Below are 487,587 nucleotides of genomic sequence, written 5' to 3'. Positions count from 1 at the left end.
ACGTAGTAACGAAACCTGTTTGTTGCACAACTAGGTAAACCCAGTTGATGGTGATAAATGATGGGGAAAGTTTCTAGTTAGTTATGCATCAAGAAGCAAATTTCCTTGGGAGAAGTGGAACGATCTGCGGTTTCTGTACTTTCACTAGTAAGTCCATTCCGTTTTTAACAGTGTATCGTAGTCACAGTTACAGGAAACAAAAAGAAAACACTTGTGCAATGATTTTGTTGTTTTAATTGATATGTGCATCATGTAAGAACTAAATCTTTACTGAAGCAAGATTGTGGTAGAATTTCTATAGAAATGTTTTTATAAGAATCTTTTGCATAAAAAGTTAAACACCTAAAAAATATTTCATGTGTTTTAAGAAACGAAGATACGTTACTTCCGGTTACTTGTTTGTTGTGGTTACTATGGTAACAGCGATATGTACCTGGACCACCGTTCACTTCATACATTCAAAAGGAAAGTTCCATGATAGATGTGGTCGAAAATCTTGTAGACCTCCAATTGTGTCCAGGCACTGGCTTTATCCTAATGACAGGTTGATCGACCTAGAAGACTTTAAGTATCTCATCAATAACCCTGTGTGTGGAAAAAGTGATATATTTCTAGTCATCCTCATTCATTCTGCTCCCCTTCATTTCCACAATCGGGATGTTATAAGGAAGACATGGGGGAGAGTCGAAGTGAATGGAGAGTTAATCAGGACGGTATTTTTGCTAGCCAAGGTTGCAGATCATCGTTTACAGAACGCGATTAACATAGAGAGCGAAGCAAACAGGGATATAGTGCAAGGTAACTTCATAGATGCTTATAGAAACCTTACATACAAGCATGTAATGGGGCTCAAATGGATTTCCACGTATTGTAAACAAGCCCAGTTTGTTCTAAAGATGGACGACGATATATTTGTTGATATTTTCCAGTTAGTGACTCTTCTTCACAACAGATATCCCAATGAGAGTAAATCAAGATTAGATAAAGATTTCGCTTGCTACATACAGAACAACATGCCTGTTGTCCGAGATCCAACAAGTAAGTGGTATGTGTCCAAAAAGGAATATTTTCAAGAAATATTTGAAAAGTACTGTTCTGGATGGGCATATGTGATGACTCCCAAAGCAGCTGACAAACTCGCTAAAGTTTCTAATCATTTCCCGTACTTCTGGGTGGATGATGTACACGTAACTGGAACATTGGCCAAAGCAGTAGGAGTTACTCATAAACGTTTGAATGAGTGGTTTACTATAGAGACTGAACAAATAGTGGAATGGGCACGTAGTACTAATAATCTTTTGTTGAAATATGTGTTTGGTCCTACGTGGGGTGACATGGAGCTTATGGCCTGGGCGCATAAGAAAGCGGCATGGTGTAACGAGAAGAAATGTAAATGCTGTTTTAAATCTCAACTGAATATCAAGACAAAAGTAACAGATTCTCCTGCGTCTAGGATGGGAATGGCCAAGTTAATTCCTCTTGCAATTGGATAAACAGAATATCTGGGAATAAAGTCAGTGAATTAACACATTTTCCTTACAGTGTAATAACTTCTTGAAATAAAGAGAGAAGAATAAGCCTTAATGGAGTACTACGATGTTACTCGAAAAAGGTGAAGTTCGAACTTTTAAACTGTTATTGCTACAAAGTTTTTTTTTTTTTTTGCCTCAAGAAAATTGCATCATTAATCGGGTTTTGTAAAGCATTAGAAGCTAATCATACAGTTAACTAAAGTTATTTTCATTATTAGAAATGGTTCCTAATTAATACTATAGTTAATTTCAATATAAAATATACTATTTTATGTGCCAAGAGTGGTTTTAGTAGAGCATTATAAAAGAATTAAAAAAAAAAAAAAAATTGCTAAAACAGTTATTTTTCTTAAAAGTTAACAGAACCGTTATTACTGCAATACTAACTATGTTTAGAATACAGTACTTAAATACTGGTCCAAAAATCTCATAATAAATAGGATTAACGTTTCCATATTGTAGAGTTCAATATTCCTGCTTGCATAAGTTTAACTCAAGTAGTAGGATTTTTTCGTTAGCATCAGCGACTAGGGCCATATTACTCCATGTCTATAAATTGCGTGTGTTCTGAGGGCTGTTTTCTTTTTGATGGACGAAAAACCCGCGTTTCCGGGAGGAAAAACCATGCTACCCTCGCATGAGACCGACTAACTCAGCCACGTTGTGACAAAGGCCCATAAATATTCTTCCCATCATCGACGTAACTCGAACGCAGGTCTTTTCCACCCGGTGTGGGGAGATGGCGATCATTCCAACAGTGCTACCCACAAGGGTTTCAAGAAACTATCAACAATGCTAATGTAACTAGAGTAAATCTTGAGATTATATTGGTTATTAAATTGAAAGTAGACTTTCAGTAACCCCAGGGACTCATATCTGGTGAGTATGGGCTTGGCACATCCAGGATCCTGAGCCGGATATCATCATCACTCTTGGTGATTCTCTTCTACTTCTCTCTCTCTCTCAGAGTAACTCAATTTTTTTTTTTGGTTGGTGCAGCATAAGCCTCTGGCTTCCTTGCACCATATGGCTAATAATAAATAATAATAAATATTCCACAATTCATAACCATACTACGCCAAAAATGAAATTCGATATATCAAATTTAAGTTTCATAACAAATTGTTTACTAAATTTTTTTACTTCTAAACCCTCCAGTTCACTTCTATCCAGTGGCGAAACTATAAATCCTGCCCAATCGTAATCTTTAGCAACCGTTCTAAATCAGCCGTTGGCAGAGGCGGATTTAACGGCGGGCATACCGGGCGCGCGCTCTGGGCCCTGACTTCTGAAGGGCCCACGCAAAACCCCAACAAATTAGTTGAAAATATTAGTTCAAACTTTGTGTTATTATTATGCTATTATTAATTATATTATACATATATTATATTCAAATTTTATTGGAAATAAAACATTAATAGTACATAATATTTTTTATTTATTTAAAAAAAATGGTTAACATGTATTTTTATTTTCCCTGTCTCTCTTTTTTTTAAGGGGCCCAATATTTTCTTCTGTGCCCGGGGCCTCAACCGACCTTAATCCGCTCCTGGCCGTCGGCCTCCTCCTCCCGAGGTAGCGAACATGGCAATATGATAGTTTCGCCACTGCTCCTACTCTTTATAATTAGAGTTCACATAATGCAGCGGTTCTCAAACTTTAGTGACTTTTAAGGTTCCTTTTTAGCTTGAAAATGTTTTTGCGGATCCCCACGTTTAACAATATTCTTTCCATGCTCCAATTCTTTTTTCGTTTCTGAATATCAATAACAAATTTCAAACGTTATTCGTGGACTCCCTGAAGCATCTCCACCGATTACAGTTTGAGAAACCCTGAACTAATATATTCTAACTATTATAATATCATTGCTTATTTTCTTTTATTGAATCAAAATTGACACAAATCCCTTTGCTGAGCTTTTACAATCCGAAATGTAATGTATATGTTACTCGCCGATTGTGCAATTGACCTGTTCATGAAATAGGAAAATTTTTGTCCAATCTGTGAATTGGTCTCTCCTCTTACCCATTTCATGAACTGGGAAAAAAAAAAAAAACTCACCCAGTTCACAAAGTGGCCAGTTCTGTCCAATTCATGAACTGGCACGTTGCTGAAAGACTTTCCTAGATTTTTTCTTATAGAGCAGTGTTTCCCAAACTGGGTTCAGCAAAACGTTCAGAAGGGGTATCAAGCAATATGTGTAGGGATCCACAGATCTCAGTAGTTTGGAAGCCCTGTTATAGAGGACTGGTTTTAATAGTAACGGTATGTATTTGTGAATACGGTATACTGTTACATCATTGAGACAAGTTGTGACAAGAACAGTGATTTGCAAGCACTGCTCTTCCTACCGTCAATATTTTTTTATTGGCTGCGTTTATTCCCTTTTTCCATAGATAAACCTGGAAGTCTATACAGTGTGTTTGAATGTGTTTGCTAGACTACTAATTGATAAAAGTCTAAAAAGAAAAAGGTTAGGTTGGTTATACGACTATTCAGAAGCGATTCAAGCGGAAAAAAAAACCAAAAAAAAAAAAAAAAAAACACCACACCATTAACGTGTGTGTTTTTCCACTTGAATTCCTCCCGAATAGTAGTCCTACAGGCCGACCAAACTTTTTTTTTTGTTTTTGTTTGAATCCCTCCCGAATAGCCGTAAATATAACTTTTTATTTTATTTAATATTTTATAACTAAACACCTTTTGTGGTGGTTCAGGCAATAAACAGTTTGTATACTCTAAGGCATGTTTATCCATGTTATTCATCATCATCATCATCAGCCATTTTAATTTCTACTGCAGGATGAAGGTCTCTCCAGAAACTTTCCAGTTCCTTCTGTTTTGTGTAATGGCCATCCATTTATTACCCATGAACTCGTGAATTTCATCTGACCATCTCTGTTGTTGTCTTCCATGTTTTCTTCTAGCTCCTCCTGGGTACTATTCTGTTATTTTCTTAGTCCATCTGTCATCATATCTTCGAGCTTTTTTGTAAAATCAAAATCAAAATCAAAGACTTTATAATATATGAAAATTAGTAACCATGTAAATCGCTAAAAGTTTACTGCATAATACGTTTCTCTTCTTATCTAACAGCCTGATTCCTAATATTATTCGTTCCATTATTCGCTGTGTAGTTCTCAGCTTCTCTTCTATTCTTTTGGTGAGTGCCCAAGTTTCACTTCCATGCAGGAGCAGGCCTGAGGGTGTACTGCACCTGGATGTCAACGTTAAAGGGACATCTGAAACTTACATACACATATGAAGAAAATTTTAAAGGGGGATGCCAGATTTCAATTGGCACCTGGGTGCTACATACCCTCGGAACGCCCCCTGCTTCCAGGTCATGGTGGGGAGTATACACTGGTTCATTATTATACATTTCAGACAAATTGGTATATTGCTTCTCAGTATGTGACTATATTTCCTGAATGCTATCCATCCAAAATCTATTCTTCTCTTGACTTTCAGCCATTTATCATTATTACAGCTAATGACTTGTTCCAGATAAGTATATGAATCAACCTTTTCAATTACTGCTCCTTCAATGATTATATCCCTTTCTGTGGCATACTTGTTCATCATTACTTTTGTTTTACCTATATTCATCTTTAGTCCAAAATCCTTACTAACTCTGCATAACTGATTAAGATTGTCCTCTAATTCTGTGGGATCATGGCTTATGATCACAATGTCATCTGCAAATCGTAAATGGTTTAGGTACTCTCCGTTCACATTGACTCCCTTCTGCGACCAGTCTAATCTTCTGAAAGCTTCCTCAAGGACAGCAGTAATAAACAGTTTTGGAGATATTGTGTCTCCTTGTCGAACTCCTTTCTAAATTTTAAATTTGCTACTGTCTTTGTATAGTCTAATAAAGAGGTAGCATTCTCATATATTTTCTTCAAATTATTATCCATATTATTATTTGATATTAAACAGACAGTTCACAAAATGGGCAAGGTGCAATCAAAATTTTGCCCAGTTCATGAAAATGGATAGGAGGAGAGACCAATTCATGGATTGGACAAAAATATCCCCATTTCGTGAACTGGTCATTTTCACAATCCAGGCATAATATATACCAGTTTGGTAAGGGGAGGGGGGTACATTTCAGATATGAATATGCTTTCAAAATCAAAGACTTTATAATATATGAAAATTAGTAACCATGTAAATCGCTAAAGGAGAACATTTATCTGCATTCGCAAATGTATAGTGTCTGCTAGCCTCAGTAAATTCATTCATGTGACAACTTGGAACCTAAAAACAGTGATAGTTAACAGAAATCCAATAATTTTTATTTTAATACACATCTCGGTTATATTCAAAGGGCTTATATTCAATTTCATGGTGTATCTATTCATAATTCTATATAAAGCTAAATATAATTACAGAGATATAATAATTATTCATTCATTTAAGAAACAATAATTTGAACTTGCCTGAACTATACTGCAATATTTACACTACCTAATTCATTCTTTTTGTTCTAGGTAACACGAAACTCCCCCAGCTGTCAAAATAATCACTATAGGGTTGTGCAAAAGGGGCACTAGATGTAACGTGCCCTGGCTCTGACACAGAAGGGCTCAAAACGTTCCTTAAATAATTATAATACATCGATAACAAAAGAAAGGGAACTTAAGTTTCTGAATGTCACTGATATTGTAATAAAATTATTTGGTGAGTTACTGTTATTATATTAAGGACCAAATAATCTCCAATTTAGACCTCTTGAATGCTTCAGGGAGGGTTAAAAGTCACAAAGCTGTTTTAAAAATTTGTAACTTTTTCCAATAATAGATTTAAAATTTTTTTTGTAGCAGATAAAAAAAGTCCTTGGAATTTACTAATGGAGACTTACATGGTTGAGCAATGTACCAAGATCGCCAAATTTTATTCTGCAAACCAATGCTCTATTATTAAAATGAATGCAGTATATAAAGTTAGATCACCAACAGAAACCATGATTCGTTCTCATTGCATGATTCCACAAACAGGGGTCTGTAGCTGATTTGCTACGAAGGAGCTGTACTGAAGACAATATGCAAATATCCACTACAAAATGAACATGTCAATTGGGATTACTGAGGCACATTTTGAGAAACTGCTTACACCTATTCTGATACAAGCTCCAATTTGTGCATGAATTGAAGCCAATAGATTGGGTTTGTAGCTTACAATATGCAGAATTGGCTAGAGAAAACAAATTCATTCACAAACATGAGCGACAAGGATCATTTTCACTTAAATGGTTTCATCAATAAGCAATACTGCAGATTCTTAGGTATCAGTAATCCAAAAATAGTTCACCAGCACCAAAACATACCCATTTTGCTGTATAGTTTGGTGTAGTGTTAGGTCCAAAAGGATCATTGGTCTGTACCTCTTTGAAGATGGTGCTGCTGTCAACATAAATGCCGACTGATACTGGGGCCATGGTTAGAAATCATGTCCAGAGCTTGTAGGCAATCCAACAACATGGCGCAACAACACACACTGCTCAAGAGACTATGGACCTTTTAAAGATCAATTTTTGGCCAACTCATAATCTCAAAAAATTTTGCATTTAATTCGCCTCTACATTTGCCTGATTTATGAGCCCCAGATTTCTTCCTTTGGCGCTGTCTCAAGGAACATGTTTATGTGAACAAAAACCAGCAACTGTAGAGGCATTAAAGAACATACGAGATGAAATTGATGGTTTAGAACCTGTTTTAAGAAATGTGATGTTAAATGCACTCAAAAGCGCATGTTTTGGTGAAGCTAAAAATGGTCACTTAAGTGATATAATTTTTCATAATTAGTTTTAATAATTATTCCATTAAATAAATTCACATTTATTTTATTTCTTGTTTTTACTCAATTTTGAAAAACTTATATGCATTACAACCCCTTTGCGACTTTTGGCTCACGCTATATAAACAGCTACTGTAGACAAGCTTAGCTCATGGAAAATGTTCTTATAAAAAAAAAATAACTTTTCAGTTTATACTCTGGGACAGCCACACAGGATAAAAGGTGATGTTCTTGTATTTCTCTATCTTTACAAGACAGAAATACAAAAACAGCACCATATCTAGCACTCACATGGGATATAGCCATGGTCAACTCAAACACATGAATTACTGCACCTTCTAGTTTGGCCACTCAAATTTCTCACTAAGCTCTAATACAACCAAAACATGTTGTTTTGCCTGTATTGGTGGTGGTGTGCAAATTAGAGGGTTGAATGAGCTAAATGTATGCTGTGAGTGAAGTCGGAAGTAGTTTCAATTAATGTTTAAAGTAATTATTAATGGGTATATCTAGAAACAATGTTTTTAATAAACATGTTGTTTGTTTGGTAAATACATGCCATTTCTATACAATGACTGTGTATTGCATTCTTAATTAGGGATTTTATAATTTTCCTTGCCACAGAGGTTAAAAAATATAGGCCTGTAAATATTGTAAACTTTTAAATCTGGTACCCTTGGGACTGAGAGGTGATGGATTTTAGAGAGGAGTAGTTGGACAGTTTTTGAGAAGCACATTTCAATGAATATTAAGTTAGCAATTAAACTTATTTACATCTGTAAACATTTACGACTAAAAGATAAAACGATTAACTATTCTTCTTAAGTAAGAATTATAATAAGGTAAGTGCAGTCTATCAATTTACATGACATTTTGATTTTAATAATGTAATATGGAGAAATTCAATCAGTTTTCAGCACAAAAACAAAGCACACCAAGTTTCATTTTTGCTGTCATAACTTATTCCACAACTGACGGTCGTGTGGAATTAAATAATAATTGTTTGCAAATGTTAGTAAGTTATTGTTTATGGAAGGGAATAATCACAGATTTATTTAATCGTACATTTTTTCAGCTGTACTCTCACTGGGCATTTTCTCTCTTTGCTCTCAGCTGTTCTAAAGTGATGTCATACTGGTCATCTGCTCATGCAAGCACAACCAGCCATATAGCTAAAATTTGCAAGAGCATTAAAAGATGTCATCCTTGTTTGCATAAATTCTTAAAGACAAATATAATTGCCGATACAAGTGCCAAATTGCTTTCTTAATTATTTTTGAATTGCAAAATGCCAGTTTTCTGTATTTTTTCACTCTTGGAATTAACCAGGAGTGAAATTAGTACAGAAAACTGGCATTTGTATGCCAAAAAGACATTTGCACACATAATTGGATAAGAGGTTTCGTACGTCCTGCTGCTTTCTTTTTTATCACGGGTTAAGTCACAAGAGCCTCTCATGCTTTTACATGCCATATGATAATTTCTCTATGAATCCACTTTTGGTGATTACCAGTTGCCTAGTTCCCAATAATTATTAGGTAGGTCAGTAGTACTATCAAATTTAAAAGAATATGCTTACATAAACATTGTTGCAAAAAATTTATTTAGCTAATCACTTATCACTTATCTATTTAGGTAATCAATGTTACCAAGTTCCTATAGTGACCCAATTTTGGATCCTCATAGTAAAAAATGTCAGCAATCTAGTTTTGGGATCATACATGTAAATCCACATTTCGGCTCTAGTTATACATTTAAAAAATATCTTGCTAATCTCATATTCAAACAAATCAGAAGCAACTTGATGGTGTGTTCACATTGTTCAGCACAGACTTTATACACATCGTATGCTCAAAGTTTTAAAATGGAATGATGTGATCTGATGGAGATGCACATTTCTTCAGCAATTTCATGAACAGTTAATCTGGTTATTTCTTACAAAGTCTGCATTTGAGACACAACTTCATCATTTGTTAAAGTTGAGGGTTGTCTAGCTCGCAGATCACTTCCAATAAACTACCCTCTTTTAAATGACAGTGCTTGTCAAAAAGTTGTGGATGACCCATTGTGGAGAACCCATATGCTGTTTTAAGATCAGATGTTTCATTTTCAGTTTTTCTGATTTTAAAGCAAACATGTCTTCATTATTGGCTGAAAATAACTGCCTGAAGTGAGTGAACTGTTTAATACATTGAGGTAAGGATGAGATGTGCGTGTCTAAATATGTCATGCTTTTTCACAATACACCTTGTTTTCTCAACTGTGAATAATCCAGAAACTCCTGTGTTCATCATACATGGCTTCATATAACCTTTTTCTCCCCTAGATTGCAAAAAACTCTGAAATGATGCAGATTTGATGATGCACAAAGAATAGAGTAATACAATGGTTTGGCATTCCAGGAAGTGCTTTTAAAAGTGGGCATGTCTAATGTGTTATGGAAAAAAAGGTGGCACACCTTTTTTTCATAATAGATTGGACATTCCCCCACTTTTTCAAAGGGGATTAAGTCACCTACCTCCACATGTTTATTTTTTGCTATACCATAGCAGTCCAAATACTTTTTGACCCGATCTCCTATTTTGGTTCTACTCTACCAAAAACAGAACCAGATCTGGGTCAGCTGATCTTTTCTGTGATTATTTGTAAAATAATAAGAGAAGTTAACATCAATATAGTACGTAGAACACTTCCGTATGATACTCTCCAGAAATTAAAACAAAATACTTACATTAGAGTAACAAATAGTTTAAAAAATAATTAAAAATCAATTTAACGCAATTAAAAATAAGAAAATTAATTAAAAGAATTTAACGAAAAAATTGCAAAACGAATTGTGTTAAATTGATTTTTAATTATTTTTTAAACTATTTGTTACTCTAATGTAAGTTTTTCGATTTTTTCGTTTTAATTTCTGGAGAGTGTCATACGGGAAGTGTTCTACGTACTATATTGCGGTTAACTTCTCTTATTATTTTACAAATATTGATATCAACGTAGAATGTATTGGGCACCACAGCTCTGGTTCATACTTTCTGTGATTATATAGGTATGCAAATCATGGATATTTTTGTAAAATTCTGTTGTGACAAAGAACTTCTAAACTTTTCATCCAACGTTTTTGTTGTTGGTGTCTATTTTATTTCAAATTTTACGTTTTTTTTTATCATAAGTCTCAGCAGTTTCACTTCTGACATGGGAACAAGTTAAGTAGCCTTTTTGTTAATGGTGGGTCATTCAATCACAAACTTTTAAGGACTCACCATTAACAAAAAGGCTACTTAACTTGTTCCCATATCAGAAGTGAAACTGCTGAGTGATTATAAGAAATGAAACTACTGCAGGTAGCACAGTTGACTGCTGTCCTTCCATTTCACACCAGTTATTGTTATTACAAACATTCATATGTGATATCCGAGAGAATGGTCTAAGCAGTCAAACTCCATTACCCTCAAAACATGCTGTTATCAAATAATCTATTGTTTTGAGGAGACAAAGTGTTTCTAATTTCCTAGAGGCAGAAGACCAGGTTCAGCCTGAACAGATGACAATGCTACATGTGTTAGGCAAGCTCTGGATCAAACTCCCCAAAATCCAAAAGAAGACTTTCAAATGAGTTAAAAATACCCACAAAACAAACACCTCAGCAAGAATTTTAAATGGTTTAGAATTGGTATATCAGCTAGGACAGTTGAATTTGCTGAAGTTTCTCCATATATGCAAAAATAATGAAAATTTTATGAACGAAAACTTGGGTAAATTTTGGTCTGATGAAGCAATTTTCAAGATTGGCAGTGTTAACTGACACAATTGTGTTTATTGGGTCATTGAGAACTCTAACATCCAAAGTTATTTGAGTTAGAATTTGCTGTGAGGTGATCCCTCACCCCAAAGAAATGTTATTTGAGACAGCTACTTATCAATGTTGTTAGATTTAGCTTTTCCTAAAATTGAAGAGAAAGACCTCTTTTTCATAATAGATGATGCTCATGCACATTCCTAAATTAGGAAATTCCTATATGAAAAATTACCAAACAAGTGGATCAGGTGTTATGGTCCTATAGCAGCTGTCCAGGTCATCAGATTTAATTAAATTATTTTTTTTTTTTGGGAATTATTTAAAGCACCTGTTTCCAGAAAACCTCATGCTATAGAGAACTTAAAAACAGTGATAACCTAAAGAAGTTGCAAAAACTGAGCAAAAGTTTTAAAATTCGATGTACCAAAAACGTTGCTTTTGTGCACCGAAGCTAAAGAACCATTTTGAAGTTTAAAATACCTTTCTGTAAGGCCACGAATTTTTTTTTTTATTGCCATATAGAAAAGTATGTTTAGTTTATATTATGTTTCGATACAGTTTTCCAAAGAACTTAAAAAAATAATAAAAGTGTATCCTGCCTTACACTGTATATTACACAATTGGCAACATTATAAACATTAAAAAAGTACAGAAGGTACAGTGAACTAAAACTCTGATAGAAAATCCTGTATTTCTACTCTATTTTTGGGAATTATTTAAAGCACCTGTTTCCAGAAAACCTCATGCTATAGAGAACTTAAAAACAGTGATAACCTAAAGAAGTTGCAAAAACTGAGCAAAAGTTTTAAAATTCGATGTACCAAAAACGTTGCTTTTGTGCACCGAAGCTAAAGAACCATTTTGAAGTTTAAAATACCTTTCTGTAAGGCCACGAATTTTTTTTTTATTGCCATATAGAAAAGTATGTTTAGTTTATATTATGTTTCGATACAGTTTTCCAAAGAACTTAAAAAAATAATAAAAGTGTATCCTGCCTTACACTGTATATTACACAATTGGCAACATTATAAACATTAAAAAAGTACAGAAGGTACAGTGAACTAAAACTCTGATAGAAAATCCTGTATTTCTACTCTATCCAAGTTTTAGGTGGTTAAAAATTCTGAGCTAGTGTGAAAAAAAAAATAAAATAAAATAAATAAAAAATAAAACCACTCTTTCACAAAATTGGCCCTACAAGATTCCATTTATTCAGCTGCACATACGCAAAAGCATATGAAATTTTTTTTGTTGTTTTCAGAAATAAAAACAAAAACAATTCACCTTTGGTGACAACTATAAGTAATTTTAATGAACTTCATGTATTTATGATTATTTTAAATTTTGGAAAGTATTTCAGATGAAATATTTTAAAAATTTCTTATTAGTTTTTTAAAACTGAACAATTCATTTTTGATGAACTGATGATTTACAGTTAGTTATCATTTACACAGGCTGTCTTTTGTCTACTTAAAAAATTTTTACCTTCATTTCACTTAAAAAAACTATTAAGTATGCATCAGCACTGTTGCATGGTTTAAATGCAACCTTTGTTTCAGTAGTGATCAGAATAGCATTTAATAACAACCAGTAATAATTTTTTCATGATGTGCAGTGTGACAATTTTATATACTGCAAGTTTAAATCAAGCCTTTATTGCAAGGTAAAACAATACATGATTGAGTTATACGACACCAATACAGTAAGTCCTCGACACATGCAAACTCAATTATATGCAATTTCATATAGAGGGGTAGGGAACAGCTGGTAGAACAATTTATATCTGCATATGTAACAGCTGTTCTGCAGTGCACAATACTCTTAAAGATACTAAGTAACTTTGTTTTTAAGTGCTGAAGAAAATTGTCTCCTAAGCAGGTATCCACAAATACTGACTTCCTCTCCCTTTTTGACAAAGCTAAGGAAACTAGCATAGAATGACCCCAACATAAAGCACATGAAATGACTGGAAAACTTTACTCACTGATACAAGGAAGCTATGAAGCTAAAAGAAAACCTAGATGCATAAGTTATACATTGTGTCCTTTCTGTGCACTGTAACTATATTTTTATTCCCAAAAAATCACAAATCCCCCCACCATATTAAGACTACGAAAAAACAGAATCTCAGTTACATAATTTCAATATAACGATGGTTTTCAGAATCATATCATGTAAATCGAGGACAGCCTGCAAGGTAATTCAGTATCTTCTAAATGTAATAAGTATAAAATATACATAAAAAAAAGCAATCATAATTATATACACATATATACAACACTATATTTTGGGTACAATTTTATGCTCTTTGAAGCTGCCTTGAGCAATTTATGCAAGGATTTTTTGGATGGGCATTTCGAATGGCACTCGGTTTACTGCTATTTCATATTATGATCTTTTAATCTCTGATCCGGTGCTTGTACAAGTTGATTTTCTTGACAAAGTTCCAAGTTCCTATGGAAATTTATTGTTTTGGATCAAGTTTAAGTGTCTATCCATATCCACAGTTATAAAATTGTAATATTTTGATATCTTGATGGCTATTGGTGGCTGTTATCTTTTGGAATGCTGGATTATTAATGTTCTACCTACATAAATTTTTCAGAGCATGATATTTCTGGATATAAGTCCTAAAGGTTTTGTTCCCACATTGTTTTCTCAAAAGATATGATTACAGTTTCAAGAACAATAATGTTCTGAGACTTAACTTAATAATAACAAAAAAAAAAAAAAAAAAAAAATACATATATATATAATTTTAAGTGCACATTATTCATATTTAACAAATTCTTAATATCTTACAAAATTTTTCAACAACTATACTTGTACAACTGTCAGAGCTGCTTATTTTTTAAAATTATTGTATTGATTAATTGTATAAAAAAAGGATATGCACATCTTAATTTAAAATTAATCCACTTTTGTATATGTATCACAATTATTTTCATTTAAACTTGCATTCACAGTCACAAATCAGTATGTGAACTTTCATTTGATTTAAAAAGAGTACATAATCCTAGTTCTTCATCTTCTAACATTCCTATCTTTAGTTTTGGTAAACGGAACAATGGTGGGAGATCTTTTATATTAACTTCTCTCCTAAAATGCTGTCCTATGTTTTGCTGAAAAAAAAAAAAATATAAATAAATAAAATAAAATGAATTTTGCATATAATATATTACATCTAGATCTGTTGTTTAATTCAATAATGTATAAATTGTCTTGGAATTTTCCAGTATGTGCTACCATCTTTTATCTATGTTTTAAAAGATGAGCAGCAATGTATATTTGTGTAAAACATGTATGTAAATAAAGTGTACATATACTGGTATTAATTCATGTTATTCTAATCCTAAGCAAACACTTTAATTAAAGTTTAGGATTTTAAACAGAGTATACTGTAGGGGGGACCATAATTTTAGTTCTTCAAAGGGCAACTTTATATGGCACTATTATAAAGGTGGAGGAAGTGTATAATAAACAAAGTTAAGAATATATTATAGATAGAAACTGTCTTTATCTTATAAACACTTGTGGTTATAAATACTGCAGTTTCTATCTATAATATATTCTTAACTTTGTTTATTATACACTTCCTCCACCTTTATAATAGTGCCATATAAAGTTGACCTGGGGGTAATTGTGAATTCAGATATGAAGTTTTCTGAGCAGTGCAGACAGTCTGCAAGAGTAGTTCATGTTGTTGTGTCAATGATATACAGGAAGAAGGTGATTATCCCCTTGTATAAGGCAATGGTCAGGCCACACCTTGAGTACCATATACAGGTCTGGAGGCCTCATTTTAGGAAGTATGTCGAGCTGATGGAATGAGTACAGAGAGGGGAAACAAGATTAGTGAACGGAACAAAGGGTTGCTCTTACGAAGAAAGGCTTAAGTTCTGCAAATTACGGTGTCTGGAGACTAGGCATCTGTGAGGTGATCTGATTGAGGTGTATAAGGCCTTGAATGGTTTGAGCAATCTCAATGCTGATGGGATTCTTCCTCTTGCCCAGACTAATCGCCTGAGGGGATATAAATTCAAACTGAGGAAAGACAGTTGTAGAATAGATGTGCAGAAATTTGCCTTTAGCCAGTGGGTGGTTGATTGCTGGAACAAACTTCCATGTGTCATTGTAGAAGTTGACAGCTTAAATAAATTCAAGCCAGAACTAGACAAACACTTGGAGCAAATGGATGGGTGAAATGGGAAGTTTTTTTTGGCTGATGCTGTATAAGCTTGCTTTCTTGCATTATATGCCTCTACTAATGCTAATTCAGCAGAATTAACATTTGCGTGGTGCTCTAGCAAATTTATCTTGTTTATCACCATTACACGTAAGCAATATCACTATCATGGCTGAGTGGTAAGTTAGCTCGAAATACAGTTATGTTGAACTGATATTATACCCAAAATATGTTAAATTCTAGGAAAATCTCAAGTCAATATCTCAAGTTATAAAAACCACTGACCCTAAATGGGTGTACTGAAGTATAAACAGAACTAGAGCAAATTCAAATGTGTAATTGTACACTTCTGTAGTTGTACACTGACCATTGTGACTACTGTGTTAAGAAATCAATGGTACACTGCAATTTGTTTTTTACTGCTGTACATTTTTTTAATGAAATCTGATTCAGTCTATTTTCTAGGAATTGCAGTCTTCATATGTTAATATTAAATGCTTGACATGTTTTGATGGTTCTTTCCCTTCCCTCATTCCTCCAGCTTTACCTTCTTTTTACTGTCCTCTGTCTGCACTGGATGTATTAAGAATGTGATATGACCTAACACGTGAACATCCTTACTATTTTTAAGTTACTGTATTTACTCCGAAAGTTCCTATTATTTTAGCATTTTTATTTACTTTTCAGTTTTATTCAGTTTTTATCCCCCTTCCTTCGTGTACTCTATTTGTATTTATTTATCCGTTTTATTCATCTACTATAGTCAGTTGTCTCAAAAAATTTATGATGTATAGTCTTTTTTAAAATCGTTGACAAACTGCTTTTTAGAATACTAAATTCTGCAAAGATATCTCAAACCTTTTTATGTGCAACTTTTTAATTTGTCATTATCAGAGAAAGCATTTCCTTTTGAAATGTCAATATCTCACCAATCCTGATCAAATATGGGCTTGATTTCCAGGTTTCATTAACACATGAGCCTTAACAAATCTTGGAGAGCATTTCCAAGCAGCTTAGTCAATCAAACCATGCTATGTTAATTTTAATGTGTGGCAAACTTCAAGTGGGAATGTTTTCTCTGCTAATGTTAGCTGTTATGTCAGTGATAGAACACAGTCACTGACAACCTGATTCTCAATCAGTAAGTTTAGGGGTGCCACTACGTTATGTTTTTAAATTATGATTAAGTTCAAGATTCTCTGAGTATCACTTGAAACACTGCTGTAATAAACAGAAAACATTAAACAAGGCTACAGCCAAAAATTTTGTTATAAAGAGGTATCACTTTATTATGTACAGGTAAAATAGCAAGTGAATTTCACTTATAGAGCGGAAAACTATCTGGGGGGCTTCACACAACACCACCCACAGTGAGTTTCCCTCCCATTTGCTTGCCCATTCCATTTATATATAGAGGCTCTTATCATAATGTTCACAATCTTCTGGTATAGAGGTTACTCCCATTCTCATTATACTTTTGTTTCCAACTTACACCACATACTGTATACTAGTATGCATAATTTCTGAATTCTGGGAAAGCTTTTGCTGCACTTGAGCTGCTTTTGATAAGAAACATGACCCCACCATCACCACTTCTATCTTTCCTTTTCTTCCTAAATACATTGTACACACCAGTGGTCCCTAACCTATGACCCACAAGAACATTTTATTAACCTATTTGAGAAATTACGGTTTCTTTCTAAAAATCAAATTATGTAACGTTACACTGTTATAATATTTTTCAAATTGGTATGCATTACATGAGAAAAATGTTTATTATAAACTAAACTCAAGACATTTAACTTGAAAAATCTATGAAAAATTAAATCTTTATGAACCAGAAAAAAGATAGGTCTGACCAATTTAGCTGAAAACTCAGGATCAATTTGACAAAGTGACCCACCACAAAAAAACATTGATGACCACTAGTAACATACCATGTTGAAAATCACCATCCCTGATTTCCAGGTTGCACCATGTTTCCATTAGTCCTATTATGTCAGCTTTAGTTGTGCTAACTGTGAGTTTCAATTTGCTTATTTTATTGATGACTTTACTGTACACATAGTTAATAGTATGTGTTTTTATATAGTTTACTATCTTGACATACCCCTTGAAGTTATTTAAGCTCGTTTCCCTAGCATTAGCCTATTGCTTGTTTAAAGCATTTCTACCCTCGGAACACCTTGTCAATGTTGGCTTTTGCAGCAACAAACAAGAGCTCTTGAGGTATATGCAAGCATTACTTTGACTCATATCAGATAAATGTGTACCAATATTATCCATTTTCTCTAACAGTTCCTCTGAATGTTAAGATATCCCCGATGAAACTGGCAAAATCTCATGAACCACCTTTTTCAAATGTATCCCATCTCTACAAAATGGATTCCTTCTACTTACATTAGTCACCACAAGAATAACAGTGCTCTCTTAACACTCCTTCAAATCTGATAATCTGTTGGAATAATGGATTAATTTTATAATAGTAAGACAGTATTATAAAATGAATTGCCAGAATGCCACATCTGTGTAAGGCAGTGATAAAATCTCATAGAGAATATTCTGATGAAAAATCAGTATAATTGTAATAATCATTACAATATTTTTTTCTGTAAATTTTTCAATGCTTAATAAAGTCTTAAAATATTTTGCAGTGTGTTGCTTTTTATATTAAACCTTACAATGCATAGCTAATTAAAAAAAAAATAAAATAATGAAACCTATTGTCATACACTGTGATTCCAAACTTTTACGCCGGAGTGTATGCATGTGCCATATATTTTTTAAATATGGTCTAATGAATTTATTGATAAGGGCTTCAAAAGCTGCCATTAAGTGGCTTTGCTTATGTTTATTGTAGAGCAAACTGTATATGTGCAGAAAGCATGCAAAACTATCACTATGTGGCTACAGCTTTCTTTTAGTATCAAAGAGTAATGGTGTCTCCATATTTACTGTGATTTCTATAAATTCATATACCTGTCCAGTTTTTCTAAAATGTTTTAGCTTACTTCTCCTAATTATTTGCTCTTGAAAAAGATATTGGATATATGTAGCTTACCTGAGGATTGATTTATTTTCTGAGTTCTGTTTTCTCTGTATGTATTGAACATCACAGATAAAACATAATTAAATCTTTAATGAACTCTTCCATTTCATGTATAGAGAAGTTCATAAGGATGATATTTCTGTCATTACCCCAATAACAGATATTGCAACAGAGTAAATAGAAATGCAAGTATATTATAAAAAAGAACTACTTAGCTGTAGAATATTCTGGTATAGCAATTACAACCTATAATGTTACTTATTTCCCTATATCATGCAAATGTACTTACTCCTATAACTTCGGAGACAATCTTTTTAAACATATCTTTCTTTCTTTTTTCTGATATCATCTTTCCTGGAATATTCTGCAATATCTTTTCATCTAAATTCTGTATACAAGAAAAACCTGCATTTAATTTTTTTCTATATGCATACAAAAACAACAACAAAAAGCCTACATAAAGGGATCAATGAAAATTGCATGTTAAATTGTTATTCGTTATAATTACTATAGCACTTCTTTAAACTGTCTGTTACAAAAATTCACAGCAATCTGCTGCAACAAAATGTTTCCCCAAAGTCAATCAAACCGATGGGATTGGATGGTCTTTTTGTAACCAAACTCAAATCATATATGTTTCTCATTAATTGTTCCTAATCATGACTGAACAGTTACTGTTATTCAAACTGCATGTAACAAAATTTTCCAGTAATCACTTCAGCAACTTTATTGTGCATGCATTTCTAAATTGTTTCCAAATTTTGACCCAATGATCCACAACATACCCTGAATATAGAATAAATAAATAAATAAAAAAAATAATAAAAATAAAATACAATAAAATAATAATTTAAAGTTTTTAATTTGTTCTTAAATGTGGGATAGCACTTTGGTTTAGTCATGCTAGTGGCTAGCGAGTAGATAACAGAAAAGATATCTGCTCACGAATAACTGAACCCACTGGAAATCTGAACCTGCACAGCAAGTTTGGTTTCCCAGTAATAATAATAAAACTATCTGTTTCACCAACACATAACTTGTGAATAAATTTGGCAAACTTCTTTGTTCTACACTAAAAATGACAAAACAGATATCTGGACAGATTCAGAAGATACAAATGAAGTGAAATTAATGTTTCACCAATGAATAAAATATATTCAAACATTATGCTGGTTTTCCATCTCATGCTTTGCATAAACTAAACATATTAGATAGGAATTATCTAATCTGTGGCTAAATTTCCACACTAACTCTCCATGCTAAAGTGTGACAATAGGAGGTACAGGGATTTTATATAATTAGCAAGATAATGATGGTTATTATTAAGAACTGAAATTCTTATTCCAGATGAGGCACTTTTTAATCTTCAAGTTAGATTTTATTTGGCATGCCCTTTCATAATCAAACAAAGGATTGAAAGTAGCTAATTGAGTGTCTTTTTTTACCAACTTGACTTTCTCAGATCATGACAGCAAATAAAAATACTGATAAAGAAAACTGAATTCTACATCACTGTAGCAATCTGGAATCTGGCTGAAGCCCAGCATAACAGAAAACCTGTTTAGTGACAGTGGCCACAAGTACCTGAGATACTAGGATTTTACTGATCATTATCATACAAATAACTAAAGTCATTTCATTTTTATTTGCTGTTTGTATAATGTTCACAATTACAGCACACTTAAGGGGATATAGACTTAAACTGTAAAAGGATGGTTGAAGAACAGATGTACAACAGCCAGAGAGTAACTGTTGGAACAGACTTCCCAATCTGGTGTTGTGGAAGTGGTTAGTTCGAACAAATTTAAGGCAGGATTACACAAATTGTTTGTATATATGAGGTAGGTAGGGTTTCATATAGTTATACATTTCCAACAATTTATTTTTCCTTCCACATAATGGATGGTATAAGGATTACAGTGCACAATTTTCAATTTCTTTCTTAAACATTACTTGATGAATTTATCAGAGTCACAAAACCACAAATAGGTCTCCCACATGAACCCATCAATCTTGTTTACAACAGTCTAGTTTTATGGTTTCTTTCAAGCAATGGAGGGAAATTACATTCTGCTATCAGCTGTACTATTCTTTTTCTACAATTAAGGTATATACTAATTGAAATAACAACTGTAATTGATCTTGACCATTCCTTTTATATGTGTGACAAAAGTAAGACACGGCATTAAAATGTTAATCTGTCTAATTTTATCTACTAGAAATTTAATACTCACTAATTATTCTCACACACTTTATTGATGTTGTAGACAAATGTTAATCTGTCTGTATGTTTCATCAAAACTAAACTGATGTGTACGAGTTAAAAATGAATTTTGGATTATTCATTTTTTTGACCATCAGTGCTTCCTTTCCCTACTACTAGTTGTGATAACTGGAAGCTTAGTGTGGTCTCCTTTTTTACATTATATGCAAATCCTGATGTCTCTTCCATGCCCAAAACATAGCCAAAAATGAATTTATGGAAGTTATTTTGGCTTTTGAATTGTTCCGGTACCTTGCCGATCTTTTTCATCATCAAAGAAACTGTCCAATGCAGTTGTAATAATGACAGTTACTCTGCATTAAAAGTCCGTTTAATTTTAAATAAACTTTCAAAAATTAATAATAACAATACTAAAAGGCATCTTATATTTCAGTACATTTCTTTTAAATTTAATTTTATATCCCAGAAAACATGGAGAGATATGTTGAAACATTCCTTTTAACATTATTATTAATTCATTGTAAAGTTTAGTTCAGCATGATCTTTCAAAAACTACACAGTAGATGTCCATTACAAATTTGTTCCCTCTATAATGAATGGTTAATAAGCATTTTATTTTTAAGTTCTGGAATATTTATGGCAGTGGATTGTTCTAAGAAATACCGAATCTTGATGATCTTGCTATCTGAGCAGGATCATCAACAGTCGAACCATCGATGTCAAGTGGACCAATCAGATTCATCCCCTTCCTTTTAGAGTTTATATAAGTAAAGAAATCCTTGCTGTTTTTCTTAGCATCTTTTGCCAAGGATTTCTCGTAATCTGCCTTCGCCTGCCGAACCTCCTTTGTGACCTGATTACAGATTAACTTATATCTGCCATAGGCTTCTGAGTCGCTTGATAATTTATATGCATCCCATGCATTTTTCTTCTCTGTTACGAGTCTCATTAGTTCATTTGACAACCATTTAGGCCTAAACCTTGAACAATATTTCTTAATAGGTATTATTAAGGTTTGAAAATGGCAGAAGGTTATCAAATTGTAGCAGGATACTTAATGATTTTGTAATAACTGAGAGCAAAGTGGAAGAGAAATTGTTGAAGTTAAACGTAAGAAAAGCACCTGGGGTGGATGGGATCTATCCAGTTATATTAAAGGAGGTGGCAAAGCAACTAAGCAAACCCTTAGCCATAATTATGAGAGCATCCTTGGACTCAGGGGAGGTTCCCACGGACTGGAGATGTGCAAATGTATCCCCAATTCACAAAGGGGGATCGAAGGGTGACACGAGTAATTACAGACCAGTTAGTTTAACTTCTGTTCCGGGTAAAATAATGGAGTCGCTGGTTAAAGATGCATTGCAGGATCATCTAGACAAGACTGCAGCAATAATTCAGACACAGCATGGGTTTGTTAAGGGAAAGTCTTGTCTGACAAATTTGATAGGATATTATGATGTGGTTACAAAGGAACTGGATGCGAAAAATAATTTTGATATCATATATTTGGATTTCAGGAAAGCTTTTGACACTGTTGCGCATGGAAGACTATTGTACAAATTGGAGCAGATGGTATTAAGGGTAAGTTGCTACAATGGATAAAAGGATGGTTAAGTGCTAGAAGACAGAGGGTGGTAATCAATGGGTGCTGCTCTTCTTGGACTAATGTTATTAGTGGAGTCCCACAGGGTTCGGTGTTAGGTCCACTGTTGTTTTGTATATTTATCAATGATATTGATGAAGGTATATCAGGCTTAATGTCGAAGTTTGCAGATGATACAAAGGTTGGCAGGGTTGTTAATGACAGTAATGGCAGTGTGCTACTGCAACAGGATCTAGATAATTTGGGCATATGGGCTAAGAAGTGGCAACTGAAGTTTAACCTTGACAAATGCAAAGTACTACATATGGGTAGAAGTAACCCCAGAGAAACGTACCAACTGTGTGGTACTACACTTAAGGTGGTAGAAAATGAAAAATACCTGAGAGTAATTGTGCAGGCAGATATGAAGTTTTCTGAGCAATGCAGACAGGCTGCCAGGGCAGGTCATGGAGTTTTGTCAATGATATATAGGAATTTTGCTAGCAGGGAAAAGGAGGTGATTATTCCTCTGTATAAGGCAATGGTCAGGCCACGCCTTGAGTACTGCATACAGGTCTGGAGGCCTCATTTTAGGAAGGATGTAGATTTACTTGAGCGTGTACAGAGAAGGGCAACAAGATTGGTGAGGGGAATGAAGGGATCCTCTTACCAAGAGAGGCTTAAGTTCTGCAAATTGCAGTGGCTGGAGACTAGGCACCTGCGCGGTGATCTGATTGAGGTATATAAGGCCTTGAATGGGTTGAGCACGCTGAATTCTGATGGGATCCTTCCACTTGTTCAGATTACGAACCTAAGGGGGCATAAATTCAAATTAAGAAAAGACAGATGTAGAATAGATGTGCGGAAATTTGCCTTTAGCCAGCGGGTGGTTAATTGCTGGAACAAACTTCCATCTGACGTTGTGGAAGTTGATAGGTTGAATAAATTTAAGGAGGAACTGGACAGGCATTTGGAGGGAATGGTGTGATTTTTTTTTTTTTTTTGGCTGATGCTGCATAAGCTCATACATTTGCTTTCTTGCATCACATGCCACTACTACTACTAATACTACATAGCTCTTTCGTTAAAAAAAAAAAAAAAAAAAACACCATGCATTATAACTCACCTAAGCTTTCCACATGCAACCTTCTTCATATTTCCAAAACTTAAAAACTCCTTGAAGGACCATTAGTTTTCATCTTTGGAAATGTCCAACTACTACCCCACAGCACACCAAAAGGATCTCAAATTAAATCATTAAATCTACTGAAGAGAACCAGAGTGATCCAACAGCATTATTCCATTTATTCTCTACATATCCAAGGCAGAAGAGTTTAAAAATTCATTGTGACTGTATACCTATTGAATTACTAAGGAGGAGACAGTTGGGTTTTCAGTGCAAAATTTCACAATGGGTTGTGTTTTTTGTTTTTTTTTTTGTGGCAGTGTAAAACTCCAACCTACAACCTCCTTATTTGCAGCTCTATATGTTTATCATTGGACTATGGCCAAAAAACTTCTATATAATGATTTAATGATTTCCAGCAATGTTTCTAGACATGTCAGAGACACTGGGATGAGTTTATAGAGTAAGGAGAATACTTTGAAAGTAACCATATCCACTAAATATTAGTGATAATTTCATTTTTATTTTTAAAGAATGGCAAAATAAAAATCTTCAAATTGTCAAATGTGTCCCTTAAAATTAAAATTTTAACAGACAATCTGACTCACCTTAACATCATTTTCCTTGCATCCAGGTATCTTTAAAAGAACTGATGAAGTTTCAGGAAATAGTGGCCTCAGCATTTCATATATTTGTAATCCTAAACCAATAAGAAGGGCTTGGTTAGCTTCATGTTCTCCCAGTTCCTGCAGCCCCATCACAACACTGTTCAACAAATAATCTGCTTCATTGTGATTTTGGATTAAATTCTCTGCCACAAGCTATAAAAATGTAGTGTGTTATATTGTTCTGTACTACTGCATTAGAATATTTTATATTTAAAATCTAATAAAAATATACCCATGTATAGAAATCGTTATTATAAATTAATTATAGCATATATAAAATTTATATACAATGTGCTATAAAAAGCTGGGTAACATTTTTTTCGTGTAACAAGAATACACAATCAATGTTAACATCAGTATTAAAACAGTTAAATGATGCAAGGAAGCAAACTTCATCAGTACAGACCAGAAAAAATAAAACAATAATAGAAAATCCCTGATCACATATATTATTCACTGACAAGACAGAGATTTTCGTAATATTCATTGCCAAAAATCTCTGTCTTGGCCAACTTGGAAGGTAATTTATTTCAGTTATCTACAACAACATGCTATCTGGAGGTAAATTTCATTAGTTCCAGTCTTTCTGTTCTGAATATTTTATATTTGTGTCCCCTTGTCCTTGTTTCTCTTACCAGTGAAAATGCAGTATGGCTCATATGGTCAGTTTACCAAAAATTAATTTGCAATTTAAAACTCAACATCACCTCATTCGCGTATTATTTTTCTAATATTATATTTATGCAATGTTATTTATGATAGTTAAATGAATTACTCAAACTACTTTTCGAAATTTACTCTTCTCGGTAACTGATACATGGTACACCCTTTATATCCCCACATTTGTTTTATTGAAGGGCTTTATAAACCTTAATCCATGTATGGCCGTGTTTATATGCAATTTTTAAAAAACACTCACTCACTCACTCACTCACTCACTCAGTGGCACTGTGCACATTAACTGTGTCAAAAAAGCTAAAGGTTACATCATCCAGTAGCATGGTGATGGCAACTTTTTTCTGAGAGAAAAAAAGAGTTATGTCCAGTTGGACACAACTTTATATACCACTTTGACCACACAAGTCCAAGATGTTTTGCTGCTCCATGACAAAGCTTAGCTTTAGACCAGTCTATCAACCATTGAAATGTGAACTGTGTTGACCCATCTGTCATACAGTCCTGATTTACTGGACAACCATCTCATCTGTATGAATAAGGATCACATTCATGGCACAAGATTTTCAGACAATGATGCCCTTGTGAAGACTTTGAAACAGTGATTGAAGGACAGCACAACAATTTTATTACCAAGGTATAAACACTCTTGTTCTGAGAACAGTAAAAGGCAGTTGAGTGTGACAATGATTACAGAGAAACACTGAATACGTTCCTATATAATATACTTTTACAGTATACAAGTAATAATGCTCTTGAATAAGCATAACTTTGTAAAATACAAACTGGATATTACCTTTGGAGTTATTCTGGTAGCTTTTACAGAAACTTTGTTTTTATAGAAGTAAAAAAAAAGAAAAAAAAAAAAAAAAAAAGGGAATTCTCAAATTCTTTCATTACACAATTGTATGGGTGATGAGAGAGGGATCTCTAATTCTGGATATGCCACTTTCATTTAATCCATGATAGTTCTGTTTGTTTTAAGTGAGGAATGCATCCAGAAAATTAAAAAAAAAAAAAAAAAAAAAATCAACCTTCAAGATAATCAGAATTTCAGTGTATAAAATATTTTTTTCATGTGTTATAACAGAGAGTAATTCTGAGAGTCAATCCACAACATTCTAGAGAATGTAAGATTAAATTCCCTCCTTCTATTTCTATTTTAAAAACTTGGGACACTAATAATCACAAAACTGAAACTGTAATTTTTGTGAAGACCCTTTAGAATCCTTTAATAAACGAAGTTTTCTTTTCAGAATTCAGTGATTGACACACACACACACACACACACACACACACACACGCACACACACAGGTAACCCTCGTATAACACGGTAGTTTGGTTCATACAAAATCTTGTGTAATGCGAAACCATGTTATATGAGACTAAGAACTAGTACAAAAAGGGGGGGGGGGTTACATTCCAAAAGCTTAAAAAATATGCCCTTTTTTATAAGTATCGGAAACTTAATTTTTACAGTACGTAATAACTTAATATTTTAATTTTATTTTTATAATAGTAGTAACTTAAATAGTAATAACTGAACAAACATCTTACCTTACAAATTGTGATACTTATATGTGAGATAATGTACGTTCATTTAATTTTCTTCCTCTTCGTCGCTGCTAAACACAATCTCTTCTGCAGCATCCAGATTTCGTGTACCTTCTGCTTTCTTTAAAAGTCACGAACTGCACTCTTCGAAATCACAATTATTTTTTATGGTCTCAAACAAGCATAAGTTCAATAGCACAGAACCTAACCCAGGGATCTCCCAACAAAATACAGTGAAACCCAGCTTTAAATGATACGTGAAAATCGGAAGAATATTTTCCAGTTAGCAAAATAAAAATAAATTTACGCTTACATACATAGCTTAATTAATACATACTGTAATATGTACATACTAATTGATATTTCTGTTCACTGACTTTTTTTTTTTTTTGCAGCTATCAGTACTATAGCAAATGCAAGAGGATCGAGTTTACTACCCGTTTATAATTGATTACACTAACAGAAAAGACCAATAAACCGGAAACTGCAAATCGTTTTTATTGTTTTATGGTAGTGACTTCCAGAAATGTGCTTTAGAAAAATATCACAAATGCGATAACAACTAGCGAGTCAACAGCAGGGATTCACAAAAAGGAATGGAAAAGTTGAAAATACATCTAACATAATAGCAAGGTTTTCACAGCACAAAAGTTCAAAAATACTGTGTTATGCAAGATTTCCAGCAAATTAGCATTACTAGAGGCATATGATGCAAGAAAGTAAGCTGATGAAGCATCAGCCAAAAAAAAAAAAAAAAACCACTTCCATTTCACCCCTCCTCCGTTCGTTTGAAATACCTGTCCAGCTGAGCCTTAAATTTATTTAGGCTATCAACTTCCACAACAAGGGATGGAAGTCTGTTCCACCAACCAACTACCTGCTGGCTAAAGGCAAATTTCCGCACATCTATCCTACATCTGTCTTTCCTCAATCTGAATTTATGCCCTATCAGGTGGTTATTCTGAGCAAGAGGAAGAATCCCATCGGCATTGAGCATGCTCAAACCATTCAAGGCTTTATACACCTCTATCAGATCACCTCGCCGGTGCCTAGTCTCCAGACACTGTAATTTGCAAAACTTAAGCCTTTCTTCGTAAGAGCAACCCTTTGTTCCAATCACTAATCTTGTTGTCCTTCTCTGTACTCGTTCCAGCAGCTCTACATCCTTCTTGAAATGAGGCCTCCAGACCTGTATACAGTACTCAAGGTGTGGCCCGACCATTGCCTTATATAAGGGAATAATCACCTCCTTTATCCCTGCTAGAAAAATTCCTGTATATCACTGACAAGACACCATGAGCTATTCTTGCAGCCCGTCTGCACTGCTCAGAGAACTTCATATCTGCCTGCACAATTACCCCCGGGTCCTTTTCATTCTCTGCCACTGTCAGTGTAGTACCACAGAGTTGATATGTTGCTCTGGGGTTGCTGTTTCCCATATGTAGTAACATTTGTCAATGTTAAAACTTCATTTGCCACCTCTCAGCCCATCTGCTCAACCTTTCCAGATCCTGTTGCAGCAGCATAGCATCAGTAGTGTCCCTAACAACCCTGCCAACCTTTGTATCGTCTGTAAATCTCAAACTGTGTTAGAGTAAAACCATGTTATACGGGGGTTGCCTGTACATATAAATAAAAAAAAAAAAAAAAAAAAATCACAGCCTATTATAGACTAGTCTTAAAATTACAAGATCTGAAATCTGCTATTTGGAAGTTTATCTTAGATGAAAAGGGTACTGAAATTCATGCAGTACTCATAATTACAGCCACTCCATGACTTACGTAAGGTCTGCATTCTGCAGAACTCTACATAAGTTGGAATTTTTCTAAATGCTTATGCAGCACTCGCAAATTTGATTGTAGCAAAAAAGAAATGTTCGAAAAATACGTAAATAGAATTATTTATTCAATTTTTTTTATCTCATGTGCAGGAAAAATTACAAAAATTTCAAAATTATAAAATTACAAAAAGAGAGGAGACAGCCATAACGTCAGCAAGATTTACCTTTCGAGCATCATTGCCAGAATTAACTCTCCAGCCGATAAGCATGCCACTGTGGAAGTTGAGGGCTGTGGAGATTTAGAAGGGTTTTTTTCCAACACATCACAAAATTTCTCTGCAGCTGCAGAATTGGCACTGGCAACTTCACTGCATACTTTAATGTTTTGGTAACCAGCACGATGCTTGAACCTATTAAACCACTCATTGCTTGCCATGAACTTGGCTTGGGGTTCACTGTACTTATCCTTAATATCTTCATAAATATTTCTTGCTTTTGCTTGAATGGCCATTGGATTCAGGGGAACCTTCTGAATCCGATTTTCTATCCATCTTCAATATAGCACCTGAACGCTGTTTTGTGATCACTGTTGATCTTAAATGCATTGATCCTTTAACATGTTCTTTTATACGTGCACTGTCCTTTAAAATAAATATATAAATTTTTTGTTTATACTCTGGGACGACCAAACGGTCAGAGGAGTTCACAAGATAGACAGAATACAAGAAACAGTACCGTATTCGGCAGTCATGGGCTTGAACCCCAGTCACACTCAAGGCACGTGTACTTATGCACCCTCGTGCCTGACCACTAGGCTACGGCAGTCTTCTGTTTAACTATTTGGGTACACAGCAAATACATAGACAGTGCGATTATACACAGCTAATATTGCATTAAATAGATTTTATAGTTATTATAATATATTATACAGAGCTTATATTGCATTATAAACCTTGCTATCTATGACTGAGACTGACTAACTCAGCCACAGAGTGGAAAAATGCCCATAAAAGTTCCTTGAGTCAACCACAGGATTTGAACCTAGGCCTTTCCACGTGGTGTGGGGAGGACGATGATGATACCACTGTGCTACCCACGCTGTTGAGCAGTGAGACCAAATTCTGTGCAATAGATGACAAACTTTGTCCTGCTTCGTAATTCATAATTAATCATCCATTTCTAAATCAATTTTGTTTTGTTTCCTAGCACTGCCAGCACTTGCACTTTCCGCTGGTCCCTTTCCTTTCACCATTGTAATAAGTAAATAGGAATGAAGAGAAGATTCTGAAAATTTATTTATGTTTTTTATGATTGAAGATTTCAGTGAAGGGGAACTCATTTCACCATAATACCGTAATGTAAAACTCACAGAATTCCAGTTATCGGTATTATCGCAAATGCAATAAGATCGAATTTACTACCCATTTAAAATAGATTGCACTAACAGAAAAGCCCAATAATCTGGAAAGTGCAAATTGTTTTTATTGTAGTGACCTCCAGAAATGTGTTTTAGAAAAAAAAATTATCACAAAGTCGTTCAAAATTCATTCTTAAAATGCAACATATGATAACGATGAAAGTGTAGTGCAATTTCCATTATAAAAATGACCTTTTAGAGAGATAAACAGCTTAGTTATATAGCGAAAATTTCAACTTCCGAGGTCTTGGAATGAATTATCAAAAAAAAAAAAAAAAAAAACACCCCACCCAATGCGTTATTAGGTTCACATTACGATATTTTCGCGATACCTCCATTCCTACGGGATGCAAAGTACATTTCCATGATTTTTTAAAGTTTGCACTGGCTGACAAAAACATACATAAAGTCGAATTTCCATAAGTTGAGTATTACGTAAGCCGGGGGCGCCTCCGTAGCCAGGTGGGAAGGAGCAGCAGTGCGTAGCACACGCTTCTTGATTAGACCGGAGTTCGAGCCCATCACCACCAAATATGGAGGATGCGGAAAGGTCAGGGAATGACCACCGCATATCCCAGAGCAATATGGCCTTAGAATATTGCAAGAATAATTAAAACATGCTGTGAAATAGCTATTTTAATGGTTACTCACCTGTTTCAAAACTGGCCAACACAAATGAATGCTTTTCAGACAAGCTGTGGTATCCAACCAGTGTATAGCACTGAATAGTGTCATTACAATATACGAATATAGACTCTAGAAATAAATGAAACAAGAAATATCACTAATCACTAGTGGTAAACAATATAAATTCTAACTTTAATCCCATAACTAATAATGCATATTGAATCTTACACTGAAACATGATGAATTCTTTAATCCAAAAGGGGAGAAAAAACAAACAAACAAACAAACAAACAAACCAAGCCCATACCATTGCTGATCATAATACAGCTGGCATTGTTTGATGATGAGAATTAGTCACATAGCTGTACCATTCTTATAAAGATGTTATCCCTTTCATCTATGGGTTAACCAATCAGTTATTTTTTGCATAATTCATCCCTGCTATTTCACATTTGTTTTCAGTATTCTTTTCCAAGGTATGTGATGAGATTTAACAAGAGTAATATACGACAGTATCAAGTTATATATTGAGTAGCCATAGTGGCGCTGCGTGTAGTGGCTGTGTTAAATGTGCTTGCAGTTATATTAAAATTTGGTGGTTTAAGCATAAAAAACTGAAAACACATCTTACCATACAGAAGAAGAGGTACAGAGGATTCATTAGACACATTTTATATCTGCATGGTAAATATTTATGCTCTAAGATTAAAATAACAGTTTAACGGTTAGCATGTTCGAAGAATACAGAAGATTATGCAGCAGTTAATGCTACATGAAAGGAGTGCAAATTTGAAATACAGGAATGAATATTTTTAAATGTAAGATATGTATTAATTGGGGGTTAAGACTGTGCGAATCAGCATGAAAATATGTTTATGGTAAGGAAACGTTGCATGCTTTATGGTTTGGGAGAAAATTATTTTAAAATATATTCAACATAATCAATTGGAAATATTGGACATTAATTAGACATCGAAGAAGGAAGAAGAGGGATAATAGCATTACCTTATGAATAAATTCATTGAATGAAGATATAATAACTACTTGTGCGAATCTAATGAATAATATATATCTGTTTACATACATAGGCAACCTCTGGAAACCAAACGAAAACCAGTTGTAATCAGCCTTCTGCACTAAGTGGGGTTCTGCTGTAGTCACCATTCCTCTTCAAAAGCATCTCGTGGGATTCATGATGACTCTTCCTATGATTAAAGCGGGCCCCTTTCAAAAGAGAGACCATAACAAAACCAACTCCAAAAACTGCTGTTAAAGGAAGACCTGCAACTAGGTGGAAGGATGGGATCAGTGAACTTTTGGGCATGACATTTTGCGATGCCGCTCATACAGCACATGATCAATGCAGTTGGAGAATTTTTTTTGGTGGCCACAACAGCTCCTCAGGGAACTATGTGACTGGAAGAAGAAGAATCAAGTTATAGTCTTTGAATGTTGTCGCTAATAGGATTGGAATTCTGACTTTTCCAGACAAGTTACGTGAAGCATTTTATGCATATACAGTTATTTTTTTGGTAGTTGTTGGCACATCAGCTTCTGTGGCCATAATGCACCTCCCAAGTTTTTTTTGCAGTACTTTGATCCAAGCCTGAGGTGGGATTTGAACTCGCGACCTTTGGGTTGCCAGGCAGGCACTTTACCCACCCGGCTAGCCTGGTCGGCGCATATACAGTTGAACTTTAACAAAATATAATGGAAACTGATAAGTGTTAGTTATAAATTAGATAAAGTTAAAATGAATGGCATTACCTGAAATACATATAGCTGCCACCTCTTAGTTTAAGCATGCCATGTTTGAGTTTCCAGGCTTTGGTGCAATCTCTCCAGGTTGTAATATGGTAGGGTAATTTCTATCCCATTTAATGTAAACATGATATTACTGAATGTTATTATATGCTTGTATTTATAATGTATAACTTACAAAGCTATTTAATACTTGTATCATGTACTGCAATGCTTCAAATCAGGGGCCACTAAACTTTTTCATTATATGAGCTAAGTTAATAAAAAAAACATGGCCATTATATAAATCTATCACAATTTTTACTAGTGTACTATTTTAAATAAAATATACTAGTCGTAAAATTATTATAATTTTTGTTATTAAAACACTAAGTGCATAAAAATATTTGGATTAAATTTAAAAGCTAAATTAGGCAAGTCATTAAAGATATTTCTGGCAGTGGATTTTCTCCACAAATTTTTGTTTCTATGTATTGTGACCATCCATTTGTCAACCAGTTTTACAATATGGCATTGATAAGGTCATAAACTGTATATTATGAATGCTATATAAGCAAATCGCTATCACAAAAGGCCTTGTAATTTTTTTTTTAATAAATAACATTTAACAAATTAATCTTAAAAATGTGTTTTTTTTTTGTCTTTCCATGTTTTTACATGAAAAATTTTCAGGATTGCTTTCATTACACCACTCCTCAAGTCACCTAGGTCAGAAGATTTTGAAAAGGTGGGAACTTTACAAACACATAAAACATCTATCACAGAAAATATAAAGTTTAAAGTAATTTGTAATTAAAATTTGATTGAGGTGTACAAGGCTCTGAGAGGTGAAATGAACAAGGGTGAACTTTTCACTGTTATAAATGATTCCAGAACTAGGGGCTGTAAATTCAAATTATGAGGGAAGAGGTTTAGATGGGATTGAAGGAAGTTAAGTTTTCTTTTAGCTGGAAATTTAATTACCGGAATAAGTTGCCTCTATGGGTGGTTGAGACTGACAGTTTGGGGAAATTTAAAGCTCAGCTGAATAGATACCCATGTAAAGAAAGAGTTAAATAGATAGTTTATTAATTTTTTTTTTGGCTAGTGCAGCTAAAGCCCAGGGCTCTTTTGCACCATATTGCTAATACTAATAATTTCAGCTTCATTATATTTTCTAATTTTTTCATTTTATGTACCAATCTAATATCATGGCATGATATTAGATTGTATCATGCCATTTGCTGATCAAATTAATGTCAAAGATGTTATTCTTTTCATTTATTCTTTCATTTCATTCATTTATGGGTTAACCCAATGGTTATTTGTTGCATAATACATCCCTGCTATTAAGCATTTTATATAGAAGCATGGTTTATTTAAAATTTTCTTGTAGCTACTATACTTTCTGGAGAGGGAAAAACAACTGAAATAAACAAATCAAGAAAACATTTTGCAAACAGCTTCTATGTGAAAATTTTAGTGTAATAGAATTACTCTAGAACTAAGAAAGAATATCATATGAAAATCAGTCATCATATTAGCAACACACCTTAAAAACTTGCAAAATAATGTGGAGAATAAACCAATTTGTTGTCAATTATTATATGACAGATTGTGATGTTATATTTATGTGAGAGAGAGAGCGCACAACTATAACTGCTTTGCAGATTGTCTTATGTTCCATAAGTTTGGCTTAGATGGTACCATCTTATTCTACATCACTTCTTACAGTTCTAGTAACAAAATGGTACATGGAATAGTTGTTATAGTATGGTACACCATATAACAGTTTGGAAAAAAAAAAAAGTGCTCCACATTATGTTTTTTTTTTTTTTTTTTTTTTTTTGTCTTTACCAGCTGGGGACACTTTTGCCTCTCCAGTGATGATGCAGTTTGGACTTACACTTTAGAAATGATTACATTTATTCATGAGTTTATCCAAAGTTACTAATATTATTTTTCATCAAATAACATTGCCACAAAGGTGGTATTATTCAATAAAAGTACTCTGCTTCTTTAGTGAAATGGTTACTAAACTGTAGGATAGTAATAGATAGACAGAGAGAAAAAGTGAATAACATCCATCAAATCTGGACGTTTGGCAAGGCAAAACAATGCTCATAAGACACATGTATGCCACGCAGGAAAGGATGGGTGGGGTGAAAAAGGAGGCAAGGATAAATTATATTTGATCAGTGAAATGATATAGTTACCAGAACCATAATTAAAAAATAATTCAGACAGTCACATCTACAGGTAAAAACGAATTCAAATCTATCCATGTCTGCTGATAGCTAACAAAGAATTTCTGAAGCAAAATTAGAATTCAGACATCTATAATTCACACAAAATACACATGCATAGTAAATCAAAAAAGTATTCCCTAAATACTTTCTAATTTACTATACAGACCCATATAAAAAAAAATCCTCCTTTGTGTAGCTGCCATTATTTTATTTATTTATTTATTATTTATTTTTTTAAGTGAGAGAAATGGCCAAATATTCAGTTTGTGGTCTGTAATAATCCATTTATTTACTGTCAACATTGATCAGAAAGTTGGCAACTATTGAGTAGTACCTATTAAAAGACCCTTTCCCCCCAGTATTCCAGTGAAGTTGAATAGTAGTCACTCTTATAATGTATCCATTTGCTGAAATACATAGGGGCACACTTGTCACCAGCAATGTTAACAGCTCTGTACCATATCCATCAATAAATTAATTACACACAAATTAGTTTTATAAATTACAGGTTAGTTGAATACTTGATACTTTTGAAGAAGATAGCACTAACGTTTAGAATTCAAACTGTTGAAGGTACAGAACAATACATACATTTGAGAGTGTATTACACATAATATACAAAGCTATTATTATGTAAATAAATTCACTTAAAAAAAATATTTTATAATGAATGGGATTTTTTTCCCTTACTTCTGTTTTAAGAACTCTAATCCCCAGTTCAGTTAAACATTCAGATTGGGATGTTGGATAATGATCAACTTCTTCCTCCATAGCATCAGGACTCTGTTCTGATCTTCTGTTATGCAGAATTACACCTACAATATATATATATATATATACACACACACTTGTTTATTCAGCAATAATTGCAATAATAATGCAAAAAAAGTGATAATAGCTAACAAAAAAGCAATAAAAGCTATATAATTTAAACTTTACATTATTAGCATATTACATTAAATATTGCAGAATATTAGTTTTTCATGCACTACAAATGTTTTCTCAAGAATTCACAAGGCATTCTAATAAATCAGTGGAATTTAAATGAAGTCACAGACAATGACAATTTATCTGTTTTATTTATTTTTTAAAAATCTATTAAATTTAAATGTTCACACTAAGGTCAGACTTACTCTGCAATTAAAAACTCTGAATTAACTAGCTTCATGTTCAAGAACTAACAAAATTAAAGTGACTGCTTTAGAAATTGTGGTATGTTTTAAATTTTACCATTTTATATAATGACTACTCAGAAAATTTGTTATTTTATTATTATTTTTTTCCTGAAGCAGACTTAATTTAAAATGTAATATTTTCTCCCAAGGAATTAATATTTTCTTTTGATTTTTCTTCCTCCTTTTCTCTTCTTGTGCTGGAAACTGTGCAATAAGTTCAGAGGTCTTTTGACCTTAAAGGAAATAAAAGCTCTCTGAACATGCAGTTATTTTACACTAAAACAGTCTATCTATGATCACAAATATGATTGTAAGAAATAACCTCTGAAATATGTCGCAATAAGTTAACAACCAAAATATATTTCTTACCCAGTAAATCAATATACTCTCTAGTTAACTGTCGATTTAGTTGATCTTCTAATACTTCTTGAGTTTCTGTTTCATCCTCACACATTATGGCACTGTAAGAAGAATTTTCTGTTCTGATAAAATTTTTTTTTTGTCAGAATTTTTGAGTTAAGAAATTTCAGGATAAAACAGCATGTATATAGTATTTTGTTGTAATGGTCTGTTCAAAAATTCACTGCCATTTGCACTTTGTAAAGGAAAAACTGAAACAAAACAAAAAATTATCCTTCGCAATAATAATGCAAAAAAATTATGATTTCAGTGAAACGTTTAATGCAAGTGGTGCATGTGGAGGAATTTTCTCATCCGAAAAAGGATTTTCTTCTAGCAAGAATTACTGCATTATCATGTAGAAAATTATATACATGTGACACTGATTTTAAATAAAAACAGGAAGAGTAGTTTATATGTCTTACTATATTAATATTTTTTGAACTTATTAAAATAGTTTTTATTACCTTCATTTTTACAAGACAAATTTTAACATGGCAGAACCTCCAATTAATACATCAGTTAGAATGTTATGTTAGGACCTAAAAGAGTTCCTCACCTGGAATACGTATCTTCAGTCAGTGGGATTTAGAGGTTTGTTACAACGGGATTTAAAAAGTGTGTGATCTGAGTATGAAAGGGTAATGGTACAGTGTTAAAAATTTCTGTACTTAACATATTACACTTCAAATAATAACTCAAAAAGTTCATGCAGTTTAATGATGTTGTTTTTTTAATTACAGATCCTAAGTTAACTAAGATGTGCGAATGAGGAAAGGCAGACAAAATCAGTCACTATACAATTATCCAATATTCAAGAAAAGGGACTAATGCCAAAGGCAATTCATGAGGATATGGTTACAACATTGGGGGAGAATGTGCCTTCCTATTCCATGGTTAAGAGGTGGGCAAAAGAATTTCAACAAGGGAAGGGGAGCCTGGAAGAATGCCCTCACAGTGGAAGAACTGCAACATCCATCATTTCAAAATTTGTTGACAGTCTGCATAATCTGGTGATGAGTTATTGAAAAGTGACAGTTTGGTACATTGCCAGCATCTTGGGTATCTCATCTGAACGTGTGTGTGTGTGTCACATAATAACAAAAATTCTCACCATGAAAAGGTGTCAGCACGATGGGTCCCAAAGTTGTTGACAGCAGATCAAAAATGCACAAGAATTGTCAAGTGAACATTTGCATCATTTTCAAGCAGATAAAGCAAATTTCCTCGCAAGGTTTGTGACCACAGATGAGATGTGAGTCCATCACTTTCAGCCAGAGACAAAGGAGCAGTCCAAATAGTGGAAATGCAGTTCTCCTTCAAAGAAAACCAAGTTGATGGGTTCTGTTTTTTGGAAAGTTGATGGAGTGCTGCCAGTTACCCCCAGAAAGGCCAGACAGTAACAGGGGCATATTATACAAAAACTGTGAAGCTTTTATACAGAAATTGCGAAGCACTCCGATTTCTAGGTAAAATGATATATCTCTTTTGGGGATTACCCTGACTTCTAATCTCTCTTGGTACAAGCACAGTACAAATATTGCTTCCTCCGCATTCTCTTTTGCTCTCGGCATTAGTTTTCTTCCAAACAGCTGTTCAACTCTGTACAAATCGCAAATCTGCCCTACCATGGAATATTGTTCCCATAACTGGGGTGGTGCCCCCAAAACCCCTCTCAGGCTTGGGCACTGTTCTTCTGAATTGGCTTCTATAATTCCCTCTCTCTCTCTCTCTCTCTCTCTCTCTCTCTCTTTCAAAACAGTCCAAACACCTGCCACCCCCAGCCAACATCCATTTACTGTCCAACTACAAACCACAGAACCAACTTTTCATCTTCCTCATTTATTCATTCAACTGCCATTTTTTGTAACAACCCTTCCTTCATACATATTTCCTGAAAATTTAAGTCTACAGAAGTTCAAATCTAATGTCAACAAATATCTTCTTTCGTCTTCTCAACCTCCAACCCAAGCATGGTATTGAGTACTATTGGTTCTAATACCTCTCATGTTTGGGGCTTTCATTAAAAAAAAAAAAAAAAAACTTTCAGTCACAAGAAAGACATTAGGACAAATTGGAAGAAAAAATAAATAAATAAAAAAAAATAATAAAAAATGATCATAATAATTTGGGCAAGCAGAACAGTGTACTGTTTGCTTGTTTGAATGCTGATATTCATCATAATCACAAGGATACACGTGATGGTGTGTTGGAGCAACATAATGCTTTACAGCATTGCAACAGCTCTGATGGGAACATCAATTGAAAATATCAAAGTCTGGATGTAATAATCAAATGATATATGTTCAAAGAAATGGTATTAATGTTAATTTCACTACTAATCAATGCCTTCCTGTTTCAATAAATCACAACACTTACTTTGAATCGCGACGCTCCTTAAAATGTTCCCATTTTGCTGATAACTTCTAAAAATGATAAAGAAAATTAATAACTACAGATGCATTAAGACTTGAAAAAATTTAAATGATTATGCAATAGTATTAGTAAGTAATTGTTGAAACAATATTAAAGATATAATTAATTTGATAATAGCATTAGGAATATATTTTGAAAATTTACATATCAGGAAATGTAAATTTTCTGATATGTAAAAAGTTGGAGAAGTTTGACTTCTGGGAGGGCCTACTGGTGGAACATTGTTGAGAAGGCTAAGACCATTCTGGGTTACAACACCAGAAGAAGAAGAAGACATATCAGAAAATATGGGGTGTTCATGAGATCTGAATGATTTCATTGCATCTCAACTTGCTGAAACATGTATGGTGGATATGGTGCAACAACTGCAAAAAGTGTTCTAGTGGATTAACTTGGTTTTTATCTTGCATTACAGATAGCACCACAATAATGTAAAGTGAAAATGGTGGAAAAGCAGAAAAAAAAAACCAAAAAAAAAAACAAGTGCAATGAATGGCTTAGTGAAATAAATCAGTCACGCACGCACACACACAAAGTAATAAACGATAAACGAATACTCCTGCCCAGTAATAAATTAATTCACAAAGGTGAAAGTGTTGGGTTTCTGTTATCCAAATTTTCAAATGTCCAAAGCAGTCTCAGTTCCAGTGCCTGAAATATCTGAGGTTCAGATGTACATAAAAATTAAATTCCGTAACTCCATCAATTAAAAAATACCCAGGGTAGAGAAAAAAATATGAAAACCACTGAATAATAGAATGGACCAACTATGCTGACAATATGTTACCTTTAGATTATATAACACCAATTTCTGAGATTATCTCATTAGCAACACCCATAATGGTAACTGCAAAAGCATGAAACAATAGGTATTTTCAGTGCTAAACTGAAGATGCCTTTTGGTTTTCTAGCTAATAAAATAATTAAAATTTTTTTTTTTTTTAGTTTCAATGAAATGCATATTTGCCAGACTATGCAGATAGAACTAAAATTAAAATGAATTATATTAAATATTACATATATGAATCAAGTTTAATTTCAAAAATAAAAACAAAAACATACCTGATACATGAAAGGACACAGGGTTTCTAAAATGGTGATAACAGATGAGTGATATTCAGGTGGACAGTGCTGGGCAAAAGGTTTAATAAAGACACGTGATTGAAGTTAAAGCAAATACAGTACTTTTTTTATTTTTAGCATAAAAATATATGTACTTGAAGTAATAAGAAAAAATAACACAAAAAAAAAAATAAATAAACATAATAGAAAGAGAATAAATAATGACAGCAATGATTGAAATATGGTTGGAAAAGAATATTTAGTTGATTGGAAAGGAAAGCAGATGCTAATAGATCAAAGAAACTTTAGGGATATAAATAAATGTATAAAATTTTATGTTTATGCACTGGGATGGCCATGTAAGGTCAGAGGAATATACAAGGACAATACTGTATTTAGCAGTCACATGAGTTAGAACCATGGTCAGCTGAAACCTCCATACTATTGTATCCCTGGGCTTGACCACTCAGAACAGTAAGAAAGGTTGAAATGAATGAATGTTGATTTACTAATGGTAAATAAATCAGTGGCACCAAACTACCCCATCAGTATTAAAGTTAACATCATAGGTACTTCATCAAAAAAGCCCTCAGGGTGTGCAGGGGTCCTGAACTTCTCTTTCAGTCTTCCTCATCTCTTCTACCTTCATCGTGTTAAAAACACTAGTGATAATTTAGTGAAAACTGTACCATTGCTTTGAGAAACATTTATGAGACTTAAAATGTCAATTTTAGATTGATTTCACAAATTTTTTTCTACAGATAACTAAGTATCAAAAGTATATGGGATTTTAGAGTACTTTACTAGACCACTTTCCAAAAATAACAAACTTCAATCAGGGTGTTCTGGCCCCCAGGAGACTACTGGAATATAACAAGATTTTTTTAAAACAAACAACTGTTCTATTTTAAGACTCTAGGTAAAAGTGCCAGTTTTGTCTCCATTTGGACCTACTTTTTTCTTCTCTGAACTTCATTACTTTGTCCCACAAAACCCATTGGTGAACAATGCTAGTATTAAAAAATTTTATCCTTATACATGACAGATAATGGTCAAAAAATTTCAACAGATCTAACATTTTCAGAACACAAAGGTATAGAAATGAATGGTGTTAACTGCATTTTTGAAGGTGCTTCCACTTAAAACAGTATAACTTGTAAATGAACAACCACAACCAGAAAATGCTACTGCACATATACCTAGTAGGAATTTGTGCCACCTAATGCTGAACTATAAGGCAGCATTACTTTTAGCCATCCTCATATTAGAGTCCTGTGCAGGTCCATTGTGTTAGGCCTGCATCAATACTTTAGGTTTCTTTTTATTTAATCTGCATTTATAACTGGAACCACACCTGAACACAACCTGAGCCACAAAAAAAAAAAAAAAAAAAAGACATTAAGAAAATTGATTTTCTTATTGTATATAATACCCAAAAACTTAAACAAATAAAAAAACTTACTGAAATTACTGATAAATTACTATCATTCAAAAACTGAAACCACAACCCAACCTGCAAAATTACCTGAGACCTGACACACTTGCAGGACTCTACCTCATATAATATTCTCAAATTTGCAATACATAAAAAATCATTAGAACATAAAAACAATACTAAGAAACATTAAAAAGTAAAATAAAGATAAAATTTCAAAAACAAAAAAGGATATGTATCACAGGCCGTAATCTGTAGTCTGGCATATGCTTTAGGTCTTTGAACACTGAAGATAGTACTGACTGTGCTAAATTAGGAATGGCATAGAATTCCAAACCTAAACTAGCAGCAGCATTTCCTAGAATGTGATAGCTTTAACAAAAAATTAAATCTCTCAGTATACTTTTATATCAGATTTGCATAGATACAAATATAATTAGCATAAACACTTTAAATCTGCTTTAGAGACAGGCGGATTCCAAACAATTTTTTTTCGTTAACACTGTATACATTATATAAAAAAAGTAGCAAATATCGATTGGTCTACAAATTTAATGAAAGCATAACATTAAGTTAAGGCAGTGGTTTTCGACCGTTTTTTTAATAACAGCGCCCTTAAGTAAATTTTATTTTGTGGCACCCCCACTCAATTTTCTGCTTGTTTAGATCCAATTCTATGTGTGTGTGTGTGTGTGTGCACGTGCGTGCGTGCGTATATATATAAAATATTAAAAATATATGTTATATGATAGTTATTACAATAATATAGCTATAAACAAAATTACAATTAATAACAGAAATTATATACAGGCAACCCCCCATATAACACAGTTTCATTCTAACACGATTGATAAATTGCAACAATCCTTGCAAAACATGGTACTCATATAACACGGTTAGAGAATTTCGGCAAACCTCACATAACAGGGTAGTATTTTTGAGCTTTTGTGCAGGGGAAACTCATCCATATCTAATCTCCGATTCGTGGTCTTTTATGTGTATGCACGAAGACAAATAATTGCAGTCTTTTATGTGCATGGGTGAAGACAAATAATTCTCTATTTAAGATTCCGGCTCACACATACTCCATAATTTCCATTCCTGTGATCAAGACATATGGACAAAAAGCCCTGTCAGCTTCAGGAAGGAAAGTCTTTTTTCAAAATTTGCATTAAACTGTTTTTTAAATTAATTTTATTACTGTAATCATTTTGCGTTCATTTTATATTTGTTTATTTTCTAGAGAGTTTCATTAGGAAGTATTCTACGTATCAAATTGAGGTAAATTTCTCTTATTCTTTTACAAATATTAGCATTAGCATTGCTAGAGGCATATGATGCAAGAAAGAAAGATAAAATACAACACAGAACATATTGAGCACAGTAGCTCTGTTTTATACTAATCACTAATCATTAATCATCAGTGTGAGATTAGTGGCTATTCCTCTCTTTACCTTCTTAATCACATACACTGTCTAACTTCAGTATTTTTTGAAGTTACAATTTATTGTTTATACACAGTAATTATGCAAAGAGATGGGAGAGCTACCACTTGTTTTATTAGTTTTTGTATTCTGCTTTGTGTAAACAATTGCTGTTCTCATTGGGGAGGGATGATGCCTTGCTAAAGTATACACTTTTGTGACAGTAAGTTAGACAGTGTTCATGTCATTTTTGAATTGTTATATAAAAAGATTTGTATCTATTATTGCTATTTATGTATTCATCTGACAAAGCATAATATTAATACATGTACATATGTAATTTGAATTTTCATGCAGATGATGGTTTTATAAACTTTAAAATGGAACAGTGTCATTTATATTTTATTATAATGTTTTTTTTTAATATTCAGCAGAATTAATAAAAGTTTTGTTTTTTTGGAAATAACATGTATAAAAAATAACATTTTTAAACTTTTCATTAAAAATTTAATAAGCATTGCAATTATGTAGTGTATATATTACATATTAAGCAGAATTGGAGGATTAACCCCCCCCCCCCCAATCCAATCCTTTTAGGAGTTTGTCAGAGAGTGCAACATCATGTTTGTTGCAAGTGCAGTGCATCTCTAATGGGTAAGAGGTAGAATTCTTAATAATTCTTTTTCACTAATTCATGTCATCAAAAACTACATTACAAATGTAAAAATGAAAGGCATAAATTATATCTTCTAACTCTCATTAAGCTGCAGAGAAATACAAAGACAGCATTATGAGCTTGTTTCAGTTGCTCAATCAAATCAAATTTCATTACTTCTCAGCAGAACATGTAACCATTCTTTCAGTCACTATACTTCCAAGCATAGTGACTAAAAGAATTAAACAAAGAATCATACTTTTTTGAGGATTACTCTGGTTGATATTTTTCTGTTCTAAAAATGACATTACTATCATTGATTTAATTACAGGTTTTAGCAGATGTACAAAAGAAGCCTTTTGTACATTTATCAAAATGTACACAAACCATGTAGATCCAGTGATTTATCAACTCACTGGATCTACATGGCAGAAGGTCAGCTGGCATCCTCTAAGAATTATATGGCAGAAGCCCCCATTAATTCCTATCTAAAAGAAACTTCCCACTAGACAGATTCTCTCATATTAACCTGAGACTGATCCAACAACTTAATACTGATATTTTGTTATTTTCTGAAGACTAACAATACTGTGAAGGAACTATTAAAGTAATTTCATCTGTAAATCTGTAAAAATATTAACAAGTCTTTTATTGGTAGCCCTTTGATTCTCTCCTGTAACTGTATTCATTTATCAGTGCTGTAATGTTAATAATACTGCATTTTCAATATTTTCTTATAATTTTAGCTATTACCACCTAACATAAACACACTTAATTTTTGTATTTTTCAATGTATAAACCTTCTGGAATTAGCTGTATAGGGTAAGTTGGCATTGGTTAACTGTAAAGTTTTGGGAACAAATAAAGTGACATTTATTTATATAAAAAAAAAAACATAGCATTAGCATAAGTAGAGGCATATGATGCAAGAAAGCAAGCTTATTCAGCATCAGCCAAAAAAAAAAAAAAAAAACACACCACTCCCATTTCACCCCTCCATTCGTTCGAAATACCTGTCCAGTTGAGCCTTAAATTTGTTTAGGCTATCAACTTCAACAACAAGTGAAGGAAGTCGGTTCCACCAACCAACCACCCGCTGGCCAAAGGCAAATTTCCGCACATCTATCCGACATCCGTCCTTCCTCAATTTGAATTTATGCCCTCTGAGGTGATTATTCTGAGCAAGATGAAGAATCCCATTGGCATTGAGCATGCTCAAACCATTCAAAGCCTTATACACCTCTATCAGATCACCTCGCCGGTGCCTAGTCTCCAGACTCTGTAATTTGCAAAACTTAAGCCTTTCTTCGTAAGAGCAACCCTTTGTTCCATTCACTAATCTTGTTGCCCTTCTCTGTACCCGTTCCAGCAGCTCTACATCCTTCTTGAAATGAGGCCTCCAGACCTGTATACAGTACTCAAGATGTGGCCTAACCATTGCCTTATACAAGGGAATAATCACCTCCTTATCCCTGCTAGAAAAATTCCTGTATATCATTGACAAGACACCATGAGCTACTCTTGCAGCTCGTCTGCACTGCTCAGAGAACTTCATATCTGCCTGCACAATTACCCCCAGGTCCTTTTCATTCTCCACCACTGTCAGTGTAGTACCGCAGAGTTGATACGTTGCTCTGGGGTTACTGTTTCCCATATGTAGTACTTTACATTTGTCAATGTTAAACTTCATTTGCCACCTCTCAGCCCATCTGTTCAACCTTTCCAGATCCTGTTGCAGCAGCATAGCGTCAGTAGTGTCCTTAACAACCCTGCCAACCTTTGTATCATCTGCAAACTTGGACATTAAACTTGATATACCATCATCAATATCATTCATAAAAACCGAAAACAACAACGGACCCAACACTGAACCCTGAGGAACTCCACTAATAACATTAGTCCAAGTTGAGCAGTGTCCATTGATTACCACTCTCTGTCTTCTGCCACTCAACCATCCCCTTATCCATAGCAGCAATTTGCCTCCAATGCCACACTGCTCCAATTCGTGCAGCAGTCTTCCATGTGCAACAGTATCAAAAGCCTTTCTAAGATCCAAATATATAATATCAAAGTTATTCCCTGCATCCAGTTCTTTTGTGACTACATCATAGTATCCAATCAAATTGGTCAGGCAAGACCTGCCCTTAACAAAACCATGCTGCGTCTGAGCTATAACTGAATTCTTGTCTAGATGATCCTGCAGTGCTTCTTTAACCAGTGCCTCCATTAATTTACCTGGAACAGATTTGTTATTTTGGTTTTTAGGAGCATTAGCAACTAAGGCCATATTGCTCCGGGAAATGCGGTGGTCATTCTCTGACCTTTCCACATCCTCCATATTTGGTGGTGACGGGCTCGAACCCCGGTCTAATCAAGAAACGTGTGCTACGCACTGCTGCTCCTTCCCACCTGGCTACAGAGGCGCCTACCTGGAACAGAAGTTAAACTAACAGGTCTATAATTACTTGTGTCAGCCTTTGATCCTCCTTTGTGAATTGGGGTTACATTTGCACATCTCCAGTCTATGGGTACCTCCCCTGAGTCCAAAGAAGCTCTCATAATTATGGCTAGGGGTTTGCTTACTTCCTTTGCTGCCTCCTTTAATATAATTGGATAGATCCCATCCACCCCAGGTGCCTTTTTTATGTTTATCCTCAACAATCTCTCCTCCACTTTCCTCTCAGTTATTACAAAATCATCTAGCTCACTGCCAATGTTTACTTTACCTACGTCATTCTCCTTCCTGAATAACTCCTCATGCGTGAATGTAGATGCAAAATACTCATTTAGATTGTTAGCCATCTGAGCAGGATCCTCAACCGTTGAACCATCAATATCCAGTGGACCAATCTGATTCATCCCTTTCCTTCTTGAGTTTAAATAGGTAAAGAACTCTTTTCTGTTTTTCTTTGCATCCTTTGCCAAGGATTTTTCGTAGTCTGCCTTTGCCTGCCTAATCTCCTTTGTGACTTGGTTACAGACCAACTTATATCTATCATAGGCTTCCAAGTCACCCATTAATTTGTATGTATCCCATGCATTTTTCTTCTCTGCCACATGTCTCATTAGTTCATCTGACAACCATTTAGGTCTAAACCTTGAACAATATTTCTTAGTTGGTATGTAAAGCCTGGTAGCTTCCAAGATTAGTTCCTTGAATGCTTCCCATTTTGAGTTTGCTGTTGGTAACATCATCAGTTGGTCCCACTGTATAGAATTTAAATACTGTCTCAGACCATCATAGTCGCCTTTACGAAAACAAAAACCCTTCCCTTTACCTCTGATGGTAGTTACCTCCTTGAGTAAATCCCACTTCAACACACTGTGATCACTGCCACCTAGTGGTTCATTTATCTGCAGATTCTTAATGCATGAAGAATCACTACTGATAATCAGATCAAGAGTATTGCTCCCTCTTGTTGCCTCACGAACATGCTGATGTAGAAAACAATCATCCAATAAATCCACAAAAGCCTTGCTAGTGTGTGAGTGACCAACCCACAAATTCCAGTCAATATCTGGGAAATTAAAATCCCCCATTATAAGACTCTCTGATTTACTGGCCCACTCTATTTCCCTGTACAATATCTTATTATACTCATCAGAGTCATTAGGCCTATAGCACACTCCTACTCTCAATTTTGATCTCCCAATGCTTATGTCACACCAAACTGACTCGACACTGCACTGTCCAGCGATGTCGACTGGCTTCACATCCTTGGATTTTATGTGTTTCTTAACTAATAGCATAACCCCTCCTCCCTTCCTATCCTGTCTATCCTTTCTGTAGACATTGTATTCCCCAAATTCCAGTTCCGCATTCCTTATACCTGTGTGACACCACGTCTCTGATATCCCAACAATATCTGCCTTTGATGTTTTGAGTAATACCTCAAATTCATCAAATTTATTTACCAAACTCCTAGCATTGGTGTACACGCAGGTATACATGCACCTGTTTCTATTCTTAGCTACCCTAACACAACCCATGTGTTTACTTGTCAATGACTCCCAGCAGTCTCTGAAATATCCTGCATCTTGTTTTTCAGGGTTCTGCTCATTTCAATAGAAGCAGTGCAAGAATCACTTCCACCTCTGCCAGTGGCTACTGTTAATCTATTAGTCCTTGTATCCCCCCCCAACTAGCAGTTTTCCGACCCACCTAACACTGCCTCGACAGCATCAGCAAAAATTCTTGCACCCTTTCTATTTAAGTGTATCCCATCCCTGTAGAAGCAATCTCTCCTGTTAACAAGTACAGTTCAGGCTGAAAAAAATTCTACCCCTTGAGCCTTGCACAATCCCTCCAGGGCCGAATTGATCGACAAGGCTCTCATCATATACTCCCTCCTATCGTGTCTGGGCAGAATTGCAGACACTTTCAAATTCAACCCTAATTCACGGCTTTTTTTCAACAGTGACCTGTACTTGCTAAGTAATTCCGCTGGTCTCCTACTCTTAATATCATTAGTGCCAACGTGTACAACTATATCACCTTTTGTGCCCTTAAAAGATGATATCCGCTCTACAATGTCATCAACCTTTGCCCCTGGCAGACAAACCCTGGTCCTATTCCACCTACATAGAAGGTGCAAGGCAACAAAGTTCAAGATATATAAGGGAGATTGATAAGTGATGAGTTGGAGGGGTTCTACTGTGTGTGTGTGCATGCATGCAAGCATAGGTGTCCCATAAAAAAAATGTCGCTTACCAAATGTCAAGATTCTGATATTTGGTATCACCCTTTTATTTGGGGTGGGGGGATTATGAGCAGCAAACTGACAAGCTTGTTTTATCTGGGCTAATGATATGGCATACAAAGAACAGCATGATCTTTCTAATATCTTTAGAGTTTTGGGAATTTTTTCCAGGTTTCTCTCTGGTTCATTATACCTGCCCTGTCTCATCAACAATTACAATGTTCAAGCCTGATTTTCATTCAGTCTTGTAATGTGCTGTAGACTCAGGCCCATTCAGAGGAGATGTTTCTAGTCATTCTCAAGACATTTGCCCCCCCCTCACCCAACTCAGAAACCTGATTCAGCTATAGTCATCTTGTTCTGTTAACTATTTTCAATCAAATAGTAACATCAAAAGGTTATGTCATTTGTGTAAAATGACAAGACAATGCTATTAGGGTCATTAACAAGTTTAAATCCCAATACAGAAGCAGTTAATGGGCAACAATAAAAATGTTATTTCTTACAATAATCCCTAAAAGTTCATCGCACTTTTCCCCATCAGTACTGCAGCATTTTTATCCCAAAAATTTCATTTACAATTTGCATCACACTGCTCTAATACCGACATTTTTGTCCATGCAAATGATCCTTTAATCAAAGAAACAAAGTCACTGGGACAGATCTGGTCTTGTGAATATGGTAGATAGTCAATGATCACAAATTTAACCTCATGAGTAGCAGCCACTGTAGCATTTGTCAACTAGTGCCCTGTCCTGAAGAAACTGTTCATTGTGATGCCACTTTCTCCTTTTATCTTTAATTTCCAAATTGTTGTTTGTTGTTTGTTATTTCGCTTTTAGGAGCATTAGCAACTAAGGCCATATTGACCTTTAATAAGACCTTTCCGCATCCTCTGTATTTGGTGGTCACGGGCGCCAATTTCCAAATGCATTTTCTGGAGGTCTAAACTTGCATAATAACTGCCTGATATTGTCAACCAACAAAATTCCCTCAGCATCTCAAAATACAGAGGCCATGATCTATTGTTAGTTTCTGATTAGACTACATTTGTGGAAACCACCCTGCTGATGACTCTTTCATGCCAATTGTTCTTGTAATTTCACAAATTTTTTTGGATAGTTATCTGTCAATATCCACCACTGTATTGTGGATCTGATCAGTTCCTCAGTTGTGCTGTTTCTGGAATGCCACTGTGATGTGCATCTTCACAAGATTGCCCATTTAAAACGCTTTTGTGTCCATTTCTTAGCTTGTCTGTCTCCATTTTTATATATATATATATATATATATATATATATATATATATATATATATATATATATAAATAATCAGTGCACTTCACACTTATAAGGACCTATATGAAAAAAAAAAAAAAAAAAAAAAAAAAGCAGTTTGGTCAAAACTAAGAGAAATATTTTTTATATGTCAGTTGTAACAACCATAATATTTTGCACATTAGGTTTTGGGCTTTTTTTTTTTTTTTTTTTATCAGTCCCTTTTTATAAGTTAGCTATAAAACTATATTTTCCATATTAAGATTAGGACTTTTTGCTCCCCCCTGCACATGATAGCCAATTTCAAGATGTGTTAGCCCCTCATCAGATAGCAGGTTGTCTTTAGCATAAATTCTTAGACAAAACTGAAAAAGAAAGTGTGTGTGTGTGTGTGTGTGTGTGTGTTTAGTGGTGTATAAACTGTGGAAGCTATAATATGCCTATTTGTGGGAATTAATTAGAAAATAATCAAGTGTAACCACTTCATTTTCATCAATGAATGAAGTTATTTTATGTGATTGGCCATTTAGTATACGAAGGGAGATAAGGTACTTTCTGGAGATACGATACTTTCTTATGCAGTTTAAGCTCTTCAGGAAAAGAAAAACCATAGGACAAGATATGTATATTCCCAATTAACCAGAGTGGTTGGGAAATAAATTTTCCCAGATAACCTACAAAATGAAAGCAAACATAAATGTAACAAAAATGTAAATTTAATAAATTTATTTATACATGTGCTGTATTCATAAAAGTACTAGAATATAAGACCTGATATGTAATTTAATACAGATAATTTTTTTAAAAAGAAAAGAATGAAATTTGCTTTTTCCCTTCGTTTGCCTTCATTTTGCTCAACAAAAAGAACAATCCTTTTCTGCTTTAACATATGGATGCACATGGATTCAAATTAAAAAACATAATTAAAAAATTAAATTAAAAAAAAAAATTGGAGGAGAATGTTAAAATTTGGAATAAAGCAGTAAAACTGAAGGATTACTGAAATATAACTACAGTGACTAGTAGGCAGAAAGCAATGGTTTTATGATATGATTTCTGAAATATTCAAGGGTCTTATCTACAGGAACATTGCAAAATGTAAATAAACACCTGTAATGAATTTTACACAATTCTTTTTTGTTATTTGACTTACGATAACAAAAATCCCCTGGTAATTCCACCCCCCCCCACACCACCACAGATAAATAAAGGTCTATAGTAGTATTTTGCTTTTTTTCTTTTACAAATTCCAACTAGGTTGAAAATTTGTAAATTGACTTCACTTCTGAAATAGTTTAATACAAAATTTATAATTACAAGAGGTAACTGATAAGTTTGCTACCAAGTGTGAATACAAATTATCACATAATTATTAAATATTATATTTTATAAAAGTGTTTGTAAAATTTTAAAAGACAACAATGACTATCAGTTTTTTATTGAGACTTTATAAACTGTTGCCCCCCCCCCTTTATTCTTTAGATTTAGCACCCTGGGATTAAACCTGAAGAGCTGTTTGAATTAATGAAAATTACCTAAAAGAATAAAATTTTAAAGTGATAATGATATCATTAGTAGTAATTAAACTGACTGGAAACGCAAGATGCAGTTTTCTACAAACAAGGGATAACAATGCTGAAAGATTATCATAAAAAAAAATATTAACATTAGAGAGATTATGTGGGAAAAATAAATATTAATTTTTGTTATTGAAACCTTTTTTCTTGGTTATGGCATAAAACTTACATTCATCCATCATGTTTATCATAAAATAGTATGAACAGTTAAACAAATTTTAACAATTTCACACAAGTAAAAACAAAAATTTTAAATTGTAGGATGTTAGCATTGAAGTTATGTCCATAAATAAACTCACCAAATATCATGGAGTGAAGCAAGGAAATTTTTCATCCTTTCTAATGGCTGCTTTAGGGTAGGCGAATCCATCAGGTCTAGTGATGGAGGATTTAATCCTTAATACAAAAGCCAATAAATGAAAGAAGATCAAGATTCAGTTGCCAAATCATGAATATTTCTAACTTAAATATTTATTAAACACAGTAATAATTGATTATGCAAAAATAATAGTTAAAATTTCAAACAAGAATGTTTGAGCACTTAGAAGCGTCTGAGTATTTTAAACTTATAAATAATATAAAGAATATAACAAAAATTAAATTAAGAATAAATAAAAATGAGAATTAGATCACAATGTGCACCCCACAATGATGAAACTAGGCTCATGCTTAAACATATACAGATGTGAATTATCCTGCCAAATATAAGGTTGGTCAAGTCATTAAGGATGCTGTGGTGGGCAGTTTTTTTAAACATATGGTTCTACAAAAATGTGCGATTCTAAAAACATATGTACAATCCCAAATGTTCTTATTTAAGTAGAGTATAGCTTGTGCAGTTCTAAAAATTCTTAAAAAACAAGAATAAAATCTTTCAGTCTAAGGAGAGTTAGAATTATTTTCATTTGTACATTTCTAAATCTGAATAAAAATTAGAAATTTTGCTTTCTGTAACATTCTCAAGGCTACGCATTATATTTCTTACTTGCAGTACTCTCATCAGAAGATTAGAATCTATGGGACTCTAATATTGTGAATGGATTGAAAAGACAGAAGATACTTGTTGACATGGAACTTGAAATTCTGTAGATTGCAATTCTGAGGAAATAAATAAGGAGGGTTGTTCTGAAGAAAAGTGTAAAGGGGATAAATGAAGAAAAGCTAGTTTAGCATGAGTTTGTGGTGAGCAATGAATCGATGTTGATTAGCAGATACAAGTTTGGAAGAAAGAAGTGAAATTACAGATGCTAATTCAGAAATTTAAATGAATTGCAAGCCAATTAACTTAATTAATAGAATGAAGTTTAAAACAGAATAAAAGCAAAAATGTGACATGAGTGATTCAAATGAAAAAGAGAAAAAGTTAAATAAACAATTCTTTATTCCCAACTTTGGGCCACTGAAGGAGTAACTGGGGAAAGGGATCTTCCACTATAATGATGAGGTCCAAAAAAACAGTATTTGAGTAGTTTGACATGCAACTGAAAAATTTGTCCTTGACAGTATATAGGTATTAGTTCTTCCATGGAAAACATGAATTGCAAGAGGAAACTAAAACTAAGGTTCCTTACTAAAAGTTCAAATAAAGAATTGTTTAACTTATGCTATTTTTATTTGAGCCAATCTTATAAAATGTTTAATCAAAAAGTTCAGTGAATGACCTTATAACACTTGAACACACAGCAGTAGCTTGTTTGTTTGTTATTTGGTTTTTAGGAGCATTAAAAAAGCAACTAAAAAAGCAATTTCAGTTGATTCTTGAAATCTAATCAAACATGATGGATGCCTAAAAGCTTTCAAAAAAGATTTCTAAAAATATTTTAAACAGTGGCAGGCTCAATGGAACAAGTCCATGGTTGCAGGAGAATATATTGAAGAACATTAATTTTTTGCAACATTTGTCCTTATATGAATGGTTGATAGAATTTAAAAAGATCTCTGACCTGTAAGAAGAATATAAACAATTAGCTCAGATAATAATATTTACAGTCCCTTCCTGATACAGTACAGTTTACTCAGTGCTTGTTTGCTTTAGTGCTCTATGTATTTTAACAACGTTTATTAGCATTAGCAAGGGCACATATGATGCAAGAAAGCAAGCTTATATAGCAAAAAAAAAAAAAAAAAAAAAAAAAAACATACACACACCCTCTTCTCATTTCACTCATCCACCTGCCCCAAATGTTTGTCTAGTTCTGTCTTGAATCTGTTTAAGCTATCAACTTCTATGACAGATGGAAGTTTGTTCCAGCAATCAACCACCCGCTGGCTAAAGGCAAACTTCCACACATCTATCCTACAAATGTCTTTCCTCAATTTGAATTTATGCCCTCTCAGGCGGTTATTCTGAGTAAGAGGAAGAATCCCATCAGCATTGAGCATGCTCAAACCATTCAAGGCTTTATACACCTCAATCAGATCAGATCACCTCGCAGGTGCCTAGTCTCCAGACACTGTAATTTGCAAAACTTAAGCCTTTCTTCGTAAAAGCAACCCTTTGTTCCATTCACTAATCTTGTTGCCCTTCTCTGTACTCGTTCCAATAGCTCTACATCCTTCTTAAAATGAGGCCTCCAGACCTGTATACAGTACTCAAGGTGTTGCCTGACCATTGCCTTATACAATTTTGATACCCTCTTTCAGAGTTAGTCTGTTCCCTTGGAATAGCAGTATTCACTCAATTACCTTGGGAGGTGTTTATCAGCAATGCCTGAAAGGCCTTGTTGAAAGAAAAATTAACGTTCTTCAATTTGATTTTCCAATCATCTGCAATTCACAGTGCTTGCTTTCAAAGGTGTCTTTTTTGATTTAAATAGACTTTTAAGTCATACTGTAATTAATAAGAATACAGCCAAATTTCCAGCCAAAAGAAATGCTGCAAAGCTTTCCAATTTATGACAAGGAGAAATTTTGAAAGTGTCTGTTTATTGTCCTAAAGTTTTTCCACTATGAGTAATTTACACCTGCGTTAATTTTCTGTAGCTGTGTGTAACTGGCTAGTAACACAAGCTGTAAAAACACTACAGTCACATGTGCTACTTCTTATATATGACAAAAATATACACTATACATTCTCCCACTTGGCAGTTTCATGGGAAAAGGAGTATCCACTCTGGTTTTAATTAACTGAAGTTCTCTTTATAAAAGTTTTTTTTCTTTAAGAACTGTTGTATGCCTGATCTTTCTTTTATCTGCAGGTCACGAAGTTGCACTGCTCTGCAATGGCATTTTCAGTTTAGTTTTAGTTTCCATTTCCAGTTATTTCTGGTTTATGTGCGTTCTGGCACAGCTGTAAAAACACTAGTCGCATGCACCACTTTTTTTATATTACAAAAAATATACGCTACACATTCTCCCACCCAGTGGTTCTAATTAACTGAAGTTTTCTTTATAAAACTTTTTTCTTTTAAGAACTGTTGTATGCCCAACGGGTTTTATCTGCAGGTCATAAAGTTGCACTGCTCTACGATGTCATTTTCAGTTTAGTTTTAGTTTCCAGTTATTTCTGGTTTATGTGTGTTCATGCCCATGTGACTGATTTTAGTTTACTGCATAGGTAGTCTCAACCTCTCTTTTTTTCTTTAAAAAGAGAGGTTGACAGCTAGTGCTAATAATGCAAAGAAGGTGAAATGCTATTAGAAAAACTTGTTATTGGAAACTGAATTGGACATTATAAAGAAACTGGATTCAGGGAGTGCTATTTTCGTATTACATTCAGTAGTTTTGAATGATCTGAAAATTAATAGAATCACAAGATTTTATTGTAAATAATGTAAATATAGTACACATATAAGGTTCCATAATATTTAGATAAGTTTTCTTGCATAATTTATGTATTTAAAGCTTATGTTTGAAGGTTTCTGTTACATTTAATATCATTATACAGAGAAATGGTGCCTCAAAATCAGCTAGAAACTGGTACACCAATCAGTTAAAATTATTTACATTATTTCACAGGATAAATCCCCCTACTTAACATGGATGCATGTAGATACAATTTAAAAAACCTGTGAAATGTAGCATTATTTTTAATGTGATGAGATAATGCAATTTTTAAACTTACCTAGAATGTTGTTCCTGTCAGCATCTGAGATATCAAGCACTGAAGTAAAATAGGGATGAATTCTGGCTCTTACAGATGGCACCCAAATTTCATTTACTACCCTAAAAAGTTGCAATTACATTACTTCTGGAAATCATGGTTATAAATTAATCTAAATAAGAGTTTAACAGTGAAGAAGGTTTGTGCTTCATCTTTCTGAAAAAGTGTCTCCTTCCTTAAAAATATTATTACTTGGATCAACTAAGTATGAAAACAAGTTTGAACAGTTCAAATATTAGATGATTAAGAGAAGAGTCAGTTTTATTTATTTATTTATATATATATATATATATATATATATATATATATTTAAATAATGGCTTAAAGTTTAACATAAAATAAAATAAATAAATATTAAGCTATCATTAGAGGCAGCAAAATGCACATCCTCCACATGAAGCCCAGATATATCCGATAATTCAAAATAAAACAATACAAAAAACATAAGCCAGTAGTATGGAAAAATGTAGAGCGAAAAATTAACATAAAAATAATAACGTAAAATAAAATAAACCAAACAGGAAAGGGAAAGTGAGGTAATAAGACATAAACCGTAGCCGATTGTCCCCTATATAATTTAGCACTTTAAATCCAATTAATAAAACCGTTGTCAAATTTAAAATAATGCCAATTATAATATAATTTAGCGGTACCCCCCTCGAAGGTACCTGTTCCGAAAAACGTGAAATATCACCAAAAAGGGGTTAAAAGAACTACTAAAAGCAAAACAAAATATCAAAATAATAGACTGACCATCATGCCCCATATCGACAGAGGACCACGAGGCCAATACACGAGGACCACCACCATGCAAATCCTCTGCATTGGTGGATTGATCGGAGGAGGAATGGGTGGTTGGATTCTTCGATCTTTTCGCCTTTGCGACGATTTGTATGGCGATTGAAATGCAGCGATTCCATGACCATTATTGGCCTCGTGGTCCTCTGTCGATATGGGGCATGATGGTCAGTCTATTATTTTGATATTTTGTTTTGCTTTTAGTAGTTCTTTTAACCCCTTTTTGGTGATATTTCACGTTTTTCGGAACAGGTACCTTCGAGGGGGGTACCGCTAAATTATATTATAATTGCCATTATTTTAAATTTGACAACGGTTTTATTAATTGGATTTAAAGTGCTAAATTATATAGGGGACAATTGGCTACGGTTTATGTCTTATTACCTCACTTTCCCTTTCCTGTTTGGTTTATTTTATTTTACGTTATTATTTTTATGTTAATTTTTCGCTCTACATTTTGCCATACTACTGGCTTATGTTTTTTGTATTGTTTTATTTTGAATTATCGGATATATATATATATATATATCCAATATTTCAATTTAAATAAAATAAAATTTTGCTGCATAAGGACCACCGCCGTGCAAATCCTCTGCACTGGTGGATCGATCGGAGGAGGGAGGGTGAATTGGTACTTCGATCTTTTCACCATGGCGACGATTTGTATAGCGATTCCATGACCATTATTGGCCTAGTGGTCCTCTGTCGATATGGGGCATAATGGTCAGTCTATATTTTATTATAATTTATTTTGATTTTGTTATCGTTTGGTAGTTCTTTTAATCCTCTTTTGGTGATATTTCACGTCTTTCGGAACTGGTACCTCTCTGGGGGGTACCGCTAAATTATTATATAATTGGCACTATCCTAAAATTTGTATAGCTTTTATTAATCGGATTTAAAACTCGAAATTATACAAGGGTTATCGGGCTACTATTATGTCTATCCTTTTTTTGTTCGTTTGATTATTTGGGTTATTTTTATGTTAATTTTTGCTCTACAGTTTTTGCCATACTACTGGCTTATGTTTTATTTTATTTTATTTTATTTTATTTAAATTGAAATATTGGATGTATTTCAGCTTCATATGGAGGAATTGCATGTCGCTGCCTCTAATGAACGCCTAATTATTTATTTATTCATTTTATTATAATTTAATTTATGTTAATATTTAATATAATTCAATGATAGTATATATATATATATATATACACACACATGATTTCCAATGCAATTATCTTCTTCAGAATGATTACTTTGGTCTCTTTACTCACTAAGTTTCTACTGTTAAGTTTTCACTTTTCTCATTTATCCATTGGATTAGTTTTAATAATCATTCATGAAATAACTTAATTCCCTACCCATGTTTAGTCTTTGTTGACGTCTACTAATTTGTTTTAAGGTTGGGTTTATGTTATAATATGTAGAATTTGCATAATTCCTTTGGAACTTGGATTTTTCAAACACGGGTTAACATATTATATCTTTGAAAATCCATCTCTGAATTTTCTACTAAAATTGTATCTTTGGTCTTTACCACTAATCTTTGTATAAATCACTTTAAACAATCTCCTAACAACACCACTATTAGGTATAGAGACATCCAATTATTTGATTCCTTGGAATTACTCCACGCTCTTCCATCTTAAGATTGAACTGTTTCACGTCCACTGGATATTGATGGTTCAACTGTTGATGATCCTGCTGAGGTGGCTAACAAACTAAATGAGTATTTTGCATCTACATTCACACATGAGGAGTTATTCAGGAAGGGAAATGCCAGAGGTGAAGTAAACTCCGGCAGTGAGCTAGATGATTTTGTAATAACTGAGAGGAAAGTGGAGGAGAAATCGTTGAGGATAAACATAAAAAAGGCACCCAGGGTGGATGGGATCTATCCAGTTATATTAAAGGAGGCAGCAAAGGAAGTAAGCAAGCCCTTAGCCATAATTATGAGATTCTTTGGACTCAGGGGAGGTACTCATAGATGGAGATGTGCAAATGTGACCCCAATTCACAAAGGAGGATCAAAGGCTGACACAAGTAATTATAGACCTGTGAGTTTAACTTCTGTTCCAGGAAAATTAACGGAGGCACTGGTTAAAGAAGAACCGCAGGATCATCTAGACAAGACTTCAGTTATAGCTCGGACACAGCATGGTTTTGTTAAAGGAAAGTCTTGCCTGACCAATTTGATTGGATACTATGATGCAGTCCCAAAAGAACTGGATGCAGGGAATAACTTTGATATTATATATTTGGATCTTAGAAAGGCTTTTGATACTGTTGCACATGGAAGACTGCTGCACAAATTGGAGCAGTGTGGCATTGGAGGCAAATTGCTGCTATGGATAAAGGGATGGTTGAGGGGGAGAAGACAGAGAGTGGTAATCAATGGACACTGCTCATCGTGGACTAATGTTATTAGTGGAGTTCCTCATGGTTCAGTGCTGGGTCCATTGTTGTTTTCTGTATTTTTAAATGATATTGATGATGGTATATCAAGCTTAATGTCCAAGTTTACAGACGATACAAAGGTTGGAAGGGTCATTAAGGACAACCCTGCCAACTGACAGTATGCTGCTGCAACAGGATCTGGAAAGGTTGAGCAGATGGGCTGAGAGGTGGCAAATGAAGTTTAACATTGACAAATGTAAAGTAATACATATGGGAAACAGTAACCCCAGAGTAACGTATCAACCCTGTGGTACTACACTGACAGTGGTAGAGAATGAAAAGGACCTGGGGGTAACTGTGCAGGCAGATATGAAGTTTTCTGAGCGGTGCAGACGGGCTGCAAGAGTAGCTCATGGTGTCTTGTCAATGATATACAGGAATTTTTCTAGCAGGGATAAGGAGGTGATTATTCCCTTGTATAAGGAAATGGTCAGGCCACACCTTGAGTACTGTATACAGGTCTGGAGGCCTCATTTCAAGAAGGATGTAGAGCTGCTGGAACGAGTACAGAGAAGGGCAACAAGATTAGTGAATGGAACAAAGGGTTGCTCTTGCGAAGAAAGGCTTAAGTTTTGCAAATTACAGCATCTGGAGACTAGGCACTGGTGAGGTGATCTGATAGAGATGTATAAAGCCTTGAATGGTTTGAGCATGCTCAATGCTGATGATTTTAAGGAAAGACAGATGTAGGATAGATGTGAGGAAATTTGCCTTTAGCCAGCGGGTAGTTGGTTGGTGGAACAGACTATCAACTTGTTGTTTATTTAGGCTATCAACTTGTTGTGGAAGTTGATAGCCTAAATAAATTTAAGGCTCAGCTGGACAGGTGTTTCGAACGAACGGAGGGGTGAAATGGAAGTGGTTTTTTTTTTTTTTTTTTTTTTTGGCTGATGCTGCATAAGCTTGCTTTCTTGCATCATATGCCTCTACTAATGCTAATGTCCATAGACTTGTTTCTTGTTCTTTCATAATTGGATTCTTAACTGCACCATTCGATATAAAGTCAACTAGTTCATTATACTTGAATTTATTTACTATTTTTTCAACAGTGAATTCACACCTGATACCCGTGGATTCAACTAGTTTCCATTTAGACATGAAAATATTTCCTATTCTTTCATACTATACCTTTGAAAATCCACCTCTGAAATTTCTACTAAAATTGTATAGCTACTTTTAGATTTTAGTGACTTGATTTTTACCACTAAATTTTTATTAAAAAATTACTTTCTACAGTCTCCTAACTACACCACTATTAAGTCTATAGACATCAATTTTTTTGTTTCCTTGGAATTATTTCATATACATGGACTTATTTCCTGTTCTTTTATATTTGGATTCTTAACTACACCACCATTGGATCTAAAGTCATCATGTTACTTATATCCATGGAATTATATCACATCCTTTCATCTATGGATTTAAATTAGTTCTTTATCCTTGGATGTATTTTCTTGCTAAATTAGATTCTTTTAAAATTGGATTCTTACAATACCTTTTTGGACTACAGATTATAATTATTAATCTTTCTCTATCTCAAAACTTTTGGCGATTCTTGCTTTCTACACTTTGATACACTTACAATCGTTCCCATATATAAGACTATTTAGTTTAGTACAACGTAGCCTCATCATTTGGTCTACTTGTATATAAATTTGATCATCATTCTTTTTGCCACCACCTTGTTCAACACTTTTCATTTATCTACCAAGGGTAGTGTGTTTATTTTTGTAATTTTGTATGACTTTATCATGATTATAAAGTCCTACTATTCCAACCGCATTTCTTTTTCCAATACTAATTTTAAATTATCTCCATACACTTGTATTCTAAATACGACAATAGAGGTCACTATTTCCCCACTGTTTTGCATTTCTTCGCAGCTTACTATTAAATCTGTTATGCTTCTATAAATTGCTTCATTATGTAGATATATTGCTAATGTGGTTGAAGTTTGCATGCGATCCGCTACTCTACTGAATTTGTGTGCATCATCTCCCCACCTTTTGCTTCTACTATGTATATTTTCCCCACCAGCTTATTTCTGCTACGCATTTCTAGAAAACTCCAGGTATTGTTCACTTCTTATACTTTCGGTTTTGTTTATCGGCATGTTTCGACCTATTGGAAGGAAAAAATTTCCTTACAATACAAGCATTTGGTATTAGCTCCCTTTTTATACTAACACTTACATAAGCCAGAGCCCTTACTATAAGATTGGGCTTCACAACCCCAGCAAGAGCAGTGTTATTTAATAACTTTTTCTTTGCTTTTTATCTTTCTGCTGTCTATTCCTACCGTTCTTCCCATTCGTAAAACTATTAGTGTATACAAGGGTGATACGAACGTTCCTACTATTTTTAGTACTATTTTTATTGCTATTTTTCCACTTTATTTATCTAAAATACTCCTTTTTCCCTTCCCCATCCTCAATTTAATATCTCACCCTATACCATGTGCTTGTTCCAAATTTATTTATTGAATTATTGGATTCCAATCTACACAAAATTACTTCCTTTAAATCCTACACTAAATTCTACATATTTACATTAACCATATTTATTCTAACTTGATCCTTATTTTTTACTTTAATAAATTACGCTGCGTTGGGAGTACCTTGTCTATACAGTATTAGAAAATGCTAATTTAATTTTCGTTGCTTTTTGGCAATTCACTTTTCTTCTACTACTATGGACAAGTATAGAAATGCAGTTCCTGATACATGGTCAGGTGTAGTCTCCTGATGAAATACCTGATCATGTATCAATATTTGTTGCAGCTGACATCAGATCAGGCACTTTTGTCTTACCTATATTCGACCATTACCTAAATATGTTCCCCCCATATCTGATGACAGCTGTACCACTTTCTATTTTTATTTTATTGGTATTTTGCTGTACTAATTTTTCTTTACAGTTTTCCAACCTTCTATTGGCTTAGTAATTTAGCCCATAATTTTCTTAATTCATCATAACTTTTAGGATATTAACATTTTTTCACCTTTCACATATCTACTACACTTCATTTTCAACTATCCTCACCCTTCTAGTTACTGGCACATTGTGAAACTTTCACATCCATTTATGCACACTTTATTCAATATATTAATACAGACTAATATATACTCTTGCATCCATTAATGCTGTTTTGCACTTTTAGGTGAATCTGTCATACCTGACTCATTAATCTTTCATTTAACATCACCTTTACGGGGTTACATATAATATTCATTTATATATATTACAATTCATTTTACAACTGTTAGTGACCTGTAAAGCTTCAAGAAAGAGATGTTTAAATAAAAAATTCTATACAGTGGGACCAACTTATGATGTTACCAACAGTAAATTCTAAATGGGAATTAATCTTGGAAGCTACTAGGCTTTTCATGCCAAATAGGAAACACTGTCCTAGGTTTAGGCCCAAATGGATGCCAGATGAACTACTGAGACTCAAGGCAGAGAAAAAAAATGCATGGGATGCATATATATTATCAAGTGACACAGAAGCCTATGGTAGATATAAGCTAGTCTGTAATCAAGTCATAAAGGAGGTTAGGCATATTATGAGAAATCTTTGGCAAAGGATGCAAAGAAAAACAGCAAAGACTTCTTTACTTATATAAACTCCAAAAGGGAGAGGATGAATCAGATTGGTCTACTCGATAATCGATGGTTTGACTGTAGATGACCCTGTTCATATAACTGCCAAACTGAATGAGTATCTTGCATCTACATTCACACACAAGGAGTTATTCAGGGTGGGAAAGGACACAAGTTTATAAAAATTCTAACAGGGAGTTAAATGATTTTGTAATAACTGAGAGCAAAGTGGAAGAGAAATTGCTGAAGTTAAACATAACAAGGGCACCTGGGATGGATAGGATCTATCCAGTTTTATTAAAGGAGGTGACAAAGGAAGTAAGTAAACCCTTATCCATAATTATGAGAGCATAATTGGACTCAGGTGAGGTCCACATGGACTGGAGATGTGCAAATGCACCTCCAATTCACAAAGAGGGAGATGGCGCCTCCGTAGCCAGGTGGGCAGGAGCAGCAGTGCGTAGCACACACTTCTTGATTAGACCGGGGTTCGAGCCCACGACCACCAAATACGGAGGATGCGGAAAGGTCAGGGAAAGACCACCGCATATTCCCGGAGCAATATGGCCTTAGTTGCTAATGCTCCTAAAAACCAAATAGCAACAACAACAACAAAGAGGGATCAAAGGGTGACACGATTAATTACAGACCTGTTAGTTTAACTTCTGTTCTGGGGAAAAATAATGGAGTCACTGGTTAAAGAAGCATTGAAGGATCATCTAGACAAGACTACAGTAAAAATTCAGACACAGCATGGGTTTGTTAAGTGGAAGTCTTGTACGACCAATTTGATTGGATACTATGGCATGGCCACAAAGGAACTGGATACAAAAAATAATTTTGATAACATATACTTGGATTTCAGGAAAGCTTTTGGATCAGTGTTGTAACTAGGGATGTTACAACACTGATATTACACCAGGTGACAACTCAGCGTTGTTATGGGCCTATATGAGAGTTTGAAGGACCGGGTGGATGCCCCCAAAAGATCTAAATTGAGGGGCCCATCAGGCTCTCAGCTGCCCACATCAACGCCAGAGCTTGCACTTGGTCATTACGCAACACAGCGGCAACCCCCAAGGCAGGATGCGCTGGTCCCACAGGAACTAGTAGTTGTTGGTGACTCTATTGTCAGGGAAATATGCTTTGTAAAAAGGATAGGTGGAACAGAACCAGGGTATGTCTGCCAGGGGCAAAGGTTGATGACGTTGTAGAGCGGATATCATCTTTTAAGAGCACAAAAGGTGATATAGTTGAACATGTTGGCACTAATGATATTAAGAGTAGGAGACCGGCAGAATTACTTAACAAGTACAGGTCACTGTTGAACAAAAGCCGAGAATTAGGGTTGAATTTGAAAGTGTCTGCAATTCTGCCCAGACACAATAGAAGGGAATATATGATGAGATGTTTATTGTTTATTTAGCTAGCTAACAATAAACATGCTTCGTGTGAACAAAAAAAAAAAAAAAAATTGTTCATAGACATAGTAAATTTTATCGTAAACAACTGAAAAACTCTAATTTTTACTGAAATTTTTTCCGTTTCGGGCAATGGGCCCCCTTTTGATCGTGAGCTCCAATGCACCGCATTGGCAGTCACACCACTGCTTTTGATACTGTTGCACACGGAAGGCTACTGTACAAATTGGAGCAGTATGGCATTAAGGTCAAGTTGCTACAATGTATAAAAGGACGGTTGAGTGGGAGAAGACAGAGAGTGGTAATCAATGGACGCTGCCCTTCATGGACTAATGTTATTAGTGGTGTTCCCCAGGGTTCTGTGTTGGACCCATTGTTGTTTTGCATATTTATCAATGATATTGATGAAGGTATATCAAGCTTAATGTCGAAGTTTGCAGATGATACAAAGGTTGGCAGGGTTGTTAATGACAATAATGACATCACGTTACTGCAACAGGATCTAGAAAAGTTGGGCAGATGGGCTGAGAAGTGGCAACTGAAGTTTAACATTGACAAATGCAAAGTACTGAATATGGGTAGCAGTAACCCCAGCGAAATGTACCAACTGTGTGGTGTTACACTCAGGGAAGTGGAGAATGAAAGAGACCTGGGGCAATTGTGCAGTCAGATATGAAGTTTTCTGAGCAGTGCAAACAGGCTGCCAGAGCAGGTCATGGGGTCTTGTGTGAAACTGTTTGTTGGAATTCATACAGTATGCTATCTCACTCACAGAAATAGGAAGGAGGGAGAAGGAATAATCTGAGCTTCTCTATTTCAAAGTAATAATCAATCACCCTTTCAAGTGATGCTTCATTCAGTAGTATATGGGAATGAAGAATCACATGAAAGGACATTGGTTGGGAATGAATGCAATAAGTCAAAGGAGATAATCATGAAAACTTCAAGAAAGAGACATTTAAATAAAAAAAATTCTAGTTGCATTTATAATAATAATAAAATTGGCGTGTAGTTTCATCCTGTACATTGTCAGGTCTGTTTATGTGAAAGTTAAATAAACAACTTAGAACATACCTGATTACAGAAAGCATCCTTTCCAAAAGAGGAGTAATATGAGGAGTTGCAGGATTTCTGGAATATACAGACTGTTGGTCACCATTTGCTGAATATATAAAACCTCCCTTCTTTACTAGCTAGTAAGGGAAGCAAGATGAAAAATTATTTATCCATCAGTTATTAAGGGAGATAATATTAAGGATATTATTTTTTTGGTATTTCAGATGTATTTCATTTTAGCAAAATTCTTTTTCAGAATCAAAAAATTCAATATCTAACAAATAAACTTCAGATGTTTTAGTCTTAACTCTATAAACATCCAAATAAGATTAACTGCAAATGACCCTAACATTAGGCATAAAATGTTTATCCAGAATAAGATTTCCATAGCTTTATTAATGTACTGAATAAGAAAATTTTGGAAAATAAGATATTTTTCATCCTTTTAGTGTCGTAACAAACCTTCACTCTCCTACAAATCACTCTCATTAAATTTCATCTGTTAATTTCCTCAAAGGTCAATCAAGTTCATCTCCTATTCTTTCTTCATAGGGTACACTCAATAATTCTTATATAAAATTCGTATTCAATAATTCTCCAATAATCCTAATTATTGTTTTTAGTAATTCACTGCAAGTTTTTCATGTGATTAAGTAAACGTAGCACTAATTTCCTAATAAGCATCACCATAACAGTAACACTTTCGCTGCTGGCTTTCCCGGTGACATTTTTGACCTGGGATTGAGTCAAAAATACTTGGTTTTTCTTCCATCACAGCAGAAAAAAAAAAAAAGTTCTAAAATCAGCTGGTTTCCATTCCAAGTGAAATAAAAACCCACATTATACACAAGTGTGTCATGACAATTAATGTTTTAAACAGGAGTTATAATAAACATGAAAAAAAAATTTTTTGCTGGCTCTTTAAGCATCAGCCTTAAATGGTGCAAAGAGGAAATGATTTGTGAATAAAAAAAGAATAGATCAAAATTGAGCACTGTTTAATTGGTGATCTTGGAACATACGATGCTGGCAACCTGCTTTACTATACAAGTCTGCAGAGACATTGTGAATGTTGGTTCACAAACCTTGGGTGGGTGGCCTCATCTCTTTTCCTTTACTTATGTTAATCATTGCAGAGGCGAAGGCATTTAATAAATGCTTTGACATATTTCTCCTCTCTTCCAATTATTTTCAGATGTAAGGATCTGTACGTTCTTAAAGATAAAAAGAGTAAAATCATGGAACACAGCATCACAGAAAGTCACCAACCTTCAAGGTTTGAAAAAGCTTTTAGAGGCTAGGTGAAATATTCGTAACCTTATTTTTTAGAATGGCATTTCTCAATCTATTTTTATAACAAACTTATAAAAAATGTCTGTGATCCATCACTTTGGCTTCTCTCAATTTTCTTATATCCAAAGTATAAGCATAATTAACAAAAAAAAAAAATAAATATTTATTAATACACATATTTTATTTGATTTCTCAATTTTCTCATATCTAAATTTCAGTTGAATCTCATTAACACAAAGTCCAAGGGATTTAATTTTCAAGTTGTGTAATAACAGGTTCTGTCAAAAATGTCAAAATGCGACCATTTCCTTTTGTATATTCATCTTAACTCCAACTTAAGCTTCGTTTAACAATAACAAGAATAATATTTTGTTTAGATTTTCTTTTACTTATGAGAGAAACCATGAGAATAACATCATAAATGAAATGAAAACATCAAACAACATAGTAAAAGCAGAATCAGACTACTATATTAATATTAAAGCAAACAAGAAACCAATCAACTCTTTAATAAATTAATCTAATTAAAAGAAAGATTCTGATTTCATTTGCACTGTCTTTACACACATTGTAAACTACAGCAAGGACATTATCAAATGCAAAAGAAAATACAGCCGGACCTCTTTTTAACGAACTTCCATATAGCGAAATTTTCTATGTAGCGAACTTTTTTGATTTCCCCTTGGTCATTACATTGAAAATAGTTTCCATATAAAGAACTGATTTCGAGATACCTGGGTATGGTGTTTGCACCTCTGGCCTTTAGGCAATAAAGCTGATGCTGTAGAAAGCATGAATCAAGAGCTAAAAGGATTAAGCATTAATCCTGTAGCTTTTAATAGCCAAAGGCATTAATTCCATGAATTAAGAGCTAAAACATTTTACAATTTAATGGTGCCTGTAAAACCCTGCAGGAGAAAACTGGCCAACCACTGTGCGGGACAGAAAAAGATGGAAGTTTGGGAGAGACCTTTGCCCAGTAGGGGACCAGCAATGGCTAAAAAGTAAAACCTATACAACTTGTACACTACTATATCAAGAAGTCCTGCTGGTCAGCTGTCCACAGCCATTGGAAAAGATTAAGGCATATTCCTGATGCAGGAATCCTATTAGAGAATTAGGTAAGAAATGAGTAAGTATCCTATTAGAGAATTAGGCGAGAGTGATTTTCCTTTATCTCGGAAATTCATGTTGTTTCGAAGAAATGAATCATCCACACTTTCACTAAATTTCACCTGCCTCTGTTTACATGGTAGCCACAAGTGGTCCCTAATTTCAACTTTGTTTTAACTGCTGTGCAAGTAACCTTACAGTGTCTAAGAGGAAATCCTTGAGTGTAGTGTGAAAATGTGAAAGTGCTTAATAGTGTAGATTGGAGCATTAAAAAAAGAAAAAGAAATTGCTTTAAAATTTGGTATTCCTGCCAGTAGTGTGTTAAACATTCTGAAAAACTGTTTCACTTTTCAAACTGTTTGAGGAAACGAGACCCAGTCTCGGAAGCGTGCAAAATTATGCCTTTGGGAAGATATAGATGAAACAGTTTTTAAGTGGATGAAGTTGATTAGAGACCAAAACATGCCAATATCAGGGCTATTAATAAAAGAAAAGGCTATGGAATACGCATCTTTTCTGGGGCATAAAACATCCCAAGCCAGTTCTGGTTGGCTGGACAAATTTAAAGAGTGTCATGGCTTACTCGAAAAAGTTATTTCTGATGAAAGTGGAGTTGCAATTGAAGAAGACTATACCCATTGGAAAGAAACAGTTTTTAAAAAAATTATAGGGGGACTATGAGTCCAAAGGCATATTCCACGTTGATGAAACAGGTCTATTTTTTAAATGCTTGTCAAACAAGACACTGACTTTTAAAAATGATAAATGTGTAGGTGTTAAAAATAGTAAGGAGAGAATTACACTCTTGGTTGCAAATATGGCTGGTAATGAAAAACTGAAGCTTTTGGTAATAGGTAAAAGTAAACAACCCTGATGTTTCAAAGGAGTAAAGTCATTAGAGTTGGACTACAATGACAACAAAAAATCTTGAATGACAAGTGAAATTTTTGTGCAGTGGATTTTAAATTTTGATAGAAAGATGATGAAAAAAAAACAGAAAAATTGCATTGATTGTCGACAACTGCCCTGCCCACCTTCACTCGGTAATTTTGAAATCTACAAGTGTGAAGCTTGTTTTCTTCCTTCTGAATAATTCGTCTTAACTGCAGCCAGTGCCAGATTTACATATAAACTAAATAAGTTACAGCTTAGGGCCTCATGTTCCAAGGAGTCTTGCTCCATCTTAAAAAATCCTTTTTTAATATTGTCACAGGTGAACAGTAAGGGAGAAGGGCCCCACACATGTTATATCTTGGAGCACAACAAGTTTAAATCCGGCCATGACTGCAGCAAATGGACTAAGGCATTATCAAGAATTTTAAAATGCACTACCAAAGGTACATACTGGAAAAAAAAAGAAAAAAGAAACCATTCAACCAACCAACCAACCTATAGATTCTGTCAAAGATTTGTGGATGTGCATATCAGAGTTGGCGAAAGTGAGTCAAGATGTCATGGAAACAACGATTAAGAATTGTTTTGCAAAAGCAGGTTTTACTAAAATGCTACTTAACAGAGATGAGAGGGATGAACTATTAGAAGGCACTGAGTAATCTTGGGAAGAGTTTCAAGTGAGGTTTGATCAGTGGAAAAATTGTTCTTGGCGAATTTTTAGGAATTAATAATGATGTCATAGTAGCTGAATATCCGAGTGACTCCAACATTTTAGAGCGTATTTAAAGAACTAGTGACAATATTGACAATGAGCTGGATGAAAATATTAAACCTTCCAAGCAAACAGTGGCAGCATTTGAAACTTTGCATTGAGGCCTTCAGTGGGAATAAAATGTAACAGAAAATATATCTGAGTGATTAAAAGTTTAAACAAATTCGAACATTTTTATGAATGGTGCACAGTAGAATCCAATGTACAACAAAAAATAGCCAAATATTTTAAGACATAATTTTTAAAAGTGTACTAATATATTTTGCACATCACGGAAGTAGTCATTTCTTAATATGTATGTATTAATAAATTGTTTTAAAATGTCAGAAAATTTATTCATTCCCACTTATTTCTGATTTATTTCCCATATTTTACTATATTTCTGTATTTACAGTATTTTTCATTATTGAAAAGGTCAGTTTTTTATAAAAAAATTTCTGTATAACAAATTTTTTTAAGAGAACGATCGATTTCATTATATAGAGGTCCGACTGCATATCAATGTGTTAGTGAAAATCGTTCATGTTCTCTCTAATATGTTAAATACATTTTGGGGATCATTTTTTGGGCAAGAAACTTCTTAATCTTGTTTGGTGGCCAGCATCTCTTCTGCTGTTGGTGTTGCTATGGTAGTAACATCATCATTCACTAAGATCTAGATATTGCTTATAAATAAATTATAATTACTTAAAAGATAGAAAATAAAGACAATCATGTTAACTACTTACAATATAATCTCAGCAATTCATCACTGGTGGAGTGCATGATGACCATAACAAATTAACTAATATGATGAATAAAAGGAGTAGACAATTTTTTAATTATACTGCATAAACCAACGGATGAGTGGTCAGAACTTGGGGAAAGCAGTCTGACAAGTGGGTGATGAATTACTGAAATTATACTGTAATTTAATGTAAGAAACAAAAAACCACATACCTCTGTATCATCAGGACACTTGCTTCTTTTTATAACTCCCAGTATTAAGTTAATACAATGAACGATCTGAAAAGCAAATTATCAACCACAGTGTCTATTATTTATTTTCTTTTCCTAATGATTAACAAAAATCAATGACTACCTTTTTCAGTTTAAAAAATTTTCACTGCAAGTTCAAATATAGGTCATTGAATAAAGTACAATAATGTGCACATATATGAATTTTGTCAACTCTCTCTTAAAAAAAACAATGCTTTGACAGTAAAGACTGTCTAAGGTGAAATAAATTAAAATTGCATTCAGTAACACCTTAATATATGAAGCAGATGCATACCTGAAGTTTCAATTCATATGGAGAGTAACTTATAACATTAGTACTATGCACTATAAATTTTAATAGTGCACTATTCTGTGCACTATTAAAATTTAAAAATGAACATAACAGAAAGAGTGTATTGTAAAGCTTATTCACACTAATCGGTATGGGCTTCCAGTGGTATCAGCTGTTTAAGGAAAGGAGAAGCAACTTAAAGAACAAAGAGTAGCCTGGCTTCCTACAAACATCAAACATTGCTGTTAGCGTTGTTGAAGTTACATGTATCACCAAAGATGAATTGTCATGTACTATAAAAGACACTAGCCAAATGTCTGACATTCTTATTCTTGATATGTTTCTAATAGATTTCAGCTTGGGATATCATCCATCAGGAATTGAATTTCCATTAAGTGTCAAACAAGTCGGTTAGAATAGACTGAATGGAACACTTTATATCATTCCTTTTCCCATAGTTCTCTGATTTGGCACCTTCAGATTTTAACTTGCCTTTTCACCTTAAGTGATATCTTTCCTGAAAAGATTTTAGAAGAGATAATATAACAGCCTAATATACTGGAAGCTACTTTGCTTCCTTTTTTTTTTTTTGGAGAAAGAATTAGCCTTATGTTAGGTTATCCTGTAATATCTTTTCCAAATTCAATAAATTTCTGTACATCACAATACAGTGGTGTCTAATTAAGGAAAAGTGGAAAGAGATTCCAGTATATTATGACCATTAATGATCATAATACTATATGTAAACACTGAAATATAGCAATTCAAACAGATATTACACTGGAAAAAATTTATGCCCATCATCTTATTAGATAATGCCCCTCCCAAATTTTTTTGGCAATGATGATAGCACGCATTTTTTGGAACACTTGCAAGTCACATCCAGTATGTCTTCACAGAAATTGCTTACCATTTTTCTTTCTAAGCAACACTGGCTCAAGAATGCTTTATGAATACTGGTCAAGCTTGACAACTGAAAGCATCATAGTGTCTTGATATATTTCTAATAGATTTCAGCTGAGACTGAAACTTTAGACCAGTCATTGAAGCAGTGGAACATCATTTTCGATAAACTCTTCTTTTAACAATGCTCAAAAGAGATAACTGGTTGATTCTGTATAACCTGTTGTGATTTGAAGTTGTTGTAATGTCTAAATATGCTAAGATATTGAGTGGAATTAACTGTACACTTGAGAAGAATGAGCAGATCTTATTGTCTGTGACAGTGGAAACAATAACACCATAACAGACCTAATGTCCGCCCCTTAATTATTGATGTAACACACCCAGGATGATAGCAACTGCATAGGTGAATGTAATTTTACAAGCGTCCATCTGACTGAAAGTGTGGTGAGATTTTTTAGTTCATATTATAGCTTTCCATATGGCTTATATTCATGCCAAATGTTCTTTGCACTGAACTGGCTATTGCATTCAGATACATAATGTAATTTTTTTGCCTGGTAACAACCAATGACCTGTCATTTTTCTCAACTATTATCAAGTTTGCTATTTCTTAACAACACAACTTATTTGTATGTCATTTTATGCCACATAACATATGAGGTTATATATACATATAGATGATTAGTATTGGTAGGTGTAAATTTTTGGCAATGTTGCTTTTAAGTTGCATTTCTCTAATATCATGTAAACACCTGGAAGATTTACTTATCATACCTGTGATCTATTTATACCTTCTGTATCTTCACTGCTTGGTTCTACCGGAGGCCTATCCAATCCAACATGTGCCATAAAAGAATCAACTGTTGATAAAGATCTGAAAATTAAAAATTAAATTTATAAATAATTGTAAAAAAAGAAGAAAAAAATTCACCTGAAGCATATTATGAAAAATAAAATCAACCATAGAAGCACAGCCAAAAACTATCATCTCAAATAAAATGCATTTTTATAGGACAAAATCAGAATAACAGTGCCTTTTCTCTATCCAATAAACAGAAAAGATAGAGGGAAAATGATAGATTCTATGTTGTAACATAAAGGAGTAGGATACCACTCTTTACTGTGTAAAGAAGAAAATGTTTGCCTACCTATGACAAATATCACTGGTTAAGGTTCACTAAATTTAATTTAAAGAAACATTTATTCTGTTCTTTTTTATTTATTTTATTTTTTATATTTATTTTCTCCATGGTAAAAGTGTATTTATATTCAATATTTAATTATATATTTATTATAATTTATTTATTTTCTTCATATGACAATAGTGATAGTTAGCAAGCCAAAAACACAATGGACTAATTTTTGGTTAATTATACCATGTAGGTTCCTTTTTTATTTTATTTTAACTTTCCTAATTTGATGTTACTTTTGTGTTGTGTTTATTGCACCATATAAACCAATGGTCAATGAAAATGGTAAGGATGGCAAAAACAATCATCAATACTGATACAATAAATGTTAGAAGCTTAAACGGCAAAGAAGTGGAATTAATAGAACTAGGTAAATATGCCATTAGAACAGCAGGTATCACAAAAACCAAGAAGGCTCAAAAAAGATGAACTACGAGTTCTTTAATATCCTATTAAGAGCAGTAGAAACACTGATTGGAAATTTAAATAGTAGAGTAGGACATAACAATTACATTAAGCAGGTATTTAGCTCAAGCCATATATTCTTAATTAAAAACAGTAGTTCAACATAAAGATAAGAGTACAATAAAAACAAGAAAAGTAAAATTGACTTTATCATTATAGAAAAGGATCTTAAACAATTAGTTTAAAATACAAGGGTATATAAAGGATCTGAGATCAGGATGGCCATCACTTTCTATTGAGCAAATTAAAAATGATTAATAAGTGTCAAAAATTAAGCTGTATAAAAAAATGATTAAAATTGGAAAAAATCAAACTCAGAGTTGCAAACAACCACTGAACACAGAAACCTTATTGAAAGGCCAAATAGCATTCCTGAGGAGGTTTCTAAAGACAGGAAATCGAAAACACCAAAGTAGATCCAAGAACCTAAAACTGAAATATTTTATTATCATACCTGTGATCTATTTATACCTTGTGTCTTCACTGATTGGTAAGCTGGTCACTGTGGCAAGTCTTGTGAGACTAGCCACATAAAATGATACTGAAATAGGAGGATCACCTACCTGTCATTGAGTTGGGACTTGCAGAACAACTTGCATATGTTGCAGCAAGGAAGCTGCAAGGTGATTAAACACATCTGGGAATATGGATTACTATACTGTCTATAAGGTGTTCCATACTGTCTTACATTGGTTGCAGATTTACATGTCTGACAGTCCATTCAACTGTGATCTGCAGATATTTGATGGGATTTAAGTCAGGGGAACTGGAAGGGCTGCTGGAGGAGGGTGAAGCCTTCAGTGTTCAGTAAACCATTCCTGCATATGTCTGACTTGGTAGCATAGTGCATTATTCTAATAACCATTATGGTAATGGTATCTTCCAGAAGGATAATGCATCATGGATAATAATTTGCCAAGGCAAAGTGTTTAAGACAAATAGATAAACAGCTTTATATTAGCAAATGTAGATCCTTGCAATCACAAGTGACTTACTAATACAAGATTAGCTATGTCCCATTGACTTTGATTATAACGTCTCTGGCTGTTTTTTTTGGGAAGTTAAGTATAGATTACTGGACTATTTTGTTCCTCCAGCAATTCTTATTTTTCTGGCTGCAATGGAGGACTGCAACAGGCAGTCGAGGCAACTACTTTTATTGAGTGAGTTACAAGCTTCCTACAATGACCCTGCTGTTGAATAGCTTCAGAAAAGACTTGAAATTAAAACTCCATTCATATTACTTGTTACTTTGCTGATAGGAATTAATTTCCTATTTCAAAATGATTAATATTTTAAAAATGATTAATAAGTGTCAAAAATTAAGCTGTATAAAAAAAATTGGAAAAAATCAAACTCAGAGTTGCAAACAACCTGTATGCAGAGACTGTATCATACAACCAAATCACAATTTGTCCAGTGATTCTTCATCCACAAAGCAGACTAGATGAAGAGGTAATATCCACCATTGTTTAAATTTTAACTCACATTATATCATGCTCTGATATTGCTCTCTTCAGTTTCTTCCTTTGTCACAGCCACAATTTTTTACTCAAAATGGCAAACATGTAATGCATTGTCTCAACCCTACATTCTTAAAAGTTTTCATTCCAGGTAGTGTCACACCTTTTGGTACTGCCATTTCTGGTCCCATTTTGAATATTTTAAAATTTTTAAATGCCTGCATTTTTTAAATAATTGTCATACAGTAATTAATTCTTCTTCATCCACTCAGCAGATCGAATGAAGAGAGAATATTAATCACTGTTTCAAAATTAACTCACAATAAAAGGCAACCTACTATTGCTTTGTTAGTTTCATAATTACAACCAGTTTATTTCAACTAAGAACGAACGGGTTCAAATATGTATAAGCATGTTGGATTTGTCTAACAGGAGGGTGATGGGTCATTTCCAATGCTTATTATGGTATTTTTTTTTTCATTTGCAGACAGGAAGTAATTATAATTGCTTATAAATAGTAAAGTAAATATAGAGCTGCACAACTTCTGAAAGAACCTGTATCATAAATGGATACAATCATTTTTTTGAAAGTTCAGTAATGTGAGTATACCAATCTATCTCTATTGTCCCTTACACCTGCAAAATAGTGATTTTCATTATTTTCTTCATTACAAAAAGAGAATATGAACAAATTTAAAAGAATAGTATCAATTGAATAATACAGTTTAATGCTTTTTCACATTAATAAAACTAAAAATAATTCCAGAAACTACATGCTGTGTATACTTACTCATGCAGTTGAGGACTCAGCCAAAGAGACGAAATAGGTATCAAAATTTCCTGAATGAATAACTGCTGTCGATTGTAATCATGGAATTCATTACTAGAAAAAAAAAAATTTTTTTTAATATCAGAATCAAAAATAAATAATTTATGTCTTTGGAGATGAAGAAGATTATTACATCAATTCACCAATAAATGTGTTTGCCAATTTTTACAATAAAACTAGTTCAGCTACAAAAAACTAAAGAAATACACCCAATTTTGGATAATTTATTAAGAATACCACCCTATTGTTTACTAGGGGTTCCATACACCTATAAAACAGCAAAGCCCTGTTCTGGAATGGACAACACATGACAATAATGCTCCTCTGGTGTAAAATCTGCAATGTTCCTTCCATCCCCAACACACAGATAACACACTTTTATTGTGCTGAGATCATTCACTAACCTTTATTTTCAATTCCAATCATGATATTTGTAAAAATTAAGTTTTTATGATAATATCATTCATTAACCCTTTGCAGTTCAATGCTGCAGATGTAACAACATTCAGTGTTGACTAAGATTTGTTCTTAGCTATGCTAGCATTCTGATCACAGCACCATCTCTTAATAATTTATGAAAGCCATCTTAAACTGGTGGGCCAGTAAATCAAAATGTCTTATAATGGGGGATTTTAACTTTCCAGGTATTGACTGGAACTTGTAGGTTGGTCACTTGCACACTAGCAAGATTTGTTTAGATTTATTGGATGACTGTTTTCTACAGCAGCATGTAAGAGAGGCAACCAGAGGGAATAATACCCTTGATCTGATTATCAACAGTGACTATTCATGCATTAAGAATTTGCAGATAAAGGAACCACTGGGTGACAGCAATCGCAATGTACTGATATGGAAATTACTTAAAAGATGTAACTACCATCAAGGCTAAAGAGAAGGTCTTTTGCTTTCGTAAAGGTGACTACAGGGGTCTCAGGCAGTTTTTAAATTCTATACAGTGGGATAAACTGATAATGTTACCAACAATGAATTCTAAATGGGAAGCCTTCAGGTAATTAATCTTGGAGGCTACTAGGCTTTTCATTCCAACTAAGAAATACTGTTCAAGGTTCAGGCCTAAATGATTGTCAGGTGAATTAATAAGGCTCGTGGCAGAGAAGAAAAATGTATGGGATGTGTATAAATTATCAGGTGACACAGAAGCCTATGACAGATATAAACTTGTCTGTAATAAAGTAAAAAAGCAGGTAGTAGTAGTAGTAGTAGTAGTAGTAGTAGTAGTAGTGGCACTTGATGCAAGAAAGCAAGTGTAGGAGCTTATGCAGCATCAGCCAAAAAAAAAAAAAAAAAGAAATCACACCATACCCTCCAAATGCCTGTCCAGTTCCTCCTTAAATTTATTTAACCTATCAACTTCCACAACGACAGATGGAAGTTTGTTCCAGCAATTAACCACCCGCTGGCTAAAGGCAAATTTCCGCACATCTATTCTACATCTGTCCTTTCTTAATTTGAACTTATGTCCCCGTAGGTTCGTATTCTGAACAAGTGGGAGGATCCCATCAGAATTCAGCGTGCTCAACCCATTCAAGGCCTTATAGACCTCAATCAGATCACCGCGCAGGTGCCTAGTCTCCAGCCACTGCAATTTGCAGAACTTAAGCCTCTCTTGGTAAGAGGATCCCTTCATTCCCCTCACCAATCGTGTTGCTCTTCTCTGTACACGCTCAAGCAAATCTACATCCTTCCTAAAATGAGGCCTCCAGACCTGTACGCAGTACTCAAGGCGTGGCCTGACCATTGCCTTATACAGAGGGACAATCACCTCCTTTTCCCTGCTAGCAAAATTCCTATATATCATTGACAAAACCCCATGACCTGCCCTAGCAGCCTGTCTACATTGCTCAGAAAACTTCATATCTGACTGCACAATTACTCCCAGGTCTTTTTCACTTTCTACCACCTTAAGTGTAGTACCACACAGTTGGTACGTTTCTCTCGGGTTACTTCTACCCATATGCAGTACTTTGCATTTGTCAAGGTTAAACTTCAGTTGCCACTTCTTAGCCCATCTGCCCAAATTATCTAGATCCTGTTGCAGTAGCACACTGCCATTACTGTCATTAACAACCCTGCCAACCTTCGTGTCATCTGCAAACTTCGACATTAAGCCTGATATACCTTCATCAATATCATTGATAAATATACAAAACAACAGTGGACCCAACACCGAACCCTGTGGGACTCCACTAATAACATTAGTCCAAGAAGAGCAGCACCCATTGATTACCACCCTCTGTCTTCTCCCACTTAACCATCCTTTTATCCATTGTAGCAACTTACCCTTAATACCATTCTGCTTCAATTTGTACAGTAGTCTTCCATGCGCAACAGTGTCAAAAGCTTTCCTGAAATCCAAGTATATGATATCAAAATTATTTTTTGCATCCAGTTCCTTTGTGACCACATCATAATAACCAATCAAATTTGTCAGACAAGACTTTCCCTTAACAAACCCATGCTGTGTCTGAATTATTGCTGCAGTCTTGTCTAGATGATCCTGCAATGCATCTTTAACCAGTGACTCCATTATTTTACCCGGAACAGAAGTTAAACTAACTGGTCTGTAATTACTGGTGTCACCCTTCGAACCTCCTTTGTGAATTGGGGATACATTTGCACATCTCCAGTCGGTGGGAACCTCCCCTGAATCCAAGGATGCTCTCATAATTATGGCTAAGGGTTTGCTTAGTTGCTTTGCCGCCTCCTTTAATATAACTGGATAGATCCCATCCACCCCAGGTGCCTTTCTTATGTTTAACTTCAACAATTTCTCCTCCACTTTGCTCTCAGTTATTACAAAATCATTAAGCACCCTGCTACAATTTGATAACCTTCTTCCATTTTCAAACTGTAATAATTCCTCACGTGTGAATGTAGATGCAAAATACTCATTCAGTTTGTTTGCTATCTGAGCAGGATCATCAACAGTCGAACCATCGATGTCAAGTGGACCAATCATATTCATCCCCTTCCTTTTAGAGTTTATATAAGTAAAGAAATCCTTGCTGTTTTTCTTAGCATCTTTTGCCAAAGATTTCTCGTAATCCGCCTTTGCCTGCCGAACCTCCTTTGTGACCTGATTACAGACTAGCTTATATCTGCTACAGGCTTCTGCGTCGCCTGATAATTTATATGCATCCCATGCATTTTTCTTCTCTGTCACGAGTCTCATTAGTTCATTTGATAACCATTTAGGCCTAAACCTTGAACAATATTTCTTCATCGGTATGAAAAGTCTAGTAGCTTCCACGATTAATTCCTTGAATGCTTCCCACTTAGAATTTACTGTTTGTAACATCGTCAGTTGATCCCACTGTACAGAATTTAAAAACTGTCTGAGACCACTGTACTCCCCTTTACGGAAGCAAAAACCCTTTCCTTTACCCCTGACGGTAGTTACCTCTTTGAGTAAATCCCACTTCAGCACACTGTGATCACTGCCACCTAGTGGTTCCTTTATCTGCAAATTCGTAATACACGAATGATCACTGCTGATAACCAGATCAAGAGTATTACTTTCTCTGGTTGCCTCTCGAACATGCTGCTGCAGAAAACAATCATCCAATAAATCCACAAAAGTCTGACTAGTGTGTGATTGACCAACCCACAAGTTCCAGTCAATATCTGGGAAGTTAAAATCCCCCATTATAAGACATTTCGATTTACTGGCCCACTCTATTTCTCTGTACAATTGTTCATTGTACTCATTCGAGTCATTAGGCCTATAACACACTCCTACTCTTATTTTAGCTTTCGCAGTGCTTATGTCACACCAAACTGACTCAACAGTGCACTGTCCATCTATATCAACTGGATGCACTTCTTTTGATTTTATGTTTTTCTTAATTAACAGCATAACACCTCCTCCCTTTCTGTCCTGTCTATCCTTTCTGTACACATTGTACTCCCCAAATTCCAGTTCTGCATTCCTTATATCTTTGTGACACCACGTCTCTGCTATCCCAACAATATCCGCCTTTGATGTCTTGACCAACACTTCAAATTCATCAAATTTATTTACTATACTTCTAGCATTGGTATACATGCAAGCATACATGCTCCTATGCCTATTCCTTGTTACCCTAACACATCCCATATACCCAACTATTCCAGGATGACTGCCATCCGTCCCTGAAACCCCCAACACCTCTCGCTCCAGGTCGCTTCTTATTCTAATAGAAGTTGTGCAAGAATCACCTTCACCTCTGCCTGCGGTTACTGTTAAACTATTAGTCTTTGTATCCCCCCAAGCTAGCAGTTTTCCGACCCACCTAACACTGCCTCGATAGCATCAGCAAATATTCTTGCACCCTTTCTATTTAAGTGTATCCCATCCCTGTAGAAGCAATCTCTCCTGTTAACAAGTACAGTCCAGGCTGAAAAAAATTCTACCCCTTGAGCCTTGCACAATCTTTCCAGGGCCGAATTGATCGACAAGGCTCTCATCATATACTCCCTCCTATCGTGTCTGGGCAGAATTGCAGACACTTTCAAATTCAACCCTAATTCTCGGCTTTTTTTCAACAGTGACCTGTACTTGTTGAGTAATTCTGCCGGTCTCCTACTCTTAATATCATTAGTGCCAACGTGTACAACTATATCACCTTTTGTGCCCTTGAAAGATGATATCCGCTCTACAACGTCATCAACCTTTGCCCCTGGCAGACATACCCTGGTCCTGTTCCACCTATCCTTTTTACATAGCATGTTCCCCGTTTCCCTGACAATAGAGTCACCAACAACTAATAGTTCCTGTGGGACCAGCGCATTCTGCCTTGGGGTTTGCCGCTGTGTTGCGCGATGACCAAGTGCAAGCTCTGGCGTTGATGTGGGCAGCTGAGAGCTTGATGGGCCCCTCAATTTATTTCCTTCGAGGGCATCCACCCTGTCCTTCAAACTCTCATATAGGCCCATAACAACGCTGAGTTGTCGCCTAATTTCCTTACACTCCTTACATCGCGCACACACAAAGACATCCCCCATGGCAATATCATGTTCCGTTCCAGAGAGTTCGGCAAACATTTCACAAGTTGCACATTTTTTTAGGCTGTGACGCGTTGGAGAATCGCCCCCCTCAGTTCTCCCCCGAGTCACAACACTCCTGCCACTTTGTGCCCGTTGCTTTGCTGCTCTAGTTCGGGGCATGGTAGTTTAAATTAATAAAATCAATAAATTAAATGTCAGTAGTATTTGAATAGAAACTATGAAATAGAAACAGTGAAGCGTATTACTATATAATTATGCGTTAGAGCTACCTAGCTACCTCAATTAAAAAATTTGAATTCCCTATATACAAAAACAATGGCTACAAAAATCGAACACAAAAATAACGGTTTTACCTATCGTAAGTAAAATCCACAAAAACTCTTTATCTAAATTAAAATAAAAAATAACCAGCGTAACTATAACTATATGACTACGTATTAAGTACAATATAAAACAACAATCATGTAAATAAAAGGCAAACACTTATCGTTTTTGCGGAGCTTGTAACTGACAGCTGTAACTTTTAAATAGAGTCAGCGCCCTCTCAAGGTTAGGCAGGCGAAGGCAGATTACAAGAAATTCTTGGCAAAGGATGCAAAGAAAAACAGCAAAGAGTTCTTACTTATGTACACTCTAGAAGGAAAGGGATGAATCAGATTGGACCATTTAACATAGATGGGTTGACTATTGATATCATGCTCAGGTAGCTGATAAACTGAATGAGTATTTTGCATCTATATTCACACACGAGGAGTTATTCAATGAGGGGAATGCCAGAAGTTTATCAAACTCTAACAGAGGAGCTAAGTGATTTTGTAATAACTGAGAGCAAAGTGGAGGAGAAATTGTTGAAGTTAAACATAAAAAAGGCACCTGGGGTGGACGGGATCTATCGAGTTATATTAAAGGAGGCAGCAAAGGAAGTAAGCAAACCCTTAGCCATAATTATGAGAGCTTCCTTGGACTCAGGGGAGGTCCCCATGGATTGGAGGTGTGCAAATGTATCACCAGTTCACAAAGGGGATTCCAAAAGGTGACACAAGTAACTATAGACCTGTAAGTTTAATTTGTGTTTCAGGGAAAATAATGGAGTCACTGGTTAAAGAAGCATTGCAGGATCATCTAGACAAGACTGCAGTAATAGTTAAAACACAGCATGGGTTTGTTAAAGGGAGGTCTTGCCTGACCAATTTGATTGGATACTATGATGTGGTCACAAAGGAACTGAATGCCAAATGTAATTTTGATATCATATACTTGGATTTCAGGAAAGCTTTTGATACTGTTGCACATGGAAGACTGCTGTACAAATTGGAGAGGTATGGCATTAAGTGTAAGTTGCTACAATGGATAAAGGGATGGTTGAGTGGAAGACGACAGAGAGTGGTAATCAATGGACACTGCTCTTCGTGGACAAATGTTATTAGTGGAGTTCCCCAGGGTCCGATGCTGGGTCCATTGTTGTTTAATGTATTCATTAATGATATCGATGAAGGTATATCAGAATTAATGTACAAGTTTGCAGATGATACAAAGGTTGGCAGGTTTCTTAACGACAGTATGCTACTCCAACTCGATCTAGATAAGTTGGGCAAATGGGCTGAGAAGTGGCAACTGAAGTTTAAAAAAATGACAAATGCAAAGTACTGCATGTGGGTAGCAATAACCCAAGAGAAACGTACCAACCGTGTGGTACTATACTTAGGGAAGTGGAAAGTGAAAAAGACCTGGGGGTAATTGTGCAGTCAAATATGAAGTTCGCTGAGCAGTGCAGGTCATGGAGTCTTGTCAATGATATATAGGAATTTTGATAGCAGGAACAGGGAGGTGATTATCCCGTTATACAAGGCAATGGTCAGGCTACACCTAGAGTACTGTGTACAGGTCTGCAGGCCTCATTTTAGGAAGGATGTAGAGTTGCTAGAACAAGTACAAAGAAGGGCAACAAGATTAGTGAGGCGAACGAAAGGGTGCTCTTACCAAGAAAGGCTTAAGTTCTGCAAATTGCAGTGCCCTGGAGAGTAGGCACCTGCGAGGTGATCCGATTGAGGATAAGGCCTTGAATGGGTTGAGCAAGCTGAATGCTGATGGGATTCTTCCTCTTGCTCAGATTAAGAACTTGAGGGGGGATAGATTCAAACTGAGGAAAGACAGTTGTAGAATAGATGTGCGTAAATTTGCCTTTAGCCAGCAGATGGTTGATTGGTGGAACAGACTTCCATCTTTTGTTGTGGAAGGTGATAGCCTAAATAAATTTAAGGCTGAGCTGGACAGGCATTTGGAATGAATGGAGGGGGCGAAATGGGAGGATTTTTTTTTTTTTTTTAATAGCTGATGCTGCATAAGCATGCTTTCTTGCATTGTATGCCTCTACTAATGCTAAACTAATGCTCCACTAATGCTAGACAACATGTGGATGTTCATTGGCAGTTAAATTGAATTGACAACACCAGATGGCATCTGTTCAGCTTCAATTAAGAAGAAAAGCAGCTAGACATTGTGCCAAATTCTCATAAAGACCTTTCCGATGAAGAAATTCTGAAATTTTTCAAAACAGAATGATTCTGAATTACTTTTGTTAGATAATAACGATGATGTTTTCTATTCAAGTGATGTTTGTGGTAGCAGTGAAAACAGAAATCACTAATGACAACCTATTACTATTTCATATATGCAGGTATTTATCAAAAAATTTATGAAATGGTGTTTTTCTGATTTTAAGATATTTTACAATGTAGCTTTATATATATTAACTTACAATGAACCCAAAAATAAATAATTTGTAAACAGATTTTGAGTGGCTTTCTTTTTTCTTAAGACTGAACTGCAATGGGAAAGATTAATTCTAATTTAATGCAGGACTGCAAATAGTTAAATGTGTCATATTTTGTTGTACTAATGTTAAAAGTATATTAGGCCAGGAAACATAGGAAAACTATTACATTTATTTAAAAATACTCTAAAGACATTACCACTTTTATCCTATTCTATGACCAGCTTGTTTACAATGTGTCCAGAGAAAGAGTTTGGTAGCAAAGTAGTGTTTCTGTATACACACGTGATCCCAATCATCCAAACTAAACTCATGGCCCACCAGTTTTTTTTTTTTTTTAATTTCTTGAAATATTCTGAATCAAAGTGGTAATAGACCTGAACTGTATGATGGACTGATGGAGTAAGACTGTCCAGCTAAATTTGTTCAGTTTCAGTTGTCATTAATGTTTTATGGAGTTTTGCCTTTAAGTGAAGATGAATGATTCCATCAGTCAAGGAAGTTTGATGTTTTATTATGGCCTTTCACAAATGGGTCAGCATGTGACAGTAACAATGGGCACTGACTAAAAAAAAAGATATCAATGTTTTAAACCTCTTATGTTACAGTTTCTGATCTTTGGACAGAAGCTCTGGAGCCCTCTAGGCACAAGAAATTGATACTGTAAATTTCTGTGAAGAATACGGACCAATGGCAACTATTCAAAGTAATGTCAAAATATCAATGGACATGTGTAACTGTTCTTCCTCAAACCATCCACTTCAAAAACTGTCTAAGGTGTAATGATTTGCTGCAGCCTAGCTACTTTTTATCTTTTGCAGTTTGTTTGCGCCATTGTTTTACTACCAGAGACAAAACTATTTACAACAACACATGAGGTGTGGCAATAAAGTTTCCCGGACTGGTGAAATAAAAAGAATACAAAGTGAAGGAGCTCAAAAATGGTTTTATTTTTTATTCAAAGTAATCACCATCCAATTGAAAGCACTTATTACACCATTCTGAAAGTTTCTGAAAAGAATCAGTGACAGAATTCAAAGAGATGATATTCAGTTTGGCAGTTACGCTTTTATTTGTCCTCAACATCCCAAAACCTCTTTCCTTTGAGGGCAGTTTTCACCTTGGGGAAAGAGGAAGAAGTTCGCTGGTGCTAGATTGGGTGAGTAAAGTGAATGGTTTATTTGTACAATGCGATTTTTCATCAGAAATATCTTCACAACAAGTGTGGAATGGGGGGGGGGGGATTATTGTCATGCAACAAGAATCAGTTGTCTTTCTCCTGAAATTGCAGCCTCACCCAGGAAATGTGCTTCAATAGTATTTGAAGAACTTGTACATAGAATGCAGCAATGACTCTCTCCCCTTCAAGTACAAATTCCTTGTGAATCATACCCTGCTTGTCAAAAACATGATCAGCATCGTCTTCATTCTGGACTTCTGTAAACGAAACACCAGTGATAATAAAGTTGAGGAAATTAGGATTGTCTTGACAAGTCTTAGGATTTTTTGAATGAATCCTTCACATGATGAACACTCTTTGTTGCTTCTGCTCATCCCCGAGGCCATGTGGCAAAAATTTTGCACAGACCATCCTTTTCTCTAAATTTTATTGCAGAATTTGATGACGCATTTCCTTATGCATATCCAACTCAGCCATCATTCTGAGGGTCAAACAATGATCTCTTGCCATAATTTCCCAAAATTTTGCAACTCTGTGCTCAATTTGAGAGGTTAACAATGCCTACTTCTCGCATCATCATGAACATCCTGATGTCCATCTTTGAACCACTTATACCATTCAAACACACTGGTATGAGTTAATGTTTCATCACCATAAACAGTTTTTAACATTTCATACATTTCTGTTGCAGATTTCCCCAGTTTAAAGCAAAATTTAATTTTTGTTCGTTGCACCATTGCAAAAGCATGGAAATCAACATCTACCAATGAAACTGGTTGCAATCTGTCAACCTACTGGACAATTTCTGTACCACCAGCTGTTGGAGAAAGTTTTAACTTAGTATATGACTTCCATTTATTTTCAAAATTTCATCAAAAATGACCACAACAGCACCAGTCTGGGAAGTTTACTGCCACACCTGTATGTTTTTCTGAATTTTAACTCTTTCAGCTGTTAGATACTGAGAGGTATATTGATCTTGTTGTTGTAATTGAAGGTTTTACAGTGCAACAGCAGCTAAAGGCTATTATTGTGCTAAGTATATTGATGTGTGTTTGTTGGTTGGTGTGGGGAATTTCTTGGCATGGACTACTTTTATCACATTGCATCATTTCACATGGTACTATATGTGAATGCTGAAGTATTACTTCAAAATATTGCCACGAACAAATGTGTGCATGGTAATATACATACTATGCGGATTGAAAAACCCAGAACGTGGGGGGGGGAAGGATTCCCCCCCACTAGATTATTTAATGACCGTTTTCCCTCTGGTCTCAGATGGGATTCAAACACAGACCACTCTAAATGAATACCAAGTGAAAAACCCCCTATATTATCAAAGAGGACTATTTGCAGCAACACATTGAAATGTGTTGTGGGAATTAAGCTTTAACAGCTGAGCAAATATCGCATCAACTGTTATTACTGCACACATATGCAGAGAATTCTAAACAATTTATTACTGAAAGTACTAGCTTACTTTCATTTGCCCGTTACTTGTATATAAAAAGAAGAAATGTTACAGTGGAAATTATGTAGTTAACCAACCAGGTGACCAAGGTACACCAGTATGTAGGAAAGCTATTAAAATAATTTTAAAATTTTTTAAAACAGAAGAATTCATTAAATGTTTGCTAATTCAATTTTTCACGCAAGCTGTGTTAGTTTTGCTATTTAAGTTTCTGTATGATTACTGCCTCAGGAAACTGTGGCTTTGAAAAGTAATCTTAGCAATGTATTTTTAATTTATTATTTTTTTAATTAATTAAATACAGCTTTCAATGAAAAAAAAAAACTTCTTTTAATTTTCTTTATTTTTCCCCTTTTAGATTCAGATTCTTAATTTTCTAAAGCACTTATAGCAATCACTTTTAAGTTGACCACACCATTAGTAAAAGTCATGTTATCATTTAAAATTGAAATAATTAATTAATAACAAAAATTTGAATAATTTTTGTTTGTGTGACTAGTTTAGAGCAATTATGTAATTGAATTCCAGGGTGATTAATCATTAAACAAATTTCTTCAAATTGTCATTGTTCTGGCAAGGTTAGGTCCCCACATACACTCAACCATCTCTCCGTTCATCTCTCATAGTATTCTTCAATCTCCTCCTGGGCCACTTCCCCTGAACTCTCCCTCCATCACATCCTTCATCAAACCCTCACCTTGCAACAAATGTACAATCCAATTTCTCTTCTGTCTGCTGATAGATTTTGGTCAAACATCTCTCCTCATTCATTACTCTCAAAATCTCCACATTTCTCACTTTATTGACCTATCTTATATTTTTCATCATTCTCCATGTCCACATCTCAAAGCTTTCCAATATCTTTCATTTTCAATGTCAATGTCTCTGCTCCATAAAGTATCATACTCCATACAGGACATTATTCTAGTATTTTCCTTAGGCCAATTCCTAATCGCCTATGTAATATTCTTCTTTACTTCTCAAAAGCTTTTTTTATTCATTGCTATTCTTATTTCTCTGCTACTCTTTACTACTTCTACCATTAGGATTCCCAAATGACTCTCATCAACCGGTGCAATACCACCACTTTGCTTATTCGAGGCTTGAAGTGGGGGGAACCCATGTTTAGTCTCTAGAGCTAAGTTCCAGTCAACCCTTCCCCATCTCTTCCATCATGCAGTATGATGGAAGAGATGGGGAAGGGTTGAGGCTTTTGAGGTTATGATGAACATCATGGCGAGATCCAATCTTCCATACATTTCCAGGGTACAGCTCTAAAACGGTACTCGAAGGCCGGCCACTAGTTAGTACACAGAACCGAACCTATTGGTAACTCTCTAGGAGGCTTCCGAATCAGCTAGTGTATAAACTTGCTATCGGATAGTGACTGGAGGGAGTCCGGGTAGTGTGTATGTGGGGGCATTTTTGAGGCCACATTATGTCAAGGATCTGGTTATATTCTTACCATGTGTATGCCATATCCAAAAATTTCATTACTTCATACAGCATGTCCCCCCACCACTTTTTCTTACTATTCAATACACCATGAATTGTCAAACTAATAGAGTAAGCTTATCTGCGAAAAGATCTAAACCTCCCAAACACTTCCTAGTTCATTTCACAAATATAATTGGTCTCAATTCTAATCTCAACAATGTCCATTTCCACTTGCAGTCTGCCAAACCCCATGTACTTTTTCTGACAGAATCTCAGTTATCGTTTGATTCAACTACTGCTCATCTCAGATGGCCAGATTATTTGCTGTATGATTCCTTTTGCCTCAAAGGTGGTACTTGTGCATATGTTTGTTCTGATATTCCTGTCAGAGAATTTGAAATTTGGAATCTCCTCTCCTTGATCTTCTCTTTCTTAAAAATCTCTTTACCTCATTGTGTCAAATTCATCTGTTGTCTCTATCGTTCTCCCAACTCAACTAATCACTTGGAGCTCTTTGACTTCCTCTCCTTGCAACTTGACTTTCTCCAGTCGAACTTTCCTAACAGTGAGGTAATTTTCCTTGGTGATTTTAATGTTAACAACTCCAGCTGGCTTCCGTTTTCTAGTCACACCGACCCAGCTGGTCGAGATGCTGAGGCTTTTGCAATTACTAATGACCTTGCACAGATTGTTCATTTACCTACAAGAATATCAGACAATCCTAACCATACAGCCAACATGCTTGATCTTTCTCACAAACAACCCTTCTAAGAACACGGTCGAAGTGAGTGGTCCTTTAGGCACCTCAGATCACAACTTGGTGATTGTCTCTTCTCTGATAGAGCCTTTATCTCATGACTGTTCCCAACCTTTTATTGTTTGGCATTACAAGAATACAAAATGGGATGACATGCAAGATTTTTTTTCTTCTTTTCCTTGGTCGGATTACTGTTTCAAAACTTCTGATGTCAGCGTTTGCTCAGATTGTGTCAGTGAAATTATTCTTGTAGTAATAGAATCCTTTATTCCACACTACACTTTAAAATCTCCTCCTTAATCTAAACCTTGGTTTTCCAATAAATGTGCTATGGCTGTTCAAGAGAAGAATGTTGCATATCGTAACCGGCTTGTTTCCAATTCTTCAGTTTCATTTTCTGCCTACACCAAAGTTCACAGCAATTGTAAAGCAGTCATTAATCAGTCCAAACTAAATTTTGAACAGGCTAAGAGTAGAAAACTTGCTTCTTGCCCTAATGGTAGCCAAGCATTCTGGTCTCTTGCCAAAGCTATTGGCTGCAACTTTAGCCCATCTCTGCTTCCACCTCTGTCCAAACCAGATGGTTCTGTTTTCACTTCAGCCAAGGATAAAGCTGACCTGCTAGCATCCCATTTTTCTTCCAAATCATGTATTAATGATCTTGGTAAAACACCTCCCATCACTCCCAACACACTCCATTCAACGCTTCCTGTGGTCTTCCGCCAAAAGGATGTCAGAAGGATTTTGACGAATTTTGATGCTAAGAAAGCTCCAGGTCCCGATGGTATTTCTCCACTTGTTCTCAAAACCTGTGCTCCTGAACTTACTGCTATCCTTTGCCACCTTTTTTCACTTTCTTATTCCAAAGGTGTTTTTCCTTCTGCTTGGAAATTTGCTCATATCCAGCAAGTTCCCAAAAAGGGTGACAAATCCCTCCCATCCAATTATCGTCCCATTGCAATTACTTCTACCCTTTCTAAAGTAATGGAGAAATTAATTAACCGCCAACTTTTAAACTACCTAGAAACCTTCTGTCTGATCAATGATCGCCAGTATGGATTCCGTCAGTGTCGATCCACTGGTGATATTCCTGGCTTATGGTACCCATTTATGGACTAATTCAATGGAAAGGTTCGGTGAAACACAAGTTGTTGCTCTTGACATCTCAAAGGTTTTCAATCATGTTTGGCATAAAGGTCTTCTAAACAAGCTTCCATCTTATGGTTTTCCAACTGTTTTTTGTAATTGATTATCCAGTTTTCTCTCTGATCGCTCACTGAGGGTGATGGAAGATGGCTCTCTATCTTCTAACTTCTCCACTAATGCCGGTGTCCCCCAAGATTCAGTTCTTTCCCCCACTCTTTTCCTCTTGTACATTAATGGCCTTCTTCCATTGACTGGAAATCCTATCCATAGTTTTGCCAATGATAGCACATTGCATTCCACTTTCCATTTTGAGAAACCTTGCACTGCTCAATCAGTTTCAACTTCTCGAAAATCTGCTACCAATTCCTTAAATGCCGATCTTCAGGTAATTCTCCGTGGGGCAAAGACAACTTAGTTGATTTCAACCCTTCTAAAACTCAGTCTTGTCTTATATCTTGCAAAAAGGATTCTTCTGCTCCTATGCTTATCTTTGGTGACACTCCGATTTCTAGGCAAAATTATATATCTCTTTTGGGGGATCACCCTGACTTCTAATCTCTCTTGGCATAAGCACATTACAAATATTGTTTCCTCTGCATCTAAAAAACTTGGTTTTCTCTTTTGCTCTCGGCATTACTTTTCTTCCAAACAGCTGCTCACTCTGTATAAATTGCAAATCCACCCTACCATGGAATATTGTTCCCACATTTGGGGTGGTGCCCCCAAAACCTCTCAGGCTTCTTGATTCCATTCAGAAGAGGGCAGTTAGGTTAATTAATGATTCATCTCGAACAGAGTCTCTCCACTCGCTCTCTCATAGACGTACTGTTTCTGCTGCATGCCTCTTCTACAGATACTTCCATGGGCACTGTTCTTCTGAATTGGCTTCTATAATTCCCACTCTCTCTTTCAAAACAGTCCGAAAATGTGCAGCCACGAGCCAACATTCATTTACTGTCCAACTTCAAACTCACAGAACCAATTTTTCATCTTCCTCATTTAATCATTCAACTACCGTTTTCTGGAACAACCTTCCTTCATACGTATTTTCTGAAAATTACAGTCTACAGAAGTTCAAGTCCAATGTCAACAAATATCTTCTTTCGTCTTCTCAACCTCCAACCCAAGCACGGTACTAAGTACTATAGGTTCTAATACCTCTCGTGTTTGGGGTTTACATAAAAAAAACAAAAAAACCCTGTTCTTTTCTCTCTCCTCCTATTTCAATATTTAACTCATACTTTTCTATTTCCACTCTCATAATCTTTTTTCTCTCAACATCTATTCTCCTTGTAATCCTATCACAATTTTCCTTTAGCATATTAACCAATTTCTGCATTCCTTCCTCAGAATCTGCCACCAATACCATATCATATGCAAATCTAACACTCATAATAATTTTTCTGCCATCTTCAAATCATACAAATCTTCCTCATCAATATTTCCTTTACAAAAAATCACTTTAACCATTTCTTATACATCTATATATACATTAAAAAATTTTCCTCCTACTGATATTTATTTGAGCCAACGGGAGAAGAGGGTGAGGCAATTACATCACTACAAATGCAATTAATTTTTGACAACTGCCTCCATAACGTTCGCCAACCTCGTACACGTGATTCTTTGTCTAACATTTGATGCTCCATTGTAATGTTTTTTGTATATTAATGGAAACTGTATATTTGTAAATACTGTGGTACAGTATTTTGTAAATATTTGTATTGTTTGTAAATATTTCAGTTAAATATTTTAGTCCTGTTCTTTTGGATGCAACAATATTCCTCATGTATTATGGAACCCGAAGCAAAAGGTCTTTTCCTAAGTGACCTATGTAAACACAGGTAAATAATTACACAGTGATGATATTGGCTGTGTGTGGAGGGATACATTGGCAGGTACTTCGATGAAAGCGAGGAAGACGGCGATAATTGATAGGTTAAGGCACCTCCCTTTTCTGATTTTGTGTCATCGAGGAGGGGGGGGGATTTGGTTAGGTAGGGTGTTTATCCCTCCATTCTGCTGTTTTAAAATGGGAAAAAGAGTTCACGATTTAAAAAACAGTGGCAAATGTGGGGAAAAATGCCCTAGGCATATCAACCTAGGATGGGTGTGGAAAGCAGTGGCATCTGCCAATCACTGCTTTGTTACTGTCCATTTGTCAAAATATGGGAGTCAACTTGTCAATCACTGCTTTCCCACTGTTTTGCTTGCTGCCATATTGGAGGGTATACACCGTTCTGGATTTTACCATGATATTTATTCGACTTTGAGAATGCTGCGCACTACAAATGCACAGGTAAATAATTACATAGGTCATTTCCTGATTAGATATCGACAGGTGTGTCTTTTACATAGAAAAGATTTGACTTACTACTCCGTATACCGGTACATTTTATGTAGAAAAGCATGCGTGGGGGTGGGCAAGCAAAGCAAGCAGGGACAAAGTCCCCTAGTATATATATTAAATAAAGGTAGGGACAGACAACATCCCTGTCCTTACACCTCTTCCTACCTCTATACTTTCGGTGTCCTGCACTATTACTTTTTATCCACAATGTAATCTACCAATCATTCTTCTGCCTTTCCAATACACTCCTAACTGTTTAAATATATTTCATAATTTAAGCTAGTCTAAGTTTACCCAATCAAAAGCCTTCTCCAAATTTATAAACATATATTTTTGTTTACCTCTAGATTTATTTTCTGTCAACAATCTCATACTGCATCTTCTGTTCCACTCCCCTACCTGAAACCAAACTGTCCTTCCATTTTCCCCCCACTCTTCTATTTAATATTCATAGCATAATTATTTTTGCTACACGTGGTTTCAAACTTACAGTTCTAAATTTTTACATTTCACTGCATGGCTTTTCTTTTCTATCAATATCATTACTGTAGTCTTAATATTCTGGACATTCCCTTTGCTCATATATTAATCTACATAATTCTATTGATTACTTCAAGCCCACTACCCCTAGTAGCCTTATAAATTCTATAATGCCCTAATTCCACCAACATCAACTGTATTATTTCCCACTTGCTTTATTATGACTTCCATCAAGCTGTCTCAATCCCTTATTTCTACATAATCAAAATCATCCTCTTCATGCCACTAGTCTGACTCATATAATTCCCTTATATATTCTACATCTCTCACTTATCTAATCTTGTTTTCTTATTACCTTCTCTCTATAACACCCTGACCGTTTCCTTTCCCCCCATGCCCATATTCCTTAATCTCACATACATTAAATTGTATTTTCCTAACCTTTCTAATACTTCTAATTTCCTACAAAATCCATCCTACCATTTCTCCCCTGCTTCATCTTTACTTGTCTATTGACTATTGTTAATCTCTCTATATTTCTCCTGCCATCTTTGGTATTAGTATATATTCTTTCCATTTCTTTCCTCCATTTCTCTCATCATATCTTTTCACCCATGGTTTCCTAGGCCTTACCCTTTGCCTATATTCTATTTCCACTTCAGCTATTTTCTTTATATTTTCTCTTAAACTTATCCACTTACCATTTATACTATGATCATCCATCTGATCATCCCTTTCCAATAATAGCTTTTCCTTTAATTTTATTCCCATAATATCCTTCCTTGTTGTTCTTATTCTCCTTGTTCCATCTACCTTTCTTTGCCCTTGTAATCCTTTTCAAGTTCTATTGCACATTCATTATCACAATATTATAATAAGAATATAATGTCTAGTCCTGGGTATGCATGAAAATTCTTCACAGAGTTTCTGTATCTGTTCTGTCCAATCAGAATCTACTTCCATCCCCAGACATTTTCCATGTATATCTCCTTTTTTATGCTGCCAAAACAAAATATCTGTTACCATTAGATCATTCTGGTCACAAAATGCCAACAACTTTCTCCTCTATGATTCCACTTATCCAGCCCATATTGTCCCACATTTTCACTCATTTCCTTCTCCAATCACCCATAATTATGAAAAATTTGTCTGCCAGCTGTCTCTCAATTACATTTTCTAGTTGCTCATAAATTTCAATTTCCTCTTCTTCGTATTCAGTTGTTGGTATATATACTTGTATTAACATCATTCTTGCTACCATCACTATGGTTAATATATTCCAACTCTTCCACACTTTCAGATGCCTGCTCACTTAAAACCAGTACTATTCCGCTACTTCCAGAACATAAAACTCCTAGCCCATCAGTGTCTAAGGTCCCTTTAATTTTTCATCTTGACTCACACAAGATCTATTTTACTTTGTTCCATTTCTTATTTCAAGTTCTCTAACTGACCTTTCATTATGCTAACATTCCAGCTGCCTATCTTTCTCCTCCTCTTTCGGTCATCTCCCTTGCTGGACTTTAGCTCGCTGCCAGATCTTCTTCAAATGCACTATAAATATTAAGCGTTATCTAATTTTTTAGAAGTTGGTTAAAAATTGTGAACAAATATGCCAATTAATGGGGTGACTATAAATATTACCATTAGAATACTAACTATAAACCACTATGTCATGATGGGATTAATTGTATATCTTATACTGCAATTAAAGATTGTATTCTATTCCATTTTATTTTAAAAGAAATCAGACTTAAAAGCAAAAGGCAGTCTTTGCAAAAAGACAAGTGCAGGATTACCAATAGTTCAAGTTAACCTTGGTTAGTGATAAGATGCTTTTGGCATAATTTATTGATAACAGTATTATTGGTATTAGTGTTCTTATAATTTATAATGATATACTGAAAAAACTTAATTTTATATAGTAAAATTTTATATTTGCATCTTTACTACTATGAAACTTCATAATATTTGTTATTTCAGAAAAACTATTACAATATATTTCCAAACAAGAATAGCTGAAAACTCCTTACCTAGTGTATACACAGACAAATCATATTCTTAAAAATATTAAGTGGCACCTACCACATATTTCATGTAAAATAAAAATACCTTTTGTTAACAGTATGTTACCTGATTAAAATTAAAGCCTCAACAAGAGTGCACTCCTCCATTTGAGACAACTGCTCTGGATTACTCATAAGATTCTTCACATGGTCGTAAATCCTTTCAAAAGCAGGCTGAAATGAAAAATGTTCCTAATATACCTCATATGCTAATATAATATAATGATGATAATTTAGCATCAGTACTAGCAAAATTATGCATATAAACAAGCTTATACAGCATTAGCAAAAAAAAAAAAAAAAAAAAACCCTTTATTTGTTCATCGCTTGTAATAATTTGTCTAATCCTTTAATTTATTCAAACAACCGCTCCCACAACACTGGGAAATTTATTCCAACAATCAATTACTCACTGGTTTAATACAAATTTAAGGATAGTAGGGAGGACATCATTATCCCTCTACATAAGAGGATGGTTAAACTGCATTTGGAATACTGTATTCAGGTCTGAAAGACTGCATCTAAAAAAAGACACAGAACTTCTGGAAAGGGTTCAAAGAAGGGCAACCATATTAGTGATGGGTGCAAATTGATGCCCATATGAAGAACAGCTCACATGTGGACTGCAAAGTTCAACAACTAGACATCTGAGGGGAGATCTGATTGAGGTTTATAAGAGGCACTGAAGGGATCGAGTAAAATGAATGAGAAAGTCTGTTTTTTTTCTTTTAGGTGGGACAAGAACCAGAGTATACAAATATAAAATATCAGGGAATAACAGAAGGCTGGATCTCATGAAGTTCACTTATAGGCAGAGGGTTGTGAACACTGGAATAAGTTGCCTCCCAACATGATAGAGGCAGTAAGTTTGGCTCAGTTCAAAGCAGAACTCATGGTAATGGAAATAATATAAATATATATTTTTTAATATTATTATTTTATTTTTTGTCTGATGCATAAAAAAATCCACTTACTTGCACTAATACTATAATGTCAAGAACAAAAAAAATTGGTATAATTTTGGAAAGTTTATATAAAAAAAAAAAAAAAGAAAAATTTACCAGTGTTAATTCATAACAAAATGGGATGTCCATCAATTAATTTTAAATTTACTTTAGTTTCTGTAAATTTTACTTTATAAAAGTTTAAACTAAATAGCATTTTTAATTAGCATTAATATCAAATAATCACCTAGAGCCAATAATCCATCACAGTTGGATCAGGCATTCACTCTCACATACACATTGTCCAAATCCATATTCCAGTACCAGTTTTGTCAATAATTACACCATTTAATTTGTCAAGGCTAAATTATCACTACTTCTTTACTGAAGGATAGAATGAATTGTTTAAGCAAATTACCAATTTTATATTAATAAATTTCATTTTATCATATAATTATTTTTTCAACATAAGACAAAATATGAATACAAGATAACTCCAGAAGGCTGATCGACAACAGAAATCACAAGAGTTGTTAGCCCTGTGCCAAAAAATGAGGAAGACTTTTTTTCTTGTCTAATTACTCAGGATGAAAGTTGGATACACCATTTCAACTCTGAAAGTAAAAAGCAGTCCATGGAATGTTGACATTATGGTTCCCCGCTCCCCCAAGAAGGCAAGGGTCCAAGAGTCAGCAGGAGAGGTCTTGCTGAGTGTTTTGGGATGAGAAAGGGGTAATAATGACTGATTACCTGCCGAAAAGGAGAACAATTACAGGTGCCTATTATGTCAACTTACTCACAAAATTACGGGAGAAAATCAAAACGTGTAGGCATGGCATGCTGTCCAAAGGTGTGAGAATGCTTCAAGACAATGCCCCAGTTCACACTTCTGAAATTGCAACACAAGCGGCCACTTGTGGATATGAAATACTGCCCCACCCAGCCTATTCATCCAATCTTGCACCATCGGACTGCTTGTTTCCTTCCCTCAAATCATTTCTTTGGAAGACCCACTTCCCCGATGACAAGACACTCATTTCTGCAACAGAGTCATGGTTCAAAGACCAACCTCACCACTTCTACAAAAGCGGTATCCGTAGCGTCATCCATTGATGTAAAAATGTGTAAATCTGCACGGTGGCTATGTAGAGAAGGACTAAAACCTGTACCAAGAATCAACAGGCTAGCACCTCTGCAGCTAGGTCAGGGAGATTCTTTATTGAACTCCCTCGTATATCCGTGTAATACACTCGTTATAACAGTGAGCGATTGCATGGGAATAAGGTTAAATTAAAATCATTATGGCTTTTTGCTCGTTACAGCTGTGATCTCATTATTTCCGTGCTCGTTATAACCAAGTTCGACTTTATATCAAAATTTAAAAAAAAAAAGTGTATAAATGAAAAATATTTTATTTCCCTAGAATCCAGTGTTACCATCTCTTAATGAGATCATTTCCAAAATTTTGCTGAGCTTTATAGTGCATCAGAGAAGCCTACCTGTGCATTTACTCTCTCTCTCTCTCTCTCTCTGAATTAAGAGTTTTACTGAAATTGTTTGCACAGCTGGACATACACTATAAGATTTTTTATAAAAATATGTTGGATGTAGAGAAGTGATGCCGTGAAGACAGAAAAAATAAATATCACAAAGTCATACTTGCCAACAATAATTTGGGATGTTGCTTGCAAATTTTAACCAATGACGAGCAGGCATGACGTCTAACATTTTTAACAGCTCTGCTCCGTGTTGCCTTTGTCTGACCAGGTAGTGAAAATACCACTTCTGAAAATATCTATGAAAATGAAACAATAAAATGTTAAAACAGGCATTCAATATGCACAAATGTTTAAATAATGAAATGAGGATATTTAAAATAGCAAATGTGCAACTTATAAAGTAGCTTAATATAATAAAAGTACTCAGTAAAAATATTATCCAAACATACAGGGCTATCATTTTAAATGAGAACCCATGAAATTGTGAATAACTTCAAGTAAAAGCATGCTAACAACATGAAATTTACAAGTGCCCTTCTTTATTTTATGCATGGCCATGGCATTGCCATCTGTTGAAAACTTATAAAGCTATGAATGCATACGATCAGTGCAAGCAGTAAATGAACAATTCAGCATAGAGAATGTGTTAATGTAAGTTAATGTGAAACATTAACTTAAGTCATCAAAATTACTACTCAATTTGATTTTTGTAGGCAATTTCACTAAGGCACCAAGAAAATCATTGATATGGAAGCTTGTGAAAATGTTCAGGGAGACTGAGAATGTGAATGCCACAAGTTAAGTCCAACATTGCAGGCAGGTGTTTTTGAACATTCTTGGTTGTGTTCAGTTATGATGTGATCATTTCAAACATTTTTTGTGACAAATAATGTTTGAGAATAATGTTATTTTTAAATTTGATGTCTTTAGTACTATTTTATTTGAAGTAATTGACTTTTTCATGGGTTCTCATTTAAAATGATTACCTTGTATATAAATTACATTACCTGAAGTATTGACACAACAGCATGATGTGATTAAAGTATCTCATATTGTGCATAATATGCAAAGCAGCACCTTTTAAAGGTGCAGAAGGTTGGTAGAATCAGAGAGAGAGAGAGAGAGAGAGAGAGAGAGAGAGAGAGAGAGAGAGAGAGAGAGTGTTATTGTTATTTTTGGTTTTTAGGAGCATTAGCAACTAAGGCCATATTGCTCCGGGGATATGCGGTGGTCATTCCCTGACCTTTCCACATTCTCCGTATTTGGTGGTCACGGGTTCGAACCCCGGTCTAATCAAGAAGCGTGTGCTACGCACTGCTGCTCCTGCCCACCTGGCTACGGAGGCGCCTAGAGAGAGAGAGAGAGAGAGAGAGAAAATGGTACAGCAGGTTTGAGAGCCTGCTGCACAAAGGTCAGCTAACACTCTCACTCATCCATCTACATGGTGCAGTTGTAAATGCACTTGCTGGACAGGCAATTAATTTCCAGCCATACACTGTTCAATTACTCTACTCTCATGCCCACTGCAGACATGTTTGCTTGTGATGAGCTATCAGCAGGGGTACTTGGGTGCATCAACTGCGATAGCCCAACTGAGTTGGTGTCCTATGTATGGGCCCTGTTGAAAAGGGTTGTATCATCTGTTCCACTGGACAACACACTGAATTCTCTTCTTGTTCCTTTGGTCAACAATGCATGGCTGGCCTATACAGGACCTTGGCTGATGGTTTTTCAATTGTTGGCTCACTCTTGGTAAATGTGAAAAATGTATAGCTGTAAGAGAACAGACAAAGGTGGCTGTGTTCAAGATACTCATTCCTGCTAATTTGGTCTCAATGATCATCCCCCATTGGAACTCTGTTAGGCCTATTCTTCATTGTTCATCCAGAACTCCAGTATACTGTACTGCCAGGCTCTGTTATTATATAGGGAGCAATATGTTATGCAGTGGCAGCAGCAGATAGAGCTACTCCAACAGTTGGGAGTACATCCTAATGAAAAGCTATTTTAGTATATATATATAATAAATACACTGGTGTGCAAAACTTAAGGACCAACACTATTTCTAAAGGTTACAACCACAAAATCAAATGAAACAGCCTGTGGCAATTTGCATAACTGTGGCTGTTCAGTAGAAAGCTGGTGCACATGCAAAAATTTGAATCATGATGAGAGGGCTTACATAAACAGATAAAAGCAGCAGTTATGCACAAATTACCAAATGGTGAGAAAGATTGTTACTGACGTTCGATTGGTTTCATACAGTGTACAGACAACAAAATGGCCAGTAGACAACATCTGGATGACTTTATCCGGGGTCGAATAATTGGGAAGCTCAAGGAAGGTCGAAGTGCGAGGAGTGTGGCTGCAGAGTTTGGTATCGCCCATAGCATCATCTCAAGTGTGCGGTCGGCCTTCAGAACAAAAGATATAGCTGTTTGAAGGACCAGTGGTGGTCGTCCACGAAAAACAATGCCCAACGATGACCGCTATATACTCCTACAGGTCAAGAGGAACTGATACCAGACAGTGGGACCCATTGCAAACCAGCTGCACAGGACGCAGGATATCATGGTTTAATGTGGCCAGGCGACTCCACGAAGGCGGACTGTTTGTCGGACGGCCAGTACACTGTGTCCCTTTAACACCTGCCCATCGGAGACACCATTTACAGTGGTGCATTGAACACAAGGACTGGACAGAAGTGCAATGAGGTAAGGTACTCTTTACTGATGAGAGTAGATTCAGTCTCAGCAGCGATTCTGGACGTCAGCTAATTTGGTAAGAGGTTGGCACACGGTAACACCCCACAAACATCACTGAAAGGGATTGACTGGCGGTCGAGGTGTTCTTGTCTGGGGAGGCATTATCTTGGATGGATGTATACAACTCCAGATACTGGAAGGCAGTACTGTAACCGGTGCACGCTACTGTACTGAGGTAATTCTTCTCCATGTGTGTCGGTTCTGAGGTGCCATTGGCCCCAAGTTCGTGTTTATGGATAACGCCACACCTCATCACACTGCAGCTGTTGATATGCTTTTTGAAAGTGAGGACATTGTTCATATGGATTGGCCTGCTCGTTCCTCCAATTTAAATCCCATCGAACACATACGGGACACTCTGGGGAGATGCCTAGTGGCACGTCCACACCCACCAGAAAACGTTCACCAGCTGAAGATAGCACTGACAGAGGAATGGACAATGTTATTGCAAGAACTTACCAACAACATTGTTCTAAGTATGTACAGGCGGTGCAAAGCCTGCATCGACATTAGTGGTGGCCATATCTCCTACTGAGGACCATCTCTTCCCTTTGCTCCATCTTTGGTAGTGATGCATCTGTATCATGGCAGCCAGCACTACGTTGCCATTTTTGAATAAAGTCCCTCTGTACCGTTCTGTTTATGTTGTGTCGGTGTTGTTTCCTTCATCATTTCTGTACCTCACAAGGTTCCTTTGGTATGCTTTTCCCATACCAGGCCACTCCTATGAGAAGCTAAAGGTGAAAACTTGACTGGTCCTTAAGTTTTGCACACCAGTGTACTAATTACATGTAATTATTGCTTCTAGTGTAATAAGCATGTGTAATAAACAGATGGCACCACAGAGTAGCACTGCAATTCCCTTCCTCTCTTGTTCTACTTGTGCTTGCTAAGCAGAAGCTATCATACAGCATGCAAAGGTTGCTAATACAACAGATGATGGGTCTGCTGGCCAATCACAATCCTGTGTTCCCTCCCACGTGTTGCTGTTTCTATCTCAACCCTAATCTAATCCTAACTATAACTCCTCTCTCTCCTCCTATCAACCCATTTTCTCTTCCTTTATTTTATTATTAGTTTTTTAAAATATATTTTTATTTATTTTATAATGCTCATTCTATGGAACCTCAGAGTCGGAAAGGGTAGCCCAGCAGAGAACATCAATGAACGGTGCAGTTGGTCCATCTCCTTATGACAATGGATGGGAACTAGCCAGAAAATTCCAAGTGATTTTCTACTGGCTACTTACTAAGTGGCCAGTTGTATAACACAATACAATGCTAAACACACAAACCTACACAAAATGCATGACTGGCTATGGATATTAAAACACAATGACATCTATGGATTTTAGGTTGATACTGAATAACTACTCAGACAGAACCTGCCTCCCCTATTTTAACACAACTTTCTATTAAACTTCTCATATGTTGAATTATTCCCTTGTCAATACATTCACTATGAGTATATCTCCCTGTTTTATATAATTAACACAAATAAATAATAATTTCTCAGTGAACTTTCATATTTTTGAACCAGCTTTTCGAATAAAAACAGCCCAATATTAGAACCTGATAACCGAAATCACTGACACATGACCATTTGTAACAGCCAAATGTGAACCAAGCTAATAAACAGATATGGAATTTAAGGGTTGACAAATTCAAATCCTGACCAATTTATTGTTCTGATACTTTTTGTAACAGTGTATAAACAGCATGATTACTGTGAGCTGTACACTTTAAAAACTTCATTCCAAAAAAATTACACAGGGTGTAAAAAACAGAGAATTCTGAAATTGTTGTTTTGATTCTTTAGTCTACAAATACCTCACAATAGTCCTGTATGTAATAGAATGCAGATAACATCAATGTATATTGTCTATATCCAAGACTAAATAAGAAAAGGTGTGTGTGTGTGTGTGTGTGTGTGTGTGTGTGTGTTTTTGCAGAATGTAAACCAGATCCTTTCCATAGTCCCACAAGAAAATTCACTGCAGTAAAGGGAACTCATTATTGCAGCTTGGCAAAGCCTTATCTTTGCTGGAAAAATTTTATGAAAATCTTTCCTGATGCTGGAGCATCAGCCAGTTTCTCAACATATTTGAGTGGGCTGATTCCTGTTTTTCTTTCCAGAAGGAAAAAATATATATTAGCAAAAGCTAAGTCTTAATTTACTATATTAGTAAGTCTTAATTAGCAAAAGCATACAAAAATGTGTTTACAACTGGACTGCATTTGACACTGATATATCTTCAAGTGTTGGGTATTTTCATTGGCCCAGTTATTGATGTATAGTAAGTTATTACCTTTCCTGACAATGTGAAAAATAGTCCTGTTACTAAACACAACATTTAATGGCAGGTTTTTGTCTTATGAGGCAAAATACACATTGTGCCATATTTCATAAATATTTATGGTAATGAAGATAAAATATACTCTATAAATATCATAAAACAGGTACTGTCTGCAATATTTGTAGCATTATTGTCAAAGTATCTGTGTACTGTAAAAAAAAAAAAAAAAAAACTATAATGCAAATACAGGAACTCTCCGACTTACATAATACTTGACTTATGGAAATTTGACTTTACGTAAGTTTTTGCTGGCCGGTGAAAACTTAAAAAAATCATGGAAACTTATTTTGCATCACGTAGATAAAAATAGAGGTATCGTAAAAATATCGTAATGTAAACCCAATAACACTTTTTTTTTTTTTTTTTTTTTTTTTTTTTGTAATTCGTTCCAAGTCCTTGGAAGTTGAAAATTTCGCTATATTACTAAGCTATTTATCCCTCTAAAAGGTCATATTTATGATGGAAATTACACTACACTTTCATCCTTATCATATGTTCCCATTATAAGAATCAATTTTGAATGCCTTTGTGATATTTTCTAAAGCACGTTTCTGGAGGTCACAACCATAACACAACAAAAACAATTTGCACTTTCCGGTTTATTGGGCTTTTCTGTTAGTGCATCTAATTATAAACGGTACTAAACTTGATCTTACTGCATTTGCGATAATACCGATAACTGCAATTGTGTGGGTTTTTGTGCTATTATGGAGAAATGTGTTCCCTTCACTGAAATCTTCAATCATATAAAAAACAAATTTTCAGAAACTTCCCTTCATTCCTATTTACGTATTACAATGACAAAGGGAAAGTGACCAACGAAAAGTGCAAGTGGTGGTAGTGCCAGGAAACAAAACAAAATTGATTTAGAACACAGCATTCAGGTGCTGTATCGAAGATGGAACAGCTGTTAATAATATGGATGGAAAATCAGATTAAGACGTGAGTGCCCCAGAGTCTAATGACCATTCAAGCAAAAGCAACAAGCATTTATAAAGATATTAAGGATAACTATAGCGAACCCCAACACAAGTTCGTGGCAAGCAATGGGTGGTTTAATAGGTTCAAACATCGCACTGGTTTCTACCATATTAAAGTATGTGGTGAAGTCGCCAGTGCCATTCTGCAACTGCAGAGAAATTTTGTGATGTGTCAGAAAAAATTATTGATGAAGGCGGCTATTCAACGCAGCAAATTTTTAAGGTTGAAGAGACTACTCTGTATTGGAAAAAAATGCTGCATCGAACATACATTGCCAAAGAGGGAAATACAATGCCAGGTTTCAAGGTGTCAAAAGCTAGGCCACGCTGTTGCTTGGGGCTAATGCAGCGGGAGATTACAGATTAAAACCACTGCTTTTGTACCATTCTAGAAATCTTCGTGCTTTTAAGGGCATCAATAAAGGCACCCTACCCGTGCATTTCTAATCAAACCAGAGAGCATGGATAACAATATCTCTCTTTCAGGATTGGTTTAAATGCTGCTTCATTCCCGAGGTTGAAAAATATTGTAAAGATAATGACATTCCTTTCAAGATTTTGCTTCTATTAGATAATGCTCCTGGACATCCTACACATCTAGATGATATCAATTCAAATGTGAGAGTCATATTTCTACCGCCAAACACGACTTCACTCATCCAACCTATTATTTTGAATTTAAAATAATACTATTTATGCACAACATTTATTCAGGCATTGTCAGCAGTACACTGTGAGAAAAATTTTATGTTCAGGGACTTTTGGAAATCTTACAATATTTACCACGCCATCTGAAACATTAATAAGGCCTGGGTGGAAATTACTAAAAGTTGTGCAAATGGTTCATGGAAGAAAGTATGCCCAAGGCATGTAAAAGGTTTCGAAGGATTTGAAAAAGACGAATCATATGAAGAGGTTACAAATAAGATTGTAAAGGTTGCTGAGCTACTTCAGTTGGAGCCTGATGCCAAAGACGTGGAGGAGTTAACAGAGGAAGAAGAGAAGGAATTATCTAACAAAGGACTTATTGACTTGCAGGCAGTGATAGTGAAAGAAGAAAATGCTGAAAAAGCTCAAGATGAACCAAATGAGGAGCCGAGACGCTTCATCACCAGAGAGATGGCAATGGCATTTCGTGAAATTCCATCAGCAATGGCGAAGTTTGAGAAGATGCATCCTGACAGCAAATGATTCTTAAAAATTAATAGAGGGGCAAATGATATGCTTGCTACAAAGACATCTTCGATGAAAAGAAAAAGCCACCGTCTAGTCATCCATTAATATGTTCTTAATATGTTCTCCATAGCCCTCAACCTCCGCAGCGGCATACTTATCAGCTGAAGATGTCGATTCTGGCAACGATGCTCAAGAGATAAAACTTACAGATGTTATGCCTGTCTCTCTCTTTTTTTGTAATTTTATAATATTGAAATTTTTTTAAATTGCATGCTTTTGTCATTTTTCCTGCGCATGAGATAAAAAATTGAATAAGTACAATAAATAATTCTATTTGCATGTTTGTCGAACATTTCTTTTTTGATTCAATCTATTCACAGTGAGCCCAGTTGCGAGTGCTGCACAAGCATGGGGAAAATTCCAACTTATGTAGCATTCCACAGAATGCAACCCTTACGGAAGTCGGGGAGTTCCTGTATAGTAAAAAAAAAAAAAAAAATGTCAAGGGATGAAAATATGAGATTCTAGTCCACACCCGTGTAGAGAAAGTTTAAAATTGGTATTATGTAATACTTATGAAGTTCTTAGTGGCCAATGAATATGGCATTGGACTTTGGAAATGAAGTAAAATACTATTTGTTGACAAAAACCTTAATAAGCAACGTACCAATTCTTTGAACCAAATATCATTTTACTTCCTGTTTATCTTGTGCTAATTTTTTTACACACATCAGGACTAATGCCATTTACTACCAGCCACTATGCACTAGCTTCTGTTAAATTTTGTAAATTCCTATTTTGTAACTATAACTGCTGTAGACTAAAATCTTGTATTTTGTTCTCAAGTCACTTTGTACTGTTAATAAATAATGTGTGTGTTAAGTGACAGGGCAACTAATGTGCTAAAATTCTGTGTCTGTAATTAGGTGTATTCTTTAGTTGGTTTATTTATAGGCTGGATGCAAAAACCTGAGCTTTTGGGAGATAAAACCACACAACCCTCGACCAATGGGATGGCATGGTTTTATCTCCGTGCAACCTTCACCATTATGGGAAAAAGACCACAGAAATTCCTCCTCTCATGATGGGATTTGAATTCAGGCCTTAGAAACTCTCCATGGTGTAGAAGAACTGTGATTTTGTAATCACTGTGCTAACTGCATGAGGGTAAAGTTTTATACTGCCTTTACCTGCATTAACATTAAATTTAAATTCCTATATTTAATATTCATGTTCCAGTCCACAATTTTCAGTAATTAATTCATATTAATTATCCAGGCCTACAATGATTTTGGGCTGTGGCTAATAATTATAAGTAAATTATGTAAACTGCAATTTGTGCATTCTCAGTTCTAATGTGGTATCTATTTTTCCTCATCAAATATAGACTTTTTGCAAAACTTTTTTTTATTTATTTATTTTTTTAAAATGTTTATGATACTGCATTTTTTATTATTACAGTGTTAGCAACTACTGGTGACTGATTTTTTCTGGTATTATCACAAACAGTGAATATGCATCATCAGATCAACAGGAAGGTGTCATTTTCTGCAATGTTTTAGTTTACATGGAAACATCAAAGTAAGATGGTGTTTTTTTTCTGTATTTAAAAGTTTTGTAGTGCAGTGGCAACAAGAGACTGCATAAACAAACCTGAAACATTTTTGGTAGCTTTTCTTTCTTTTTTTTGATAATAGAGACCTATTAAGTGCTCGATAATTCCTATATTCTATTATATTATGAAAACAACAGGGATTACCTTTATTTTGATATAGGATGCTTCTTTTCCAACCAACTCACCTGGTCCAACGTGCTAACAATTCATTGTGGAGGCGATATAAATTTTACAAAAAATGTGGGACATCCTCCTCACTGTCAGAACAGTAGTGTTCAGACCGCTCATTCTCAATATTGAGCGCTCAACCCAACTTCTGTCCTCAAACACCATACCGCTGTCAGCAAGGGAACCATTACATAGATTGACATTAAAATTAACTTTTGAAGGTCTAAAAAGCTTAATAAATATTGAGCAATTCTTCTCTTCGTTCCTGTTGACTGGCATTAAAATTAAAATTTAGGGGTCTAAAAAGCTTAATGAATAAGGGACGATTATTCTCTTCTCTTCATTCCTGGAAGGAAATTCATTACAGATTTTGTTAAAAAGATGTGGTGTGAATATTTCAGAAATAAATCAAGATAAACCATGGGCTTCAAAACAAAGTGTGCCAAATTTTTGTTGGGCAGTTGAGGAAATGGAATCAATGTAAGAAAGTCTGTCTTTTGCCATTTCCATGACCCTCATGAACAAAAAAGACAAAGAGATGATTGTTATTTTTGCTTATCTAAAGCACAAAGCTATAACACTAAAAATTAAACAATATTTGGTATCTGAATCTACTATCCGCTATTTGACTCATTGCATAATGTTACTGATCTGCCTACACCAGAAACTTTCCACGATACAGGTTCTGCATCAGACCCTGAAAGTAATGTATATGGTGACAGTGACTTTTTCACAGCACAAAAATATATGCAAACTGCAACAATTCATACAAAATGATTTAGGAGAGAGATTTAACACTTGCACAACCTTTTTTTTTGTAGTTTCCTGGGATCAAAGACTCCAAGGATACAATTTTCTCAATAAGACTTGTAAGAAGAGGCAAGTTTCATATTATTCTCAGGAAGATTCACTAATCTACTACTGCAATATTTTGGGAATAATGACTGCCTCAGGAGCTTCTGTGTATGAACCAACTTATTGGCGACTGTTCTCATCAATTCCTCAAACTAGTCTGAAAGCTGTTCTTCTTCAGAAGGGGAAACATTTATGCTCCTGTTCCAATTTCATATTTGGTTTACTTAAAAGAGACACGAAAACCCCAAGCTTTTACTAATAAAATTAAACATCGAAGACATAACTGCTAGCTATTTTGTAGAAACTTGAAGGTTTTTTATGTATGTCGTTGAGTCAGCAGTTAAGTTGCTAAAATCCCATGTTTCATATGTGAATGGGACAGCAGAGCATAAATGTCAGATTTGGACAAGGAAGCGGTAGCCATTATTATTATTATTATTATTATTAGCCATATGGTGCAAGGAAACCCGAGGCTTATGCTGCACCAGCCAAAAAAAATTTCTCAGTTAACCTGAGAGAGAGAGAGAGAGAGAGAGAGAGAGAGTAGAAGGGAATCACCAAGAAAGAGAAGAATGATGATATCCAGCTCAGGACCCTGGGTGTGCCATATACAGCTTTGTACTAGGTTTAAACAGCATTGAATGGTGCACTATGGCCACAGATGCTGATGCACCTAATAAATCCCCAAACAAACAAACAACAGCACTGAATATTAAGGTCTGGGTTGCTCCAACAAAAATCCTATTAAGATAATATATTAACTGTTTTAATTATCTTTACAATCAATTTCCAAGTTTATCTGATGCAGAACTCAAAGAATGCATTTTTGTTGGGCCAAATAAGAAAATTGGCTTTAGACAAGAAATCTGAAGGAATGACAACCAACATCGAAAACAGAAGCAAAAATGCTGTTCACAATTTTTAGGGTGCAAGAATGATGCTAATTATACAAGTATCAACAAAAAACATGTTTAATACATTTTACAAATTTATTGAGCATGTTTTTTGAATAAGGATGTAAGGCAAGTTTGAAGGTTCATTTATTTACATTTCCACACTTTTTTTTCCTGGAAAATCTGGGTTCTTTCGGGAAGGAATGGGAAGAGCAATTCTATCATGATATCATGGAATTACCATAGAGGGTGGAACTTATGATGGCAAATTACTACTGGTCTTTTTACTGTCAAAAAATTTGCTCTGTTTCGATGGCAACAACAATGGGAATATAAAATGATGCAGTGGTTTTTGGTTGTTTAATCCCATTGTTAACAGCATGCAAAGCTGTACAGCCCAGTCAGTTACTCAGTAATCATGTTTCAGCAAAATGTGTATCATGGCTAAGAGAGTTGAATTAACACTGTGAAAGAAAAGTATTGTTCTGGCATTGTCATCAGAAGGAGTTAAGTAAGAAAAAAAAATCATTCAGAATGGAATTTAGTAATTCCACCGTTTCAAGATTATTGAAAAAATATAGGGAGACTTGTAATGTTGACTGAGTGAAGGGGAGAGATCGTAAAAGAGTGTCAAATGGTGCCAATGATTGTGTTCTTAAGAGAACGAGCCTTAGAAACAAGATCTGACCTCAGTAGACATAAAAAGAGAGCATCAAGAGACATGTGGAGTCAAAGTGAGCAGCTGCAATAAGAAATAGGCTTTGCAAATCAGGCCTGAATGCATGTAGGCCAAGGCAAAAGCCTTTATTGACTGACAAAATGAAAAAAAAAAAAAAAATCACAATGCTTGATGTGGGTCAAAGAGCATGTCAGTTAGATAAGTGAAATGTGGGAGAAGCTTATATTCCCTGATGAGTCAAAGTTCCAGCTCCATGGTTCCAGCACCTCCGTAGTCAGGTGGGCTGTTTTGTTGTTTTGGTTTTTGTTTTTTTTTTAAGGAGCATTAGCAACTAAGGCCATATTGCTCTGGGATATGCAGTGGTTTCCGCATCCTCCGTATTTGGTGGTGATGGGCTCGAACCCCGGTCTAATCAAGAAGCGTGTGCTACGCACTGCTGCTCCTTCCCACCTGGCTATGGAGGCGCCAGCCAGGTGGGCAGGAGCAGCAGTGTGTAGCACACGCTCCTTGATCAGACCGGGGTTTGAGCTGGTGACCACCAAATATGGAGGACGTGGAAAGGTCAGGAAATGACCACCGCATATCACCAGAGCAATATGGCCTTAGTTGCTAATACTCCTAAAAACCAAATAATAACAACTGATATCCACGGTTCTGATGGAAAGATCTTTGGATGTCAACAAAAAGGCGAGGAATTCTATCCGGCTGGCTTGGACATCACTGTGAAGCATACTCAAGGTCAAATATTATGGGGATGCATTAATAGTCACGCATGGGTTGGCTACACTTTGTTAATGGAACTGTGAATGTTGATGTTTACATTGGCATCCTAGAAGCAAAATTGCTGCCTACAATACATGATCAGTATGGATATGTGAAAAACTGCATTTTTCAAGATGATTCAGCACCTTGCCATAGAGCAAAAAAGGTGAGTTAGCACTCTGTATTTTTCACTTTTATTATATTGAAGATGTTTTACCAATAGAATTAATGTTTTATATCAGGTTCAAGAATTTATTAGAAATAACTGCATAAACCCTCTAAAGTGGCTTGGAAATAGACTGGTTTCAATTCAATTTAGAATTGTTAGAAAAAAAAAAAAAAAAAAAGAAAAAAGAAAACTTCAAGGATCAATCATAAGTATCTGGTTTCATGAAATAACTGAAGAAAAAAAACCAAACATATCCTCTATACCAGGGGTTGGCAAACTTTTTTTGGAAAGGGCCAGATCGTAAAATTTTTAGGCTCGGCGGGCCAGGTAGCAAGCTCGAAGATTCTACTCATAGAGCAACAAAAAAAAAAAACAGGTTCAAAATCTTTTTATTAGGAAGTGATATTTTACATAATATTTATACACATGCTGACACTTACAAAAAAATGAATAAAATATTTCCATTTATTAATAAATGTATCATAGAACTGGTTAAATTTTGCCCTAATGCGATGAATGTAATTGTTTTTTCTGAGATAATATTTCATCATACTGGAGTTCGAAGTTAGTACTTCCTATCATTAAAGTTGTTTGCAAATGGTCATCCGTTAATAATGATCTGTATTGCGATTTTACATACTTCATTTTCAAAAATGTCTTTTCACATTAGTAGGTACTCCCAAATACAGATATAAATCCCCGTGCATATGATTTTAATTGACCGTATTTATCTTCCGAAAGATATTTATAGAATTGGGTTAGATCCATTTCTTTAAACCTAACCTTTAGCATATCATCATTTTGCAGATCAATCACTTCCAATCGAAGGTCTGATGGACACTCCTCAATTGCACAGCCAAATGGATTTTGAAATATGGAAATGTCTTTTGCACTTGCATCAAGATCTGAAAAACGCTGTTCTAACTGTAGTTTAAGTTCAGAAAATATATCTGAGGTGAATTTTTTTGGGAATGGGGATTTCGCTAATATTTGAAATTTTTTACAGCATGAAAAATGGTCAAACTTGGTTAATGTGATTTGTGTTTCAAACGATGCAAATTTTTGACGATATGACTTTACGATAGAATACGTTTCACATATGAGCACTGTTTTCCCCTGTAATTTTAAATTAAATTCGTTAAGATATCCCACGATGTCTGTAGCAAATGCTAATTTCCATAGCCATTCATTGTTAGATAATCGTGGTTGTGGGCAGTTTTTCTCATTTAGAAAAATTTCTATTGCTTCTCTGAGTTCAAAAAATCTCAATAAAACTTTTCCATTGCTGAGCCATCGAACTGCTGTATGGTAGGGCAAATCAGGATATTTGGCTTCAATCTCTAATAAAAAATCACAAAACTGACGATGGTTAAGTCCACAAGAGTGAATAAAGTTAACCGCTGACACAACTAGTTCAATAACACATGACAGATTGAGGTGTTTCCCACAAAGAGCCTGCTGGTGAATAATACAATGAATTATCAGAGATTTTGAACATTTAGCTTCTTCACAAGCCTTAAAAATTTGTCCAACTAATCCTTTCCCCGTTCCAAACATATTTTTACCATCAGTTGTGACACATTTTAACTGATTCCATTGCAAATTGTACTGTGTTAGCGTTTTCTCTACCTTCACCTGTACCATGCAGACTATTCATAGAAACTAATACTTCAGTAACCTCAAACTCAGTATTGACTCCTCGAATAAACAGCAACAATTGGGCAGTATCAGTAATGTCTGTAGACTCATCAAGAGCCAACGAAAACAACTTAAAATTTTTTGCCTTGTATTTTAACTGATTCTTGATGTGGCTCCCGATGTCCTCAACTCTTCTAACAGTTGTTCTCGCCGAAAGACTGACAGATCGAAACAAATCCATTTTCTCTGGACACATTTCTTCGGCTGCCACAAGCAAACATGAGCTAATAAATGAGCTATTCGTAAGCTTACTTTAGTTACTGCTTCATTATAATTTTTTATTTTAACGAATAAATTGCATTGTGATGATGCATTACGTTTTAAACTTTCCAATTTAAGCTTCCGTTGATTTTCTGTGAGTTTTGAATATTGTGCCGCGTGTAGTTTGGTAATGATGACGTATATTGTACTCTTTTCACACAGCTATTGAGTCATTACATAATAAACATGATACTTTGTCATTTATTTCTATGACAAAATAATTCACACTCCATTCAGCTTTAAAAGCACGACATTCGAAGTCCACTTTTCTCTTCATATTTGGTCTTGAGGGTGACATGGAAACAGTGGGTAATAAATAAAAGGAAAAAAAAAAAAAAAAATCGCAGAGCGCCGTGACAGACAATACCACGTGCGCCGCTAAAGCAAAACTGAGAGAAATGCTGGCAACACTTGTTCTACAGTAGACGACAGAATGCGAATATGCGATGCCAGTAGCACCGCGTGTGGTCATTATTCTCAACTCGACTATTGCAGTGCCTAATTTGATTTATTTTTAATTTTTTTCATGTAAAAAAACAATATTAACCTGCGGGCCGGATTTGGCCCGCGGGCCACAGTTTGCTGAACCCTGCTCTATACCAAGAAGCTGTGATTGCAGAATGTGTGTGTGTGTGTGTGTGTGTGTGGGGGGGGGGGGGGGGGGGCAAACAAAATATTAATTTTTTCATTTTTGATGAAAGGGATATCAATAATATTTGATTCTTTTTAAAAAAATGTTTATACAGGGTGTCTCAAAAATATTGGTACAGATGTTTAGGGGAGGTAGGCAACATCTAAAGGAATGTGAATTGCATAGGAACCCATAACCGGAAACATCATGGGAAAGTAGTAGCAGAGGCACAAGAAGCAGAAATGACACAAGACAGTAATTAGTGGCAAACATTTATTCGACATAATATTAACGACGACGTACGAGATGGATGCATTTCATGATGTTACAACAGATGCTCGAAGGTTCCACGAGACGTGATGCATGCATGACACCGACGCAGCATGGATTGGTGGACACGGTCAAACACACCTGGAGTTTCTTTGACAGTAGCAGCAGCGCAAATGAGTTTCGCCATGAGATTCATTTCCGTCTCCACAGCCGATTCATACACGATAGATGAGTGCCCCCCACAGAAAGAAATCAAGGCTCGATAAATCAGGTGAGCATGGGGGCCAGGCAACGGGTCCACCACGGCCAATCCATCGATGCCCAAAATGCCTGTTCAAATGGTCACGAACACACTTTCCATAATGGGCAGGTGCCGCTTCATGTTGAAACCAAATGTTGCATCTCACATTTGCTGGAATATCGTCAAGTAACCCTGGTAGAACTTGTTCAAGAAAGATCCGATATTTAGCGGAGTTCATGTGGGATGGTAACAGGTATGGGCCGACTAAGCAGTCACCGACCACACCTGCCCACACATTTATTGCGAAGCGATGTTGTGATGCATGGGGGCGCACACCGTGTGGGTTTTCGTGAGCCCACACATGAGCATTGTACTGATTGAATAAGCCTTCCCGAGTGAAATAAGCCTCATCCGTTAACAAAACATAGGCTGGAAAATTCAAGTCTTGAACACTTTCTTGGAGAAACCACTGCGCAAAAGTCACACATGCAGGATGATCTTGGGGAGCAGTAACGGAACCCTTTGGAGATGAAAGGGGTGTAATGAATCGTCATGTCAGACACTCTGTACACTGCAACGAGACACTCCTAAGGCAGAGGCAACGGCACGTGTGCTGGTAGTAGGATTATTCTGGACAGCATTCAACACACTTTCTTCCATGGCGGGAGTTCGTGTCAAACGTGGTCTGCCCGCACTACTCCTGTTACCTCTAAATGACCCATAATCGCACAAATTTTGATGCACACGGGCAAACAAACGGTGGTCCGGTACATGTCTGTCTGGGAAGCGTTCTCCATAAATTCGTTGAGCGGCTCGTACATTGCCCTCTGCTAATCCATACACTAGGTGCATGTCTGCCAGCTCACAGTTCGTATATCGATGCATACTCTTCGTGCGGCGACTATTGCTTGAATGAGTAAACCAGAAATTTTCCTTCTCGCGAACTGATGAACAGCGCCATCTACCGACTTACTGTGACGTTTCCGGTTATGGGTTCCTATGTGATTCACATTCCTTTAGATGTTACCTACCTCCCCTAAACGTTTGTACCAATATTTTTGAGACACCCTGTATATTAAAAAGAAAGTTGATTCTAAATATTAACATTTTCACATACTTTTTTGGTCACATTCACTCTATGTGTTCAAATAAAAGCATATTAACAGCAAAGATGTTTTATTTTATGGATAAGGTTTCCCATTTATAATTTTCAACACTGTAACAAAAAAAAAGACAATGTTATTTTGATAAATAAGTTAAAAATAAGGAAAAGTCTTAAATTTGTGGAAAATCCTTATATGATAAAAAATGTATGTCAATATCAGCATAGCAAACTAATTAAATTAGAAACCCAATTTCTATTTCTTGATATACCTGCACATCATGATGCTAAAAGAATATTTAAACCTCAATTCTACAAGTTTCAATTTTCAAACAAAGACAGAATTTGTAGGATATGTGAAAAACTGCATTTTTCAAGATAGTTCAGCATCTTGCCATAGAGCAAAAAAGGCAAGTAGGCACTGTATTTTTCACTTTTATTATACTGAAGATGTTTTACCAATAGAATCAATGTTTTTTATATCAGGTTCAAGAAATTATCACATCAGCATTCACTGTTGAAAAACAAATGATGATGAAAACTGTTGAAAATCAAATTCTTTAAGAGTAACTATGGAAAATGGAAACTGGCAAATTCGCAGCACATTTCTTGACTGAAATTTTTGATTCCAACAGTGCAAATTTAGCATGCATAAGTTTAAAAACCAATCCTAAATGGTAGTTTCATAAATAATCAGGTATTTATTCCTATCTACCAAGGAATAATTAATGTCTGGTCTTTCCTATAAGAGAAAGACTGTAGAAAATAACACATTATCTATTGATCTTTACTTACATTCTCTAAAGATGGAGAAATCCCTTAATGATTAGCTGCTCAACTATCTTTAAACCTTTCAAATTCATTAATGATTATTAGGAGATTCTTATTCTGATGATTTACAGGGATTTTTCTGGCTTATGTTGTCCAATTATGGTAAACTGCTTTGGAAAAACAGAACTTCAAGTAGTCAATAACATTATTTCAACGGTATTCTTTGTAAGCTTTTCTTTTATAGAATATCTTCTACCTTTTCTACTTGGGCAGGCAGTTTTTACAGAGGCTGCTCAGTGCCTGTAATGGTTGCTAGTTCCTATCATTACCCATCTCAGCTGATTCTGAAGCAGCACAAAGAACCGCTCTTTCTTTCTTTTTTCCAATTCATACATCTCAATCTTCTTCTGGTGATCGCAGATCCTGTTCAGGGTTTTGTTGATGAAAGTATTTCGCCAAAACATCTAACAAAGTCATTTACAATAGTAAATCAGATTGAATTCTTTGTGATTTAATAAATCTTATTAAATAACTATCAAATCATCTTATAATGAAGTATAAATATATATTCCAATCAGCACATTTGCATATCAGATAATGCATGTTCAAGCTAATAAATATTTTGATAACAGAAAAACTTTGTTTAATCTTCATCCTTTTATATATCATCCAAGGAATAGTGGCACGCACTGTTTTGTTTGTTAACAAAGGTATTAATTAATGCAAATTATTAACATAAATAACCAAATAATTAAATTAATAATTTGAAAATTCAAATATCTTAAATTATTGTTAACTGAGAACTATTTGTGTGACTACACTAACAATTTTGTCAACACATGTCTTATTGTGTAGCTGACCCAGAGCATAAAAAGAATTTTTTTTTTTTTTTTTTTCAGATTTATTCTTATTAGTACAATAAGAAGACTGATGTTTATAAATACAAATTATTTTGATTACTCATATTAAAATTAAATATAACTGTCTTTTTCTTAGCAAAAGAGCTATTTACCCTGTCTAACACTGAAGGTAATGTTTCGGGGGCAAGTGTCAGGAACACAAAAAGTGCAGATATACAGGAGAGCACACATGATAAAATAACAGGATCCTGAAAAACCAAAATAAAAGAGAACAATTAAAACTAAAAGTACAGAGCATAATAAAGCTTTATCAAAAAAGTCATTTAAAAACTTGAATTATGAACATCTGAACTTCAATATCAAGCTCAGAGTAATACCCACTATGTAAATCTAGATCTGATAATACAAAATAAAATAAACATGCAGTTTAACTCAATAGGGTATACCTTTGGATTGAAAATATACATATCTCATATGCAGGTGAGATATATACAAGCATATATATGTTATTGGACAGATGAGATTGTGACAACAGTGGACCAGGAAGCATCACTTTGTGACAGGAAAAATTATGAAATCTACAATTAAGGATACAATGGCAGATTACTTTGAATGATATTATACGAAGCCACAATGCTGTTTTGTTAATTAGGATCTTGTCTGACCAATCAAGTAAGTATGAAGTAGTCATAAAGAAATTGGGTGCACCAGGAACAACTCTGATATAATTAGATTTTAGAAAGGATTCTTACATAGACCCACATGAACATTTCCACTTCCTACTTTGGCATTCATACCTCCAATAACAATTTACTCCTCTTCATTTTATTATATTCAATGCTTCTTTTACTTGTTCATTAAACTGATCCACCTCTCATCAGTATAATCTGCTGTTGGGGCATAAAGAGGTTCTCTTAATTTTACCACCACTATCCTCTCTGAGATGGGCCACATGCCTACTACACATTATGTAATTTTCTTCCTCATTATTAGAACTCAGGTTTAATTGAAAACTAATTCTGAATCCTTCCTTTTCAAATATGAAAACAAAGGAATCAGAAATGATTCTGACCATTCTAGTTTGTGCTATCCCAGTATATCAAGATTCATATTTCATGGTGCATAGTGGTCTAACATTCTGTGTCCTCTATTTTTCTTTCTTTAGGATTATATTCCTAATTAATTAAAATAAAACTTACACAGGGAAAAATAAAATGTCAGGGTATTTGTTTGATAATCTCTTTCCTCCCACCTCCAACATGAATATAATGTAAATATGTTTTGTCATTCCTATGATATTAAGCCTAGCAATACATAATTCACATCTTTGAAGCCGAATTCAGCATTTCCATTATAAAGAAATAGCTTCATTTTCATAATACATTATATAAATCTACACTTTTTATGCATGGGCTCCTCTGTATGCAAGATTTTTCACGAAGAAGTTTTTCAAGGTCACTTTGACAACATTTCAATTTGTTTATATACAAATTGTCTTGAAAATTTTCCAGTACATGCTGCCATTTTCTTTATATTTTAGCAGATGGCAGATAAAAATAGCTTTGAAAATCAGGGCATAACACCAGTTGGCCACTGTTGTCTAATTTTGGCTTACAAATGTCAAAATTGAAAAAATTCCCTGATATTGAGATCCAAATGCAATGGAATAAAATTAAATGATACATAAATAGATATGGGATGTTAATGCTTTAAGAAAAAAAGTAGATAGGTTATTTGTTTTATGCTTTTTTTAAAAAAATTCTGGTTTGATTTTGGACAATTTCCACTTACTACTTTGGCATTCATACCGCTAATGGTGGGCAATCTAGTCAAAGTAAGAAGCAATTAATATTTCAAATTAATATTCATGAAGAAACTCACTCCACAGGAAAATGACTAAGGGAACACACACACACACACACACACACACACACACACACACACACACACACACACACACACACACACACACACACACACACACACACACACACACACACACACACCCCTTGAGGATTGTTAAACAGCAAATAAAATCCACATTTTGGATATCATTTGCTGTTTAATATTTGTAATTCATGCAAAACAGAGCAATCGCTCTTTTTTTTTGTGGTACTGCTTTCAGTAAACTTTATAAATAACCATGAACTTTCCATTATTTGAGTATAGCTAAAAAAATACACTTAAAATGCAGTTGCAAAAATTTATCTTGGTTGCATGAAATTATTATAGTCAAACTTGGTTATAACGAGATCACAGCTGTAATGAGCAAAAAGCCATAATGATTTTAATTTACACGTACTCCCATACTCACTCACTGTTATAACGAGCTTACTACATGGATAGACTACAAATTTTGGTAACCGTGCAAACATTCTTAATTGCCCAGATAGTTGAAAAACACAATTCTTGGAATAGACAAAAATGAAAGAGGCGACTTAGCTTTTATGACCACCTGTATCGAATTAGGGGCTGGTTTATGACCTAACCTTGTCCTTTGGGGGATGGGGGAAGGGCTATATAATAGTGCAGGCATTAGCATTCCACTTGTAATTTTTATGGTCGCATTACCCTATTTTTTTTTTCTTAATGAAAATTTCAAACATGTATTAGAACCTATAGTACTTAGTACCATGCATGGGTTGGAAGTTGAGAAGACAAAGGAAGATATTTGTTGACAACAGATTTGAACTTTTGCAGACAAATTTTCAGGAAATATGTATGAAGGTAGGTTGTTCCAGAAAGCGGCAGTTGAATGAATAAACAAGAAAGATGAAAAGTTGGTTCTGTGAGTTTGGAGTTGGACAGTAAATGGATGTTGGCTGCTGGCGGCACGCGTTCGGACTGTTTTGAAAGAGAGAGAGAGATGGAATTATAAAGTCAATTCAGAAGAACAGTGTCCATGGAAGTATCTGTAGAAAAGGCATGCAGCAGAAACAGTACATCTATGAGACAGAGAGTGGACAGACTCTGTTAGAGATGAATCATTAATTAACTTAACTGCCCTCTTCAAAATGGAATCTAGAAGCCTGAGAGAGGTTTTGAGGGCACCGCCCCAGATGTGGGAACAATATTCCATGGTAGGGTGGATTTGCGATTTGTACAGAGTGAGCAGCTGTTTGGAAGAAAAGTAACACAGAGAGCATAAGAGAAAACCAAGTTTTTTAGATGCAGAGGAAGAAATATTTCTAATGTGCTTGTGCCAAAAGAGATTAGAAGTCAGGGTAATCCCCAAAAGAGATATATCATCTTGCCTAGAAATTGGAGTGTCACCAAAGATAAGTGTAGGAGCAGAAGAATACTTTTTGCGAGATATAAGACAGGACTGAGTTTTAGAAGGATTGAAATCAACTAAGTTCTCTTTGCCCCACTGGAGTTCGGCATTTAAGGAATTGGTAGCGGATATTCGAGAAGTTGAAGCTGATTGAGCAGGGCGAGGTTTCTCAAACTAGAAAGTGGAATGCAATGAGCTATCATTAGAAAAACTATGGATAGGATTTTAGGTCAATGGAAGGTCATTAATATACAAGAGGAAAAGAACTGAACTTTGGGGGGCACCAGAATTAGTGGAGAAGTTAGAAGATAGAGAGCCATCTACCATCACCCTCAGTGAACGGTCAGAGAGAAAACTGGATAACCAATTACAAAAAACAGTTGGCAAACCATAAGATGGAAGCTTGTTTACAAGACCTTTATGCCAAACATGATCGAAAGCCTTTGAGATGTCAAGAGCAACTGCTTGTGTTTCACTGAACTTTTCCATTGAATTTGTCCATAAATGGGTAACATAAGCCAGAATATCACCAGTGGATCGACACCGATGGAATCCATTCTGGCGATCGTTGATCAGACAGAAAGTTTCTAGGTAGTTTAAGAGTTGGCAGTTAATTGATTTCTCCATTACTTTAGAAAGAGTAGAAGTAATCGCAATGGGATGATAATTGGATGGGAGGGATTTGTCACCCTTTTTAGGAACTGGCTGGATACGAGCAAATTTTCAAGCAGAAGGAAAGATACCTTTGGAATAAGAAAGTGAAAAAAGGCAGCAAAGAACAGGAATAAGTTCAGGAGCACAGGTTTTGAGAACAAGTGGAGAAATACCATCAGGACCTGGAGCTTATTTAGCATCAAGATTTGTCAAAATCCTTCTGACATCCTTTTGATGGAAGACCACAAGAGGCATTGAATGGAGCATGTTGGGAATGGTGGGAGGTGTTTTGCCAAGATCATTAATACATGAGTTGGGAAAAAAATGGGATGCTAGCAGGTCAGCTTTATCCTTGGCTGAAGTGACAATAGAACCATTTGGTTTTGACAGAGGTAGGAGCAGAGATGGGCAAAAGTTGTGGCCAATAACTTTGGCAAGAGACCAGAATGCTCGGCTACCATTAGGGCAAGAATCAAGTTTTCTACTCTTAGCCTGTTCAAAATCTAGTTTGGACTGATTAATAACTGCTTTACAATTGTTGCGAGCACTGATGTAGGCAGAAAATTAAACTGAATAATTAGAAACAAGCCAATTACAATATGAAACATTCTTCTCTTGAACAGCCTTAGCACATTTATTGGAAAACTAAGGTTTAGATAAAGGATGCGATTTTAAGGTGGAGTGTGGAATAAAGGATATCATTCTTAACAGAATAATTTCACTGACACGATCCTAGGAAACGTTGACATTAGAAGTTTTGAAACAGTAATCTGACCCAAGAAAAGAAGAAAAGAAATCTCGCAGGTCATCCCATTTTGCATTCTTGTAATGCCAAACAACACCAGGTTGGGAATAGCTATGAGATAAAGGCCCCACTGGAGAAGAGACAATCACCAAGTTGTGATCTGTGATGCCTAAAGGATCAACTCTCTTCAACAGTGTACTTAGAAGGAAACGATCGAGTGTGTTGGCTGTATGGTTAGGATTATCCGGTATTCTGGTAGGTAAATGAACAATCAGTGCGAGGTCATTAGTAATTGTAAAAGTCTCAGCATCTCGACCAGCTGGGTTTGTGTGACTAGAAAACGGAAGCCAGCTGGAGTTGTGAACATTAAATCACCAAGGAAGATTATCTCGCTGTTAGGAAAGTTGGACTGGAGAAAGTCAAGTTGCAAAAAGAGGAAGTCAAAGAGTTCTGAGTGATTAGTGGAGTTCGGAGAACTGTAGAGACAACAGATGAATTTGAAAGAATGAGGTAGAGAGATTTTAAGCCAGAGAAGATCGAAAAGAGGAGATTCCAAATTACCAAATCTCTGACAGGGAATATTGGAATGGATAGATACAAAAGTACCACCTCCGAGGCGAAAGGAGTCATACAGTGAATAATTTGGGCAACTGAGATGAGCAGTGGTTGAATCATCTGATAACTGAGATTCTGTCAGAAAAAGTACATGGGGTTTGAAAGACTGTAAGCAGAAATGGATATCGCTGAGATTGTCTTGTATTCACCAAAGCATAAATTTATTTCAGGACTTCTAAGAATTTTGGAAATGACAATTGTTTGTATGCAGATCACTTTACTGTCAATTTAAAGTAAAATCAGTTAGAATCGAACCTTTCTTTTGGAAACATGTCTATTTAACAAAATAAAGTGTCTGTCGATTCACGAAAAAGTCAATTATTCATGAGTTAAAATGTGGTGCAAAAAATATTGAAGTACATAAAAAGTTTTCTTTGTCCACTTCAACAGTATCAACATTGTGGAAGAATAAACATGTTTGCATATCAGCACTGGAAAAGAATACAACCAGAAAAAAAAAAAAAAATTAGAAAGTGTGAGGTTACAAGCGTTCATGAAGCATTGCTTCAATGGTTCACTATACAAAGAAGTGCTGGATTTTTAACAGACGGTCTGATCTTGAAGGCTCAAGCGGGAAAATTTGCTAAACAATTTGGGCACGACAATTTTGTATGTAACAATGGTTGGCTGGATTGATTTAAAAACTGACATAACATTGTTCATGCAAAAATTAGTGGAGAATCTTAATCTGAAGATCCAATAATGGCAAATGAATGGATTGCCCATGTTTGGGCAGAAATCAGGAAAGATTTCAATGACGAAGACCTCTACGATGCCGACGAAACAGGAAATTGTGTTTCTTATTAATTAGTATTGTTTTTCATTATGGAGAAATAAATTGTGTTTAGTATTAAGTGTATGGTTTTAAAATTACAGACAAATAAATTGTTTAATATTAAGTGTATTGTAGTTTATACAAACATATTAATATAAATAATATGTAGGTATATACTAATATTATTTTTTCTCTTTCTCTAATATTTCTTTTGTTTTTTGAATTATCTTTTTATCAAGTTATTGAGAATTAAAAAGAAAAAAAAAAAAAAAAAAAAAGGAGGTAGATTTAACTCATTACTGATATTGTGAGTAATGGTTATAATGAGGAAATTTTGTCGGTGCCTTGATGCTCGTTATAACAAAGTTCAATTATTTTTTATTTTTATTTTTTTATACCTACTAATAAATATCTATAGGAATACCTCGCATAGCATGGTTTTGAACAGCATAGGTTTCGCTATAGTGCGATTTACAAATTGAAAAAAAATTAACTGCGTTATGCACCAATACATTTGATATGTATGTATGCATTATAATGCTAGCACATAGGCCAATGCATTATGGATTCAAGGCCATGCTGACTGTTGTCGCAACTCCCATTATACACGGACTCTGCTAGCATTCATACATTAGTAAACACTCTAGATTCCGAGCGGTGAGGTCGTTCACTGCGAGTAAGCTGTACAAATATTTTCCGCTGTGTATTTTTATTAAAGATTATTTTTTAAAAATGTTACACCTTTATATGCAAATATGAGTGGAAAGAAGAAATGCAAGGGTGCTGAGAGTTCTAGGTCCAAACATTGAATGAGGTATGAAAGTAAGGCAGGCGTTGCAAAATGACATTCGATGTTATAAAGAGATGTATGCAGATAAAAAGAAGAAAAAAACTGTGCAAACCAAGCTGATCAGTTATTTTTCAAAATAAAAATACAGCACATACTTCACTTATATTCTTTTGGTATGTACATACTGCAATAAAAATCATTTGTGCTGTACTTACTAGTATTTTTCATTTTTATCATTTTAATTTATTTTTTTGCAAAAACTTCATGTGCATCAATTTATGGTAAACAAACACCTATATATTTTTGCAACTCGACCCATATAATCAAATTGTCAGAACTCATTACATTAAAATACATACTAATAATACCTCGATCAGCGCGGTTTCGCATAGTGCGGTATTTTTTTGGCACGAATTAATCGCGCTATGCAAGGTATTCCTGTACTTACAGAAAAGATTAACCAAAGAAGCTGTTTGAAAGGAAAATATTCAATATTGAAAGGAAGAAAATGAGTGGAACTCCTGGAGCAGCTACCACAAATTAATCTTTTCAGTAAGTATGGATTTAATTAACAAGCACTAAAAATAGATTTAATTCCACACATTAAGGTACAATTTCACAATTGTAATCAAACATACATTTTCCCAGCTGTTCCCACACACACACACTGAGCATTCTCTCTCTCTCTCTCTCTCTCTCTCTCTCTCTCTCTCTCTCAGCTGCTCTAAAGTAATGCCAAACTGATCACCAGTTCATACAAGCACTTTACAGCCATCACTCTACAACTGTAATTAGCAAGAGTATTTATGAAATTTACTGAAAGAGCATCAGTCCTAAAAAAAAAGAGAAATGCTATCCTTCTTAACATGCATTACAAATATCAAACAGTAAATAATATTCCAAAATATGGACAGCCTCTCTCTTTGAGAAGTTATGTACAATTATACATAATAAACAACATAGTGCTTGTTTTAATCTAGAGCTTTTATACATTGATCTGCATGACTATTATGGTGGCAAAAAATCAAACAGCAATCTTTGATATACATGAGAAATTAAAAAAGGTTTCACATACCATATTGTGAATTCCTTAACATAATATATTTTATATTACAAACAATTGAGGGAAAAAAAAAAAAAGGTCTATAAACTCTTACAAATTAAAGATCTAAATTTACACATAAAATATAAAAAGCTTAGAACAGAAGTTAGAAAACTAACCAGAAGAATCTGGCGAGATGACTGTGATAAATTTGTTAAATCCTTAGAATGTGATATCACAGGCCCACAAAGAAGAGGTTTCAAAATTTAAGAAATTACAACTAGACACAAATACAAATGATTAAATAAAAACCAACTCCATTTCTCAAGCAGAAAGCAAGAAACACTATTCCAAACTATGGTATAGCCCTGGAACTAGGGAAGAGTGGGAAGATAAAGAAAATATAACAATGGAAGAACTAGAATTAATATTACAAAAAAAATCAAAAAATGGAAAAAGCCCAAGCATAGACAATTTGAATGTAGAATTATTTTAATATGGTGGCACCTTACTGAAAAATGCACTATTAAAATTATTTAACATCATATGAGATCATCATCATCATCATCAGACATTTTCAATCCACTGCAGGATGAAGGCCTCTCCAGCAACTTTCCAGTTCCTTCTGTTTTGAGCACTGGCCATCCATTTACTACTCAAAAACTCATGAATTTCATCTATCCATCTCCGCCTTTGTCTTCCAGGTTTTCTTCTAGCTCCTCTTGGGTACCATTCTGTTATTTTCTTAGTCCATCTGTCATCATGTCTTTGAGCTATGTGTCCTGCCCAAGACCATTTTAGTTCTTTAGTTTTGATAAGAATGTCCTTTACTTGAGTTTGCTGCCTAATCCATGTGTTTCTCTTCTTATCTAACAGTCTGATTCCCAATATAATTCGTTCCATTCTTCGCTGTGTAGTTCTTAGCTTCTCTTCCATTCTTTTGGTGAGTGCCCAAGTTTCACTTCCATAAGTCATGGTGGGGAGTATACATTGATTCATTATTTTACGTTTCAGACAAACTGGGATATTGCTCTTCAGTATGTGACTATATTTCCTGAATGCTATCCATCCAAAATTTATTCTTCTCTTGACTTCCAGCCATTTATCATTATTACAGCTAATAACTTGTCCCAGATAAGTATATGACTCCACCTTTTCAATTACTGCTCCTTCAATCATTATTTCCCTTTCCGTGGCATACTTTTTCATCATTACTTTTGTTTTAGCCATATTCATCTTTAGTCCAAAATCCTTACTAACTGTGCATAACTGATTAAGATTTTCCTCTAATTCTTTGGGATCGTGGCTTATGACCACAATGTCATCTGCAAATCGTAAATGGTTTAGGTACTCTCCGTTCACATTGACTCCTTTCTGCGACCAGTCTAATCTTCTGAAAGCTTCCTCAAGGGCAGCAGTAAACAGCTTCGGAGAAATTGTGTCTCCTTGTCGAACTCCTTTCTCGATTTTAAATTTGCTACTGTCTTTGTCTAGTCTAATAAAGGATGTAGCACTCTCATATATTTTCTTCAAAATCATAATATATGGAGTATCTATGCCTTGTCTTTCCAGTGCCTGAAACATTGCCTTATGCTGTATGGAGTCAAACGCCTTTTCATAATCCACAAATGCCAGGCATAATGGTGTTTTATATTCATTTGCTTTCTCCATTAGCTGTGATATTACGTGAAGGTGATCCATAGTTGAGAATACTGTCCTAAAGCCAGCTTGCTCTTTCGGTTGATTCTCATCAAGTATTCTTTCTAATCTGTTAGTAATGACCCTTGTGATCAACTTGTAGATATGGGATAACAAGCTAATTGGTCTATAATTTCCAATTTCTCTCCTTTCTTATGCAGCAAAACTATGATTGCATTATTCCACTGCTTAGGCATCACACCTTTTCTAATGCACTTTGTGAAGAGCCTTGCCAGTTTTTGTGTTATGTCTCTTCCTCCCAATTTTAACAACTCTACAGTAACTTCATCTTCCCCCGGGGCTTTCTGATTCTTCATTTTCTTCAATGCATGTTCTACCTCATCAGGAAGAATATCGGGTATGTCGTATGTGTTGCTACTTTGCAATCCATGTTCCCCACTGCTGGTATCATTCCCTCGCTCCTTGTATAATTCTCTATAGTAGTCTTCTGCTATTTGAATTATGCCTTCTCTGCTGTTTATAAGTACACCATCGCTATTCTTCAGTTTCAGTATCATTTGTCTTTCTGTATTACGGCTCATGGCTGCTGATTTAAATCCTTTGTTTTCCCTTAATGCCTGTTCTACTTTTCTTGTGTTAAATCTTCTTATGTCCTCTCTGAGTCTCTTTCTAATGGCTTTGCATAACTCAGTATACTCAATTTTCTCCCTGTCAGTGTTTTTCTTGCTCTTCATTTGTCGTCTTTGGTTCATCATGAAAAGTGTTTCTTGACTAATTTTTTCTTCTTTGGATTTCTGTTTCCCTATAGGTTTCTTGGGCTTTATCACTTTCAGAAAGTTGTAATATTCCTCATCGATATCTTGGTCCTGAGCAGTCTGCAGAAGCTCAAACTTGTTCTTAAGTTCCAGTACATACTGCTTTTTCTCCTCCTCTGTTATTTCAAAGACCTTTGTATTATTTACTCGAGTCAGTTTTTTCCTTTCCTACATGTATATCAAGTGTACATCTTACCATTCTGTGATCACTTCCAACATTTACCTTATTCAGGACGGTAACGTCATTCACAATATATCTTCTGTTAGTGAGGATGAAGTCGATTTCATTAGTTGTTAATCCATTTGGACTCTTCCATGTCCACTTTCTGTTCACCCTTTTCTTGAAAAAAGTGTTCATTACTGACAGTCCTTGAGATTCTGCAAATTCCACAAGTCTTTCACCTCTTTTATTTCTTTCACCAATTCCAAAATTTCCTATAGTTCCTCTTTCTGCGCTGTTTTGCCTTTTTCCAACCTTAGCATTGAAGTCCCCCATAATAATAGTGTAGTGGGTTTTCTGCTCATCTAGAAGACTCTCAATTTCAGTGTACATTTCTTCAACCTCTTCATCATCATGGCTCGATGTTGGTGCATAAATCATTATAATCTTTAGCTTGTACCTCTTAGAAATCTTGAATATTAGTCTTGACACCCTTGGTGATGTACTTTTGAATTCCAAAATGTTGTTTTTAAAATCTTTATGGACCAGAAACCCAACTCCACCTTCACTCCTTTCACTGTTTCCATTGGTGTACAGCAGATTTCCACTTGATAAACTTATAAGTGATTCATTTCTTCTTCTTGTTTCAGCCAAACCGATGATATTCCAATTCACATTTTCTAATTCCTTTTCCAGCTCTAATATCCTGTCTTCACCGATGAGTGATCGTACGTTATAACAGGCTAAGTTCAATTTCCGTGCATGGCAGCCTGGTCGTACCCAGAGATTCTTAGCACTCTCTGCTTCCACTCTGATCCTCTCGCTGCCGTAAGAGGGAGAGTGAAAGCTGCTGGGGACTGAGGGCCATTTGTATTGTTGTGCTCTCATTGCTGGAGGGTTTGTTCTTTTCCTCTTCACGCTGACCAGGCGTCTTGAAGAGAACCACTCTACATGTTCGTTGCCACCTAAGTGACGTAACAGGGCTTACCATCGAGGTGTGCATGAGTGGATTTTAGGGAGGCAGGCCAACCGGACTTCTACTAAATCTTCTGTAATAGAGAGATATTGGATCCATCAGTGTTTTAGGCTGAGTGTCTGATAACACACAGGATACCTGTTCCCCTCTAAGCCCCCTCATATGAGATAGGCAATAGATACTCAAAGATTGGAAAACAGGAATAGTAATCAATTTACATTAAAAAGGCTCCAGAAGTAACCCTAACAATTACAGAGGGAAAGCACTGCTATCAACTGCATCAAAGCTATAATCTAATATACTAAAGAATAAACTTAATAAATATAGTGGACAATTTTTAGAAAAAGGACAATGTGCATTCAGAAAAGGAAGAAGTACAATAAATGCCATTTTTTCATTATAACAAATTTTGGAGAAAAGAAGAGAATTTAAGCTACCAACATTTCTGTTATTTATTGATGAAAAGCATATGACTAGGTAAACCGGGAAAATCTTTGGCAGATTTTATACGAATAAAATATCCCAACTCTGGAAAGCGATGCAAAGTTTATATAAAGACTCAAAAGTTTGCATAAAATATTCTAACGGCCAACTATCAGACTCAATTAACACTAATAAAGGAGTCAAACAAGGATGTGGACTATCACCAAATTTATTTAATATTTACATCAATAAAATCATTAAATAATGGAAACAAACAGTTAACAATGGAATACAGTTGAATAACAGGAATAAAATCCAAACTATATTATATGCTGATGATTGAGTTATAATTGCAAAATCGGAAGATGAACTACAGATAGCAGTTAATGAACTGAATAAAGAAGGCAAAAAGTATGAGATGAAGATCACCTCAAAAACAAAATCAATGGGATTAGGTGGAAAAAACATACTAAGAGTCAAAATTGTTACTAATGACAAAATAATAGAACAAATATTTAATTTCACCTATTTGGAAATTTAATATCAAATGAAGGGAAAGATATCACACAACTACAAAAATATAACAAAATGAACAGAATGATTTAACACCACTTTGGAAAACAAATGACAACTGAAACAAAATGATTGCACAACATTACTTCAAAATCATCAGCCCTCTTTTACAGTTGTGAGACTTTGGTAATATAAATAAGAAAGATGCACAAAAACTAGGAGCAGCACAAATGAGATTTTTAAGACCATTATTAAGCTTTACAAGGCTAGACCATCACAGAAATTCAGATATTTGTGAGAAATTAAAAGTAAATAATATAGTAGATGACATAAAACGGTATCAGAAAAATGGATCAGTCACATAGAAAGAATGAACCCAAATCGGATCCCAAAATTTACATTTAACTACAAACCCACAGGCAAGAGATATGTAGGCTGACCGAGACAACGATGGTGAGATCAAGACCACCTCCAAGTGCCACTACAGAACAGAACAGGTCTTAAAAGCCAGATCAAGTTCATGATGATGATGAATATATTTTAAATTCTCCAATTCTAATGCAAAAGTATATTTACTCTGAAGCATAATCGTTATCACCCTCACCCTCTCTTTCTCTCAAATTGAGCACATACAAGTGGTGCCTTGAAGATGCCTACATTGAAAAATTACGTGTTATTAATTTGAATAATTTTTATTGTTAACTACCAGTGTATTTCCATAGATAAACAAAATGGATTAAATTTGCATCCATAACGCAAGTAACAGTTACATGAATTCTCCACAATTCTGCAAGCAATTTTAGGGAGGTAAACAGAATTGCAAAATTCAAAGGACGACATACATATAATGATACTATATGCAGTACTTTAATAAATTTTTGTTATAGCTCCATTCAATTTCATTATAACGATGTTTGTCTGTAGGTTGATTTCAGTATTATTTTTAAATTAAACAAGCTTTTCACAAATCATGGGACCCAATTCAGACTTTGAATTTCATTGTAGATGTATTTTGAATAATCTGTACTAAAGTGCATTAAAACCTTATTGTTAGTTGGAGAATGTACTTCAAAATACACCAAATTTAATAATCCAATAGCAAATTAACAAGGATATACTATATTATTTTTGTTGAGGCCCTTAAATGTGTATCAGAAACTTTTAGAACGTGTTCTAACACCTATTTGCCTTAAATCATTAAGAATTATTGATGCCTTTAGGTTACAAGCAGAGTGTACATGTAATGAGCTGGTGCAATGTACAGGGCCTCCAGATAGGGGGGGGGGGAGTAAACACCTATGACATTCTTATATCAAATAATTGATGAAAGAGAAAGTATTTTGTTTCTGTTTATTAACTGTTGCTTTCATTGTTCCACTTATTCCTAGTAACAGTTAAGAAACAGAAACAAAATAAATACTTTCTCTTTAAGTTGTACACATAAAAAGTAAAGTAAAGTGCAGCCATTATCAACCCACTGCAGGATGGAAGCCTCCTCAATAATTCATGCTGAGGGAAATGGACCATAATCTGCCACGCTGGTCCAGTGCGGGTTGGCAGATCGACCGTATTCAGCAGTCAGGGGCTTGAACCCCGGTCTACTCAAAGAGCGTGTGCTTCTGCACTCCCGCTCCTGACCACTTGGCTACGGAGGCCCTTGTACACATGATAGCATCCAATTAACCAGTTTTGCATTGTCTTTACTTATTGCTACCATCCTTATATTAGGAGAGAATTATTTTATTAGGTTCATTTTTATTTATCCATTGACTTCACTTTCCAGGGCATAATATTCTTATGCACTTTAATAAAATAATATATATTACAGTTATCCATAGTAGCATTTCTTTACGTTTACATTGTGGTTGGGTCTTGGTTTAGTTTGTGATGCAATCTTCCCCTCCCTACACCCTCTCAAGTAGTATAAAAGCTATAAATATTCAAATAAGTTGCTTTGTGCACCTAATTGAAACACTGTCTACCAGTCATTAATGTAATAGTTTTCTGAAAAGAACAGATTCAATGACCAACTTTTTCCTATTCTTTATTATTTATTTATGGATTACATGGGTGGTTTATTCTGTAGGCATAACATTTCATAGTTTTGGATGTGGCCATTTTCTTTAATAGCTGGCTAAATTTTATTTCATTGGCATTATTTTAACTCTTGGTTATACTGATCCCATTAATTTAATTTTAAAGGTGGTTATTTTTTTTATTTTTATTATTAGTCCACAGTTATGCCATTGCTTGTTATGTATTGTGCTTTCACCATCCACTTACCCTTTTATTCATAACTTCTACTCTATCTTTGTTGTATTATTCCTGCTTTTCTTTGGCGTATTGCACAACTTCTGCCTGGTTATATTGCTGGACTGTTCAATATTTTACAAGTTTCAAACTGGACCAGTACCTTCAATGGCTGTTTAAATATGCTTTTATTAGTATTATTTTTTCACCTGTTACACCTCTCTAAATTTTGTCCAATCTGCAGTTTTGCATGCTGTTGTTATAGGGTTTTAGGAGCATCAGTGACTATATTGTTCCGTGTATATTGCCTGTAAATTGAATGTGTTCTGAGGTCAATTTTCTGTTTGCTGGATGAAAAACAAGTTTCCGGGAGGGAAAAACCCGAGACCAACTAACTCAGCCACATTGCAAAAAAAAAAAAAAAAAAAAAAACCAAAAAAAAACAGGACCATAAAAATTTCTCACGTCATCGATGGGACTCAAACTCAGGGTCTTTTCCACCCGGTATGGGGAAGGATAACAATCCTACCAACACGAGGGCTTGCATGCTGTTCTATTTTCACTTATCTCCTCACTTATTCCACGTATATTCAGCAATATTTAGCCTGTGCTGCTTTGCATGGGCTAGTATCTTGTATTTTATTTTTTGATTATTTCTTCCATTTCCACTTATTTTTTGGTTTGGCTTTCTGCTTAGTATTACATTCTTTAGATTATATATATAAAATCACTTTATTACTAAAACAATAATAAATAAATACAAATCATATCCCAGTAAAGAATCTCAGAGGGCCGTTTACAATAAGAACTATAAAGCTGCAATGACAACAGAGGCTTTGGAATAATAAACCTACCACCTCTGAAACAAATTACAACTATAGCCACTTTCAAATATTACCAGCACTATTCCAAACAACATGAGCCTTCTGCATACGTGCCATTAAATGCACATTAAACACATAAAAGATACAGAGCCTTATTATTATTATTATTAACCATATGGTGCAAGGAAGCCTGAGGCTTATGCTGCACCAGCCAAAAAAAATTTCTGAATTATCCTGAGAGAGAGAGAGAGAGAGAGAGAGAGAGAGAGAGAGAGAGAGAGAGAGAGAGAGAGAGAGAGAGAGAGAGAGTGAGTGAGTGAGTGAGTGAGTGAGTGAGTGTCAGAAGTAGAAGGGAATCACCAAGAAAAAGAATGATGATATCCAGCTCAGGACCCTGGGTGTGCCAAGCCCATACTCACCAGATGTGAGCCCCTGTGGTTAATTTTCATGTTATATGGTTCATTGTGTCATATGCTTTGCCTTGTTGTTCCTTGTGCCACAGTTTATACTTCTGAATAATTCTAACAATGTCATGTGATATTGATTGTGAATGACTAATTGAATTCTCTTGGATTGTTTCATGACTGTGTTATGCATGCAATATGTATTTGCCAGTTCTTTCTAGGGGCCACGTTTTAATAAAAATTTATATAAAAATAATAATAATAAATAATAGTGAACATCTTCTGCCCCCTCCAAGGGGCTGCTGGGTATATGTAAGGGTCAGCAACAGTTTTCTCAAAGATTTTAAAATTACAACCTGCCAGTGAACTGTAGTTATGCAGTACATCTGGCAGTCAAGATGCAAGATACTGTTTAAATATTGGCTGTCAACACATAAAAGATACAGAGCCTGCAACAAATAATAAAAATGTTCATAATCCTGAAAGCATAAAACTACGTTATGGAAACATTGTTTGCCTTAACATTACCTCATTTAATTTAATGTATTCACTGCCACATTACTGAAGTGGACTACCATATATTATAGACAGGGTCCAAGGAAATCATGCACATTATAACAGACACCAACATGAACAATGCTGGTGGAAGATTTTTTGCAAATGTACTGTTAAGAAAGTTTTTCCTGAAAAAAAAAAAAAAAAAGTCTCAAACACTGGTTTTTGCACTAATAATGAAGAAAAACGGCTATATAGAAGACAGGCTGTAAAGAGAGCTATGTATATATAACTGAATATTGTAGAACAGAAATTAATGTAATTTGAATAACTTTTTTAGCCATATATAAAAATAATCATAATACGGGAAATTTAAATGAAGCAATAAAAAAAAAGCAAAACAAATGATACTTTTATTAATTGCATTTGCATGCATAAATCTTGATACTACTAACACACCTAAATTGATTTTGCTATACCAGTTTATTTGACTATTTTTGAAATTTGTATATTACATAATTATTAAAAATTTCTGACCATTACTGGACATTACCAATTTCCAATTCTATGAAAATACAACTGGTGGTATTTAATTTTTCTTTATCTGCATGTAAGCTAGATTGTAAAACATGTTACTTATTTCATCATTATCTATTTTATTCTAAACAAAAATAATTTATTGCTTTTGACCACTAAGGCTTTAATACTGAATGGTATTTAAACATTACACATTTCATTTTTCTCTTCAAAATCTTTCAGAAGAGATGGAATCCAGATGGGATTGTTTCTGTAGATTTCTTTCAATATCTGAATCTACAGAAATTTTTAGTTATTTCAAATTTTTTTATATAATTTGTTGAATAAAGTTAATAATGTACAATTTATAACTCAAAAAATTAAACAGCACAGATATTCAAAATTTTTGCATACCTTTGTTTCATAATTTAGAACAGTCTTCAAAAGTTCAATCCCTTCTTTTGAAGATGGCTAGAAAAACCAAATTTTTTAAATTTATCTGCATGTAAGCTAGATTGTAAAATACATTTATACAGCCTATTCTTTAGTAAATTAATCTTCTTATAAAGACATTAACACAGCTCAAAGAACTAATATAATCAAAATGTATTTTCACCACTGCAAATAAACTATTTAAAGCATCCAGCCTTGTGTCCTAATTGTATCAGCTGATATGACTAGAGCTGCAACTCACAGTATCATTTCTGGGTAGGATGAGGATATGTTATCAGCTTTAAAATTAATCCTGTAAAAAAAAAACATTCTAGAACCTAAGTGATGAGTAATGTTACTGTTTTGGAGTTAAGGATTTGTAGTTTTTTTTTTTTTTTTGTTTTTTTTTAAATAGATTTATGATGTAATAGAATTTGTTCTACAGGTGAAATTAAAGGCTCTGTATTAACTTTTGAAATTATACACACCTTATTTTGTAACTTTTACATCATTAAGTTTAAATAAGAATCAAAAACTGACACTAATTCTTATTAATATAAATCATACAGAATATATTCTTACAGTATTTAAATTAATATTTACCAGAAAAATTAAATAAAAAATATAAAAAAAATTATATATTGCACCTTAAAGCATTGAATAATGGGATTAAATCTAAAGCACATGCACTTAATCATATTTTGTGACCTGTCTTGCAGCTCAGCAACATAAGTTAATGCATATATCCTCAAGATTAGATCTGAATTATACTTAGTTCCAACTATTTTTAACATTCTCAGATGTAAAAATTTTTACCTCTCAGCTGTGAGCAAAATTTCCAAATGTTAATGCTTACATGATTAGGCATGTACAACTGCCCTTTCACTCAGCAGTATAAAGAAAGATGTTTACATTTCTAAAAAAAGTTATCATATTAAAGACAGCCTGAAGCTTTCTGTCTCTAGACTTACAAAGACTTGCATTTTAAGTTTCCCCCTGCTATGTATAATGTAACAGATTATGTATGGACTACAAAAAAATTAGCATTCACTGTTGTGTAAAAATTTTTTTTTTCAACACATTTCATATTGAATAACATAACATAACATTGAATTTTCATAACAAACAATTTTCAGATGTATATATTTTAGTTTTATCATATAAAGATAGTAAAAGTTATCAATAAAGCTGTTAAATGCAGTTAAGTGTACTGTCAGGGAAAGAGGAAAGTATTATAATGAGATTGGTTGTTGGATTTTATTGGCGCATTAGCAACTAAGGCTATAATGTGCCAAAACCAGGTGATATATAAAAATTTAAATTTCACTGACCTAATTACTTAGGTCACCATGTCAAGATATAAAATAACAAAGGTATAAAATGTAGAAAAGATAAATCAATAAAGAAATAACAATAATATGCCAATTTTAAATACAAGTAAAAACCTTTATTGATTTAAAATAGCTAAAAACAGCAGACACATTGTCATTGTCGGATAAAATCTGACTGAGTGTATAAGGCTCAGTCAGATGATTAAAAGCGGTAAAACGGATATTGCTAAAATCTGGACAGTCAATTAAAATGTGTCTGATTGATAAAATTGTGCCACAGGACTCACACATAGGAGGATCATCAGCCCTCAGCAAAAATGAATGAGTCAAATGACTATGTCCTATGCGGGTCCGGGCAAGAACAACTTTCTCCTTATGATTCCTGTGCAGACTAGACTGCCACGATTCAATTACAGGCTTTATACGATATAATTTATTCGTAGTCTGTCTATTTCACGAATCTTGCCATTGGGAGTATATCTTCTGGTGTATTATTTGCCTGTAGGACTGACAGGCAGCGATTATTACTGGAAATTGCTGATTTGGGTGCGGTGTCAGTCAAATCTTTTCCTCTAATCCCAATGTGGCTGGGAATCCAGCAGAAGCGGATATCATATTCATGTTCATGGAGAAAGTGAATCTTCTGCTGAATGCAAGACAGAACTGGATGAGAATTATATCTCACAGTTATTAAAGCCTGTAACACACTGAGAGAGTCGGAATATAAAATGAACCGTTGGTATTGGCATTTACTAATGTGATCCAAGGCTAACTCTATAGCGTGCAGCTCTGCAGTAAATATGCTGCATTCAGAGAGAATCTGCTCTGACGTAGTGGTGTCTGTAAAGACAGCAGCAGATCCCACATATGATTCCAACTTCGAGCAATCTGTGTAAATTGATGTGAAGTCAGAATGTTCAGCTCGGTGTGCTAATAAAGTTGCAGGTAGAGAGATGATGGCGTGTCCGACTTTCCTCAATTTCTAAGGGACAAGTCGCATGCTGGAACATGAGCATGCCAGGGTGGAAGGGGTTGCTTTGGTGTTTGGGCAACCTTGTCTACCTTGATCTTAAGTTTTTTGAGTAGCTCTTGGAGACGAATACCAAAAGGACGATTGGCAGTCTTAAGGGTGTTGTACAAATTTTCCCATCGTGGCCATGTAGGATGGTGTGGCAGGGATTTCAGTTTTAAAGCGTACTTTCGAGACAACTGCTTACGTCTAAGCGATAATGGTGGTTCGTTTGCTTCGACGTATAAGCTGTGGACAGGAGATGTTCGATATGCTCCAATAGCGATGGGGAGAGCCTGATGATGGACAGGATCCAGCCATCGAAGCACACTGTCTCTGGCCGAATTGTATACCAGGGACCCGTAATCCAGTCTGGATCATACAAGCGCACGGTAAAGCCGGAGGAGGGTTTCGGTTTGGTTTTTTTTTTTAGGAGCATTAGCAACTAAGGCCATATTGCTCCGGTGCGGTGGTCATTCCCTGACCTTTCCGCATCTTCCGTATTTGGTGGTGACGGGCTCGAACCCCGGTCTAATCAAGAAGCGTGTGCTATGCACTGCTGCTCCTTCCCACCTGGCTACGGAGGCGCCTCCGGAGGAGGGTGCATCGGTCCGCACCCCAAGATGTAGAGGGGAGAGAGAGAGAGAGAGCGCAGAATATTCAGACCTCTTGTGCACTTTGCGCGGAGTTGACGGATGTGACAGAGAAAGGTCAGCTTTTTATCAAATACGAGTCCCAAGAATTTTGTGTCTGCTGCTACTGGAATAGCATTTTGTCCGAGCCTTAATTCAGGTTCAGGATGAAGATTACGCTTATGACAAAAGTGTACACAAACGGTCTTCTGCGGCAAGAACCTGAATCCATTAAATAGAGCCTAGGAATTTAGGCGATCAATGGCTTTTTGCAGTTGTCTTTCTATAACCCTCATGTTGCATGACTGACAAAATATGCTAAAGTCATCAACATAGAGGGCACTCTTTACAGTTGGAGGAAGTTGTTTGGTGATGGAATTTACTTTGATGACGAAAAGCGTGACACTCGATAGTGATCCTTGTGGTACTCCCTCCTCTTGACAGAAGGGACGAGAGAGTGAGGATCCCACACGAACTTGGAAAGATCAATTGGCTAAAAAGTTTTTAATAAAAATGGGGGAATGCTATCTAAGACCAAGGCTATGCAAATCTTTTAAGATGCCAAATCTCCAAGTTGTGTCATACGCTTTCTCCATGTCAAAGAATACAGACACCAAATGTTCACGTTTTAGAAAAGCATCCCGGATGGATGTTTCCAATTTAATAAGATGGTCCAGAGTGGACCGGTTCCGTTGGAAGCCGCACTGGATGTTAGAGAGAAGGTCATTCGATTCTAAATGCCACATTAAACTAAAGTTAACCATTCTCTCTAGGATTTTGCACAGACAGCCAGTCATAGCAATAGGACGATAATTAGTAGTTACTTTTGGATCCTTTCCTGGCTTAGCAAAGGCAAGAACGATTGCTTTGCACCAGGAATCCGGAAACTGCCCTTCAATAAAGATTCTATTATATAGAAGGAGCAGGTGATCCATAGATTTTGGTGAAAGATGCTTAATCATTTCATAATGGATGCAATCTGGTCCAACAGCACTTGCCTTGGAAAGAGTGAGGGCTCTTTTCAGTTCCTGTATAGTGAATGCCCCATTGTAGGGAAAAAGGCTCTTAGACTTAAAATTAAGTGCCTGTTTTTCGATTTTATGTTTCAGGACCAGGAACTCTGGGGAATATGAAGATATCGCAGAGATGTTAGAAAATGTTTACCTAAGAGAATTGGCTATTGCAGTTGGATCTGTAATGGTGCATCCATTATAATCTAGGACTGAAAAATTGTGGGATGAATACTGTCCCTTCATTTTCCAGATTTTGTCCCAGACCAATTTAGTACTAGTGGACTGAGTAATTGATGAAGTAGAACGGATCCACGATTCCTTTTGACTCTGACGGCGGATGTAGCGTGCTTTGGCTCGTGCGCGTTTAAAGGCTATAAGGTTGGTCGTGGTAGGATATCGGCGGAATATCCCCCACGCTTTGTTTTGAGCCTTTTTTGCTGATATGCATTGTGAATTCCACCATGGTTTGGGAAATAGTGGAAACCGGGCAATGTTTTTTGGACGGCATTCGCAGCTGCTTGGATAATAATTTCTGTGATGTACGTTACTGCATCATTGATAGGCTCCTGACTAACGGTACTGAGGTCAAAATTTGCTTGATGTTGGAAGGCAGTCCACAGTCAGCCTGATCAGTCTTCCACCGTGGTAACCTGAAAGAAAGACACGGTCTTCCACTGTGTAACGAGGTTATCACAGGGAAGTGATCACTTCCGTATGGGTTCTCCTCCACTTCCCAAGTGAGTGAAGGAAGTAGAGAAGGGGAGCAGATAGAAAGATCAATGGCAGAAAATGTACGGGTAGGCATGTGGAAGAATGTGTTGGTTCCCACATTTAGAAGAGAGAGGTCATTGTCATTTAGCATATGCTCTATGACTCGTTCCCTTCCATTATTGCTAGCACTACCCCACAGGGTGTTATGTCCATTAAAATCCCCTAGAAGTAAGAGAGGGGGAGGCAACTGCATTAGTAGTAGCAGTGGCATGTGATGCAAGAAAGCAAACGTATGAGCTTATGCAGCATCAGCCAAAAAAAAAAAAAAAAAAAAAAATCACACCATTCCCTCCAAATGCCTGTCCAGTTCCTCCTTAAATTTATTCAACCTATCAACTTCCACAACGACAGATGGAAGTTTGTTCCAGCAATTAACCACCCGCTGGCCAAAGGCAAATTTCCGCACATCTGTCCGACATCCATCCTTCCTCAATTTGAATTTATGCCCTCTGAGGTGATTATTCTGAGCTAGAGGAAGAATCCCATTGGCATTGAGCATGCTAAAACCATTCAAAGCCTTATACACCTCTATCAGATCACCTCGCCGGTGCCTAGTCTCCAGACTCTGTAATTTGCAAAACTTAAGCCTTTCTTCGTAAGAGCAACCCTTTGTTCCATTCACTAATCTTGTTGCACTTCTCTGTACTCGTTCCAGCAATTCTATATCCTTCTTGAAATGAGGCTTCCAGACCTGTATACAGTACTCAAGATGTGGCCTAACCATTGCCTTATACAAGGGAATAATCACCTCCTTATCCCTGCTAGAAAAATTCCTGTATATCATTGACAAGAGACCATGAGCTACTCTTGCAGCTCGTCTGCACTGCTCAGAGAACTTCATATCTGCCTGCACAATTACTCCCAGGTCTTTTTCATTTTCTACCACCTTAAGTGTAGTACCACACAGTTGGTACGTTTCTCTGGGGTTACTTCTACCCATATGCAGTACTTTGCATTTGTCAAGGTTAAACTTCAGTTGCCACTTCTTAGCCCATCTGCCCAAATTATCTAGATCCTGTTGCAGTAGCACACTGCCATTACTGTCATTAACAACCCTGCCAACCTTTGTATCATCTGCAAACTTCGACATTAAGCCTGATATACCTTCATCAATATCATTGATAAATATACAAAACAACAGAGGACCTAACACCGAACCCTGTGGGACTCCACTAATAACATTAGTCCAAGAAGAGCAGCACCCATTAATTACCACCCTCTGTCTTCTCGCACTTAACCATCCTTTTATCCATTGTAGCAACTTACCCTTAATACCATTCTGCTCCAATTTGTACAATAGTCTTCCATGCGCAACAGTGTCAAAAGCTTTCCTGAAATCCAAATATATGATATCAAAATTATTTTTTGCATCCAGTTCCTTTGTAACCACATCATAATATCCTATCAAATTTGTCAGACAAGACTTTCCCTTAACAAACCCATGCTGTGTCTGAATTATTGCTGCAGTCTTGTCTAGATGATCCTGCAATGCATCTTTAACCAGCGACTCCATTATTTTACCCGGAACAGAAGTTAAACTAACTGGTCTGTAGTTACTCGTGTCACCCTTCGATCCCCCTTTGTGAATTGGGGATACATTTGCACATCTCCAGTCCGTGGGAACCTCCCCTGAGTCCAAGGATGCTCTCATAATTATGGCTAAGGGTTTGCTTAGTTGCTTTGCCGCCTCCTTTAATATAACTGGATAGATCCCATCCACCCCAGGTGCTTTTCTTACGTTTAACTTCGACAATTTCTCTTCCACTTTGCTCTCAGTTATTACAAAATCATTAAGTATCTTGCTACAATTTGATAACCTTCTGCCATTTTCAAACCTTAATAATTCCTCATGTGTGAATGTAGATGCAAAATACTCATTCAGTTTGTTTGCTATCTGAGCAGGATCATCAACAGTCGAACCATCGATGTCAAGTGGACCAATCAGATTCATCCCCTTCCTTTTAGAGTTTATATAAGTAAAGAAATCCTCGCTGTTTTTCTTAGCATCTTTTGCCAAGGATTTCTCGTAATCTGCCTTCGCCTGCCGAACCTCCTTTGTGACCTGATTACAGATTAACTTATATCTGCCATAGGCTTCTGAGTCGCTTGATAATTTATATGCATCCCATGCATTTTTCTTTAGAAGATCATCAAGAAGATCATCATTTCATTAGAAGATCATCAAGGTCTTCCTGGGAGATGTCAGTCCCAGGTGGCAAATAAATTGAACAGACGGTTAATAGAAATCCCACTGTAAGGCAAATTGCAATAGCCTCTATGCTGGTTGTAAGTAGCAAGGCCTGGACTGGGGTCTGGTTGCCTACAAGGATAGCCACTCCTCCATGAGCAGGACCATCCGAAATTCTGTCCTTACGAAAAATTGTGATGTTATGCATGGTGGGATCATCATTTGCCTTTAGATAAGTTTCCTGCAAGCAAAAGCAAACTGGCGCATGCTTTTGCAGGAGGGCCTTGATGTCATCAGTATTTCGCCGGAATCCACGACAATTCCATTGTAGGAATTTAGCCATTATTTTGGCTTGGTGGGCCCATCAGGCGGCTTCCGAGGTGCTGAGGGCTTACTTTTGTCAGTCTTGGATTTATCTTTTTTGGGGAAGTGTGGATGCTGTCCCGTGTCCATTTCTTCCTCCGCAAAGAGTTCCAAGACTGATTCATCCAGTACCTCCTTATTCTCTACATCCATTGTTTCTGGTGTTACGGGTGGCTCTTCTGAACCTTTTAGCTTTTCTTTACCACTTGGTTTTGGTAGTGGTGGAGCACTAGGAGGTATGGATATAGGAGTGGCAGCCAATTGTGTTTTTTTTGGTGGGCTTTTGTGAACTCAATAAATAGCGTGCAATCGGAGTGAATGACTCTCTTGGTGGTATAGTCATCTCAGTTTGTGTACCGATAGTGCACTTAGCAGAAACCTTCTGGGCATATGAAGGTTTTCTGCTATTTATTGGTTGGATACGTTTTCTGGCCTCTGGGTAGGAGATATTCAGCTCCATTTTCAGTTTTTGGATTTCTTTTTCATCCTTCCACCGCTAGAATGCTCTAGAGTAGGCGGGGTGCTCTCCTTGGCAATTGACACAGATCGGTTTTGAAGCTGAACCTTCCTTGCTCTAGTGGTCTTTAACACCACATCGAGCACAGGCAGGGTTACCACGACAAGATGTTTGTGAGTGGCCGTATTTTTGGCATCTAAAACACCTCAGTGGGTTTGGGATATAAATCCTCACTGGGCAGTTTAGACAGCCTGCCTTGATGGAACTTGGAGGCTGTGGGGTGTTGAACGTGAGGATAAGAACTCAGGTAGGGACGAGATTCCCATCCTTTCATATCGATATTCTCCTGACAGCTGTCACTCCTTGGTCTTTCAATTCAGAGCAGATTTCTTCTTCGAAGACATGAAGAAGGTCCCACTCTGATATAACACCTCGTGAAAAATTCAGAGTTTTGTGGGGTGTTACGGTGATAGGTATTCCCCCTATGGATGTAGACTTTATGATTTTTGCCACTTGTTTTGTGGTAGAAGCTTCGACCAAAAGGTTGCCAGAACGCAGTCTTTTTACAGATTTAGGTGACCCTGCCAACCCTTCTAATCCTTTCTGGATAAAGAACGGTGACATCTTTCCAATTGACTGCTCTCCGGTGGAATGGAGAATGAGGAAAAGCGGTGTCACTGATGGTGGTGGTGGTGTATCCTCAGTCCTGGCTCTTTTTGCAGAGGTGTTATCTGCGTCATCATCTCGATTAGGTAGGGGCCTTGTTGGGGCCCCAGAAGAAATAGGGATTAAATTACTCATATGAGTAAGATAAAAATTTAAGATGCCCTAAGGTGAGGTACACCCACCACGGAGCCCTACGAGGGGACACCCACTCGTGAACTTGCAGGTACTGCGTACACGAATGGGACACCAAGTTAGCTTAGGAGCACCATACCCACATTTCCAATAAGCCTTGATCCTGTCCCAGGACCAAAGGGAGGGAGACTTATTGGAACGCAGTTGACCCTAGCAGTAAGAACCACCCGCCGATTGATCCAGGTCGGGCCGGTCCAGGACCACCCGTCTTGTTGAAGCAGGGGCCAAAGTGGTGTATTAAGGCTTGGCCCCTCAACCACCAGGATCCCCCTTTCCGAATTCCACGGGTCGCGGCGCACGGCTGCACACGCCGGATTCCAACGATGTAACCCTGGAACCAAGGTATGGGTGTTAGATCCCAGTGATGCTAATCTGGAAAACCAGCAGCATCACTGGGAGGTCCCCTCACCACGTACAGGTGCCCACGTCGAGGGGTTTATAATGAGGAGAAGTGGAAGAGAATCAAGTATGTCTGCAGGAGCCAATGTTAGTGATACTATAGCATTATTAGTTACTACATTAATTATCACATTTTAAGGATATAAAAGGTGATATTGCTTATATATGTACTAATGATATTAAACATAGACAATCTGAGAAAAAAAGCTGCAGGTTAGGACTGAATTTGAAAGTGTCTGGAATTTTGTCAAGGCATAATAGAAGAAAATTCCTCATTGTCATCAATTCAGCTCTGGGGAGATTGTGCAAGGAGTAAAATTTTCCTTAATATGGCTTGTGCTTGTTAACAGAAAAGACTGTTCTTATAGATGTGAGATGCACTTGAAGAGATGGGAGAGGTGCGACAATATTTGCTGATGCTATCAGGTAATAATAAGTTTGTGTTAGTGGAGGGGAGGGATACAAAGACTAAATGGCAGCCATTAGTAAATTCGAAATTGATTTTTGCACTGCTTCTACTGGGGCATGCAGCTGGCTGGTTTGTGGATATGGGGATTTCTGGAGCAAGGGCAACCAAGGCCAAATTGTGGCTGCAGATGTGCAGTAGCCTGGTAAGTAAGGTGTGGAGGGGGATTACAAAGCCTGCTGGGGTCCTCATGGGAGAAGCAATTATATAGGCTGTATTAGGATTATTAAGAGCAAAAATAGGCATGCATATACTTGCTTATACATTAATGCTAGGAACATAGCAAATAAATTTTGATGAATTTTAAGTATTGGTTAAATAATAAAAAAAATTCAGACATTATGGGGATATCACAATGTGCCACTCTGACACATTACAGAACAGATTCTAAAACAGTACAACCAGTGGATAAGGGTTGCCAGTATAACAATGAATTAGTTATAAACTAAATGACTGGGATAAGTTAGATGTAAAACTACACTACCCTACAAAGGCACTGCTGTTTTCATGTGGACTCTTCCAAATAGACAATAGAATCAGACTGGTGTTATGGCACACACACAAAAAAAAAAACTACACAGTTCACCCATCCATATCCTCCAAGAGGAGCTTAGAGGGGAACAGGCATTCTGTATGTTATCAGACACTCAATCTAAAACACTGATGGATCCAATATCTTTCTATCTCAGAAGATTTAAGAGAAGTCCGGTTGGCCTGCCTCCCTAAAATCCACTTATGCACACCTTCTCGATGGTAAGCCCTGTTATGTCACTTAGGTGGCAACGAGCATATTAAGTGGTGCTCTTCAAGACGCCTGGTCAGCATGAAGAGGAAAAGACCAAACTTTCCAGCACATGACAGCACAATGAAACAAATGGCCCTCAGTCCCCAGTGGCTTTCACTCCCCCTCTTACAGCAGCGAGAGGATCAGGGTGGAAGCAGAGGGTGCTAAGAATCTCTGGGTACAACCAGGCTGCCATGCACAGAAACTGAACTTGGCCTGTTACAACGTAAGATTGCTCATCGGTGAAGACAGGATATTAAAGCTGGAAAAGGAATTAGAAAATGTGAATTGGAATATCATCAGTTTGGCTGAAACAAGAAGAAATGAATCACTTATAAGTTTATCAAGTGGAAATCTGCTGTACACCAATGGAAACAGTGAAAGGAGCGAAGGTGGATTGGCTTTCTGGTCCTTAAAGATATAAAAAACAACATTTTGGAATTCAAAAGTACATCACCAAGGGTGTCAAGACTACTTACTCAAGATTTCTAAGAGGTACAAGCTAAAGGTTATAATGATTTATGCACCAACATTGAGCCATGATGATGAAGAGGTTGACAAAATGTACACCGAAATTGAGTCTTCTAGATGAGCAGAAAACCCACTACATTATCATTATGGGGGACTTCAATGCTAAGGTTGGAAAGAGACAAAACAGCACAGAAAGTGGAACTATAGGAAATTTTGGAATTGGTGAAAGAAACGAAAGAGGTGAAAAACTTGTGGAATTTGCAGAATCTCGAGGATTGTCAGTAATGAACACTTTTTTCAAGAAAAGGGTGAACAGAAAGTGGACATGGAAGAGCCCAAAGGGATTAACAACTAATGAAATTGACTTCATCCTCACTAACAGAAGATATATCGTGAATGATGTTAGTGTCCTGAACAAGGTAAATGTTGGAAGTGATCACAGAGGAGAAAAAGCAGTATGTACTGGAACTTAAGAAAACGTTTGAGCTTCTGCAGACGGCTCAGGACCAAGATATCGATGAGGAATATTACAACTTTCTGAAAGTGATAAAGCCCAAGAAACACTTGTCATGATAAACCGAAGACGACAAATGAAGAGCAAGATAAACACTGACAAGGAGAAAATTGAATATACTGAGTTATGCAAAGCCATTAGAAAGAGACTCAGAGAGGACATAAGAAGATTTAACACAAGAAAAGTAGAACAAGCATTAAGGGAAAACAAAGGACTTAAATCAGCAGCCATGAGCAGTAATACAGAAAGACAAATGATACTGAAACTGAAGAATAGCAATAGCTTATAAATAGCAGAGAAGGCATAATTTAAATAGCAGAAGACTACTATAGAGAATTATACAAGGGCGAGGGAATGATGCCAGCAGTGGGGAAGATGGATTGCAAAGTAGCAACACATATGACATACCTGATATTCTTCCTGATGAGGTAGAACATGCATTGAAGAAAATGAAGAATCAGAAAGCCCCAGGGGAAGATGAAGTTACTGTAGAGTTGTTAAAATTGGGAGGAAGAGACATAACACAAAAACTGGCAAGGCTCTTCACAAAGTGCATTAGAAAAGGTGTGATGCCTAAGGAGTGGAATAATGCAACCATAGTTTTGCTGCATAAGAAAGGAGATAAATCAGAAATTGGAAATTATAGACCAATTAGCTTATTATCCCACATCTACAAGTTGTTCACAAGGGTCATTACTAACAGATTAGAAAGAATACTTGATGAGAATCAACTGAAAAAGCAAGCTGTTCTGCTACTCTTTTATTTTTCTATTTCATATATTCTTTTACATAACTTTACACACACACACACACACACACACGCACGCACGCACGCACACACACGCACGCACGCACGCACGCACGCACGCACACGCACACACACACACACACACGAGGGGGGGGATTTTAAAATTTTCTTTCTCCATAGAAAGAATGAACAATATGGAAATGAATCAAATTTTATTCAACAGTCACCTCAAAGGGCTACATACCAGATGCAATATACTCCGATCTTTTCTAGATCTCCACCACACAGAACTCACTGTCTCGGTTCTCTAATCACTTATAAACTGCAAATACCATTACTGTGTGTCACCCCTTCAAAGGAAATGTGTTTTCAGCAAATAGGTAGTAATCTGAAAGGATCATATACAATGATTAGTGTGGGTATGACAACAATTCATAACCAAAATTGTTGATTGACTCTGGTTACTGAAGTCTTGAGACCAGGAACTTTTTCATGCAGGAAGAGGACCTCCTCATAAGAGTTCCCATGTTCAACTACAATCCTCATTCCAACGTTGAAATAATAGATCAGGCTAATAATTCTCCCCATCTCTTGTGGTTAGAGGCCCTCCATATAGCTGTGGTGGGTTCCACCATTAAACATAATGCTGGAACACATACACATTCTATAATGGAGGTCCTCATTTTACAACTTGATGAGAGGTGGCAACCTAACAACTTGCCTAATGTACATCACAACAACAATGCTTGGGTCTAGCAGTTAATATCCTGTTCTGTTATTCCTTAACTCCCTTCTTTCTTTTATTTGCCAAATGCAGTCCACAGTTGGGTATCTATATGCATGTGCTAGGCTACCTTTCTATATTATAGCTGACCTGCTGTTGTAGGCTTCAGTAAATTGACAAAAAGGCCATTTGCCTTGAAAGCTACTTGCCCCATTTGCTTGATTTTATGTTTTTAATCTCTAACTTGGTATTTTAATGTACTTAATTCATTTATATTTTTAACACAGTCTGTTTTTAATTATATATTTTTGTTTCAATAAACTTTAAATTTTTATCACTTGTTGGTTGAGGTAATATTATTTTAGTATACTTAGCCTTTAATTACTCATGAAATTTCAGGAATAAAAGAAGAGTAAGATTCACTCTTTTGAAAGTAAATGAATATCACCCAAAAAACTGACAGGAGGGAGAGATACTATCACCGATCTATGGGCTGTTGTTAGGTCTCTGGTTAAAATAATAATGAATCCTATTTTCACTCAGTCACCAATTGGCTTACAAACTTGTTTGAAACTAGGGAAAATTTTGTGATGGTACCTGATTTGCAGAAATCCTGTCCATGCATGGCTCTTTGTGGACAATATGATGTAATCATTCACAGGGCATATTTAGTATTTCTGTTATGCATTGTAATCCAATCTAATGATCTTCAAAAAAATCACGTCATAAACAGCAATGTTTCCTGTGGTTTACACACTCATGTGTCATTCACACCAATTCATATCATTCTCTTTGGTGATTAAAATCAACAAAGTCAACCAGGATGCGAATATGTGTTTATGATCCTTTTTGAACTTAGCGATTTGGTTCTTGACAGTACTATATTATGGACAATTGTCTTGATGATCCATGTAGACTGCTTGGAAAATAAATCTTCATGAGAAAGGGGGGGGGGCAAAAATTACTGATAATTTTTGCCTATCTGCCCAATGATGTTGATTATACTGCTGTGGAAACAGAAAAGTATTGTAACTGGGATAAGTGAAGTAGGACCAGAGTATATCTGTGAGGGGCCAAAGTAAGCAATACCACAGAACAATTATTATCTTTTTCAATTTTTCTGACACTTCTAATCCCATATTTCATTACTTCATGGTTGTTTCTTTTGTGAAATCAATAGTTTTGTTGGACATAACTCTTTTAGAGCTTGAAAAAAATTATTATTATAATATTTAAACTATTATTCTAAAAACTGTATTAGATGCATATAAAATGTTTGCAATTTAATATATTTTTCAAATAATAAAATTATGGTATGCCAAAAGGTTTTTAAATACCCTTCACATTAAAAGAAAATGTGTTCAAGATTTTGTATCCTGAACATTATTAAACAAGAAAAATTTATGACTATCTGAATTTATTTTTAATTTTATTAAGTTTACTCACTTTTGGTTTATCACTACCGAAAACACGACTCATCACACTTTCTAAAAACATCGATAAAGCATCCCACTGCAAAAAAGAGGGAGAGCTAAGATTGCATAAGCCATTTTCTGACCCTATAAATATAAAAACCATTAATAAAATTAATTTGAAGATTAATGTTTTCATTTCAAAAATTATATCACTGCACACTTTTTAATGTTTATGATTATTACAAATAGTACCATTAAAAAATTTGCATTCAAACTACACAGGATAACAACAAATTCTACATAAGTTAAAAAGAAAGGCACCGTATTTTCTAAATCTTTTTCATTATAGCTCCATGGATTACAATGTTGGTAAAATCCAAACTTCTAATACATTTTTCTCAGAAACATTCTATTTTCTAGATGCAAAAAAGCACAATAGATGCAATATTTTCATAATATAATATATATTTTCACCTCAATTTTGCATGCATTTTAAGTATAAAATTCGGGATCATCACAATTCCTGACTTGCTGGGTATGCATCTGCTCTTTTAGTACACATGACCACCTTGTGGTCTGCATATAGCAATATGGCTTCTCTCTTTGTACAATTGCTAGGAGCATGTGTTTCTTTGTGATCTTATACCTGCACAGTCCTCTCTGTCAGCACAGTGGCTTAATCAAATGGTACTCAACTTAGAAAAGTATTTTGGTTCTAGTCCTATCTTAGACTGGATGAATTTCTGATTGCTTTTCAACTAGCTAGTTTAAGTTTTCAGCCTCAAATAGGCAGGCAATGTGTGCATGTGTGTGTGTGGTTCCTACCCGAAAACAGGCAAACTATCCCTGGATATATCTGGCACAGAAGGCAATGGAAAACCACTGCAGTAGCATGCATAAAAATATTTTTATGGATTATAGATTCATATAGATTATAGACCTGTCTTCAGACAGAACACTCATCATCTTCACCCACCCACAAAATACCTTATGACCTTTCTGAAGAATATCAGTGATTCAGTCCCTTGTATCTGCACCCATGGTTTACATGGTTATTTGTGGAAATTCAATACATGCTAAGGGAGTTAGCATTAGTAGAGGCATTTGATGCAAGAAAGCAAACTTATGCAGCATCAGCCAAAAAAAAACACTTCCACTTCACCCCTCTGTTCGTTCGAAATACCTGTCCAGCTGAGCCTTAAACTTATTTAGGCTATCAACTTCCACGACAAAGGATGGAAGTCTGTTCCACCAACCAACCAACTACCCACTGGCTAAAGGCAAACTTCCGCACATCTATCCTACATCTGTCTTTCCTCAATTTGAATTTATGCCCTCTCAGGTGATTATTCTGAGCAAGAGGAAGAATCCCATCAGCATTGAGCATGCTCAAACCATTCAAGGCTTTGTACACCTCTATCAGATCACCTCGCTGGTGCCTAGTCTCCAGACACTGTAATTTGCAAAATTAAGCCTTTCTTCGTAAGAGCACCCCTTTGTTCCATTCACTAATCTTGTTGCCCTTCTCTGTACTTGTTCCAGCAGCTCTACATCCTTCTTGAAATGAGGCCTCCAGACCTGTATACAGTACTCTAGGTGTGGCCTGACCATTGCCTTATACAAGGGAATAATCACCTCCTTATCCCTGCTAGAAAAATTCCTATATATCATTGACAATACACCATGAGCTACTCTTGCAGCCCATCTGCACTGCTCAGAGAACTTCTGCCTGCACAACCACCCCCAGGTCCCTTTCATTCTCTACCACTGTGTAGTACCACAGAGTTGATACGTTGCTCTGGGGTTGCTGTTTCCCCATATGTAGTACTTTACATTTGTCAATGTTAAACTTCATTTGCCACCTCTCAGCCCATCTGCTCAACCTTTCCAGATCCTGTTGCAGCAGCATACTGTCAGTAGTGTCCTTAACAACCCTGCCAACCTTTGTATTGTCTGCAAACTTGGACATTAAGCTTGATATACCATCATCAATATCATTTATAAATACAGAAAACAATAATGGACCCAACACTGAACCCTGAGGGACTCCACTGATAACATTAGTACACGATGAGCAGTGTCCATTGATAACCACTCTCTGTCTTCTCCCCCTCAACCACCCCTTTATCCATAGCAGCAATTTGCCTCCAATGCCACACTGCTCCAATTTGTGCAGCAGTCTTCCATGTGCAACAGTATCAAAAGCCTTTCTAAGATCCAAGTATATAATATCAAAGTTATTCCCTGCATCCAGTTCTTTTGTGACTGCATCATAGCATCCAATCAAATTGGTCAGGCAAGACTTCCCCTTAACAAAACCATGCTGTGTCCGAGCTATAACTGAAGTCTTGTCCAGATGATCCTGCAATGCTTATTTAACCAGTCCCTCCATTAATTTCCCTGGAACAGAAGTTAAACCCCCAGGTCTATAATTACTTGTGTCAGCCTTTGATTCTCCTTTTGTGAATTGGGGTCACATTTGCACATCTCCAGTCTGTGGGTACCTCCCCTGAGTCCAAGGAAGCTCTCATAATTATGGCTAAGGGTTTGCTTACTTCTTCTGCTGCCTCCTTTAATATAACTGGATAGATCCCATCCACCCCAGGTGCCTTTCTTGTGTTTATCTTCAACAATTTCTCCTCCACTTTACTCTAAGTTATTACAAGATTCTCTAGCTTACTGCCAGAGTTGAATACACCTCTGGCTTTCCCCTCATTAAATAACTCCTCATGTGTGAATTTCGATGCAAAATATTCATTTAGTTTGTTAGCTACCTGAGCAGGATCATCAACAGTTGACCCATCAATATCAAGTGGACCAATCTGATTCATCCCCTTTCTTCTAGAGTTTACATAAGTAAAGAACTCTTTGCTGTTTTTCTTTGCATCCCTTGCCAAAGATTTCTCGTAATCTGCCTTCGCCTGCCTAACCTCCTTTGTAACTTGGTTACATATCAACTTGTATCTATCATAGGCTTCTGTGTCACATGTTAATTTGTATGTATCCCATGCATTTTCTTCTCTGCCATATGTCTCATTAGTTCATCTGACATCCATTTAGGCCTAAACCTTGAACAATATTTCTTAGTTGGTATGTAAAGCCTAGTAGCTTCCAAGATACGTTCTTTGAATGCTTCCCATTTTGAATTTGCTGTTGGTAACATCATCAGTTGGTCCCACTGTATAAAATTTAAATACTGTCTCAGTCCATCGTAGTCGCCTTTATGAAAGCAATAACCCTTCCCTTTACCCCTGATGGTAGTTACCTCTTTGAGTAAATCCCACTTCAGCACACTGTGATCACTTCCACTTAGTGGTTCATTTATCTGCAGATTCTTAATGCATGAAGAATCACTACTGATAATCATCAGAGTTAATGTTCAGGCCCTATTTGTGAGTTAAGCAGGTCAAATTTCAACAAGGCTTCCCCTCCATAAAGGTACTGGCTCATTAGGAGAGCTCTGTGAGAGTACACATTATTGTCCATTAAAAGAAAGCGGGAACCAATTTCCCTTACAAAAGAGTGAATGTATGAATAAAGGATTTCATCTTGATAACTCACAGCCACGAGCATTCCTTTCTTGAAAACACAGATAGGTATAGTCACTGACAGTGATTCCAGCCAACATCATGAAACCACTACCTTCAAATGCTTCTTTCTGGGATATTAGCAAGATGTACTGTTCTTGAAAGTTAGGATTTTTGGCAGGACAGGATACAAAATTTGTGCCAGAAGGGTTTTAAAAAACACTGGGATAGCTTTTCACTTAAAATGTCTGATGGCTGATTCAAACAGGACTATCTTCAAATTAAATAACTTTCAAATTTAGTTTTTCAATATAAACTTGTGTTTAGTTTTCTCCTTAAACCAAATTCTGGAATTCTTCTGACAGTAGCATTTGGTTTGAAATGCAAGCAATACTTTTAAATTAATCAACAAAATATTTTATTTCATTATTACATACCAGTTCCAGTGTCAATAGTCTTTTTCAGCTGTAAACGTAGCTTGTCTGCAGCAAAGTTAAATGTGATAGTTGGATTAAGGCTTGTAGCATATCTGATAGTCTCACTCACATCTACTCTGAATTCTGGAAAAGATAACCAACCCACAAAATAATTCATGAAATACATAAAAAAAAAATAATAAATAATAATAAATAAATAATAATAAATAAAATAAAATAAAAATAAAATTTTTGAATATTTATTTAATTAAACTCAATCTTTCAATTAACAGTATGGCTAGTTGTGGTCATGTGGTAGAGTATTAGAATGCACTGAGTCTGAATCTGCACATCACTACTACTAAAAAAAAAAAAAAAAAATATTCGGCCAGCCTTACCGTTAATTAAACAAATAAATTTTTATTATGTAGTGAGTTTCAAAGATTTCTTTCATTGGTAAATGAAAGACTGATCATAGATTATCTATTTCAGTTGTTTATTATTTATTTATACAGCCACTCCCCGACTTACGTAAGGGTTGCGTTCCGCGGCGCTCTACATAAGTCGGAATTTCTCCCATGCTTATGCAGCACTTGCAACGTGCTTGTTGAATTGATTGAATCAAAAAAGAAAAGTTCGACGAACATGCAAATAGAATTATTTATTGTATTCATTCAATTTTTTTATCTCATGGGCAGGAAAAATTACAAAAGCGAACAATTTAAAAAAATTTCAAAATTATAAAATTACAAAAAAAGAGGAGACAGGCATAATGTCAGTAAGTTTTACCTCTTGAGCATCGTTGCCAGAATCGATGCCTTCAGCTGATAAGTGCACCACTGTGGAGGTTTAGAAGGGTCGGCCACTCAACCTTATGAAAGAACATATTAACGGACGACTGGACGGTGGTTTTTTCCTTTTCACCGTAGATTTCTTTGTAGCAAGCAAGCATATCATTCACCCCGTTAACTTTTAAGAATTGTTTGCTGTCGGGATCTCAAACCTCGCCACTGCCGATGCAATTTCACGAAATGCCATTGCCATCTCTCTGGTGATGAAGCGTCTCAGCTTCTCATTTAGTTCATCTTGAGCTTAGTCAGCATTTTCTTCTTTCACTATCACTGCCTGCAAGTCAATAAGTTCTTCAGATGCAAAATTTGATAAAACAGAATCAAATAACAGAAAGAAGTAGAGGACACCGTTGCATTAAAAAAAAATTTTTACTCTAGTATTGGGCAACAATGCCAAAACAAGGACATATTAATCTTTTAAGCTATTTATGGACAAAATTTTATTAAAAAAAACAGAGCCAGTCACTATGAAAATTCATTGTGAGGTACCTCATCACCGAATACAATTATACAGTTAACTCATCACTAAAAAGGTTAATTATTCTGGTATTGAACTAATTTCAAACAAATAGAATCATCAAAAGGTTAATTTGTCAATGACTTAAAAGGGGAGACATTGTTATGACATTCTGCTTCAGGACTTCTCTTAAATTTAACTGCTTGTGCAAAAAAAAAAAAAAAAAAAAAAAAAAAAAAACACACCCCACCTCACAAACATCCTCATTATTTAATTTACCTGATTAAAATGCATTTAATGGTCTTGAGGCTTTGCATTTTCTGCATCTTTTAAAGCAGATTCACATTCTGAAATAGGGATTTTCAACTTTGTATACAATATTCAAGATGCAGCCTAACCAAGGCATAACATAATGGAGTAATAACCTCTGAATTTCTATTAGCAAAATTCATATATATCACAAATAAAATTCCACGTACAGTTCTAGCAGTCTGTATACACTGTTGAGAACTTCACGTCAGATTGCACAATTACTTCTAAGTCGTTTACACTGTCAAATGCTTTACATTTATTGCTTTCCAAATAATAATATAATCATGGATTTCTATCTAAATGTAAAGCCCTATGTTACCCAATATTGTACTTCAACTGCCATTTTTCGGACAAAGTAAATAATTTACTTTGGTTTTACCGAGGAAGTATACCTGGGTTACGACCATTCATCACCCTCTCCACCTTTGTATCATCAGAAAACCTTTGACATCAAGCACATTGTTCCTTCAATGTCATTAACAAATATCATAAATAAGAGATTCAGAGTACTGAGCCTTGTGAAACTGCACTTAAGACCCCAGTCCATTCATTTATAACTTTCTCTCCTCTCATTTAATCAACTTTTTACCTGTCATTAATACATTCCCACTACAGCATATCATTACAATTTATTCAAAGGGTGTTATAACATAGGACATCACCAAAAATAAAATACATCCTTAATCATGGAGTCAATTTTAACTGCCACAGAAGTTAAAACTTACAGGAGTGAAATTACCGATTTCACCCTTGGAACCACCTTTGTAAATTGGAGAAATATTTGCACATCTCCAATCTGCTGGGACTTCACCAAATCCTACAGATGTATGGATTATAACATAAATGGATTCAGCAAGCCGTCCTGCTGCCTCCTTTAATATCACTGGATAAATCTTATCAGCTCCGTTGTCCTTCTTTCATATCCCAAGCTTACTTTTGATGATTTACCTACTATCATTTTCAATAATGAAACAATTGGCTACTTCCCGATACTTATTATCTGGGCCAATAGTAAGGTTATGTCTAAAATAATGCTTCATTATTTAGGGCTATCAAGTAACTTTCATGCAACTTTCCTTTCTGAAGGTCTAAAACAATGAAGTTTATGTGGAAACAAATGGAGATCTTGGTGCAAGGTTCCTTTGTTTTCCAAATATATTTCCATTGACAATTTTTTTATGGTTTCTTTTTAGGATTTTATTTCACTGCAGCACTTATTGTTCCAATTGTTTGGATTTTAACTGGAGGCTAAGGGTAATTACTTTCTTGCACACACTTCACACAGTGATGTATACACTGATACAACACTTATATGTTAGACTCCTCATTTATTGTACCTTGTTAATCCTAGGTATTCAACTACAGTGGACAAATAATCCAATAATTTCTTGATGTTGATGTACATTTAAACACAGTTTCACTTTTACATATATTTTTCCATGTTGTTTGTTGCCTGCTTATTCATGTTTTTCACCCTTGCAACTTTCCACATTTTTTGTTATGTTTATGGAACTGACCGTTAATTGGTCATTAGTGCCACGAGTCACAAAAGAGAGCCTTAAAAAAAAAAAAAAAACCTAATCAAGTTAAACTTGAAACTGAATGTAGTATAGGTAGCTTACTTTGTATTTTACATGAGTCTAATCAGCTGTTTTTCGATAAGAGGAAGATATAGTTAGTGAAATATGATCAAAAATATTAGTTATCTCAAGTGTAAGCTATTTTAAAGTGTTCAGATTTGTTTTCTTTAGAAACTATAAGGCATTTAATTTGTTCTGTTTGAATAGAACTCTATTAATGTCAGCTGTTGCTTTTAACAGGAAACAGAGGTTAAATGCAAAAGGACTGTTAATAAAGGTAAAGCTTCACAAAGGTATCTTCATGGATAATTATGAATGCAGCTTGAATTTTATAAAGGTAAGAGGAGTTTACCTGATCACTTTTGCAAGTGACACAGCCGCAACAGAATTAATTTTCTAAAAACAAAGAGATGGCTAACTTAATAAATAGAGCAATAGAATACTGTAAATTAAAGTTAATATTAATTAAGAATTTTAGAATTTTAGGCAGAGAATTTTACCTTGGATATAGAAAGAGAGAAATATATGTGTTCTAGAGAAATAAAAAAACTGTTTATCTAAATACCATTGTAATCTTGCCTGCGTTATTAAATGTTAGCCATAATCATAAAGTGGGTTAAGATAATTTGCAGTAGCTATCATCAGCATTAAGAGAAGTCCTAAGGAATTGACATTAAGCAGCAAACTGTATTTTTTTGTAAATCTTTTGGGATAATTAGAGCTCTATATGAATTCTTAGACATGTTGTCGTTTGTGTTATTTGAAAATGTTTTTATTTTATATAATTGTACAAGTCACAAGGAATCTAAAATCCTCATGTCTGTAATGTTTTTGGAAAACCCTATGAAACAATACAGAAACACATATAGAAACAATTACACCACTTCTATCTCGAAACCTTTTTAGGAAGAAACACTCATAATTATTTATTTATTTTGATAGGGTGCAGTCATCTGTTAAGAACTTGTGTATATTTGCTTTGAATGTTTTTTGCAAACTTACTGCTGATCTTTCCATTTAGGTGTGAATGTTTGTAAGCTTAGCCTGTTGTTAGTTCTAAGGATCACCGGTGTGTCCAACTGTTCATAACCTAATGACTTACAAAAAATTTAGTGATTCAAAGGTTGTGAGAAGGAAGGGTACAACAGGATAACAGTTGCAATCTGAATAACTTTCTTGTATAGCAGAAAATAGCACCAATTTTACCCTGGTGTCGCTTTTTGGAATTAATTTTTTTCACACTCTGTACGAGCCAGATATTGTCCATTTAGCTCTGTGTGATTAAAACAAGCTACCCCTATATATGCATTATGACTCTTGTGTTCATAAGTTAGATTGCCTTGATTTACTCCATGGGAAAGAAGGGAAAATGGCTGGGGGAAAACAATTCTGTTTGTGTAGAACATTTTGAATTTTAACTTGCTGCTGCTTGATGAATTTTAAGGCACCATATCTTTCATTGTCATTCCTTCTATGATCAAATAAACAGTCTTTAAACTGGTTAGGAAAAAAAATCCAAGAGAAATTGAGATAAATATAAAATGAAGAAATAGAATGTAATGACATAAGAAAATTCTTAAGAATCCACAGTCTGTACATACTCCTGAAAAATGCACTAAAATCTTCATCTGAGTCAAAATCAAGTCTTGAATAGTCACAGGATGGTGAATCAGTGTGTGAGGGAAATCCAACCTGAAAAAGTAACGATTATAATTCAAAACAGAGAGTGGGAGATAAAAAAAAAAAAAGTATATATAATTCTTTAATTAACATTGCTAAGTAATATTAGTATAACAAGTATAATTAATATAACAACAGTATCCCATGTTATACATGATCTCACTTTACATGTTTTCACTGTTAACATGATTTCAAAAAATAAATAAATAAAAACTAGTCTCAATTACTGCTTGGCCGCATCTATGAATCACTCACTGTGCATGTGCCACAAGCACACAGTGTTTTAGGTATTTCAGTCTCTCTGCAGCTGCAGGATTGGAAGCATCACAAATGGTATTTTGTCTTCTTAAATTTTCAGAATGTATTATATTGCAGTGTAACTTAAAATCGACCCCAGGGAAAAATGTAAAAACAGTGACTGAAGTGCTGCCAGCAGCAAAAAACAGAGGAAATCTATAACCCACGAGGAAAAATTTTATATGATTAAGAGGTATGAATGTAATGAACGGACCATTGCCATAGAGCCACAGGAATCTCTAAATTGACATTAAGAACAATAAGAAATCAGGCTAAGAAAATTAAAGGCAGTTGTTAAAGTGAGATGAGAATGACAGCTAGTAAGATTGCACAGATAAGGCTGCTACTTATCGAGAAATTAGAAAGGATGTGTTGGCTCAATGGATTGAACATCAAAATCAATGTGCTATTCCTATATCCACCAGTTTTATCCAGGCTAACGTGAAAATTTTATTTGTTTGAGGACCTGAATGCTATTGAGCCTGATCCAAAAGTGCAAATCTTAGCCACAAGTGCTGGAGGCTTTGAACATTTTAAGGGGTGATATCAATTGCATAACCTTAAGCTAACAGGGAGGCTGCAGCAGCTGATTCAGTTGCTGCTGAGAACTTTCCATCACAACTCCAAGTGGCAATTGAAGACTATGGTTATTTGCCTCAACAAGAGCTCAATATGGATGAAAATGGGGTTGTTCTGGAAGTTCATGCCAAGCAGAACATTTGCCTCTGTGCAAGAGAAGATAGCTCCAGGTTTTAAATCCTCCAAGAATTGCCTTATATTGCTGTTAGGAGGGAATGCATCCAGATATCATAAAATAAATCCCCTCATGGTTTATCATTCTGAAAACCCATGAGTACTGAAGAGTTATTCTAAGGGGCATTTGCCAGTTGTATGGCGGTCAACAAGAAAGTTTGGATTACAGCAGCTAGCTATCTTTGAATCCTACTTTTTCAATGAACTCTGTCGTGAATACTCTGACTTACTCGGGTTTACTCTGAGAGGATAAATGTGCCCTTTAAAATTCTTCTCCTCCAGGATAATGCACCTGAACCCCCCCCCCCCAAGAATCATTGATGTTGATGAAAATATTAATGTTATGTTCCTACTGCCAAATATGACATCCCTTATCCAAGCTATGGATCATGGCAACCTTCAAAAGTTATTATTTTCAGAGGACATTCACTCAAATGGTTAAAGATAACGATGGTGAAGATCAACTTTCCGTGGAAGATTTTGGAAGAAGAAATAACATCAAGAAAGCGACTGACACCATTAGAGATGTATGGGCAGAAGTTTCCGAGTTTTATAAGCAGGGATTTTGGAAATAGATTTGGCCCGATGTCATTGAGTCTCGTGACTTTGTTCCCGCAGTGGAACTTTCCAATTTAACATATGATATAATTGCCATTGCAAGGAGAGCCATATATAGTGCAAGGGAGTCACAGACTATTGCTACCCTGGCAAAAAAAAAAAAAAAAAAAAAAACAGATAAGAAAATACAAATTATGTCCTTCCCTCCTAATGTAGGTAACTATCCATTTGACCTCTGAATTTCTTCAAACTGTCAGCCTTGAATACCTGCTGAGGCAACTTTTTCCAGTAATCAACAACTCACTGGCTAAAAGAAAACTTTCTATAATCTAGTCTAAACCTCTTAACCTATAAACTGAATTTATGTACCCTAGTTCTGGAATTCTTTATAACAATGAAAATTCAGCCTTCATTCATTTTACTAATCCCTCTAGCCTTATAAACCTCAATCACATCCCCTCTAAGGTTCCTGGTTGCCAAGCTCTAGCCCACATAATCAAAGTCCTTCCTTGTATTGTCACACTTTTGCCAATCGCACCATGCAAGTTGCCCATCTTTGGACTCTTTCAAGAAGCTCAATGTATTCTTTCAGATGAGGTCTCAACACCTGGACACAGTACTCTAAATGTAGTCTCACAACTGCCTTATACAGCAGGACTACGACCCCCGATAAATCACTGATTGGACAACACAGGCTTTCCTAACCACCTGTTTACACTACTCAGGAAACTTCATATCTGCCCATATCATAACTCCCAGATCCCTTTCTTTCTTTACTGTTTTTAATTCAACCCCACCAAGTGTACAAATTATTTTGGGGTTACTATTCTCCAAGTGTAAGACCTTGCATTTTGCTGCATTAAAACATAGCTGCCACTTTTCAGACTTCCTGAAGCCTGTTCAAGTTATCCTGAAGGAGTGCTGCTTGGCACTGATCATTAATGACTCTCCCAATCTTTACATCATCTGCAAATTTTAACATCACACTCATTATTCCTTCATTGATGTAGTTTATGAAGATCAATCAGTAGTACAAGAACTAATTTTTCTGATGTCTTACAACAGATCCTTGGAGGATCTCACTTCTACTTTGACACCAATCTGAAGAATATCCATTAATCACAACCCTCTGCCTTCTTCCCTGCAGCAACCCTGCAATCCATTTGAGAACCTTTCCGGTAATCCCAACATGTTCCAGCCTATACAGTAATCTCTCATAAGGGAGAGAGTCAAATGTTTTCTTAAAACCAAATAATGTCAAAATTGTTCCCTACATCTATCTCATGATGTAACTGTGTCAAAATAGCTCACAAGGTTAGTTAAACATGACTTCTCTTAATGAAACCAAGTTGTGTGTCCTTCAAAATGCCATTTCTGTCTAAGCATCCCTCGATTGCTCTCTTAACCACTGGCTCTAAGGTTTTCCCTACCAATGAAGTCAGACTAACAGATCTGCAGTTACCGGCTTCACTCTTAAAACTGCCTTTATGTATTGGTGAAACATTCACATTTCTCCAGCCCAAAGGAACCTTTTGAGTCCAATAACGCAAAGTACTGCATATGGGTAACAGGAACCCCCAGAGAAATGAACCAATTGTGTGGTACTACATTCAGGGTAGTGGAGAATGAAGGGAAGACCTGGGGTAATTGTGGAGTCAGATATGAAGTTTTCTGAGCAATGCAGACAGGCTGCCAGAGCAGGTCATGGACCCTTGTCAATGATATACAGGAATTTTGCTAGCAGGGATAAGGATGTGATTATCCCTTTGTATAAAGCAATGGTTTCAATGGCCACACCTTGAGTACTATATACAGGTAATGGAGGCCACATTTTAGGAAGGATGTAGAGTTGCTAGAAGGGCAACAAGACTGGTGAGGGGAAAAAAGTGGGTGCTCTTACCAAGAAAGGCCTAATTTCTGCAAATTGCAGCATCTGGAGACTAGGCACCTGCGAGGTGATCCGATTAAGGTGTATAAGGCCTTGAATGGTTTGAACAGGCTCAATGCTGATGGGATTCTTGCTCAGATTACAAACTTGAAGGAGCATAAACTCAAATTGAGGAAAGACGGTTGTAGAATAGATGTACGGAAATTTGCCTTTAGCCAGTGGGTAGTTGATTGCTAGAAAAAACTTCCATCTGTCATTGTGGAAGTTGATAGCTTAAATAAATTCAAGGCAGAACTGGACAAACTTTTTTGAGCAAATGGATGGGCGATATGGGAAGTTTTTTTTCGCTAATGCTGCATAAGCTTGCTTTCTTGAATCATATGCCTCTACTAATGCTAATGCTCTGAAAATTAACTGCAATGGTTAATACACTTTCTAGCTGCTTCTCTCAACGTTACTGGTATATGCCATCAACTTCAGGATCCTCTTTAGGCAAAATTTTTTCTAATAAATGGTCATCTCTAATTTCATATGACTCAGCCCCCCCCACACAGCTTCTCCTTAGTATAAAGGGTTTTTTGACAGTAAAAACCAATGCAAAGCACCTATTCAATTATTCAGCAACATCAGCTGGATTATCCCAGTACACAAGGTTCTGATCCAATTTGTTTTCTTCTTCATTGTATTCATATACACAAAAAACACCTTGTGTATATGAATACAGCAACATCAGCAACATTCAAAAGGTATCTGAATATGTAGGAGAGGACGAGGATGAATTGCTTCAATCCCAACACAGGGGAGCTCACCAATGAGGATTTCAAATTGGAGAAAGACTTAAATGAAGATGACTCCACTGTCATTGCTGAACCTGTTAAGCCTTTCAACAAAGAAAATGGCTGAATTTTTTAAGCACATTGACAATGCCATTAGTATTATTAACAAGAAAGATTCTAACAGAGAGAGAGAGAGAGAGATTCAGACCCCTTTGGCTTGTTAAAAAGAACTCTACAGGGAGAGAGAGAGAAAAAATGCTGCACATCAAAGCTTTCTCTTGACCATTTCTTCAACAGAGTTGAAAATCATCAGTTCACCGACCCAGGGCCTGTATCAGTTGATTCATCATCTGATTAAATTAATTACAGTAACGCTAACTGAAGCAATCAATGCACTAACTGAAGAAAAAAAATAAATTCATTTCTTTTTAAATTTTTGATAGTTATTTTTCATTTTTGAACCATCTATATTTTACCCATGTAAAAGTCATTTCACTTTATGCGGAGAATTCTCTGAACCAATTAATCGCATAACGCAAGGGATACCTGTAATTAGTGCAAGTCAAAATGCAATATTACTAAGTAATGACTTAGTGTATTTTACTTAAAATACACTAAGTCATTGTCTTTTTGAGTAAAATACACCAAGTCACTCAACTGTAGGTAACTTCTCTACCATAATTTTGATGTCAATCAGTTTTAAGAAATTTTGCTTTTTACAGCTTCATTTAGAAAGTGAATATAGATATATTCAATTTCTAGATGTCTGTATATCTATTATATGAGAAGTGTGCCTAAGCAATGTGGTAGTGACATCAATCGAAATAGGTTCACTTGTGAGTGAAGGAAAGCAGGATGTGAACTCACTGGCCTCCTGATATAGTCCACTCTCATTAAGGCCTCACATTACTGATCTCAAATCAGCAGGAAGCACACAAATTGTTCTACACTGTAATTAAAATAAGATGATTCCTGGACTACCTTATCCTGGAATCTTGAAATTTTGCAAATTTTTGGCATCACCTTTTTGGACACAATGTTATTTTGCTTCCTCAGCTTGCAATTCTGCTGCTTTAACTTTTCCTACAGCACTCCAGTCACGGAGCATCTCCTAAATGATGATGGCTTGCCATTCATTGTGGAATAAGCCACTTTATGAAGTAACAACTATGAAATTGTATTAGCAGCTGCTAAAATGTCGTCTGTCGATGCCATGGTCAGCCGACTGAATGAATGGTGACAGGTTTACCGGAGCGTCTGGTTGACCTGTACACGCGTGCCTGCGCAGACATCACTGACAGGTTTACCTGAATGTGTGTAGCGGCCTTTAGTGCCAACTGAAGATGTTTTTAACAAAAGTCCATCGTTCATGACTATTGGCCTTATTCTCATTTAAACACAACTTTACAGTTTTATGTTTTAAAACTGACATCTAGAGGATGACATGGTGCACCTTTTCCTCCTCTGAGCTTAATTTTAATTTTTAACCAAAGATTTTTAACTTATGATTTTAGTTTTTAATCTGAGACCTTCTCATACCCCCTTTTTTCTATACAATTCATGCAACTAAACAGATAATGAGGTGAGTGCCGGTTTTATTTAAGCTTTGACTAAAGGGCATATTTTCCGTCTTAACTTTCGGCATTTTAAGCCCTTGCTATTTTTAATTATAATAGTAAAAGTGTTTAAAAGAAATAAAAAAATAAAAAAGTGGAGTATATTATTTATACTTACCTTAACCAGCTTTTCCATAGCAGATTCTACAACTTTTGATATTACAGAATGAAGAATTACATTTTGAGATATCAATTCATGTCGAAAAAACATTACCCACAAGCTTTGGGTATAGCTACTCAGCTTCTGAAAAGTAATTTTGCAACAGATTTAGGAAGGGTGGTTATCCCTAAACATTACTTACATGTTATATTACAGATAAAAGCATGGCACAAGAAAATTCACGATGGTGGGACTGTTAGTAATCCTGGGTATAACTTCCATGCACAAGTACATGGTGGGTGACCACCCAGGTGTGAACCAACGTAAGCAGGGGTCGAAGTGTGGTGCCCACACCACATGGAGGAATGCCGCCCCTCTATGTTACCAGGCAGTACTGCGTGGTAGATGACTCTCATCAACCGGTGAAATACCACCACTTTGCTTATTGGAGATTTGAAGTGGTGGAACCCATGTTTAGTCTCTAGAGCTAAGTTCCAGTCAACCTTTCCCTATCTCTTCCATCATGCAGCATGATTGATGACTTTTGAGGTTATGATGAACATCGTGGCAAGATCCAATATTCCTTATATTTCGAGGGTACAGCTCTAAAACGGTGTTCGCAGGCTGGCCGCTAGTTAGTACACCGGACCGAACCTATTGGTAACTCTCTAGGAGGCTTCCGGATCAGCTAGTGTATAATCTTGCTACCTTGACTCTGCCAGATAGTGACTGGAGGGAGTCCGAGTAGTGTGTATGCAGGGAGCATTGTCGAGGCCACGTTATGTCAAGGATCTTACCAAGTGTACGCCATATCCAAAAATTTCATTACTTCATACAGCATGTCCCCCCACCACTTTTTCTTATTATTGAATACACCATGAATTGTCAAACTAATAGAGCAAGCTTATCTGCAAAAAGATCTAAACCTCCCAAGCACTTCCTAATTCATTTCACAAATATACGTAGTCTCAATTCTAATCTCAACGATGTCCATTTCCACTTGCAGTCTGTCAAACTCCATGTACTTTTTCTGAAAGAATCTGTTACCGGTTGATTCAACTACTGCTCATCTCAGATGCCCAAATTATTCGCCGTATGATTCCTTTCGCCTCAAAGGTGGTACTTCTACATATGTCCGTTCTGATATTCCCTGTCAGAGACTTGGCAATTTGGAATCTCCTCTCTTTGATCTTCTCTGGCTTAAAATCTCCCTACCTCATTGTGTCAAATTCATCTGTTGTCTTTACCGTTCTCCCAACTCCACTAATCACTTGGAGATCTTTAACTTCCTCTGTTTGCAACTTGACTTTCTCCAGTCCAACTTTTCTAACAGTGAGGTAATTTTCCTTGGTGATTTTAATGTTCACAACTCCAGCTGGCTTCTGTTTTCTAGTCACAAAACGGCCCATCAGGTCGAGATGCTGAGGCTTTTGCAATTACTAATGACATAGCACAGATTGTTCATTTACCTACAAGAATACCGGACAATCCTAATCATACAGCCAATAGACTTGATCTTTTTCTCACGAACAATCCTTCTAAGTACACGGTCGAAGTGAGAGGTCCTTTAGGCACTTCAGATCACAACTTGGTGATTGTCTCTTCTCCAATGGAACCTTTATCTCATGGCTATTCCCAACCTCGTGTTGTTTGGCATTACAAGAATGCAAAATGGGATGACCTGCGAGACTTCTTTTCTTCTTTTCCTTGGTTAGATTACTGTTTAAAAACTTCTGATGTCAACGTTTGCTCATATCGTGTCAGTGAAATTATTCTTGCAGGAATGGGATCCTTTATCTAAACCTTGGTTTTCCAATAAATGTGATAAGGCTGTTCAAGAGAAGAATGTTGCATATCGTAATTGGCTTGTTTCTAATTCTTCAGCTTCATTTTCTGCCTACACCAAAGCTTGCAACAATTGTAAAACAGTTATTAATCAGTCCAAACTAGAGTTTGAACAGGCTAAGAGTAGAAAACTTGCTTCTTGCCCTAATGGTAGCCGAGCATTCTGGTCTCTTGCCAAAGCTATTGGCCGCAACTTTTGCCCATCTCTGCTCCCACCTCTGTCCAAACCAGATGGTTCTGTTGTCACTTCAGCCAAGGATAAAGCTGACCTGCTAGCATCCCATTTTTCTTCCAGCTCATGTATTAATGATCTTGGTAAAACACCTCCCACCATTCCCAACACGCTCCATTCAATGCCTCCTGTGGTCTTCCGTCAAAAGAATATCGGAAGGATTTTGATGAATCTTGATGCTAAGAAAGCTCCAGGTTCTGATGGTATTTAACAACTTGTTCTCAAAACCTGTGCTCCTGAACTTACTCCTATTCTTTGCCGCCTTTTTTCACTTTCTTATTCCGAAGGTGTTTTTCCTTCTGCTTGGAAATTTGCTCATATCCAGCCAGTTCCTAAAAAGGGTGACAAATCCCTCCCATTGAATTATCGTCCCATTGCAATTACTTCTACTCTTTCTAAAGTAATGGAGAAATCAATTAACCGCCAACTCTTAAACTCCCTAGAAACCTCCCGTCTGATCAACAATCACCAATATGGATTCTGTCAGTGTCGATCCACTGGTGATATTCTGGCTTATGTTACGCATTTATGGACTAATTCAATGGAAAGGTTCAGTGAAACCCAAGTAAGGCTTTTGATTGTGTTTGGCATAAAGGTCTTCTAAACAAGCTTCCATCTTATGGTTTGCCAACTGTTTTTAGTAATTGGTTATCCAGTTTTCTCTCTGATCGCTCACTGAGGGTGATGGTAGATGGCTCTCTGTCTTCTAACTTCTCCACTAATGACGGTGTCCCCAAGGTTCAGTTCTTTCCCCCACTCTTTTCCTCTTGTATATTAATGACCTTCTTCCATTGACTGGAAATCCTATCCATAGTTTTGCAGATGATAGCACATTGCATTCCACTTTCCATTTTGAGAAACCTTGTCCTGCTCAATCAGCTTCAACTTCTCGAAAATCTGCTACCAATTCCTTAAATGCCGATCTTCAGGTAATTCTCCAGTGGGGCAAAGAGAACTTAGTTGATTTCAACCCATCTAAAACTCGGTCTTGTCTTATATCTCGCAAAAAGGATTCTTCTCCTCCTATGCTTATCTTTAGTGACACTCCGATTTCTAGGCAAAATGATATATTTCTTTTGGGGATTACCCTGACTTCTAATCTCTCTTGGCACAAGCACATTACAAATATTGCTTCCTCTGCATCTAAAAAACTTGGTTTTCTCTTTCGCTCTCGGCGTTATTTTTCTTCCAAACAGCTGCTCACTCTGTATAAATTGCAAATCCACCCTACCATGGAATATTGTTCCCACATTTGGGGTGGTGCCCCCAAAACCTCTCAGGCTTCTTGATTCCATTCAGAAGAGGGCAGTTAGGTTAATTAATGATTCATCTCGAACAGAGTCTCTCCACTCGCTGTCTCATAGACGTACTGTTTCTGCTGCATGCCTCTTCTACAGATACTTCCATGGGCACTGTTCTTCTGAATTGGCTTCTATAATTCCTGCTCTCTCTTTCAAAACAGTCCGAACACGTGCCGCCACCAGCCAACATCCATTTATTGTCCAACTTCAAACCCACAGAACCAACTTTTTATCTTCCTCATTTATTCATTCAACTGCCGTTTTCTGGAACAACCTTCCTTCATACGTATTTCCTGAAAATTACAATGTACAGAAGTTCAAGTGCAATGTCAACAAATATCTTCTTTCGTCTTCTCAACCTCCAACACAAGCACGGTACTAAGTACTATAGGTTCTAATACCTCTCGTGTTTGGGGTTCACATAAAAAAAAAAAAAAAAATTGCTGGATCTGTTTGAAAACGATGTAAATGTTCGCTTGTCTTGACAACCCTTGTGCATTTCTGATCAGTTGTCAACAACTTTAGGACCTATCACGCTGTCACCTTTTTCATAGTGAGAACCTCTTTTATATGGTACACACATTTAGACGACAAGCCCAAGATGCTGGTAATGTACTGAACTGTTAACTGTCAGTCACTGATCATCAGACCATGCATGCTGTCAACTTCTTGAGTGATGGATTTTGCAGGTCTTCTACAGCATGGGTCATCTTCCAGGCTCTCCCTTCTTTGTTTAAATTCTGCTGCCCACTTCTTGGCCATGGATTAAGAAAGGGCATTCTCGCCAGAAGTTATAACTATATCCTCATGAAATGCCTTTGGCATTAGTCCCTCTTTCCCCTCCAAATAATGGATAACAGCATGGTGATTGATTTTGTCCATCTTTCCTCATTTGCACAGCTTTATTGATTCAGGCTTGTAATTATTAAAAAAAAAAAAAAAAAAGAAAAAAGCCATTATTGAAACTACATGAAACTGAAATTTTTAACCTTGTGCCAGAACCCCTTCAAAGTACAGACCATAAACTTTTCAACCACCCCCTGTAAAAGTTATAGTGTACTTCCACAAAAGCAGAAGGCATATACTGAAGAATTCTAATATAATTTCATCTTTAGTTTAATGTATGCTTGCCTAATACAGAATGAAACTGTACAACTTTAAGCACAGATTTTAATATAATTTAAAATTTTAATAATGGGGAATTTGTAAATCATTAAGTGGATGCTATTTTCTCATTCACAATACTGAATATATAATAGTAATAATAGTAGTATAATTTAAGATTTCATCCATAAAATTTACATATAAATATTTTCTAATAAATTTGAAAAAAAAAATAATAATAAAATAAATAATAATAATAATAATAATAGATAAATAAAATGGTAACCTGTTTTGTTTCTTTTCACATGATAAAGCTGTTTTGCTTTATAGAAATGGAAATGACACTGGTTACTTCTTACCTCCATGCTACTAGTTTCCATTACTCAGCCTACCCTTAATTTTGCAAACAAAGGATTGAGCAATTTGGAAATGTAAGTATTGTTCAAGAAACTGTTTCTTGAACAATAAGCAAGTATTTTTTTGTAGATTAACTCATTGTTTATAGAACAGCAAGAAGTCAAAGCTGATATGATATACCAACACTTAGTCACAACAAAATGGCTAGACCCAATTACATTACATCATCCCAAGCTTTATTATATGAAAAAATCCAACTCTATTTGGTAGAAATTTAATTCTACTGTAACACATCTTGTTCAAATAGAAAATTGTAGAATTGCAGAATATCCAGCATTGTTGCCAAAATAGAACTGTATTTATTTTATTAGTCCCTTTTGTCAAGACAAAAATTTACCAGAGTTATGGGGGAAAAAAAATAATAAAATAATAAATAATATATACATATAGACGAGTATGTAATGAATGCGGCTAGTGGAGAGTAGGTAGTTTAATAAAACAGGAAGTCTTAATCATGGAATAAAACTGGAAGTCGAAGTCATAATAAAACAATTGTACCTGTAAAATAAAAGTAAAAGCAATATATTAAAAGTACTTAATGCTGCAAATTCAATGATTTTAAAGTCTTTCTCAAGGGTCAGATGTCAAAACCAAATGAAATGCAGCAAGAAGTAAGCCCTCTGTTTTTAAATGAAATATATGTTGCACATAGTAGATACAAAGAAATCAAGTTATAATATTAGCATGCATGGAAGCCAGGTTAAGCATAGCGGTTAATATATGGAATGCTGACGTATATTTCATTGCTGACCCAACAGAGGCAGAGAAATGAAAAGTAGTAAAAATTAATAAATGCAAAAAGCAAAAGGTAACTGCAAGGGCTGAAATAAGGAGCAAGAACAGAGGGTCAATAATGCTACTTACTGTAGTATCATGCTGGAGTCGAGGAGTAGGTCGTATGGCGTAGACCAATGTGCTGCGATGGAAATAAGGAAGATTACATACTCATGTCAGTGAATATGTAAAAGCGACTTCAGGCATTGGAATGCAGTAAGACGTATGAGGTTAAAGAAGCTAATGTGTTGGGAAAAAACAAAATTAAACATGATGAAACAGCACATCCCAGGATAGTGGAGAAAAGATAACTGACAAAGTAGCATAATGTAGATGCTGAACCTTGTATAAGGCAAAAAAAGCAATTATAGCAGAAAAATAGCATCTCGATTTTGTGTTCAGAAACCTAATGGCGCACAAGAAATAAGAAAGTAGGGTACCAGGATATTGGAAAGTAATATGAGAAAGAGTGAATATAGGTGTGCTGGGACAGTTCGGGGTTGCTAAACCCGTTCAACATATAGTAGGACCCTGAACATAGTTCTGGGAATGTGCCTCGTGTTTAAGTCAATTTTGTTAATAATGGCGAAGGAAAACCATTATAATACCATTTAAAGATTGTAATAGTGATAAGGAAATAATAAAAATTGCGATAAAATATTACAATTAAAATATAATATCAATTATTAAATAAAATGCTCCTTTGGTAGCTAGTCGGTGGGCACAGGTTTTCCAGAGTATAGTCTGTACATTATATACACAGCCTGAATGCAAAGGATGTCAGTTTGCCAATATATTTACAATATCTAAGGGGTGGTTAATCAATTTTTAATATTTTAATATTTGGAGAGCTTTGTTGAAGTGATAGTGAAGGAAGGCAGCTGGAAACATATTATCCAGTAGCTTATTATATAGAATTCTGATATTGTGTATGATCAGGAGGTTACTGCTACATATGGTTGCTATTTTAATACACTGTGAAAGAATGACATTTGCATGTATTTTCTTCAAGATGCAGGAGTGCCAGTGTGTAAAGTTGACAACACTGAAATTAAAGGAATGATGTTTGTTGCAGATATTAATGGTGGTTTGCAAGCCATTGATATCAATATCCAGATCTAGGAAGTTGGCTGTATGGTTATAGTTATTGGTTTTTTCCAGAGTCAGTTCTGAATGATAAATATTGGCAAACTCTTGTAAATAGTTAGTACAAGTTATTACCAGTAAGTCATCTATATACCTGAACATGCATAGTTTTGATGGTAATGAGGTTTCAGAATAGTACAGGCAGAGATTGGCCAGATTACAAACCAAAGGAACCTCCATGGCTGCCCATGGAGGTTCCTTTGGTTTGTAAGTAAACTGTATTGCCATCAAATATGTAGTTGTTTCAAATGCAAAGGTTGGTCAGGCTATTCCAATATACGGGTTTGCAGTTTATAATATGTCTGTAGCTATTGTACAGTTTGTTAAGAACTGACTCCAAGATAGATCTATACTGGTGAAAAGACTATTAAAATCATATGTTGATATGCTAGTAATGTCATTAGTTTTCAGGGCATCTATTACAGGCTGATTGTTATTAATGGTTCGGCTATCAGGTAAGATGTTTATGATAGGCTTAAGCAGTAGTTCTAAAGTCTTACCATATTTATGTGCATAGATATATTTGCAGGATGTAATTAATCTGAAACCTATTGGATTTTTGTGGAATTTTGGTATGAAATAAATATGGGGGAAATTATAATTGCTAAAGTTAATTTTTTGCTGAAGGCAATAAGCTTTTTTGGTGATAATACTTCTGTTGTTGGTAAAAGGTTTGTAAGTTGCACAAGAGTTTAGTTCTGCATTTAAAGCTTTGCATTTAAAAGATACCAAAGGAGTACTTTATTTAATAATTGATATTTTTGGATACACAGACTAAAAGGTTAACAAAGGTTAATATTTTTGGACACACAGACACTATTTCTGGATACACAAACTAAAAGGTTAACAGTGGCAGTTGGCAAAGCCAAAAGTGATTCTTGCACTGCTTCTATTAGAATGAGCAGCAGCCTGGAAAACAAGTAAATGGAGGTTTCCAGGATGGCTGGGAGTCATAGTGGAATAATGTTGATATGGAGGTTTGATGGCGCATAAGCTACTTTGCTATAATGCTACTTTGCATAAGCTACTTTGCTACTTTGGCTATAATGCTAGTGGAATAAGTAAATACATGGACTATGTTAGGGTAACTAAGAGTAGAAACAGGTGCATGTATACTTGCATATACACCACTTCTAGGAGTATAGTTAAAATAAATTTGATGAGCTTGAAGTGCTGGTCAAGACTAGCAAAGGCAGATATTGTTGGGATGTCAGAGACGTGGTGTCACACAGACATAAGCAGTGCAGAATTGGAATTTGGGGAGTACAATGTGTACAGAAAAGATAGACAGGACAGGAAGGGAGGAGGGGTTATGCTGTTAGTTAAGAAACACAAACTCTAAGGAAGTGCATCCAATTGATGTTGGTGACAATGCAACGTTGAGTGTTTTGTGTGACATAAGCACTGGGAAAGGAAAAATGAGAGTAGGTGTGTGTTATAGGCCTAATTAATCTGATGAGTATAATGAGCATTTCTGCAGAGAAATAGAGTGGGCCAGTAAATCAGAATGTCTCATAATGTGGTATTTTAACTTTCCAGACATTGACTGGAACTTGAGTTGGTCACACACACACACACACACACACCAGCAAGACTTTTGTGGATTTATTTGAATGACTGTTTTCTACAGCAACAGGTTCAAGAGGCAACCAGAGGGAGTAATACTCTTGATCTGATTATTAGCAGTGATTATTCCTGCATTAAAAATTTGCAGATAAAGGAACCACTGGGTGACAGTAATCACAATGTACTGATGTGGGAATTACTTAAGGATGTAACTACCATCAAGGCAAAAGGAAAGGGATTTTGCCTTCGTAAAGGTGACTACAGGGGTCTCAGACAGTTTTTAAATTCTGTACAGCGGGATCAACTGATGATGTTACCAACGTTGAATTCTAAATGGGGAGCCTTCAGGGACTTAATTTTGGAGACTACTAGGCTTTTCATTCCAACTAAGAAATACTGTTCAAGGTTTACACCTAAATGGATGTCAGATGAATTCATCAGGCTTGTGGCAGAAAAGAAAAATGTATGGGATACATATAAAGTATCAGGTGACACAGAAGCCTATGGCAGATATAAACTAGTCTGTAAACAAGTCACAAAGAAGGTTAGGCAGGCAAAGGCAGATTCGAGAAATCTTTGGCAAGGGATGCAAAGAAAAGCAGCAAAAAGTTCTTTACTTATGTAAACTCTAGAAGGAAAGGGATGAATTGGATTGGATCACTTAACATAGATGGGTTAACTATTAATGATCATGCTCAGGTAGCTGATAAACTGAATGAGTATTTTTCATCTACATTCACACACGAGGAGTTATTCAATGAGGGGAGTGCCAGAAGTTTATCAAACTCTAACAGAGGAGCTAAGTGATTTTGTAATAACTGAAAGCAAAGTGGAGGAGAAATTGTTGAAGTTAAGCATAAAAAAGGCACCTGGAGTGGATGGGATCTATCCATTTATATTAAAGAAGGTAGAAAAGGAAGTAAGCAAACCCTTAGCAATAATTATGAGAGCTTCCTTGGACTCAGGGGAGGCCCCCATGGACTGGATGTGTGAAAATCTATCACCAATTCACAAAGGGGGTTCAAAAGGTGACACAAGTAACTATAGACTTGTTAATTTAACTTGTGTTCCAGGGAAAATAATGGAATCACTGGTTAAAGAAGCATTGCAGGATCATCTAGACAAGACTGCAGTAATAGTTAAGATACAGCATAGGTTTGTTAAAAGGAGGTGTTGTCTGACCAATTTGATTAGATACTATGATGTGGTCACAAAGCAACTGAATGCCAAAAATAATTTTGATATCATATACTTGGATTTGATATCAAAATTATATATATGAAAGCTTTTGATACTGTTGCACATGGAAGACTGCTGTACAAATCGGAGAGCTATGGCATTAAGAGTAAGTTGCTACAATGGATAAAGGGATGGTTGAGTGTGAGACGACAGAGAGTGGCAATCAATGGACACTGCTCTTCGTTGACAAATGTTATTAGTGGAGTTCCCCAGGGTTCGGTGTTGGGCCCATTGTTGTTTTGTTTATTTACCAATGATATCGATGAAGGTATAACGCCCAAGTCTGCAGATAAAATAAAGGTCGGCAGGGTTGTTAATGACAGTAAAGACAGTATGCTACTCCAACTGGATCTAGATAACTTGGGCAAATGGGCTGAGAAGTAGCAACTGAAGTTTAACATTGACAAAATCAAAGTACTGCATATGGGTATCAATAACTCATGAGAAACATACCAACTGTGTGGTACTGCACTCAGGGAAGTGGAAAGTGAAAAAGACCTGGGGGTAATTGTGCAGTCAAATATGAAGTTCGGTGAGCAGTGCAGACGGGCTGCCAGGGCAGATCATGGGGTCTTGTCAATGATATATAGGAATTTTGTTGGCAGGGACAGAAAGGTGATTATCCCTTTGTATAAGGCATTGGTCAGGCCACATCTCGAGTACTGTGTACAGGTCTGGAGGCCTTATTTTAGGAAGGGTGTAGAGGGCAGATCATGGGGTCTTGTCAATGATATATAGGAATTTTGCTAGCAGGGACAGGAAGGTGATTATCCCTTTGTATAAGGCACTGGTTAGGCCACATCTAGAGTACTGTGTACAGGTCTGGAGGCCTTATTTTAGGAAGAGTGTAGAGCTGCTAAAACAATTACAAACAAGGGCAACAAGATTGGTGAGGGGAACAAAGGGGTGCTCTTACCAAGAAAGGCTTAAGTTCTGCAAATTGAAGCACCTGGAGAGTAGGCACCTATGAAGTGATATATATAGGAGAGTAGGTACCTATATATATGCAGTAGACTCTCGATTTTCCAGGATAGATGGTAAAAAACAAATCCCAGATAATTGATTTCCTGGTTAATCCAAAAATACAGAAGTCTCGACATACGTAAGAGATACGTTACAGGACTTCTTACTTCGTCGAGTTTTACGTAACTCGGGAATGACTAGTAACATATTGCTACTATATTATTATTGACAAATCTGAATTCAGCACAATACTTGTTAATGTTTGACCATTTTCATGCATCCTTATTATTTTAATTTTCTGATCCAACTTGATCACTTTCCCTTTCTTGGTAGATTTACAGTAGCCCTGTCACTTATTCTCTTAGTCGTCACCATGATAACGGTCAAGATGAAATTTTATGAAAAGAACTTCACAGGGTTAAGGCGAAAACTCACTATTATCACCCCCCACCCCCCGCGAGCTCACATTTTACTAAAGCACATTTCTGGAGGTCAACAAAACAATATAAAAATTTGCACAAAAAACAATTTGCACTTTCCATTTTATTGGGCTTTTCTGTTGCGCAATCTATTATAAAAGAAAAGGTAAACTGCAGCCATTATCAACCCACTGCAAGATGGAAGTCTCCTCAACATTTCATGCTGAGGGAAATGGACCATAATCTTTCGTCTTCTCAACCTCCAACCCAAGCACAGTACTAAGTACTATAGGTTCTAATACCTCTCGTGTTTGGGGTTTTCATTAAAAAAAAAAAAATAATAATCTGCCACACTGGTCCAGTGCAGGTTGGCAGAGAAACCGTATTTAGCAGTCAGGGGTTTAACCCCAGTCTACTCAAAGAGCATGTACTACTGCATTTCTGCTCCTGACCACTCGGCAAAGGATAGTGGGTAGTAAACTCGATATCTTATTGCATTTGCGATAATACCGATAGCTGGAATTCTGTTGGTTTTTACATTATTATGGTGAAGTGTGTGTCCCCTTCACTGAAATCTTCACAGTCATATAAAAAAAAAAAAACGTAAATAATTATAAGAATCTTCTCTTCTTTCCTATTTTTTTGCTTGTTAATCTGTCTCACTTGTGCAATTTGTGTGTGCCGTGATCGTCGTTATTGATTGCTTATTATTTTTTTTTTGTTGTTTTAAATTTTACAATCCTAAAAAAAAAAATAAATAAATAAAAATAAAATTGAGTAAAACAAATTTATGTAAATCCGTAGTTGCGTAAGTCGGGGATTTACTGTATCAAAAAATGTTCAGCAACCTACGTAAAAAAACTTACGACATACTACTCGTGTGTCCAATACAATGCTTCATTTTATTTTTTGCGATGTTGATTTTAAATCTAATAGCTTCCCTTTATTTTTTACAATGTCGTGTTCGGTTTGGTCACCAACATTATAATGGTTCATTACAGATTTAATGGATGCACTGTTTTCAAACTTTTGAATAATTTCAAGTCTTTGTTTAACTGAAAGTGCAACTCTTTTGCGTTTGCCCATCATATTCGCGATTTCTAAACAAAAAATATATATATATATATTTACTATAAAAAAAATTTTGGCATCCCTGACATAAATAACAAAACAAAATTTGTCCTTTTACGGTGCGACGAAACACAACAATCGACGAGACACACTAAAACAAACTAAACATTTCTTCTCTCTTTTTTTTTTTTTTTTTCGAGCGCCGGGTGCGAAGACAGGTTGCAAGATAATAGGCATATTAATTTCCCAATGACAACTTATAATGCCGCTTCTTGTCGCTTATTTACGACTTCCAAAATATCGGTTTATACCTATTCTAGTTATTACTTGAAATTTATGATTTCTGGTTGATTTTTTTTTTTAATTTGGAGTCTTGAAGTGTCCTGGTTAATCCGATCCCAGTAAATCGAGAGTCTGCTGTATATATATAAACAAACATTTCTGAAATAAGTGATAATAAATGTAGAATGTTAAAAATAAAATATAGGAATTAGAAAGTCTCAAGTTTAGATTAATGCCATCAAATAGTTGATTAAACTTTACGTCAGTCTGTAAAATTTATACTACAATATTTATTGAACAGTATACCAAGAGATCCAAAAGGCAATATGAAATTTAATAAGAATATAGGTATTCATAGTAAATGTATACCTTTTGTGCCATAAAGCCAAATACTTAAGTAACCTAAGTTGGTCTTCAGTATTATACCCTATAATTAAACATATAATTATTCATAAAATAAAATACAATAAAGATAAAAATAAAAAGATGAAGCAAATTACTGATAAAAGGATACATTGAATGGTACGTTGACATCCTATCAATAATTGACTAGAGGTATCTATTTCTGTTTGTGATTTGCCAGATTGTCTAGGTCAAAATACTCAAATTATAGCAGCAATCTGGCAATTACCAAAAGGCAATCTGTATATTGCCTTTTGGTTCTCTTGGTATACTGTTAGCCATATGGCGCAAGGAAGCCAGAGGCTTATGCTGCACAAAAAAAAAAAAAAAAAAAAAATTGAGTTACCCTGAGAGAGAGAGAGAGAGAGAGAGAGAGAGAGAGAGAGAGAGAGAGAGAGTCAGAAGTAGAAGGGAATCACCAAGTTGTTGTTCGTTGTTGGGTTTTATTGGCGCATTAGCAACTAAGGCTATAATGCGCCAAAACCTGGTCATTAAAAAATAAAATTTTTAGTGGCCTAACGAATTAGGTCACCAAGTCAAAGTAGAAAAAACAAGTATAAACGGTAAAAGACAAATCAGTAAACAAGTAACATTAACAAAGATTTTTTAAATATGAGTAAAATGGTTTACTGATTTCAAAAAGCTAAAAATAGCAGACACATGGTCATTGTCAGATAAAATCTGACTGAGTGTATACGGCTCAGTCAAATGATTAAAAGCGGTAAAACGGATATTACTAAAATCTGGACAATCAATTAAAATGTGTCTAATGGATAAAATTGTGCCACAGGACTCACACATAGGAGGGTCATCAGCCCTCAAGGAATCACCAAGAAAGAGAAGAATGATGATATCCAGATCATATATATATATATATTAAATGTAATTTTAAAATAAAAGTTTCAGTGGATGAAAAAAGGTTTAGTTTATGAAAAATTAATAAGCCAGGTACGACAGATGCACCTAAAAGCACAAAGTAGCATCAAGGATGCAAAAGTATATATAAGTATGTATTAATAGATATATTAGATAAAATATGCACAGATGGAGGTGAAAATTACACAAAGTGCCAGTGACTAGAAGGTAAGGATAGTGGAAAAAGAAGTATAGTAGATATGTAAAAGGTGAAAGAATGTTAATATCCTGAAAATTATGATGAATTAATAAAATTATGGGCTGAATTACAAAGTTAATAGGAAGTGAGTGAACTAAAAAGTAAAATTACACTAGTTTTCAAATTTAAGTTTGGGGTTTGAATTTCAATAGGTCCTACTGCCAAAATTTGTTGCTGTGATTTCAAATATGACTTAGATTGTTTTCTATCACATCCAGATACATCGCAATTTAAGAAATAAAAAAGTATTGTTTTTTATGAAAGTATATAACTTTATTGTATTTATAATGACAAACTGTTAGGATTACATTTTCATATATCAAAAAATACATAAATACTAACAAGTATTCTGAAACTTTCATTAATCAGACCTTCGTCTCTTTGTTTGAAAAGAATGTTTAGTCGTTTTTCTTTTATGTACAGTGCCAGGTTTCTTTCGTTTTAAACACCAGCAGTAGTCGGCCATCATTCTTGTATTCCATCTTCCCTGGTACCTCTGCTCCATTTCCTTTATGTCCTGATGGAATCTCTCCCCTTGTTCTTCGCTCATCTGTGCAAGATTTTTGGGGAAAAAAATCAAGATAGGCATGCAAAAAGTGAATTTTGATGTTCATATTGCAACCTAAATTGCGAAGCTTTTCGAGCATATTTTGAACGATTTTCTCATAATTCTGTGATTTATGATTTCCTAGAAAGTTTTCCATCACACTTTTAAAACAATCCAGGCTTCCCTTTCAACGTCAGTCATAGTAGTTTCAAACTGACTGTCTAAAACCAATTTTCTAATGTGGGGACCAATGAAGATACCCTCCTTAAGTTTTGTGTCAGATAAACCGGGAAATTTACTGCAAAGGTACTTAAAGCAGTTGCCATCCTTATTCAATGCTTTAACAAATTGCTTCATTATGCCTAACTTGATATGCTTGTTGTTGTTGTTTGTTATTTGGTTTTTAGGAGCATTAGCAACTAAGGCCATATTGCTCCGGGAAATGCGGTGGTCATTCCCTGACCTTTCCACATCCTCCATATTTGGTGGTGACGGGCTCGAACCCCGGTCTAATCAAGAAACGTGTGCTACGCACTGCTGCTCCTTCCCACCTGGCTACAGAGGCGCCTCTTGATATGCAGTGGAGGTAAAAGCATTTTATCTGGCTTCCCCAAACTTTTGTGCACAATATTTTTTTTTTTTTGACCCCGGTGTAAGATTGTGCCTCCGAGGCCATTGCTTCTTTGTCCAATGCAGCGTTTTAACTCTGCTATCCCATTCACAAATAAAGCATGGCATTTTAGTGTACCCACCGTTGCCCCAACAACATACATAACACTTTTAAGTCTCCACATAGTTGCCATTCGTGATCTTGATATTTAATTTTCTCCAGAAGCAACTTTAGATTGTCATAAGTTTCTTTTAAGTAGACTGAATTAGCAACTGGCACAGATGTGTACTTATCTCCATTATACAAGAGAATACCTTTTAAACTGATCTTAGAAGAGTCTATAAATAGTCTCCATTCACTAGGAACATATGATGGAGCTCCTAAGGCACTTATTAAACCAGCAATATCACTGCAATATACGAGAGGACTTTCTTGTGAAAAATACTGTATAAACTCCCTTTCACGATTTCTGTACCAGGAAAATGATATACCTGCAGCAAGTAAGTTTTTCACTTGAAGTCTGGATCCCAGAATTTCAGCAGCATACTTTGGAAGACCTAAGTCACTTACTAAATCGTTCAGTTTGACTTGCATGAATTTCTGTGGCATTAAAATATTTTCTGGTTGATAACATTCCTCTTCACTAACCTCGTTAGCTTTTGCTTCAGTGGAAAAAGATATGGACTCCAAAGTTTCTGGTGGAGGTTTTACAGGCAGATCAGGTCCATGCGGAACTGGTCTTATGGCTGACGGTAGATCTGGATATTTGATGTCCTTTTTATTTTTTGAATTGTAACCTTTAACATCACATACACAAAAGTAACATTCGATATAGCTTACTGGCTTGCGCCACACCATAGGAATAGCAAATGGCAAGCACACCTTTTTTCCTTGACTCCATTTTCTAAGATGTTCGACACATGTATGGCATACTTTATGCGGTACCCACGATTTATCCTGATCGTCTAGTTTTATGTCAAAGTATGCATAACACGATTTTTTTACAAAATCGGTAATATTTCGCCTCTGCTCTACAGGAACAAAACAACCACATATGTAACAAAATATGTCGGGACTGTATATACACTTTGTGGTTGCCATACTAAAAGAAAACTAACACACAATGAGAGCTTACGACGGTTTTTACAGGAGTACTGTGACTGCATAAGGGATGTGCCACTTATATAGGCTCTGTGGTTGAGTGGACTGTACAAACAAGTGAGTGCATGCTCAGACAAGTTTAACCCGTAATTACACACAGGAGTCTCCCAGACTCCACTCGGAAAATAAAATTCTGGGAATCACAGATGGGCCAGAAGAGCGGGGTTGAGGGGTTGTTTGTTATTTTAGGAGCATTAGCAACTAAGGCCATATTGCTCCGGGATATGCGGTGGTCATTCCCTGACCTTTCCGCATCCTCCATATTTGGTGGTGACGGGCTCGAACCCCAGTCTAATCAAGAAGCGTGTGCTACACATTGCAGTGTGTGTAGTTACGGGTTAAACATGCACAATCTGTTGTATTTGAGGCAAATATTTGATAGTGATTACGAATATAGGGGTATAAAACTTGTAACATTGCAGAAACTACAGTTATGTACACATTTGCGTATAATACCTAGGTAATATTTTGTTAATGAATTGTGAAAAATCATTACGTGATATAAACAAACGGACTTCGGTTTAGTAATCAGTAAACATGCATAAATAATTGCCACATACTTTTACTCAAACTCCAGATACACTGTAAACCAGTGTTATTAATAATAAGGTAAAATATAATACAAATAAAATAAAAAGTGGTAGAGCTGTCATCAGATATGGAGGGAACATATTTAGGTACAAGTCGAATACAGGTAAGGCATATATGCAGAATCTGATGTCAGCTAAAGTAAATATTGATACATGGTCAGGTATTTCATCAGGGGACTACACCTGACCATGCATCAGGAACTGCATTTCTTATACTTGTCCATAGTAGTAGTAGTAGAAGAAAGGTGAAATGCCAAAAAAGCAGAAATAATGAAATTAGCACATTCTTATACAGTATAAACAAGGTAGTCCCAATGCAGTGTCAATTGTTAAGGTAAAAATAAGGATCAAGTTAGGATAAAATACAGTAAACCCTCGCTATTTGCGGGGGTTACGTTCCTGAGAAATGTCGCTTGTTTGTTTGTTTGTTATTGTTTTTTGTTATTTGGTTTTTAGGAGCATTAGCAACTAAGGCCATATTGCTCCGGGATATGCGGTGGTCATTCCCTGAATGACCTTTCCGCATCCTCCGTATTTGGTGGTGACGGGCTCGAACCCCGGTCTAATCAAGAAGCGTGTGCTACGCACTGCTGCTCCTTCCCACCTGGCTACAGAGGCGCCGAGAAATGTCGCGAATACCGAAAACGCGAATACTGAGTTATGGCTCCCATAGTAATAAAGGGGTTCCATTCCAAAGTATGAAATTTATAAGAAAAACTAGTCTAAAATTTTGTCTAGGTATGTATTATATATACCTTCATAATATGCACATAGACAGTACATAGTTAAATGCAAGCATATGGCATTGAAATGAAAATAAGAAACAATTTAATATTATATTATTAAATATTAAATATTATTTATTAGAAATTTCAAACAAATCTTTCAAACCAGTGCCTTTGCTAGCAAAAAAACTTATCCCACCAGTGCTATCACCAGTTTGGCTAAAGTGTTGATAAAGGAGTTTTGCCTTTTCACGAATGATGAGTGAACTTAACGGAATTTTATTTTGAGTTCGGTCTTCTATCCACAGATTTAAAGCCTTTTCCATTTTTTCTAATTTAACATCACGAGTTACAGAGCAAATTTTTGAAGCAATTAGCACGTTTTCATGGGCACTACGGCGGATTTTTTCTTCCGATTTTTTGATTGATCATACCGTTGACTCATTGATTTTATAATGTTTTGCCACTGAGACACTTTCACCATTAGAAATTTTATCTAATAACTCAATTTTATTCGCTAATGTCATCACCTTCTTTGATATTTTCACATTTCTCTTGTTATTCGTAGCCATATTTTTGTATGGGTTAGAAAGAACTTGTCCACAATAAAGTCACTTTCTTCCGTTAACACACTTGAAAAAGTCTGTTTTACACTACAAAACGGTAGATTTATCATTTTTGTAAGCATATCAATTTATAAATTGATAAATTTATTCAATTTATAAGCATATAAATTAAAAGCAAACGACGAAACCTTCCATGACAAGCACATAACTCATATCGAACAAGGATTAGCGAGAAACATCCACGCTCGCGATTTTGTCACCCCTCTCCCCCCACCCACTGAGCGCTGTTTTGACCGGGAAAGATAATTTTAGCCACGCCCATGTTTTTTTATGGCGGAAAATATTCACGGCGCTTTAAAATTCACATTTTTTTAGGTTTCATTTTATATTAAATCGGTGATCGCGAATACGCGAAACCGTGGATACAGATACCGCGAATAGCAGGGGTTTACTGTATAGTTAAGTTTTTTCAGAATGGGAAAAGGTGTTTTTAATAAAAATATGTAGAGTTTTGTGTAGGATTTAAATGTAGTAATTTCGTGGAAATTCGAATTGAATAATGTGGAACAAGCACATGGTATAGGGTGAGATATTAAATTAAGGATAGGGTAGGGAAAAAGGAGTAGTTAAGTAAATAAAGACGAAAATAGTGATAGGAGGATAGTAGGAACGTTCGTATCACCCTCGTATACACTAATAGTTTTACGAACGGGAAGAAAGGTAGAAATTGATAGTAGCAAGATAAAAGCAAAGAAAAAGTTGTTTCTAAGTTGAGCTAGCTGGGTTTGTGAATCCCCTTCTTGTAAACCATTTGTGAGCATTAGTATAAAAGGAAGCTAATACCAAACATTTGTATTGTGAGGAAAAAGCAGGCACAGAAAATATGTAGGTCGAAACATGCCAAGAAATGAAACCAAAAGTATAATAAGAAAGATACTTGGAGTTTTCAAGTAATGCATAGCAGAAGTAAGCTGGTGGGAAAATAATACGTAGCTGAAGGAAAAAGGTGGGGAAATACAGTGCCCATATTTAATAGAGTAGATGAATGTATATCAACCATAACCACATTAGTAACATAGGTATAAGATGAAGCAATTTATAGCAGCATAATGGACTTAATAGAGAGGCTGTGAAGAAATGGGAAAAGATGGGAAAACAGTGACTTCTATTGTATTTTGAACCAATAAATGCATGGAGATAGATAAGATTAGCATTGGAAAAAAGAAATGTGGTTGGAATAATACAACTTTACCGTACTAAAGTCCTAAGATATACAAAAATAAACATATAACAGTTCATAGATAAATAAAAAGTATTGAACAAAGAGGTGATAAAAAGAATGCACATGAAAATTAATAGAGGGTAGACCAAGTGATATGACTACAATATATTAAGCTGGCAATTCAAGATATAATCTCATATAAATCAAAAAATTCAATTAGAGGAGTAATTGCTTACATATCTAAGCATAGAAAGAAGGAAATATGTGAAGAATCACATAATGTTCTGAGATAGAGAAAAGTTAGATTAATAATTATAATCTGTAGTCCAAAATGGAGTAAACCAATACTGAAGTGATATCAGTAATCATTACTGTAATTGATAGAATTTCTTAAATCCAAAGGTAGTTTCAGGTATAAATCCAAAGGTGAAAAGGTATAGTAAGAATCCAATGATGAAGGAACAAGAAATAAGTCCAAGGATACAAAACTAGTTTAAATCCGGAGATGGAAGAACATGAAATAATTCCAAAGAAACAAATAACTGGATGTCTCTAGACCCAATAGTAGTGTAGTTGGGAGACTGTAGAAATAATCAAACCCTGAAAATAATAAACATATTCTAAATCAGATGTTGTCCTTCTCCAAATGCCACAATAAACATTTTCTAACTTGAACCTCTATGGGTAACCATGAAATCAACCATAGTACAGATTCCCTACCTTTTTGCAAAACTATAAATGTCATTTATCTACTTACCTGTAAAATTTGCAATACCAATTAGTAGTAGTAGTGGCATGTCCACTACTGTCCAGTTCCTCCTTAAATTTATTTTATACCTATCAACTTCCACGACAGATGGAAGTTTGTTCCAGCAATTAACCACCCGCTGGCTAAAGGCAAATTTACGCACATCTATTTTACATCTGTCTTTTCTTAATTTGAATTTATGCCCCCTTAGGTTCGTAATCTGAACAAGTGGAAGGATTCCATCAGAATTCAGTGTGCTCGACCCATTCAAGGCCTTATACGCCTCAATCAGATCACTGCACAGGTGGCTAGTCTCCAGCCACTGCAATTTTCAGAACTTAAGCCTCTCTTGGTAAGAGGATCCCTTCATTCCCCTCACCAATCTTGTTACCCTTCTCTGTACACGCTTAAGCAAATCTACATCCTTCCTAAAATGAGGAAGGATGTAGATTTGCTTCCAGACCTGTATGCAGTACTCAAGGCGTGGCCTGACCATTGCCTTATACAGAGGGACAATCACCTCCTTTTCCTTGCTAGCAAAATTCCTATATATCATTGACAAAATCCCATGACCTGCCCTGGCAGCCTGTCTGCATTGCTCAGAAAACTTCATATCTGATTGCACAATTACTCCCAGGTCTTTTTCATTTTCTACCACCTTAAGTGTAGTACCACACAGTTGGTACGTTTCTCTGGGGTTACTTCTACCCATATGCAGTACTTTGCATTTGTCAAGATTAAACTTCAGTTGCCATTTCTTAACCCATCTGCCCAAATTATCTAGATCCTGTTGCAGTAGCACACTGCCTTTACTGTCATTAACAACCCTGCCAACCTTTGTATCATCTGCAAACTTCGACACTGAGCCTGATATACCTTCATCAATATCATTGATAAATATACAAAACAACAGAGGATCCAACACTGAACCCTGTGGGACTCCACTAATAACATTAGTCCACGAAGAGCAGCACCCATTAATTACCACCCTCTGTCTTCTCCCACTCAACCATCCTTTTATCCATTGTAGCAACTTACCCTTAATACCATTCTGCTCCAACTTGTACAATAGTCTTCCATGTGCAACAGTGTCAAAAGCTTTCCTGAAATCCAAATATATGATATCAAAATTATTTTTTGCATCCGGTTCCTTTGTAACCACATCATAATATCCTATCAAAATTGTCAGACAAGACTTTCCTTTAACAAACCCATGCTGTGTCTGAATTATTGCTGCTGTCTTATCTAGATGATCCTGCAATACATCTTTAACCAGTTACTCCATTATTTTACCCGGAACAGAAGTTAAACTAACCGGTCTGTAATTACTTGTGTCACCCTTCGATCTCCCTTTGTGAACTGGGGATACATTTGCACATCTCCAATCCGTGGGGACTTCCCCTGAGTCCAAGGATGCTCTCATAATTATGGCTAAGGGTTTGCTTAGTTGCTTTGCCGCCTCCTTTAATATAGCTGGATAGATCCCATCCACCCCAGGTGGCTTTCTTATGTTTAACTTCAATAATTTCTCCTCCACTTTGCTCTCAGTTATTATAAAATCATTACGCACCCCGCTACAATTTGATAACCTTCTGCCATTTTCAAACCTTAACAACTCCTCATGTGTGAATGTAGATGCAAAATACTTATTCAGTTTGTTTGCTATCTGAGCAGGATCATTGACAGTGGAACCATCGATATCAAGTGGACCAATCAAATTCATCCCCTTTCTTTTAGAGTTTATATAAATGAAAAAATTCCTTGCTGTTTTTCTTAGCATCTTTTGCCAAAGATTTCTCGTAATCTGCCTTCACCTGCCTAACCTCCTTTGTGACTTGATTACAGACTAGCTTATATCTGCCATAGGCTTCTGAGTCGCTTGATGCATATAAATCATTTATATGCATCCCATGCATTTTTCTTCTCTGTCATGAGTCTTATTAGTTCATTTGATAACCATTTAGGCCTAAACCTTGAACAATATTTCTTAATAGGTATGAAACTTTTAGTAGCATCCACAATTAATTCCTTGAATGCTTCCCACTTAGAATTTACTGTTGGTAACATCGTCAGTTGATGCCACTGTACAGAATTAATGTAGGAGAAATATCCAACTCCCTAAATATCAGAATTAATGGACATAGATCAAAAAGTAAAAACCTGTCCATAGGAAAAAACTAATTTGGAACTATTACATTTTCACCACCACAATTTCAGTAATGCTGTCATAAAAATCTCAGCTATCACTGAAGATAGCCGCACACTGAATACTACGAAAACATTTATATGTGAATTCACAAATCCCTGTATCCACATGGACTAAATAACAAATACTTCAATAAGATTTTATTTAGTAACAGTTCTTTATACACAAAACACTGTATTTATAAATTTTTTTAACCTTAGTCATATCATGCAAGCTCCAAAATGCAGACACTCACGTGGCAACAAAAAGCATAATCCATACAAAAATAAAAAATTCGATTTTAATAATATACAGGACTCTCTGAATTACGTAAACCTCGACTTTATGGAAATTCGACTTTACGTAAGTTTTTGCCGGTCGGTGCAAGCATAAAAAAATCGTGGAAAAGTATTCTGCATCCCGTTGGAATAAATGGAGGTATCATGAAAATATCATAATGTGAACCCAATAACACATTGTTTTTTTTTAGTAATTCATTCCAAGATTTCTGAAGTTGAAAATTTCACTATATAATTAAGCTATTTATCTCTCTAAAAGGTCATATTTATGATGGAAACTGCGCTACCCTTTCATTGTTATCATATGTTCCCGTTATAAGAATCAATTTTGAACGCCTTTGTGATATTTTTCTAAAGCACTTTTCTGGAGGTCATGATGAAAAAAACAAAAACAATTTGCACTTTCCGGTTTATTGGGCTTTTCTGTTAGTGCATCTACCTCCCAGCTAAACAATTTTGCATACTAATTAAAACTATTTTTAACAATCTTACATCTACTTGGATAATAAAAATAACCAAGCTGCAATCAACACCTTTAAATCTAATATTACCATAACCAGCATAGAAACTTTTGATTTCACCAACCTTTTCACTCCAATCCCACATAACCTACTGATATTTGTGCTAAAACAACTTTATCACAGATACAAGGATAAATTAAAAATAAGTAAAAATACATGGAACAATTATGTAAATCTCTGTTTACTTAATAACTATATCTTTGATGGTAAACTTACTTATATATAAACCATTGGTATTCTAATGGGTTCCCAAATTATTAGCTTAGTATCCAACCTATTTTTACACTATTATGAAGCCTATACACCATAAATAATCCTAATCATAACCTTTTAGCTTTCAGATATGTAGATGACATCCTAGTTTTAAATACAAACTTGGAACCTATAGCCAAAGCAATTTATTCCATTGAACTTAAACTAAATAGAGAAAACTCCACTAATCACACAGCCAAATTCCTTGAATTCAATATTATTCTTAGCAATGCTTCACTACCATATAATACTGACATATATGATAAAAGAAATAAATTTAACTTTGATGTCATTTACCTTACCAACTGGCATTCCAATATTTCCAACAAAATACATAAAAATATAATTATTACTCAAACTATCAACTGGCTAACATATGCAGTAACTATTTACTGTTCACCAAAGCTCTACAACTACTTTACAATAAGCTAATCAACAATAACATCCCTATCTATTTTATAAAATACTCTTTCAATATAGTTTCCCATTTGATCAGAAATAAATTCAGTTCTTGTAAAGTTGTAATATTATATGGTTGTTGTTATTTGGTTTTTAGGAGCATTAGCAACTAAGGCCATATTGCTCCGGGGATATGCGGTGGTCATTCTCTGACCTTTCTGCATCCTCTGTATTAGTAGTAGTAGTAGTAGTAGTAGTGGCACTTGATGCAAGAAAGCAAGTGTAGGAGCTTATGCAGCATCAGCCAAAAAAAAAAAAAAAAAAAATCACACCATACCCTCCAAATGCCTGTCCAGTTCCTCCTTAAATTTATTTAACCTATCAACTTCCACAACGACAGATGGAAGTTTGTTCCAGCAATTCACCACCCGCTGGCTAAAGGCAAATTTCCTCACATCTATTCTACATCTATCCTTTCTTAATTTGAACTTATGTCCCCGTAGGTTCGTATTCTGAACAAGTGGGAGGATCCCATCAGAATTCAGCGTGCTCAACCCATTCAAGGCCTTATAGACCTCAATCAGATCACCGCGCAGGTGCCTAGTCTCCAGCCACTGCAATTTGCAGAACTTAAGCCTCTCTTGGTAAGAGGATCCCTTCATTCCCCTCACCAATCGTGTTGCTCTTCTCTGTACACGCTCAAGCAAATCTACATTCTTCCTAAAATGAGGCCTCCAGACCTGTACGCAGTACTCAAGGCGTGGCCTGACCATTGCCTTATACAGAGGGACAATCACCTCCTTTTCCCTGCTAGCAAAATTCCTATATATCATTGACAAAACCCCATGACCTGCCCTAGCAGCCTGTCTACATTGCTCAGAAAACTTCATATCTGACTGCACAATTACTCCCAGGTCTTTTTCATTTTCTACCACCTTAAGTGTAGTACCACACAGTTGGTACGTTTCTCTGGGGTTACTTCTACCCATATGCAGTACTTTGCATTTGTCAAGGTTAAACTTCAGTTGCCACTTCTTAGCCCATCTGCCCAAATTATCTAGATCCTGTTGCAGTAGCACACTGCCATTACTGTCATTAACAACCCTGCCAACCTTCGTGTCATCTGCAAACTTCGACATTAAGCCTGATATACCTTCATCAATATCATTGATAAATATACAAAACAACAGTGGACCCAACACCGAACCCTGTGGGACTCCACTAATAACATTAGTCCACGAAGAGCAGCACCCATTGATTACCACCCTCTGTCTTCTCCCACTTAACCATCCTTTTATCCATTGTAGCAACTTACCCTTAATACCATTCTGCTCCAATTTGTACAGTAGTCTTCCATGCGCAACAGTGTCAAAAGCTTTCCTGAAATCCAAGTATATGATATCAAAATTATTTTTTGCATCCAGTTCCTTTGTGACCACATCATAATAACCAATCAAATTTGTCAGACAAGACTTTCCCTTAACAAACCCATGCTATGTCTGAATTATTGCTGCAGTCTTGTCTAGATGATCCTGCAATGCATCTTTAACCAGTGACTCCATTATTTTACCCGGAACAGAAGTTAAACTAACTGGTCTGTAATAACTATACATGATTTCCGATGTAATTATTTTCTTCGGAATGATTACTTTGTTTCTTTACTAACAAAGTTTCTACTGTTAAGTTTTCACTTTTCTCATGTATTCATTTGACATTTTTAACAATCCTTCATGAAATTACTTATAATTCACTTCCCATGTTGAGCCTTTGTTGACATTTCCTATTTTGTTTTCAGATACGGATTATAACATATGTAGATAAATCCAAAAATTCCTTTATGTCTTGGATCTTTCAAGTATTAAACTTACTTTAATACTTGAAAGATCTAGGAAGATCTTTCAAGTATTTAATACTAGAAAGAGCTACCACACAAGATGTGGTAACTTCCTACTCTACTTTTTAATATCCACCTCTGGATTTGTTTTCTACTTAAATTGTATAGCTATCTTAGGATTTTAGTGACTTGATATTGCTATTAATTTAGTATAAATTACTTTCTACAGTCTTCTAACTACACCATTATTGGGTCTAGAAGCATTCAGTTATTTGTTTCCATGGAATTACTTCATGTTCTTCCATCTCCGGATTTAAACTAGTTTTGTATCCTTGGACTTATTTCTTGTTCTTTCATCATTGGATTCTTACTACACCTTTTCACCTTTGGATTTATACCTGAAACTACCTTTGGATTTAAGACATTCTATCAATTACAGCAATGATTACTGATATCACTTCAATATTGGTTTACTCCATTTTGGACTACAGATTATAATTATTAATCTAACTTTTCTCTATCTCAGAACATTGTGATTCTTCACATATTTCCTTCTTTCTGTGCTTAGATTCATAAGAAATTACTCCTCTAATTGGTAATTTTTTGATTTATATGAGATTATACAACTTCAATTGTCAGCTTAATATATTGTAGCCAGCTTACTTCTGCTACGCATTAGATGGTCTACCGTCTATTAATTTTGATCTGCATTCTTTTTATCACCGCTTTGTTCAATACTTTTTTATTTATCAATCAATGAACTGTTGTATGTTTATTTTTGTATATCTTACAACTTTATTACAGTAAACTTGTATTATTCCAACGACATTTCTTAATTTCCAACGCTAATCTTATGTATCTCCATGCATTTACTGGTTCAAAATATGAAAATAGAGGGCACTATTTTCCCATCTCTTCACAGCTCTCTATTAAGTCCATTATGCTGCTATAAATTGCTTCATCATATAGCTATGTTACTAATGTGGTTATGGTTGATATACATTCGTCTACTCTATTAAATATGGGCACTATATTTCGCCACCTTTTTCCTTCAGCTACATATTATTTTCCCACCAGCTTATTTTTGCTACGCATTACTTGAAAACTCCAGGTATCTTTCTTATTATACTTTTGGTTTTGTTTTGTTTCTTGGCATGTTTTGACTTATATTTTCTGTGCCTGCTTTTTCCTTGCAATACAAGCATTTGGTATTAGCTTCCTTTTACACTAATGCTTACAAAGCCAGAGCCCTTACTATAAGGATGGGCTTCACAACCCCAGCTAGCTCAGTGTGATTTAACAACTTTTTCTTTGCCTTTTATCCTTATACTACCTATTTCTACCTTTCTTCCCGTTCATAAAACTATTATTGTATACGAGGGTGATACGAATGTTTCTACTATCCTCCTTCTATTGCTATTTTCATCTTTATTTACTTAAATACTCCTTTTTCCCTTCCCTATCCTCAATTTAATACCTCACCCTATACCATATGCTTGTTCCAAATTATTCAACTTGAATTTCCACAAAATTACTACATTTACATCCTACACAAAACTCTACATATTTTTATTAAAAACACCTTTTCCCATTCTGAAAACACTTAACTATATTTTATTCCAACTTGATCCTTATTTTTACCTTAATAATTGACACTGCATTGGGACTACCCTGTCTATACTGTATAAGAATGTGCTAATTTCATTATTTCTGCTTTTTGGCGTTTCACCTTTCTTATAGAAATGCAGTTCCTGATACATGGTCAGATGTAATCACCTGATGAAATACCTGACATGTATCAATATTTACTTTAGCTGACATCAGATTCTGCATATATGCCTTACCTGTATTCGACTTGTATCTAAATATGTCTCCCCCATATCTGAACGGCTCTACCACTTTTTATTTTATTTGCAATATATTTTACCTTATTATTAATTACTTTACTTTACAGTTCACTCACCTCCTACTGACTTTGTAATTCCGCCCATAATTTTCTTAATTCATCATAACTTTTAGGATATTAACATTCTTTCACCTTTTACATATCCACTATACTTCTTTTTCTACTATCCTTACCCTTCTAGTCACTTCTAGTCTATTCATACATACTTATATATATATATATATAATATTGATAAAAGTAATAGGATTATCACACTGCTGAATGACTAAGTAAGCAAGAAAAAAGTATTAAGTTATTTAATTGGGTTATCCATCCAGGGACCAACTACGGTACAAGTTTAGCAACCCCAGACAACCCGAGCACAATTATATTGCCCTACTGTCCTTAATAACTACAACTGATTTCTCGTGCATGAATAGGCTGGCAAAAGCAATATTGAGATGCTATTCCTCTGCTATTGCTCCTTTTTTTTTTAAACAAAGTTTAGTGTCTTTTCTACACTACCTTGTTAGTCACTGATTCTCCCATTGCTAGCACTTCGCCTCATTTGTTTAATTGCTTACTTCTCCGTCACGCGGGTACGGATCTCTTTGACAATTTCACACCATCTTCTTCCCCCCCCACTCGGGGTTACTTCAACTGATATAAATATACTGTACAGAGAACTATCGGCTTTCTTCTTTGGGTCTCCGATGTTGCTCTGTAATCACCACATGTAGCTAACTTCACCAATTCCAGTTTAAGCAAACAGTAAGTTGGCATTAACCTGACTTTATTCCTTTATCTAAAGTTACTTTGTTTAAATTTCATACTGTATTTTGCCTTCTTTTTGAATTCAAACTTTCATTCATTTTTCCTTTAACTAGATTATTTTAGTTTTTTAGCTCTATTTTATACTTATATATTTATATATGTTTGAATTTTATTCCTTCCTTTTGGTCCCTGTCGGGTTGTCTATGATGTGTACGTGTGTGTGTGTGTGTGTGTGTGTTATGGAGGTTTAATGGCGCATAAGCTGCTGAGGCTATAGTGCGCCTTTGATGTGTACGTTTCGCATGTATACATCATAACAGAAGCAGAGACCCTGCTTATTGCAGTGGCTCCTACGGTTTTGGCTGCCAACCCTCTGAAGAAGTAGTTAAAGCCCTAGGACCCACTACTTTAGGTACACCGTTATTATCATTATTATTTTTATGTTAATCTAATTTAATTTCAGGTTATCTGCTTTTACCTTGCTGGCATTCTCAATTTTTCCATGGTAAATACAATTGACAGGTCAGCACCCCTACCCAATACACTGAAAATAAACATTTGTCTATATATATATATATATATATATATCCCAGACTTTTGAATTAGTCAAAAGCAAATATTGCATAGTTACAATTTCAGTTCCAAGCAAGAGAGTTTTCTTGAAAGAAGTATAGACAATCACCAAAAATATATTAGGCTGAAAATAGACAGAAAGTGTCTAAAATCATTCTCAAGCAGTATTACTTAGATCAGCTGCCCCCCCCACGAAACTTCAGTATTTGTATGTATATTTCAACTTTTTGGGACCCCTCTCCAAATCTTGGTGGAACTCAAGAGCTTGCTTATGCATAAATGTGCACTGTTCTTAATTCAAATATAAAAAAATGTTTAAATCTTTTTTTAAAAAAATTTTATAGTACTTTCAGTAATTTATGTTCTTTAGTCACTTATTATACTGTTTTATGGTCCACATATTGTATTTTATTTCTCTACTGAAAACTTTGAACATGGAACTTTTGAGAGTTTTAGCTAACTTTAAAAATAAGGAATTAAAAATAAATAAATAAAACTTAAAATATAGGAGTTGAGAACTGTGGATGTTGTTGAAGCAGATTCTATTTTGCAGGAAAGGTAAGATTGAGTTTCAGAAGGACTGAAATTAACTTAGTTCTCTTCCCACTTTTATTCTGGAAAACAAACACAGTACATTTACTTATCTATACAAGGTGCAGCAAATCTGAGAATATACTTATAAACAAAGATTCATTTATTCTGCATCATGTCCTTTCAAAGCATTCCATTTGGGACTTAATACACTAAGACAGCATTTCCCAAACTGGGATCCGTAGACCAGTTCCAGGGGATCCACAAAACGTTCAGAAGTAATATGTGTTTATTTTTTTAAAAATATACTGATAAAATCACAATGAATTTCGTTATAGAACATTACTTATTTTCGATACGATTAGTGTATATAATTGTATACATATTTCAAATTATTCGTTCTATGTGTAGCAAATTGATGACAAATAAAGTTATTATATATCTGTATAAAAATAAGAATAAAGTTGAGTTGTTTCACACATAAAACTTTGAGTTTTCTTTTTAGAAAACCCAGTGTTCACACACACACACACACACACACACACACACACACACACACACACACACACACACACACACACACACACACACACACACACACACACAAATATATGCATATGTTTGTCTGTGTGTGTGTGTGGGGTCTGCAAACTTGTTTTGAAGGGGTCCGTAAATCTGAGAACCGCTGCACTAAGATAATGTCATAAGTTGGGGGGGGGGGGACATGTCTAACATTCTTTATTTGTAATACTGTTGAGTAAATCCTGTGATTTTTGCCAAATCTCCAAAACATCATTAAATCTCCTTCTTTGAGCTTTGATTTCTTCTTTTGGAGCAAGAAGTCACAGGAAGCAAGATTCAGAAAGTGTTGGGAAGTGGGGGGGGGGATTTGGTTCATGACCAGAAACTGTTGGACAGGATGGTGTAAGCAGATAATTGAAAACCCCATCAAATGTTTGTATTTTTGATTTAACATCTTTTGAAAGCACTGTTCATGACATGTCATATGTTTCTAAAGCTGTTTATCCAGCTTGATACTAACCTGTCCTTTTGAATCACTTATAAAAAAAATAATAATAATAAATAAAGGTGAAGAACATATTGTATGCATCACCAATGCAACACAGAATAGTGTATGACTTCGTCATTAATATTAATGATGAAGAAACTTATTGCCAGGCATACTTCATCACCACCTAACTGGAAAAATTCACAGTATATATTATCAGTAGCACTACGGCATTATTATATGTCAATTTCTCATAACTTTTAGCTATCACCTCTTATGAAGTTGAAAGTCGGGTGACAAGCTGAAAATTTAATAGCATTATAAAATGTACTTTCTGTGGCATTTGTTGGGAAATTTGGTGTTTCATTGGGAAGCGAGGGGGGGGGGCAGATCCATAAACACTATGCTAAGAAACTGGAATATAAGAAAGACTTAGAATTGGACACTCTGAACTAGTATCTGTAATCTGCTTAATGGATTACTAGCAGTTCAATAGACCTGTGCTCGATAGAAACTGAATGTGTATGTTACTGAGAATAATTGTGAGAGAGAAATCATTAATTTAATTGCTCTATTTTAGACAGGTTTGAAGATTTTGAGAGAAAGGTTTTAGAGGTGCCTTTCCAGATGTTAGAACATTATTCAACAGTTAGGTAGATTTCGGATTCATATACAATTAACAGCTGCTTTGAAGAAAAATATTGCCTGGATTGAAAGAGAAAGCTTAGTTTTTGATAGATAGGAAGAGATATTTGTGATATGTTTATGCTAAGAAAAGTTGGAAGCTAAAAATAGTTAATCCAAGCTAAGTTGGAGTTCTGCTTTGTAGAATTATCTGTAAATCAGCATTTAAGAACTAATATTGAATATTTGAGCTGTTGTGATTGCCTGAGAAATTTGTCACGCTACAAAGTGGAATGTACGATGCTAGCGCAAATATGGATATTTCCATTTATGCAGTCATCAACCCATTAGTTATAACTCTTCTTTGTTGGTGTCTACCTTGTGTTGTCTTCACGTTTGTCTTATAACCCTTCAACTGGTGAAGGTGCAGAAAAAAAGTGCATTCCATCAGAAATAAGAAATGCATTTAATTATTATGTGCACTTTTCTTCTTGACAAATTTTAATCTTAAAACCTGATGTCTTTTAAGAGGATTTGTACTACTTCTGACATGCATGGGGAAACTGAGATGCACATCAAGAGGTAGCTTTTCGGACAATTCCTATGATTCAGTTATTATACTGCTGCAGTTAGCACAAGAACCTAAATGCTTGCATGTATCATAAAAATCAGCATTCATATATCCTGCCACAAACTGTAAATGTAGAACAAACATTTGCATCTAAAAATGAACCACAAAGTAATTATATTCCTTGACTAAGTGAAAAAATGAAAGTTGCAAAAAAAAAAAAAAAAAAAAAATCCACACCAACTGCAGACAAAAGTAAAATTTTCTGACAACTGAATGCCTATGAGGAGACGTTGTTTTCAGAAGTATCATACATTTGCAGAATCGGTACTCATATGCCATCACAGATTGCAAACAGAAAAAACATACATAAAGCTGCCAACTTTTAGAAATTAAAAATGTTGAAAACTTTTAATGCAGATTTATCATTCAGTTTATATTATATTATGTATGTAACGCATCCTAAACTGTATTTTTTTCCTGCTTAACCACCTTATCTACGTATTTAAGAGGAGAACACCATCCAGTTGCCTTGCTATGTAAAAGCAATTTAAACAAATACTGTAGTGTTGGTTTACTATTGCTTATATCAAATTTACTGTTTTTGTTATAATTTTCATTATGTTGAAAATGAAGAACTGTTACATATAATGATTTCTGATGTATAATGCAATGGTAGGAAATATTTTTGGGAATACAAGATTGTCATATAGTACAATAAAGCCATTTTTACAATCTAACATTGTAGGCGCATCATCTGTAATAATTGCAGTAATTTTGTAATAAAATGTTAATTTTTAGGCAGATTTTTTAAATATTTCATAAATATCTTCACCCATTGTTTATCCTTTTAATGGGAAAATTTTAAGAAATTCTTCTTTGGCAAAAAATTCATTAAACACTATCTTCATATGATCGCCAGCTAAGAAATGTCAATTGATTAAGTTACAATGAAAACAAAAACTTTTTGACTTCTTTTTTAATATTAAATCACTTCCACTAACTCTATATTGGCTGCAATAGTTTGTTCTTCCTGAATCTATCCTTGTCGATAACTAAACTATGCTTATTACTAAAACAATTTCATTTTACTAGCCTTCAAATATAAAATCTTTTGTCACAATCCAATAAAGTAAGGGCAATACCCCAGGTATAGCTAAGCTAGAGGGGTTTACATAAATAAATAACAATAACATATGAAATGGTTAAGTGTAGCTTTAATGAAAAAAAAAAATTAAGAAAATAAAATTTTAAAAACTGGAGATAACAAATTTGCAAAGTTAAAAGTTTGATAACAGTGAATCTAAAATACCTTTCCTGTATGCCTCATTGTGAATTGAGACATCAAGATTAAGATAAAAGCAGGTGGCTAGCTTGACAGTCGCTGATGAATGAAGAATCAAATCTGTTTATTTTGGAAAGTTTAGCCTGAAGGGACAGAGTGGCTGTGGCGGTCTTGGGTGGAATTTGCCACTGAAGAAAGCCCCAGATGTTAAGAACGTCACTTTAGTCAGTGATCAGAGATATGAAATGCTGAACAGCTTTTTAGTACCAGCAAACACTAACAGGCATTATTTCAATTTGTTGGTACAATTGATGTTGAGATGACACAAAAGAATGTCCACGCTTGGCATTTAACCATCTGATGAGAAAATATACAGCTGACATGATAGGCCGAAGGGCAGATTTTGAGATGAAAGACCAGATTAATGATACATAGAGGAAGTGAGGACTAGACAAAATATTTCTGCATAGTATTTGGATTATGAATGAGAGTGAGGCTGCATTTCATAAGCCAAAATGCAGTTAGAATGAAGCTTTGTGCAATACACTAAGAAGAAACAGAAGGTTGGAATTCTGATGTACTCTTAAAATTTTAATCTGGCCTACAGTGGGAATTACTATTTGTAAAAGAATATTACAAATTCTTTTACAAATATTGAGAGCAATGCAGAATGTATTGAGCATCACAGCTCTGGTTTATACTAGTGGGAATTAATGTAGATCAGGTTCTCACTTTTAGGAAAGAGGAGTGTCGAAGGTGCAAATAGTAGATACTTGGTCTTTGAAAGGTTGATGTGCAAACCATAAAGTCCAACATAACCCAGGAAGTCAGTCTGTTTTGAGCTCCACATGATGAATTAAAAAGGCTGACATTGCTAGAAGGGGCTAGTAAAGCCCCTTCTGGCAATGTTATCAGCATAAAAGCTGAGTTATGGCAACTTGAAAGAAAAGGAAAGAGTACAGTAGAGAAAAACAAGGCGGCAAGGGCTCCTCCTTATGATAGCCAGCCCTAAGCTAATGGTTTTAATACAGGTTGCAGATTTGTTTGAGAAGATAAGAGCAGAATCATAGAGTAACTGTTGAACCATTTTCAGCACAGCTCCTGAGATGCAGTAATAGTTCTGGAGCGGAGATATCAGAGGACCAACAGCAGTAATATTAAGGAAGAAGCAGTGCAGATTCTTTTTTTTTTTTTTTTCTGCCATATGGCATAAATGAATTAAAGATACATTTCAATTGAATGTGCTGAGATGCTAGTCTAGAAGCAAAAATCTTAGAAAAGTGAGCCAGCAGCTGTCAACATGGCTTCTGTTATAATTTAACTATTTTCAAAGGGGTTTTTTCCTCTTAGCCAAAATATGTAAAATTTTAAATGAGGTAATTTCTGAGTTTTTGATTGCTGAACTGGCTTCCTAAAAATGCAAAGATGTTTAGCTAAATTAGTCACAAATTTTCCATAACAATTATGGATCAGCTGATGATCTACAAATACCTTTCAGGAAAGGTCCTATCATCCGTGCTCTTTCATATATTCAGGTATTATCCAACAAACTTAAGAAGCTTATAGATTCCTATCCAACTTGACAGCTTTTAGTCCAGATGGTATTCTTAACTGTTGTCTAAAGAGAGCCAATTTCTTCGTTTTCAGCATGCTATTTTATTTATACAATCAAGTCTCTGGCTTAATCTTTTGTTTCCTCAAGATCTGAAAAGATATAGGGCTGTTTCAGTCCATAAATTAGGAATCCAAATAATCTCTACAATAATTAGCCTCTCTTTCTTTCTCAAGATGTCAGACAAAATTCAACTCAAGGGCATAGTTAGTTAGCTATTTTCTTATACCTCAATTTATCCCCTATGGAATTCTTTCTTACTACCTGGAAACACATCAATTGAATTTGTTTTCATCTATTTATCAGGCCTGGCAAAATAAAGTAATCTTATCTTTATTTAGATAGAGTTCATATCATATAACATTTTTTAAATTTTTGGTTCTATTCTGGCTCTCCATTTTTTATTCACTAGAATGTTTGGTTAGTCGTAGTATTCTTGAAGGTAGGGTATTCACTGTCTTAAATTTTTCAGCCATATAAAATGGTCTTTATCCCCTTTTTAATAACAACTCTAATTTATGTTCCTATGCTGATGCTGTGTATCTCCTTTTTTAAGTCTTCTCGTGTTCACTAATTTAATCAATGTTCTTGACTAGCAGTAGTTTTTTTGGAATATAATGCTTTTTCTTTGGGTTTATTTATCAAACCGAATTTTTTTTTTTTTTTTTTTTTTATAATGTTAATTTTTCTCTGCTTCTCTCCATCAAGTTTGTTTTTTAGTTATCTTAATCACTTGTGTAAAGTTTCTAGTTTGTCTGGATGGAAAATTACAATTATTTTTAGCAAGCATTTTTCAATTCTTGTAATTTTAGTATTGGAGATTCTCTCAATAGCTCTATGAGAGAGAGAGAGAGAGAGAGAGAGAGAGAGAGAGAGAGAGAGAGAGTGAAAAGAGAAAAAAAAAAAAGAAACTTTTTTCCTCTTTTGAAAAAAAAACTTAGACTTGAAAAGAGAGCATAAGTGGCTGCATTATGCACATTTGGTACTATTAAACAAAAATTCTAAGCATATTTAGAGATTGCCACTTAGAAGAGCCAAGTACATACCTACAATATCTTTGTCTTTAAGTTTAAGTCATTCAAAAAAAATCATCCAATATCATCTTACTGAATAAAAAAAAAGTAAGCACATATTTTATAAATATAGGAGATATAAAATAAAATAGCAATTTAAATAATTATAAATGTAAAGATTTTACCATACTGGTTTTAGACACCAAAACCTTAACAAAATAGTGGTCAATTTTCAAATAGCAGAAATAAAAGCCACATTGTGGAAAGAATCCTAGAAAGCAACATATATGGTAATTAGAAAACAACTTTATCATAACTATATCTCTCTTTTGCAAAAGAGGAACCTTTTAAAGATGCACTGCAAGAATCAATTAGTCTTGTCATGATCAAAAATGATCAACTTCTGCTTAAAGCTTATTTGGGATTGGGTGATGTTCTAATCACGATTAGAACAATCTTCATTGTTCTAATCATGACTAACTGAGTCTCACAATACAACCTTAAAATATTCTTTCACTGAAAGTGTATATATTCATGGCAAGTACTTGAAAAAAATAAATAAAGCCAAAGTTTTAAAATTTATTTTTTATTTTTTTTATTTACATATGCATTTCAACAACGGAACAAGAAGACTGCTTTTTTCCACTTTAGTCTGGAAGCTAAAATATGTCTTCAAAATACAAAAAAGTATAAATTAAATACTGGGAACAGCAGTTTCAGCAATAGTTTATAAAAATTAAAAAAAACATAATAAATAAATAAATAATGGAGATAGCTTTTTTTCTCTAATTATACTGAAGAAGTTATGCCAGATTCTTAGTTTAGAACACAAAAAACTTAGACCTGAAAAGTATAAAACTTCAGTTCATAATTTTGTTGAAATCAGCTTTGCACTGAAAAATATTTTTTTGGTAATTAAATATATAATCTTGAACTGAAATGCACAAACCTGGCTTGGATGTTTTGTAAATGCTAATATGCAATCCAAATAAATTTCAAATGTAGGTGGAATGCAAACATCTGGAATTCCCTATAACAGAAGAAATAAATAATTAATAATTAATTAAAATTTTTGAAAATTTATGCTTTGTATGCTAAGAACTATTAATACAAAAGAATTATAGAATATACACTGCATATATTTAAATATGAGCTGAAACAATTTTTAATGTTTTGGAGAATAAAGACTAAAATAATACAGAAAATGACACTATGTGAAAGAAATATGCAGGGGTGTTCAATTTAAAACCATTTATAGCTTTTAAAAAATTTGAAACTTTAAGGATTGTACATTTTTATATAGTATACTTGGTCAAAGTTCATTATATAACATAAAACATTCAATGTTCAGTACATTTGAGTACTTAATTAATTTAAGAGGAAATGTGGATAAAATCTGCTATTCATGGATATAAGAGCTTTATTTTGTTGAACTTCTGTGGAATCTGCCAACCAATGACAGGTTCAGAGTTGGGGAAAGCTTATCGGGTTATAAAATTTGAAAAATAATACTAAATTATTTTTTGAAAACAATGGAACAAAAATGAAAGTGGTTGAGACATTGTGTCAAAATGATTCTAGATTTTAAAGACTTGTATTCCGATTTGAGTTTGAAGGGTCTGGAAAAAGAATCAGTATTTGAGTTAGGCTATCTTTTTAAAAGTGGAGTGTGCAATAGCAGACTAAATGGGAGATGCATGAATGTGTTTGTTTGTTCAGAATGAGAGAAATTAAGGGCATGGTAGTAAGCATAGAATGATTAATTTGATAATGAAATACATTATGCTGTGTTTTGTGAACATAATTTAGACATTTATTAAAATGTCTAAATTATGTTCGCAAAACACAGTGTAGTGTATTTCATTATCAAAGTATGTTTGATTTTAACATTTTATTAAACTGTCTGATAATAATACGAAATGAAGACATTTTGTAAATACTGTTTTAAAAGGCATTTCTTTTATAAATTTATTGGCCAAATAATTACTATACTGAGCAAACGAAATTTGAATTAAAAATAACTCCACCTTTGTGACCAATAGATGACTCTATAATTAAGTGAGGCTTTTATAGCAAAAAGAATGGAGTTGAAGTTAATTCAAAGATGCTCAGAACTAATACAGTTTAGTATTAGTAGTGGCAAATGATGCAAGAAAGCAAGCTTACACAGCATCAGCAAAAAAAAAAAAACCATTTCACCTATCCATCCTCTCCAATAGGTTGCCTAGTTCTTTCTTGAATTTATTCAAACTATCCACTTCCACAACAACAGACGGAAAAGATTAAAAGATTCAAGATAGAAGAGTGATTTTAAATTATATTACACAAAAAATTTGAGAACATTTTATGCAAGAACTGAATCTGAAGTAGTAATAATTTTAATATCTGCACAAGAATACACAATACAATATACAAGAATATACAATAGACTAAGGAATGAATCAGATTGGTCCACTGGATATTGATGGTTCAACTGTTGATGATCCTGCTCAGGTGGCTAACAAACTAAATGAGTATTTTGCATCTACATTCAAACATGAGGAGTTATTCAGGGAGGGGGATGCCAGAGGTGAGTTAAACTCTGGCAGTCAGCTAGATGATTTTGTAATAACTGAGAGGAAAGTAGAGGAGAAATTGTTGAAGATAAACATAAAAAAGGCACCCGAGATGGATGGGATCTATCCAGTTATATTAAAGGAGGCAGCAAAAGAAGTAAGCAAACCCTTAGCCATAATTATGAGAGCTTCTTTGGACTCAAGGGCGGTACCCATGGACTGGAGATGTGCAAATGTGACTCCAATTCACAAAGGAGGATCAAAGGGCGACACAAGTAATTATAGACCTGTTAGTTTAACTTCTGTTCCAGGAAAATTAACGGAGGCACTGGTTAAAGAAGCATTGCAGGATCAACTAGACAAGACTTCAGTTATAGCTCAGACACAGAATGGTTTTATTAAGGGAATGTCTTGCCTGACCAATTTGATAGGATACTATGATGTGGTCACAAAGGAACTGAATGCAGGCAGGGTAGGATTACCCATTAAGGCAATGAGGCATGTGCCCAGGGGCCCCCAAGCAAAGTCATTTTCCTATAGTGTTCTTAAATAGATTAATGTTTTCAGTAAACATCATAAAAATCTTGATTATTTTAAGCGAAAATTTTTTCAAAACAATTATTACGTTTTAATACGTATTTTGAACAGTGCGGACTATCTACGCTTTAAATAATGCCGCAATACCAATGGCTGTAATGAGGCCAAGAGCGATTAAATGCCTCATCCCTAATTTCCATTGAACACGAGTTTGCCGAAAAAATAAACTTTGAAGACATAAGCAATAAATTCGCAAATTCTAAAAATTCGCAAAGTAAATTTGTAAAAACGACATAAAAAATTATTCATTAAACTAAAAAGTTTTATTATTTATCATCCTTTAACCCTTTAACAAGCAGAAAAATCCAGAAGTTTAAAAAATTCAAAAGTACAAAATTTCATTTATTTGCCACCTAACTTTTTTTTTTTATTCTTTTTTTTTTTTTTATTATTATTTTTTGGGGAAGTCCCCAAATATAATTTGCCTAGGGGCCCCAACTATCCTTAATCCGCCACTGGATGCATGGAATAACTTTGATATCATATATTTCGATCTTAGAAAGACTTTTGATACTGTTGCACATGGAAGACTGCTGAACAAAATTGGAGCAGAGTAGCATTGGAGGCAAATTGCTGCTATGGATAAAGGGATGGTTGAGTGGGAGGAGACAGAGAGTTGTAATCAATGGACACTGCTCATCGTGGACTAATGTTATTAGTGGAGTCCCTCAGGGTTCAGTGTTGGGTCCGTTGTTGTTTTCAGTATTTATAAATGATATTGATGATGGTATATCAAGCTTAATGTCCAAGTTTGCAGACAATACCAACGTTGGCAGGGTTGTTAAGGACACTAATGACAGTACGCTGCTGCAACAGGATCTAGAAAAGTTGAGCAGATGGGCAGAGAGGTGGCAAATGAAGTTTAACATTGACAAATGTAAAGTACTACATATGGGAAGCAGTAACCCCAGAGTAACGTATCAACTCTGTGGTAATACACTGACAGTGGCAGAGAACGAAAAGGACCTGGGGTAATTGTGCAGGCAGATATGAAGTTTTCTGAGCAGTGCAGACGGTCTGCAAGAGTAGCTCATGGTGTCTTGTCAATGATATATAGGAATTTTTCTAGCAGGAATAAGGAGGTGATTATCCCCTTGTATAAGGCAATGGTTAGGCCACATCTTGAGTACTGTATACAGGTCTGGAGGCCTCATTTCAAGAAGGATGTAGAGCTGCTGGAACGAGTACAGTGAAGGGCAACAAGATTAGTGAATGGAACAAAGGGTTGCTCTTATGAAGAAGGCTTAAGTTTTGCAAATTACAGTGTCTGGAGACTAGGCACCTGCGCGGTGATCTAATTGAGGTATATAAGGCCTTAAATGGTTTGAATATGCTCAATGCTGATGGGATTCTTCCTCTTGCTCAGAATAATCACCTGAGAGGACATAAATTCAAATTGAGGAAAGACAGATGTAGGATAGATGTGCGGAAGTTTGCCTTTAGCCAGTGGGTAATTGGTTGGTGGAACAGACTTCCATCCTTTGTTGTGGAAGTTGATAGCCTAAATAAATTTAAGGCTGAGCTGGACAGGTATTTGGAATGAATGGAGGGGTGAAATGGGAGCATTTTTTTTTTTTTTTTTTTTGGCTGATGCTGCATAAGCTTGCTTTCTTGCATCATGTGCCTCTACTAATGCTACAGAAAGAACATTGACATGTGTCTGACAAAAAGATTACAGTATGGCAAATGCAAGCAGAAATTTATGTAAATTCCTGTCTTCACAGGAATTTATATAAATTGCCTGCTTAGCTTGAAATGAGGTTTTCATGCTAAGTGGGGATCGGGGGATTACTCTGGAATGGTCACATATGGCCAGATTACAAGATAGAGAATATAAGAACAGGACTGTATTTACAGGCCATATGAGCCTGAACCATGGTTAATTCAAAATGTATGTACCAGTGTACGCTCACATTAACCATGTAGCTATGATTTAAATTTAAAGATATCAGATAAAATGAAAGTTGAAGCATTATTGGATCTAGTGCTGTCTGCACTAGATCCTCAATAATGCTTAAGATATTTAGAATTAAGAAATCTATAGGCAGATTTGTGTTAGTGTACTTTCCAGGTACATATGCCATAGTGAATTAACTGAGCAACTGTGATCCAAATGAGCAGGAAAGTATTTATTAGCAAGAATGGACCTTCCAAGTAGTTTCAGAATTGATAAAGATACGGGTATATGCCCTTTAATATTTGTGAATTTCTACATCTGGGAGGTGGGAATTTTCTGTATATTTAATAAATAAAGAAACTGAATAAAGCAGAATTGAAGAAGTGAGTTATGAGTTAAAAGAAATTTTTGAACACTAGATTTTTTGATAATGATAAACAGAATACTGTTAAATCCCATGGTGTCTCCAGTCAGAATTAACAGCTTTTTGAACAATGTCCTTTGACGGGAGGAGAGAACTTAAAACACTGACTGGAAATACGTTGTCTTTCAAAGTCAAAAAGTTTAGACATTTTATTATTAAATTTTGAGATAAGCTTGAGCTAGTTTTCAAACCAAAATCTGATGGAAGAGTATTAGTGGAGGGTTATATTCTGGCACTGGCATTTATTTTTCAATTTATGAATTTAGTTTACAGCTATTCTTTTTAGCTTGTTAAACATGCTTGACCATATATTAGGTAATAATCATTAAAAGAAGATTCTGCCATGCCTTAGACATCAATGAGGAAAAGGACAGTTGACAATACAAGTTTTGTTATAGATGCCAGCCAAGTCATGAAATATAAACTAATCTAAAGGGTATGGCAAAAGGCTGACCCAGGGGTATAAATCTGATAAGGTAATACTCTTAACAAATGCTCTTGGTTTAGATATTTTACCTTATATTTATTAGTTTATGTTAGATTTGTCTTGACCCCAGCTTTTTTTGTAAGAAAAGTTTGAAATATGGTCTGAAGAAAACACAAGTGATGAGAATAAGCAAACAAAACTCATAACATTTGTATAGATCTGGTCAAGGGTGTTTTGCTGCTATCACGTGTTGGAGATGATCTAACAGACTTTAGCTCAATGGAAATAAATTGATTCTGACAAGGTTGCGTAAACATTTAACAGTTCAGGTATATTAAAGTTTCCACCAATTATAATCATATTTTGCTTCAAGATTTTCAAAAAAAGACCACGTTGAAATTTAATAATACATAATTTGCTTAATGGGTTAAACTTAACTTAACTGATAAATTTATTTTCTCTGACTTACTTAACCTATATTCAGATATATATATATATAGAAGGAAAGAGAATTTACAAAACAGGTATTTCCAACTCATAAGGTTGTGTGTGAAAAAGCAGCAGCAGAATTTATATAATAACAATGCAAAATGAAGTTATTAAAAATACTCCTGAGAAAATATATTTACCCATAGTGCACATAACTGATGCCCCAAACCAGTTAGAACTTCACAGAGTTTTTTAAGGAAACTGTACTTCTGTTCATTTAAGGGAGCATTAGCAGCAGAGCTGTACAGATAAAATAGAATGTATCACAATTTAAGCTATTTTTAATAAGTCTAAGTTTTAAAAACACAGCACATAATGAAAATTTATCTTCTTATGTTTTTTTTAAAATAATAATTCTAACAATGTCTGAATCTATTTAGGCAGTTTGTCCATTTTACAAACCTTCATATCAGTCTAACCCTAATTCAGATTCAGATTTAAGCAATTCCCTGAGAAACACTTAAATTTGTTTCTTGTGCAACTTCACACACAAAAAAAAAAATATAAAGTTTGATAGAAGTGGATTAGTTACTTCTTCATAAAAGCATGAAAGATTATAACAGTTTTCTTACATACTGCCTGCATATATGACTTTTTTTTTTTTTTTTTTTACATTTTCTCCATCATAATTTTGCATTTTGTCACCATCATCATATTACCAGAGAAACAGAAGTTTGTCATTTGTTGTTTTGATCAATAATAAGCCTACCTTTTTACTATCAAACTTACCACAATAATAATAGATAACACACACACACACACACGAAATTCACCCAGATGATAATGCACCCTAACACAATCCCAGTCTCTGACTAAGTAATCTCTTATCTGAAAGCTAAGGACAAAGACACCACAAACCCAGCAAAGTATACACCGATCACCTCTCTTCTAACAATGCATAAGGTTCAAACCAGCTGTATAATCAAGATGATATCAGACCACTTGGAGAATCAGAACATCATGACCAAGCAGCAGAAGGGATATAAGCAAATGAGCAAAGGATGTAAGGAGCAATTCACCACTGATACAGCAGTTATGGAACAAGCTTGCAGAAAGCACCACAATATGTACATGGCCTACATAGTCCACAAAAGTCTTCAACTCTGTGCTCCACAGCTGGCTGATAGAAACACTACGATCTACAAAGTCTCTCCGACACACTTCCTAGAACCATGGCAAGATGGAAGACATAGAAGATAGAAGGTTCTGTGTCCATTCTACCTGTAGCTTTTATCCAAGAGTACAACCCGGTGAGGTCACCTGCTGCTATACCCCATCTACAATAGGGTTCGATGCATTGTGCATTCCAATTGTTTTTTTTTTTTTTTTTTTTGCACTTCACTGTTCTGCTATGCTGTCATTTGAACTATAGTGGCCATTCTGTTAGACTGCACAATTCTTTTCACCCTTGGTCAGCTTCTCACACCAACAAGCTATCTACAACCACTAGATTACTATTGGCTTAATGTCTTCTAGTTGTTGGAAAGATGCCGTTGTACATATACATCCTTGCGTGGTGACACAATTCTTCATATTTGAGCTGACTGTGGTTTCAATAATTATAGATTGGACCAACATTGAGCTACAGGAGATTATGAGATTGATCAGGATAATGATGACCAAGAGCCACCAACACCATCTAAAGTAGGTCATTGAGAGACTGACCATAGCCAATAAAGGAGGAGGGAGGGGATTGCCTGATCTCACTGAACAAGAGAAGGTAATTGAGAACCTGTGGGATTAATTCAGGAAAATACAACACCAATCTACCAACTAATAAGAAAGATAGACGAATAGCACACAACACTCAATTTCAACAAGGAAACCATAATCACACAGCAAGAACGCTGGGTAAAGAAGATACTCCATGGCAGACACTACAATGACCTCTGTCAAGACTACACAGATGAGATGGCTTCCAATGCTAGGCTCACAAAAGGAAAGCTCTCCCCCAGCCTGAAGGGTTCATGCTTGCCATCCAAGATCAGGTAATCAACACTGGGAACTACATCAGCAAGGACCATGGAGAAACAGATGATGCATGTCGTCGATGCCAACTGGCTCCAGAAACAATCCAGCACATCACCACAGGATGCTGGGTGATCATGCAGACTGAATACACTCATAGACATGACCAGGTGGCCAGGATAATACATCACAAGCTAGTGCAAAAATACCAGCTGATCACAGAAAGTTTACCATATTACAAATACAAGCCTCAGGCCATACTAGAGACCTCCACTCACAGATTACACTGGGACCATGCCATAATAACTCACAGGATGATTCTGCACAACAGACCAGACATAACCCTGATCGACAAGAAGGAAATGGCTACCTACCCAACAACATAGTGGTGCAAAACACCAGCAACCAACAGAAAACATCGAGGAAAAGATCAGGAAGTCAAAGATATGTGGTATATGGAACAAGTAATGACCATCCCGATCATTGTGTTAACCACTGGCATGGTGCCAGAGAGCCTTCATAAAAAACTAACAGCAATAGGTCTCACAGAGAACACTTACATGGAACTCCAGAAAATGGTGATCCTGAACACCTGTAGGACAGTAAAACAGTTACATGACCAAAAGTAATAATAATAGTGACTGGACACAACCAACCACCCTATGCACTTGGTACCAGTACCTGTCATGGAGCAGAAAAAAACCTATAAAGGAGAAAAAGTTTTATAATAATAATAATAATAATAAAACTGTCCTCTCAAATTGCAGCAGGTTTACTGCACAGGCTACTAATATTATAAAAATAAAAGAAGTTGAAGTGAATACCGAACTGGAGGGAAAAGCCAACATGAGTATTGTTGGGTAGTTACCATTTCTACAAATTATCTGTAGCTTCTTTCATTCTGGATAAAGATCTACTGCAACTTGCAAAGCAGATAGTAGCTTCATTTATCTCTTGGTCTCAAACCTAATTCACTTTTTTTTGAAGAAAAAGTTGACTGGAATGCTTAAATATGAACTGAATTTATAAATGGATAGTGGAAAAACAAACCTATTTCATAGTATGTTTAATTCTATATATTAAACTGGAAACAGTTTCAGTCAAACAAGGATAAACCACAGATGCATCATTGGCTAGAAGCTCACAGATTTTAATATACAGATATTTCTAAATGCAAATCATATTAAGAAAGGGTTAGACCAAATTCAGTGTAAGCTCTTCCTAATATGATCCACATGATCTTAACTTTTTAAGAAAAAAGAACCAAAGATATGAAATTTTTAAATGTGATGAAATATGAAAAACAAGCCAGACAGCAAATTAGATTAATAGCAGGTAATAACAAAATCTGAAAGACCAAGGGTGTGATCACGTACCTTAGCATATAACTCTGGAGTTTTCACTACTGAAACTTTCTTGTAGTCATTCTATGTGCTTCATTTTGTGAAAAACTTTAGATCTTTTATAAAGAGACATGCTGCCTTCTCACTAGCTTTTTGGAGTTTTCCTTTTCTTCCAATCCAATCATTCTGTGTACTTTATATATAGGAAGTCTTTATGTTATTTTGTTAAAAACTGGTATTATTTATGTGATATAATTCAAGAACATACCACCTTGGTTGACTTTCCAAGCTTCAATTCCTGTTCAGTCAGTGTTGGCAAGAATATCACACGTATCAGACTCCCAACCCAAATATAGGACATTTATAGTTTGAAGTCTTCTGTGCTGTCTACGTTGATCAAGAGGTTTCCAAGGATGAGATTTTTTTGTGATCTGCATACTTCTGTGAAGGATTGTTGCCACTCTTTTATGTTATATGCCACATACTCTGCAAGTTGTATGTCAAACTGTTAGGACTGCATAACAGGTCTCACATAGTGAGGATCCTCTGCTCAGTGGAGTACATTACATGTGTATGTCCAAATCATAATGTGGCCAACATAACTTGTAGAGATGCTTGTAGGCCAATGCTTTACCTTAGGTCTGATTCAGCATAATACGTTAACTTTAAGAGAATGTTATTGTGGTATTTCTGCTTAAATACCACGAGAACACAGTATTTCGCAGCAATACCACAAAAAGCAGAAAATTTCTTCTTTTTTGCAGTTTTTCTGCGAAGCCTTAAATTCCCAAAATGTTTTGGGAATTTAAGGGTTCCAAAGTGCTCTGGGAATCTGTAGAGATTATGCTTTTCTAATGAGTCATATTTTAGGAGATAGTTAAGAACCATGTCTACTGTAAACAATTCTGCAGGATATACCTACATTCTTGTGGTAAAAGACATGGCAATGTGATTTCAAGAAAGGTTATGGCTGAGCATATTGTGGTTTGTTTTTGGTCCATTGCCAAGTATAATCAATCACAGCTCAACAAACCCAGTTGCCATGGTGATCAGGTTTTCTGAGCTCTGAATGATGATCTACATAGTATATCTGAGTTTTCTTTCAGCTGTTTCATTCCACTAATGTTTGCCTAAATTTTTGTGATTCTTCATCTAAAGTCATATTAGCATCAGGTATGCCATTTGACTTTTTGGCAAGAATGTTTCTGGATCACTGAAATATCATTTTTCTTCTTTAACATTACTACAGATATGTATATGTTCACCTTTCAAAAAAAATAAAATAAAATAAAATAATAATAATAACAATCATTATCATGGAATTAATATCTCTTATATAATTCTGGAGAACACTCTAAAATTTACCAAACATGGCATTTAATATAATTAAACCCTACCTGGCAGCTGAAAATATGACTGACATAGCATCTTCACTAAACAGTACAAGGAGGGGTTTTCTTTCTTCAAGTCTACCCTAATAAAAAAAAAAGAAAAAAAAAAAAGCAATTAGAATACAATATAGCTAAATTTATTAATCTACATATTAATTCAAAGTTTTCAATAGCATAAAGCTTAATGAGCGGTACTCACCTTAGATAATCTGCTATGTTACATGGAGTAGGATGGAAGAATAAATTTTGAGGCTTAAGGCAGTTTAAAATAAGTTAAAATTGTGATGTTTGTATGAACACGGAATTAAAATACGGAATTAAAATATGCTCAAGGAAGTAGAAGTGCACAACTTCGTCCCTGGTTGTCATTGAAGAATTAATTTAAACTTTAAAAATATGAGACCGGTGAAGCCAAAAGTCATGAACGACTGACTTTCGTATAAATGTCATCAGTTGGCAATACTAAAGTAAGAAGAAGAAAACGCGTGTTTTATAGACATCTAAGTTCCCATAATGCACTTTGTAACATGTGGGAATCTCAAGTGTGTGAGATTCCAGACCGGGGAGAGGTTGGTGGGTAGTTTCGTATTTATGACGTTAAGCTTGGTATTACGGCAGCACCAATTCTATAATGAGAGCTTTGTATTGAAAGATTTTGTAACTGGATTTTAATTTTATGATTGTAATGGCTGAATCTACTAAGGGGTTGTGGTTGTGAGAATGTATGTGTTGTGTGAGTTCGGTACTGGATTGACTAGTCCTGAAGCTATTATAATGGTAGTAAGCCCGTGCGTTGGAAGTTTTTGTGGAACCATACTTTGTGATAGTGCTCCCGATGTAGCATGCATTGCAACCTTGCTGACACTTAATTAAATATACAATATTGTTCATGTCATTTATTGGGTATTTGTGTGTTTCTTTATATGTATTAAAAAGTGACCCTAACTTATTGTATGAAGTAAAAACAAGTATGATAGTGCCTGCGAACACTTGACAGAACTGTCTGGCGAGACTGCTGTGATGGGGAAGAATAATGCACGTGTTCCCTTTTGTGTTGTGTTTGGATAAGCTAGTGACATCATTCTTTGCAACGGAAATTATGTGTTGGATTAATTGAAATGGATATTTCCTGGTCGTGAACTTTTTTGTGAGATATTGTAATTCGGTAGATAAATCATCTTGTGAAGAACTGTATTTTGTAGCGTTGTGAATTTGATTATAAAGGACGGCCTTTTTTGTACTGAGTGGGTGATGTGATTCGAAATGTAAATATTTCCCTGTGTGTGTATTTTTCCTGTAGATCCTGGTTCCTAGTTTGGTGCCTGTTTTGTATATTGTAAGGTTAAGGAAATTGATTTTATTGTCAACTTCTGTTTCAAGTGTGTATTTTAATCTGTCATGTATTGTGTTGCATACAAACATCACAATTTTGACTTATTTTAAACTGCCTTAAGCCTCAAAATTTATTCTTCCATCCTACTCCACATAACATAGCAGATTATCTAAGGTGAGTACTGCTCATTAAGCTTTATGCTATTCAAAACTTTGAGTCAATTTCAAACGGTACATTAAGACATTCTATAACTTATCTAAGTGTCTATATACAAAGGGTACTAGGAAAGTTTTGCAATATGACGCAACAATGAATCACAGGAAGCTGCTTGTTGCTGCATGTTGAGACATGTTCATACGTGCATAGTAGCGGCCGCGCCAAGTCGATGGGCTTAGTTATTCATTAGTAGTGAGAGTGTAAAGTGCTTGCGATGGCATCGTGGTCACGAAATGAGATAAGGACAGTTTTGCAGTATAATTTCGTGCGTGGTTTAACCATAGACCAGTGCTTAGAAGAAATGACTCTTGCACTAGATGATGATTGTCTTGTCCACATCGTACAACGATATTCAGGTGGTATAGAGAATTCCAAAGGGGAAATTTCACTCTGGAGGATTCTGAGAGGCCGGGAAGGCCACGAACGTCAGTTACGGAGGAAAACGTTACTGCTGTGAGGAAAATGCTTGACGAAAACAGGCAAGTGACCTACCAACAGATAGAGGATACTTTGGGTCTAAATGCACAAGCAATTCGTTCGATTCTGCAAGATCATTTGCACGTGAAGAAACTTTGTTCTCTCTGGGTGCCGCATCAACTGACTGAAGAGCAGATGACACGACGTGTGACTTGGTGCCGGGAGATGTTAAAAAAGTTTGATAAGGGACAATCTCGGTATGTGAACAACATCGTGACAGGTGACGAGACTTGGCTGTACTATTACGATCTGCCGACCAAGGCTCAAAACAAAGTTTGGGTCTTTGATGATGACGACACACCCGTAATTGTCAGAAAATCCCGATCTGTAAAGAAGAAAATGATAGCTGTATTTTTCAAATCGAGTGGAATTGTGGAACGTGTCGTTTTGGACACGCAGAAGACAGTCACAGCTAAGTGGTATACTGAACAATGCCTGCCTAAAGTCATTGGATCTATGAAGAACCTGCGGCCAAAGTCAAGAATGGACACCTGGTACCTCCATCACGATAATGCTGCAGCTCACAGCGCCAAAGCCTGCACCGAATATTTGACCACGACAGGACTGAAACTTCTCGAGCACCCTCCCTACAGTCCAGACCTTGCTCCCTGCGACTTTGCACTGTTCCCGCATGTGAAAATGAAGCTAAAAGGGAGGCGGTTTTCCAGTGATGAGGACCTTCTACGGGCTTGGGACAACGAGTGTGCTTTACTCCCTAGTGAAACTTGGCAGAACTGGTTTAAAGATTGGTTTCAGAGGATGGAGAGGTGTATTGAATGTATAGGAAATTACTTTGAAAAAATTAAATAAACAAAGCTGTATTGCAAAACTTTCCTAGTACCCTTTGTATTAATTCCACAAATTCGGAAAAGACTAGCTATCTTTCCATTAGAAAGATAACTAGTCTTTATTAAGTCAACTTTTATCTTTAGCTACGTGAACGCAGGCAGGCAGGCAGAGACATACGAGTTCTTCTTTCCAAATTTAAGACATTCTGTCCCACAGATACAATACAAACACTCCCCGACTTATGTAATACTCGATCTCTGTAAATTTGAGTTTATGTAAGTTTTTGCCGGCCGGTGTAAACTTAAAAAAATCCTGAAAATGTATTTATCATGAAAATATCATAATGTGAACCCAATAACACAGTTTTTTTTGGTAATTCATTCCAAGACCTCGGAAGTTGAAATTTTTGCTATATAACTAAGCTATTTATCTCTCTAAAAGGTCATTTTTATAATGGAAATTGCACTACACTTTCATCGTTATCATATGTTCCATTATAAGAATCAATTTTGAATGCCTTTGTGATATTTTCTAAAACACATTTCTGGAGGTCACTACCATAAAACAATATGCGCTTTCCAGTTTATTGGGCTTTTATGTTAGTGCAATCTATTATAAATGGGTAGTAAATTCGATCTTATTGCACTTGCGATAATACCGATTACTGGAATTCTGTGGGTTTTATGTTACAGTATTATGGTGAAATGAGTTTCCCTTCACTGAAATCTTCAATCATATAAAAAACATAAATAAATTTTCAGAATCTTCTCTTCATTCCTATTTACTTATTACAATGGTGAAGGGACCAATGGAAAGTGCAAGTGCCGGCAGTGCTAGGAAACGAAACAAAATTGATTTAGAAATGAAGATGATTAATTAAGAAGTATGAAGTAGGACAAAGTTTGTTATGTATTGCATGGAATTAGGTCTCGCTGCTTCAACAGTGAATACTATTTTAAAGGACAGTGCACGTATAAAAGAACATGTTAAAGGATCAACACATTTAAGATCAACAGTGATCACAAAACAGAGTTCAGGTGCTATATTGAAGATGGAAAAGCTATTAATATGGATGTAAAATCATATTCAGAAGCAAGTGCCCGAGTCTAATGGCCATTCAAGCAAAATCAATAAGTATTTATGAAGATATTAAGGATAAGTAAAGCAAACCCCAAGCCAAGTTCATTGCAAGCAACGGATGGTTTAATATGTTCAAGCATCGCACTGGTTTCCAAAACATTAAAGGTGAAGTCGCCAGTGTCGATTCTGCAGCTGCAGAGAAATTTTGTGATGTGTTGGAAAAAAGCCCTTCTAAAACTCCACAGCCCTCAACTTCTGCAGAGGTGTACTTATCAGCTGGAGAGTTAATTCTGGCAACAATGCTCGAATGGTAAAACTTTTTGTAATTTTATAATTTTTGTAATTTTGTACACTTTCGTAATTTTTCCTGCGCATGAGGTAAAATAATTGAATAAATAATTCTATTTACATGTTCGTCGAACATTTCTTTTTTTGCTTCAATCAAATTCAGCATGCATAGTTGCGAGTGCTGCATAAGCATTTAGGGTAATTCCGAATTACGTAGAGTTCTGTGGAATGCAACCCTTACGTAAGTCAGGGAGTGGCTGTACTTTTCACTCTTACCTATGTAATACGATGTCTGGAGATATTCAGATTAGACAAAGCTTAACAGTTGGCTTTAACCACAACTATCTAAAACTCTGTCAGATCTGAATATATCCTCTAGATTACTGAAGGATTTAAGCCATCAATCAGTATATGGCTCCAAACATCGAAAAAGCATTATCTGAAGCAATTTTGATATATAGCAAATATGTAAAAATCATTGAAGTTTTGCTTCAATGCTTTACACAAATAATATAGCAGTAGTAATTTAAAAAAAATTTTTTTTTAATTAAAAATCAATATATTAGAATTATTTTTATGTACTTTGTGTGGATACATCTGTCTGAATAAAATAGTAAATTATAAATTCTTTCTTGTTAAGTGAAAGACATTCTTTCTCCACTGTGAATTTTTTATTGTCTAGTAAATTCTGTTTTGAAAATAATTTGCCAAATAGATAGAGAAATTACTGCACCTGAAAAGAAAAATTTCATTTTCTGAAAAATTATTGTGTGGTATTTCTATGTAGCATTTGCTTGTTTGTAAGTATGAGAAAAATATGCAACTAATTTGACTTTTAAAACTTATATTATCCTTCCTTTCTTTTCTTTATAATCTCTTTAGACTTTATAACAAAGCTCAGAGAGGTTCTAAACCAATGTCAGATTTAGGGAAAGATCATTTAGCTATTTTGAACTTATTTCATTGTAATTTTACTATGCTTAAGAATCAGTAAACTATCATTTTGTCAGTTTATCATGGAGTTAAGTATTATGTTAAAGTTTTCTGTCTATGTACGGCATGCCATGCCTTTCACACAAGATCTACATGGTTACATCTTCCTTGCACTGTATTTTATGTAAAGAACGAATTAGTTTAAAATTTTTTGTTTAGCTGCAGTTGTCCTCTATTCATCTTCTTGGTTTTGTAATACCTATTATTCCTGTATCATATTGACCTAGTTCTGCTAATTGCACTTGTTTTTTTGCTATTTAAGTTATAACATTGATGGTACCCACCATGGCGGTTGTTCAAGTAGCATATTAAGTACTATGCCCTGGTTACCCAAAAAGCATAACAGAAACTTTGTCCTATCACAGTGAGTAGCTAATCAAGTTATCATATTTATTGGAATCTTCCCATTACTGCATATTGTTTATACATTCCACTAAACAAAATGCTCAGTATTACTAGGAGTGAACTATTCCCAGTGTGATATTATTTGAGACATAATAAATTAGAAAGAGATGTGGTATAAACGAGTAAGTGCTAAACTTGAGACTACCTTTCTAGTAACATAGCTGTAGATTAACTTTTGTTTCAACATCTAAATTAGAAGTTTTTTTTATAAATTAAAGTGTTCATAAAATACCAATTATTCTTTTGAAATTGTTATCCTGAGAATGCAATAAAAATTCTATTTGTTGCCGTATACTGCAGGTGCAGTATACGGCAACAAAGAGAATTTTGGCAAGAAATAAGGAAGCAGTCTCTACAAGTGAGAAATTAAAATATTAAAGTGTATGACTTAAATTAAAAATTAATTTTTTATAAAATAAAATGTACCTTTCGGCTGACAATTAAAAACAGACATTCAGCAGCATGTTGTTGTAAAGAATCATCACAAAGCAGCAAGCACAGCATCTGCAACAAGCGACTATTATCTGCAGTTATATATGTGACAGGAACCCACTCTACAAAACCTGCAAGGGTCAATAATGTTGTCTCAGCAACACGGCAATGTACAGCAGCCTGGATATACAGAAAAACAGACACACATGTATATATAAAAAATGCATAAAGATAAAAATCCAAGTATATGTAGTAAAAAATCTGGTTCAATTAGGCTCAATAAAAATCTGTTCAGAGCACTATGTTTACAAATACTGCATCATCTCATATCATATTGTCTATCAGTTCATCAGCTGTGTGATCTGTGGGAGATCAAATTATAGCATATCAGATTCCAGTACTATCCAACTAGGAGTAGCATGCTATTAGACAGGTGTAGAGACTGATTACAGGATGCAAGCAGTGTGCATGGCAATGCTTGTTTCAAAAACAATGGAAATTAGACAGGTCCACCGAACCAAACAAGAGTATCAATCATTGGATGAGAGCATCCTCCTTACCTCCTCGTCCCCTCTACACATTTCCACTTCTAAATATATATATAAAAAAAAGGTACTAGATAGATGAGGTGCTGAACTCTATCTGTAACTGATTTCGATCAGAGACAAGTGCCCTATAACTGGGTTTCTATTAAACCTACTTTACACACACACAAATATTCAAGGTTTAATAATTAAGAAAAAATAATTAGCAAAACTGCTGCTTCCCCAAGTAACTTTTTAAAATCACCTTTTTACCAACCATCAAAAAAGTAATGAATTTTGCTTTTGGGGATGCAACAAGAGAATGTTAATGTTGTGTAAACCAAATTTCTTAACTTTATAAACAACACATATATAAAATATTATTACTCCAAAAGACAATGAAACTCCTTTTATTTGCTTCTCACTTATAATGAAAAGGAAGTAAAAACAGGCTCATGTGTGTTGGATAAAATCATAATATTTAAATAAAGATCTAAAAAATAATAATAATAACATTAAATACATTAACTAAATTATGAATAAGTTAATGTAAGTTAATAAGCAGTTAACTTACATTAACTTATTAATTAAGTTAATAAGTTAATAAGCAGATCAGAGTTGCTGTTCCAACACAAACCACAGATGCTCGATGGGATTGATATCTGCAGAATAAGTAACAAAATAAACATTGCAAAAAAAAGTTATAAAAACCTGATATTCATTTAAAAAAATTCTGTTATAAAAATTCTATTTTGAATAATTTATAAACATCAATGGAGTTTATTTTAATACTACCTTCCATAAAGTCTGCTATACTCATTTAAAAGCTGATATTCATGTTTTTGTAACCTCGAGAATTTCAACACATTAGGAAAAAGGATAACACGTTTTTACTTATTTTGTAAATTTAGCAAGTTAAAATGTAAACGTACAAGCCCCAAGTGGCATGAATGAATGCAATGCTAGTAACATTAAAGAGTGCTCCCCCATAACATCTAATTTGTCCCAAGTCCAAAAACTTGTGGACAAATCATGAAAAAACTGGCGATAATTATGATCAGTTTTTCAGATGGCTATATAGAAGGAGTAAACCAGATGGGACATTTATTAACTTGACTGCTCACTACCCCAAATGTGGGGATAGTATTCCATGGTAGAATATATTTGTGTATTTTGTAGTCAGTAACTGTTTAAATGAAATGCAACTCTGAGAGCAAAAAAGAAAACCTAGTTGGTTTTTTTTGTTGCTGAGAAAATTATATCTGCGATCTTGTCAAGAATTTGAGTGTCATTGAAGATGAGAATGGAAGCACAAGACTTTTTTTTTTGGAGAGAAAAAAGGCAGGACTGGGTTTTAGAAGGACTAAAATTAAGTCTTCTCCCTACTGCAGAATTACCCAGAGAGCAGCATTTAAGGAAATGGTGATGGATATCTGAGAAGCTGTAGCTGTTTGTGCAGAGCAGGTGTGTACAAAACTCAGCAAGCAAATCATATGATAGAAACTTGTTTAGTCCTTTGTGCCAAGTGCAACTAAAACCTTAGAAATGTCAAGAGCAACTGCTTCAGTTTCTTTGAATTTTTCCAACTTAATTTTATCCAAAGATTAATAATAATAGTTACGAAATTTACTGGTGAATTTGACATTCACAAAATCCATACTGGAAAATACACCGATGAGCCAAAACATTATATACACCTATCTAATATGATGTTGGTCCTCCACATGCAACCAAAACAGCTCGTACCCAGCAGGGGCATGGATGCTACAAGATTTCTGAATGTGTCTTGTAGTATCAACACGTAACCAGCAGATCCTTTAACTCCTGAAAGGTCCGTAATTGAGATGTCGCAGATCAGAGTTGCTGTTCCAACACAAACCACAGATGCTCGATGGGATTGCAGAATTTGGAGTCCAGGGTAATACCTGGAAGTTTCCTCATGTTCCACAAACCAGTCTCGAACAATCCAGATGGTGTGGCATGGCATATTATCCTGCTGAAAGATGGCACCGCTAGAGGGGAAGACCGTTGCCACGAAAGGGGGTATCTGGTCAGCAATGATGTTTAGCTAGGTGGTAGACGTCAGAGTGCTCAGCACATGGATGACTCGACCCAGGGTGTCCCAGCAGAACATCTGCCCGAAGCATGACACCGGCTTGTTTTTGTCCCACGGTACATCCAGGTGCCATTACTTCCCCAGGTAAACAATGCACACATACCCGGCAGTCCACATGGTGCAACAGGAATCATGATTCATTGGACCACACAACCTTCTTCCAATCACTCAATGTCCAGGTTCGATGCTCGCATGCCCATTGTAGGCGCTGTTGCCAGCGAACCGTGGTTAGCATGGGCACTTGGAGCGGCCTGCGGCTACGCAGCCCCATTTTCAGCAGGGTTCGATGTACTGTGTGTTTTTTTTTTTTTTAAGGAGCATTAGCAACTAAGGCCATATTGCTTTGGGGATATGCGGTGGTCATTCCTTGACCTTTCCACATCCTCCGTATTTGGTGGTCATGGGCTCAAACCCCAGTTTAATCAAGAAGTGTGTGCTACGCACTGCTGCTCCTGCCTGCCTGGCTACGGAGGTGCCGATGTACTGTGTGTGTTGTGACACATTACTCCCGTCACCAGCATTCCAATTACTGGCGAGTTGCACCACAGTCACCCTTCTGTTGCCACATACCATCCGAGGGAGCCTTCACTCACCTCAAGCCGTGGTCATCTAACACCTCGCTGGCAGCTCGTGGGTTTTCCCTCCTCGGACCACTTTCGGTAGGTACTAACCACGGTTGACCATGAGCATCCCACCAGCCATGCCATTTTGGATATGCTCTGACTCAGTCATCTGGCCATTACAATTTGGCCTTTGTCAAACTCGCTTAAGTCCGCTTTTCCCATCTGAAGAACAAGAGTAACACTGATTAACAGAGCTCAGTATCAGGTTTTTTTAATACTGTGTCCCGACCCCCGCCCCCCAACACACACACCGTAGTTCACCTTCAGTTGCTTCGATTTGCATAACAACTTGCTGGTCATGTTTTGGCTCATTGGTGTAGAAAGGGTTGGGATAAGTACAATGGGATGATAACTGGAAGGGTGGGATATGATGCCCTTTAAATGAACCAGCTGAATATATGCAAATTTTAATGCTTTTTGTGTCTCTATGTAAAATGGAGACACAAAAAGGAAGTTATCTGTGGAGTACAGGTTTTAAGAAATGGAGTAAATTACACTAGGACACAAGAACTGCTTGATATCAAGATTGTTCAGGATTATTTTTTATATCTTTTTGTTGGAACACCAAAGGAGGCATTGAATGGAATGATTTTGTTATGGTAGGAGGAGACTTGTCACGATCATTGACGCAAGACTCAAAGAAAAAGTAAGATGCTAATAAGTTAGCTTTATCTAAGTAGGGATTCAACAGAACCACCAGGATGTTATGTGGTGGAAGTATAGATGGATATTATGGCCATTAGCTTTGGCAAGAGACCAGATGACTTGACTACCATTTCCATATGATGCAAGTTACCTACTCTTAGTTTTTTAAAATCAAGTTTGAATTTATTAATAATTTTTTTTTACAACTGTTGTGAGCTTCAGTGTAGGTATAAAATGAGGGTGAAGATTTAGACAGAAGCTAATTGTGATATATATGTTCTTATCTTGAACAGCCACAGCATATTTTTCAGAAAACCAGTGTTTAGACAATTTTCTTGGGTGGAATGAGGAATAAAGGATTTCGACCCTGAAAGGATAATTTCACTGACACGACCTGAGCAATGTTAGGATCAAAAGATTTGAAACAGTATTCTAACAATGAAAAAGCATAATTTGTTTAATAAAAAAATTAAAACTCTGTACAATTTTCAATAGATAAAAATTTGCTTTTTAATTAGAGTGAAAAAAAGAAATGCAGTGATGAATTAGAAAAAGGAATGAATTATAATTAGTGAATTTGTGAAGGGTTTCAAAATTTATTTTACAACAGCCTTTAATCCTTTGCAATCCAGCTCTAATAATCCAAACAAATTAGTTAAATTAGTGCATCATAACAAAAAAAATAATAATAATAAATAAATAAATAAAAATAATAGAAAAAAAAAATAGAATGATACCTGTTGTTTTTTCTCTTCTTTTTCTTCTTTTTCAATGGCAGATTTCTGTAAAAACAGAACACAAAAATAAGAACTATGGCTGCTGATATTGTTGTTGTTATTTGGTTTTTAGGAGCATTAGCAACTAAGGCCATATTGCTCCGGGGATATGCGGTGGTCATTCCCTGACCTTTCCGCATCCTCCGTATTTGGTGGTCACGGGCTCGAACCCCGGTCTAATCAAGAAGCGTGTGCTACGCACTGTTGCTCCTGCCCACCTGGCTACGGAGGCGCCGGCTGCTGATATAATATACTAAATGTATAAATGCAGAAACAATTTACACTGTTAATAAATATATAGGAATGTTTTGACACAATATTCAATATGTGAAGTTTAACCCTGGATTTATTCACATTATTTACAATGATTTATTGTTACAATGAACTTAGATTTCTTAGCAAGACTAATTTTCTTTAATTTCTTGAATACAGTTTCTTTAAAGAAACTTATCTATTTAATATGTTTTTAACCATGGGAAAATTGTTCTCATAAACTGAGTCAAAGTTATATCCATAGGAATATCTTTCACATCCAATTTCCACTGAAAATAAGTCCTGAATGTATTATATCTTAAGCACTGAGAGTCACAATGGTCTTAATTAATGATAGTAATATCTAGCGCAAGCAATTCATTGCCCATGGCAACATACCAAAAAAATTATTCAAGATTAACCCTTATTTTTTAATCTGAAATAAACCTTCCATAACTTGGTCCTTTGGTCCTTGAGGTTGTCACAGACATTCTCTCAGATATGCCAGACAAGCTGTACTTGCTACCTGGGAGTCTAAAACGCTGATGGAACTGATATTCGGGTGACACTCAAGTCAAGTGGACCCAATTTCGGCGAAGTCTGGACGGTCTGTGACAGCCAAATCCTCTGCTTGCACCTTCACGATGGTGGGACTGTTAGTAATCCTGGGTATAACCTCCATGCACAAGCACATGGTGGGTGACCACCCAGGTGTGAACCAACGTAAGCAGGGGTCGAGGTGTGGCGCCCACACCACATGGAGGATCGCCGCCCCTCTATGTTACCAGGCAGTACTAGGTGGTAGATGACTCTCATCAACCGGTGAAATACCACCACTTTGCTTATTGGAGGCTTGAAGTGGTGGAACCCATGTTTAGTCTCTAGAGCTAAGTTCCGGTCAACCCTTCCCTATTTCTTCCATCATGCAGTATGACTGATGACTTTTGAGGTTATGATGAACGTCGTGGCGAGATCCAATATTCCTTACATTTCGAGGGTACAGCTCTAAAACGGTTTTCGCAGGCCGGCCGCTAGTTAGTACACCGGACCGAACCTATTGGTAACTCTCTAGGAGGCTTCCGGATCAGCTAGTGTATAATCTTGCTACCTCTACTCTGCCAGATAGTGACTGGAGGGAGTCCGAGTAGTGTGTATGCGGGGAGCATTGTCGAGGCCACGTTATGTCAAGGATCTGGGTATATTCTTACCACATGTACGCCATATCCAAAAATTTCATTACTTCATACAGCATGTCCCACCCACTTCTTCTTACTATTGAATACACCATGAATTGTCAAACTAATAGAACAAGCTTATCTGCGAAAAGATCTAAACCTCCCAAGGACTTCCTAATTCATTTCACAAATATACGTGGTCTCAATTCTAATCTAAACGATGTCCATTTCCACTTGCAGTCTGCCAAACCACATGTACTTTTTCTGACAGAATCTCAGTTATCGGTTGATTCAACTACTGCTCATCTCAGATGCCCAAATTATTTGCTGTATGATTCCTTTCGCCTCAAAGGTGGTACTTGTGCATATGTCCGTTCTGATATTCCCTGTCAGAGACTTGGCAATTTGGAATCTCCTCTCTTTGATCTTCTCTGGCTTAAAATCTCTCTACCTCATTGTGTCAAATTCATCTGTTGTCTCTACCGTTCTCCCAACTCCACTAATCACTTGGAGCTCTTTGACTTCCTCTCGTTGCAACTTGACTTTCTCCAGTCCAACTTTCCTAACAGTGAGGTAATTTTCCTTGGTGATTTTAATGTTCACAACTCCAGCTGGCTTTCGTTTTCTAGTCACACCGACCCAGCAGGTCGAGATGCTGAGGCTTTTGCAATTACTAATGACCTAGCACAGATTGTTCATTTACCTACAAGAATACCGGACAATCCGAATCATACAGCCAATACACTTGATCTTTTTCTCACAAACAACCCTTCTAAGTACACGGTCGAAGTGAGAGGTCCTTTAAGCAGTTCAGATCACAACTTGGTGATTGTCTCTTCTCCAATGGAACCTTTATCTCATGGCTATTCCCAACCTCGTGTTGTTTGGCATTACAAGAATGCAAAATGGGATGACCTGCGAGACTTCTTTTCTTCTTTTCCTTGGTCGGATTACTGTTTCAAAATTTCTGATGTCAACGTTTGCTCAGATCGTGTCAGTGAAATTATTCTTGCAGGAATGGAATCCTTTATCCAACACTCCACTTTAAAATCTCGTCCTTTATCTAAACCTTGGTTTTCCAATAAATGTGCTAAGGCTGTTCAAGAGAAGAATGTTGCATATCGTAATTGGCTTGTTTCTAATTCTTCAGTTTCATTTTCTGCCTACACCAAAGCTCGCAACAATTGTAAAGCAGTTATTAATCAGTCCAAACTAGAGTTTGAACAGGCTAAGAGTAGAAAACTTGCTTCTTGCCCTAATGGTAGCCGAGCATTCTGGTCTCTTGCCAAAGCTATTGGCCGCAACTTTTGTCCATCTCTGCTTCCACCTCTGACCAAACCAGATGGTTCTGTTGTCACTTCAGCCAAGGATAAAGCTGACCTGCTAGCATCCCATTTTTCTTCCAGCTCATGTATTAATGAACTTGGTAAAACACCTCCCACCATTCCCAACACGGTCCATTCAATGCCTCCTGTGGTCTTCCGTCAAAAGGATATCAGAAGGCTTTTGATGAATCTTGATGCTAAGAAAGCTCCAGGTCCTGATGGTATTTCTCCACTTGTTCTCAAAATCTGTGCTCCTGAACTTACTCCTATCCTTTGCTGCCTTTTTTCACTTTCTTATTCCAAAGGTGTTTTTCCTTCTGCTTGGAAATTTGCTCATATCCAGCCAGTTCCTAAAAAGGGTGACAAATCCCTCCCATCCAATTATCGTCCCATTGCAATTACTTCTACTCTTTCTAAAGTAATGGAGAAATCAATTAACCGCCAACTCTTAAACTACCTAAAAACCTTCCGTCTGATCAACGATCACCAGTGGATACCGTCAGTGTCGATCCACTGGTGATATCCTGGCTTATGTTACCCATTTATGGACTACTTCAATGGAAAGGTTCGGTGAAACACAAGTAGTTGCTCTTGACATCTCAAAGGCTTTTGATCGTGTTTGGCATAAAGGTCTTCTAAACAAGCTTCCATCTTATGGTTTGCCAACTGTTTTTAGTAATTGGTTATCCAGTTTTCTCTCTGATCGCTCACTGAGGGTGATGGTAGATGGCTCTCTGTCTTCTAACTTCTCCACTAATGCCAGTGTCCCCCAAGGTTCAGTTCTTTCCCCCACTCTTTTCCTCTTGTATATCAATGACCTTCTTCCATTGACTGGAAATCCTATCCATAGATTTGCCGATGATAGCACATTGCATTCAACTTTCCGTTTTGAGAAATCTTGTCCTGCTCAATCAGCTTCAACTTTTCGAAAATCTGCTACCAATTCCTTAAATGCCGATCTTCAGGTAATTCTCCAGTGGGGCAAAGACAACTTAGTTGATTTCAACCCTTCTAAAACTCAGTCTTGTCTTATATCTCGCAAAAAGGATTCTTCTGCTCCTATGCTTATCTTTAGTGACACTCCAATTTCTAGTCAAAATGATATATCTCTTTTGGGGATTACCCTGACTTCTAATCTCTCTTGGCACAAGCACATTACAAATATTGCTTCCTCTGCATCTAAAAAGCTTGGTTTTCTCTTTCGCTCTCGGCGTTACTTTTCTTCCAAACAGCTGCTCACTCTGTATAAATCGCAAATCCGCCCTGCCATGGAATATTGTTCCCACATTTGGGGTGGTGCCCCCAAAACCTCTCTCAGGCTTCTTGATTCCATTCAGAAGAGGGCAGTTAGGTTAATTAATGACTCATCTCTAACAGAGTCTCTCCACTCGCTTTCTAATAGACGCACTGTTTCTGCTGCATGCCTCTTTTACAGATATTTCCATGGGCACTGTTCTTCTGATTTGGCTTCTATAATTCCCACTCTCTCTTTCAAAACAGTCCGAACAAGTGCAGTCACCAGACAACATCCATTTACTGTCCATTTCATCTTCCTCGTTTATTCATTCAACTGCCATTTCCTGGAACAATCTTCCTTTATACGTATTTCCTGAAAATTACAGTCTACTGAAGTTCAAGTCCAATGTCAACAAATATCTTCTTTCGTCTTCTCAACCTCCAACCCAAGCATGGTACTAAGTACTATAGGTTCTAACACCTTTCGTGTTTGGGGTTTACATAAAAAAAAAAAAAAAAAAAAAAACTTAAATGGCATTTTTCAGACTTGTTTTCTTTTTGTTCTAATGTCAATTCTCTGAATTTCGGAGTACGACCACATACTTCCATGTAATCTACCGCATCAATGATCTCTAAGAGTTCTTTAGCGTGAGCAGCTATTTTATTTAAAACAGCTACATCAAATTTGGATTTTATGAATTTTATTGAATCAAATTTGGCAAACAATAGGGAGAGGCATTTTTCTCTAGCTCTACATTCAAAACAATCCTGAACAGTGCTGAAAAAAATTAAAAGGTTTGTTCAGTTTCTCACTCCTTTAAATGTTTGAAAAAGTTAACTCTACAAGAAGTTTCCAGATGGAGAAAATGGAAAGAATATCTACAGAACTGAAGGATGAGTAAGATGAGGGGGGACAATGACACAGCATCATAGATAGCAGGTTTCGGTTTGCTAAATTTAAGTGATGAAGCAGCATCTACTGCATCTATGTAACCAAGAAAAAAATAGCACTAACAAACAGGTAGCAGTTGAATTTTCTTAAAGGCTCAAACACATAAATGAAGGTGAATATCCCCTAGAATCAGATTTTAACTTTTATTAAACTGGCTGTTACTGAAAGTGAATATCATCATGCATGTTTGTACATGATGATATACAGATCAAAAGGAAGCACCAGGATTTAAAGCAGCCAAAGACAGATAAAAATTGCTATCAGGGTCCAACACATTGGGTAGTAAATTAAAACTGTTGAAGCTATCATTTTGAAAATATTTGATGAGGCATTCAACAATAGAAAAGACTATCATCTGTGATCTAAATGAAAAACATGGGTAATAAAAAAGATTTCAACAGTGGTTTATATCTGGGTTTTGTTGTAGCATGTTGATAGAAAAAAAAAAATAGAAATAGGGGGAGGGGAAAAAAAGCCTTGTTTTTGCTTGTTAACACACCAAGCCATCTGCAAAATCTCAAGCTCCTACAATTTCTTAGAGGTAGATTTTATTCATTAATTTTTTTTGTCACCAAGTAACATCACTCATTTGACCAATGGACCAAGGAGTTGTTGGTGCCACTTTTAAAGCACATCATTACAAGTAAAAAATGTCTCTGTTGTTACAGGCTTCTGATGTAAAGGATAAGCAGACTCCTTACAGAGTAACTAAAAAGCTTCAACATCATGAGATACTGAAAATACTGTGCCAGTATTAAGCTTCCAAGTTTTTGAAAACTATACTGAGAAAAGCATGGAATGAAGTGCTCTACAATTGTGGGCCTCAAAGATCAAGTCCAGGGCCTCAAAGATCAAGTCCAGACAGTCAAAGCAATTGCCAAGCTAGTTACACAAGATAAAGTAAAGTTGATACAACACACATACAATAGGATTTGATTTTCATGGAAAGAGTAAGTGCAGAAGAACACAAATGTTCAGGAGGTTGTTCTTCAGCAAAATCTCATAAAATTCATTAACCACCAAAATATATAAAAAGATAACTGGAGGCACCAATTTTGGTTTAATACATTAAACCAAATTTCTGGTGCAATGAAAATGTCCAGCTTATTCAGAAAATTGCCAAAACTGGGCAAGCCATGCTATCAAGAGGGCTACTATGAAAGTTATTTGTTTTTTTTTAGGAGCATTAGCAACTAAGACCATATTGCTCCAGGGATATACGGTGGTCATTCCCTGACCTTTCTGCATCCTCCGTATTTGGTGGTCACGGGCTCGAATCCCGGTCTAATCAAGAAGCGTGTGCTACGCACTGCTGCTCCTGCTCACCTGGCTACGGAGGCGCCTATATTATGAAAGATATTGATTACTAGAATATAATTTTTAGCAAGAGACATATAAACGCAAAATATGCTCTCACTCTTTGTCTTCTTCAAATAACATTGGCAACTGCTTGAGTTTCTCTCAACTTTTCCATGAAAAGTGACCAGAGATTCTATATGATGTAGTAGTAGTGGCATGTGATGCAAGAAAGCAAGTGTATGAGCTTATGCAGCATCAGCCAAAAACAAAATAATAATAATAATAATAATAAAAAATAAAAAAAATTTACACAACAATTCCCTCTAAATGTTTGTCTAGTTCCTCCTTAAATTTATTTAACATATCAACTTCTACAAAGACAGATGGAAGTTTGTTCCAGCAATTAATCACCCGCTGGCTAAAGGCCAATTTCCGCACACCTATTCTACATCTGTCTTTCCTCAATTTGAATTTATGCCCCCTTAGGTTCGTAATCTGAACTAGTGGAAGAATCCCATCAGAATTCAGCATGCTCAACCCATTCAAGGCCTTATACACCTCAATCAGATCATATCGCAAGTGCCTAGTCTCCAGCCGCTGCAATTTTCAGAACTTAAGACTCTCTTGGTAAGAGGATCCCTTCATTCCCCTCAACAATCTTGTTGCCCTTCTCTGCACACGCTCAAGCAAATCTACATCCTTCCTAAAATGAGGCCTCCAGACCTGTACGCAGTACTCAAGGCATGGCCTGACCATTGCCTTATACAGAGGGACAATCACCTCCTTTTTCCTGCTAGCAAAATTCCTATATATCATTAACAAAACCCCATGACCTGCCCTGGCCACCTGTCTGCACTGCTCAGAAAACTTCATATCTGACTGCACAATTACTCACAGATCTTTTTCATTTTCTACCACCTTTAGTGTAGTACTACACAGTTGGTACTTTTCTCTGGGGTTACTTCTACCCATATGCAGTACTTTGCATTTGTCAATGTAAAACTTCAGTTGCCACTTCTCAGCCCAATCTGCACAAATTTTCTAGATCTTGTTGAAGTAGCACACTGCCATTACTGTCATTAACAACTCAGCCAATATTTGTATCATGCAAACTTCGACACTAAGCCTGATATACCTTCATCAATATCACTGATAAATATACAAAACAACAGTGGACCCAACACCGAACCCTGTGGTACTCCACTAATAACATTAGTCCACGAAGAGCAGCACCCATCGATTACCACTCTCTGTCTTCTCCCACTCAACCATCCTTTTATCCATTTTAGTACAATTTGTATAGTAGTTTTCCATGTGCAACGGTGTCAAAAGCTTTCCTGAAAATCCAAGTATATGATATCAAAATTATTTTTTGCATCCACTTCCTTTGTAACCACATCTCCAGTCCATGGGGACCTCCTCAGAGTCCAAGGATGCTCTCATAATTATGGCTAAGGGTTTGCTTAGTTGCTTTGCCGCCTCCTTTAATATAACTGGATAGGTCCCATCCACCCCAGGTTCCTTTCTTATGTTTAACTTCAACAATTTCTCCTCCACTTTGCTCTCAGTTATTACAAAATCATTAAGCATCCTGCTACAATTTGATAACCTTCTGGCATTTTCAAACCTTAATAACTCCTCATGTGTGAATGTAGATGCAAAATACTCATTCAGTTTGTTTGCTTTCTGAGCAGGATCATCAACAGTCGAACCATCGATATCAAGTGGTCCAATCAGATTCATCCCCTTCCTTTTAGAGTTTATATAAGTAATGAAATCCTTGCCAAAGATTTCTTGTAATCTGCCTTCGCCTGCCTAACCTCTGTGACTTGATTACAGACTAGCTTATATCTGCCATAGGCTTGTGTCGCCTGATAATTTTTATGCATCCCATGCATTTTTCTTCTCTGTCACGAGTCTCATTAGTTCATTTGACAACCATTTAGGCCTAAACCTTGAATAATATTTCTTAATAGGTATGAAACTTTTAGTAGCTTCCACGATTAATTCCTCGAATGCTTCCCGCTTAGAATTTACTGTTGGTAACATCGTAAGTTTATCCCACTGTACAGAATTTAAAAACTGTCGGAGACCACTGTACTCACCTTTACAGAAGCAAAAACCCTTTCCTTTACCCCTGATGGTAATTAAATCTTTAAGTAAATCCCACATCAGTACACTTTGATCACTGCCACCTAGTGGTTCCTTTATCTGCAAATTCTTAATACACGAATGACCACTGCTGATAACCAGATCAAGAGTATTACTTTCTCTGGTTGTCTCTCGAACATGCTGCTGCAGAAAACAATCATCCAATAAATCCACAAAAGTCTGACTAGTGTGTGAGTGACCAACCCACAAGTTCCAGTCAATATCTGGGAAGTTAAAATCCCCCATTATAAGACATTCCGATTTACTAGCCCACTCTATTTCTCTGTACAATTGTTCATTGTACTCATGCGAGTCATTAGGCCTATAACACACTCCTACTGTTATTTTTGCTTTCGCAGTGCTTATGTCACACCAAACTGACTCAACAGTGCACTGTTCATCTATATCAAATCAACTGGATGCACTTCTTTTGATTTTATGTTTTTCTTAATTAACAGCATAACACCTCCTCCCCTCCCTTTCTATCCTGTCTATCCTTTATGTACACATTGCACTCCCCAAATTCCAGTTCAGCATTCCTTATATCTGTGTGACACCAAGTCTCTGCTATCTCAACAATATCCGCCTTTGATGTCTTGACCAACACTTAAAATTCATCAAATTTATTTACTATACTTCTAGAATTGGTATACATGCAAGCATACATGCTCCTACTCCTACTCTTAGTTACCCTAACACATCCCATTTACCCACCTATTTCAGGATGACTGCCATCCGTCCCTGAAACCCCCAACACCCCACGCTCCAGGTCGCTACTTATTCTAATAGAAGTTGTGCAAGAATCACCTTCACCTCTGCCTTCGGCTACTGTTAAACTATTAGTCCTTGTATCCCCCCCAAGCTAGCAGTTTTCCGACCCACCTAACACTGTCTCGATAGCATCAGCAAATATTCTTGCACCCTTTCTATTTAAGTGTATCCCATCCCTATAGAAGCAGTCTCTCCTGTTAACAAGTACAGTCCAGGCTGAAAAAAATTCTACCCCTTGAGCCTTGCACATTCTTTCCAGGCCGAATTGATCGACAAGGCTCTCATCATATACTCCCTTCTATCATGTCTGGGCAGAATTGCAGACACTTTCAAATTCAACCCTAATTCTCGGGTTTTGTTCAACAGTGACCTGTACTTGTTAAGTAATTCTGCCGGTCTCCTACTCCTAGTATCATTATTGCCAACGTGTACAACTATATCACCTTTTATGCCCTTAAAATATGATATCCGCTCTACAACGTCATCAACCTTTGCCCCTGGCAGACATACCCTGGTCCTGTTCCACCTATCCTTTTTACAAAGCATGTTTCCCGTTTCCCTGACAATAGAGTCTCCAACAACTACTAGTTCCTGAGGGACCAGCGCATTCTGCCTTGGGGGTTGCCACTGTGTTGCGTAATGACCAAGTGCAAGCTCTGGCGTTGATGTGGGCAGCTGAGAGCCTGATGGGCCCCTCAATTTAGATCTTTCGAGGGCATCCACTCTGTCCTTCAAACTCTCATATAGGCCCATAACAACGCTGAGTTGTCACCTCATTTTTTTGCACTCCTTACATTGCGCACGCACAAAGACATCCCCCATGGCAATATCATGTTCCGTTCCAGAGAGTTCGGCAAACATTTCACAAGTTGCACATTTTTTTAGGCTGTGATGCGTTGTAGAATCACCTCCCTCAGTTCTCCCCCGAGTCACAGCACTCCTGCCACTTTGAGCCCGTTGCTTTGCTGCTCTAGTTTGGGGCGTGATACTTTAAATTAATAAGATCAATAAATTAAATTAATTAAATGTCAATACTATGCTATCTAATAGAAACAGTGAAGTGTAATACTCTATAAATTATACGTTAGAGCTACCTAACTACCTCAATTAAAAATTTGAATTCCCTACCACTATATACAAAAACAATGACTGCAAGATTCGAACGAAATAACGGTTATTAAGTATTACGTATATCTACAAAAACTGTTTATCTAAATTAAAATAAAAATAACTAGCGTATCTATAACTATAAGACTACGTATTAAGTACAATATAAAATAACAATTATGTAAATAAAAAGGCAAACACTTATCGTTTTTTTCGGAGCCTGCAACTGACAGCTGTAATTTTTAAAGAGAGTCAGCGCAGTTAGGTTCCAGAGTTCACAACATCACACAAGACCAGATAACGGTTCAAAACATTTTATGCTCATAATAATTCATGCTTTGTCAAAGCCCTTTAAATGATGTGAATAAAGTAGTAAACAAAGATGTTGCCTCAAAAACCAGATGTGATAACAAAATTTTAAGATCATATTCATTTTCAGTACTATAAAGTACATATGGATAATATTTTATTATGAGAAAGAACAAAAAGTGCAAATTTGTTTTTTGTTGGCCAGTGCTATTGAAATAAAATAAAAGAGATACTTTAATGCCCATAAATTTTAACCATAAAATAAGCAGATTTTCTTCATATTTCTTATATGTTGACTCACCAATTACAAAACAGAGTTAATATTAGCAAACTATATTTCATTATCAATGTTACTGACCTGTTGCCAATTCCTTACAGGGTTAGTTTTTTATTATTATAGTTATACAAATTCCTTTGCAAAATTATGGGGGTTCACAATTCACAGGGTTACCAAGCTGGATTGCATGTTTGAGATGAAAAATCCCAAGATTAACAAACTCAGCCCTAAGTGAAAGGGACTGACAAAAGTTCCTCTGGTCCATGATTGAAGTAACATTTCCACAAAGGTGGCAATTACACTATACTGCAACAGCGGATCCTCTCCCTAATACTCTAGCATATAAATGGATAAACTTTACAGAAAGAAATCTAAATTAATGGTTGAACAGAGAATAAAACAGAGTAAACTCTCATTAACATTAGGTAAAAATGATCAATGAAATACATCTTACCAAAGAAGTGTATTTGTCATAATGTTCAAGGAGTGAGGCAAGGAAGAAATTAAATATCTCTCTTAAATTTGAAGTCAATGCTTGATAAATTTCTCTTCTTCGCTGTCTAGGAACATTCTGAAGTGCTACAATATCCTCTGCCAGCCTTAAAAATATAAGTAGCACAAGTTCCTTTTGCGTTTCCTATAAGAAATGCCAGCATCAGTTGCTAATTATACATAAAAAGATCACATCAAACTAAGTTAATCATAATTATAACTTAAACATGAGAAAGCTACTGTCACATATAAATAGTGGACACACCAATGATAAAGATATAAATCGCAAATCCGCCCTGCCATGGAATATTGTTCCCACATCTGGGGTGGTGCCCCCAAAACCTCTCTCAGGCTTCTTGATTCCATTCAGAGGAGGGCAGTTGGGTTAATTAATGATTCATCTCTAACAGAGTCTCTCCACTCGCTTTCTCATAGACGTACTGTTTCTGCTGCATGCCTCTTCTACAGATACTTCCATGGGCACTGTTCTTCTGAATTGGCTTCTATAATTCCTGCTCTCTCTTTCAAAACAGTCCGAACACGTGCCGCCACCAGCCAACATCCATTTACTGTCCAACTCCAAACTCACAGAACCAACTTTTCATCTTCCTCGTTTATTCATTCAACTGCCGTTTTCTGGAACAACCTTCCTTCATACGTATTTCCTGAAAATTACAGTCTACAGAAGTTCAAGTCCAATGTCAACAAATATCTTCTTTCGTCTTCTCAACCTCCAACCCAAGCACGGTACTAAGTACTATAGGTTCTAATACCTCTCGTGTTTGGGGTTTACATAAAAAAAAAAATAAAAAAAATACTACTAAAGCAAGTCACTAGATCAAAAAGATATGATTACTTATTGATCATACAAGGTGGCACATCAATTAAAACTGAACTATTACTTGAATTTCATTTAGAGTTGATGGTAGCCTGCAGTAGTTTCTGGAAAATTTGCCAGAGAGCAGTAATAAGGCACAGAACTTCACATGCAATGAATAGAGACATCATGTGTTTTTCATCCAAAACAAAAACATCAGAACTGCTGCAGAGAGAAGATTCTGGGTTTTTCTGAAATTTATTGGACACCTGCAAGGAACACAATACTTTGTCCTAGCAGTTGGATGAGGAAGACCATGTAAAAGAACAACTTCACATGGACAGTATTCATTCTCTAGAAAATGTTTCAACCCACTGAGTTGCAATGCAGAATAACCTTGGAAAGTTAATAAGAAAAGCAGTTCATGAACTTGGAATACCTCTTGGCATTCTGTTCAATGAATGCTTCAATTATATTCGAAAATGTTTCCATATAAGATTACAGAAATGAGTTCATTTCGGTCTAGTGGGAAGATGGGGAGAAATGCAGAGTTACATAAAAACTGGTTTTCAGAGATGTTTATTTTCACTTTGACAGGACTATTAATGAGCATAATGTATGGTTTTGGCCAACAAAACCTTCTTGCCAGCTTCATGATAAAAGTAGCCATGAGTGTGGTTAGCAGTGTCAAGTCATTTTGACCTATCTTCAATGAAACTGTTGACTCACAGCAGTAATTGAACATGCTTCAGAATATACATTTTACTGCAGCTCATAGCATTCTGCTTCCCAGGACATCTTGAAATTTATGCAAGATGGTGGCAAGCCATATACAGCTAATGTCGGGTTCATAGTTCCCTCTAATTTTTTTACTCACTGCACAGAACGAGTATCACTTAGCATACTTGCCTCACACTATTGAGTGGGCTCATTGCCATACAAAAAACCATTGTTATTACTTGATTGTGATTTTTATACATGAATTGGAAAATAAGCGATTTAATCACAGATATAAATATCCATGATTAAATAATTAACTATTAGATTAAAAATAATTTATAAATATAAAATTAGCAATACGAAACCATTCTTGACAGTTTAACAAATTTATAAAGTGCACAGTGAATTTCAGAAAATAATCCTTGAATCACATAATAAAAAGCAATTATGTAAAAGTTCTTGAGAATGCAAATGAATTATCCCATAAAAACTCAAAGACTAGTACTGTTTATTTTCAGTAACATAAAAAAAAAAAAAAAATTACGACTTTTCAATGAGCAAGTTTCTTTGGTTTTAAATTAAAATTAGAGGTCTTTAATAAAAACTAAGGATTAAATATATAAGTGAATCTTTCCTTCTGTCTATTTGATATTTTTGTAGGTTTTATTTATATAAAAAATCAATTTTATTCAATTATTTCAGATGTCATATACAAATATATGCATTAGGAGAAAATTATATCAGTAAAGTCAATATATATAAGAGAACATTTCCACCATTTTTTTTTTCTCTATTATTCATAAAGATGATTTTATTTGAAAATGAAAAATAAGTAAATAAAAATTACAAGTAATAATTAAAAGGCGTACACAAATGTATATGAAAGAATCATTCATTTTTAATTACAATACTACTTGAGGTAGATGATTCCTGATTTAGATTTTTTACCCCAAATTTTCAATAAGATAAGACAATGCAATCTCTTATCAATAAGAGTTAGGAGGTACATTTTTCTTGGAGAAATTTTTGGTTGCATTTCAGAATGCATTGGCGCACAAAATATTTAGTGCATGGCACTTCTAAAATCACTGTACATCCATGTATGCACACAGCTCAGGTACGAACCCTAGTTACCTTGGATTTTTTTGCACACTGTTTTTGGCCATGCATACTGTCATATTGTTATCCTGATCATTTCAACAAGAATTTTTGGCCACCTAAGTCCAAACTTGAGCTTATGTGATTTTTTATTATGAAGTTTCTTAAAAGATTTGTTCTGCAGGAAACCCATGGAACAATTATGGCTCTTAGGTCCACAATTGCACTTGAGAGCCACAGTTTTTCAACTGTGTCATGAAATTGATGAAGATGCATCATAATATTATTTCAAAGCTTTTAGGAACTTGTTTATCAAATTGGAGAATGTATTGAACATAACGTAAGATAAGAATGTTTTCCAAGGATCTGAGCATGGAAATTTGTAACATTTTTAACAATTAATGAATAAATTAGTTTTTTAAGAAATATAGGAATGTGTCAAAGTTTTATGTACCACTCTATAAATCAACAGGTCAACTCTATAAATCAAAAAGTTAACTTGTAGAATTTCAATAATACAGTAATATTTGGATTTTGGATCACATGCTAAGCCTTAAGTTATATATATAAAAATGAAGCAGTACATGAACTGAATTAATAATGGAAAGCTTTGCCACAGCTTCCCTATGTCAATAAAAATTCACACGTTACAATGGGATAGTTTCAATGATATTCAGATAATCTTCTTCTCCATGCTTGTTCCTAATCATGAATGATAGCTATTTTTATTCAAACTGTACATTATATAAATCTTTAAACTCAATAGTTTAAGACTAGAAAATAATCTGCTTACTTTCTGAATTTATATGAATATGATGGTTTGAATACTAATAGCTGTCAGCTAATTAGACACAATCAGTGAGAGACAAATCGTAGAGTTGTACAATATAAGATTTTAAAAGTCTGGAAAGAGTTTTTAATCCAAATGTACAATGTGCAGCCCAGCAATAACCTCCACCTATTTCTTGTAGGTTGTTACATGGTATCTAACAACCCTGCAAGAAAGGTGGTGGTAAAATGTTTTGGCATTTAGTTAAAATCTGAGAAAGCGTGGAAGAACCAAATATGGTAATCAAAAATAATAAGGGAAAAGTTAAAGAGAAGAATATTTTAGAAATTCAGAGTAAATACTCTGAGTTACTAATGAAGGAGCTGAAAAAGATGATAATATTGAAATGGGAGAAATTTTGAACATCATCTCTATTTTTAAGGTATAAAAGCAATGGAAAATATCAATTATTGAAAAACAGCAAGAAAGTAGGTGAAATTAGACCTGAAATCCTGAAAGCAGAGGGAAAACTAGTGCCACCAGGGTAGCACTAATGCCAACCACATCACATTACCCATATGTTCCCCCCCCCCAAAAGACAAGCTCAGAAACAAGGCATTAATAACACCAATATATGAGGGAGAGTTTGAAAAGTTCATGGCCCAAGTATGAAAGGATAGTGGTACAGTGTTAAAATTTTCTGTACTTAATGTATAATACTTTAAATAGTAATCCACCAACTTTTATGCAGTTTCAATAACGTCTTTTTTAATTACAGGTCCTGAAGTCAACAAAGCTGGTGAATGAGGAAAGATGTACAAAATCAGTCACCGCACAGTCATCCAATATTTGGATAAAAAAGGGACTAATGCCAAAGACAATTCAAGAGGATATGGTTACAACACTGTGGGAGAATGCCCATTCTCATTCCATGGTTAAGAAGTGGGCAGCAGAAATTAAATGGTGGGGGGGGGGGGAGTGCTAAGAAGATGACCCACAACTGTGGAATACATACAACACTCATCACTCCAGAAGTTGAAAGTGTGTATGATATGGAGAGAGTGATCAACGAGTGAAGGTTTGGTACATTGCCAGCATCTTGGGCATCTCATCTGAACATGCATACCACACCATTAAAAAGATGTCAGCATGATGGGTCACAAAGTTGTTGACAGCAGATCAAAAACACACAAGAGCCATCAAGTAAACATTTACATTGTTTTCAACCAGATCCAGAAAATTTCCTTGAAAGGTTTGTGACAATAGATAAAATGTGGGTCCATCACTGTCAAAGAAGCAGTTTAAACAGTGGAAACACAGCTCTTCTCCTCCCGCCAAAGAAAGCTCAGTGAATTTTTTCTGCTGGAAAATTGATGGCATTCATTTTTTGGGATGCTGATGGAGTGCTGCTACTGAGCTTCCCTCAAAAAAATACCACAGTAACAACAGGGGCATATTACACAGACCCTGTGAGGAGTTCGCATGAAAATATCAAAGGCAAATTCCGAAGAAAACTGAAAGGAGTCTTGCTGTATCGGGACAACATGCCTGCTTACGAGCCTGTCACTGTGATGGCTGCACTGCACAAATAGCGCTTTGAAATCTTGGACAATTCCCCCCAAATTCATGAGATCTAGCACCATTGGACTTTCATCTATTTCCTAATTTGAAATAATACCTGGTTGGCATCCATTTTCCCATGACAGTGATGTTTTTGCTGCAGGGGATACATTCCTGGAGGCCCAAGAGAAAATCTTCATAGCTGGAATCAATGCATTGTAGCATCGGTAGCAAAAGTATATAGACTCCCCTTTGGAGTCTATACACTTTTGCCACAATGTTACAACATAAAAAGCACCAATGCTACTTTTTTTGAAAAGTAACATGTTACTAGACTCTTCAATTGAATTCTTCCACTCAGGCCATGAACTTTTCAAATGCTCCAATATAAAAAGGGAAATAAAATTGAATGTGGCAATTACAGAGGAACTACATTCCTTAATGTTTCATTAAAATGCAAATATTTTAGAGAAAAGGATCAGAAGTATTTTGTGAATGTAAACTTAAGGAAGAACAGGTTTTAGACCAAATAGGAGATACCATGATCAAATATTTGCACTTAAGCAAATTACAGAAAGGTATTTGGTATGAAAATTAATTATCAGAAACAAAATTTATGAAAGTTGACAGAAACAGGAAAAATTTAGAATGTGGACTAAATAAGAAAAATTTGAACAAGTTAGTGATTTTGTATGTCTAGGAACAATCTTTAATGAAGAAGGAAAATTAGACATGGAAATGAACAACAGAATTAGTAAAGCAGGAAGTCAGTTAAATTAATTTGGAGCAAAAGAGAAATTAACCGTTTAAAACACAGGTTTATAACTGTTTATAATCTAGAGAGCTGAGACCTGGGAAAAAAATAAAATAAATAAAGGAATTGATCAAAAATCTTCAGATAATGAGAGTTTTAAGAAAAATAAACGAAGCTATAGTCTATTTCTTTTTGATTTATTCCCAATGTAAAAAAGTGGAAATTGCTCTCACTCATGGAAACACATACCTCATATACTGGAAGACACCATAGCTGATTTGCTCAGCTAAAGGGAACCATATCCTTGACAGTTATACCAGCATATGAGGTATGTACTTTCATGAGCAAGCACAGCTCCCACTTATTTACATGGGAAATAAACTAAAAAGAAAAACTATAACATATGGAAGTAATGGCAAATAAATATTATAAATAAGGGGGGGGGGAAACACTTGGAATAATGACTATCCAATCAAACATAAGTGAAAGAAAATTAAGGCTGTGTAGCCACACAGAAAGGACTGAAAAAGGGAGTTTAGTTAAACAGATACTTGAAGAAAAATGAATAATAGACCAAGAGGAGGTAGTCTGAAGGTATCAAGCAAGCATTCAAAGAAACAAGGAAAGAGAACTTACTTGTGATATGGCTAAAGATTTAACAGGGAAGGAGATATCTTTATCCCCTTCATGGAGGAAAATAATGAATGTAAGGGTGACAGTCAAGGACTCATTGCACTATCACATTCAGAGTATTATGGCCATATGGGAGATTTTAATTTCCCAGATATTGACTGGAATTTGGGGGCTGGTCACTCACACACTAGCAAGGCTTTTGTGGATTTATTGGATGATTGTTTTCTACATCAGCATGTTCAGGAGGCAACTAGAGGTAGGAATACTCTTGATTTGATTATCAGCAGTGATTCTTCATGCATTAAGAATCTGCAGATAAATGAACCACTAGGTGGCAGTAATCACAGTGTGCTGAAGTGGGATTTACTCAAAGAGGTAACTACCATTAGGGGTAAAGGGAAGGGTTATTGCTTTCGTAAAGGCGACTACGATGGACTGAGACAGTATTTAAATTCTATACAGTGGGACCAACTGATGATGTTACCAACAGCAAATGCAAAATGGGAAGCATTCAAAGAACTTATCTTGGAAGCTACTAGGCTTTACATACCAACTAAGAAATATTGTTCAAGGTTTAGGCCTAAATGGATGTCAGATGAACTGATGAGGCATATGGCAGAGAAGAAACATGCATGGGATACATACAAATTAACACATGACACAGAAGCCTATGATAGATACAAGTTGATCTGTAACCAAGTTAAAAAGGAGGTTAGGCAGGCGAAGGCAGATTACGAGAAATCTTTGGCAAGGGATGCAAAGAAAAACAGCAAAGAGTTCTTTACTTATGTAAACTCTAGAAGGAAGGGGATGAATCAGATTGGTCCACTTGATATCGATGGGTCAACTGTTGATGATCCTACTCAGGTAGCTAACAAACAAAATGAATATTTTGCATCGACATTCACACATGAGGAGTTATTTAGCGAGGGGAAAGCCAGAGGTGTATTCAACTCTAGCAGTAAGCTAGAGAATCTTGTAATAACTGAGAGTAAACTGGAGGAGAAATTGTTGAAGATAAACACAAGAAAGGCACCCGGGGTGGATGGGATCTATCCAGTTATATTAAAAGAGGCAGCAAAGGAAGTAAGCAAACCCTTAGCCATAATTATGAGAGCTTCCTTGGACTCAGGGGAGGTACCCACAGACTGGAGATGTGCAAATGTCACCCCAATTCACAAAGGAGGATCAAAGGCTGACACAAGTAATTATAGACCTGTGAGTTTAACTTCTGTTCCAGGAAAATTAATGGAGGCACTAGTTAAAGAAGCACTGCAGGATCATTTAGACAAGACTTCAGCTATAGCTCGGACACAGCATGGTTTTGTTAAGGGGAAGTCTTGCCTGACCAATTTGATTGGATACTATGATGCAGTCACAAAGGAACTGGATGAAGGGAATAACTTTGATATTATATACTTGGATCTTAGAAAGGCTTTTGATACTGTTGCACATGGAAGACTGCTGCACAAACTGGAGCAGTGTGGCATTGGAGGCAAATTGCTGCTGTGGATAAAGGGGTAGCTGAGGGGGAGAAGACAGAGTGGTAATCAATGGACACTGCTCGTCGTGGACTAATGTTATTAGTGGAGTCCCTCAGGGCTCAGTGTTGGGTCCATTATTGTTTTCTGTATTCATAAATGATACTGATGAGGGTATATCAAGCTTAATGTCGAAGTTTGCAGATGATACAAAGGTAGGCAGGGTTATCAAGGACACTACTGACACTATGCTGCTGCAATAGGATCTGGAAAGGTTGAGCAGACGGGCTGAGAGGTGGCAAATGAAGTTTAACATTGACAAATGTAAAGTACTACACATGGGAAACAGCAACCCCAGAGCAACGTATCAACTCTGTGGTACTACACTGTCAGTGGTAGAGAATGAAAGGGTTCTGGGGTGGTTGTGCAGGCAGATATGAAGTTCTCTGAGCAGTGCAGACGGGCTGCAAGAGTAGCTCATGGTGTGTTGTCAATGATATATAGGAATTTTTCTAGCAGGGATAAGGAGGTGATTATTCCCTTGTATAAGGCAATGGTCAGGCCACACCTAGAGTACTGTATACAGGTCTGGAGGCCTCATTTCAAGAAGGATGTAGAGCTGCTGGAACGAGTACAGAGAAGGGCAACAAGATTAGTGAATGGAACACAGGGGTGCTCTTACGAAGAAAGGCTTAAGTTTTGCAAATTACAGTGTCTGGAGACTAGGCACCAGCGAGGTGATCTGATAGAGGTGTATAAAGCCTTGAATGGTTTGAGCATGCTCAATGCTGATGGGATTCTTCCTCTCGCTCAGAATAATCACTTGAGAGGGCATAAATTCAAATTGAGGAAAGACAGATGTAGGATAGACGTGCGGAAATTTGCCTTTAGCCAGGCGAAGCTTAAGTTTAAGGCTCAGCTGGACAGGTATTTTGAACGAACAGAGGGGTGAAGTGGAACTGGGGTTTTTTTTTTTTTGGCTGATGCTGCATAAGCTTGCTTTCTTGCATCAAATGCTTCTACTAATGCTAATGCTAATATGGTCAGAGTATTACTGCCAACCTGTTTTGGAAATAAATATGTGCAGCAAAAGTTTCTTTTAATTAACTTAAACTATGTTTTTTTTTTTTTTTTTAACAAAATGTGAAAGCAGTGGAAAGTGATTTATAATTAGTGAAACATGCATATGTCTCACTAACTATAAACCACTTTCTGCTGTTTTTGCATTTTCAGCATATTTTATCATATCAATAGTACCTTATGGTACAGTGATAAAAAAAAAAAAATACAATGAGATACAATACAAAAACAATGAGAGAAATAAATTTGCACGCCCCATACTGAATACTTTTATCATGCTATCTTGATTTTGAAATGTGACATAAAATAGAATGTTGTTTATGCAATTATGGCCATGATCACAGATAAAGCTCATGGTTTACATAACCAAAATCCTGACCCTAGAGTTCATAATGTGTTTGGCATGTGTGTGTTCACAAATAACAATCAATGAGATCAAAAGGTTTTCTCTATGATTTTAACAGAAAATTTGTAAGAATTAATTTCATACACTCATTTTTGTATTTCACTGGTACAATCCATGGAAAAATTCACATTAAGAAATTCAGATAACATCCTCAATTAACCAAAGTTATTCACCACTAAGCATTACACAAACAAAACTTACCCCAAGCAAACAGAGGTTATTAAGTTCTTGTAACAGTGAAGGCCACTGCTGAGGCCATTCTCTTGTAATCATCTCAACAACAATGCGAGTTAAAGCATCTTTAATATGTTTTTGCTCATTCAAGATACTATCAGTTCCCTAAAAAAAAAAAAAAATAATAATAAATAATCATTCACTACCTTGTAGATGAAGAAATTTTAAAAGTAAGCATAAAGATTGCACTGGTCTTATACAATTATAAGAGTTTATATAATTTTTTTTTATATATGTTATTCTCAAAAAATTATTAACCAGAACTGTATAAATACTCTCTGCAGTATAGTGAAGTACATATTAGAAAGAAACAGGTTAAATCTCATCAAATGAATGAAAATTTCATTAATAGAGAAGTAATAAGTTTACAGCACAGACATTTATAAATACTTTGCATTGAACCTTTTTTTGTTGTTGTTCAATAATTATACTGATTTTATAATGCTAAAATATCATATTTATAATGGCAATAGTTATTTAAAAAAATATTAAAAACTTGCAATGTAACTTAAGAATATTTTGGATTTTTCCACGCTAAATTTAGGAGTTTATGGCATGGCAACCAATAGATATTTCTGCTTAAATTTATTATTATTATTTTTTTATCTGGTCATGCACACATTAAAGAAATACACTGTAATAATATGATTATAAATGTTTCTCTGCATTATATATATATTTTTGTCTTGGGGAAGCTTTGTTTCTCCAGTGACAGGCTCTGGCTTATCGTTCCTTTAGAAATGGCATTATTATCCAGAAGTAGACTTAAAATTACTAGTATTGTTTTTAATTGAATAACATCAACAAGAAAGCAAATCTATTATTCATTAAAAACTCAAAAGGCACTACCATGAGCAGTTTCAGAAATCACTGAAACTAGTCACAGACAGATTACTGAAATAGGTTTCAGCAATATATTGTTCAAGTGAACAATATACTGAATCCAAACAAGCAGAAATTGGAAGTTTTCTGCATTCCATTTGGCTGCTTGTCTTTAGATGAAAAGCAACAAAACCATTAGGATGTAACAGAGATGGAAGTATGGGTGGACAGAAGTTTTAACCTGTCCAGAGACCAGAAGCCCCAACTATCATTTGAACAAAGAGCAAGTTTCCTACTCTCATCTTGTTCAATTAGTTGGTTTTAATTATTAACATTCTGAAACTGTTACAAGCTTTAGTGCAGACAAAAAATAAAGCTGTAAAATGTGCAAAGGCTGTTCTTATCTTGAACAGCCTTTGCACATTTGGATAAACCATGGTTTGGATAAAGGAAAACAGTATGGAGTTAGAATGGAATAAGGATTTCATCCCTCCAAGAATAATTTCACTGATATGAGCAAATATTAGGATCAGAAGATTTAAAACAGTAGTCCAAAGAAAAGAGGAATGTTGTTGTTATTTGGTTTTTAGGAGCATTTGCAACTAAGGCCATATTGCTCCAGGATATGCGGTGGTCATTCCCTGACCTTTCCGCATCCTCCGTATTTGGTGGTGACGGGCTCGAACCCCGGTCTAATCAAGAAGCGTGTGCTACGCACTGCTGCTGCTCTTGTCCACCTGGTTATGGAGGCGCCTGAAAAGAGGAATAGAAATCATGCAAACTTGTAATGCCAAAATAACACGAGGCTGAGAATGGCTATGGGAGAGAAGTCCACTGAAGAAGAGCCCATCACCAAGTTGCAAACTGAGATACCTAGAAGAAAACTAACATTGTTGCTGTAATAGAGTTTCAGGGGCATTAGTGACTAGAGCTATATTGCTTCATGCATATTCTCTGTAAATTGCATGTGTTCTGTGATCGATTATCTGTTTGATGGACTAAAATTCGAGTTTCCAGGAGGGAAAAACCATGCTACCTTTGCCCGAGGCTAATTAACTCAGCCATGTTGTGAAAAAGGTCCATAAATATCCCTCAGATCATCAACAGGAATCAAATTCAGGTCTTTTCCACCCAGTGTGGGGAAGACGGCAATTCTACCAACTGTGCTACCCATAAGGGCAAAATAAAAAAAAAAAACTAACATTAACTATGTATTTTGAAGGATTGTTGGTGAGGAAAAGAACAGGAGTTGTTTAGGTGTACGTGGTTGGGACAGTCTGATATCCTAGTTGGTAAATGAAGAAGTTGTGTAAGGTCAATAGCGAGAGTAAAGCCTTAGCATCTCTACCAGCTGGAGTTGTGAATATTAAAAATCACTAAGAAGTTACTTTACTTCAGTACGAGAAATATAATGATTGTCAAAGCAAGTCAAAGTTTCAACTAATTCCTACAGTTAGGAAAACGACAGAGGTAGCAGATGAGTCTGATAGAAGCCAGCCAAGATCAAACAGGAGAGATTCCAGATTATGAAGCCTTTGACAAGGAATACCAGAGCAGACATACAAATAAGTACCATCTTTAGAGCAAAAAGAATCATTGAGTGAATAATTTGGACAAATGAGATGAGTAGTGGTTGAAGTAACTGATATTCTGTGAAAAAAAAGTAAGTGGGACTTGGCAGATTGAAGAGGGAAATGAACATCACTGAGAATGGAATCGAGACCATGTATATTTGTTAAGTCAATTAGGTAGAATATGGGAAGGTCTTTTTGCGGATAAGTTTAGTCTCATCAGTTTGACTATCCAAGGTACATTGAGGCATATAAGATAAAATTTAGGGGAAGAGAATAACATATATAAATCAATGAAATTTTTGTTATAGCACACACACAGTAAGAATATATTCAGCAGTTACATATGCCTCCTAGAGAGTTACCAACAGATTTGGCCCAGTGGTCTATTTAGCAGAAAGCTTGGAAAACTGTTGTAAAGCTGTACTCAAAATGAAAAGAACATTGCATCTCACCACAGTGCCCATCATAACCTCAAACACGTGACACATGCTGCATGATAAAAGATATAGGAAGATGTCAGAGCTTTGTTTTGGAGACCACTTCAAGTCGTCAGCAAGCAAAATGGTAGTAATATTACAATGAATGAGAGCAATCTGTGTCAACAGGCAATACCACCTAGTATTGCCTGTTGACAGAAAAGGTGTGCTATTCCTCTGTGTAGCATGGATGCTACACCTTGATTCTTGCTTACATTGGTTCACACCTGGTTGGTGACCTCCAATATACTAAGTGCGATGCTTTTGCTCCTGAACATAGGGATATATCCAGGGTTACTAACAGTCCCACCATCATTAAAGTGCAAGTGGAGGATGGTTGTCACTTAGCAAAAATTCAGCCCACTTAACTTACAAATGGAACCCCGAATATCAGCACCAAATACATTTTAGACTCTCAAGTGGCAGCTTTTAGCTATCATTAGTGAAGGGGACCACATAAATTCTGCAGGGAGGGGGCTAAATTGTGGAGAGACCAATGGTCACCTGTGATTAAGATAAGCCTAGCCCTCTGTTGCTGAACCAGTCCTGGAACTTTTGGCTTGCACTCCCATATAGCAAATACAGGACAAGTAGAAGCACTGTATTTAATAAAGCATGTTTTTGACCACTAAAATAAACTGCCTCCCTGAGACTTTTAAATTTAAAGGACAGCTAAATCTGTACCTTGTGGTAGTGGGAAGAGTATGATATGAGTGTATTATAAATTATGTACATATTATTTTTTGATTTTTATTTAGTTATTTATTTTTTAATGAGTAATGGCTTTCTTGTATCTTGTCTTGGGCTGGCGGTGTTCCTTGGGTAATGCATAGCCCCCACATATGTTGCAAGAATGAGCCCATACACAATCACAGAAAATACACAGCCCATTATTAACTAGCACTACTAGTATATGACTGCAAAAAAAAAAAAAAAAAAAAAAAAAACCTCCCCCGGGACCTTAATTATCAAAATATAGAAGGATTTTTTAATCACTTAAAACTGATATACTTTTCAGTTCATAAGTACTTTATCCAGACTAACTATACATTGTGAAATTCTAGCATTTAGACTTTAAAATATTATTTCATTTTAACTAGTTAAAATATGCTTTTTATCTCAACATTCTCATGATTTGATTTGACTTTTTCCACAAGTAATGTCCTCAATCAGGATGTATCAATTAATATAAAATTATAAATTCTGTTATTAATATCTGAAAATAAATATAAAAGTAAAATTTCAAGCTCACTAAAAAAAATCTTTTAAATCTTTTAATGTTTATAGAAAATTGTTTTACTTCATATACAAAAAAAAAAAAAAAAAAAGAAAGAAAAAAAAAGATACTTACAGATGATAGCAACCGCATCACATTCTCTTTTATATATAATTTTTCATTGTATTCTAATTTGTCCCATTTAAATCTATACAAACACAAAAAAGTAACTTCTTAAAAAAATAAAAAACTAAGTTAAAATTTATTTTTGAAATTCCTATACAAAAATTAAAGCTAAATATAAAACAACTATAAGAAACACTGACACATTATCATTATAAAATTTCTCTCTTTTTTTTTTAAATGGCATATCAAAGTCCATTACAAGGATTATGAAACTTGTGCCTAGACACCAGTCTCATAATCTCATAGTGGGGGGGGGGGGAGAATCTCTTTTATTTCTAGAAATGACGAACCGAGTTTCAACATGACTGGAACCCATTGTTCACATTTACCACCTTTTAGCATTAACTTATCACAGGTAAGTAGCAGTGTTAGTGAGCTCCTCAATGAATCCACATAGATATACATTTATTTATTAACCTATATTAAAATTATTTCATAAATGTAAAATTATTTAATTATTTTTTTATTACAAATGCTTAGCATAAAATCCCTTTATGTAGTTAGTAAAAATAGTTGGTAGTGCAACCCACATAATAGGTGACATGCTGCAGGCATTATTGTACATTTCCTCATCTAGAATAATTTGCAATTGTAAATCACTTTAATCAACAAAAAAAAATGTCAGGATAATCACAAACACGAAGAGTTCACATTATCACATTTTAACATATAACACTATATCCAAAAACCCTTTTATGACAGCCTTCAAAATCTTTTTTTTTTTTTTTTTTTATATATAAATGATGAGCATCTTTTAAATTAATATAAATTTCTAAAGTGAAAGAAAAAAAAAAAGCACTTAAATTTAAGATTGGCAATGCCATAAAAAAAATAAATAAAAAACCACTACAATCTTAGCCTCACAAAACATTTAGAAAAATTTTACAATGAAATCCTGGGGGGTGCCTAATGTCAAGCATGTTGAGCTATCATGACAATGATTATCATTAAAATTACTGATTTCACTATTTTACACTTATTGCCTTGCATTAATATGGTTCCTATTACTCTTTACATGAACTGAAATTATAATAAATATTATAGTAATAAAAGAGGACCTTTTACTTTTACCAATCAGTAACTGGGAACTGCTGTGGCATTCCCTGTTCTTTTCTGAATATAGAGGTGGACATCTTGGAAGATCCCAGGAAGGAAAAGGCAAGAATCTGGGATGCTTTGGTAAAAGTCTGGCAGGAGCATTGGAGTGTTTATGATAAAGGGCAGATTGCATAAAAATTTTTCCCTTCATCCACCGTGGAATGCCACGGTGGATGAAGTTAAGCCAATGCACAATACACCAAATGCAGATCAATAGCAATTTTTCAGTCAATATGCAAAGCTGAGGTTGACAGTTCTGTATGCCATGCACATTCTAAGGAGCATTACCCTTTGAATGGAACTGAGCTTTCTAGTAAATACTTTTCCACTTACACGCTCAAACCAAATTTGTGCACCATATGTTACCATGGGGATAAATACACACTCATATAACAAGTTCAGCGCCTTATCTTTTATTGCCCAGTCAACCCTAGTGAATCGAGTAATCATCTCAATAAATTTCCTCACCTTTTCTGATAGATATGTAACATGTGAGTTGAAAGTCAAACATAATGCCTAGATATTTTAATTGCCTCGTCAATTTTAGGCTCGACCTATTCATTCTCACAACTGGGGTCTTCTACCTGAAAACTGACCCTTAAAGACCACTATCCTTGTTTTGGTTCCTGATACACCAGTTATTGAGTGAGTTCAAGCACAACCCGCTGTGACCTGGTTTCTAGTTGCATCCATGAATTTCCTTCAATGAGCAGCACAAGATCATCAGCATATGCCACCATCTCTGTATGCTCAAAGTCCCTACTCAACCAATCCTCCAAAACTAGGTTCCACATTAATAGTCCAAAAACCAATCCTTGTGGGCATCATCCCCTGGTGCTGACTGGTTGTGGCAAGCGTCCGGTCTGCTTTGAAGAGAAAGAGAGAGAGAGAGAGAGAGAGAGAGAGAGAGAGAGAGAGAGAGAGAGAGAGAGAGAGATGAATTATAGAAGCCAATTCAGAAAAGTGCCCATGGAAGTATCTATAGAAAAGGCATACAGCAGAAACAGAATGTCTATGAGAAGTGAGACTCTGTTAGAGATGAGTCATTAATTAACCTAACTGCCCTCTTCTGAATGGAATCTAGAAGTTTGAGAGAGGTATTGGGGATGCCACCCCAGATGTGGGAACAATATTCCATGGTAGGGCGGATTTGCGATTTGTACAGAGTGAACAGTTGTTTGGAAGAAAAATAACGCCGAGAGCGAAAGAGAAAACCACGTTTTTTAGATGCAGAGGAAGCAATATTTGTAATGTGCTTGTGCCAAGAGAGATTAAAAGTCAGGGTAATCCCCAATAGAGATCTTGCCTAGTGGATTGGTAGAGGAGGCACAGGTGGTAGATGACTTTCATCAACCGGTGAAATACCACCACTTTGCTTATTGGAGGCTTGAAGTGGTGAAACCCATGTTTAGTCTCTAGAGCAAAGTTTCCAGCATCCCCCTCCCCCCATACTTCTCCTTCAACCCATGCACGGTACTAAATACTATAGGTTTTGATATCTTTCGTGTTTGGGGTTTTCATAAAAAAAAAAAAAAAAAAAAAAGGCAAGGGACAAATTTTCCCTGAAACATGCTGCATTCCCAAATCTTATATTAAAAATGATGGTTACATCTCATAAGGAATACCAATTTCACTAGCAACTTCATGGATAACTAAACATTGATCAAATCCATTCATATCATGAACAACAGCAACTCAATCATTGATTTTGAAGTTGAAGGGCAGTCAGAGCAAGGATCATCCACAACAGATAAGCAGCCCTCTTTTAACCATTGAAAAAGTCTTCAAACGACACACAGATCTTCTTGTTGTTTTATTATTTTGGGTATCTGTTGTACTTTTCCTAACTTGAAACAAAATTTGATGCAAATTCACTGCTCAGTAAAAATCGCTCATTTTAAAATGCAACGAAACATATAAAACACTTTCTATTCAATGTGTCATTCTAGTCAATCTGTGCTAACTCAGAATGACTGCAGATAAAAAGGTGATTCATTAATTACTATGTGTAAATGAGTTGCTGAATAAGCTGTAACTTGCTACGACATCACAATTTCAAGATAAAAAGTCAGTAACCAAACAATTTGATCACACCTTATACACCACTGTTAGTTACCTCAATATACACCATTGACCAAAGGGTTGCATGCTAAATGAAATTTGGAAGAGGAGTGTAATGGTATGTTCTACTTCTCACTTTTTATATTCAAGAACACTAATCACAGTGCCAAGAATCTTCATGACTATGTCCTAAACTGATATTTTTGGACAATTGCATACTCACTTATAATTTAGCAATACTATGAAAGTACTCATTCAAGGATACCAGTATCTATACAGATGATAATAATAATAAAAAAAACAGGCTGTGAAAAAAAAAAAAAAAACATAACATATTTATTTCTTTTGGGTAAAACGGTCATATATAAATATTACTTATTACTGAATATATATATGTTCAAATCTTGGAAAAAAAAAAAAAAAAAAAAAAACCAACTTGAATTTCAAAGCTACAATTTCAAATACAGTAAACCCCCGCTATTCGCGAGGGTTACGTTCCTGAGAAATTCCGCGAATACCGAAAACGCGGATACTGAGTTATGGCTCCCATAGTAATAAAGGGGTTCCGTTCCAAAGTATGAAATATATAAGAAAAACTAGTCTAAAATTTTGTCTATGTATGTATTATATGTACCTTCATAATATGACTATGTAGACAGTACATAGTGAAATGCAAGCATATGGCATCGAAATGAAAATAAGAAACAAAGTATTTTTTCAAAGTATTTTATTATTTTTTTTGGCGGGCTCCAGGGCATCGAAATGAAAATAAGAAACAAAGTATTTTTTCAAAGTATTTTATTATTTTTTTGGCGGGCTCCAGGGCATCGAAATGAAAATAAGAAACAATTTAATATTAAATGTAATATTTATTAGAAATTTCAAACAAATCTTTCAAACCAGCGCCTTTGCTATAGCTAAAAAACTTATCCCACCAGTGCTATCACCAGTTTCGCTAAAGTGTTGATAAAGGAGTTTTGCCTTTTCACGAATGATGAGTGAACTTAACGGAATTTTATTTTGAGTTCGGTCTTCTATCCACAGATTTAAAGCCTTTTCCATTTTTTCTAATTTAACAACACGAGTTACAGAGCAAATTTTTGAAGCAATTAGCGCGTTTTCACGGACACTACGGCGGATTTTTTCTTCCGATTTTTTGATTGATCGTACCGTTGACTCATTGATTTTATAATGTTTTGCCACTGAGGAGACACTTTCACCATTAGAAATTTATCTAATAACTCAATTTTATTTGCTAATGTCATCACCTTCTTTGCTATTTTCACATTTCTCTTGTTATTCGTAGCCATATTTTTGTACGGGTTAGAAAGAACTTGTCCACAATAAAGTCACTTTCTTCCGTTAACACACTCGAAAAAGTCTGTTTTACACTGCAAAACGGTAGATTTATAATTTTTTGTAAGCATATCAATTTATAAATTGATAATGGCTGCAGTTTACCTTTTACTGAAAAAATATTTTGCATCAAGGGAAAAACAAAATAAACGCAAAGATAAAAAAAAAAATGATAATAAGATCAATTTATAAGCATATAAATTAAAAGCAAACGACGAAACCTTCCATGACCAGCGCATAACACATACTGAACAAGGATTAGCGAGAAACATCCACGTTCGCGATTTTGTCACCCCTCTCTCCCCCACCGAGCGCTATTTTGACCGGGAAAGATAGCCACGCCCATGTTTTTTATGGCGGAAAATATTCACGGTGCTTTAAAATTCACATTTTTTTAGGTTTCATTTTATATTAAATCGGCAATTGCGAATACGCGAAACCGCGAATACAGATACCGCGAATAGCGGGGGTTTACTGTATATCAGGAATTACTAAATTTTTTCCTGAAATTTTTCTGCTCCAAATTTTACATACCAAGTTGACAAAAAAAATAATAAAACATTAAAAATTTTATTATTATTAACTTATAACCACTAGTACGTAATCACGGTTATGTAATTCTGCTCTACCGACACCAAACTCGTGATGCATGATCATGCTCAGCTCACTTTTGCTGTTGTAACTAACATATATATATATATATATACACTGAAATACACCATTCACCGACTACGCTGATGAAGAGGCACTTCGTCTCGAAAGCTACTGTATATTTTATTAGTACAGCAGACTCTCGATTAACCAGGATTGGATTAACCGGGAAACTTCAAGGCTCCAAATTAAAAATAAATAAAATAAAATAATGAATCAGAAATGAAAAAAATCAAGTAATAACTAGAATAGGTATAAACAGATATTTTGCAAGTCGTTAATAAGAGACAAGAACCAGCGTTATAAGTCGTCATTGGGAGATTAGTGTACCTATTATCTTGCAATCCCCGCTGTCTTCACATCCGCCGCTCAAAAATAAAAAAAGAAGAAAAAAAGAGAGACCAAATGTTTAGTTTGTTTCAGTGTGTCACATCGATTGTTGTGTTCCGTTGCACTGCAACGGAACACAACAATCAATGCGACATCCCTGACATAATTGTTGAATGATGAACAATAATTACGTCAGGGATGTTGGAATTTTTTTTTATAGTAAAAAAAATATATTTTTTTTTTTTTTTTTGTTTAGAAGTCGCAAAAATGATGGGCAAATGCAAAACAGTTGTGTTTTAAGTTATATAAAAACTTGAAATTATTCAAAAGTTTGAAAACGGTGCATCTGTTAAATCTCTAAGGAATCATTATAATAAGGATGTATCAAAATGGCCAAACATTAACAAGTATCGCACGGAATTCAATAATATTCAATAAGATTTGTCAATAATAATATAGTAGCAATATGTTATTAGTCATTCCTGAGTTACGTAAAACTCGACAAGTAAGAAGTCCTGGAACGTGTCTCTTACATATGTCGGGGACTTTTGTATTTTTGGATTAACAGGGAAATCGATTATCCAGGATTTGTTTTTTACCATCTATCCCGGAAAATCGAGAGTCTACTGTATTATCATATTTTATTGTATTTTAATGCTTTTATCTTATTGTATTTTAATGCTTTTATTTTATCTCTGTTTTAGTATTTTATGTAGATATTATTTATTTATTTTAATAAAATTTATTTTACGTCATTTTGTCGGTCGTCGCTAGAAAGTTTTGTGATAGGAAACCCGCAGCTCAAGGCCTGTTTTCCAAAGTTATAACCACTAGCACAATTTTTATAAAACTAAATTAAATGACTCAATTAAATAACAGATGTCAACAAATCTGTTCAAGATCTATATGCTGCCTGCAAAGAGTTAGAAGTGGGTGGAATGGGGAGGGGGCAACATTTTAAAAAAGAGCCTTCTAGAATAGCTATTATGCACAAAATGTCTCTTCCACGGATTACACAATGAGATGATAATACCAATGTTTACTTTGCCTGTTAGTGTTAAATTCATATAATGTCAACTTTCCAAAGCAACTGATATCAATAAAACTTACAGAATGATACTGGATGGTCCGCTGATAATTAAACTGTGAAAATTAAAAACTTTTTCAAGAATAACTTTTATCTATATGTTAAATTAATGATAAACTAGGGAACTTTGCTCCTTTTGATAAAATAAAATACTTACAAAAGCTTTTGGCACTGTGTCTCTTCCTCAGCTATGAATACATAAATATGTTACATATGGAAATCAAGAATGGTACTATGTGGTCATGCTGATAAACAAAGTGCATGCACAAGGTTTATCTAGCATGACCATGCTTAAACAGTAAAACAAGCTTCTGTTACATACTTTAGTATTTGTTACATATTACCACGTAACCCACATCCCTCTTCTCCCACTGGCTGAATTAATATCACTAGGAGGAAAATTATTTTAATGTATAGAAAGATAATAAATTAATTACTACCAGCATACTGAAACAACACAAATAAAAAACTACAAGAGATGATAAATTACCAGGTTACTCCCCACGTTATGAACACTGTGCATGTGAACAAAATTCCACAAGTTAACAGGTGTAATGTTTTTACAAATTACCAGTCTTCAAATACAGAATGGTAAAATCAGGGGAATATTCAGGGAGGCGGCAGAGGGGGAATATGCCCCCTTAATCAAAAATTCAAAATTAAAGAGAAAGCTCTATGTGTTGTATTGTCAAATGTTTGGTTAAGGACATAATATATTACTGTAATTTTTTGTGATTAATACATATTGTTCACATGCTTTTCAAATATTAAAATAAAGATAATCAAACATTATTTATGTGAATATAAGCATCCTAGGTCTATCTAAAAAAAAAAAAAAAAATTCAAAAACTTGGTCACCACGCCTCCTCTTACAATGATACCTGGATACAATGCTGGGTAAAATACTAGTCACCAGGCCAGATTTCTTAGTCACTAACAGAGACCAGGTGGCCTGATTTGTCAAGCCATGCTCTATAACATGTTTACTGATACTGAAAAAAGGTTTTCAGTATTAAAGTTCAATATATGTAATTATCTGCAATGTTAGTATAACAAAAATCTAATGCATATAAAATAATTTATGAATACTTACTTAACACAATGTCCAATTAAATGGAGACCAAGATGCCGAACAACAGCTGTGTTATCTTTTGAGGCAAGATAAATTCCACATGGAGCACACAAAGGAGACTTTTCCTTAACATCTTCACATAGCTGGAAAAACCCAATGTGGCTAATTAATGGTATGAAAATTTCATAAGTAATAAATAAAACTAATTTCTATAAAAAAATAAAGTAAGGATGACGATAATGACTATCTATAAATTATTATGTACAGGAAGGGGAGAAGAAAGGCAGCTACTAAAGGACTTTCCATTTAAAGGTTAAGCAATCGAATTCATTCACTTAACTGTAGGACCTTTGCTCATTTCCAGTGAGTAAAAAAAATAAATAAATAAAGGATAGGAAGTATTTGCAGTATGACTTTTAGCATTAACATAGGCATATGATGCAAGAAAGCAAACTTATACAGCATTGGTCAAAAAAAAAAAAAAAAAAAAAATTCCCAGTGAACCCTGAGGTTTACCCTTTCAACAGCGAGTTTGCAGGCTTGTGAGGTGAGTTAGAGTGATGTTATTGTCAAAAATCAAATCAGAAAAAAAAAAAAAATTCATGGGGAAAAAAAAAAAAAAACACTTGTTAATTTTTTTTTAGGCAGTAATGTCCTCTACACCTATTTATGCATTATACAATTGTTTCATCAACTTATAGATCAGAATTCCCAAGAATTTATTACATTCTGTTTTTTTTTTATATCCTAACAGATGAGTTTTTATTACAATTTTCAAAGCTATTTTATTTTCTATTATAAATCTACAATTACTGGGAAATACATTAGCAGAGGCATATAATGCCGTTTCTATAAATATGGCATTGGAGGGTATACATGCTAATTAGTATCCTGTTTTGTGGAGGTGTAAGCATGGCTCCATATGTTCAGTTGACATCAAGAAAAAAAAGTGTAGCTGTTGCTCTGTTCCAGAAAGGTGCTATTGTTGATAAAATAAGCTGCCACCAGTCAACAGTATCCCGGGTGCTGAAATTAAAGTGTGAAACTGGTGATGTGAAGGGAAGACCTGGATCAGGCCGTAAGAGAGAGTGACTACGCCTTCCCAAGATCGATATTTGAAATGGCTATGCCTCTGTAGTTGCGATGCTAGGTGGTCTGGGGATGCATAACAAGCAAAGGGGTGGGGCAAATTACAGAATGGTGAATGCAGAAACCTACACTGCTATCTTAGAGGAGTGCCTGAAACCTGTTATTAGGGGTCACCACACAGATGTCCAAAACTGCATTTTTCAACAGGACTCAGTACCTTGCCACACAGCAAAATTGGTAAGTTTTATGTTATTTAGATTTAATGATGAGTTTGTCTTCTTGTCTCACAAGGCTTAAAACATACTTACACCAATGTTTTTCCTCGTTTTTCTCCCTTAAGGTGCAGTCATACCTCAGAAATGCTGGAATTACAGTGTTGGACTGGCCCGGCAACAGTCTAGATTTGAACCCTATTGAAAATTGTTAGTACATAATGTCGTTTAAAATTGCTCAGAAGAAGCCAACAAGTAAGATTCAGCTGTAGAAGAGCATTGCAAGGGTGTGGTACTACGAAATTGGGCAACCGTATATCCAGAAGTTGATCAACTCTACACCTGATCGTTGAAAGGCTGTAATTGCAGCTCGAGGAGGAACAAAAAAATATTGAGGACTTATTTTGCTGATTTACAGTATATAATACTATTACGTTAACTTGTCATTTCAGTTTGTACACGTAAATGCAATAAAATGTATGTTTGGTTGTCATGATTGCCATTTGCATGATTTCTCATATTTCCATTAATTACACATTTTACCCATTGGCAAGATATTTATAGCAATTAGGTATATCAGGTGAAGTCTTTTTATTGGATTTCATTCCAGAGATATATAATCCCATCTAACAAATGCATTTTGAACATTTCTGCAACCCACAATGCAGCACAAAACATTATTTGCAAAATTCAAAAGTGATACAATTTTTTTGTCTGCCACTGTAGTTCAGCTTTGAATTTATTTAAGCTGTGAACTTCCACAATGACAGATGGAAGTTTGTTCCAGCAATCAACCACCTGCTGGCTAAAGGCAAATTTCTGAACATCTATTCTACAATCATCTTTCCTCAATTTGAATTTATGCCCCCTCAGGTGCAGAATCTGAGCAAGAGAAAGAATCCAATCAGCATTGAGCTTACTCAAACCTAAGATATGGCAACAGCTATTTGAGGATTCTCAGACAATCCAAGCTTAAACAGACATTTGAAATTACCTCAAAATGTGTGTACACACACACACTTGCAAAATGGATTGAAGTACAGAAAATAAGAGTGAATGCAGATACTATATTTATATTATAGACCAAGAACAGAATGAGATCAGAATTAATTCTATACATTATACTGTTATATATTTATATGATTACTTTTGTTAAAAATTAAAATTAATAAAAATCAAAGTACTCTAATAACACCCATAACCCCTTTCTTCTAAAATAGGGTGTCTGATGGTGATCATCAGTTCATTCTCATGGTGAAATCGCTGTATCTAATCATACAATTAAAGTGACACTTGGTTACTGGAAAAAAATAAAAGTGTATAAATGGAAACACTGAAATTCATACACATTTCTGATTTTGTTTAATAGTTTACAAAATCTGAGAAGTTGCAATAATTCTCAGACAGATATTACTAAATGACAAATGGCCCATCATGTTATTTTCACTGAGGCCACACCAAATGTCCACTGTTATTATTATTATTATTATTTGGTTTTTAGGAGCATTAGCAACTAAGGCCATATAGCTCCAGGGATATGCAGTGGTCATTTCCTGACCTTTCCGCATCCTCCGTATTTGGTGGGCACGGGCCTAATCAAGAAGAGCGTGCTATGCACTGCTGCTCCTGCCCACCTGGCTACGGAGGCACCATAATGTCCACTGAAAAACACTGCTGAAAGCCTACTGTACAGTACCAAACCTACAGTACACTTCTATTCTCATTTTAATTTTCCCAGTGCTTACGTCACACCAAACTTACTCATCATTGCACTGGCCACCCGTGTCAAATGAATGCACTGCATTTAATATGCTTAATTAAGAGCATAACCTCCCTCGGCTCATGTGCTACATATCCTCTCTGCACACATTGTATACTTGCCCCTGAAATCCTTGAAAAATAGGTGGCAGGACCTGCCAGAGTACTTAAATAATCTACTGGGTGCCTGACCTGCCTCCTTGTGGCAAAGTGTGGGCAACGGTGGGTCCCAATAGTGCCCAATCGCTAAATGGCCAGAGAAACAACAGAATATAACACTACACAACAAACCACTCCCCACACACTTTAAATCTTGGGTTTCCACAGAGTTCTTGTCACAAAGAATACAATGCGGAGATGGGGGAGAACCCCCCCCCCCCCAGTGCCATCAGACAACTAACAAACTTTAAACTTTGTATACACTGTACTCCCCCCATTCAAATGTTGTTATGTCTGAGTGATACCATGCCCCAGATATCCTTACAATGCCTGCATTTGATGACTTACATCTTCAATGATATCACATCCACCTTTGAAGTTCCATCACTCAAATAACCTAGCTCTTAATAAAGCTTCTTCACTATAATTCCTCAACCATTTCTAGTTTCTCAGGCCAGTTTCTTCAACAAGAAGCTAAATTTCATAAATATTTGCTAAACAAAATTGCCATTCTAAAAGAGGTTATACAAAATTACTTGCAGTCAACAACAGCCAAATATAAGCCTAAATATGTTCAGATATTTTTTTTTACAAATTCTGTTCTGAGACTTTTTTAATCCTTCATTGTATACTTTATTATGATAAAACATTTTTAGTTCACCTCAATACAAAATTCATCAATGTCAATTGTGACTTTGATTTTACATGCTCAAGACCACACACCATCTGGAATTTAAAGTTATATACCCTTGCTGCTCTGCATATATTTACAAAAATTCTGTATGATCCTTTTGGAGCTACTGAAATCATTTAGTACACTGCCTAAACTATGCCATGATCTGTAATAAGCAGTTTATGACAGTTTAATTATTATTTAAGATGCTCAGTAGACTGAATCACCTTACTTGTCAACGTACCTGATACAGAATGATTTGCAATGTGCTCATACTCATTATTGCAATCCAACTCAACTTCTTAAAGTGCTCAACCCCAATCCATGACTGTGACCCTGTTCTGGTTTCCCTTTCAACAACAGAAATGTGTTATTGTTATTTAGCTTGACTGATTTTGTACTCATTTGTCCTTCATAACTATGGTTAATTTAATTACTGTTATACAGGGTGTCTCAAAAATATTGGTACAAACGTTTAGGGGAGGTAGGTAACATCTAAAGGAATGTGAATCGCATAGGAACCCATAACTGGAAATGTCACGGGAAAATAGTAGCAGAGGCACAAGAAGCAGAAATGACACAAGACAGTAATTAGTGGCAAACATTTATTTGACATAATATTAACAATGGAGTACGAGATGGATGCATTTCATGATGTTACAACAGATGCACGAAGGTTCCACCATGAGACGCGATGCATGCGTGACACCGACGCAGCATGGATTGGTGGACATTGTTGAACACACCTGGAGTTTCTTTGACAGTAGCAGCAGCGCGGACGAGTCTCGCCACAAGATCCATTTCCGTCTCCACAGGCGATTCATTCACGATAGATTTGAGGGCCCCCCACAGAAAGAAATCAAGGCTCGATAAATCAGGTGAGCGTGGGGGCCAGGCAAAGGGTCCACCACGGCCAATCCATCGACGCCCAGAACGCCTGTTCAAATGGTCACGAACACACCTTCCATAATGGGCAGGCACCCCGTCATGTTGAAACCAAATGTTGCGTCTCACATTTGCTGGAACATCGTCAAGTAACCCTGGTAGAACTTGTTCAAGAAAAATCTGATATTTAGCAGAGTTCATGCGGGATGGTAACAGGTATGGGCCGACTAAGCAGTCACCGACCATACCTGCCCACACATTTATTGCAAAGCGATGTTGTGCTGCATGGGGGCACACATCGTGTGGGCCCTCTGCTAATCCATACACTAGGTGCATGTCTGTCAGCTCACAGTTCGTATATCGATGCATGCTCTTTGTGCGGCGACTACTGCTTGAATGAGCAAACCAGAAATTTTCCCTCTCGCGAACTGATGAACAGCGCTGTGTACCGACTTATGGTGATGTTTTCGGTTATGGGTTCCTGTGCGATTCACATTCCTTTAGATGTTACCTACCTCCCCTAAACGTTTGTACCAATATTTTTGAGACACCCTGTATACATGGTTTATGAAAAGTACTATTACTCCACCAAGGAAGAACAAATATATAGTTGTTTTTGGTGAAAGTGATGAGTGAAAGAGGCAGGTACAGCTAATGTTAGAGAAATAAGTAACTACAGACATTTTTTTTTTTTTTTTCATTTTTATTAGCAAAAAAAAAAAAAATCTCTATAGTTAAACTAATGACAGCTGATTTAAGGTATTATTTTTTCATATCATCTACAGGCTAACATCACTTAGTTCATTCACAAATGCAGGACAACATTCTTTCAAGCCAAGATATTTTTTTCACGTAATCTCTTGTTATGAACATGGAAACTCCACGTTCCTGTGATCATTTATGATGTGGTTTCTTCAGTGAACATTCCACAGATACACTTATGCCTGCATATTGACCTTCGTATTTATTTATAAAACTGGTTTCAAACAGCTTCTGCCAGCACATAATATCACAATCATTGGTTATTGAATCTGTTAATGAAATCAGTCTGGATATCTTTTAATGTTTTGTTGGTATTGTGATTTTTGGAAGCCTGTGTTCTCATTACTATCCTATCCTCTATAGCTGAGTTTACCAACATGGGTGTTGCAATGGATTGTTAGATTGTTACATCATGTCTGAAAGAGTGTAGCCAAATTTTGACTCAATTCAGCATCTCTCTCTTTCTCAACAAGTCAGTGTAAAGCTTCATTTCAGTTTGTAGTAAATCATTGAAGTAGGTGAAGTGGCATTGTTTTTGTTACATCTCATTGTGAACACCCTTACAACAAGTTGCCTGTTATTGCACTACCTTGAATAAGCAACACCTCACCAGTAGAGAAGACTAACATGACTTATTCTCGGCAGATACCACCACTTAAATGGCACCATTTCAAAGCTTGTTGGCCTCTCATCAGTGGGTGGGTAGGTACCTCAGTGATATGAGTGAGAACCCATGTTATGAAGCTTAACTTCACAAACTATGCCACTTCACCTACTTCAGTGATTTACTACAAACTAAAATTAAAGATAAGGGAGAAAAAGTTGAATTATTTTCAGCCTGTATAAAGTGTGTCCACAAGGAAAGTTTGGAAAGTCTCCATTATGTATGGAGACTCATTAACCACTGCTTATATGACATCTTTACTAAAGGGAAACACACAACTGAATTAGGGAAGGTAAGAGTGCACATATTTGCACCATGAAAGCTATAACACACCACAACATTTTGCGGGGGAGGTAATGGTACTTTGCACACCCTGTATAACAATAACTTCTGGTGTCCACTGTATTCCCTGCTTGTTTTGGCTCATCTATGGACTGGCTCTTTTTTTTATTTTTTTATTATGTTTCTAATGTCTAATAAATCTATTTGTCAAATGTTCTAATTTAACCATGTATCAATATCTGTATTTCTCATCACTTAAGAGATTAGAAACAGACAGACATAGATACATGGTTAATCTTAAATGATGTGTACCCATGCATAGTTGCATACTCATCACTTAAGATTTCATGCTGTGGAATAAAGTTTTACATAATTTATTTACAAGTATTGTCTGTATAAATGAGATCTTATTTAGTTCATTTTCTGCATAAGCAACACCTCCCCCATTTTTGCACTAATGTACTATACAGTAAAAAAAATAAAAATGATAAATAATAAAAAAAAAAGGTACAGAATACACGTACAAATTAAGGAATACTTTGTGGTGCTCCATGGTCTACTAAAATTTGAGAAACACTGAAATATAATGAGGGCAGTGAAGTTATATTATAATTCTCCTGAACTGTATGTACATGAATACATGTTTGGGCTCATTCTACTCTAGAGTTATGAAAGTCCATCATCATATTTTACTACAAATGTACTTCAGATCACAAACGTTCCATGGTCATTTAACATAACTTCAAAATGTATCATATACACTGCCCTACAATTAATATCTGGATATCTCTTCATTGATAGTTGGTTACATTAGCATTAGCAGAGGCATTTGATGCAAGAAAGCAAGCTTATGCAGCATCAGCCAAAAAAAAAAAAAAAAAAACCACTTCCACTTCACCCCTCTGTTCGTTCCAAAATACCTGTCCAGCTGAGCCTTAAACTTATTTAGGCTATCAACTTCCACGACAAGGGATGGAAGTCTGTTCCACCAACCAACCACCCGCTGGCTAAAGGCAAATTTCCGCACGTCTATCCTACATCTGTCTTTCCTCAATTTGAATTTATGCCCTCTCAGGTGGTTATTCTGAGCGAGAGGAAGAATCCCATCAGCATTGAGCATGCTCAAACCATTCAAGGCTTTATACACCTCTATCAGATCACCTCGCTGGTGCCTAGTCTCCAGACACTGTAATTTGCAAAACTTAAGCCTTTCTTCGTAAGAGCACCCCTTTGTTCCATTCACTAATCTTGTTGCCCTTCTCTGTACTCGTTCCAGCAGCTCTACATCCTTCTTGAAATGAGGCCTCCAGACCTGTATACAGTACTCTAGGTGTGGCCTGACCATTGCCTTATACAAGGGAATAATCACCTCCTTATCCCTGCTAGAAAAATTCCTATATATCATTGACAATACACGATGAGCTACTCTCGCAGCCCGTCTGCACTGCTCAGAGAACTTCATATCTGCCTGCACAATTACCCCCAGGTCCTTTTCATTCTCGACCACTGTCAGCGTAGTACCACAGAGTTGATACGTTGCTCTGGGGTTGCTGTTTCCCATATGTAGTACTTTACATTTGTCAGTGTTAAACTTCATTTGCCACCTCTCAGCCCATCTGCTCAACCTTTCCAGATCCTGTTGCAGCAGCATAGTGTCAGTAGTGTCCTTGACAACCCTGCCTACCTTTGTATCGTCTGCAAACTTCGACATTAAGCTTGATATACCATCATCAATATCATTTATAAATACAGAAAACAATAATGGACCCAACACTGAGCCCTGAGGGACTCCAATAATAACATTAGTCCACGACGAGCAGTGTCCATTGATTACCAGTCTCTGTCTTCTCCCCCTCAGCCACCCCTTTATCCACAGTAGCAAATCATACTTTACATCATCATACCACTCCACATTACACAATTATAAATAGGCTCATAGGCCTTTGAGGAGACAGCAGCACAACTGAGAATGCAAGATACTATGATTGATGGAATTAACAGACTTCCAGTATGGAATGATAATAGGGTGCCACATAAGCAATTGGCCTGTACATGATATTTCAATAGCATTGAAAATCCCTAGGTCAAAGACTGGTGATGTGATGTGCAAATGTAAACAGATTGGTATGGAAAGCATCAGAAAATGACCAGGAAAATCTCTGAAACTGACGCCACATGACAGGAGAGCCCAAAAAAAGACCTGCCCACTAAGAATGCAGGTCAGTGTTGTTGCAGCACACACAGGACCTAGGATGATTAGGACGTCAGGACCAGTACAGTGCACAAGGTGCTGCATGATATGAGTTACCATAGTTGTGCATCCATCCACAAGTCACTAATTACCTCAACTAATGCCAGACACTATTTAGCTTGGTGTAGGAGCCACTGTTCTTGGAACATAGACCAATGGAAAGCTGTGGTTTGGATCAATGTCATGGCACGTGGTCTACTAGTCTCACTGTTATGCCTGGGTGTAGTAGTTGCCCAGAGAAAGCTGTCTGCTGATTTATTTTCTGTAAATAAAGGTTATTTGTAGATATGCAGGTATCTGTATATTAATAGTAGGGCAGTATATGTCTTTCTACAAAGATAAAGCTTTTGTAAAAAGATATATGATATATTTTGGAATGCACAGGGCATGACCCAGAACAAGTGTTGATAACTCACAGAAATAATACTGCAAATGATACCCAAGGCAAATCTGCATGACACCACAAATTGTTTCATATAATCACCCCAATAAGGTGCTGCCACCAAAGGCAAAGTGACAACTTTGTAGAAATATTTTTTTAAAAAAACAGAAAATTGATTTCACAAAAAAAAAAAAAAAAAATAAATAAATAATTAAAATCGTGGCACCACAGCCACCATGCTAAAATGAACCTGGCACTTCTAGCACTTTCCTAGAGCCTTCCCTGCATCATAATATGATAGACAATACTCTGTAAATACCATTTCTTGTCATGATCCAGTGGTTTTCATTTTATGGTACAGCTTCACTAGGGCTGTGAGCTCAGGGATGGGGACAAAAAAAAAAATGCAAAGTTACATTACAATCTGTCATCCCTATTTGACTTTAGGCACTGGTAGTTCAGTAATCTTTCAAAGGGCTGGTGTCTCATTTTTAAAATGAATAACTGTTGCACCAGGTCCAAATTTGTGATGTTAGCAACTGTCACTTTAATGTTTGTAAACATTAAAAATTACGACAGTGGCACATCACCATGAGCTTGGTCCACTATCATGATCTTTGAGAATATTAACATTCTGCTGTTAGCATGGTGTCTAACAGACACCGCTTTTTAAAATATTTGTTACTTTTTTTTAAATTTGTAAATGAAATCAAATCCACCTGTATACCTTTGCCCACCAATATTCTGTTACTGGTTATAGAGCATTTTCTGTTTTCATTTTGATATAATATGAATTAAGAGACAAATGTTTGTTCAGCATTTAACAGATACCGGTTGAGCAAAGGTATCTACCTTTTTTCTAGGCAACTCCCATTCCCATGTGGTGGGTGCAAGATGTCAAGCCAGGTGTCTAATCTTGTAATGCTTTGATTTAGCCCGCTAAACATGAACACAAAAATAAAGACATTCATGTTGCGTTTGCTAGATGCCATATGAGCATCTGAGTTTCAATCGGGGTGGGGAACGAACTTAAATTCTAAAAAAAAATTATAAAAATTTTATTATTGACTTCTCTCATTTATTTTCATTTTATATTTTTCACTGAACTTAGCAAATCATAATTAACAATTCACCATTTTAAATTCAATAAAAATTTATTTTTTATAACTAAAAACAAAACAGGGGGATTAAAAATACACCACATTAGTGTCCTTGTTACAATCGAGGATGAGTGATGGAAGGTTAAAATGAAATGGTCATCTGTCACCCGTTTGCTTTGAAAAACCACCCTTTTGAGCAATCACAGCCAGCTATTCCTCTCCAATTCTAACATTACTGCAGGTATTATTGGAAATCCTTTAAAACGAATACATACTTTTAATTTTCCAATTTACACTTTGGTGTAATATTTTCATATTTTTATTTGAAGTTTCCCATTTTCTTTTCTTGATCCGATTTTTGCATTTTCATTGAACCTTTTTTTTCTCTCTCTTTATACTGGCATAATTATATTTTATATTATTATTATTAGCTATATGGGGCAAGGAAGCTTGAGGCTTTTGCTGCACCAGCCAAAAAAATAAATAAATAAATAATCCTGAGTTACCCAGAGAGAGAGACAGATGGAAATCACCTAGAAGAATGATGATATCCAGCTCAGAACCCAGCGTGTGCCAAGCCCACACCACCAGATTTTCGATATTTGCTTGCTTATTATATATTAGTATATTTTTACTTTTATTTATTTTATTTTTTTTTCATTTTTGGACCAGTTTCTGGTGGTTCTCACTGCTGTCTCGGGCTTGCTTTGCTTGTTACTTTGCCACTTCAGTCCGCTTCTGCTTTTTGTGCACTTTGGCTAACCTGTTTAGCCAAACCTGTGCTTCTTTTGTGAACTCTTGTACTGCTGTGGCAATCTGTGCGAATAAACAAAAATCCTTGCACAAAAATAACAGGGGGGGGGGAAATCATGTGTTAACATATGCAGACAAATGTTACTAAGAAATTCGGCGTGTCAAAGTATACCGCGTGCAAAATTTTTTTTTTTTTTTTCATTTAAATACTCACTTGGTACGCTTGCTGTAAAAGAATATTAATGTGTGGGTCATTACTGTTCACTTGAATTGCATTTGCCAGTTTTCTGGACACTTCAATTATCTGGTCAGTCATTGGCGAGTTGTGTATATCAATAGAATTCACAGGCGTAAAAGTTTATTTTCTTTTAACAACTTGCTCACATTTTCCCACTTTTCACTTCATGGATCACCACAAGCGCCCTCTAAGCAAGAAAATATAAGATTTTAATCAGTGTTAAAATTGACTAACCAACTATCCAAGAGCAATCCACGCTGATCTCTACACACACAAGCCCTGACTTCTGATTTGAGGGTGGTGGGGGGGGGAGATTGAAATACAATCTGAAAAATATATTTAGTAACAACAGGAAGTGGAGGGCTAAACAATGCTTTCACTCCACAGTGGGCAGACTGTATAGGCAACTTCTTATTGAGCTCGCATTGCTTTTAATTAGTGTTGATGCTCACATCATCATATCATATTATTAAAAAACAAACATCAACAATTATAGGTTGATCATACAGTTAGCTATAGACACCCTCTTACCCGATATGATCGAGACCGGTAATTGGTCGATAAAACCAGAGAATGAGATATACATATGTAAAGTATACATGCGTTAGGAAGAATTTTATGCTCACTCTGTTTCATTTCATGTAAAAAAAAAAAAAAATGAATGTACAGTACAATTAATTAAGGGAATTCGAAAGTAGGCGTTTATCAACAGATGCTGAAGAATGGCAATTATAACAACTGTGCTACCCACGAGAATCATACTACCACCATTTTTTTTTACTGTTAAATCTGGCTGTTATTCGACATAATGTAAAGCTATGGGGATTTGGCGGCTACATGAAAAACGTTTGGCCTTGTAATTAAATCAATCTCTTTTTGTTTATATTTAGATCCATTTGCTTCCGTCACGGGGTGTATGATTTCTTCATCGTCCATAATTTTATTTTCTAACAATTGGGGAAAAACATTGTTGAATCTAATTTTATAGGTCTTCTTGAATTTTTAATCTTAATGAACTCAGTCATCATTAATACACAGCCATTTCTGAATAAACAGAATATTTATAAGGTTTTAAGTTATATCTCATATTGTGAATACCTTCACAACGAGTTGCCATGATATTGCACTACTTCGAATAAGTAACGCTTCACCTAAGGAGAACACTAATGTTAGTTATTCTCAGATAGGTACCACCACCCAGACGGCACCGTTTCAGGGCTATTTGGCCCTTCTTCGGTGGGTGGGTAGGTACTCGCAGCTTGAGGCTTTAGCCCTAAATGCATCTTAGTCTAAATACATCATACACCATCAGGCATCTCTCATATTGTGGAGTTATACTTCATAACTGTTTTGCCATCATTGCATCACTCGGATACCTACCCACCCACCGAATAAGGGCCAAATAGCCCTGAAACGACACCAGGGGGAGCCTGATGATGTCCGGAATTTCCAAGAATAGGTAACAACAGCCTTCTCCACTGGGGAAGCGTTGCCCATTCAAGGAGTTTATGAGTTTTTGAGTGGTGTGAGTTGAAGAAGTTACTGTACCTTTCATTCTTCTACACCGTTTCTTTTCCTCTTCCACTCCTACTATTACTTTCCCTCTACCTTTTTGCTTTTCTAAGTCTAATAGGGACAAGTGGATAGTCGAGTTATTATCCCACACATATACAAAATAGCCCTGAAACGGCACCAGGGGCAGCTTCATGATGTCCGGAGTTTCCAAGAATAGGTAACAACAGCCTTCTCCACAGGGGAAACGTTGCCTATTCACGGAGTTTATGAGTTTTTGAGTGGTGTGAGTTGAAGAAGTTACTGTCCTTTTCATTCTTCTACACAGTTTCTTTTCCTCTTCCACTCCTACTATTACTTTCCTTCTACCTTTTTGCTTTTCTAAGTTTAATAAGGACAAGTGGATAGTTGAGTTATTATCCCACACAAATACAAAATAGCCCTGAAACGGTGCCGTCTGGGTGGCGGTACCTATCTGAGAATAAGTAACATTAGTCTTCTCCTTAGGTGAAGCGTTACTTATTCGAAGTAGTGCAATATCATGGCAACTCGTTGTGAAGGTATTCACAATACGAGATATAGCTTAAAACGATGCCGCCTTATAAATATTCTGTTTATTCAGAAATGGCTGTGTATTAATGATGCTATTGCACTTAATATATACATAGTCTAAATTTGGTCGCAGCTTGCGGCTTTAGCCCTAAATACATCTTAGTGTGAACTCAGTCAATAAACTGTGTTTAGTTGTGTTGTTGTAAGGCTTTAGGCGCATCGGCGACTTAGAACATATTGCGCTGTGTATATTATGTCTACAAAATTACGGTGTTCTGTGGCCGATTTGCCTCAAGGGATAATCAAAATGGGTGTCGAATTGTGAGGTAATTACCGTTGCCGCGTTCTGCGTTATCTCTGAACAGACTTATTTCCATATGCAATCCTCACCTCCCCCAGATCTCCCTTGTTTTTCTATACTGGTACACATCAAAAACATGAAATGTGGATCAGTCCTTGAGTTATTCCAGAATTTAACTTAAGATGATCCTATGTTTTGAAGTACAGTTTCTGTTAAGATTATTACAATAAAAAAACTAATGGTGTCAATTTCCATAGTTCTGAAAACAAAAGTTTTTTTTTGCAGTAGCAAGCGTAATGGACAACTGTGTTTCTATGATGGGTAATATAGCAACGGAGCTTAAAATACTTCGGTCTTTAGGGGTAGTGACGCAACCGTAATGCACATGTGGCCAGACTAAAAAGTGGGGCCCCAAATACTAAAAAGGTATTCTTAATTTAAGCAAGGAAAACCCCATTTTCCCAAAGTCAATTATAGCACCCGGCTCCACTGAACTCTAGGACCGACTCTTGGCATACAGATTCAAAAGGCAGTACGCGTGCATACCAGTTATCACGTATGCATGTGTACTGCTTTTTGAATCTGTATGCCAAGAGTCGGTCCTAGAGTTCAGTGGAGCCGGGTGCTATAATTGACTTTGGGAAAATGGGGTTTGCCTTGCTTAAATTAAGAATACCTTTTTATTATTTGGGGCCTCACTTTTTAGTCTGGCCACATGTGCATTACGGTTGCTTCACTACCCCTAAAGACCGAAAAATTTTAAGCTCCGTTGCTATATTACCCATCATAGAAACACAGTTGTCCATTACGCTTGCTACTGCATGGTTGTTGACGTATTTAAAAAAAAAAAAAAACTTTTGTTTTCAGAACTGCCTATATACAGCCAGTATATAGGCAGTTGCCTATATACTGGCTGCCTATATTCAGCGGCTGTATACATCCGCTCTTAATGAGCCACTGATTCTACAATGTGCAGAAGTCCACACACAGGAATGTTCAGTATTATATTACTATCAGAGCAGTGCAGAGGTACTTGGAGTCCAGATGCAAAAGGAATTGAAGGGCCTCGTTTATTTATGTTGAGACTTTGATGGCTCCCTCGATTGGGGCTCTAAATGGCGAGCCCTACAATGTACCCCGATTTGCACAGCCCTGATTACTGTAAAACACAGCCAAGAATGGGAACGTTTGTTTATATGTAACTTAATTGTTTCCTATTGGCTTTTTTTCACTCCGTGGATGAGTTAGTCGGTCTCAAGAGTAGATAGCAAGGGTTTTTTTTTTTTTTTTTCTGCCCAGACACGAGGGTTTTTTTCGTATAGAAAAACAGTCAAATCGACCAGAGAACACACGCAATTTACAGATATAATCGATTACAGGTCAACAATAATTTGATTTTTTAATTGTTTCCTGAATGTAACAGCAAACTTCTTGTCCGATGGTGGCTCACTGGACACTGATATAATTTGCCTGCCAATGATTCGCTTTGAAGTGCGATTATACGTAGTTGTTGAGGTTATGTCCTAGGACTGTTTTTGAATATCTTAATCCAGACCTCGGCAACCCATGCAAGTATGTGGCACTGCCATCACGCTTGCACTAAATGAGTATTTTGCATCTATATTCACACATGAAGAGTTATTCAGGGAGGGGAGTGCCAGAGGTGAATTAAACTCTGGCAATGAGCTAGATGCTCTTGTAATAACTGAGAGCAAAGTGGAGGAGAAATTGTTGAAGATAAACATAAGAAAGGAACCTGGGTGAATGGGATCTATCCAGTTATATTAATGGAGGCAGCAAAGAAAGTAAGCAAACCTTTAGCCATAATTATGAGAGCTTCCTTGGACTCAGGGCAGGTAACCATGGACTGGAGATGTGCAAATGTGACCCCCAATCCACAAAAGAGGATCAAAGGGAGACACAGGTAATTACAGACCTGCTAGTTTAACTTCTGTTCCAGGAAAAATAACACTGCAGGACCATCTAGACAAGACTTCAGTTATAGCTCAGACACAGCATGGGTTTGTTAAGGGAAAAGTCTTGTCTGACCAATTTGATTGGATACTATGATGGGGTCACAAAGAAACTGGATGCAAGTAATAATTTTGATATCATATACTTGGATCTTAGAAAGGCTTTTGATACTGTTACACAATGGAAGACTATTGCACAAATTAGAGCCGTGTGGCATTGGAGGCAAATTGCTGCTATGGATAAAGGGATGGTTGAGCAGGAGAAGACAGAGCGTGTTAATCAATGGACACTGCTCTTCGTGGACTAATGTTATTAGGGGAGTCCCCCAGGGTTCAGTGTTGGATATATTGTTGTTTTCTGTATTTATTAGTGATATTGATGATGGTATATCAGACTTAATGTCCAAGTTTGCAGATGATGCGAAGGTTGGTAGGACTGTTTACGACAGTAGGCTACTGCAACAGAATCTAGAAAAGCTGAGCAGATGGGCTGAGCGGTGGCACTTGAAGACAGAGCGTGTTAATTAATGGACACTGCTCTTCGTGGACTAATGTTATTAGTGGAGTCCCCCAGGGTTCAGTGTTGGAAATATTGTTGTTTTCTGTATTTATTAATGATATTGATGATGGTATATCAGACTTAATGTCCAAGTTTGCAGATGATGCGAAGGTTGGTAGGACTGTTTACGACAGTAGGCTACTGCAACAGAATCTAGAAAAGCTGAGCAGATGGGCTGAGAGGTGGCACCTGAAGATTAACATTACCAAATGTAAAGTACTGCATATGGGAAGCAGCAATCCCAGAGTATTAGCATTAGTTAAGGCCTATGATGCAATTTTATGCAGCTCCAGCCAAAAGAAAAAAAAAACCCACTCCCATTTCACCCCTCCCTTCGTTCGAAATACATGTCCAGCTGAGCCTTAAATTTATTTAGACTATCAACTTCCACAACAAGGGATGGAAGTCTGTTCCACCAACCAACTACCCGCTGGCTAAAGGCAAATTTCCGCACATCTATCCTCTATTTGTATTTACTCGATTTATATTTATGCCCTCTCAGGTGATTATTCTGAGCAAGTGGAAGACTCCCATCAGCATTAAGTATGCTCAACCCATTTAAGGCTTTATACACCTCTATCAGATCACCTCGCCGGTGCCAGACACTGTAATTTGCAAACCTTAAGCCTTTCTTCGTAAGGTCAACCCTTCGTTCCATTCAATAATCTTGTTGCCCTTCTCTGTACTCGTTCCAGCAGCTCTACATCCTTCTTTAAATGAGGCCTCCAAACCTGTACACAGTACTCAAGGTGTGGCCTGTCCATTGCCTTATACAAGGGGATAATCACCTCCTTATCCCTTCTAGAAAAATTCCTGTATATCATTGACAAAACACCATGAGCTACTCTTGCAGCCCATCTGCACTGCTCAGAAAACTTCATATCAGCCTGCACAATTACCCCAGGTCCTTTTTATTCTCTTCCACTGTCAGTGAACGACCACAGAGTTGATACTTTACTCTGAGGTTATTGTTTCCCATATGCAGTACTTTACATTTGTCAATGTTAAACTTCATTTGCCACCTCTCAGTCCATCTGCTCAACTTTTACAGATCCTGTTGCAGCAGCATACTGTCACTAGTGTCCTTAACAACCCTGCCAACCTTCGTATCGTCCGCAAACTTGGACATTAAGCTTGATATACCATCATCAATATCATTTATAAATACAGAAAACAACAATTGACCAAACTAATAAGGGACTGCACTAATAACATTAGTCCACGATGAGCAGTGTTCATTGATTACATCTCTCTCTGTCTTCTTCCCCCTCAACCTTCCCTTTTTCCATAGCAGCAATTTGCCTCCAATACCACACTGCTCCAATTTGTGCAGCAGGCTTCCATGTGCAACAGTACCAACAGCCTTTGTAAGATCCAAATATATAATATCAAAGTTATTCCCTGCATCCACTTCTTTTGTGACTGCATCATAGTATCCAATCAAATTGATCAGGCAAGACTTTCCCTTAACAAAACCATGCTATGTCCGAGCTATAACTGAACTCTTGTCTAGATGATCCTGCAGTGCTTCTTTAACCGGTGCCTCCATTAATTTTCCTGGAACAGAAGTTAAACTCACAGATCTATAATTACTTGTGTCAGCCTTTGATCCTTCTTTGTGAATTGGGGTTACATTTGCACATCTCCAGTCAACGGGTACCTCCCCTGATTCCAAAGAAGCTCTCATAATTATGGCTAAGGGTTTGCTTACTTCCTTTGCTGCCTCCTTTAATATAACTGGATAGATCCCATCCACCGCAGGTCCTTTTTTATGTGTCAGAGCTCATCAAAATCATCTAGCTCACTGCCAGAGTTTACCTCACCTCTGGCATTCCCCTTCCTGAATAACTGCTCATGTGTGAATGTAGATGCAAAATACTCGTTTAGTTTGTTAGCCACCTGAGCAGAATCAACAACAGTTGAACCATCAATATCCAGTGGACCAATCTGATTCATCCCTTTTCTTTTAGAGTTTAAATAGGTAAAGAACTCTTTTTTGTTTTTCTTTGCCAAGGATTTCTCATAATCTGCCTTTGCCTGCCTAATCTCCTTTGTTACTTGGTTACAGACCAGCTTATATCTATCATAGGCTTCTGTGTCACGTGTTAATTTGTATTTATCTCATGCATTTTTCTTCTCTGTCATATGTCTCATTAGTTCATCTGACATCCATTTAGGCCTAAACCTTGAACAATATTTCTTAGTTGGTATGTAAAGCATAGTAGCTTCCAACATAAATTCTTTGAATGCTTCCCATTTTGAATTTGCTGTTGGTAACATCATCAGTTGTTCCCACAGTATAGAATATAAATACTGGCTCAGACCATAGTATTCGCCTTTACGAAAGCAAAAACCCTTCCATTTACCCCTAATGGTAGCTACATCTTTGAGTAAATCCCATTTCAGCACACTGTGATCACTGCCACCTAGTGGTTCCTTTATCTGCAGATTCTTAATGCATGAAGAATCACTACTGATAATCAGATCAAGAGTATTACTCCCTCTAGTTGCCTCCCAAACATGCTGATGTAGAAAACAATCATTCAATAAATCTACAAAAGCCTTGCTAGTGTGTGAGTGACCAACCATCAAATTCCAGTCAATATATGGGAAATTAAAATCCCCCAATATAAGACTCTCTGATTTACTGGCTCACTTTATTTCCCTGTACAGTTTCTGATTATACTGATCAGAGTCATTAGGCCTATAGCACTCTCCTACTCTCAATTTTGATCTCCCAATGCTTATGTCACACCAAACTGACTCGACACAGCACTGTCCAGCGATGTCGACTGGCTTCACTTCCTTGGATTTGATGTGTTTCTTAACTAATAGCATAATCCCTCCTCCCTTCCTATCCTGTCTATCCTTTCTGTAGACATTGTACTCCCCAAATTCCAGTTCTGACTTCCTTATATCTGTGTGACACCACGTCTCTGATATCCCAACAATATCTGCCTTTGATGTTTTGAGTAATACCTCAAATTCATTCATCAAAATCCTAGCATTGGTGTACACGCAAGTATACATGCACCTGTTCCTATTCTTAGCTACCCTAACACAACCCATGTGTTTACTTGTACCGCAATGACTCCTAGCAGTCTCTGAAGTACCCTGCATCTTGTTTTCCAGGCTGCTGCTCATTTCAATAGAAGCAGTGAAAGAATCACTTTCACCTCTGCCAGTGGCTACTTTTAATCTGTTAGTCCTTGTAGCCCCCCAAGCTAGCAATATTCCGACCCACCTAAAACTGCCTCGATAGCATCAGCAAATATTCTTGCACCCTTTCTATTTAAGTTTATCCCATCTCTGTAGAAGCCGTCTCTCCTGTTAACGAGTAACGTATCAACTGTTTGGTACTACACTGACAGTGAAAAGGACCTGGGGTAATTGTGCAGGTAGATATGAAGTTCTCTGAGCAGTGCAGACGGGCTGCAAGAGTAGCTCATGGTGTATTGTCAATGATACACAGGAATTTTTCTAGCAGGGATAAGGGGGTGATTATTCCCTTGTATAAGGCAATGGTCAGGCCACACCTTGAATACTGTATACAGTTCTGGAGCCTTATTTTAAGAAGAATGTAGAGCTGTTGGAACGAGTACTGAGAAGGGCAACAAGATTAGTGAATGAAACAAAGGGTTGCTCTTACGAAGAAAAGCTTAAGTTTTGCAAATTAGTGTCTGGAGACTAGGCTCCTGCGCGGTGATCTGATTGTGCTGTATAAAGCCTTGAATGGTTTGAGCATGCTCAATGCCGATGGGATTCTTCCTCTTGCTCAGAATGATCTCCTGAGAGGGCACACATTCAAATTGAGGAAAGACAGTAGTAGGATAGACGTGCGGAAGTTTGGCTTTAACCAAGGGGTGGTTGGTTGCTGGAATGAACTTCCACCTGTCGTTGTTGATAGCTTAAACAGGTTAAAAGCAGAACTAGACAAACAGTTGAAGCGAGTGGATGGGTGAATGAGAAGGGTGTGTGTGTGTGTGTTTTTTTTTTTTTTTTTTGTCCGATGCTATATAAGTTTGCTTTCTTGCATCATGTGCCTTTGCTAATGCTAACCATATGCAAGAACAAAGATTTTCTGCAGTATGATGCTTTACTGTGTTACTTTTTATTATCCTTATGCTTCCTTAGGATAATAATTCTTCATTAATCATTTATGTTTAAATGTTTCTAAATAAAATTCTGAATTGTTTTCTAATAAATAAAATGATTAACCCCAAATAAGAGAGGACTGCTTTATTACATTATTAATACTATATAATATCGGTGTAGATACCCCATAGATAACTCTTAAGAAACTACGATGGTAGTTAGTGTGGAAGGCATCATTTGCTCTGTATCTCATATTGTGCTCTTCCTTCACAACGAGTTGCCGTGGTATTGCACTACCTCGAATGAGTAGTAGCGCTTCACTAATAGAGAAGACTATTGTTACTTATTCTCAGACGGCACCGTTTCAAGGCTATTTTGTATATGTGTGGGATAATAACTGGACTATCGACCTGTTCCTATTAGACTTAGAAAAGTAAAAAAGTAGAGGGAAAGTAATAGTAGGAGTGGAAGAGTAAAAGAAACTGTGTAGAAGAATGAAAGGGACAGTAACTCCTTCAACCCACATCACTCAAAAACTCATCGAATAGGCAACACTTCCCCTGTGTTGAAGGCTGTTGTTACCTATTCTTGGAAACTCCGGACATCATCAGGCTCCCCCAGGTGCCGTTTCAGGGCTATTTGGCCCTTCTTCGGTGGGTGGGTAGGTACCAAGGCTTTTTTGTATTTGTGTGGACTAATAACTCGACTATCCAGTTGTCCCTATTAGACTTACAAAAGCAAAAAGGTAGAGGGAAAGTAATAGTAGGAGTGGAAGAGGAAAAGAAACGGTGTAGAAGAATGAAAGGGACAGTAACTCCTTCGACTCACACCACCCAAAAACTCAAACTCCTCGAATAGGCAACGCTTCCCCAGTGGAAAAGGCTGTTGTTGCCTATTCTTGGAAACTCCGGACATCATCAGGCTCCCCCTGGTGCCGTTTCAGGGCATTTGGCCCTTCTTCGGTGGGTGGATAGGTACCCAAGGCTATTTTGTATTTGTGTGGACTAATAACTCGACTATCCAGTTGTCCCTATTAGACTTAGAAAAGCAAAAAGGTAGAGGGAAAGTAATACTTGGAGTGGAAGAGGAAAAGAAACGGTCTAGAAGAATGAAAGGGACAGAAACTCCTTCAACTCACACCACTCAAAAATTCAAACTCCTCGAATAGGCAACGCTGCCCCAGTGGGGAAGACTGTTGTTACCAATTCTTGGAAACTCCGGACATCATCAGGCTCCCCCTGGTACCCAAGGCTATTTTGTATATCTGTGGGATAATAACTCGACTATCCACTTGTCCCTATTAGACTTAGAAAAGCAAAAAGGTAGAGGGAAAGTAACAATAGGAGTGGAAGAGGAAAAGAAACGATGTAGAAGAATGAAAGGGACAGTAACTCCTTCAAGGCTCTTAACATCAGTGGATGGGCAGGTACCCTGGTATTGCAGACATGACGACCCAGTTGTGAAGATAATCACACAATATGAGAGATGTCAAATATTTAAAAATAACTAAATGCACAAGGCATAATACGTTAAGAGTTTATTATCTATGTAATATCGGTGTAGATACACCATAGACAACTCTTAAGAAACTACAAAGTAGTGTTGTAGTAGTCATCATTTGCTCTGTTTCTCATATTGTGCTCGCTCTGCCTTCACGACGAGTTGCCATGATATTGCACTACCTCAAATAAGTAACGCTTCACTAATAGAGAAGACTATTATTCTCAGTGACCACCACCCAGATAGCACTGGTTCAAAGCTATTGGCCTATCATCGGTGGGTGGGCTCTGGTGTAAAGGTGTATATGACTATATACGAACTTTTTGGTATCTCTCATATTGTGCGATTATCTTCACAACTGGGTCGTCATGTCTGCAATACCAGGATACATGCCCATCTACTAATGATAGGCCAATGGCCTTGAAACGGTGCCGTCTGGGTTGTGATACTCACTCACTGAGAATAAGTAACAATAGTCTTCTCTATTAGTGAAGCGTTACTTATTCGAAGTAGTGCAATATCATGGCAACTCGTCGGGAAGGCAGAGCACAATATGAGAAACAGAGCAAATGATGCCTACTACAAACTACTTCGTAGTTTCTTAAGAGTTGTCTATGGTGTATCTACACCGATATTATATAGATAATAAACTCTTACGTATTATGCCTTGTGCATTTATTTTTAAGTATTAATACTGTATGTCGAAGTGTATTTTTATTTTCTTGAATGTCAAATTAGTCTTCAAATAGGACATTTATTTGTAATCCAGCTGCACAAGTGGAATGCGTGTAGATTTTTAACGCTTGGAACAAAAAAAAAAAAAAAAAAAAACGGTACTCGCAAGTAAAAAGATTGTTGTCGCCTCCATTTTAACCTAACTTGATGTCACTGTCATGATCTTTTTTCAAGGTTAGTAAAATTTGATCAATGAATTCTCAGCGGCGAACACACAAATCAATTGAGTAACTAACTACATATAATCATCCCTGTAAATTTGCTTATAAGCTTGCTTGCTTTCTTCCATCATATGCCTCTACTAATGCTAATGACTAACTAAGCATATTCTTCACTAAGTAGTGGGGTCGAGGCAGAACTAACGCCATACGTTCATAATTTAATGAATAAAATTTTGTATCAAAACGATTGAGGGGCGAGTCACATCGTACTGGTCAGTGAGCAGATATCGGAAAAGGATATATGCATAGCATTTGGTTTCCTGGTAATAATAAAAACTACCTGAAGTAGTTATTATTACTTACCACCAACTCTTTACTTCTAAACACTATTGACCTGACTCTACTGGCAACAATTATGGTAGTGTAAATCTTCCAATGGTAGTTCGCATTTCGCCTACCTGGTTCTTTTAATCCCTGAAGTTAATATAGTACATGTTAATAATTGAAAATAATATATATATATATACCTCACTATATATATATATATATATATATATATATATATAGTGAGAGAGAAATTTAAAAAATATAACGACCTTATTTCACAGTAGTGACTAAGGAATGGTGTGCCAGTTTCGAAATTCTTTAGCAGTCTTGTACGAGTTTATCAGCTTAAAGATTTTTCCAGGCTATTATAATCGTGATACAGAGATTCAATAAATATTGTATCATTGTCACTGCTATAATCCCTGGGAAATGCCACTTGAAAATATTCCGGGACATTCGAAGTTCAGCCACGTTACATTGGTTGGGAACTCCTGTTCAGCATAAGTAAGATTAATTAAAAACAAATTAATTAATTTAAGATAATTTGTCGTTTGTATTTTAATATTACTGGTTTAAATCCAAAAAGAGTTGCAAGTTTCTTTCCGGAATTATTTTCTATCAGTGTTATTTGTGTGATAACAGACTTACGTTGGAAGTGCGCAATGCCAGGTTTAGGTAGTCTGTGAGGCTGATGGACACATTTTTTCGAGGTCTTAAAAGTAAGGTCGAAGAGTCCTGGATCAACAGCATCTGTATTACTCCGTCTCTCTCTCCCCCCCCCCATCCTCCTGCAACCTTTGAGCCGCTACACTTTGGCAAATCCAGCTTGGGCCAAGAAAGCATTTGGTAATATGTCTGAGTTCCTCAACTGGTGGGCGACGAACTACATCAGGATTTTGAAGGCTAAGTGAAGAATTGCGATGTATAATGATAAATTAAAAACAGTCTCAAACGAACAAGTCTGAGACTGATTAGAATAATTAGGGCTCCCGCAGAACGATCGTGAATTTTGGTTCGCTCCAAAAGGTATAACCAGAAGTAGATGGGGAGACAGCAGGTATTACTGAATATCTTATTTGGCATATAAAATTTTGTAGGGAGTGAGAGGTACTATTTGAAGTGCAACAGAATGGTTAAATATAAGACTAAAAATAGGTATCCGCTGGGTCATCGATTATTCACCCCCTCCAATATTGGTGTTAAATTACATAATAATAATAATGCGCAAGAGAGTTTACATTAGACGTACAGGGTTATGTAAGTGTTCCCTATGTTTCTAAGACGGTTTGTCCAGTTAGCAAATCAATGTTATCGAGACATCGTGTTTTGCATTTTTACATTATGCTAGTGAATCGCTAGAAACTATTCTACGAAAATTCTCGTAGAAAACGGTATTTTAAAGTAATATTTCTAAGTATGCCATTTCAATTTGCCATTCTGATAATACCAATTAAAACAATGAAACGCAACAGAGAAGTGAACCACTCTGACACAACCGATGACTTTTGTAAGTTTGGCTTAATGTTTCTTATGTGTAATAAATTAATAAAATAGGAATATCAGAACAGAAAATTACATGTATTGAATGCATTAATGTAAACGTTTTAAAATTTAATTGATAATGTAATAGGTCAATAACAATTGTATATTTTTAGGTTTTTTATTTTTAATAATGTTCTTCCTTAAGATTACTTGTTTTTTTTTTAAATATTACTGTTTAAAAAAAAAACAAGTTAAATATAACAGCTATTCAATGAATACGCATTATGTGAATTACGGAGTGGTAAAATTTTTGTGTTGGGGGAGGGGATATTTTACGACTTTGCATCAGTACATCAAAAACGTGATGACAGATTGCCATTCTTTCAAAATAAGCTAATTTAAGGAAGAACTAGACCAGTGGTTCCCAATCTTTTGCCACCCAATCACACTTTAAGTTAAAAAACGAATATTAACGGCTCACAAAAATAGTAATTGCCATCTAACTCAATGGAATTTTTCTAATCTCGTGGCACACTTGAAAAGGGTTGCTGCAGACCGGCTGGAAACCACTGGACTGGAGAGAGTGATGTGGCACAGTTTTTTTTTTTTTTTTTTTCTGATGCTGTATAAGCTTGCTTTTCTATATAGTTTTCCACTGCTAATACTATAAAACAGGGAAACGGACGGCGGACTTAGTCCCCCCCCCCCCTAGTGGTGTATCATTCTATTTTAGGGTTACCAGACATCCTCGTTTCCGAGGGCATTTTCTAGTTTTCAGGGCGGCCTCGGGGAATTTACACTTGCATCCTAGTTTTTTCTAATTTCAAAAAAAAAAAAATCATCTCATCATAAAATGAATTTTCATTAAATATATTCTGTGCGTTGCACCTTGGGTCAATACAACAGAATAAATAAAAACAATGCGTTAAGTGGCTGTATTATCCCAAAATTTTACCTTTTTATTATCCCAAAATCACACAAGAGGACTGTATCATCATCATTTGTCTAACTGAAAATCGATGATAGAAGATTATTTGACCAATTTATGAATTTTAAGGAATTTGTTTCTGAGAAGAAAGATTGTGATCGGGAAAACTTATTAGCTCATAGAAATGGGCTGAATATTTTAATCAATGCACTAGTTCGAGCTTTTAAAAATTGCTCAATATACATTTTCTATTTTTTTATTTATTTATTTTTTTCCCACAATGGGCACGTAGAGCATGTTCATTAATTAGCAATCCATGGAACAACATTAGAAATAAAATGGAAACAAATATTGTGAATAGAATTTTGTTGATTACTTATACTGTAATTTGAAAATCGATTGCAAAACAATTTATATATATTACTTACTTTGTAATCCAAACTTTCTGAAAATGATTGGTAGTAACCATAAATATGTATTGCGATTTCTTAGTAATAAATATAATTTTTAAAATGTCCTAGTTTTTGAAGTCTAGATCTGGTAATCCATTTTTTTGTGGAGTTGAACCAGAGAAAAAGTTCGTGGGTGGAGTAGAAGGAAAAGATTCGCATAGAAAAATAAATTACCTTACACCAGGGCCCAAGTTCGCGATGATACGTTAATTTTCCCCATCGACAAAAATATAAAAGGGTTCTGTAAGTTTTAAATTGTATGTTTTGGATTTTAAGATACTAACAAAGTGGGGGGAAAGACTTTAGTTTGTTAAAATTATTCCCCCTCCGTTTTATTTTTATTCCATTCTGATGGTCAATCTAATAATAATATACTCTATTGCAACCTTTTAATAATATACTCTATTGCAACTGCAATATTGTACCCAGCATACAGCTGCTCATGGGACAAATATAGAGATTTTTATGCGTAATATAGTTCCTTCCCTTCAGAAGTGGGAATGCAGTAGCACAAGCTCTTTGAGTAGACTGAGGTTCGAGCCCCTGATTGCTAAATAGCCGATCTGTTAATCCGCACTGGACCAGCGTGGCAGATTGTGGTATATTCCCCTCAACATGAATTGTTGAGGGGAATGGACCACAATTGTGAGTTATAAATCCATCCTGCAGTGGAAGTATAACTCACATCTGATGCGTATGGGCTTGGAACACCCAGGGACCTGTGCTGGATATGATCATTCTTCTCTTTCTTGGTGACTCCTTTCTACTTTGACTCTCTCTCTCTCAGGGTAACTCGGAAATTTTTTTTTGGCTGGTGCAGCATAAGCCTCAGGCTTCCCTGCACCATATGATTGATGATAATAATGGCTGGCTGCTTATCTTTTTTTACCAGTATATTATAGTTGTAATAAGAATCGCAGCGAGTTCGTGTACAAGGGAATCACTCGAGAAGAATTTCAACTAAGGGTTATTTATCCCCGGTTATCCCCTCCCCCAAGCATATCCCTGGTTGCAACTCGTCTTTATATTACGAGTTATTCAGAATGAGTGGCAAAATGCGGTAGTGCAGCAGCGCGCGCGTGGAACAGACTCGCGCGACTGCAAATACTGGCAACGACTGTATTTATTGCCGAAATAATTAAATTTTAACTTCTCCGACCTGGTGGTTGTGCTGGGGAATAAACAGATATTTTTTTTTTTTTTTTTTTATCTAACGTACTGCGCATCTTGAATCTCTTGGCGAATTCTAGAAGCAATATCTAACCCATTAACAAACCTTAATTTGAGAATACTATTGCATCCATTGTAATAAAATCTCCAGCTTATTTTACTACAGAAACAACAGTTTCAGGCTGTGTTGAGGATGTTGGCAAATGGTTATCACCCTAGGAAATACTGACTTAATACATTAATGGAAGTTTTTTTTATATTCAGGTTAAATGAAAACACTTTTAGCCACATTTGTTGTAAAAGTATTTCGTGTAATGAAAGCAAAAATGCTGTAGAGCTTATATTAATAAATAAAAATAAGAAAATGTACACAAAAAGCATTTTTTTTACAAATACAGTAATTGGATATCCCACTTTATGCCTTACAACAATACAAGATTATTTATGATTATATTTTAAGATTGTTTTTCTTCAAAGAACTTAGTTGCATATTTTTAGGCTACAATTACTTCTGGAAAAATCGTGTTTATTGTTCCACTTTAAGAGGAAAATAGCTCCAAGGAAATAGCGGAGTTACTACATTTCGGGTGATAGCTGACTTCGTGAAATAGGATCTGAAAATCTATAGTCCTATGTTGAAGAGTATAAGTGGCCTTTGAAGCACTTAAAAATCTAAAATTTTAAGGTCGACTTGCACGCAGGATAAAATCCTAAGCTCGAATTAAAGGAAAGTGCTTAGTGTTAGAAAGACGTGAATTAATGAGCCTATATTTACAACTTATTGCATGTTTTTGCACAAATTATGCATTGTTTCTCACCTTTTAAATCCAAACAATTTATTAGTCATCCTCATCAATGAGAAAAAAAGTTCGTGGAATTCGTTGTGTTTTCCCGTTTTTACTTTTTTGAGTTCTTAAAAAAAAAAAAAAACCTTTAGAAATGGTAATTTGCTAGTACTGAAGAGGCAAAGAGCAGCTCTGTTACAATCGAATCATCCCATGTACGCATATAACATCAAAATCTTATTCATTATCACTTTCTTTACAGTTTTCAGACATTGAGCTTCTTGAAAGGGTCCAAAGACGGCAAATTCGAATGGTGAGATCTTCAGAAGACTGTATGAGGAAAGACTCCGATTATGTGGGCTACAGAGTTACCAGGCACCTCAGAGGCAGGGCCGAATTAAGGATGAAAGAGATCCCCGGAGACATTTAAATTAGAGGTCCCTTTAATATACAGGGTGATTCACTACCAGTGCAACAAACTTGCAGGAGGTGTAGGGGGCACAAAGACGAATCGGAATCACATAGCATTGCAGGGTCCGAAATGCCTTCGTCATGCGGTAGAGGACGTTGAACGGGAGGTCGCGTGAACAGCGATCCCGCTGGAAGTCAGCATTTGTGAACCGGTTACCGAGGCAGTTGGATGGACGAGTATTCAAACGTTGAACTGGCCGGCATGCACCTCGCGTATAGAGCTGCGGACTGTAACGGGCGCGCCGCTCTGCGCTTGTACCAGAAACGTTTCCTGCACAGGCGTGCCCCTCATCATACGATTTTCGCACATGTGCACAGAAGGTTACGTGAGACTGGTTGTTTCACGAGAGGTACCATGAATCGAGAGCGAACGACGAGGACGCCAGACAATGAGGAGAAAGTCCTACGTCTTGCAGAAGGCAATCCGAGTACGAGTACTCGAGCGACAGGCCAACGATTGGGTATTTCCCAATCCACTGTATGCAGGATACTGTCAACAAACCAAATGAGTTCATACCATCTGCAACGCGCCCAATCATTGGAGCCTGCGGATTATCCACTCCGGAGGACTTTTGCTACTTGAAGAAGAAAATCTTTATTGTACAGTAAAAATACAATAATGTGCCCGCCACAGCCAGGAGGCCAGGGGCTTGACAATGATATAGGGTAATATAAAAATATGTACAGTATAAAAATTTGTGCAGTATAAAATATTACATAACAATTAAAAACGTAGCATTAGCCATTCAATAGATATGAGTATGTACATAGTTGTGAGGCAGACAGTACACCAAGGTATGTGCACGTTCATATGTACAAAGCACATATTTAAGCATATTCACACAAGTCAGAAAATTTCACAGTGCCACATTATTGTTCGGTATTGCATTTTCTTGTGAAGACAGTTCGTCGATTTGCCTGCGACGTGCCGTTATGCACCTCATAGGAGATAGCAGATGGAGATATCAGTATGAGTCGACATCAGGGGCCAAACAAAAGGGGAACAAGTTCGGCCAACGAGCGCCTGTAATTGCGATCAGAAGCGAATTTCTGGAGGTCAACTCCGATCATTAGCAGGGCTTGTACTGTAGGAAGTACTTGTCCAGGTAGGAATCTGTCACTGATCTTCAGCCTGTTCCGTTGTAGCTGAAGAAGAGGGGTGGCTCGTAAGGACGGAAGTGGAACATGCCACTGGCATATATCCCAGAAGTCAGGGGAGTTGATTTTGCTAACCAGCAGTTGGACTGTGGTCACAGTTCTCCTCATGCTGATTATTTGAGGCAGCCGCGGGATTTGGAGTTGGTCGGCCATGCTGGTGGTCCTCTGCTGAGGGGGGAGTCGATGTTTGTGGGTTGCCCACTTCAATATCCAGTATTCACTGGCGAAGATGGGCTTCATGAGAGAAGGTACTGCGGATGCCCATATTTCAGAGGCATACAGAAAGGTAGGATACACAATGGTTTCCAGATATCTGATTGTGGTTCTTGCGTCTGTGTTATGAAGAAGATGTTGACGGGCAATCCAGCGCATTCGGTTGATCTTGCGTAGAACACATTCGATGTGACAGTTGAACCTAAGGTTTGGGTCGAAGGTTACACCGAGATCTTTGTGTTTAGTAACACTTGGAATAACTGAACCCTGCAGTGAGGGTTCTATGGATGTGGGACACTTGGTTGCTTCAACAGAAAAAGGTTCGCAAATGCTGACTTCCAGCGGGATCGCTGTTCACGCGACCTCCCGTTCAACGTCCTCTACCGCATGACGAAGGCATTTCGGACCCAGCAATGCTATGTGATTCCGATTCGTCTATGTGCTCCCTACACCTCCTGCAAGTTTATCGCACTGGTAGTGAATCACCCAGCATATATAAAATAATAGGTCAAAAATGTTTTATGACTTGAAAAATAAAGTAACAATAAAAATAATTTTAATAGAAACTTTATACTTTTTTATTGTACAATAAAAAGGTATAAGTATAAAATTTAAACATTTAACAAGTTAAGTTTAAGTATGCTTTTATATTACACGTTTTATTTGTTTATTATTGTTATTAGAAAATTTTATCACTATTTTAGAAAATATTTACACCGAACATGAGGCCCCCGGCCATGGATGGTTTGACCATAGCGTTAACGCGGCCCTACTCACAGGTGACTTGTTTGAGGCTTATAAGGCTCTGAGAGGGATTAGTAAAATGAATGAAGGTAGAATTCTCGCTGTTATAAAGAATTTCAGAACTAGGGGTCATAAATTAAAATTGCAGGGGATTCATATTTTAGGAAGTTTTCTTTTAGCCAGTGAGTCGTTGATTGATGGAACAAGTTTTTCTTGCAGGTAGTTGAGACTGACAGTTTTAATAAATTCAAAGGTCAACTGATAGATACCTGTGTGAGGAAGGAAGCGTATAATTTGCATTTTCTTATCTACTTTTTTTTTTTTTTTTTTGCCAGTGCAACAAGCCTGCCGACCGGGCTAGCCGGGTGGGTAAAGTGCCTGCCTGGCAACCCAAAGGTCGCGGGTTAGATTCCCGCCTCGGGCTTGGATCAAAGTACTGCAAAAACCTTGGGAGGTGCATTATGGCCACAGAAGACTATGCGCCAACAACTACCAAAAAAAAAAAGCAACAAGCCTGTGGCTTCTTTGTACTATATGGCGAATACTATTACTGTGCAGGATAATAAAATGTCACACTGTAAACTTTTAGAAGAAAGAGAGCAGAAATAATGAATCAAAATAATAAACGGTAGATCTTAATGCTGATTTTACTGTAATAAATCACTTAGAGATGAGAAAGAGAAACTATAAAAAATGGAGGGAGGGAGGGATCGAATTAAAGGTGAATGTATAATTAAGCACGAATTGAAAGCAAAAAATAGAATTCAACATATAGGCCGAAATATATGGTTATTTAAGAAAGGAGATCGCAGGCTGGTTTCTAAAGAGACAGTAAGGTTAATTTTAAATACAGGAGTGAAGCAATTTATGAAGTATTGGAGGAATATGTCAGAACTAATACAACTGTATATCGTATGCAACGTAAATTTTCCTCTATTTATTGCATAATCTTTCTTGTATATTTTTAAATCTCTATGCATATGGTTCTTATATATTTATAATTTGCATATATGGTAGTACTGATTTTTCAATACTAAATGCTTTAGTCCGCCATGTATTTAACGTTTAATAAATAAAAGTTGTGAATACCACAGAAATTTACAACTATGGATGCTCCTCTGACTATATTTCTATAACTTTGTTCCTGGCCGTTATAACTAGGACAATTGTTCTCTTTAACCTCTTATATTTAACGTCTTCATCAAGTAGTTTCAGGATCTTTAGCTCCAATTACCACATTTGCTGATGACAAACTACTCATCTATTTCTAAACCATTTAACTAGATTCAACTACAACGAATCTAAACAAACTCATGCAGCAGATATCAGATAACGGGTTCTCTGTAAATCCTTCTATTTACCAGTCATCTATCTCTTTCTCAACTTATGTAATAATCTTGACTAGTCTTACTGTATTGGATCAAGACATATTCAAAAGTGTGATAAAATTATCTAATTAGGGGTCATCTTCTCAAGCAACTGCTGATTTGACAACCATATATTCATGCAGGGGAAACTTAGCTGTAATTAGTCCCAGAGGCTTCCAATTATTCTAATTCCATCTCTCATTTATTTTGAAATAGTGATACGCTACGAATGCTATTGGCCCTTGCGACGAACGCCGCTCCGGGTTGTCTGTCCTTGTCATCGGTAAAGCTTTTAAAATTATTGGATTCTTCAAGAACTTTTGGCTATAAAGATTATGCTGTTCTTCTGTACAAAACAGTTGTTCTATCAGTCATAGACTATGCGCCTCTGTTGTTTTGAAATCGTTATAGGAAGATTCACTTGAAAAAACCCGAAGCTGTACAGCGCAAATTCGTATGATACCTGTCTGCCAGAAATTCTCTGTTCTGTCACTCCTGTTACTGTCATTCGCAAATTCGATGTCAACAGAACTCTAACTGACTCCAAGTTTATCATATAAAATTCTCTCTGGAAATTATGATTCTTCAGAACGCATGCAACTGACAACTTTCATGCCTTTCCTAGGCCAACCTGACGTCGACTTTCAATATACATCCATGTTCCAACAGTGATATGAAATACTGTGGTATGAATAGACTCTTATCAATTGCAAATAATCTTTTTTTTTTCTTTTCTGACAACTCACAAAGCATCTTTAGTCATTAATGCCTTTTGCGCCTTCCCTCATTACTATAAGTGATATACATGTAGTCTAGACTTTTTTTTTTTGCTATTCTGCTAAATTCCTAATTTATTGCTCTAATATAGAGGGCGTTGACGGTGGTCGCAGCCGTGGGAAATAGTGATTGTAGCGTGTTAGTGACGAAAAAAAAATAAATAAATAAAATAAATAAAAAATAAACAAATAAAAAAAAAAAGTTGATGGGAGCTGCCAGGGCCTACTAGAGCCTTCATATTCATTACTGTTTTTGTTATTTTTATAATTATTTTCTTTTTGTTACACAATGTTCTGTAATTGGGTACTTAGTATAGTGCATTTTCTATCTTAATAAATAAAAAAAAAATAAATAAACTGTTATTGCAGGAGATGAAGCAACCAATGAGCCATGCGCTTTTTGTATAGGCTCGATATTGCATATGCCTTCGATACCCAATTATGAACAGATCCATCGTCAGTAGTACAATTGAAAATAGGTTCATATCTACTTTGAATGCGCATATTTTTTTTTTTAACAGAGCCCATATCTGAAAGATTGTATATTGTTTCATCTATTATTGATATGCATGAAGTTAGCAAAATGCATGTAAATAAAATTATAAATGATATTGGTACTATGAATGGCAGGTACTAAAAAAAAATTAACAATTAATCAACAAGTTGAAATACCGCATCTTCCTTTAATTTGCTAAACTTATGAATATATTAAATTTGATCATTTTTGACTTTTTATTAGTTGTATGGCAACAACTTTATTTATTTGTTTATTTATTTATTTTTTTCGAGTAAACACCTATCTAAACAAGCTTAACCTCTTGATTAGAGGTCAAGCTTGTTTTGATAGATTTCATCAACCAATCGGATTTCTTGTTAGATGAGGAGGAAAATGTTAGGGGCGGACATGGAAAGCGCACCATGCATCGTAAAAACGATGGTTGTATCTTTTAATACCTAGTATTTATTTGTTCGTTTCTTCTACCCAACTCGCTGTTAGCGCAATTAAAAAACAAAGTTATAAAATTAAGTTAGCATTTTAAAAAAAACTTTCGTTTTGGTTCAACTGATATTTTATTTCTTCTGATTCCGAGAACTGTTAAAATGCATGTGAAAGAACGCAGACGTATTTCTAGTAGGTATTGCTCTGCGCTTCGGTTGCCATGGGCAACGTGACTCTGACGGATAGCAACGGAAGTCCCATGAAGTAGTTCTTTTGCAAATGAAGCTGAAATTAGCCTTCTCTTTTCATCGAGATTTAGAATATTTATTAACGTTACCCATTAAAATACTGGACAACCTCCATTTGTAGTGGACTAGCCCATAGTGGAGTAATGTGTTAGCTTGTATTGATCAGTGTCTGGGATGCACATCCAAACGTCAGAGCTCGAATTCATTCATTCCTGCGCTTGCGTCTTCTTCTCTAATGACTGCCGTTACCCAGCCATGTCATCCACTGCACGAGGTTTGCTATTGCATATAACTATCTACCGAAGTTATTTTACTGTCAACTGTTAAAATGAACTTTTCTACACCAGTGATATAATATGAACGTATCGTGAAAAAACATGTCGTTTAGATGTTGCTTATTTCGCACTGACTTTTAACTTGCGTTGACCATCATTACATCAGTTATGTAGGTATGGGTAATCGTGGCAGTCAACTTAGTGAGAAGAAGTGTAAAGTTAAAACACCACAAACTGAAGAAATTCCTAAACCATTTGAGCCATTTAGCAAAGGAAGTGTATACACACCAAGTACATGTGTGTTTATTACCGATGCAGATTTATTAGGAGATGCAGAGCCGCCAGATAAAGAACACTTTAGATCCACCCAGTCCATTGTGCAAGCTGATGAGCTTCTGGAAGATAATGCATCATATATTACTACAAATAGTGCTCCATCAGAAGTTCGAATTGAATCTACATCAAGTCCTGACAGTTCTCTTTCCAGCTCTTTATTTGTTGACACTGTCAGTCACTTGCCCACTCCTGAAGATGGTACAGTTTGTGAAGGTGAGTCACTGCTTGATGCTGAAGTGATTGATGAAGCAACTGTTACAAAAGATGAATTACCAGGAAGTGTTAGTGATATATCAATCTTTTGTGACAGTGAGGACAAAAGTCCTCAACATACTTCTGAGGTTGAATCAAGTGATACTAAAGAAGATTGCAGTGTGCATGAAGTGACACAAGATGATGTCAGTCCATGTGATGATGAAAAGGAGGATCTTTTCACATATAATTCTTATATTGAAACCAGTCCATTCAAGGAAAAAAGATCCATATGCGGAGGAACGAGATCATATCCAGGAACCCCAGATACACAGCTAGACTCTTACCATGTTTTTGGTAGCTATCCTTTAAGACATGATAATCATTTTAGTTCCATTGGTAATATTCAAGAAAAATGCTTAAAGTGTAGTTTGTGTAGGGTAGAACATCCTGATGATGAAAATGAGGATGACTGTTATTGTGATGCTAGTAGTGATGATCCTAATTGTGCAGTCGAACATTATACAGATAACGATGGAGTTACCTGTTTGGTGCCAAAATTTGCAATCATACAGCATCGTAAAGTTAATCTTCCACCACATAAATTCCGGTCACTTCCACTTCGTCGTGGTGCATGCAAAGACTTGTCCAGTTCAGAACTTTCCCTTCGTCCTGCTTCAATATTTGTTAACAATGAACAACATTGCCCCCCTTTACGCCGCTTCTGTTCTCACAGTCACATGTCGCCAGGTGAAGGGAATGTATTACGGAAAGTTGCTTCGCTTACCTTTGATAAATCTACAATTCAGAAAATTGTCAACAAGCCCAAATTTGTGCCAGAAAAATTAGATTTTAGCCTTTATGAAAAATTTGAGGGTATGTATTTTGTTAATTTATTCAGTTGCTTTAATAGTAATAATGAGGATTTTGACAACCATTTGGGAGATGAAATAAAATTTTTCTCTATAGGTAATTTTTTTAAATAAAAGAAATGTTTTATTATAATAGTTATAAATATTTAAGAAAAATATGCATATAGTCATTTGAATTTTTTTTTTAATTTCATGATTACACAAAAAAAACTGTAGATCATCTTGTATGGTTTGTTGTAATGACTGAATTGTCCATTCTTGTTTAACTCTTAGATACTTAGAAACAAGTGAGATCAAGGGTGGAGCTGGGATTAGGCCATAGCAACTGAAGCACCTGCTTTGTGCACAAGGGCAGGGTTGTCAAGAATCAGCACAGCTCTGGGGAAAATAGCCTCACTGAGCCAAGTCTGCCACCTCTTGATGCTTGGGGTCAGGGGCCACCAGTAACTTCCCACATCTGTGCTGTATGTACACTGTGCTGAAATGCAGAACTACTGCAAAACCCAGGAAAAGTGGTGTCTGGTTTATGTAGTATTGTGTTTTGTTCTGTTGTGTCTGGCTGCTTGGCTGCAGGTCCCCCAGTGGGACCCTTCATTGCCTGCCACCACCACTGGGAGGTGAGCCAGGCTGCCCATTATATTCTGGCTAGTCTCTGCCAGGGTTGCCTAGGCTTTCTGGATGGAGACCAATTAAAAAAAAAAAAGGGGTGAGGTGGGGGAGGATGAGTGAGGTAGATAGCATGAGAGTGGGATTCATAGTCGGAAGGTGTCCTTCAGTGGAGGTAGGTAGGTGAGGGATAAAGAGTAGGTTACTCCCTGTTCTGGGGCCCCTCCCAGTAGAGAGGGAAAAGTTGATAGAGTTGCAAGGCTAGAACCTGCATAGATGTTCTTGCACAAGAGGTGGCAGACCAGGTTCTCATTGGTTTTTTACTTTAGGCCCAAATTCTTGGGCCTAAAAAAAATTTGCTAGAAGCTAATAAAAAACTATAGAAAGGTTGAATGTGATAATATTTGGCCTGAATAAATGGATTCTTGGATGGCTGAGTGTGAGAAGAATGCATAAATGCATTTTTTTGTAAATTTAAAAATACGTGAAATTAGTTTTAGATGCGAGTAAAAAGCGACTGTCAGAATATAAATCAATTTTTATTTTAATATACTTATTGAAATTAGATTTTTCTCATTGTGTGTTCTTTGAGATGGCCATCCAAGCTTTATTACAACAGTAAGTATTCTGTAATTTTTAAATGATAAAGCTGTTTTATTATTCATTTGCTTATTACTGTTACATATTGCATAGTTTTAATAATAAGGGATCCCTTAACAGATATCAAATGGACCAATTAAAAGAAAGCTCTTAGGCTTTCAAAATCAACAATTAAAGAAAAATGAAGAGGAAAGAACCAGTTGCTTCAACAATTACATGTTATTTAACTCAGTCTGTTAACTTAAATTAATGTGAAAAAAAAAATGATATTAGGAAAAGCTTTTTCTTTATGAATTCTTAACTCTTCCTTTGACTATTTTTACTAGAGAAGTTTCTAAATTTAAAATTAATAGATCAGTTTTGATCTATAGTGTCTCAGAATGGGCTATCAAATTTAATAGTAATATATCAATAGAAAATGAAATATGTGTTGATGTCATATATCTCATTCTGTGCAGAATTAATAAACGTGTAACAATTTACACATCACAATCACATATCTGTGCAGAATTAATAAACAGTTTTCATTGTCCAAAGCCAGAAAAACAAGCTTCCTCTAAATTTAGTTAAGATAATATTGCTGCTATAAATCTGATTTATTTTTAGATCCAAATATATTATTTTTATAATTAATCTTTGGTTGCTAACATGGTGTCTGACACACTTTCTTAAATTTTTTTTTTTTTTTTTTTTTTCATGAATGAAACCAGATCCTCCCATGTGCCTTTATCCACCAATATTATCTACCTAGCCAAGTGGTCAGGAGTGCAGTAGCACATGCACTTTGAGTAGACTGGGGTTCAAACCCCTGACTGCTACATACGGTCGATCTGCCAATCTTTACTGGACCAGTATGGCAGATTATGGTCCTTTTCCCTCAAAACAAATCGTTGAGGAGGCTTCCCATTCTGCAGTGGTTTGATAATGGCTGCAATTTACTTATTTTTTTTTATTATATACAGAATTTTTCATTTCAATATATTATGAATTTTGTGAGGTGTTTTAACAGATTCCAGGCCAGCAAAAGCCTCTATCTTTTGGCTGGTAATTCCCATTCCCACATGTCATATCTGAGATACCAGCAACAGGTGTCTAACCTTGTCATAGTTTTGATTTTGCCAGCTAAATGAGAAGACGTTCGCATTGTGTTTGACAGGCACCATATGAGTGTCTAGGTTTCAATCTGGGGGATTGGTGATTTTAAGTTTTAAAAAATATGATAAAAGCTTTCTTTATTGCTATTATTGGGTTCTGCTCAATATTTTTTTTTTAATTGGGTTTAGCAAATCATATTTAATAGATCATATTTAATAGATCACTATTTTAATTTCAGTAAGAATAGATAAAGATTAATTTTTTTATAATTTAAACAAAAAAGTATATTACACAGATACCACCACACGTGTCTTTTTTTTTTTTTTAAATTGAGGGTACAAGTGATGGAAGGTTAATATATATATATATAAGTTTGTATTAATATATTGAATAATGTATGCATTTTTTTTCATTGAAACCATTTTATCAACAGAATACCTCTTCATCATAGTAACTTTTTAAATATTTCCTTTAAGAGGTTACATTTAATATGCATTTATATATATATTAAATTATAATACATTTTTTTGTACATATTAAATATATTATGTAGTAGCTGTTTTTAATAATAATTATGATTATAATGTAATATATGTTCACTTATTTAAGTATTTAACTAATTCATCAGAGTTGTTCAATTGGTACATTTCAAAATTCATGAAAAAGAAAGGGTCGCCAAAACTTATTTAGCACAAACTGCAAGAATACCCTGATAAGGATTGCTCGCAGTGTCCAGTTACCATATTCTGCAATTTACAGAATTAAACTTTCTTGGTAAGAATACTTTTTGTACCCCTGACTTGCTCAGGACTCTCTTTTTCTTTCTTTATTTCTTGTTCCAACAGATTTACATCCTTTCTAAAATGAGATTTTCAGACTTGTAATACTTAAAATGCACTTAACCATTGTTTTATAAAACACCTTGTCCTTGTTGTCAGAATTCCTGTATATCATTGACAGAACCCATGAGCTGTCCTAGCAGCCTGTCTGCATTATTCAGAGAACTTCATGTTGAACTGTACAGCTGCCCCTAGGTTATTTGTTCTCTATTACCTTGAGCGTGGTACCACCCAATTGGTATGTTATTCTGGGATTACTGCTAACGATATGCAGTACCTTGCTTTTATTAATATTAGCCTCAATTTCCACAGCCTATCTACCTAATTTTTCTAGGTCTTATTGCAGCAGCATACATTAATTTCTGTCTTAACACTCTGCCAACCTTTGTATCATCAGCTAACTTGGGCATTAAACTTGATATGCCTTCCTCAGTGTCCTTGATAAACTGAGCCCTTGCAACTCCACTAATAATTAGTCTAAGAGGAGCAGTACCCTTTAATAACCACTCTGTCTTGTGTAGCTTGGTCATCCTTTTATCTGTAGCAGTAATTTGCCTTTAATGCCACACTGCTCCAAACTGTACAGTAGTCTTTCATGTGTAATAGTATAAAAAGTTTTACTGGTATCTAAATAAGTAGTGTCAGAATTATTTTTGGAGTTTCTTTTGTTACTGCATCATAATAGCTAATAAGATTGGTCAGACAAGATCTCCCCTTAACAATTAATGCTGCAATTGCTGTATAACTGCATTCCATCAGATGATTCTGTCTTGCTGCTTTAAGCACTGATTCTGTTATTTTCCTTAAACAGAAGTCAAGCTTACAGATCTGTAATTATACACTTCACCCTTTGTGATTTTGGGATACATTTGTGATACATTTGCGCATCTTCATTCAATAGGGAACTCCACTGACTCCAACTGTGAGCCTGAGGTGATTTATTCACTATTAGCTTCACCAACTTCTCTTCCACTTTATTCTCAATTCTCACAAAATCATTTTGCTCTCAGTTATAAGTTGGTGTATATCTGGTATTCCCATCTCTAAAACTTCTCAGTGTGTGAATATTTCAGTTTTCCAGCAACTCAAACAAGATCAATAGTAATGCCATGTATATCTAGCAGACCAATGTGATTCATTCCTTTTCTTTTATTGTTAATTACTATAAAACCAAGAGCAACTAAGCCTCTATGTCCTATGTTTAAATCAGATTTTGAAAAATTTCATGAGTTACCTCAATCTTTATCCATAGGATTACTTCTCTTCATTTCGAAGAGAAGTAATCATATGGATAAAGATTGTAGTAACTCTTATGAAATTTTTTATTGTTAATGTAGGTTAAGCATTCTTTGCTACTTTTTCTTTTGTGTTCTTAGTCAGACTTCATGTAATCTGCCTTAGCTTGCCTTTAGTGACTTTATTGCAGACTGGTTTGTACTTATCGTAGGTTTCTGTGTTCTCTGATAATTTATAATCATCTTGTGCATTTTTATTTTCTGTTACTAGTTTCATCAGTATATTTTATATCCATTTTTGTCCAAATTGTGAACAATATTCATGCATTAAGAATCTGCAGATAGAAAAACCACTGGGTGGCAGCGATCACAGTGTACTGACGAGGGATTTACTTGAAGATGTAACTACCATCAGGGGTAAAGGGAAGGGTTTTTGCTTTCGTAAGAGTGACTACGGTGGTCTCTGACAGTTTTTAAATTCTATACAGTAGGATCAACTGGTGATGTTACCAACAGAAAATTCTAATGGGAAGCACCCAAGGAATTAATCTGGGAAGCTATAAGCCTTTTTATACCAAGTAAGAAATACTGTTCAAGGTTTAGACCTAAATGGATGTCAGAAAAAGGATACAAAGAAAAACAACAAAGACTTCTTTACTTACATAAACTCAAAAAGGAAGGGATGAATCAGATTGGTCTACTTGATATCGACTGTTTGACTGTTGATGGTCCTGCTCAGGTTGCTGACAAACTGAATGAGTGTTTTGCATCTACATTCGCTCATAATGAATTCTGTAGGGAAGTAGAGGCCAGATGTTTATCAAACTCTACCAGGGATTACAATGATTTTGTAATAACAGAGAGGAAAGTGGAGGAGAAATTGAAGTTAAACATAAGAAAGGCAACTAGAGTGGATTGGATCTATCCAATTTTATTAAGGGCGGCGAAGGAATTAAGCAAACCCTTAGCCATAATTATGAAAGCATCCTTGCATTCAGGGGAGGTCTCCGCAGACTGGAGATGTATCCCTAATTGACAAAAGGGGATCAAAGAGTGACATGAATAATTACAGACCTGTTAATTTAACTTCTGTTCTAGTGAAAATATTGGGGTCACTGGTTAAAGAAACAATGCAGGATCATCTGGACAAGACTGCAGTTAGTTCAGACACATTATGGGTTTGTTAAGGGGAAATTTTGCTTAACCAATTTGATTGGATACTGAAACTTGGTCACAAATAAAATGGATGCGAAAATAATTTTGATATCCAAACTTGGATTTCAGGAAAGCTTTTGAGTTGCACATAAAAGACTGCTGTACAAATTGGAGCAGTATGGCATTAAGGCAAGTTGCTACAATGGATAAAGGGATGGTTGAGTGGGAGAAGACAGAGTGGTAATCAATGGACACTGCTCTTCATGGAATAATGTTATGAGTGGAGTCCTAACACCAGGTTTTGGTGTTAGGACCATTGTTGTTTTCTATATTTATCAATGATATTGATGAAGTTATATCAGGCTTAATGTACATGTTTGCAGATTATACAAAGGTTGGCAGGCTTGGTAATGAGAGTAATAATGGTATGCTGCTGCAACAGGATCTAAAAAAGTTGAGCAGATGGGCTGAGGGTGGCAGTGGAAGTTTAAAATTGACAAAAACAAAGTACTGCATATGAGTAGCAGTAACCCTAGAGTAACATACCAACTGTGTAGTACTACACTCAGGGTAGTGGAGAATGAAAAAGACCTGGGAGTAATTGTGCAGTCAGATATGAAGTTTTCTGAGCAGTGTGGACAGGCTGCCAGAGCAGATCATGGGGTCTTGTCAATACTATATAGGAATTTTGCTAGGAGGTGATTATCCCCTTGTATAAGGCAATGGTCAGGCTACACCTTTAGTGCTCCGTACAGGTCTGGAGGCCCAAGTTTATGATGGATGTAGAGCTGCTGCTGGAACGAGTACAGAGAAGGGCAACAAGATTGGTGAGGGGAACAAAGGATTGCTCTTACCAAGAAAGGCTTCAAATCCTGCAAATTGCAGCTTCTGAAGACTAGGCACCTGCAAAGTGAACTGATTAAAGTATATAAGGCTTTGAATGATTTGAGCAAGCTAGATGTTGATGGGATTCTTCCTTTTGCTCAGATTACACACTAGAGGGGGCATAAATTCAAATTGAGGAAAGACAGTTGCAGAATAGATGTGTGGAAATTTGCCATTAGCCAGTGAGTGGTTAATTGCTGCAACAAACTTCCAAAACCATTGTAGTCTCCTTTACAAAAGCAAAGTTCTTTCCTAATATGACACTACTTGACAGTACTGATATCTTTAAGTAAATGCTACATCAATACACTGTGATTGGTACCACCTAGTGGTTCCTTTATCTGCAGCTTAGTGTATGAAGCATCACTGCTGATAGATTATCGGATTAAGAGTATTTCTTTCTCTTGTTGTCTCTCTAACATGTGGCTCTAGAAAGCAGTCATTCAATAAATCCAGAAAATTAACCCCCTTCATTATAAGATATTTTGATTTTGACATACTGGATCACTCTATTTTTCTGTGTAGTTTTTCATTATACTCATCTGTTTGGCAACATTACACTGGCCACAAAGATCAGCTGGGTACATTGTCTTAAATTCTGTGCTTCTTAATCAAGAACATAACTTTCCCACCCACCACTCTTGCTTTTTATATACACATTATACTCACCATATTCACTGAATGTGATATGTGTGAGAGGCACCAAACCTATAATGACTGCATTTGATGAGGTAACTATTACTTAAAATTAATTCTTAGCTTAGTTTATGAGCAAGTATATATGATGCTGTTTTTGCTCTTAGTAACTCTAGCACATCCCCTATATTTTTGTTTGTCCGCGAGGAACCTTATCACGTCTGTATTCCCCTCCATGTTGTTTTTTAGCTAATGCATGTCTCAATAGAAACATTGAAAGAATAAATTTAACCTCTGCTAATATTGCCTCGATAGCATTCAGCTGTAATGATTGACTAGGTTTTCATTATGTATCCTTCCACTTCCTATCATGATTGAGCAAAATTCCAGACACTTCATTTAATTGCCAAATATATAAACATCATCAAAATTTTTGTGGTGTGGATACCAATGGTGGGTTGTGACAACAATGTCTTTCTGCTCAGTTATGACAAAATCATTTATCTCCCTGTTAGTTTGATTAAATTTTGGCATCTCCTTCCCTAAATAAATCCTCATATGTGAATGTAGATACTAAATACCAATTCAATTTTTCAGCAACCTAACCTGGATCATCAACATTTAAACCATTGATATTATGTGGATCAATGTGATTCATCACCTTCCCTCTAGTCTTTACATAAGTAAAGAAGTCTTTATTTTTCTTTGCATCCTTTGCCAAAGGCTTCTCGTAATCTTACATTAGCTTGCCTAACCTCCTTTGTGCCCTGATTGCTGTCTAGTTTATTCTATCTACCATATGCTTCTTTATAACCAGATAATTTATATGCATCCCATGCATTTTTATTCTCTGCCATGAGTCTAATCAGTTCATCTGACATCCATTTAGGTGTAAGCCTTGAATGGTATTTCTTAGTTGGCCTGAAAAGCCTAGTAGCTCTCATTCTGTGATTATTTTCCTGAATGCCTCTCATTTAGAATTTTTTGTTGGTAACATCATTAGTTAGGCCTACTGTATAGAATTTAAAAACTGCCTCAGTCACCTTTACAAAAGTAAAAGCCCTTCCCTTTACTGATGATGACAGTTGCTTATTTAAGTAAATCCCATATGATTACACTGTGATCACTGCCACCTACTGGTTCTTTTATCTCCAGATTATTGAAGAATGACCACTGATAATCAGATCAAGAGTATTGCTCTGTCTCATTGCATCCCATGCATTTAACTTAACTTAACTCTAACTTATTCCTTTACAAAACAGTCATCCACAAGTCTCCTAATGTGTGAGTGACAAACCCACAGGTTCCAGTCAATATTTGGAAAGTTAAAATCCCCCATTATAAGACATTGATTAACTGACCCACTCTATTCTCTGTATAGTTGTTTTTTTATACTCATCATGGTCATTAGGCCTATGACATACTCCTCCTCTTGGTTTTGTTTTCCCAGTGATTGTCACACCAACTGATGCAACGTTGCACTGGCCACCCATATCAAATGGGTGCACTGTCTTAGATTTAATATTCTTCTTAACTTAGAGATTAACCCCTCCTTCCCTCCTGTGCTGTCTTTCCTTTCCGTACCATGGATATGGAGGGGGAATTGCAGTGCCACAATGCCTGTAACTACACACGCTGTCCTTTCTATACTACTCTCCATATTCAGTTTCTGTATCCGTTATGTTCGAATGACACCATGTTGCTGATATCCCTACAATATCTGCATTTGATGAGTTAACCAGTACTTCCAATTTATTTGCTATGCTCCTAGCATTAGTGTACGTGCACCTGTTGTTACTCTTACACAGTCCATGTATTTGCTTGGAATCCCTGAAACCTTGCTTTCCAGTCAGCTGTATGTTCCAAGAGAAACAGTGCAAGAATCACTTTCACTTTTTTAGTCTGTGGCTACCCCCCCCCCCCAGCTAGCAGTTTTCTGACTCACCTAACACTACCTCAATAGTATCAGCAAATATTCTTGCATTCCCTTCAATTTAAGTGTGTCCCATCCCTGTAAAAAGTTTCTCTCGTTAACAGCCACATCCCATGCTGAAGACCCATCTTGAGAGCCTTGAGCAGTCTCCCTCCTGGCCTGAATTTATTGACGAAGATCTTATGAGCTTTCTCCTCTCGTCAGCAGAATTGCAGACACTTTCCAATTTAATCCCAACATGTCAATATTGGCCTGTACTCGTTAAGTAAGTCCCTCATATTCTACTCTTAATATTACTTGTGCCAACATGTGCTATAGTATTCCTTAAAAGATGATATTTGCTCTACAGAGTTGTCAACTTTTGTCCCTGGCAGATGTATCCTGTTTCTATTTCATTTATTCCTTTTGCACCATATATTTCCTGTATCCCTGAGAATAGAGTCATCGACAATAATTATCTCCTGTGGGACCAACACATTCTGCTTTGGGGATTGCCACTTTGTTGCTTGATGCAAAAGTGCAGGATCTAGCTTTTGAGGTAGATATCTGAGAGTTTGATGGGCCTCCAGTTTAATTCCTTAAAGGGTAGCCGTCCTGTTGTAAAGCTACCCTGTTCTTTGAGCTCTCATATGTTAAACCACTAGCATTGTTGCTGTTATGGGCATTGCATCAAGCATACATGAAAAACTTTTCACTGATTGCAATATATATATATATATATATATATATATGCTAATCAGAACACAGTCCTTGCCTAATTTTTTCACTCTTTGCACAGAACACACAGACTCCTTGGCTGTATCATGTCCAGCTTCAGATGGGTCTGCAGACATTGAACAAGTAGCATATTTTGTAAGGCTATGATTCATAGGAGAGCTGTGCCCCTTCATTTCTTCCCTGAACCACAGCACTGAGCTTTGTTACTCTAGTCTGAGCATGATTTCTGTTTAAATTCAGTTTAATTTGAGAACACTACTTTAAACTAATAGATACCTAAATGCAGTAATAACACTACTGTATTCACAGATTGTGCAGCAATAATTTTATATATATACAGGGTGTCTCAAAAATATTGGTACAAACGTTTATGGGGTAGGTAACATCTAAAGGAATGTGAATCGCATAGGAACCCATGACCGGAAACGTCACCGTAAGTCGGTACACGGCGCTGTTCATCAGTTCGCGAGAGGGAAAATTTCTGGTTTACTCATTCAAGCAGTAGTCGCCGTACGAGAGCATGCATCGATATATGAACTGTGAGCTGGCAGACATGCACCTAGTGTATGGATTAGCAGAGGTCAATGGACGAGCCGCTCAACGAATTTATGGAGAACGCTTCCCAGACAGACATGTACCGGACCACCGTTTGTTTGCGCGTGTGCATCAAAATCTGTGCGATTATGGGTCATTTAGAGGTAACAGGAGTAGTGCGGGCAGACCACGTTCGACGCGAACTCCCGCCATGGAATAAAGTGTGTTGAATGCCGTCCAGAATAATCCTACTACCAGCACACGTGCCGTTGCATCTGCCTTAGGAGTGTCTGGTTGCAGTGTACAGCGTGTCTGGCACGATGATTCCTCACATTCCTTTCATCTCCAAAGGGTTCAGTTACTGCTCCCCCAAGGTCATCCTGCACGTGTGGCTTTTGCGCAGTGGTTTCTCCAAGGAAGTGTTCAACAAGACTTGAATTTTCCAGGCTATGTTTTGTTCACGGATGAGGCTTATTTCACTCGGAAAGGCTTATTCAATCAGCACGATGCTCATGTGTGGGCTCACGATAACCCACAGGGTGTGTGCCCCCATGGAGCACAACATTGCTTCGCAATAAACGTGTGGGCAGATATGGTCGGTGGCTTAGTCGGCTCATACTTGTTACCATCCCACATGAACTCTGCTAAATATCAGATCTTTCTGGAACAAGTTCTACCAGGGTTACTTGACGATGTTCCAGCAAATGTGAGATGCAACATTTGGTTTCATCATGACGGGACGCCTGCCCATTATGGAAGGTGTGTTTGTGACCATTTGAACAGGCGTTTTGGACGTTGATGGATTGACCGTGGTGGGCCCATTGCCTGGCCCCCCATGCTCACCTGATTTATCGAGCCTTGATTTATTTCTGTGGGGGGCCCCTCAAATCTATCGTATATGAATCGCCTGTGGAGATGGAAATGGATCTCATGGCGAGACTCGTCTGCCCTGCTGCTACTGTCAAAGTGTGTTCGACCGTGTCCGCCAATCCATCCTGCGTCAGTGTCACGCATGCATCGTGTCTCATGGTGGAACCTTCAAGCATCTGTTGTAACATCATGAAATGCATCCATCTCGTAGTCAATTGTTAATATTATGTCAAATAAATGTTTACCACTAATTACTGTCTTGTGTCATTTCTGCTTCTTGTGCCTCTGCTACTACTTTCCCATGATGTGTCCAGTTGTGGGTTCCTATGCGATTCACATTCCTTTAGATGTTACCTACCTCCCCTAAACGTTTGTACCAATATTTTTGAGACATCCTGTATATATTACACTACTAAGTTTACATTATGTATATTGTGCTGTACCATTATGTTCATGTCTGTAAAACTGTCTGTTAATTAACTTATCTTAGCTAACAACAAAAAAGATATATGCCAACCTATGTGATTAGAACTTTCGAGTTGCCTGTTTACCATAATTAAGTGCCAGAATCCACCAGCATGCACTATGATATTTGCACCCGAATTTTCAGCAGTGATGGAAGAGTGCACATAGGAGGAAATCACATGAGGCACTGGAACCATCTTCTTGAGTACCTTGGACTCCCGATCCTAGCAGAGGGTGCCTTAAACGTAAGAGCATATCTGGATATCATTACAGATTTGGTACCCCAACGATGTATCATGTTTATCCCTGTGGGAAAGAGTACTGTACTTTGAAAATGACAGTGAAACTTCCACCACTCAAAGTGCATTTGTCGGAACAGTTCTCTGCTTGTGTCACTACAGCAATTTAGGACCTTTTAGGACCCAATATTTCTTGAGTCACTTTTCAACACTTTTTTGACGCCATACTTTTTTTGTGTTGGAGCGGTCATCATTCAGGTCAAAAGCAGTGCAACCTGCCTTTACAGTTGGTTCATGATTCTAAAGTGGCCAAAGTGTTCCACCAAAACACCAGGGTTTAAGTTTTATTTATACAATCACTCTGGCTGAAGGCATTCCACACACCTATTTTGCAACTGTTGTTTTAAGTGTGTATGTGTGTCACCTAAGTAAGAGTGAAGATACCATTGGCATTTAGTTTACTCAAACCTCTTAAAGCCTTGAATAGGTCAACAGAGATACCTAGTTTCCAGATACTCTAGTTAACAGAACTGAAGTCTTTCTTGGTAAGAGTATCCTTGGCTGTATCATGTCCTGTTTCCGATAGGTCTGCAAACATTGAACAAGTTGTGTGCACCCTTTAAACAGATCTATATCATTTTATAAAATGAGGTTTCCAGTATCCTAACCACAAATTATACAGTGGCATAATCACCTCTTTGTTCTTGCTGAAAAAATTCCATGTATGTCATTGACAGAACTCCATAGCTGTCCTAACAGCCTGTCTGCACTACTCAGAAGACTTCATGTTAAACTGTACAATTACCCATGGGTCATTTTTACTGGCCACCTTGAATTTTGGTACCACGCAAATGCTATGTTATTCTGCTACCCAATTGATTTTCTGTGTTATTTTGCTACCTTGCATTTATTCATCAATTGCTATTTTTCAGCCAGTTTGATTACTTTATCTAGCTCTTATTACAGTAGCATGTCCTGATATAATTTTATTAATAACATGCTTTTTGTATCATCAGTAAATTTAGGCATTAAGTTTGAAATACTCTGTGTAACCCCCACTTATAAACAGTATCCATGGAGAGTAGTAGTAACTCCTGGCCATTTTGCTGTGATGAGTATTATTGTTCATAGTACTTGTACTGTACTTAGCAGCAATAAAGATAATTTAACTTGCTTCTAATGTCACATTATGTGGCATTAGGAGTAAGCTCCTTAGTTAATGGAGCTAATCATTTTCTGAAAATTAAATGTTATAATCATTTTCTGAAAATTAAATGTTATAATCATTTTCTGAAAATTAAATATGTTGTATCAGCTCTTACAATTTGATTTTGTTACCCTGTTCAATAAAGGAGGATCATAATTTGCTTGTAATTTCTAGCTGAGCTACAGAATTTAAAACCAAGCCAAGCTGCATCATATAGCAACTGTTGACTTGTGTGCATAGTGTGGAGGTCAGTCGAGTTTATGCCTGTTCAGTTCCACCTATGTAACAACGAATGTTGCACATGAGGAACAGTATGCTCCTCCAAATTTTGTATCCGTCTCAAGAAAACATCAGCTGAACCATATGAAATGTTAAAAGGAGCTTATGGTGAACCTACACTTCCATATAGAAAAGCTCACAGGTGGTTTAGAATGTTTAAAGATGAATGTGATTCAATCACAAAAATTGGTGGTCCTGGAGCTCCAACCACTGCTGTCACCATGGAAACCATAACCACTGCTTCTGTAATCATGAGAGAAGATTGTTGTATAACAGTAAGGCAACTGGCAGAGATGGTAAGAATATCAGTGGGAAGCACACACACACACATGGTATTTTCCATGATCATTTGTATATGATGTGTTTGTGTGCTCTAGGTTCCAGGACTATTCACATCTGAGCAACAGCAAGTTTGCATGGTGATTTGTCAGGAGCTGAACTAGATGGTTACTGAAGATGGCGAGGTTCTGCCCAAGGTGGTAATGGCGGATGAGACATGGCTTCATTTCGAACCAAAGAGAGTAAGCAACAAAGCTCTGTTTGGAAGTCTGTGTCATTGCCAACACTGAAAAAAAGCAAAAGTTGGCTTCTGCAGGATGGGTTATGGTTATCTCTTTTTTTTGACATTCAAGGAATGGTTTGCGAGCATGTTATGCAGCTGTTACAAGATCTTTCTACATAACTGTACCACACTTTTTGCGGGGATCATATTCATTGAAAACGACCACAACTGTATGCAGGTGGGTGGATGCATCATCACAGCAATGCAAGACCTCATATTGCTCGTACTGTCATTTAGTACTTAGCCAGCATTAATGTCAAATATGTTCCTCGTTTGCCCTATAGCCCTGACCTTGTACCTTGTAATTTTTTTTTATTTTCAAAGTTAAAGAAGGAGCTGCAAGGAAAAACATTTCCACTCGTCAGAAGAAGTTGTAAAGACATCATATACAATTCTCAAATGCATGTCAAAAAATGTTTTCCACCATGTTTTTGAAGAATGGCAGAAACAGAGTAAGTGAATTTCATCAAATGGGGACTACTTTGAAAAAGATGGCCAAAATATGGATAATTTATAAAAGTATGTTATGAAAAAAAATTATGATCATTCTTTATTAAACAGCCCTTGTAAATATCTTTTGATATTAGCTAAAAGTGCCTGAAGAACATTTTGGTTCAGCATAATTAATATTTCATTGATCCTAGCAGGAGAGTCTTGTACTCTCTTACCTTAGCTCTTGATTAGGATATATATTTAACATTGCATTAGTAAAAGCACATGATGCAAGAAAGCAAGCTTATACAGCATCAGCCAAAAAAAAAAAAAAACCCTTCTCATTTCACTCATCCACTCACTCCAAATGTTTGTCTAGTTCTGCCTTGAATTTATTTAGGCTATCAACTTCTACAATGACAGAAGATGGAAGTTTGTTCTAGCAATCAACCATCTGCTGGCTAAAGGCAAACGTCTGCACATCTATCCTACAACTGTCTTTCCACAATTTGAATATGTGCTCTCTCAGGCAATTATTCTGAGCAAGAGGAAGAATCCCATCAGCATTGAGCATGCTCAAACCATTGAAGGCTTTATACACCTCAATCAGATCACCAAGCTAGTTTCCAGACACTGTAATTTGCAAAACTTAAGCTTTTCTTTTTAAGAACAACCCTTTGTGCCATTCACTAATCTTGTTGCCCTTTTAATATTGACTATTTATAACAACTGGTAGAAAATGAAAAAGACCTGGGAGTAATTGTGCAGTCAGATATGAAGTTTTCTGAGCAATGCAGACAGGCTGCCAGGGCAGGTCATGGGGTTTTGTCAATGATATATAGGAATTTTGCTAGCAGGGAAAAGGAGGTGATAGTCCCTCTGTATAAGGCAATGGTCAGGCCACGCCTTGAGTACTGTGTACAGGTCTGGAGGCCTCATTTTAGGAAGGATGTAGATTTGCTTGAGCGTGTACAGAGAAGGGCAACAAGATTGGTGAGGGGAATGAAGGGAGCCTCTTACCAAGAGAGGCTTAAGTTCTGCAAATTGCATTGGCTGGAGACTAGGCACCTGTGCGGTGATCTGATTGAGGTGTATAAGGCCTTGAATGGGTTGAGCACGCTGAATTCTGATGGGATCCTTCTACTTGTTCAGATTATGAATCTAAGGGGGCATAAATTCAAATTAAGAAAAGACAGATGTAGAATAGATGTGTGGAAATTTGCCTTTAGCCAGAGGGTGGTTAATTGCTGGAACAAACTTCCATCTGTTGTGGAAGTTGATAGGTTGAATAAATTTAAGGAGGAATTGAACAGGCATTTGGGGGGAATGGTGTGATTTTTTGATTTTTTTTTTTTTTTTTTTTTTTTGCTGATGCTGCATAAGCTCATACATTTTGCTTTCTTGCATCACATGCCACTATTACTACTGTTTTTAATTTTTGACATTTCTAAATGCAGATTTTTGTTATTTTGTATAATAATGTTTTAAGAACAGCCTAATGTACTATTTACTATTAATGATTGTCATTTTTATTTCCATTTTAATGGTTTTAGTTTAACAAATATTGGATATATTTTAATTTTTTAAAGACTTTTTTTGCATCCTTTAAGAACATAATTATTTTAATGAATTTGATGTACTTTTATCAGTATCATTAATAAATTTTGAAAACAGTAAGAGCCCAAAACTGAACCTAGAGTGACTTTACTAATGGACTAATGTTATTATTAGAGTTCCTCTGTGCTCTTTACTGTTTTTAATATTTTATTTAAATATTAAATAAAATATGGTGTATGATAGCAATCAGGGTATGCTACTCTAACAAGATTTTGATAAATAAGAGAGGTGAGCTGAAAAGTGGCAATTGAGGTTTAACATTGATAAGTGCAAGGTCCTATATTTGGATAGCAGTAATCTCAGATATACACACCAGTTGTGTACTATACTCACTGTACTCAATGTAGTGGAGGATGAAAAAGACGAGTTCTGAGTGATGCCAGCAGGCTGCTAGAACAGACAATGGAACTTTGTCACTGATTTAATAAATTTTGCAGCAGGAAAACAGAGGTGAGTATCCTGTTGTATAACATAGTGATTGGACTGCAACTTGAGTACTGCATGCAAGTTTGGAAGCTTATTTAGGAAGGATGAGATCTATTGGAATGAGTGTGGAGAAGATTAAAAAGGTTAGTTAGAACACAAAAGGGATACTCTTACCAAGGAAGACTTGAGGTCTGTAAATTGCAGTGTTTGGAAACTAGGCATCTGTGATGATATCTGATTAAAGTGGTTAAGACTTTAAACTAATTGAGTAAACTAAATGCCATCCTTATCTTTGGATCACACACACACATACACCATACATTTAAATTGGTAAAGAATGGCTGCAGATAGATATGTGAAAATTTGCTTCCAACCAGAAAGTAAGAGTAAGTTATTAGAAGGGACAGGCAAATGAAGTGGGTAACTTTTTTTTTTCTTTTGGTGATGCTATGTAAACTTGCTTCCTTGCATCATATTTTCCACTACTAATACTCACTTTGCATTTAAGTCTATCTATGTGATTAACTATTTTGGATTGTATTTCATTAATTTTTATAATGCAATCGTTGTTTTATAAAAATATTATTGATTAGTTGAAATACTTATACTATGAAAAGAAATTCCATTATATTTCTTTTGCTAACATTGTAAAGGGAAAGTATTAAAAATAAACCACCTTTTTAATCAATTGGTTGTGCATGTTTCTTAGGTCAGATGTTGATCAACTGGCTATGCTCCTCATTCTCTGAAGATAATTATCTTCATACATTGCTAAGTAAGCAAGATTTTAGAATAATAGCTTCACAGTTCTGTACAAATCTTATATCAGCAGGGGTACTAAAGCAAATTGAAGATGAAAATGCTCCTCTGGAGAACTTGTTTAGGGTAAGTTATAATGTAAAATTTGTAGTACATTGGTTGGTGTGACATTAGTGCCATTTAATATTGAAATTAAGACTAAAAGAGGTGTGTGTGTGTGTGTGTGTGTGTGTGTGTGTGTGTGTGTGTGTGTGTGTGTGTGTGTGTGTGTGTGTGTGTTAATCAGAAAGTTCAAGGACAGAATTAATATTTGGGAAAAAAGCTATTTGGATTTATCTCCTTGCCACTGTATTCGCCAATTCCAATGCTCTGCAGCTTCTGGAAGCATTCCCAATAGGCTTCTTTTAGAATTGCTAATAGTTCCTTGGTTGTGTTCTGAGTAATTTCCTGATTACTGAGTGGCGCTTCTGTAGCCAGGTGGGAAGGAGCAGCAGTGCTTAGCACATGCTTCTTGATTAGACTGGGGTTCGAGCCCGTCACCACCAAATACGGAGGAGGCGGAAAGGTTAGGGAATGACCACCGCATATTCACGGAGCAATATGGCCTTAGTTGCTAATGTTCCTAAAACCAAATAACTAACAATCCTGATTACTGAAAATCTATATCTTTCAAGGGACTTTCAGCTTGAGGATGGGTGAAACAGAGGGAGTTAAATCCAGAGTGGTGCTAATTCTGAGTGCTAATTAAACAGCATTATGCAATTGCCATACAAATTCATAATGAACAGTGCCTATGTGAGTCAAAAAAATATGATAAGCACGATCTTATTTAATTGATATAGTCTTGCTGTTTTGAGCCTTGGAGAAAGTCATATTTGGGAGGACTGTCTTTTTTTTTTTTTTTTTGATCATAGACATTTACCGCAATTCATCACTAGTAATGATGACAGAAACAAAGTATGGGTTGGCAACAGCGAACCATGGAAAAGTCTTCAAATGACAGACTCATCTCTGAAAGCTGTTTTTAATGTCCTATGTGTTTCTTTTGCACTTCCCCTAATTAAAAAAATAATAATAAATTGATGCAAAATCACTGCACAGTAAAATCACTTATTTTAAAATGTGACAAAACACATAAAACACCTTCTGTTTAATGCCCGTAATTCAGGCATCACAGGCATTGATGATGCAGATAAATAAGTGATTTGTGTGTTGCTGTGTCTAGAATTAGTCAGGAACAAATTTTGGAACAAATCACAACTTGTTACAACTGCACATTTTCAGAATACAAAGTCAGTCCTTGAACTTTTTGATCATAGTTCATATTCTTTTCCAAACAGATATAAATATCCGTTATATAGGGAGATTCCAATGTGTCTGGTAATAATTAAAATTAGTATTATTGGTAAAAAGTGTTGCCACTATTTGAATAGGAGCACTGTTTATTCTCTGCTATGAGCTGAGGTGACTGAGGTTTGCCTGAAAAAAAAAAAAAAGTACTAACAGGTTTTGTTAGTGATCTCTGGCTGAATTTGTATTTAATTGTAAAATATTGGTCCATAATCAGGAAAAGGTTTGCTTTGTTTGACCATAGTTGTTCTTTTATTAGCATGGTGTGTAGGTAAATCAAAGTGGAGAAAAATGGAACTTTAAGCATTTACTGCATAGAGTAAGATTTATCTTTAATTTCGTAAAGGAATATAGATAACTCTCAGAATATTTTAAGATACTTTTCTACCACTTCCCTTCAGTGTTAAATTACTGCAGTATATCATTGATTTATTACTTGCAGTGATTTTAAATTACTAGTCAAGCTTATGTTCTAGTAACACACTGAGCTTTCAGAATGATTCAGTCTGACCGGCTGCTCTTTGTTAAGATACCAATTGGTGTATTGTTATACCTAGGAAATCGAATAACTCAATGACCATGAAGTGATGTTTGAATACCTGTCATTTCATGGAACTTGGAACTCCTATTATCATCAAAATAACAAAATGTCATTTTGATGATAATGAGACCTAGCTAATAAAAAAAAAAAATATATATATATATATATATATATATAAAGTAAAGTTTTTATTAGCTAGATAATAAGTACTTTTAACTGGTATAGATACATTTGCTGTACATTATTAACATTTGGATGTTCCTTATAAGGTGTATTTATTTTTCTTGTCAACTGATAATTTCTCTTATTTGCTGTGAACACTAATTGTGAAAAAACACGATTTCACAGACACCAAATTTTAAACAAGTGGAAAACAATTTTAAAACAAATTAAATGTTTTTTTTCTTATATCAGCAGTAACCAGTGCTTTGTATATTAGAATTTCAGAAATGAATATTTTGGAGTTAAAAAAAAAAAATTGATACTATAAGCCTGCTATAAACTTTAAGTTTTGAAATTTGCATTACAAAATATACTAGAATATTAGCATAAGCAGATTTATATGGTGCAAGAAAGCAAGCTTAAACAGCATCAGCCAAAAAAAAGAAAAAAACCCTTTCATTTCACCCATCCATTCGCTCCAAACGTTTGTTCACTTCTTCCTTGAATTTATTTAAGCTATCAACTTCCACAATGGCAGATTAAAGTTTTGTTCCAGCAATCGACCACCTGCTGGCTAAGGCAAATTTCTGCACATCTATTCTACAACTGTCTTTCCTCAAGTTTATGCCCCCTCAGGTTTGTAATCAGAGCAAGAGGAAGAATCCCATTAGCATTGAGCCTGCTCAAACCATTCAAGGTCTTACACACCTCAATCATATCATCTTGCAGGTGCCTAATCTCCAGATGCTGCAATTTGCAGAACTTAAGCCTTTCTTTGTAATAACCTTTTGTTTATTACCCTTCTCTGTACTCATTTCAGCAGCTCTACTTCTCTCCTAAAATGAGGCATCTAGACCTGTATACTGTACCCAAGGTGTGGCCTGACCAATGCCTTATGCAAGGGGACAATCATCCCCTTATCACTCCCTAGAAAAATTCCTGTATATCATTGACAAACACGTACTCTTGCAGCATTTTTGCACTGCTCAGAAAACTTCATATCTGACTGCACAATTACCACCAGGTCCTTTTCATTCTCCATTACCTTGAGTGTAGTACCATCCAATTGATACGTTACTCTGTGGTTATTGCTACCCATATGCGCAGTACTTTACATTTGTCAATGTTAAACTTCAGTTGCCGCTTCTCAGCTGATCTGCCCAAATTTTCTAGACCCTGTTTCAGTAGCATACTGTCGTTAACAACCCTGCCAACCTAGGTACCATCTGCAAACTTGGACATTAAGCCTGATATATCTTCATCAATATCATTGATAAATATACAAAACAACAATGGGCCCAACACTGAACCATGGGAGATTCCACTAATAACATTAGTCCATGAAGAGCAGTATTTGTCGATAACCACTCTGTCTTCTCCCACTCAACCACACCTTTATCCATTGTATCAATTTTCCCTTAATGCCATACTGCTCCAATTTGTATAGTAGTTTTCCATATGCAACAGTATCAAAAGATTTCCTGAAATCCAAGTATATGATATCAAAATTATTTTTTTGCATCCAATTCCTTTGTAACTATATCATAGTATCCAATAAAATTGGTCAGACAAGACCTCCCCTTAACAAACTCATGCTGTGTCTGAACTATAACTGCAGTCTTGTCTAGATGATCCTACAATACATTTTTAACCAGTGACTCCATTATTTTCTCTGGAACAGAAGTTAAACTAACAGGTTTATAATTACTCGTGTCGTCCTTTGATTTCCCTTTGTGAATTGGGAATACATTTGCACATCTCCAGTCCATGGGGACCTCTCCTGAGTCCAACGATGCTTTCATAATTATGGATAAGAGTTTGCTTAATTCCTTTGCTGCCTCCTTTAATTTAACTGGATAGATCCCATCCCACCCCAGGTGCCTTTTTTATGTTTAACTTGAATGATTTCTTCTCTACTTTGCTCTCAGTTATCACAAAATCATTTAACTTCCTGTTAATAAGCTTCTGTTCTCCACATCCCTACAAAATTTATGAAGTTTGAATGTAGATGAAAAATACTCATTCAGTTTGTCAGCTATTTGAACAGGATCGTCAACTGTCAAACCATTGATATCAAGTGGGCCAATCTGATTCATCCCCTTCCTTCTCGAGTTTATATAAGTAAAGAAGTCTTTACCGTTTTTATTTGCATCCTTTGCCAAAGATTTCTGGTAATCTGCCTTCACTTGCCTCATCTCCTTTGTGACTTGATTACAGACTAGCTTATATCTACCATAGGCTTCTGTGTTGCCTGATAATTAATATGCTGGTTAATATTTATATTTCTGAGCCCAAAACAGATTCTGTTGTTGAATATTTATAATATGACAGAATCTGCTTTGGGCTCAGAAATACAAATATTAACCAGCATATTCTTAAACAAGGGTTACCCACTTGCTACAATAGACAGAATTAGGGTACAAAGCTAAGGATAGAATACAAAAAAATACACCAACCAACAATAGTAATATCAAAAAATACTTTATTTTTATCCCATATGTTGAACAGTGGCACAAACAACTTAACAGATTCTTTAAAGATAATGAATTTAAAAATTGTAGCCAGGCCAATACAGAAATTGCACACTATACAGAACAATCTCTCAGTCCTTTCCTTGTTCGCAACACAAATAAATGACCTAGTATACAATATTTCTTGCGGTGATTGTGACTCTTGTCATCAGGATTCTACACGGTTTCCTCTGAATTTTCGTGTTAATCAACACACAGCCTCAGTTCGTGCTTCTCTTTCAGCAGCGTCAGAATTAGCCTTTCATGCTGTTAGTGAAAAACACTTTTTTTTATTTAATGAGGCTAAAATACTTAGTGTCCAACGTAATTATACGAGACTATTAATTGCAGAAATCGTCGAAATTAAATTATATAAGAATTCTGTTAATGTTTGCCAGCCATATCTAATCTCCGATTCGTGGTCTTTTACGTGCATGCGCGAAGACAAATAATCCCTATTTAAGTTCTACGCTCGCCCCTATTTGGTAATTTTCATTCCTGTAATCACGACATAGTCTAAAAGCATTGTCAACTTCAGGAAGGAAAATCGTTTTGCAATTTTTTTTCGTTAAATTAATTTTTTATTTAATTTTTAATTATTTCTTACTGTAATGTAAGATTTTTAATTGTTTTAATTTTAATTTCTGGAGCGTATCATGTAAACTTTTCTATGTAAACTTTTCTTATTCTTTTACAAAACTTTTTGCTTTTAATAAAAAAATTAAATATGTAAAAAAATTTTTTTTTTTTACACCTTTCATTTAAAAAAACAAAATTAATTTTAGTGACAAATGGGCCTGGAGTACTGGGGTCCATAGTTTAACAAATAGATATTTATTTAAAGTATACCCAGTATACTGGGTATACTGGGTATAAAATAAAATAAAATAAAATAAAATATTTCAGTAGCTTTCGGAACTCGTGTCCCTTCGTCAACTGACAAATTTGAATACATTACAAGCAAAGTGTGGCACGTTACTCATTCGTCATTGTTGTAGCACGGACGTGTGCTGCCTTGCGCCAGTGATCATCCATCAATAAAACGGTTGTCTCCAGGATTGGATGTATATGCATGCCTTTCTGGCGATTTAATGCCTTAGGGTTGTTCATTATGTTTAGTGACTCTAGCCATAGGCGGTGGCGAAAGTGTCACGCGTGGTCCACTATCTCAAAGTCGCGCTTGGGGTCAAGATCGTGGTTGGTAGCCCAAAAATGTTCTGCAAGCGCGGACTGGTCAGTTTCGGCAAGCCGGATTGCTCTGTCGTGTTCCGTGAGGCGATCCTGGAGACGTCTCGATGTCTCACCTACGTAGCAACTGTTACAGGCCCTACAGATGATACGGTACACTACATTGCTGCGTAAGACAGGTGTGACAGGGGTCTTCACACTGGAGACAAGTGAACGTAGGTTCCTACCTGGTAATTGTACACATTTGATGTTGTAACTTCTCAGGATCTTCGAGATACGTCCTGACACTCCTGGATAGTACGGAATGTAGGCGGATGATATGCCGACTTGCTTCGGAGGTCTTGGGTTGGAAGTAAGTTCTTGTGCCTGTAACAAGCATCTGTTTAGTACATGGGATGGATAACCGCATCTGATTAGGTCCGCCTTCACACGGGAGATCTCGTTACGTCTAATTGTGTCGGTGCTGGAATGGCTCCAGGCCCTGGAGAACAGGGTGCGGGCAGTGCTATTGAGATGGCTTGGAGCGTGGCCGGACCCATAGTTGGTGAATTGATCGCACCACATGGGTTTGCGGTATACTGAGGTCTCTAGATGTGGGCCTACGCGATGCACTAGCACGTCCAGAAACGGGAGCGAACCGTCCACCTCTGATTCTACGGTAAACTTGATGAAATTGGATAGAGAGTTGAGGTATTCTAGTAGTACGGTTTCAGAACCACGTGGTATTATGGTAAAAATATCGTCGACATATCTACACCACGTTGTAATAGGTGTAGGTGGGTTCTGGTGTATCTGCTTCTCCAGATCTTCCATGGCGACGTTAGCTACTACGGAACTGTAGTAGCTAACATCGCCATGGAAGATCTGGAGAAGCAGATACACCAGAACCCACCTACACCTATTACAACGTGGTGTAGATATGTCGACGATATTTTTACCATAATACCACGTGGTTCTGAAACCGTACTACTAGAATACCTCAACTCTCTATCCAATTTCATCAAGTTTACCGTAGAATCAGAGGTGGACGGTTCGCTCCCGTTTCTGGACGTGCTAGTGCATCGCGTAGGCCCACATCTAGAGACCTCAGTATACCGCAAACCCATGTGGTGCGATCAATTCACCAACTACGGGTCCGGCCACGCTCCAAGCCATCTCAATAGCACTGCCCGCACCCTGTTCTCCAGGGCCTGGAGCCATTCCAGCACCGACACAATTAGATGTAACGAGATCTCCCGTGTGAAGGCGGACCTAACCAGATGCGGTTATCCATCCCATGTACTAAACAGATGCTTGTTACAGGCACAAGAACTTACTTCCAACCCAAGACCTCCGAAGCAAGTCGGCATATCATCCGCCTACATTCCGTACTATCCACGAGTGTCAGGACGTATCTCGAAGATCCTGAGAAGTTACAACATCAAATGTGTACAATTACCAGGTAGGAACCTACGTTCACTTGTCTCCAGTGTGAAGACCCCTGTCACACCTGTCTTACGCAGCAATGTAGTGTACCGTATCACCTGTAGGGCCTGTAACAGTTGCTACGTAGGTGAGACATCGAGACGTCTCCAGGATTGCCTCACGGAACACGACAGAGCAATCCGGCTTGCCGAAACTGACCAGTCCGCGCTTGCAGAACATTTTTGGGCTACCAACCACGATCTTGACCCCAAGCGCGACTTTGAGATAGTGGACCACGCGTGACACTTTCGCCACCGCCTATGGCTAGAGTCACTAAACATAATGAACAACCCTAAGGCATTAAATCGCCAGAAAGGCATGCGTATACATCCAATCCTGGAGACAACCGTTTTATTGATGGATGATCACTGGCGCAAGGCAGCACACGTCCGTGCTACAACAATGACGAATGAGTAACGTGCCACACTTTGCTTGTAATGTATTCAAATTTGTCAGTTGACGAAGGGACACGAGTTCCGAAAGCTACTGAAATATTTTATTTTATTTTATTTTATACTGGGTATACTTTAAATAAATATCTATTTGTTAAAATTAATTTTGCTGTAAATTAAAAAGTTATAGGTTTTATAATATAAAGTTGAAATTGTTGGTCTCATTGATTTTCTAATTTGAAAAACCGTTAACTGTGCTAAATTTCAAGTGTACTATTTATGCATTTATGTACAGTATATAAATAGTTTTAAAAATATATATATATATATATTAGTTCTGTGATTCTCTTCAATTTAAAAATTTTTTTTCAGAACTTATTTCAAATTTGCTGCACTATAACATGCTCACAATTTGAATATTATTAAAATTAGTAACTCTCTGCAGTGAGTGAATATCACCTTTCATGTTTGAATGATGATGCATTTGTTATTCCTCAAAAATTACAATGAATCTTTCAAATGAATTGTTCAAAAAAATGCCTCATCGAAGACTGTTAGAACCACTGTTATCCAAAATGGATAGATTGTTTCTAGAAGATATGGGAGAGTTCCATAAATAGCGTGAAGTAGAAACAAACACAATTCAATGCTTTGTAATATCTGTTGAAACCTTTCATATTACCTTGCTAGTAATAAGACATAAAAATATAACAAATGTGGTGGCTCAGAACCTTATAGGTTTCTATCACTATTACTCTATGAAAATGATTAAAAAAAAAAAAAAAAATTCAAAACCCTTACCAAGTTTTACTTGGGGTAGGTTTTGCATTTAAAGTTCAGAAAACCTTGGATTTTTTACTTTCAGTAAACAGTCAAACAGGCTCATTATTTTTGAAAGGAACCTCACAGGTCCAGTGCTGTCGCTCCATGGTTAAAGTAGCAATTTTATATTTTAATGCAGGTGTGTGTGTGTTGGGGGGGGGGGGAATTAACTATTAATATGTGAATAGTAATAAGTTGTATATTTTAGCATATTTCTGAATGTGTGGTATTATTTCATAAATAAAATGTGCTCTCAAAACAACTCTGAATAACTTATTTTTGCTCTTGTTGTGTACATATTTTGACATTTTTTAATTATTATTGATTTTAAATATATTTATTTTAAATATATTTTAAATATTGATTAAGTAAAATAAAGCAGAAATTACTACTTAAAATATATTAGTAAAGTGTAGCAGAATTTATTTATCCAAATAATTGTTCTTTTAAAAATAATTTTCTGTGGTATTCATTACAATGAAATGATTTAGGCATCCCCAAAAGTTTGTTGTAGTGGGATTTTACTGTATAAGGAAGGGCAGATCACTTAAGTTCAACCGAAATATTTTTGTAGATAAAAAAAAATAAGATAATTATATCAATAAAACTAGAATTGATATGATACATTTATTTCAGAAAATGCAGAATTCTGGAATGACAACATCTTGTCAATTCCGAAATAATTATTTCACCCTCAGATATATCAGTAGATAAATAAAGTTTTTTATATATGCTATTCTTATGTCTGTTTTACTCCTGAACTTTCAAAAGTCTTTTTATGATTTATTCTGAAAGTTTTCTGTTTTTACATAAATGTTCAAAAAAGCTAATTATACTTACCTTTACAATATTGGACCAGGGCCCAAACATAGTGTGATTCATCATCAGCCATTTTCAATCCACTGCAGGATGAAGGCCTCTCCAGCAACTTTCCAGTTCCTTCTGTTTTGAGCACTGGCCATCCATTTACTACTCAAAAACTCATGAATTTCATCTATCCATCTCCGCCTTTGTCTTCCAGGTTTTCTTCTAGCTCCTCTTGGGTACCATTCTGTTATTTTCTTAGTCCATCTGTCATCATGTCTTCGAGCTATGTGTCCTGCCCAAGACCATTTTAGTTCTTTAGTTTTGATAAGAATGTCCGTTACTTGAGTTTGCTGCCTAATCCATGTGTTTCTCTTCTTATCTAACAGTCTGATTCCCAATATAATACGTTCCATTCTTCGCTGTGTAGTTCTTAGCTTCTCTTCCATTCTTTTGGTGAGTGCCCAAGTTTCACTTCCATAAGTCATGGTGGGGAGTATACATTGATTCATAATTTTACGTTTCAGACAAACTGGGATATTGCCCTTCAGTATGTGACTATATTTCCTGAATGCTATCCATCCAAAATTTATTCTTCTCTTGACTTCCAGCCATTTATCATTATTACAGCTAATAACTTGTCCCAGATAAGTATATGACTCCACCTTTTCAATTACTGCTCCTTCAATCATTATTTCCCTTTCCATGGCATACTTGTTCATCATTACTTTTGTTTTAGCCATATTCATCTTTAGTCCAAAATCCTTACTAACTGTGCATAACTGATTAAGATTTTCCTCTAATTCTTTGGGATCGTGGCTTATGACCACAATGTCATCTGCAAATCGTAAATGGTTTAGGTACTCTCCGTTCACATTGACTCCTTTCTGCGACCAGTCTAATCTTCTGAAAGCTTCCTCAAGGGCAGCAGTAAACAGCTTCGGAGATATTGTGTCTCCTTGTCGAACTCCTTTCTCGATTTTAAATTTGCTACTGTCTTTGTCTAGTCTAATAAAGGATGTAGCACTCTCATATATTTTCTTCAAAATCATAATATATGGAGTATCTATGCCTTGTCTTTCCAGTGCCTGAAACATTGCCTTATGCTGTATGGAGTCAAATGCCTTTTCATAATCCACAAATGCCAGGCATAATGGTGTTTTATATTCATTTGCTTTCTCCATTAGCTGTGATATTACGTGAAGGTGATCCATAGTTGAGAATCCTGTCCTAAAGCCAGCTTGCTCTTTTGGTTGATTCTCATCAAGTATTCTTTCTAATCTGTTAGTAATGACCCTTGTGAACAACTTGTAGATATGGGATAACAAGCTAATTGGTCTATAATTTCCAATTTCTGATTTATCGCCTTTCTTATGCAGCAAAACTATGATTGCATTATTCCACTGCTTAGGCATCACACCTTTTCTAATGCACTTTGTGAAGAGCCTTGCCAGTTTTTGTGTTATGTCGCTTCCTCCCAATTTTAACAACTCTACAGTAACTTCATCTTCCCCCGGGGCTTTCCGATTCTTCATTTTCTTCAATGCATGTTCTACCTCATCAGGAAGAATATCTGGTATGTCGTATGTGTTGCTACTTTGCAATCCATGTTCCCCACTGCTGGTATCATTCCCTTGCTCCTTGTATAATTCTCTATAGTAGTCTTCTGCTATTTGAATTATGCCTTCTCTGCTGTTTATAAGTACACCATCGCTATTCTTCAGTTTCAGTATCATTTGTTTTTATGTATTACTGCTCATGGCTGCTGATTTAAATCCTTTGTTTTCCCTTAATGCTTGTTCTACTTTTCTTGTGTTAAATCTTCTTATATCCACTCTGAGTCTCTTTCTAATGGCTTTGCATAACTCAGTATACTCAATTTTCTCCCTGTCAGTGTTTTTCTTGCTCTTCATTTGTCGTCTTTGGTTCATCATGACAAGTGTTTCTTGACTAATTTTTTCTTCTTTGGATTTCTGTTTCCCTATAGGTTTCTTGGGCTTTATCACTTTCAGAAAGTTGTAATATTCCTCGTCGATATCTTGGTCCTGAGCAGTCTGCAGAAGCTCAAACTTGTTCTTAAGTTCTAGTACATACTGCTTTTTCTCCTCCTCTGTTATTTCAAAGACCTTTGTATTATTTACTCGAGTCAGTTTTTTCCTTTCCTTTCCTACATCTATATCAAGTGTACATCTTAACATTCTGTGATCACTTCCAACATTTACCTTATTCAGGACGGTAACATCATTCACAATATATCTTCTGTTAGTGAGGATGAAGTCGATTTCATTAGTTGTTAATCCATTTGGACTGTTCCATGTCCACTTTCTGTTCACCCTTTTCTTGAAAAAAGTGTTCATTACTGACAGTCCTTGAGATTCTGCAAATTCCACAAGTCTTTCACCTCTTTTATTTCTTTCACCAATTCCAAAATTTCCTATAGTTCCTCTTTCTGCACTGTTTTGCCTTTTTCCAACCTTAGCATTGAAGTCCCCCATAATAATAGTGTAGTGGGTTTTCTGCTCATCTAGAAGACTCAATTTCAGTGTACATTTCTTCAACCTCTTCATCATCATCAAGGGTCGATGTTGGTGCATAAATCATTATAATCTTTAGCTTGTACCTCTTAGAAATCTTGAATATTAGTCTTGACACCCTTGGTGATGTACTTTTTGAATTCCAAAATGTTGTTTTTAAAATCTTTATGGACCAGAAACCCAACTCCACCTTCACTCCTTTCACTGTTACCATTGGTGTACAGCAGATTTCCACTTGATAAACTTATAAGTGATTCAGGAGTTGATATCAAGGGGAAAAAAAACCATTAATGCAATGTTGGTCCTATTTTTAAAAACTGTTGTGAAATTGTAGACATTTCAAGGTGTATGTAAGAAAAATAAATGAGAATATTAAGCAGATGAATTTATTGCTACATTTACAGCAACTGTGGACACCTCCATAGCCAGGTGGGAAGGAGCAGTAATGCGTATCACATGCTTCTTGATTAGACCGGGGTTCGAGCCCATCACCACCAGATGCGGAAAGGTCGGGGAATAACCACCGCATATCCCGGAGCAATATGGCCTTAGTTGCTAATGCTCCTAAAAACCAAAACAACAACTACTGCAACTGTTTCAAATGTCCAAACAACTCAAACTTTGCTTATTCTAAACAATTTACTTCTTGTTGAATTGTTTTGAGGTGTTATGACTATGTAACATCATCTATAATCTGATACAGGAGTTCTCTCTTGTGTGTGCTTTGGTCTTATAGGCTGTTACTTTATAAGATCCCATAAAAACAAATCAGTGGGGTGTGGTCTTGGAGATCTTGGTGGCCACCGTACTGGACCACAAGACCAATCCAGTGATTCTTGTAATGCAAATTCAATGAACTTGATGACAAAAATGTTAAGATGTTGTCCTAAACAAAAATCCTATGCTTTGTCTCTAGAGATATGTTATTTTTTAGAAGTGGCAATTTGTTCATTAGAAAGTGCAGATAATTACAGACAGTTAAGTGTTGCTCAAAAATCTTCACAGTACCATTGAGGGCTACTTTAAATATAGATTCTTAGTGGATGTTTGGTGCTGTCTAGCTACACTGTTTGTTTTTGAACCATGAAATCTCCATAGTTCCTCAGTGGTCGAAAATAAGACTGATGTTATTATACATTTATTTGATATCTCTAATATCACTCTCCAAAGTATAGAAGACTAGTTGTGAAACACATTGTATAATGTATAAAGTTGTAGAACCAGGTTAAACTAGGAATTTTTGTAAATAGCTGGAACAAGTTGTTTGAATAAGGTCTTCCAACTTTGAATATTTTGTGGCTGCAAACTGCCATACTATTATGTCATTGAAAAGAGGGTAAAAATTTATGATGTTGACGAATGGTTAGATGCTGATAATACTGAGTGAACTTAGTTAACAGATTTAATCTAGGAAGAAATGGTGAAAAATGATACTGCTGCAGTTTTAAAGGAAGAGTGATGAATGTGGAATTATCTCAAAGAAATCTAATTTTTTATTGCTCAATTCCTTGGTACTGTATTAATTCATTAATGCAAAGATATACCTAGGTTAAAACTGGTATATTTTTGTTGAAGGCACCATTTCACAAGCATTCCACACATCCTTTCAACACATAGTACAACACCAGAGCTATTACTGCAAATACTGATTGTGTGTACATGAATCTTACTTTCAGTGATTGGTAATTGTATGCTGTTTATAATTGTTTAATTTCAGATTTTGTACAATATGCTTATTTTTGCATAAAATGTACAGTGTACCTTTTCCATCGAGCTGCCAGATTTTTGCATAATGTGGATGTCCCTCTACCTCTTATAGCCTGGATAATAGAGCTTTTATTGTATGTTGCATACAATGATGCTGTTGTTTTCCATATTTATATCTTTCCTAAAGGCATAATGGAAAAGCTGGTTACAATATGGATATTATACCAAAATCTTTCACAGAAGGGGTTTTGAAAGAAACTACATATGAAGCATGTAGTTTTTTTTTTAATTTCCTTAACATTTTTTCCAAAATCTGTGACTTAGTTAAGTTTTTGATATTTTTGAATTTTTTATGACCAATAACTTTTGATAAACGTTTAAAAAAAAACTGTTTTCCTGTGCAATAAAAAAACATGCTCAGAACATTTTATTATTTCTGTACTTTAGCCAGATTTGATGTATCTGTGGGCAAGATTGGAACGAGATCCTCCATCAACATATGCAACTCCTGGAAAATTATCACCTATGACTTGGTATCCACCAACTCCTACATCTTCAACTCAGAAATCAGGTAAGGCATTCATAAATATGAATTTAGCAATTGTGGCTAGGTTATGTGTTGTGGGAATGTTATGTTATTATTCTAACTCAACCATCATAAGTGTTTTTTGTAGGTATTTCATATAAATTCAAATTCATATAAATTTTTATCTGTACATTTAACAATCCTTATATTACGATATAGCATTTGTACAAATTACATACACATATATGCACTGTTTAATAATTTTATAACTATAAAATAAAAGCAGACTTTTTTTAGTAAATAGACTTTTTAACATGTAATAAACATTTAATTTTTCATAGATATTAAACTTGAATTTAGTTTATAATAAACATTTTTCTCATTTTTTAAAAATGGTAAATTATCTAATAAAATTTAGACAAAGTATCATTTAATGTATACAGATTCACTAACATTTCGTGACAATGTAATGTTACATCGATTTGATTTTTAGAAAGAAACTAATTTCTCAATTGGGTGTCGACAAAATGTTCTCGTGGGTCACAAGTTTGGGAATCTTACTTCTAGATGAAGGGACTATAAAGGTTATCATTATTGTAGAAATGGTCCTTTATTAAAAAAGATGTTCAGAATATTTTTTCATTTCTTTCTGTTTTACACAGATTTGGAACAGTCTTGTTGGTACTGACTTTTGGAATGCAAAAACTAGATGATATTTCTCATGTCAATGTTTGTCCATGTTTTTATCATTGCAATATTTATATTGAAATTATGTGTTTGAATAACCAGTAGAACCCTCTGCTGGTCATTATGCACATGCAAGTTACTCTCCTCCCAAGTGAAGGAATGGCAAATGGAACTTTGTCTTGTATACATCTGTTTCCATTTTATACATCCATTCACGTGTGCCTTAATTTCTAGATAATAAAATGTGCAGATAAATGTGTCAAGAAATGAACTATTACTACACTTTTTCCACCACAATAAATATGTTTTTTTGTGTAGTAAGTGTGTTATGATAGTTCATTTCTTCATGGATATCACCTTTAAATAGAATGTCTTGTTTAAAGACATGATTAAAGTTAAATGTGTTTTTGTGATTATTAAATATAAAAATCTTTTCCTTTAATAAAATGTGCAAATGAATAGCATAAAAATTTGTCCAAAAAGTTTAAAGTTGAAAATACCACTGATGCATAGCATCCATACAATTGTTATGTACACTTTAATTGTTATTTCCCTTAGTTAATCCTCTGTATAGTGGTTTTGCTACTTTAGCATTAGTAGAGGCATATGATGCAAGAAAGCAAGCTTATTCAGCATCAGCCAAAAAAAAAAAAAAACCCTTCCACTTCATCCCCCCATTTATTTGAAATACCTGTCCAGCTGAGCCTTAAATTTATTTAGGCTATCAACTTCCACAACAAGGGATGGAAGTCTGTTCCACCAACAAACTACCCACTGGCTAAAGGCAGATTTCCGCACATCTATCCTACATCTGTCTTTCCTCAATTTGAATTTATGCCCTCTCAGGTGATTATTCTGAGCAAGAGGAAGAATCCCGTCAGCATTGAGCATGCTCAAACCATTCAAGGCTTTATACACCTCTATCAGATCACCTCACCGGTGCCTAGTCTCCAGACACTGTAATTTGGAAAATTTAAGCCTGTCTTCGTAAGAGCAACCCTTTGTTCCATTTACTAATCATGTTGCACTTCTCTGTACTCGTTCCAGCAATTCTACATCCTTCTTGAAATGAGGCCTCCAGACCTGTATATAGTACTCAAGGTGTGGCCTGACCATTGCCTTATACAAGGGAATAATCACCTCCTTATCCCTGCTAGAAAAATTCCTGTATATCATTGACAAGACACCATGAGCTACTCTTGCAGCCCGTCTGCACTGCTCATAGAACTTCATATCTGCATGCACAATTACCCCCAGGTCCTTTTCATTCTTGGCGCCTCCGTAGCCAGGTGGGAAGGAGCAGCAGTGCGTAGCACACGTTTCTTGATTAGACCGGGGTTCGAGCCCGTCACCATCAAATACGGAGGATGCGGAAAGGTCAGGGAATGACCACCGCATATCACGGAGCAATATGGCCTTAGTTGCTAATGCTTCTAAAAACCAAATAACAACAACATCCTTTTCATTCTCTACCACTGTCACGTAGTACCACAGAGTTGATACGTTGCTCTGGGGTTGCTGTTTCCCATATGTAGTACTTTACATTTGTCAATGTTAAACTTCATTTGCCACCTCTCAGCCCATCTGCTCAACCTTTCCAGATCTTGTTGCAGCAGCATAGCATCAGTAGTGTCCTTGACAACCCTGCTAACCTTTGTATCGTCTGCAAACTTGGACATTAAGCTTGATATACCATGATCAATATCATTTATAAATACAGAAAACAACAATGGACCCAACACTGAACCCTGAGGGACTCCATTGATAACATTTGTCCACGATGAGCAGTGTCCATTGATTACCACTCACTGTTTTCTCCCCCCTCAACCACCCCTTTATCCATAGCAGCAATTTGCCTCCAATGCCACACTGTTCCAATTTGTGCAGCAGTCTTCCATGTGCAACAGTATCAAAGCCTTTCTAAGATCCAAGTATATAATATCAAAGTTATTCCCTGCATCCGGTTCTTTTGTGACTGCATCATAGTATCCAATCAAATTGGTCAGGCAAGACTTCCCCTTAACAAAACCATGCTGTGTCCGAGCTATAACTGAAGTCGTCTAGATGATCCTGCAGTGCTTCTTTAACCAGTGCCTCCATTAATTTTCCTGGAACAGAAGTTAAATATATTAGGTCTATAATTACTTGTTGCCCTTTGATTCTCCTTTGTGAATTGTAGTCACATTTGCAAATCTCCAGTCTGCCCCTGAGTCCAAGGGAGCTCTCATTATTATGGCTAAAGGTTTGCTTACTTCCTTTGCTGCCTCCTTTAATATAACTGGATAGATCCCATCCACCCCAGGTGCCTTTCTTGTATTTATCTTCAACAATTTCTCCTCCACTTTACTCTCAGTTATTACAAGATTCTCTAGCTTACTGCCAGAGTTGAATACATCTCTGGCATTCCCCTCGCTGAATAACTCCTCATGTGTGAATGTTGATGCAAAATATTCATTTAGTTTGTTAGCTACCTGAGCAGGATCATCAACAGTTGAACCATCGATATCAAGTGGACCAATCTGATTCATCCCCTTCCTTCTAGAGTTTACATAAGTAAAGAACTCTTTGCTGTTTTTCTTTGCATCCCTTGCCAAAGATTTCTCGTAATCTGCCTTCGCCTGCCTAACCTCCTTTGTAACTGGGTTACAGATCAACTTATATCTATCATAGGCTTCTGTGTCACATGTTCATTTATATGTATCCCATGCATTTTTCTTCTCTGCCATATGTCTCAATAATTCATCTGACATCCATTTAGAGGTGCCTCCGTAGCCAGGTGGGAAGGAGCAGCAGTGCATAGCACACGCTTTTTGATTAGACCGGGGTTCGAGCCCGTCACCACCAAATACAGAGGATGCGGAAAGGTCAGGGAATGACCACCACATATTCCCGGAGCAATATGGCCTTAGTTGCTAATGCTCCTAAAATCCAAATAACGAACGAACATCCATTTAGGCCTAAACCTTGAACAATATTTCTTAGTTGGTATATAAAGCCTAGTAGCTTCCAAGATAAGTTCTTTGAATGCTTACCATTTTGAATTTGCTGTTGGTAACATCATCAGTTGGTCCCACTGTATAGAATTTAAATACTGTCTGAGACCATTGTAGTTACCTTTACAAAAGCAATAACTCTTCCCTTTACCCCCAATGGTAGTTACCTCTTTGAGTAAATCCCACTTCACCACACTGTGATCATTGCCACGTAGTGGTTCCTTTATCTGCAGATTCTTAATGCATGAAGAATCTCTACTGATAATCAAATCAAGAGTATTACTCCCTCTACTTGCCTCCCGAACATGTTGATGTAGAAAACAATCATCCAATAAATCCACAAAAGCCTTGCTAGTGTGTGAGTGACCAACCCCCAAATTCCCCCATTATAAGACTCTCTGATTTACTGGCCCACACTATTTCCCTGTACATTTTCTTATTATACTCATCAGAGTGATTAGGCCTATAGCACACTCCTACTCTCAATTTTGATCTTCCAATGCTTATGTCACGCCAAACTGACTCGACACTGCACTGTCCAGCGATGTCGACTGGCTTCACTTCCTTGGATTTTGTGTTTCTTAACTAATAGCATAACCTCTCCTCCCTTCCTATCCTGTCTATCCTTTCTGTACGCATTGTGCTCCCTAAATTCCAGTTCTGCATTCCTTATATATGTGTGTGACACCACATCTCTGGTATCCCAACAATATCCGACTTTGATGCTTTGAGGAATACCTCAAATTCATCAAATTTATTTACCAAGCTCCTAGCATTGGTGTACATGCAAGTATACATGCACCTGTTCCTATTCTTAGCTATCCCAACACAACCCATGTTTTTACTTGTATCGCAATGACTCCCAGCAGTCTCTGAAATATCCTGCATCTTGTTTTCCAGGCTTCTGCTCATTCCAATAGAAGCAATTCAAGAATCACTTTCAACTCTGCCAGTGGCTACTGTTAATCTATTAGTCCTTGTATCCCCCCCCAAGCTAGCAGTTTTCCGACCCACTTAAACTGCCTCGATAGCATCAGCAAATATTCTTGCACCCTTTCTATTTAAGTGTATCCCATCCCTATAGAAGCAGTCTCTCTTGTTAACAAGTACAGACTAGGCTGAAAAAAAAATTCTACCCCTTGAGCTTTGCACAATCTTTCCAGGGCTGAATTGATCGACAAGGCTCTCATCATATACTCCCTCCTAACCTGTCTGGGTAGAATTGCAGACACTTTCAAATTCAACCCTAATTCACAGCATTTTTTCAATAGTGACCTGTACTTGTTAAGTAATTTTGCTGGTCTCCTACTCTTAATATCATTAGTGGCAATGTTTACAACTATATCACCTTTTCTGCCCTTAAAAGATGATATCTGCTCTACAACGTCATCAACCTTTGCCCCCTGGCAGACACTTGTTTGGAGAGTGTCTAGGTTCATATTTAATTGGAGGATGAGGAATCTTGAAAAGACCTCTTTAATCAGGACTTGTAGTTAGGCCCCCACATGAGTTATTTTTAGATTTTTCATCCTGGATAACATGCAGTTCAGTTCATGAATGCATACTTGTACAGAATTAATACTTGACAAAACTATATGAACTAGAGTACCACGAGAACCAGCACACTATGGCATGAATAGCCAATGTACCAAATATTCTCTGACAAAAGAAGTTTGTCCAATTATCATACTCAATAGCATTCTTCACATAATGGAAGTGATTTGTGAGAAATATTTTGTGGTGCAGAAATGAACTATCATGAATAAGAAATTTAATACCAGTATTTCAGTCCTTTTCTGGAATTTTTCTGTGGGATATTAAAAAATAAAGTTTTAAAATATTATATGATTAATTAATAACTGCAAAACCATCATGTATGATTTGCCGAGTACAGGGATATGCACTACGCACATGTGTACGTGCAAAGTAGAAATAGGAAGTGTTAAGGCCTTTTGTAAAAAGCTGTAGGATTCTGGAGAACAGGTATCCTGTTTGCTTATGTTAAACAACTGCAGCTTGATGACTGTGGATGGTGGGAGGAGGAAGGAAAACCTGGGCTTGGATGGTTGGGTGGTAGAGACGCAGAACAACAGGGTGGTTGTTTTGAAAAGTGTGAGAGCTTGTTTGAATGTTGCATCAGTGAGAAGGGTACCTTCCCCTGTATTTATTGCTTTTGTTGTATAATATAGCCTCAATAAATAAAGCTTCAAAAATTTGCTCCTTTTAAGGCTTGATCTACTGCTAAGATATAAGTAGAGAGAGAGAGAGAGAGAGAGAGAGAGAGAGAGAGAGAGATCAAAAGAAGCCCTTTTTTTATGGTATCACAAAGACTTTCTGGAGACTCTCTACCCAACTGCATTACTGTAGATAGGCAGAGAGTTGCCAGTAAGATAGCCAAGATGTGATTTGTTGTATATTAGGTAATCTGGTAAATTGTGTCCCTGGTGTATATGATGGGTTCAGTTTCAAAGTTGGTCCTCAGTTTGGAGTATGAAAGAAGATCCTGGTGTCACATCTTCTGGTGGTCCCGCTTAAATTTCTTACATGTGCCAGGATAATAAGGTTGGACAATGTTGTAGAGATCTGCCCCCCCCCCTTCCTCCTGACCTGGTAATGATCCTGTTGACAAAGAAAAGATATAGCTGCAATCTTGATTTCAGATAGTTCAGAATCTATATATTCTATGGGTTTTAGGTTTTTGAGTGCTAATTTCTGGATTAGTATTAGTGGTGGCAAAATGATGCAACGATATTGATGCAAGCTTATATAGAGCACCAGCCAACAAATAAATAAATAATCATTAACTTTCTCTTTATTTGCCCAATCCTTGAAATTTATTCAAACTACCCACTTTCACATCAGGTAGAAGTTGTTCCAGGAAGCAATTACTTCTCTACCAGCAGTTTTCCAAATTTAGTGACATATGGACCCCCTTTTAGATTGAAAAACTTTTTGTGGACCATATTAGTTTGAAATGATTTTTGCGTGCCCCTTTTAGCTTAAATATTTTTGTGACCTACACATAACAATGTTCTTTCTATGCTCTAAATTTTTTCAGTTTAAGTATTTATAACAAATTTTGGACGTTAATTGCAGATACCGAAAGCATCTCTAGACACTCAGAGATGCATATCTTACAGTTTGAGAAATGTTACTATAGCTGAAATCAAATTTCATATAATGCTTTTCAACCAAGGCATGTTAAAAATATTTTTATATATGCGAACAGACTGTCCAATGGCTTATTAACTAATGGCTCTGGTTTTAACTGTGAGCAATTTTTTTATAATTGAGAGTGTGCTAATTTCTAAAATACTTATGTGGGGTTGTATGGTTTATGTTTAGATTTGTCATATCTAGTTCTAAAAGTTAAGATATTTACAGAACAGCCATAAGAACATATGAACATAAAAACGATGAGAGCTTGAAAGATAGAGTAGATGCCCTTGAAGGACTTAAATTGGTGGACTGATCAAGCTCTCAGCTGCCCACATCAATATCAGAGTTTGCATTTGATCATCAGGCAACACAGCAGCAACCTTCAAAGGCAGAATGTGCTATTCCCACAGGAGCTAGTTATTGTTGATTACTCTATTGCCAAGGAGACGGGAAATATATTGTGCAAAAAGGATAGGTGGAATAGGACCAGGGTATGCCTGCCAGAGGCAAAGGTTGATATCATCTTTTAAGGCCACAAAGGGTGATATTGTAGTACATGTTGGCACTAATGACATTAAGAGTAGGAGATCTGTAGACTTACTTAACAAGTACAGGTCAATGTTAAAAAAAAAATTTGTGAGTTACAGTTCAATTTGAGTGTCTGCAATTCTGTCTGCACAGACATGATAGGAGGAGTATATGATGAGAACTTTGTCAATCAATTCGGCCCAGGAGAGATCGTGCAAGGCTCATGGAGTAGAATTTTCCTCAGCATGGTCTGTGCTTGTTGACAGGAGAGATTGTTTCTGCAGTGATGGGATACACTTAAATAGAAAGGGTGCAAGAGTATTTGCTGATGCTATCGGCGCAGTGTTAGGTGGGTCGGAAAACTGCTAGCCTAGGGGGGGATTAACCAACTAATAGATTAATGGTAGTCACAGGCATAGGTGAAAGTGATTCTTTCACTGCTTCTATTGGAATGAGCAGTAGCCTGCAAAGCGAGGTGCTGGGGATTTCAAGAGCTGCAGGGAGTCATTATGTAACAAGTAAATATATGGGCTGTGTTAGGGTAACCAAGAGTAAGAAAAGGTGCATGTATACTTGCCTGTACACCAATGCTAGAAGTAGAGTAAATAAATTTGATGAATTTGAAGTGCTGATTAAGGCATCAAAGGCAGATATTGTTGGGATATCAGAGACATTGTGTCACACAGATATAAGCAGTGCAGAATTGGTATTTGGGGAGTACAATGGGTACAGAAAGGGTAGGCAGGGAGGAGTAGTTATGCTATTAGTTAGAAACACATAGAATCTAAGGAAGTTCATCCAGTTGACATTGGTGGACAATGCAATGATGAGTCAGTATGGTGTGACATAAGCACTGGGAAAGGGAAAGTGAGAGTAGGCATGTGTTACAGGCTTAATGAATCTGATGAGTATAATGATCAGTTGTGCAGAGAAATAGTGGGCCAGTAAATCAGAATGTCTTATAAGGGGAGATTTTAACTTTTTTCTGGATTAGTATTGGTGACTGGAACTTGTGGATTGGTCGCTCGCACACTAGCAGGACTTGTGGATTTATTGGATGACATGTTTTCTTCAGCATCATGTTTGAGATGCAACCAGAGGGCGTAATACTGTTCATCTGATTATCAGCAGTGATTATTCATGCATTAAGAATTTGCAGATAAAGGAAGCACAGGGTGACAGTGATTACGATGTACTGATGTGGAAATTACTTAAAGATTTAACTACCATCAAGGCTAAAGTGAAGGGCTATTGCTTTCGTAAAGGTGACTACAGGGGTCTCAGACTGTTTTTAAATTCTATACAGTGGTATCAACTGATGATGTTAAAAATAATGAATTCTAAATTAGAGGCCTTCTAACTTAATCTTGGAGGGTACTAGGCTTTTCATACCAACTAAGAAATACTGTTCAAGGTGTAGGCCTAAATGGATATCAGATGAATAAATGTGGCTCAGGGCAGAGAAGAAAAATGCATGGGATGCATATAAATTATCAGGCGACACGGAAGCCTACGACAGATATAAGCTGGTCTGTAATGAAGGCACAAAGGAGGTTAGACAGGCAAAGGGAGATTACAAGAAATGTTTCTCAAAGGATACAAAGAAAAACTGCAAAGAGTTCTTTACTTTTTTTAAATTTTTTTATGAAAACCCCAAACACAAGAGGTATTAGAATCTATAGTACTTAGTACCATGCTTGGGTTAGAGGTTGAGAAGACGAGAGAAGATATTTGTTGACATTAGACTTGAATTTCTGTAGACTGTAATTTTCAGGAAAGACATATGAAGTAAGGTTGTTCCAGAAAACAGCAGTTGAATGAATAAACAAGGAAGATGAAAAGTTGGTTCTGTAAGTTTGAAGTTGGACAGAAAATGGATGTTGGCTGGTGGCAGCACCTATTCGGACTGTTTTGAAAGAGAGAGTGGAAATTATAGAAGCCAATTCAGAAGAACAGTGCCCATGGAAGTATCTATAGAAAAGGCATGCAGCAGAAACAGTATGTCTATGAGACAGCAAGTGGAGAGACTCAGTAGTGATGAGTCATTAATTAACCTAACTGCCCTCTTCTGAATGGAATCTGGAAGCCTGAGAGAGGTTTGGAGAGTACCACCCCAGATGTGGGAACAATATTCCATGGTAGGGCGGATTTGCAATTTGTACAGAGTGAACAAGTTTGGAAGAAAAGTAACGCTGAGAGCGAAAGAGAAAACCAAATTTTTTAGATGCAGAGAAAGCAATATTTGTAATGTTCTTGTGCCAAGAGAGATTAAAAGTCAGGGTAATCCCAAAGAGAGATAGATATAAGACAAGACTGAGTTTTAGAAGGATTGAAATCATTTAAGTTGTCTTTGCCCCACTGGAGAATTACCTGAAGATCGGCAATTAAGGAATTGTTAGTGTATATTCGAGAAGTTGAAGCTGATTGAACAGAGCAAAGTTTCTCAAAGTGGAAAGGGGAATGCAATGTGCTATCATTGGTAAAACTATGGATAGGATTTCTAGTCAGTAGAAGAAGGTCATTAATATACAAGAGGAAAAGAGTGGGGGAAAGAACTGAACCTTGGGGGACACCAACATTAGTGGAGAATTTAGAAGACAGAGAGCCATTTACTGTCACCCTCGGTGAGCGACCAGAGAGAAAACTGGATAACCAATTACAAAAAACAGTTGGCAAAGCATAAGATGAAAGCTTGTTTAGAAGACCTTTATGCCAAAACACTTGAAAGCCGTTGAGATGTCAAGGGCAACTGCTTGTGTTTCACTGAACTTTTCCATTGAATTTGTCCATAAATGGGTAACATTAGCCAGAATATCATCAGTGGATCAACACTGACGCAATCCATACTGGCGATTGTTGATCAGATGGAAGGTTTCTAGGTAGTTTGAGTTGGCGGTTAATTGATTTTTCCATTATTTTAAAAAGAGCAGAAGTAATTGCAATGGAACAATAATTGGATGGGAGGGATTTGTCACTCTTTTTAGGAACTGGCTGGATATGAGCAAATTTCCAAGCAGAAGGAAAAACACCTTTGGAATAAGAAAGTGAAAAAAGGCGGCAAACAACAGGAGTAAGTTCAGGAGCACAGATTTTGAGAACAAATGGAGAAATACCATCAGTACCTGGAGCTTTCTTAGCATCAAGATTCGTCAAAATCCTTTTGATGGAAGACCACAAGAGGCATTGAATGGTGCATGTTGAGAATGGTGGGAGGCATTTTGCCAAGATCATTAATACATGAGTTGGAAGAAAAATGGGATGCTATCAGGACAGCTTTATCCTTGGCCGAAGTGACAACAGAACCATCTGATTTTGACAGAGGTGGGAGCACAGATGGGCAAAAGTTGCAGCCAATAGCTTTGGCAAGAGACCAGAATGCTTGACTACCATTAGGGCAAGAAGCAAGTTTTCTAATCTTAGCCTGTTCAAAATCTAGTTTAGAATGATTAATAACTGCTTTACAGTTGTTGTGAGCTCTGATGTAGGCAGAAAATGAAAAATAATTAGAAACAAGCCAATTACGATGTGCAAGATTCTTCTCCTGAATGGCCTTAGCACCTTTATTGGAAAACAAAGGTTTAGATAAAAGATGAGATTTTAAATTGGAGTGTGGGATAAAGGATTCCATTCCTACAAGAATAATATCATTGACATTATCTGAGCAAACGTCGACATCAGAAGTTTTGAAACAGTAGTCCGACCAAGGAAAAGAAGAAAAGAAATCTCGCAGGTCATCCCATTTTGCATTCTTGTAATGCCAAACAACAAGAGGTTGGGAATAGCCATGAGATAAAGGTTCCATTGGAGAAGAGAAAATCACCAAGTTGTGATCTGAAATGCCTAAAGGACCTCTCACTTCGACCGTGTACTTAGAAGGGTTGTTTGTGAGAAAAAGATCAAGTGTGTTGGCTGTATGGTTGGGATTGTCTTGTATTCTTGTAGGTAAATGAACAATCTGTGCAAGGTCATTAATAATTGCAAAAGCATCAGCTTCTTGACCAGCTGCGTCGGTGTGACTAGAAAACAGAAGCCAGCTGGAGTTGTGAACATTATAATCACTGAGGAAAATTACCTCACTGTTAGGAAAGTTGTACTGGAGGAAGCAAAGTTGCAAAGAGAGGAAGTCGAAGAGTTCCAAGTGATTAGTGGAGTTGGAAGAATGGTATAGACAACAAATGAATTTGACGGAATGAGGTAGAGAGATTTTAAGCCAGAGATGATTGAAAAGAGGAGATTCCAAATTACCAAGTCTCTGACAGGGAATATCGGAACGGACCTATGCACAAGTACCACCTTTAAGGCGAAAGGAATCATACATAAAATAATTTTGGCAACCGAGATGTGCAGTAGTTGATCAACCGATAAATGAGATTCTGTCAGAAAAAGTACATGGGGTTTGTCAGACTGCAAGTGGAAATGGACATTGTTGAGATTTAGAATTGAGTCTACGTATATTTGTGAAATGAACTAGGAAATGTTTGGGAGGTTTAGATCTTTTTGCAGATAAGCTTACTCTATTAGTTTGACAATTCATGGTGTATTCAATAGTAAGAAAAAAGATGGATGGACATGCTGTATGAAGTAATGAAATTTTATTTTTGGGTATGGCGTACACAAGGTAAGAATATATCCAGATCCATGGCCTCGACAATGCTCCCTGCATACACACTACTCTGACTCCCCCCCAGTCACTATCTGGCAGAGTAGAGGTAGCAAGATTATACACTAGCTGATCTGGATGCCTCCTAAAGAATTACCAATAGGTTTGATCTGGTATACTAACTACCGGCCCGGCTGCAAATACCGTTTTAGAGCTGTACCCTCGAAATGTAAGGAAGATTGGATCTCACCACGGTGTCCATCATAACCTCAAAAGTCATCAGTCATACTGCAATATGGAAGAGATGGGGAAAGGTTGACCGGAACTTAGTTTTGGAGACTAAACATGGGTTCCACCATTTCAAGCCTCCAATAAGCAAAATGGTGGTATTGCACTGGTTGATGAGAGTCATTAACCCTTAGTATTCCCTGGTAATACAGAGGGACGGCATTCCTCCCTGTGGTGTGGACACAACACCTCGACCCCCTGCTTACGTTGGTTCACACCTGGGTGGTCATCCACTGTGTGCTTGTGCATGGAGGTTATACTCAGGATTACTAACAGTCTCACCATCATGAAGGTGCAAGCAGAGGATTGGCTGGCACAGACCGTCTGGACTTTGCCGAAATTAGGTCCACTTGACTTGAGAGTCATCCAAATATCAGTTCCATCAGCGTTTTAGACTTCCAGATAGTAAGTACAGCTTGTCTGCTGTATTTGAATGTCTGTGAAAACCTCAAGGACCTTTACTAATGTAAACTAGAAGGAAAGGGATGAATTAGATTGGTCCACTTAATGTAGATAGATACTTTGCAGAAAGCAAACTTATGTAGCATCAGCCAAAAAAAAAAAAAAAAAAAAACACTCCCATTTCACCCCTCCGTTCGTTGCAAATACCTGTCCAGCTGAGCCTTAAATTTATTTAGGCTATCAACTTCCACAACAAGGGATGGAAGTCTGTTCCACCAACCAACTACCTGCTGGCTAAAGGCAAATTTCCTCACATCTATCCGACATCTGTCTTTCCTCAATCTGAATTTATGCCCTCTCAGGTGATTATTCTGAGCAAGAGGAAGAATCCCATCCCCATTGAGCATGCTCAAACCATTCAAGGCTTTATACACCTTTATCAGATCACCTCGCTGGTGCCTAGTCTCCAGAGACTGTAATTTGCAAAACTTAAGCCTTTCTTCATAAGAGCAACCCTTTGTTCCATTCACTAATCTTGTTGCCCTACTCTGTACTCGTTTCAGCAGCTCTTCATCCTTCTTGAAATGGGACCTCCAGACCTGTATACAGTATAAAAGGTGTGGTTTGACCATTGCCTTATACAAGGGGATAATCACCTCTTTATACCTGCTAGAAAAATTTCTGTATATCATTGACATGACACTATGAGCTACTTTGCAGATCATCTGCACTACTCAGAAAACTTCATATCTGCCTGTGCCTATGTAGAGAACGAAAAGGACCCCAAGTCCTTTTTGTTCTCTACCACTGTCAGTGTAGCACAGAGTTGATACTTCACTCTGGGGTTGCTGCTTCCCGTATGAAGTACTTTACATTTGTCAATGTTAAACTTCATTTGCCACCTCTCAGCCCATCTTCTCAACTTTTCTAGATCCTGTTGCAGCAGCATACTGTCATTAGTGTCCTTAAGAACCCTGCCAACCTTCATATTGTCTTTAAACTTGGACATTAAGCTTGATATACCATCATCAATATCATTTATAAATACAGAAAACAACAATGCCCAACACTGAACCCTGAGGTACTCCAGTAATAACATTAGTCCACGATGAGTAGTGTCCATTGATTACCACTCTGTCTTCTCCCACTCAACCATCCCTTTATCCCTAGCAGCAGTTTGCCTCCAATGCCACACTGCTCCAATTTGTGCAGCAGTCTTCCATGTGCAACAGTAGCAAAAGCCTTTCTACGATCCAAATATATGATATCAAAGTTATTCCCTGCATCCAGTTCCTTTGTGACCACATCATAGTATCCAATCAAATTGGTCAGGCAAGACTTTCCCTTAACAAAACCATGCTGTGTCCAAGCTATAACTGAAGTGTTGTCTAGATGATCCTGCAGTGCTTCTTTAACCAGTGCCTCCATTAATTTTCCTGGAACAGAAGTTAAACTATCAGGTCTATAATTACTTGTCGCCCTTTGATTCTCCTTTGTGAATTGTAGTCACATTTGCACATCTCCAGTCCATGGGTACTTCCGCTGAGTTCAAGGAAGCTCTCATAATTATGGCTAAGGGTTTGCTTACTTCCTTTGCTGCCTCATTTAATATAACTGGATAGATCCCGTCCACACTGGGTGCCTATTTTGTGTTTATCTTCAAAAATTTCTCCTCCACTTTCCTCTCAGTTATTACAAAATCATTTAGTTCACTGCCAGAGCTAGATGATTTTGTAATACCTCTGGTAATCCCCTCAATAATTAAATTGAATGAGTATTTTGCATCTACATTCAAGGAGGGGAATGCTAGAAGTTTATCAAACACTAACAGGGAGCTAAGTGATTTTGTAATAACTGAGAGCAAAGTGGAGGAGAAATTTTTGAAGTTAAACATAAGAAAGGCACCTGGGGTGGATGGAATCTATCCAGTTATATTAAAGGAGACAGCAAATGAAGCAAGCAAATGCTTAGCCATAATTATGAAAGCTTCCTTGGACTCAGGGTGGGGGGGGTCCCCATGGACTGGAGATGTGCAAATCTATCCTCAATTCACAAAGGGTGGCATGGGTAATTAGAAACCTGTTAGTCTTAACTTCTGTTCCAGGGAAAGTAATGGAGTCACTGGTTAAGGAAGTGATGCAGGATCATGTAGACAAGACTGCAGTTATAATTTAGTCACAGCATGGGTTTGTTAAGGGGAAGTCTTGTCTTACAAATTTGATTGGATACTATGATGTGGTCACAAAGGAATTGGATGCAAAGAATAATTTTGATATCATATACTTGGATTTTAGGAAAGCTTTTGATACTGTGGCACATGGAAGACTACTGTACAAATTGGAGCAGTATAGTGTTAAGGGCAAATTTCTACAATGGATAAAGGGATGGTTGAGTGGGAGAAGGCAGGGAGTGGTTATCCATGGATACTGCTCTTCATGGACTAATGTTGTTAGTGGAGTACCCCAGGGTTCAGTGTTGGGCCCATTGTTGTTTTGTATATTTATCAATGATATTGATGAAGGTATATCAGGCTTAATGTCCAAGTTTGTAGATGGTACCAAGGTTGGCAGGGTTGTTAATGACTGGATACTACTGCAACAGGATCTAGAAAATTTGGGCAGATTGGCTGAGAAGTGGAAACTGAAGTTTAACATTGACAAATGTAAAGTACTGCTTATGGGTAGCAATAACTCCAGAGTAACGTATCAACTGGGTGGTACAAAACTGAGGGTAGTGGAGAAGGAAAAGGACCTTTTGGTAATGGTGCAGTCAGATATGAAGATTTCTGAGCACTTTATAAAGGCTGCATGAGTAGCTCATGGTGTCTTGTCAATGATATACAGGAACTTTACGGGTGTTAAGGAGATGATTGTCTCCTTGCATAAGGCAATGGTCAGGCCACACCTTGAATACTGTATACAGGTCTGGAGGCCTCACTTTAAGAGAGGTGTAGAGCTGCTGGAACGAGTACAGAGAAGGGCAATGGGATTGTTGAGTGGAAGAAAGGGTTGCTGTTACCAATAAAGGCTTAAGTTCCTCAAATTGCAGATTCTGGAGACTTGGCACCTGCGAGGTGATCTAATTGAGGTGTATAAGGCCTTGAATGGATTGAGCAAGCTCAGTGCTAATGGGATTCTTCCTCTTGCTCAGATTACTCACCTGAGCTGGCATAAATTCAAATTGATGAGACAATTGTAGAATAGATGTAGTAGTAGCAGTGGCATTTGATGCAAGAAAGCAAGTGTATGAGCTTATGCAGCATCAACCAAAAAAAAAAAAAAAAAAATCGCACCATTCCATCCAAATGCCTGTCCAGTTCCTCCTTAATTTTATTCAACTTATCAACTTCCACAACGAAAGATGGAAGTTTGTTCCAGCAATTAACCACCTGCTGGCTAAAGGCAAATTTCCGCACATCTAATCTACATCTGTCTTTTCTTAATTTGAATTTATGCCCCCTTAAGTTCGTAATCTGAACAAGTGGAAGGATCCCATTAGAATTCAGCGTGCTCAACCCATTCAAGGCCTTATATACCTCAATCAGATCACCGCGCAGGGGCCTAGTCTCCAGTCACTGCAATTTGCAGAACTTAAGCCTCTCTTCGTAAGAGGATCCCTTCATTCCCCTCACCAACCTTGTTGCCCTTCTCTGTACACGCTCAAGTAAATCTACATCCTTTCTAAAATGAGACTTTCAGACCTGTACGCAGTACTCAAGGCGTAGCCTGACCATTGCCTTATACAGAGGGATATTCACCTCCTTTTCCCTTCTAGCAAAATTCCTATATATCATTGACAAAACCCCATGACCTGCCCTGGCAGCCTGTCTGCATTGCTCAGAAAACTTCATATCTGACTGCACAATTACTCTCAGGTCTTTTTCATTTTCTACCACCTTAAGTGTAGTACCACACAGTTGGTACGTTTCTCTGGGGTTACTTCTACCCATATGCAGTACTTTGCATTTGTCAAGGTTAAACTTCAGTTGCCACTTCTTAGCCCATCTGCCCAGATTATCTAGATCCTGTTGCAGTAGCACACTGCCATTACTGTCATTAACAACCCTGCCAACTTTTGTATCGTCTGCAAACTTCGACATTAAGCCTGATATACCTTCATCAATATCATTGATAAATATACAAAACAACAGTGGACCTAACACAGAACCCTGTGGGACTCCACTAATAACATTAGTCCAAAAAGAGCAGCAGCCATTGATTACCACCCTCTGTCTTCTCCCAATTAACCATCCTTTTATACATTGTAGCAACTTACCCTTAATACCTTTCTGCTCCAATTTGTACAATAGTCTTCCATGCGCAACAGTGTCAAAAGCTTTCCTGAAATCCAAATATATGACATCAAAATTATTTTTTGCATCCAGTTCCTTTGTAACTACATCATAATATCCTATCAAATTTGTCAAACAAGACTTTCCCTTAACAAACCCATGCTGTGTCTGAATTATTGCTGCAGTCTTGTCTAGATGATCCTGTAATGCATCTTTAACCAGTGACTCCATTATTTTACCCGGAACAGAAGTTAAACTAACTGGTCTGTAATTACTCGTGTCACCCTTCGTTCCCCCTTTGTGAATTGGGGATACATTTGCACATCTCCAGTCCGTGGGAACCTCCCCTGAGTCCAAGGACGCTCTCATAATTATGGCTAAGGGTTTGCTTAGTTGCTTTGCCGCCTCCTTTAATATAACTGGATAGATCCATCCACCCCAGGTGCTTTTCTTATAACTTCAACAATTTCTCCTCCACTTTGCTTTCAGTTATTACAAAATCATTAATTATCCTGCTACAATTTGATAACCTTCTGCCATTTTCAAACCTTAATAATTCCTCATGTGTGAATGTAGATGCAAAATACTCATTCAGTTTGTTTGCTATCTGAGCAGGATCATCAACAGTCGAACCATCGATGTCAAGTGGACCAATCAGATTCCTCCCCTTCCTTTTAGAGTTTATATAAGTAAAGAAATCCTTGCTGTTTTTCTTAGCATCTTTTGCCAAGGATTTATCGTAATCTGCCTTCGCCTGCCTAAACCCCCTTTGTCACCTGATTACAGACTAGCTTATATCTGCCATAGGCTTCTGAGTCGCTTGATAATTTATTGCATCCCATGCATTTTTCTTCTCTATTACGAGTGTCATTAGTTCATTAGATAACCATTTAGGCCTAAACCTTGAACAATATTTCTTAATAGGTATGAAACTTTTACTAGCTTCCACGATTAATTCCTTGGATGCTTCCCACTTAGAATTTACTGTTGGTAACATCGTCAGTTTATCGCACTGTACAGAATTTAAAAACTGTCGGAGACCACTGTACTCACCTTTTACGGAAGCAAAAACCCTTTCCTTTACCCCTGATGGTATTTAAATCTTTAAGTAAATCCCACATCAGTACACTGTGATCACTGCCACGAAGTGGCAGTGATCACAGTGGTTCCTAGTGGTTCCTTTATCTGCAAATTCTTAATACACGAATGATCACTGCTGATAACCAGATCAAGAGTATTACTTTCTCTGGTTGCCTCTTGAACATGCTGCTGCAGAAAACAATCATCCAATAAATCCACAAAAGTCTGACTAGTGTCTGAGTGACCAACCCACAAGTTCCAGTCAATATCTGGGAAGTTAAAATCCCCCATTATAAGACATTCTGATTTACTAGCCCACTCTATTTCTCTGTACAATTGTTCATTGTACTCATTCATGTCATTAGGCCTATAACACACTCCTACTCTTATTTTTGCTTTCACAATGCTTATGTCACACCAAACTGACTCAACAGTGCACTGTTCATCTATATCAACTGGATGCACTCCTTTTGATTTTGTTTTTTTTAATTAACAGCATAACACCTCCTCCCTTTCTATCCTGTCTATCCTTTCTGTACACATTGTACTCGCCAAATTCCAGTTCAGCATTCCTTATATCTGTGTGACGCCACGTCTCTGCTATCCCAACAATATCCGCCTTTGATGACTTGACAAACACTTCAAATTCATAAAAGTTATTTACTATACTTCTAGCATTGGTATACGTGCAAGCATACATGCTCCTACTCCTATTCTTAGTTACCCTAACACATCCCATATACCCACCTATTTCAGGATGACTGCCATCCGTCCCTGAAACTCCCAACACCCCACGCTCCAGGTCGCTACTTATTCTAATAGAAGTTGTGCAAGAATCACCTTCACCTCTGCCTACGGCTACTGTTAAACTATTAGTCCTTGTATCCCCCCAAGCTATCGGTTTTCTGACCCACCTAACACTGTCTCGATAGCATCAGCAAATATTCTTGCACCCTTTCTATTTAAGTGTATCCCATCCCTATAGAAGCAGTCTCTCCTGTTAACAAGTACAGTCCAGGCTGAAAAAAATTCTACCCCTTGAGCCTTGCACATTCTTTCCAGGGCCGAATTGATTGACAAGGCTCTCATCATATACTCCCTTCTATAGTGTCTGGGCAGAATTGCAGACACTTTCAAATTCAACCCTAATTCTCGCCTTTTGTTCAACAGTGACCTGTACTTGTTAAGTAATTCTGCCGTTCTCCTACTCCTAATATCATTAGTGCCAATGTGTACAACTATATCAGCTTTTGTGCCCTTAAAAGATGATATCCGCTCTACGTCATCAACCTTTGCCCCTGACAGACATACCCTGGTCCTGTTCCACCTATCCTTTTTACAAAGCATGTTTTCCATTTCCCTGACAATAGCGTCACCAACAACTACTAGTTCCTGTGGGACCAGTGCATTCTTCCTTGGGGGTTGCAGCTGTGTTGCGTGATGACCAAGTGCAAGCTCTGGCGTTGATATGGGCAGCTGAGAGCCTGATGGGGCCCCTCAATTTAGATCTTTTGGGGGCATCCACCCTGACCTTCAAACTCTCATATAGGCCCATAACAACGCTGAGTTGTCGCCTGATTTCCTGATGTGTGGAAATTTGCTTTTAGCTAGTGGGTGGTTTTTAGTTGGAACACACTTCCATCTGTTGTCGATGGAACAGAAACTTAAATAAGTTGCTCAGCAACTTATTTAGTTCATCAGTAAGATGGTCAGCAACTTAAATAAGTTCAAGGCAGAACTGGACAAACAGTTGGAGTGAATGGATGGGTGAAATGGGAGGAGGTTTTTTTTTTTTTTTTTTTTTGGCTGATGCTATATAAGCTTACTTTCTTATCTTATATGCCCTGCTAATGTTGAGATTTATCATATCTAGTCCTAAAAGTTAAGAAATTTACAGAATAGCCATAAGAACATAAAATATTATTCTTAGTCTTGCTCCAATTTGTGATCAGTTTTTCTATGCTTTTTTGGACTTGCATATATTACATAGTTAAGCACATTCGTACCTATCTCGTACTTGATGAATATTTTTATTGCATTCTTGTTTAAGATATTTAACTACAGCAAAATCTCATTACAATTAACTGATTTAACAAAAATTTTACTATGGTTTAAATTTTACAGGTCTTTGCCAGCATTCCTTATTAATAAAGCTTTGTAAATCTCATTTGAGTGAAATGTTTTTGACAAAAAAACAGCATATCAGTACAACAAATTATTTTCAAAGATCCACGTATGTCAAAAACATACTTGTTTACATATTTGTTTTGGCATACTAAATTTTATTAGTTGTATTTGTTATAGCATACCAAATTATATTTGGTATGCTATAACAAATATGTAAGCCAGTTACTGTTACCAATTATTTTTTTTATCCTAGCAGAAATTTAAAAATAATAAAAGAATCCACGAGATCTAATATAACTTGGTGCAATTTGAATCCAAATCCTTCTCGTTGCACTAAAGATGCATTGAATTTTTCATATTAAGGTGGGAACAAAAGTTGAAAGCATTATTAACATATGCGAAATAATGTTAAATTATATTTATTGTACTGTATTTCAAGTAGGTTATTAAAATTTTTGCAATACAGCATTTCTTACAAATGCAGTAAAACGATTATCTCGAATTAAATATTTTTATTTTTGTAATATGTAATTTGTCACTATTTATTTCTTATTTTAAAGTCAATATGTAACTAAAATTGGAGTGGAAATTGCTACTTTGATATATTGGAAAAGTGCGACAGAATTTATTTGAACAAATGGTTATTTTGAAATAATTTAGTAATATTCATTATAAAAAAAAATTGACACAGCAAAGTGATTTATAAATATATGAGAAATTTGTGGTAATGGGATTGTACTGTTTCTTTTTTTTTCTTTTTCTCTTTGTAAGAATCTGTATCATCAAAATGTAAGATTTATACCTCTAAAAGCTTAAATGTAACCCCAGAGGCTCTCAACTGGTGAGTATGGGCTTGGCACACCCAGGGTCCCAAGCTTCTATTTCTGACTTTGATTCTCTCTCTCACTCTCTCAGGGTAATTCGGAATTTTTTTTTTTTTTTTTTGGCTGCTGTAGCATAAGCCTCAGGCTTCCTTGCACTATATGGCTATTAATAATAATAATGTGCTTGCAGCTCCTGTTATAGTTGTCAGCTAGATGATTTATGCCTGAGGCATAGGTGAAGGGCAAAATTTTAAATAGCACATAAGTGTTATGATATAAAAAATAAAAAGTTGATTAGTTCTATTTAATTAAGAAACAAAGAAAAAAAACCCTGCCAACTGTTTTCTAGTCATTTCACATTGAACTTTCAATCACCTTATTTAATGATTACCTTATTAATGCTAAAAATTTTTAAGAAATCTGTAATTTCTAAAACAGTTTAAGTTCTTTGAGAAATTAGTTTCCATAATAACTGTAATTTAAAAATTTTAATATTTCAACTGCAATTTATCATTGAGCGTTAATTGTCCTTATCTTGATTTGTTGCTTTCCTAAAGCTAGTTTAAGAAGGTATCACTTATCATAGAGTATAGTATAGTATAATATATTTGTTGCATTTAACATTTATATAACTGATTTGAGCTCTCGGACATATACAGTTTTTGTCAAGTTTTATTTTAGTATAATATGTTTTATTTTTGATGCAGAAGCAGAAGTGTTACTGTGATGCAGGAATTATCAAAATTGTTTGCTGTTCCCCCTCACCCCCAAAACACCAAAATTATGTTTGCAATAGTCTTTGCCTAATACAGGTATCCCTTGAAATAAGTGTTTTCATAGATATATGAAATGTATTCTTAGGAAGTTTGAAGAGTATACAGTGAATTTTGGTTTAACATGACTTTGTAATTAACCTACTACCATCACTGAAACTTTTCTCAGGAGACTTTGGAATTGCCACAAGATGTCTGAAATGTTTCTTTAGCCTTTATAGAACCATATAAACTGCATCTATTCAATTAAAAATAACAAACAGCAAAAAACTTTTGAAATGAATAGTTCCTTGATCAACATGGGCTGATGTGGGCTTCTCTAAGGTTAGCCCAAATCAACACATGTACACAAGTTTATTTTAACTATCATAGTGTGTAGGCATATATACACACTGATTGTTCTCTCTCTCTCTCTCTCTCTCTCTCTCTCTCTCTCTCTCTCTCTTGAGTTTTTGTGCTCTATAACAGCTTTAAGCACTCTTGTTAAATGTGCGACTTATTTTGAATAATTAATGCATTATTTAATGCATACAGTATGTATATAACATTAAATGATTTTGTGTTATTATAATTGTATTGTAATTAATTTTTTTATAAAATACAAAAGTACATCTGTGGGGAGGAAAAAGTCAGGTATTTAGATCTGAAATTGCTAGCCTTGTTACATTATTTTATATGGGAAAATTATTTTTGAGATATGTATCATTGCATTGCAGAGATTTCCATTTGCATTAATCATGTACCTCAAGGAATATCTGTACCTTCCTATATTTGTAGTTCATTAAAATATATTTTGTACTATTATATTACCAGATGCAAGAGAAATCTATTGAAAAAATCAATACTTGAAATAAAATTTAAGTAAAATAATTAGTTGTATTAAATATAATAATCAATAGCAGAAATAAACTATATTAAGGATTCGATTTAAATCTTTCAGAACTCCAAACTCTAATTATGACCATTAAAAAGGACCATCAAGCAGTAGTTGAGAAATTGCAGGTGAGTTCTGCATCCACTCTCTTATGTAAGGATGCATGCAAAATCACAGTACCAGTTTTCTTCCACAGAGCCTTTGAAATCCAGATATTTTGATATGCTTAAATTGTTTCTATATAACACTGAAGGACATTAAGAGTATAATTTATTTTTATTATTTTTTTTTTATTGGACACTGTGCAGTGTGCCAAGGAGTTAGTCAGTTTGTGACTAACTCTTTTGAGGTTAAATTTTGAACTTATTTTGGAGTTTATATTGAGAGACCATAGAATAATGATCAAAATCACAAATGATGTTCAGTAGCACATACAAAAACAGTAATAGACACATTAATAATTTTCTGTTTGGTTCTATGATTGCTTTGGGTTTCAAGGCTTTGTACTATTTTTTGCTATATCCTGCAGAAAAGTCCATTAAAATTAAGTCCAGAGAATGTGGAAATTCTGCTGGTCCATGTCATCCATAAATCAAGAAACTTATGTAAAAGAAAAACCTCCATCACCATAATGGTAATTATGTATAGGAGTTCTATCTTGCTGGAAAAGAATGTCTTTGTTGCTGTACATTTCTTTAATAGCAGGTATAGTGAATGGTATTCCCAGATTTTAGTATTAATAATGGAAAATTATGTAAGAAAGCAAGCTTATATAGCATTAGGGAAAAAAAACAAAAGAAACCCCACACCATGCGCGCGCGCGCGCGCACACACACACACACACACACACACACACACACACACACACACACACACACACACACACACACACACCTTACCAGATAATGTGTCTGTCTCCTCTAAGAATCAGTCTAGTTCTTCCTTGAATTTATTCAAACTACCCACTTCCACAACACAAGGTGGAACTTTCTTCCAACAATCAACTACCTGTTGGCTGAAGGCAAATTTACGCACATCTATCCTGCAACCATCCTTCCTCAGTTCAAATTTATGTACCCTCGTGTGTTGTCTGAGGAAGTGGAAGGATGCCATCAGCATTTAACTTGCTGAATCCATTCAAAGCCTTAAACACTTCAATCAGATCTCTTTGCAGAAGCAAAGTCTTTCTTGTAAGTATACCCTTTCCTTCCAGTTACCAATCTTACTGCTCTTCTCTGCACCTAATCCAGCACATTGACATCCTTCCTAAAATGAGGTTTCCAAACCTGTATTCAGTACTCAGGCCAATGCACCATTAAAAACCAAATCAGCCAACCAACCATTCAGTACTCAAGATGTGGCTTAACCATCCTTAAGCAACGGTGCAATCACCTTATTCCTTCTTACAGAATTTCTGTATATTCATTGACAAAACCCCATGAGCTGGCCTGGCAGCCTCTCTGCACTGCTCAAAGAACTTTGTCTGACTGCACAATTACTCTTCAAGTCTTTTTTGTTCTTCACTACTGTGTGTGTGTGGGGGGGGATGGTACCACAGTACCGCATAGTTGGTATGCTATTCTAGGATTACTGCTACCTATGTGCACTAATTGCAGTTGTCAATGTTAAACTTGAATTACCACTTTTCAGCCCATCTGCATAATTTTGCTAGATTTTGTTGCAGTAGCAGTTCCTGATTACTGTTACCAACTACCCTGATGACCTTCATCCTGTCAACCACCCAACAAACCTATCATCTGCAAACTTAGACATTAAACCTGATATTAGCATTAGCATTAGTAGAGGCATTTGATGCAAGAAAGCAAGCTTATGCAGCATCAGCCAAAAAAAAAAAAAAAAAAAAAAACCACTTCCACTTCACCCCTCTGTTCGTTCAAAATACCTGTCCAGCTGAGCCTTAAACTTATTTAGGCTATCAACCTCCACCACAAGGGATGGAAGTCTGTTCCACCAACCAACCACCCGCTGGCTAAAGGCAAATTTCCGCACGTCTATCCTACATCTGTCTTTCCTCAATTTGAATTTATGCCCTCTCAGGTGATTATTCTGAGCTAGAGGAAGAATCCCATCAGCATTGAGCATGCTTATACCATTCAAGGCTTTATACACCTCTATCAGATCACCTCGCTGGTGCCTAGTCTCCAGACACTGTAATTTGCAAAACTTAAGCCTTTCTTCGTAAGAGCACCCCTTTGTTCCATTCACTAATCTTGTTGCCCTTCTCTGTACTTGTTCCAGCAGCTCTACATCCTTCTTGAAATGAGGCCTCCAGACCTGTATACAGTACTCTAGGTGTGGCCTGACCATCGCCTTATACAATGGAATAATCACCTCCTTATCCCTGCTGGAAAAATTCCTGTATATCATTGACAATACTCCATGAGCTACTCTTGCAGCCCGTCTGCACTGCTCAGAGAACTTCATATCTGCCTGCACAACCACCCCCAAGTCCCTTTCATTCTCTACCACTGTCAGTGTTGTACCACAGAGTTGATACGTTGCTCTGGGGTTGCTGTTTCCCATGTGTAGTACTTTACATTTGTCAATGTTAAACTTCATTTGCCACCTCTCAGCCCATCTGCTCAACCTTTCCAGATCCTGTTGCAGCAGCATAGTGTCAGTAGTGTCCTTGACAACCCTCCCAACCTTTGTATCGTCTGCAAACTTGGACATTAATCCCGATATACCATCATCAGTATCATTTATAAATACAGAAAACAATAATGGACCCAACACTGAGCCCTGAGGGACTCCACTAATAACATCAGTCCACGATGAGCAGTGTCCATTGATTACCACTCTCTGTCTTCTCCCCCTCAACCACCCCTTTATCCATAGCAGCAATTTGCCTCCAACGTCACACTGCTCCAATTTGTGTAGCAGTCTTCCATGTGCAACAGTATCAAAAGCCTTTCTAAGATCCAAGTATATAATATCAAAGTTATTCCCTGCATCCAGTTCTTTTGTGACTGCATCATAGTATCCAATCAAGTTGGTCAGGCAAGACTTCCCCTTAACAAAACCATGCTGTGTCTGAGCTATAACTGAAGTCTTGTCTAAATGATCCTGCAGTGCTTCTTTAACCAGTGCCTCCATTAATTTTCCTGGAACAGAAGTTAAGCTCACAGGTCTATAATTACTTGTGTCAGCCTTTGATCCTCCTTTGTGAATTGGGGTCACATTTGCACATTTCCAGTCTATGGGTACCTCCCCTGAGTCCAAGGAAGCTCTCATAATTATGGCTAAGGGTTTGCTTACTTCCTTTGCTGCCTCCTTTAATATAACTGGATAGATCGCATCCACCCCGGGTGCCTTTCTTGTGTTTATCTTCAACAGTTTCTCCTCCACTTTACTCCCAGTTATTTCAAGATTCTGTAGCTTACTGCTAGAGTTGAATACACCTCTGGCATTCCCCTCGCTGAATAACTCCTCATGTGTGAATGTCGATGCAAAATATTCATTTAGTTTGTTAGCTACCTGAGCAGGATCATCAACACTTGACCCATCAATATCAAGTGGACCAATCTGATTCATCCCTTTCCTTCTAGAGTTTACATAAGTAAAGAACTCTTTGCTGTTTTTCTTTGCATCCCTTGCCAAGGATTTCTCGTAATCTGCCTTCGCCTGCCTAACCTCCTTTGTAACTTGGTTGCATATCAACTTGTATCTATCATAGGCTTCTGTGTCATGTGTTAATTTGTAAGTATCCCATGCATTTTTCTTCTCTGCCATATGCCTCATTAGTTCATCTGACATCCATTTTGGCCTAAACCTTGAACAATATTTCTTAGTTGGTATGTAAAGCCTAGTAGCTTCCAAGATAAGTTCTTTGAATGCTTCCCATTTTGAATTTGCTGTTGGTAACATCATCAGTTGGTCCCACTGTATAGAATTTAAATACTGTCTCAGTCCATCGTAGTCGCCTTTACGGAAGCAATAACCCTTCCCTTTACCCCTGATGGTAGTTACCTCTTTGAGTAAATCCCACTTCAGCACACTGTGATCACTGCCACCTAGTGGTTCATTTATCTGCAGATTCTTAATGCATGAAGAATCACTGCTGATAATCAAATCAAGAGTATTACTCCCTCTAGTTGCCTCCCGAACATGCTGATGTAGAAAACAATCATCCAATAAATCCACAAAAGCCCTGCTAGTGTGTGAGTATCCAGCCCCCAAATTCCAGTCAATATCTGGGAAATTAAAATCTCCCATTATAAGACACTCTGATTTACTGGCCCACTCTATTTCCCTGTACAGTTCCTTATTATACTCATCAGAGTCATTAGGCCTATAGCACACTCCTACTCTCAATTTTGATCTCCCAATGTTTATGTCACACCAAACTGACTCCACACTGCACTGTCCAGCGATGTCGACTGGCTTCACTTCCTTGGTTTTTATGTGTTTCTTAACTAATAGCATAACACCTCCCCCCCTTCCTATCCTGTCTATCCTTTCTGTAGACGTTGTACTCCCCAAATTGCAGTTCCGCATCCCTTATATCTGTGTGACACCACGTCTCTGATATCCCAACAATATCTGCCTTTGATGTTTTGAGCAATACCTCAAATTCATCAAATTTATTTACTAAACTCCTAGCATTGGTGTACACGCAAGTATACCTGCACCTGTTTCTATTCTTAGCTACCCTAACACAACCCATGTTTTTACTTGTACCGCAATGGCTCCCAGCAGTCTCTGAAATACCATGCATCTTGTTTTTCAGGCTTCTGCTCATTCTAATAGAAGCAGTGCAAGAATCTCTTTCACCTCTGCCAGTGGCTACTGTCAATCTATTGGTCTTTGTCTCCCCCCAAGCTAGCAGTTTTCCGACCCACCTAACACTGCCTCGATAGCATCAGCAAATATTCTTGCACCCTTTCTATTTAAGTGTATCCCATCCCTGTAGAAGCAATCTCTCCTGTTAACAAGTACAGTCCAGGCTGAAAAAAATTCTACCCCTTGAGCCTTGCACAATCTTTCCAGGGCCGAATTGATCGACAAGGCTCTCATCATATACTCCCTCCTATATGCCTTGATCAATATCATTAATAAATGTTGAAAACAACAGTGGGCCTAGTACTGAACCCTGGGTAACTGCACTAATAACATTAGTCCAAGAAGAGTTTCCATTGATAACCATTCTGTTTTATCTCACTCAACCATCCCATTATCCATAGCAGTTACTTGCCCTAAAGCCACATTGCTCCAATTTGTACAGCAATCTTTTTTATATAGTACAGTATTAAAAGCGTTTTTGAAATCTAAGTATATTACTTCAATTATTTTTTTTCCTTCCTGGTTCCTTTTGTTACTGCATCATAGTATCCATTCAGATTGATCAGACAGGAATGCCCCTTAACAAATCCATGCTGTGACTGCAGTATAACTGCATATTCCTGTCTGGATGGTCCTACATTACATCTTTAACTAGTGTCCTTTTTCCTGGAGAAGGAGTGTCAAGCTAACAGGTGTATAATTACTCACTTCACCCTTTGAATAAGAGAGACATTTCCAGTCTATAGGGACCTTCCCTGAATCCAAAGATGCTCTCATAATTATGACCAAAGCCCTGTTTACCTCTTCTGCTGCTTCTCTTAGTATAATTGGATGGATCCTATTGGCTCCAGGTGTCTTGTGTACTTTTTCTTCAACAGTTTCCCTTCTACTTTCTTCTCAGTTATCACCAAATCATTTAGCTCCCTGTTAGAATCTGATATACTTCTAGACTCCCCATTCCCAAAAAAATTACTTATGTGAAAATATATGCTTAGTTTGTTAGCAACCTGAGCAGGATCATCAACAGTTAAACAATCAACATCAAGTGGACTAATATGATTCAACTCCTTTCTTCTTTCTGCTATTAATATAAGTAAAGAAGTTTTTGCTGCTTTTCTTTATCAGACTTTTCTTAATTTACCTTAGCTTGCCTAACCTCTTTTGTGACTTGATTGCCAAGTAGTTTATATCTACTCTAGGTTTCTGTATCAACTGATAATTTATATGAAACCCCCACATTATTCTTCTCTGCTATGAGTCTTACCAGTTTGTCTGGCATCCATTTGGGTCTGAACTTTGAACAGTATCTCTTAGTTGGTATAAAAAGCATAGTAGCTTCTACAGTTACTTTTCTGATTGCTTCTCGTTTAGAATTTTTGGCAGCAACATCAGGCGGTCCTACTTCAAAAAGTTTTTGATAACCAGCACCATATGTTCAATGAAAACAGCCCAACAAGAATTTGACAACGCTCAAAGTAGTAAATTTGCAGAGTTCTTCATTAAATGATGGACATTACCATTTAGTTTGTTTATAGAGCTCTTGTTATCTGAGCTGCTCTATCCATTTTGAAAATTGCACTTACAGGCTTGGATCATTATCATTCAATAGCTTTAACAGTTCTGGGTTATTGTTTCTCCCAAGAAACATCCTTAAAGTTATTGGATGTTACTTGATTTGCAGTCATCTCTGACTTTCTGGTACATCGTTGTGTAGGCCCCCCCTTGTTAACTGATCAACTTTACCAACACGTTACCACCTGAGAGGGCATAAATTCAGATTGAGGAAAGACAGATGTAGGATAGATGTGTGGAAATTTGCCTTTAGCCAGCGGGTAGTTGGTTGGTGGAACAGACTTCCATCCCTTGCTGTTGAAGTTGATAGCCTAAATAAATTTAAGGCTCCGCTGGACAGGTATTTCGAACGAACGGAGGGGTAAAGTGGAAGTTTTTTTTGGCTGATGCTGCATAAGCTTGCTTTCTTGCATCATATGCCTCTACTAATGCTAAAATGCTAATGTCTGTAATATTTCCTTCTTTCTGAATGTTGCTGTGTTTCCTGCTGTTTGCCCTTGTATTTTGCCATGTCTTCTGCAACAAATTTGTCTTGCAGTTTGATTAGGTAAGACAAGTATAATGTTCTTGATATTGATGCAAAATTTCCTTTGTAGAAGTATATCAAAGTGACATTTTTATGGGGAGCCCTTTATGTTAACAACATAAGAGGCTTTGTAAAATAAAGAAAAGTAACAGAACAAAATATCTTTTAATGAAATCATACAGACATTTTAATGGTACTATTATACGCATTGTAATTTTTATGGCTTTCACAGTACATTGGTAAATTATCATAGTGTAAAATAGAAATAATTTTCTATAGCTAATTTTATTTCTGCTTCAAAAAAACATGCTACTCTTAATTTATTATAGTTTTCAACTTAAGTATTGCAAATATTAATATCATGATAAAGTATTTTTTTTTTTTTTTTTTAAATTTTGTCAGTATCGGTAAAAAATTATAGTTTGGCAGTCATAGTAGCAGATTTTTATAGTTACCAAGCTATACATAATTTGTAAACTATAGGAAAAGAATCAAGTAATTTTTATTTGCATTTTATTGGCATTTTTATTATTATTAACCGAATCAGTGATAGTAACTTAGGTATGCTTAGTAGCCACTTTTTTTTTTTTTGCTGTGGCTGGTAATCATCCCTTAATGTGAAATATTAGTTTGCAGAAATCAAATATTGAAACATAAAATAAGGTTGGTGTCAAAAAGTTACAACCATAAAACCTGAGACATCCAAAAAAAATGTACTTACAGAATTCTATCAAATATTTTGATAAAATTTTTAAAAGAGTATTATTATAAGACTCAATTGATAAAGGATCAGAGGCTGGCAAATGAGTACACCCCCCCCCAAACATCATCTATAGGTCTCCAATTTATAGGTATAGATGTGCACAAGGGAAACACGTGACCTGGATTATTTCGATTATTACTTCAGGAGAAGACTGGTTCGGATCATGTATTTCTCATTTCTGAGATTTACTTAATTTGTGGGTGCAAATGCTACCATGGGTACTACTGTACCCACAGTAGTTAATCTTTTAGAGCGTGAATCCCCTGAAGTTAGCAGTTTTCTGACCCAAACCAGAATATTGTTTGGTTTGTTCCTATTTTTTTTTTTTTTTGGTAGTTGGCGCATAGGCTTCTGTGGCCATAATGCATCTCCCAAGGTTTTTGCAGTACTTTGATCCAAGCCCGAGGCGGGAATCGAACCCGTGACCTTTGGGTTACTAGGCAGGCACTTTACCCACCCGGCTAGCCTGGTTGGCCTGTTCCTATATTAATTCTATTGGATTAAGATTGTAAGATCTCTGGAGTATGGAGGGAAGGTCAAAATGCTGAAATCAGAGTTTTTAAAAATTCATCTAATTTATATTTGTTGTTGTTGTTGTTGTTTTGGTTTTTAGGAGCATTAGCAGCTAAGGCCATATTGCTCTGGGGATATGCAGTGGTCATTCCCTAACCTTTCCGCATCCTCCATATTTGGTGGTCATGGGCTCAAACCTCAGTCTAATCAAGAAGCGTGTGCTACTCCTGCCCACCTGGAGAAATCAGAGGCGCCATATTTTTTGTCTTGTGACTTATGTAATTTAATTAAGCTATACAGTTCATCTTTTAACATATCTGATATGAGCATTGGATATGTTAATCTTGCATATCCTATTTTTTTAAATTTGATGTAGAGCATTTTTCATCTAATTCAGTATGACATGCAGTATTATCACTAACATTTAGATGCCATGTTGGCATTTAACCATTTCTTACTTATTTCTTAAAATTAGTGTGGTTCTTTTCTTTATGATAATCTGTTGCCATTATGTGCATTATATATTAGAAGCTCATTTTTGACAAATCCCATCCTTCCTCCTGCATGGCATATAACTAAGTGGGCACCTTTGTTTTCTGTTGATTAGTAGTGGCCTATTATCAACTGATGACCAAAATTTATTATGTAAACAACTGGTTACCCACTTTTTTGTTGATAATTACTTATATATCTTATTTGCCAACTTACAATATTACTTTTTTTTATTTTATTGGATGATTGTAATCACATTTACTCTATTTATATCCCAGTCTTTTTATAATCCTTTAACTTGGGGTTAAAATATACAATTTATTGCATTTCATGATGACATACATAATTTATGCATTGCAGTGTTATGGAATGCATCAATTTGGTAGGTGTGAACATTGCCCAGTTGAAGGGTCAAGAAAAGTGAGAAAATAGGAATCCTTTAAATGTATATTAGAAAGAGCAATAGTAATCATGGCATGTGATGCAAGAAAGCAAGTGTATGAGCTTATGTAGCATAAGCCAAAAAAAAAAAAAAATTCACACAACCATTCCCTCTAAATTGATGTAACGTATCCAGTTATCTGGATTTGGGAACGAGTGTTGCCTTGTGCAGGCGAAATTTTATGGCTCCAGAAAATAGGGAAGTTTTTTTCTATTTTATTAACTTAAATTGGCATATTAACTTATTTTCTAGAGTAGCTTTATATTCCTAGTTACAATACTTAGTTTAATTTTTAACTTCAATAGAGATTTTGTAGGTTATTACTTAGTATCGGTAAGGGTATCAAATCCATGTATTTTACAAGTTGTGCAGCTCCGGCAAATGGGAAGTTTTTAGTTATATTTAGCCGCTTTATTGACTAAGTGTTATATTAAATTATTTTCTGTAAGTAGCTATAGACCTAGTCAAGATCCTTGGTTTATTCTGAATTGAGACAGCGAGATTTTGGAAGCTAATTAATACTTAGTGTCCGTAGATTTACCATTCGTAACTTGCCGCCATTGTTAAATGATAAGTTATATCCTGTACTAGATAGTGTTAGCTTAGTATAGTATATAACATTATCAATTAATCAGTAAAATTTATTAATCTTGTTAAACTTCATTGTCAATTAAATTTGTACTTTTAACTAAATACATATAACGATTTAGATTTTACAAATGTAACATTATTAATTAATACATAACTTGATACGGAAGTTATATAATGAACTCGGAGATAATACTCGATACTGAAAAAAATATATATAGATATATAGTGTTATAACTGTGTTGGGATATAAGTTTAGGGTTATAATTCTGTACTGAAATTGAATTGACTCAGACTAGAACAGCAAAGCAAAAGGCTCAAGCTAATGGGAGTGCTGTGGCTCAGGGGAGAACTGAGGGGGGGACAGTTTCCCTCTGAATCACAGCCTTTTAAAATGCACTGCTTGCTTGATGTTTGTGGACAATCAGGTACGGGACATGATATTGCCAAGGGGAATGTCTTTGTGTGTGTGCGCAATGTAAGAAGTGTTAGGAAATCAGGTGACAACTCAGTGTTGTTATGGGCCTATATGAGAGCTTGAAGGACAGGGTGGATGCCCTCAAAGGATTTAAATTGAGGGGCCCATCAATGCCAGAGCTTGCACTTGGTCATCACGCAACACAGCGGCAAACCCCGAGGCACAATGCACTGGTCCCCCACAGGAACTAGAAGTTGTTGGTGACATTGTTGTCAGGGAAACGGGGAACATGGTATGTAAAAAGGATAGGTGGAACAGGACCAGTGTATGTCTGCCAGTGGCAAAGGTTGATGATGTTGTAGAGCAGATGTCATCTTTTAAGGGCACAAAAGGTGATATCGTTGTACTCGTCGGCACTAATGATATTAAGAGTAGGAGACCAGAGGAATATCTTAACAAGTACAGGTCACCGTTGAGAAAAAGCCGTGGATTAGGGTTGAATTTGAAAGTGTCTGCATTTCTGCCCAGATACGATAGGAGGGAGTATATGATGAGACCCTTGTCGAACAATTCGGCCCTGGAAAGATTGTACAAGGCTCAAGGGGTAGAATTTTTTTCAGCCTGGTCTGTACTTGTTAGCAGGAGAGATTGCTGCTTCTACAGGGATTTGATAAACTCAAGTTCGAATAGCAAAGTTTAAGAAACAGTACTCATCTTACATAATCTGCAGTTGTTACATGAGGTAGGATGGATGAATAATTTTGGGGTTTAAGAGGTTTTGAATAATTTAGAGTTTAAATGAGTTAATTAGTAAGGATACAGAATTAAAATATACTCAAGGAAGTAGAAGTGCACAACTCCATCCATGGTTTCCATTGAAGAATTAATTGATTAAAAACTCTAAAATGTATGAAACCGGTGAAGCCAAAAGTAATAACGACTGACTTTTGTTTTTTAACGTCTTCAGTTAGCAATACTAAAGTGAGGAGAGAACACGTGTTTTAAAGAACTTCTATGTTCCCATGATGCTCTTTGTGACATGCGGGAATCTTAGGTGCGTGAGATTCCAGACTGGGGAAAGGTTGGAGGGTAGTTTCGCATTTATGACATTTAATTTGGTGTGATGGTGGAACCATTCTGTAATAAGGGCTTCGTATTGAAAAATTTAACTAGATTTTAATTTTATGATGGTAATGGCTGAATCAACTAAAGGGGTGTGGTTGTGGGAATGTACGTGTAGTGTAAGCTCGGTACTGGATTGCCCTGTTCTGAAACTTGTAATGGTAATAAGCCCGTGTGTTAGAGGTTTTTGTGGAACCGTACTTGGTAGTGGTGCTTCCGATGTAGCTGGCATTGCAATTTTCTGACATTTGATTAAATATACAATATTATTCATGTCATTTATTGGGTATTTATATGTTTCTTTGTATGTATTAAATAGTGACCCAAGTTTGTTATATGAGGAAAATATAAGTGTAATGTCAGTGCCTGCGAACACTTTACGGAGTTGTCTGGCGAGACTACTGTGATAAGGAAATGCACTTGCTCCCTTTTGTGTTGTGTTTGGGTAAATTATTGGTGTTATTTTTGGTGACGGAAATAATGTGCTGGATTAATTGGAACGGGTATTTCCTGGACATGAACTTTTTTGTAAGATATTGTAGTTTAACAGATAAATCATCTTGTGAAGAGCTGTATTTAATAGTGTTGTGAATTTGGTTAAAGAACAGCTTTTTTTGTACTAAGTGGGTGGTGTGATTCAAAGTGTAGATATTTACCTGTGTGTGTATTTTCCAGGCACTGACACTACACTTATATTTTCCTCATATAACAAACTTGGGTAACTATTTAATACATACAAAGAAACATATAAATACCCAATAAATGACAGATTAAAGGAAAGTCTTGCCTGACCAACTTGATTGGATACTATGATGTGGTCACAAAGGAACTGGATGCAAAGAATAATTTTGATATCATATACTGTATTTGGATCTTAGAAGGGCTTTTGATACCGTTGTGCATTGACAAAACCCCATGACCTGCTCTGGCAGTGTGTCTGCATTGCTCAGAAAACTTAGTATCTGACTGCACAATTACTCCCAAGTCTTCATTTTCTACCACCTTAAGTGTAGTACCACACAGTTAGCATTAGCATTAGTAGAGGCATATGATGCAAGAAAGCAAGCTTATTCAGCATCAGCCAAAAAAAAAAAAAAAAAAAACCCTCTCCCATTTCACCCCTCCGTTCGTTCGAAATACCTGTCCAGTTGAGCTTTAAATTTGTTTAGGCTATCAACTTCAACAACAAGTGATGGAAGTCGGTTCCACCAACCAACCACCCGCTGGCCAAAGGCAAATTTCCGCACATCTATCCGACATCCGTCCTTCCTCAATTTGAATTTATGCCCTCTGAGGTGATTATTCTGAGAAAGATGAAGAATCCCATTGGCATTGAGCATGCTCAAACCATTCAAAGCCTTATACACCTCTATCAGATCACCTCGCCGGTGCCTAGTCTCCAGACTCTGTAATTTGCAAAACTTAAGCCTTTCTTCGTAAGAGCAACCCTTTGTTCCATTTACTAATCTTGTTGCCCTTCTCTGTACCCGTTCCAGCAGCTCTACATCCTTCTTGAAATGAGGCCTCCAGACCTGTATACAGTACTCAAGATGTGGCCTAACCATTGCCTTATACAAGTTAATAATCACCTCCTTATCCCTGCTAGAAAAATTCCTGTATATCATTGACAAGACACCATGAGCTACTCTTGCAGCTCGTCTGCACTGCTCAGAGAACTTCATATCTGCCTGCACAATTACCCCCAGGTCCTTTTCATTCTCCACTACTGTCAGTGTAGTACCGCAGAGTTGATACATTGCTCTGGGGTTACTGTTACCCATATGTAGTACTTTACATTTGTCAATGTTAAACTTCATTTGCCACCTCTCAGCCCATCTGTTCAACCTTTCCAGATCTTGTTGCAGCAGCATAGCGTCAGTAGTGTCCTTAACGACCCTGCCAACCTTTGTATCATCTGCAAACTTAGACATTAAACTTGATATCCCATCATCAATATCATTCATAAACACCGAAAACAACAATGGACCCAACACTGAACCTTGAGGAACTCCACTAATAACATTAGTCCACGTTGAGCAGTGTCCATTGATTACCACTCTCTGTCTTCTGCCACTCAACCATCCCCTTATCCATAGCAGCAATTTGCCTCCAATGCCACACTGCTCCAATTTGTGCAGCAGTCTTCCATGTGCAACAGTATCAAAAGCCTTTCTAAGATCCAAATATATAATATCAAAGTTATTCCCTGCATCCAGTTCTTTTGTGACTACATCATAGTATCCAATCAAATTGGTCAGGCAAGACCTGCCCTTAACAAAACCATGCTGCGTCTGAGCTATAACGGAATTCTTGTCTAGATGATCCTGCAGTGCTTCTTTAACCAGTGCCTCCATTAATTTACCTGGAACAGAAGTTAAACTAACAGGTCTATAATTACTTGTGTCAGCCTTTGATCCTCCTTTGTGAATTGGGGTTACATTTGCACATCTCCAGTCTATGGGTACCTCCCCTGAGTCCAAAGAAGCTCTCATAATTATGGCTAGGGGTTTGCATACTTCCTTTGCTGCCTCCTTTAATATAACTGGATAGATCCCATCCACCCCAGGTGCCTTTTTTATGTTTATCCTCAACAGTTGGTACATTCCTCTGGGGTTACTCCTACCCATATGCAGTACTTTGCATTTGTCAATGTTAAACTTCAGTTGCCCCTTCTCAGCCCATCTTCCCAAATTTTCTAGATCCTGTTGCAGTAGCACACTGCCATTACTGTCGTCAACAGCCTTTGTATCACTGCAAACTTCGACACTAAGCCTGATATACCTTTATCAATGTCGTTGATAAATATACAAAACAACAGTGGATCCAACACCGAACCCTGTGGGGAAATTGGCAATTGCTCTCTGTACCATGCCAATGAATCATACCATGCTTACCAATGACAATTGTTCTATTTACCATACCAATGAATCTCTGGTCGATTTGCCTGTATTGCTGGATGAAAAATCCCCATTTCCGGCAAAAAACCTTGCTATCTATCCTTGCGGCTGACTAACTGAGCCATGGAGTGAAAAACCTATAAGTTCCTTGTGTCATCGACAGGATTTGAACTGGGGACTTTTCCACCACCAGGTGGGGAGGATGGTGGCGATACCAACTGTGCTACCCACACTGACTAAAGTTGGCATAATAAAGAAAATAGAATGGGGCATAACATAAGCATCAGTGTATTAACGGCAGAACATATCATTGGATTGGCAACATGTTTATGTTTTTATTATTGTTGTTATTTGGTTTTTAGGAGCATTAGCAACTAAAGCCATATTGCTCCGGGGATATGTGGTGGTCATTCTCTGACCTTTCCGCATCCTCAGTATTTGGTGGTCACAGGATCGAACCCCGGTCTAATCAAAAAACGTGTGCTATGCACTGCCGCTCCTGCCCACCTGGCTACAGAGGCGCCTATGTTTTTTATGTGCAATTAATAAAATTGCATTCTTAATCTTTCTATTTCTTATCTAGCCTCATTATTTCTGCATCTAATATATTAAAAATAAAACTTCTAGATAATGGAAAAATTGAAATAATGGCACCTTGAATCCCCAAAGGTGCCCTTATTCTGCAAGTCTACTCTAGTTGAACCTACAAGGGGAAAGACCATTTTCTTCTATAAACCAATTAAAATGGTAATTACTGCCAAAAATAAAAAGTACTAAAGCAGATAAGATGGAAAATAATTGATGCTACTCCTCAAATATCACAGCTGTCATAATGAAACTGCTTTCTATCAGCTATCCAAAAAATTTGTAACAGTAATTTCTTCCTTCAGACCCAAACACATACATAAATGTTAATAACCATAACATCGTAAGACTCAAAAATAAACTCGACATAATTCTCAGGAAACTCAGGCAAAATAGGGAAATCAACTTTTCCACACTACAGCAAATTGGAATTCGCAATAACATCCTCCCCCACATGTTTGGGATTATCAAGTTACACAAAGCTGACCACCCTTTAAGACCAATTGTATCATACAGCAATTCAGCTTTCGCTAATTTATCTTCCTTCCTGGTCAAAATTAACCCCCCTTACTAAATTTTCCACATTCAAGATCAATAACACAAATCAAGCTTTTCAAAAAATTAATAATATCATAATATCCGATACAGACATCCTAGCTTCCTATGACGTTACTTCTCTTTACACAAATGTCCATATTCCATTTACTTTACAAGCCTTACGCAAACTCTTAGAAACAGACGATACCTTAACAAAACGTACCTCCCTTTCTATAGACCATATCCTTGAACTCGCCACCCTTCTATTAGAAGCAAGATTTTTTTAGATTCAACGGAAAAATCTTCCAACAAATATTTGGCTTACCAATGGGACTGGGGATTTCGGCCCCATTATCTGAAATCTACCTAGCCGCCATTGAAGGCCAAATTCTACACCCCTTTCCCCCTGAACTAAAACTATACATGCGCTATGCCGACGACATTCTTGTAATAGGCAACAGATCCATTATTGATAACTTCTTCATAAAACTTAACTCTGTACACGATAGACTTAAATTCACCCTTGAAATTGGACAAAATAATCAGATAAATTTCCTTAATCTTACTATCTATATAACAGGCACAAAATTAAATACGAAAATTTTCAGGAAAAATACAAACACCGGCAAATACTTACATTTTGCTTCTCATCACCCTCTAAACACTAAAAAGGCAGTTTTATATAACCAAATTCACAATGCACTAAAGTATAGTTCCTTACCCACTGACCTTCACAATGAAATACAGTATATTACTGACAAATTTATATCCAGAGGTTACCCCCACCAACTTATTTTAAATACAATCCTTAACGCTAAAAATAAAATTAAATCTAACACCCCAACTAAAGACAAAAATAAAACAAACATCCGCATAGTCCTCCCTTACCACAATGAACTAGCAGGACAGTTCCGACGCCTATTTAACAACACTGATATCTCCTTTGTTTTTTCCACCTACAACAAATTAGGATCCTTCTTCAGCACCTATAAAGACACATACAAATATCCTACAAATGACCTTAATAATATTATATACCTCATTAATTGTCAACAAAACTGCAACACATGTTATATCGGAAGTACCACTACTAAATTTGGCTCATCAAAAACATCCAACACCCGTGCCTACTACCATTTCCATAGTCTCATGTCTAACCAATCTGTCACAGAACTTACAACTCATGCCCAGACTCACAACCACAACTCGCTCATCGACTCTGCCATTCCCATCATTAAACTAAAATCCAGCTACAGAATACTTCAATATGAAGCCCTAGTTATTGAATGGTACAAGCACCACTCTAACCTCAAAATTCTAAATTCTAAACTCCCCTTCAATCTTTCCCCAATTTGGAACCTCTCGAGATTAAAGTTCCCACATGTCAAAAAAGGCATCACGAGAGTATAATTTTTTTATTCTTAAAATACCATGCGCGTTCTCTCCCCACACATTGCCAACTGAAGACGTTCTTTAACTAACGAAAGTCCTCATAAAGACTATTGGCTTCACCGGATTCATTTACAGTTTTTAACTATTCTTTTCTTTTCTTTTATTTCGATGACAACCAAGGATTGGATGTGTACACTTTTATTTCCTTGTGCCTATTTAACTCAGTCAACTTTTACCTACTTCCCTCCCTTTTAATTTTTCAATTTAACAATTCAACTTAAACATTAACCACGCTACCTAAGTAAACCATCGCAGATTAATTTCAAGGTGAGTACCGCTTTTTAAGCTTTCGCTATTCTTTTCTAGTCTATTAACACAGTACTTGAAGATTTCTAAAAATTTCGTATTGTAATAGATGAAATTAATGGATAACTTATTTTCTTATAAAAACAATGATATAAATAGGTCATTCAGTTTTGGTTATTCATTCCCAATTTTGATATTGCCCTATTTTAACCAGTTATATCTCCTCACATACTTTTAAAGTACAATTTTTTAATGTTCAATGACACGAAGAAAAGATAGTGTTCTGTATCAGCTTAAAAGTGTGAGTTGGGGAAATTTTTTAGTAAAAGTATTGCTTAATTTTAAAAGTGCTTTTTCTTTCCCATCATTAGGACAGTCAGTAAATGAAACTGTGGTCTTAACCTGGCAGTAGCAGTGTCTAACCTTTTACAGATGATCCTCAAAAATAACAATCCTATGTTAAGCATTAATCAACGATTAAAAAGCTCAAATATTTTTCACCTTCTTAAATATAATCATTTTATTGCTACAGTAGTTTCTGAACTTTTTTTTTTTTTATCATTTTTATACAGAAATTGTGTGCGAGAACCTGTCAGATTACTTGCCGCCATCTTTGCAACTATGGCTTTTTTGCTTTGTGATTTGCTTGAAGAGTAGGGTGTGATACCATAGAAGTGCCGATACTGTTTGTTTAAAGTTTCAGTTTAGTTGTTTTTCTTTTCCTGCTAGTTTAATAAACATCTAAATTCTTATCCTAATTATTTTTGAAAGAGTTATTGTTTTCCCTGGAGTAAAGATGATTATACGAAACCCAGTATTCTCTAAAGATGGACAGTACACTGCAGGAAGCAGGATGTGTAGTTTCAAATTTTGTGTGCACTGTGAACATGCCAAGTTTGAAATAACTTTTGAAATAAACCTGGAAACAGAAGTAACTAATAGTGCAAAATATATATAATGAGTTTTTAAACTGAAAAATGGAAGTGAATAAGAGATTTGTTTCTATTTTTATGTCTAAAGTGTTATTTTGCAAGTTTCAGCAGAATTAATATTTAAAAAAAATTTTTTTTTTTGAAAATAAAAGATGTAAAACAGCATATTTAAATAAGCTTTAATTTCATTAAAATTTAAAGTACATATAATAAGTACCGCAGTCCATTAAGAAAATATGAAGTATTGGCACTGTTTAAACAGAATTCAAAAAATCCAAAACATTTTCCAAAAATTAATTTATTAATTAAATAATTAATGTATTTTTCAAAAAAATAAAATAAATTCAGGTGTCCTGCCACCATTTTTGCCACATTTTGTGTTCTACCACCATGGGTTAGATAGTCCCATAAATTCAATGCTTTTAGTTAAATTTTCTTTGAATTCATTCCCAACATTTATCTACTTGTTAGTCTGCTGGCAGTTGCATGATAGTATTGTTAACTTTATAGTATATTTTTTCCCTATTGAATAGAGTTCTTGAATTTTTGATAGAGACACCATGACAAGAAAAAATTATCGTGCAAAGCATTTTTAGTGAACAGAATGGTTTCTGTGTGAAGTAGAACAAAATAGCAAAAGGTGGGAGTAAAATTTAAAATTAGCATTAGTAGTGGTAAATGATGCAAGAAAGCAAGCTTATATAGCATCAGCTAGGAAAAAAAACAAAAAAAACAAACAAACTTATTTTACCTATCCCTTGTCTCCAAATGTTTGTCCAGTTTCTCTTTGAATTTATTCACACTACCGACTTCCACAATGGCAGATGGGAGTTTGTTTCAGCCACTCACTGGCTAAAGGCAAATTTTTGCACATCTGCAACTGTCTTTCCTTGATTTGAATTTATGGCCCTCAAGTGTGTAATTTGAGCAAGAGGAAGAATTCCATCAGCACTGAGCTTGCTCAAACCATTCAAAACCTTATACACCTCAATCAGGTCACCTTACAGGTACCTAGTCTCCAGACATTGCAATTTTCAGAACTTAAGCATTTCTTGGTAAGAGCATCCCTTTGTTTCCCTCACAGTCTTGTTGCCCTTCTCTGTACACATTCCAATAGCTCTACATTGCTTCCTCAAGTGAGGCCTCTAGACCTGTATGCAGTACTCGAGCTGTGACCTAACCATTGCCTTATACAAAGGGATAATCATCACCTAATCATCCCTGCTAGCAAAGTTCCTGTATATCATTAACAAGACCCCATGTACTGCTTTGGCTGCCTGCTGCACTGCTCTGAAAAACTTCGTATCTGACTGCATTATTACTCTCAGGTCTTTTCATTCTCTACTACCCTAAGTGTAGTACCATACAGTTGGTACATTATTCTGGGTTTACTGCTACCCATATGCAGTACTTTGCATTTGTCAACATTTGTCACCTTCAGTTGCCACTTCTCAACCCATCTGCCCAACTACTAGATCCTGTTATAGCAGCATAATGTCATTACTTTCATTAACAACCCTTCCAATATTTGTATCATATCATCTGTAAACCTGAACATTAAGCCTGATATACCTTCATCAATATCATTGATAAATATAGAAAACATGGCGCTCAACATCGAACCCTGGTGACTTCACTAATAACATTAATCCATGGAGAGCAGTGTCCATTGATTACCACTGTCTTTTCCCACTTAACCATCCTTTTATCCATAGCAGCAGTGCACTTAATGCCATACTGCTCCAATTTGTATAGCAGTCTTTTATGTGTAACAATATCAAAAGCTTTCCTGAAATCTGAGTATATGTTATCAAAATTATTTTTTGCATCCAGTTCCTTTGTGACCATCTCATAGTATCCAATCAAATTGGTCAGATAAGATTTCCCCTTAACAAACCCATGCTGTGTCTGAACTATAACTGTAGTCTTGTCTAGATGATCCTGCAATGCTTCTTTAACCAGTGACTCCATTATTTTCCCTGGAACAGAAGTTAAACTAACAGATCTGTAATTTCTTGTGTCATCTTTTGATCCCCTCTTTGTGAATTGGGATAATTTGCATATCTCCAGTCCATGGGGATTTCCCCTGAATTCGAGAATGCTCTCATAATTATGGCTAAGGGTTTGCTTAGTTCCTTTCTGCCCCCTTAATATAACTAGATAACTCCCATCCACTGCAAGTACCCTTGTTATGTTTAACTTCAACAATTTTTCCTCCCCATTCCTCTCGCTTATTACAAAATCATTTAGCTCACTGGTAGAGTTTGATAAACTTCTGGCCTCCACTTCCCTACAGGGTTCCTTATGTGTGAATTTAGATGGAAAATGCTCATTAAGTTGATATTACTAACAGATTAATGCATACTGAGGGTGGTTATTTGATTTTTGCATATGTGATTTCTTGTTATTTGATTTATGTTTTATAGGGTCAATCAGTTTAAAGCTGAAATTTATAACTTAAACTTTCCAGATATATTTTAAGAGTTATTTATGTGTAAAATTTTCTTGGTTCTTTAGGATAAGCAAGCTGCTACAATAGATGAATATGAAAATAAAGTTGCTCATCTTGAATTTCAAGTAGAAAAATACCAGACACTTGCTGGAATTGAAGAGTTAGCAAGACAAGCAAAGAGTGACTTAAGTTCGCCAGATTCTTCCATGGGAAGTTGTGTTTCAACGATTAATAGAAATATTGCCTTACAGACAGATACACTAGATCTATCTGAGTCTTTTTATAGTCTTACGCCAATTTATGAGTCAGTTGCAGTCCAAACTGAGGAACATAAAAGTAAAACAGTATCAGTATGCATGCAAACAATAAAATGTGGAATAAATAGTGTTTATACACAAACAGAAGGTATTTATTTGGTTTAGTTTATTTCTCCTAATTTTTGTTATTTTTTATATATATATATTTAAAGTTAATTTTACTCATTGAAGCATGTACTGTTTATCTTTCAGGTGATATTTGTGCACCATCTCCACCACAAAGGCTTCCAGGTGGAAGTATTCCTCCATCACCTCCTCAACGGTTGCCTGGAGGAAGTATTCCAACACCACCACCTTTCCCAAGTGATGAAATGCAATTACGTCCTCCTTCCCCACCAGCCATTCTTCCTCCTCCTCCACCACCACCTCCTCCACCACCACCACCTCCCCCTCCTCCACCTCCTCTTCTTTATGAAAACATTCCTATTCCCCCACCTCCACCACCCCCTCCACCACTTCTGTATGAAAATATCCCACCGCCACCACCACCACCACCACTTCCAGGAATCATTCTTCCTCCTCCTCCCCCACCACCACCACCACCACCACCACCTCCGGGAAATATTCTTCCGCCTCTAGGAGGCATTTCTCCACTGCCGCCGCCACCACCTCTTCCAGGTGGCGTGCCACCTCCTCCTCCACCTGGAGCAACTTTGGTACCACTCCCACCAGCACGATTGCCAGGTGGAAGTATTACTTCTTTGTCAGAGCCTCCCTCTGGTAAGCACATTTTATAAGTTTTCCTTCATTCAACATTACCAGAATGCATTTAAATAGTATTTATACAGTTTTATTTAGTGTTTCTAAGAGTTGCATTTCAAATCTGATAATTTGTATTAAGATAAATATATGAGTAGTGAGTAACAACTAATGGTCATTTTGTTACTGTTATAAATTGTGTTCTTAGGATGTTGTTAAGGGAAATCCTATGGATATGGATAATCCATAATAATTACATGGGCCTCAATAAAATTTTACATGATATATTACAAAAATCCAATCTTTCTGAATTGTTTCTTGGGGTCGTCCAGTGATTTCTACAGCCTAATGTAACCTAACTGGAAATTTTTTACTTTCCATAAGTCAGAAAGGGTCTTGCTGCTATTCTCTTACTAGTTTTCTTCTCATCATTTTACTTCCAACTTTTTTTTTTTTTTATTGCAGATTGATTTAAATATATTTCTGATAGTTAAGCAAAACCAGCATTAGTTAATGATATTTGATCATATTACTCGTATTTATGCATTTCTTAGTTTAAAACTGTAATACCTGATATATGAATAACTAAGTGGAATCTGCTTTCATAATAAGGAAAAGAATATGTTTGTTTCATTGATAATTACTGTACTCCTCAAAGTTTCAGTTCACTTGTTTTTCTTTTCCTGCAAGTTTAATAAACATCTGAATTCTTATCATTGTTGTTTTAAAGAGTTGTTATTGTTTTCCTAGAGTAGTAGGAGATAACAATGATTATATGAAATCCGGTATTCTCTCCAGATGGACACAACACTACACTAAAAGTTGAAATATATGAAACAATATCTAAGTAATTTATATAAATAACACTACACTTATTTTGCATTATAATTAGTGAACTAGTATTCAATATCATAATAATGAAAGGAACTATCATAACAGTGGTGCTGTAGCTTGGTGGTCAGTCGCAAGGGTACATAAGTACACGTGCTTTCAGTGACTGGGGTGCTGTTTCTTGTATCACCTTGATCTTGTGAACTCCTGACCATGTGGTTGTCTGGAGTATAAACAGAAAATTTATCCCTTCTCTTCCCCCTCCTCAGATCTACTACAAACCAAGCCATCAAACACACTGAACACATTACTAGGGCATTATGTGTTGTATTGATCTTAAATTACATTATGTGAGGCTCAGGGAACAAAGGCAGTTTGCCTGCTGCCTCCCCTCCAACAGGTGAATAACTAACTGTTCAGGAGAGTGATGTATAAAGTTGTTAACTTGTGGTATGTCTTACAAGATATGTTGCAGGACATAGCAGATTGGAAGGATAACAATAGGCAAAGTTGTGTAAACATGAAAGCAACTGTATCCAAATGCCAAATTCTTTCTTCTTCTTTTTCTTCTTCTTCTCTTCCTCCAAACACTAGAGGTATTAGAACCTATAGTGCTTGAGTTGGAGGTTGAAGACGAAAAAAAATATTTGTTGACGTTAGACTTGAACTTCTGCAGAACGTAATTTTCAGGAAATACGTATGAAGGAAGGTTGTTCCAGAAAACAGCAGTTGAATGAATAAACGAGAAAGATGGAAAGTTGGTTCTGTGAGTTTGAAGTTGAACAGTAAATGGATGTTGGCTGGTGGTGGCATGTGTTTGGACTGTTTTGAAAGAGAGAGCGGAAATTATAGAAGCCAATTCAGAAGAACAGTGCCCATGGAAGTATCTGTAGAAAAGGCATGCAGCAGAAACAGTACGTCTATGAGACAGCAAGTGGAGAGACTCAGTTAGAGATGAGTCATTAATTAATCTAACTGCCCTCTTCTGAATGGAATCTAGAAACCTGAGAGAGGTTTTGTGGACACCACCCCAGATGTGGGAACAATATTCCATGGTAGGGTGGATTTGGGAATTGTACAGAGTGAACAGCTGTTTGGAAGAAAAGTAACAATGAGAGCGAAAGAGAAAACCAAGTTGTTTAGATGCAAAGGAAGCAATATTTGTAATCTGCTTGTACCAAGAGAGATTAGAAGTCAGGGTAATCCCCGAAAGAGATATCATCTTGCCTAGAAATCAGAGTGTCACCAAAGATAAGCATAGGAGTAGAAGAATCCTTTTTGTGAGATATAAGACAAGACTGAGTTTTAGAAGGATTGAAATCAACTAAGTTGTCTTTGCTCCACTGGAGAATTACCTGGAGAATCAGTATTTAAGGAATTGATAGCGGATATTCGAGAAATTGAAGCTGATTGAGCAGGACAAGATTTCTCGAAATGGAAAGTGGAATGCAATGTGCTATCATTGGCAAGTGGATAGGATTTGCAGTCAATGGAATAAGGTCATTAATATACAAGAGGAAAAGAGTGGGGGAAAGAACTGAACCTTGGGGGACACCAGCATTAGCGGAGAAGTTATAAGACAGAGAGCCATATACCATCACCCTCAGTGAGCGATCAGAGAGAAAACTGGATAACCAATTATAAAAAACAGTTGGCAAACCATAAGATGGAAGCTTGTTTAGAAGACCATTATGCCAAACACGATCGAAAGCCTTTTGAGATGTCAAGAGCAACTGCTTGTTTCACCAAACGTTTCCACTGAATTTGTCTATGATTGAGTAACATAAGCCAGAATATCACCAGTGGATCGACACTGATGGAATCCATACTGGCAATCATTGATCAGATGGAAGGTTTTTCTAGGTAGTTTAAAAGTTGGCAGTTAATTGATTTTTCCATTACTTTAGAAAGAGTAGAAGTAATTGCAATGGGATGATAATTGAATGGGAGGGATTTGTCACCCTTTTTAGGAACTGGCTGGATATGAGCAAATTTCCAAGCAGAAGGAAAAACACTTTTGAAATAAGAAAGTGAAAAAAAGATGGCAAAAGTACAGGTTTTGGGCACACGTGGAGAAATACCATCAGACCTGGAGCTTTCTTAGCCTCAAGATTCATCAAAATCCTTCTGACATCTTTTTGACAGAAGACCACAGGAGGCATTGAATGGAGCGTGTTGGGAATGGTGGGAGGTGTTTTACCAAGATCATTAATACATGAATTGGAAGAAAAATGGGATGCTAGCAGGTCAGCTTTATCCTTGGCTGAAGTGACAACAGCACCATCTGGTTTTGACAGAGATGGGCAAAAGTTGCGGCCAATAGTTTTGGCTAGAGACAAGAATGCTCGGCTACCATTAGGGCAAGAAGCAAGTTTTCTACTCTTAGCCTGTTGAAATTCTAGTTTGGACTGATTAATAACTGCTTTACAGTTGTGAGCTTTGTTGTAGGCAGAAAATGAAGCTGAAGAATTGGAAACAAGCCGATTAATGATATACAACATTCTTCTCTTCAACAGCCTTAGAACATTTATTGGAAAACAAAGGTTTAGATAAAGGAGGAGGTTTTAAAGTGTAGTGTGGAATAAAGGATTCCATTCCTACAAGAATAATTTCACTGACATGATCTGAGCAAACGTTGACATCACAAGTTTTGAAACAGTAATCTGACCAAGGAAAAGAAGAAAAGAAATCTGCAGGTCATCCCATTTTGCATTCTTGTAATGCCAAACAACATGAGGTTGGGAATATCCATGAGATAAAGGCTTCACTGTAGAAAAAAGAATCAACAAGTTGTGGTCAAAGGTGCCTAAAGGACCACTCCCTTCGACCATGTACTTAGAAGGGTTGTTTGTGAGAAAAAGATCAAGCATGTTGGCTGTATGGTTAGGATTGTCCTGTATTCTGGTAGGCAAATGAACAATTTCTGTGAGGTCATTAGTAATTGCCAAAGTCTCAGCATCTCGACCAGCTGGGTCGATGTAATTAGAAAACGGAAGCCAGCTGGAGTTGTGAATATTAAAATCACTGAGGAAAATTACCTCACTGTTAGGAAAGCTGGACTGGAGAAAGTCAAGTTGCAAGGAGATGAAGTCAAAGAGTTCCGAGTGATTAGTGGCGTTGGGAGAATGGTAGAGACAACAGATGAATTTGACATAATGAGGTAGAGAGATTTTAATCCAGAGAAGATCGAAAAGAGGAGATTCCAAATTACCAAGTCTCTGACAGGGAATATCAGAATGGACATATGCATAAATACCACCTTTCAGGTGAAAGGAATCGTATAGTGAATAATTTAGGCAACTGATGTTATTAATCATAATGACACAACTTTTATCGATGTTATTAGACATAATGCCTTCTGTCATCCAGGATTATGTGGTGGTGATTTGATGTATTGGTGGTTGGGTGGATTTCTTAGCTATCTATCGCGGACTTGTTGAGCCATTCTTGTGTCTTTGGAGGAGAGAAGCCATTAAATAATTTTATGTTCTATCGAATTCAGGAGTTCTGCGTGCTGAAGCATTCTACAAAAGAGCATTGAGGTAAAGTCTTATTTTTTATATATGTTAACTACTAGTAACCATATTTATGGTCATGTGAGTTCAGTGTACTACTGCACACCTGTATTGGCTGCTTGGCTACATGAGGCAGAAAATAAGTTGTTGCTTTTTGTTGTGTTGCTGTGAATGAGTCCTTAGTTTTGATCACAGATAGCAATAAGCAATTCCATGATCTTCTAATAAACGTTTCCATGCTTTAAATAATTATAGAAAGGAAATATGTCTTAATTCTGAAATAACTGTTTTTATATTGCCATTCATCAGTGGCATTGAAAGTTTAAAATTAAAAAAAAAAAAAAACCCTTACAACCTTGGTTTTGGTGCCTCCATAGCCATGTGGGCAGGAGCAGCAGTTCGGGGTTCGAGCCTGTGACCACCAAATACAGAGGATGTGGAATGGTCAGGGAATGACCACTGCATATCCCCGGAGCAATATGGCCTTAGTTGCTAATACTCCTAAAAATCAAATAACAAACAAACAACCTTGGTTTTCTTTGGTGAGGACCAGTCAAGGATATTAGTGCCCCTTGTGTTACATTGCCTAGCCGCTTTATTAGGACCATGAAATAATAGCATGTTGGCTGTTATTGGCCTGAATGACTGCTTCTGCACAATGTGATACAGACTAGGTGATTTTTTAAAGCAACATAGGGATATTGAAGTAGTAGTAATATCCTCAGTAGAATGAAGAAAAATAGTTATATATTTTTTATACATTAGTTATATATATATATAGAAAAATATTTATATATTTTATTTATATATATATATATATATATATATATAGTAAAGTAAATTTATATAGTAAAATATATACATTTTACTATATATATATATATATATAATAGAGTATAGTTAAAGAGAAAAAGCACATGTTATTGTACTATAAAAACTGATATGCATTTTGTAGCCTTGGTTATTCTAGTTGACTTTGTTGGTGCCGATCCCTTCACTGCTTCTTTTATTCTTCCTTTGTCATTTATTATTGTGTTCACTGTTGACACCGATAAATCTAAATTCTGTGAGATACCTGTTAATGTTTTACCATTCTCATACATCCTTATTATTTTAATTTTTTGATCCAAATCAATTGCTTTCCTTTTCTTGGTAGATTTACTAGTGCTGCTGTCACTTATTCTCTTAGTCGGCACCACAATAACAGTCAAAATGAAATTTTCTGTAAAGAACTTCACAGGGTTAAGGTGGAAACATGCTATTATCACCCCACGTGAGCTCACATTTTACTAAAGCATATTTCAGTTAGTGCAATTCATTATAAACAGGCAGTAAACTCTCTTATTGCATTTGTGATAATACAGATAGCTGAAATTCTGTGGGTTTGTATGTTGTTATGGTGAATTGTGTGTGTCCCCTTTGCTGAACTCTTCAGTCATATAAAAAACAATTTTCAGAATCTTCTCTTCATTCCTAATTTTTAAGCTTCGTAAACTTGTTACTCCATATCTCATTTGTGCGTGCTGTGTTCATCATTATTGATTGCTTATTTTTTTTTACTGTTTTAAATTTTACAATCCTAAAAAAAAAAAAAAAAAAATTGAGTGAAAAAAAATTTACATAAGTCCAAAGTGACATAACTCAGGGACTTACTGTATAGTATTTTGGGATTGTACACAAGTGCTCTTAAGGCGAGTGCAAATGTATGTAAACATAGCTCATGACACTCACCTACATTTTTCCAGGGTTTCTCTCCAACAACTGTGTGTGTGGGGGGGGGGGGCTACCACTAAACAGGTTTCTTTTACCAACCAGGACAGGCAATACCAAGGAAAATTCCCTTACCCCACCACCATTCATAAGGCTAAACCCCTCTGGTTTAAAGTTAATCAACAATGCTCTCATCACATAGCCCTTTTTGTTGTGTCTGAACACAATTTCAGATCTGATAATAACATTCTGACCTATCTTGTAGCATTTCTTCAGCATGGTCTTATTTTATGACAAGGTCTCAGTTTATTTTTGTTTTATGTTTTAGTCCCCATGTGGATAACCATACACAGTGTGGCAATTGGAAAACGAGACTTATGTTAGAAAAAAAATAATGATTGTGTACGAGTAAACTAACTTTGGTTTATTCAAAGTAACTTCCTCCCACGTCCACACACTGCATGCGAAAATCACAAAATGACTGGAATGATTGATGGAAGTCAGTAACTGGTATTCTGTTCAATGTTCTCATCATAGCTCTTTGAATGGCATTGACATCATCAAAATAAGTCTTTTAGTGGTGTGTTGAGCTTCGGGAACAAAAAGAAATCACAGGGTCTGGTGAATATGATGAGTGCAATGGTATGCAGACTTTTTTTTTTTTTTTGCTACCAAGGACTCCCGAACAATGAGAGCCTTGTGGCTTGGTGCATTGTCATGCAGGAGGAACCAACTGCCATATTCTCTATACTGAGGCATCACTCAACAGATTCTCTGCAACAAACATTTCAAAATGTCCAGATAGTAAATAGCAGTAATGCTTTGTGCCATTGTGCACAATTCTCTTGCTGTCATAGAAAGTGATGAGCATGGTTTTGATTTTTGACCCATTCTTGATGAACTTTTTTTGGCTTTTGGAGAGTTTGCCGACTACCACTCCTCACATTTTCATGAGATATTGCAGGCGATGAGATATGGTGTTTTCAGTATGAAAACACCATATTTCATCGCCTGCAATAATTGAATTCAGGAAGTTTTTTGTTTTCAGCAGTCTCAGTGAGTACTCTGCAGTATTCAACTTGTGCCTCTTGTTGACGGTCTGCTAATGAATGCATAACAAACTGTACACAGACTTTTGTAATGATTTCCTGCACCTTGTCAATCAACTCTGGTTTTGGATAATTTTGCCCGGCTCAGATGTTCATCATCTTCCAGTGATTCTCTTCTGTAAGCAAAACATTTATGCCACTCGGAGGGAACTTTGTTTGCTCTTTGTTCTTCCATTGTCTCTCCACAACAGACACAGGAGAGACTTGCAATTTAGCACAAACTCTCTCTTTCCATTCTGAAATGGCGACAATTTCTACTGACCTTGACTGCTGTGCTTGAGGAACAATCACTCTTTCATTTCATCTTTACTTTTAGTAGATGGCAGCACTTGTCTCATAACATCAGTTTTGTTTTCAAATTGTTGTACTGTGTATATACCCTCTAAGGTTCTTAACCACAAAATTGCAATCCTTGGAATCAAAGCAGTCTGCAGTTGACTATTTTTGGTGCCTTATCTTACAGGAGACCATCATCTGGCATAGTGCTAGAAACTTGAGTAACTATAGAATCCATATTTATAACTTTCTAAGACTTACTTTCTACTTTTCCATCACTCAGATTTCATTTTGTGCAACAGCACATCAAGTTTTCATTTTAGTTCATTGTTCACTCCTTCATTTATCACAGAAATGCAGCACCCTTAGCTAGAGAGGACTTTGCATTCATGCCATGGTGAATATGAGGAACAACTCTGTGACAAGCAAGAGAATCAACATTGGCAATTGCTCTCTGTACCATGCCAATGAATCATACCATGCTTACCAATGTAAATTGTTATCTGTACCATACCAGTGAATCGTATTATGCTTACTGTTAACTCTAGATAAAATTAAATTTGATTATAATATATTCGGTAAAACTTAGCTCTGTTAAGTTCTGTCAAAGTATATTTAATTGATGAGCAAGCTAGTGACTTACTTTTGAAACTAAAATTAATTGTTCAGGTGTAAGTGTACTTATTCCTACTTTAATACTAATATATTACCTTATAATTTAACCAATAAAAAGCTAGAAACTAATTTGTGAAGTGCTTAATTATTTAATTTAAGAATTACTTATACTATCTAATTTATCACGTAATGCCTGGTAAGATGATCAAAACTTCACTTGCCAAACTATTCAGACACTATCCCCACTCAAATTTAAATGCGGAACTATTGCAAAATGGAATCAGATGCCAAATGGAATCTGATTGTAAATAAATTTAGGTATGTCTTGATATATCTTTTTAAAAGATCAAAATATAAAATTTCATGGAAATCAGTCTGCTTGAAGTCAAGCTATTATATATGAATGGGCACAGCAAGCATAGTGAAGACAATAGGTACTTTATATATTTGCAAATGCACCTAAAATAAAGGAGGTTAACATACTTCAATCAGCTTAGCATTTTAGTGTTCTTACTACTCGTAATTACAGTGCTAATTTAAAAAAAAAAATCAATCAAAATTGGACTCTAAACCATTTAGGAATATATTGCATTGGGGGGGGGATAAGAGAGTTGGTTGATTGGAAGGGGCAAAAAAAAATAATCAGTAAAAATTAAAATATTGTTGATCTGTTACGAGAGCATAATATCATCTGCTCTTCAGTGGATTCATCTGTATCAACAAAATTTGATACAGTCAACATGGTTGAGTCCAATTGCATTAAAGATTCAGAATTCATTGTTTTCTTTGATATTTTTTTTTTTTTGAGTGATTGGGGAATTAAACTCTCCAAATAAGTTGTAACATTTTTGTAAAAATCTAGTTGTAACTGTTGTTTTTGAAATTTATCTTGCTTGAAGACTGTTCTCCAGTAACGTACTACATTTGTGGACTTGCTCATCATAAGATGCCTTCAGCTGTAAAAAAAAATTTTGCTATGATTACTTGGCGATTGCTATGATTTTATGATTATTATTCAAGTGTGAAAACTTTAGTTTGATGTTTTTCATTATAAAAGAATGAGAAGCTCTCTGTTAATATAATAGGAAATTGTATAATCATTATGATTATAAAATAAGAGCTATTTTTTATTCAGATTTCTTGTAAACTTCATAAATTAAAATAAATTTTATAGCTCGAAAACCTCCTATTACTCCAAAAGTTCCTATGAAGCCACTTTACTGGACTCGTATACAGTTTCCTGTTCAGCAAATTAATTCTGTTCCAGAGTAAGTTTTGTTTTATCTTATAAAAGATTGATATTGAAGAATTTTGTAATAGGATGTATATGTGATATAAATAAAGGAGTATATCTTTTGTTTAATTTTAACCATTATTAACATACCATACTTTTAACAATTAAATTTGGAAATTCTAGAGTTACAATGAGTGAAATAAATAAATATGGAACTTTTTTTGCTATACAGGCAGTTCTTGCTTTATGAGTTCCTGGGTTTGAGTTTTTTTTTTTTTTTTCCTTTCAAAGTATCAAGTATCAACAAAATCGAAAATATGAACATTAATTTTAAAAAAAATGAATGTTAAATATTCATAACTACCACATTTCAAACCACGTGCATAGCTATACAATACAGTGTACCCAGCTTTACGATATTAATCTGTTCCAGAGATACCATCATATTGTCAAAATATCATAACGGGAACCCAATAACACATTGTTTTTTGGTAATTCGTTCCACGACCTCGGAAGTTGAAATTTTTGCTATATAACTCTCTAAAAGGTTGTCTTTATAGTGCAGATTGTATTAGTTACCAATTTAAATCTCTAAAATGTACTACACTTTCATCATTATCATATGTTTTGTTATAAGAACCAATTTTGAATGCCTTTGTGACATTTTTCTGAAGCACATTTCTGGAGGTCACAATCATAAAACAATTTGCACTTTCCGGTTTATTGGCCATTTCTGTTACTGCAAGTAATTATAAACGGGTAGTTAAACTCTGTTATTGCATTTGCGAAAATACCAATAGCTGGAATTGTGTGGCTTTTTGTGTTATTATGGTGAAATGTATTTCCTCTTTACTGAAATCTTCAATTGTATAAAAAAACAAATTTTCAGAATCTTCTCTTCATTTCTTTTATTTTAAGCTTAGAAAACTTGTTACTCCATGCAAATCATGTTAGTTGCAATTTGTGCATTTCGTTAAAAAATGCTTATGCATGCTATTGAAATTTATAAAGAAAAGAGAAGATTATCTTGGAAACAAACGCCTCTTGAAGCATTTCTGAATCATCTTCCGAAGAAGACTCCTTGTGCAACAAACCAATGAGTGCCGAGCCAATAATAAGTGATCAACAAGCATGCATTTAGTCGATGATGATGAATAAACATTCTTTAACATTTGTAAGTCATAATTTCTTTATTATAATTTGCTTGTTTTACAGGCTAGGTTTTAATTTTTTTGGATAAATCAATCATTGTTTAAACAAACTAATTAGCTAACTAATTTAATTGTTGATAACATAACCAGTGTTTTTAACATTGTCCATGGGATTTAATTTCTGCTTTAAGAGTTTTCGCTTTATGAGCGCGCGCTAGGAACGAATTAACTCATAAAGACAAGAACTACCTGTAATATAATTTTGCTATAATAACTGCTTTAAACTACAGCAATATTGTAACTTTTCTTTTACATATTTTTGCAAATATGAATCTGTTGTTTAATTTTAACCACTGTTTGTGTGTCTTGGAATTTGCTGTTATGGTTTCATTCTTTAGAGTTATGAAAACATGTTAATGTGATTTTAAATTTTAGTTTTTTTTTTTTTTTTTTTCCCCAAGGAAAACCCCAAACACAAATATGCTCACCTTGCATCGTCTTCAACTTTTGTAAGTGGTGTCTGAATACTCTTGAGAAGACAGTGTATACCAACTCCTTATCTTACAATGTTAATAACTTGTTAATTTATTATTGTGTACTCAGAATTCTTCAAATTTCATTAAAGTTTAAAAAAGTGTTGTGTAATAATAACTACCATTAAAATATAGCATTGAATTACAGAATAAGTATACTTAAGAGCATTTTAAAATTTTATTAGATTTTCAGAAACAAGAAATTATCCTGCTTGATCAGTATGTATTATATTTGTAGGTTAATGTCACAATGGAGCTAGTAAACTGTTACATTTACTTACACTGACACTTTCAAAGAAAATTTCTAGATATGCTGTCTGGTGTGCTGTAAATATTTTGGAGATGTTATGCTCTGTCTTCAATAACACTTGAAACTAATAGTTAACATCTGGCAGTTTGTGTGCAAAACAATGAATGTCAACACATATTACAACTTCTTGTTGTGGCAATTAAATCTTATTCTGTTGGAAGGAGAACCAGATCAAAGAAGGAAACTACCACATTTTCAAAATATTTACAATGTTTTATACAGACTGTGTCCAAAATAAATAGCCGTAGCACATCTATTTAGAATTGCAAACTATTAAATATTTTAATAGTGAATGGTGGGTGAAATGAGAAGGGTTTGTGGTTTTTTTTTTTTTTTTTTGGCTGATGCTATATAAGCTTGCTTTCTTGCATCATGTGCCTTTGCTAATGAAGAAGTAAAATTTTCTTTCTTTTGCTCATACAAAATTGTTACTTTTACCTATGCTGGATGCATTTCCTCAGCTGCTACATATAGGGATTTTCATTTTCTTACATTCAGCAGTTCTGCAGAGTTTCCTTTTCCTTGTTTACATTTTTCAGCTATATTTGTACTGAGTATCAAAAAGAAAGGGATGTATTTTTTTTAAATAAAATAAAAGCCATGCCACTGTGTGTTTTGTACATTGAATACAAGAAAAGTCAAGAAAACTACGAAGATTTATTTTTCTGCTTTAGATAAGGTTCATATGCTCTGTCTCATTTCTTATACAATGGAAAGAGCTAATTATTTTAATTTACTTCCAGAGATATGATGTCACAAGAATAAATGCTAGTTCAGAAATTTTACTCTAAGAATAATTTAAGAATTGAAGTGTACAACTTCAGTAACCAAAAGTAACAAAATTTAATGTTGAAAAATTTTGATTTAATCATCACTTTAATAATAGCATGCATATATAAAAAGAATTTGTGATTCCTTGGTCATTATTCGCTATAAGCAATCTTACAGCACTACAAAGATTTGCATTAATAATAGGCCTACCAAACTGAAACAGGATAGCATAAATTATTTTCTTTACAAACTGGTATACATTCTACTGAAAATTATTACTAATAACTAAACTGACATTCAAATGTTGTTCATAATGGTATTGCTAATCCTTAATTTTAAATGACTTCATTTTCGTTATTAACAATAAGTACTCATTTTTAATTTGGTAATAGAATTTTTTGTAAATTTGACTTTATTGAAATATATTTAAGAATGTGTGTTCATAAACGTTAGTACTAAAAGTATATTTATAAGATTAGTATTTTTTTTTTTTTTTCTTTTCCCCAGCAAAATCCATCAGCAAGGCAGTACTTTAAATTTGCTTGGTGGTACTCCTCTGGATTAGGTTAATTTCTTTTTTTTTACAAAAGATTATTCTTGAAAAGTTGCCCATTGTTATTCTTGCCTCTACTGTTTTTTTTGCTCATTTGATTAATGGCAAAAATTCCAATTGCTTTTTTTTTTTTCTGTTATTGCCTCCTCTAGTACTTTTAATTTTCTTGTCTTTGCTCTTATTTTCCAATTTCCACTTTTTTTTTTTTTTCACTTCCTTCTCTGAAAAGTACTGATTTGATTTTATATATAATTAATCTTTACAGTATTTTTACTGTAATTTATGATTTTACAGTGTTTTACAATTTATGATTATACAGAAACTCCCCGACTTACATAATACTTGATTTACACAAATTTGACTTTATGCAAGTTTTTGCCAGGCAGTGCAAACTGAAAAAGATATGGAAACGTATTTTCCATCTGTAGGGATAAATGGATGTATTGTGAAAATATCATAATGTGAACCCAATAACACTTTATTTATTTTATTTTTTTGGTAATTCATTCCAAGTCCGTGGAAGTTGAAAATTTTACTATATTACTAAGCTATTTATCTCTCTAAAAGGTCATTTATAATTAAAATTGCACTGCCCTTTCATCATTATATGTTCCATTATAAGGATCAATTTTGAATGCCTTTGTGATATTTTTCTAAAGCACATTTCTGGAGATCACGACCATAAAAACAATTTGCACTTTCTGGTTTATTAGGCTTTTCTGTTAGTGCATCTAATTATAAACGGGTAGTAAACTTTATCTTATTGCATTTGCGATAATACCGATAACTGCAATTGTGTGAGTTTTTACTTTATTATGGTGAAATGTGTTCCCCTTCACTGAAATCTTCAGGCTCCTCCGTAGCCAGGTCGGAAGGAGCAGCAGTGCGTAGCACACTCTTCTTGATTAGACTGGGATTCGAGCCTGTCACCACCAAATACGGAGGATGCGGAAAGGTCAGGGAATGACCACCACATATCCTGGAGCAGTATGGCCTTAGTTGCTAATGCTCCTAAAAACCAAATAACAAACAAAACAAACAAACATCACTGAAATCTTCAATCATATAAAAAACAAATTTTCAGAAACTTCTCCTCATTCCTATTTACATATTACAATGATGAAGGGAAAGCGACCAACCGAAGGTGCAAGTGGTGGTAGTGCCAGGAAATGAAACAAAATTGATTGATATAGAAATGAAGATGAAAATGATTAAGAAGTACGAAGCAGGATAAAGTTTGTCATCTATTGCAAGGGAATTAGGGCTTGTTGCTTCAACAGTGAATACTATTTTAAAGGACAGTGCACGTATAAAAGAACATGTCAAAGGATCAATATAATTAAGATCAACAGTGATCACAAAAGTGTTCAAGTGCTATATCGAAGATGGAACAGTTGTTAATAATATGGATGGAAAATCAGATTCAGAAGTGAGTGCCCCTGAGTCTAATGACCATTCAAGCAAAAGCAAGAAGTATTTATGAAGATATTAAGGATAAGTACGGCAAACCCCAAGCCAAGTTTGTGGCAAGCAACGGGTGGTTTAATAGGTTCAAGCACCATGCTGTTTCCAAAGCATTAAAGTATGCAGTGAAATTGCCAGTGCCGATTCTCCAGTGGCAGAGATTTTTCTTGATGTGTTGGAAAAAATTATTGATGAAGGCAGTTATTCGATGCAGAAAATTTATAACATTGATGAGACTGCTCCGTATTGGCAAAAATGTCAGATCGAGCATACATTGCTAAAGAGGAAAAGACAATGCCAGGTTTCAAGGCTTCAAAAGATAAGGGCACACTCTTGCTTGGGGCTAATGCAGTGGGAGATTACAGATTAAAACCACCTGCTTGTGTACCATTCTGGAAATCCTCTTGCATTTAAGGGCATCAATAAAGCCACCCTACCCGTGTATTTCCGATCGAACCGGAGAGCATGGATAACAATACCTCTCTTTGAAGATTGGTTTAAATGCTACTTCATTTCCGAGGTTTAAAAATATTGTAAAGACAATGACATTCCTTTCAAGATTTTGCTTCTATTAGATAATGCTCCTGGACCTCCTACGCATTTAGATGATTTTAATTCAAACATGAGAGTCATATTTCTACCATCATGTTTGGCGGTAGAAATATGTGAGAGTCATATTTCTACCGCCAAACACGACTTCATTCATCCAACCTATGGATCTGGGTGTTATTTTGAATTTACGCATATTTGCTCAGGCATTGTGTGCAGTAGACAATGAGAAAAATTTTACATTAAGAGACTTTTGGAAATCTTACGATATTTACCCCGCTATCTTAAACATTAATAAGGCCCTCTGTGGAAATTACTAAAAGTTGTTTAAATGGCGCATGAAAGAAAATATGCCCAAGGCACGTAAAAGGCTTCGAAGGGTTTGAAAAAGACTGATCATGTGAAGAGGTTACAGATAAGATTGTAAAGGTTGCAGAGCTACTTCAGTTGAAGGTTGCCAAAGACATGGAGGAGTTAATAGAGGAAGAAGGGAAGGAATTATCTAACTAAGAACTTATTGACTTGCAGACAGTGATAGTGAAAGAAGAAAATTCTGACTAAGCTCAAGGTGAACCAAATGAAGAGCCAAGATGCTTCATCACCAGAGAGAGATGGCAGTGGATTTTCGTGAAATTGCATCAGCAATGGCATGGTTTGAGAAGATGGATCCTGAGGGCAAATGATTCTTAAAAGTTAACAGAGGTGTGAATGATATGCTTGCTTGCTACAAAGAAATCTACGATGAAAAGAATAAAGCCACCGTCCAGTCATCCCTTAATGTTCTTTCATAAGGTTGAGTGGCCGACCCCTTTTAAATCTCCATAGCCCTCAACCTCCACTGCAGCGTACTTATCAGCTGAAGACATTGATCCTTGCAATGATGCTTGAGAGATAAAACTTACTGACATTATGCCTGTCTCCTCTCTCTTTCTTTTTTGTAATTTTATAATTTAGAAATTTTTTTTTTAAATTGCATGCTTTTGCAATTTTTCCTGCACATTAGATAAAAAAAATTGAATAAATACAATAAATAATTCTATTTACGTGTTTGTCTAATATTTCTTTTTTGATTCAATCAATTCAGCGAGCACAGTTGCAAGTATGCACAAGCATGGGGGGAAATTCCAACTTGCATAGAGTTCCCCGGAATGCAACCCTTACATTAGCATTAGTAGAGGCATTTGATGCAAGAAAGCAAGCTTATGCAGCATCAGCCAAAAAAAAAAAAAAAAAACCCACTTCCACTTCACCCCTCTGTTCGTTCAAAATACCTGTCCAGCTGAGCCTTAAACTTATTTAGGCTATCAACTTCCACAAGGATAGAAGTCTGTTCCACCAGCCAACCACCCGCTGGCTAAAGGCAAATTTCTGCACGTCTATCCTACATCTGTCTTTCCTCAATTTGAATTTATGCCCTCTCAGGTGATTTTTCTGAGCTAGAGGAAGAATCCCATCAGCATTGAGCATGCTCAAACCATTCAAGGCTTTATACACCTCTATCAGATCACCTTGCTGGTGCCTAGTCTCAAGACGCTGTAATTTGCAAAACTTAAGCCTTTCTTCGTAAGAGCACCCCTTTGTTCCATTCACTAATCTTGTTGCCCTTCTCTGTACTCGTTCCAGCAGCTCTACATCCTTCTTGAAATGAGGCCTCCAGACCTGTATACAGTACTCTAGGTGTGGCTTGACCATTGCCTTATACAAGAGAATAATCACCTCCTTATCCCTGCTGGAAAAATTCCTGTATATCATTGACAATACTCCATGAGCTACTCTTGCAGCCCATCTGCACTCTCAGAGAACTTCATATCTGCCTGCACAACCACTCCCAAGTCCCTTTCATTCTCTACCACTGTCAGTGTAGTACCACAGAGTTTATACGTTGCTCTGGGGTTGCTGTTTCCCATGTGTAGTACTTTACATTTGTCAATGTTAAACTTCATTTGCCACCTCTCAGCCCATCTGCTCAACCTTTCCAGATCCTGTTGCAGCAGCATAATGTCAGTAGTGTCCTTGACAACCCTGCCAACCTTTGTATCATCTGCAAACTTGGACATTAAGCTTGATATACCATCATCAATATCATTTATAAATACAGAAAACAATAATGGACCCAACACTGAGCCCTGAGGGACTCCACTAATAACATTAGTCCACGATGAGCAGTGTCCACTGTCTTCTCCCCCTCAACCACCCCTTTATCCATAGCAGCAATTTGCCTCCAATGTCACACTGTTCCAATTTGTGTAGCAGTCTTCCATGTGCAACAGTATCAAAAGCCTTTCTAAGATCCAAGTATATAATATCAAAGCTATTCCCTGCATCCAGTTCTTTTGTGACTGCATCATAGTATCCATTCAAATTGGTCAGGCAAGACTTCCCTTTAAGAAAACCATGCTCTGTCCGAGCTATAACTGAAGTCTTGTCTAAATTATCCTGCAGTGCTTCTTTAACCAGTGCCTCCATTAATTTTCCTGGAACAGAAGTTAAACTCACAGGTCTATAATTACTTGTGTCAGCCTTTGATCCTCCTTTGTGAATTGGGGTCACATTTGCACATTTCCAGTCTATGGGTACCTCCCCTGAGTCCAAGGAAGCTCTCATAATTATGGCTAAGGGTTTGCTTACTTCCTTTGCTGCCTCCTTTAATATAACTGGATAGATCCCATCCACCCCAGGTGCCTTTCTTGTGTTTATCTTCAACAGTTTCTCCTCCACTTTACTCCCAGTTATTTCAAGATTCTGTAGCTTACTGCTAGAGTTGAATACACATCTGGCATTCCCCTCGCTGAATAACTCCTTGTGTGAATGTCGATGCAAAATATTCATTTAGTTTGTTAGCTACCTGAGCAGGATCATCAACAGTTGACCCATCAATATCAAGTGGACCAATCTGATTCATCCCCTTCCTTCTAGAGTTTACATAAGTAAAGAACTCTTTGCTGTTTTTCTTTGCATCCCTTGCCAAGGATTTCTCGTAATCTGCCTTCGCCTGCCTAACCTCCTTTGTAACTTGGTTGCATATCGACTTGTATCTATCATAGGCTTCTGTGTCATGTGTTAATTTGTAAGTATCCCATGCATTTTTCTTCTCTGCCATATGCCTCATTAGTTCATCTGACATCCATTTTGGCCTAAACCTTGAACAATATTTCTTAGTTGGTATGTAAAGGCTGGTAGCTTCCAAGATAAGTTCTTTGAATGCTTCCCATTTTGAATTTGCTGTTGGTAACATCATCAGTTGGTCCCACTGTATAGAATTTAAATACTGTCTCAGTCCATCGTAGTCGCCTTTACGGAAGCAATAACCCTTCCCTTTACCCCTGATGGTAGTTACCTCTTTGAGTAAATCCCACTTCAGCACACTGTGATCACTGCCACCTAGTGGTTCATTTATCTGCAGATTCTTAATGCATGAAGAATCACTGCTGATAATCAAATCAAGAGTATTACTCCCTCTAGTTTCCTCCCGAACATGCTGATGTAGAAAACAATCATCCAATAAATCCACAAAAGCCCTGCTAGTGTGTGAGTGACTAGCCCCCAAATTCCAGTCAATATCTGGGAAATTAAAATCTCCCATTATAAGACACTCTGATTTACTGGCCCACTCTATTTCCCTGTACAGTTCCTTATTATACTCATCAGAGTCATTAGGCCTATAGCACACTCCTACTCTCAATTTTGATCTCCCAATGCTTATGTCACACCAAACTGACTCAACACTGCACTGTCCAGCGATGTCAACTGGCTTCACTTCCTTGGTTTTTATGTGTTTCTTAACTAATAGCATAACCCCTCCTCCCTTCCTATCCTGTCTATCCTTTCTGTAGACGTACTCCTCAAATCGCAGTTCTGCATCCCTTATATCTGTGTGACACCACGTCTCTGATATCCCAACAATATCTGCCTTTGATGTTTTGAGCAATACCTCAAATTCATCAAATTTATTTACTAAACTCTTAGCATTGGTGTACACGCAAGTATACCTGCACCTGTTTCTATTCTTAGCTACCCTAACACAACCCATGTGTTTACTTGTACCGCAATGGCTCCCAGCAGTCTCTGAAATATCATGCATCTTGTTTTTCAGGCTTCTGCTCATTCTAATAGAAGCAGTGCAAGAATCTCTTTCACCTTGCCAGTGGCTACTGTCAATCTATTGGTCTTTGTGTCCCCCCGAAGCTAGCAGTTTTCCGACCCACCTAACACTGCCTCGATAGCATCAGCAAATATTCTTGCACCCTTTCTATTTAAGTGTATCCCATCCCATCACTTACGTAAGTCAAGGAGTTGCTGTATTGTTCTGTTAACTGCTTATTGAAGTATGGTCTCTTTAGTAGAATAGATTTTTCATTTGGATTTTCCCCCAGGTGCTTCATCATCCCAGATAAACTAGCCTTAGAAAGTGAACATTTTATAATCACAATATACAGATGCATCATGAGCTTAGTTCCCTTGGCAATAGCTCAGTCTATATTTTTTATTCAGTTTTTGTTCAGAAAAGTTATTTTCCATTTGAGAAATAATTTTATTCAGTTAAACTTAGCATAAATCTTATATAGATCTGTACAGTCTGAAATAATTTGTATATTTTTTTTCTTATTAAAGGGGGAAAATTTGCCTCTGGGATACATTAGAAGAACCAAAGCTTGATGACTGGAATGATTTTCCTGAATTGTTCTCAAAGCAGACTATTCAAAGGAAAACGCTGGCACAGAAAAATTTACCTCGTCCAAAAACAAAAGAGGTATTTTTATTATATTGTTATCATTACAGTCAAAAGCAATTTGAAAGTAGCAATATTCAGAATGATATAATGTTTCAAAGTACAGTAAGAGCTCTATTTGCAGGGATTATGTTCCCCAAGATGTCTGTGAATGGTGAGATTCAGGACCTGTGTGTCTTTGGTCAGGATGGAATAGCAGGTTCTCAGCTATTCCATCTGAGTATGCCTATAGTGCTTTAAAAGGTTCAGTGTTCAACTTCTGTGCTTAGTACCTGCTAATCCTGTGAGTCAAAGTTCCTTTATTGTGTTGGGTAAGAAGCACTTAAAGTGCTTCTTACCCAACACAATAAAGGAAGTTAACTGGAAAATGTTGCCCTTCTTATTTAGGAGCCAATAATGCTTTTTGGAGTGCTCAAAAAAAAAAAGTAAACACTAACTACATTTAGATGATTTCCTTTTTAGACAGTCTGGCAGTCTAAGCTATCCCTGAGTGACATTGGGGGGGTTGCAATTTCAGTAATCATTAAAATTAATCAAAGGATATCTTCATTTTATACAGCATGAGACTATTAATAACACAGCATGAGATTATTAATTATACGAGACTATTAGTTGCAGAAACCGTCGAAATTAAATTACATGAGAATTTGCTGGCCATATCCAATCTCCAATGCGTGGTCTTTTACGTGCATACGTGAAGACAAATAATCCCTATTTAAGTTTCATGCTCACCCCATTCAGTAATTTTCATTCCTGTGATCACAACATTTGGTCAAAAAGCGTTGTCAGCTTGAGGAAGGAAAACTGTTTTGCAATATTTTTGCTAAATTCTTTTACTTAATTTTTAATTGTGTTCTATTGTTTTCAATTAATTATTTACTGTGTGATATTTTTTAATTTAATTTTTACTGTAATGTTATATTTGTTTTAATTTCTGGAGAGTACCATATGGAAGCATTCTGTGTATCATATTGAGGTAAACTTCTCTTATTCTTTTACAAAATTTTAAAAAAGAACAGATTGAGCATCACAGCTCAGGTTTATACTATCAAACACAGCAATAAAGAAATTGTCTTTGTTAAATAATAACAGGAAATCTTTTGCACAAATGTTAAATCGGTTCACTCTACAAAAAATGCTTGTATTACATGCTTGTATTGCGTTTGTCTTTACTAACTTTACAAGCTAGTAAAGACAAAGAAAGCAGTTGCGAGCCCACTCAGTATCATTTTTGCACATAAAAAGATGACTTTCATCCACCGAGAAACCATAGTATTTGAGGTAAATGAAGAGACATATATGAAACTTTATGCTTTTTTTAATTAAACATAATATTTCTCTGCATAAAGCAAAAATAAGGTGAATTTGTAGTTACTGCATGTGGTAACCTGGCTATCTATTATATAGCATATCTACTAAATGTAGCATGTGAAAAGTAAATATGCTAATTAAAATGGGGATATAAAAACCAATTTTATAAATTTTAAAATAAAGAAATGCACACTTGCACTGCATGGGAAATCAGCTTTATAATGAGACTAGAAACATACTGTTTATTTACAGTATAATTATAATTACATTTCAACATTGCAACAACTATATAATTAATTTTAAAATTAAAAATTAGCCAAAAGTATTACTGAAAAGAATTGGTGTGGGGTGGGGAGAAATGGAAAAAACTTGTCTAAAAATTTGACCTTTTAGCTATTTTTAATTTAAATTGAAAATTTATAAACTTGCTCCACTTACCTGGATCTTATTAGGTTTATTTGCTCTTCAAGATACCAGTTGCATAATAGAGACCACGATAGGGTGACAGGGCACAGTAACTTATATATGCATCAGAAGTTTCTGATTCTTCTCCCCCCAGCACCACTGGGGGGGGAGAAGAATCAGAAACACTAAATCAGGGTGACCAAATTTTGAAATATAAAAAAACGAGACACACACGAGAGTTTAAAAATATAAAAAAAAAGGGACACATATTTGCATAAGACTTGCAAATTGCAATCATGAGATTTCCACATAAGTTATTTTAGAAATGTTGGGTATCAGTCACAGATGACTGTGCTTTGACTTATGTTGCTGTTGTGTATTACAAATTCATGTCTCTTAGAAACAGATATTGAAACAAACTATTATGATTTTCTTTCGATACTTTTAACCTGAAATATTATCCTATAATAAATCTTGTTTATAAAACAAAATGTTGATGTTTGGTTTTATAAGCAAAATTTGTTTTGTTTTCTTACTGTTGTTAACTTTATAATCTTTTATATTAAAGATTATAAAGTTTACAACAGTTATTACCCAATCAACTTGACCAGTATCAAATACAACTTTAAAAAAGCACTGCTTAGGAAATGCATGTGTGTGTAGCCATTTCATGTCACTTTCAAATAAAATGGCACTGTTGTGAAAAAAACTCTCTCTCTCTTATTTTTTTTTTTTTTTTTGTATTTATTGGTATATTGGGACTGCTGCCTTAAAAATGGAATACATGGTCACTCTACACTAAAGTTTTCTTGTAGTTTTCTGAAAATAAATTAATCCAAAGAGATACACAGATTAGTTTGGAATGCACTAACACTTACTGGTTTCATTGTATGTGGATGTTTCAGAAGTAAGCACTCACACATTCACACTTATATTGGGGGGAAAAAAAAAAAATACAGCTTGATGAACACATCAATATTTGAACGCACAAAATATATTCACTGTGTTGAGATGGACTCATTACACAACTGAGTGGAGCAAAATGAAAGAGTTGTTTCATTGCATTCACTTTTTGTCCTACCTTTAACAAAATTACTTCAATTTAATTCACTCTTAGCAGACTATATTAAAAAAAGCTGTACAATGTGTTGTCTAGTATAATAAACTTAAACTATAGATAAAAATGATAAACATTCCTCATCAAATTTACTCTATTACAGACCCCCAATATCCAGTCATAATGTGTAAAATAAATTAATTACAAGATTCCAATGCAAGATATAAGATGGTTTTTTTTTTTTTTTTTTTTTTTCCCAAGAAATTATATCATTAACCCTATTACAACAGTTAATTTTTCTCCAAAAATAAAATTACATGGATCTCAAGTTAATGATATCTATTTATAATAAGCTTAGTTTATGCTGCATCATAAGTTATACACGTATAATTTAATTACAAATGTGTGTTTAAGTTTATACTTACATAGACATACTACTTTTTATTTAATGGATGAACTTATTAGTCAGAATGTTAATAAGATTTTCAGTTTTAACTTTTGTTTTTCAGGTTGCAAAATTACTGGACCAAAAGCGTTCTCAAAATATAGGCATTTTAATATCTAGTTTACATCTAGAAATTTCTGAAGTAGAAAATGGTAAGGATGTTGACTATAAATCAAGATGCTTTTATGACTTTTCTCAAAATTTTTCAGCCTCAGACCTATTTTGGTTTCTAGTTTTACTAGAATAATAAAATAAAAATATTATTTTAAAAAATCTGCTTTTGTATATTGTAACATAAAATTTGCCCTTTCACATTTCAAAATATGCAGATTTAAAAACTAAAATCAATTAAAAATATATCCACTTATCTGTCTGTTTGCACTCATCTCAATACATAATCTTTTATCTCAGCTGCCAAAAAGGATAGGAAAAAAAGTTTGGCTGTCATCAGTGTGGTGGAAAAACTAGTTTTTTTTTTTTTTTTTTTATGTCACTCATTTGTGGCACACCCAATGAGCAGAGTCCACCTTCTTGTAGACACCCATGAATTTGTACTTGGACCCCCCCCTCCTTCCTTGCCCTCATACCCACATACCAATCTGTGTGCCATTGCTCTGGACAATAAATGAAACAAATTTGTTGTAGACTGAGGAAATATTATAAGTAGGTTTTAGGGAAGTCAATCTTCATAAATTTGTCACGGACTAAGCAAATCAAGACTGGTTGTACTTTTTGAGAGAATTCCATATTTATATAGAATCACAAGTATTTTCTATACATGGCTCAATTTAAAACAACAACAGTTTTGCCTCTCTGGCTAACTAAATATGTATACTGTATTAAGAATTGTGATTGCCACACTTTGTGTGATTAGCAGTGAAGGACATTGCTTATTTTTAAAATTCCATCCATTAGATTTACTACTGTTCTTTCAGCCACCTAATTTCAAGATACAGAATTCTAGTTGTTGAAATATAAATAGAAAGAAAGATATGAAATATAAAAACATACAAAATATAAAGCATTTATATTTTCAAATATTTATATTTAAGTGCAATTATTACTTGTACTGAGTATATAATAAGATATCATGACCTTGACATTTTCTCCACATGTAGTACAAAGTGGTCTTGAGATCAGCCAGTATAGCCAGTGAGCTCAACCTCAAACAGCTGAATCACCAGTGATGTATATTCTTCCACATAACCAATCACATGTCCCAGCCTGAATTAAAAAGATCAAGAAATCCTATAAATTTACCTTTAGATCCAGAAATGCCAACAGTACTTTCTCCAAGCAACAGAGCAGGCTCCTACCAGAGCACAATGAAGACATACTAGCAAGAGCGAAGAGTGCAATAAAATTATGTGACTTTTTTTTTTTTTTTTTTTGCTCACTAAGAATGCAGTGGGGTTTAGTGGAACCCATGGCAGCTTTATAAATGGTTGGGGGGGATCTTGCATATTAACAAGGCCAAATGATGCAAGGAAGCAGACTTTATTTTTACTTAACAGAAAATATAAATAAAATAATAAAACAAATCAGAATATCCATACTATTCCCATAATCTTCCTCATTCATTTTACTCAACACCTTCAGCACTTTATATGTCTCTCTCAGCCTTCCCTTAGATGTCTACTTGTCAAACTTTGCAGCCCACACCTTCTAAGCTGTTCTTCATATATGCATTCATTTTCACTTATCACTAATCTGGTTACCCTTCTTGGAACCTTTGTGGAAGTCTGTGTCTTTAGGTGTGTTCTCTACAGATCTGGATACAATGCTCTAGATGTGGTCTAACGATCATCTTGTATAGGGGGATATTGATGTTTGTCTACCTACTCGCAAAGATCCTATAAATCATGACAAGACATTGTTCCTTTCTAGGCACCCATTTACATTGTTTGGAAAATTTCATGTCAGATTGAATGGTAACACCTAGGTCTTTTTTTTCACCTTGAACCACTTTTAGTCCTCTCCTGCTAGCTTATATGCGACTCTAGGATTTCTGTTCCCCAAATGCATAACATATATTTAGAAGCATTAAACTTTAGTTTCCATTCTTTGGACCATATATGCAACTGGTCCAAGTCCTTCCCACCATAAAATCATCAGCAAACTTTGATAGCTTCTCTTGGACACCTCTTGTCAATATCATTTATGAAAATTAAAAATAGGAGGGGGCTCAATGCTGTGCCTTGGGGGACACCACTTTTTACGCTGTTCCACTCTGAAAGCTGTTTATGACAACCTTTTGTATCCTATCTTTTAGTCAGTGCAGTCCAGCATAGGATCTTACCAGCAGTCTGTTTGTTCTAGTTTATATAGCAGTCTTCCATAAATAATGGTATCAAAAGCTTTGACTACCTTATGGTAATTTACCAGACTGGTCAGGTGTGACCTCTCCTTAATGAACTCATGCTGGGATCTCTTCAAGCTATCATTCTTGTCAAGATGGTTTTGAAATTGCATCATAACCATAGACTCCATTATAGTCTTTGCCACAGAAGGGGCCGTCTCCGTAGCCAGGTGGGAAGGAGCAGCAGTGCATAGCACACGCTTCTTGATTAGACCGGGGTTCGAGCCCATCACCACCAAATACGGAGGATGCGGAAAGGTCAGGGAATGACCACTGCATATCCCGGAGCAATATGGCCTTAGTTGCTAATGCTCCTAAAAACCAAATAACATAACATAACAGCCACAGAAGTTAGATTCACTAGCCTATAGTTACCCAACTCACCTTTAGCACCACCTTTGCATATTGGGGAGACATTAGCACTTCTCCAGTCCAATGGTTTGGTTGCACTTATATGCAGCCTTTTTAAGTATAACTGAATATATACCATCCTTCCCTGGAGCCTTGCCTTCTTTTAACTTCAGTAGCATTTTATAAAAAATGCTTCTCTGAGATCATTATATCAAATCATTATACGCTTATTGCAAAGAGTCTGACTCCTCCTTAATGTTTCCCTAGAGAGTTGAGCTTGCTTTCGACTGTAAATATTGTTGCAATACAGCTATTCTGCTCATCAACCATTTCTGCTGGGCTTGAACCTTCCATTACAACCAGTTAGGGGACCTATTTGACTTCCCCCCCCTTTTTTTTTGTATTCCCATATGAGAAAACCTTCCTGTCCTCATTCGTAGCTCTCCCTTTGCTCATTCTTTCTCATAATCAGCTTTTGCACATCTTATCCTTTCTGTGACTCCATTAAATTTTCTTTTATAATGCTCATAACTCAGAACTCCCTGATTGTGTGCAACTGTTCTCTGGCATTTCTTTTGCTCATTTAAAGTGTTAATGTCACCAGTCATCCATTTTTGCCATCTTATGTTTATGGAACTTGACCGTTGGTTTTAATACATTTTTTAGCATAAAAAAAAATGCCTTGAATATTTCCCTTAGCATATTTGTATCTGACACCATATTAGCATTAGCATTAGATGCAAGAAAGCAAGCATCAGCCAAAAAAATAAATAAATAATAAAATAAATAAAAAATAACCACTTCCACTTCACCTCTCTGTTCGTTCGAAATACCTGTCCAGCTGAGCCTTAAACTTATTTACGCTATCAACTTCCATGACAAGGGATGGAAGTCTGTTCCACCAACCAACCACCCGCTGGCTAAAGGCAAATTTCCTCACGTCTATCCTACATCTGTCCTTCCTCAATTTGAATTTATGCCCTCTCAGGTGATTATTCTGAGTAAGAGGAAGAATCCCATCAGCATTGAGCATGCTCAAACCATTCAAGGCTTTATACACTTCTATCAGATCACCTTGCTGGTGCCTAGTCTCCAGACACTGTAATTTGCAAAACTTAAGCCTTTCTTCGTAAGAGCACCCCTTTGTTCCATTCACTAATCTTGTTGCCCTTCTCTGTACTCGTTCCAGCAGCTCTACATCCTTCTTGAAATGAGGCCTCCAGACCTGTATACAGTACTCAAGGTGTGGCCTGACCATTGCCTTATACAAGGGAATAATCACCTCCTTATCCCTGCTAGAAAAATTCCTGTATATCATTGAGAAGACACCATGGGCTACTCTTGCAGCCCGTCTGCACTGCTCAGAGAATTTCATATCTTCCTGCACAACCACCCCCGGGTCCTTTTCATTCTCTACCACTGTCAGTGTAGTACCACAGAGTTGATACGTTGCTCTGGGGTTGCTGTTTCCCATATGTAGTACTTTACATTTGTCAATGTTAAACTTCATTTGCCACCTCTCAGCCCATCTGCTCAACCTTTCCAGATCCTGTTGCAGCAGCATAGTGTCAGTAGTGTCCTTTACAACCCTGCCAACCTTCGTATCATCTGCAAACTTGGACATTAAGCTTGATATACCATCATCAGTATCATTTATAAATACAGAAAACAATAATGGACCCAACACTGAACCCTGAGAGACTCCACTAATAACATTAGTCCACGATGAGCAGTGTCCATTGATTACCACTCTCTGTCTTCTCCCCCTCAACCACCCCTTTATCCATAGCAGCAATTTGCCTCCAATGCCACACTGCTCCAATTTGTGCAGCAGTCTTCCATGTGCAACAGTATCAAAAGCCTTTCTAAGATCCAAATATATAATATCAAAGTTATTCCCTGCATCCAGTTCTTTTGTGACTGCATCATAGTATCCAATCAAATTGGTCAGGCCAGACTTCCCCTTAACAAAACCATGCTGTGTCTCAGCTATAACTGAAGTCTTGTCTAGATGATCCTGCAGTGCTTCTTTAACCAGTGACTCCATTAATTTTCCTGGAACAGAAGTTAAACTCACAGGTCTATAATTACTTGTGTCAGCCTTTGATCCTCCTTTGTGAATTGAGGTCACATTTGCACATCTCCAGTCTGTTGGTCCCTCCCCTGAGTCCAAGGAAGCTCTCATAATTATGGCTAAGGGTTTTCTTATTTCCTTTGCTTTAATGTAACTGGATAGATCCCATCCACTCCAGGTGCCTTTCTTGTGTTTATCTTCAACAATTTCTCCTCCTCTTTACTCTCAGTTATTACAAGATTCTCTAGCTTACTGCCAGAGTTGAATACACCTCTGGCATTCCACTCGCTGAATAACTCCTCATGTGTAAATGTCGATGCAAAATATTCATTTAGTTTGTTAGCTACCTGAGCAGGATCTTCAACAGTTGACCCATCGATATCAAGTGGACCAATCTGATTCATCCCCTTCCTTCTAGGGTTTACATAAGTAAAGAACTCTTTGCTGTTTTTCTTTGCATCCCTTGCCAAAGATTTCTCGTAATCTGCCTTCACCTGCCTAACCTCCTTTGTAACTTGGTTACAGATCAACTTGTATCTATCATAGGCTTCTGTGTCATGTGTTTATTTGTATGTATCCCATGCATTTTTCTTCTCTGCCATATGTCTCATTAGTTCATCTGACATCCATTTAGGCCTAAACCTTGAACAATATTTCTTAGTTGGTATGTAAAGCCTAGTAGCTTCCAAGATAAATTCTTTGAATGCTTCCCATTTTGAATTTGCTGTTCGTGACATCATCAGTTGGTCCCACTGTATAGAATTTAAATACAGTCTCAGTCCATCGTAGTTGCCTTTACGGAAGCAATAACCCTTCCCTTTACCCCTAATGGTAGTTACCTCTTTGAGTAAATCCCACTTCAGCACACTGTGATCACTGCCACCTAGTGGTTCATTTATCTGCAGATTCTTAATGCATGAAGAATCACTACTGATAATCAAATCAAGAGTATTACTCCCTCTAGTTTCCTCCCGAACATGCTGATGTAGAAAACAATCGTCCAATAAATCCACAAAAGCCTTGCTAGTGTGTGAGTGACCAACCCCCAAATTCCAGTCAATATCTGGGAAATTAAAATCCCCCATTATAAGACTCTGATTTACTGGCCCACTCTATTTCCCTGTACAGTTTCTTATTATACTGATCAGAGTCATTAGGCTTATGGCACACTCCTACTCTCAATTTTGATCTCCCAATGCTTATGTCACACCAAACTGACTCGACACTGCACTGTCCTGGGATGTTGACTGGCTTCACTTCCTTGGATTTTACGTGTTTCTTAACTAATAGCATAACCCCTCCTCCCTTCCTATCCTTTCTGTAGACGTTGTACTCCCCAAATTCCAGTTCTGCATTCCTTATATCTGTGTGACACCACGTCTCTGATGTTCCAGGGCGCCTCCGTAGCCAGGTGGGAAGGAGCAGCAGTGCGTAGCACACGCTTCTTGATTAGACCGGGGTTCGAGCCCGTCACCACCAAATACGGAGGATGCGGAAAGGTTAAGGAATGACCACCGCATATCCTGGAGCAATATGGCCTTAGTTGCTAATGCTCCTAAAAACTAAACACCAACCAATCTGATGTTCCAAATATATCTGCCTTTGATGTTTTGAGCAATACCTCAAATTCATCAAATTTATTTACTAAACTCCTAGCAGTGGTGTACATGCAAGTATATATGCACCTGTTTCTATTCTTAGCTATCTTAACACAACCCATGTGTTTACTTGTACCGCAATGACTCCCAGCAGTCTCTGAAATATCCTGCATCTTATTTTCCAAGCTGCTGCTCATTCCAATAGAAGTAGTGCAAGAATCTCTTTCACCTCTGCCAGTGGCTACTGTTAATCTATTAGTCTTTGTTTCCCCCCAAGCTAGCAGTTTTCCGACCCACCTAACACTGCTTCGATAGCATCAGCAAATATTCTTGCACCCTTTCTATTTAAGTGTATCCCAGTGTAAGCAGTCTCTCCTGTTAACAAGTACAGTCCAGGCTGAAAAAAATTCTACCCCTTGAGCCTCGCACAATCTTTCCAGGGCCGAATTGATTGACAAGGCTCTCATCCTATACTCCCTCCTATCATGTCTGGGCAGAATTGCAGACATTTTCAAATTCAACCCTAATTCATGGTTTTTTTTCAACAGTGACCTCTACTTGTTAAGTAATTCTGCCGGTCTCCTACTCTTGATATCATTAGTGCCAACATGTACAACTGTATCACCTTTTGTGCCCTTAAAAGATGATATCCGCTCTACAACATCATCAACCTTTGCTCCTGGCAGACATACCCTGGTCGAGAGAGAGAGAGAGAGAGAGAGAGAGAGAGAGAGAGAGAGAGAGAGATGATACCCAGCTCAGGACCCTGGGTGTGCTGAGCCCATACTCACTTGATGTTGAGCTCCTGGGGATAGATATAGCGCCTGAACGCTGTTTTGTGATCACTATTGATCTTAAGTGCGTTGATCCTTTGATATATTCCTTTATACGTGCACTGTCCTTTAAAATAGTATTCACTGTTTAAGCAGCCAGACCTAATTCCCTTGCAATAGATGACAAACTTTGTCTTGCTTTGTACTTCGTAATCATTTTCAACTTCATTTCTAAATCAATTTTGTTTCATTTCCTGGCAATACCACCACTTGCATCTTCCCTTGGTCGCTTTCCCTTCACCATTGTAATATGTAAATAGGAAAGAAGAGAAGTTTCTGAAAATTTGTTTTTTATATGATTGAAGATTTCAGTGAAGGGAACACATTTCACCATAATAAAATAAAAACCCACACAGTTACAGTTGTCAGTATTATTGCAACTGCAATAAGATAGAGTTTACTACCTGTTTATAATTAGATGCACGAACAGAAAAGCCCAATAACTCGGAAAGTGCACATTGTTTTGTGGTTGTGACCTCCAGAAACATGCTTTAGAAAAATATCACAAAAGTGTTCAAAATTGATTCTTATAGTGATAATAATGATGATGATGAAAGGGTAGTGCAATTTCCACTATAAATATGACCTTTTAGAGAGATAAATAGCTTAGTAATATAGCAAAATTTTCAACTTCCAAGAACTTGGAACGAATTACAAAAAAAAAAAAAAAAAAACACGACAGTGTATTATTGGGTGCAAATTATGATATTTTCACGATACTTCCATTTATTCCTATGGGATGCAAAATATGTTTCCATGATTTTTTTAAAGTTTGCACGGGCCGGGAAAAACTTACGTAAAGTCGAATTTCCATAAGCTGAGTATACTATATGCAGGAGACACTACTATATGTACAATAGCCTACTGCATATATGTGTGGGATGTGGGAAGTGGCTTTTTTTTTTTTTTTTTTTTTTGCTAATGCCGTATAAGCTTGCTTTCTTGCATTATTTACTAATAATAACACAATTGTACTTACTAGCCCATACAGTCTGCCTAAAGAGATTTTTGTCAACTCAGTCATTTGGCCTTTTACTACAAGTTACCACACTGACTCAACGTCCACCTTTATCTGGCTCATGGAATTCACTTGCCACCTTTAGATTTTAATGAGAAGCATCATTCCTCTGCCTCCTCCTGCCCCTCCCTATCTCTCCTGAATGCAATATCTACTGAAATGAAGTTCTTCACCTTGTATCTCTGAGTGACATCATATCTCAGTCAGCCAAACTACATCAACACTTAGTTGACTTGATCAAAAGCTCAAATTCATTAATTTGTTTACAATACTGTGGCATTACTGTACAGGCAAATTAATAAGTCTTGTACTCGTTGCTTTCAACAGCCCTGATGAACCTCTTATAGTTAATTCTAGGTGTTTTCTCATATGATCTTAGGTATTTGTGGATTTTACATCTATTGCAGTTTCCCTTTCAGTGGTTAGGGCAACTAATGGTTGCACTAAGTACTCTGAGAGGTGCAGGTGTCATTTTGTCCTCTCCCATTGCTTTGGATTGATCATGTGCTGACTTTCCTAACCCCTTGAATTGGCAGTTACCCTAAGCTCTTAATGTCTTCTCAGTGGCATTGGCAAAAATACCTGCATCTCTGTTTAAGTAAATACCATCTTTACAGAATAAATTAAAGAGCTGTTATTATCTAAAATAAACTAAGTATCCTAAAAATGTAAGATATATTAAATAGAATGAGAAGCTAAATTGCACTATCTACCTGTACCCCTCTAGTACAGCTAATTATCTAGTCATTCTTAAGGGGAATACATTATCTGTACAACAAAAAACAAATATGAAACATGGTATGGTTCAGTTTTTCATAAGTCTTCAGAATAAGTCAGCTAGACAATCTTTTTTGCTGTGAAACACCATGGGTTGGTATTTACCCTTTAAACAGAGAAGGGAGCAACTCTGTGATCTTATATCTGTGCACAATATATATACATAAACATCAGTGCCACTTAATTGCTGAGTCTGGATTTTTCTGGTACAATCCCTTCTAACTGTGCTAAGGATCTGTCACATAGCTTCATCCTCCAAAGTACTTTAAGAGCATTGGAGGTGTTTGGAATGCTGAAACACCTGAACAGCAGCACTGGAGTGGATTGTAATGGGCACATGTTGTGGGGGAAGGGTGGCAGACATATTTCTCAGATGTCAAAAGTTGATGTGGCAACAAGGAGCTTAAGGATGACAGAGTCATTTGCTGTTTATTTTAGTTGGGTGTCTTGGTTATTAAAATTTTGACCATTTCAATTGACAAACTGTGAAGCCAGTATTCTGTTGCATAGGTCCTTTTTTTTTTTATGGAATAGTAAATGTCTAACTTTCTGCTGTGTCTATCATGGTGGGTTGGACTGTGATATGTGAATCAGATGTTTGTATGCAATTTCTGGTAGTGTTGTCATTGACATGGAGGTGCATGAAGTATGTTAACACATAGCAAAATTCATTAAAAAGTGCACAGTTTGAAAATTGGTATTCTTAATGCATCTCATATTGTGGAATCTTTCACTAGTTGCCTAGTCTTGCACTTTGAGTAAGTAACTCTTCACAAATAGAGAAGACCATTGTTACTTATTATGAGTTGAGTGCCTCCAGATGGTGGCATTTCTAGGATATCTCTCCTTTTGAAAATAATTAGCAACTGGGTTGTTGACATACTTGGAATGCCTGCACCCACTGATGAAAGGAAAAATATGCCACAAATGGTGCCATTTGAGTGGTGGTGCTTGACTGAGATTAAGTGACGATAGTCTTTTCTATTTGGGAAGTGTTACTTATTCAAAGTATAAGACTAAGACTCATGAAGGATTTCACAACATAAGATATAGTAAAATAAAAATGCCAATATGTAAAACTAAGTTTTCTTTTTGATGAATTTTGCTGTGTGTTAACATGATGCTTTATGCACTAACTAATGGGTGTCATGATGGACCATGGTGGGATCAGAAGCAGGAAAGATCACACTCAAGCTTTATCATCTGTGTGCAGCAAGATATCTTTTCCAACTGATCAGGACCAGTACAGCAGTAAAGATTGGATAGGACTCTGCCTTGCACACTAATGATTTCAGTGTAGACTGCATTATTCTTTTTGAGGTGCACCATTCTTTTGATGAGCAGAGACTTATGGAATATCAGTATATTTTACGTATTGTGGAAATAAATTACAAGCAATGCTAGGATGCTTCAGTCTTTACACTATTTTAAACTTTTAAGCGCTATTGAAACATTAATGTTTTGAGATCTACATACACTACAGCCAAATTAGTTTACACATCAAAGAAGAGTGGGAAAAAAAGAAAAAGAAAAAAAGGTGCCTCCGTAGCCAGGTGGGCAGGAGCAGTAGTGCGTAGCATATGCTTCTTGGTTAGACCAGGGTTCTAGCCCATGACCATCAAAAATGGAGGATGCGGAAAGGTCAGGGAATGACCACTGCATATCCCCAGAGCAATATGGCCTTAGTTGCTAATGCTCCTAAAAAACCAAATAACAACAAGAGTGAAAAATAAGCTTTGTCATAGACAGAAAATTTGTTAATGGCAGAGCAAGGAGGGAGACTGAATAATGATATTAAAGTGGGCTTTGTTTCAGAAGACAGAGTCAGATGGCTTTCACTGGTACAGTACTTGAACATTATGAATGCTGCAGAGGCTGATCTGTAATTCTTGGCCATTGATCTAGTCTTCAGAAGAAATGGTATAGAGCAGAGGTGACGAACCTTTTCCTGCAGTGTATCACCATTATGTTTGAAATATGGTATGTGTCAACTGGAGCAAAGAGGGAGAATGAATAATGCCTAGTGGCACATCCAGAAAACTACCAAAATTAATAATTTCCCCTCCCCACTATGTAAAAGTATGTCATACAAAGTGTTTGTAAAAAAAAAAAAAAAAGTTAAAACAATTGTAAATTTATTTTATAAATTTAATATAGGTTAACAAAATGTTTGTTAATCTATAATGTCCTTACAGAATTAGTCATGAGAAGCTCACTGATGTCCCTGCTTACCTGTGCAAAATTAATGCTAAAAAGGCAGTAAACATGATCTGTAATTCTATCACATTTAAGTGCTGATTATAATTTCTGTCAATGAAAGTAAAATTTAAACTGTACGTGTGTTTGCTTCATTTCTGTTTTTTAAATTCAGTCATGTAGTTTTTTATGTTATTTTCACATTGGGAAGTGTGCCTCAAGTGGCACAGGTCTGCAGGTTGGCCACCTCTCCAATAGTGTTTGTTCCATGCTGCAGGAAATTCCTACTGAGAGAGGATTGTGTTGAAAATATGAAACAGTGTATTGCTTGAAAGGGGAGCCAAAACATTTCACTACAATTTCCCTGCAGTCATTCCTTTTGTGAACAGATCATGATAAAGTAGTACACAACAAAACTATGAGCACTTTTAAGACAGACTGTAGGTTCAGTAGACAACAGTAGCATGTAAGTTTATCACTTTCAATCTATTTTTATTTATTTATTTATTTTTTTTTGTCTCCAAGAAAGTATCGTTTCCTAAATTTGAAGTTTTATGTATAAATTCTAGTTGGCTGAGTTTTGAATAAATCCTTTAATCATGCACATAAAATGGTGTTATTTTTATTCATTTGTATCAGAAATAGATGAGCATCCACTAAAAATGACAAAGTTTTTCACCATTTTATGTAACTGCACAGTAATCTCCCAATTTATGAACCTTTTCTACACAGGTAATTCAGGAGTGATTTTCCTGTGCATGTGAAATAATGGGAAGGACCAACAACTTATTTTTTGCCTCTTTTATAGTATCATTGATGCATTGCATGCTTTTTTTTATATACAGTATACTGTACAGTAAAGCAACTCAATAAAAAAAAAAAAAAAAAAAAAAACTACAGGTTGCCGTTTTGGCATAATATAATACTGCTGTCCAGTGCAGTATATTATGCAACTGTAGAAAAAGAGAAACAACTACTGATAAGATTTCATTTTAGAATCCACCAGTTGTCTGTTCCCAATGCTACCACATTAAGACTTCAGTCTAGTATGAGAGATGCACTGCACTTTGGACTGGCCCCATTCTCACAATAAAAACTTAAGTTAATAAGAACTTAAGTTTTTAGGCACGAACGTAAAATATGCAGCTTGTCTATAAAGCATTTATACTTTGGTTATAACTGTAATTAACAGTAATGGATCACTGTAATTGATAATGTATTTTATTTTATGTTTTGAAGAAGTTAAGTTTATTTGTTTAAGTTTATAATTATACCTGATGTTCTTGTAATGATATCAGATCATCATCATCAGCCATTTTCAATCCACTGCAGGATGAAGGCCTCTCCAGCAACTTTCCAGTTCCTTCTGTTTTGAGCACTGGCCATCCATTTACTACTCAGAAACTCATGAATTTCATCTATCCATCTCCGCCTTTGTCTTCCAGGTTTTCTTCTAGCTCCTCTTGGGTACCATTCTGTTATTTTCTTAGTCCATCTGTCATCATGTCTTCGAGCTATGTGTCCTGCCCAAGACCATTTTAGTTCTTTAGTTTTGATAAGAATGTCCTTTACTTGAGTTTGCTGCCTAATCCATGTGTTTCTCTTCTTATCTAACAGTCTGATTCCCAATATAATTCGTTCCATTCTTCGCTGTGTAGTTCTTAGCTTCTCTTCCATTCTTTTGGTGAGTGCCCAAGTTTCACTTCCATAAGTCATGGTGGGGAGTATACATTGGTTCATTATTTTACGTTTCAGACAAACTGGGATATTGCTCTTCAGTATGTGACTATATTTCCTGAATGCTATCCATCCAAAATTTATTCTTCTCTTGACTTCCAGCCATTTATCATTATTAGAGCTAATAACTTGTCCCAGATAAGTATATGACTCCACCTTTTCAATTACTGCTCCTTCAATCATTATTTCCCTTTCCGTGGCATACTTGTTCATCATTACTTTTGTTTTAGCCATATTCATCTTTAGTCCAAAATCCTTACTAACTGTGCATAACTGATTAAGATTTTCCTCTAATTCTTTGGGATCGTGGCTTATGACCACAATGTCATCTGCAAATCGTAAATGGTTTAGCTACTCTCCGTTCACATTGACTCCTTTCTGCGACCAGTCTAATCTTCTGAAAGCTTCCTCAAGGGCAGCAGTAAACAGCTTTGGAGATATTGTGTTTCCTTGTCGAACTCCTTTCTTGATTTTAAATTTCCTACTGTCTTTGTCTAGTCTAATAAAGGAGGTAGCACTCTCATATATTTTCTTCAAAATATATGGGGTATCTAGGCCTTGTCTTTCCAGTGCCCGAAACATTGCCTTATGCTGTATGGAGTCAAATGCCTTTTCATAATCCACAAATGCCAGGCATAATGGTGTTTTATATTCATTTGCTTTCTCCATTAGCTGTGATATTACACAAAGGTGATCCATAGTTGAGAATCCTGTCCTAAAGCCAGCTTGCTCTTTCGGTTGATTCTCATCAAGTATTCTTTCTAATCTGTTAGTAATGACCCTTGTGAATAACTTGTAGATGTGGAATAACAAGCTAATTGGTCTATAATTTCCAATTTCTGATTTATCTCCTTTCTTATGCAGCAAAGCTATGATTGCATTATTCCACTGCTTAGGCCTCACACCTTTTCTAATGCACTTTGTGAAGAGCCTTGCCAGTTTTTGTGTTATGTCTTTTTCTCCCAATTTTAACAAATCTACAGTAACTTCATCTTCCCCCGGGGCTTTCTGATTCTTCATTTTCTTCAATGCATGTTCTACCTCATCAGGAAGAATATCGGGTATGTCGTATGTGTTGCTAATTTGCAATCCATCTTCCCCACTGCTGGCATCATTCCCTCGCTCCTTGTGTAATTCTCTATAGTAGTTTTCTGCTATTTAAATTATGCCTTCTCTGCTGTTTATAAGTACACCATCGCTATTATTCAGTTTCAGTATCATTTGTCTTTCTGTATTACTGCTCATGGCTGCTGATTTAAATCCTTTGTTTTCCCTTAATGCTTGTTCTACTTTTCTTGTGTTAAATCTTCTTATGTCCTCTCTGAGTTTCTTTCTAATGGCTTTGCATAACTCAATATACTCGATTTTCTCCCTGTCAGTGTTTTTCTTGCTCTTCATTTGTCGTCTTCGGTTCATCGTGACAAGTGTTTCTTGACTAATTTTTTTTCTTCTTTGGATTTCTTTTTCCCTATAGGTTTCTTGGGCTTTATCACTTTCAGAAAGTTGTAATATTCCTCGTCGATATCTTGGTCCTGAGCAGTCTGCAGAAGCTCAAACTTGTTCTTAAGTTCCAGTACATACTGCTTTTTCTCCTCCTCTGTTATTTCAAAGACCTTTGTATTATTTACTCAAGTCAGTTTTTTCCTTTCCTACATCTATATCAAGTGTACATCTTATCATTCTGTGATCACTTCCAACATTTACCTTATTCAGGACGGTAACATCATTCACAATATATCTTCTGTTAGTGAGGATGAAGTCAATTTCATTAGTTGTTAATCCATTTGGACTCTTCCATGTCCACTTTCTGTTCACCCTTTTCTTGAAAAAAAGTGTTCATTACTGATAGTCCTTGAGATTCTGCAAATTCCACAATCTTTCATGTCTTTCATTTCTTTCACCAATTCCAAAATTTCCTATAGTTCCCCTTTCTGTGCTGTTTTGTCCTTTTCCAACCTTAGCATTGAAGTCCCCCATAATAATAGTGTAGTTGGTTTTCTGCTCATCTAGAAGACTCTCAATTTCGGTGTACATTTCTTCAATCTCTTCATCATCATGGCTCTATGTTGGTGCATAAATCATTATAATCTTTAGCTTGTGCCTCTTAGAAATCTTGAGTATTAGTCTTGACATCCTTGGTGATGTACTTTTGAATTCCAAAATGTTGTTTTTAAAATATTTATGGACCAGAAAGCCAACTCCACCTTCTCTCCTTTCACTGTTTCCATTGGTGTACAGCAGATTTCCACTTGATAAACTTATAAGTGATTCATTTCTTCTTCTTGTTTCAGCCAAACCGATGATATTCCAATTCACATTTTCTAATTCCTTTTCCAGCTCTAATATCCTGTCTTCACCGATGAGTGATCATACGTTATAACAGGCCAAGTTCAGTTTCCGTGCATGGCAGCCTGGTCGTACCCAGAGATTCTTAGCACCCTCTGCTTCCACTCTGATCCTCTCGCTGCCATAAGAGGGAGAGTGAAGGCTGCTGGGGACTGAGGGCCATTTGCTCTGTCGTGCTGTCATTTGCTGGAGGGTTTGGTCTTTTCCTCTTCACGCTGACCAGGCGTCTTGAAGAGAACCACTCTACACGTCCGTTGCCACCTAAGTGACGTAACAGGGCTTACCATCGAGAAGGTGTGCATGAGTGGATTTTAGGGAGGCAGGCCAACCAGACTTCTAAATCTTTTGTAATAGAGAGATATTGGATCCATCAGTGTTTTAGGCTGAGTGTCTGATAACACACAGGATACCTGTTCCCCTCTAAGGCCCTGATATCATAGATATCAGATATTGCTTATTAAAAAAAAACATTATTTGAATACTAATCATTAGGTTTGCACAGATAGTTTGAACTTGCTCTCTCATGATTATTTTGCACTTAGTGCCACAAGCCCTAGAGTAAATCATGTTATTAGATTTGGATGTTTGTGTCCCAGATTTCTAGATACAAACTTATTTATTAATTATTCCACATTACTTTAAATTTTCTCAAAAAAACAAAAACTTGTATTCTACTGTATATTGCACTATGTATATGGTGCCTCCATAGCCAGGTGGGCAGGAGCAGCAGTGCGTAGCACATGCTTCTTGATTAGACCAGGGTTCGAGCCCGTGACCACCAAATATGGAGGATGCGGAAAGGTCAGGGAATGACCACTTCATATCCCAGGAGCAATATGGCCTTAGTTGCCAATGCTCCTAAAAACCAAAATAACAACAACAAACATAACTATGTATATACAGTATACTTTAAATACATAAATTCTGAAAGTACAGTATTTCATTCTCATTCATATTACTTTCAAAAGATCATGTCTTGCAGAACTAAAGTTTGTAAGATTGAGCTAGGAATTCATAAATTGAATTTAAGATATCAAAAATTTCTTATTTGTAAGATGGAATGCTGGTTGATCAGATGTTCATAATTAGGAAGATTACTGTTGATAGCATATTCCTATGTATTCATATATTTGTTATTAATGGGAAAATTACTAAATTCTCTGCCACTTACATCCATTTTGTAATTGACTCTAAGAAGTCAAGGAAAAGCAAATGCTTCTCAAAAATAGTTTGTAATGTTCTTACTATTTTAAAATTAGTATTAAGTAAACGAAGCATTTATATATGTTTGTTATTGAATAAATAACCTTAACTTGTTTCTTTTTCAAGTTATCTTATGTGTGTATTTTTTTATTTTTTTTCATTTAGCTGTTTATCATTTTGATACATCAATAGTTAGTGTGGATACTCTTCAAGCAATATATGAAGTGGTATGTTGGAGTTTTGTTCATTGTTGTATTCTTTAAGAGCAAACTCTGGTAGGAAGTTTATTTTACTTAATTAGCATCCTAAGGCATAAAATTTCAAAGAGAAAATTCTTTAGAATCTATATATGGTGTTTTATGAAATGAATTTCAGGAGGTTAAGTGATTTTGAATCAAAAACGTAAAATGAACATTCCATCTCAGTGTCCAGAATTACAGAACTTGTGCCTTTTTAAATAAATTTCTCATTATACTTGGTGTGGCCACCACTGCCAGAGGAATTTACAACTTCACTATGACTGCTTTATTTTAGCTAATATGGCAGCACAACAGTTAACGATGGGCTGTACATTTTTTTTTTTTTTTCTGGGCAGTATATGGACTCTATCTTAGAGTTATTACAAAGTAGCTTAACAACTTTTTATGCTGATAGCAGCATTGTAGATAAAAACAAATGGGATGGATATATAGTTGTACAGAAAGATAGCCACAGTAGTCAAGTTTTTTTTTTTTTTTTTTTTAAACAATTAGTAGTTCTCTCTTCCCACCAGAGGCACTGGAGTAACATGAACAAAATGGCAGATTTTACCAGTGCCAAAATAGTGCAATGTTTCTTTTAGTTTGAGGAAACAAAGTTAGCAACAACAACAGTTGAGTTTATTTTGCACTTTTTTTTTACAAAGAATCCTCCCACCAGAAGTTCCATGTATCGGTGGTGCAGAAATGTTATGAATGCAGGCTGTGGTGCAATTTGTGCAAAGAAAACAGGTAGAAAAAAAAACACCATGTACACCCTGTATGTACGAAAGATGCTTTATTTTATGTGAAAACATTCTTGGCTTGGACGAGGTTAAAGAGGTTTAGTATGAAAAGAATTTGAACACTTAACATTTTAAAGCATTTATTTTTTTTGACAGTTTCATGAATTTGAGGTTGCAATACATGTTCAATAGGTAATTTACTTGCAATGGGTTATACTTGAGATTGTAAAGATTGTAAATGTCTTTGAAACACAGCATCAGTTATAGTTCCATGATTAGTAGTCAATACAGATCTAGAAGTATTTAACATTAGTCCAAATTTATTTTCTAAGAAATCAGTCAGAGGTTTGGATTGAGTATCTGCAAAATTAACATTGAAATCTCCACTAAGTATCATTGGTATTCGGTCGCATTTCTTGTGAGAAAATTGTAGCAATGCAGCTCCTTCAGTCATGTAAGGAAATGAAAAGAAATGGATGAATTTAATGATGTGTTCAATCTTTTGGTTAGGTGAAATGTAAATGACTACTGACAATATCGTTTGACCATCAGGAAGAAGGCATTCAGCTGCACAAATGTCTCCAACAGTTCTAACACCAACAGTGTTAGACCTGTTGGAGACATTTGCCAACAGTTTGTCAAAAAATCACTTCCATATGAGAAGTAACAACATAAGTAAGATTTTCTCTCTTATGATAAACTGCTGCTATACCACCACTTGTTGACAGTGGTGTGTTCGGGCCAGAATGACATTCCAGTACTCTTTTCTAAATGTCATAATAGAAAATCATTATATTTATACACCTAATATTATGAAACAATGGCATAATCAAAGGGGAGAGAGAAATATCTATTTTACCCATTGCTACTAAAAATATATATTTAATAGTAATCTTTAAAATTAATAGATTTCTTTAAAAATTTATTTAAAATCAAAATTATAAATTTCACAGTGAAACTTAAACGTTTCTTACTAAAGTACAATGTGTTAGATAAAGAGATCCAACAATGAGATATACTGTGATGTGTGCGATGCTGCATTTTGATTCGCCATGAGCTGAACGCTAGAACTGATTGTTCTATGAACTGTGAGTCTGAAGGCTGATTCAGTTACTGTACAGTTGATGTGGCATTATCATATAGTCTTCTGGAGAACGAGCATTCTGGTGCTATTTTTTTTTTAGCAATACACCTCTGCTTGTTGATCTTCTGGTTTGAATGGAACGACACAGTCGAAGTTAGGTATGCTTCTTCTTTGTTATTTAGTCCCCCTTTTCAGAAAGTAGATGTAAATTGGATTGTGGTGTGACTGCATTAGTGAGATCGTCACTGTGAATACATAAACTTTGACAATTTAACATTAGAATAGAAATATCTTGTCGTTTACTGATGAACTCGTATAAAGTATCTTGCATGGTAAATAAAGGATTACTCAACAACCTGGTCATTTCAGCTTGAAGTGCAAGAATGGATGTAGCATTTCTCAGTCCATGATAAAATTTCTTTTCTCCATTTGCAGCAATAATGTAAAGATCATTGATATCGGTAACTTGAGATAATGCAACATAAACTAGTTGTTGTTCACGATATTTCTCATATTCATAAACTATGGAGTCGAAAGTACCTCCCTGAGATTTATGTATGGTAATAGCACAAGCCGGTATTAGTGGAAAATGATTTTGTTTAGCTGAGATCATTCTGTTGTTATTCAACGAAACACTTGTACTTCTTCTTGTGATCGGTACGGCTTCTAAATCAATTTCTCTAGCTATAGCAAACCGACGTGCCTTTGTTCTAGCAGGTCCCTCAAAGTCTAAGCTGGTTGTTATACTCTGTCTAGCCGCTTCAGGAATAAATTGAAAATGCTCAGGTAATTCATTTTAACTCAAATCTTCTGGATCAAAATCTTCAGGAAGTTCTTGAATATAATTTTGTGATGTTGATGGTCCAGCTTCTTGACGAGAAGTCTATGTAGAAGAGTGATGTTGATCAAAATCTTGAGAAGCAGATTTTATTAAACTCTGCATTTTTTTCCATTCTATCTGTTTTTGAACTCTTTCTTTTGTCGACATGGGAGGCTTCTTTGGTGGCTTTGAAGCTTTTATTCTTGCATTCTTTTCTCAATTTCCCTCAGCTGGAGTTTTAGCCATCTTTGAAATATTTTTATAGGTATTTTTGCAGTTCAGTAGTTAGTGAAATCCATTTGTAGACTAGTATGATGTCATAACCAAAAACTACCTTAAGAAGTTATTGTTTGTTGAAGTGATTGTTTTATTGTTGTGTCCTTGAATCAAAGCCATTTAAATTTTAAGCAATAAAATGGTCTTGTGTGAAAGAATATTCTTGGAAGAATATTCTAATAAAATCTGCAAATTTTATTGAAGTCTGCATTTTTTTTCATTCTCCATGTTTTTGAACTCGTTCCTTTTTGACATGATAGGCTTCTTCAGTGGCTTCAAAGCTTTTATTCTTGCATAATATTACTACTATCTGCTGCTTACTCTACCGAATAAACGTTAGTTGACCGAGGAAGTGATGTAATTTCTGTATCTTAGTATGAACTTACTCTATTGAAACAACTACTTACCCTACCGAATCAATGTTAGTGACTGAGTAGCATCATTAGCCCCATTTAGGAAGTGATGTCATTTGCATCATTTAAAATCTGACAACTGAAATCTGACATAATTTATATCATTTAAAATCTAAACGGTCAGCTTTCTTCATTACCAATCAATTGTGTCATTTCTGTTACAAGAAAATGTCATTACCAATTGATTTCACTCTAGTGCCACCATAGATGTTTTCATATCAACAAGTATTGAGTGATGAAATAGTGAAGGAAGTAAGATATACATTCCTCAGAAGTCCAAGAAAATCAACAAAACATGCAAGTCACAAACTGGGTCTGCCACAATCAACCATTTGGAAAGTGCTACAGAAAAATTTGCAGCTGAAGCCTTACTGCTATCAAGTGGTGCAAACAGTCAAAAATCAAGACAAAGTGAAGTGTACCAATTTCTGTGTGGAAATGCAGGCAAGGCATGATGATGAAAATGACCTGCTCAAGCATATCATGTTTGCTGATGAATTCACATTTCATATTAGTGGCTGTGTCAGTACACACAGTTTTTGTGAAGGGGTACAGAAAAACCAAGTGACATGTTTACTTGAATATGTTCGTGACAGCTTGAAAGTTGATGTGTTCTGTGTTTCAAGTTCAAAGAAAGTGTGCTCCCCCCCATGAAAAAATTATCACAGAGGTTGATTATCTCAACAATGGACAATTGTTCTTCCAACAAGATGGCTCTCCACCTCATTGTCATTGAAGTGATAGCATGCCTGGATCAGCACCTCCAAGGAGGGTGGAATGGTTGTTCAGGTTCCGTTCACTGGCTTCCACAATCCCCAGACTTGATACCAACATATGTCACCCTTCAGAAAACCCCAAATATAGAAACCCATTGGTATGAAGTCTGGAGATTGTGGAGGCCATCAAATCCCGTCAATGGCCTCCACAATCCCCAGGCTTTGGTACCAATGGATTTCTATATTTGTGGTTTTGGTGAAAGGTGACATATGTTGACCACCGTTACCAAGCAATGTGTTTGAACTGAAGGCCAGAACCACTACTGCCATATCAAAAGTAACCTCTGAAACACTGCATAAAGTGTGCGAGGAGCTTGATTTTTGGTGGATGTTTTTTGGATAACCACTGATGCCCATATAGGCATATATTTAAAGAAATATCAGCAAACAAAACTAATGCAGACATGATTAATGCATACAAAGACAAGAACACAACAAAGAAAACTTGTGCATAAGCTACAAAACACTCACTTTCAACACGAGTGTATATATCACCAATAAACACTAAGGCTCTGTTAGTTTTAAAAAAGGTAGATCTCCTAATTTGCAACAATGTTCTTACTCTAATACAAGCCCTGGGTTTATAGCCCTCCATGCCATTGCCAAGATAATTGGAGCATATATCAATGATAATTTAAACCAAGTTTATTTCTTTTACTACAGGCATTCTTATTATTCTTCATTTTAATATGATCAGAAATTCAAGAATATACATCAGGATACAGAATAACAACTATGCTCCATCCACATGAACAGTAAAAGATGTTTGTGGTTATATAAATACAGTTAAACTGATTTCAAATCAATATGATATTATTGCATCGTATAATATAATATTCAAAAAGATATGAGTTAGGTTATTTTCTTTATACTTCATTACAGGAAGATTAAGACATTTTATAGTGAACACTTGGTTTTCAGGCGATATCAGAGACAGTGAATTTGTTCTCGCAAGCTAAGCTGTTCCTAATAGATTTGAATTACATGGCAATTCAAAGAGATGGTATAAATCTGAAAGATGGAGAACTGTTAACGTTATATAAGAACATTGTCTCTGTAACCAAAACAACTCCGTTACTAAATGACTGTTGAATTCTAACAGTTATATTCTAATAGGCTATAACTGTTAAATTGCTGGTATCCAATTCCAGAAGTTGCCCAAGTGAAGGGTTACTGTTTAATTATTTGATTATTATTAATATAATTGGTGGTAATTATTATAAATATACTTTCTTCCACCATCAGATAGTTTATTGTTGTAAACATTTGAGTCAATTATAGAATCTTAGTGTGGTACTTTATCCCAACAAATCAACCTAATTATTATAGGAGACTTAATGGATAGTTCTTAGCATATGGCAAGACAGTTGCAATCAGAAGTTACCATAACCTTAAACATATCATGAGTGGTAATTTCAATATTGTGGGAAAAACATCAGGAGACAGGTAAGTCTCACATTCAAGTTCGAGATCCATCAAGAGTTAGAACATCCTAGGATGACTTACTCTCTGACCCTAATACCTGAATGCATAGGGTGACAATAGCCAATAGCAGCAGTCTCTTTCAAGCCCTTGGAAACCACAGGAACAATAGTTTAAAGGAAAACTTTATACCTAAAACTTCTCAATAATGAGTCTCACAGAACCTCAAAAGGAGGTTCTGTGAGACTGCCCATGACTTACCTTATCCTAACCCTGCCCTACAAGAAGACCCATCTCACTTCATACAGACACTGTTAGATGGAGCCAATTTGTCATTATTCTCTTTACAGATGAATTCAGTGTTATACTGATTCTAAATGTATTCTTATCTGGAGAGAACTTGTAACCCACTCCCATCCCTCTAGCATCAGGGAAAGGAGCTGCTGTTGTGGGATAGTGTGGGGAGGCATTATGAATGAATGAATACGCTGGTCTCCACATTTTTGAGGGAAGCACCATAATGGGGGATTTTAATTTCCCAGATATTGACTGGAATTTGTGGGTTGGTCACTCACACACTAGCCAGGCTTTTGTGGATTTATTGGATGATTGTTTTCTACATCAGCATGTTCGTGAGGCAACAAGAGGGAGCAATACTCTTGATCTGATTATCAGTAGAGATTCTTCATGCATTAAGAATCTGCAGATAAATGAACCACTAGGTGGCAGTGATCACAGTGTGTTCAAGTGGGATTTACTCAAGGAGGTAACTACCATTAGAGGTAAAGGGAAGGGTTTTTGTTTTCGTAAAGGCGACTGTGATGGTCTGAGACAGTATTTAAATTCTATACAGTGGGACCAACTGATGATGTTACCAACAGCAAATTCAAAATGGGAAGCATTCAAGGAACTAATCTTGGAAGCTACCAGGCTTTATATACCAACTAAGAAATATTGTTCAAGGTTTAGGCCTAAATGGCTGTCAGATGAACTAATGAGACATGTGGCAGAGAAGAAAAATGCATGGAATACATACAAATTAATGGGCGACATGGAAGCCTATGATAGATATAAGTTGGTCTGTAACCAAGTCACAAAGGAGATTAGGCAGGCAAAGGCAGACTACGAAAAATCTTTGGCAAAGGATGCAAAGAAAAACAGAAAAGAGTTCTTTACCTATTTAAACTCAAGAAGGAAGGGGATGAATCAGATTGGTCCACTGGATATTGATGGTTCAACAGTTGAGGATCCTGCTCAGGTGGCTAACAATCTAAACGAGTATTTTGCATCTACATTCACGCATGAGGAGTTATTCAGGAAGGAGAATGACGTAGGTGAAGTAGACATTGGCAGTGAGCTAGATGATTTTGTAATAACTGAGAGGAAAGTGGAGGAGAGATTGTTGAGGATAAACATAAAAAAGGCACCTGGGGTGGATGGGATCTATCCAGTTATATTAAAGGAGGCAGCAAAGGAAGTAAGCAAACCCCTAGCCATAATTATGAGAGCTTCTTTGGACTCAGGGGAGGTATCCATAGACTGGAGATGTGCAAATGTAACCCCAATTCACAAAGGAGGATCAAAGGCTGACACAAGTAATTATAGACCTGTTAGTTTAACTTCTGTTCCAGGAAAATTAATTTAGGCACCGGTTAAAGAAGCACTGCAGGATCATCTAGACAAGAATTCAGTTATAGCTCAGACGCAGCATGGTTTTGTTAAGAGCGGGTCTTGCCTGACCAATTTGATTGGATACTATGATGTAGTCACAAAAGAACTGGATGCAGGGAATAACTTTGATATTATATATTTGGATCTTAGAAAGGCTTTTGATACTGTTGCACATGGAAGACTGCTGCACAAATTGGAGCAGTGTGGCATTGGAGTCAAATTGCTGCTATGGATAAGGGGATGGTTGAGTGGCAGAAGACAGAGAGTGGTAATCAATGGACACTGCTCAACGTGGACTAATGTTATTAGTGGAGTTCCTCAGGGTTCAGTGTTGGGTCCGTTTGTTGTTTTCGGTGTTTATGAATGATATTGATGATGGTATATCAAGTTTAATGTCCAAGTTTGCAGATGATACAAAGGTTGGCAGGGTTGTTAAGGACACTACTGACGCTATGCTGCTGCAACAGGATCTGGAAAGGTTGAACAGATGGGCTGAGAGGTGGCAAATGACGTTTAACATTGACAAATGTAAAGTACTAGATATGGGAAACAGTAACCCCAGAGCAACGTATCAACTCTGCGGTACTACACTGAGTGGTGGAGAATGAAAAGGACCTGGGGGTAATTGTGCAGGCAGATATGAAGTTCTCTGAGCAGTGCAGACGAGCTGCAAGAGTAGCTCATGGTCTCTTGTCAATGATATACAGGAATTTTTCTAGCAGGGATAAGGAGGTGATTATTCCCTTGTATAAGGCAATGGTTAGGCCACATCTTGAGTACTGTATACAGGTCTGGAAGCCTCATTTCAAGAAGGATATAGAATTGCTGGAACGAGTACAGAGAAGTGCAACAAGATTAGTGAATGGAACAAAGGGTTGCTCTTACGAAGAAAGGCTTAAGTTTTGCAAATTACAGAGTCTGGAGACTAGGCACCGGCGAGGTGATCTGATAGAGGTGTATAAGGCTTTGAATGGTTTTAGCATGCTCAATGCCAATGGGATTCTTCCTCTAGCTCAGAATAATCACCTCAGAGGGCATAAATTCAAATTGAGGAAGGATGGATGTCGGACAGATGTGCGGAAATTTGCCTTTGGCCAGCGGGTGGTTGGTTGGTGGGTGGAACCGACTTCCATCATTTGTTGTTAAAGTTGATAGCCTAAACAAATTTAAGGCCCAACTGGACAGGTATTTCGAATGAACGGAGGGGTGAAATGGGAGTGGTGTGTGGTGTTTTTTTTTTTTTTTTTTTTTTGGCTGATGCTGAATAAGCTTGCTTTCTTGCATCATATGCCTCTACTAATGCTAATGCTAATATTATATCATTTAAATATAATATCACTTAATCCATTTTCAGTGATTATAATGCTCTTCTGTGTAGGGTTCAGCTGGTTGAAGAATTTCTTTGAATGGAACGTTAGCTAGATCATCAGCTTGAATCCATTAGGCCATGGCTCAGATGTCATAGGAAGATGAAAAAGGTACATCGACCTTCACCCAGAACCCTTTATATGCTAACATATAATATGAAAGTATGAAGCTAACATATAAAGGATAAAGGAAGCTAACATATAATATAAAGGAAGATGAATAAGGCAAATAAAGCTCCTCCCAGAACTTTTGATATGTTAACATAGCATATGAAGGGTTGGCTATCTGAAGAATTAGCTGAAATTTATTATTATTTGTTGTAAACTAGGGAGATTTATTATGTACGTACATTCTTGTCAGTCTTGTAAATGACATAAAGAGCTCTTTGTGAAAGTTTTCTGGCTCTTAGAGATATATGCTCTGTTATTTACCTGTATTATGCATGACTGACCCAAAATTTAGATAATCATGATCTCATGCTTTTAATTTGTGAAAATAGATGCATATATTTTTTCTCAAATTCAATATAATTAAGTCTTATGATAATGATTTTCCACAAAATATTTGATAGAAGTTAAAATTTTCTTTAAAAAAGAACACTAATTTCCTTACAAGTATCTTCTTGATATTTCAGATTTTGTAGTGGTTGTAAGTTAACTTTTTTATACTAGTGTAGTTTTTGTGTTTAGAGTTGAATTTACTAGAAAAAATTTAATTTGTTAATATTTTTAAATACCAATAATACTGAAAAGTATATACATACATACATACAGACATTTTACCCTACCATTGTGTTATTACATTTTTTTTATACAAGGGGAATTTGAAAGGGCAGTGGCACAGTGTTAAATATCTGTACTTAATGTATAAACTTTAGATAGTAACCTACCATGTTTCATGCAGTTTACTGTCTTATTTTAATTACAGGTCCTGAAGTCAACAAATTTGTGTGAATGAGGAAAGATCGACAAAATCAGCTACTGCACCATCATTATTATCCACATAATAATTCTTTCTCTGAAAAATGTGTCAGCACAGTGGGTCCCAAAGCTGTTGACTGCAGGTCAAAAATGCACAAGAGTTGTCAAGTGAACATTTGCATCATTTTCAATCAGATCCAACTAATTTTCTTGCAAGGTTTGTGATCATGAATGAGGTGGGGGGGTCCATCACCAGCAACAAAGGAGCAGCCCAAAGTGGAAACACAGCTCTTCTTCTCCTCCTCCTGCTGCAAAGAATGCTGTCTGTTCTTTCTGTTGGAAAGACGATGGCATCAGTTTTTTGAGATGCGGATGGAGCAATACTAGTGGATTATCTTCAGAAAGACCAGACAGACACAGGGGCATGTGACACAGACTTTGTTGAGGTGTTTCCATGAAAACATTGAAGATAAATGCAGAGGAAACCTCAGCAAAGAGTCTTGTTCCACCAAGATAATGTACCTGCTCACAGGTCTGTGAGCAGGTGCATTGTCAATGCAGTGCAGCTTAGAAAACTTTGGACCATTCCTCATATTCACCAGATACAGCACCATTGTACTTTTACCCATTTCTTAATTCGAAAAAAAAAAAAACCTACCCGGCATCCATTTTCTCACCTGTAGTGACGTCATTGCTGCATTGGAGGCCCAAGAGAACACTTTTTTCACAACTGGAATTAGTGCATTTTTGCATCAGTGGCAAAAGTGTATTGACGCCAAAGGGGACTATGTTGAAAAGTAACATGTCATACTCAGGCCACAGACTAGCCCTCATATAACACTATCAGTATTTTTTCCTGTTTAATACCTTGAAAAGGATCTCCAGGGTGGGCATGAAACATCACTATATTAAATTTCTATGAACTATCTGCATTGAAGTATTGTTTTCAGTAGTGTGCTACCTGTATACTGTTTTACAACCAAAATTGGTAATGACAAATACAATCACAACCACTACTTACATTACAGATTTCTGTGCTGCTAGTAATTGACTAAAGTATATACTTTTTTTTTCATTTTCATGTGGAGAATTTACAATACCTGTGTGAGAGGTATCATATATTATCCAACACAGAGTCCTTACATTTAATGGAGGAAGGGGAGGACAACATGACTTGGCTTGTAGTGAGATAAACACAATGGATCACTGGAATTGTTGCCAGAATCACCTATCCTGATACTAATGAAGTTTTTCTTAAAGAATAACTTAAGTGTAAAGCTTATGTCAAACTTTGACATAAAAAAAAGTTATGAAATAACATTAATGGAACATAATGTTATTTCATAAGTTTTGGGGGCGCCTCTGTAGCCAGGTGGGCAGGAGCAGCAGTGCGTAGTACATGCTTCTTGATTAGACAGGGGTTCGAGCCCGTGACCACCAAATACGGAGGATGCAGAAAGGTCAGGGAATGACCACTGCATATCCCCGGAGCAATATGGCCTTAGTTGCTAATGCTCCTAAAAACCAAATAACAAACAAACAAAGGAACTGGATGCAAAAAATAATTTTGATACCATATACTTGGATTTCAGGAAAGCTTTTGACACTGTTGCAAATGGAAGACTTCAAATTGAAACAGTATAGTATTAAGGGTAAGTTGCTACAATGGATGAAAGGGTGGTTGAGTGGGAGAAGACAGAGTGGTAATCAGTGGATGCCACTCTTCATAGACTAATGTTATTAGTGGAGTCCCCCAAGGTTTGGTGTTGGGCCTGCTGTTATTTTGTATATTTATCAATGAGATTGATGAAGGCTTAATGTCGAAGTTTGCAAAGATTGGCAGGGTTGTTAATGACAGTAAGGACAGTAAATTAAATTCCCCCATTATAAGACACTCCAGTTTACTGGCCCACTCTTTTTCTCTGTACACATGTTTATTATACTCATCAGTCATTAGGCCTATAACGCACTCCTCCTCTCAATTTTGCTTTCCCGGTGCTTTTGTCACACCAAACTGACTCATTGTTGCACTTTCCACCCATATAAACTGGATGTATGTTCCTAGATTTTTGTGTTTCTTAACTAACAGCATAACCTCTCCTCCCCATCTATCCTTCCTGTACACATTGTACTCCCCAAATTCCAATTCTGCATTCCTTATATCTGCGTGACACCACGTCTCTGATAGCCCAACTATATCTGCCTTTGATGTTTTGGCCAGCTCCTTAAATTCATCAAATTTATTTACTGATGCCTAGCAGCATGGTGTCCCAAGGTTTGGTGTTGGGCCTGCTGTTATTTTGTATATTTATCAATGATATTGATGAAGGCTTAATGTTGAAGTATGCAGATGATACAAAGATTGGCAGGGTTGTTAATGACAGTAAGGACAGTAAATTAAAATCCCCCATTATAAGACACTCTGATTTACTGGCCCACTCTTTTTCTCTGTACACATGTTTATTAGGCGCCTCCGTAGCCTGGTGGGAAGGAGCAGCAGTGGTAGCACACGCTTCTTGATTAGACCGGGGTTCGAGCCCATCACCACCAAATACGGAGAATGCGGAAAGGTCAGGGAATGACCACCGCATATCCCGGAGCAATATGTTGCTCCGGGATATTCGGTGCTAATGCTCCTAAAAACCAAACAACAACAACAACATGTTTATTATACTCGTCAGTCACTCCTCCTCTCAATTTTTCTTTCCCAGTGCTTTTTGTCACACCAAACTAGCATTAGCATTAGTAGAGGCATTTGATGAAAGAAAGCAAGCTTATGCAGCATCAGCCAAAAAAAAAAAAAAAAAAAAACCCACTTCCACTTCACCCCTCTGTTCGTTCAAAATACCTGTCCAGCTGAGCCTTAAACTTATTTAGGCTATCAACCTCCACCACAAGGGATGGAAGTCTGTTCCACCAACCAACCACCCGCTGGCTAAAGGCAAATTTCCGCACGTCTATCCTACATCTGTCTTTCCTCAATTTGAATTTATGCCCTCTCAGGTGATTTTTCTGAGCTAGAGGAAGAATCCCATCAGCATGGAGCATGCTTAAACCATTCAAGGCTTTATACGCCTCTATCAGATCACCTCACTGGTGCCAGGCGCCTCCGTAGCCAGGTGGGAAGGAGCAGTAGTGCATAGCACATGCTTCTTGATTAGACTGGGGTTCAAGCCCGTCACCACCAAATACGGAGGATGTGGAAAGGTCAGGGAATGACCACCGCATATTCCGGAGCAATATGGCCTTAGTTGCTAATGCTCCTAAAAACCAAATAACAACAACAACATCACTGGTGCCTAGTCTCCAGACACTGTAATTTGCAAAACTGAAGCCTTTCTTCGTAAGAGCACCCCTTTGTTCTATTCACTAATCTTGTTGCCCTTCTCTGTACTCGTTGTTGCACTGTCCACCCATGTAAACTGGATGCATATCCCTAGATTTTTGTGTTTCTTAACTAACAGTATAACCTCTCCTCCCTATCTATCCTTCTTGTACACATTGTACTCCCCAACTTCCAATTCTGCATTCCTTATATCTGCATGACACCACGTCTCTGATAGCCCAACTATATCTGCCTTTGATGGTTTGACCAGCTCCTTAAATTCATCAAATTTATTTACTGAATACCTAGCATGGTGTACACACAAGTATGCATGCTACCCTAACACAGCCCATGTATTTACTTGTTCTGCAATAACTCTCAGCAGTCTCTGAAATCCCCAGCAACTTGTTTTCTAGGCTGCTGCTTCTCATTCCAACAGAAGCCATGAAAGAATCACTTTCACATCTGAGGAAATGTAGTTTTCCCATGTGGGAGTGTTGAAAAGGGTTACACTCTCAGGACATAAGAGGTCAACATGGAGCGCAGTAGTACATGTGTTTGAGTTGACCCTGGTTCAAGCCAATGTGACTACTAAATACAGTGATGTTCTTGTATTCTGTGTTGGGAAAATGCCACTAAATAAATATAAATTTATTTGTATTTGTTCTATAGCAGTGTTAATGGAAATTTAGTGTTAGTGATGAATTAAGAATTAATCACTTAGTGATTAGTTATATTTAGTGATAAGCAGACGTACAAGTTAATGCAAATGCATCATTTTAGTATGCAGCAAGCTACTAAGTAGTTAAGAATTGGCATCATTAAGTATATCTCATTGTGGATACCTTCACAACGAGTTGCCGTGATACTGCACTACCTAGAATAAGTAACGCTTCACCAATGGAGAAGACTATTGTTACTTATTCTCAGCAGATAACACCACCCAGACAGCACTATTTGAAAATTGGTATGGATAAAACACTGTGTTATCCACATACTATCCCTATTAGACTTAGGAAAGCAAAAAGGTGTAGGAGAGGAAGAAGAAATACCTCGAAAGAGGAAAGGGACAGTTACTCCTCACTCACTGAACTAAACCCCTCATTAATCCCCCAAATAGGCAATGCTTCTCCATTAGGGAAGGCAGTTCTACCTCTACTCTGCCAGATAGTGACTGGAGGGAATCCGAGTAGTGTGTATGCGGGGAGCATTGTCGAGGCCACGTTATGTCAAGGATCTGGGTATATTCTTACCACATGTACGCCATATCCAAAAATTTCATTACTTCATACAGCATGCCCCACCCACTTTTTCTTACTATTGAATACACCATGAATTGTCAAAATAATAGAGAAAGCTTATCTGCGAAAAGATCTAAACCTCCCAAGGACTTCCTAATTCATTTCACAAATATACGTGGTCTCATTTCTAATCTCAACGATGTCCATTTCCACTTGCAGTCTTCCAAACCCCATGTACTTTTTCTGACTGAATCTCAGTTATCAGTTGATTCAACTACTGCTCATCTCAGATGTCCAAATTATTTGCTGTATGATTCCTTTCGCCTCAAAGGTGGTACTTGTGCATATGTCCGTTCTGATATTCCCTGTCAGACTTTGCCAATTTGGAATCTCCTCTCTTTGATCTTTTCTGGCTTAAAATCTCTCTACCTCATTGTGTAAAATTCATCTGTTGTCTCTATCGTTCTCCCAACTCCACTAATCACTTGGAGCTCTTTGACTTCCTCTGTTTGCAACTTGACTTTCTCCAGTCCAACTTTCCTAACAGTGAGGTAATTTTCCTTGGTGATTTTAACGTTCACAACTCCAGCTGGCTTCCATTTTCTAGTCACACCGACCCAGCAGGTCAAGATGCTGAGGCTTTTGCAATTACTAATGACCTAGCACAGATTGTTCATTTACCTACAAGAATACCGGACAATCCTAATCATACAGCCAATACGCTTGATCTTTTTCTCATAAACAACCCTTCTAAGTACAAGGTTGAAGTGAGAGGTCCTTTAGGCACTTCAGATCACAACTTGGTGATTGTCTCTTCTCCAATGGAACCTTTATCTCATGCCTATTCCCAACCTTGTATTGTTTGGCATTACAAGAATGCAAAATGGGATGACCTGCGAGACTTCTTTTCTTCTTTTCCTTGGTCTGATTACTGTTTCAAAACTTCTGATGTCAACGTTTGCTCAGATCGTGTCAGTGAAATTATTCTTTCAGGAATGGAATCCTTTATCCCACACTCCACTTTAAAATCTCGTCCTTTATCTAAACCTTGGTTTTCCAATAAATGTGCTAAGGCTGTCCAAGAGAAGAACGTTGCATATCGTAATTGGCTTGTTTCTAATTCTTCAGTTTCATTTTCTGCCTACACCAAAGCTCGCAACAATTGTAAAGCAGTTATTAATCAATCCAAAATAGAGTTTGAACAGGCTAAGAGTAGAAAACTTGCTTCTTGCCCTAATGGTAGCCGAGCATTCTGGTCTCTTGCCAAAGCTATTGGCCTCAACTTTTGCCCATCTCTGCTCCCACCTCTGTCCAAACCAGATAGTTCTGTTGTCACTTCAGCCAAGGATAAAGCTGACCTGCTAGCATCCCATTTTTCTTCGAGCTCATGTATTAATGATCTTGGTAAAACACCTCCCACCATTCCTAACATGCTCCATTCAATGCCTCCTGTGGTCTTCCGTCAAAAGGATATCAGAAGGATTTTGATGAATCTTGATGCTAAGAAAGCTCCAGGTCCTGATGGTATTTCTCCACTTGTTCTCAAAACCTGTGCTCCTGAACTTACTCCTATTCTTTGCCGCCTTTTTTCACTTTCTTATTCCAAAGGTGTTTTTCCTTCTGCTTGGAAATTTGCTCATATCCAGCCAGTTCCTAAAAAGGGCGACAAATCCCTCCCATCCAATTATCGTCCCATTGCAATTACTTCTACTCTTTCTAAAGTAATGGAGAAATCAATTAACCGCCAACTCTTAAACTACCTAGAAACCTTCCGTCTGATCAACGATCGCCAGTATGGATTCCGTCAGTGTCGATCCACTGGTGATATTCTGGCTTATGTTACTCATTTATGGACTAATTCAATGGAAAGGTTCGGTGAAACACAAGTAGTTGCTCTTGACACCTCAAAGGCTTTTGATCGTGTTTGGCATAAAGGTCTTCTAAACAAGCTTCCATCTTATGGTTTGCCAACTGTTTTTAGTAATTGGTTATCCAGTTTTCTCTCTGATCGCTCACTGAGGGTGATGGTAGATGGCTCTCTGTCTTCTAACTTCTCCACTAATGCCGGTGTCCCCCAAGGTTCAGTTCTTTCCCCCACTCTTTTCCTCTTGTATATCAATGACCTTCTTCCATTGACTGGAAATCCTATCCATAGTTTTGCCGATGATAGCACATTGCATTCAACTTTCCATTTTGAGAAACCTTGTCCAGCTCAATCCGCTTCAAGTTCTCAAATCTGCTGCCAATTCCTTAAATGCCGATCTTCAGGTAATTCTCCAGTGGGGCAAAGACAACTTAGTTGATTTCAACCCTTCTAAAACTCAATCTTGTCTTATATCTCGCAAAAAGGATTCTTCTGCTCCTATGCTTATCTTTAGTGAAACTCCGATTTCTAGGCAAAATGATATATCTCTTTTGGGGATTACCCTGACTTCTAATCTCACTTGGCACAAGCACATTAGAAATATTGCTTCCTCTGCATCTAAAAAACTTGGTTTTCTCTTTCGCTCTCGGTGTTACTTTACTCCCAAACAGCTGCTCACTCTGTATAAATCGCAAATCCGCCCTGCCATGGAATATTGTTCCCACATCTGGGGTGGTGCCCCCAAAACCTCTCTCAGGCTTCTTGATTCCATTCAGAAGAGGGCAGTTAGGTTAATTAATGATTCATCTCTAACAGAGTCTCTCCACTCGCTTTCTCATAGACGCACTGTTTCTGCTGCATGCCTCTTCTACAGATACTTCCATGGGCACTGTTCTTCTGAATTGGCTTCTATAATTCCCACTCTCTGTTTCAAAACAGTCCGAACACGTGCCGCCACCAGTCAACATCCATTTACTGTCCAACTTCAAACCCACAGAACCAACTTTTCATCTTCCTTATTTATTCATTCAACTGCCGTTTTCTGGAACAACCTTCCTTCATACGTATTTCCTGAAAATTACAATCTACAGAAGTTCAAGTCCAATATCAACAAATATCTTCTTTCGTCTTCTCAACCTCCATCCCAAGCACGGTACTAAGTACTATAGGTTATAATACCTCTCGTGTTTGGGGTTCTCATAAAAAAAAAAAAAAAAAAAACCAATATCGTTGTCTTCTCTATACTTGTTGCAGCAGCTCCGCATCCTTCCTAAAATGAGGCCTCCAAACCTGTATGCAATACTCAAGGCGTGGCCCGACCATTTCCTTCCATATCTGCTATAAAAGTTCCTGTAAATCATTGACAGAAACTCCATGAGCTGTCTTGCCAGCCTGTCTGCATTGCTCAGAGATCTTCATTTTTCACTTGTTTGAAAAGGTTTAGGTTCAGATTTCATTGAAGATTAGAGAAATTCTTAAATGTTTTCAGTCAAGGCAGTAGTTAGCAGTAGATTTCATGAAAATCTGTCTGTGAGCACAAATAGACATAATACACCATTAATCATATGAACTAGAACACTTTGCTAATGTGCCAGAAATTCCAAAACAACAGCTGCAGAATTATATTTTTTTGTAAGCTTCAGTTAGCATTTGATAAGTTTGCATATCAAACTTCATAAAAGATGTTAATTTTTATTATACCTATAGTTCATGAATTTTATTTATTTTTGCTTAAGTAATAATAATATACCAGTGAAAGTCTTTCTTGAACAGCCACACTAATGCATAATACAATTCTTTATGCACTGTACGTATCACAAACAAAAATGTACATTCTGATATTTACAAAAAAAAAATTTTAAAATATAATCTTTTTTTAAAATTTATGGCAATGTAGTATATACCTTTTTTAAATTGTTACTGTCATGTAATATCAGTTCAAATTTCAAATGATTTTTTTTGTGTACAAGAATAATATGCTTACTTTTAGATGCAGGTTTTGCTGTTCAATGAATGATGATAAAAAATAGAAATCAGAGTTCCTTGACTGAAGTTTTTTTGTTTTTTTTTTTAAGCGTCCAATGTCAGAAGAGCTTCAGCTTATCAGGAATCATTTAGTAATGCATCCAGAAGTTCCTCTTGATAAACCAGAACAGTAAGCATACTTAATGAGGTGCAAAACACAGTAAATTTTTTCTGCAATTAAAGATTGCTGTAAAGAAACTTTTGAAAGATATACTGTAGAATTATTGTGAATTTTTTAAAAATTGTAGTGTATTATTATTTATCAACTTTAGTCTAATGTTAGCTTGTGGATCTGATCCCGACCCCTCAGAGCAATTCTTGAAGGCTATACCATAACAATATTTCTGGAAAAAAAATTGGCATTAACAATGGAAGTACTAAAATTTTAGAAAATGAAGAAATGTGGGATACCATTCTGCTGAAGTATTTTCTGTTAAGCTGCAAAGCCACCACTCACTTTGTGTTAGTTAGTCAATTTCTGATAATTATGGAAATAATAATATTCAAGGATTTCATTTCTCATATTCAGATTTCATATTCATTTCTCAAATTTCAAATTGAAGCGTGTTCTTGTGAATTTGTTAAAATTATTAGACAATAGATGACTATTTTAATAATTCATTCAAATATTTAACAGAAAACAACACTTGGTTTCACAAATTCAGAAAAATTAGAATTCAGTGAATTAATTCATTTCTTCCAACTTGTGCAAAGGATTTGAATTTTAGCATATTCTGTTACAGATTATCCCTTTAATAAGTGAAAACTATGAAAATGATGAAATTAGGTTGTTTTCAGTAAACAGCAAGACATGGCCACAAGGTATTGTGTGTGTGTGTGTGTGTGTGTGTGTGTGTGTGTGTGTGTGTGTGTGTGTGTGTGTGTGTGTGTGTGTGTGAGTACACTATAGAAAATCTCAATTTTTATTGGAGGGGTGAAACTACATCTCTGCCCAAGATTGCCTACTACTGAAAGAGTCTTATTAAAGTTTCCTAACATTCTGAGGGAAGTACTCTACTTTGGTATGGAGTCTTTGGAACTAGCACTCAATTGGTTGATAGTAGTAGTAGTAGTGGCATGTGATGCAAGAAAGCAAATGTATGAGCTTGTGCAGCATCAGCCAAAAAAAAAAAAAAAAAAAAATCACACCATTCCCTCCAAATGCCTGTCCAGTTCCTCCTTAAATTTATTCAACCTATCAACTTCCACAACGACAGATGGAAGTTTGTTCCAGCAATTAACCACCCGCTGGCTAAAGGCAAATTTCCGCACATCTATTCTACATCTGTCCTTTCTTAATTTGAATTTATGCCCCCTTAGGTTCGTAATCTGAACAAGTGGAAGGATCCCATTAGAATTCAGAGTGCTGAACCCATTCAAGGCCTTATACACCTCAATCAGATCACCACGCAGGTGCCTAGTCTCCAGCCACTGCAGTTTGCAGAACTTAAGCCTCTCTTGATAAGAGGATCCCTTCATTCCCCTCACCAATCTTGTTGCCCTTCTCTGTACACGCTCAAGTAAATCTACATCCTTCCTAAAATGGGGCCTCCAGACCTGTATGCAGTACTCAAGGCGTGGCCTGACCATTGCCGTATACAGAGGGATAATCACCTCCTTTTCCCTTCTAGCAAAATTCCTGTATATCATTGACAAAACCCCATGACCTTCCCTGGCAGCCTGTCTGCATTGCTCAGAAAACTTCATATCTGACTGCACAATTACTCCCAGGTCTTTCACTTTCTACCACCTTAAGTGTAGTACCACACAGTTGGTACGTTTCTCTGGGGTTACTTCTACCCATATGCAGTACTTTGCATTTGTCAAGGTTAAACTTCAGTTGCCACTTCTTAGCCCATCTGCCCAAATTATCTAGATCCTGTTGCAGTAGCACACTGCCATTACTGTCATTAACAACCCTGCCAACCTTTGTATCATCTGCAAACTTTGACACTAAGCCTGATATACCTTCATCAATATCATTGATAAATATACAAAACAACAGTGGACCCAACACCGAACCCTGTGCGACTCCACTAATAACATTAGTCCAAGAAGAGCAGCACCCATTGATTACCACCCTCTGTCTTCTCGCACTTAACCATCCTTTTATCCATTGTAGCAACTTACCCATAATACCATTCTGCTCCAATTTGTACAAAAGTCTTCCATGCGCAACAATGTCAAAAGCTTTCCTGAAATCCAAATATATGATATCAAAATTATTTTTTGCATCCAGTTCCTTTGTAACCACATCATAATATCCTATCAAATTTGTCAGACAAGACTTTCCCTTAACAAACTCATGCTGTGTCTGAATTATTGCTGCAGTCTTGTCTAGATGATCCTGCAATGCATCTTTAACCAGCGACTCCATTATTTTACCCGGAACAGAAGTTAAACTAACTGGTCTGTAATTACTCGTGTCATCCTTCGATCCCCCCTTTGTGAATTGGGGATACATTTGCACATCTCCAGTCCGTGGGAACCTCCCCTGAGTCCAAGAATGCTCTCATAATTATGACTAAGGGTTTGCTTAGTTGCTTTGCCACCTCCTTTAATATAACTGGATAGATCCCATCCACCCCAGGTGCTTTTCTTACGTTTAACTTCAACAGTTTCTCTTCCACTTTGCTCTCAGTTATTACAAAATCATTAAGTATCCTGCTACAATTTGATAACCTTCTGCCATTTTCAAACCTTAATAATTCCTCACGTGTGAATGTAGATGCAAAATACTCATTCAGTTTGTTTGCTATCTGAGCAGGATCATCAACAGTCGAACCATCGATGTGAAGTGGACCAATCAGATTCATCCCCTTCCTTTTAGAGTTTATATAAGTAAAGAAATCCTTGCTGTTTTTCTTAGCATCTTATGCCAAGGATTTCTCGTAATCTGCCTTCCCCTTCCGAACCTCCTTTGTGACCTGATTACAGATTAACTTATATCTGCCATAGGCTTCTGAGTCGCTTGATAATTTATATGCATCCCATGCATTTTTCTTCTCTGTTACGAGTCTCATTAGTTCATTTGACAACCATTTAGGCCTAAACCTTGAACAATATTTCTTAATAGGTATGAAACTTTTAATAGCATCCACGATTAATTCCTTGAATGCTTTCCACTTAGAATTTACTGTTGATAACATCGTCAGTTGATCCCACTGTACAGAATTTAAAAACTGTCGGAGACCACTGTACTCGCCTTTACGGAAGCAAAAACCCTTTCCTTTACCCCTGATGGTAATTAAATCTTTAAGTAAATCCCACGTCAGTACACTGTGATCACTGCCACCTACGGTTCTTTTATCTGCAAATTCATAGATGAAACATAATCTCTTATTTTCACTGGTAGTATCATCTGAAATTGCCATTAGCATCTAGTCTTCATCAGAGTGAAAAATTGACTCAAAATTCACAGTAATTGCTAAATTGTTCAAATTTTTCAAATGTATTTTATGATTTTATACAATTATTAATTGTAATTTCCCTAAAAATTAATTTAAAATATTTTTTCTTATTTTATGCATTTTGCAAAACTGAGTTATGTATTTTCATGTTAAAACATTTCAGTGTATTAGATTGGTGTTATCTTATTCTAAATAGATTGGATGTGCATTTTATCCTGCCTATTATCATGATGAAAAAATTACTTAAGTAACCATGCAGGGTGTGTATTATATCCCATGTGTTTTTTATAAGGACAAAATCAACTTCTGTAAACTATAACTCTGTTAATTAGTAACACAACATTTAATACAAAATTTATTATAAAATAAATTTTAGATACTTTAAAAAAATAAATAATATACATGAACACAACTGTGTGATGTGAAAGAACAAAATTGACAATGCATCCCTTAATTTTCTAGGAAATGTTAGTATTCATTTCTCTATTCTTTCCCATCAGGATTGCCTTCAGGAGCAATAAGCCTTCAGGATTCCTAATCTAACACACTCAGGTCAAAGCTGCAAAATCCCTCTATTTTGTATGTTAACTAATATTTAACAATCACCTTAACACAGATATCTAAAAAAAGTTATGGTTATTTTTATTACAATACATACATAAGCAACTTTATAACAGCTGTGACCATACAAACATTGTACACATAGGTAGATATAAGGCTTTTAAATTGTGTTAAATGGCTACCATGCTTTATTAATTTTAAAACCAAATTTCAGCACAAGTATTGAATAAGATAGCTTTGAAATCAGTGTAACACAGTACTTGGTTTAAGCTTGACTGCTCTTCTCTTGACAGTTTGACATATGCTGCTTGAGCAGATTTATTTTTGAGATGCTGGTAGTTTTACATAAGTGTATTCATAGAAATTGTTCACCTCTATTTGATTGAATAAAATAAAATCTACTTTGATTGTCTTGTAAATTCTCTCCCCCCCCCCTTTTTTTTTCAAGAAACTGAACATAAATTTTTATTGTAATATGTAATGTTAGACCTTTCAAACGGAAGAACTCTTAATACTTTTAATGCAGATAAAAGTATCAATTATTTATGCATAAATATTGCATTTAAATTTTGAGTATAACGATGAACATGTGCATGCTTGAGAATCAGAATGTATAGAATATTAAATTCTTTCTAAGGCAGTATGTAGTCTTAGAAAGAATTTGATATTCTATAATAGCATTAATGCCTGTGGACTGTACACTTTATTATGTACATATGCCCTCTTTTATGAAATGGAGTGCTCGTTCAGCAACAACATTAAATGTTTGTACTGTGTGATATAAAGCAGGTGGGCAGATGTGTAGGAATGCTGTATATATGTAATTCAATGCAAGAATGGGAAAGATGAAAGATTTGAGTGATTTTGAACATGGCTTGGTAATCAACAGTAGATACTGTGCAAGATGAATACCTTGTAAACTGCAAACCTGCCGAGTTTATTATGTGTGACTGTCTGAGGTGTACAAAGATTAGTCTGGTAACCAATTACAAATCAGTAAACCTGTGGTTGGAAATAGCTCATTGATGCAAGAGACCAATGTAGGCTACCAAGACTTCTGTAGAGTAATAGAAGGGCTACAGCCAGTCAGGTAACCACCCAGTGCAACAGTACTAACCAAAGAGGCACTTCAGAATGCACAACTTGTCATACCCTGCCATGGATGGGGTACCAGAACTGATAATCAAACTGGATTCCACACTTGTCAGCAAGAAATAGTAAACAGTTACAAAAAATGCATGGTTACAGTGGACTAAGGAATGCCAACAGTGGGAAAATGGGAACACATTGCCTCGTTCAACTAATCCTGGTTCCTGCTGTGTTACTTTGATGGAAGAACCAGAATATATAAAAACAGTAAGTTTGTGAGCCCATCCTGTAAAGTGGTGGTAGTATAATAGTATAAGGAATGTTTTTGTGGTGCATGCTGGGCTACCAGGAGAGCAAACATTTGGAGGTCACAGATTATCTTGAAATTGTTTCTGACTGATGCATCCCATTATGGTTATAGTATATCCTTCTGTGCATGGGTTCTTCCAGCAAGATAGTGTATTATCTCCCAAGGCCAAAATTTTACAGAACTGGTTCCAGGAACATGAATGAATTCAAGCCTACTCTGGTGGCATCTTCTCCATTCTCTTTGAATACCTGCGGGATTAGGTGGAACGATATGGTAGAAATCTGCAACTGTCCAACTTACAACTCAAAAGCAGTTGAGTCAACATTGAACTAGTATCCCTGTGGCACACTTGATACCTTGTTGAGTATGGCCACAAAAATTCCAGGCTGCTCTTGGGCTAAATGGAGACCTAATCACTATTAGGTAAGTGTACCTAATAAACTGGCCACTCTGTGTAGACCATAAGCAATTTTTCTCTAAAAATGCTTAATTGCATTTGTAGTGAAGGAAAAAATTCCACACAAAACGATTTCTCTGAAAAATGCTCTGTTGCATCTGTACTGGTTATGTGAAAAATTCCATGAAACAGTAACAGCTTTGAGATTATCTTCAAAAAATGAATGCATTTATATTACACAATACATACATCAGAGGCAACTGATTGACAAATAATAATATATTAATGAAGGATTAGCCTTGTAAGGCAGCAATTTTTATTTATCTGTTGAAGTGCACCTTAATCATGAGCAATGAACACTTGTAAATGAGAGAGAGAGAGAGAGAGAGAGAGAGAGAGAGAGAACGTGCACAAACTAGAGCTTCAATTCTACAAACCTCATTTAAGACATTTCTTAGTTTTGTGAAAATAAGCTCTTGTTTGTTTTCTTGACAAAACATTAGGTTCTGCTACTTCAAACTTAATTTGCATAGAAAGATTATGATGACTTCTTTCACCTTATTTTTTTTTTAATTTGTTTTTTTTTTAAACTTTTTGTCTATAAATTGAAAGCAGCCATATCAGTAATAAAAAAAATAACTGGGTAATAAAAAATTGCAATAAACATATACTTATTTTCAGACATAAAATACATATGTAGAAACAAGTCATAACATTAATATATTAGTTTGAAAGGCAGAGCACTATTACCTTAATAAGACACTACATTTAGGAAAGAAAATTTTAATTTGAAATTAAATACTTAACCATATTTTGCATTCTAGTTCTGTGAAACTGTACCAATTGTGTCAAAAACTTAAAAGAAAAATATATATGGTAAAACACTATTTGATACTAGAGGGCTATTACGTGCTCGATAATTCCTATATTCTATTATATTATGAATCAACAGGGCTTACCTTTATTTTTTGATATAGGAAGCTTCTTTTCCAACTCTCCTTGTCCAACTCGCTAATACTTCATGGGGAAGGCGATGTCAAATTTAGGGGTCTAATCTTTTTAAAGATTAGACCCCTAAATTTAACTCAAAATTCCAGCCACAGGACCAAAATGTAAAATCGATCCTTAATTATTAGCCCGTTTAGACCTCCAAAATCTAACTTTATGACAATGTTTTGCAAAATTGACATCGCCTTCCCCATGAAGTATTAGCGAGTTGGACAAGGAGAGTTGGAAAAGAAGCTTCCTATATCAAAAAATAAAGGTAAGCCCTGTTGATTCATAAGGTAAAACACTATGTATCCTTTTTTCTGGAGTCCAGCAAAAAAGGTACAAATAGCAGGAAGTGTAAATTCCAGGAAATGAAAAATGTAAAGTTGATTTTTCACCTTAATTTATTTAATACACTGAAAATAATCGGAGCTTAAAAACATTATTTAGATCGAGTTAAATTATTTATTCTTATTCACTTAGAGAATATACATATGTATGTTTTTAAATTTTATAGTAAAGTTTAGTATACTGAAAATACAAGTACATGTAGACTGTAATTAGAATCTTTGGGTGGGGGGGAACACTGTACACATAATTATATGAAGCTAGTAGGAATAACTTGTTCTTTCAAGTGTTTTATTTAGCCAAACAAAATTCCAACCTGTGTATCACAGCAGAACAAACTTTCCATTCATAACAAGTTGTCCTGGTATTGCACCAACTTCTCCAGCACTACCTTGATTTGTCATTTATTTAAAAGATGAGAGACTCGGCTATGACGGCCTGTTTTAATTTTAGGGCAAAAAACAAACACCTCAATCTCAAGAAGGCCTCGGGGGGTGGTGAGAGAGAGAGAGAGAGAGAGAGAGAGAGAGAGAGAGAGAGAGAGAGAGAGAGAGAGAGAGAGATTTGCAAACAGGAAAAGAGAAATAGACATTAGACAGCTCTTTGAAATAATGCAATACTAGTAAATGTGTTCTAATTATTGCGTAAGTAAATAGCAGATTAACCTTTTGACGATGTGGTTTTTTTTTTTTTAAATAGTGCAATACAAAAAAATGGCATTGTCAAGAAGTTAATATATCATTTGCATAAAAGGTTTGTTTGAAAATAGTGTAATATTGAAGCAACTCATGAAGGCAGTTTATTCTGCTTTGAGCAGTAAAACCATTGCATTAAATAGGAAGATAAAATCTGCCGGTGCAAACACACTTGAAAGACCAATTAAATCCTCCTAACTTCATGTAATTTCAGTAAAGCCAAAATAGCATTATCTATTTTATAATTTTGAAAAACTTTTAAAAAATCTGTGCCAAATTTCAATTTTGTTTTTTGAAGCAATAAAAGTTCAGTAACATAAAAGCAGTAGCCAAAATTTTCATTAAAATTGACTAACTTCTATTACACATGAGCTGTAGATAGCGTATTTAAGGTGATGAAATAAACATGCATATAATAAAATATGCATGTACATGAAAGCCATTTCACCTAACAAACAAGTTTTACAGTTGAAATTTTAACACAAATTATAACTAGTAAGGAAACATGGATTTTCAAAGGTGAAATTATAGGAAAATAAATGGGATTGAAATAAAATGTAAATACAAAGTTTCACCCTGTTATCTACTCGTTATTTTTATTTTTTTTTGTTCTTTGTAATTTTATAAGTATTTAAATTTTTAACAACAACTCTACTGAAGAAATTCTATGGAAGAAGTTAGATCAAATGTGTGGTCATATGTTTATTTAATCTCAAAATTCAGTTTTTCTTTCTGGAATACTACATATTATCTTTAAACTAAGTTGCACGTTCAGAATACAGCACAAGTTCAGAAAGGAGGTTTGCACATAATTTTTTTTTGTATAAATAATCCTTTAAGGCATGTCCTATACTTAATTAAAAATATTTTAAAAAAATATGTATATAATTAAAGAAAGGCATTTATTCACATGATAAAGTTTAGTTTACTATTATACTTTTGCAAAAATATAATTCCTTACACCTAATGCAATAATCAGGTTAAGTGGAGGCTATGTTTCTGGATCAGTCACATGATCTTATGTTTGGGCCAAAAAAAATACTCTCATTAGCTTGTCTTAACTTGGTAGTATGCAGGATTGTGTCACTATAGCTGATTTAAATTCCATTTTTTGATGTGAAGATGGAGTCCCACAGATAAACCAAAAATACGCCTCTCAGTTTAGCTGATTATCCTATTAGGTATAGGAAAATGTAGTTACTATATCACTGTAGCTGTGAATAAAGTGTCTTCCCTTAATTATATATATCATCTAATTAGGATTCCAAGTAATGTCTTTCATGCACACATATTCTCATAAAACAATTTTTCTGCTTAAAATTGTAATGAAATTTCAAAATAATAAGTTGCAATGATATTCATGTTTCAGCACATCACTAGATACCATTGCCCTCCAGATGACACTTACTGTTCTTGTAATGTAATTATGTAACCCTAATATACAGGGCTGTGCTGAGCCATTTTAGTATCTGATGCAAGAATGAAAAATTGTGCCTTACTGTTCATCATATCAATTTTGGCAATTATTTAATCTGTCTTGGTGCCCCTTTCAGCTTTTATTCTGAGGCAAGAGCCTCGTTCGCCTCACTCTCAGCACGGCTCTGCTAATATATGATTTGTATGGAATGATTTTAAATAGAATAGTGTCTATTCAGCAAGAAGAATCAATTGTATGCACATATATACATTAAAGTTATATTTCTTATATAATTTAGGGTATTATTAATAGGTTAATTTTTTTTTTACAGGTTTCTTTATGATTTGTCTTTGATATCAGAATATGCTGATAGAGTATCATGTATAATGTTTCAGTCTTCATTTGCTGAGACTATCAGCTTTATTGAAAATAAACTAAACAATCTAAAGATGACATGTGATGTAAGTATGTGCTGTAATAATTTGCCAGTATGAAAAAAATATATACAGTAGAACCCAGATAAGAAGCTTTCCAAGGGACTGGAGGTTTAGAACTTCTTAGAAGAGAAAATGAACTAAGAGTATGAAATATTAACTACACAAATAAAGATGAAAAGATACATAACTTAAAGGTAATTTTTAAGTAATACTTCAGAAATCATAAATATTTTACTTTGCCTATAGGAAACATTTTTAAACTGAGGATTTCTAATTTCTTAACATTCTGTTCATTAAACTCATTACCAGATAAACATTAACAAGTTGGAAGGATGAGCTCCTTTGGAGTTTCAACTTACCTTAAAAGGTCACAATTACAATAAGACAGACAATCCACAAAGTAATTCAGAAAAATCAGAACTTAATTGCAAATGCTTCATGTGGTCGACACTATCCAGTTATGGATATTGATGAAGACAATTACAATACGTCACTTCCATTATATCAAAATGTTTATACTAAAAAAAGGTTTTAGGGTTGAAAGCATCAGACTATGGAAAATTCACTAATCGAACAAGTTAGTGCCAAGCATCATTTTAGTTAATAGTAAATCACCGAAGGAGGTGGCATAATTTTTTTGATACCTCATATTGTGAATGCCTTCACAATGAGTTGCCCTGATATTGAACTACCTAGAATAAGCAACGCTTCGACACTGGATTCTCGAATAGGCAACACTTCGCCAGTGGATACCATCACCCAGGTGTGGTGGTATCTGCCAAGAATCCACTGGTGAAGTATTGCCTATTCGAGAATCCAGTGTCGAAGCATTGCTTATTCTAGGTAGTTCAATATCAGGGCAACTCATTGCGAAGGCATTCACAATATGAGGTATCACAAAAATGATGCCACCTCCTTCGGTGATTTACTGTGAACTGCTTGTTTGTTTGTTATTTGGTTTTTTAGGAGCATTAGCAACTAAGGCCATATTGCTCTGGGATATGCGGTGGTCATTCCTTGACTTCCGCATCCTCTGTATTTGGTGGTGATGGGCTCGAACCCTGGTCTAATCAAGAAGTGTGTGCTACGCACTGCTGCTCCTTCCCATCTGGCTACAGAGGCACCTACTGTGAACTAAAATGATACTTGGCACTAACTTGTTCGATTACCAAAATGTTTATATTGTTTAATTTTTTTTTTAATATTAAAAATAAAGAATTTCTATACTTAAAAACATTAAGTGGGAAAATGTCATTTTAATAATACACTGTGCATTCTTAATCACAAACTTTTTATGCAGGAAAACTTTTTTTGCGGGAAAATAATACATTACAATATATAGAAGTGAAATTGGGACCTAAGAAACCCAACCTAGTACAGGGGAAAACTTCTTATGCAGGAATTTCTTATCCAGGTTCTACTGTATATAGTTAACTAAATATGAAATTGTGCAAAACAACTTTCTAAATTAACTCTGATTTTCATATGTGTGAAGAATGGTTTTAACCATGTTATGACATATATGAAAGTTAGATCAAACCATTTGTATTGTTGCATATGGTAATAATCAAAATGTGTGCATATCAGCTAGATATTTTAATGGCTTCTACTATTACTTTGTAGTGCTATATATAAAATTTTATTATTGGATTAATATTGTCTTTATTACTAACTTTTTATTACAAATCATATCAATTACTGTAGCTCAGCCATCATTGTTAGGGACCAAGATCTAACTGTTTAACAGTATTCAGTTTAATCAATGAACTATTCTGTAACAAAGATTAGCCCTTTATGTAGGTATTGAATGCTCTTTATGTAGAAATATTGAGTTATTGGGGTCATAAATATATATGGTCTCAGTATACTGTCAATATAGCCAGGTTCTGGATTATTATGTTTCTTATTTGCAGCAGCTTATGGAAAGGCTGCAAGGAAATAAAATAGTTTTTGGGATAGATTCCAATTCATGCACTATCCTCTGAAACAGTAATAATACTGATAAAAGAGGAGTTATTAGAGGAATTATTTAGTACTTTGTAACTAGAAATAGTCAGCTTGCCAGGGTAGGAGAGTACTTTTAACAACATATGTATAATCCTACATAGATGTTATATTGGTAACAAATAATTGCCTGAATATGGCTGTTAAATGACAAGTAAAACCTGACTAGACCAATAATCATTATTGCTGTATAGTTTTTCTGCCTCTATTAGGCTTCTTGAAGGAATAAGCTGTTTGGACATAATAAAGCTCCAAAAATGGGTAATAGAATAGAAACATTTTCCCTTAACAACTAAATGGGAGTGTTTGAGACTTGTGAAAGACCATTTAGATAAATATACTAATGAAAATCTGACACATGAATGCAGAATCTTTGGCAGAATTGGTGTTATAACTGTTTTATGATGCTACTGGTTTCTCGATTAAAAGAAAGAACAGGTTCTATGGTAGGATGCAGAACTGATTTGAGAAGTTAGGAGATATCAGAAAAACTATCAGAGGAGTTGAAACAATGCTGATTTGACATTCATTAAGATGAAGAAACAAAGAAGTACACCAGAAGAAATTGCAGTAAAATGACTCTGTATGAGGAGTGGAGTGTTGCAAAGTGACATCTGATAACCTGAAGCTTAATCAGGAGTTTTCTTTCGTTGGGCAGGATGAGGCTGAGACTGTGACATGTGGACTGTTTAGAAAATATTGCATAACATAATAGTTAAAGATGAGAACCCTGAGCAAAGTCTGATATGACATGATAATGCAAGCTATGTTTACCCTAAGTGAATTGGATAATGCTATTAAAGCAACTCATTATGGCAAAGCACCCAGCATTGACCTTGTGGCTGATATACATAAAACAGCCATCTTGTTCATAAGACAAAAGATGTGCATGAGACAGTCTTGAGAAACATCTGTTGGTTCGGTGATGTCTTTGGAATGAAAATCATAGCAGTAACCAAAACTGGACACAGTCTTAAATAGTATTATCCATGAAGTGGATCCATCAGATATATACCACAATATTATTGATAACAAATTTTTTTTGTAAAGAATTTAAAACAGAAAAATGAGCATCACATTTTGGAACCTATGCCAACCCATTGGTTATTTACAGCCCACACATAAAGAAAATGACCATTATGTATAAACAGTAGACAGTGGTCATTTCCCTCTTGTATCATAATGTGATTCTTCTTTAAGTGTTAATTATGTGTTGTAAATTTTTCATCGAATAGAATTAGAAAAAATTAAATAATATTGTAGCTTTACTGTGGTTTTTTTTTTTTTTTTTTTTTTTTTTTTTGTACATGATAAATCAAGTGTATGGCATTATAAAAGATGTCCATTGGAGGGGCAAGACTTTACAAGAAGGGCATGCAAATATACTGCTTTATCAACAGAAGGTAGTAGCAAAGTTGAGTTATTTGTTGGTTAATGTTGCCAGGTTTATAAATTCTGGAATTAATTTACTTAACTGTGTGATGCAGTTGAGAAAGTGCATCAGGATAGGCGCCTCCATAGCCAGGTGGGAAGGAGCATGCGCTTCTTGATTAGACCGGGATTCGAGCCCATCACCACCAAATACGGAGGATGCGGAAAGGTCAGGGAATGACCACCGCATATTCCCGGAGCAGTATGGCCTTAGTTGCTAATGCTCCTAAAAACCAAATAACAACAGCATCAGGATAAGAGGTGTGTCAAGCCCACCAGCCTTCATTCACACTGGAAGCTAGCATTAGAAATGAGGGATTCAAACTGCTCCAAAACCTATCACATAATTTCTAAAGTTGGTTCCTACATCAAGTTTTTGACGAAAACTAAAAGAACACCTTTGGGAAAAAAATCTTGAAGCAACCAGGGAATGTCTGTTGTGAGCACTTGAAGTTTTATTTATTTACTTATAAAATTAACTCAGAACCTCCTTGTACTTCTGGTAAAACAGGTGTAGGGATCTTATTAATTAAAATCTTTCTTCTATCAAAATATTGTTTGGTTTTATTTCTATAAAACAAAAAAAAATAAAACTTTTTCTTTGGTGGCCACTTTATTAGATTCACCTACCATTTTCACAAAATGGAGTTCATTTTTAGTATCAGCATTGTGTTTGTACTATGCAATATAAAGCAGGAGAGATGCTATATGTGGACAATTCAGTGCGAGAATGGGCAAAATGAAAGATTTAAGTGACATTGAGCACATGGTAGTCTGTGCTAGATGCATTGATATGACTCAGAAATTGTAAATTGCTGGGGTTTTCACATATGATTGCATCTCTAGTATGTTTATTGGTCCAATAACCAAATAACATCCACCCAATGGTGATACTGTGATCAGAAACAGCTTATTCCTTCAAGGCATGTCCTATACGTAGTACTTAGCCTAATAGAGGCAGAAAAGACCTGTGCAGGGTAATAGAATGACTACAGTCAGTCAAAGAACAACCCAACACAGCAGTGATAACTAAGAAGGCATTTCATGCATAACTTGTACCTTGTCATAGATGGGTATCTTGGCCAATGAGTGAACTGGATTCCATATACACTCCTCACCAAAAAAACAAAAAGATACAGTTATAGCAAGCTTAGGAACACCACAACTTGGACACTGGAGGATTGAAAAAAATGTTGTCTGGACTGACAAATCCCAGTTCTGCTGTTTCAAACCAATGGGAGAACCAGAATATGATGAAAACAGCAAGAGTTCTTGGACCCATCCTGCCAGATAACAATAATGCAGGTTGGTAGTGGCAATGTAGTGGTGTGGGGAATATTTTCATGGTGCAAATTGGGTCCTTTGATACTAGTTGCACAGGTTACCTGGAAATTGTTTTTGACCAGGAGCATCTCTTTGTGAATATGATAAATCCATCTATGAGTGGGTTCTTCCAATGGGATAATGCACCATATCACAAGGCCAAAATTGTACAGAATTAGTTCCAGGAACATGAGAGTGAGTTTAGCCTACTTTGGGGCCTTCCCAATCACCAAATCTCAATTGAGATTAAGATTTTCTTAATTTGAGTACCTGTAGGATGAAGTGGAATGAGCCCTTCGGAGTAGAGATTCGCACTCATCCAACTTGCAACAACTGTGGGAAGCATTTGAGTCAATATGCCTCAGTATCTGTGGCACTCTTTTAGCACCTCATTGTGTCCATACCATGACAAATCCAGATTGTTCTGAGGGCTAAAGCACTACTTACTATTAGGTAGGTTTGATTTTGGTTTTATTGGAGCAAAAACAACTAAGGTTATACTGCGCCAACTACTATTAAGTAGGTATACTCAATAAAGTGGTTACTCACTATTTACTTATCCACTTTTAATTCTTTTTCTTTTTCCCAGTTTCTAATGACACACAGAGAAGTTCATCAAGTTTTCGGAATTATCTTGGCATTGGGTAATTATATGAATGGAGGTAATTATTTGCATGTGTTTTGATTATACTGTTATCCTTTCAACTCTCGATTGCATGCATCCCTAAGTGAAACAAAGCTGCTCACATGAGCAGCTGTGTTTCAAAGAATTATTTTCTTTAATAAACAGGTGGTCCTCGTTATCTGAGGATAATTGGTTCCAGAAAATTCCACTTAAAATGAATCCACTTGGAATGGGGGCCAAATTTTCGTAATGTGTATTATGTACTTGTACATAGGAAACAATGGATTGAAGGAACTGAAAAATGGGAATTATTTTATTAGACATTTTTTATTATATGTTGAGCAATGTTAAGGTTAAGTAAAGTTTATTGAAGTTGCACTATTTTTCAGTTTTACGAATAAAGAATGAATCCAGAGTGTTTTTTTTTTTTTTTTTCTCTCAGATAATATTATGTCCTAGTCTTTAGTTATGTCCTTCACTTCATGCTTAACTTTTGTGCACAATTATTATTTGTTTATTCAGTTGATTGCAAGTTACAATCGCCCCTTGTACAGTGTGCAAGTCAGAGGAGCGTATTTACAATGCAGAGGATAAATATTTACAGTTTAGTAATGAAGGAAATATGTATATTAATATAAAAATTTTGTTCTTTATTGCTGGATGTCTTTGTAGAGCAGTATTTGCAATGCTAAAATTTATTAACTTCGTACCCGAATGTCGCAATGACAGCATAACTCAGAGTAACTAAAAGACAATAGGTTCCAGCTAGTAGTGTTGCAACTCAGTTGTTTCTTGGTAGATAGTCTTTTTGTAGGCCTTATTGGACCGTAGTTTTTCACAGTTAACCTGAAACTGGTTTAGGGTTTCTATGGTATTTAGTGGGAACATCCTGTTTAAACTTTTCAAAGAGTTTAGATTAGAGCAAAGTGGCATAATTTGCAGGCTGTAGGATTGCTTCTGACTTTGTTGGTGTGAGATGATGCCTGTAAGTACTGGCACATCATACCTTCTTCTCAATAGCTTGGCCAGGATATGAATATTTGTCTAAATGACAATAAACATCCACGCCGTCCACTCCATATTGCATACAAAATGCCTCTAGAAATGGTGAAGGGGAATTGGAAAATCTTGTTTAGCCACCTGAGTATCCAATATTATATGTTTAGGAAGGTTTTAGTGTACGTTTCAGGAGCTGAGGACCAGATGACTGAAGTGTATAAGGCTACCGGGGCAACGCACCTAACAATGTATTCCTTCACCAGTTGAGCATTTTGAACTCTAGCTAATTCTTGTGTTGGGTGCCAGATAGCGACTAGTATTTTCTTCCTGGTGGTAGTGAAATGCTCAGTGAAGGATAACTTGTTGTCCCAGGTAACCAGATCATTGTGATGATCGACTTTTTGAATGGGTTGGCCATTTAAAAGAATGGTGATGTTATGTATTTTATGCTTTCTGGAGAAGGACATCGGGGCAGTTTTAAGAGGGTTAATTTCGAGGTGAGGAAGTTGGCCAGATTAGTTAACTGCTGTGTGGCTTGTAAAGCAACGTTATGTTTGCTATCATTACTGCTGGATGGGAAGAATATTTTCAGATCTCATAGGTTAGGATGTTATTTCAGGTTGAAAGGAAAGGATTGAGGGTTGTGGTGAATAGTGTCTAAGAGCGCCCCTCCTTGGAGAACTCCTCTATTTACTGTGTAATTGATGCTAAAATCTTCATGCTTTACTATTATGATCCTCTCTGTAAGTAAATCTCGCAGTAGTGAGAGTAAGTTTCCTGTAATGCAACAATGAGATTCCAGGAAGTGGAGGAGAGGTTGGATCGCTATCCTGTCATAAGTGGCTTTGATGTCCAGTAATAGGATATCCATCTGGCTTTTACTGTTCAGGGCAGTTTGGATCCTGCAACTTGTCTCTAGGAGGTTAGTAATAGTAGACCTGTTTTCAATGACTGAGTGAAGATATGATCATGAAGAGGGTCGTTCTCACAAAAATATTCAACTGCTTGGTCACTTTTCTCAAGGGCCTACTTTAATTTTTAAATCTTTATCCATTGGTGATTCAATCACATCATTTTCTGGCTTCCTCTTCTGTAGTTGGTATAATTCTGCTAGCTCCTCATTTGTAAGTGGTTTTGTACTTGATTCAAGCAATTGTGTAATATCCCTATCATCAACTTCGTGGAATCCAGCTTCTTTTGCAAGACTTACAATTTCATTTTATAACCTGATCACGTTGCATTCTTCATAAACTGCATTAGGGTATAACTTTTTTCATGAGTTATTAATTAATCTACATGAAATTTTTTTCCAATCTTCTCCAATCATTTTTATACTGTGCAGAATAGTAAAACTTTTCCAAAAATCCTCCATGTTATTTTCATTGCTTGTATCGGTTTCAGAAATTAATCCTCATAACTGCAGGAACTCAGATACTGGGGACCCCTGTATTAATATATAAGAATTAATTTTAGCTTTTTTGTTTAATTTAAAATATTATTTTATTAATTAGTATTTATGCAACTTATCCCATTTTTTTTGATTGAACTTTCTTGAGCTAGATTCCACCCCCTTTGAAATAGAACAATTTTCAGGTATAACAGGTAAAGAGTCAAATTATAATATATTATTACAGATTTTATCCATAATTCATTCCTACCTTCAGGGTGGGTGGTGAAGATGAATTATGGTTTCTGGATAAGTGGTATTTGTATGCACTCCCATATGTAGTATAAGTATGTACTCTTTTCAGAACAGTATATACAGTAATACCCTGACTTACGTGAACTCTGAGTTACGCGGTTCTTGATTTTTTTCGTTTGGTGTATATGTAAAATTAGCTTACCAGTGATTTGGAAGTCAAATCATAAAGCTTGGGTGACAGCTTCCGTTTTTGAGGACTGGTTTGGTTACCACTTCATACCCGAAGTCGAACGTTATTGCAAGTCTAAACAGATTCCATTTAAAGTGATGCTTCTTATTGACAATGCACCCGGTCACCCTCCTGCCACCCTAATTAATTTCGACCCATGTGTGAAAGTTGTGTTTTTGCCTCCAAACACAACCAGCTTTGTTCAACTGATGGACCAGGGAGTCATCAAAACATTCAAGGCTTACTACATGAGGCGTTCGTTTGCACGTCTGAATGAAGCTATGAGACAAAATAGTGAGATATCTGTTAAAGACTTTTTGGAAACAATTCAATGTTTTAGATGCCATAAGAATCATTGAAGAATCTTGGAATGAAATTCACAAAAAAACATTGGTGTCTGGAAGAAACTTTGTCCATTTTTTTTTCAAAAACGAGACAAAAAAAAAGCCAGAAACTGATCATGTCGCTCATGTGATAGAAGTTGTTAATCTTGCCAGGCAATTAGATTTGGAAGTCAATGGTGATGATGTCAACGAGCTGTTGGATTCACATAGTCAGGAGCTGACAATGAATGAGTTCATAGAGATGTGAGAGTAAAATGTCACTGAAGTATCCAACACTTCAGACCCAGTTCCACCAGAAAAGTACATGACAATTGCAAGCTTGACAGGTCTCAGCTCAATTGAAAAGGGCTTAAAAATTTTAGAAAACAGACTCCAACGAAGAACATGTTATAGTTACAAAAAAAGAATAAAAAAAATGATTAGCTTGCTACGAAGAAATTCTGCGTGAAAAAAAGAAGGCGCTGTGTCGTCAGACGAATTTGTTAGATTTTATGAAGCCATCGACATCAAAATAAAACTTTTTCACGTAACTCATTTATTTTTTGAATACATATTTTGTATTAATATGTATAAAGAACTGCAATTTTATTAAATATTTTTCTTCTAGACTAGTGTTTTTGTTAGTCCTTGGTCCCAATTAAACAAAATTTATATGTATTTATATGCAAAGTTGTACCCCAACTTATGCGAATTCGACTTGAGCGATTTTCGTCGGACCCACCTATCGTGTAACTTCGGGGTATTACTGTACTTACACTGTCCCGAAAACAAAAATATGTTTACTTGTGTGTTGTCTGACAGATATCAAACAAACAAGTTAATTTCATATAACTCGGGTAAATTGAAATAAAAACAGAAATACTGTATCATCATTTAGAGAATGTTTATGGGGAAAGGCATATGGGAGGGTTTCATTTTATTCCCAAAATTTAAAGTAAAAGCTGTCAGATGCTATATGGGTGTCTTAAGCTTAAAATGTTAAGCAATACTTATTTCATTTTCAGCCAAAACTGACACTTTATTCTTGATTATCTGTAACTTGGAGGATGCAACATTTTCATTTCTTTCCCTCTCTTGTATGTTGCAGTCTGTATTTAGTTTCATTGAAGTAATTCTTTGTCATATGTAAACAATTATAATAATACTTGTGTAGTATGCGAGAGAAGTGAGTTCAGCAAATTTAAAATCTTTTTAAAAAAACGGCTTTAGTCTGTTTTGAAGTTTCATGAGGATAGCTGCATCTGCTTTGCTGTGATTAGGGTTTCTCTTTAGGATGACAATCATTGTAATGGAAGCAGTTTTTTGTTTGTTTTAATGTAACCTGAAATTATCCATTCACTCATTCTATAGCAAAACAAAGGACAAATGCACTTGCCTCCAATATAAATAATAGAAAACTGATTGGTAAGCATTAACATAAAAATTTATAACTGTTCTCTGAAGTATCTATGAAAAGATTGTGCAGGCAGATATGAAGTTCTCTGAGCAGTGCAGACGGGCTGCAAGAGTAGCTCATGGAGTATTGTCAATGATATACAGGAATTTTTCCAGCAGGGATAAGGAGGTGATTATTCCATTGTATAAGGCAATGGTCAGGCCACACCTAGAGTACTGTATACAGGTCTGGAGGCCTCATTTCAAGAAGGATGTAGAGCTGCTGGAACGAGTACAGAGAAGGGCAACAAGATTAGTGAATGGAACAAAGGGGTGCTCTTACGAAGAAAGGCTTAAGTTTTGCAAATTACAGTGTCTGGAGACGAGGCACCAGCGAGGTGATCTGATAGAGGTGTATAAAGCCTTGAATGGTTTAAGCATGCTCAATGCTGATGGGATTCTTCCTCTAGCTCAGAAAAATCACCTGAGAGGGCATAAATTCAAATTGAGGAAAGACAGATGTAGGATAGACGTGCGGAAATTTGCCTTTAGCCAGCGGGTGGTTGGTTGGTGGAACAGACTGCCATCCCTTGTGGTGGAGGTTGATAGCCTAAATAAGTTTAAGGCTCAGCTGGACAGGTATTTTGAACGAACAGAGGGGTGAAGTGGAAGTGGGTTTTTTTTTTTTTTTTTTGGCTGATGCTGCATAAGCTTGCTTTCTTGCATCAAATGCCTCTACTAATGCTAATGCTAAGATTTTCAGGGTAGTCTCTATATTATCATTTTGAGAAGAGTTCTCGAAACCAGCTGATTGTTCTCGAGCCAAATAAATTTTGGCGAAAGTTTGTGTGATATCATGAATGCGGCTTTTCATTCTATTTCTCTTTCACTCTACACTCCGGGAAAGTGGCTTCTTTGTATTGTCATACAAAAATGAAGTGTTTGTAAGATGATATCTGCTGTGTTTTGGCAAAGATTGCACCATATTTTAAGTAAATTATAACTTAGTAAAAGCAATTTCATGGTTCCCATTGTTGAGTAGTGCTGTTTAGTTGCTTAAATTATATTTATTTCTATTAAAATAAAAAAAAAAGTTATAGTAATAGTCCTTTTCAGCAGTTTTTGTATTTCCTATTCATCATTAAAAACACAAACTATATGAAAAAATCATATAGTTTGTGTTTTTACCCAGTTTAATTGGAAGGAGGATCAGACTCTGTGAAAGAAACATAAGTGGCTCACTGACTGTGTACATGACTTTAGACCACAAACCTTTGCATATAGTATCCTATTACTCATGCTTTCAAATAAACCTGTGTGACTGGGTAAATAGTCAGCATGAAATCTTGATTATGCATCAGCCATAAGACAAACTAAAAGTATGACACAACATAAAAATGTGAAATAAGACACAAACTAAAAATATAACTGCATATTAATAAATAAAAAATATCAGATTAAATATACTAGTTAAAAATGTAAAAGATTTGCCTAAGGTGAAACTCACAGCTCAGAACTCAACATTTGTCTCTTCTTTAATAGCCTATTCAGTTATATGCAGTGTGTTATTAATGTGTTGTTATTAATAATATGCTAATTATTATTAATAATTATATAATAATGTGTTATGTTCACACATACACACACTCTCTCTCTCTCTCTCTCTCTCTCTCTCATTGGTGCCTCCGTAGTCAGGTGGGCAGGAGCAGCAGTGATTAGACCGGGATTCGAGCCCGTGACCACCAAATATGGAGGATGCAGAAAAGTCAGGGAATGACCACCGCACATCCCCGGAGCAATATGGCCTTAGTTGCTAATGCTCCTAAAAACCAAATAACAACAACAACTCTCTCTCTCTCTTGGGATCATTAAGTGATCACTTGGCCTCTGGCATTAAGTTAATGCTCACTGCCTTACAGTATAAAAGCTTACACATAATGTGCATATTTAAAAAAAAACTAAATGAACTGCAATAAAATTGTCATTACAACATACCAACACATATAGCAGTGATGGCATTATGTATATTGTTCACCAGATAAACAGTATACGTGTTGGCATCACTACCTGTATGCTATTCAGTACACCCATGCACCTCATCATAATCCAACAAAGGCTGGTTTTGCATTAGTTCTTTCAGAACAGCAATTAAAAATGCATAATAATTATTGCTGTTAAAATGGGAAAGAACAAATGTAGGCCAGTGATACTGTAAACAATTCTATCTCATAGAGTAGTGCCTTGAATCTATTTAAGCTATCAACTTCTACAATGACAGATGGAAGTTTGTTCCAGCAATCAACCACCTGCTGGCTAAAGGCAAACTTCCGCACATCTATCCTACAACAGTCTTTCCTCAGTTTGAATTTATGCCCTCTCAGGTGATTATTCTGAGCAAGAGGAAGAATCCCATCCACATTGAGCATTCTCAAACTATTCAAGGCTTTATACACCTCAATCAGATCACCTCGCAGGTGCCTAGTCTCCAGACTCTGTAATTTGCAAAACTTAAGCCTTTCTTCGTAAGAGCAACCCTTTGTTCTATTCGCTAATCTCGTTGCCCTTCTCTGTACTCGTTCCAACAGCTCTACATCCTTCTTAAAATGAGGTCTCCAGACCTGTATACAGTACTCAAGGTGTGGCCTGACCATTGCCTTATACAAGAGGATAATCATCTTCTTATCTCTGCTAGAAAAATTTCTGTATATCATTGACAAGACACCATGAGCTATTTTTGCAGACCATCTGCACTGCTCAAAAAACTTCATATCTGCCTGCACAGTTACCCCCAGGTACTTTTCATTCTCTACCACTGTCAGTGTAGTACCACAGAGTTGATACGTTACTCTGGGATTACTGCTTCCCATATGTAGTACTTTACATTTGCCAATGTCAAACTTCATTTGCCACCTCTCAGCCCATCTGCTCAACTTTTCTAGATCCTGTTGCAGCAGTGTACTGTCCTTAGTGTCCTTAACAACCTTGCCAACCTTCGTATCGTCTGCAAACTTGGACATTAAGCCTGATATACCATCATCAATATGATTTATAAATACAGAAAACAACAATGGACCCAACACTGAACCCTGAGGGACCCCACTAATAACATTTGTCCACGAAGAGCAGTGTCCATTGATTACCACTCTCTGTCTTCTCCCACTCAACCATTCCTTTATCCATAACATCAATTTGCCTCCAATGCCACACTGCTCCAATTTGTGCAGCATTCTTTCATGTGCAACAGTATCAAAAGTTTTTTTTAAGATCCAAATATATGATATCAAAGTTATTCTTTGCATCCGGTTCCTTTGTGACTACATCATAGTATCCAATCAAATTAGTCAGACAAGACTTCCACTTAACAAACCCATGCTGTGTCTGAGCTATAACTGAAGTCTTGTCTAGATGATCCTGCAATGCTTCTTTAACCAGTGCCTCCATTAATTTGCCTGGATCAGAAATTACACTAACAGGTCTGTACATCTCCAGCCCATGGGTACCTCCCCTGAGTCCAGGGAAGCTCTCATAATTATGGCTAAGGGTTTGCTTACTTCCTTTGCTGCATCCTTTAATATAACTGGATAGATTCCATCCACCCCAGGTGTCTTTCTTGTTTATCTTCAACAATTTACAAGATTATCTAGCTTACTGCCAGAGTTGAATACACCTCTGGCATTCCCCTCGCTGAATAACTCCTCATGTGTGAATGTTGATGCAAAATATTCATTTAGTTTGTTAGTTACCTGAGCAGGATCATCAACAGTTGAACCATCGATGTCAAGAGGACCAATCTGATTCATTCCCTTCCTTCTAGAGTTTACTTTTTGCTGTTTTTCTTTGCATCCTTTGCCAAAGATTTCTCCTAATCTGCCTTTGCCTACCTAACCTCCTTTGTAACTTGGTTACAGACCAGCTTATATCTATCATAGGCTTCTGTGTCACATGTTAATTTATATGTATCCCATGCATTTTTCTTCTCTGTCACATATCTAATTAGTTCATCTGACATCCATTTAGGCCTAAATCTTGAACAATATTTCTTTGTTGGTATGAAAAGCCTAGTTGCTTCCAAGATTAATTCTTTGAATGCTTCCCATGCAACAATACATGACAATTATGATGGATGAATAGTCCTTTGCAGGTAAACTGTGTTTTGCCATGCAGTTTGATTCATCACAAAAAAGGTGAGATGATGTGTTGTTGCTGCATCCACACTCAGAATTAGATGTATTTGTAGTTTCCATGCAACAAACCTTGAACTCTTGCATAGTAAAATGGATTGATACTTTTGGCTGGTAGAAAGCATCAGACACTTTTTTGCAAATTACCAAACTCCCTTGTTGAAGAGTGATAGTCCACTATCACTTCCAGGGCTGTCTCTTCCACTGCTGATATCTGCAAAATGTGTGACTTAATTCTGTCACTGCTTGATAACATGGTGCCTGTCTCTCTTCCATATATTAGTCTGTGCATCATGTTTATCAGGATGATGCCATCCTGGATAACATTTTTAGTATCTATTTAAATGTGAACTCCTGTTATTGATGACATTTTTTTTTTAAGTAAACAAGTTGTAATTTGCATACATCCATATTTGTTTTTTTTTTTATTTATGCTGTTATGTTTGTTACATCATGATTTTGACGTGTAAATGTATCACCACAAATAGGAGTTTTGCCCTGCTTTGTTACAGCAGTTGGATGGTGATGTTTTGATGCTCCAACTATTTTAGTTACTGTATGCCAGTTCATATGACTTAATGGTGTATTGTATGCGGATGTGCAGGCTGAAAAACACAGAATAACTCAAAAGGAAAAACCCTTAACCCTCTTCCTGAGATCAGCTAGCTATAGCTTGATTGAAGAAGCCTGTTCATTTATGATTTTCTTGAGAGTCTATATAACTCAGACAGAACTTTGCTGTGGGATCCTTCCTCTCTCCCAAGAGAAAGCAAAATTGAGTAAATACAATCCTTTACTCCAAGTACACTATTGTATTAAGAAATACAATACTGTAGGAGAAAAAATTTCATAAACATTCTAAACATGGCAAACAACATCTGGGAACCAACTAACATTAATAATTATAATACATAAACATTCATTAAACATCAAAATTACAGTGCTGTTGTACTTTAATGCAGATAACATGAAATATTATTTGCATTAAAGTACCAGTATATGAAATAAACTGATTTTCTCTGCTCTGACATAAGCAGAGGAAATGAGTTCATATGGCATCTGCTGCACAGCCAAAAAAATTAGAACAGTAGGATGAAAACTTATTATTGAAAGCATGGATGTAAACTGTGTATGCTTGTGGTTTACTAAACTGTCAGTTGAACGAATATAGAATTTGATTTATAAATTGAAAGTATTTTAAAATAAATCTGCTAAAGGTGTGCAAAGCCTTATTCTGTTATTTTGGAGGATATTAGAAAAATTAAAATATCTGATGCTTTGATCTAATATGGAATTAATGAGGTTTTCTTGAATTACAGTGTCTTCTGTTATATTTCATGTTAACTAATATAAATTAATACAAAATAAATAAAATTAATTTTAAAATTTTAAAGCATTCAAAATAAATAAAATTTTAATTTTATTTATTTTGTATTAATTCACAAGATAATATAAATAAATGCCCTAAATAATGCATTCTTCCTAAAAACAGATTAATAATTGAATTTGCTGTTAATTGTCCTTAACTGCCACTAATTAATTTTGATTTATTAAATTAAGGCAACAGAAGTCGTGGACAAGCTGATGGATTTGGATTAGAGATACTATCCAAACTGAAAGATGTAAAGAGTAAGGTACGGAATAATATGTCATCTTTTTTAAACATTTTTAACATATTATAATTTATGATTATGGAAGATTATTATATTGTTTAGCTGACAGTTTTCTAGATAAATGGAAGCTTCTTTTTTTAAACCAAGTTCCTAAAGAACGCTTTAAATGTGGGGATAATAATTACATTATACAGAATTAGATAGGAATTGAAAAAATTAATAAAAATAACTGATTTGTGACTAAATATGTAAGTACTGCACATTTCTGTAGCAAAAGAAAAGTAGTTACAGGCAACTCCCATATAACATGGTACTTCTACAACATGGTTTCGCTCTAACACAACTGATGAATTGCGGCAATCCTCGCACAACACGATACTTAAATAACACGGTTTTACTCTAACATGGTTAGAGAATTTCAGTAAACCTCGCATAGCAGGGTATGTTTGAGCTTTTGTGCGGGGAAAAACCAGGTGTTATGTTGGATGTAATTTTTCAACATTTCCACTCTTTTTGAATCCCTGTTGTTGACTCGCTAGTCAAAAAATATATATTATTGAGAAATCCCTGTATTTATTTTGTTGGGAAGTCTTTGTGTTACATTCTAGGTTATTGAACTTGTAGAAAAAAATCTAGATTTCAAAGTTTTATTACTATTGGATAGCACACCAGGCCATCCAAAAGATTTAAGTCATCCAAACGTTGAAGCTATGTTCCTACCACCACAGTTGTACTAGGTTGATACAACTTCTTTCATTCAGCCATTAGATCAAGGCATTATATTCACTTTTAAAACTTATCACATCAGAAAATCATGATAATGGATTTTGGAAAAAAATTGATTCTGAATCTATTGAAATAATGGAGGCATGTAAACATTTCTCAATTGTGGACTGTATCAGAATCATAGCTTTATCGCTCAAAGAAGTAAAACCATCAACGTTAAATGCATGTTGGAAAAATATATGGCCAGAGTCTGTTCATTCAGGAAATATGGTCGAACCAGCAGAAAACGGAATCGGTGCAATAGTAGAACTTGCCACGTTGGTAGGAGGGGAAGGTTTTGATTATATGACTACTGAAGCCCTCGTGGATAGCACAGTTGATAGAATCACCCTCCTCCCCACACTGGGAGGAAAAGACCAGAGTTCAAATCCCGTCGATGATGGGAGGAATTTTTATGGGTCTTTTTCTCAGCGTGGCAGAGTTAGTCGGTCTCAGGCGAGTATAGCATGGTTTCCCTCCCAGAAACTCAGGTTTTTTGTACAGCAAAACAGAAAATTGGCCTCAGGACACACTCAATTTATAGACAATAAATGATCCTATGCTCCTAAAAAAATTTAAAAAAGATATGATTACTGAAGATGTTCAAGAATTACTGGTAGAAAAAGAGGCTGGTGAAGTGGATTTGGTGGAAATGGCATCGGAGGTAAAACCAAATCAATTCAGAGAATGATAGCGCAGATGAAAATTCTAAACTTCCAAATTTTACACTAAAAAGCATATGGGAAGGCATAAAGTTAGCCAAGCAATTAGAATCTTATTTTTTGAGTGAAGATTCTTGAATGAAAGGGGCCCAAAGTTCAAAAGGAAGCTTCAAAAATGCTTAGTTCCATGTGATGAAATTCACAAAGATTTATCAAGCAAAAGCAAACAAACCCAGATTACTGATTTTTTTAAAGAGAGTAGAAGATGCACAAAATCTAGAACAGTTTATTTTAGCATTAGTAGAGGCATTTGATGCAAGAAAGCAAGCTTATGCAGCATCAGCCAAAAAAAAAAAAAAAAAAACCCACTTCCACTTCACCCCTCTGTTCGTTCCAAATACCTGTCCAGCTCAGCCTTAAACTTATTTAGGCTATCAACCTCCACCACAAGGGATGGAAGTCTGTTCCACCAACCAACCACCCGCTGGCTAAAGGCAAATTTCCTCACGTCTATCCTACATCTGTCTTTCCTCAATTTGAATTTATGCCCTCTCAGGTGATTTTTCTGAGCTAGAGGAAGAATCCCATCAGCATTGAGCATGCTTAAACCATTCAAGGCTTTATACACCTCTATCAGATCACCTCGCTGGTGCCTAGTCTCCAGACACTGTAATTTGCAAAACTTAAGCCTTTCTTCGTAAGAGCACCCCTTTGTTCCATTCACTAATCTTGTTGCCCTTCTCTGTACTCGTTCCAGCAGCTCTACATCCTTCTTGAAATGAGGCCTCCAGACCTGTATACAGTACTCTAGGTGTGGCCTGACCATTGCCTTATACAATGGAATAATCACCTCCTTATCCCTGCTGGAAAAATTCCTGTATATCATTGACAATACTCCATGAGCCACTCTTGCAGCCCGTCTGCACTGCTCAGAGAACTTCATATCTGCCTGCACAACCACCCCCAAGTCCCTTTCATTCTCTACCACTGTCAGTGTAGTACCACAGAGTTGATACGTTGCTCTGGGGTTGCTGTTTCCCATGTGTAGTACTTTACATTTGTCAATGTTAAACTTCATTTGCCACCTCTCAGCCCATCTGCTCAACCTTTCCAGATCCTGTTGCAGCAGCATAGTGTCAGTAGTGTCCTTGACAACCCTGCCAACCTTTGTATCATCTGCAAACTTGGACATTAAGCTTGATATACCATCATCAATATCATTTATAAATACAGAAAACAATAATGGACCCAACACTGAGCCCTGAGGGACTCCACTAATAACATTAGTCCACGATGAGCAGTGTCCATTGATTACCACTCTCTGTCTTCTCCCCCTCAACCACCCCTTTATCCATAGCAGCAATTTGCCTCCAATGTCACACTGCTCCAATTTGTGTAGCAGTCTTCCATGTGCAACAGTATCAAAAGCCTTTCTAAGATCCAAGTATATAATATCAAAGTTATTCCCTGCATCCAGTTCTTTTGTGACTGCATCATAATATCCAATCAAGTTGGTCAGGCAAGACTTCCCCTTAACAAAACCATGCTGTGTCTGAGCTATAACTGAAGTCTTGTCTAAATGATCCTGCAGTGCTTCTTTAACCAGTGCCTCCATTAATTTTCCTGGAACAGAAGTTAAGCTCACAGGTCTATAATTACTTGTGTCAGCCTTTGATCCTCCTTTGTATATTGGGGTCACATTTGCACATTTCCAGTCTATGGGTACCTCCCCTGAGTCCAAGGAAGCTCTCATAATTATGGCTAAGGGTTTGCTTACTTCCTTTTGCATTTTTGTTAACCAAATAGTGTATTTTTGTTAGCTTTTCAGAACGTAACCTGCCTTTTTGTACTTTTTCTTAGTCCCATATATAACATGGTTTCGCACAACATGACATTTTATAGTAAACTAACTACCGTGTTATACTAGGGTTACCTGTATTTTATTTATCTAATTTTAACTACTGTAAACTCTGAGATGTGGCACTTTAGAATCCAGAATACTTTAAAATGTGGAACAGTTTACAAAAAAAAAATCATTTTACAATTCAGAAATGTTAAGAAAGTAATCCAGCACTCATATCAGTGATCACAATTTATCTTTAAGAATCTATGCAAAAAGGGTGAAATTTCTTTTTTTATTAGATGGAATGTCTTCTCCTTTTGCCAGCAGGATTTAAAAAGCATAGATAATGCAATTCTCATAGCAGAACAAACAGATAGCTTGCCAACAGTTTGGGTATTTGTTTAAGAGAGTTGCTATGATAGCTTGTTTCAGGACTAACTGGTCCCTCATCATATAGCAGGTGATCTCTGGTAACAACATGCACAACAAAAGTTTTAAAGAAGTTGTTTGATGTGAGCTGCCATACAGTGTACAAAATCAATTTTCAAAGTTGATAGTATAGCAAAAACTATATGTTGAAAGTAGTGCAACTCATTACAAATTCAATATTGTTTTGCCATGAGAATTAAAACCATTAAGTTATCTGTAAAATCCTTCAGTTTAAATCCTTCTGCCCTTCAAAAACAGATGATAAAAGAAGATATCATTATAAATGTTTTCAGATAAAAGTAAGTTGTTTATCTTTAATATTTATTGAAGTGGGACTCCTCTATAACTGCTCAACCACTAGGTGTACCTCTCTAAAATCTGGCACCTCTCAATCCCTGATGATGCCAGATTTGAAAATGTTTACTGTACTTTTCTTTTGCCATGTAAATATCAGTTTTATTACATTTCCAAATTCCTGTGTAGTGTAGTATAAAAAATCCTTCAAAATATGGAAACCCAGTGCCTGCAATCTGTTATAACAGAGATAAATAATTATTCTAATAAATAAAATGATTGAATTTCTTGAGACAAGTTAATATAATAGTTATAATAGTTTTGCAATAGTTGTGTGTACAGCGATTTTATGAATCCTGTAAATGATATTTGTGAGAATTCAGATAGGAATATAATTCCCTCTCATCCACGTGCTGTTACTATTATATTAAAAAAATTTTTAAAAATATGGAAACCCAGTGCCTATAGCAGAGAGATAAATGATTATTCTGTTATAGCAGAGAGATAAATGATTATTCTAATAAATAAAGTAATGATTGAATATCGAATGATGATTGAATTTCTTGAGACAATTATCCTTTCAAATAGAAAGGGTGCAAATATTCTTTACACCTTTCCTATTTATCAATCTATCCTTTGTATCTTTCGTATCCAGCAAGCTATCCTTTCAAATAGAAAGGGTGCAAATATTCTTGCACCCTTTCTATTTGGGATATCATGTCCCTGATATACCAAATTTAACACTGTGTTATGTGTGGGTTCGTTGAAAGACAAAATGATCCACCTCTCTCCACATTGGAGAAACTGAAAGCCAATGCACAGAATTAAATTTCAGACATAGATATTCAAATATAAAAAAAAAAGTCATTAAATGTGATGAACAGTCTATTCATATATATCAAGAAGGTAGACATTTTAAAAATTTTTTTATTATAGTGATTATAATTACATAATCTGATAGTAAAAGAATTAATTAAAGAAGAAATTTCAAAACATAGTTTTCATTGCAATCATTGTGATATATAATCAGTCATAAAAAACGTGTGTGGAGAGCAATGGTTGCAAATCTGGCAGGCTCAATGTGGCAATAAACTGCTTCAATTTAAACAGGAACCTAAGTTGTGGCCATCAAGCATGCGATCAAATAGGCAAGAGGAGGTGATCCTGTCTAGGATGCGTATTGGGCATGCATATCTAACCCATATTTATCTACTCAAGGGGGGATCTGCCTATTTGTACATTTTGTCAGACTACACTTACGGTGAGGCATATTCTAATAAATTGCAATCATTATAATAATTATTGAAACAAAATTTTCAAATCGCTTTCACATCTGTAAGAACCTTTGACATTACCCCATCTGATTGGAGACAATGCAAATCTAGCTGAGTTCTTTTATTTCTTAAAGCAGACAGCATTATTTTACAGATTTTAACTGGTAATTGCACTACCAAATAGAATCGGGCACAATATGGCCTTAGCAGCCATTGTGCCTCTAAACAACATATCAACCAACCATACGTTAAATCACACATCTGTCATACGGGAATGGGAATTTTAACATTAGCATTAGTAGAGGCATATGATGCAAGAAAGCAAGGTTATACAGCATCAGCCAAAAAAAAAAAACCATTTCACCCATCCATTTGTTCCAAATGTTTGTCTAGTTCTGCCTTGTATTTATTTATTTGAAATCTTTGGCAAAGGATGCGAAGAAAAACAGCAAGGATTTCTTTACTTATATAAACTCTAAAAGGAAGGGAATGAATCAGATTGGTCCACTTAATATCGATGGTTTGACTGTTGATGATCTGGCTCAGATAGCAAACAAATTGAATGAGTATTTTGCATCTACACTCACACATGAGAAGTTATTAAAAATTGAAAATGCCAAAAGGTTATCAAATTGTAGCAGGATGCTTAATGATTTTGTAATAACTGAAAGCAAAGTGGAGGAGAAATTGTTGAAGTTAAACATAAGAAAGGCACCTGGGATGGTGGGATCTATCTAGTTATATTAAAGGAGGTGGCAATGGAAGTAATCAAACCCTTAGCCATAATTATGACGGCATCCTTGGACTCGGGGGGAGGTCCCCACGGACTGGAGATGTGCAAATGTGTCCCCAATTCACGAAGGGTGAGACGAGTGATTACAGATCAGTTAGTTTAACTTCTGTTCCGAGTAAAATAATGGAGTCGCTGCTTAAAGATACAATGCAGGATCATATAGACAAGACTGCAGCAATAATTCAGACACAGCATGGGTTTGTTAAGGGAAAGCCTTGTCTGACAAATTTGATAGGATATTATAATGTGGTTACAAAGGAACTGGATACAAAAAATAATTTTGATATCATATATTTGGATTTCAGGAAAGCTTTTGACACTGTTGCGCATGGAAGACTATTGTACAAATTGGAGCAGAATGGTATTAAGGGTAAGTTGCTACAATGGTTATAGCATCATGATGATGATGATGATGCTACAATGGTTAAAAGGATGGTTAAGTGGGAGAAGACAGAGGGTGGTAATCAATGGGTGCTGCTCTTCGTGGACTAATGTTATTAGTGGAGTCGCACAGAGTTCGGTGTTGGATCCACTATTGTTTTGTATATTTATCAATGATATTGATGAAGGTATATTAGGCTTAAGTTCTGCAAATTGCAGCAGCTGAGACTAGGCACCTGCGAGGTGATCTGATTGAGGTGTATAATGCCTTGAATGGGTTGAGCCCGCTGAATTCTGATAGGATTTTTCCACTTGTTCAGATTACAAACCTAAAGGGGCATAAATTCAAATTAGGGAAAGACAGCTGTAGAATAGATGTGCAGTAATTTGCATTTAGCCAGTGGGTGGTTAATTGCTGGAACAAACTTCCATCTGTTGTTGTGGAAGTTGATAGGTTAAATAAATTTGAGGAACTGGACAAACATTTATAGAGAATGGTTGTGCGAATTTTTTTTTGGCTGATGCTACATAAGCTTATACGCTTGCTTTCTTGCATCACATCAATGATTACTATTACATTTTCAACTTCCACAACGACAGATGAAAGTTTGTTTCAGCAATCAACTACCTGTTGACTAAAGGCAAATTTTCGCATATCTGTTCAATAACTGTTTCCTCAATTTCAGTTTATGCACCATCAGGTTTGTAATCTGAGAAAGAGGAAGAAGCTCATCAGCATTGAGCCTCCTCAATCCATTCAAGGCCTTATACACCTCACTCAGATTGTCTGCAGGTGCCTAATCTGCAGGTGCTGCAATTTGCAGAACTTAAGCCTTTCTTCGTAAGAGCACCCATTTGTTCCCCTCACCAATCTTATTGCACTTCTCTGTACTCATTCTAACAACTCTACATCTTTCCTAAAATGAGGCTTCTAGACCTGTACGCAGTACTCAAGGTGTGACCTGACTGTTGCCTTATACAAGGGGATAATCACCTCTTATCCCTACTAGAAAAATTCCTGTATACCATTGACAACACCCCCTTTACCTACCCTGGCAGCCTGTCTTTACTGCTCAGAAAACTTCATATCTGACTGCACAATTACTGCCCAGGTCTCTTTCATTCTCCACTACTCTGAATGTAACATCACCCAGTTGGTACATTTCTCAGGGGTTACTTCTACCCATATGCAGTACTTTGCATTTGTCAATATTAAACTTCATTTGCCACTTCTCGGCCAATCTGCCCAACCTTTCCAAATCCTGTTGCAGCAGCATACTGTCATTATTGTTATTAACAACCCTGCCAACCTTTGTATCATCTGCAAACTTTGACATTAAGCTTCATATCATTGATAAATATACAAAACAACAATGGGCCCAACACCCGAACCCTGGGGACACCACTAATAACATTTGTCCACGAAGAGCAGTATCCATTGATTACCACTGTCTTCTCCCACTCAACCATTCTTTTATCTATTGTAGCAACTTGCTCTTAATGCCATACTGCTCCAATTTGTACAGTAGTTTTCCATGTGCAACAGTATCAAAATCTTTCTTGAAATCCAAGTATATGATATCAAAATTATTTTTTGCATCCAGTTTCTTTCTGACCACTTCATAGTATCCAATCAAATTGGTCAGACAACACTTCCCCTTAACAAACCCATGCTGTGTCTGAATTATTATTGCTGTTTTATCTAGATTATCCTGCAATGCTTCTTTATCTATTGATTCCATTATTTAACTGGAACAGAAGTAAAACTAACAGGTCTGTAATTACTTGTGTTGGCCTTTGATCCCCCTTTGTGAATTGGAGATACATTTGCACATCTCCAAACCGTGGGGACTTCTCCTGAGTCCAAGGATGCTCTCATAATTATGGCCAAGGGTTTGCTTACCTCCTTTAATATAACTGTATAGATCCCATCCACCACAGTTGCCTTTCTTATGTTTAGCTTCAGCAATTTCTCCTCCACTTTGCTCTCAGTTATTATAAAATCATTTAACTCCCTGTTAGAATTTGATAAACATCTGGCCTTCCCCTTCATGAATAACTTCTCCTGTGTGAATGTAGATGCAAAATACTCATTTAGTTGATATCAAACCATTGATATCAAGTGAACCAATCTGATTTATCCCCTTCCTTTTAGAGTTTATATAAATAAAGAAATGTTTGCTGTTTTTCTTTGCATCATTTGCCAAAGATTTTTCATAATCTGCTTTCACTTGCCTAACCTCCTCTGTGACTTTATTACAGATTAGCTTATATCTACAATAGGCTTCTGTGTTGTCTGATAATTTATATTCATGCCATGCATTTTCTTCTCTGCCACTAGTCTCATTAGGGCCTAAACTCCACTTGGGCCTAAACCTAGAACAGTATTTTTTAGTTGGAAAAAAAGCCTAGTAGCTTCCAAGATTACTTCATTGAATGCTTCCCATTTAGAATTTGCTGTTGGTAACATCATTATTTGGTCCCACTGTATAGAATTTAAAAAAATCTGAGACCAGTGTAGTCACCTTTACGAAAGAAAAACCCCTTCCATTTACCCCTGATGGTAGTTACATCTTTAAGTAAATCCCACATCCGTACACTATGATCAATGTCACCTAGTGGTTACTTTATCTGCAAATTCTTAATACACGAATGATCACTGCTGATAACCAGATCAAAAGTATTACCCTCTCTGGTTGCCTCTCTAGCATGCTGCTTTCAAAACAGTCATCGATAAATCCACAAAAGCCTTGCTATTGTACAAGTGACTAACCCACAAGTTCCAGTCTATATCTGGGAAGTTAAAATCCCCCATTATAAGACACTCTGATTTACTGGCCCACACTATTTCTCTGTATAATTGTTCATCGTACTCAACAGAGTCATTAGGCCTATAACACATTCTTACTAGTTAAGAAACACAAAATCCAAGGAAGTACAGCCAGTCGACATGGGTGGACAGAGCAGTGTCAAGTCAGTATGCCGCACCAAACTGACTTGACACTGCTCTGTCCACCCATGTCGACTGGCTGTACTTCCTTGGATTTTGTGTTTCTTAACTAATAGTATAACCCCTCCTCCCTTTCTATCCTGTCTATTCTTCCTGTACACATTGTACTCCCCAAATTCCATTTCTGCATTCCTTATGTATGTGTGGCATTCCTTATATCTGCATTCCTTATCGGAGACATGGTATCTGTGTGACATCAGTTGGGATATCAGAGATGTGGTATCTGTGACACCATGTCTCTGATATCCCAACAATATTTACCTTTGTCTTGACCAGCACTTCAAATTCATCAAACCTATTTACTGTACTCCTAGCATTGGTGTACATGCATATGTACATGCACCTGTTCTTACTCTTAGTTATTCTAGCACAGCCCATGTATTTACTTGTTTCATGACTACAAGCACTTCCTGAAATCCCTAGCAACTTGCTTTCCGGGCTGCTGTTCATTCCAATAGAAGCAGTGCAAGAATCATTTCCAACTCTACTTGCGGCTACTGTTAATCTATTTGTCTGTGAATTCCACAAAGCTAGCAGTTTTCCAACCCACCTAACATTGCCTTGATAGCATAAGCAAATATTCTTTCTCCCTTTCTATTTAAGTGTATCCCATCTTTGTAGAAGCAATCTCTCCTCTTAACAAGCACAGACATGCTGAGAAAAATTTCACCCCATGTGCCTTGCACAATCTTTCCAGGGCGAAATTCATTGACAAGGCTTTCATCATATACTCCCTCTTATCGTGTCTGGGCAGGATTGCAGACACCTTCAAATTTAACTCTAATTCACAACTTTTTTTACGTTGACCTGCACTTGTTAAGTAAATCCGCAGATTTCCTATACTTAATATCATTAGTGCCAACGTGTACGATATGACATTTTGTGCCCTTAAAACATATCTGCTCTGCGACAACATCAACTTTTGCCCCTGGCAGACATACCCTGGTCCTATTCCACTTATCCTTCTTGCACCATATATTTTCCGTTTCCCAGACAGTTGAGTCACCTACAATAACTAGCTCCTGTGGGACCTGTGCATTCTGCCCTGAAGAGTGCCACTGTGTTGCCTGATGCACAAGACTGAGGTCTGGCATTGAATTGGGCAGCCGAGAGCTTGATGGGCTCCCCCATTTTAATTCCTTCGAGGGCATCTACCTGACTCTTCATACTCTCATAGACACCCATCAGAATGCTGAGTTGGCGCCTAATTTCTTCACATTCTCTGCACCACACACACACACACACACACACACACACACACACACACACACACACACACACACACACACACACACACGACATCCTCCATGGCTAGATCATGTCCTGTTCAAGAAAGATCCCAAACATGTCACATTTTGCACATTCTTTTAGACTACGATGGCTGAGAATTTTCCCCTTCAGTTTTCCCCCAAACTATGGCACTTTTGCTGCTTTTATGCATGTTGCTTTGGTGCTCTAGTCTGGGGCATGATTTCTGTTTAAATGCAATTTAATTAACAATGAAAATTAATAAGATTTACAAATTTAATTGATTAATTGCCAATGCTATACTAAGCTAACAGATTCCTAATACAGTGCTATGCATTATGCTATCTAGTTTTACATTATACCTTATGCTATCAAGTTAGAGGTATATGTTATTGCTAGTCTGTCTCAATCTAATATACTACAACAATGGCAGCAAGTTTTTAACTCTATTAGTTTTACCAATACTAAGTGTTAACCTACAAAATCTCTAACTAAATTCAAAATAAACTAAGTATTGTAACTAGGAATATAAGCTACTTATAGAAAATAAATTAATATACCAATTAAGTCAAAACTGCAAAAATTTAAGAAAAACTTCTCTATTAGCTGGAACCACAAAAACTTTGCCTGCACAGAGCTTCTCTTGTTACTGTGCTTCTTTGATAAGGACAACGGAATTTCATAGAATGGGATAGAGAAATTAAGTCAGAGGTGGTCAAAAAGAGGAGATTCCAGATTAGGAAAGACAAGGAATATCAGAGCATATATATATAGTAGCAATATAAAACTGTTAAGAAGCAGAAAAAGGAAAATAATAAAAGTTATCATATGTCTAATGCTACGAAACGTGCAGTGCAGCAGTAAAGGAAATGTGTGGTTTGTAAAATAAATAAAGTGTCTGTGAAAATGGAAATGAAAAGTACACACAGTGCCGGAACTAAGAGAAGTTTGAGGGATAGTCGAAAGTGGAAGTGAAGTAGTGGTTAAACAGGTGAAAGAATTTGAAAAACCTAGTACAAAAATGAACTGGGACTGAGGAAGCAAACAAAACAAAATAAAATAAAATAACAAAGAAATAAATAAGTAAATAACACTGTATTGATATGGGAGAGCAATTTTAGCAAGGAGTCGAATCAGGGGATGGCGAATATGCAAAATCTGAATATAGTAGATGAAAATATGATACATAGCCAGGAAATTCATCAGGGGACTACTCCTGACCATATATCAGGCACTGCATTTCCAAACTTGTTTGTAGTATTAGAAAAGGTGGGGGGTGAAAATATGTGGCCTTTATCATAATACTAGTAGACAAGATAGTCCCTATGTGGTGTAAAAATAAAGTTGATAATGTAAATTAAAATAAATACAAATTTACAAAAGTGTAATGTGAAATATAATACAAATGTATGTGAAGTGCGGAAGGGGTGAAAGGTAATTAAATTAATGTGGTTGAAAATTAAACTTCAAATATAAAGCAGAGAAATTTGATCGAAAAAGTGTGGACAAGCAAATGGTATAGGAAATGGTAAAATTCTTGGGGAGGGGAAGGGAAGAAAAAGTTGGTCAAAAGAAGGCGAAAATAGCGATAGGATTGAGGAAAGATGGAGCGTTCGTATCACCCTCGTATTACACTAATAGTTTTATGAACGGGAAAAAAATAGAAAAAGACAGTATAAAGATAAAAAGTCATTAAAAATACTGAACTTACTGGGTGTGTAAGGCCCAACCTTAAAGAAAGGGTCCTGGTATAAGCAAGCATTATTAAAAATGGGTATTAATACCAAAGGCTTGTAGAGAAGAAGGGAAATCAAATTCTTTCACCTGTTTAATCACTACTTCACTTCCACTTTCGACTATCCCTTAAACTTTTCTTAGTTCAGGCACCGTGTGTGCTTTTCATTTCCATTTTCACAGACACTTTATTTATTTTACAAACCACACATTATATATATATAAAGTACTACTTTTAAACCAAGAAGTCAGAGTGCATAATTGTGGCACTCTATATTTGAGATCTTGTTAGAAAAAAAGGTAAATGAAGCCTGAAGATTGGGAATGAACCGGGAAGCTTTTTGGAGGTTTAGTTCTTTTCACAGAGGAGTTTGTTACATTAATTTCACTGTATTTCTGTGGATATACAAGGTGTAGTTTAGGAACAATATCAGTTGGAAAAGGAAGATGTTTTCTAAAACTCCTCTGGTTTTTATCTTTTGATGTTTTTATGCGATATAATTTTATCTTACTATTTTAACATTTTAGTTATTGTACACGAAATCAGAAAAGTCATTTTATTTTATCATGAATTGGCTGTAACACGAATTATTAGAGTGGCAAAGATTCCTTACTCTTTTGGCATGTTTTTTTTTAGTCATATTTAAAACTTATACCATACTACAAAAAAATTTTTAAAAAGATATTTTTGCTTTTCTTCATATATAGAAGAAAAGCAGCATTTTAAATTTACATAAAAAACCTATAGTTTTACAAATATATATTGCATATAAATGTTCTAATTTACTATCTAAATGTTACTGATTTAATTCTTCATTTACTTGTTTTTAGGATAACTCCACTACTTTGTTGCATTATGTTGTAAGAACTTACATTAATATCGATGAAGAGGTAAGAAAATATAATTCTTCAATTTTTATGTTTATTTTTTGCTTGCTTCAAAATGTAGTGGGAAATGAAGTAAAAAAAAAAATCATCATATTGCTACATTTTTCAAATTGTGTTATGTGATTTCTATATACTTCGAATCCTAATGACGACGACTCTATTCTCCTGGCAAGTCTGACATGATCCTAACAGTAGAATGTGAATATTGCAAAAATATCTAGTTCCTTTCACAGTTGTGTTTTAACACTGTTGATTTATTTGTACACCGGTATCCAAAAATTAATGTATCCAACCACTTTTCTTAAATGTAATTTCATAAATTTTTATATGAAGTTGGAAGTCTTGATATAGTTTAAGATGATAAAAATTTAAGCTCTGTGACACGCAAATTAAGCTAACTTTTAAAATGAACAATACAACAGCACTGTTTATTTCTAATCTAATGCAGTATAGAATATCTTTTTTTGCAGATGGCTGTTTGTTGTGAATTGCTGCCTTTTCTTCAATGCCCATGGTATTTCTGCAAATTTTGACATTTTTAGGCTGCTTCATGTTTAGTTTTTCAGTGCATTATAATTACATTAGTTAGCTCAACGTTAGTTAATGCATCGTTAGATCAAGTACATTATAATTTGCTACAACTTTGCCATTATTGTTAAGCCTAATTTCAAAGTAGAAAAATAGATGCTAATACCTTTTCAGTCATTCAACTGAATTTTAGTACAAAAGCTATGAGAGCTATTAAAACATTATTGTATGAGTAGAGCATAGCCTCATTTTGCATGTAGCAATGAGCAAGTAGCAAAGTAGCATGAGATTGCTGCACCAAGTAGCAAACTTGGTTTGCTACTTGGTGCAGCAATCTCATGTTGTGGAGACTCCTTCACCTGGAATTGCCTCAGTTTACTTTACTCTAAATAACTAGCACTGCTCCTCTGGGCAAGTGTATTACTATTTATTTAAAGTGTATGCCATTACCCATACCACAGTTTGGTCTTTTTTGATCTGTTGTTATCGCTTTGCATCTCACATATATTGGATATATTGCTTGTTGAAGTCTTCACAATGCCAGCTTATCCCCCTGATGAGTAAAAAACACAGTGTCAAAACCACAGTATGGCATATGCTTTAAATAAATAGCAGTATACCTCTCCATTGGAACAGTGCTTTTTATTTAGATTAATCTCAGGCAACTTGACATCAAGGAGTTTCTAGTATAAGATTGATGCAATAAGTAGCAAACCTAGTTTGCTTCAAAATGAACAAAATGTACAAAATGAAATTATGCCCTACTTTAATGTCTTTTGCCATTGTAGGATAGATTTACTTGGTCATTATTAAAGATGCACTTGATCTAGTACAGTATTATGACTTTTCATTATAACAGAGACAACCCCTTAGAGCTAAAGTCAAATTATTAGCTACAGCCAGCAATATTTAAACACCTCATGTAACTAAAAATAGACCAAAAGTTTCAAAGCAGAAAGTTGGACTAAAAAAAAAGGCCATTGATCTTGAATATTGAAATTGTGGAATGGAAGATGTAATCACCATCAGGGACATTCCTCAAATGTCATTGGCTATATATCTAAAGAAACTTCCTTAAGAACTATTAGAGTCAGAATGATGTGTAATCACTGACCTAAAGTTGGCTGCTGTGATGACCCTATATATGTAGCCATTGCCTTTGGAAGGTGGGCTTTGCATTCAGTGATTCTTTCAAATTCTTCAAGCTGTCGATGTCAGTTTTATCAGTTGTCTTTTTTTTTTTTTAAATAAAATGAATTGGTTTTTTAATAATAAGACATTTTTCTGTCACAGAATTAGTAACAAGACTCCGTTACTAATTGATTTACTAATTGGTATACCTGCAGCTTTGTAGCTGTAGTTGAAACTCAGCTTTATGTAAAACCATTACAGTCAGAATTAAGGCAGTATGCACCAGTTTTATTGATGGTAATTTATTGCCCTTCTCTGTCTCTACAGTTATATTAGCATTAGCATTAGTAGAGGCATTTGATGCAAGAAAGCAAGCTTATGCAGCATCAGCCAAAAAAAAAAAAAAAAAAACCCCCACTTCCACTTCACCCCTCTGTTCGTTCCAAATACCTGTCCAGCTCAGCCTTAAACTTATTTAGGCTATCAACCTCCACCACAAGGGATGGAAGTCTGTTCCACCAACCAACCACCCGCTGGCTAAAGGCAAATTTCCTCACGTCTGTCCTACATCTGTCTTTCCTCAATTTGAATTTATGCCCTCTCAGGTGATTTTTCTGAGCTAGAGGAAGAATCCCATCAGCATTGAGCATGCTTAAACCATTCAAGGCTTTATACACCTCTATCAGATCACCTCGCTGGTGCCTAGTCTCCAGACACTGTAATTTGCAAAACTTAAGCCTTTCTTCGTAAGAGCACCCCTTTGTTCCATTCACTAATCTTGTTGCCCTTCTCTGTACTCGTTCCAGCAGCTCTACATCCTTCTTGAAATGAGGCCTCCAGACCTGTATACAGTACTCTAGGTGTGGCCTGACCATTGCCTTATACAATGGAATAATCACCTCCTTATCCCTGCTGGAAAAATTCCTGTATATCATTGACAATACTCCATGAGCCACTCTTGCAGCCCGTCTGCACTGCTCAGAGAACTTCATATCTGCCTGCACAACCACCCCCAAGTCCCTTTCATTCTCTACCACTGTCAGTGTAGTACCACAGAGTTGATACGTTGCTCTGGGGTTGCTGTTTCCCATGTGTAGTACTTTACATTTGTCAATGTTAAACTTCATTTGCCACCTCTCAGCCCATCTGCTCAACCTTTCCAGATCCTGTTGCAGCAGCATAGTGTCAGTAGTGTCCTTGACAACCCTGCCAACCTTTGTATCATCTGCAAACTTGGACATTAAGCTTGATATACCATCATCAATATCATTTATAAATACAGAAAACAATAATGGACCCAACACTGAGCCCTGAGGGACTCCACTAATAACATTAGTCCACGATGAGCAGTGTCCATTGATTACCACTCTCTGTCTTCTCCCCCTCAACCACCCCTTTATCCATAGCAGCAATTTGCCTCCAATGTCACACTGCTCCAATTTGTGTAGCAGTCTTCCATGTGCAACAGTATCAAAAGCCTTTCTAAGATCCAAGTATATAATATCAAAGTTATTCCCTGCATCCAGTTCTTTCGTGACTGCATCATAATATCCAATCAAGTTGGTCAGGCAAGACTTCCCCTTAACAAAACCATGCTGTGTCTGAGCTATAACTGAAGTCTTGTCTAAATGATCCTGCAGTGCTTCTTTAACCAGTGCCTCCATTAATTTTCCTGGAACAGAAGTTAAGCTCACAGGTCTATAATTACTTGTGTCAGCCTTTGATCCTCCTTTGTGAATTGGGGTCACATTTGCACATTTCCAGTCTATGGGTACCTCCCCTGAGTCCAAGGAAGCTCTCATAATTATGGCTAAGGGTTTGCTTACTTCCTTTGCTGCCTCCTTTAATATAACTGGATAGATCCCATCCACCCCAGGTGCCTTTCTTGTGTTTATCTTCAACAGTTTCTCCTTCACTTTACTCCCAGTTATTTCAAGATTCTGTAGCTTACTGCTAGAGTTGAATACACCTCTGGCATTCCCCTTGCTGAATAACTCCTCATGTGTGAATGTCGATGCACACGTGCATATTTGATGTCTTCTCTCAGTTGCTTGACCTTTTGATATGATCATTTATATAGGTGATTTTTACTTAGTAGTAAATTTATCACCCACTGTTTCTACTAGGTTTTTGAGTACTTATCTGTTCTTGCAGTGAATTTCCATTTATTTCCCCCTTACTCGGGAAATAAATGGGAATTCACTGCATTCATCTTGATCATGGTCTGATTAATTTTGTTGCTGCCATTACCTCAGAAGAGAAGATATTTTTCTCTTTAAATCAGTCCTGTAGATCTATTTTTATAAAAAAATAAAAATATCAACCCCTCCCATCTGTTTTTATAGAAAAATACATCTGCGGAAGTGTGTGATATGTCTATCTACCAAACAACTACTTATATTTATCTTTGGCGTCAACTTGCTGTAATGCTTTGATTCCTTCCTAAAGAAAAAAACTTAATATTACAAATTTCAAAATAGATTTAGTCAGTTTTTTATTCCTGCCTCTTTTTCTTTTCCCCTCCTCCAGTTTACCTACCTTCTTACAGATGCATGATTTTACTTGACTCATGGGCCTTTATTCATTTTCATGTGCTGCTATGTCTAAGGCTTGTGTTACAGTACGTTTTGACTTGTCAAAGCTAAGACTTGTTTTACAGTTACAATAAGGTGGAACCCTGGCTTGCTGCACTAAAGACTACGAGAACTTTTTTAGACCCCCCCCCACAAATTGACCTGAACTATAGTCATCATTCCAGTTTAAGCTTAGATTCAGTATTGCTTAAGCTTTATGTGATTTTGTTTATACCAGAACCAAATAAAGAAAGAAAACGGGAAAGAATTTTTCCAAGAATTCCTTGGCCTTACTTGATTAAATATTTTGACTTTTTTTTTGTCTGATTTTTGTCATAAGACAACATTGTGAATCAGCTGATTGGCTTGAATATACCATTAGGGAGATCTCCTCTGATTTGTGCTGCTTAAAATGCTCAGTTATTGTCTAAGAAAGATTATAAATTGCCTTCCTGATTTTCTTCCTCTGGCCCATCATCTCCCCACCCCCACCAAGATATACCAGATTGTTCCTGTCCAGAAATGTACAAATCCAGTAAAATTTTATTTCTCTCTGTTGTTCGTTACTCAAGGTCTTTTATAAAATCCTGCTCAAAGGCCTAGTTAGTGATTTATTTTTTCATATACCTCAATCTATACACCATGGATGGAATTTATCCTTACTCCATGGAAACTTGTATAATTAAACTTTTTTAATCTGTTTATTAGACTTTTAAAAAATAAAAAGAATCTTCATTGTTTCTATTTAGATAAATCTGCCGCCATCAATACTCCTATCATTTCTTCTCTAAAGCAAGTGCACTAGAGCATAAATGATAAATGACAAGAAATTGGAACCAGAAAAAAAATCTCTTCTGGCTTTTTTTTTTTTTTTTTCAATTCTAAAGATTCCTGACTTTTTTTTTTTTTTTTTTTTTTTTTTCCCCTACTAACATTGTTTTTTTCAATGCATTTTGCATATATTTTCTAACTTATTCATCAAGCAAACAGACAAAGCAACTTTAAAATAATTGACATTTATTTTTATATATATATATATATATATATTTATAATTATTGATAAAAAAGTAAAGAAAGAAAGTTAAAACGGCAATAACTGTAACTAATATGTAAATAATATTTGAGTCAATGTAGTTGCAAGCAATCATGTAATACACCCATAATGTCTATAATATTAAGGATAATATAAAGAACCATTAGAATAAGCAAATCAATCCAATAATAATATCATCAGGGACCTAAGAAAACACAAAAAAAAAAAAAAAATTATCGCTTTTTACCGACAATCTAGATGACTTCACTGGGGCCAACCACCCAGAATGAAGGCAAAAAACGGCAAGAGGTTCTCTGTTTCTGTGATGATCAATATATGCTAAGTAATTTAAATCTAAACCAAATATAAACCAGTATAGGCCGAATGTAAATCGAATATAAATAAATCGAAAGATGATAATAAAAGTTAAGAAAATTTAGAAATATTAGAATCAAAGGTAAAAAATATAAGTAAAATATAAATGTAAGCATATATTAATTATCGTTGACCCAACAGAGAACGTAATTTAATAATTAAAATAAGATTAAATATATAATACGTACTACATATTGACCGTATCTAGGACATAATGTAATAGTCGTCAAAATAATATGTGGTGTCCCCTATGTGATGGATACGGTAAAAATAAATAATTAAATTAACGCATAGAGAAACATGCAGATAGTAAGAAGAAAAACTAAAGGAGTAGGAATAATACACATTGTATTCTATCACAGTTGCTGTAGAGATTATAAAAAATTAATTTAATTCATAATTAATACTAATTTAACTAACAACAATTAAGAAGAATAATATAAACATAAGTCCAAAAAATTTTTAAAAAGAACCTTAGAATCTAGAATTAAATAAAATAGCAAAGCTGTGATAGATACAAACAGAAACGAGTAAGTAAAAAATGCATTACATCGAATGGGCCATCAATCCACTCAAAGCCCCCGATGAAGTAGGGGATTGACGTCCACGTGATGTAATATAAAAATGTATAAATAATACTATATAGTTATAAAATAGTATTGATAATTGCCTATTGCTACAGATATATAAAAAAATTTTTTCATCAATAATTATCATGAAAATTTCTTTAGCAATACGCAATAAGCTTCTAAATCCTAAATGTATAGGCCATGGGAAATTAAGATAACCGAGATAAGGCTAGCTTAAAGACCAGTATTGTCTTTAAGCTAGACAATATTGGTCTATATTTAAGAAAATCGAACTATTGGAAACGAATATACACTGGCACGTATAATGTTCAATTGGCCAACATGGCGAAGAACAATGGCATTAGCGATGCACAAAAGACGGATTAAACCACAATAGAATGATAATACAAAAGAATATATATATATATATATATATATATATATAACAGTTGAGAAGCAGAAAACAGAAAATAACAAAAGTTATAGTATGTCTAATGCTCCAAAACGTGCAGTGCAGCAGTAGAGGAAGCAAAAGGATATAATTAATGTGTGGTTTGTAGAATAAATAAAGTGCCTGTGAAAATGGAAATGAAAACTCCACAAGGTGCCAGAACTAAGAGAAGTTTAAGGGATAGTAGAAAGTGGAAGTGAAGTAGTGGTTAAATAGATAAAAGAATTTGAAAAACCTAGTGCAAAAATGAACTGGGACTGAGGGGGGGGGGGAAATATATATATCTCCAAGTATGAAAAAGCAAATATTAAATGTTATAATAAATATAAATATTATAATAAATATTAAGTAGTCACATAACCAATTAATGCCATCTAGGATGATTAAACATTACATCGGTCTGTATAAATATGAATATGAGTTAAGTTGATAGTGGTAAGAGTTTTTAGAGGTAAAATATGATATACTAGCTTATCAGATAAACCATAAACCATGGCGGGTACCCAACGTGACCTGGAAAAAATCAATCTATGCTATGACATAAGCAATAAATTATAAACATATATAAAAATACCATTAAAATGTTAATTATGGCAATAAGATACATTGAAAGGGACTTTTTCGAGGGCTAACCCTTTCAATGTATCAACCATAATTAACGAGCTATCCGTTTCTGTAGTCATCGTCCAGCATAACTATGTCCAAATATATGTAAAATAGTAGTAAGTTAGAGACAAAAGGTATTATATATTAATTATTAAAAGGTATTATATATATTTATTGCTTATGTCATAGCATAGATTGATTTTTTCCAGGTAACGTTGGGTACCCGCCATGGTTTATGGTTTATCTGATAAGCTAGTATATCATATTTTACCTTTAAAAACTCTTACCACTATCAACTTAACTCATATTCATATATATATATATATATATATATATATATATATATATAACACTATATTCAGATATGGGAGGGCAAATTTAGCAAGAGGTCGAATCAGGGGATGGCAAATATGCATAATCTGAATATAGTAGATGAAAGTATGAAACATAGCCAGGAAATTCATCAGGGGACTACTCCTGGCCATGCATCAAGCACTGCGTTTCCAAACTTGTCTGTAGTATTAGAAAAAGATGAGCAAATATGCAGCCTTTTATCGGAATACTAGTAGACAAGGTAGGCCCTACGCAGGGTAAATATGTAAATTGAAATAAATACAAATATATACAAAAGTGTAATGTGGAATATAATACAGATGTATGTGAAGTGTATGAAAATTGTGTGATTATTTGGTTTTTAGGAGCATTAGCAACTAAGGCCATATTGCTCCAGGGATATGCGGTGGTCATTCCCTGACCTTTCCACATCCTCCGTATTTGGTGGTCAGGGGCTCGACCCCAGTTTTATCAAGAAGCGTGTGCTATGCACTGCTGCTCCTGCCCACCTGGCTATGGAGGTGCAAATGAAAATGTCATCATCATCATCAGCCATTTTCAATCCACTGCAGGATGAAGGCCTCTCCAGCAACTTTCCAGTTCCTTCTGTTTTGAGCACTGGCCATCCATTTACTACTCAGAAACTCATGAATTTCATCTATCCATCTCCGCCTTTGTCTTCCAGGTTTTCTTCTAGCTCCTCTTGGGTACCATTCTGTTATTTTCTTAGTCCATCTGTCATCATGTCTTCGAGCTATGTGTCCTGCCCAAGACCATTTTAGTTCTTTAGTTTTGATAAGAATGTCCTTTACTTGAGTTTGCTGCCTAATCCATGTGTTTCTCTTCTTATCTAACAGTCTGATTCCCAATATAATTCGTTCCATTCTTCGCTGTGTAGTTCTTAGCTTCTCTTCCATTCTTTTGGTGAGTGCCCAAGTTTCACTTCCATAAGTCATGGTGGGGAGTATACATTGGTTCATTATTTTACGTTTCAGACAAACTGGGATATTGCTCTTCAGTATGTGACTATATTTCCTGAATGCTATCCATCCAAAATTTATTCTTCTCTTGACTTCCAGCCATTTATCATTATTACAGCTAATAACTTGTCCCAGATAAGTATATGAATCCACCTTTTCAATTACTGCTCCTTCAATCATTATTTCCCTTTCCGTGGCATACTTGTTCATCATTACTTTTGTTTTAGCCATATTCATCTTTAGTCCAAAATCCTTACTAACTGTGCATAACTGATTAAGATTTTCCTCTAATTCTTTGGGATTGTGGCTTATGACCACAATGTCATCTGCAAATCGTAAATGGTTTAGGTACTCTCCGTTCACATTGACTCCTTTCTGCGACCAGTCTAATCTTCTGAAAGCTTCCTCAAGGGCAGCAGTAAACAGCTTCGGAGATATTGTGTCTCCTTGTCGAACTCCTTTCTCGATTTTAAATTTGCTACTGTCTTTGTCTAGTCTAATAAAGGATGTAGCACTCTCATATATTTTCTTCAAAATCATAATATATGGAGTATCTATGCCTTGTCTTTCCAGTGCCCCAAACATTGCCTTATGCTGTATGGAGTCAAATGCCTTTTCAGAATCCACAAATGCCAGGTATAATGGTGTTTTATATTCATTTGCTTTCTCCATTAGCTGTGATATTACGTGAAGGTGATCCATAGTTGAGAATCCTGTCCTAAAGCCAGCTTGCTCTTTCGGTTGATTCTCATCAAGTATTCTTTCTAATCTGTTAGTAATGACCCTTGTGAACAACTTGTAGATATGGGATAACAAGCTAACTGGTCTATAATTTCCAATTTCTGATTTATCTCCTTTCTTATGCAGCAAAACTATGATTGCATTATTCCACTGCTTAAGCATCACACCTTTTCTAATGCACTTTGTGAAGAGCCTTGCCAGTTTTTGTGTTATGTCTCTTCCTCCCAATTTTAACAACTCTACAGTAACTTCATCTTCCCCCGGGGCTTTCCGATTCTTCATTTTCTTCAATGCATGTTCTACCTCATCAGGAAGAATATCGGGTATGTCGTATGTGTTGCTACTTTGCAATCCATCTTCCCCACTGCTGGTATCATTCCCTCGCTCCTTGTATAATTCTCTATAGTAGTCTTCTGCTATTTGAATTATGCCTTCTCTGCTGTTTATAAGTACACCATCGCTATTCTTCAGTTTCAGTATCATTTGTCTTTCTGTATTACTGCTCATGGCTGCTGATTTCAATCCTTTGTTTTCCCTTAATGCTTGTTCTACTTTTCTTGTGTTAAATCTTCTTATGTCCTCTCTGAGTCTCTTTCTAATGGCTTTGCATAACTCAGTATACTCAATTTTCTCCCTGTCAGTGTTTTTCTTGCTCTTCATTTGTCGTCTTTGGTTCATCATGACAAGTGTTTCTTGACTAATTTTTTCTTCTTTGGATTTCTGTTTCCCTGTAGGTTTCTTGGGCTTTATCACTTTCAGAAAGTTGTAATATTCCTCGTCGATATCTTGGTCCTGAGCAGTCTGCAGAAGCTCAAACTTGTTCTTAAGTTCCAGTACATACTGATTTTTCTCCTCCTGTGTTATCTCAAAGACCTTTGTATTATTTACTCGAGTCAGTTTTTTCCTTTCCTTTCCTACATCTATATCAAGTGTACATCTTACCATTCTGTGATCACTTCCAACATTTACCTTATTCAGGACGGTAACATCATTCACAATATATCTTCTGTTAGTGAGGATGAAGTCGATTTCATTAGTTGTTAATCCATTTGGACTCTTCCATGTCCACTTTCTGTTCACCCTTTTCTTGAAAAAAGTGTTCATTACTGACATTCCTTGAGATTCTGCAAATTCCACAAGTCTTTCACCTCTTTTATTTCTTTCACCAATTCCAAAATTTCCTATAGTTCCTCTTTCTGCGCTGTTTTGCCTTTTTCCAACCTTAGCATTGAAGTCCCCCATAATAATAGTGTAGTGGGTTTTCTGCTCATCTAGAAGACTCAATTTCAGTGTACATTTCTTCAACCTCTTCATCATCATGGCTCGATGTTGGTGCATAATAATAGTGTAGTGGGTTTTCTGCTCATCTAGAAGACTCTCAATTTCACTGTACATTTCTTCAACCTCTTCATCATCGTGGCTCGACGTTGGTGCATAAATCATTATAATCTTTAGCTTGTACCTCTTAGAAATCTTGAGTATTAGTCTTGACACCCTTGGTGATGTACTTTTGAATTCCAAAATGTTGTTTTTAAAATCTTTATGAACCAGAAACCCAACTCCACCTTCACTCCTTTCACTGTTTCCATTGGTGTACAGCAGATTTCCACTTGATAAACTTATAAGTGATTCATTTCTTCTTCTTGTTTCAGCCAAACCGATGATATTCCAATTCACATTTTCTAATTCCTTTTCCAGCTCTAATATCCTGTCTTTACCGATGAGTGATCGTACGTTATAACAGGCCAAGTTCAATTTCCGTGCATGGCAGCCTGGTCGTACCCAGAGATTCTTAGCACCCTCTGCTTCCACTCTGATCCTCTCGCTGCCGTAAGAGGGAGAGTGAAAGCTGCTGGGGACTGAGGGCCATTTGTATTGTTGTGCTCTCATTGCTGGAGGGTTTGGTCTTTTCCTCTTCACGCTGACCAGGCGTCTTGAAGAGAACCACTCTACACGTTCGTTGCCACCTAAGTGACGTAACAGGGCTTACCATCGAGAAGGTGTGCATGAGTGGATTTTAGGGAGGCAGGCCAACCGGACTTTTCCTAAATCTTCTGTAATAGAGAGATATTGGATCCATCAGTGTTTTAGGCTGAGTGTTTGATAACACACAGGATACCTGTTCCCCTCTAAGCCCCTAATGAAAATGTATAGACAAGCAAATGGTATAGGGAATGGTAAATTCTAAGGGAGGGGAAGGGGAGAAAAGATCTTCAAAAGAAGGCGAAAATAGCGATAGGATTTAGGATAGACGGAGCATTCGTATCACCCTCGTATTACACTAATAGTTTTACGAACGGAAAAAAATAGAAAAAGACAGTATAAAGAAAAAAAAGTGTAGAAAAAGTCATTAAAAACATATTGTTTTATATATATATAATTAATGAATCCTCATGGCTTAAATTTAGCCAAATCTGAAACTACATTGCCTAGTTATTGGAAGGTTACTCCTCTCTCTCTCTCTCTCTCTGCCTTTTTTATTTATCTTATTTTATTTTTTTGCATTATGAGCCATATCATTTTTACCTATTATAATAATAGGTAAAAATGATTCTGGTTGCTCCTTTTTTATATTAAAGTTTGAAAGTTTTTATCTGTTATAACAAATTCTACAATAAAATGAGATAGAAATCTGCCTACATGGAATAGGAAATAGGCTTTAAAAATACTGTCTGTATACATCATTTTTAGTTATGTTTTACAATCAGGAACCATTTCAAATTTTTAAATATTTGCTATCAAATTCTTTGTTTTGAGCTTGCCATTATTATAGTTTTCAAATTAATTTTGTTTATCTTAGGATATTTTCTTAGATTCTGCCAAACTACCTCTTCCGGAGCCAAGTGACATAGCTAGAGCAAGTGAGGTTAACTTTGATGATGTGAGTAATGATCTTAAGAAACTTTATTCTCAGATAACAGGTAATACTCTCTAGTTTCTTAAGTGATATTAATTTAAAAATTGCATGAAAGTGTTAATGATATGTTTACCCTACAAAAAAAAAGGGTGCCTATTAATATTTGAGAATTTATCCCTTTAATTTAGAAAACAATGCATAGGTATTGAGCAATATCCATTTTAATATCCAACATGTGTTTTAACTTCGAATTATTAGCATTAGTAAAGGCATATGATGCAAGAAAGCAAGCAAATACAGCTTCAGCCAAAAAAAAAAAAAAAAAAACCTTCTCATTTCACCCATCCACTTGCTCCAAATGTTTGTTTAGTTCTGCCTTGAATCTATTTAAGCTATCAACTTCTACAATGACAGATGGAAGTTTTTTCCAGCAATCAACCACCTGCTGGCTAAAGGCAAACTTCTGCATCTCTGTCCTACAACTCTCTTTCCTCAATCTGAATTTATGCTCCTTCAGGCAATTATTCTGAGCAAGAGGAAGAATCCCATCAGCATTCAGCATGCTCAAACCATTCAAGCCGTTATACACCTCAATCAGATCGGATCACCATGCAGATGCCTAGTCTCCAGATACTGTAATTTGCAAAACTTAAGCCTTTATTCGTAAGAGCAACCCTTTTTTCCATTTCCTAATCATGTTACCCTTCTCTGTACTCATTCCAGCAGCTCTACATCCTTCTTAAAACGAGGCCTCCATACCTGTATACAGTACTCAAGGTGTGTACTGTATACAGGTGCCTGACCATTGCCTTTATTACAAGGTGATAATCATCTCCTTATCCCTGCTAGAAAAGTTCTTGTATATCATTGAGAAGACACCATGAGCTATTCTTGCAGACTGTCTGCACTGCTCAGAAAACTTCATATCTGCCTGCACAATTACCCCCATGTCCTTTTCATTCTCTACCATTGTCAGTGTAGTACCACAGAGTTGATACGTTACTCTGGCAAATGAAAAACGTTGATACGTTTTTCATTTGTCAATGTTAAACTTCAGTTTAACATTGACAAATGAAATGTCAAATAAATTCAAATTAAGAAAAGACAGATGTAGAATAGATGTGCGGAAATTTTCCTTTAGCCAGCGGGTGGTTAATTGCTGGAACAAACTTCCATCTGTCATTGTAGAAGTTGATAGGTTGAATAAATTTAAGGAGGAACTGGACAGGCATTTGGAGGGAATGGTGTTTTTTTTTTTTTTTTTTTGGCTGATGCTGCATAAGCTCATACATTTGCTTTCTTGCATCACATGCCACTACTACTACTATGTCTGAAGATGTTCATAGGGATCTACAGCCATGCTGCCTATAAAGCTTTCCATGGTGTCAGAATGCTGTATGCATGGTGTCAAATAATGACAGTATGCTGCTGCCTGTTGCAGCAGCATACTGTCATTAGTGTCATTACCAACCCTGCTGACCTTTGTATCATCTGTAAACTTAGACATTAAGCCTGATACACCATCATCAATATCATTAATAAATATAGAAAACAACAATGGACTGAACACTGAACCCTGGAGGACACCACTAATAAAATTAGTCCACAAAGAGCAGTGTCCATTGATTACAACTCTGTCTTCTCCCACTCAACCATCCATTTATCCGTAGCAATTTCCAATGCCACACTGTTCCAATTTGTGCAGCAGTCTTCCATGTACAACGTATCAAAAGCCTTTCTAAGATCCAAATATATGATATCAAAATTATTCTTTGCATCCAGTTCCTTTGTGACCACATCATAGTATCCAATCAAATTGGTCAGACAAGGCTTCCCCTTAACAAACCCATGCTGTGTCCAAGCTTTAACTGAAGTCTTGTCTAGATGATCCTACAGTGCTTCTTTAATCAGTGTCTCCATTAATTTCCCTGGAATAGAAGTTAAACTAATAGTTCTGTAATTACTTGTCACCCTTTTATCCTCCTTTGTGAATTTGGGTCACATTTGCACATCTCCCGTCCATGGGTACCTCCCCTGAGTCCAAGGAAGCTCTCATTATTATGGCTAAGGGTTTGCTTACTTCCTTTGCTGCCTCCTTTAATATAAATGGATGGATCCCATTCATCCCAAGTGCCTTTCTTATGTTTATCTTCAACAATTTCTCCTCCACTTTGCTCTCAGTTATTACAAAATCATCTAGCTCACTTCCAGAGTTTAATTCTCCTCTGGCACTCCCCTCCCTGAATAACTCTTCATGTGTGAATGTAGATGCAAAATACTCATTTAGTTTGTTAGCTACCTGAGCAGGATCATCAAAAGTTGAACAATCGATATCAAGTGGACCAATCTGATTCATCCCCTTCCTTCTCAAGTTTACATAAGTAAAGAATTACTTGCTGTTTTTCTTTGCATCCTCTGCCAAAGATTTCTTGTAATCTGCCTTTGCTTGCCTAACCTCCTTTGTGACGTGGTTACAGTCCAGATTATATCTATCATAGGCTTTCGTGCCACCTGTTAATTTATATGTATCCCATGCATTTTTATTCTTTGCCATGTGTCATTAGTTCATCTGAAATCCATTTAGGCCTAAACCTTCAACCATATTTCTTAGTTGGCATGATAAGCCTAGTAGCATTCCATGATAAATTCTTTAAATGATTCCAATTTAGAATTTGCTGTTGGTAACATCATCAGTTGGTTCCACCATATAGAATTTAAATACTGTCTCAGACCACCATAGTCACCTTTATGAAAGCAAAATCTCTTTCCTTTACCCATGATGGTAGTTACCTCATTTTGAAAATCCCACTTCAGCACTGTGATCACTGCCACCTAGTGGTTCCTTTATCTGCAAATTCTTAATGCATGAATCACTACTGATAATCAGATCAAGAGTATTACTCCCTCTGGTTGCCTCCTGAATGTGATGCTGTAGAAAACAATCATTCAATAAATCCACAAAAGCCTTGCTAGTGTGTGTGTGTGTGTGTGTGTGTGTGTGTGTGTGTGTGTGTGTGTGTGTGTGTGTGTGTGTGTGTGTGTGTGTGTGTGACCAACCCACAAATTCCACTCAATATCTGGAAAATTAAATTCCCCCATTATAAGACACTCTGATTTACTGGCTCACTCTATTTCTCTGTGCAGTTGTTTATTATACTCATCAGAGTCATTAGGCCTATAACACACTCCTACTTTCAATTTTGTTTTCCCAGTGCTTATGTCACACCAAACTGACTCAACACTGCTCTGTCCACTCATGTCCATTGGCTGTACTTCCTTGGATTTTGTGTTTCTTAACTAATAGCATAATCTCTCCTCCCTTCCTACCCTGTCTATCCTTTATGTACACACTGTACTCCCCAAATTCCATTTCTGTATTCCTTATCAGAGATGCGGTATCTGTGTGACACCACTTCTGATATCTCAACAATTTCTACTTTTGATGTTTTGACCAACACTTCAAATTCATCAAATTTATTTTCCAAACTCCTAGCTTTGGTGTACATGCAAGTATACATGCATCTGTTCCTATATTTAAATACCCTATACAACCCATGTATTTCCTTTTTTCTGCAATGACTCGCAGCAGTCTCTGAAATCCCCTGCACCTTGTTTTCCAGGCTGCTGCTCATTTCAATAGAAGCAGTGCAAGAATCACTTTCACCTCTACCAGCGGCTACTGTTAATCTATTAATCCGTGTATTCCCCCCCAAGCTAGCAGTTTTCCGACCCACCTAACACTGCCTCGATGGTATCAGCAAATATTATTGCACCCTTTCTATTTAAGTTTATGTCATCGCTGTAGAACCAGTCTCGCCTGTTAACAAGCACAGACCAAGCTGAGAAAAATTCTGCACCTTGAACTTTGCACAATCTCTCCAGGGCTGAATTGATAGACAAGGCTTTCATCATATACTCCCTCCTATAGTGTCTGGGCAGAATTGCAGACACTTTCAAACTCAGCCCTAACTTTCAGCTTTTTTTCAACATTGACCTGTACTTGTTAAGTAATTCTGCCGGTCTCATTAGTGTACAGCAATATCACCTTTTGTGCCCTTAAAAGATGATATCTGCTCTACAACATCATCAACCTTTGCTTCTGGCAGACATACCCTGGTCCTGTTCCACCTGTCCTTTTTGTACGATATATTTCCCCGTTTCCCTGACAATGGATTCACCGACAACAACTAGTTCTTGTGGGACCAGTACATTCTGCCCTGGGGGTTGCCATTGTGTTATGTGATGTTGAAGTGCAAGCTCTGGCATTGATGTGGACAGCTGAGAGCTTGATGGGCCCTCAATTTAAATCTTTTCAGGGTATCTGCTCTCTCCTTCAAGCCCTCATATAGACCCATAACAATGCTGAGTTGGCGCCTGATTTTCTCATACTCCTTACAGCGTACACATACACAAAGACATTCCCCTTGGCAATATCATGTCCCATTCCTGATTGCTCCATAAACATCCAAACAACCAGTACATTTCAAAAGTCTGTGATTCTGAGGACAACTGTCCCCCTCAGTTCTTCCCTGAACCACAGCACTCTGATTAGCTTGAGCCTTTTGGTTTGAGTTTTGATTTCGATTCAATTTCAGTACAAAAATATAACCCTAAACTTATATCCCAATGCAGTTATAAAACCACACACACGAGCCAGAACAGTTTCCAGGTTTACAAGGTTTTTTTTTTTTTATTTTTTCCCAAGTTTCAAGTATCAACAAAATCAAAAATATGAAGATTAATTGAAAAAATTGTGTTAAACATTCATAAATCCCACATTTCAAACCACATGCGTAGCTATACAATACAGTGCATCCCACTTTACGATATTAATCCGTTCCAGAGGGACCATAGTATTGTGCAAATATCGTAATGTGAACCCAGTAACACATTGTCCTTTAGTTATTTGTTCCAAAACTTCGGAATTTTTGCTGTATAATTAAGCTATTTATCTTTCTAAAAGGTCATTTTATAATGTAAATTGTATTAGTTACCAATTCAAATCATTAAATCCACTACACTTTCATCGTTATCATATGTTCTGTTATAAGAACCAATTTTGAATGGCTTTGTGATATTTTAAGTACATTTCTGGAAGTCACGACCATAAAACAATTTGCACTTTTCAGTTTATTGTGCTTTTCTGTTAGTGCAAGCAATTATAAACGGGTAGTTAACCCGATGTTATTGCATTTGTGAAAATACCGATAGCTGGAATTGTGTTTTTTTACATTATTAGGGTGAAATGTGTTTTTCCTTCACTGAAATCTTCAATCATATAAAAAACAAATTTTCAGAATCTTCTCTTCTTTCTTTTTTTTTTTTCTTTTTTTTAACCTTCGTGAACTTGTTACTTCCTGCAAATTGTATTAGTTACAATCTCACTTGTGCATATCTTGTTAGTTAGTTGCAATTTGTGCGTGCCGCTAAAAAATATTTATGCATGCTATCGTGAAATTTATAAAGAAAAGAGAAGAGATTACCTTGGAAACAAATGCCTCTTGAAGCATTTCTGAAGAAGACAACTCCTTGTGCAAGGCACCTCTGTAGCCAGGTGGGCAGGAGCAGCCAGCAAGTGCGTAGCCCATGCTTCTTGATTAGACCAGGGTTCGAACCCATGACCACCAAATACGGAGCATGCAGAAAGGTCAGGGAATGACCACCACATATCCCCGGAGCAATATGGCCTTAGTTTCTAATGCTACTAAAAACCAAATAACAACAACATCCTTGTGCAACAAACCAAGAACGAGTGCCGACCCAGCTGTGAGTGATCAGCAAGTGTACATTTAGTCGATGATGAAGAATAAACATTCTTTAACATTTGTTAAGTCATAAATAATTTTTTTAAATTATAATTTACTTGATTTTACAGGCTATGTTTTAATTTCTTTGGATAAATCAATCATTGTTTAAAAATAAACTAATTTCATTGTTGTGAACATAGCCCCTGTTTTTAACATTGTCTATGGGAATAAATTCCCGCTTTATGAGCGCGCGCTAGGAATGAATTAACTCGTAAAGTGGGAATTTATTCCCATAGACAATGTTAAAAACATTGTCTATGAGAATAAATTCCCATTTTCGCTAGCTGTCTATGCCAAATCGCCAATTCTAAAAGCTTTACGAATATTACTATCCTACGTTATGATATACATGACAAGTTAAATTATTAAATCACATAAGTAGTGCTATAATTTATGATTTATAATCCTTTGTTGATACTGATTACACTGCTACAAGTTACATAGAAACTACCATTATTTGCTGTATCGATACGAAAACAATACCGGCAGATTTGAATGCTACTATCGATACAATGTCGACAGAAATCAACTGTGGTTTTCTATGCAATTACAAGGCCAGGTAAAAAAAAAAAAATGCGTTTTAATCAGCAAATCATTAAAAAAACTATACTACTAAATTTAAATCAAAAGTTATACAAGAACAATTTCAAATCAATATACTCCTCTTTGACATAGTGTATTATTACTACTGGTTCATTACATCTTTTCCATTGTGTGTTCAACTTAATTTTTTTGTACTAGAGTCTGTTTTATACAACATTTTTGCATTATGACGGATGGTCTTTGAATACAAATTTCAGTTGAATGAAAGTTTAAAGTTTTTGGCTTCTGTTGCTCCTTGTCATGAACTTGACAACCATTTATCTTCTAATTCATTTTTGATATTTCAACCTAAGTTTCTTGCATGCTATGCTAGGGCATTCTCCATTGCCTAGAAATGCAGTAAACTATGCTGTAGTTTTGTCTATCACTGTTCCCCAAAACTTAATAGTTAACCATTCAAAACTATATTCAGTGATCACTAAATTATAACCACCTACCTACTCAGGTTGTTGGGCCACCATTCACATCGATAACAGCCACTATTGGCCCAGGCATTAACATCCACTAGATGTTAATGCCATAAGTACTACATATGGGTAGAAGTAACCCCAGAGAAACGTACCAACTGTGTGGTACTACACTTAAGGTGGTAGAAAATGAAAAAGACCTGGGAGTAATTGTGCAGGCAAATACGAAGTTTTCTGAGCAATGCAGACAGGCTGCCAGGGCAGGTCATGGGGTTTTGTCAATGATATATAGGAATTTTGCTAGCAGGGAAAAGGAGGTGAATATCCCTCTGTATAAGGCAATGGTCAGGCCACGGCTTGAGTACTGCGTACAGGTCTGGAGGCCTCATTTTAGGAAGGATGTAGATTTACTTGAGTGTGTACAGAGAAGGGCAACAAGATTGGTGAGGGGAATGAAGGGATCCTCTTACCAAGAGAGGCTTAAGTTCTGCAAATTGCAGTGGCTGGAGACTAGGCACCTGCGCGGTGATCTGATTGAGGTGTATAAGGCCTTGAATGGGTTGAGCACGCTGAATTCTGATGGGATCCTTCCACTTGTTCAGATTACGAATCTAAGGGGCCATAAATTCAAATTAAGAAAACACAGATGTAGAATAGATGTGCGGAAATTTTCCTTTAGCCAGCGGGTGGTTAATTGCTGGAACAAACTTCCATCTGTCGTTGTGGAAGTTGATAGGTTGAATAAATTTAAGGAGGAACTGGACAGGCATTTGGAGGGAATGGTGTTTTTTTTTTTTTTTTTTGGCTGATGCTGCATAAGCTCATACATTTGCTTTCTTGCATCACATGCCACCACTACTACTACTATGTCTGAAGATGTTCATAGGGATCTACAGCCATGCTGCCTATAAAGCTTTCCATGGTGTCAGAATATATGACAATTGTGTTTCCATATGCCTCACTTCCCATTCTGAAATATCCCACAGGTGTTCAATTGGATTGAGTCAGGTGAATTTTGAGGCCAATCAGGTTGGATGATACCTTAACTTTGATCCTCGAACCATTCGTGTATGGTTCTGCAGGTCTGATGACACTGCATATTATTGTCTTGGAAGATCCCATTTCTGTCTGGGAAAAAATGCAACATGGCAGGGCGTGCACCCTGTCTCCTAAGAGCTGCCAGTAGACTTCACCAGTGAAGTCTACCAGCCTATTGGTCAATATGCACCAGGGGGTCTAGTCCTTGCTAATAAAACAGGCCTGTATTAAGCAACTTGCCTGAATAGTGGATGCTATGCACGATGGTCCACAGACTCATGTTGCTTGTGTCACACATGACAGAAGGCATCTGTTGGTGTCTTACACCAGGTATTTGGACTCATTCGACAAGCACACTAATTTCCATTCTCCAGTGTTGTTGACACCACAGCATTCACTGTCAACAATGATCAGCAGTGAGGAGAGGGGGTCTCTTGGGTCGTCTGTGGTGGAAGCTCATACATCTGGGTGTGTGGTGCATAGTCATTTGGGATATTGTTCTTGCACTCCTTGTATTGTATTGTGATGTCAGCTGTCACACAATGACCTGCTGTTGAACCCATACAATGTGCTGCACCCTTCGCTCACCACAAACATCCACCTTACATAATCCTTTGGTGCCTCCATAGCCAGGTGGGAAGGAACAGCAGCAGTGCGTAGCACACGCTTCTCGATTAGACCAGGATTCGAGCCCATCGCCACCAAACACGGAGGATGCGGAAAGGTCAGGGAATGACCACCGCAATATGGCCTTAGTTGCTAATGCTTCTAAAAACCAAATAACAACAACTAATCCTTTACAGTTCCGTTGATGGGAGGTGGTTTGACCTGTTCAACACCATTTTTTGTATACCTTAACTACAGTGGGCTGTGAGCAACTGACAAGATGTGCCATTTCCAACATGGAAGCACCCAATGCACAAACTCCTACAATTTGCCCTTTTGAAACTTCATGATACCTTTATTGCATCCAACAACTGCTACTTTATCATTTTTACTAACACAGTGAGATGCAAATTACCATGCTGTAGTATATGAAGCCATTCATCTTTTACATTGTAAGCTATGCATAGTCCATTATGGATGTCATGGTCATAATTCAGTGATTAATGAGTGTATGTCTTTCTATTCATTTTACCTATTGATGGTTTCCTGCAAGGATTCCACAGTTCCAATCTGGTGAGAAGGTTATGGGAACAACTGATTCATCTTAAGGTTAACACTTTTAAAACTCTCAACTGTCTCAGCTCAGATATTTTCCATGTTTTTGAAGCCTGGTGGCATATATTTGGATCTTTGACTCTGTCATAGATATTCTTCCAAAGACGAAAGACAAGAAGGAAGATGATAGACAAGAAAGAAGACTAATGTTGTATTTTGTAAAATCTAATTGTTCTGTAACATCAAATCCTCTAAATTATACTTTCATGCTAGTGGATCCATTAGTAACTTTAAATACATCCTCTTTGACGTAATAAAACTAATATAAATGCTACTATAAATGTCTAACATCCTTGAGTGAGCATCACCTTTGGGTGATGCTAACAGCCATAGAGCAAAGGCTAAACCTCCTGAAATAATAGGCATTTGGATATTATATTAAATGATTTTTATTACCAGTGTGGTATGACAGCTTTTGTTATTGGAAACTTCAAGTGGCTAAACCTATGGTGCAACTCCAGAGCAGTGTGTGTGTGTACACACATATGCCTACCTTAACATCTAATTTGTTTTTCTCAGCTTTTAGAAGCATATAACACGAAAAACTATATTTGCTATTGAATTTTTTTTTTTTTATATCTATAACATTATACACATGGAAAAAAAGTAAAATACTATATTTATGATGACATTAGTGAGAAAAAATAAAAGGTTACCCTTCATAAGATAAGTGATTACACACAACATAATATTTCTCATATATTCTCATTCAGTTTTATTCCCTGGTCAATAATAACTAAGCAATTTAAAAATAAAATGTTTATGATGGAGTAGTTCTTTTTTAGCACAATCATTTCCCCCTTTCAAAGCCTTCACTCTCTCTTTCTAGTAACCTCCCTCTTCTTGAAGTAAGACCTTATAAGACCTCAGAATAAAAACTGATGAGAATGGCTTTCTGTCTGAAATTCATTCACTAGTCATTCATTTCTTAAGGTTTCTTCTATTATTAACCCTTCATTCAAATGTGGAGGTAGGAGAGTGACTTATCTGAACTGTGAGGTAATGCAGCCATTTCCATATTTAATAATGACCTTTCCCTGAGAACCTTTAGAACAGAAATCAGTGAATGGACAACTTTCTCCAAGAATTTTCTGACCCTTTTTTTCCCCCTGGCATTTGATTGTCCTCTGTGAAAGTAAACTTCTTTAAAAGACCACACCAAATGCCATGAGATATAATTTCATCACAATCCTATTTTTTTATGCTGCAGTGCATTAATTAAATTTGAAATAATATTGTGGAAAACATCAAATTAGTGTTTTCTGAGTAACTAGCATGGGAGATAAGTGTTTCAGAAAGTTAGTTGAAGCTTCCATTAAGGGATTTTCATTCCAGTTATTTTATAAATTTTTGCATTCTTTGAATGTGCTGTTGGCAGTTTCTTTTGGTGCTTTCCAAAATATCCTTTTAAAATTAATGAATATAATGCATTGTAGAAAATGTACATTCATATTCTCTGCATCTTTCATTTTTTCACCTCTATTTTATCTAAATCTTGATTATGTGAACTGTCATCACATGTAAGCTTCGTGCTATTTCTGAAAGGAGCTTCTAGTAACACTTATGTAACAGCATGACATTGCAAAATGTCATGTGTTGTCACATAAGTGTTACTAGACAATAAGTCTTAGCTTTTATGTGTAAAATATGTCTGAGGGCTGATGGTAATGTAACCAAACTAAATGAGTGGTTTTTTTGTGAGTTAGTCTGAATTTTTCAGACTAACTCGCAGTGATTTGCAGGGACTGATTTGCAGTGTGCAAATCAGTCCCTGAATATACCAGCATAATACATGATAAACCATATGAACCACAGTACTATGACCAAAGTAGGGAATGCACCCAAGAACTCTCTCCCTCCCCTCAGAAAAAACAGCAGTTTTTAAGGTATGCCAGAGATCCACCCATTTTCTTGGAAAGCCATGTCAATCTGCTTTTCTGATATAAAATAATTGTCAATTGAAAATTTGTTCCTCATAGCAAACATTCGACCAGGACAAGTGGATTACTTTACATAATTAAAATTTGTCTGCTGAAGATCTCATTTGGTAAGGCAAAAGAGAGATTTTTGGCCAGGGGAATAAAAAAAAAAAGTTGGTTCACTGTGCTCACCTAGTCTTATCCCACGTGTGACTTTCCTTTGCCAATAACTGAAACAACTTCAAAGGACTTCATTTTGAATTAATTAAAAACATATAGAGCAATGTATGATAGCAGCATGAAAAGACTTCTGGAAAATGATATCCAATGTTTCCTGGCATGGAAAAGACATTGTGATATGAGGTCAGGAGAGTACATTGAAGTTGGCCACAACTAATAAAAGTTAGTAATAAAATATTTTTAAATAAAATATTTTATTATTATTATTATGATTGGCAAAATGATGGAAGGAAGCAAAGTATGTAGCATCAGCCAAAAAATATTTTTACTTAAAATATTTTATTTAAAACTATAAAGTTAAATAATTATATTATTAATAATAAAAATTAAATGAAAGTTTTTTTTTTTACAGAATTAATCTTTTTACTCAAACATCAGTGACCTCTGTGTTTTTGCTTTGGTTTTGCTCCTACTTCATCTGTCTATAAGTAATGGACTAAAAGGATTTAGCTTAAAGTACTTAACTAAAATGGAATTTAATCTTTATTTAAATCATATGAGCGATGGTCATAATCATTTATCCTCACTAGAAAAAATTTCAATTAGGGATTTTATATTGCTTGTGTCTTATAAGTTAATGTAGATTTATGTTTTACTAGATCTGTTGATTACTGAACTAGAGCCCTGAATACAGTAAGAAGTAGTAAACTGAAGAAAGTTGAAGTCCAGTCCATTAAAAAAATTTATTTTGGATGGCAAAGAAACAAAACAAATCTATGAGGAGATGAAAGCTGTATATTGCCCATCATGTGAAACTGAAAAATTGGAAAAGACTGTTCAGGTGGGCAAACAGTATACATGATGACCCAAGAGATGACCCATCTTCTCAGCCACAGACACTGCTATTGTGGCTAAAGTGGAACAGGCAGGCTATGGAACATGAGTAAGAAACTTGTGCACCATAATGCACAAGTTCCTTGCACATGTTTAAGGTAGTAGCCCAGTGGGTTTCACAATTTTTGACATCTCCTGAAGGGCTCCATAGGAAAGAGTGTTCCACACAATTGTTGAAGCTTTGTAGAATGTTGATGATTGATATTTTTTTTTTTTTTTCCTTTGGTCAAAATTGTGATGATGGATGAATGCTGGTGCATCCCTGCAACTGAGAAACAAAACAGATGAGCAAATAATGTATGTTTCCATTGTTTGCTCACTAACCTCCAAAAAAGCTAAGGTTCACTTTTCTGACAACAAGGTCATGTTATCAGTGTTCTAGGACTCTAATAGTATCCTCCTTACAGATTACTTTCCAAAAGGCAACAGCATGACTGAGGAGTACTACAGAAATCTCCTGGAAAAGTTAAGAGAAGTTATCAAATTGAAGAGAAGTGAGGTATCCACTTCTTAGCCAGCAATTCTCCTACTCACAAGGCTGCTTTTGTGTGTTTTGCATTCAGGTGTGGCTTTGAAAATCCACACTATCCATCTTATTCTCCTGAGCTCTCACCTTGAATCTTATTCCTCTTTCCTTCCTAAAATGAAGGCACCACCATGGGGCTGCAGATTTCAAAATGATGAGGAGGTAATTGATGAAGTGGAAGCCTGGTTTCTGGATTTTATTCAAGAGGTGTGAAAGAATTTATCCACATTGAGAAAAATATGTAGCTCTGAAAGGTGACTACATAGAAAAGGATGAGATTGTCAGCCAAGTTTCAAAACCCTAACTGAAATATTTCCAGGTGAGAGCAAATACTTATAGACTGCCTTTCATAATAAGTATATATTATGAAATATATACTTATTATGTATATATACTTTCATAACATTCCATGAATGTAAAAATTTCTACTAACTATATTTTAATAAGAATATTATGTAATAAGTAAATATTTCTAAGCTAAAATGTTATGTTATTCATCTTTGTATATCTTTAGGTTGTGAAAGGAAAGTGGAGAAAGTCTTGAATAGTTCAGATAATATTGAACATGAACAACCTTTTAAGGAAAGAATGAGCCAGTTCCTCGAAAAGGGTAAGAATATATATATTTTTTTTTTACTTTGAAAGTGCAAGACCTAAGAACTTTCAGAATCTTACAGTAGAGTAGCACAACAGATGAACACCTATATAGTTCTAGGAAAATTTTAAATGCCCATTTTTATTATTAAAAGTATAATTGCTGTTAATATAGATTACAAGTTGCTGTTTATTCACAAAAATTTGGGGAACAAGATTATCCATGTGCTAATCAAAAACTTAGCTCCAAGAAATAAGTTTTTGAAGAATTTTGCTGTGTTATTGACCTAATTGTCATATTTAATTATACTCTGTAAATAGCTTTATAGCCTTAGTTATGCTCATTATTTTATTTTTTAATTTAGCTAGAGATTTTTTAGGTTACTGCTTAATATATATAGAACCTTTGTATTGTTCAAATCTTGCCGTCATAGTCATAGAGTGAGTGTTAGGGGAATTTAGATTTTTTACTAGTTGGTAAATGATTTGAAGTTCAAATCATTAGGTTGGCATTAATTGGATAATTTTGTTATATATTATAAATAACTTATAATTTTCAACTATGGTAGTATGATTTTCAACTATGGTTGAAAATCAAACAAACAAGTTAAGCAGTATTATTTCTGCATAACTGGTGATAAGAATATTCGAATTTTAATTATATAATTAATAACTTAAACTTCGTAGCATAACCAGTGTTATTGCTGCATTAGATATATTTGTTTAGTGAAGTATTTTTAATTATATTGAATTTGAAGGAAAATCATGCCTCAGACCAGAGCAGCAAAGCAAATGGCTCAAGCTTAGTGGTAGTGCTGTGGTTCTGGGGAGAATTTGTTGGGTGGGGGGAGAGTTGTCTTCTGAATCACAGCCTTATGAGACGTATGGTTGTTTGATGTTTGCAGAGCTATTAGGAACGGGACATGATATTGCCAAGGGTGGATGTCTTTGCGTGTGCTCAATGTAAGGAGTGTGAGGATATTAGGCACGAACTGAGCATTGTTATGGGCCGTCATGATAGCTTGAAGAACATGGTGGATTAATTACCTCCTTTGAAGGAATTAAATTGAGGGTGCATCAAACTCTTAGCTGCCCGCATCAGTGCCAGAGTTTGCACTTGATCATCAGACAACAGAGCAGCAACCTCCAAGGTAGAATGCACTGGTCCCACAGGAACTAGTTGTTGTTGATGAACCTGTTGTCAGGGAAATTGGGAAATATATTGTGCAAAAAGGGCATGTCTGCCAGGTGTAAAAGTTGATGTGTTGTAGGGTAGATATCATATTTTACGAGCACAAAAGGTGATATTGTTGTACATATTGGCACTAATGGCATTAAATGACATTATTTAGCAAATACAGTGCAATGTTGAAAAAAAAAAGTTGCAAGTTAGGGTTAAATTTGAAAGTGTCTGCAATTCTGCCCAGACACGATAGGAGGGAGTATATGATGAGAGTCTTGTTGAGCAATTCAGCCCCAGAGAGAATGTGCAAGGCTCATGGGGTAGAATTTTTCTTAGTGTGGTCTGTTCTTGTCAACAGGAGAGACAGCTTCTGCAGGAATGGGATGCACTTAAATAGAAAGATTGCAAGAATATTTGCTGATGCTATCGAGACATTGTTTGGTAGCTAAAACTGCTAGCTTGAGGTGGGGGATACACAGGCTAAAAGATTAACAATAGCCACAGACAGAGGTGAAAGCGATTCTTACACTGCTTCTATTGGAATGAGCAGCAGCCTTGAAAGTAAGGTGCTGGGGGTTTTCAAGAACTGCTGGGAGTCATCATGAAACAAATAAATACATGCCCTGTGTTAGAGTAACTAAGACCAGGCACATGTATACTTGCATGTGTACCAGTGCTAGAAGTACAGTAAATAAACTTGATTAATTTGAAGTGCTGGTGAAGACATCAAATACAGACATTCGTTGGGATCTCAGAGATTGAAACTCAAAGGGGATGCAGAACTTGGATATGGGGAGTGCAATGTATACAGAAAGGATGGACAGGATAGCAGGGGGGATTATGCTATTAGTTAGACAATAGAAGTGTGTTATTAAGAATACAATGAACGTACAAAAAACCATCATTGATAAAATAGGGGAGAAAAGATTGAAGTGGTTTGGCCACGTGAAGAGAATGGATAAGGCCTTGAATGGGTTGAGCACGCTGAATTCTGATGGGATCCTTCCACTTGTTCAGATTACGAACCTAAGGGGCCACAAATTCAAATTAAGAAAGGACAGATGTAGAATAGATGTGTGGAAATTTTCCTTTAGCCAGCGGGTGGTTAATTTCTGGAACAAACTCCCATCTGTCGTTGTGGAAGTTGATAGGTTAAATAAATTTAAGGAGGAACTGGACAGGCATTTGGAGGGAATGGTGTGATATTTTTTTTTTTTTTTTTTTTGGCTGATGCTGCATAAGCTCATACACTTGCTTTCTTGCATCACATGCCACTACTACTACTATGGAGGATGACAGATTGCCCAGAGGAGCCATGGAGAAGGAAAAAGAGAGGAAGGCCAAGAAGGACGTGGATAAAGGGTTTGAGAGCAGCTATGAATCGAAGAGGACTGGTGGATGGAGATTGGAATGATAGAAGAAAATGGAAAAAAAGACTAAAGGAATGACCTTTTGACATTAGGTTGAGAACTGTTGTAATAATGGAATAAATCCTAAGGAGGAGTAAGTTATAGGCCTAATGACTCTGATGAATACAATGAACAGCCATATAGAGAAATAGTGGTCTAGTAATTCAGAATGTAGGTTAGTCACTCTCAGACTAGCAAGACTTTTGTGGATTTATTGGATAACTGTTTTATACAGCAGCATGTTAGAGAGCATGTTAATACTCTTGATATCACTATCAGCAGTGATTATTCATGCATTAAGAATATGCAGATAAAGGAACCACTAGGTGGCAGCAATCAAAATATATTGATGTGGAATTTACTTAAAGATGTAACTACAATCAAGGGTAAAGGGAAGGGTTTTTGCTTATGTAAAGGTGACTATAGTGGTCTCAGACAATTTTTAAATTTTATAAAGTGGGACCAATTGATAATGTCACCATCAGCAAATTCTAAATGGGAAGTGTTCAAGGAATTAAAGATGTTTGAATTTCAGAAACTTGGATTTCAGGAAAGCTTTTGATACCGTTGCACACAAGACTGCTGTACAAATTGGAGCAGTGTGGCATTAAGGGCAAGCTGCTGCTATGAATAAAGGGATGGTTCAGTGGGAGAAGACAGAGTGGTAATCAGTGGACGTTGCTCATCATGGACTAATGTTATTACTGGAGTTCCCCAGTATTCGGTGTTGGGCCATTGTCGTTTTCTATATTTATCAGTGATATTGATAAAGACATATCAGGTTTAATATCCAAGTTTTCAGATGATACAAAGGTTGGCAATGTGGTTAATGATAGTAATGACGGGTCCTTGAGGTTGTCACAGACATTCTCTCAGATATACCAGACAAGCTGTACTTGCTACCTGCGAGTCTAAAACACTGATGTTCGGGTGACACTCAAGTCAAGTGGACCCAATTTTGGCAAAGTCCGGATGGTCTGTGACAGCCAAATCCTCTGCTTGCACTTTCACGATGGTGAGACTGTTAGTAATCCTGGGTATAACCTCCATGCACAAGTACATGGTGGGTGAACACAGTGTGAACCAACATAAGCAGGGGTGGAGGTGTGGTGCCCACACCACATGGACGAATGCCGCCCCTCTATGTTACCAGGCAGTACTGGGTGGTAGATGACTCTCATCAACTGGTGCAATACCACCACTTTGCTTATTGGAGGCTTGAAGTGGTGGAACCCATGTTTAGTCTCCAGAGCTAAGTTCCGGTCAACCCTTCCCCATCTCTTCCGTCATGCAGTATGATTAACTTTTGAGGTTATGATGAACATCGTGGTGAGATCCGTTATTCCTTACATTTTGAAGGTACAGCTCCAAAACGGTGTTCGCAGGCCAGCTGCTAGTTAGTACATCAGACCGAACCTATTGGTAACTCTCTAGGATGATTCCGGATCAGCTAGTGTATAATCTTGCTACCTCTACTCTGCAGATAGTGACTGGAGGGAGTCCGAGTAGTATGTGTGCGAGGGGCATTGCAGAGGCCAGGTTATGTCAAAGATCTGGGAATATTCTTACCATCTGTATGCCATATCCAAAAATTTCATTACTTCACACAGCATGTCCCACCCACTTTTTCTTATTATTGAATACACCATGAATTGTTAAACTAATAGAGCAAGCTTATCTGCGAAAAGATTTAAACCTCCCAAACACTTCCTAATTCATTTCACAAAAATACGTGGTCTCAATTCTAATCTCAGTGATGTCCATTTCCACTTGCAGTCCGTCAAACCCCATGTACTTTTTCTGAAAGAATCTGTTATCGGTTGATTCAACTACTGCTCATCTCAGATGCCCAAATTATTCGCTGTATTGATTCCTTTCACCTACCTCATTACGTCAAATCTCTCTACCTCATTACGTCAAATTCATCTCTTTTCTCTACCGTTCACCCAACTCCACTAATCACTTGGAGCTCTTTGACTTCCTCTCTTTGCAACTTTGACTCTCTCCAGTCCAACTTTCCTAACAGTGAAGTAATTTTCCTTGGTGATTTTAATGTTCACAACTCCAGCTGGCTTCCGTTTTCTAGTCACACCGACCCAGCTGGTCGAGATGCTGAGGCTTTTGCAATTACTAATTGCCTTGCACAGATTGTTCATTTACCTACAAAAATACTAGACAATCCTAATCATACAGCCAACATGTTTGATCTTTTTCTCACAAGCAACCCTTCTAAGTACACGGTCGAAGTAAGAGGTCCTTTAGGCACTTCAGATCACAACTTGGTGATTGTCTCTTCTCCAGTGGAGCCTTTATCTCATGGCTATTCCCAACCTCGTGTTGTTCGGCATTACAAGAATGCAAAATGGGATGACCTGCAAGATTTCTTTTCTTCTTTTCCTTGGTCGGATTACTGTTTCAAAACTTCTGATATCAACGTTTGCTCAGATCATGTCAGTGAAATTATTCTTGCAGGAATGGAATCCCTTATCCCACACTCCTCTTTAAAATCTCGTCCTTTATCTAAACCTTGGTTTTCCAATAAATGTGCTAAGACTGTTCAAGAGAAGAATGTTGCATATCGTAATTGGCTTGTTTCTAATTCTTCAGTTTCATTTTCTGCCTACATCAAAGCTCGCAACAATTGTAAAGCAGTTATTAATCAGTCCAAACTAGAGTTTGAACATGCTAAGAGTAGAAAACTTGCTTCTTGCCGAAATGGTAGCCGAGCATTCTAGTCTTTTGCCAAAGCTATTGGCCGCAACTGTTGGCCATCTCTGCTCCCACCTCTGTCCATTGAACAGATAGTTCTGTTGTCACTTCAGCCAAGGATAAAGCTGACCTGCTAGCATCCCATTTTTCTTCCAATTCATGTATTAATGATCTTGGTAAAACACCTCCCACCATTCCCAACACGCTCCATTCAATGCCTCCTGTGGTCTTCCGTCAAAAGGATGTCAGAGGGACTTTGACGAATCTTTATGAAAGCTCCATGTCCCAATGGTATTTCTCCACTTGTTCTCAAAATCTGTGCTCCTGAACTTACTCGTATTCTTTGCCTCCTTTTTTCACTTTCTTATTCTAAAGGTGTTTTTCCTTCTGCTTGGAAATTTGCTCATATCCAGCCAGTTCCTAAAAATTGTGACAAATCCCTCCCATCCAATTATCATCCCATTGCAATTACTTCTACTCTTTCTAAAGTAATGGAGAAATCCATTAACCGCCAACTCTTAAACTACCTAGAAACCTTCCATCTTATCAATGATCACCAGTATGGATTCTGTCAGTGTCGATCCACTGGTGATATTCTGGCTTATGTTACCCATTTATGGACTAATTCAATGGAAAGGTTCGGTAAAACACAAGTAGTTGCTCTTGATATCCCAAAGGCTTTCGATCGTGTTTGGCATAAAGGCCTTCTAAACAAACCTTCATCTTATGGTTTGCCATCTGTTTTTTGTAATTGGTTATCCAGTTTTCTCTCTGATCGCTCACCGAGGGTGATGGTAGATGGCTCTCTGTCTTCTAACTCCACTAATGGCGGTGTCCCCCAAGGTTCAGTTCTTTCCCCCACTCTTTTCCTCTTGTATATTAATGACCTTCTTCCATTGACTGGAAATCCTATCCATAGTTTTACCGATGATAGCACATTGCATTCCACTTTCCATTTTGAGAAACCTTGCCCTGCTCAATCAGCTTCAACGTCTTGAAAATCTGCTGCCAATTCCTTAAATGCCGATCTTCAGGTAATTC

At 36.1% G+C, this 487,587-nt stretch overlaps 3 protein-coding genes across 4 annotated transcripts in view; 2 read left to right on the top strand and 1 right to left on the bottom strand.

Annotated features, from left to right (window-relative positions):
- The first annotated feature begins 360 nt into the window (after nucleotides 1-360).
- On the top strand, nucleotides 361-26,644 carry LOC150084864 (beta-1,3-galactosyltransferase 5-like). Of its 2 annotated transcripts, none has more exons than XM_090376663.1 (2): nucleotides 361-1,612; nucleotides 26,594-26,644. In XM_090376663.1, the coding sequence occupies exon 1, from the start codon at nucleotides 414-416 to the stop codon at nucleotides 1,491-1,493; it is 1,080 nt and encodes a 359-aa protein (XP_090232789.1). In that variant the 5' UTR covers nucleotides 361-413; the 3' UTR covers nucleotides 1,494-1,612; nucleotides 26,594-26,644. The 2 variants fall into 2 exon arrangements, with proteins under 2 accessions (XP_090232789.1, XP_090232787.1); XM_090376661.1 differs by lacking the exon at nucleotides 26,594-26,644 and adding an exon at nucleotides 6,029-6,139.
- On the bottom strand, nucleotides 14,100-260,850 carry Ranbp21 (exportin-5-like protein Ranbp21). The gene is made up of 33 exons (XM_090376372.1): nucleotides 260,672-260,850; nucleotides 249,509-249,630; nucleotides 241,782-241,854; nucleotides 237,526-237,663; nucleotides 227,969-228,151; nucleotides 216,622-216,666; nucleotides 211,971-212,156; nucleotides 205,970-206,046; nucleotides 201,402-201,501; nucleotides 195,822-195,902; nucleotides 159,483-159,608; nucleotides 153,398-153,488; nucleotides 148,618-148,740; nucleotides 144,685-144,797; nucleotides 130,493-130,549; nucleotides 113,301-113,396; nucleotides 95,061-95,192; nucleotides 92,521-92,627; nucleotides 73,745-73,837; nucleotides 70,611-70,710; nucleotides 68,600-68,665; nucleotides 63,607-63,725; nucleotides 54,216-54,316; nucleotides 50,452-50,548; nucleotides 40,757-40,891; nucleotides 39,085-39,181; nucleotides 37,966-38,012; nucleotides 35,557-35,648; nucleotides 34,703-34,827; nucleotides 30,048-30,152; nucleotides 23,909-24,121; nucleotides 18,658-18,756; nucleotides 14,100-14,255 (listed from the first exon to the last, which is right to left on the bottom strand). The coding sequence occupies exons 1-33, from the start codon at nucleotides 260,771-260,773 to the stop codon at nucleotides 14,100-14,102; spliced, it is 3,597 nt and encodes a 1,198-aa protein (XP_090232498.1). The 5' UTR covers nucleotides 260,774-260,850.
- A 22,614-nt stretch (nucleotides 260,851-283,464) lies between these two features.
- Nucleotides 283,465-487,587, top strand: part of LOC150084862 (uncharacterized) — a 243,598-nt gene continuing 39,475 nt past the window's right edge. The window contains exons 1-17 of the mRNA XM_090376371.1: nucleotides 283,465-284,823; nucleotides 301,861-302,036; nucleotides 315,832-315,955; nucleotides 338,603-338,664; nucleotides 358,942-359,281; nucleotides 359,386-359,913; nucleotides 369,123-369,216; nucleotides 379,125-379,263; nucleotides 382,525-382,612; nucleotides 399,118-399,179; nucleotides 417,190-417,269; nucleotides 426,688-426,817; nucleotides 432,141-432,213; nucleotides 442,506-442,579; nucleotides 455,823-455,882; nucleotides 468,000-468,120; nucleotides 481,166-481,261. Coding sequence (XP_090232497.1) covers nucleotides 283,596-284,823; nucleotides 301,861-302,036; nucleotides 315,832-315,955; nucleotides 338,603-338,664; nucleotides 358,942-359,281; nucleotides 359,386-359,913; nucleotides 369,123-369,216; nucleotides 379,125-379,263; nucleotides 382,525-382,612; nucleotides 399,118-399,179; nucleotides 417,190-417,269; nucleotides 426,688-426,817; nucleotides 432,141-432,213; nucleotides 442,506-442,579; nucleotides 455,823-455,882; nucleotides 468,000-468,120; nucleotides 481,166-481,261 — 3,475 coding nt within the window. The 5' untranslated portion in view covers nucleotides 283,465-283,595. The remainder of the gene's footprint in view (nucleotides 284,824-301,860; nucleotides 302,037-315,831; nucleotides 315,956-338,602; nucleotides 338,665-358,941; nucleotides 359,282-359,385; nucleotides 359,914-369,122; nucleotides 369,217-379,124; nucleotides 379,264-382,524; nucleotides 382,613-399,117; nucleotides 399,180-417,189; nucleotides 417,270-426,687; nucleotides 426,818-432,140; nucleotides 432,214-442,505; nucleotides 442,580-455,822; nucleotides 455,883-467,999; nucleotides 468,121-481,165; nucleotides 481,262-487,587) is intronic.

Source organism: Mastigoproctus giganteus, chromosome 6 (assembly GCF_048544385.1).
Source record: "Mastigoproctus giganteus isolate SK-2022 chromosome 6, ASM4854438v1, whole genome shotgun sequence".
NCBI classification, from domain to species: Eukaryota; Metazoa; Arthropoda; class Arachnida; order Uropygi; family Thelyphonidae; genus Mastigoproctus; species Mastigoproctus giganteus.
The sequence above is the reverse complement of the archived record's forward strand: the minus strand, read 5'-3'. Positions and strand labels throughout refer to the sequence as shown.

Bases quoted from the DNA above. Each gene is read 5' to 3' on its own strand.
- LOC150084864 (XM_090376663.1), top strand. From the start codon at position 414: ATGGTAACAGCGATATGTACCTGGACCACCGTTCACTTCATACATTCA.
- Ranbp21 (XM_090376372.1), bottom strand. From the start codon at position 260,773: ATGACTGACCAGATAATTGAAGTGTCCAGAAAACTGGCAAATGCAATT. The intron at 228,152-237,525 runs GTAAGTTTTGTT...CATTTCTTATAG, and splicing joins ATAACCTCTGTTTGCTTGGG to GAAACGCAAAAGGAACTTGT. The intron at 212,157-216,621 runs GTATCATTCTAT...CTGTATATCCAG, and splicing joins AAGAAGAGAAAAAACAACAG to GCTGCTGTACATTGCCGTGT.